At 44.7% G+C, this 553,437-nt stretch overlaps 39 protein-coding genes and 11 long non-coding RNA genes across 90 annotated transcripts; 27 read left to right on the forward strand and 23 right to left on the reverse strand.

The window, feature by feature from the left end:
* The first annotated feature begins 401 nt into the window (after window positions 1-401).
* On the forward strand, window positions 402-3,246 carry LOC147190718 (homeobox protein Hox-A10-like). The gene is made up of 2 exons (XM_086136855.1): window positions 402-1,209; window positions 2,635-3,246. The coding sequence occupies exons 1-2, from the start codon at window positions 402-404 to the stop codon at window positions 2,907-2,909; spliced, it is 1,083 nt and encodes a 360-aa protein (XP_085992981.1). The 3' UTR covers window positions 2,910-3,246.
* Window positions 3,247-6,286: 3,040 nt separating this feature from the next.
* On the forward strand, window positions 6,287-8,495 carry hoxa9a (homeobox A9a). The gene is made up of 2 exons (XM_086136777.1): window positions 6,287-7,228; window positions 7,558-8,495. The coding sequence occupies exons 1-2, from the start codon at window positions 6,706-6,708 to the stop codon at window positions 7,797-7,799; spliced, it is 765 nt and encodes a 254-aa protein (XP_085992903.1). The 5' UTR covers window positions 6,287-6,705; the 3' UTR covers window positions 7,800-8,495.
* Window positions 8,496-17,027: 8,532 nt separating this feature from the next.
* Window positions 17,028-19,296, forward strand: hoxa5a (homeobox A5a). The gene is made up of 2 exons (XM_086136601.1): window positions 17,028-17,805; window positions 18,373-19,296. The coding sequence occupies exons 1-2, from the start codon at window positions 17,121-17,123 to the stop codon at window positions 18,618-18,620; spliced, it is 933 nt and encodes a 310-aa protein (XP_085992727.1). The 5' UTR covers window positions 17,028-17,120; the 3' UTR covers window positions 18,621-19,296.
* Window positions 19,297-24,358: 5,062 nt separating this feature from the next.
* On the forward strand, window positions 24,359-39,758 carry hoxa3a (homeobox A3a). Of its 3 annotated transcripts, none has more exons than XM_086136168.1 (4): window positions 24,359-24,420; window positions 32,363-32,405; window positions 35,547-36,093; window positions 38,274-39,758. In XM_086136168.1, the coding sequence occupies exons 3-4, from the start codon at window positions 35,664-35,666 to the stop codon at window positions 39,023-39,025; spliced, it is 1,182 nt and encodes a 393-aa protein (XP_085992294.1). In that variant the 5' UTR covers window positions 24,359-24,420; window positions 32,363-32,405; window positions 35,547-35,663; the 3' UTR covers window positions 39,026-39,758. The 3 variants fall into 3 exon arrangements, with proteins under 3 accessions (XP_085992294.1, XP_085992293.1, XP_085992292.1); XM_086136167.1 differs by lacking the exon at window positions 24,359-24,420 and adding an exon at window positions 31,324-31,411; XM_086136166.1 differs by lacking the exons at window positions 24,359-24,420; window positions 32,363-32,405 and adding an exon at window positions 33,774-33,925.
* Window positions 25,012-27,832, forward strand: hoxa4a (homeobox A4a). Its single transcript, XM_086136171.1, has 2 exons — window positions 25,012-26,239; window positions 26,706-27,832. Exons 1-2 carry the CDS (start codon window positions 25,834-25,836, stop codon window positions 27,029-27,031), a joined length of 732 nt encoding a protein of 243 aa, XP_085992297.1. The 5' UTR covers window positions 25,012-25,833; the 3' UTR covers window positions 27,032-27,832.
* Window positions 29,667-35,173, reverse strand: LOC147190723 (uncharacterized). Of its 2 annotated transcripts, none has more exons than XR_015103650.1 (2): window positions 34,906-35,173; window positions 29,667-30,203 (listed from the first exon to the last, which is right to left on the reverse strand). It is a non-coding gene; the product is annotated as an uncharacterized LOC147190723 (long non-coding RNA). The 2 variants fall into 2 exon arrangements; XR_015103649.1 differs by lacking the exon at window positions 34,906-35,173 and adding an exon at window positions 33,047-33,601.
* Window positions 39,759-39,839: 81 nt separating the features above from the next.
* Window positions 39,840-41,495, reverse strand: LOC147190724 (uncharacterized). The gene is made up of 2 exons (XR_015103648.1): window positions 41,172-41,495; window positions 39,840-40,222 (listed from the first exon to the last, which is right to left on the reverse strand). It is a non-coding gene; the product is annotated as an uncharacterized LOC147190724 (long non-coding RNA).
* Window positions 41,496-41,581: 86 nt separating this feature from the next.
* hoxa2b (homeobox A2b) lies at window positions 41,582-44,618 on the forward strand. The gene is made up of 2 exons (XM_086136170.1): window positions 41,582-43,000; window positions 43,416-44,618. Exons 1-2 carry the CDS (start codon window positions 42,649-42,651, stop codon window positions 44,144-44,146), a joined length of 1,083 nt encoding a protein of 360 aa, XP_085992296.1. The 5' UTR covers window positions 41,582-42,648; the 3' UTR covers window positions 44,147-44,618.
* A 3,359-nt stretch (window positions 44,619-47,977) lies between these two features.
* On the forward strand, window positions 47,978-50,095 carry hoxa1a (homeobox A1a). Its single transcript, XM_086136785.1, has 2 exons — window positions 47,978-48,614; window positions 49,360-50,095. The coding sequence occupies exons 1-2, from the start codon at window positions 47,993-47,995 to the stop codon at window positions 49,737-49,739; spliced, it is 1,002 nt and encodes a 333-aa protein (XP_085992911.1). The 5' UTR covers window positions 47,978-47,992; the 3' UTR covers window positions 49,740-50,095.
* Window positions 50,096-50,741: 646 nt separating this feature from the next.
* Window positions 50,742-54,646, forward strand: LOC147190727 (uncharacterized). The gene is made up of 3 exons (XR_015103847.1): window positions 50,742-50,781; window positions 52,826-52,861; window positions 53,784-54,646. It is a non-coding gene; the product is annotated as an uncharacterized LOC147190727 (long non-coding RNA).
* A 6,141-nt stretch (window positions 54,647-60,787) lies between these two features.
* LOC147190728 (uncharacterized) lies at window positions 60,788-79,360 on the forward strand. 2 transcript variants are annotated; one of them, XR_015103617.1, is made up of 8 exons: window positions 60,788-61,881; window positions 68,970-69,161; window positions 71,806-71,964; window positions 73,783-73,941; window positions 75,794-75,961; window positions 76,054-76,135; window positions 76,185-76,279; window positions 78,624-79,360. It is a non-coding gene; the product is annotated as an uncharacterized LOC147190728 (long non-coding RNA). The 2 variants fall into 2 exon arrangements; XR_015103618.1 differs by having other exon boundaries at window positions 76,205-76,279.
* A 7,116-nt stretch (window positions 79,361-86,476) lies between these two features.
* LOC147190729 (uncharacterized) lies at window positions 86,477-93,758 on the reverse strand. The gene is made up of 3 exons (XR_015103684.1): window positions 93,651-93,758; window positions 86,677-86,789; window positions 86,477-86,564 (listed from the first exon to the last, which is right to left on the reverse strand). It is a non-coding gene; the product is annotated as an uncharacterized LOC147190729 (long non-coding RNA).
* Window positions 93,759-110,136: 16,378 nt separating this feature from the next.
* On the reverse strand, window positions 110,137-114,832 carry snx10a (sorting nexin 10a). Its single transcript, XM_086137239.1, has 7 exons — window positions 113,269-114,832; window positions 111,610-111,651; window positions 111,439-111,525; window positions 111,268-111,368; window positions 111,086-111,184; window positions 110,810-111,007; window positions 110,137-110,735 (listed from the first exon to the last, which is right to left on the reverse strand). Exons 2-7 carry the CDS (start codon window positions 111,640-111,642, stop codon window positions 110,522-110,524), a joined length of 732 nt encoding a protein of 243 aa, XP_085993365.1. The 5' UTR covers window positions 111,643-111,651; window positions 113,269-114,832; the 3' UTR covers window positions 110,137-110,521.
* A 149-nt stretch (window positions 114,833-114,981) lies between these two features.
* cbx3a (chromobox homolog 3a (HP1 gamma homolog, Drosophila)) lies at window positions 114,982-117,539 on the reverse strand. Its single transcript, XM_086137240.1, has 5 exons — window positions 117,435-117,539; window positions 116,680-116,842; window positions 116,310-116,466; window positions 115,762-115,856; window positions 114,982-115,535 (listed from the first exon to the last, which is right to left on the reverse strand). Exons 2-5 carry the CDS (start codon window positions 116,832-116,834, stop codon window positions 115,409-115,411), a joined length of 534 nt encoding a protein of 177 aa, XP_085993366.1. The 5' UTR covers window positions 116,835-116,842; window positions 117,435-117,539; the 3' UTR covers window positions 114,982-115,408.
* Window positions 117,540-118,510: 971 nt separating this feature from the next.
* Window positions 118,511-125,815, reverse strand: nfe2l3 (nfe2 like bZIP transcription factor 3). Its single transcript, XM_086137266.1, has 5 exons — window positions 124,975-125,815; window positions 122,109-122,195; window positions 121,335-121,448; window positions 120,792-121,236; window positions 118,511-120,582 (listed from the first exon to the last, which is right to left on the reverse strand). Exons 1-5 carry the CDS (start codon window positions 125,449-125,451, stop codon window positions 119,816-119,818), a joined length of 1,890 nt encoding a protein of 629 aa, XP_085993392.1. The 5' UTR covers window positions 125,452-125,815; the 3' UTR covers window positions 118,511-119,815.
* A 42,559-nt stretch (window positions 125,816-168,374) lies between these two features.
* Window positions 168,375-169,468, forward strand: npvf (neuropeptide VF precursor). The gene is given in 3 exon segments (XM_086136086.1): window positions 168,375-168,536; window positions 169,016-169,336; window positions 169,338-169,468. Coding segments are annotated over 3 exon segments (528 nt in total). The 3' UTR covers window positions 169,383-169,468.
* Window positions 169,469-170,476: 1,008 nt separating this feature from the next.
* Window positions 170,477-171,639, forward strand: LOC147190734 (cytochrome c iso-1/iso-2-like). Its single transcript, XM_086136088.1, has 3 exons — window positions 170,477-170,721; window positions 171,019-171,194; window positions 171,394-171,639. The coding sequence occupies exons 2-3, from the start codon at window positions 171,026-171,028 to the stop codon at window positions 171,543-171,545; spliced, it is 321 nt and encodes a 106-aa protein (XP_085992214.1). The 5' UTR covers window positions 170,477-170,721; window positions 171,019-171,025; the 3' UTR covers window positions 171,546-171,639.
* Window positions 171,640-171,960: 321 nt separating this feature from the next.
* wipf3 (WAS/WASL interacting protein family member 3) lies at window positions 171,961-187,876 on the reverse strand. Of its 3 annotated transcripts, XR_015103632.1 has the most exons (16): window positions 186,493-187,876; window positions 185,343-185,435; window positions 184,940-185,072; window positions 184,395-184,556; window positions 183,441-184,106; window positions 182,946-183,068; window positions 182,160-182,261; window positions 182,002-182,073; window positions 178,546-179,447; window positions 177,845-177,974; window positions 177,624-177,734; window positions 176,505-176,640; window positions 176,200-176,275; window positions 174,683-174,929; window positions 174,435-174,608; window positions 171,961-174,337 (listed from the first exon to the last, which is right to left on the reverse strand). XR_015103632.1 is itself a non-coding variant. In XM_086136082.1 (8 exons), the coding sequence occupies exons 2-8, from the start codon at window positions 185,412-185,414 to the stop codon at window positions 182,033-182,035; spliced, it is 1,299 nt and encodes a 432-aa protein (XP_085992208.1). In that variant the 5' UTR covers window positions 185,415-185,435; window positions 186,493-187,876; the 3' UTR covers window positions 181,295-182,032. The 3 variants fall into 3 exon arrangements, 2 of the variants coding, with proteins under 2 accessions (XP_085992208.1, XP_085992209.1); XM_086136082.1 differs by lacking the exons at window positions 171,961-174,337; window positions 174,435-174,608; window positions 174,683-174,929; ... (3 more) ...; window positions 177,845-177,974; window positions 178,546-179,447 and having other exon boundaries at window positions 181,295-182,073; XM_086136083.1 differs by lacking the exons at window positions 171,961-174,337; window positions 174,435-174,608; window positions 174,683-174,929; ... (4 more) ...; window positions 178,546-179,447; window positions 186,493-187,876 and adding an exon at window positions 186,141-186,464 and having other exon boundaries at window positions 181,295-182,073.
* LOC147190736 (uncharacterized) lies at window positions 173,993-178,454 on the forward strand. The gene is made up of 17 exons (XM_086136080.1): window positions 173,993-174,143; window positions 174,221-174,333; window positions 174,477-174,587; window positions 174,667-174,711; window positions 174,809-174,835; window positions 175,400-175,471; window positions 175,670-175,732; window positions 175,804-175,830; window positions 175,956-176,000; window positions 176,091-176,126; window positions 176,215-176,295; window positions 176,373-176,469; window positions 176,545-176,684; window positions 176,795-176,914; window positions 176,981-177,101; window positions 177,366-177,468; window positions 177,669-178,454. Exons 1-17 carry the CDS (start codon window positions 173,993-173,995, stop codon window positions 177,736-177,738), a joined length of 1,422 nt encoding a protein of 473 aa, XP_085992206.1. The 3' UTR covers window positions 177,739-178,454.
* LOC147190737 (peptidyl-prolyl cis-trans isomerase FKBP14-like) lies at window positions 179,352-181,230 on the forward strand. 2 transcript variants are annotated; one of them, XM_086136084.1, is made up of 4 exons: window positions 179,352-179,548; window positions 179,662-179,822; window positions 180,189-180,316; window positions 180,741-181,230. In XM_086136084.1, exons 1-4 carry the CDS (start codon window positions 179,352-179,354, stop codon window positions 180,903-180,905), a joined length of 651 nt encoding a protein of 216 aa, XP_085992210.1. In that variant the 3' UTR covers window positions 180,906-181,230. The 2 variants fall into 2 exon arrangements, with proteins under 2 accessions (XP_085992210.1, XP_085992211.1); XM_086136085.1 differs by having other exon boundaries at window positions 179,719-179,822.
* A 137-nt stretch (window positions 187,877-188,013) lies between the features above and the next one.
* LOC147190738 (uncharacterized) lies at window positions 188,014-190,283 on the reverse strand. Its single transcript, XM_086136087.1, has 2 exons — window positions 189,556-190,283; window positions 188,014-189,016 (listed from the first exon to the last, which is right to left on the reverse strand). The coding sequence occupies exon 2, from the start codon at window positions 189,008-189,010 to the stop codon at window positions 188,639-188,641; it is 372 nt and encodes a 123-aa protein (XP_085992213.1). The 5' UTR covers window positions 189,011-189,016; window positions 189,556-190,283; the 3' UTR covers window positions 188,014-188,638.
* Window positions 190,284-192,943: 2,660 nt separating this feature from the next.
* Window positions 192,944-198,752, forward strand: oxnad1 (oxidoreductase NAD-binding domain containing 1). Of its 2 annotated transcripts, none has more exons than XM_086137326.1 (8): window positions 192,944-193,060; window positions 193,382-193,494; window positions 193,960-194,026; window positions 194,107-194,210; window positions 195,374-195,515; window positions 196,708-196,953; window positions 197,078-197,186; window positions 197,803-198,752. In XM_086137326.1, the coding sequence occupies exons 1-8, from the start codon at window positions 193,058-193,060 to the stop codon at window positions 197,958-197,960; spliced, it is 942 nt and encodes a 313-aa protein (XP_085993452.1). In that variant the 5' UTR covers window positions 192,944-193,057; the 3' UTR covers window positions 197,961-198,752. The 2 variants fall into 2 exon arrangements, with proteins under 2 accessions (XP_085993452.1, XP_085993453.1); XM_086137327.1 differs by having other exon boundaries at window positions 193,963-194,026.
* Window positions 198,741-220,631, reverse strand: rftn1a (raftlin, lipid raft linker 1a). Its single transcript, XM_086137324.1, has 10 exons — window positions 220,459-220,631; window positions 215,198-215,349; window positions 207,614-207,797; window positions 205,908-206,019; window positions 202,764-203,388; window positions 202,482-202,685; window positions 201,938-202,047; window positions 201,328-201,431; window positions 200,420-200,495; window positions 198,741-200,146 (listed from the first exon to the last, which is right to left on the reverse strand). The coding sequence occupies exons 2-10, from the start codon at window positions 215,343-215,345 to the stop codon at window positions 199,751-199,753; spliced, it is 1,959 nt and encodes a 652-aa protein (XP_085993450.1). The 5' UTR covers window positions 215,346-215,349; window positions 220,459-220,631; the 3' UTR covers window positions 198,741-199,750.
* A 415-nt stretch (window positions 220,632-221,046) lies between these two features.
* On the reverse strand, window positions 221,047-228,461 carry dazl (deleted in azoospermia-like). 2 transcript variants are annotated; one of them, XM_086137591.1, is made up of 10 exons: window positions 228,355-228,461; window positions 224,828-224,950; window positions 224,593-224,684; window positions 223,963-224,014; window positions 223,813-223,879; window positions 223,587-223,723; window positions 222,746-222,829; window positions 222,585-222,632; window positions 222,082-222,144; window positions 221,047-221,999 (listed from the first exon to the last, which is right to left on the reverse strand). In XM_086137591.1, the coding sequence occupies exons 1-10, from the start codon at window positions 228,358-228,360 to the stop codon at window positions 221,973-221,975; spliced, it is 699 nt and encodes a 232-aa protein (XP_085993717.1). In that variant the 5' UTR covers window positions 228,361-228,461; the 3' UTR covers window positions 221,047-221,972. The 2 variants fall into 2 exon arrangements, with proteins under 2 accessions (XP_085993717.1, XP_085993718.1); XM_086137592.1 differs by lacking the exon at window positions 228,355-228,461 and adding an exon at window positions 225,905-225,978.
* An 82-nt stretch (window positions 228,462-228,543) lies between these two features.
* LOC147190742 (inactive phospholipase C-like protein 2) lies at window positions 228,544-245,271 on the forward strand. Of its 3 annotated transcripts, none has more exons than XR_015103839.1 (12): window positions 228,544-228,867; window positions 234,964-235,065; window positions 235,182-235,331; window positions 235,497-235,657; window positions 236,084-236,549; window positions 236,624-237,841; window positions 237,942-238,191; window positions 238,412-238,698; window positions 238,782-238,985; window positions 239,292-239,435; window positions 240,484-240,559; window positions 243,118-243,182. XR_015103839.1 is itself a non-coding variant. In XM_086137586.1 (12 exons), exons 1-12 carry the CDS (start codon window positions 228,544-228,546, stop codon window positions 243,510-243,512), a joined length of 3,531 nt encoding a protein of 1,176 aa, XP_085993712.1. In that variant the 3' UTR covers window positions 243,513-245,271. The 3 variants fall into 3 exon arrangements, 1 of the variants encoding a protein (XP_085993712.1); XM_086137586.1 differs by lacking the exon at window positions 239,292-239,435 and adding an exon at window positions 243,330-245,271 and having other exon boundaries at window positions 243,118-243,227; XR_015103838.1 differs by lacking the exons at window positions 240,484-240,559; window positions 243,118-243,182 and adding an exon at window positions 239,537-239,673.
* Window positions 245,272-245,476: 205 nt separating this feature from the next.
* On the reverse strand, window positions 245,477-261,230 carry tbc1d5 (TBC1 domain family, member 5). 4 transcript variants are annotated; one of them, XM_086137588.1, is made up of 23 exons: window positions 261,092-261,230; window positions 257,157-257,200; window positions 256,715-256,822; window positions 255,605-255,656; window positions 255,348-255,456; window positions 255,161-255,250; window positions 254,931-255,005; window positions 254,324-254,391; window positions 254,134-254,236; window positions 253,418-253,506; window positions 253,089-253,139; window positions 252,671-252,740; window positions 252,406-252,578; window positions 252,180-252,322; window positions 251,891-251,997; window positions 251,411-251,496; window positions 250,720-251,024; window positions 250,603-250,653; window positions 249,596-249,807; window positions 249,419-249,518; window positions 248,753-248,832; window positions 248,415-248,675; window positions 245,477-247,478 (listed from the first exon to the last, which is right to left on the reverse strand). In XM_086137588.1, the coding sequence occupies exons 3-23, from the start codon at window positions 256,812-256,814 to the stop codon at window positions 247,200-247,202; spliced, it is 2,604 nt and encodes an 867-aa protein (XP_085993714.1). In that variant the 5' UTR covers window positions 256,815-256,822; window positions 257,157-257,200; window positions 261,092-261,230; the 3' UTR covers window positions 245,477-247,199. The 4 variants fall into 4 exon arrangements, with proteins under 4 accessions (XP_085993714.1, XP_085993713.1, XP_085993715.1 ...); XM_086137587.1 differs by having other exon boundaries at window positions 255,605-255,659; XM_086137589.1 differs by having other exon boundaries at window positions 247,292-247,497; window positions 255,605-255,659.
* Window positions 261,231-262,003: 773 nt separating this feature from the next.
* satb1a (SATB homeobox 1a) lies at window positions 262,004-273,423 on the reverse strand. 2 transcript variants are annotated; one of them, XM_086137091.1, is made up of 11 exons: window positions 273,191-273,423; window positions 272,469-272,704; window positions 271,855-272,031; window positions 271,305-271,431; window positions 270,991-271,114; window positions 270,201-270,309; window positions 269,278-269,801; window positions 267,548-267,745; window positions 265,937-266,092; window positions 264,826-265,023; window positions 262,004-264,558 (listed from the first exon to the last, which is right to left on the reverse strand). In XM_086137091.1, the coding sequence occupies exons 2-11, from the start codon at window positions 272,689-272,691 to the stop codon at window positions 263,689-263,691; spliced, it is 2,706 nt and encodes a 901-aa protein (XP_085993217.1). In that variant the 5' UTR covers window positions 272,692-272,704; window positions 273,191-273,423; the 3' UTR covers window positions 262,004-263,688. The 2 variants fall into 2 exon arrangements, with proteins under 2 accessions (XP_085993217.1, XP_085993218.1); XM_086137092.1 differs by having other exon boundaries at window positions 272,982-273,423.
* Window positions 273,424-279,889: 6,466 nt separating this feature from the next.
* Window positions 279,890-305,602, reverse strand: kcnh8 (potassium voltage-gated channel, subfamily H (eag-related), member 8). Its single transcript, XM_086137470.1, has 16 exons — window positions 304,140-305,602; window positions 295,465-295,698; window positions 293,862-293,993; window positions 292,211-292,338; window positions 291,345-291,582; window positions 290,923-291,080; window positions 289,627-289,831; window positions 288,001-288,204; window positions 287,397-287,596; window positions 285,944-286,193; window positions 284,497-284,711; window positions 283,544-283,612; window positions 282,779-283,041; window positions 282,020-282,138; window positions 281,731-281,810; window positions 279,890-280,375 (listed from the first exon to the last, which is right to left on the reverse strand). The coding sequence occupies exons 1-16, from the start codon at window positions 304,213-304,215 to the stop codon at window positions 279,890-279,892; spliced, it is 3,057 nt and encodes a 1,018-aa protein (XP_085993596.1). The 5' UTR covers window positions 304,216-305,602.
* A 35-nt stretch (window positions 305,603-305,637) lies between these two features.
* On the reverse strand, window positions 305,638-311,616 carry LOC147190746 (polypeptide N-acetylgalactosaminyltransferase 15-like). 2 transcript variants are annotated; one of them, XM_086137045.1, is made up of 10 exons: window positions 310,476-311,616; window positions 310,212-310,378; window positions 309,413-309,617; window positions 308,426-308,554; window positions 308,152-308,269; window positions 307,694-307,885; window positions 307,449-307,580; window positions 306,661-306,762; window positions 306,445-306,582; window positions 305,638-306,334 (listed from the first exon to the last, which is right to left on the reverse strand). In XM_086137045.1, the coding sequence occupies exons 1-10, from the start codon at window positions 310,883-310,885 to the stop codon at window positions 306,149-306,151; spliced, it is 1,779 nt and encodes a 592-aa protein (XP_085993171.1). In that variant the 5' UTR covers window positions 310,886-311,616; the 3' UTR covers window positions 305,638-306,148. The 2 variants fall into 2 exon arrangements, with proteins under 2 accessions (XP_085993171.1, XP_085993170.1); XM_086137044.1 differs by having other exon boundaries at window positions 308,426-308,593; window positions 310,476-311,615.
* A 2,226-nt stretch (window positions 311,617-313,842) lies between these two features.
* gpnmb (glycoprotein (transmembrane) nmb) lies at window positions 313,843-320,015 on the forward strand. Its single transcript, XM_086136822.1, has 12 exons — window positions 313,843-314,030; window positions 314,710-314,865; window positions 315,164-315,307; window positions 315,428-315,601; window positions 315,953-316,114; window positions 316,478-316,807; window positions 316,897-316,938; window positions 317,032-317,229; window positions 317,467-317,572; window positions 317,713-317,933; window positions 318,008-318,098; window positions 319,354-320,015. The coding sequence occupies exons 1-12, from the start codon at window positions 313,961-313,963 to the stop codon at window positions 319,505-319,507; spliced, it is 1,848 nt and encodes a 615-aa protein (XP_085992948.1). The 5' UTR covers window positions 313,843-313,960; the 3' UTR covers window positions 319,508-320,015.
* On the reverse strand, window positions 314,160-318,945 carry LOC147190748 (uncharacterized). The gene is made up of 5 exons (XR_015103735.1): window positions 318,786-318,945; window positions 317,702-317,930; window positions 317,432-317,520; window positions 316,978-317,272; window positions 314,160-314,273 (listed from the first exon to the last, which is right to left on the reverse strand). It is a non-coding gene; the product is annotated as an uncharacterized LOC147190748 (long non-coding RNA).
* A 2,966-nt stretch (window positions 320,016-322,981) lies between the features above and the next one.
* igf2bp3 (insulin-like growth factor 2 mRNA binding protein 3) lies at window positions 322,982-338,644 on the reverse strand. Of its 2 annotated transcripts, XM_086136787.1 has the most exons (16): window positions 338,444-338,644; window positions 337,655-337,715; window positions 332,845-332,893; window positions 329,704-329,755; window positions 329,459-329,522; window positions 328,316-328,594; window positions 328,095-328,229; window positions 327,674-327,796; window positions 327,435-327,570; window positions 327,082-327,207; window positions 326,851-326,919; window positions 324,763-324,882; window positions 324,618-324,692; window positions 324,395-324,526; window positions 324,202-324,315; window positions 322,982-323,136 (listed from the first exon to the last, which is right to left on the reverse strand). In XM_086136787.1, the coding sequence occupies exons 1-16, from the start codon at window positions 338,616-338,618 to the stop codon at window positions 323,035-323,037; spliced, it is 1,812 nt and encodes a 603-aa protein (XP_085992913.1). In that variant the 5' UTR covers window positions 338,619-338,644; the 3' UTR covers window positions 322,982-323,034. The 2 variants fall into 2 exon arrangements, with proteins under 2 accessions (XP_085992913.1, XP_085992914.1); XM_086136788.1 differs by lacking the exon at window positions 326,851-326,919.
* A 6,498-nt stretch (window positions 338,645-345,142) lies between these two features.
* Window positions 345,143-350,397, reverse strand: tra2a (transformer 2 alpha homolog). 2 transcript variants are annotated; one of them, XM_086137531.1, is made up of 9 exons: window positions 350,221-350,397; window positions 348,923-349,056; window positions 348,664-348,829; window positions 347,207-347,254; window positions 346,647-346,835; window positions 346,171-346,273; window positions 345,827-346,042; window positions 345,689-345,759; window positions 345,143-345,528 (listed from the first exon to the last, which is right to left on the reverse strand). In XM_086137531.1, exons 1-9 carry the CDS (start codon window positions 350,254-350,256, stop codon window positions 345,499-345,501), a joined length of 993 nt encoding a protein of 330 aa, XP_085993657.1. In that variant the 5' UTR covers window positions 350,257-350,397; the 3' UTR covers window positions 345,143-345,498. The 2 variants fall into 2 exon arrangements, with proteins under 2 accessions (XP_085993657.1, XP_085993658.1); XM_086137532.1 differs by having other exon boundaries at window positions 346,158-346,273.
* Window positions 350,398-350,669: 272 nt separating this feature from the next.
* ccdc126 (coiled-coil domain containing 126) lies at window positions 350,670-358,246 on the reverse strand. 2 transcript variants are annotated; one of them, XM_086136534.1, is made up of 6 exons: window positions 358,099-358,246; window positions 357,811-357,987; window positions 355,662-355,736; window positions 355,349-355,450; window positions 351,962-352,505; window positions 350,670-351,888 (listed from the first exon to the last, which is right to left on the reverse strand). In XM_086136534.1, the coding sequence occupies exons 5-6, from the start codon at window positions 352,197-352,199 to the stop codon at window positions 351,650-351,652; spliced, it is 477 nt and encodes a 158-aa protein (XP_085992660.1). In that variant the 5' UTR covers window positions 352,200-352,505; window positions 355,349-355,450; window positions 355,662-355,736; window positions 357,811-357,987; window positions 358,099-358,246; the 3' UTR covers window positions 350,670-351,649. The 2 variants fall into 2 exon arrangements, with proteins under 2 accessions (XP_085992660.1, XP_085992661.1); XM_086136535.1 differs by lacking the exons at window positions 357,811-357,987; window positions 358,099-358,246 and having other exon boundaries at window positions 355,662-356,032.
* fam221a (family with sequence similarity 221 member A) lies at window positions 355,977-358,807 on the forward strand. The gene is made up of 6 exons (XM_086136538.1): window positions 355,977-356,107; window positions 356,656-356,829; window positions 357,662-357,852; window positions 357,936-358,006; window positions 358,106-358,238; window positions 358,498-358,807. The coding sequence occupies exons 1-6, from the start codon at window positions 355,977-355,979 to the stop codon at window positions 358,524-358,526; spliced, it is 729 nt and encodes a 242-aa protein (XP_085992664.1). The 3' UTR covers window positions 358,527-358,807.
* Window positions 358,808-364,655: 5,848 nt separating this feature from the next.
* On the forward strand, window positions 364,656-366,324 carry npy (neuropeptide Y). Its single transcript, XM_086136536.1, has 4 exons — window positions 364,656-364,754; window positions 364,925-365,112; window positions 365,632-365,721; window positions 366,055-366,324. The coding sequence occupies exons 1-4, from the start codon at window positions 364,713-364,715 to the stop codon at window positions 366,074-366,076; spliced, it is 342 nt and encodes a 113-aa protein (XP_085992662.1). The 5' UTR covers window positions 364,656-364,712; the 3' UTR covers window positions 366,077-366,324.
* Window positions 366,325-367,399: 1,075 nt separating this feature from the next.
* Window positions 367,400-381,932, forward strand: pals2b (protein associated with LIN7 2, MAGUK p55 family member b). Of its 2 annotated transcripts, none has more exons than XM_086136532.1 (13): window positions 367,400-367,508; window positions 373,597-373,840; window positions 375,541-375,659; window positions 375,886-376,038; window positions 377,139-377,291; window positions 377,373-377,600; window positions 379,027-379,158; window positions 379,239-379,335; window positions 379,874-379,942; window positions 380,014-380,175; window positions 380,259-380,461; window positions 380,599-380,727; window positions 380,959-381,932. In XM_086136532.1, the coding sequence occupies exons 2-13, from the start codon at window positions 373,717-373,719 to the stop codon at window positions 381,133-381,135; spliced, it is 1,746 nt and encodes a 581-aa protein (XP_085992658.1). In that variant the 5' UTR covers window positions 367,400-367,508; window positions 373,597-373,716; the 3' UTR covers window positions 381,136-381,932. The 2 variants fall into 2 exon arrangements, with proteins under 2 accessions (XP_085992658.1, XP_085992659.1); XM_086136533.1 differs by having other exon boundaries at window positions 375,541-375,641.
* Window positions 380,602-398,466, reverse strand: ago2 (argonaute RISC catalytic component 2). 3 transcript variants are annotated; one of them, XM_086136530.1, is made up of 20 exons: window positions 398,232-398,466; window positions 397,145-397,192; window positions 395,961-396,141; window positions 395,754-395,874; window positions 395,486-395,667; window positions 394,936-395,072; window positions 394,700-394,834; window positions 394,500-394,587; window positions 394,103-394,250; window positions 393,903-394,022; window positions 393,337-393,459; window positions 393,112-393,245; window positions 392,843-393,027; window positions 392,597-392,756; window positions 391,928-392,018; window positions 391,658-391,852; window positions 391,398-391,532; window positions 391,204-391,305; window positions 390,291-390,490; window positions 382,290-390,191 (listed from the first exon to the last, which is right to left on the reverse strand). In XM_086136530.1, exons 1-20 carry the CDS (start codon window positions 398,248-398,250, stop codon window positions 390,083-390,085), a joined length of 2,613 nt encoding a protein of 870 aa, XP_085992656.1. In that variant the 5' UTR covers window positions 398,251-398,466; the 3' UTR covers window positions 382,290-390,082. The 3 variants fall into 3 exon arrangements, with proteins under 3 accessions (XP_085992657.1, XP_085992656.1, XP_085992655.1); XM_086136529.1 differs by having other exon boundaries at window positions 393,319-393,459; XM_086136531.1 differs by lacking the exons at window positions 382,290-390,191; window positions 390,291-390,490 and adding an exon at window positions 380,602-380,749 and having other exon boundaries at window positions 393,319-393,459.
* A 1,514-nt stretch (window positions 398,467-399,980) lies between these two features.
* On the forward strand, window positions 399,981-401,541 carry dlx5a (distal-less homeobox 5a). The gene is made up of 3 exons (XM_086136772.1): window positions 399,981-400,517; window positions 400,676-400,860; window positions 401,027-401,541. The coding sequence occupies exons 1-3, from the start codon at window positions 400,169-400,171 to the stop codon at window positions 401,342-401,344; spliced, it is 852 nt and encodes a 283-aa protein (XP_085992898.1). The 5' UTR covers window positions 399,981-400,168; the 3' UTR covers window positions 401,345-401,541.
* Window positions 401,542-403,921: 2,380 nt separating this feature from the next.
* On the forward strand, window positions 403,922-406,871 carry LOC147190757 (uncharacterized). The gene is made up of 3 exons (XR_015103805.1): window positions 403,922-404,409; window positions 406,245-406,334; window positions 406,429-406,871. It is a non-coding gene; the product is annotated as an uncharacterized LOC147190757 (long non-coding RNA).
* On the reverse strand, window positions 404,550-406,354 carry dlx6a (distal-less homeobox 6a). Its single transcript, XM_086137441.1, has 3 exons — window positions 405,815-406,354; window positions 405,210-405,403; window positions 404,550-405,100 (listed from the first exon to the last, which is right to left on the reverse strand). Exons 1-3 carry the CDS (start codon window positions 406,119-406,121, stop codon window positions 404,861-404,863), a joined length of 741 nt encoding a protein of 246 aa, XP_085993567.1. The 5' UTR covers window positions 406,122-406,354; the 3' UTR covers window positions 404,550-404,860.
* Window positions 406,872-407,262: 391 nt separating the features above from the next.
* On the forward strand, window positions 407,263-412,821 carry LOC147190759 (uncharacterized). The gene is made up of 2 exons (XR_015103806.1): window positions 407,263-407,750; window positions 412,017-412,821. It is a non-coding gene; the product is annotated as an uncharacterized LOC147190759 (long non-coding RNA).
* Window positions 412,822-433,153: 20,332 nt separating this feature from the next.
* On the forward strand, window positions 433,154-434,569 carry sem1 (SEM1 26S proteasome subunit). Its single transcript, XM_086136800.1, has 3 exons — window positions 433,154-433,281; window positions 433,726-433,819; window positions 434,380-434,569. The coding sequence occupies exons 1-3, from the start codon at window positions 433,206-433,208 to the stop codon at window positions 434,420-434,422; spliced, it is 213 nt and encodes a 70-aa protein (XP_085992926.1). The 5' UTR covers window positions 433,154-433,205; the 3' UTR covers window positions 434,423-434,569.
* A 16,696-nt stretch (window positions 434,570-451,265) lies between these two features.
* LOC147190761 (uncharacterized) lies at window positions 451,266-454,136 on the forward strand. The gene is made up of 3 exons (XR_015103699.1): window positions 451,266-451,389; window positions 453,737-453,767; window positions 454,034-454,136. It is a non-coding gene; the product is annotated as an uncharacterized LOC147190761 (long non-coding RNA).
* Window positions 454,137-464,166: 10,030 nt separating this feature from the next.
* Window positions 464,167-466,465, forward strand: LOC147190762 (uncharacterized). Its single transcript, XR_015103678.1, has 3 exons — window positions 464,167-464,280; window positions 464,428-464,536; window positions 466,321-466,465. It is a non-coding gene; the product is annotated as an uncharacterized LOC147190762 (long non-coding RNA).
* Window positions 466,466-476,502: 10,037 nt separating this feature from the next.
* Window positions 476,503-510,770, reverse strand: dync1i1a (dynein cytoplasmic 1 intermediate chain 1a). 7 transcript variants are annotated; one of them, XM_086136965.1, is made up of 18 exons: window positions 510,349-510,770; window positions 509,847-509,998; window positions 509,660-509,774; window positions 509,200-509,287; window positions 508,402-508,431; window positions 507,259-507,318; window positions 507,025-507,140; window positions 494,902-494,991; window positions 493,234-493,408; window positions 493,063-493,162; window positions 492,856-492,981; window positions 486,283-486,429; window positions 485,269-485,382; window positions 484,962-485,095; window positions 484,623-484,767; window positions 482,044-482,184; window positions 480,185-480,310; window positions 476,503-478,686 (listed from the first exon to the last, which is right to left on the reverse strand). In XM_086136965.1, the coding sequence occupies exons 2-18, from the start codon at window positions 509,964-509,966 to the stop codon at window positions 478,576-478,578; spliced, it is 1,938 nt and encodes a 645-aa protein (XP_085993091.1). In that variant the 5' UTR covers window positions 509,967-509,998; window positions 510,349-510,770; the 3' UTR covers window positions 476,503-478,575. The 7 variants fall into 7 exon arrangements, with proteins under 7 accessions (XP_085993091.1, XP_085993085.1, XP_085993087.1 ...); XM_086136959.1 differs by lacking the exon at window positions 508,402-508,431 and having other exon boundaries at window positions 509,847-509,981; window positions 510,349-510,433; window positions 510,507-510,766; XM_086136961.1 differs by lacking the exon at window positions 508,402-508,431 and having other exon boundaries at window positions 510,349-510,433; window positions 510,507-510,766.
* On the forward strand, window positions 497,537-509,806 carry LOC147190764 (uncharacterized). Its single transcript, XR_015103760.1, has 7 exons — window positions 497,537-497,964; window positions 498,710-498,764; window positions 503,166-503,256; window positions 507,031-507,157; window positions 507,250-507,339; window positions 508,350-508,520; window positions 509,625-509,806. It is a non-coding gene; the product is annotated as an uncharacterized LOC147190764 (long non-coding RNA).
* A 687-nt stretch (window positions 510,771-511,457) lies between the features above and the next one.
* pdk4 (pyruvate dehydrogenase kinase, isozyme 4) lies at window positions 511,458-526,736 on the forward strand. 4 transcript variants are annotated; one of them, XM_086136060.1, is made up of 13 exons: window positions 511,458-511,571; window positions 511,651-511,842; window positions 512,159-512,300; window positions 513,754-513,825; window positions 514,431-514,615; window positions 514,789-514,878; window positions 515,199-515,276; window positions 515,442-515,518; window positions 515,594-515,692; window positions 515,771-515,884; window positions 516,064-516,177; window positions 516,581-516,740; window positions 526,600-526,736. In XM_086136060.1, the coding sequence occupies exons 2-12, from the start codon at window positions 511,725-511,727 to the stop codon at window positions 516,722-516,724; spliced, it is 1,233 nt and encodes a 410-aa protein (XP_085992186.1). In that variant the 5' UTR covers window positions 511,458-511,571; window positions 511,651-511,724; the 3' UTR covers window positions 516,725-516,740; window positions 526,600-526,736. The 4 variants fall into 4 exon arrangements, with proteins under 4 accessions (XP_085992186.1, XP_085992185.1, XP_085992189.1 ...); XM_086136059.1 differs by having other exon boundaries at window positions 516,581-516,760; window positions 526,600-526,734; XM_086136063.1 differs by having other exon boundaries at window positions 511,525-511,571; window positions 511,655-511,842; window positions 516,581-516,760; window positions 526,600-526,734.
* Window positions 518,747-521,212, reverse strand: asb4 (ankyrin repeat and SOCS box containing 4). 5 transcript variants are annotated; one of them, XM_086136058.1, is made up of 7 exons: window positions 521,097-521,212; window positions 520,788-520,896; window positions 520,172-520,498; window positions 519,853-520,095; window positions 519,519-519,766; window positions 519,282-519,395; window positions 518,747-519,202 (listed from the first exon to the last, which is right to left on the reverse strand). In XM_086136058.1, the coding sequence occupies exons 2-7, from the start codon at window positions 520,810-520,812 to the stop codon at window positions 519,014-519,016; spliced, it is 1,146 nt and encodes a 381-aa protein (XP_085992184.1). In that variant the 5' UTR covers window positions 520,813-520,896; window positions 521,097-521,212; the 3' UTR covers window positions 518,747-519,013. The 5 variants fall into 5 exon arrangements, with proteins under 5 accessions (XP_085992184.1, XP_085992183.1, XP_085992182.1 ...); XM_086136057.1 differs by having other exon boundaries at window positions 520,199-520,303; window positions 520,394-520,498; window positions 520,788-521,162; XM_086136056.1 differs by having other exon boundaries at window positions 520,172-520,303; window positions 520,394-520,498; window positions 520,788-521,162.
* Window positions 521,746-550,637, reverse strand: ppp1r9a (protein phosphatase 1, regulatory subunit 9A). 6 transcript variants are annotated; one of them, XM_086136040.1, is made up of 19 exons: window positions 549,291-550,637; window positions 539,110-539,242; window positions 538,079-538,199; window positions 536,349-536,453; window positions 534,622-534,757; window positions 531,858-532,007; window positions 531,117-531,170; window positions 530,470-530,699; window positions 529,400-529,496; window positions 528,443-528,578; window positions 527,275-527,345; window positions 526,610-526,733; window positions 526,414-526,477; window positions 526,213-526,270; window positions 525,720-525,764; window positions 525,132-525,251; window positions 524,944-524,967; window positions 524,625-524,807; window positions 521,746-524,556 (listed from the first exon to the last, which is right to left on the reverse strand). In XM_086136040.1, exons 1-19 carry the CDS (start codon window positions 550,635-550,637, stop codon window positions 524,395-524,397), a joined length of 3,360 nt encoding a protein of 1,119 aa, XP_085992166.1. In that variant the 3' UTR covers window positions 521,746-524,394. The 6 variants fall into 6 exon arrangements, with proteins under 6 accessions (XP_085992166.1, XP_085992167.1, XP_085992165.1 ...); XM_086136041.1 differs by having other exon boundaries at window positions 528,449-528,578; window positions 531,858-532,010; XM_086136039.1 differs by having other exon boundaries at window positions 531,858-532,010.
* Window positions 550,638-553,437: the final 2,800 nt, after the last annotated feature.

The following is a 553,437-nucleotide window of genomic DNA, read 5'->3' on the forward strand; positions in this document are numbered from 1 at the left end:
ATTTTAGACATTTTATTACCTTCCAAGTCCCGTGGCTTTTTACGTCTCTGGTGCGTTTTTGTTCGCATGCCGCGCAAGTTTCGACTTGATCGGACACATTTTTTCGGTCCATACTACATCGGGTGGGGAAATGTGATGCATTTGCTGTTTTAACGTTTGCTGCAACTTTGGCGACGTGTCACGGCGAGCGTGGAGCCTTCTCGAGCTCGAATGGTGCATTAAGGAGAGATGAAGGTGCGCGATGGCTGCGTTCCCTTCGTCCCTCAGCCGCTTGATAGCCGTGCTACGTCGGCTGCGAGTGGGCGGGACTTAGCCGCTTTGTGAGCTTCCGATTGGCCGCCCGGCACGCACGCTAGAACGAGGGGTGCTTCTAATCATATCCAGCATGTTTTGCACAAGAAATGTCAGACAGAGGGGGCTACCTTCTCCCTTCGCCAAAATACTCGACAATAATGTCATGTTCGGACAGTCCATCAGGAAATGCCTTCTTAGTGGATTCTCTGATCACCGGCAGGGCTGAGAACTGCGGAGGTCATTACACGGGAAGCGCCGCCGCCGAAGTGCCTTACGGACTACACAACTATGGATACTTCGCAGGTAACCCCAAGCGGGCTGACGCGGGACCCCCAAATCCGGGCGCCTACCTGTCCGGTATGGAGATGTGGATGGACGCGCAGCGGTCGTGTCGCGTGGACCAAGAGCGCTCGGTGGGTCCTCAGGTCACGCCCTGCTCCTTCCCGCAGAACATTAAGGAAGAGAGCACCTACTGTCTCTATGAGCAGTCCAAGTGCCCCAAGGCTTCCGGTGCCGAAGACCTGACGTATTCAAGGTTAGCCCCCGCTGGCTCGGTGAACGATGGCGGCGGCGGCGGCACAGTTCCCATGCCGTGCTATTTCCGCTTGTCTCAGACCCACGCACAACCTCATAAACTTTACAACGCCGACGGCCCACAGTCTCCCTACTCTCATTTGGGCCCCCACTCCGGCCCCCCTGCCCGCTTCGACTCGCCGGCGACCTCCACGCAAGCTCCGAGCGCCCCCCAAGAAGGGAGCGGGGACCACGAGGAGCCCGTGTCCGCGGGGAACTTGGACCGGCAACCCCACGCCGCAGCCGGGAGTGAAGATCCACGCCAGTCCACGGATGCGGAAGACTCCTCCGCCGAGGAGACCGACGAGCAGGACAAGGAGAGGCAGGAGAAGGGCACCAAAGGTAGAGTCGACGTTCATTCGGACTGTTTTCTTGCACGACTCTTCGGCACCTGTTAAGCTTCGTAGCCTATCGCGTCGTTGCAATCTTTGCATTTGTCTTATAACCGCGAGTATTCACCGTCGTTATAAATAGGCGATATTGACGTATAAATATCGTGAGATGCAGCGGACAGTTAGTATTGCGAAAGGTTCTTAAATCGCAGGGCTTCGCTTTTTTTCATTGAAGAAACATGAATTTAATAGAAATGTATATGGAGGTTAGAAAGCTAACTCTTTTGCCGTAAATGTAGCATTTAGCCTACCTGGTTTAAGTGAGGGTCCGATTTGTTTTTGTTTTTTTGTGCACAACAATGTATTGTAGTTTTGGTTTCTTGGCTATCGTGAACACAAAAAACGGGTCATTCATTTCAAATGGGGTCCTTTTTGTTCTTTTGTGTACAACAATGTATTGTAGTTTTGTTTCCTCGCTATCGTTAACACAAAAAAACAGGTCATTCATTTCAAATTTGCTACGTTGCACACGTTAGCAGTGACACACACACACACACACACACACACACACACACAGCAACAAAAACGGCGAATAGCACTAATATACCAATTCAGACACTCGTTGACGCATGTGGATGAACACAACAACAGTCACACAAAACATACAAGCACATTGACACAAATAGACAATGGGATATGCACGCCGACTATAAAACAAACCTAAAATATCGTGGGTTGCAAATTTCCACACCTTGTGACACAATTACGTGAATCTAAAAATACTGACACACACACACACACACACACAATCTCTTTCTCTCTCTCACGCACACAATCACACGAATACGCACTGACGACCACAAGACACCAATCAGTGCTAATAATAGACCTACACATACTATTACTAAACGATCAAAGACGAAAAGCACTCTCGGTGACACAAAAATGCAAATACACACTCCAGTAAAGACGTTGCAAATAATCATTGATCAAAATCCCCATTGACAAAAAACGACAAATAGAGCACAAAATGACCCAAAGATGCAATAATACATATATTAACCCAGACAAGGACCAAAGAAAATAAAAAAATAAAAACGTGTACACTCAGAGGGGGAAAAAAATACAACGAGAGAAGGTGACACACACACTCACTAAGACTTCTATGCACATACAGAAATATACACGCGGTCACTGATACAAAACTCCAATGGACACACAGAGGGGAAAAAAATATCATAAACACACACACGAGACGGATGCAAAAATTCAAATGGACACCGATTCGCACGAAATACACACACACACACACATAGTAGGAGAACAAAGCTAACATCTAAATAGACATTCAAATTAACTGCATGCCCCCCAAAATACAAAACCGTACTGCAGTGCATGTTAAAACAAGTCCGTGTGTGTTGTCGTCCCCTTTCAGGCGACAAGAAAAATGACAACGCGGCTAACTGGCTGACGGCAAAGAGCGGCCGGAAGAAACGTTGCCCGTACACCAAGCACCAAACTCTGGAGCTAGAAAAAGAGTTCCTGTTCAACATGTACCTGACTCGAGAGCGCCGCCTGGAGATCAGTAAAAGCGTGCACCTGACTGACAGACAGGTCAAAATTTGGTTCCAGAACCGCCGAATGAAATTGAAGAAAATGACCCGGGAAAACAGGATCCGAGAGCTCACGTCCAACTACGGATTTTCGTGATGAACGAGGTGAAAACAAACAAAAAAAAAAAACAAAAACACATGCAAAGGGAAAGATTATCATTATTATTATTAGTCAAATGACTGCCCCCCCCGTACTCTCCCTTCCATTGCCACCACGACCACTAGGCCACACCCATTTCTCATTGGGGGCCATCGGAGCACGACTTCCACACACCCTGTGACTCAAAGTGAAAACACGTGGAATGTTTTCCAATGTTTACGTCTGGTTGCTCGTATCATTGGCTAGATAGTCAGCGGAGTCAATTTCACCCAGAAAAATATAAACGACAAATTTCTTGTTTTGAGTCCAATCTCCACGATTTTTTTTTTTTTTTTTTTTTTGCATGGACTCGTTTTGCAATCACCACGTCAACCTGACGAACGACAAACGATTCACATGTGACCAAATGAATTAAATGTCTTTCGTCGGCAGGCCTCTTTCGTGTAGCTAAATGTGCAAATCGAGCAACAATCTTGCGTGGCATTCCCACCCAAAAAAGAAATAGGACGAGTCACTTGTGCCCATGTTTTTTTTTTTTTTTTTTTTTTTTTTTAACTTGTAGATCTATTGTGTACATACCGACATTGTGTTATTGTGTCATGCTGAATAAATTATCGCTCTGGCGCATTGCTTGTATTTTTGCTCCCTTTGTAAATGTTTGTGTGTGTGTGTGTGTGTGTGTGTGTTTTATCTCAGCATGAGAAATTCCCCCAAATCTTTCATTTGGATTGTATTTGATTGTAAGACGAGGGGGAAATGGTGTTGGGCAATTAGCATCGGAAATAATTAAGAAATGAGGCTCCAAGGCGTCTTAGCCGCACGCAAGCGGCTATTGTGGAGTTTTATGACTGGCTGCTATATGAGGTTTCTCCCTCTCCTCTAAGAGCTGCTTCAGTCGTGGGAGAGCCTTTCAAACGGAGAGGCGTCCCTGCTCGCCGCATGCTTCTTGTACTTACACCGTGGAGCCGGTATTGGGTGTTTTTTTTTTTTTTTTGGTAATTGAATTGGGATTAACAGGATTCGGGACAGGGATGACGGAAGGGTAAGTGTGTTTCTTTGTGCGTTTGTGGAGCGTGCACCGATTGTGGCGTGGCGTGATTCTGCTTTCGTCTCTTCCGGTTGCTTTGGTGTGATTTGATGATTTTATATTTGCTTGGGTTGTTTGGTGTGAGACTCGAGGCCCCGGATGAACTGTCGAGTGGTTTAGGTAGTTTCATGTTGTTGGGGTGCATTTCGAACTCTGCAACATAAAACTGTCTTAATTGCCCCAGTTATGCACATCGACGGCGAATGGAGAGGGAGTGCATGGATTTAAGAAAAAAACCAACAACTGGAGTAATGTTGGTAACGTGATACGAACCTCCCGTCGAGGCGAACGATTCAAGAAAGGCTGCTGCTCGGCTGCAAACTTTTTTTTTTTCTTTTCCAAATTGGACTATCATCACGTCAATTGTAAAGAACATCAACTACACAGCGTGCATCCATTAGAATGTTGTTTGGAGAAAAAAAATGGATCTATTTTTTTCCACGACTAGCGTGACGCAGACGCGCCAGACACAAGGCCTCGGTTACGACCACTGCAGTGGAGGGGAAGGGGAAGGTGAATGGGCCAACAGCGACCTCCGTGGGCAATGAGACCGGATGCTTCCGCTGCGCAATAGTGGCTCAGACAAAAGGAGGGGAAGGGACTTTATGGCGAGGTTTAGATCCGCCAGACAGGCTGTTATCTACCGAAGCAAACGATCTCAATAGCCCCCGTGGTAAAATTGGTGAAAAAAACACACCCTGATTTAAGTTTACAGCCCGACAGCCTTTGCAATCGTGGCGTGTTTTCCTCATCTGAGGCGTTTGTGGATGGGTCTATTCTGCAGACCCCTTCCTGCCACCCCCCACCCCCCAGCCCCCCCCCCCCCTCTCTACCCTCGTTTGATGTCTGTTAGCTAAACATTGTGCACCTATAAGGTGGGAGTCTCCAAATAGCATGCACACCTTGTCCATTTCTGGTTCTTTCATGGCAATGGAGCTTTTGTGTGAAATTGCCTTGCGGGTGCTCTCGTGAGTAAATGCAAAAAACAAACAAACAAAAAAACCCCGCAACACTCGATGGGCGACGACGCAAAGTATCAGTCGACATTTAACGTTGCGTTGGTTTGAGCGCGTCTCTCAAACGACAAATAGTACTACAAATACCCGCAGAAATTCAGTGACGTCACCTGCAACCTGTATATGTTTTCTTTTTTTTTTTTTAAATCGCTGCTTTCATTCTTGAAAATATTCCCCGTATGCCCACCCCGCTACTCCCTTGATCTCCTAGCATCATTTCATTCTAAAAGACGGAAACCGAAGCCGGAATTTTGATGTTTTATCTAAGTGTAAATTTGGATCGGCGCTGTTTGTTGATGGTGAAATATGTGCAGGCGATAACAGCGTGGCAAACGATAAACAAGTCGAACGCAGGTTAAGAGAGCACAATACGCCATGTTTGCGAAATATTTCATGGGTGTTGACTCGCTTAATTCGGCGGGCACCACGTCAAACATTCTATTTACACCTTTATTTTGTTTGGTTCACGCAATACTTTAAGAGTCGTGTTTTTTTTTTTTTGGACACGCGCGAAAGTGCTTTTCGGAAACTAATCCCAATTTGTGATGCGTTTTGTCCAACAATAAAATACAACGGAGCGTGTGAAGCAAGCGTGAAAGAGGGGGAAAAAACGAGAAACAGTTAATTACAATTGATAATATATATACTGCACAATTTTGATGAAAATGTTTGAGTAAAATCACAAATGCGATGTTTAAATGCGAATTATATTTCTCACCAGCTAAAGCGCGCCGTGTTATATGTAATTTATAAAAAAAAAACGGTGGCTCTTATGCACATATAGGTCAGTGGGTATTTATTATTTCTTTATTTATTTTTAAATTTTATTTTTGCCGCGTGTGCAGCTCGTGTCTGAACTGTAAGTTTGGGGAAATGTTGTTAAAGGCAACCCCCAATTAACATTAAAGTTTATGAGTATGTTTTATTTCCATGCCGCAACACGGGCACGCAGACATGATCCAAATTGGAGGGTGCGAATAACCGCTTTCAACAAAGGTCAGAAATTCACGGAGTGGCTATTTTCCACTTTGAACAGTTCAAGCAAGAAACGCGAAGGATATTCGCGTTAGTAGACGCGTGAAACTAAGAAGAAGATTTAAAAGTCGCTCGACAAATGCTGATTTTTTTTAAACCAAATTACTGCATGCCTTGAAGTTTTTGTAAACATTGTTTTGGTTAGCAGGGTGCTTACGTGGCCTATAAAAAAGCTCATAAAACGAGCTTAGAAAATGTCGTTTGGCATTTTGTCGTTCAGCCGCGACGGCGGCAACAAACGGACTTTTTCCCCTTCTGACGTCACCGTGGTTTCATTCATAATTTCTCCAATCTAGCATCAATCAGATTTTATTCATTTATCCCTATTTTCGCCAACTGCGCTTGTTATTGGGGACCGTGTGCGTATTTAATGACCAGAGGGATTGATTTATGCTTTATTGTTCAGCCCGTATGATCACGTGAGCCCGCCGTCCAATGGCCTGCCGGCGTGGCTCCCACATTACAACCCACTGTAGTTTCTGCGAGGGGCCAAGTTGCTACTTGATTTCTCCACATTGTTATTTTGTGAAGCTCTCTTTACTGCTTGCGTATGTGTGTGCGCGCGCGTGCTTTTTTCCCTCTGTTGTTGTCGTCGCCGCCGTATGGCTCCGCTGGCCGGCTAACTTGGGTGCGTGTGAACGTGTAGTTTGCCGCTATGTCGACATCCGGAGCGGTGACTAGTTACTACGTCGATTCTCTCATTCTCCCCGAGAGCGAGGAGCTCTCCATGCCGAGATACCCATCCGGGCCCGGGTACCAGCACGGCAGACAGCACCCCCCTTCCATCGGCGAGCACGGCGAGCTCGGACCGTGCACCTTCACGTCCAAACCTGCCGTGTTCGGCCCGTCGTGGAGCCACGTCCCGGCTCAGTTCCCGGGCGGCGTCTCGTCTGTGTACCACCACCCCTATGGGCACCCCCAAGGCCCGGTCGGGGCCGAGTCAGACGCCCGCTACCAATCGTGGCTCCTGGAACCCATGTCCGGGTCCCTGCCCATGAGCGGATTACAGGCATCGCACCATTACGGAATCAAACCCGAGGCTGCCGGTTCGCACGCGGCGCTGTTGCTCTCCGACTACAGCAACGGCTCGGTGCAATCGGGCGGGGAGAAGGAGGCGCTCGCCGGCCGGGGAGTCGACGTTACCGGGGAGGGTGAAGAGAAACCGAACCTGGATCCGAGTAAGTCCCGCGTGCGTCTTATTTCCCTCCCCCGTTCTTACTGTCACGTCGGGCTGCGCGGAGGGGCGCGCCGTCACATCAGATGCCATTCTTAACATGCCATTTCCTTATGTGCCCCCCCCCCCACCCTCGTCCCCACGCCCGAGCCTCGTTCTAACGGTCCTTCTTAATTGGCAAACCCCCGGCAACGGCCATTTATTCACCTCGCCGTTTGTGATGCATGTGTATACATTTCTGTGCATTTAGCCGCTCGTCCCTTCCCCCCCCCCTCCAAAAAAACCGAGAGAGTCCTCACCACCCTCTCCCTGCTCCCTCCCCACTCCTTTCAGATAACCCCGTGTCCAACTGGCTCCACGCGAGTGCCACGAGAAAAAAGCGCTGTCCGTACACAAAGCACCAGATCCTGGAGCTGGAGAAAGAATTCCTCTTTAACACCTACCTGACCAGGGACCGTAGGTACGAGGTGGCCAGGCTGCTGAACCTCACGGAGAGACAGGTTAAAATCTGGTTCCAGAACCGCCGGATGAAGATGAAGAAGTTTAACAAAGATGGCGCATCGAAAGATGAGTGACTGATGAGTCGAGGAGAATCACATTGAGGCCAATGGCGAGCTTTTTCTCGTGCGCTCCGCTGGAGCTTCTGGAAAAACTCGTTTTGGTGTTCCATATAGGAGAACCCTATTGGACTTGATTGTCTTGTATAGAAGCATGTTAGGCTCCCGTTTGAAGCTACTACCTTTTTTTTATATTGCACAATTTTAACAGTGCCCCCCCCCTTTTTTTTGGTTAGTTGCCCTTTTCATATGGTGTTTCAATTTATTATTTTGTCCCCATTAGTACCTCGTTAAAGTGAATTATTTGGCCTGGTCTCTGTGCTCCTTTTGTGTTTGGATGTTTCCAGTTATGTGTTGTCTATTTCACAGTCACCTGAGCTAGTTTGTAAAATGTGTTGGATTTTGTTGTTGTTTCTCTCTTATAGTTATATGACTGAATTTAGTCTGGCGGTTATGGTTAAAAAAAATTATATATGTGTGTATATATAGGTGCTACATCTCAGAAACCTCCGAAGTATTATCAGAGAAGCTCTATGTTACGTTACATGACTGACTACCTATGTGTTTATCAACTACCTACAATAACCTATATTTCCTCTCATGGCGAATTATTGTAGATTTTTTTTGATTGGCTATAGCTAAGCCTGAATTTAAGGATTGTTTTTGTTTGTTTGTTTCGGGAAGGAAAAAATGTAGAGAGACGAAATAACATACTTTAGGTTCTAATTGATTACCTCTCGGTCCGCCGACCGTCTGAATTTTGGTTCTCCAGTGTAATTTGTACTTTATTTATTAAAATAAAACAAATTATCTGCACAAATATTGCCTCGTTGACGCTGCGTTGAAATGCGTTTATTCTCAGCGAGGTAAAAAAAAAGGGGGAAGGTGAGGGTGGGGGGGGGGGTATTGAGATTTCTTTGGAAGCCAAACAAATATGAGCATATCTCGTTGGACTCTACGGTACAGGGCGTGATGGCAGAGGATGGTGATGGCTCTATAGAGCCGTAAAAGACAATTACCGCTATAACATTTTATGGGGTGCAAAGCGCTGCGAGGGAAGCGCGCACAAAACAAGGAAAAGACGTGGAGGGCTTGGACAGATGGAAATAGAGCCTTTCTTTTTTGGGGTTGATCGGGAAATTGACAACGCATTTGTTGGACTAAATCAAGACGTCATCACCCAGGGATAAAAACTTGGATTCTTCGTGAATGAATCTTTATCCAAACACGGCCTCCTCCAAGGCATGGTTCAAGTCTGTACACGAAGAAAATCTTTTTTTTTTTTTTTTTTGGCACAGCTTTGGCAGAACATGCAAATCACATGATCGCTGACGGCAACTCTCACGCTCGTTCACCCTCCCATTCAAAGGAGAAGATTTTGGATTCCTCCGAAGCCAATTTTGAAGCCGAAGACTCGAGTGTGTTGTGACGCGCTTAGGGGGGACACAGATGGACCCAAACTTCAAAGACTCGCCGAGAGACAGCGTCATAAACCGCCTGGTCTCCTATACTGTCTGGCATTCCACTTTTAATGGCTTTATGGCCGTCCAGACACAATTAGGCTGTTTCCAGAATGGCACCCATTTGTTTTTTCTTCTCTTTGGTTCTGGACAAAAGGCCGAGCGGAAATGATCAGGTTTATTGGACTCTTCCCAACGGGGACGCGCATGCACGACTCACGGTCATTTGGACGCTGCCTTTGTTTCTACCTGGGAACCTTCCGCCCTCTGCACCCCGTTGCAGCGTCGAGACGGCCATAAAGACGCGCATGCAGCATAGCAGTCCTGTGCATGTGCACAATTATGTTTTAACAAATGCATATACAGCTTTTTGGGGGGATGGGGGAGGGGGGGTTGATGGGGCTGAACAAATTTCAATTTTTTTGGGCCATTGCGATTTAATATGCGATTATTTTCCCCCAAGGTCTTCTTCGATATGCGTGTTTATGTTAAACATAAAACAAGGAAAATAATGTGTAGAAATAAAATGCTATCAGAACCCCCCCCCCCACACACACACACTCATTTATTGGCATGAACTAATTTCGCAGTGGTCTCCAGTTTTCCAGAGCTGTATACACTGTTGCGCTCATGTTTACATACCCTGTAAAATTTGTAAAATTGCATCTATTTGGGGGGAAATGGGACCAAACTGGGACAATTTCATGCTTTTCTTATTGCTTGTTTTGTAGTATTACTTTAGTCATATTAAAGCTAATGTGTGTTTAGTCTGATCAGGCATATTTCTTTGATGCCAAATTCTTCCAGGATACGTTTACTAATATGGAGTATGAGAACGACGCAGCCCGACTGGAATTGTTCAGCATTTAAAACCAGATTATCTCTCTGATTAACTGTGACATTTAGCTCCAATACGATCATGGAATTTATGCAATCTTGTTGCAGAAAACACAAACAACGTTGTGCACATGGCTTTCTTCCACTCTTCCAGCAGGGGGCGACACGGTCTTAGAACAGCTTTAGCGAACGGGTCTGCTTTAATGGACCTGCTCACTGTCGGCGGCGGTGGTGGGCAAAAAAAAAATAATACTCTCGTAACATTTTTAAGAGTCCGGCCAAACAATTTCACACCTTTTTAACAGTTGCTGCACGTGCACGAGCCAAACACTTGACTGTAGTTAGAAGGGATCGGCGCGCGCCGGGTCAGGGGCTGCTTCAACTCTCATGGGCACATGCAGTTGCTCGTGTATTTCTAATTACGTTTAAGATCACGGATATTATTTTAAAGAATAATAAACTAAAGTGAGATCAAGGTAAAATATGGATGGCTTACGGCCATACAAAAGTATTAGTCTCTTAACATATCCCTGTTTCGTTTCATCGCTGCAAGCTTTTAAAGAACTATTAGAATTTTTTTTCAAAAGATGGCTGTCTTTCTATCAAGATATGTATTTATCAATTATGTTCATTCTAGTTGCTAAAGTACAACTCACTATAGTCCGAAACTAATAGTTACAATTCTAGAATAACCACGTGCTTTAAAATTTATTGCTGTACTTTACAAGGTTTTGCAAACTACGTTATAAATAAATAAATTGGGAGTTTATTTATTTAGATTTGAGTAGCCAATGACCATTTGGTTCTAATTTGATGCTATGGATAACGATTGGTTCTCTATAGAACCATGGAACGGGTGGTTAAAAAGCAGCTCCCCATCTGCATAGTTTCTTAGAAGTGCTGCGTCAAATACAATCCAATTTGGGCCAAACTGCAAATTTGGGTCAAATCAACTTTTTTGATTGGCTGGTCTAAATTTTAACCCAGCATTTTTAAAAACGCAGCACCGCATTTGGGTCGCCTACTACAGGACATTCACTTAATTTCCCCCACCAATGTCTAATAGAATGAAAACTTGAATAAGACAACAAATATTATGACAAGACCGAAAAAAAGCAAAATTTGGGATGCAGTACAGATCGATAAATCGAGTAGGTCCGTTTGATCTTATTGCAATATTGTATCGATGGATGGTTGTTTGGGAATGGACATTTTACCCATTCCTAAATTTCATGCCCATTTTAAAATTTGTGTTCAAGTTATATGTTTAATCTAGTGTTGGGTGAATATTGCCTGCTTTTTTGTGTGTGATGTGCTTCATGTTTTAGAGCGAGAAATGGTCATCCCGCTGTGCAGCCTGCGCCATGATGGATGTCATATCTGCCCCCCGATTGGCTGACAACGGGCAGGCCAAAGTCACGTGACCGAGTTCCTCAGTGCACGGTCAAAATGGTGTTTGGTGTAAATCTAGGCCGTATTGCAGTCATATATCAAGCAAACTCGTAAAAACGACAGTGAGGATTCTGGCCCAACAAATCAGACAGGAAGAAAATATGATTCCTTATTATGTGGCCGGTCTTCTTGGTAAATATACGGCCGTGGATAGGTTGTCTGTTTCCAAACACAGCCGAGGAATTTGCGCTCTCCAGTGTGTGTGTCTGGAGATCTTGCGTTTGACCGGTCCTGTCTGGAGGCTCGGCCCAAATGCAGCCCAGTTGACACGGCCACAGAGGCGGCACCCCCACCCGGCCAGTTTATCCGGGGCCGGCCGCTCCCCGACAGCTGCTCCCATCCGGCCCCGGCATAGCCTGCACCAGCCGCCCGGATAAACAACACCGGATGCAGCCTGGATGATGTAAACAGCAGGTATGTGCTAGGACTCCAAGTGTGACACCCCCCCCCCTCTCCCCTGCTCTCTCCCTTCTTTCTCCCCTCAACACAAGGATACTTAGCCTAACCATTGGGGTTTCAATTAATTTCGTGAATCCACTGGTGTTGCAAGGGAGGAATCGTAAAACTTTTATTGCGCAACTAATGAGTTTTGCAGCCATAAATTCATTTGGTCAGCGCCTCTGTGTTCAGCACCAATAGACCTTGCCGTTGGGGTGGGAGGTGGTGGTGTGGTGGGGGGGGGGGGGGTTCTGTGCACTCCTATTACTTTCACAGCCTCCTATCCCCTTTGTGGTTGTAAAAAAAAAAAGAAAAAAAAGTGACCTTTTGTGTAAATCGCTCTCCTGCACTCCGAAGCGCAATACTTTCTAATTGGGCATGCACACTGTGAGGAAGGGCTGCTGGGATTTATTTTTAAATTCCCCAACGCGTTAATTTCGATGTCGACGTCAATAAGCAGTAATAATGACAGTTGCGGATCAGTCAGGTGCACTGTGAAAGATTTGATTTTATTTTGAGATGGATTTAATGGAATTATGACACGGATGAAACAGAACATTTAACTGTGAAATTAGACAACCAAGCTTGATTTTCAATGCATTTTTCCCCCCAGCACGGTTCGTTTTATTTGATTTTACAGGACAAGTCGTGCAATCGGAAAAGAGGTTCTTCCATTACGTGACACAATGAAGCAGGATGGAGAATATTTTGCACCGAGAGAGACGAATGCGAATCCAATTCCAAGACAGCAGGATCCAAGAAATGTCACAGCAGGTCGAGAGTGACGGAGCACAGTCATGATGTCTGTCGATGGATCCTCTGTGGAGGCAAGTCGTTGCAACACAAAAATAACTCTTCAAAACGAACCCCATTCAGCACATTATAATGATTTGCCACGTGGCACACCACATTTTGCAAAAGTAATACATGAAACATTTTAGAGAGAATTCTGTTTTGAGATCTTTTGGAAAGTCCGAAAATAATATTGGTTTTTTTAACCTAAAATGTAAATTCCATGGCCGCAAATATATATATATATATATATATATATATATATATATATATAATTCAATATATCAATATCTATCCCCATTTCGAAAGTCACTCAACATGCACACACAAAATACTGATGAGACTCCCCAATCGATATTCCCCTAACACGCACGGTAATTCATTCGTAATTGTGCCTTGTACTTTTACCCTGGACGGGGAAAAAAGATGGACACACACACACAATATTCAAACAATTATTTGACATATTTAATATACACTGAAAATGATCGATTTGTTTTTAATAAGACCTTCCCTACCACAAATGTATTTATTTTATTCACTCGATGTTGTTATATCACTATCCTGCAATTAAACTTCTTCAAATTAGGTCATTAATATAGTGTGGCGGTACATATTTAAAATGTGCAATCATTTTTGAATGCAATGTTTTTTTTTAAACTTCAATAGCGCCGGGAAAGTGTTGACATCATGGTGACTTCGTAATTGTAACTATAATATTATGTTCACTTTAGTTTTTTTTTTTGTGCATATGTGTGTACACAATGATTCTGTCGCTGTAAAAAAGGTACGAGGGTACGGATAAAATTTCACTTGTGGGAATGTGAATTATGAAGAAGCGAGACGAGGCAAGCTGCACCAGAAAGAGAATTTACTGTTGAACTCTGCGTTCCCTCTTCCCTCACTAAGATGGCGCCTGCTGTTGACCTCCTCCTTTGTACTCCCCTCTACCCCCCCCCCCCCCACCACCACCACCATCCCCGATCTTCCTCCAGCACTGGGCCATAAATCCGTTGTTGTTTATGAAAATTTACAACATGGCAATACGGCTTTACGAGCCACATCGGGCTCCCATTGGCCGGCTGTCGTCACGTGGCCAGGAGCAGTGAACATGAACTTTTTATATATAATTTCCAATCGAGGAATAGAACAGCCTTTCATTAAACAGGCTCCGGCTCCCACGCGGATGGTTTCGCCGGCGCCTTTCTTAAGCCTCGACCGCTCACGTCTTTTTTTTTTCTCTCATTTTGGAGGATTTGATGCCACAGAAGCTTCCTTTCCGATCTGACTGGATGCTTTTTGGCAAGATGTGTGGAAGGAGTCCCCGGTGCGTCACTAGCCCCCCGCGGGACCCTCTGTCAAGTCTTCTGTCATGGGACCCAACAGAATAGGTAAGCGCAAATATTTACTCTCCGTAAGGCTGTAAATCGCATATTATCAGCCATATTGTTACTCGCGATGCTGCGTTTCCTGCTGGTCACTATCATGGTGATTAATACTGTCTGATCATTCAAAAATCATGTCTCGCGATATGATTGTTCTCCTATTCGTTTGCCCATTTGCATCGCTTTGCGTGTGTTTATTTGATGTTGACTTTAAACTGGGATGGGCTTCAGCCGCAGTTTGCGGATGTCTTGGCGGTGGAGACGAGAGCGTTTTGTCTCCCCCTTGTGGCGGCGCAGTTGAAGCGCAGGTCTCAAAATGTCTGACGAGGAAAGATTGGCACGTTGACCTCTATGGGAGTGAAAATATCTGTTTGAAGTTTGGGACTCTGCGGGAGTGCGCGTGCGCGTTCCCAGTGGAGTTTTTTTTTCTTTTCTTTTACTGCATACAGCCCAGATGGTTTAAGAACTACGACATGCCTGACTGTTGACTCATATCAGAATGTTTGTTAAACAAGGAATTTCTCGAGTACTTGGAGTTACTCGTCGCCAAAAAAGACACTGCAACAAAATATATATTTATGACATAGAGTACACACGAGTACAGAGTTATTAAATGATGTAATACTGAATAAATCGAATTGTACAAAAAAGCATATTTGACCAGACAACGACGACTTTCTTATTCGTTCCTTTGCCTCCAGCAAACGTAGATGGAATTTGCTATATTAAAATGTAAAATACGTATGAACAAAAAAAATCAGGTGTAAATGTCATATCATTTCAACGTGTCGTTTAAGTCAGGTTTTAATTACTGTGAATCAAAACGTTTTTAGAAATAACCGTCGAAACTGGACACGTTCTGTAATTTTCTGCATTTGTGTGTGTCCAATGTTTTTAAAAAATATATACTTAGTTATTTTTTTGCAAAGTATTTTTGTGTGTGCAAGAGCCTGCAGAGTGCACTGCCGCCCTATTATTGCATCACCCCTTCATGACCACCACTCCTGCCTTCTTTTTTTTGGGGGGGGGGGACTTTTAGCTCCTGGGTGTGTCCTTGTCTCGACTTGGGGAAAATGGTTTCGTGGGAACTTTGTTGCCATTGGCCCGTCATAAATCAGCTGTTGGAGGAAGCACATGCACACACCCTTTTAGTGTCCTTCACGCACGGACGAATCAACATCTCCTATAACATATTTTAGGGGATCTACTTTACATTATTGAAGACCGGCAGGGTACATAATGTGTCCAGTTTTAGTCGCTATAGATCTCCTGTGCTCCTGCAAGATAAATAGCGGCTCAGGGGTGAGGAAGCATGAACCCTAAAGCCACTTCACAAGCTCACAAAGAGGCAAGGGGTGCCATAAAAATTCCACAAGTCTGCATGTGACCACACGGAGTTGCTGCCGTGCTTTTTATTTGGCTCCCTGCTTGGACGCTTTCTGTCGGTGTTGTATTCCTCTGTTGCACGCAGTGCCGACATTGTGAGAATTATTAGGCGGATAACTGAACACATATGAACAGATGTTGATGCTTTTAGATGTTGTAGCCCGAAAGGTAATGATTTTAAAAAATGCACAGATAAAATACAGATCATTTTACGTCTTTTTACTTCAACACATGCAGGACAAATAGTGCCATATTTTACCCCTTTGTCTCCTGAGTCATAATAGGCCGAAATGTGCGCATGAAGTGCCGCAAAGAGCTAAAGCCGAAAAACGGTAGCCCGTCAATTGAGTATTTTTTTTCTTCCGCACTTTTTTTCTGGACTGTTTTTAAATTGTATTAACTGTTTCTAAAGTCTCCTAACAGTCTTCGACCTTTTTTTTTTTTTTGCAAGACGATCTTCACTAAGGCACAATAACTTATACTGAACCGAAGACGAGAAGGTTCAGTTCGGCAACAATTCTATCCAAATGGTCTTATGCACATGTGTTTTTCCCCCGTATTCAATATTTACCACTTAGTGTTTTTTTTTCTCTCCACAAAATGAAAACAAAATAGTTTCAAGTGTGTGTCTGTGTGTGTGTGTGTGTATACTGTATATATATATATATATATATATATATATATATATATATATATATACAGTACATATACACACACACACACACACACACGATTTTGCATAATTATATGCAATACGTATTAGATATTTTTCTAACGTGTTTTGGGGCAAACGATCCAAATGACCGTTCTACGCTTTATTCAGACGCACACGGGGATGTTTTGCAATCAAATCACGTTTTCCATAATAAACAATAATCACAGTAGGTTAAACCCGCCTCAAATGTCATTTTTTTACGAGAGTGTGGAATACATATCCAATTACACGAAAGTGTGTTCCACGTGTCCCAAATTGCATATTTGGTGTGTTTGAAATTTGTAGCCCCCCTGCCCCCCCACGCCCTCAAACATTTATTCATTAGTGCCCCCATTAACGTCTCGTGGAAAGGTTTTCCGATCATATTGATGAGTGCAAAATATACATATGCGCTTTTCGTCTATTAAATGTCCAAGTTGCACTCCCGGTCTTGGTTTTGCATGTGATGGTGCACCGAAGCCTCGGGCTGCAGAGATCGCACTCCCAGCACGCCTCCTCCGCTGGTATTGTTTCCAAGCGGCGCGTCCGCGTCTTTTGCCGCAATGCTCGTTAACCTCCGGATGACCCCGCCGGCAGAGTCAGTGCAACAGTTGCGCCAGAGGATGGCGCACCACGACAACGCAAAGTTCGCCCCTGAGCCAGCGAGTCCTCCTCATCCCCACCCCCGCGCGAGTTTACCTCCGGAGGTCACCGAGCAGGATTTACGACTGGTCAACAAAAGCACGTGATACTCCGCCGTACCCCATATTTGGGTGCCTACGTAAGAGAGAATCAAGTCCATGGCCCACTCATTTCCATAATTCATCATAAATTGTGCAAGGCTGCTATAGGACGCGCTAAAGCATAAGAGCCACAAATCAAGCACGCCTGCTTGATGCTTTTCTCCTCTTGCAATAACAACAATAAAAGGCGCAAAACAGCAGCGATACACAGCGAGCGGGGGAATTGTCAACAAATGAGCTCCTATTTTGTGAACTCATTCTGCGGTCGCTATCCCAATGGCGCGGACTTCCAGTTACATAATTATGGAGAGCATAGTTCGGCCGACGAGCAATACAGAGACTCCGGCGCCATGCACTCCGGCAGGTACGGCTATGGCTACAACGGAATGGACCTGACCGTCGGTCGGCCCGCCACAGAGCACTTTGTGGCCAGCGAGCGGACGGCCGCCTTCTCCCCGAGCCACTCGGCATCCGCGACCCCCTCGGCGGAACCGCTCAGGTACACGCAGTCGGTCGCCGGCAGCTCCGCCAACTCGGCTCTGTCCCCCGCGGCTGACCCGATCCCGTGCTCGTCCTCGGTGGCCGGCTCCACGCAGGTCAGCGAGTCTCGGACCCAGCACCGAGCCGTGAAAAACTCACTGCCCGGCCCGTGCTCGGGATCCGGCTCCGGATCCGGCGGGTCCGCTCCTCTCCTGCACGGTCGGGACTGTGCGCCCAAAGTGCCCCCTCTGGATGAGGAAAAGCCCACGGGGAGTGCACCCGGCACGCCGCAGAATGCCAGCGAACCGGCCCAGCCTCAAATATATCCGTGGATGAGGAAACTGCACATAAGTCACGGTAAACTGCATTTTTTCTCTTGAGGTTTTATCGAGCCAGGGGAAAGAAAAGGGCAGACTTTTCCCATGTGGGCCATGTGTATGATTATTACTTTATTCCGAGAGTCTTTCGACGCAAGTCATACTTTGTTCAGGACTTTTCCCACAAAACGCGGAGCATCTTATCATTATTCTGAGAGTCTACCCCAAAGTCACACTTCAAAACTGCGTAGATTCAAGTTTAACTTGGTTGATGTTCCCATAGTAGATGTATTTTTTTATGCTCACACGAGGGTATGTGCCCACTTATTTTGCCTCGGTTGGTTTGCAAAAATTACGCAATCCAAGTTTATAACGCTACTTAAGTGGAGACGAATTTAAGTGATGCACACTTTTTAGCTGTGATGCCATTTTTTTTTTACATCGGGAGCAACCATGATTTTTTTTTCAATGTGTTCTATAAATATTGAAATTAAATTCATGAAGCTCTTGTTAGCATTCACATATTCCCCCCAAACGATACAAAAGCACATGAAACCTCAATTAATACACCTATTCCTCTTCCTTCCCCCTTTCTTCGCCACCCAAGATTTGTCCGGACCAGAGGGCAAGCGTGCCCGCACCGCCTACACCCGCTACCAGACCCTGGAGCTGGAGAAGGAGTTCCACTTCAACCGCTACCTGACCCGCAGGCGGAGGATCGAGATTGCGCACGCCCTGTGCCTCTCGGAGAGACAGATCAAAATCTGGTTCCAGAACCGCCGGATGAAGTGGAAGAAGGACAACAAGCTGAAGAGCATGAGCATGGCTGCAGGCGCGGGGGGCTACAGGCCTTGATTATACCCCCCCTCACACAACCTATACCCACTCCACTCATCATCACCCCTGATATAGGAGTGAGACAAAAATAAAAGTTATGTCATATCGCCTCTTGGGGGGCGGGGGGGGGGGGGGGGGTGCAGAGACACACGACTCCATCCACCAGGAGCAGCCGACATGATAATTTTCCATTTAATGGTCAATTCCTCCATCTCCAATGTACAGTTTGGTCTAGATTTAGAGAAAACGATGAAATAAATGTTGGTTTAAATTATTTCTTGTTGGGGGGGGGGGGAGAAAATGCTACCTATTAACCAGCGAATGCACTTCAACGTACACTCGAGTCTCATGCCTCTACTTGTTTAGCTCAAAAATTTCTGTGTACCTCCAGTGTATTATGTGTCTTGTATTTATTTGTGTGGTGTGTATATTGCGATAAAAGTCTGCAAATTGAGGTGTGTACATATCGCTGCGCATTGTAATTTGAGTTGCATTTGTTATAGGACATAAGGCTTTCCAAAAAAATATATATCGCTTGCCTTTTGTTTAAAATCCGCGTTGTGTATAACCCCCGTGGTGTCAAATTTTTTTTTTTTGTAAATGTTTTCTAAATGACTGGAAGTCAAGAATGTACTGTAAAGACATTGTTGCTGTTCATCATGGTAATTATAATAAACTTTCTACTGGAACTACATTATTTTATGCGCTGTGATCCATACAGACACGTTATTTTATTTGATTTTTTTGCCCGTTGTCAAATATTGAGTAAGAATTCCCCGTTTGTATGAAAATCAACAGGTATAAACGATTCAGGTTTTGTTTTTAAACTCACCTTGCTGGCTTTTGGCTTCTTCATCAGGCGCATTCGGCACGCAAGCCAAACAATCTTTTTTTTTTTTCTTTTCCCACCTCTCGCAGCATCGGCTCGACTTTTCAAGCAGTAAACTTTATTAGGCCCCCCTTTCTGGCTCTTCGACATTTGGGTGCTAAATGAACGAGGGGGGGTTTTGTCTATGAATTAGATCGTAAAAATCATCCGGATCGCGTCCAGATAGGCTCACAGGCCATAAACGGTCACGTGGTGGCCATTAAAGTAAGTTTTATGGTTTTGGGGAGTTGACAGTATATTGCACATAACATATAATCGCACTGACGACGAGGCTTGGTCTGACTCTGCCTTTTGCAGCCCTTCGAGGAGTGTCTTGACCAGAACAAGAGCGCCACTTGAGCTCAGTGGACCGGACCGGAGCGGATCGGACGCCGCATGCGAGGATGGCCGGGATGAGAAGCGCCTCTTCGGGTGAGTCCATCTACGAGCACATTGGACGGTAGCCCGAGAACAAGCGAGCCTGTGTTAAATAGCCTTATTATTGTGCGCTCTGCCTCGATCTTTCCCAATTAGTCCATTACGCTAATTTGTCAGCGGTGCTGGGCTGAATTCTGGTCTGGGCAGATGTTGCAGGCAGGCAGGGTTGGGTCCGGCTCATGGCCATTTAATTGCTTCCTTCCCCGTGTAACTTGTTTCCCTCCATCTGGGGTGCGACTCATAATCCATTTTTGCATGTTGGATAATTATCCCTGCGTCCATTTCCACCCACTAACTTGTCGTCTTAGAGGATGTGCCCCCCCCCCTCTCAATTTGATCACATTGGAGGATTCACAGGACACCGCACAAAGTTTTCTGCGCCCATTGCGGATCCAGAATGTTCTCCCCTGATGACTTTTAGGGGAAGTTTGCTGTTTTTTACGCACATATTTGGGCTCGGCTGTAAACAGTGTCAAGTAAACACGAGGCGGGAACAAACAGCAGCGGGGAGACGTTTGAGAAGGAATTCCGGTTTTGTGTCAGCCACGTCATTTTGTGTTCGGGGGGGTTGAAAAGTTCAAATGACCCCCACCGGCCCACCGCAGACCCTTTTGGAAAAGTCACTCTCCCATTTGTGGTGACAAGGGAAAACGTATAGACGCCATTGTTGGTTCATTTTGAGGACAAACAATGAAAGAATAAGCGCAGACGAGGTCCTTCTTGCGTTGCTTGTTTTGGTGTACCGTTAGCATCATTGCCGAAAGGCGTTTTTGACTTGACATCAATTTAAAAAGACCGACGTGGTTTTTAAGGTCTTGCCCCCTTTCGAAAACGGCTGACGTGAAATATTTCTCTCAAGTAGAACCCTAAATTTCGTGCCGATACCACCAAACCCCAAAATATTTGCTCTCAGACAGGTTGAACGATGTCGCAACGAGTTAGAGCAGCAGGCCTATCTCCTATACTGTATTATATGTCACGATGACGTCATAAAACGTGCGTGTAGCTTCTCGAGACTGCAGAAGGGATCCTTAAATACAATTGATTGAACTTAATTTAAAAATGCCGACGTAAGGAAAGAGCTGAATTGAACCGACTTACATAACTAGCATAAGATGCGTGTATATAAGATAAGATAAGAAAACCTTTATTTGTCTCACAATAAAGAAATCTGCAATCTACAGCAGCAAAAATGAAGGGGAGAGCGGAGGGGGGGGGGGGTAGAAAAATATGAATATCGTTTTACTCATTTACTCAAGTCCCAAATTGAAGGTGTAGCTTGCCGGATTTAAAAGAACCTCCTGCTGAACAGGTAGTTATATAATCAACGATAGTCTTACACTCTAAACATTTTTGGGCGACTTTGTGTTGGAAATGTTGCGTTTCCACCACTTCCAATAAAACATGAATTCGGATGACCTCGACAGATCAGATGGATGCTTTCCATTTTTTTTCTTGATTTATCCACATCGGATCAAAACAGTTCAATCACTGCCCATACTCCCAATGCATATTGGACATTTCTCAATTTCGAGAAGCCATCACGGAGAGGGTGGGGTAGGGGGGGTGGCTTTACATACGCGGCTTTGTCCTGCGAACACAACGCCAATAAAACAAGGCGCACATACACTCAAGAAGGGGAGAGAAAGCGAGCTCGGCTTTTTTAGAAATGAAAATCCAAGCCAATACGTCAAATGATCGCGCGGCACGCTGCCAGGCTGAGTATGGTTCACGTGCAGGTCAGCCTCTGCAGCTCCAAGATGAATCTGCATCCTCTCCGAACCACCAGCAGAGCTCGCTTTAGGCCAAGTTCACTGTCAGCCTGCAAATGTGTGCAGAGCAGAAGCAACTTAATAGCACGCTTCCTTGGCCTTGTCCAGATAAGAGTGATGTGCTTAAATAAACACATGGGATGCGAAAAGAAAAAAAGTGTTTGGATGCTGTTGAAAGACAACATTCCGGCTCCTTTAGCTCTCGTTTTGCTCCTTTTATTTGCATATCTTGCCTTGAGAAATTCATCTCCTCACTCCATGGAAGCATCGCGCAACTAGTGCAGGTTTTTCCTCTCCATTAAATTGATGGAATCGATGCTCGTCTTGGCTTCACGTTGAGATTGTTTGAATCATTTTTTTTTTTTTTTAGGGGAGGGGGACTGTGGGGTGCGCCTCAATGGGCCTCCTCTGACGAGAGCGAGATAGCAGGAGAGAGAGAAGAGGAAAAATTGGGGTCAAAAGTTGAGCAGCGAGTCTCCGTCATCAGCTTGATGCCTGCAGCCTCATAATAGCGATCTTGACTCGTCCACACAAAAGGCAGAATAGCTTTGAATTACATATGTTGCAGGGTGCACTCCAGGTGAACCCTGTATGCACGGTGACCCCGCGTTCTGGAGGTGGGGAGAAGGGACCCCCTCCCTTCTGCCGCCTGCCCCCCCCCCCCACCCGAGCCGTCCCTGGCAACAAGATTGAGTGGCTGGCGTTTTATTATCGCGCTTGATTGGTGAATTTCCTTTGAATAAATTGCATTTAATATGTTTGGGGACGGGGGGCTGCATTTGCATTTTCAGGATTGATATTCTCGACCCGGTCACAGGCGTAATGGGAAGGCCCTGCACAGAGTCCACAACCCCCAAAGTGAGCCCCCAGTCCCCCTTAAAAATCATTTAGCCTCTCGTATCCTGATGGCGTTGAATAGAAAGCTTTTAGGGGCGCACCAATGGCACAGATGTTTTTTTTTTTTTGGTCGGGGGTCACAAAGACTGTTTTAAAATACTGAATTTTATTCCATAATTGGGCGTTTTGGGCTTTTTAGGAAGTACCGGTAATATTCGAAATAAATCATCCAGTTTATGGACAATAAAAAAAAACGACATCTAAATTGTACAATTGAATATTAAAGTAAGGCCGATGTAAAATATATCCTAAATGATTTCAATTTAAAAATACTTGAACATTTAAAAAGTTGAATCTAATCCAAGCCACATAAACTATCCGAGGAGCTCGCATATGGAATCTAATCGATAATCGTGGAATATATGAAAAGTAGAGATTCTTGAATGCTTTTAATTACTCGTATTCGCAATGAGACACCAGGAACGTGCGGGATTAAAAAACACGCACATTTATTTCATTTGAAAAATAAGTTAAAGACCTTACAAGTCAAACTTTGCATTCCAGATAATACATTTAAACACGACGGTGTACCCAAGCTCATATTTTGCATTTGTGCGTATCCCATAACGCTCTCCATCTTTTTTTTGTTTGTTTCCTGACAAACATCATCATTTATTTTTTGCCCACATTTGCAAATATTTTCTATCAACTTATGATAGACGTTTTTTTTTCTTGCCCCACGATCAGAATCGTCGACACTCACACTGGATGCATGGAGGCTATTCATTATTATTATGTATGGACAAGAGACCTTGTGTGAGCCACCTGCAATTTGTCACTATCGCCACAGCACTTCAGTCATAATCTAAATTTACAGTAAAGTGTCACGGTGATGTATCTCGCCTCGGCAGACCTTCGCTTGGCGGTTTATGTTCTCTGAGGTGCGACATCACGGGCGATGGCTCGCCGTATAACTTCACGCGCTACGCAAGCTTGTCAACTGCATGTTGAGCAAAAATGAATACACTTTTTTTTTTTGCATTTCATTTTAACTCGAGATGCTAATTTCGAAATGCACTTTGGAGAAATGAATTGGCGTTCATCTTGCAGGCCTCTGATAAACGCACTCGGATAGACTGAAAATGTTGTTTAAAAAAAAAAAGTGATTCTACAGGATGGCGATCAGCAACAAGTACAACGGAGGATAATTTACAGTAAAGGTCTAATAGCTCAGCTGTCCCGGCACAGATTTAAACGGGACCTCTGTAGAATCCGGTCGTAAATTTCACCTGAGGTCTTATTGCTCAGATGATGTTGACATGTTCTTGATGATAATCATATGCAATATTTCGCTTCCAAGATCAGTCCTATTCCTTTCGGTCCCTTGTATTCAAATTCTATTGCAGAAGCTCATGTTTGTCGGCTTGGAGAATTTTGAAAAGAGGTCCCCTCAAAAAAAAAAAAAAAAAAATCCACAGTTGGCCAGAAGTCCAAGTCCAGGGTGAAGAGCGGGTCAGCGCGTCTAACCGATATGAAAATGTCGCCCCTTTGGAAGAAGGGGGCACGACTTGTTGTTTAACAAAGACTGTCAATGGGCAAGATTAATCAGAAACAAAATGGAAACTGTGTCAGTTCGGGGTCAGGCACAAGTTATCTCTGTTTGGGGGGGGGGGGGTGAAGACAGAAAAGGTGGGGGACTCGGGAGGGAAACTGGTAAGATGGGGAGAAAGGAAACGCGTTGGGAATTTTTCCTCAAGTTTGAGTTCCTTGTTTATGCGCGCAGAGGCCTTGTTGACGGCGACGGGGTGTCCCGGTGAGAAGTTGGAGCATCTCGGGGGAGATTGTCTCGCCTCCACGATGGGCAGCCGGCAGCGTGGTCTGATGTCTGGTGGTCGGCAACAAGGTCAGAAACTTTTAACTTAACAAAAAAATCTTGGGGGCTCCTGCACATTTGACTATATGAGCACCAGAATATTTTCTAAAAACAATTGCATCAAATACAATGGAGATATAAAGTGGTAGAAAAAAATAGATAGTCGGATAGACTGAAAATGTTGTTGTTTTTTAAAATGATTTAAGGAGCATATTACATTTACCTAGGAGGCATGCACATTCAGAATACTCTAAATATGATTATTATGATTGTTATTATTGTGATTATGACATGCTCAATGCTGTTCCTCGAGTTGGTGATGTGTATCCCCTCTTATGTTTGATATTTACACAGCATGAAGCTTGATGTGGTGATACAACGTTTTGCAGCGTTTATTGGATATTGTAGATTTGTGCTGACATGTTTTTAAAAAAATTATTATTATAAGAGATTTACATTGAGGGGCAGCATTGAGAAGTTCACTTCCACCTTAAAGACACAACATGTTGTATTTTTGCACAGTTTGTGTCCTTAACGTATATCGCGTATTTCTCAATGCTGTCCTTCGGTGCTTGACAGCGAGCACACCATCCCCAGCGCTTTGTTTTGCAGGCGCTCGTGTTGCCAGATGATGTGTGTTGCATGTCTGCAATCGTTTCTCGCTGGTGAGCATTTCGGAAATGCATCGAGCCATAGTGAGTGTAACAATTTGGAGGAGCATTGGCATCCATGCTTAAAATCATGTTTGTTGATGAGCTGAGAGATATCGAAAGGTTATCGGAATCATCGGATTCACGTCGGCGTTGGTTGCCAGTTTTTGTGCGGCTTTGAGGAGGCAAAATGAAAGGGATTTGTTTGCGTACATGGGATCGTTTTGTGTATTTTCTTTAACCGCTCTTGCCTGGCGTGGTCCAAGGCGAGCTCGTCTCTGCAAGTCATTGTCCGTGAACGCTTTGGTGGTGATCGTGTCAAAATGTTTCTTTTGACACTCAATTGTTTTGTTTTTTTAAGTCGAGCGATCATTTTGCAAGTCCACACAACCAACATGTTAATAATCACAAAATCTGTGTTCAAATGAGAATATTTTCGAATAGAACTTTGTAGTTTCTCCTCTTTTTTTTTTTTTTTTTGTCCACATGAAGCCTCGCCCACATAACTTTGACGCCGTGCGGTAAACAAGAATCTTGATTGGTTTTGCTTTGATATAATGAGATTAAACGAGGAAAACGTCTACGTAAGGCAGTCCGGAGAGGTTCTGATGGTGCCAGTGCCATGCTTTCCATTGGTTCCTGTTTACATGATGCCCGCAGGACCCGCTCTGATTGGTGGCCGCGCTCACGTGACCACACAACTTTGTACATTTGACAGCGAGTAGGAGGGTTTTGTGGAGATCAGAAAAACGACAGCGCGATAAAAATTAGTATTGTTGCACTTCACAAATTAATGACCATGAGTTCCTACTTGATAAACTCCAACTATATCGAGCCGTCCTTTCCTCCATGCGACGAATACCAGCAAGGCGGATACATCCCCAACCCGGGGGACTACTACGAGCGGCCAAAAGACACGGGCTTCCCCCATCACGAAGAGCCATCCTACCCCAGATCCAACTACACGGAACCGGGCTACGATTACGCCAACGTCCCCGCCAGCGGACTGGACGATTTCAGCGACGGCCACCACTCCGCGGCGCAGCCGCCGACGCTTCCTCAGAATCTCGCTTCAGCCCCGGACGGAGGAGCGGGGGCCATTAAGGACTGCAGCCTCGCCGGCGAGGTCTACCCCGGCGCGGTGAAGGGCAAAGAGCCGGTGGTCTATCCCTGGATGAAAAAAGTCCACGTTAGCACCGGTGAGTTGTCATCGCGGTTCAAACACACACGCGGAAGGGGTGGAGGAACCACTGAAGGCAGCGCTTTGGAAGCAGGCAGCCACTTTGCAGCTGCAATTTACGACTCTGGAGCAGCGGGGTCGGTAATTAAGGACCCTCGTAAATTTTATTGCTTGTGTTCGTCTGTCGGGGCTCATGCGCCTTTGTTGCTTTTTAAACCCAAACTGCCTCCTCCGCTGGAATGGAGCCAACGCGTAATATCGGACCCCGCTGTTTAGTTAATCTTTCTTAAGCGTCAGCTGTCCCCGGATGCTTGTGCGTGCGTAAAAAAAAAACGTGGAAAGCAAATGCGCTCCCGCGCAACTGGAAGGGTGCGTTCTTGCTTTCTGGGGATAATCTTTAGGAATTGTGTGTTAACACCTGCCTGTTTGCGACTCCCCCCCCCCCACCCCCAACCCCTTCCTCCTCCCTTCGACCTCCACCCCAGTCAATGCCAGTTACGCCGGAGGAGTGCCCAAGAGGTCCCGCACTGCCTATACCCGCCAGCAGGCTCTGGAGCTGGAGAAGGAATTCCACTTCAACCGCTACCTGACGCGGCGCAGGCGGGTGGAGATTGCGCACACCATGTGCCTGTCCGAGCGCCAGGTGAAAATCTGGTTTCAGAACCGCCGCATGAAGTGGAAGAAGGAGCACAAGCTCCCCAATACGAAGATCCGCTCCAATTCGGCCTCGTCGACGTCGTCTTCCGGGGCCCAACAACAGATGAAAACAGGCCAGCAACTCGTCCCCACGCCGTGCACCGTGGGTCTATAGTGCACAGCCCCCCACCCCCGGCCCCCGGCCCGTGCTCAATAAAACCCCCCGAACCAGACTGAGATGGCAAAGAACACAAGTGGAAAAATCGAAGGACCGAGTGAATATTTTGGTGTTATTTTGCCCCTTTGTCCCCCCTCTTCCACTCTGCGGTCGTCTTTCGCGTCTTCACATGAGCTTGAAATGCATTTTCAAATCCCACAACGGCGACTGAAGGGTTCATGTATTTTCTTTTTGTATTTTTATTTTTTACGAATGAAGGATAACGCACAGTCACATGGATTAAAAAAAATAGTATTGTATTTCAGTTAGAAATGGCCAAACGGTGAGGTAAAAGCTTGAATCATTTCCTTTTTGGATGGTTTATTTTTATTTGTTGTTTTTTTCCCCCCACGCGGAGGATTCTAATATACTTGAATGTTATGATTTAAAAAAAGCATTTCTTTTACGAGTTTCCATTGTAGTCACGGTGTGTGTGTGTGTTCGAGTTCTGAATGTATAGTCCAGGTGACATGCCCATGTTGTAATGTACATATATAGACGAATTATGAATGAAGGCACAACGAGGAATGCATTTCTGCAGGTAGAGACTTTTTTTTCTCCCGGTTTTGTTAGTTTCACGTAGTGAGCTCTTCAAATCCTTCAATCGAATTTGGATTCGTGCTCGTGTATCTCATGTTGTGTAAACTGTGAATATACATGCGTGTTTGTGCCGTCTCACTAGTGACCCCTGTGCTGTGTAGGCTTAGCGTGTAGACTGAATATGATGTCCTTGTGAAATAAATGTCCACTTGTAAGATCCGGGATGGCTTTTTTGAATGGTTATTCAAAATGGAGGATTGACGCGCAACATGTCGCCACAAAAATGCGTCAACGTCGACGACGCTGGGTTTTCTTTGTTTTTATTTTGATTTGATTTTTGGGTGTGTTTTATATTCGTTTTATTACATTTATTACAATTAATAATTGGAATTATTAAAATATTTGTTTTAAAAATATTTTACGATCGAGATGTTGTTCGTCACATTGCAACGACGGTGCACTGCTTTTTATAACTCTTCTAATAGAATGAAAATGCTTACGATGGTGATGCGAAAATCATATATTTAGAGACACCTTCTACGGTGAGTTTTCCTGAACGTGCTCGACTGTAATTAAAAAACCTCGGGAATCACTGGGTGTTTTTGCAAAAAGGCTTGTCGCAAGCTTGACCTTTGACACCCCCCAGACGTAAGGCCTTAATTGTCAACCGCATCAGATTGTTTTCCCTCGCCATTACAAGGCGACCTCAGCCAGCCTCGGTGCACCAGAGTGTGAGTGTTGGTCACTACCTGCTACATCCAAACAATGAAGGGTTCAACCAAGGGACACGGCCGACTCTGACCAATCATCGGTCCACAGCCCTTCTTGTGACCCCTGACCTCTCGACACATACAATGTTCAGACCATACATCAGCGCCGAGACCCCCGAGAACCTTTTCTTTGCGTTGCAGATTGACCCCGAGACGGCACGGTGAAAAAAAAAAAAAAAAAAAAGCGGTCCGTTTTTAAGGTGTGAACCTCGGCCATGAATTCATCCAAAGAGACACCCCGGTCAGTTTGAGACAAAGGAGCAGAAACGTGTTGCTTTTGTGTGAGACAACCAATGTTTTGTAGTGGGAACGAATACGATGATTTTTTTTTTAAATCCCTGAAATATTGACGTGATGCCTGATGGTGCGTTTTTTAGGACGCACGTTGTCCTAAAAACAGCTCTGCCGGCACACACGCATGAAAAGCTGCGTGCAAAAAAAAAAAAAAAAAGATGAAGTCTGAGTGACACCGATTTTGCGCAGACTCCATGAAGAAGTCCAATTACAATCTTCAAGTCATTTGCCAATAGAGGTCACTTCCAATGTGTTGAAATTTTAATTTGCCCATTCGCGTGGCTCGTTGAATAATGAATGGGCCGGGGTTAGAAATAGATGTGAGAATGTGGCTTATTTTCATTTGAAGTGATCTCTTCAGGGCGTGAGTCACATCTCCTCTGCTCCACACTGACCGTCATGGCTTGTGAGTAGTTTGAAGACTTTTTTTTTTCTCCCCACCACCCCCGGCTAGCTAGGTGGCAATTTAAAACCAATCGGTGTTTAAAAATAAGTTACAATGCAACCGTATCGAAGTTATGTGTATTTCAATCAGGTCCACGGTGTTATATTTCAACAATTTAATTTCAGGGAACAGTGTGACGAGATACAGTCGGTGAGTAATAATGCACATTGCATCGATGCAATATTTAGGTGCAGAGTCATGCAATCATAAGAAGGCAATTTGCATTTAAAACCACGCATTATATTCAACGCTTGGAATTTCGATGCGTTATGGAGACTCGTGCGTTTGACATTAGCAATATGCTTAAAATGGAACGTATGGGGCATTTTAAAGCTGTCAGCAGAACTTAGAATGAAAGGTCCATTCGTAAAAAAAAAAAAAGAACCCACAATGGACCATATAGTGCCTTGTTAATTATCCACAGAGTCCTCGGGGCTCAAGTTAGCTTGTTGAAGTGTTGTTGCTGCAGAAATTTGCTCACCTCCAAAAAAAAATGTTAATCCTTCAGCCCAAATAATACTTGTTTAAATAAAGACAAAGAATCCAGCGTTCAAAATCAACTTTATTATGAGATAGGAACGCCCCCCCCACCCCTCTATGCAAAACAATCCTCACAATCAAAAGTAGACGCTTTTGGAAATATTTGCCATTATCCTCGATATTAGCCCGGAGTGCTTGACGAAATGACTATCTTAACTTTAGCTAGATGTGAAGAGGTTACACGTCAACATTGTTCAAAGATACGCTTCTTGTTTTGGCCATCGTCCAAAAGGGTCTTTGAACTCATCCTCGCTGACATGATAAAGCTTTGCTTCGTGTAAACGTCTCGAAAAAGAACCCCCCCCCCCCCTCACCCCCATCTCCAATGAGACGTACGGTCATGTTCACTCAAAGCTAACGGCTAAAATGTGTCAGAAATGCTAAACAGCAGGCTACGTTTGCTTTTCGTCCTCCAAATAACTCTGCACTTGAATCTCTTCGGCCCGGGTCACCGAAAAGTTCACGTGGAGTGACGAAAGGTGAGACAAAAAAAAAAATCTCATCCTGTCCACGCCAAGTAATCCTCGTGAAAGAATTCCATCTGTAAACACAGAGAGACAAAAAAAGAAAAGAAGAAAAAAACATTAAGGGACTCATACCGGTTAACAGCTTTTCCGTGCGTAAAAGTTATGTTTCTCCCGTGCGTAAAAGTCAACTGTCCCGTTGGTAGAAGTAACTTTTACGCAATGTGCATTCCGCCGCTCCCGTTCCTGCCTTTTAAAAGTTTACCGCTCAAGTTTGGGAACACAAAAGGCTGGACTCTGGGTGGGGTGGGAGTATGCAGGGGACGTTGTCCACGAGTGATTAATTGTTGTGGTGGGATTTTTCCACGCCCGCTTCTCGGTGTTGACTGAAAACAAGCGCCAAACGGTGCCGAGGAAAGAGAGAGAGAGAGAGAAAGAAGCTCTTCCGGCCATGTTGGCAACGTTTTGGGCGTTCCGGGAGCCAGATTGTTCCCATGGCGCAGGATTGGCACACTCCGTGGGTGCAGGAAGCCCAACAAATTCCCCTCCAAAACTTTTTTTTTTTTTTGTACGTTTACCTTTCAAGTGATGAGCATTGTTGTGAGCTGCCTCCAAATCGAACGCTACTCCGAAAGGCCACCACATAAAATGGGGGCGACATTGAGTTTCCTCAAATGGGATAAATCCACACAAGGGGACTAATGAATGATCCACGCAAATTGTGTCCACGTCACGAGCAGACTCCTTTCGAATTCAAGAGCAGCACTTGCAATAACGCCTAATAGGATTCCACCCTGAGTGGGCCACGCGTGGAACCCCCCCAAACGCGTGCGTACACAGAATCCTCCTTTTTTTTTTTTAATATTGTCCCTATTAATGATTCACAAGTTCAAATAAAAGAAATTTAGGTGGACCTCGCGTCACGTGACGCGTCTCCATGTTATGGTTGCCGCGAGCAAACCGGAGCCCCGATGCGGCCGTAAGATGCTCATTACAGCCCCCACTTTCCACGAGGGGAGCCTTGGCTCGGTAGCTTGGGAGGAGAAGCAGGAAAAAAAAAAAGGAAAAGAGGCGCAATCAAATAGGAGAAAAGCGCCCTTTTTTTTGCGTGTGTGCGTGTGGCGTGTGCGCGTGTGCGCGTGTGGTGGATGTATTACACGGCTGTCACGGACGGATATGTTTTTCCACGCGGAGAGAGCCCGAGCTTAGGGAGGATGGATTTTATTTTGAGGCATTTCCGCCGATTGTTCGTTGCTGTGGTGAGTTATTGCAGCGGGAGGCACAGGTCAGTATAAAGCGAGTTAGTTGGGGCCAATTATCGATATTTATAAAATCCTATTGAGCCTTATTTGCAAATGTAGGTCAAGTGAGGAACAAATACGCTTTGTGTTACGTCTCGTGTAAATCGTGACCAATGCAATCCATCAATCAGGAATTTGGAAATTTATTTTATTGGGGGGTAAAAAGAAAAAAATTAAGGCAATTCTACAACCGGACCTTATTTATGTATTTATTTATCTAAATTCTGCTTTCGAAAGCCAAACAATATTGGCGCCCCAATAAACCCGCTTCGTCAAGGTGATTTCCGCAAGGGATCCAATCTAAAATCCCCCCCCCCCCAAAAGTAGGTGAACGCTGTGGGGTTGTGTCGTTCCACGTTGTGGGGGGAAAACGAGGCTATAATGGAAGACGGAGTGCCACGCATCAGGACGGCTCGGCCGCGCTGAGGTCAACGGCGCTCCGCTGTGATTTATGGGCGCGGGGACTTGGGGAAGATGGTGCTCGGCAGCTAATGACTATTCGATCCGTTTGTGAGAGGGGGGAAAAAAATAATGCTTAGCGGCCGAGAGGGGAGAAACAACAAACAGCATATTTGCATAAAGCTATTTTCATCTTCTTGCTTGGATTACTAAACAGATTTTATTCCTGAGGTGTAAAAATGAATTTATTTGGAAAAAAATCGACTGATGTTTGACGATGCGCACTTCCACCTCTTTTGAACCCATGTTGGGTTCGTTTTAATCGTAGGCAATTTTTAAACGCAAATTGAGATATTTTTTGAACCAATATTTTAACCTATATGCAGCTATTATAATGGCATTGAAACATTCACGTTTTCTCCCCCTAGTGCCTCCCTCATCTACACTATCTTCCACTAAATGTGATTTCATGCAATAATTAACTGAAAGACCCTTGCAGACATATTGCAAATCATATTTCCCCTTCTCCGTTGCAGAATCCCGGGCCCATAAAGCCACCTCACACGCACAACTCCCCCGGTAAGTCTATATTCGTCTTTATTGATTTATCATGTGAAGGCTCCTTATTCCATTTATTATTATTTTTTTTTGGGAGGGAAAATAATAAGTAGCACGCCCACCAAAGGCCTGACAAGAAGCAGTGTGTGACTTTTCTTTGAATGTGCAACACGAGCAGGCCGGGAGCAATAATTCCTTCTCTTCCACTTGTCTGCGAGGTGTAATTTGTCACTATAAACGTGACGAGGAAGGCTCTTGGAGCGCTGCCCCGCTCCTTTCAAAAACCCATTTCTACTGCAGCCACGTGCACGTGCAATCCATATTTATATCTTTTTCTACATCTGTTTACCGGCCTTCTCCCTTCGGCTTCTTCCTCAGACCCTTTTTTTTTCTCCCCCACCTCGATGACTTTTAACCTCCTTTAGGCGCATCAAAAAGAGAGAGGAGAGGAATCAGCAGTTTGAGCGCAGCACAAAGAGGTCAATAATTAAGCCGAGGTAGCTAAAAAAAAAAATCCTCACGCGTGAATTTTTTGGGCCCACTCACCATCCCACACGTGCCGTATTTTCGACCTCCTTTTTTCCCTCTCCGTGCGTGCATAGAAAAGCTGACAAGACGTTTTCCTTTCTCTTAAGACAAAAAAAAGAAGAAGATAACATTACCACGCAGAGGGATTCCCCCCATGCACGCTCGCTTCCCCTTCTTCTGCTCCACGCTGCGTGGCCTCACTTGATCATCACACACATCCACTTCGAACCGAAGTGTGTGATTTCAAATATGATCTCCCACAAGATTCAAAGCTTCGTGATTAAGCTTCTTTCCTTCCGAAACGAGTCAGCGTTGCACGACTTGCGCATTGTAAAGAGGCAGTAAATAATAAAATATAAGGATGGACTTCTCGCATACTATTTGTGATTATGTTCCAATTCTCTCCCTCTTCTCTCTCTCTCTCCCTCTTTCTTTCTCTCTCTCCCTCTCATTTGGATGGGGGAGGAGGAGGAGAAGAAGCAGCCACTTGATTTGAACTGCCTTTCCAAGGCGCTACTTCATTTGCATAATTTTTCTTGTCTATGGTGTGACGCTGCGGTTCGGGCCAGTTGACTGGCGTCCGCACGATCGCGCAAGAGGGTCCGGTCCAGCCTCGTCTATCGGGCCCCGTAGGCTGCGTTTGCATGCATGGCTCTATTATTGCTCTGGAGAAGCATTGCTTCCAATGGCGTGACGATAAATTCAGCCCTTGAAGCCAAGATAAGATTTATCTCGGTGACCCGCCTGCTTTCGTAATCTCCATGTACACATCCACGTCGAGTGGGGAAGACACGAGAAGGGTGGAAGGAGGAAGGGGGGGGGGAATGCAAAGGGGGCTTCTCTCTCTCTCTTTCTCGACTCTTCTTGTTGTGGTTGCCGCCTGCACGCATGGCGCTCGCTGCTGCAGCCCAGCCCTGCCTCCTCAACTTTCCTCCGGATTACTACTTTGATCGATTTCGTCGCTGAATGAGAAAATATTGCTCGGTGCTCTGCATTGGTCGTCAGAGGTTAAGGTAAGCAGGCCAGGAATAGGCTGCCTCGGTTCTAAATGGCCGAGTTTGTGTGTCGCGGGCGGTGATTTATCACCGTATGACTTGGATCTCGGTTCAGGAAGAGTTCACACACTCGCAGATTTCTCTTCACGCGGAGCACCGCGGCTGCGCGCAAAATCAAGCCTGCCTCCAGTCGCTCTTTTGGGGATTAATGCGCACTTTGTGCCACGCAATCTGTTGGAGGGGAAATCGGACCAAGTCTTCTCCGGCTGCGGATGCAGTCAAGACGATTACTTTGGCTTTAATTATTCGTTCACCGGAGTTCGTTTTGAACACGTTTAACGGCTTGTCACTTACCGCTACGCCAAGGCAGTTTTCATTCAAATTTGCACAAAAAACCCTCCAAAACTTTTTGGGTCCTTTTTCTTTATTTTTATTTTTATTTTTTTTTAGTTTCACTTTAAATAAATAGATTTTTAAAAATGATTGCGTTCTAATGCTTGAACGAAGGAAACAAGTGTAAGGTTATACTTCATATAGACTACCAGTCCACTACCAGATAATCATTTAAAAAAAAATCGATCCTTCCATTATTTGAACAGCTTATCTTCACGAGGGTCGCAGGGGCGCTGGAGCCTATAAATGCACACATTTCATTTATTATTACTATTATTATTATTATCATTGTTGATATTATAATATCAATCATAATCGGGAATTTCTCCATTGCGAGACTAATAAAGGTTTCTTATCTTATTATCTATTATTATCTATTATTATTATTATCGTCTGTAAATTTAATTCGTCTAATATTCGGGTTATGCAAGTAGCGGCCAATTTAACGTCAGACGTTTTAACCGATGGATTAATTTTAAAGTCAGGGTGCAATAGTTGATTTGTAGTTTTTATTTACTGATTTGATTTGTTTGTTAAGTTTGATGATTATCCACCCCCCCCCCCCCAAATTGTTGCTTAAATTAAATCAAAAATGTTTCGGGTACCTCAGTGGCGTTTCTCGTCAGGCCTGATTCTGGCCAGTTGTTCCGAGCTGGGTCCGGTAACCCTCGCGTGCCAGCAAGACGGTCAGCCGCGTCGTCGACACCATCAGGCGCCATTATTATGGGTCAGCACAGCAAAGGTTCACATTTTGATCCCGAAGATGCACGAATGTCCGACCCGGTTTTTCAGGTTTTCCTCAGCTTTTATCTTGAAAAAAGACACAGAAGGGAATGTGCTCGTTTACGCCTCGCAGGCAAGTGGCTGCGAAACGTCACAGACAACATCAACAACAACAAAAATGTCTTGAACTCAACAATTACAAATGTCATTTTATTTAACCCCTCACGGACATTCGGAATGCGATTCCATTGCGTTGCTAATGAGAGCGGCGTCTTCAAACGACTTTTCCTTTCTCGTTCGTTCCCGCAATTGATTTGGCAATGTGAGCTGTTTTTGCGCGCACGTCGTTTTTTAGCACAGATGGCAATAGAAGGTTGGCCGGTGCAAGGCAGAAGGTAAACGGTAATAGCGCGCACAAGCGGCGCGCCCTATCTCGCCTATGGCGCGCAGTGTCAGGCCTGCATTGAAAAGTAAGATGGATCGCCACCATTTCGTCTCCTCACAGTGCTTGTTGTAACCCCAGGTTCACCCGAGGAGGCCATTGGCGGAGAGGCGTCACGTGACCACGGGGTGCCAATGTTCTTCTACAAGGGTGTCAAGACCCTGTCACTTTGTGAAATAAATATTGGGAAACGGCGAGATGCAAAAGGCAACCTACTACGACAGCTCGGCAATTTACAGTGGCTACCCGTATCAAAGCGCAAATGGCTTCAGTTATGATGCCAATCAGGTCCAATATCCCCGCGCCTCTCATGTGGAAAGTGACTACAATCGACCCGCCTGCTCCCTGCAGTCTCCTGACGGCTCGGCGGCTCCTCTGCACAAGCCGCTGGAGATGCAGGCGGAGAGCTGCGACGGCACGGCGGCGCCGTCCAGGGCGCGTCATCCCGAGGGCAGCCCACCTCCCTCCCGCTCCCCCTCCGATAGCGGCCAGAACGCCAATGGCAGCGGGCAACCGAGCGCCAAGAGCGGCTCGCCGTCTTCGGGCGCCCGCGGCAAGCAGATCTTCCCCTGGATGAAGGAGTCCCGCCAGAACACCAAGCAGAAACCCGCAAATAGCGCCAGTTCAGGTACAACACACGCAACCTGCACCATGAAATTCATGCTAAGGGGGTAGACAGGAGGGGGAGTTTGGGGGGGGGGTCTAAACACGCATAATATAATACTCCCACTGTGAAGGCCACAGCAAGTGGAAGGGAATGTTCCCACTTCTTCCCCGTGTTTTATGTGTCACATAGAGGGAATTTTTACATGCGACTTCAGGAAGCACGGAGGGGAATAATCAACACCTCTGAGTAGTTCTGTTAACGGCGTCCAAATTCGCTCTGGAAAGGACATATGTGGGATGGAAAGGGCCACGCACCCCCACCTCAGCGGGTCAGACTAAATAAGGCCATGCTTTGGGACGAGAGCGATCCCACCGTTTGCCTGCTGCCCCCTTGGCCTGCAGATGACCTCTGCCTACTGTAAACATACACACGCACTGATCACATAGCGTCCCCACCGAGTCAACAAACACACTAACATGGGCCAGTTGTCTCAGCGGCTAAACCGTAGGAGGCCACGTGACGCCGAACTCAATCACTCAACCCTTTTCCTTTACAAGAACGCCGCATTATTATAGTTTGGTGTCATGTATGACTCTGTTCCTCCCACCACCCCCATAAATTTACGAGCTAGTAGTTCCTCGGTGGAGGTTATGTCATCCTTAGAGTCCCTCTGCTCCATGTTTGGCTCGACAGGTAGTAAAATTTACTATGTGCTGTTGGCCGCCTGCCACAAAAACTCCAAGTGTGCCTTGCTTTGCTGAAGTCGAGACTACAAGAAGGGGCGGGCTTATCTGTGAAGTTGCGCACACAATGAGAAATGAGCCTGAGGCATGTGCTACTGTGTGACGATGTGGCTGGAAGATGGGGTGGGGGGGGGGGCGACTCCATAGACAAGACACTGGCCTACTTTCCTTGAGTTGTATTTTCATGGTTCTACACGAGGCTTTTCAGCGTGTATGAGTGAGCCGCACACTTTCATCACATGCGGGGACCTGAAGAGAAGTTACACCTACTCAATGTCAGTCTGCCTTTACACGTTGTGATTGCCACTGACAGGCAGGTGTTCGTTATTGTGGTTGCGGGTGACGTGTAGAACTGCATCACACCGTAATGAGACATATTCCTTTCGTATTTGTCCCATCTCATTTTGTAAAAAACCCAGAGTCATGGGAGTTGAACCTGAGGCTCGGGGGTCAGCTCCGGCTCACCAAATCATTTTACGTGGCCCGGGGCGAGGTCAGACATACACCTTTGTGATCATATCAGGCAGAGAGAGAAACACAGGCAACTTTATCCTCGCACTGTACGCTATAAGGTCACAAATCAGCCTTTTTTTAAAGTGCAAAAGGCATATATTTTGCTTCATGTTTCTGATGAAACATATTCATTGTTTTTGTTTGAGCTGAAAACAGATTCTACAAGCATTTGATGGTTGCCCATGTTTTCCACGACTTTTGATATTCAAATTCAAATGGTCAAGTATCATAACAATCAATGCGAGCGACATTGTGCAAGTCTAAAAGTATATCTGATGAGGTGATTATACATTGATAGGATTTTTACAGTCATCACGGCCGCCTGAAAGAAACCACAACGTGGCCTACCGTGAAAATGAGTTTGACATATGTCATCGTTTGTATTCCTACACTCAAGTAGCTAATGTTGCCTCCATTCCTGTGGGAACAATGCTTGTAGGGTGAGCGTCAAATTTCAAGGCAACAATCTTCAGTCGCATTTTAAGTTGGGCAATTCAACTCAATATTTTAACATTTGCTGTTGTGAAAACTGACATTTCACAACAAAGAAACATATGCATGTTTTTTTAAATAGTTCTCTGACAGCGTGTCAATCAAAACTTTGCATTTGTATATTTCACCTTTAAAAGTGCTGGGTGGAAAATAACCCAATTTTGGTCCAAAAATGCCAACAACCCAAAGTTGGGTCAAGTTGCCCCAAGTAGCAGGTTGGTCCACAATTGGTTTATTTTTTGACCTCGCAGTTTTAAGAGTGTTGTGAATAGGAAAAAAATGCTGATATGATAGCGTCCGTGTGTACCCAATGTTGTGGCCCGTGAGTGTATTTAACCAGTAAGCAAACACTCCTGTAGTTTTCTTATCAGCTGTGTTCTGCTTTCACTCTCACTGTCCTGTCTGTAATGGATTACTGATTGACACCCTCCTCCTCCTCCATCCCCTTCACAGCGGAGAGTTGCCCGGGAGACAAGAGTCCTCCTGGGTCGGCCGCCTCCAAGAGGGCCAGGACGGCTTACACCAGCGCCCAGCTCGTGGAGCTGGAGAAGGAGTTCCACTTCAACCGCTACCTTTGCAGGCCTCGGAGGGTGGAGATGGCCAACTTGCTCAATCTGACAGAGAGACAGATCAAAATCTGGTTCCAGAACCGCAGGATGAAATACAAGAAGGATCAGAAGGGCGTAGGGATGATGCCTTCCCCTGGGGGGCAGTCCCCTCGGAGTCCAGTGGGCCCCCCTTCCGGTGGAGGATACCTCAGCTCTATGCATTCTCTCGTAAACAGTGTTCCTTATGAGTCCCAGTCGCCGACGTCTTACAGCAAGAATCACCCGAACGCGTATGGCATGCCTACGTCATACCCTCCCGCTGGTTTGAACAGCTCCCACAAAAGGTATCCCGACTCGGCCACGCCCGAGTATGACGCGCACCCCCTGCAGGGGGGCAACTACGGCACGCACATGCAAGGCAGCCCCGTTTATGTCGGCGGAGGTTACGTGGAACCCATGGCCAACTCCGGGGCTTCCGTTTTCGGCCTGACGCACCTCCCGCACCCGCCGTCCTCCAACATGGACTACAACGGAGCAATCACGATGGGCAACAGTCAGCATCACGGCGTGTGTGATCCAACGCCCACGTACACAGACCTTACACCGCAATACTCTCAGGGAAGAATCCAGGAGGCGCCCAAGCTGACTCATCTGTAGCGGCGCACGGCGCAGTCCATATCACTCCGCCCATTGTCTTGTAGCCACCTCGGGACCGCATCACCATCTTTTGTTTGTGTGCCTCCACACAGCGCCGACCTTCTCTCTTTCTCGCGCTCCCCCCCCCCTCCCCCGTTTCGGTATCTTTTAGTTCGACGATGTGTGAAGTAGCGTATAGGATGAATGTCTATATTTTTTTTCTTCTGAAAGACATTTCTGAGGTCTCGAGGAGGATGTCGAGCGAGCCAAGGCCTATTTAATCTATTTTAAGTGTTTTTTCAATTTCAAACAGGGTATTATGAAAACATGTTATTCGTTTTTTATGTGATCTTATTTATCCGCATTTGAAGTTTTTTTAATGCATTTTGTTGCACTTGTGAAAGGATCCAGGGCATACGTGACAGAAATGCATTTGTCAAATTAAGGGTCACGAGCGAATCGGCTGCAACCCTTTTGCTTATTTTGTTCTATTTGGACTTTCTGATGTTATTTATTTTTTGTTTAGTGTTAAAAAGTAGTCCTATTATTATTTGACACCCTTGCGAGAAGCTCAGTGGGTTCAAGACCCCCCCTCCCCATTTTCAACCCACGTCCTAAACACGCAAGCTGCATTTCCACCCCTCTTCTTCGATTAAACAATTCGTTTTTATTTTAATTTTCTTACAGAATATAAAATCAATCGGTCGACACAATATGGGTGGAAATTAGGATACACTTTCGTCGTTTCTTTATTGAAAAATATTCAAACACACGACAAACCCTTTCATACATTCCATGCTGCTCCAGTTCGAAGAAGTAAATAAAACAATTGAAATACAACCAAAGCATATCTCTTTTAATTCAGACAAACTATCAGAATGCACATCATTTATTTTTGATTGAAAAACGAGACTGAAATAATCATTACATTACCTGCATTCGCCTTGGAAAGTAGTGCGTAAAAAAAACTCAACGCACAAATAAACTTGTCATAAATTATTCTGGTATAAAAAATATGCCATTAACATCCTTCAGCAAGATATCTGGAACTGGTGGTTACATGCAAGCAAAAAAAAAAAAGTTGCATAATTTATTTCTCTCTCTTCCTGATGAGACGTGAAGAAAACTCTCGGGTGGCCTTCTTCCCTCCTCTCATTTCATCTGCGTGGGCACATCCATAATAATAAAAATGTCAAGCGCCGGACTTTTCAGCGGCCCCTGGAAGCAGACAACAATCTAAATGAGAAATCGTTTGAAAACTAATGTCCCTGAATGTGTTTCGAGTCGGTCAAATGTGGCCAGAGAGGATACGAGCTCCAAGTGAATTCGTACCGGCCTGTTTGTCTCATTATGCAGCAAAATGCACGTAAAAGTCCAAATATCCTTAAATGCATCGTTAAGGGTGATGACTGAAGAAAATTAAATTATCCTTGGAATTGGTTTTCAACGTCGAAACATTTTTAAAGTGCACTAAAACGAATATGATTCGGGGGGGGGGGGGGAACAATAAAACAAAACAAATATCATCTTGAATGTTCTCGCTAAAAAGTTCGTTCCCAACTACAAAATATAAGCGGTTTTTTTCCGTTTCAACATGGACTGCGTTCTCCCAATGCTCTAAACAAAACAATATTTTTTCTTCATGTGCAAATGTATTTTTTTTAAACCCTCGATAATGTACCCCCTCCAAAAAAAAAGTCATTTCCAATCTGGATGTGAGTGATATCAGGGGGCATTAGTATCCATGACATATGGTTAGCAGGGAAACCTGGAACAATTGAACCATGGTGTGTCAAAGCTGGACTTGTGCATCCACATGCATTCGCACAAGGCGCTGATCTGACCCATATGTGCCACCACGGCTGCATTTAAACCAATACGATCAGTCGTTTTTTTTTTTGCAATATATTTACATCCGTGGGAAATTTGTTAAATCGCTCTTGCAATGTGTGTAGGCTCACCCCCCACCCCCTCCAAAAAAAATCCTCCACCCACTCCTTTCCTTTTACACAAAGCCTGTACGTAATTCCAAAATTCCCCATGGCAACCCTTACCACACTAAACCGCTTCGATGTCTGCAAAAATATCCCAATCGAAGTGTGTAAATCGCGTTCCCGTACGAGATAAGCGACATCGAATCCAGGTGGATACGTTTTTCGATACTCACCCGCGCGTTGTGTTCACTGCCTCCCCCTGCACGGAAATATACGCGCCCGCCTTGTACGATTCCTATTTATCTTTGAAACCATCCCTCCAGCGACAGCTCGAGCTGGAAGGAGCAGAAAATGGTTCTAATCTGAGTGACCAGTGTTTCTCGTCGCTTCCTGCCTGCATTTGATCCGGGGGAGAGTTAGAAGCCTTAAATGTGTTGTGAGGGCACCGAGCTGTCAGACCTTTTGGCGAGTAAGATTGATCGCGTGCAGCTTTCCAGCACTCTTTGTTTGGTATATAAGCAACAAACTGAGAGAGACCTATACCACATCATCCTCCCTCTTCCTCACCAAGTCATATTTTTTTTCTTTCGATGGAAATATACCACGGTGTGTTTAAAGGGGGGTGAAACATTCCCATAAATGTGACGTTCACAGATGACTTTGGAAGGACAATAAAGCAGAGTCGCAGCAGGGAGGAGGAGGAGGGGGGGGGGGTGTTCCGTAATAACGCTTCAAATTATTCGTTTTTAATGTTTATGACAACCATTATGGTCATTGCTTAGTTTGAAAGCTCACCGTAGACGCCTTTATCGTGTTGGAAGGCGTTTAAAAGGGCTAATGGGACAAACAGGAAAGCAGGTTGGCTGCGATTGGAACCGTCGCAGCGTTCATCCTCGTGTGCGTAAACAAGTAACATATTGCAGGTTAATATGTGTTTTTTGTGTCCAAATATGAGTGCACACATTCATGAGATGTACGTCAAACTGCTGTCATTGTGCGTTAATGGCCGCAAAGTGTCACGAATGATTGAATCTGTGCTCTTTTTTTTTTTTTTTTAGTGCTGCTCATCCTCGTATATTTTATGCGTGGTGTATAGGAAAAAAAGATGTCAGACATGCAGGATTCAATGAAAAAGTCTTAATAGCACTTTTAGGGTATGTTGTGTGTGTGTGTGCGTGCGCGCGTGAGCGCGTGTGTTGAGGGGCGTTCTCGCCTGACATCCTCAAACAATACGAGAAAGAGGAGTGCACGAATCCGCGCGCCCTAAGCTTGCGGTCCTTCCCTGTAATAGTGAGTCGGCCATTCTTAAAAAACACACTTTTTTTTTCCACCCCCCCACCCCCGGGTGGGGGTCTTTTCTCTTAGTGGTGCGCAGTCGGGAGGATTAAGATGTAAATAAACGTGGCACAGCTGAGCGGCAGCAGCAGAAGACTTTTTTGGATCAATCAGGCAGTCAGGGGCTTCTTTTGATTAAAGCCCAAATTGTCATTGGGCAGAGGTAATCATGTGACAGGCAACTCGGTCCAATTTCAACCTTGTCTCCATGAATTCAATAGTTTGCTAGTAGCTCGGTCCCCACACGGCCGTAATCACAGAAATAGGAAGAGGAAGCCATCACAGGACATTTTTGAATGATTTTCGTCTGCGCTTGGCCATTGAGTTTGTCGACACTAACGCGTGCAAACTTTCCTGGGCTCGCAGGGAGAGGAGATGAATTACGAATTCGAGCGAGAGAGCGGATTTATCAATAGTCAGCCGTCGCTTGCTGAGTGCCTGACATCTTTCCCCCCTGTCGCTGATTCATTTCAAAGTTCATCAATCAAGAGCTCGACACTGATTCCTCCTCCCTTCGAGCAGACCATCCCCAGCCTCAATCCGGGCAGCCATCCGCGCCACGGCCGCCCGAGACACAGCCCCGACGGATGCAGCCCGCTGCCCACCGCCTCTCTGCCCCCGGAGTACCCGTGGATGCGGGAGAAGAAAGCCTCCAAGCGGAACCACCTGCCCACGTCCACCGCTACCGCTTTATCCACTAATGGGCCCGTGTGCTTCTCCCCAAAAGGTGGGTCATTTTTATTACTGTTGTCGTTTTTTTTTTTTCGGTTTTGAATTTTAAGCTGCTTGCTTAAAATGCGATATGAGCATTTAGGTGGGAAGCGCAACACAAGTTTGGTGAAAGTTTGCTGATATTGTCTGATTTATTCCCCCAGTCACACTTTTGATGTGTGACAGTAATGAAGAGTGATGGAGTTCCGTTGCCGTGGAGGGCAGTTGCAGAATTCATTAGTCTCTCGCTCCCTGTGTGGAGCTTTTTTTGTGTGTGTGTGCGTGTTTGCCTCCCCACTTGGACGAGATAAAAACGGACGAGTCACTTTTTTTTTTTTTTTAGCAAATATCTTCGGGTGTATTGGTTTTGTTCAAGCCATTCTCAACCACACAAGACCGCCTCGTGTAACGGTTCCGTCCCGATGTTGCAGGCTCGCCTGAGGTCGCGGAAGGCGGAGGGATAAGCGGCGGCTCCCGCCGGCTCAGGACGGCCTACACCAACACCCAGTTGCTGGAGCTGGAGAAGGAATTCCACTTCAACAAGTATCTGTGCCGACCCAGGAGGGTGGAAATCGCGGCCCTGCTCGACCTGACCGAGCGGCAGGTCAAAGTGTGGTTCCAGAACCGGCGCATGAAGCACAAGCGTCAGACGCAGAGCAAGGAGAACCACAACGGCGAGGCGGGCAAGGGTCCCGGCGGCGGGGAGGACGGAATGCACAGCGACGATGACGACGAGGGGCCCCCGTACGACCAAAGCGGGGCCCTGCTGGAGAGAGACACTTTCTCCTTTCACAACAACAATCTGGAATCCACGCAGCAAGTCCACAATAGCAGCTCGGTGAGCTTCGCTGCTGCGCCGCTGAACAGCAATGAGAAAAATCTGAAACATTTTCCCAACCCGTCACCCACTGTTCCGGGCTGCGTGTCAACAATGGGCCCCGGCTCGGCATCCGTGCCGGACAATGGCGACAGTCCCCCAACCCTCGAGGTTTCTATACACGATTTTCAAGCTTTCTCGTCGGATTCCTGCCTGCAGCTCTCCGACGCTGCCTCGCCGAGCTTGTCGGAATCCCTGGACAGTCCCGTGGACATTTCTGCAGATACTTTCTATTTTTTCTCGGAATCTCTGACTACAATCGACCTGCAGAATCTCAACTATTAACGCAAATCAATCACGACTGGTTCTTGTTCTTTTCGGGCTTAACTCACGTCGGTGTATATTCGGCACACATTTTGTGGCACGGTAAGAGGCTAAGAGGACAGTAACTATCATAACGATTTTTTTGGGGGGGGGGGTGGGGGGGGTGAAAATTATTATGGGTGTGTGTGGAAATTCTACAATATCCCGCCTGGATGAAGCGTGGTCATTTTTATTTTTGTATAGCTTCCAATGTCTTGACTATTTTTGTTAGAATACAATTAACTTGCTACAATCTTTTGTTTCGTGTTTTGAGTCTTATTCTACTTGAGCTGCGATGATTGACGTTGTATTAATTTATAGTCGAAAACGCGCGGGATAATAAAATAGTGGAGGGTATGCAAATTGAACAACAGGTTGGCAATGAATATAAATAAGATATCTGGGGCTGATGTGTGACGCACACACGAGTTAAAATTTGGAGAAATACAATTCCATTTACAAAGTGGTGTGTGTGTGTGTAAATATATATATATATATATTTTAAATATATATTTTATATATTTACATATATTTTTTTTTACATTCAAAAACGTTACCAAATTTAATGAAGCAGTACGTTTGGATTTTGCATGGCCAAGCTCTTGACATGGTGCATTCTGCACGCAAAAAGCCGAGCCATGTTTGCTTCCAGGACCTCATAAATCACCGTGGCATGAATGGGACGAACATTAAGGAGTCCAATTGTGTCACAAATACAAGCCCACTTACATTTTCGTACGGGTTTCCTCGATATCTTAGCTTAAAGGGGGCCGAGTCCCTCCACGCGTTGGGTAATGATTCATTTTTATGGCCTGTTTAAACAGGCTTGCGCTCCTGCAGCGGCTCGCATGAGTTGCATGTCTGTGCAGGCTGCGCACTTCCCGTGTGGAGCTCAAATTCAAAACAGACCGCGAGTCTAATATTTTCTTTTCTTTTTTCTTTTTTCTTTTTTTTGCCCAAACATATATGTGTCATTGGCATTATTTTCTTATTGTCACAATGATTTTCCAGGATCATTTGCTGAAGCCGTCATGGTGAAATATTGAGATTCGATATGATGATTATGAATAGCTTTGCTCTCTGGCTTTGCACTTGAGTTGACTTATGGGAATCGTTTAATAGCCCACTTTGGTTCAATATCGGGATGTAACTTTGTGTGTCAAATCAACAACCACCAGTTGCACCGATCGATTGAATAATTCACGAACCAAAAACAGCTCATCTGTAGCCCCCCCCCCCCCCCCAAAGAAAATCAACCGAGTGAGTGTATATACCTATGTGGTCTCTTTGTGTTTTTAAAACAGATGTAGAGTGGGGGGGGGGGGGGACTGAGTGGTGGGGGAACCCTGCAGTATTGGTGTCCATAACCAAATCATTCCGAGACAACGCGTCTTTTCTGTGCACACATGTGCTCACACAAAGAGCACAGAGAGCTGCGTGGCCTGCTGTTGGCTGGCTCCACTGACATGCAGCATTCTGCGCGCCCACGCATGCTCTCTGCTGCAGATGGGATGTCAGAAGGGAGGTGGGAGGGGGAAGGGAATGAAAGGGTATTGACTGCTACTTAGGTTTGCTTACAAGTTTGCATCATGCATTTTATGTCCTCTTGAAAAAAAACCACACACATATACAATATGATATATGTACTGTATACATACAGTATGTGTATACATACATACAGTATGTGTATACATACATACTGTATGTACCAGGCGTGTTCTCTTCAGGCGTGTTCTCTTCAGGGTTTTATGCTCCGGATTCAAATATCGATCCTCCATGAATGATATCAGCCGATACTGATTTTGATATGGATCATGTGCACAATTTTCCATTTTAGAGATGCTCAGTAACAATAATGATAAGAATCAATTAACGTGACAGTTATTTGAATCTATCCAAATGCCCATCACCTTATTTTACAAAAAACAGGACATCATTTCAAATTGGCATCATTCAGCTACTGGTTTGATGTAACGTGCACTGTTGAGGAACGGGGGAGGGGATGCTACACAGCACACATCAGGTTCGTCTGTAGTTTTCTGCTGGCTGCAAAGTATGAGCTGTGGGTGATCGGTTTTTGTAATCGGCAATGAAAGGCGTTGCTCAGTATATGCCAATCCTGTACTTTTCCACAGAAATCGATATATGTGTGTGTATGTCCGTGTATACAGATGTATATAGCTATACACATGTATACGCATATGTACGTATACTCAAATATATCCAGGATTTTTTTTCTCTCTCTCTCGGGATTGAAGGGGGCTTGACTGATGCATAGGGGGCCCCTGAGACAATAATTTATAAATATAGTTTGGAACAGGGGTGCCGAAGCCCGGTCCTCAAGAGCAACTCTTCAACCTGTTTTGGAGGTCCGCCTTCTCCAAAACACCTGATTCAAATGAGCAGCTGATCAGCAAGTTCTGCAGAAGCTTGATAACGATCCAGATCAATTGAAACCGGTGTGTTGGAGGAGGGAGACGTCGAAAACAGGCTGGGTAAGTGCGCCTGTACTGGATGTTTTGGCCACTTGAATACTAATCAGTTCTACACAGTTGAGATAGATAATTTATTAAATGTCACCAACTTCCATTTTATTACATGTCTTCATCTATGTGGCGATTTGTGTTCGATGTTGCAATTCACGTTTATAACGATTTCCTTTAAATTTTAGGTGCAATGTCATATTTTGACCACTAAGGGCGCTCATCCTCCCCAATGATCGTGCACCCTCCCCCTTCGTTTCCTTCTCTTCTTTTTTCCCCCCCCCCTCCTTCCTCCTCAGTCAAGAGGCTGCCCTGCGGTCTGCTCCCACTCCCACTCAACTCCCACTCTCTCTTCCCGCCGCAGAATCTTCACGACCATTAATTTATTTCCCCAGCAGCTTTATTTGATGAAGTTTCTAACGGGGTAATCAACCCAGGGGCTATGCGCGAGCACCACCGCTGGCCAGGCATTATCACATCATTTGATCACGGCATAATGAATACATACACCGTGTAAGTTAAGTCAGAGTTGACCCTGAGAGCCAACTGAATTAATAGCACATTCTATTAGGACATCTTGCAGTTTCTTTCACCTCCCAGCAACTCTGATAGGCAGATAAATGTGACCCTAATGAGGAAACAAAGTCATAGTAACATGGCTATTATCTTGCGCTGGCTTCTTTTGGTTGTCAATGGAGTGAAACATTTGCCCTCTCTGCCCCGCTGTGACAATATTTGCTGAGTAAATCCCTCGCAGTGTTAAAGCGTGAAACATTTGGCATCGGAATGGGACACTGATAGCCTCTGGCAGTGACACACATTGAGACATTCATCCATCCTGAGGAAAAAAAAGCCCCCTCCCCTAGAATGACACAATTTAATGACAACATGCACGATTGGCTCCCCTAAAAAAAAGACGCTTGTACCTGAGGTCAGAGTTCACCCATCCGCCTTGGGTTCCACAGAGCATCCCCGACCGTCCCGTGCGTGCGACCCGAACCGCCGTCCGCCAACGTCTGCCGCCCAGCTTTATTGTTTGCTCGGCCACTGCGCGAGTGCCTGGTGCGTCACCTTGATCGACGAGCGGCTGGAATTTAAATAGCCACTCAAACGGCAATCTGTCAGCGGCTGAGAGGATCAGCTCAAGTGTCTCACTGGCTGACCCGGACCCACGTGACCACTCCCGTTCATTGATGTCGGTCAGCGCCCTCCTTTAACCCCCCCAAACCTCCCTCCCCACCCTTCTCCTGTTATCAGAGTATAGGTAAATGTTGGCACGGTCACTCGGGGTAAGAGAGGAGAGATCAGAGGTGCTCCGGGCGCTCCCTGGCTCCAATATGCCACAATGAGCACTTTCTTAGATTATTCGGTCATGAGCGGTGAGGGTGGGTCGTGTTCCGTGAGAGCGTTCCACCCGGATCACGGGATTACAACTTTCCAGTCGTGCTCCGTGACAGTGAACAATTGCGGCGCGGATGAACATTTCATGGCTAGCAGGGCTTCCCCGGACGACACCCCCCACCACCACCACCACCACCAGCACCAGCAGCCGGGCTCGTACCAGCCCCCCGCGGGGAATTTGGGGCTCCCTTACCCGCCCTGCGGCTCCGGCTACGGCGCGCAAAGTTTCTGCACGTCCTACAACCATTACGCGCTCAACCAGGAAGTCGATTCCACCGCCGCGTTCCCACAGTGCGGCCCGCTCGTGTACTCGGGTAACCTTTCTACGTCAGCGGTGGCGCAGCATCGCCAGGGTTACAGTGCAGCCCCTTTGGGTCAATTGCAGTATGCCCACCCGGCATACGGAGGGGGGCACGAGCAAGCCACACCGTTCCCAGGCTGCTCAAACTCTCTGTCCCCTCTGCACGCGGCTCACCTGGAGGGATGCTGCTCCCCTCTGTCGGAGGGAGCCACCAATGCTCAGACCTTCGATTGGATGAAAGTCAAGAGGAATCCCCCCAAAATAGGTGGGTCTCGTATCCCAGCACACACTTAAGCGGTTGTATTTGTATTTGGCTGTATTGACGTGCACAACCGAGGTTCTTCAGAAACGTGATATTCAAAATAGCAACGTGGAGTGCTGGATAACGGTTGGGTCGGAATGGTTCGTTATATGTGCAAGCCAAAGAACAACAGAACCTTTATTTAGTTCGTTTTTTTTCTTACTGTATATCTTATGAATCTATAAATGTTAATTAAACTGCTGGATTTTTTTTTGCAGTTTCGTGACATTGTGCAAGTGTAGCAATGATGTTCCTCACGTGGCATGTGTCAGACAGAGTTGAGCAGCGTAACATGATTTTTAAAGACTCAAAGTGTTGTCATCATGTGAAGGGTACATTGCGAAATGAAATTCTTGCTGTGATTGCCAATATAGAGTAACTCGGTTTAAACCCATTTACCTAAAGCTTATGGCGAGCAAGTCGAACGTTGTTGACATTCATGTGCACTGCAAAGGAAACATTTCATTGCACAGGAGAGAATCATGTCATTAAAAAAAATCGAATCAAACGGCAAAACTGAGCTCCCGTTTATTATCAGATTATTTGCGCTGCATCATTCTGTGGTGTTTCCAATACTTTGGTGGTGGCATCTGAACCCTAAATAGAGATATATTCATTCACAAGAGAAATTTACAGTATGATGCAGTGTCGGTGTGAACTCATATTCAACACTATTATTCATGCCTTGTTTTTTTTTTTTTCTTTTAAGGGAGGTCAGGTGAGTACGGCTACGGAAGTCAGCCCAACACGGTGCGGACCAACTTCACCACCAAGCAGCTGACTGAGCTGGAGAAGGAGTTCCACTTTAACAAGTACCTGACCCGAGCGCGGCGCGTGGAGATCGCCGCCACACTGCAGCTGAATGAGACTCAAGTGAAAATCTGGTTCCAGAACCGTAGGATGAAGCAGAAGAAGCGGGAGAAAGAAGGGCTCCTCCCGGTCAAGGCCGTGCCCTCTGACCCCGGCGAGCGCCTTCAAAAGAAAATGGACGACGCTGCCTCGGATAAGTCTGTTTCGGCTCCTTCGACCCCCTCCCCTCCTTCCTCCACAGTGTCCTCCACTGGGGCGGACCCTTACTGCTCCAATTAAGAGCCACTCGCCTCCTTCCCAAAGCAGCCAAACTCCTGCGTTACCAAACGGACATGTTGGAGGAACTCGTGCACTTTTTGGACATGCAGGCATAGCGAACCGTGGGATGTCGATGTCTTTTCTATTGTGCGTCCACGTAATTATCCAGAAAATGTGCAGTATTTACTTCTTTGGACCTTACCTCCAATGTGCCAAAGTCACAACAATCATCGTAATCCACATCTCTGCGCCTATTATGTGAATGTCTTGTGTAAGAGCCGCATGGTGCGTTCACGTGTTATCGGGATGCTGAGTTTTATCAGTTTTGCCTGTCACGTGTTACTGGCTTCTATTTGTATATTAACCAAGCACATACCTCAAACGTTTACGGGTCAGTCATACGGATTATTAAAGTGAGATTACCTCTTAAATTTCACGTGGTGTTATTTACTGCTGAACGTATTACGTCATTTTTTAAACGTTTACGCCAGGATGCACGCAGCCGTACGCGGTCCCGCGAGAGGTAATAACATGATTTTGCTGTCATTTGCGACGACAACCTTATTGGAGCAAGGGTGGCTGATGGAAAAATAAAGAGTATCGATCCAAACATGGAGGTTAGGATATCGACAAGGATGCAGCCCCACCGGCCCTGTCAGCGTTTGCTCCTCAGCGCCCAAACTTGCGAGCAAGTGTCATCATCCGCGCCAATAGGGACGACAGGAAGGGTGAAAAGTTACAGAAGTGCTCACGTCATTTTGTTTAACTCCGATTTCATGTATGAAAAGTGACATGTCGTCTTCTGGTATAATATTTAGTCTCTTTCTTTCTTTCTTTTCTCACATGGCATTTATCATTCCCCTGTTTTCCCCCTAATTGTTTTAATTCCTGGCGTGCAGCATGCGAGTCCTTCCTCCCATAAAAGGGCAAAAAAAAAAAAACGCCCAAAGGAAGCGTGATTAATGAGCGCCGTTCACCTGAACCTGGATCCTTGCACCTGCAGGATCTGCTCTCTTGGAGCTGTGGAAACCTGCTGGGACTGCAGCAAAAAATACGCAAGGCTGTAAGTTCTGCTGCGTTTCATTGTTATCATTTAAAAGCGGTTTTGAAACATTGCACATATGTGTTTTATTGAACGCGGTTGGCGTCATCGCGTGGTAATTGTTTTCACATGCACGTGTGTGTGATTGTTTGTGAAAACGAAATGCTGCGAAAAAAAACAATGGATTCTCTTAAAACTACCACCACCGTGTTGTCGTGAACGTCTTATTTTACAGCCTTATTTGATTCGAATCACGATTTGAACAAATCATGACAAGTTGTTGCATCTTAGAGAATTTTTCATTTTTTTTAAACGGAACGACTGCAACAAAACCGAGCCACGAGTTTCCGGGGATGATAATATGATAAAGTTGTTCGTTTTATATTTACATTCATATTTATCTGGAAATACTTTTTGAAATAAGAAATTTGAAAACGTAACGTCTTACGTTCTATCTGTATATTTTAAACGCATGTTTCTCCGTACAGGATTAATCTAAAGTGTTTCGTAGATTGGTTTGTTTGTTTTAGCACCGAAAGAATTCGTGACCTCGTTAATGAAATTCCGCCACGCTTTTTGCAAGTCAAAACACAGTTCGAAATATGTAGTTCATTTCTTTATTTGAATATATTAAAAACCGAGTGACTCAACTTTATCGCAGCTGCGTCGTTTATATTGTACACTTTAGCTCTATCTCGTAACATCCTTCTTTGAAGGATGTCAAACAATGAAATTGCCCTGAAAAGGTTTATTTAAAAATCATCACACTATACAGCAACAAAGTTTTACAAATAAAGGCCACGAGGTATTTGAAATAGCATTAAAGACACGCTGAAAAATAAATTGACGATACCATTTAGTGCTTAAAAATCAGAGCCATTCCCTCAGAAAGTGCTTTGAGGAAATTTAGGCCTCTTTGGGCTCTCTCCGAGGCCCTGTGGAGCCTAAGTGAGTGAATTGGAAAACCAGCTGACACCACCCCCCCTCCCCCAAAAAAAGAAAGCCTCGGGTCATCCCACGGTCACACCCCGAGTTTGTTGTCACAGCACACACACACACACACACACACACACACACACACACACACACACACGAAAGCCCAAACAACAGATCACGCTGTTCAAACAAGCACCTGAACAACAAGTCACAGTCCACCTCCGAGGACCTGTTTGACCAAAACGCCCCAGCAGACATGGATGCGAGTTGTCCGACAGGAACATTCTTTTGGTTGCACTTCCACAAACATGACTGATGCGGCCGATGGTTCCCATTAGGGTCCACGAATAAACACGTGGACGATGACAGATGAATCATTAAAGTCTAAGCGGAGGACTGATTAAAGGTTGACTTGCCGTGTTTTTGATGGAAATGTCTTTAAGAGGCAGCATTGATGTGGTTTGAAACCCAAGCAGACATTTGGGAGCATATGAAATCGGAAAATGAATTTTTTAAAACCATTTACCACGCACATTAGATTTCTGCGCCCGGTGAACATTCTGATTTATTCTGGGATTAAATTCACTTGAATTTAAAAAATGTTGAATTATTTATTTCACTCAACTTAAAAATAAAAAGACTTGTTCGATGAGCCTCACAGCCATTACATTAGTTTTTTCTTTTTTGTGGTAGATCACGCAAAATGATTCTCCTCAAAAAAATCTATTTACAAAGGTCCTCAAAGTTCTTACAAAACCGATCCATTTGTGTCTTTTAAAGTATGAACAAACTTTTTGGGGTCTATTATTATTATTATTTTTCATTGAATCTTCATTTGCCATTTTGTCGCTGGCCACTTGATTAGGTACACCTGCACAATGTCACCTGAAAAAAGCCTTGACAAAGGCCACTGCAGTGAACACGATACAGTAATGCAAACGTTGTTAAATTAATAGCTCGCCGATATTGTCAAACATTATCTCTGTCAGCACCATACTGTTAAGATCCGAATATATTTTGTTATTCATGTCTTATTCACGTGGAATATTACAAACTGAAATTGTATATTTTATTCTGTCTATCTAGTACCCATCTAGTATCTAAAAATATATATTTTTGCTCATTGCAGTATCAAGGGCAAGCGACTCGAAACACCACCAGCTAGGTAAGTAAAAAGCGCAGATACATATTTGTCTGTGTAGCATCTCAGTCGTTCAGGTTGTGGTTAGACAAGCTATATATAAATGGTTGTAGTTCATTGTTAAAAAGGTTTTGCCAACCACAAGATGACATAAAATTGAGTAAATTCAATACATAATTTACTAGTACATTTGAAATGTATCTGGGGTTCATCAGATGCACTTTAAATGGAGGCAAGTGTACATACTGATTACTGTACTATGAGTTTGAATGTGATTGGTTCATCCTGAACACAGACCCACCCTAGTGAAATCAGGGTGTGCAGACTTGTGCAGCCACTTTATTGCAGCTATTTTTTACTTCCCCTCTTGAAAAAAAATATCATTTTTTTAAATTGACTTGTACCGATTATATTAAATTTTATTTCACCGTCACCTGTCATTTGAACAGGGGTGTGTAGACTTTTAATATCCATTGATTGATATAATTTTACGTGGTCATACTATTCATGAGGGGAAACAATGAGCATGACGTGGCTCAGAATAAAAATTTGACAACTTTGCTCCATATGCTTAATTTGAAATGAAAAAAAATCCAATCTGATCATTGTCTGATGATAAATGCAATAAAATAAAATATTTTATTGCACGTTCCATTTGCATTATCAGACATTACGAGTCAAGGTCTCTGCAGTCATTCATGCTACATGTTCAACTTCACAACCTCAGCGTTACCGTCCACCTGCAGTCACCCACATTACCATTCCTTTCACACACCAACTAGGAATTCATAACAACATAACCTTTCTACTGCGAGTCCCTCAGTCAAGTAGCAGCAGCAGCAGACAAAAAAGAAAAAAAAATAGACCAGACAGAAGTCAGTCATCAGGCCCGTCGACGTATTGGCACATGTGCGCTCATTGACCACTCCCCTATTGTGATTGGCAGCCAAAATGAATTCCTCCATCGACAGACGCGCGTCTCCGTGCGCCGATAAAGGCGGCCAGCCTATAGAGCCATTGACAGGATGATGGAGGGAGAGACGAGGAGAAGGTGATGACGGAGATGACATCATGTGACCAATGGCTTGTCTTGCCCTGCTGCATCTGCCAGACGCCTCATAAAGTACATCTCCGCCATCGAATGACACACACCCAAATATATATATATATACACACTGCATATGATTGCTAATGTTTTGACCTTCAAATGCACCTAGGTCGTTAGGAAACAGCGGCAAGGTATGAGAGGCAAACGAGCAGAGTGTTAGGTGTGAGAGGATGACTGTCTGGTCCACCACTCACCTTGTAGATCATCCCGCGCTTCTGCCCAAACTGGCTTCTCCTCCATGAGGCAGTCCCGCTTGGCCCGACATGACCACACAAAGACATGTGAAGAGGGGAGGCCGCTTTATTATCAGGTCGGAGGCCTGGAGAGGCAAGAGGATGGGTAGAAGGGCTGTGGCCTCCAGCTCCATCCATCACACACGTCCTGACCTTGGCTTGACCCGAGCGTGGCAGCCAATGAGGCGCCCTCTTCTCCCTCCAAACCCTCGCACGCACTTATCGAGCCCCATGTTCGCATCGAAGGGATCGGGTGACACCGAGTGGAGGCTGGATGCTCTTTGTGTCGCCCCGTCGCTCCTTCGTGTCTTTGTTTTTTTACGTGACTAATGTGAGTAACAACACCTGACAAACAGGCTGTTTGTTGATCCTGTCTCCTCTCTCAGGCTTGTGCCTCCTCCCACCACCCCCAACACCCTGCGAGGAAAAGCTTTGTTGGTCACAATAGGAAAACAGTAGCACCGTCCTCCATCCATCTCCATAGATTCCTATTGTGAGGAGACGACGTGTCATTTCGCCGGCAAAATGCTACATGCTAATGCTGAGAAATGAAGCACATGCTTTCTCAGGGCTACTATAGGGGCCCTTTATCAGATACAAAAAATGGCTGCGTTCTCCTTAGCTTCATATTTATACCATATAGTATTCATTTTTAACATTTCACCTGTAATCAAACCCAACACCAGCACCAAAAAAAAAAAAAAGTCACTTCCAATGCGGCTGATGTTTTGAGCACACCCATCACCACCCCCAGCAACTCTGCTGTGTCATTCAAGCATGGCCTTGCAGTTTAACCACTGCAAACAAACCGATGGGCGGTGTTGTTGTTGCTATGACAACCTCTCAAACAATCTCAGAGTTTAAGTCTCCGTTTTGTTAGGCAGAGATTGTGCCTTGCTTCATCTGAAAAGGCTTTGGAGTCAAAGGGTCACGGTTCAAGTTGTGGCAGAAATGCGATTCTGCAGCCTGGCTGCTGTTGACGTGCCCTTGAGCAAGAGGGGGCCGTACGATCTGACGTCTCTCCTTGCATGCCTGCATGTGTGTGATTTTATTTTATTTTTTTTGCAAGTCTATGTGCAACACAAATGAGAGAGCGTTAATGATTTATCTTATGCAACACATCAAATAGGATCAAATCTTTCCCTTTGGCAGCGACCTATGACATTCTGCTTCCTTCCGTACATTTGTGCCTTTGGTTACTCTGCAAGGCTGTTAAACACACACACACATACACACACAGCTGAACCATGGCCTCTACCTCCTAAACTGCAACGCCAGCAGCGCTCTTGTCAATAACACTCTGCAGCCTGAGCCAAGACTTTGATATGGAGGACCTGGGGCTTTGTTCTCCTGACGGCTGAAGTAGCACGTGTTTCCACATAGCCTGGAGCCCATAATTGCTAACATATCGCATGAGAGGAAAAAAAACAAAACAAAAACTACAGTGCCTTACTCCACGCACAGATCCAAACGCACAAGGCCCAGGGCCGAAAAGAAGATGAAATGTCTTCATCTTGGTGAGTGTTTGGATCTTGGCATGTTTGTCCGGATGCTTTAGCTCACCTGTGAGCCACCTGTCTGCTCCGAGTACAGGAAGAGCAATGGCGCTCACGCGAGCACTAGAAACATTTGCCAGCCATTTGTGCACCCACAGACAAAAAATGGCAGCGCTCGACCTTTGACGGTCATTTACAAGAAATGACAAAGGCGCTCACTTATCATCGGTCTGCTGGATTTAAATGTTGCACGAATATGATTTTTGTTTAGTAAACTACTCATGTTGGTTAAATGTGATTATGATGCTTTTGTTTTATAAAGAACCGGCACACTATTTTTTTTCAGTACAGTTGCTCATTATATTTTTTTTGCCCAAATACTTAAGTAACTATTTGGTGGGCTGCCTTTTGGTTTGATTGAAGTCAAATTATTCCAAAGTAACAGTGTCTTGATGTCAGTATAATTTTCAGCTACTCGACCCACTTTTTAAAAAAAAAAAAAAATCTTTTTTTTTACTCTCCTCAACTCACGATCTTGCCAAATAATTCGGTACGCCTGCATCGTCAGGATCGCTTTTGATGGACGCTCACGCGAGCCATTTCCAATATTTTGTCTAACAATCAGAGATCCGATACGGCTCGCGACGCAACAATGGTCACGCCGGTGTGTATTCTAAAGCGAGCCGTGTTGAGATTGAAAGAGATGTTTCAGTGACAGGTGAGAGGCTCACTCGTAACTCTAAGCCTGTCTGTGGGACACGCCCTGAAGCGCATCCCACCGCGGGAGTGTGAGAAGCACTCTGAAACTATGCACTGATACACTGACTGCTTGTCCCCTTCAGGCAAGGACCAGTTTAGATTTGCATCTTACCGAAGCGATCTGCACAAATGCAGACAAATTGTTGTGAAGTGGAGCCTTTCAAACCTTTAATCTGTGTCAACAACCGCTTCCTTATTCTGCAAGTAACATAAAAAAAACCCCAACGTATTTACATATTAATGAGAGGCTGATATCATTGAGCACTGATAAAAGTGTAAACGTGGCACACTTTTTCTTTTCTTTCCTCCATCTTCTGCAAATAGTGTTAAACTCTTTGGGAACAGTGTATGCTTGCTCTCTGATAAAGGCCGAATGATAAGATGGATGCAATCCGTTTTATCTCTGTGGTTTACATCAAAGATTATTGCGGGAGCTTGTTGGCTCGGTTTCGCTCTTTAGCTCTTTTCTGATGGTGGTTTGGCAACTGCTCGGTAATGAGACACGGTAACGTCACAGCACCGGCGTGGTCATTCCAGGTCGGGTGGAATTAAGCGCAGAATAAAATCGAATAAAACAGAGGAGGACTTTGACAGACCTGACACGATTTTGATAAGAAAAACTTTGTCTCACAATGGAGAAATTCCCAATTTGCAGCGGCAAAATTGCAAAAGGGAGAAGTAGAAGAACAAAAAGTATCGAAATGATATGATGATGGGAAATGCAGCATCCCGTTGATGGCGTCTCAACCGGGTGCTGACCTCTCCCGTGCACTTACACGTGTTCACCTGCCTGCTGTTGGACCAGTCGCCTTCATCTTCAGCCCCTCCTCTTCCTCCCCAGTGGTCGTTATTGTTTCAGCTCCGTAGAGACTCCTCTGACGGCACTTGTCTATAACGTCGCCATCACGCCTCATGTGTGTGTGGTGAAGGGAGTGGGGGCGGAGGGGGGGGGGGGGGGTGACGGAACTGTGCACATGTTTGCCCTGTAATGACAGCGGCTGTCTATAATGGCTCGTCCTGGCAGGGATCATTCGGTCCACCTTCTCTCCCACATCCGCTGTCCGGTGTCACCAATGTCCGGGTAGACGATGATGTGATCTTTAGTCCCCCTCCGTGATCTATAGACTGGCATTTGGCTCAGGGAGCGTCCCCAGGCTCTGACATGCATGCTAAACTTCTGCCGATATTACCCCCACTTCCCTATACTCCCCCCCCCCCCCCCAACCCCACCCCCACATCGGCACGGCCGCCTCCTCCAAGAGGAAGTTAACGCCAGACGCAGCAATATTGTGACATGCAGCATTAGATACCAAAGTGGCAGCTCGCCACTGAAGTTCACATCTCTCTGGAGGAAAGTATGACCTCTGCATGGAGCCTGATCTCATTCAGGATGATTTAAATGTGACCGGATGTTAATTTCTGAACTCGGCCACATCCCCACTTACAATTTACAAAATATTGCAGTTCTTTATTTTTACTTCCATTTTATTGAAAATATATTTTTTTTCAATGGAGTTGTACACATTATGGGTCACATTAATGTTGGAAAAGGTTTTAAAATGATCCTGGTCTCCCTTTTTATATCATAAAAATACTGATGTTTGAGCAAGACTGCATTGACTTTTTATATTCAGAAACTTATTTTTGTTTTGTGGTTTCGCTGTCATAACAGCCCCCCAAGGAAGACATCACTCCAAAAATGAGTTTGACACCCCCAGTGTGTTTTAGTGCGCATGTAGTTTGCACTGACGGAATACTGAGAGCAGATTCATCCTGATGTGACTCTCAAGTCCCAGTGTGGCTCGTTGTATTATCATATTAGCATTCTTCAGTGCTCCGTGTTTTTTATCGCTAATGAAGGCTTAAATGCTCTTTGGCGTATGTGTTCTCGGTGGTCCGCAGGGAGCGCCTGTGTCCCGTCCTGCATTGATGCCATCACGCTCTCATCTGCATGCTTGACAGCGCAGACCTTCTTTCATCCGCCCGCAATCTCCCTTCCTTTATCATCTTCGTCTCTCTCAATCCGCTTCCGCTCGCCTGCAGCCCCCCCCCCCTCCGTGTCACCTTCCATTGCTTCCCACGCATGTTTGTCTCTCTTCATTCTCTTTTTCCAGTCCTTTTGCGCAGTCTTTCCTGCTCTCTGTCTTTGGGTCAATACGACATGTGTTGAGGATTCAGTGGTTGTACTGTCTAGATAAACACCCTGTTAGAAGGATTATCCCTGTTGTCCTAACAATGTAAACCCAGGATTAGGCCCCACTCTCCAGGGATGCAAGTGTGTGCGTGCGTGCGTGTGGGTGGGTGAGTGTGTCTGTGTGTTGCTGCCTATAGAGTCTCTTCAAGAGAAAGACTGAAGTAGCATTATTTCAGCACACATGGATGTACAGCGGAGAAGAAAATATACATTGGCATTCCAATTTAGCATCATGGCCATATCATAAAGTTCAAAGGCTAATCATGTGATTCACTAAAGCACATCCATTCAGCAGCTTTGTGGAGAATTGGAGCCTGTCCCAGCTCACTTGAAGCGAAAGGGAGCCGAGGCCCCGGAGTGGTTGCTAGTTCTATTTCCTTCACATTTATGGCAAGAGTATACATTTTAAAACCATATTAGAAGGGCTGTGCATCTCTCCACTAAAGCAGATTCGATACGATCCTGTAGATATATGGAATGATGTGATACAAGGATGGAACGATTTTAAAATGTAACCATTCGGTTCATCAAATCAAAACCGATTTTACAATTTGAATCAGTTTTTGTTGAAGGATGCTGGACTTCGGACGATTCAGGTCTGAGCTGCAAAGGAATGAAGGCGAGGAAGGAGTGAGGTGAAGCTCTTGGAGATGGCTGTGGTGGCGATTGAAAAGGCCAAAGGTGAGCCCCTCTCGCGATGTCTCCTGTACCGCAGGGGCAGTCACGACCGGGTCAGCGGAGGTTCAGGTGTCAGCGAACGACAGCTGACTGACGAGACCAAGTGGGACTTCTCCCCGAAAACGCTGTCCCGCTTGGACCTTTCATCCTTCCTTGCCTCCTTCTCGCTCCTCTGTGACCCGGCCCGCCCTCCCTTCAGACTTCTCTTTACTCTCGGTCGAACCACACAACTTCAACCTTGTCATCCGCTCATCCTTGCCTCCTTCCTCCCCCGACTCACCTTCTTCTTCACCCTGAAAACTAAACATTACCACAGGCTTTCACTCAGCGGGTCAGCCTGACTGGGGCAGCTCTCTGTGGGGTTGCACACACAGGCAAACACACACACACACACATTTGTAAATGTTTCATGACATATTTTCATGGGACACCACTGAATAAATTATACTTTGCTACAAAGTAAAGTAATCGTAATAGGGTTGTATTCCCCCTAAAAAAATACATGAACGTACAGCCATTATCTCTAAACTGATGGCAACAAAAGTGAGTACACCCCTAAGTGAAAATGTACAAATTGGGCCCAATTACCATTTCTCTGGTGTCTTGGAGCCATTAACTGGTGTTCTTAGATCTGAATGGAAAGCAGGTGTTTTTAGTGTCAGTCTCACACACTCCCATACTGGTTATAGGAAGCTTAGTATGGCACGTAATGGTACCAAAATTATTTCTGAGATCCATAGAAATGACCAATGCCATGTCTGCCTAACTGGCGGCTCTCGGAGCGGTCCTCGATGAATTTCGTCAAACAGACGTTCACTGGTGCTGAGCTTTTGTAACATGTAATACCAGCGTTAACCACAGGACAGCATCCAGCGCCTCCAACACCCGACGCTGACACGGCGAAGAAGAGCGTGTCGTACACGGTGGAGAGGATCGCGTCATGGTCGCTACGACATGAATCTCAAAAAGTTCACTAACAGCACTTTCACCACAGCGTTGAACCTTCGTGCACGAGGGTTTAAAGTTTGTGTCCTCAAACACACGGATACATTTAATGCTTAATCGGTTTCGGTGGTTTAATTGGACGCGCGCCCGTCTTGACAGCCTCCCCTTAGAGAGGCGACGCATCCGGGGCCGTCTTGACTGCCTTCAATTGACACTTTACACAGGTGAGTGAGCTAGCCAGAAATCACAGCACGTGGTTATTTTGTGGAGTCGAACATTGTATCCTTTCATTGTATATTTCAAATGACATTTTATCCAGATACTCTTCTGTACATTGGGTCAATTAAAAACAGACTGTGTATGTGTGTGTGTGTGTGTGTATCGAGGAGAGAGAGAGAAAGATAATTTGTACAAACATGGCCCTTCCCATGTGTCGGTCCATTAGAAATAAGAAAAATACCATTTTGATTAAACTCTATGAGCGCCTATGGAGCAACAACATACATGGATTGTTACTGACTAGAGGGCAATTGTTGAGTCACTGTTATTGAATCTGTTAACATCCACAGATATATTGCGGCCATTTTGTGCTACATGAGACACTGCACGCTTTATTTATTGCAGCTTTAGCGCCGATAGGACACTTTCAAGTCTACCCGTGCAGCCAGTATATCAACGTGATGTAGCTATTTATGTCATTAGATAGCGTTAGTCTTACATATTGCTACTTTAGAGAATGCTTCAGCTGTCCACTTCATCATCCGCCACTGTTTTCTAATTATGAGACCCAGGAATTAAAACACGTGAGCCCTGTAAGGTTAACATCCTAATGTCATAGCAATGGACCGTTTGCAAGTTATTGCCTCCTTTTGACCCAGTCTGTGGCCACAGCTTGTAAATTTAACCACAGCTGATCACTGGTCATAAGGTCAGTAAGATGGAAAAAAAATGTTTGTTTTTTTTGTCACTGTTGCAACAACGCTGAGGAGTTCAGTATAGTACAAGAGGACGGAAAATTGATTTATGTACAGTGGTAAATTAATGAACGCACACGCAATGGTAGTTGTATCAAATTCTCACAGAATGTCAAATATTTTGATGTTTTGTCGTATAATTCAGCAAATAGCATTTCTATGCATCTTTTCAAAGGTATTGTCAGCCTAAATGCATACAATTCAAATAAGTGTGGTGAACTCAAAATTTCAAGGCATCAACATTTTTATTTTTTTCAATAATGGATTGGCCTAATATGTGAACATTTTCCAAAAACAAGAACGCCCCCCCCCCCCTGCCCCCACTAGCAAGAAGTGTCCAATTGTCTTAATTCAAATTTTGGAGACTATTGTGACTTGGGTGACTGAGAATGTAACGACTGAAAGAAAAGAATTTTTTTCCCACCCCAAGCGCGTTCATATTTTTAATGATCTTGTGACAGTAAGTTCAGAATGACTTGGGCAATTATGCTAATATGTCCTCATATTTGTTACTAAAGTGTCATTTTCTTTCTTTGCCTCAGCTTTTTGCCACATTAAAGCAACCGCATCCGATACATCTCATCACTCTCAAACTCCCTCGTCATGGCTGCGATGCTGCCCGAGGACCTGAAGACAAGCATACCAATGCGCCTGCAGGTATGCACACTCACACACTGGCAGGTGCAGCCTTCTTTCTGCGCTGTAGCTTTTCATTAACTTGTCTCGCACAATCAAAGTCTGTCAGCGAGAGTGACATAGGGAGAAAGGACATGGGAGGAAATAGAGTTTTCGCAGATATGGCTGTGTTGTCGTTGCTGCATCGAAAATGGAACTTCCTTCTCTTGTCTGATAACATTGTTTCTGACTTTTTGTTGTTGTTGTTGTGTCTCGAGGCCTTTCACGGCCAGCACTTCAACAACACACAAATACAGGTGAGAAAATGTTACAGTGCTTTGGGTGATGTGCATTCTTTGGTGTCAACTCTTCATAGTTACTGTCCACACACCTGCATGTTAAAAAAAAAAGAAAGCCAAACGCAAACAAAGTAGATCAATTGATTCAGCTCCTCTATGTGAATACAAGTAAAGGATAAATTCTAAAATGTACTGAACTGGGGAGTTTGTAGCCGTAAAACCACGAGTAAGATTCTTGAATGGATTTTGAAAGTGCATCGTTATGATAAATAGCCACAGCGGATGCATATCCATCTTTGCGCTAGCAACACTAAGCTAGCATTAGCACTGTAAAACAAACAGCTAGCCACGACTCGACATTGGCAGCGTGTGTGTGTGAGAGAGAGAGAGAGAGAGAGAGAGATCCAGCCTCTTATTCTTCATCTATTACTTCCATTTCAGTTTTTCTTCTTCTTTTTTTTTTTAGATGTTCGCATACTGCGGAAATGCCATAACTGTCTAACGCATACGCACACGTTGAGCCACGTGTTAGGCACAGGCGTCTTGACGGGGGGGGGGGGGTGATCTGCCGGTCAATCGGCTGTATTGATTATTGGGACAGCAGAGGTTGGTGGAGCGGCAGCAGTAATTAGGGCTTTTTGGTGTGGATTAGCTGAAAGAAAAGGTCACCTGCTAAACATTGGTGGCAGGACCGCTGGCAGTGACAGCGCAGGGAGGGAGCGGGGATGTGCGTGTGTGAGTGTGTGTGTATATCACATATAAGGGGAAATATAATCTGGTGTCATGATTGACATTACATCAGCCAGCAAGGCCTCCTTTGCTTTAAAAAAAATTCTCAACTCATTCAAATGCTGTTATATTGTATTAGTTTCGATAATTGCGACATGATGATGATGATGGTGGTGGATTCGGTGTACTCCCCACTGACGGGGGCCAGGTACCAAAGACATCGCAGCCATGCTATTCAAAAGACAGTTAATCCTCAAGGTGTGGTCTTTAATGATTTTTAAAATGTCATCTTAACCTTGTTGTCACACTGACACCATATCATGACTCTACAACTTTCCTCTCACGAGGCTTGCACTCTTACAGCTTGCAGGTCTGAGTGTATTTTGGGAGGTCACGACCCTCTTGGGCTGTAATCTCGACAAACAGGACAGAGGAGCTGCCGCAGGACGTACGCTAGCTTTCGTTTGTTTTCTTGCACGCCTTTGTCAAAATGAAGAAACTGAATTTCTCAGTCAGAAAGAAAGCATCAAGGACGGATTTTTTGGGGGGGGGGCGAGGAAACGGGAGAACCTCTGCTTGATCACGTTTCTTCTCTTATGGGCTTTTGTGGTATACAAGCAAGTCCGAATTTAGAGTTGCTTCGGTTTAGGAGCACGTCGTGCCGCAGCATGATGCAGACGAGGTCCACAACTAAACTCCAGGAATGTTCAGTGTTCCCGCAGAGCAAAGAGAATATGTGGCTGTGACTTATGTTGTGTGTGTGTGTGTGTGGGTGGGGGGGGGGGGGTTCTGCTCCATTTGTGTTCAAAGCGTCCTCGTTATTGTAACACGGATGGTAATTTGTTAGCTCCTTTATGGTGTTTTGGATCATCGCATTAAACTGGTTATTGTATGTTTCATTAGAAAAATTAGGTGTTTCAAATATGTTTAATCTTTCGGTTATGTGTCAGTTATGCAATAATCTAACTCAGGAATACTTAAAGGGTGTTTTAATAAGTCTGTGTTTTCATGAGTTGAAATATATTAAAGTGCATTCAAAAAATATAGTTTTTGCTTTTTTTTTTTTTTTTTTTTTTTGCTGATTTTTGCGGGTCTGCAGTGGTGCCCACCATCAACAAAGACAGCGTTTGAAATGGAAATATATACAAGTCAGCCAGTGTCTTCTTCATTGTCTTTGATATACTTTTATCAATTTTGAACATGTACTGGGTAAGCGTGGCTCTCGCCCTGTCCCACATAAAATGTGTTCACACCATGTGGAACCAATTGTTTCCCAATAAAAAGCAACAATGCGGATGATTAAGAAGGTGTCTACTCGTGTGCATTTATGGAGTGTCGGCTCCTCTGCAGAGGATCAGAGTGAGGCGGCAGCAGCAGCAGCAGCTGCGGAACATTCGGACGCTTGCCAAATGCTGAGCTGCAGCACTCCAAGTGGCAGACATGCAGAAGACGCCCTTGCGCGTCTGCAAAAATAAACCAGACATGAGGAGACAAGCGCTGATTGAAGGGGCTCATATGCAAGTGCTGCTTTGCTTTGCGTTGCTTTTTGTGTGGCCCCGTGACGCCAGTGTTTGTGTGCGAGGGAGGGCCCGCAAAGTTTCGTGACCTTTCCACGTCCTTTTGGGTCACGTCATGTTCCCTCGTGTGTGTGTGGACGAACGCCACTGGAGGGAACACTCTCTTGCACTGTGTTTACATGTGTTTTGGATTTGTCCCTTCCGACATGCGAGGCAGTGCGCTTGCGTGACTTGAAATGCCAGCGAAAATGGCGTGCCAGCAGAGGTCTTGAGCAAGTGTTGTGTGACAATAGCGGAGGGAGGAGCTGGAAACAAATGAGGGCTAAATAAACTCAAGTGAAAGGTGTGTGTGTTCGTGTTCGGTTAATGTAGTGAGGTCTAAAATGATACAGTCTACTAAAAATCATTTGCTTTCAGGGGATCATATTTCTGGCAGGCTATCAGTCAAAAGACACACATCTTCCCTCCAAAATAATCAGCGTGGCATATCGTGATCAATGAGAAAGTCGCACACGAAATTGCGTTCACCAGCTGTCAAGTGCAATTTAGCCAATCGGAACCAACCACGGCATTCATAAAACGAGCCGCCAAGATGTAACTTATGCTAGACATTCTTTAACTATGTTTAAAATCAGCACGCAAAAGGCGGCGATGTCATCGGACGTGCTCTGCCGTTCAAGGAACGTGACGTCGTTTAAATCCTATGTGGTGCAATTCGCTGAATTACTCCTCGACTGGGAGAAATCGCATCGTAGTGAGGTGTGGAAAATGCAATTTAACCTAATTTTAGGTTCAATTGGGATCCTTCTGTTATAAAAGGTCTACAGAAAAACGTATTTAAAACAAAGCTGAACTGCTAAATGGCAGAGTTGGCAAAAGAAAAATCTGACTTCTCAGTAGTACATCATATGTACGATCTTTGGGGTGGGGGGGACGAATCAGCTGTTTCTGGCCCCTATCTTGTGGCTCTTATTTGATATACAAGAAGCCACCACAACTGTGGGATGAAAATAAACTTGAAACCTATAACATTTGGTGGTCATCGTGAGGCTGTGGAGGTGCGCCCGTAAGCGTGCGCCAAATAATTGACGCCTCATAAGTCACGCCGTCTGTCTCTGCTTGGTTGTTTTTTCCACAGGCGTGGTGGTTTCTTGTAGACTAAATTGACGAGATGACAGACGGCGGAGTTTTTCGCAGATTATGTGTGTCATGTACTGCCCAGCCATATTGAATGTTTAAGCAAATATTTTTTTTAAATAAATGGATCATTTTGGAAAATTGCAAATTTCCCCTTCAAGACAATCTCAATTAAATAATTCTTTAGTGAACTAAAACAATTCGTCTGTGGAAAAAAAAAGAAGGAAAAAGCTCAAGCTACACTTGTTGACTTCCCAACAATTTTGAAGGCAACTGTGGTACACGAGGGCACTTTAGAACTACGATAAAATCGCGTTTAACAGAATGCATTTTGAATAGCATCAGCTAGCGACAGTGCAGACGGAACAACCACGCTCTAGCTGTGTTATCTTGCGTTCTAGAGTTCACCAGAGGGTCAAAAGTGTCACCATATACATCACAGCTGTAGCAGAACGGCACACACCGTTGCCATAGTGATCAGACCTTTTTTTTTGCCCCCTTCCCCTGCCGTGCAAAGCCAAACACTAGTGTTCGCTCCGATACGACAAAGGACAAAACCGAATTGTGTGCTCTGACCCAATGCGCGCTCTGTGCGCGGAAAGTGTTTATTTGGCCAGGTGCATCTGCTCGACTTGCAGAGGGGTCGCCGAAGGCGCGCGCAGCGACTATCTGTGCTCTCAGCTGCACCGATGCGTCAGGATACGTAACAATGAGGCGCTGCCCGGCGTGATAACGCAGGCAAAATCATCAGTGTCACAAGCTCCGCTGAACATAATCAGACTGTGCTAGATGAGCCCTCGGATTCGGGACCACAAGTCGTCCGATTAAAGAATGCACGCGGCGGGCGTTTCATCACCGCCGAAACAAAGCCGCCCTTGCCCGTCCCACGTGTTCCCTCATCGCCGTGGAAAAAGCCTGTTTCCCTGGCAACCAAACTGGCTCTCTTTTGTCACGGGAATGAGGGGAGGGGGAGGAGGAGGAGGACAGACACTCCAGGCTGACCTCCACCTGACCTCTATGCAGACATATTGCTTTCTGCTTTACTGGAGGGTGCGTTATGATTATGATGGCTTGTTTCTCTACCTGAGCTGAAAAATTCCCTTCCCAACTATTATATTTTGATTTGATGTGGACAAGCCGTAATGGACGCGAACAATGTTTTGGTCACAAAGCATACAGACACAACAGAGCGGGTCCAATAGATGGACATCCATTATGTCCCTCTACTGCCCCTAGTGGTGACTTGTGCAGACAACAAAGGTGAAACAAGGAGACGGGTATGGTAAGCTGTTTGAGCATTTGTTGGACGAGGACCCTTTTCATCCGCACCCGTAAGACAATTCAGCACACAAGTAGAAAGACGACTGCTCGTCATGCTTTTTCCACTACTGCTTTCCACTCGTAGAACGACAAGGGTGACCTCGGTGAACAACTTCATGATACTTTTGAGGCAAACCTGTGCACCAGTTGAGAATTGCATGCTACTGATGACCTTATGCATTTCTACTAGTTAACAGCATTTCACTGGTAGTACTCGTCGTCCGCAGATGTTCAACTAGTGCACAGTTTTGCCCCACTCATAACGCAGTTTTTTTTTCTACTTTTTTTCCCCAGTTGAAACAGCTTTAAAATAGAAGGTGTTGACATTTATGGCAACCATTTTGGTTAACGGTGCCATGTTTGCATGTCAGTACTTATTACAGTTGAGGTTGTAGCGCATTTTACAACTTGTGAGACACTTGGGCAAGTTGAAGGAAAGAAAAATGTTACGTCCTTTGCATGATGTATGTTATTAAATGAAGACTGGATGTTTTAGGTTTTAAATTAACAGTGGTTGACTTCAACAATATTACCTGTACAGTATACTGAATTGTTTCATTTTTATTTAACGCTGATTAAAACTGATTTTGTCTTTCGATTTCCTTTGGGCAAATAGATTTCAAGCAGCTTGCAACATGACTGCATTCAACCTTCGCGGGTGCAGAATGGCGTTGAGCAGCACATCGACCTTTTGTCAAAGCCGTCCAATTCTAATTTGGAAGCAAACCAAATGACACACCATTGCTACCCACCATATGGCCATATTTTACCGTTCAAAATAGGCATTGCTCTCAGGGGAATTAAGGAAAATGCCCTTTTTCAAACAAACGTAAAACCAAAAAAAATTGTACACTTTTTTTTGGGCCTGCACCAAGATATAATGCAAGCTTCCTTGGGCTGTGCCCCACCCATCTATAAATGTTTAGCAGGATTATGTCAAGGTTTATTTAAATAAGAACAAAAAAAAAACATGACCTTGACAGAAAATAATCACTCTTTAAAGATTTTTTTCTGGCCATTCACTCCAATTTCCTCATTTTGGCACTTAAAACTTCTCCAGTGTCTCTCACTCACGCGTTGGATTCATTTTGTTCTCATCGGCGTTATCCATTCCCTTTCTCACCTCCTTCACTCTCTTGTCATCTGGCCATCATCTTCATCGGGACTCTCGCCGATGATATCGGGTTGCCGCTGGCACCGCTGTGTTGGCAAAGTGCCTTTAATGGGCTTTCAAATGCTTTATGGTGAACACTGCCTGTCAGAAAGGGGAGATAGGATCACCGTTGATTACGTAAGATGGCTACCGAATCAAACATTCGGATCGAGAGGAAGTCCTGCAAGATATTTGATGAGAGTGGCAGAAAGGAGAATTTATTTTATATTTGAGAAAAGCTGACTGCTTTGGATCAGCCTTCGATCATCTCGGGAGCCTGGTATCGGTGGGACTGTCATTTTCTGATCCTCCCTCTCCGCTGGCACAGGAGGGGTAGCACTGCCTCTGCTGGCTGAAAGAGGTACTGCACAACGCTCCCCCGGCAGATGAATGATGTCAAGCAGACATATTTATATTCATTTAGGATGGAGGAGGAGGCGAAGCCATCTGTAACGGATGTGATGGGAATAAGTGTGTTTGTGTGTGTGTGTGTACCCTCACATGTGTGTTTGAGCATGTGTTCCAAGGTATCCGTCGTTTGTGATGAATTAATCACGCTTTTGTGTGAGTTGATGCCGTGTTTGTGCATTTGCAGTGAGTGCGTGTGTGTGTGTGTGTGTGTGTGTGTGTGTGTGTGTGTGTGTGTGTGTGTGTGTGTGTGTGTGTGCCTGAGCGAGCGAGGTCATTCTTCGGTCACTTGTTCAGGCTGTGTGATGAATGAAGAGGAGAGGTGTCTGAAAAGCGAGAGATTCGGGAGAAACATTGTTCTTCACGGTTTAGGAAAAAAAAACGCGTTTTATGTTGTGCCGCAGCCTGAAGGAACCGCCCCAAAAAGTCAATGTCAAAACAAGCTGAGTTATAAACTAACAGAATATTAAAATTAGCAGCCTGGTGGTTGTTATGATGCCAACCCTGTCCCTTTATTTTTATTTATTTTTTTGTCCAAGATCTAAATTCTATTTCTTTGTTTTACAGAAGTGGAGTGGAAGCAGTTGTTTACCTTGGCAGACCAAACCGCTGGGGTCAAAGACATGTGACTCAACCAGGAAGTATCAGGCCGCATAGACAGGAAGTGAGTGGACCAAACAGGAAGGAGCAGGCTACTGGGAGCCGGCTACATTCACGGCCAGCGGTGTCAGCGAGAGGGTTGAAAAATACCCTCTTCAGGTTAGTCTTAGGTTTAGGATTCGCTGTTGTGCAAGTGAAAATAAAATGAAGCAATTCAGGCCCTGTGATGCCCTCACGGTGGGCATGGAGAACCACGCTCGCCGATGCCGTTAATTGAACATGACACACAGTCAAACCCAAAATGAAAACACTCGCAAGGAGCTGCTGTTGACCACAGCTCACACCCAGACGGTCACACGCTGACAAATCGGCCAACTAGCCTCAGATACCGATGTCACTGGTTAGGCCAAGTTTTCTGCACAGTAACACCAAAATAATTAAGATGAAAATGGAGGAAATTATATAATTTTATTTGAAAAACAAGCATAGTTTAACATGTTTTAAGCACTGTTGATTTTATCTTAAAATAAAAGTTCATTCAAATTTTCATCTAGTTATTCCTTTAGTATTCATGAACAATGCCAACTTTATTTTTTGTCATTTCAAACTATACAACAAAATTTGGGCCTGTATATTTAAAAAAAATACTGCTAATGCATTACAATGGGGGGGAGAGAAAATGAAAATGAAATGAAAAAATAAGATATGTAACATGCAGAACAGGAGAATGAATGCTTGATGGCAGTCTGAAGGACATGATTGCACGTGTGAGGAAATGTGTTTGGCACATTGCGATCAGGCACAAGTGCATTGCGGGATCAATGTCCACACCTCGTCCTAAATTATTCATCCTGTCAGCTGGCCCGCTCGCCATCTTCCCTGGAAAGCGCTGACCAAGAGCTTCATCCTCACAACCCCAAGCATCCCTATGGATCCCCCTCTTCATCCCTCCTCCTCCTCAGCCATCACTTCCTGCTCTCGCTCTCTCCCTCGTTATCTCCACCGTGATTCGCTCATTTACGAACTCACTCCTCGCGTATCTCCCGTACGTGTCCCGGGCTTTTCATCCGTCTTCCGCTCCCATTATTCACCGTCTTCATTAGACCGCAAACTCCCACAGATTCGCTTTCTAATTCTTCCCCTTCATCTCGACTTGCCAAATCACTGCCCGCCGGGGTGCTGCTGACTAAGATTATAACGCACCGGCTTTTGTTTGACGTTTGTGTTTGCGGCTGGGAGGCCTCGGAAGACAGCCACGGTGATCTCCCAGAGGCTGAGCGTGTCTATTCATCCTCATACTTATGTGTATGCATGCATGCACATGATCAACTCTGAGGTGTGTGTGTGTGTGTGTGTGTGTGTGTGTGTGTGTGTGTGTGTGTCTGTGCGTGCGCGTGCGTGTGTGCGTGAGAGAGAGATTTGGTAATTGTGACATGCCTCATACATCATGGCTAGAGCCGGTTTGATTACAAGCACAGGGGCCCGGTGATTAATTGTTGGATTCAGCTTCCTCGCCCGAGTTGTGACACTCGGTCACAGAGCATCTGTACTGACACCCCCGTGCACAACCTTACATACTGCACACAGACACACACATACCCCCTGCCTTCCTCCTCAAATCTACCCCAGCACCTTCTCTCCTCTCCTGCCGTCTAACACACTCTGCCTTTCCCTTTGTTTCCTCACGCTTACCTGCCATCGCAAATGAAGCCCCTCCACCCATTATAAAAGTTACCTTCACCTTTGCAGCCCCCCCCCCCCATCGCTCATCCTCTCCAATGCTTTCCTTTTCAGGCAACCCCCAGCTTCTTATAAAACGCTCCACACGGATTCTCTCACCTTTTAGCTTTTACTTCCCAGCAAGGCAACACAGCCCGTTCCGTTGCGCTTGTACAACCTCACGGCTAATTGTCCAGCCCGTCCATCCATTCTCTCTGCACTGTGCACTTGAGAGTCACAGTAGGAAGTGAAGCCCAACGCAGCCGACTCTACCCTCGACTGATCACCGGCAAATCAAATCACAGCGCAGTGTGAGAAGAGGGCATTGAGTGACTGTACCAGTCGACATTGTCCAATCCTTTGAGACAAACGAGGACCCAACAGTAAAGATATAAATTACAGTACCGTACTTTTCATTATAGCCATAACATGGTTGCAGCCACCAAAATCAATCAACTTTATGAACCCCATTAAAGAAGGATTTAGTGTGGGGTATCTATTTCGAGTGAAAACGCCAACTAAACTGGGGATGTGTTATCGAGCCACCCGCAATATGCGAGACAAAAAAAAATATATCATTGGCCCCCCTCTCACACAGGAAACATGTTTACGCTGATTAAAACATTCTTTGTTCAGTGTTCCTTGGCGCCCTTTCTCAGTCTCTCACTGGCACAATTCTTCAAAGAAGCAGCGCGATGTGCTTGCTTTAAATTATTTGTCCCTGCCACTTGATGTTTACTCCAGCATAAAACTGACGCATACAATGAAAAAGAAAAAAAAAACCCAACATTGTATATCCAAACACCAAAATGTTCGACCAAGCCAAAGAGTCCACTAGCTTAATGCTAACATCTAATGCAAAACACCAATGAAGAGCTAGCATCAATTAGCTTCCGTTCCAATAATCAAAAACTTCCAAACCACAGCTGCTGAAACAAACACGGAGCAGCAACACAGGCGGCTGTGGCTCAACCTGGTACTACACCGAATGCAATTTGTTTTTGGCAACTATTTTGATACAGCTCTTGTCTTGGATCTCATTTCAACATCCAGGTGTACCTCACTCAGTCCTCTCAATCCTCAGGGAACCCCCAGATTGGTCAGACTGGACAGATGAGCTCCAGCTGACTCCCGGCCAGCTCAGCGGAGCAAGTTGAGAAGTGCAGGTGTCACGTTGTCGTGGTTGTGACTAACCCAATTGCACTTGGATCGCAGGGGACACGCCCTCAACGCCGTAAACAACGTGAGGGTGCACACACACACACACACACGATATGAGTAAAAAAAGCACTGAAGGGCAGCAAAAAATAAACATACGCACACAGAGTTGATCGCTCCTCACAGCCACTCTTCTTTTTCTTCTCCTTGCTACTCCAAGTGTGTGTGTGTGTGTGTGTGTGTGTGTGTGTGTGTGTGTGTGTGTGTGTGTGTGTGTGTGTGTGTGTGTGTGTTTGTTTTGTAATTGCGTTTAATGCCCGGACTCATTGTTTCAGTCGGGAATCCTTGTGTGGAGTCGACGTGCCGGCAGGCAATCTCTCATCCTGATACCACATGGAGCTGAGAGCCATGGGAGCGTCCAGCCTCTCTGCTTGCTTTCCCCCCCCGATTTCGCTCCCTCCATTTCTGACTGACTCTCGTCCCCCGCGTCTCTCTTATCGCACTACAGTCGTCGTCTTATCTTACCTTAATGCCCGTCAAGTCTGTCCTCGTGTTGTGATGGGTGAAACCCAATGGATAATGCGCAGTATAATCCCCATACTGTTAGCGTTTGATCAAATTTCCTCTCTGAGACTAACAATCAAAACGGATCATTATATTTGTCAAGGCACATTTTGCATAAAAGCTTCAGACTGCGCAAGGCGGGGCATGCCTGATTCTATGGCCAGTATGTATCATTAGAATCGCAAGCCATTTGATTATTTCTCTTAAATCATCGAAATACGTGACAACGGGGAAAACATTTTCTCAAACGATATTCTTTGTATTACAGTGAAACTCCTCTACAAATAACCCCCGACTGTGAAAAAAAAATCTTCATGCATTAAAACCATTCCCACTTTTCTGTTTCCCCCTACAACGAAAAATCCCCCTGTTGCATGATACAAAATATTTTTTTCTGCCCTTGCCTCGCAACGAGATTCACTACAATGAAAACAAACCTTCCGCAAAAGTCTAATCCAACCTCAGCCTACAGCGACTGCTACTGCTTAGCTCGGAAACGGCAACAAAACACCACAGCCGCTTACACATGCGCAGTAGTATAGGAAGTATTTGTTCTTGCTAGTTTCAGACGCAGCACGAACGTTGCATTGCTAAAATGGCTACAAAAAACGACCTTTGCAGACCAAGTACTGAAGAAAAGAAACGCTTCAACGCTTGACCGGATAAAAGTAATAAAAATGAAAGATGGAGGAAGCAAGGTAAAAGACATTATGCAAGAAATTGAAGTAAGTGAATGCTGATTGTAAATTTCGTAATTTCTTTCCCTTTGTTTTCTTTCTACGCTGGTTATATGAGGTGTCTAACGAGTGTATGCTCAAACTTATGCATTATTGGAATAAAATAGTGCACATGCGTTTGTGTGTATGTGTGTTTACATCTGAGATAAATTTGCTATAGTGAAAAAAAGTCCCCTGTTGTGAAAAATTTCTTGCTGCAAACATGATTTTGTTGTAGAGGAGTTTCACTGTAACGTTACATCACGAGAGAAGACCTCTTAGTGTGATGGCATGCGTCTAATTGCCACAAGCCCAAAGGTGAAAACTGGCACGGCCCTTGGCTTGAATCGCACTACGTTGTACACACCTGGTTGCACAAATGAAAACCTATCTTGCACAAAATTGGTGCGAGGGACACGAAAAGGCATTTGACTGGATTTTATGAGGCGTCGCCCACTGGTATCATCTTACTAACGTCTCTCCTGTCACCTCACATTTCCGCTGCTCATGTCTGAGAAGCGTCTCTTTGGGCCCAAATGGCGTCGGACCATGTGAACCAGCATGATGCCATCGGAAGCTAATAAATCATCTGTTGGCTTATTTTTTCTTTTTTTTTCCCTCAGATTTATTTGGACTGTAATGAAGACTCGATGGGCTCCGGGCTGTACCAGGCGGCGATGGGGTGACACTGATGAATGGCTGAAGGTGCGCTCACTGCAGTCAGGCAGGAGAGAGACAACTGTCAGCCTGCTGTGTGTATGCATGTGTGCGCATCCCATAAGGTATATATACAAATGTAATTATTGTTATTGTATTAAGGTTAAAAAAAAGAAAATATTCACCCTTATGTTTGTAATCAGTTCTGTTCAAGAAAATTGTGCATAATCCTGTTACTCTAGTAGGAGGTTAAGGGATAATCCGGTCATGACTAAACCACCGTTTGGTACAAACAGGTGCAGCTCCTTTTTAATGTTATGCGCAAGTACATTTGAGTGCTTGTGTGTCAGTGTACTTTACTAAAGGCGTCTCACCGGTAGTTCTACTTTTACCAGTCTTGTATTCACGCAAGTATTGGACAGTGTCAGGGTAGTTTTGGCCACCTCTGTTAACCAGTGCTCAGACAGCAGAACCGTCTGTGCAATTCCACTCTTAACACTTTCGGACTGATTAAATGCAGCATCCATCTGCAGGTGATTACAGGGAAAGTGTTTGGATAGCGCGCTCATCACCGCCCTTCAGAAGACAAGGACACGCCGAACGAGCCAACTCGATGCCTCAAGCCCCAAAGCTCGCGAGTCACCCTGTCAATACTGAATCCATACGTGGCTCGTCCCACACCGGACACAGTGTGGCGCAGCACTTTTTGAAGAGCCCGCTAACCCACCCACGCTGGCATTCTCGACGCTTTCCTGCAACAAATCGAATCCGCAGACCAATTGAACCTCGAATGAATGAAAATGATACACAGCAATGTGATTAAGGATTGCCTGACATATCGGTACGCCCGCACAGCGTAAGAGACACACATCATGACATCAGACGTGCATTCGGATTGACTGTCAGTCAGCGTTTAAATTCAACAATGAATTTTCTAATGGTCCTTGTTTGAGGTGGATCCGCACCGCATCAGAGTAAACGGTGAGACGCCTCGAACGGTTGTCGCCTCTACGGCGGGCAAACGCAGTGAGAGGACAGATAACCCGGTGGTCCTTTTCCGTTACCCTTCCATCTTCATCACTCCCTCTCACACACTTTGTTACACTCCTTCACTGTACCTCTCGGGCCCCATTCCCACTGTCTTTCGTAGCTGTCTGTCACTTTTACCTACTACACAAAATCTTTATCGCATTCTCTTAAACAGTTCTCTTGCCCCTTCCCCCCCGGTTTCTTTGTATGAACGCGTCTGTGCAGTTTCACAAGGGGGATATCCCTTGTGAGTGTGCGTTCATGTCTTTATATGGGTGACAAAAGCTCTGCGTACATTTTTTGCACCACGGCAGGTTAATTCGAGCTCAAAACCCCCCGCCCCTCCCCCCATCTTAACAAAATCGTGGGTAATTAAAGAGCCTCTGGAACCAGGCGTGTATGCGAGTTGCGTCTAATTAAGCCCCAGTGAGCTGATTTAGCCAATTAGCTCAAGGCTCAACATTGGGCACCAAAGCATTCCAGCCTCTGCGGAACACGGGAAGTTATCGTGTTCCTCTTGTCCCTGGCAACGCTCTCGTTTCCTCAAGCATTAATCACCCGTCTTACGATTGGCATGATTGTGACACAAACAGAAGAGGCGGGTGAGAGGGTGACACCGACGCCCTCACTATACGTTTATGTTGACATTATGGAGGAACCTACAACTCCAGTTGAGTCAGAAGTGGGATTTGAACCCACAACCTCCATTCGGAGACAATCGCAAAGCATCTCAGACTAACTTTTATCACGGCTTTCTCTCATATCACCGGTAGCTCCACCTCTGACTGAATCTGATCCCCATTCATTTCCGCAGGGCTTTGCCCACTAAATAAGATCCTCTTATCTGTCGTGGAAGAGTGAGACAGCTTGCATTAGAGATGGACAGCGAGCGTGAGAGAGAGATTGAGGGAAAAAAAGAGATTCAAATCTATCCGTTTGTCTCTGCAGGAGGATGCGTGTGATGCGGCGTCACGGCCAGATGCCTTCAGAAGATGTTGGAGAGAGGAAGAGGAGGGCGTGATGGGAAGACCAAAAAAAAAAGTACTATCCAGAGCTGAGGACTGTTCCCATCTCTGACAGCTGTGTCAGCGCAGGAGACAGCATCGAGGACGCACGGTAATTTGAATAGTTCCCTTTTCTTCTCGCCGTTTTGACAGCCAGGCGACAGAGCGGTGAATATTCAACGCGTCTTTTCCTCCGGTCCTCAGACGCGCGCGTACAATTATAGGAACACACACGGAGCTGTGGAAGTCTCCATTTTGCATCCGTGACCTCAGAGGATGGTGACAGGTGAGACGGCACAGGCTCAGGCGGCTGTTTTCTACTTGTGACTTTTCAGGCTTTCTCTTCTCTTCTCAGTCTCGTGGCGTGATTGGATGGGACACCGAGACTCACCACTTAGGCAGGGAAACTGACGGCTCTTGACTTTCCGAGGTACTTCTTTTACAACTTCATAAATGACCCATAAAAGCAAGACGGTTGCCTTGCAGGAAACTCGAGTCAAATTGCTGCGACGTCACGTTTCATCGACCGCTTATTGCTCGGCAGGATTTGTAGGCCTCAATCATGACACACTCGCAGGACTACAACAGATGATAGTTTGTTTATAGACGCAGGCAAAATCTGTTCTGCATTACTTATAATGACCTAACGTTTCATCTTAGTTAATTAGACTGTGTGCATGTACTCATTTTGATCGTATTCTTGCTCAATTAAGCGGACAATGGGAAACTATGTAAGCCTTGTTTTCCAGTCTACAACTTTGGGTCTTGCATGTCAGATTTTCTATTGACTGCTGATTTGGGGACTATGGTGTCAGTCAAGTCAAATTAATTGGATGGCCCCTCATCAGAAAGTCTCAAAAGGCTTGACGGGCCCACATTTGACAAATATCCTGCATTCCCTGATCTGACCAACTAAATTCGAAGGCTTTTTCGAGAAAGAAAAGTCGAACTAAGGAAAGACATTTTTTAAAATTCTATTTCCTGACCGCACATCTTAAGAATGTTTTTTTTTAACTCATTCACTTCCAAAGACGTTTTTAAACGTCTTTTCGGACTTGGTCCAGAATTGACTGGTACTGAATGAGTTAAGTCATTTCATGCTCTTGTTACTTGTCACTTGGAGTACTCAAAGCTTCAGCAAGAGGCAGACACACTGTGAGATGATCTCTCCAAGTATGCTTAATTTCCGTCACCGACCATTTTTGGTCTCCAAACGCTTCATCGCCGCACCTGTCTCGCGATGAGATGCATGTCGACTGTTTTTGTGCTACAATTGGCTGAGTTGTTGAAGCGCCTTCTGTCTCAGAATCTCGAATCAAACTCCAAATTAGCCTGCATCGTCGCTACCGTAAGACATCCTTTCAGCGCGTGTCGCTTGTGTGTTTGTGTCCGTCTTATTTGACCACTAAGTTCCAGAAGATGAACGAGGGACGTTTCCGTCCCATCTCGCACACACTCATCCTTCCTCCCGGGCCGCTTTTCTCACCGTTGGATTCGGGGGAAAAGCCTGACCCAGTATTACAGTGACATTATGGGGCCACTCACCACCTTGCTAAAATAAACCCGTGAAGGAGGAGCATGACAGAACGAGGCTACGGCACTGCGTCGCAAAAAAAAAAAAAAAAAAAAATCAAACAAATAAACGGGGAATGTGTACGAGTGTGGATTCCTGTCCTGGGTGTTTGTCCGCACTCAGTGACATCACACACACCGCCACATAGACATGTTAATTGGCAGACAGCCTTAAATCCATTCCAGATATCTGTTTGAAATCATTTTCCCTTCCCTTCCAAGGCTCTCTCAGGAAAATAAACTCATTGGACCTTTTGAGCTTTTCCTTCTCAAAGTTACTGCCTTGACACGAAACGTGAAGTCACATACTTTGCTCTTGGAAAAGGTCTAAGCAGTGACTCGGGTTTCCAATAAGAAAGCAGGTTCATGCACGCTCCTTTTCCGAACCCATTCGCCGGGTACTTGGAGGAGATTGGGTTATGCATGAAACGTTTTTTGTTTTTGGTTTTTTTAACTGCTTGTTGGATCAAAATGTTGACCGAATGTATTGGATCATCTCCTCAATCCACTGCACTAGGTTTGCGGTTTTGCCCACCTTGGGATACTTTGGACCCAGTTATTTTTTTTATTTATTTTTTAAAGACTGACAGTCTACTTGGAGGGAGAGGAATTGATTCCAACATGGTACTTGACTGAAGTCTTTCAACTCTGGACTTCTCTATGTAATGTAAACACCCCCACCCCCCAAAAAATGGTTTCAAAATCTGATCTAGTCAGGGCCTGAAAGATGAACCCCGATGCAGATGGGGTTCTCTCTCTAGCAATTCCAAATTACAAGATGGCAGCCTCCAGGCGCGCAATTCCACAGGCAGGTAACATCTCGATGAAGCTCGACGAGGACGACGCCAGTTATTGATGTGAACGGCTCCTCGTTGATAAGTAGCGAAGGCTCAAGACAAATGGGCGGCGATGAAATTTGAAGACATTCGACGATCGAAATAATGAATGCGGGCAATGTTGATTCCACGTCATTATTTATTCACCCGCTCTTTGGGCGTGTTTGGATCTTCAAATTAAAGATTGCACTGAGGTGTGTTCCTTTCAAGGCCGTCCGAGCGTGCAAATAATTTAGTCTTGGAGAATATATTTTAAAAAAACTGAGGGTTTTTTTTTTTCCAGCTTGGCTCACACACATCGTTAATAATATGAAAGATTTACTATCTTCGTGGGGGAGTTCTAAGTCTCTGATCCTCTTCCCATAGATGGCTTGCGCCGAGTGTGAGAAAATGGATTTTGCTTTTTTCCATCTGCTGCCCGCCGTGTGGAACCTTTCCTGGACGCCCTGTCAGCACCTTGAGCCTTTCCAGGGAAAACAAGCAACACTTTTGGGATCTTCACCCTCAAGCGCTCGCACGGTCTTCCTCCATGAGCATCGGCATTTGTCATAACTGCCAGCGCAACTGAGACTTGACATTCGGAACCGCATGGAAAATCTCACATCATAAATTGGCTGGTATCATATTGTGGCTCCGGACTCATATCAACAATCTGCAAAACCCAATCCATCTCAAGATCTATATCAGCGACATGCCAACATATCTAAGTCGTCTTCCATTTGCCATCTTTAGTTTCAAGATTTAATATTTATTTTTTATTTCTTGCGTGAATTAATCTTTTAAGTACCTGATAAGGTTGATTCGATTAGGTTGATTCGCCCGACTTTTGTGGGGTCAGCCTGGATAGTGTCCAACTCGGTGACAATGTGAATGGCGGTCTGTCTCCTTGTCATGTGACTGACTGGCAACCAGTCCCGGGTGTAGATGACGTTTCACCTGAAGTCGACCGCAATATTTCAAGGGTCGCAAGTGGCCGCTGTTTGACGAAATGTTGAACACGCTTAACATGGCCCAGAGGAAGCGAACGAAAAAAATTTGGACCCAAATGTGAATCGTCTCAGTGCGTTATTACTTGGACACGACAAATAAATGGACGACTAGTTTTGAAATCAGTCAACCACGATTGTTTTTTTATTGTTTAAGTGAGCGTGAACAAGGAAACAAAATTATTGCGGCACCTCAACGTTATTTATGACACATGATGTTTCGGTACATATTTTGACAAGGATCTGGCCCCTGGGCCTCAAGTTTGACTGTTGTCCTCTTGATATTGATTTGACCAAATTTAGTGTGTGTGTCATGATGTCTTTACGCAAGTAAAAGCAAATGCACTCTGCGAAATAAGGACGTGGATGCATCTCTAGAGAGGGTGCGCGCGCGTGCTTAAAATTTGTGCTTGTGTGAGCACGTCTTAGATATGTCGCCGGCGCAGGTCTCCCCATTGCCTCGTATCGGAGATCATTGTGCATCCATCAGCATGCCGTTAAGCAGAGCCCGCTGAGGATATGAAATGGCTCTCGCTTTGAGGCCGCTGTCGCTGATCAATGCGTATAAACATTTCGTGTCATAATCAGCCATCAAGCGGCACAATAGCGCGGCACGAACGCCTTTCCGGGGCCGGGATGGCGACACGCGTGTCTACACGACGCGCATGAGTCCTTGGTGTGGCATCTGTGGCGCATTGGATGTGTTTGATGCAACATGGCGACGGGCAGGCACGAGAACACGCGTAGTTTGTTTGTCACGCAGTTAAACAAAAACACCCTTTCAACCATTCAAGCACCAAAAGCAATGTGCGTGCTCATTGTGTGTGTTGCCCTGAGTTGTGTCTGGGGATGGCTTTAGAAAGTAAACCAATTTATCCAAGGTATCCCATCTTGAATTAGCAGCTAATGACTCTATTAGCTTTCATTTTTGCGCCGAGGAGATTTGCCTGCATAAATTAGGCCACAATCATCGGCAAAGTGTCACGGCCAAAGGACAGTTTATAAATACAACAGCCGGGCCCTGTCAGCCGGGCCGGCCGCTGATATAGACGTCGCCGCAGACTTTGTCGTTGAGCACAACAGACTTGTGCCAGTCACAGAGTGACAGGGGACTGCGGGGGCCCCCAGGGGCAGCTCCCTCGCCGCCGTCCCTGAAAAGGTCAACTTGACGCGGGCACGAAACATCGACCGGCCCCCCTGTCGGCCCCGCTGATAAAAATCAGATAAACTTAAGACCACGTATCGATCGGCGCAGCGCAGCCTTAGGCAAATGTTGTCCGAGGACCTCCTCCTCCTCGCCTGCGCATATGATTACGCGCAAGCAAATTCCAATCATGCGGCGTTCAAGATGGGGGGGGGTGGCGGTCAATTAAACAGCGAGATGGCTGAAGACGAAGAACGGTTGTGGAATGAGCGGGTTTGTCGCAGTTTATGGCATGTGATTCACTTTCATTTTTTTGTGGCTGAAAGTCAAGCAATTTCTGTGGTTAAGACAAAGCAGTCGCCGAGTGGCGCTAGTGTGCAAAGCGTCGTTGAACAAGCAGCAGAAGAAGGTTGGCTTGGATGGCCAACGCGAAGTCAGGCCAGCAAATGAATTGGTGAATTGGAGTCAGGTGTATCTGAGGGAATTGATCAAGTACAGCGCGCAGGTGCGGCAAGATGGCGACCGACCTCTCACCCAATATGAGGTACTGTATACCGTATTGCATGTCTAACCGCCCCTCTCTTGCAGTGACCTTGACCTTTAATCTTCTGTAAACGTGAATATGACACTCCGTTGTCAATCATAATTCACGGTTCAGTCAAGCGACGACATATACATCGAATATACATCGATTTTCCATTTGCGTGCTGTATTCTATTTTCGTAGCAGACATAAAAATTGAAAATCAAACCGTTGTTTGTCTTTACAACCAATGAAACGAACAAGCTGTATTTTAATTTTAGTGGTTGTATTTTAAAATTAAAATCAAATACTGTCTGTCACCAGTCGTTTTTCTATTTTAAATAGCTGCTTTCAAACATAACACCCAGTGATCAAAATAGGCACGGACCCTAGACCTGTTTCCCGTTTTACTGTCACAGTCAGACATGTTTTCTGCAAATTGAAAAACAAAACAAACCACCATGTTGAACTCGATATTGTCCCCAAAACATGCCGCCTTTCAATCTCAGTTCAATCTGTTCAAATGACCAATAGAATACTTAGATTTGCTCTCGAGCTATTTTCAACACTTTTGATCATTCAATAAATTAGCAAAATTACAGACCACGTGATGAATTGGATTGGATTGATAAACTTTATTGTCAAACTATTAAAAAAAATGTTTCCGCTGAATTTTACTGCAGGTTTAATTTCGAGCAAAGCATAAAGGACAGCCCGACAGCAGAGGTGGTGCTTGTATGCATGCCAACACTTCCACCACAGTCATCTGACCATACATCCTCTAAAGTTCCTCCAATCGTCACTCTCGCCATGCTGGGTGCCTGTCTGCTGCCCTCTGCACCCACACCATCTTTCCGCACTTTTTTCTTTTTTTTAATCCATCCCACACTAACACTTGCACACTCTCTTCATCTGTGTGTTTCTCTCAGGAGGAGGAGCGTTAAAGCTCGGGGCAAGGAGGTGCTGATAAAAGGACAGGAATGTGACACGAGCTTGGACCGATGACCGCTGATAACATGAGGTGTGTGCGTGTGATTGTGTGAATACATAAATGTGTTCGTGTGTGCGCATGTGAGGCCCATCTGCAGTGTGTGTGTGCAAGAATGATTTGGGGGGGGAGTAGCACAGTTATCAGCTCTGTCTATGTCAGCGCCTCCATCTGTTGTTAGCTCTCTGGCCAGCCATGGTGTGTGTGCGCGCGCGTGTACGTTTTGCTCACTTAAGGGTGTTTTGGTGTCACCATGCCCAACGTAGAGAAGAGCTGCTGAAGCCCGCCACGCACAGCTTCAGTCCTCTGCTGCCAACTACTGGCAAAATGTTAGTACAACTTGAATTTATGTGAAGCTCTCTCTCAATCAATGCCCCCCACCCCCCATGCCAGGGGTGTCAAACTCATTTTTGTCGCAGGCCACATTGTAGTTCCATTTTCCCTTGGAGGGCCGTTATGAATTTTGGGAAACCATATCAATGTTTAATCCCCTCCACATCTTACATATACAGCGCACAGAAAATTGATAACTAGTTTTAAAATCAGAAGTCAAGAATAATGACTGTTATTATGGATTACATATGACAATTTGAAATTTTGGTTCAGACTTTAGCAAGCATCGTGGAACTTGACGCGCTTGATTTGCTTTCGCGGGCCACATAAAATGATGTGGCGGGCCAGATCTGGCCCCTGGGCCTTGACTTTGACACCTGTGCCCTACGCATATATAAATACCACTGGAATAATTAGCAGTGCAATTGAAGAGAATGCCTGAATTCAGCCACAGGGAGGAAATGGGTGTCACGTCTTGTGAGTGGATCATGTGTCAGGCTTTGCCGATTTTTGCACACAAAAAATGCCCGGCTCTTTTCCGAACCCACTTGCTGCATAGCTGCAGCATTTGGAGCAGATTGTGTGACTTTTACCTCATGTTGGGTGAATTGTTTGGAATTGAGGATTGGGATGAAGAATGGAATTGTCCCGTTTGAAAGTAGTTTGAGGCATGTCCTGAAGTTGGAGTACATTTAATTAAGATCAAGAATGTTCTCCTTAGCAAGTGTCGGTGGTGGCTGCATAGTACAGTGTGTAACTGCTAACTTTGTTTGGACCGGGGGGGTGTTAAATGGTGGTCAGGGTGATTAGCAACATCCAGTTGGGTCCCAATAAACCAGACAGCTGATTCCATCAGGAAGGGCATCTGGTTGAAAAACTGTGCCAATAATATCATGCGAGTGACTTCTTGGCAAATGTTGGGAATAAAAATCTGTATTGACGTTAGCCACAGCTATACTGAGAAGCTGGTCACATTTCTTGGCGTCAGTATGTGTAGTTCAGAATCTTGACCCGAATCCTCAACCCAATGCAGTAGGTGTGTGTGTGCTGTATATATATTGAACACTCGACATTGTCCCTAGGTGTGGGTGTGAGTGTAGATGGTTGTTCGTCTCTGTGTGCCCTTCAATTAGCACCGTCATCCAGGCACTTCTGTTTATGATTGGCAGTGGCGTAGAACCGACATTACTGAGATATGTTTCTAATTTGCTGCTCGCATTATCTTGCTATATTAGAAGGAAAATAACCCGTAATGATGTCAGCAGTGGAAAAATTTGTTTGACTTGTTCACAAAAAAAGTGCGCTCGTTATACGTTATCATTCAGTGTCGTGATGAATCACCACGACGTCCACTGCAAAGCAATCATTTGTACTCCATAAAGTCCAGTCGTGGCTCTCTCGAAATGCTCAAATGAACTGACTGTTATCGTTCAAATGGCATTCGTTTCTTGAGTCACGTCTTCTCCGAGTCTCCTGTGCTTTTGCTTCCTCCGCTCCCTCCAAAATGTATCGCATGAGAGATAGCCAAAGGCCATAATAGCAATTGTTTCTCCAGCGATGTACTAACACACATAAACAGCCCGTACGATATAATTCCATGCACATTCCCAGCATTGAAACAACTGTTTGCCCCAAAAATACCACGGCTGAAATGCTCAAAAAGTCAATTTTATCATCCCAAATGTATATGGAAATGATCCGGACGCGTGATTCATATGGACAAACCCACGAAATAAGTCATTCCAAATAGGTCATAATAATTATAGAGAGTGCTCCTTGTCGGCCATTATCAGTCAAGCGCATCTTTACAGTGCAAGGACAAAAGAAACCTGGATAGAAGCGTATGTCTGTATGTGTGTGTGCCTCGAAGCGCGACAACAGAATGTAGTTGAAGTTTAAGGTCAAACTCAATCAATTCGAATTGAGCAACTCTCCCGGAAATTAATCTGTCATTTGTATTGCGCTTTCAAGCTTAAAGGATCATTTCTGCCAATACCGCCTTTATTTTTGGCTTCTCCCGGAAAGGCAGAAACTGGACATATAAAATGTCGGGATGATTTGTGCCACAGCACGTTGTTGGCCTGACATACAAGAAACGAAATTCCAGTTTTTAGATCGCATGGGTTGCATTTGTTTGAGCAACACTTACCAACATGAAGACGCCAGTGTGTTGTGCTATTTTTGTTTGACCTTTAAATGGATACGAAAGTGTTTGTGGGCGTGACTTGACACCAACCACTTAAAACACAAGTAAAGTATGTATGTAAAGTATTTGGCAGTAAAGTATGCAAATATAACCGATAAAAATAAGCGATTATTTCTCAAATTTAATCTCAGCGATTCAGTCTAAAGACCTCCCAATAAAACACGGTCGTATATGGCTACTTGGTTTAGCCTGCCCATCAGGTTAAGTGTTGTAATAGTTACGAATGAGGGCGGCACAGTTCCGTTTGTTTCGTGGCTGACGTCATTCGGCCCCCTCGATGCTTACACTCATACCAAAACAACAAAAAAAAGGGGCTGCGAAATGAGATTAGGCTCTGACACTGGCCCCACATCATCCGCCGACGCGGCCGTGCCGTGAACTCTAACCCGGGCGAGACGGTTCGCTCGTCGGAAAACAGAGGCGGGCGCGATCCCGGAAGCCACAGGCGCGCGCAAGCTTTCCTGGAAGAATAAGTCATTCAAGTGCGCCATCTACAGGCCGAAAAACGCAACGACGTGCAGTTTTTTTTCTGGGTTATTCAGGTCGCTTTGTATGTTTAGTGTCATGATTTTATGACACTAAAAATTCAAAAAAATAGTACAAACAAGTTGAAGAGTTGAACAAGAGTTGAAATGATCAATTCTAAACATTAAATATAATGATAAATCAGAACTAAGTTGATAAATAGAGAAAGGTATTGAAATATCCATTATGAATACAAGAGAAAATTGACACAAGAGTGCCAGGGTGTCGATGTATATAATCCCGATACAAACCAAAAGTTGTAAAAATATCACGGTTAAGGGTAAAGTATGAGCCTTAATGGAGACTTCTTTCTTCTTACTTTTTTTTTCTTTTCTGATTGTTATAAAAATGATTTATTAGATATAAACACATAATGGGGTAGGACTAGATAAGTTTTTTACTTCTTCCTACTCCCTTGAACATAACTGTGTTGAATGAAGACTGATTTCTTTCTTTTTACTATCTTATCTACCTTATTTTCTGTCAAATTATTACTGTATATGTTTTATGTTCAATAAACAACAACAACAACAATCTCAAATACACCGATAGAAAGTTGGCAAGCATTGGGAAACAAAGTGGGAAGCTCTCATTTCAGTCCCAATTGAGCCATAAAATTGATGGACATGTTCTTTTTGAATAACCAACACACCTTAAATGTCTAAAACAAAACAACAACAAAAAAATCAATACATCGTATTGTCGTTTTGTCACCCAACAGTTATGAGTCAGGCTCAACACGTGGTCTTCATTTGCAGTTTATGTCACAATCACAACACTGAACACTCGCGCTAATGAGCATTTCTTAATGTACCCCATAATGCATCGAGTAAGTCATTTGCCTTCAACTGCTTCAACGAGGTTAAAGTACACAAAGAATACAGGAAAACACACTTGCACGAATGCTTGTTGATTTTATATACTGTATATACAGTATATATATATATATATATATATATAAACACACACACACACACAGTATTTTATCTTCAATGTCAATGCAAAAAGCTAGGCGATCAAAACTACTCATCTTGACATCTACTTTTGCTTACAATTACCAGAGATAAGAACTTCCGGGTGCAGCTCCAAAACAGAAATAACCAGTATATTACAATTATTAACATAAAGCTAAATTTGGGAGTCCATGTGAACGTGTGCTAATGATTAATATGTAGCGACCAAAATCTCTTTAAATATGACAGAACAAAGAAACATGGTAAAAAGGTCAGAGAGGATAGTCGACGATCGTTCAAAGAAATGAGCCGATTTTTCCTGCGGCACTTGCCAAAGCTTTCCTTTGGTGACTACAGTACTTCTCTTTGGCCGCTAGATAGCAGTAGAACCTTAATAGTGGAGTGCAACACAAGCGGTCCCGCTGGATTTTGTCAGAGGTTACTCTGGACAAGCGAGTGAAACAGTCTTCGTCTGTTGGGGTATAGTAGACACTGAAATGCCCCCCCCCCCCCACAAAAAAAAAAAAGGAAACAAAAAAAAATGTGTGTGTGTGTGTGGAGAAGCTTTACCTGCTTTGTTGATCTGATCATCCAATCAATGCTCTCACCACTCGTCAGATGGATTCCAATCCAAACTCCATCTGCATCATCTGGACATAAACATTTTACCTCTCAATCCTCTGCGCCGTCATCCTATTAAAGGGAATTAAATGCAACATGCAGGCAGCTTGGGCCAGACTATAATTAATATCAAGTGTTTACCCCGTCGTCGGGGGCCCCCGTTGGTTAATGGCATTGTTTATTGTGTTCCAGGCAATTCCGCCGCATCAATCCCGGTGTTGGCGGCCGGGCCCTGGTGTCGTCGAGGAGTGATGCTGGAGTGTGATTATAACAGAATAAAAAGGACATAATGAAGTGCTTTCCGCCCTGATATTCTCAGTCAGCCACATCCGTGCAGCCTTGATGGGCCTCCGCTGTATCGCATCGTCATTCCCCCCGACCTCCCATCATAAGGTTCATCGAGAGTTGATTTGTTTAAAATGCCAATAGCTCGACAATGGCAGGGTTCCCACAGGTCCTGAAAGTACCATGTATAGGAAGGCGTTTTTGAGCCAAAAAAACCACCATGTATAGTAAGCCGCTTTGAGCCGAAAAAAACGACCATGTATTGGAAGGCGTTTTTAGCCGAAAAAACCGACCATGTATAGCAAGGCGTTTTGAGCCGAAAAAAACGACATAGTATAGTAAGGCGTTTTTAGCAAAATAAAAAAACGACCATGTACAGTAATGCGTTTTTAGCCGAAAAAAACAACCATGTATATATAGGAAGGCGTTTTTAGCCGAAAAAACCGACCATGTATACGAGGCTTTTTGAGCCGAAAAAAACGACCATGTATAGTAAGGCGTTTTTGAGCCAAAAAAACCACCATGTATAGTAAGCCGTTTTGAGCCGAAAAAAAACGACCATGTATATATAGTAAGGCGTTTTTAGCCGAAAAAAACGACCATGTATCGGAAGGCGTTTTTAGCCGAAAAAACCGACCATGTATAGCAAGGCGTTTTGAGCCGAAAAAAACGACATAGTATAGTAAGGCGTTTTTTAGCCCGGAAAAAACGACATAGTATAGCAAGGCGTTTTGAGCCGAAAAAAACGACATAGTATAGTAAGGCGTTTTTTTGCCCGGAAAAAACGACATAGTATAGTAAGGCGTTTTTAGCCGAAAAAAACGACCATGTATAGTAAGGCGTTTTTCGCCCGCAAAAAAACGATAGTATAGTAAGGCGTTTTTCACCCGGAAAAAACGACATAGTATAGTAAGGCGTTTTTTAGCCCGAAAAAACGACATAGTATAGTAAGGCGTTTTTTAGCCCGAAAAAAAAAACGCCATAGTATACAAAGGCGTTTTTAGCCTGAAAAAACGACATAGTATAGTAAGGCGTTTTTCGCCCGAAAAAATTGACATAGTATAGTAAGGCGTTTTTAGCCCGAAAAAACGACATAGTATATATAGTAAGGCGTTTTTCGCCCCAAAAAAAAATGACATAGTATAGTAAGGCGTTTTTAGCCCGAAAAAACGACCATGTATAGTAAGGCGTTTTTAGCCCGAAAAAACGACATGGTATAGTAAGGCGTTTTTAGCCCGAAAAAATGACATAGTATAGGCGTTTTTTTAGCCCGAAAAAACGACATAGTATAGTAAGGCGTTTTTAGCCCGAAAAAACGACATGATATAGTAAGACGTTTTTTAGCCCAAAAAAATTGACATTGTATAGTAAGGCGTTTTTAGCCCGAAAAAACGACCATGTATAGTAAGGCGTTTTTAGCCCGAAAAAACGACATGGTATAGTAAGGCGTTTTTAGCCCGAAAAAACGACATAGTATAGTAAGGCGTTTTTTAGCCCGAAAAAATGACATAGTATAGGCGTTTTTTTAGCCCGAAAAAACGACATAGTATAGTAAGGCGTTTTTAGCCCGAAAAAACGACATAATATAGTAAGACGTTTTTTAGCCCAAAAAAATTGACATTGTATAGTAAGGCGTTTTTAGCCCGAAAAAACGACCATGTATAGTAAGGCGTTTTTAGCCCGAAAAAACGACATCGTATAGTAAGGCGTTTTTTGGCCGAAAAAACGACATAGTATAGTAAGGCGTTTTTTAGCCCGAAAAAACGACATAGTATAGTAAGGCGTTTTTACCCCAAAAAAATGACATAGTATATATAGTAAGGCGTTTTTTAGCCCGAAAAAAACGACATAGTATAGTAAGGCGTTTTTCGCCCGAAAAAACGACATGGTATAGTAAGGCGTTTTTAGCCCGAAGAAATCGACATAGTATAGTAAGGCGTTTTTAGTTGCCCGAAAAAACGACATAGTATAGTAAGGCGTTTTTTGGCCGAAAAAACGACATAGTATAGTAAGGCGTTTTTTAGCCCGAAAAAAAACGACATAGTAGAGTAAGGCGTTTTTAGCCGAAAAAAACGACCATGTATAGTAAGGCGTTTTTCCTCCCGCAAAAAACGACATAGTATAGTAAGCCGTTTTTCGCCCGAAAAAACGACATGTATAGTAAGGCGTTTTTAGTAGCCCGAAAAAACGACATAGTATAGTAAGGCGTTTTCGCCTGAAAAAACGACATAGTATAGGTGTTTTTTAGCTCGAAAAAACGACAGTATAGTAAGGCATTTTTCGCCCGAAAAAAACGACATAGTATAGTAAGCCTTTTTTTAGCCCGAAAAAACGACATAGTAGAGTAAGGCGTTTTTAGCCCGAAAAAACGACCATGTACAGTAATGCGTTTTTAGCCGAAAAAAACGACCATGTATAGGAAGGCGTTTTTAGCCGAAAAAAACGACCATGTATAGTAAGCCGTTTTTTAGCCCGCAAAAACGACATGTATAGTAAGGCGTTTTTAGTAGTCCGAAAAAACGACATAGTATAGCAAGGCGTTTTTTAGCCCGAAAAACGACAGTATAGTAAGGCGTTTTTCGCCCGAAAAAACGACATAGTAGAGTAAGGCGTTTTTAGCCCGAAAAAAACGACCATGTATAGGAAGGCGTTTTTAGCCGAAAAAAACGACCATGTATAGTAAGGCGTTTTTTAGCCCGCAAAAACGACAGTATAGTAAGGCGTTTTTCGCCCGAAAAAACGACATAGTATAGTAAGGCGTTTTTAGCCCGAAAAAACGACATAGTATAGTAAGACGTTTTTTAGCTCAAAAAAACGACAATGTATAGTAAGGCGTTTTTAGCACACTGGACGGGGTTTGAACTCGCGCTGCCTGGACGGAAAGCCAGCGTGTATACCTCTACACCACCAGTGACTGTGAGTTTCTTCGCACGATAGGCATATTTGACATGCACTCTGAGGGTTTGCAGGAAAATAACTGTTTGGTGATGTTTTTCGCACATCACTGAGCTGGGTTTGAACTGGAGTTGCCTGGATGGAACGCCGGCGTGTATTCCACTACACCACCAGTGACTGTGATTTGTTCTACACGATAGGCATATTTGACATGCACTTTGGAGGGTTTGCAGAAAAAAGTAACTGTTTGGTGATGTTTTTCTCACGTCACTGAGCTGGGTTTGAACCGGAGTTGCCTGGACGGAACGCCGGCGTTTATTCCACTATACCACCAGTGACTTTGATTTGTTCTACACGATAGGCATATTTGACATGCACTTTGGAGGGTTTGCAGGAAAAAAAATTTGCTGTTGTTTTTCCTCACGTCACTGAGCTGGGTTTGAACTGGAGTTGCATGGACGGAATGCCGGCGTTTATTCCACTACACCACCAGTGACTGTGATTTGGTCTGCACGATAGGCACATTTGACATGCACTTTGTAGGGTTTGCAGGAAAATGATTACTGTACTATGTCGTTTTTCGGGCTAAAACGCCTTACTATACTATGTCGTTTTTTCAGGCTAAAAAACGCCTTACTCTACATGGTCATTTTTTTCGGCTAAAAACGCCTTACTATACTATGTCGTTTTTTCGGGCTAAAAAACGCCTCACGATACTGTCATTTTTTTCGGGCGAAAAACGCCTTACTATACTATGTCGTTTTTTCGGGCGAAAAACGCCTTACTATACTATGTCGTTTTTTTCGGGGTACTAAAAACGCCTTACTTTACTATGTCGTTTTTTTGGGGCGAAAAACGCCTTACTGTACTATGTCGTTTTTTCGGGCTAAAAACGCCTTACTATACATGGTCGTTTTTTCGGGCGAAAAATGCCTTACAATACAATGTCGTTTTTTCGGGCTAAAAAACGCCTCACGATACTGTCGTTTTTTTCGGGCGAAAAACGCCTTACTACACTCGTTTTTTTCAGGCTAAAAAACGCCTTACTATATACTATGTCGTTTTTTCGGGCTAGAAAACGCCTTACTATACTATGTGTTTTTTTCGGGCGAAAAACGCCTTACTACACTGTCATTTTTTTCGGGCTAAAAAACGCCTTACTATACTATGTCATTTTTTTCGGGCTAAAAAACGCCTTACTATACTATGTCGTTTTTTCGGGCTAAAAACGCCTTACTATAATATGTCGTTTTTTTCGGGCTAAAAAACGCCTTACTATACTATGTCGTTTTTTCGGGTGAAAAACGCCTTACTATACATGGTCGTTTTTTTCCGGCTAAAAACGCCTTACTATACATGGTAGTTTTTTCCGGCTCAAAACGCCTTACTATACATGGATCCTTTTTTTCGGCTAAAAACGCCTTACTATACATGGTCGTTTTTTTTGGCTAAAAACGCTTTACTATACCTCATCGTTTTTTGGGGCAAAAAATGCCTTACTATACATGGTCCTTTTTTTTGCTAAAAACGCCTTACTATACATGGTCTCTTATATCTAGAACTGCTTCAGACAACAAAGTGTATGCAGAAAAGTGGTGAAGATTGCACGACTGTCTGTGCCCTATGTGTTGTGTTGTGTTACTTTTGTTATTATTACTTCAAAATGGTGCCGCGAGAGTGGCTGCCTTTCCAGCAGCTCCCATATTTTGTTGTTCTACTTCTTCCTTTCATAACTTTGCTGCTGTGAATTGGGAATTTCTCCATTGCGAGACTAATAAAGGTTTTCTTATCTTATGGTCGTTTTTTTCGGCTAAAAACTTCTCACTATACATGGTCGTTTTTTTCGGCTCAAAACGCCTTACTATACATGGTCGTTTTTTTCGGCTGAAAACGCCTTACTATACATGGTCGTTTTTTTTCGGCAAAAAATTCCTCACTATACATAGTTTTTTCCGGCAAAAAACGCCTTACTATACATGGTCGTTTTTTTCGGCTAAAAACGCCTTACTATACATGGTGGTTTTTTTCGGCTAAAAACACCTTACTATACATGTTTTTTTTCGGCTAAAAACGCCTTACTATACATGGTCGTTTTTTTCGGCTAAACCCGCCTTATTATACATGGCCGTTTTTTTCAGCTAAAAAACGCCTTACTATACATGGTCGGTTTTTTTCGGCTAAACCCGCCTTATTATACATGGCCGTTTTTTTCAGCTAAAAAACGCCTTACTATACATGGTCGTTTTTTTCGGCTAAACCCGCCTTATTATACATGGCCGTTTTTTTCAGCTAAAAAACGCCTTACTATACATGGTCGGGTTTTTTTCGGCTAAAAACGCCTTACTATACATGGTCGTTTTTTGGGGGCTAAAAACGCCTTACTATACATGGTGGTTTTTTTCGGCTAAAAACACCTTACTATACATGTTTTTTTCGGCTAAAAACGCCTTACTATACATGGTCGTTTTTTTCGGCTAAACCCGCCTTATTATACATGGCCGTTTTTTTCAGCTAAAAAACGCCTTACTATACATGGTCGTTTTTTTTCGGCTAAAAACGCCTTATTATACATGGCCGTTTTTTTCAGCTAAAAAACGCCTTACAATACATGGTGTTTTTTTTCGGCTAAAAAATGCCTTACAATAAATACATGGTGGTTTTTTTCGGCTAAAAAATGCCTTACTATACATGGTCGTTTTGTTTCGGCTAAAAACGCCTTACTATACATGGTCGTTTTTTGGGGCTAAGAACGGCTAAAAATGCCTTACTATACATGGTGTTTTTTTCGGCTAAAAACGCCTTACTATACATGGTGGTTTTTTTCGGCTAAAAACGCCTTACTATACATGGTGGTTTTTTTCGGCTAAAAACGCCTTACTATACATGGTGATTTTTTTCGGCTAAAAACGCCTTACTATACATGGTGATTTTTTTGGGCTAAGAACGGCTAAAAATGCCTTACTATACATGGTGTTTTTTTCGGCTAAAAACGCCTTACTATACATGGTCGTTTTTTTCGGCTAAAAACGCCTTACTATACATGGTGGTTTTTTTCGGCTAAAAACGCCTTACTATACATGGTGATTTTTTTCGGCTAAAAACGCCTTACTATACATGGTCGTTTTTTTTCGGCGAAAAACGCCTTGCTATACATGGTCGTTTTTTTCAGCTAAAAACGCCTTACTATACATGGTCGTTTTTTTTCGGCTCAAAACGCCTTGCTATACATGGTCGTTTTTTTTCGGCTCAAAACGCCTTACTATACATGGTCGTTTTTTTCGGCTCAAAACGCCTTACTATACATGGTCGTTTTTTTCGGCTGAAAACGCCTTACTATACATGGTCGTTTTTTTCGGCAAAAAATTCCTCACTATACATAGTTTTTTTCCGGCAAAAAACACCTTACTATGCATGGTCGTTTTTTTCGGCTAGAAACGCCTTGCTATACATGGTCGTTTTTTTTCCGGCTTAAAACGGCTCACTACACATGGTCGTTTTTTTTGGGCTAAAAAAAAGACCACGTATAGTAAGGAATTTTTAGCTGAAAAAAGGACCATGCTTCGTAAGGCGTTTTTGGCCCATAAAGACGACCGTGTATAGTTTTTGGACGAAAAAAAAGACCATGTACAGTCAGGCGTTTTTTTCCGAAAAAAACCCGACCATGAATAGTAAGGAGAACTAACAGGAAGACCGGAGCCAGATTCGAACCCTGCACCTCTCCAGTGCAAACCATTCGATTACCAGGCAGGTCAAGAAGGGTTCCCATGGGTCCTTAAAGTTGATAAAAGTCCATGAAAAAAGTTATAAAATTGTAAAAAAAACAAAAAAAACGACCATGCATAGTCAGGCGTATTTGGCTGGAAAAAAAAACACGACCATGTAGTAAGGCGTTTTGGGTCGAAAAAAAACGACCATGAATAGTAAGGAGAACTCACAGGAAGACCGGAGCCGGATTCGAACCCTGCTCCTCTGCAGTGCAAACCATTCGACTATCAGGCAGGTCATGAAGGGTTTCCACGGGTCCTTAAAGTTCATAAAAATCCTTGAAAAAGTTGTAAAATTATGTTTCTAATTGTCCTTAATTTTCAGGGAAAGCTTCTAAAATCAATAAAAATTCTTAAAAATTAACCTGTGGTGTTCATTTAATTTTCCGCACCCTTCCAATCAATAGTTTTGCCGTAAAATGCGCCTGGCGCCCTTCCCCTCAAACCCCGCTGTCGGGCTACATTCCTTTCTGGTTCCCGCTCTGCTTTTCCCGCCGTCTCCGATCAGTTCCGATGATGATCACGTGATCACTTTGGTTCATTTCGGGCCAATTTGACATGTCAAAAGAAGGGTTAACTGATTGCCCCTAAAAATAAAGATGTGCTCTTCTTTGGCAGCAATGATTTGAACACCAGCTCAGTGATATACGGCTTTCTGTTCTTTAAATCCACCGTGAATCCCCCTGCTGAATGAAGAAAAATTCCTTCAAAAATGGCTAAATTAGCCCTCAAATGTCCTTAAAAGGTCCATAAATAAAAAGTAAGTGGAAGAGTGGGAACCCTAAATGGGACGGCGTCCTTTAAAATGGAGCATCAATACGTAAATAATAGTGCAGATTTCCATATTTGACATGTGAGTGCTGCTGTATAGATAGATAGGCGCACACTGGAGAGAAGGAAGAGGGCGGGGGACGAATGGAACAGGTTGGTGGTGATTAATTGACGAAATAGAGAGTTGATTGGAGTAATTAAACAAAACAAGGTAAAGCAAACGACTGGGCTGCCATCTGGGCCCGCCGGCGAAATGCACGTTCATTTTGCTGGCATCAAAGCACACCATTTATTCATGCATATGATGATAGCAGGGAAGCGGCTGGGCTCGGCGACGTGTGGGACTTTAAATGGAGGATTTGCATTTTTAAAATTTTTGGGACACAAAGTGAGTAAATGATTGGTTCGGGAGCAAGATGAAGACTGTGTTGATGGAACGCATCCGATTTGAACACATTCTTCAGCCCCACGTTGGCTCCAATCCAACGACTGACGGATTTGACTCTTTGAGATCGTGGTTCCGTCTGAACGCAACTTGACTCACTTCGCAACAAGCAGCAGTTTGGCAGATTGTAAACGACTCCGAAAGGGACTTCAAGGTGTTTTATTGCCACTCCCCGTTGGAGCTTGCAGTCAAAGTAAACATAAAACAAGGGAAATGACATGTCATTAAAAGCAAAACACAGAACTTTGCCTTAAAGTCTGCCAGGTGACAAATGATGGGACATGCTGTTGACGTTAGGAAATGTCATTTATTGGCATTAAAATGTCTAAAATTGAGCTTTCAAAAATTCCCACAATAAATTGGATTTTATGATTTTCAAATCAAAAGAGCCTTCAATCTCAAACAAAATAATAATAACAAAAAAAACTGGTTAGTGACTCGCGGGTACTGCGCAATCATGATAACGGAACTGATAAAAGAGTTTTAGTTGGGACTCTTAAAAGCAGATGCACGTCATGTCATGTCCAGTATGGATAACGTGGCACATTGGGAACACTGGGAAGTTGTTTTTCAATTCTATTTCAAATGGTGTTCAAATGTCTTGAATGGAATTTACCTTAAAATGTAGAAACCTTGACTACTGAAGGCGAAGATTATTTATCCTCTGTGAAGAACTGCATACTCCTTCATGGCCCTGGATAAGATATTGAAAGATTAGAACTCCACCCGAGCCGCTCAGCATGACAACCGTAAACATTATCGACAGTATCAATCAAAAAATGAACATGAACGCTTTTGCGGCAAAGAAATTGCGGTGAAGCTCTCTGATTGGGTTTCATTAGATAGTGCGGGTGGACCTAATATTGGGGCGGTTGAATTAATCCATTTCATATTATTTGACAGGCCATCAAAATTGGGTCAACGAGCAAAACTGGAAAAGACCACAATCGTAATATTGGATGTGCATTGCACGTTAGGCTTTGTTTCGAATGCAACAGCAAGGCCAGCCTGCAAAACAATTCCACTAAATGTGTCTGTTTGTCTCTAACATATCTTTGCATACGCATCCATGACACGGCATCACAGTGTGATCATCTCGGCCCGGCGGAGTGATGCCACGATGGAGATTACATGTGCAGAGAGGCGGAACGGAAACACAGATGGAACTCAATAATTAACACGTGCGCACATTTCGACAAGCTCACACAGATATACACACACATATATACATATACACACACATGCATGTCGATGTGCGCACGCATACGCACCCTTGGCCGTGTGTTATTTTTGAAGTCATTCAACCGTTGGGTAAATCTGGTCTCTTCATTTTTGATCTTTTCCAGGGCCCTTCAGAGAGGAGTGCGAGGGTTGTGGCGTGCGCGCATATGAAATTGCTTACATTAAATGCCGCAATGTTTTTCCAATGGGCTGGAACATATTAAGCTGAAAATGAATAGCAGGTCTCCTCGACACCATGTTGCGCCGTGGCTTAGCCTTCACTTCCCCTTCTCCCTGTGCTCCATCATAGCGACAGCTGTCACTTTTACAGCGCCCGTTGCCTTGTGTGTGCACTTGCTGTGTATGTGTGTATTTATATGTGTGCCAGTACATGTGCAGTGGCCTTCTTCTGCAGGTCATGTGTGCAGACAAAAGGCTCACATCTGCCTGACTCTGGCTGGAAGGGGAGCCCGTGCACATCTGCTCGTTGTCCGGAGCAGGAAGCCGTTGCAATAATGTGCATCAACACCCTTCTCGTAAATATGGCGTCTTTTATGTTGCCCAGCAGGTACATGGCGTAGGCATTAAAGTGTGAGGTGTTTGGATGCATTGGGATGTATATGTGCGTGTAGCCACATATGCATATTTATGAGTTTGTGTGTCAGACTGGAGGCGGGAGTGTGTGTGGGGGGGGGGGGGGTATACTCATTGGTATGCTGAGTGAATCCTGTTCCCCTGTGGTGCTGGGTGGGATAGGAAGCATCTGTCACCTCTGCAGAGATCCAGCATGCAGCCGACTTAACCATTCAAGTGCCGCATCACCTGAGAGAGAGAGAGATTTCTATTGGTGGAACCCTCCAGGTGGGTGGGGCTCGTGACAAGGGTGAAAGGGAGGGGCTAAGTGCATACATGCATGAGCTATCCTGGCGGGAGGTGTGGCCTTGTTGCCGTAGAAACTCAATACCTTGCTGAGCTATTGGTTGGCTGGGGAAATTGCTGACATATAGCTCTGCCTCACCGTTCTCTGTCCCTTTGGACGCTCACACACACGCACACGCACACACACACACACACAGCCGGGTTGTGCCCTGCAGGAGTGTGTTTAACACAGCGTTGGTTACCTATAGCTATACAACCCAATCCATCTATTTATATCGCGCTTTCTCACAACAGCTGCACAATTACCTCATTTCTACAACTCATCCCCAAATTCCACGTTACTTCCGTCACGTGTGTGTCAAAGGTGAGCAGAGTTGAACATTGGGGGTGATTTTTATTGTTATCCCCCCTTTCTGGCTCCTAACGCAGCTGTCCGGCATAATCAGTGGTAACGTACAGAAGAAAGTAATATTATCTATATGTATGCAGTATGTCCTCCGGGTGTCATTGAGCGCCGGTATAAATCAGCTGGTTGTGCGAAGGTCTGGCTGCGGTGAATTAGCCCGGTTTTAATTGTGTCTGTAATAAATGACTCTAATTAGTCAAGGCTCTTCCTCAGCCTCTGCCGCCCTGACATAATCATCTTCTGAAAGCAAACCACATCTCATCGCCATACTTCATCTCTCTGTGGCCTGGAGGGACAGGAGGGATTCTCTCTCTCCCCCGATCCCCCCCCCCCCCTTCTTGGAAAAACCCAACCAGACAAAAGGATCCTCCTTTTTGTCCATTATTTGTCTCTTGCCTGAGTTTTGGGCATCTCATTTGGAAAATTAGGTGGTTTGACAGATGTGTACTTTATTACAGTGGTGCTCATGAGTGATGAGTTTTGGGGGGGGGCATCCATTAAAAAAAAAAAAAAATTAAAGTCTGATTGTGAGCAAAAAAATTGGTGACGAGCATAAAACGGTGGCAGCAAACGCGAACATCCATTAGCGCACTTAGTAAAAGCTTAGCGATGAAGCCTTAAAGCGACCTGACGTGTTACATAATGTACGGCCATGTTCTGCGAGAAACATCCTTACGATGTCAAGTCTGAAATTTAAAGTCCGTTTTATTGCCAAGAGGGGAGCAACGTGCGCTCCGTTTGGCTTCCACTTGCATGTTACGCTCCAACAAAGCGTCAATCAAATTGTCAAAGCGTGCCAAAGAAGCTGCTTCACTCCAACATTACATTTGCCCAAACAAATACTGGAAAAAAAACTGTCTTGGCGGGGGGTGGGGCTCTAATCTCACATACACAGATACAAGTTTCCCACAAAGGTCGAGTACAGAACAAGACAAGCTCCTCAATAATGCAGCGAAGGGCCAAATAGGCGCGAGTGACAAAAGGGTGGTCCAGTGGGTTCTGACACAGCTGATGGGCCGCGCCTGATAGGGCGGGACAAAACTGAAAAATGTTGCTGCGGGGGGGAATCCATGCGCTGATTAGGCCAGCGTTCGATCCCTCGCAGCACCGATTCATCAGTGTCCACCGGCAGCCGTTTGACGGCCTTCTCGGGTGTCAGCGTGGTCACATCGCTGCCGGGACCTCGCCAATCTCTGTCAGGTGGAATAAGCGCCCTAGAGGGGCGGGGGGGGGGGGGGGTCGCTTTCTTTCCAACAACACCAACAGAGCCCGGTCTCGAACAAAAGCTGATACAGTTGGCGCAAGTGCACAACTTCAACTGAAACTGACCCCCCTTTGCGGGCCGGTCCATTTGGAGTCACGATTCAACCCCCCCCCCCCCCCCCCCCATGTCACCAATCAGGAGCACTTTGCCAAAGCACAGGTAACCGTGACGACTCTAATCCCTCGGCAATCGGCCGCTCATTCATCACTGCTGAGGGAAGGAAAAAAAGGGAGGGGGGGAGGAGGGGTTGAAAGTCACAGACAGGGCCAACAAATGGCCCCCAAAATTCAGTATTAATCAGCTACTGATTTGCTGCCCCTTTCAAGCCAATACCACTTAAGGAAAGGAGATAGGGAGGGGGAGAGAGGCGGTGGAGCGATGGGGGGCGGGGGGGAAGCGCGGTATGGGGAAACAAGCCGAGATAAAGACGGAAAACAAATGAAGGAACGAGGGCCAAGAAAAATCAACAGCGAGTCACTTATTGGAATCTGCTGTTGCGCCGTTTGCCACAACGTGAAAGGCTGCTTGAGGGTGGTCCCCGCAACGCCACATAAACACGCATGCATGCGGGCACGCGCGCGCGCACACACACACACACACACACACATTGGTATTGCAAGCCGTCCAACACCCCCAACTTTTGTTGATTTGTCACTGGAGTTGATCAATAGCTGTGATGGAAACAGATTCAGCTCAGATGGATTAAACGTCCCAGTGGCTGTGACATTATTTTCCCATTAGAAGAAGGCTAATCATAGACACACACACTGAAATACACACACACATGTTATGTATACATCCATCGCCTTCATTGTACCGCTTATCAGAGTTTTATCCACATGGTGATGCCTGCTAAAGAAGTTGTTCAGTCGCAACAGCGGGACTATTGATTTGGGGCCACTTTCCTCACCAACACACACGCTGGGCTGAAACCTGAATGAAAATTTGCATTTAGTACTAAAAAAAAAACAACACTATTTTAGAGTGACTTCAAAAAAAAATTTTTAAATTAATACAATAATTCTATTACTGGAAATCAGTCCAGTAATTTATTTGAAATGTTCAAAATATTTTTTCTTTCATCATATTGGTGTAAACTGTCATTATGTCCTGATACTAGAACATGACAAATAGGATCAGTGCAAAAAGTAGCGCTCTCTGCTCTCAAATGGTAAACTTTAATTTTTAAGAAACCGCTGGGCCCAAGGAAAAACAACCAATCAAAAACGGCAATCATTTGCAGTGCACTCGTGCACCCTCTCCCCCTTACCCCCACAGCATCGCTCCAACCCGTTACCTTGTGCTTGGGCGTACATATTGTACTACCCCGACTCTCAAATGAGTCAACTGCGGTCGAGGCGCAAGGCAGCTGAGGCAGTTGCCAACGTGAGGAGTGAAAGAGAAGGTGAACGATAGCGCTGCAGGGAGGTCGCGTGCAACCATCTGCCATTGATTACCTGCTGTTCGCTCTCCCCTCATCTTCCTTCTCCTTTTCCTCAACCGGCCAAGGCTCCTCCCCTTAGCAGCTCGGCGGGGTCGATGCGGAGAGCCCCTCCAACACGCGGCGGGGGGGGGGGGGGTAGCCGCCTCTCGCCACGTGCGCTGCAAAGGCAAGCAAGAAAGTTTGCAGTTGATTTGTGACTTGACGCGTTATTTTTACACTCCTCGCCCGACTCCGCCGGGGTTTGGACACACGTGCTGTCTACTCTCGTCCTCTTGTCACTAAACAAACGAGCGCGCACAAACACGCCGAGCGGCCGTCGGAGGGCCTCGCTAATGGATTCTGAAGATTCCAATTTCCCCTCTGCCACCCAAGACAGAAAACCCTCTGAGCTCAATTACCCCTGTCTCACTGCAGACGAGACCGCGGGCGCACACACACTTGGACGCATCCTTTTTTTGGTAATCACAGACACACACACACCTTAAGATGCTGTGACATGCAGAGGATCACACAATCGGAGTCACGCTAGCAAAGTGAGAGCAGTATTAGTGCCAGGTAGATTTTATGTGATAGGAGGAAGGAGTAAAAAAAAGGGGGGGGGGGGTGTGGGGAGGAGGGAGGTGATGAGATGGAAGATAGGAGGAAGTCAAGCGTGGAGGAAGGAATACGGGGACATGCACCACTACAGGGCTGAAGAAAAAGATGTTGAGGACGTGCACGCCTCTGGCTCCTCGAGAATCCACTCTTCCAGAAACCTTATTAAATTCTACAATTAGCTGAATGTCTCAGGCTATAAATAGGTTCACCCCCCCCCCCCCCCCCCCATTGCGTGATGTCAGTCAGTGTTCCGGGCTTGGACTGCTGGAGGGGGGGAAACAAAACAATTTAAATTACAGCGAGGCTCCCTCTTTGTCTGGCTACCCTTTTAACGGGATAATTACTAGTCTATTCATTCGCGCCGAGCCGGGGCGATACATCACGTCGCCGTGCAGCGGCCTTGCTTTGCTGTGATAAACGTCCTTTAAAGGTGGCGGAGTGGGGGTGGGGGGTGGAGGAGGCTCGCTAAGGGGCTCACCATTGATATCAGCCCAGCGTCTGCCACGGGGTTGCGCCAAGAGTCGCTTTTACACATTAAATAGCCTGATGCCAGAATGTGGCCGACGCAGGGGCGAGGAGAGCATGAGAGAGGAGTGACGCCTTCCCTGTGGGGAGTAGGGGGGGGGGGGGGAGCGGGAGGGCTGACAATGAGGAAATGAGCAAGAACGGGAATGAAAAGGAAGAGCGGGAGCAAAAAGGCATCTATTATTCAGCGCGGCCCGATGCCTGCGTCCGCGCGCCATTAAAAATAGGAAATCCATAGCGGAGACAAATGGCTTCTAAATGAAGCGCTACAGGAGGAGAGCGGAGATAGGGACCCCTGTCACATGCGTTTTAATTGTCTCCCAGGGCGATAAAGGGGGGGGGGGGGTGTTATCAAATTCATCATGATGCCGAGGCCCCGCTTGTGGATGAGACGAAGCCGCCGGGCACGTGTTGGGTGGTTCAAAGCTTCCCGCCTTGAGAAAGGGGGCCGCGGGCGCGGGGGTGAGCACAGACCTCCGTCAAGGGTGAACTGTCAACAAACCCCAAAGGAAACGGCGCACTGTGGCATTCAAAAAAAAAAAATATTCAGGGATTCATTTCCAACAGTTAAAAGCATTTCAATCCCATTAAAGTGGTTTATTTTCGGATCCCAATGGGAACGACCCGACGATGTCTTTGATTGTACTTTTCTGCATCTGCGTTTGCTTGTCTTTCGTATCCGGTTGTTTGTTCCCCATTTATTTGATCCGACCAAATCATCATCCGTTAAGCGTGAGACAAAAACAACATTATACCTCCGTGCCAACGAGCCCCAATGTCATCCAGAAACAATTAAAAAGCCTTTAATGAGCCACTCGCTAGCGCTGGCTGACGTGTTCTATAGACGTGATAATGAAGATGGACGCTTTAGTTGAAGTCGTGCTCTCTGTCGCCGGGGTAATTATTCACCTGGTGCTCCGCAAGGCCACCGCAAACACTTTGTGAGATAAAAAAAATTAATAAATAAATAAATCAGCAGCCACCTTTTCGAATTATAAGAACGATAGTGACTTGGCTAATCCATCTCGGGGCTCAAAGATGGCAGGACAATTTCACCTTGGGCTGCTTTAGTCGTATGGATAAAATGATATAAATGAACATATGAATAGTTTGGTTGTTCTGGATGATATTGAAGTCGCGATAACATGTCATTTAATCTTCTCAATGAGGTTTTAGAGCCGTAACGTAGCACCGCATGGTGTAGCATAGCATAGAGCAAAGCTCATAGCGTATAGCATAGCGCAAATCACTTGACTGAGCCGAACATAAGGCGGTTGCAACTGAATAACGCATCCATCATTCGCGGGCGTTCTCATCAACTGGCAGCAGCCTTAGTCAAAGTTTGATGACAGCGGTCTGAGGCGACAGTCAGAACCGCGCGACACGACACTGTTACAACGGAATAGACTAGCATAGCCTAGCGTAGCATCCTCCTGTCTTTCATGCATCAGCGAGCACTGCCTTCCCCAAAATAGAGCCTTATGATGTTCTGTCTCCCGGTTGCACAACGAGGCAGACAAGATGCCGGTAAGGTCATCAAAATAGTTAGAGGCCCCCGTCGTATAAGATGTCAGTCATTTCCAAGACATAAAAATCACAGTTTGAGCTTTACAGTCGAGAGGAAAAAAAAAAAAAGGGCATCAATCAAAAGGGTTGTACTTGAGATGACAAATTTAGAGGGAGGCGTGTGTATGGCGGCGATTGGAAAGACTTGAATGTGACCTACTTGCAAACTGAGATTGGATTCAGAATTTCGGAACAAGTCGTCAGAAGGCGCGGCACAGTGGGCAACTGGTGAGCATGTTGGCCTCACAGCGCAGAGGTGCAGGGTTCGATTCCGGCTCCGGCCTTCCCGTTCCTGCGCGGGTTTTCTTCGGGTACTCCGGTTTTCCTCCTAAATTGTCCTTAGGTGCGATGAGAAAATGGATGGATGCAAAATAAAAAAAAATGGGAGTCAAATGTTGCACTGGATTGTTCAAAGAGAGTCACATGACCGTCTCTGGCACCCCACCAAGACTGTGCAAGCTGTAATACATTAACACACAAATAAAAGTAGCAAGCGAAAGGTGGCGCATTGGAACGCTAATGTTTTTTTGTTTTTTTATTAATACTCCACAGAAAATTGACTGTTGCATTAAAACGACTCTAATGGGGTCAATTTATCCACAAAGTTACTTCAGTTAATGTAACAGAGTCAACGTAGCATGTAACTATCCACCTCTGGATCCCATCGTATGTTAATCAGTTGCAGGCCATGTCATTAGATGTATCTGCTAATCATAATAGACTAGAAAATATTAAACGTGAAGCTTTCTCTTAAGACTGCCAGTCGATACTGAGCGTCGCCTTTGTAAAGCCAAAACACCCCGTTCGAGTTGCCATGACCCGTGTTCACCCCACGTTGGGGCCGGTCCGTGTGTGTGTGTGCGTTTCTCTTCTCCGTTTTCACGTTTGCAAAAAAGTACACCATGCGATAAAGATTGGGCGGTAACAAACGACCCCATTACGTTAATGACGGGAGAAATTAAGGCATAATTAGCGAACTGGCGCTTTTTATGATTGTTACAATTAACCCCGGCCGTTGTTACAGGTGACCTTCGCTGTGGAGGAGCCCGCATCCAATGACCCACTGCTCCCTCGGAATCAAACGGAGAGAGACGGAAATGCCGGTGAAATCATCACAGATTGCAGTCATAATAACTACCCGTGTGTGTGTGTGTGTGTGTGTGCGCGCGCGCGCATCTTAAGTGATGGATGAATGACAGTGGGCATGGCAGCTCATCTTCTCCTAGGCGACAGGGTGACAAAGCGAGATGTTACAGCGGAGAGACAGCACAACCACTACCCCGGAAGAAAGGGAGATTTCTCTCTCTCACACACACACACACACATCCTTTTAGCCTCACCTCTGTCCACCTCTTCTGTCTACCCGTCTCCAAGCCCCCCCCCCCCCTCCAAAATCCCCCCCCCTCCATGTTCCCCGAAAGTGAGCCGTCTCCTTGTCTTCCCCACAGGATGAGCTGGTCCCCCACTGCCCTCCTCCGCCCCCTCCCCACACTTCATAATGCCACCCATTTCCAATCAATGGCAGCGACATGAATATTTCACACACCTGGGGAGGGGGAGGAGGCGTGTCCCGTTGCCTGGTGAGAAGGGGGTCACGAGGGGGAAGATTTAGGCCGTCGGGGTGCCTGTATGGTGAAGAGATGGGAGCCCCTCTTCCAGAGTCAGACATGGCCGATAAGTCATTAGAGGGTGAGGGGGGGGGGGGGGGGGGGGGGGGGGGTCAGATGTGGCAGAAAGGAGCAAAAGGACATTTTTCTTTAATTTCTTCAACCGTCACCCCCACTCTTTCCCACCCGCTTCTTATTCTTCTGACCCTCTCCTCTTCATATCTCCTATTTTATTACCCCCCCCCCCCACTCACTCTATACCATCTTCTTCTCTACACCCCCGCCCCCCCCTCCCCCCTCCCTCCTCCTCTCCTTCCATCTGTCTCGCTTGCTGCAGTGCCCATGCTGCCAGGCAGTATAAATCACATCTCTGGGCTTGGCTGCAATGGGCCTGAAAATAAAAAGGTATAAAAGTGTCATGATGAGCTACTGGCTCGGAGGGGGGAGGGGGCGGGGAAGAATTCCTTTATGATAGGTCTAAATCCTCTCTCTCTCTCACACACACACACACACACACACACACACACGATGATTACTTGTGTGGCGCATCCACGTGCACAATATGTGCCCCCCCCCAAGCAACTCGCCGGGCTTTCCGTCCACATCTTACTTGGAACACAAACACTCTGCCACACATCACGTTCTTTTCTTTCTTTTTTTTTGTCAGGAGCCAGTGAATAAAAGACATCATGTCGTCACCGCTTTTGAAGGGGCAGGTCAACTCAAAAAAAAAAAAAAAAAAAAAGTGATCTCATCTGCCCTTTTTGACAGTCATTTGACAGAAATTGCACGGCAACGACTCGGCTCACCTCGTGTGTACTCGTCGTTGGCACGAAGTGACAATTGACGACGTGGTCAGCTGGGATTATTTACAGTATGAGCAAAATTGTTCGTTTTTTTTTTTTGGTTCAGTTTTATGTCACCAGCAACATCCCATTGAAATTATGAATCTCTTTTTTTTTTTTTGCAAAGCGGGTCCTGTCCAAGTCAACGGCACACACATTCCACATCAAGCACCCACACGCGCACCCTGCAACCGTTCCGGTTATGCTAATCACAACAATGCATCATCGCCGGCGGCGTTCGGAAAGAAAACAAGAGGATTCACGACTTACGAAGGCGCCTAATTATGGCTTTAAAGTGCTACATCATCCAATTTAAGGCGATGGCGTAAATTAAACAATGACGCAAATGCTTTAAATGCGCTTTTGTCGAAGACATTTCTTATCCAGGGAACGACAATTAAATAAACAGTCCATTGGAGTGCCGATGAGTCCCGGTGCCGACTTTTGGAAACGTGAGGCGAGTCACATAGAATGACCTTATTAAAATAAAAAATAAAAAACTCTTCAGGGGATGGCATTAGCGTTTACCCCTTTAATGCCGCCCCCCGCCTCCTGATAACATAAAGTGGCCGCTGTCCCTGAAAGGGTGAAGTGACTTTGATGTGGTGCCGTTCTACATCCCTGTCTGTTACATGAATAAATGCCCCCCCTAAACAAAAATCTGTTACAAGTACCGCAAGGAAGTATATCAAAGCAGCTTCAGTGTGTTCATGATGTATAAATCTTGCCCGTCAGGGAAAATGCTAACTTCTCTTCACTCGGATTATCAAACAAAATGCGTACAATGATCAATTTATGATCTGGTGTATTGCTCTAAACCAATAAAAAGAGCTTTAGGGTGGCCCGTTATGGATTGCGAGCCCGCTGTTGTTTAGGTAGATGGCGATGGGGAAGAGGGAATTTAGAGGGGGGGGGGGGGGAAGCGAAGAGGCCATCACTTGCGCGAACCAACCTCCGGCTCAGCACTCCTTCAAGCGCCCCCGCACGCACTTTGTCATTTCTATTCGATCACGCCTGGTGCGGTAGGAACACACACACACATACTCATCGTAAGTAACGCTAATTAAGTGGACGGGGGGGGGGGGGGGGCGGGGGGAGTGGATCGTGTCAACCAAACAGCGGCGATGCTTCGGGGTGATTTGCCGCTTGAATGCTATCGATCACAAAAATGCAAAAGAAAAGCAGATCAGGCTGGGAAATGGACGGCGAGTAGCCCCTCCCCGTCCGCCCCGCACCCTTGGGTGTGCGTGTGCGTAAGTGGGTGAGTATTTATGTTCACATTAGCGGGCCTCTGGATATGCTTGCACGCCAACGCATCCGCACACGCAGATTGGCTCATCCCCACCTGCATTAAGCGCAATAAACTCCGCTCTGATGAGCAAGCTCCCCGTCGACCTTGGAACTCTGTCAGAAGACAAGGCAAGGGGAGCCATGCTGTGAAAAGGAGGGGGGGGGGGGTAGATAAGAAGTAGGGAGGCATGAAGTGTGGGGGGGGTCGGGAGGAGGGACGTGTGGAGAAAAAGAGTAAGTGAAGCTGCTCAGTACGGGGCAGGAGGGCAGCGCCGGCTCGCGCTCTTCATCTCTGCTCATCTGGAATGCAAATGCGCTTTCCATCCAGCGCCGCCATGACGCTCGGAACCGCTACGCAGAGAAGCAATTACAAAACGGGCTCCGTTCACTCCGAGAGAAAGACACGCATGGCTAGAGGAGGGTAATTAATAAGGAGATGGACGGGAGGTGGAGGGCGGGGGGGGGGGGGGGGAATCGGCAAGCGGCTCCCTCGGAGAGATGGAGGCAGCGGCTCTAAAAATCGATCGCGCGGGCGGCCCCCCGCTGTATTGACACGCACCGCAAATCGACCCGACTCCTAACTTATGGCCGGCTTCTCACGGGCGAGGTCAAAGGTCGCGTGTCGCCTCGAGTGTCTTTTGAAATATCTCCTTGTTACTTTTATCCCATTCAATTAGAAGACTTCAGGCCGGCATGACCTCACACGCATTGTTCCTCGCCGCCTTCTGTCGAACCGATAGCGGCGGCGACGACGGTGGCGACGACGGCAGCGCCGCGGCCGCCGCTGCGAACTACGGCGGCGGCTTTTATTGCAGTCATTTGGGCCGCTAATATGTCATTTCCATTAGGCGAGGTTTTAACACTCACAGATAGATGGCCCCGTGACATTTATCTGAACGCGGGTCGTATTTTAGTCATTAAATGGCTGGCGATGTGCAGGCTTGCTGCAAAATGAGTCTGTGTTTAGGGAGCGCGACGGCGAGGGTGAGGGCGAGCGAGCATTGACTTTTAATGATACGCCACGCAATAGCACTTTAGAGGTTATAATCCCAAATACAATGCGCGATGCCACCTTTGACCCCCCCCCTGTTGAAAAGGGAGCGACGACGAGAGGAAGCGGAGCTGGATGCAAGGTGGAGAGCCAAGCGGCTCAGGCGTGGCGAGTCGGCAGAAAGCAGAACCGCGACGAGTGGGCAGCTTATTAACAAAGCCGGTCAGGGACGGAAGCCGAGACTTGACATGGGGAGGGAGGGTGGGTGGGGGGGGGGGGGCTGCAAGTTGAGAGCGATGGAGAGTGCGGAAGCGGGAGTTGTGGCGCCGAATTGCCTCGATGGATTTTGCCATTGTTGACTTTTGAAAGGGTCGGAGAGCGCAAGCCGTTGCCGGCGTGTCATAACCAAGACTCAGAACGAACACAATCTAACGCAATCTGTTCCGGGCCACTAATCGCCCTTTGGTTTGTTTGGATTCGGAATCAATTTTCCGATAGAAAACAATGAAAGGAACTGAATGACTGCGTTTTGGGGTCAAGCTGCTTTTGGGGGCAAATTTGAAGTTCCGTTTTATTTTGAACCCTTCCAGCGACAGCTTATCGTGTTATCGGGTTACGGGGGGGGGGGGGGGGGGGGGGGTGAAAGGGTTAATAGTGCTCGTCTTCATTCGGCTCACACGTGCGCTGGAGCCCATGCCGGCTGATTGTGGGCAAGGGGGGGGGGGGGGGTCAAACCCCGGATTGCATATTCACCAATCAATCAAAGGGCACATTGACAAGCCCAGTCGCGCACGTTCGCACGATCAAAGGTGAAGAAAAAGGGGAAGCAAGCGCCATTGATAATATCAAAACGCGGACAGATGGAACGTGTACGGCAGGAGAAGGCAGTCAAGAGAATGCCGAGGGGGTTTTTGAGAGAAGATCGGCAGGTGTGCCGCAGGGGAGACGAGCGGCTGTAATTTCACACAACTGGTCCAACAATTTACCGGAAATAACGTCGCCGAAGTGGTCGTGACGGGCCGCTCACTCAAGCGCTCGTCCGCTAGACGGTACAAAGGACAACATACAAGGGGCGTGCAGATTTAATCGGCCTATATTGGCTATTTTAACATCAGCAACGATTGGCAGATTTTTTTTTTTTAACCCTTTCAGGGACAGCGGTTACTGCAGTGGACAGTTGATCGTGTCATCGGGTGCATGAAAGGGGTAAAATACATTTACACGTTACAATATATGACAAAGAATGACATTCAAACAATACACACACACACACAGTAAAATTAAAAAAAAAAAAAAAACTACATTTTTGCAGATTTTTCCTCTCTAAAGTTAAATCCTAAAGGTCAAAAGAAAAAGCAGTCCAAACGTTTTCCAGTCATTCATTTGTTCTAAGCACTCAGGAACACCCCCCCCCGGCAAAAAAAACCCCACCACGTATTTTTAATGAATTATCTGATTAATCTTATTCTGTCAAACACAAGCAGAAAAAAAACAACGATATTGGGCCTTAGCAACTAAGCTACATTTAAAATCAAGTCTAAGTTTCTTTGTCAAGGTAGGTTTGTCGGGAGGCGCTGAAGGTGACTAACGTGACAGAAAATGAACAATTTAAAAAGCACGGCACAGGCGCGGAAGCCCGCGCATCGGCGCTGCCTTCACAACTCAGCGGCCACCCTAATTGCTTTGAAATACAATTTGGGCTGGGCCTTTGTTGGGTGTTTTGAGCTATGATGCGCTCCAGTGCACGCTGGAAATTGAGTTATAAATTACAGAGCTGAAAGAGATATGTACGCCGAATGCTTAATATCGAAATGTTAGAACCCCCCCCCCCCCAACCCCCTTGTCTGACGCAGAAGAACACCGACACCAAGACAGCTACGTTTCCGACCGCGTTTGTTTTCCATGGCGATAACGTTGATACGGTTGAGCCCGACGTTGAGATGGCGCCTAACCGTAAAAAGGGAGCAAACGAACAGGAAAGCAAATCGACATTTCGCCGTGCGCCGCCATCCCATCATAGCCGAGCGCTAAACGTATTTTCGGGCTCGGCGCCAGCGTGGTTGTCGCATCGACGCATCTCGGGGCTCCCGCGTGAAGTCACTGACAGCTTCATTATGACTTGTGCACATCCAGAGAGAGATGTGCAACGGGGGGCGCCGGGTTTACTGTCGGGGCTGGCTCGCGTCAGTCCAGCTGTTGATGGGAAGCTCGAGGTGGGACGGGATGGGGGGGTGGGGTGACTGCTGTCTCCTTTAATGAGCCTTCGCTTATGTCATCAGCTTTCAATTTACAGAGCTGTCCACTACCTCTGGCCCCCTCATTTATTCACACACACACACTTTCAGGCTGTCGCGCGATTCCTCACAAGTGCGTGTGTCAGAGTCATTAATTTGCCGTCTAGTCTTACCTGGAAAGTAGTCACATGGTGGACATTTTTCTTTGGGGGGCGGGGGGCCACGCTGGAGCCAAACGAGCAGCATCGGCGGTTGATGGGGTGCACCTGAACCTGCTGAAGCATAGAAGAGTATAAGCTGATGAATATTGCGACATCATGTTGAGTGAGAGAAAAAAAAAAAAGTCGATCAATGCCCCTGGAAGTACAACTTCAAGATCTGTTGTGCAAAAAGGTCAGCGCGGAGTTACTTACATGATTTTGTTGACAGTACGGTCAAACACGACCACCGCGAACTGCAAAAAAAAAAAAAAAAGGATCAATATAGTCACTTAGGAAGTCAATCCTAACATTTTCACAAAGATATTGAATTGATATCAGAACGCGGAGGGGGGGGGGGCACGGGACGACTGCTGGCGCTTACCTTCCCGACGCGTCTTATGATGTCTCTACTCCCTCTACTGGGCTGCATCGTGCACAGCTCATTGTCAGACTTTGACAAACAATCAGCACAGTACTGGAACACGTTTTCTTCAAAAAACAGTTTATTCATCCTTTAAACAGACCATAAAAAAAAAAAAAAAAAGGATCGTCAAACTTTTCTCTAAAACCTCCGCCGTTTCCAAAACACGCCCGACCAACCTCGCCCTCGGAGCTAAAACGATAAACATCGGATACAATTAAGAATTCTGAAATGTAGATTTACTGTCATTTTCTTTTTAAAACAAAATATTCTTTTAGTACACACAATGAAATTATCGGCATTAAACAAACACTAAGGATTATTATTTTTTATTTTTTAAATAGAAACAGGGGTGGAAGGGAACAATTTTTGGTGGTTAACGAAAGAATTCACTCTCTCGTCCATCGCCGTTGAACCTCGCTCGGCGTTCACCGAGTCGTTTTGCGGACAACCGCACAATTCCGCATCTCTGTCGGAAGGTTCGAACAAGTGGAGGGAGCTCCCGTGGATGGTGCTGTCCACGCTTCGACCCAAGCCCGACGAGGAGGTGCTGCCGGGAGACGCATCGGGTCAACGCGGCAGCGGCCTTGTTTTTTTTCCCCGACGGGCGATAAAAGTCATTACCTCTCACAGTCCGAATCGCACGAGGCCTTGTCGTCCTCCGACGGGGTCACGCAGACGCTGTCGAACCTCTGGATGGCCTCCGCCACCGTGTACCTGGTCTTGCCCAGAGCGCACCTCTGGATCTTTTTGACGCTTAGGTCAGACTGGAGGAACAGATGGAGTCGACTGTCCGACAACAGCAGCGGCGTGTGGAGAACGCTAGAGAAAGAAATCGGATGCCGTCAACGTGTCGCCCGGAGGGGGGGGAGGGGCTTCATTCGGCTTAGAGAAACTCACGTTGCTAAAAACTCCTGCAGGCCCTTCATCCTTTGTCGGACCTGCTCGACGTTCCTCAAGCTGAAGAAAGGATTCCACGGGGGCAACTTGGGGATTTCTCTGGGAGGACGACGGGAAACACGCGCACTTCATTATTCCCGCACGAGGCGCATTTCAATCGAATCGGCGACGCGAGGACGTACATGATCAGAGCGTTTTGCTCCAGGGAACGTCGCAGCCAAACAAATTCTCTGTAACGTCGCCTGACCGTCGAGGCCTTCTTGCGAAAACACATGCTGTTTGTCTGCGAGAGACCAATGACATGAGGAAAACCCGACAACGGGGCTGCTGAGTGAGGACGCGACGCAACTCACGTGAAGGCAGATTTCGTAGTCGACGTGCGCGCGCCAGGGGCCGTGTTTGTGGAGCCTCGGGTTTCCAACAAAGACGCTGATAAACTCCTGGAGGGGGGGGGGGGACAAAGGCTTGGAGGGGATGTGACGAGAATCATTGAATAATAGCACGTTAACACTTTGGGCGCTTACAGTTTTGGCGAGGTGGTCAAACATACTGTCCATGGTAGAAACCTACAAAGGCAACAACACAGTGGGGTAAGCTGCATCAACAATGCTTTTCCCAACCATCCATCGAGCGTCATAATCACCTTCTTTGCGGGCCTTAAAAAATATATATAGCACAAGCACTAGCCTAAATCAAAACCCAATTCTAACAGTTGTTGCGTGAAAGAGCATCTGACAGTTCCTGGTCAAGAATGACATCACCTGGTTGAAGCAACGTGCTTACCTGTAGATCCCCCCCACCCGCCCCCACCCCACTCTAACCCGTGTTGAAGATGTCAACAACATCAAGATGGCCGTGATGACGGAGCTGCGGAGAATCTCAATCATCCTTCCGTGAGCGTGCGCTTTTGGAATTAAAAGATATGTTTACAGATACGTATGTTTTCCAATCTGACTTCAGCCTCTGTCACGCAGTTCGTTTGCATTAAACAATTCCAAGTGTGACAGGTGTATTGTACAGCTAAGGTACTTGCACAACTTAAAGACTCAGGAAGTGCTGCACCTTTCAGCTGATATAAGCAGAAAAGCGAATAAAAGGGCAACAGGAGGTGGATTTTAGCACACAACACCAAAACAGGATTAGAAACAATAAAGCCTCTTTTGCACGCAATCAGCACTAATGCAGGCCAACCAGCAGAATAAATGCATCTATTATAGTGCAACAGTTCCGAGGAAAAATTCATTCCCTTCAAGATTGTTTTTTTTTTGTTTGTTTTTACTGTACGCATTAATTCACGTCAAAACGTGACACGTTAGCATATATTTCCAAGTGACGGTTTTTGTTGTTTTCCCAACACTAATGAGCAAAATCATTCGGGACTTGAGCCGGGACAAGGTCAATCAATGAGTGCAGATAAAGCTGTGGCCAAAGGCTCTCACAGTGGACCAAATTGCACTCTGCTCACGGTCACGTGAGCTCCTAGGCCGGACAAAACAATTGTTGTGCCTCTTTCGGAGTCATGATTATTTCCCCAATACTTCAACGTTTACCTTCCAACTTGACACAATCGACAAACAAACCACATTGTACTTATGGTTTCCCTCAGAGGGCCGTTATAAGTGGGAAGCCAGAGATAAATGTCATCACCTCATGATAGTGTTACTTATACCCAACAATGATGGTTAACTAGCTTGGAGAACGGCAGTCAATAAAAGCAGCTGGTTCAACTTATTTTAAAAATTAGTTGAGGAACAAAAAAAATAAAAAATGCCAGCAACGTCCCGGTTATTTAAAAGTGAAGACAACTTGCAATTTTGGCACAGACTTTTATCAAGAAACATGTCGACGTACGTGATTTGCTTCATTGGCCAATTAAACTGTGGTGGGCTACAACCATGTTTCAGTACCTAGTCTACATCGTGTTGAAGGATACTTTTCTTATCAAGTAATTGTATACAATTGCATTGTTAGTTTGTATCTTTTTTTGAATAACATTTCAAATACGAATACACTGAATGTGAAATTTGTCTTTTTTTTTTTTTTACTCCTGAGAAAATACTGGGAACACTTGCCGTCTAAAGAAAGAAAAGTCGAATTAAATCTGGTTTGAATATGGACATTTTTACAAACCGACACATACAAGGTTGATAGATTTACTCAAGTGTTTCCATTGTGTGCCTTACCTTTCTCTTGTTGTCCTTGACAGAGCTCCGCTGTGCGTGTTCAGCCTCTGGTGAACTAAATCAAACACTCATGGCAACCTCGCCAACTTCCTCGCTCGCGCCTTCTCCTGGCACAAGATATAAAAACAAAAAGAAAAAAAGATGAGCAACGCTGGATACGAGCTTTAAAAAAAGTAGTATGACTACGATAGTGTTGATATTAGTAAAAACAAAAAAAAAGGCTCACCTGTTATTCATGCCGCACACGGCTAGGGGATTAGTTAATAGTTAAATGATTATCACCTGGTCAGCCCAGGGGGGCGGGGACCGTGGCCTCACAAACATGCACATAAACAATGCGAGTAAACACATTTAAGTTGGAGCAAATTAATGTGAATAAACAGTATTACTATAATGGTGAGATTGACTCAAGTTTACATAACCAGAGGTAGCAAACCTTACGTTCTAGATTAAAGTATACCCGTGGGGGGAAAAAGGGTGAAAATGCGTGCACTTCAGGTTGTGAAACATCACCCTGAGCCTCAAATTAAGTTAAATATTTTGTACCTCTCGATAGTGATGGGAAAACGTTCCTTCAAATGCAGTAAAGAGCCATTAAAAGAAATCAATAATATCCCACCCAAAATAAATAAATCAGTTATAACGCACTATATTTGGTTCCTAATTATATATTCAAATGAATGAAGTCATCAAAGTTCACCCCACTGCCTTTAAAATCCCTGAAGACCCTTAAATAAGCAATATGACTTTAATCACTATGTCATTGACGTTTGCATATTCACACACATCCCACATGAATAAAAAAAATGTTAAGGACACTAACACTGGGTGGAAGCTCAGCAGTAAAGTCAAGTAATTCACGAACACCAGCTTTTAAAATGTGCAGACAGTCCTAGCTAGGGTCTTTGTGGTGGGTGGAGTCGTGGCTTTTCCAGTCGTTGGTTAAATTGCGGTGGTGCAATTTCCAAAATGTTTAATAAACTGCATGATAGTACTGACGTATGTGCAGTATTGGGATCCTTTCGTGCATTTGAATAAACCACATATATTCCAAAGAGTGAAGCTTCATGCTGCTGCAAAAAAAAGTCACTAGAAGTCAACCTTGATTATTGCAGCATAAAACTGAACGATTCAATAAGTGACAATCACGGTTCGGTATATCTGCATTTGCGTACAGCTTCATGTCCCCAAGAAATGTGCATGGAAGAGATGACAGAGCTGCCTTTAGATTTGTCCAAACCTCTACATGAACTTATCTCATTAAATTACCATACATATCTTGTCGCCACATCGTATGAATTTCTTTTGAAAAACATTTTTTTGAAATACGCAACAAACGCAATTTGAGCTTCCAAACGATCTGAGGTAGTGCTTCTCAAACTTATTTTAAATACCGGTTTGTCAACTTGATGATCTAAACTTAACGACAAACAGAAGATGGTGTGTGTGTGTGGGGGGAACTAACCATAATTAGTGGACCTTAAAAGTTGGGCACAGAGGAATTTGAAACAGGACCATGACCAACTCTGGAAACAGAGCGGGAGAAGCAAGATATTCCCCCACCCTTGTCCTTAATGTTTAATGTTGGCTCAAAGAATGATTAGTGGCAAATTTGTAGTAAGAAGTATCATTTTAGAGACTTGAATCTTTAGAATATGATCAATATTGAAACAGGGTGGCCAATTGTGACAGAATTTTGATTTCAAGTGGAAATTTGGTCAAAAAACTTTATTGGAGTCAAAGCAATATTTACAAAAAACAAAAACAAAAAAACAACAACAACACTATGGTGACAAAACAACAGAAGGAAAATGACGACAGACAAAACTTGCGGCGAGATGGCGAAAGCAAACGGCAGCCATACGTTACGCGTAACCAAAAGCAACTCTGGGATGAAGCGGCAACTGCCGCCAACCACGTATCTTTAAAATGGAACACTTTTGCGAACATATCGATCGTGCGGAACAATTGCCATCTCCGACGGTCCGTTTTGATGATGGACTAAACAACCCCCCCCCCCAAAAAAAAAATCCTACAACAGCTAAAACTAGAAGGCCGGGCCAACGAAGGAGAGTCAGTCCTGAGGAAAAAAGGGGGCGCGGGTGGTTTAAGGAGGTGCAAGGCGGCCCGGAGGCAACGACTACTGAGCTTCATCCTCTGGACACGAGTGCCATGTTAGCCTCTCCTCGTAGAAGGCGATGACCACTTGAGGGCACTTGGTGTTGGCCTCGCGGGCCGGGACGAGGTCGGCTTCGTCCGAGTCTTTCCTGCAGTGAAAAATGAATGGAACTACCTCAAGAATTATTATTATTATTTTTATTTTTTTTAAATCACTAGTAGCATTTCTTTGCCCGGACCGGTCAGCGCAACATGGCAACCTTACCCATCCCTTTATTTTATTCTTGCAGAAACGCGTGACGAGGAATTGCTACTCTTAACAAGCCGGTTAACTTGTTCCATGTCTTTTGGGTGGGTAATTAATAAAGGTCTTACCATTTCATCAAGAACATCAACTCCCCGCTGCTGTCTGTCGCACCGATGATTCTTTCTGGATCGAGTTTCCTCGCAAAGCCTCTGGGCTTCTCGGGCTGTAAATGGGGATAGTATTAGCATATTGCGTATGTACGTGGGGGGGGGCAAGCTTTCAAAGATATTTGTGCTTCTTGTTTGTTGACTTCATGCCGCGGCTGTTGCTACGATGTCACAGAGCAGACCGAAGCGCCTTATGAATCATAGCAATTCCCGCTATGGAGTGGCACCCAAAACGAGGCGTCTTCGGGGAGATGCAATTACCGAGTAGTCGTTGGGGAGTGAAAGCACAACACACACCTGCTCCCCAAACACACCTGAGACCTTGTAATAAGCTAATGTGTCACATGACACCATTGTGGGGGAAAAAAAATGAAAGCTAATTTGTACTTGGTGATTTCTAAACGAATGAGCGGGTGTGCGACAGTAAATGATTACATTGTAGCAAAGTGTCGCTCGTTTCGTGTCGTGCGGCGAAACAATCGCAAAAGCGTGAATTCGTAACTACTTACGGCATCTTTTTTCTTCGCATCCATCTCAGTTTCGTCCGCAGGCGCCTTTCTCTTCAGAGAAGCCGACTTCTCCTTTATGTTCTTCTGGGCTTCGAGAAAAGCGTTGATGAGCTCCGGACAATCCAAGTTCTCCTCTGGTTCCCAGGTGTTGTCAGCTCTGGATGAGCAAAATTGAAGGGTTTTTTTTTTCACAATAAAATAAAAAGCAAGATCAGACCCGTACCCCAAAAGACTACTTCACACCGGATTGGATGCAAACATGCAGGGTCCTCATGCAACGACAGAATTAAATGGACAGACCCCATAACAGGGAAGCCCTTTGAACACAGCATGGAGGGGGGAATCGGGGGTCTGTCCCGAGGCAACTCACTCTGTAAATCCTTTCCACTTGAGGAAGAACTCCACCTTCCCATTCACAATACGCTGGTCCAGAACTTTTTCCACCACAAATTCCTCAGGTTCCTCTTGTGTGCCCTGCCCCCCCTGAGAATCCCTCCTACTCTTGGTATTCTGCTTCTTGCCCATGCTGTCCTCTATTAAAAAGAGATAATAAACAGTAAGATTTCAAGTGTTCATAAAAAGTATTCACACACTTAAAATCAAGCTGGCGCACCAGAGTAATTTGTTGGGTCTAGACCAGCTTAACCTACAGAACCCTGAGATACTGGAAGCCTGTATCACACTAAGCTACGGGACAACACGACCGTTTTGCGCGACAAGTTTCTGCAAGAACGATGTTCTCCAGGTAACTGTTGGATCGTGGTTAAAGACCCCAAGTTTGCGCAGATTACCGTTTATCGTTGGGGGATGCGGTGGCGCACTCGACCTATGATTTGTCGTGGAAACGGAATAAAGCCGACAATAACTTGGTGCAGATGTTAAAAGGCTCCACGGACGCCCAGTTTGACTTTTGAAGCGGCTGAATTAATCCTCAAGTTCCGTTAAGCAACGACTGGAAACGTCCACGCAAGGGATAACTTGGACGGTTAGAACATGCACACGCGCGCGCGAGACAGGGAGAGTGAGCCTATCAATTAGCTCAAAGAAAGGAGCGTTTTAAAAAGGAGCGGTGCAGTAATTACGGCGCCGTCGTTGCCTCCATGAAAACGCACGTTTTCGACTCACCTAAAAACAATTCGGTGATGGACGGTGAACACGCGGTCAGCTTCTTTATTCCAACTCGCACAGGCGCCGAGCAAGCTAGCTTCTGGCCTCCTACGGAAGCCTGGACGGAAAAGGCGCGTTGCTCTCCGTTGTTTTCACTTCCGGGAACCAATTGGTAGTTTTTTTTCTCCACAAACGTGGGTCCATGAGGGATTTCGATTAATACCACTTGAACTAATATTGATGTTGTAATTCCCCTTCATTTTTATCCACTATATATTCACCCATCCATCCAGAGCAGTTTTGTATTTTATTAGTAAGCTCTAATGTACATGTACAGTATATTTCATGACATAGTGGCCCAAGGAATACGGTTAACGGTATTTGAAGGGTTGAAGACGAGGCACACTGAACAAGATTGTGACATGAATTTGTTTATAGATTTTCAATACTTATCAACTTGCACCAAGAACCACAAAGCAAGTTAGAAAGGTAGACAAAATGGTATATAGTGCTGAATATGAATGCTTGATTTTTTTTAGGTAGGGGTCTAACAAAAACAGCTTTGAACCAGATATATATTTTTTAAAAGATGCCAGCGCATCAGATAAAACCGAATAGTTTCACTTTGAAATAAGTGGAGATAAATATGGAATTGCACTTTTATTGGAGCTCTCCATTAAGGAAATGGCACATTTACATAAGTGACAGGTCCAATGTATGTGAGATGACGTCATGAATTCATTCATACCCTCTCGAATTGAGCTCTAGTACAGGATATCGAATCGTTCCACTTTCAAAACAAATAGTCTTTGAATCGTTCCACAGTCCAAAAGCGTATCAATTTTTTTTATGAAGATATAGTAATACTATTTATTGGAGTATGGTAATGGTTGAAGCATAGTTAACATTAAAAACTGTATTATTACAGTATTGTTAGATCACCTAAAACAAACAAAAAAAAATTCAACAGCTGTATTGTGACAGAACCACTAAGGTCCCTTAAGCAGTTCACATTTTGATTTGGTGTGAATCAAACACTTAGCATTGACAATGTAGGAAAGTGTTAACATTCTTAAATGCAAGAAAGAGACATGCATTGTTTATATTTTTAATCAGAATCATGTTAGAAACCATCTTGAAGTCCCCCCAAGAAGAAAACAGACTACCACATCCAACAACACCATGCAATCAAAGACATCTGGCCAGCAATGATGGAGAGAAGAGGGGGAGAACATTTATACCAAGTCAAGTTAAAAAGTAAACACTTGGTTAAACCAGATAAAAATGGAAAATGTGAGAACCAAAGAAAGAATCAACTAAATTGTGGATGCCAATCTATTGAGGATCTTCTTTTTGAAGACTTTGCAGAATGCCTCAGAAAAAAAACACAGCAACCTTCACTAAATACTTTTCAAACAGTCCCAAACATAAAATGTGATTCTATCTTCAAGGGGATAATTTAGGATCATACAGTGACATTTTACCAATGACCGGAGTGATAGTTAAAGCGCACTTAATATATTTTTCAGCGTTTTTTTTTTCCCCCTCAAGTTTTAAAATGAACTCAGGTGGAAAGGTAGAAAATAATCCTGGCAAATCTCTCAAATAAATGAGTACAAATGGTGCTTTAAACCAATTAATGATGATTTCAAATTGTGGATCATGCACATCGCAAACCATCCAATGCAACTTAAGGCCTTGTCAGTTTAATCATTGGTATACCGTTGATGTCATCAAGACATAAGCAACACAATCTCTCATCTTATTTCAAACTCGAATACAGCACACACTTGCAAAAATCCGAAAGAACTCTGTAAACATCAGATATGTCATTTGCCATTTCTCTTTCCACGATATGGTTGCAAAAAAAATGCTGCCATTTGTCAGCTTTTGATGCGTGTGAAAGCATTTCTCGCACTTCAAAATGGTTTAATAAATACAGCCTTGAAACACCTGCTGGGTGTCGCCGCGACACTGAGAGGATGCATTCAAACAAGACGTCCCCGTAATCTTGGCTGGCCGGCCATGCTGACACGTAAACATGCCCGTCGCTGAGACTAGCCAGCATTCATTTGTGATCCATTTTGATATTTGCAGGCACACAAAGCGAGTGGTTTGCATCACTTACAGTCCCACACAAACTTTCCTTTCAACGTGTTCATCTGAAAGAAGCTTAGGATGTCCAGTGTGTAAGCTACATTTACCCCCCCAGGAGTCATTTTTATCTTCTTTTTTTTTTTTAACTAACTCTTATGATGAGTTTCTCCTTTTTTGGCAGCTTGATAACACTCCCCAACAGCAGTGGTTTGACACGCGCGCGCGCAGACCTTGGTAAGGCGATCCCGCAGCCGGAGAAAGGCAAGAAAGTTCCGCTTGAGGTTGGACAAAGAAATACTGCGTCACTGCTTTTTCCCCTTCTTCCTCTTGTCCGTTTTATTGCTGGACGATGTGGAGACAGCCGGCCTTCTCACAGGCTGAACGACCACCCTCCCGTTGGCCCCGCACTGCAGGGTGAATCGGTCCGGGTTCAGGGGCCGTCCCGAATCATCTGTCAGGCGAGCCAGGACGTCTCTGGTGAGCTGCTGTATCTGCTGCCCCACGGCCCCCATCGTCTTGGCCGTGATTTGTTTCTCCCTCAGCAACCGGTCCCTCTGGGCGTGGAGCCGCTCCACCTCCTCCTGGAGCCCCGTGATGGCATCCAGTTTGCGCTTGCGGCAGTTCTGCGCTGCCAGCTTGTTCTTGCCCCGCCGCCGGATGTCCCGGAGAAGCGTCACCTGTTCGGGGGAGAAGCCGTGCCCGTCGACGATCTCCAGGAACTCCTCCACGGGCATGTTGACGATCTCCAGGACGGAAAACGGGATGCACATGGCGCGGGCGCGTAGCTCGTCGCGACTCAGCTCCCGCTGCTCGAAAGTGGGCCCCTCGTCTTCGCTCGAAGGCTCCTCCTTGATGCCTTTGTGGGGGAGAGTGACCGGCGGCAGGTTCAAAAAGGCCGAAGATGAGTAGCTGTGGTCGTGCCACACGCGCTCACTGAGATCCACGCGGGGCCACACGGTGGCACGGTCCAAAACACCCTTGAAGGGGAGGGAATCCACCTCGCTGCTGTAACCTGTCGCTCCGCATTCATCTTCGCATGAGCTGGACGACGATGACATCTCGGATGAGCCTGAGCGAGCGGAGATGATTTTGTTGATTAGCTCAAAGGACAAACCTCAGGCGAGACGGGACACTTCAGTTTGGTGCCACTAACTAAAACGATTCAATAGCTGGTAAAAATTTCTCTAGTGCCGCATGCGCCAAACCCAATCGAAAAGTACCGATTGGTTAAAATGAGGCAATGAGAATGCACTCAATGGGTATGAAAGAAGAACCCACCTGGGGAGACCGCACCTCCAGAGCTGCTCTCCAGGGAGAGACCAGAGTCGGAGTCCAAATCCTCAAGGATGTCTGGGTTTATGCTTCCCAAAGAATCCATCAGCGGCGAGTCCATGTTTTCCAAGCCCTCCAACCCCAATTGATTGATCTGGTCAAAGACGGCCTCATCCAAGCAGTCGCCCGGCGCGCTTTGCAACGACGTGCCGTCACTTAAGCTACACACCGAGGCGAACGGGAGCGCAGCCAGCCCCAGGGCCATTCCCGCCGAAGCGTCTGAGCAGGTGGAGCCGGTGGATTCCTGTCGGAATAACGGCCTCTGCTGCCTGGCGTCAAATGCTCCGCCGCTGGTTACCATGGCGTCCAGCAAAGCGGCGTCCAGGTTGATGTCGCTGCTGCTGTCTATGTCCAGGTCTGACAGGCGCTCGGTAACGAGAGAGTCCAAGTCCTACAAAAGCAGCCCAATTTGACTTCCTTTAACACCTCAAGGTCATTTGCAAAAAAAAAAAAAAAAAACCATGATCTGACCGTGACATGACAACTTACGTCGAGGTTAGCGACGGGCATCGAGAGGAAACGGCTCCAGTGCTGGTCAAAGTCGGTCGTGGGCGGCGGGCCACGCGGTGACTCAGACAGTGAAGCGATGCCATCAAGCACACACTGCAGGCGGATCACAAATCAAGGTTAAACATGCTGAGCAGGATTTCATGCTCGATTCCGACAGTTGCGCCGTCGCTGCTGCGAGTGCTTTTTGTTTTGTCTTTTGGATCACGTCTCAGCCAATCCGGTTTTTTGTTTTGTTTTGTTTTGTTTTTATTTTTGCTAGGCAATGTCAGCCATAAAGTTCACGTTGACTCTACGGCTACAACGCCAAATGAATAGATAACAATCATTTGACAAAAGTGTGGTGTGCGTTGTGGCGCAGTTCACCGCTTGATCAGATCAAAGACAACAAGGAAAAAAAGTTGCAACTGAACGACACTATAAGTTGATTTCACAGCCAAGGAAGAACAACGCCTTTGAGTATTGTGATATTACCTCCATAATTAGGAAATAAGATTGTGACAAAAAGACAACAAATAACCTGTTCATGCGGCATTAATCAGTCAATGATTTGCATGGTAATTTAGTTTTCATTGGACTGAGGAAAATAAAAAAAGGAGCGGTCACTCTTCTTGAACATAATCGCGGAGGCGGCAAGGGAAATTTGATGAGATCATGTCAAAATAACAATTCTGGAACGTAAGGTTTTCCTAAGTCCAACAGCGTTTGTTGACAAATAATTGGGGGCCGAACCAACAAGGGCCATCCCATCCATACCTCTTGTTCCAAAGTGGAACTGAGTGCCAGCTGAGTGACAGGAGCAGATTCCTCCTCCTCTTTAATGACATCATCCTCCTCGTCCTCCTGGCAGGAAACACGCAGACAGATGGTGAGGAATGAAGTTTTCGAAAAAGGGATTAAAATGATTCAAAACACAAGCGCTGTAAGGGTCAGACAAGCTTGGCATTTTGGTTGAAAAATTTGTTGTCTTTTTTTTTTTGTTTTTTATTCTTGCAAATTAAAGGAAAGATGAGACTGAGACGTTTGTTTTCATGAGCAGCTGTTCGAACACCAGATGGAACTGAAACCGAACTTAACTTTTACAAGGAAAAAAAACCAAAAACTGCACATGGGCCCTTTGGGACAAATTTGAATTCTGTAAGCAAGTGCTTGTGTGCATGAAAGTGATGATTAAAAGTTTTCGGACAACTATGCAGCAGTTTTAACAATCCAAGTCAGCAGAGCGCATAATATTCTTGTTATCACCGACTATTATTTTCTGCTCTGACGAGATAAGGTCTCGTTTGTTGCAATTGATGTGACTGTACAGTAAATTATAGGGGCGAAAATATGATTTGACTGCTCTCCAAGCTATGTCTGAGCACTTTTAATGCTTTCAAATATCAAAAGGTGTGGGCGGGGAGGGGGCAATATTCATATATGGGCAGGGCGGAGGTCTTCGCTCCACTTTCTCCACCTCTCAAGAGCCACAGCTGGCCGTTTGGGTCTGGAGAAAAGAGATATGATTACACAACTGGCGGACGCATCAAGTGCTCTCAAGACGGAACAAACCCACAAGGCGTTTTCCATTCATATCAAAGCCCGGGAAATGTTCCCGACACGGCATGTGACGCAAAATGACATCTGGGAGAGCAGCGGCGAGATTTAGCGGGTTGTGTTCATTTAATTCTTGCGCTTGACAAGAACTTGCTTATTTGATGGAGAATTGCCGGCAAGCTCGCTAGAACCGGCCGGGTGATTTCAATGAACCCACTCGTGTTATATTCCAAGCAAATTGGGAGTGAAATGGAAAGGGAAAGTCCATTCCTTTCAATCATTTTGCCTTCTGAAAAGCGTATCGAAGTAATGTGACCTTTGTCGGGCCTTCTTTGGCATTCATGACAGCATGAAGGCGGCGGTGCATGAATGGGATCAGCCTTTAGGACAGGTCGGGTGTTATTGTGGCCCAAGTTGCGTTGACACCGGCCATCGGGATCGTCTGCATTTCGGAGTTTCTGTTTGCTCAGCTTCCTCTTGACAATAGCCCACAAATTTTTCAGTGGGGTTCAAGTCAGGCCAGTTTTGCAATCCTGTGGAAGGGGATTTCATTGTTCTTCCTGTCACAGGGATTGAGAGATGATTTTTGGAAAAATGAAATGAGGGCACATGAGTGGGTCGAACCACTGCTACTGACATTTGTTGACGCATTTTAGAGTATATGACAGGGCTGTTGCATAAATGTTTTTTTTTTTAATCTAAATATTTGTAGGGCTGTTGCAGGGCTTTTGTTCAATCGAGCATGGCAAGCACTTGCTTACTTGTGGAAAAGATGAGATCACTAGCTAGCTCGACCAGTTAGGTGCCGTCAGCTCTTCAAAATAATCCACTTCTCAGACAAGCCTCACGCTACGAACATTCAACTGTATTGTTCCGGGTTCCCTATTTCAACACACTTGGTGGATTGAGGGAGGGACGTCCTTGTTTAACATTATGCTGACTTCACATGCTCAGAATAGCATGCCCTGCTTGTTTAACCGCAACGATCCCCGATTTAAATGTAGTTTGGGATGTCAAGGTGGCCTGGGGTTCATTGGTGGAAGTGCAACAAAATAAGATGTTTCAGGTATCTGTACTTGAATATTTTTCTCTGAATTCCGCCTCCCCACCCCACACACGCTCCCCGTTTGGTTAATTTTTACTCCCATCATCTGAAAACAGTATTCTGTACTTTCAACTCCTTACTTTGTCAGAATGGGCTTGTTTGTTTTTGTTATCGCTGTGGATGTTGACATGTTCGAAATATGTACTGTAAGTCGAGAGGGGTAACGTCAACTGCGGGCATGATCTCCGAGTTGTTTTTCATGGTACAAAGTTATAAACATGGGGATCAGATGGTGTTCTGCAAATTGTGAAAATCCGCAATTGACACCTCCCCCCGCCCCCACCCCGGAGAGGTTCATTGGCTGGCGCAAAAGTAATACTTTTTATTGCTTTATAGCTAAGAGGTACAAAAAGGTGACTCTGCTGATACAGAACCGCAAATAAGTCGCGGTTCAGAAAAGCATAACATACTGTGCGTCATTTTTAACGCAATAAATTTCTGAGTATGCTGTGTTCTACTTTTACTCTGTCCTTCTATTTCAGTACAGAGAGTGAGTACAGTACTTTTATTTTTTTGTCATGGTTTATGCGACAGTTAAATACTCACACTTAATTCTTATAAAACCCTGCTATCAGAAGGCCTGGATGGAAATTTTTGTGATATTTCACAAGTAATTGCTTTCCAGAAAGTTATATTTGCCTGTAGATGCCACAAGATGGGGAGCAAAACAACAACTTCTGCCATGAAGGAAACTCAACTCACTTCAACATAGTTCTTTGGCTCAGAGATGGCACTAGTCAGTGTCAAAAGTAATAATTGTATTGCTTTATAGTAAATCGATAAGATAGGTATTCACTGCATAATACTGTATATATTTTTTACTTGTGTACCCAGACCGTACTTTTAGTTGACTATTTTCTGCTTTTACACAACAGCTTTAACTCAGTTCACACAAGTATCTTTATTTCTACTTCTCATCTCATCTACTTCATCACTTCCTTACTTTGCTGAGCTTTATGCAACATCACACAACATACTTGCCTCTGTTATAACCCTGCTGACACAAGGCCCAGGTGGTGATGATCGCTGAAGCTCTTGGTTCCTGTCATCACTGGCTTGGTAGCTTTCTGGGTCCGGCTCGGTGTCTGCGCTGCTGCTAGTTGAAGGCTGTCCACCGTCAGACTTGTCAACGGGCGACACTTGGTGCACCAGCCATGCGTTCAGCTGCGTGGGGAACCGCGGAGAGCCCAGAGTCCGAACCTCCTCTAGAAGCCGGCGACTTGCAAAAAAGTAGTCCAACTCGGGGCATTTGGGGTGCACGGTGTATCCCCCGAGAGTGTCTCTTAAGTTATGGAAGGGCGTCTGGGTGTAGGCTGAGCTGGGACCCAAGTTAATCTCAATCAGAGGCGAGTAGTAGCCGCTCAAGTAGCTGTCGATGTCCACGCGAACTCCAATCAAACTGAGCAGGATGGTCAACTGAATCAGGCCTTCTGTGAAGTATTTTTTCGCGACTTGCATTTTCTAAATACGTTGGCGCTGCGAATAAATATGTAATGCTGGCTTCAACAGTTCCTCTTTTTCCCCCGATTGGACAAAGGGAAAAGCCTGAACAATGAGCACGCCTTCCCCTGTCAGACAAAGAGGTCCGCCTGTACCGGCGAACTCGTTGGTTAGCAAACGCTATGCTAGGTACTAAGCTATCAGCTTTATGACCAATTACCGTAATCCTCTTGGAACAAACATAGCGAAACACGCTTCCTTTCAATCCCTTGTAGTAGACCGCTTGTCGTTTTAATGTTCAAAGCCCAAAGACGTCATTAATGTTACATAAAATGCGCTGTCGATTAAGCTCAATGCGGATAACCAAAGAGTGCTCCACAGAAAAAAAACTTAGACAAAATTTGCATAACTAAGGAGATTGGGTCATAGACTTGACTATAGCAAGAGCTGATTGGATAATATGGCCTTCTGTCATAGGTTTACCCAATGACATTTCCTCCTTAACAACTAATTCTCCCTCCCCCGCAACAGAAAACTACAAATATTTCGATTTTTTTTTAAAATAACAAAAAAAACATTTATGCCGCCTCAGAAAAGTGCACCTGTTTATTGTAATGACGAATATTCTATATCTCTAAATATCTCATTTAGTTAACGGTTCATTTCCAAAGTCTCGCGGGCTACTCCCATTTCTCTGACAGGTTCGGCAACGGTATAGTTTGGTTTCACTAACTGGAATCATGTGTCTGGGACAGATCGCACTACTGACCTGCTTTTGTTCTATGTTTAGCCTACTGGTAAACGTTAGAATTACAGCAAGAACTCGGTAAACTTATTTACAGGCGCCATCAAAACAACTTATGTAACTAATATTTTTTCCTCTACAAATTCACTAATCCGTCTGCATTCTACATCCACATTTTGGTACAGGTGTGACAACATCCAGTCACACAGTCACACCTATGGACAATTAGTCAAAACCTAAAATTAATGTTTTTGGAAGATGGGAGGAAGCTCGAGTACCGGCAGGGGTTCTCTGAAACCCTGCCAAATTGGCAGGGGCTCTCTAAAATACACTTCTTGCACAACATTGTGCAAGAATATCTTATCTTACATTGGAGACATAAGTGGAGAACGGCAAAGACGTAAAAAGCTTCATCAAAGTTGTGAGTTGCACAATTCCCATGTGCTGCCCTTCAAACTCTTGAGTGGATGAATAACCCTAACTACTCATTAAACCCATTACCAATTTATTAGATGAATGTGTCACGTACATTTCAGGAATAAAACCTATGTCTCTTCTTTAATGGAACCTTAAACCTACCATGCTGCTGTATTTTAATGTCATAATCATTTTGATGCTACTTGGAGAGCTCAATGTTTTTTTCAGTGGAATTTGGTTAAAAGGCTTGAGTACCACTGATGGAGGGAGTGATTCTGAACATTGCCTATGAGTAGTTTTACCACTACTGTAGCACATTTTAGTATGTGGCTTGATAATTTAACTGCCTTCTGCCATTGCATCTCTGATCCACTTGTGAAAGGACACTTTGATTCTCTCCTCTTTCATCTAGAACTGCTTTAAACAACAAAGCATATGAGGGGAAAAGTGGTTAAGATTGCACGACTGTGCATTTTATGTTATGTGTTATGTTTATGATTTACTTTATGTTAACTGTTTTGTAAAGCGCTTTGTTACAGCTGCAGTTGTTGTGAAAGCGCGATATAAATCAGGATGTATTGTATCGCATTGCAAACTGGCCGATCATAAAACTCTAATTTGTGACCAAATGTCATCATAAACATATTAACTAACGAACCGAGTACAACAAAGTAAAATGTATGCACTTTATTGTTTGATCATCTTTGGACAAGCTGGCTTCCAGCTACAACTTTCTGCCTCTGTTGCAGGCTAGAAAATGTGTATTTCTTAACTAGCTCAACTGCGACACCTGCTGTTCAAACGTGGCAGCACTGATTTGACAATACTTTTCAAGTCTGATCAAATAGTAATAACAGACTTTCGCAGTTTTGGCTTCTTTGTCCTTTATTACTAAATACATGTTTGATTGCAGAAATCCTATTTATAAACCGCGTGTACTGACCCACCACCAACACATTAACCAATAATGGCAAAAGTCAACATACACAGATGTCAGACTGATACAAAAGTAGCAACCTATTCATGCATGTCACCAGTCCCTTAAAAAGTTTAAAAGCATTTGTCCCTAAAAAGTAATCGTCGAAATCACCGTCCCACGAAAATCATCGTCTCGTAATCCTCCAAATAACCGCTTAAAAAGGGGAAAAAAACACGTGGAAAATGATCTACTCCAGTTGGTCAGACACAATTTTAACAGTCACCTAATTAATCCACAAGCATTTTCATAACGATGTGAAATACAGTTAAATCATCTTTGTGAAGTTCTGACAGATTTATTGCAGCGAGAAGGCGGCTCTTAAATCATGGCCACACGTTGCTCTAAACTCCGAGTTGATTGGTGGAATATCGTGTGACGTCGAATAATTTTCACGCATGCGCATTATAATGTAAGGAGTCATGGGGAAACTGAGGGAACCGCAAACGAGTTTCATCGGCACTATTTCCCAACCTTTAATAACGGGAATAGTTGCTGAGTAATTATTTATTTCCAAGTTATTTTTGCACATTTAAAGTTTAATTTCAAATCAATCAATCTTTGATTACGCCAGTAATATGTTTTAAGTTTGTACTTTTTTTAAAATGTATCCATATTTATCAGTCTTTGGAATGAGTCGGTTTTCCACGCTGAATAGACAGTGCATGAAACCTATTCAATTTGACGACGAGTCTATTGATTGGTAGCCGACTTGATTTAATAGTCACACTAAACGTCTGAGCAGGCAGTACTGGCATTGATTGGAGTCTGCTTAAATTAGATTAAACGATTACTTCACTCTTCCAGATGCTTCGTAACTTTAGAATTTTTTGTTCTGGTAACCTATATATATGTATATTTTTTGCAAACATTTAGCCATGGTTTTTAATTAAAACTACTTTCTTATGTAATGACATAATTCCAAATAACACGAAGAAAAAAATATTGCGATTGGTATCATCCCGTGTTTAAGAATTTTAAAACATTTACAATATTTTAGAACTAGTTAATTGTTTCTCACATTTAACAACAAAAGCAAATGAAGGTAATAAAAATAAGAGGGCCATTCAATTTGATCACAATTATTTTTAAATGGTTGATTCACCGTTGAGTATTTTCAAAATTTTGTGGAGTCAGTATCAAATGAGAAATAAAATAAAATCCATATGTTAAATATCGAAGTAAATATACATGGGTTTTTTTGTTTGTTTTTTTATACGTGTGTGCGCGTGAGAGAGAAAGAGAATATATGTGTGAGTGTGTGTGAGCGTGTTTTTTCACAGAGAGGAGCTCTGCCCTCCAGAGAGGAAAACATCAGACTGGCTGCCTCTCTCCCTGCAGACCCAGTCGCTGTTTGATTGACAGGTAGCTTTAGCCAATCATCCGCGGGCATCGACACCCGCCCTCTGTATTGGTTCATCACATCAACTCCCACACATTGCATCAGCCAATCAGAAAGGGCTCGGTCACGCTCCTTATTCGGGTAGATTCTCTGGCGCCGCACAGTGGAAGTATGTGGTTTGACATTTGGCTTGTCGTCTGCGAATCAAAATTAATTTCTTTTTCTAAATCTCCCTTTCCAATCGTGCCGTGTTTTAATAATCATAACACTCAGCAATTTTTTTTCCCGGCGGCAAAGTCTCGGAGGAAATGCGGCTGCATTATTTAATAAGTCCCCGATCTAGCACATCTGTTTTATTACCACATACTTTCCCATAATTTATCCACCGTTTAGTAAAGAGAATTTATCGTCGCTGTAATTTTGTAGATTAAGACCCAACCACTAGATGTCGCCACTGTTCAGCGGTTAGTGCATCACCGTGCTTTGCAGCAGGACATTTGACTTGGATGTGGATTTCTTCACGATGCTCCATAATGATGCTGTTTAATTTCTCCAAGCATAACTGAAAACTATAAAATTTTGCATTTTTAACTTCTGTACATTTTTTTCGTATTCCTCCATGTACCCTCCACACATTTCAGAAGAAACAAGAGGCCACGGCGAGGCCGAAGTGAAAGAGGCGCTGACAAGATCCTTCACACCCCATCCTCCCCCCTTTTCTTTGAGCTCAAGAGGCAGGACTTGATTTGATGTCAGAGTCTGAGATGGCCGCCTTGATAAAGTCGGTCTGGCTTGCCGAGACTGGCAGCCATCCCTTCTCGGAAAAGAAAACAGAAAGGCCCTTCATAAACAGAAGAAAATGGCCGTTACTGAAGAAAAACAGCTACGCACCAATGCGTGCTGGTGATTTGGAACGTTACGACTGTGCACACATAAATACTGATGGGCTTTTATGAATGTCTCTTTGAAAATGGTGCTTCAATGAGGAAGGGAGAGGCCCAAAATAAGTGCGGTAGGTTGCATGTGGCCATCGTGCGTATTAATCAGGCGGAGGCATGTCGCTGCTGTTTGAGGAAACCTTTTTCAGTCCAAACTGTGGCTATTGTGACCGCTACTAATGGACTTCCTCGCCCTGTCCCTCCTTATTCCCCCATATCATATCCATGCATCCCTCTGGGAGCTGATTAAAAGGCTTTCTACCTCGGGCGAGGGGGAGAAGATGAGTAGCAAGTGAAGAAGAGTGGTCCTTATTACCCTGGATGTCTGGACATGAGAGGGTGGAGTGAAGGTCCTCTTTAGTTAATCGATAGAGATAGCGTTCGCCTACACCGTCGGTGTCTCTCGGCCTCTCTCCCCCTCGTCTCCCTCATGCCATTAGAGATAATGTGTCTCCTATTGACACAGCTAGGTCTCGGGACCATGACAGAAATACAGTTGAGCCACTGTGAGGCCGAGCGCTGAGTCATTAAAAAAAACAAAACAAAAAAAAAACAGTGGTTGCTTAACCTGGTTGACAGCATGTTCTATTCTTTCAGCATTTACAAATATCTGCTTCTTTAATTACACCGGTGTCTGGCTAACAAATAGTTATGACGGCAAAAATAATCTGATTGGTTATAAAACTTCACAGCTGAAATAAAATTGTAACTATTTAGCAGGCGTAGCAGTTCGACCCCCCACCCCGGTCATGTCATCCACTTTGCCAGTTGTTGGTAGGCAGAGTTCATAGGGCTCACTCAAAACTACAGAGAGGCCAATTAAACAATTGGAGTATGCCAGCCACACTCACTATGTTTGAATGGACAACGAGGTAAGAATGAATGAATTTGTTTAGACACATTATTGTCCCATTTGAATCGCTCCTCTGTATTAAATATCAAATGCCGAATGAGAAATGACACCATCTGGTGGGGAACTGCCTCCTGCACCGTTAACATTCTCCACCAGTTCAATACATGACGTGATTGTGTGCATATGATAGCACGCCGAGTTGCTTTCTGCTTGGTAACAATTTAAAAATAATAATAATAAAAACAATTAAAAAAATTGCTGACCGTCATAAATCCGACAAATGCAGCAGAAAGAAAATCATCAAAAAAACGTTTTGACACTTCTGGGAGTTGTAATGGAGAGTTATTGGCTGTAGCCGAGCTGCGAAATACAAGATGCTTGAGGGGATTCCTGGCAAAGATAGACTGATGTCAAGATTTACATTCGATAATAATACGGCGGTGATGGAAGGTATAAACTTACTGAAGTCGTGAATTTGAGTTACTTGTGCTTTACTTGGCTTGTTGCGTTTGCTAGCGGCGTCGTGAATCACCACGCCGCCGCGGACGATACAGTAGTGTGGCTGACTGTCGGGTGATAATTTACTTCCTTTCACTGGCAAAGCCTGATGGAAATAACAGCATGTGTCGTATGCAAATGACCAAATGTGTCCTTTTGGAGGATTTTTTATTTTTTTGCTCGTAGCCCCGACGCAGAGAGCGCAGCGCTCGGGAGCCGCAGACTTCTGAGAGATGCCTGGGCGAGCTGCGGGGAGACCAACCTCTAACCTCACTGACTCCCTCACCCCCTCCCCCCTCCCCGGGGTCAAGGAGGGAGGGGCGAGCGCTACGGGGGGATAGGCTATGTAATTGATGTGGAGAGAAGGCCTGCGGAGGCTTGCTGCGAGCAGGGGAGGGGTGAGGGAGGGGGTGCAGGGGGAAACCCGAGGCTCCAGAGGGGGGGGGGGCAGGAATGGGATGAAGGTCTCTGCTCTATGTCCTCCGGTATATGGCGCTACAGTCTGGATCCTGGGGGGCATGCACAGTGGCTGTGGAAAACCAAATTCAAACTAAACTCATCATCAGTTTCATTGAAGTTTGTTGTCTTGAACCGCGCTGGGTTTTGTTTGTTGAGATTAAATCGGGTACGTCCCAACTGAAGGTACCAAAAACATGGACCGCCACTGCTGTATAACATTTCTACTTCCCTATTTTAACCACGTGAGTCCGTGTCTGTGAGAAGTGCCGCATAAATACTCGAGTGTCTGGTTGTCTCAACCGTAAGCCAAAGAGCCGTAGCTGTCACAGGAATGAACTCTGCTCGTTTTTAGTCCAAATTCACAGTTGCTCTTTCAGCTGGAAGTCAAAGGGCATGCTGAATTGCTGAGGTCTGAGGAGGTGGGGGAGTCAGGGAGGGGGGGGGGGAGCAATGGCTGACAGATGTTTACAGAGGCATTCTGCCCACCATAAGGAGCGGGTGGGATTTTGTGCGTTGCCACCAGCAGCGGTCACATCTCAGTCCACTCAGCTGCCACTGGAACAGGCACAGACGGTCTTAGCCCCTAACCTACCCAGATGGCTCGGGTCGCTCGAAACCAGTGGCAGTGATCGCTACCCAACCACCTCCGGCGGCAGGATTACAGAGGCCCACCGCGTTCGAAGCGGCTCTCGAGTTACCGACAGCATCAAGCGTAGTGATCTTAAGAGAGTTATAAACTTTGGAATAATGGTCCAGAGGAAGTGTTTTTGCAAGCCTACGTCTGTGACGGATTTGTCTTTACGTTAGCCCCCCGATAGCCAGTTCCTCTGCTTGTCTTTATCTCTGAATTTCCTTGCTACATTGCAACCATTTTGGGGAGGTGCTGAAGCATCCCTAAATTCAATCCCTAAAGTCAATTTAAAACGGTGTTAATAACATGTTGTACATGTTGTCTTTATTAGTCTTTAGGCACGGAAAAAAATAAAATAATGGCAGTGGATGGCAACACACATAAGTGTCCATTGTAGAGGTCGACGCACAACTGTGAGATGAAGATTACTTAATAGAAGAGAAAATAACACATGAATAGCTGTCCTGTCTAGTGACCGCTGTCTCTGAAAGGGTTAAACATGACTATAATATTGGACAATTAAAAAAAAAAAAAAAAAGGTGGTTGCAGAAGTAAAATGTTTGAAAAGTCTTGCGGTTGATCGATGGAGGTCACAATCAAAGCAACGGGTTTTACGTGCATGTTGTGGGACGGGATTTAGCAAGCATGCGTATTAATGGCGATGACCCCTGATTTGCTATGCTTGACGATAGGAGAAAGCAGATGGTGTTATGTGAAAAGAAAAGGGCGGGGGGTGCGGCGTCAATTTGGCTCTCGGAGCGAGTTGCTCGCTCAGAAACAGTTGGTTTGCTGAGACACTGAATGCCGCCTGCATGTTTGCAGTCCAAGCGTCTCAAGGTGGGAAACTTTCCAAACACCATCAAGCAAGCAAACGAAACCTGTTCTCGAATTGCAGCGAGTTTGTGTCCGGTGTCTCTACCTCATACAAATCAGTTAATGTTTTATCCTCTGACTCCCGGGGATGCTTAAACAGGACCCGACAGTATGCGTTTAAAAAAAAATCAAACGAGGCCTCAAAAGTCTACATTTTAATACGACCGCCGGAAGGTGTGAAATAAACCAATTTGAAATGGATTTTTTTTTTTTTCTAAGACAAGGCAAAGGTATCCATCTGTTACACGATCGGCTGCAAGAGGACACTCATCCTGGTGTTATTTCAAGTGACTGATCCCCGTAGCTAATACCCATGATGGAGCACTCTTAGTCTCTTTTCGGCACCCCGTGAGTGACACGGTTGATGCCGGGCAACGCGGTGCCGCTTTCCTCGGACTGTGACCGGCAGAGTGTAACGCCGATGAAGACTTCATCCCACTCCGCTGCGCTCATGACGGGAGGTTGACCCTTATCCTCTCAGGACCTCTCCACCCAACAGCTGTATCTGTTTTCCGGGGACTGTCATGTCCACCTCAGTTCCGGCACCAAACCCTTTCCGAGTCTACCGCAAACGACGATCGTAAATATTTTCCGTTGACGGCGCCAAAATTGAGGTCATTGTCGACAAAGGCAACACACTTGTTAGATTGAGTCGGTGTACTTAATGTTGTGGCTGGATAGCTTGATCGATGGCTCCGTAAAGGTGCTCGTTGTCAATCGCGCGTCGCCTTTTAAGTGCCACTTGATGATCAAACTTGCTGCGCAGAATAAAAGTCTGGTGAGAAGAGGCCTGCACGCACCTATAAAACGCCGTGAATCCAACCACCGCAGCAGTGCATTCACAACATTCACGCCTAACACGAAGTGTATTTCCTCCCTTGTAAATGGTAATCGAGGAACTCCTAAAAGGAGATGGAGGGCGAATAAATGGAGGATTTTCAGCTTGTTAAATGGGGCATTAGAGGGCTTGTGACTGGGAGTTGTAGGCTATAAAAGCCAACAGTTCGGCTGCACTCATGTTTTAGTGCGTTGGCTCATGACTTGACAGCTTTGCTGTTTGGGTGTCGTTGATGACCGCGCCTTGGGGGGCATGCTTTAAGTTGCTCATTTGGCACAAGGGGGACTTTCAGGGCCCACCCGAGGCAGATTTAAGGCCGAGGCAAGGAGACGGACTCCCATGTGCCAGTCTGCCTCAGAGACTGCCTCTTGGTGTCTCTTGTTTTTTTCTTGCGTTTCTTTTCTTGTAAGGTTTTTTTTGGGTTCTTGGCTAGGTGAAGTGAGCAAGAGACTGGATTCATAGTTATCTGTCATGCAAGCAAATTTTTTTTTTCCGCAGATAGACCTGGAGGCAGGTCCAAAGGTACCCTGTGTGAGATCCTCACCAATCTTGAAAAGAAAAAAAGAAAAGAACAAGAAAAAAAAATCTTGGAATAAGGCCACTAATTCCCGATACAGAAACCAATGATTGATTGACCATTACATGATCGAAAACAATTTCATGTTGCTTTTTTTTTTTTTTACATTTTGGGTGCTTTGCCACTTCATGCCCTCACCGCACACAATGCACATGCCAGAAACTATGATCGGATTTGTAATGATTTCTGCTTCTTTGCATATTTTCAATAAGGTATTCCTGGTATCAAGTCCCCCTAAAATATCAGAAACAGTCCGTTAAAAAAAAACAAAAAAAACCACACACAAATGATGCCAAAAAATGCAGAAGAATCTTTGCATATGTCAGGTGTAATACTTTACATTTCTTGGGAAATTACCCATGTTCTCCATGCACTATATCATTTTTATGAACACAATCAGTACCCAACGAGCCTTGACCCGATTCAGCCAATAAATCAGAGCACAGCATTAAGAAATAATATCAATCAATCTTAGCAACTCATGTGGTCTGAAAGAGATGCATCTGTTGCGCACCGACTGGTCTCTGAGCAACCACGCGGAATCCTCGGAGCATTCGCGCAAGTCATTTGAGGAATCCGAGGATTGTCACGATGCGGCGAACAGCACCCCGGCCGGGGTTTTGCAAATGGACAAAAACGTCAGCGGGCAACACATCACAGGCGGCCGTGTGGACATTCAGCAAAGCGGCGTGTTCTCTACAAAGCATATCCACATGACTTTGAGTTGTGTGATCCGCGGAGTAACCCGGGAACAATAAACATTTTTTTTCCTCCTCCCTTCCAACATCACCTGTGTAAATAAAGATGCGGATAAGCTGTGTTGTTTCGACAAATGTTTAAATCTGGATGACGTTTTCTGGTTCAGATCCACTCAAAAAAAAAAAAAAAAAAAAAGACAAACCGCCCGATTCGGAAAGCTGCTGAAAATAAATGAGATCAACCTGCGTTGAGCATTTGAGGTTTTGATGCGTTACTTGCGAGCGTAATTGTTTAGTTATCTTCCCGGCGACTTCTGAAGTAGTCTTTTGACCCCCAGCGCAGAGAATGCGAGTCAGGCCGGTCGAGGCGGACACGGAGAGTCATCAGAGCTTAGAAGACACACGCGGAAAAGAGATTTCCCTGTCTGAGACGATATAGTCATATGTCATAATAGTTGTCACGACGACACGGTTCAAGGGTTCCCATTTCCCATCTGCTTGGTCGAGTCACTGAGCACGCAACACACGCATGCACACAAACTGTCTGACAGCACGTCTAGGTACAAAAAGCAGACTCTCGTGTAATGTATAAAAATAAGCTCCACTAAACCCTTTTTCTGACATTGTCGATAAAAATCGATTGTTTTCCTGTTTTTATTTCGCTCGTCTCATTCGGTCTCAAAAGGTTTCGTTGTGATCCACGAGTGGGATCAAACAAAGACGACACGATGTCACACCTCGTTCTGAGCATCGCTTTGCGATCCTCTGAGCTTTAATTCAGGACGGAGTGCTCCGAGTGACTGCCTTTGACTTTCTAACCGCTTTGGGGTTGAATTGACGTGCTGTTCAGAAGAAGGTGATGGACAATCGCAACGACATCGCAAAAAGCCCCTGAGCAACGACCGCCTGTGGTTGGACTTGCTTTTGGAACATTTTCAGGAGCAGTGCCGAGCTATTAAGTTGATCAACGACACGCGCGGCGTGTCGTTGGACCGAGACGAGGGCCCAAGGCTGTGCCGCGCCATTCCGGACAACATCAACAAAGCCGTCGAGGCAAGATTCAAGAACTGGTTCCTTGGACTGTTAAAAATTTGAACGAGCTACAAGTCCATGCAAAATTTCACGGCCGCTCCTTCGATTTTTGTCAGGCCGAGGCCAGCCTCGTTGGATCATATATCGCACAGATGGTGAAGGACAAATTACCTCTTCATTCTACTAGCGTATGGCTTGCGCATGACATTAGACAGAATGCTTCGGTGGAGTTCAAAACTGCTGATTTTGGTGGGGGAGCGTTCCAAACAATATAACGCAACCTCAAAGGGCTTTATTATTATTTTTCTTCTTCCTAAAAAAAGACTAACAGACGCACACAAAATAAAGAAATAAAATGCTTGGCTCTCATATCAATCGTGAACGAAAGGCTCATAAAAGTGGAAGCCAAGATAAAGAAGTTCTACAACGCTCTCCTCGAAATCCTTCAAGTCTTCATCTTCCGGGAGAATTTGCAACCCTACACGCAAGCGCAATCTTCCGATCCGATTCGCATGCACGCAAACGCCCCGTGTGATCTTATCACATCTATTATTAACCTTCCGGTATTAGTCTTGAGAGAGGAGTTTCCATTGTCCTCGCTTGACGCAAGACTGAAGACAGCTGTAGGCATTTGGAGACTTTGCACGCGGTCAAAGATTCCGATCTTGTATTGCAACCGTGAGTTCGGCATTGTCATAAAACGTTCGACGTCAATACTTAAACAAGTATTCGACCTTAACTGGAGGCTACGGAGTGCGTCTTCGTTCCACCGCTAAGTTACAATCAAAGTGCCGCTTATGCACTCGTCTATCTGGACGATAATACTGCAACGTATCGTGAGAACACATGGATGAAAAATGGAACCAGAATAGCCACACTTCAGAACAAAACTTTGGTCGCGCCGGTGCGGCCGCTTTCGAGTGCCTCGTTGTCACGACAAGGAAAAGACCCGGTGGGGATGAAAGAATTCCAGCCACTGGAGACTTTTAAGCGGACTTTCACATAGTCTTGCGTGTGAGTGTGAGTGGTTGTTTGTCCAACGACTGGCCGGCCGCTAGACCAGGATGCACCCCATCTCTTGCCTAAAGTCAATGAGGATTGGTTTCAGTTCCCCCGTCACCCCAATGAGGACAAGCGCTTTAGTAAAATGAACGGATGGGAACTTCGTACTGTAGTCCAGGGAGTGGAGATTGATTATAAATTTGTTGTTCCCCCATTCCCAGGCATTTCTCCGTGCAGGAAGGATATCAACAGATCATTGCAGTTCCAATTAAATTCCGGCACTCCTCATGCATGCAGCGATATTGACAGATGAGCGAACTGTACAAAGAAAAGCTCGGAATGTTTCTCGCTTGACAGTCACTTTATCAATGTTCACAAGACGGGGCTTTGTCTCCTTTGTCTTAGTGACCATGTTAAATTAGCCCAGAACAGATGGGTGCTTGCCTGGCTGTCCACGAGAACAATTTGTGTGCTCCGAAGCCAGTCAGGATTTATTTGTGTGTTTATTTCCTCCCTATTTTGTTGCGTACTTAATTAATTCCATCGACGGTACGAGTCAGAGTCTGCTCCCCGACTTCTCCCGTCTCTAACCGTCCAGCTGTCAGGTGTGCACGGCGCTTGCGTGTGCGTTTGTGTGTCGTGTGCGCCGCCGTGCAGATGTCCGAGTGTTGTTGTGCTTCCAGTGAGGGGGTTCTTTTGGAGAGCAAAGTGGAGGGGAGGACAGCCGCCGATGTTGGGCAACCGGCGCGATCGACAGGGAGTCAAGTATGGCAGATCGTGCTCACATGCTCACGTTGGCGATGTTTGGCAGCGGGAGGTGTCGGCGCCATGTTGTTCCCGAGATCCGAATGTCCAAATTTAACACAAAAACGTGTGTGTTCTTTGTCACACGTACAGTTTATCTTTGCGTGTTGCAAACCTGATCCGGGATGATGTCATGCGCAGCTGCTGCCTGGCTGACAGACAGTTTCCGCACCACGACATGGGGCCCTATGGTCTGCCTGTCACGCCGACTGACGGCTGAATGACACCAATGAGAGCCAGCCGTCCCTCCGCCTTGGAGCCAGGCACTGAGTGACAGCCAGTCAGCAGCCAGAAAGGGCGTCTCTCAACCTGAAAGTAATCTCTTTTAACTCCCCCCCCCCCCCCCCCCCCCACCTCCACTCTGCATTCTCTTCTCGTCAACCCCTTTCTTCTTCTTCTGTCTCTCTTTGGCTCTTGCTTGTCTTCTCACCCTCTTTTCCAGCTTTGGTCTCGGTCCTGAAGGGTCTCTTAACTTGAGTTTGCTTTTTAGTGCAAATGCGGAAGTAGGACCATGTTAGTTCCTCAGCAATCACTACAACGCTTTGTCGAGAGTAGAGGCATGAATCATGGAGGATCCGGGTAAATGTATGAATGCAAGATATTCACTCGTTTTTAGCGGTGGGTGTCAGTGATGTGGTACTGGGGACTTGTCTTAAAATTGGTGCCCTGACCCGGATTACATTTTGTGGTTAAAAACATTGCATCAGTACACAACATTGCCACGTACATCACCAGGAGCAGTGCAGAATCAATATTTAGCTAAAACTATGACCAAATCTCATCGTTTTGAACTAGGATATATGCCAGAGGATTCAAAGTATTGCAGAACGACACGGGCAGGTTTTGCTAGTCGAACGACCAATCACAGAAAGAAAAAACAAATGCTGTCTTCAAGATCCAGTGAGTTTGCTGCTCTGAGACAAATTTGAAATCTGATTTGTGAAAGAAACAGTTCCATTGTTGATATAGTTTAAGTTACACAGAACTTGTTTGGAGTTGTAACTGAACGTCATTGCTTCTGATGGTGTTCAGGCCAGCAGAGAAAGCCTAACTGGCCCCTGTCCCCTCATTACTAGTGGGTATGGCACTGATCCAAAGTTGGCTTTCAAAAGAAAAAGATACATTATATTGGCATGTCGGTTGGTTGGTAGAACAAGTCATGAGATGGGATAGACAGTAAGGAAGTTAGGTAGGTCACTCGGCTGCTCAGTTGGAAGATCGAGACAGATCCGATTTTTTTTTTCCTGGACACTTCTAGAAGTGTCTTTGCCCCAGAAGCCCAAATGCATTACTGACAGACTCATTGGGACAGTTGGATCAAGCAACTGTTCTCTCGCCATCGCTCTGTGCCCCGTTTGCCGTCACGCGGCCCACCCAAGCGCCTTTCAGCCTGGCACACTGCCCCGAGGCCCACACATCCATGTGACCCTGGAGCCACAGACCCCCGGAACTCTTTGCACCCACTGACCCCCTAACCTCTGCAACCACTGTCCCACGATCCCTTCTGGGGTTTTTTTTTTTTTTTAATTGCAACCGCCAAGAACCGTCACTCCCTGAATTGGCTTTTCAAAACTGGAGTAAAAGTTTCCAACATGGTAACCCCATTCTTCATTTTTTTCTGCGTTTTGATGCTCGAGTGGGTGCAGCTATAACGTGACAATGAAAGAAAACCTGGATCCCGTTGTCCCTTTCCCCCCCGACACTTCTAGCAACCCCTTTTTAAAAAAAATTTAATCTCACTATGTTTCTGTCTCATTTGTCCATCACGTCCTTTCAATCCGTCTTCATCTAAGTGGCGTCACACCCGCTCAGTCAGTCAATCTCCAGCTCGCCTAACGCCGATGTCCAAGTCTCTCGCTGTCTGTTGTCCGTCTCCTCCTTTGTTGTGTTGCTCTGTGTGCCTTTCCTTTTTGCCTTGTGAGAAACTCTTAAGGGCCTTTGTTAAGAGCTTGAGTCCCTTCCATGGTGACCATTGCTGACTGACAGCCCTTGAAGGGGTCTCTTCATTGCAGGGGCCAGGGAAGGCATGAAGGAATGCGTGTGTATGCATTGGATGGGGGGGGGGGGTAACTTGGTCAAGCACAGATATCACTGACCGCAATATCTGGTGCACCTGCACACTCTAGTCCGGGGGTCGGCAACACGCGGCTCCAGAGCTGCATGCGGCTCTTTAGCAACATCTAGTGGCTCCCTGGAGCTTTATTAAAAAAATGTTTGAAAATGGAAAAAGATTTTGATAGTAGGCTAATAAAGCTCAAATAGATATAGATACATGTTGCAGCTCCGAAAAAGGAGAGATGTGGTGTTGGTTTTTTAAAACGTACACTTTAATTATGCTTTTAACAGTCTCGACAAACACAGATACGTCTGCGTCCGACTCCATGCCTTCTCTCTTTTCGTTCAACTGGAGAGGAGTTCAAAGACAGCCTCCGAAAAATGGAAGTTAACGATCACTTCACTGACACTAAGAAAAGCGAAAATAATGCACCAAAACAAAGAATCAAATGAGGAAATTACAAAATAAATTCTATGGGGGCGTTTGTGAACACACAACAAAGGAATGAACAACATAAACAATTCTGAGACAGTCCAGTCTCCTACATACATACAGCATGTGTTTTTTACAGCATTGTAAGTTTTATAGAAGGCTTTTATTTTTTTGTGGCTCCAGACAATTTTTTGTCCTATATGGCTCTTTCAATATTTTGGGTTGCCTATCCCTGCTCTCGTCGGAGGTCAAACATCAATTGTACCTTTTGAAGAAGAAAATTCATTTGCTTATTGTTGCAGTGGGATCGAACCGAAATGAAGCCCCACAGAGGGCTGTTTGTAACATTTTTCTTGCCTTATGTATCATTGCCAAAATATTTGAAATCTAAATAAAGCATTGCAAACGGGTTTGCTTGGCACACGTCTCAGATTGTATCCCATGACGTCGTCAATACGCTCTGGGGAAAATATCGCTTCAAATATTCATGGCATGTGGCGAAAATGTTTGTCCAGCCGTGGGCACAAGCAGAGAGAGCGCCGGTTTTGTACACGGCGATGTGTGCGACTGGCTTTCAGCTCGCATGCGTGGGTCCTCTCATGTGTAGCGTTCATTTTTCTTCTTGAAGGGTTACCGTGATGTTTATCTCGGTGACAAGGACAAATAAACCCGGGCAGAGTCAATCTTAGCTGGGCAATTAGCGCGAGGCCTTCTACAATTCTGCCAGACTATTTATTTATCCTCCGCGTTTCCTTTGAAACGCTCCCGCCCCCAGACACTAACAGATACAGTACATAACGCAGCGATGAGGCCCGTTCCGTTTCCCCGTGCAATTTGAGTTCGCTCGCCGACTGGTTCGAGCAGAAGGAAGCTTTTATTCCAACATCTCCAAGTAATTACTCCAATCTTCACAACGGACAAAAACAGCCGACTGTGCTCCGCATTTGAGCTATATTTTAACGGAAGGCAAAACAGACCCAATCATTCTCTGTCAGCCATTACGGCCAAAAATCCAAGCGAGGATTTTAATCACAGCGATACCATCAAGTGGAAAAGAGAATTGGCAACAAGAAAGCGGGACGTGACGCGGTCAGGGGGATGACCTTTTGACTGACAGAAACCCCACGATTTGACGGACAAACGCGACGGGGGCCGCGAGGCTCCAGGGTGTCGACTTGAATTTAAACTGAAAACCTGCTTTGTTTTGCACATTTCGCCGCGTCTGCGCAGTGTCAGAAAAGAGGGAAATTTGTATGTGAATAGCTCGCATCAGCCCAAGTCAAACATCAACTCGCTGGCAGTCAGTAACTCAAAGCCATACAATAACACGAGCCAGAGACATTCCGTAGCACTCAGTGAGAGTGCCTGAACTATTGCGAAAACATACAGCATGCAGGCAAAAAAAAAAAAAAAAGGGATATACGTGAGCTCAGCATTTTACATTTCAAAAAACATTACTGTTGAAATTAATCCGCAATTGGCAAAACAACATTACCCCATGCACTCCTGTCAAAAAAAAAACAAAAAACGATTGATTTGTCTTATATGGCTAACAATCACAGTGGTCAAACACGTCAGAGAGAAAAGCAACAAGAAAAGTTGTCTTGGACTGGCAGCGGTGAGCACATACGGCAGATTTGTGGTCAGTCATTTTGCTTTTCCACTAGTTCAACGCCCCCCCCCCCACCACCACCACTCCACCCCACAAAAAAAAAACAACAAAAAGAATCCCGCAAAGGCACCATCTGATGTTTATTTTTAGGTTTAGCTGTCTTGATGTCACCAGGAAAGCTTTTGAAATGATCCCGCGCCGCGACGCCTCGACCAGAGATTTGGTGGCCAATTGTCATGTTTTTCTCAAACATGTGACAGTCGGCTGCGCCATCTCCCCACCAGCTATCGATCTCCAAGGCATTCTAATGACCCATAATTGGGCCAAATTTGATTTAATTGGCTCTGATTGGCTGTAATTGGGGCGGCGGACTAATCTGATTCAAGATCAGAGGAGCAGCAGTCCTGTGTGGTTTCAAAGTGGGTATTCCCTCGCCCACCCCCACCCGCCGCTGACCCGAGATGTACACATCAAACGTAACACGTGATCGCTGCCACTCATTGCCGTGTGATTGAAACTAGAGCACAAAAATGGGTTTGTTTGCGTTGCGAAGAAATTAAAATAAGACTAAAACTACGACTCTCCTCAAATAAAGTTCTGTTCCTTGGCTCACTTGGCACTCAAACGCGCAGGATGTCCCGAAGAGTGATGGCAAGTAGGTAGTAATGTCATACAACATGAATCACGTTTTCTTGCCCAGACTTTCTGAATTCCTAATTGTGCATGAAGCTGCGCCGAAGTCATGCTAAATTATAACTTCGCCGACAGGAAGGGAAAAGTGACTCCGCTGGCATTTTGATTTCGCTCCGACGAGGGCCTTGACGAGAAGGAAGAGAATTATTTGTATTGGCGGGAAAAATCTCTCTTGCCTTTTTTTTTTCTTTCCTGACTCACTCATCTTTTGTTCTTGATTCGGGTCTACAGGGTTGCTTTGCGAGGCAGATGGAAGCGATTATAGCGCAATAATAAACCGTGGGGAGGAAATCATGGGAGTAGACGGCGGGATGACAGAGGAGGTGGAGGAGGAGGAGAAGGCCGGATCGGCCGAGTGCTCACGGGCCGGCACACGTGTCCATCAGGCCGGCGGATCAGCGCCCGCGCTCATTTCCATCACCTTGAGGACCGAGACCTACATCACACTGGCAGCCAGAGAAACAGCAACCCTGCGCTCGAGACAAACGATTACGGCGCAGCATTTTTGTGCATGTGCAATAGAATGATCGATTCCGTTTGTTGATTCTGCAAAAAAATCTTTTTGAAAATATACAGCGGAGTGAAACCACAGTTGTTGTGACGACTAGGATCCAGAAAGAAGTGCAGTGAAACGGTTTTATGATACCGTGTGCTTTGATTTGCAAATAATAGCTAGCATTGCGGAACATGCCTTGCACAGACTAAAGGGGCCTTGGCCACCCTTGGTCACCCTGCAGCTCCGCCCCTGGTTTGAATGGGTCATTGGGTATTTTTGAAGGCCAGATTTGGCAATATAAAAAAAAAAAATTCTGTGGCAATGTATCGTCTGAGTGCTCCCTGTTGATTATCGAAACTGCTGACGGCTGTGATGCCCGTTGGGGGGGGGAGCGCCATTTTTCTGTACTGGCCGTCATTAGACGGTGGAAAAGCACCATATGGTATGGCGCTTTGGTGTAATTCCTTTTCCCTCCTTTTTTTTTTTTCCAGGTGTAGCACACTTTGGTCATGTTCTCCCGCCAGACTCTGACAGTAGCGCTGACTGGTGCGGCCTCTCCTCCAGCCACCGTGTGTTTAACATCTGCCCCGCAGGCCTGTTCCACTTACTCCCTCTTCCCGGCACCCAAAGGAGCTTTCTGAAAGCCCCACCACCCTACTGGCCTTATGGCCGCGCTGCAAAAAAAATAAAAAATAACTACATGAATGAATTCAAAGTCAATCCCACGTTGGAGGCACTTGGCAACACAAGGGGAGGGAAGAAAATGGCTGATGGGAAATAGAGGGAGCCTGAGAGCGCCACGCTGGTTAAATGTCAAACTATACCCGCAGGTCATATCTGGGAAAAGGGGAGAATAATGCCGTTATCAAACAATGGCGAGTCTGTTGAAAAGAGGGAGAAGTGACTGGAGCTTGTGGAGGGGGACAGAGGTTGAGTGGGTTAATGCGGAGCGTGTGCTTAGGCATGAATGTTGGCATGCGCGCGCATGCGCGCGCTAGCCCCGCCGGAGGCAGCTGGCCGGCGGATGAAGGAAGGAGCCGTCGTCCGAAGGCCGGCCGGCTCCGCCTCATCCCCACCTTCACTCTCTAACCTCTCACCCTGTCACCCCAACAGCGGCATAATACGACTGTTGAGGATTCGGCCGACGCTTTCTGCTCACATCGGCTTCTTCTCTCTCCTCCACATTGCCGCATGCGGCATGGGGGTGGCGGATTGACATGGCTGAGATACGCATATGGAACACATGCCCTATAGAGGCAGCTGTATAGTGGCACGGATACCGCCCCCCCCCCCCCGCCCCCCAATTTCGGTGCAATTGGCAAACGAGGAGCATATGTCATCAGCTGAAAGCATATGTAATAATTAAAATTGTTCAGATAGATATTGAAAGACGATAACGGAATACGGTTGGGGGATTCATCTAACGTGTAATCCAGATGTGGCAACTGTTGCCGTCTCATCGTCATGGATGTAGAATTGGGTTGTCAAGCAGGAACGACCAACAAGCGAGACAAGCGAGGTAAAAATTTGCATTGAGAACACTTAAAAGGCCATTTCAGAAAATCTGCTTGAAATACGCCGCTACTGGTAAATATGATGTGACATTCAAGCATGCAGGAGTATTTAAAACGATTCCCTGCAGCCATGTTCAAAAATGGCACAAAATGCGAGCTGTCAGTGAACAGAACAGACATTAATTGTCCGTGAAGGGACAAATTTCCCCTTGAAGGCATTCTTGGGCAGCACTCGTTTTCCAGCTTGTCCTCTGGAGAATTTGGTGGAATTTCATTAGATCCACTCGCGCATATGATACTACAAGTTTTTGGGGGTTTTTTTCTTTTCATGAATTGATTTTATGTCCAATTTGAGTTTATTACAAAACGTTGCATGTTGGCGTAGTTATGAACATAACTAGCAAACGCTTATTTATACTTTGCAAACATTCTGAGCAAAATCTTAGGTTTGCTTGGGGACGTTAAATACATTCTCGCAACGCTGTGGGTGTGTCTACTGAATGCCACGCCCTGCTCGACTGTCAACCAACAATGTACAACAGGGACATTTTTTTATTTTTTTTAGGCAGTGAACTTTCTTGTTCACTGCCTACAACGAGGCACTCTAAAGCGGTCGCGCATAGCTAAACGACTCATTGCACGTCGCACTCGCGCCGGATGACCGCTGATGCAAACAATTCCCACGTGCTGCTCTTCTCCTCAGATATTTTTGTGCGTTTGAGGTGAGGTGCAAGCCAAAATTTGGATATAACAAAGCTGCCGTTTAACATCCACAGAATGTAACGAGCTCAACTCATGAGTCACCCGTTGCAATGTTGGACGAAGAAATGAGACACGGCAGCCTGGTGAACTCACTTACGAAATGATATCATATGTCACCTTTCCAACAATTTGCTACTAAATCTTATGAGAGCACATGATTTTTTTATCAACCGTGCCTGCATATCTCAACTGTTGGATGGACCTTCGCCGAAACGATTGCATTTGTTGGACAAAGTTTGATGAACAAGACCCAAAGAACCCCCCCCCGGGGTGTGTTTAAGACTATACCAGTGTAGCCGAGTAAAGCAGATGAAGCTGGGGAGGGACATCTGCTTCCTCTCTCCGGGGGTTTATTGCAGTTTTTCCGGTCATTTTGCAACACTGTGTTTATTAAAAACACAAAGTCGCCGTCTTTTGCTGCTCCCCCCCTCCAATCCTTTGAGATTCTCATGTTCCTTCTTGCTGGCCATGTAGCGGTTCGCTTCATCCTGACGTCACCGCGTCAGAGGATACGTGAGAAGTCGAAGTACGCTAAAAATGCACTTTGCTTTCTCGTGTGACGGTAAACGATATATATTTCTGTCCCATCTATCAGCGAGGTGTCAATCACCAGGCTCAACACAAACGCATACAAGTCCACACCTCCCATTTCAAACAGGATTCTACAGTTTGAGAAAGAGCAAGAATGGGAACGGTACTTTTCCTTTTCCTCCGATGAATAGATTAGCAATTGGCACTGGGGCCGCAGCGAGGCCAGCTGCACAATATCAGACAGGAACTTCCTAGGACAGAGGTTTCCTTCCGCCCCGAACGGGGGAGAGGGAAGGGGGCGGGGGGCGCTCAGCTCTGATTAAAGAGGAAAGAGGAGAAGGGACACCTGAAAGAAACAGCGGCTAATTAGACAGTGGACGTGCACAAACAACACGGACAATCAGGCTCACGGCGAAGCGTAAGTTGACCTGTCCCCGCAGGCTGACAGCGCCGCGAAAAAAAGCAAACACGTCGTCCAGCAACACATCCATCACCCCGGCGAGTAGCCTTTAATCAAGGTGGGCGCTTCTCCGGCCAAGTATGTTTCAAGAAGCGGCGAGCGCTGCGGCCGTTGAGCTGATCTCGATTTGCCATCGTCTACCGTTGTGGATACCATCAAAACACATCTCGGCCTCGGTTGTTCGCTTTCCAAAGAATTTGCGAGCTCCCACAACCGCTTGATCAGCGGCCCGTCCGATCGTTGTATTGCTCGCTACACTGTCAAGATTGAACACATGCGGTTGACACAACAAACGATGAGCTTTCCAAGCCCTTGGAACAAGACGGCCAAAAAACGGAACATGGGAAAATCTCATCGCTGCGCTTCAAGATGATTTCTTGTTACGTGATATGGACCAGCACAGCCTCCAAATCGGGATCTGCATTTCGATTTAGTTTATGGAGGTGCTTTGCGCTGGTTACCTAGCAACCGGGTGTTTATCTTCTGAGGCTGGGTCTTGTTATGTCTCTGACGGACGCTAAAAGATAAACGCGGGTGTTCCGAAATGGGACTTAGGTTTTGAACTGTTAGTTCCAGACTTCTTCAACCCTTTCATCCACCCTGTAACCCGATGACATGATAAGCCGTCCACTGCAGTAGCCGCTGTCCCTGTATAGGTTAATTCACCAGTTCTTAAGAGCTCATTCCTGCCCAACACTTGGTGCACCTTCCCTACTCGTAACAAGCCACATCTGCATTCATTCACACATTAATATCATCCAAGTACGAACTGCCAGGAGCGAGTGAGCCAAAAGTCTCTCAAAGTTTCTCAAATGGCCAGCTTTGTGCTAAGCAGAGGCCAAAAAATCGGGTGGCATTGACTCATGTTCATCCAGGGCTCTTTGTCTCTGGGTTTTCCAGCAGCTGATCACAAGAAAGATGATATTTTTTGCAGTGGCAGACGTTCACGTCGGGGTAAACCGGAGGAGACAGGGCCACTACGGAGCTGCGCAAAATGCGGCAGATTTTGTCGCAGCCGCCCCCCCCCCCCCCGACTCAAAAGGAGAACATAGAGCAGGTCTCCTTGGTCGCGAGCTGAGAATCGAACCCTGGTTCCTTCTCCTGTCAGGACCTGGGGGGCCTGGACACCGTCAGCCATCCGAGGTGCACACGCACGCCCGGCCACACACACAAGACCAATTTATTTCAACTAACTGAGTCCTTGTTGGAGGGGTTTCTCACCTCTTAGCACCATTTCCCCAGATCCAAATCTAACATGTCATGAGGCCAGAGGATTAATTGTTAATCTTAACAGCCGTCATTATGTGGGACCGTTGCTAAATTCTTTCCCTCTCGCCTCGCTGGCACACGCGGCCGCTCGGTTTGACTGCTGAGGAGATCCAGAACACTTTCTTCCTCCCTAAAAATTCAACATTTCTTTCACTCTCAAACCCCCCCCCGTGCCCCCCAGCCCCACACCCCTCTTTTTTCTTTGTGTCCGTCTTTTGGAGCCGGGCTCCCACCCCCCTCTTCCTGGAGCTAATTTTCGGAGTGATTTCATGGCCGCAGAATGTCCTAATTGCAGAGAGCTGTTCTCCTACGCTGCGGGGCTCCTTTTCAGGCCTGGTATTTCAATGCATGTGTGTGTGAGTGTGCGTGTTTAAAACAAAAAAAAAGAAAAAAAAGAGGGGAACTAGGTTTTGGGGTGGGCCTGGGATTTTTAAGGCCGGGGTACTTGTCATTTTGATGGACGTCTCAAGGACCTGACTGCCCTTGCGCCCCTGACCTCCTTCTCCAGGCTTCCACTGTGCCAACATCTCAGTCTGTCAGGGAAAGCCAGGTGGGGGAACAATCTGTGTGTGTTTTTAATGCGCCTATGCCAAAGGGTGACATAGAACAGGCGCACCTTTGAGGATAAACCCCAAAAGGACTAAATCAACTCGAGTGATGTCGTTTCATCATTTTGCACGATATGTATAATAGTGACTACCTTTGTGCAGAAATCACATCAAAATGAATGAATGGTTTCCCCCACCCCCGATCGCATTCGGATTTTAATTATGTCATTTGCAGTCACGACAACGCTTTCTATTTAACTTTACCCGGCGCTCACTTTGAAAGTAATGACTTTTGTCTGATGGCTTATGCAAGAGTCGATGTTGTGTGTTCAATCGCGTGTATGTGCGCGCTCTGCGTTCAAGACCATCATTTTACACACGCGCTCGTTCTAATTTCACACTTCACACCCTTTCTGTCTGGAAACACAAAAATGAAAAAAAAAAGGAAGGGGGGGGAAAAAAAACAGGCGGCGGCTGTTGATGAAAGTGAAATTGAAAAATGAAAAGTGGGAAGGAGGGAGCGCCGTCGATGGTTCAGCCTTCGGACTGGTGATGGAAACCAATCACCGTGGAAACAGCACAAATCAGCAAACTGCATTGTGAGCGCCACAAACGTACAGCAGTCATGTGACACGTCAACTCAAGCAGCGCGGCTTGAGAGGTGTACCATAAAATGAACATGATAGGTTTCCCTGGCTGCACTGAGGAGGCATTAAGGATCACACATATGATGTCGAAGCCGACATCATACGTGTTTTGTTTTTTTAAAGCAATTATTTCAGTCCACGCCAGTGGCGTCGTTCCGTTTCAAATCGCATCGGATGACTGACGGGCACATGCCAAAGCAACAGGCGGTGCCTGTTGTGAGGCCATTTCAGCCCATTGCAAGCCTGAGAAAATTCATTTCTGGAAAAGGCACAACACCAATAAAGGCAAAGTGACAAAAGGGAGACCGACTGCTAACTTTGATTGAGGTCATTTCAACATTTTTCAATGCTTTGTCTTGAGCTGTGTCTTGTGCCTTGCGTATGGAATATGCTCCATAAATATCTTTAAATATTATACTCCAATGTTCATCATATGAATAGATACTGGCACGCATGCTAACGTCATAAAAAGGAAAAAAAAAATGTCCCCAGAAGCAGAGGTCAGTGGAGTTCATTTACGGCCAACATTTCAATCGGCCTTATTATTGGAATCCAAAGTGACGCGGCCAAAGTCACGTCACACAAAAGCGGAGGCTTTGAGTGAACCGCCGACATGTACCCAATAAACGTGCTGACGATGGTTGAGAGAGACCTGAAATTGAAATCATAGGGTCTTCCAAATGCACTCGGCCATGGCAACATGCCCAGTTCTTTTGGCTCCCTTTTGTCTTTCCCAGCCTCAAATCTGCTTGAATTATTCTCTTTCCTCTGACTCACCCTTGCTCCCCCCCCTTCCTCTTCTTTTTACCCAGCATATCTATGTCAGATGGTTGCGGCCCGTCTGAGTGGTGGCCTGTTGGTGGGGTTCCTGTGGAGAGGGGGGGGTGGCAAGGGGCGACTTGGGCTGTCCGTGTCTTTGCCTGACAGGAGCGGTCCTACCTTTACACTGTCCAAACGGGGCGAGCCGTCACTCCTGATTAGCCCTCGTGCTGCACAGAACCATGCAGCAGGGTGTCTCTGGAAGCCATTACTCAGCGCGTGAGTGAGTGCCCCTGTCCCCCTCCTCTAACCCCTCCGCCCGCTCTCACCCCCTCGGCTCAGCTTAATCACTCCCAGCTGAGGAGTGCGGGAAGATGGAGGGGAGGCTGTTCATGGAGAGCAAAGTGGGGGAGAAAGGGGGACGGGGTGGGGGGGGTAGAGTTGAGCCTCAATCAGCAACAAGTGTGATTGATTCCTTTTGTGTTACCGCCGCTTTTCATTCCCACCGGTGGAAGCACGCACAGATCCCCCTCACATACGCGCTCACAAGGAGTTCATTTGGCGCCCCAATTGCTGAGCCGCCATGAACGTTGCCTTCACGTAAACGGCAAAGTGAGAGGTAAGCTGCATTGTGGGTACAAGGTTGTGTACACACATACACGCGCGTGCGTGCACACACTCTCAGCTTGCAGCTCCGCCGAGACCACTGAGCCACCTTGTTTTTGTCAGAAACCTGATGTCATACACAAGCTGATGGCTGGGACATTTTCACGTGTGCGCATGTTTGTCCGCATGACCAGAAGAAGACACTGAGCGATGGTGACACATTGACCCCGGGGCCTTCGTGTTTTCCCACCATCCCCTCACTTCCGCGAGCCGCCCGCTACCCGCGATGCCTGCGGGGCGGGCGAGAGTCACGGCGAGAAAACCTAAACGTACGCTAATCAACCGCGAGGACTCGGGCTAATTCAAAAGTTAATATGGATCAACGCACTCTCACTATTTGTCAGGCTAGCAGAAATTACAGCTGAAAATGTAATTAGCTCCTGTTTAAGCGTCATACATCTCTGGTGTGATTAAAAGCGAGCGGCCCCGCAGAGCCGCTGAGGGCACTGAGGCTTGCGGGGCTCCCGGTCGCTTTCAATCCTGGGACAGCTCGTGCGGCACGGGAGGCGAAAAGAAACTCTCAAGCAATGAGTGATGGTATTTCCCGCTCTCCTTGCTCCTCTCATCTTCTGTCTTCCGCTGTCACGTGCTTTTCATCTTCGGTGAGAAAACGTGTGTGTGGAGAGACACCAGCAGGGAGACGGGGGAGGTGAGTGGGAACATTCCTCACCTGTCGGCGGAGGAGCATGCTCTTCAGACGACAGTTTATAATATGTGCCCACCGAATCAGCTTGTTGCTATTAGGAGAGGCAGTTAACGGTTCGGCGGTCAAAGAACTGCAAGCCATAAACCTCATCCAGAAACATGCGAGACTGAATGAGAGCTAGGGGGGAGCCGCAGAGTGCTTGCAGAGATAGAGGAGTAGATAAAAACGAGACTGTTTAGACTTACAGTTCCAATTATAGAAAAACATGATTGCATCACCAAGGTTTATGGGTTGCACTTCATTGTCTTTCGTACTGCGCTAATCCTATCCGTTCACTTTCAAAATCATCCAAAACCAAAATTCACAGATTCTCGTGAACATGACATGCAGGCAAGTACTGACTAGCTCCTGTGCACACACAAAAAAATATTTTCGCACTGACATGCTTTTTTTCCCACTTCTAACTACAGAAGGTTTTTTCTTTTTCGATTAAAATAGCTTACCTTGCTTAAAATTGATTATGGAAGGAGGATTTTGGGTGTTGAGTCCGGGCACTCATTGTAATTCTTTTTTTTTTTTCTTTTAATTAAATTTTGTAGTCCGAAAAATATGGTATTGAAATAAAGAACAGTCAGCAACTTGACTTTGGAACATGCCCTGAAAGATTGATTTGAAAGCCACAAGATGGAACTGAAAAACGATGTCTGCGCTTTAAATTTGTCTTCTGGTCTGAAAGTACAAAAAATAACATAAAATAAAAGCGAGTTGTAGTGGAGAAGAGCGATAATTATCTTTCGATGAAACCGGTCCGTTTTTGCAATAAAGGTTTGAGAGCACTGTACTCTGCTGAAAAATAAAAACAACAATGACACGATCGATGGTGTTGAAATGCACCAACAGAGAGCTGTTTATGTGTCCCATGCATGAGTCTAAATGAGGTCAACTAAATATTGGAGAAAAACCTTCGAGCATGACGCAATGTCCAAGTCGTACCTTCGTAACGGAAACTTCATGTGCTAGCTTTTCCATCCCAACACACTGGAATGAGTGGCGACTCCGAATGTTGTCGCTGGCGAGTGTTCGTTTACGACACGGCCATGTTGCTTGAATTTGAGGAAGGCTTCAAAAACAAAACAGCATTTAGTCTTATATTAGTACAAATTAAACAGTCAAAGTATCTCTCTGTCATCCCTCTCCTGTGGTTAAGCAGGCAGACAGGGTTCCTGGCCGCCATGTGTCAAGCCAATTAGGGCTGAATTTGACTGCTGTAACGAGCCTGTGGGGGGTGAACGGGAGGGAGTTTGATTACAACACCTAAACCTTCCTGTCGACCCCCCTGCCCTGCGCCCCCCCCCCCCCCCCTCCCTTCAGCCAGCAGTACAAATGTTTCACTGACAGCCAAGTCACAGCTGGGGTCTTGGGCAGCTCACACAGCCCCGTCTGTTCGATACAACTTTTCAATGAATGTTCAGTAGTTAAATTTGGACTTTTCTAGAGGTTTAAAAAAAAAAAGGCAAATCATTCTTTAACTTTGAATACTGGCCTTATTGACTTGGATATAGACAAAAACGGGGATAAACAAACACACAGAGGATCAGTGGAAAGTGGGTGTTTGTTTGTGGGTTTCCACCCCCTCCCCCCCCTGACGTGCCTGTTCATGTTCGAGCCTTCAAACCGGAATGCGTGGAGGGAAGAACCACAATAAACCATGGGATTGAATCATTCAACAGTGCTGATTTGCTTGGTCAAACATAGGCTTGGGGTTTATTTGTCTCTGTTGTGGCGAATCAGGGGCGAAATTAGTAGACTAGCATCAGTCATCCAGGACTCCCACTTTTCTGGGATCTTTGGAAGTTGTAAACACTGTAAAATCAGAGCGGTTTGACTTTTTTTTTTTTAACCCGTACAGATGAGACCGTTTGGCGAAGAAAATAAATATACTTTGCTTCACATAAATTAATTAGGGGGTGGGGGAAACCAACCTCACTCACTGATTTCTTCCCTGAATGTGGTCCAAACCGCAACTGGTAGCCGCCTAAAGATGACCACCTCATCTGTCAAATACCACCGTGATCCCAACGAATAAGCAACACGAAAGGATTCACTTGAGGTTAATATTATCCTCCCACGTCACTTTGGATCTGCCCTCAGTCTTTCCGAAATGCACAAAGACAGGTTTCCCACTGCGAGGACCTCACTCTATCTTCAGATCAGGCAGCCAGATGGACGGCAAAAAACAGCGGGAGGGGACCCGATATCGGTGTCGGCAATCAGATCTCGCCCTCTGAGAGCTGGTTGGTGTCGGTGTGTGTCCGTGAGTGTGTGGTAGACTCGGGGTGGGTGCGCAGTGCCAAGTGATTGTCGGGAGCATATGCGCTGACGGCGGCCAGAGTGTGTTGAAATGAAGATTAATGAACAAGAGACTTTAGCGTGGTGTGTGTGTGTGTTTTTGTGCGCGCGCGCATGACTAAAGGGTCAGCAGACGGGTGTGTCAAAGAACGGACAAACCCGATCTGATGCGTATCGTCACTATTTGTGGTTGTTGGTTCAAGAGTATCCACTGTATCTTTTTAGGTTTTCATCACTCTTAGTCCCACAGCTGCGAGCTGCTGAGTGACATACGAGAAGATCACAAAGCTTCACTGTTAGCACACGGCTGCACACGTCACTGAGCGTGTGCGCTGCCGTTTAGTTGAGTGCTCATTTGGACATTAAAGTCACTGCAAAGTGAAGTTTTTCCCGCCCCGCTCCCCATTTTTCCTGCACATCCACAGTTGACGATGAGGCGCTCTAAAGTGGCCATGCCAACCCTTAACACTGGCCCACACGCTGAAACCGTCAAATTGGATTTGATTAAAAACAACAAACAAAAGAAAATCTCCCCCTTCTGCGCTCTTCTGTCTCTCTCTGCATGCACTCATGGCCAACACCAAGGCACTCCAAAGCAACCATGCAAGCACACAGCCCTGGTCCACAAGCTGGCTGTCAAGTCAGACTTAAAAAATAATAAATAAAAATCACTCTCCTCATTCTGTCTCCTCTCTATGAATGGGCACGCTAATGCATGACAATGAGGCACTCTGAAGCAGCAGGGAAATTGTATTTTCAGGGTTTACAGTAGCGAGCTAGCTAATTGCATGGAGCAATTCCGCTGGATAACCCCTGATGCAAATGAAGGTGCTCCAGGTGTTATGTATAGTGGGCGGTCATATTTACTCGGGCTCTCTTTTTCAGACAGCGCTCACCAAAGTTGCTGTGTCCAAAGTGCCGGTGCTCCGCCAGAGAACGCGTTATGGCACAAAGAGATGCGCGCCAATGCGTGTGCAATAGCCACATTTGATTTTGCTCGATATACGAAACGACGCGCCATCTCTGGTCTGTCTAAACAAACGTTAAAGGTGAGCGAGGGTAACAACTCTGACGGGAAATGAAGGTTTTCTGAGGAGAGACACGGAGCATAAAGCGCAAGCATGTTGTAAAACTTTATTTGTTGGTGCGGAAGCGGCGTTTGTATCGCTTCATAGATCACGGGAGAATGGGAGATGTCGCTTAACCGTGTCAAGACCGGCGAGCTTAGCGTGTTTATGTTGTTACTCTTTGAGATTTGATTGACGACCGGTTTATGCTTCCAGCAGATGTCTCCTTTAGTGTTTTTTTTAAATTTTTTATGTTTCCTTTAGTGTTTTTTTTTTTTTTAAGCTCACCTACGCCACATTAAAGCGAGACATTGTCATTTTTCTTTCTTCTACTCGCAAGTTGCAAACAACTGTGATGGACTTTGAGGGCTTGTCGAATGTTCATTTGACAGCTTTAATGTCTCAAACAACTCGTAAAATATCGAGGGATTTTATAATGCAATAATATGCACTCATTTTCGCACGTAATCGCTGAATAAAAACAGCAGCGTAATAAATTCTCCCTTGTTGAGTGTCATTACGTTCATTTTTTTATTGGATGTTTTTGAAAGAGATCCCAATTGATGTAAAATCCTGTCTGCAATTAGTAGTTCTAATCGGGTTCTAATAATCAACGCTCCAAGTATTTTGTCGATTGATAGGAAAGGTTGACACGATTCGGGCAGCGGTGAGGTGACGATTGAGAGATTTTGAATTGGAGCCTTTTTTTTTTTTTCAGACAAAGAACTGAAAAGTTATGCAGTACGCTCATCGCGGAACAATTCTAAGACCACCAAAAAATATATATAAATATATCATCATGTTTGAGACACCAAAATTAATTTGCAATCGTTCGCCCATCAGTTTCCGTATCAATTTTCTGAGTTCTGAGTAAACACTTCACAATATGCGTATGCTCTGGCTCCTGAGCTGCTCCCGTCTCCTCCAAGCCATTTATTTTAGAATCGGATTCGAGAACATGAGCGAGCGAGTTTTTTTTCCCCGAGATGATTTCCCAAGACAGGATTAAAGGTGGCAAGCAGCAAGGAAAAGGTCTGGTGAAACATCTCCAGGGACCAATGCGGAAATTGAAAGCGATATCCATCGGCTCCGGCATTCGGGCAGTCATTGACAAGGATTTTCCTCAAACTATTACAAATGATCGTCCATGTTCACAATTATGTCACTTTTTCATCTCAATTGTAAAAACTCTTCAATTAAGTCTGCGCTTTAATCATGTCACGGTTTTATTTCCAAAACACGTCTGGCCCCTAACTGCAAACGATGATTCTTTATTGGCTCCGAGAAGCCATTTCCTTATGACAGAGGAGGTTGTGGCTTGATCATTTTGCGGGTCATGAAATGAGTTGCAGCCTGCTTCAATTGCAGAGTCCAAAGCTCCAAATACCGCCCGCAAGTGATTGTTGTTGTCATAATTTACAAGAAAGTTTGACTCGGGTGACAAAAGGCGGTGAATTACGGCGGCAGCAAAAAAAAAAAAAAGAAGAAAAAAAACGGGCAACAGCGGGGACGTAAATAGCAACATGTCAACACTCACAGCAAGACCCGGACAAAAGCCTTATGAGGGCCGAAGCCATGCAACGCAATTATGAAGTACAGCTGTATTAGTCAGCGCCTCCCTTGTGTGCGCGTGAGAGGATTGCTCTGTCGTCAGGCTTTTCACTCGCGCCATTGATAGATGTGACGGGGTGAGGCAAGGAGAGAGGGAATCTACTCTTTTCAAAGTCGGACGGCTCTATTGAGAGAGCCTGGGGGGGGGGGGGTGATTTTCAGCCCTCCCTTGTCCAACCCGTCGCTCTTTTCTGCCCATGCGGTCAAGCGGAGAATATCGGAAGTCTCCCTTCGCTGATGGAGAGAGAGGCTTTTGGGCAAGTCTCGATGTTTTTTCTCATCACCTCCGAGAGACTGTCAACACCTCAGCTTTCAGGTTGAGCCACTTTACAGGCTCAGCAGTATGCAAGTCTTGGCGGGGAGGTGATGGGTAGGGAAGATGGGGGGGGGTGGTTGCTTTCATTTTTCTTTCCAATAGCGTCCCTTTTTTTTTTTTTTTGGACACTTTGCGTCTCTATTCATCTCGCCTTCCGTCGATCTGTCAAATCACCTGTTTAATCTGGCAGCATCTGTCACTCGTCTTGTCACATTAATCATCCGTCCATTAGATCATCCATCTTTCAAGCCGCGCACTCGTATGCTTTTCAGTGCCTTCCCATTCATCTGTCCGTGCCGCTTTTGTGCGCGAGACGGATGTTGTTGCGGCTGTCTCCGCCATCTCGACGTCTCTCCGCAGACTCTCGATGAGAGATGCGAAGAGGAAAATGGCCCGGTTTGCGTGCATTCTCACAGTTACCCCGCAACCCCCGGTTACTCGGGACAGATTTGTTAATCATATTATCAGGTTACGGGGTGCACGAAAGGGTTAATTGTAACTCTGTGAGACCAAGGTGAGGAAGGCCCCTTTCTCTGCTTCAGCATCGCGCAGCGAGTAACGCGCGAAGGAATTTCGTGGGGCAGAATTGCGAGCTCAATCCCATCCAACACATCGGTGACCGCCGACAAATCTGGTTGAGCGCACGACATCAATTTTGAGACTCACTCCCAGAAAGAGTGCAACTTTGGTGCCATTTTCACCGTAGGTTGTTCGGAACAGAAAAAAAAAATAGCCACATCGATTCCTCATAATAAAAGTTGTTGTTTTTTTTCTTTGCTCTTCTTCTTGTCGACTGTTATTTCAAAATCGAACAATAGTCCGGAGAGTCGTCGGTGCAACGTTCACGGAAACCCAGGAGCAAAGTACCGCCATTTTTTTGCCATTTGATTTAATTTCGCACGAGGGATTTTACTTGATGTTCTCGTATCATCGGCTGCGCAGTATATCGCCATCGCAACAGCCTCAGTGACGGAGATGCACATCCCGAGTAGACTTTCCTCCCTACCGTCATAAAAGCGTGCCTCTTATTCCCATGACCTTCCATGCCTGTTGTTTTTCCCTCGCCACACCCGGTACACCCGTCCTCTTAAACAAGGCTCGCGAACCTACAGAGGGAAGGTTGCGTCGGGACGTAAACGAGTTGTGTAACGTCTGTGAAGTGAGTTAAATGAATGGAGCGGATCCATTTTGTGTGCGCCGGCGCGAGCGCGAGTGTTTATGTATGTGGTACAGCTATAGATGGCTTTGACAGGGGCTTAGAAGCCCAGGGGCCTCTCTCTGTCGTTTTGTTTAGCAAGGGAGTGAAATACAGGCCCGGTTGTCAAGGTGACAAGGCCTTGACACCGCGCTCGCTAAACTCTCACCAGGGAAATACGTGAACACGCATACACACACAGACTAAACTATCCCTCCCTTTTCTAACTCGCCACACGCACTTTCTCCGCAATTTGTTGAAAATGGCGTTTGGTGATTGCAAGTTACATTCCCCGCAGACATTTTGCACCTTGGTTCATGCTCAGACAAGTTCCGAAGACGTGCATTCTACCACTCGTTCGGGTGTTTGTGTGGGGGTGTTGAGAGAGAATGGTCTCAAGCGGGGAATCGCACGGCAAAGGAAGGCGAAAGAAATGAGAGGAGGAATGGAATGAGCGAGAGACATTTTTATCATTTTAAAAACCGACATCGGTCAACTTTCCCCCGCCATGAAAGCTCTTATTTATGGTTTTCTCCAGGTAGTTTGTTTGACAGCGGGGCAGAGGAGCGCCGTGTCACCCCTAATTTACTGAATAAAATCTTTACCAACACAACGTAAACGACTGGTCCTCCGTGGGGACCCAAAGGCAACGAAGCACGTCAACTATTATCTTTTGCAGGCATGTCCAAAGTCTAGGAGCTGGGCCGGGCCATTTTCTGACATATAAGAGGAAAGACAATTTGACACTGCCTGTTTTTATTTGGGTGTGCCGGATCACACGGGGAATCAGCCGTGTACCTAATATTTTGGCCTGTGAGTGACTGAAGAAATGTGAAATCATAACTTGGTATTTTCTGCCAGGTAGAGACAGAATGTAAAGCGTGTGAAACAGCTTCGACAATTTCAAAGCTTGCAGACACAGGCGGTGGCCATTTTGAAAATGCCATTTTCAGACCCTTTTCAAGTACAGTCAATATAAAATGAGCAGCTGCGGTTAAATGTGCGGCGTCTGAAAAGACATCTAAATACGTCTTAGGGAGTGAATCACAACATGACTCGAGTCATCCTCGAGTCGCTCATTTCAGAACTTTCGACCTGCGTGGGTACAGCTCAGGAAAGACTTGACCGTGCCTTGAACGACATGACGAGCGATCCAGCCGAGAGTTGAACGTCTGCATTTTCAACAGTGTGCCATTTCCTGGATCGAAAAGTGGTTTTGGTGTCATGCGCACAAACCAGAATTTGTAGTGCTGATGAGTAATTCGACTTCCTTTTTGTGTTACGATCGATATGAAGAAAAAAAAAAAACAACATCCCAGGTCAACTAAAATGGTAGCTGTCGAGTCTGCGCAGATTAATGTAGCGTCGAGGGACGTGCAAAAAGAACATCCGAAATGTGGAAATGAAGAGCCTGCTTGCACTGGGATCAATTGAAAACGTCATACAGCACCATAGATACTTCACTTTTGTTTATCATCTTTCACATTCGTTTCTGGAACATATGAGGCCATAATTGCAATTGTTCCAAGACAAACGTTTCAAACTCGCGATAAAGCCGCACTTGGAGTCAAGGCGTTAGTCTTGGATTCAAATTCATTGCTCGAGTGTCAAATCTAATTTGGATCGGGTCGACGGCGTCTTGCGTTGGTTTGAGACAGAGTTGCGGCGGTGCTCGCCCTTGTCGATTAACGGCCAGTCAAAATCGACTACTGTACAGTGATAACAGCAACAGGCTAATTTCCCTTCCTGGTCTACGCAATGACAAAGCAGACGGAAAGAAGAACATGGACAATGAAGATACTGGATACTATTAGAGACAAATATGGAATGTACCGACACTTTGGTGGTACATTGCGCGTGTTGAATCCATTTCCTCCCCACCGTTACTCACATCTGCTCTTATAGTCAAAAGTTCACACGAGAGATTCTGCCATCTTGGCTTCGTTCATCACCTTCACGTCATATTTCACTGACCTAATTAGTCCCATCGATAATACGACGCTAATGTCAAACAAGCATGATTCCTGTTTCACTTTGGGACCTCCGGGGCTCCCGGAGGTAAGGGGGTCCCCCATCTCCCACTCACTCTCGCCGAGAGCAGATGGCCCCGGCTGGGCTGGGCGGCGTGAATGAGAAGCTATTGTCTCTGGATGTGGCGTCGCCGCTTAGCGCAGATGGCTATTGTACCTTTTGTTTTCGCTGACTTTCTGCACGGCCACGCACCGGCTGCTGTCTGCTGCGGTGGGTGGTAGCTCGGCGCTCGCGCTCATTAGTCTCTCTCTCCCCGACATTTTGTGTCACTTATGGCGTTACACGAAGAGAAAACAAGAACACTTAAAAAGTCGGGAAAACGCGGCGATTACATTTTCAGACAGCTGCCAGGGCAATTTGGGAAATATTCAAACTCGACAATTTAACTGGTAACGTAAAGGACGTCGACGTATATTTTTTGGAGACGTGTGCACAAAACCGTGGTGATTTGTGACTCGGATTTCAATCCTGACTATTACGGTGCCGTCGTCACTGAGCGATGAAAAACAAGTTGTAAAAGCGGTCGGCGATATTTTATCAGCGCATGCGATCTAGCAATGAGCAGTGCACGCAGGGGGTGCGGCGAAAAACGTGCCGTCACAGCAGTTAGTCCACCTTAGCAGCTCACGTGATGGCGATATCAGGGGGTGTGGGCACAAATGCTCCGGCAAGACGTTGGTGGACTGCGGCAGTTTTAACCATAATTATGATGCAAGATTTTAAAAAAATAATAATTTTAGGTCACATTGTATGTGGTGCTTTGTGCGTCCGCCTACCAATGAAGAGAAATCTGTGTTCGAGTCTTTATTGGAACGTCTCTATGTCATCCACATGAACCCTTTCAGGGACAGCGGTTACTACAGTGGACAGCCTGTCATGTTATCAGGTTGCAGGTTATCATTATTGGTGCATGAAAGGCTTAAAAACATGCTTGGGTTCATTGCAGGGATGTCCAATACCACTTTCTTTCCGGATCGATACCAGTACGAGTATTCACCGACGGACCGATACCACTATTACTTTTGATCCACAACATTTCGATCAAAGCGGCGACAGATCATTTTAAAGAGTATCCTCAGAGAGTATTTTTCCTTACATTTGCATAAAATGAATGGCAATATTCCATTGTCTTTTTTTTCCCCATTTGTTTGTAAAATACTTATTTGGGGAGAACACCAAATAAAACGCGCATATGAGAAGAGTGACAGGGGCAGAGTTTCCCGATAGAAAAACATTCGGCCAGACATTGTTAGTTTGATGGAAGGATTATTTCTCCCCCCACCCAATTTACGCTGCCTGCTGACAGTGAACACATTTTTACATTTACAGACTTTCAGAAACTCTGCGTCCAAGATGTCTGACTTACGCACAGGTATCGACAACAACATGGAGAGTTGGACGGATGCCACTCCAACTGTATGACAAGCATGTGTATGTGTGTCTATGCGTTAGCTCCCTCTTTGTGTTGTCATCTTCAACTAACCGCAAAAAGCCGCGTCCTGGTGTCACCGCCCCCCCCCCCTCCCCGCTCCACTAATAGCTCATTTACTCCTCAAATCAAGTCAGATCCCTAACGAATCCGCACTTGCATGCTAACGCAGACCTTGGATGACCTCCCTTGCAAATGTGCCCGTAGCATACCGGAATGTTATCACTGCTTGATCTCGTCATGCTAGGTAGGGGTGGGGGTGGGGTTGGGTGCATGTGTTCCTTGGTGTCCTGGGGCGGGGGGGGGGGGGGGGGGGGGGCTTCAGAGTGTGGCTAAATCCCCACCAGAGACAGTCAGCCTGTCTGGCTGGCAGGCTGGTACTTCAACAGCGCGTATTTACAACAACCTCTGGAAGAGGGGGATCCGATTACCGCACGGGATGTATACAACGCATCAATCAGCGGGCGGACGCGTGGGCAGGAGGGGGGAAAGAGAGGCTGTGATGGTTCGATGTTGTGGTGGTTTTATTACCGTCTGTAAACCTTCACACATACCTCTTATTAGTGTGCATCGCAAGGACGCGCACACAAAACGCACAAGGATTTTCTTGCGGGTCCAGAGTACAATCTGGGTTTGCCGCCTCAATCTTTCCCTCGGCTCGGATCAAATGCGACGGCCAGCGACGAAAGATGAGGTCACTATCCCACAGCTGTCCCGACCACTCAACGGGCTGCGCAGCGCGCACAGCGGGTTGCGCGTATCTATGAGCGCAAAACGGTGCTGCTGAGGTCAAATTGGACTCTGCCTGACTTTCCCTCCAAAACTCTGGGGACCCAACAGGCCACGCTGAAAGCTCTGATCCAGATCAAGTTGCCTCGTATGAGCTACAAACAAGCACACACAGACACGCAAAAAAGCCGAGCCTGCCAAAGTGAGCTGCCGGGAACGGCACGCAGAGAGACTGGGAAAAGTGGAGGAAGGGGGGCGGGGTGGATTTTACAGTCGGGCTATGACACACACACCATCAGACAAAAAAAAAAAAGGTTTTAAGATCACAAAAGTGCCCAAACACTCAAACGCTAATGTGTGTGGATTAATACTACGGAGAGAAACTCAATATGATAAGTAAAACACAACCCCCACCCCCAAAAAAAATATGAATACGAATTTATCAGCATACAGTCCTAAGTTCACAAGAATAAAGTCAGTATCTTCCAAGAATTAACAAGTTACGCATGATGAGCAAAAGACGTTGCAATACACGGAAAGGGGAAAAAAAAAGTCACAATATTTTGAGAATACATCGAAAATGAAACACGCTCATACGCATCTTTTAAGAAACACGTTAGGTTGGCATCTTTGGGCTTAAAGGTGAAAATGTATTCGCAAGTAATTAGTTCCGCAGTTATTATGCACAACATTTAATACCCAAGGCATATCTTCCAGAGTCACTCATGCAATTCTAATGCCCTAAATACTGATGAGGATCCCCCTGACTGAGTTTTATGTACCTTTAATTGAACAGTTTCAATGTCTCAAGCTCGTATATTTTTACGAACCGGTATACAAGATTCAAATCATCTCGCCGTTTTCCTCCTTTGTCGACCGCAACTACAGTTGCGCTCATGGCGGACACGGCTGTCACCTTGATGGTCATTCTCAAGGCGGCATTGTTCTTGGCCCAAAGGTATTCGGATTGATCAAAAACTAACTTGACTAAAAACTGAACATCACTTCCTTTTTTAAATTAAATTAAAAAAATTTTTTTTCAAGAGTGGCTTTGATAATGATAACCAAAGCAGGAAATGAAAAGGTGGTCAAGTGCAGACGTCAAGCGATTAAATGCAGCAATAAGTACACATGACGGCACCCTTAATGTAACATTTAACTACGGAGTTGATTTATTGCGGTTAACGTATCAGAGGTTGAAAGCTTCCTGGAGAAGAAACATGAGTATGAATGTTGTAACTGCACGCAGCTGCAGGGAGCCTGGTTTGCACTTCGATATTCTCGGTCCTCTTTAAAAGGCTACAACATGGGCCAGCATTTAATAGTCGTCACTGATTTCTATTTGGATTTTCAGCAATTTAAAAAAAAAAAAAGAGAGAGAAGATCACCGTGATTGGTGTTCAGATTGGAAGCTTGCCGCATGTACGTACATTCACAATTAAAACAAGAAATTGGAGTATTTGGTAAAGTACCGATACCAGCTGTATTCTTTACGTATCGGGTACTCACAGCGGCTACGGGTACCAGACATCGATACTTTATGGCAAAGAAAATCTGACCTTGAGTACGTCCTCCTCGCCAGCGGTTGGGTCGAAACTGCGGCAGTCTGAGACGGTGGCGAATTATCACCTGCGCCAGAAAATAAAATTGGGGTCAGAATGTTTTGGGGGGTTTTTTTCCATTGTGTTCAATGAAATTTTAGATCTCAAAGGTACGATCGGTATCGGGAAATGGACTATCAGGGGGGGCTTCGGATTGACTTTATCCATGCTTACTCTGTGGTTTAGAGCCGTATTTACAAAGACATTTAGCTTTTCGGGATAACTGTAATTAGTTGTTTGCTCCCAATCGAATATTCCAAGAGAGGAATTTAATTCATCGTGTCACATTGCAACTACATTGGTGATATTGAAGAGCCTGAGATGACACAGATATATCAAACTAAGGAGGAAGCAATTTTGAACGACTGAAGAGCAACCTTCGATTGATTTATTGACCAGCACAAATTGTATTCCCTTTGCAAGGTTACTCGCTTACAATACAGAAGACGTTTTTGTTTTTTAAACTGGACACCTATTGATGTACATTTAGGAGAGGAATTGAATTCACAAGAGAGTGAATCATTTTCAGTGCAACTTTACATAGCATGATTATTAAACCCACATGCTTCACAAATGGCATTTGGTGTATTATGAGTGATAATGTTTCTAGTTTTTTCCCCCTCAATACGAAAATAAGGGAAAACAAAGAGGGTGAGATTTGCTGCGTTTTTTCCTCATGTTTTCACCCGAATGCGTTTCCTCTCTGGCTGCTTTGCTTTCGGCGCTGTGCAGAGTTGGGCCGCGCGACGGGGAGGGGTTGGAGGTCATAGCGTGGCGCTCTGTGTGGGTGTTGAGGCGCCCTTTGACCCCCTCCCCAGAACCTACTGAACAGCAGCCAGAGAGAGGGCCCAAAGGTCAGGGGGGAAACACCGAGGGAAAGAGCATTTTCTCAACGTGTTCAGCGACTCGCCGTGCCAATTTGTGCTTCTTTTCTCCGTCCATGTTTTTTTTTCTTTCTTCTCAATCTACCCTCCCATCATTGTGCTTGAACACATAATTCTTAAAGCAATAAAACCCGATAAAAAAGACGCTTTAATTCTAATTGACACCGAATATATACCAAACAGAGCCGTGAAAGGTTTCCAGGGCCCAGAGACCATGAGACCCCTTCGAGCAATTACCATCTGAATATAGACATTTTCAGCTCTTACTTGTTTATGTTCTTCCCACCCAACATATCTTGAGATCTCTGTATTTCATAATTAGTGAGATACAATAATTATAATGGATCTGATAAGTCTTGTATTGGGAGATGACTGTATTTGGTCACGTAATTTGGCATTTAAAATTTAATATCGTACCCCAAAATATATTCGTGTGGCTATATGCCTGTTTTTTTTTGTTTTTTTTTTGTCTCACACCCCAGGGCCCCTTTTTCTCCTTCAATCATTCATCCCATCCTCCACCTCCTCTCTCTAATCAAGGGTCATTTGCTCAGCTTCCTGCCTGCCGCATCTGGAATCGTCCTTCCTGATTGGTTCACTCTTTCGAACATCCTGATTGGCTTAAATTCTTCGCGCCGCCTCCTCCCAGCGCTCACCCAAAGACTTCCTCCTTTTCTCGACCGAGCCCTCATTCGGGGCGGTTTTCGGGGCGGGCACCGCTTTACTCTACGCCCCCATTCGAGTGCGCTCCTCCATTGGTTACATAGCAAGAGTGCGCCATCTGCTGGACGGCAGCTGCACGACATTTTTTCAGATTTGAAATCTGGAGAATATTCGATCATACGTCGTCTGAATCCATTTCATTTTTGATAATACATTTTTCAACGCATGTATAAAAGACCTACGAGCCTAACCCAGGGGAAGCAAACGACAAAATAACCACATTATGTAATCATTTTTCCAGTAAACTCAGCAAGAGCATTTTTTGGTTCACCAAAATCAACTCGCTTAAAATGTTATTGAGATGTTAAGTTTGTTCTTCATATCATATTCATATGATGTTCAAGATTGTCTGTAAACAATTAATTAAAAATAAGTAAATTCAGTCACACATGAAACAAAAGCTGTGAAGCAGTGCTTTGCTGGCTGTGCCAATGGGTTGTATGGCTTTCCTCTACACCTAACTCATTCAAGCACGTCATTATAGGCCATTCTTTTGTGCATTAAAGCACAAAGTATGAAGTGTCATATGAAGTATGAAGCTTGGTCACCTGACTGAAAAAAAAAAAGCGAGAGAGGGACTGACTGGTATCGGGTTTCAACAAAATGGACTCTTATTTGGTGTCTTGGATTCGGATGATTTTGAGAGGGTTAAATATTTCAAACTGAGGCTCCATCCAATAGCATCACACCACAACACGGCACTGACAAATGTATGAGCCTTCGACAGCATTGGAGCATCATTCCATATATCACGTTGGGGGTCTCCTGCAGAAATGGATGTGATCATTGATAAAACTATAAGATGCCAAAAGGATGTGATTGAATGCACCTCCGAGCTGTACACGCGGGCATGTAAAGTGCTTTGGCGATGACCCGACTGATGTCTAAAGTGAAGGGGAGTATAAACCCCGACATAAATCAGCACAAAGGGGAGATAACCGCACATTCCCACAAATCACCCAACAAATCCGAGGGTGTCCCCGCTTCTGGAAAGGAATTCTGGGAACGCTTCCAGATACCCGACAAGTTAATAGCTGAGGGCGACCAAACGTCATACAGCACATAGAGGTAGCCTACATTTGCTGACCTGTACTGTCTGTCTATCTGCATCATATTTGGAACGATACTCAAAACGCGCCGGGTTTTGTCCAGGGGCGACACGAAAATATTGAGATTTCCCCCAAAAATACGCTACATTGTAACAATTAAAGGGTGCACTACATATCCAGGGTGATTTCTAGCAAACAGACAGGTGGGAGTGGTGCAGAGGGAAGAGGGGGAAGAGCGCAAGTAAATGACAAGATGAAAAGGCCACTTGGGAGGATGGCGCGACATGTACATTAAAAGCATTAGGAGGAGGAGGGGATAACAATGGCAGTGCAGAAGGTCTATGGGGGGTGGGGGGTGCTCTGAGACCTCAGTTCGAGAACAAAGAGAGAGCTGGAGAAGCGCTCCGTGGACGCGACTATGAAAAACCGGCGGAGATGGCGTCGTAAATCTGCAAGCCCTTCGTTCAATAAGCCAAAGAAGGGTCGAAAACAGACTGGAGCTAAATGACTCGAAACACGGCCCGAAAAAAAAAAAACGAATCAGAAAAAAGCAAGTTTGGATCGTGAAGCAGAAAGAGAGGGCTCACTATGGTAACGCGGCAAACACAAAGAACCAAATAAAAAATTCCTAATCAACCTTGCGTCTCGCATCGCTCTCATTCTTTCTGCGTTGGATGCGAATGCGGCAACGGTGCGCGCACCCAAATAGGCAGGCATGCGGGAATGCCGAGTGAGGTCATCGCCACATCTGTGTTTTGTTAGATGTTATTCGGAGAATGGCTTGGCGAAGCTGCAGCCCCTCAACTGCCCACAAGTCAAAGATGAAAGACTGTAAACTCTCTTCATCTGTCTGCCTGACAGTCAGTCGGCAAATGCACAACGTAAAGCTGATTGGAAAAGATTGTTTAACCGTTTAATTGTATTGTAGGAGTGATTTAATCCTTTCTTGCAATGTAAATTCAGGGGCTGTCGAGCCAAACTTCCGAACCTCCACTGTGCTGTCACCACATCAAAGAAAAGGCACTGGCTTCATTTGAAACAATAACTCTCAGGATGACGTAATGCAGTTCTAAACCACTGCAAACGACAACCCGCTTTTGATTCATGTATAATTGAGGAAGATTTTCCCCAAAAACAATGAAATTATTATCTCCAACAATGTCGGCGGCCATCATTTCTGCCGAATCGACTTTCATCAGAGAACAGCGCCGAGGTCGGTGTCAAACTTATTTTTGTCACGGGCCACATTTTAGTGACCGTTTCCCTTGGAGGGCCGTTATGACTGAAACCACATAAAGAAGTCAAGAATAACGGTTTACTCCACTTTTGTTTAAGTTACTGTCATGACGGGTTTGGTTACAAGAAAATGCTGACAATATCCTTCTTGTTTATTACAGATGAGAATTTGACATTTTGGTACAGATTTTAGCCAGCATCATGGAAGTTCACATGTTTAATTTGCTTTTGCGGGCCACATAAAATGAGGTGGCGGGCCGGATCTGGCCCCCGGGGCCCTGAGTTTGACACATGTGGTCTAACGTGACACTTGGGTACCTCTTACTTCCCTTAAACGTGCCTGGAGTTGAGTGGCATTCAACATCCAGTTTCTCGGGGGCATTGTTTACAATTCGCGGTCATCGGCATATTTTGTGGCCAAAGCATGTCCACTTCTACATCTTTCTGTGACTCTTCCAGTCACACATACTGTATATACCCCTACACATAAATACATACACATATATATATATATACATAGTATATACACTTTTTTTTTTTGCAGCCTTTGCGATTTGAAAATTGCACTATACGGTACTACATTACGAGGTAGATTTATATTTAATTAATTGTTCGTTCCTCCAAATACAAATGTTTTTTAATTAGGAAGCTCCCCAAACAATTCTCACCCTTCAAACAGGTCTCTCAGGTATGATCTACCTCTATATGACAGCACATTAATAAAGGCCACCGAGTTCATTCATCAGCCCAATTAGGACATTCAAATACCGTTCTTTGATATCATCCTCGCCGGATGAGTCGTCGTTCAAGAATGCGTTGAGTTGAAATGAGGCTTCCGCATGTCATTTTGAGCGGGTGACGTGTTTCGTCAGTGGCCTTTATTAACAGAGGTCAGTGGCGGTCAGTGAGAAATTAGAGAGGTGGAATTGACGTCTGCAAGGGTGAAGATGATGACGGGAATCTTACTGTCACTTCTCTTGATGCTGGGAGGTTTTGACACCGAGACCGCATCCAACCCAAAGGTCAGTAGGAAATCCAGCTGCTGTGGCAAAGACCCGCAGAGGTGCAATCAGCGATGGCACACTGGAAGGATGCAGACACATAATCAGGTAAGAATATCACACATCACATATTGCGTTTGTGATACGGCGCTTGTTTATTTGTGTCGTGTTAAATTATGAACGTGCGGGAAAACAACAAGTAATCATTTCCATGATGGATACATCAATTAAGTCCCCTTCCTTGTAGCACAAGCCTGGTGTTTCTCTTCTTACACTAACTACATTTTCACACTGTTCATGATTCCCTCTGCTGATTCCAAGAAAACAATTTGCAATGACGGACCACAATTTCGATCTTGGCTTCATCGGCCCAGGATACATTTTTTATCACCGTATGTTCGTCAGATTAAAAAAAAAAAATTATGATTCAATGAAATAAAGGCTGAAGTTGTTTACTTGACAGTTGCAACAGAAATACAGAGAGACTGGAACAGGAACTCAAATTGTAATTTGAGTCTTAAGATGAAACATTTTGAAACCAACCCAAATAAATCTTTTTTGTTTTTTTTGTTTTTTCATGTCCACAGAAAAAAAGTGAAGCGTTGAGGAGTTTAGACTTAGAGCACTTCAAAATAGATGTGGTCCCGACCACAAGCGAAACGAGCCTCCCTGCCGCTGTTGGGCTCCACCCTCCTGATGCAAAACCCCTCCACCTGCTCAAAAACATGCCCCAACGCTTTGGTAGGCAAAGTATTCCTGATGATGCAAAGTCACCTCCCAACAAGCCCCAAAGGTTTGGAAGATCCTGGGAGGTGATCCCAAAATGTGCCAAGTGTGTCGGAGAGATTCTGAATCCAGAAGCACGTCAAAGATGGACAAGAAACATTCTGTGTTGGAGGCTTCTTCGAAACATTAACCAGAGCCAAGTTGTGGGAAACAGACTTGCAATGGTAGGAAAACCTAAAGGCTATTCATCACATTTTTCTGTTAAAAAAGAATGTTTATATCCAGCACTTTCTGACTCGTGGAAAACATTCTGCTCATTAGTTTACAAACCCAGGCAGAATTTGTAAGAGATGCACTTTTCGTGAAAGCAAACATTTATATCATCATTTATTATATGAACCAGCCAACTCAATTTAGTCTAAATAACATGTTTGAAAATATTTGGTCTTAACTTAAAGGTCTGTTTGAATGTTATTTTGAATCTGTGTTCCTTTTAGCGTATATACTGTAAACCTATATACACATTAACGAATGACTTTTTCCCTACAGGTTTGAAGAGTTTCACTTGAGTTTTAAAGAAATGGAGATGCAGACAAAAAGACTCCAACAAATCATGTAAATCTATGCAGAGTTTTAGTGCAAGTGTAAACATTAAATCATAGCAAGAGGCTCTAGGTAAACTTATATCATTGTGATATAAATAAAGTTGATAACAGTATAAAGGTCTGAAATACTTTTTTTTTGCAGGCGTTGATGACTGAGGCACAATTGCAGTTGTATGTTTTATTTATTTATTTGTTATGGCCTATTTTCATTCATATGAACCATCCGTTGATGCCTTCGAAAATAGTTGCTTTTGCTTCCCTCTGCTGGTTAATAAAAATAATGCTGCAAAATATAACAATAGCGCTTGGGTAGTGTTAGGTACACAACTGGATGTACAGGTACTTCCTTCTTGCGACATAGACAGAATAGTCCAGTAAACGTGTTTATTTTCCCTTTTTTTGTCAGGCAAAGTGTTTTATTTGTAGCAAGTTAAATTTGCTCGCTAACTTTGTAGCATTTTGTGTTTGTCGAACATCCCCCGAATTAACGGGAGACAGCCAACTTCTTCTGAGACGGTTTGCACTTGAACATGTTGCGCAGGTTCTTTTCACTTAAAAATCGATGTAATTGGCTTGGAAACTTACTTCCAATGTAACCACATATCCACCATCGCCCCAGAACGCCTCAAGCTAGATCGCATGCCGCCGGCAACAGACAGGTGGCAAGTCCCCAAATATGACGTCATAATAATGCGGAAGAGCTTCGATTTGAAACGGGTAAATAATTACCGGTAGTGACTTTGTAAAATAATGTATTATTAATCATGTTTTTTTATTAGTAGTAGCAGTAGTATTAATTTAAAATGAACTTTCACCTGGCCGAGTCAACCTGACAGACACTCTCCTGAAATATGAGACGGTTAGTTTTGGAGGGTTGGATAACGTCAGAAAAAAAAAAAAGACTTGCAATTTGAGACGGGTGGTGCCACTTCTGTCAAGAAGTTCAGGCTGCGAAGAGAAAGGTAAGGATTTTTACTCTTGTTTACCGAATATTGTTTTCTGTTTAACTTTTGTGCGCATTATATACATATACACAAACATACCCAAATGTCACGTACAAAGTACATATTGGTTCCAATGTATATCCATGTGTGGACAGCTAATGAATATTATAAAGAAGAACTCACAATATTATCTCAACTAGTAACCAGTAATTGTTACCTAGGTGTATTTTTATTTTTTTGTGATTTTATACATCTCACGCACACACACACACAAAGAAAAAATGTGTAACTTAATGTAACTTGCTCTCGTCCCAGTGCGGCTATGGGGGACGCGGCGAAAGGGAAGAAGGTGTTTGTATTGAAATGTGCCCAGTGTCACACTGTGGAGGAAGGAGGAAAACACAAAGTGGGGCCGAACCTGTGGGGTCTGTTTGGCAGGAAGACAGGACAAGCGCCCGGGTTTTCTTATACACAGGCAAATATTGACAAAGGTAAGACCTCTCCTGATTGTTCAATGTACAGCAATACTTTGAGCAGTGGGAAGAAGTGTTTTTAAATTTCTTTTTTAGCATGCGTGACCGTCTTCAGCGTTGCAGGTCTGAACAGGCAGAGCGGCTCTTGTTGCAAAACTTGATTACGCATACTTTTCATGACCAGCGTGTAAAGGAACGCGTGTGATTGTTTTTCTAGGGATTATATGGAGTGAAGAGACTCTGATGGTCTACCTTGAAAACCCAAAGAAATATATTCCCGGAACCAAGATGATTTTCAGCGGTCTGAGAAAGAAAAAAGAAAGGCAGGATATCATTGCATATTTAAAGGATGCCACTTCGCCCAAATAGACACACAAGAGTTGTGCTTGTATTCTATAGCTGTGGACATCAGTTTGATAGAGATTGTGTTGAACTGCAATATTAAACTACTTCCTCTCTGTCATCAGTTATTTCATACTTTTGAATGAAACTTTACAAAGGGGCAGAGTTCCTCAGGTGTCTATCTTCAAGATGTTTACAGTACTTCCAGACTTCAAACCCTTTGCGCTTTTGTTTCTTCTTGCATAAATTGCTACTTGAACACATTTTCTGTTGTTGTTGTTTTTTCTAAATCTGTTTTATTGCTTGAAGGCCTCTTTCTTTCTTCTTTGTTCCATTTGTTGAGGCTGCATGTCCTTATTTATTTGTATGCATTGATACTTTAGACACAGACAAGATAAATGCAAGGCAAGCTAAATTTCATCAAGAACAACAAAAAACCATGTTGATGGGGTATCAAGTTTATGTTCTTGTGTTAAATGAGCAAAATGCAATTGTGTGAAACAGTTTGTCACAAAAATGTAACCGTTTTTTAAATTCATGCTCGGCTTTATGAAACATGCAGTTCTGTAACCGGGTCCAATCCCTATTACGTACACAGATAATAAATGATGGACTTAATTTTCAATGAATTGAGTTAAGTCAAATAATTTGCAATGCAATAAAGTGTTCTGTTGAAGTCTGATAAAAAGTGTTTCTTCCCCTCGATTTGTTTTCTACTCCTCAACAGTCTGCTAATTACTCCTGAATGTGACGTGGACTAACATGACACATTTCGCTATTGCTATTTGAAACTTTCAAAAATAAGAATGACAGATTCATACATTTGGAAAGGCGGGCGAGTAATAACCGTGTAGATTGGTTTTTTTTTCCTTTTAACATGGGAGGTCCTCTCACTGGTCACAACATTAGGTACACGTTTGATTGACACTGTCAGCATTGAATGAACAGTATGGTCGATATTATGGTTCGTTTGCGGTGGCGTAGAATTACACGACATTATAGTTAGAGAGTCACAAGAGAGTGGCATAATACAATACAGGTGCCTCTCAATAAAACAGAATATCGTGGAAAACCCATTTGAGTTATATTGATTTACGACAGAAAGTAAAATATTTGATCACATTAAAAATAGAGATAAGTAGTTCATGATGCAAATAGCTTAATGATTATTGCTTACCCTAAACCTGTATTCTAATATCTATTAAAAACTTTAAAATTGGACTGCTCAGCAGTAAGGCTTGCGTGGACTAAAACGTCCAGCAGGTGGTGCCATTTCCCACCCGAAGACACCGGCCGCATCGCAGATTGCCATTCGTGCCAGTCGCATCCTCAATGTGTCACTTCAGTCGGGTTCGCGTAGCCACTCGGATTGAGCTCTGCCCACCACCACTCAGCACTAACCTCGACTGGACACATTTCCCCACCCCCAGAAGAGAAAATCACGCTTTTTGCAACGACGGCAAGCAGCAAGCTTACCCTTCGCTCGATCAAAATTCTTTGCTTTGACAAGTCTCTTTTCTACAGGCAGCGTGTCTACCTTTTTTTTTTTTTTTTTTGCAGTGGACGGTAAGAAAGAACGTGAAATTGCGACGTGTTAAAATGATGCATTTAATATAATAACGTCAGCGAAGCAATTGCTCCGGTGCAGCATCTTTCTGGCTCAACCTCTTGCGTCATTGTGGATGATGTCTGGACGAGTGAGCCTGCATTGAAATCATTCGGAGTCGACCCCGGTGATTCGATCCATATCTAATTTTGAGGCAAAGAGACACGTGGACGCAGCGCGCACTTGCCTCTACTGCATCGGAGCTGCAACACGTTCACGTTTACGTCTACGGTGTATGTCACGTGTCTCAGTGCACGTGCAACGTCTAGTCAAGTGCGCAGCAGTTCAGGAATGTAATGCGTTGCAAAGTTTGAATGAAGCTGACAGAAATTGCACGTTAACATAAACTACTGTACTTAATGTGCATTAGAAAGTGCACCTGGTAAATTATGCAACCACGGATTTCATTGTTGATCACATATGTTGATTATTATTATTATTATTATATTTTTTGGGGGGGACATGGCACAAGAATATCCTCATTGTAGTTGTCTACATCAAATGATGAACTCCGAACCTTTTAAATAGCTTGAACATTAATGAATACTTTATTTGTCTTTGATTATCTTTAATATCGCTCGATCAAGTCCATTGATGTGTGTATATTTGTATTTTGCTACATGGCAATAGTTCATAAACAGTTTCAAGCTTCAAGTGTTGGGGAAATTTTGTATTGGGGGGGGGGGAATATAATATAGATTATTGACATATGTTAGGGAGCACAACAAAGCCAGCAAATTGCCCAACTAAAACGTCTCTAAGTTTGTTGCCTTGAAATTTATTTAGAGTCATCTATGATTTTTATTGCTGTCACGTGACAAAACGGTTCAAATTTGATCCAAATTCTTAAGTGGTAACTTGCTTCTAAATGTGTCACTTTGTGTTATCTTTTTCAAGGGTAGACGACACCCTAAGAATGGATTTCGTAACAGTTGCAGTGTCTTTGCACATACTTGTCAGCCCCGCTTGGGCTTTCTCCCATCACTCCTTCATGGACAGATTCTTCACGCCTCACTCGGGTAGGACGTTCGAACACGTGTGTGTCCTGATGACCCAAATTGCCGTGCGAAACATGACTTCCACGTTTTCCTCGCAGTCGTCACCTTGCTGGATAAACCAATCAAGTTTCAGCCCTGTTGTCTGACGTCGCCACCTCCTCCTCCACTCTACCCGCCGCCACCACCTCAGCTCTGGAAGCAAGGCAAACCTGTAACTGCCCCCCCCCACACACACACACACACTGACCAACACATTTGCATGCGAGGATTTAACCCCCCCCCCCCCCCCCCCCCGAGGATTTTCAAACATACAGGGTGCATGAAAGGCTTCATGTGACGCTTTCCCGTTTTTAGGACGGTGGCAGCACGTCAGTGCCAGCAGTGTTTCGAGGAGAGGAGCAGCAAAATGAACACCCGGGTTGCCCAGCTGGTCCTCCAGGAGCACCAGGACCCCGTGGCCCAGAGGTGGGGAGGCCCCTTGCCCACCTAAAAATTAAGTAGACACGTGCGAATATCCGTCCATAAATGTCATGTCATCTTTCAGGGTGACATTGGATTACCTGGCATAAGAGGACCAAAAGGGGAAAAGGTGCATTTTCTGGTCCACTTGTGTCACTTCTTGATGCACGTCTGCGGTTACTCTCATGAGAGCAAAATCTCTTCTCGCCCTCGTTTGTGCTTCTCAGGGAGAAATTGGGCGTCCGGGGTCAAAGGTGAGCCACTTCTTACTTTCCGTAAGTAATCGGCTGATCTCTTCCTGATCCATCTTGCTCGCCCTTGGAAGTGGATTTCTCCTCCTATGTTGTCCTAAGAAGAAGACCAACATAGTTTGCAGCTATTTAAACATGTCGCGCAACATTGGACCACGTGGGTTGGAGTCTCGTTTCTCCACCCCCCTCCCCTCAGCTCGATACATTTTTCTTTTTGACCTCTTTCAGTTTTCTTGGCCTGAATCCATTCTCCGACCGTACGGGTACTGGACTCCAGGTCCTGCTGAGCAAATCACTTCTTCTCCGTAATCTCCCTAAGTGCTTTTTACACTCGCCTCAATGATAAATCACCTCTCGCTGTTCGTTTTAATGACACGTATCCAGAACCCCCCCCCCCCCCCCAATACCAGCTCTCCTGGCTGCAACGAAGCATAATCCACAAACCTCAGGGGTGCGCTTCTAGCTAGCGTAGTCATCTGTTCTATCTGATGAAGGAATCGTAGAAGGTCAAACTATTATTTCCAGGCGTTTATGAACACAAGGTTATCATCTGCCTTTTTTTTGAAGGGCCGCACTGGAGCGCCGGGGCTTCCAGGGAAACAAGGACTGCCAGGATGGCCTGGTCCACAGGGAGCCATGGTAGGTGGCGTGTGCTCATCACTGTCGGTTTGTCGTTCATCCATGTGCAACCTCCCGTCGACAATTTCTTTTATCAACCTCAATAAATGCTGATGGCATTTTGATGTGAATCGCACAAGGCCGGTGATGGGAGGGGGGAAAATATATATATATATATATACAGTATATATATAAAATTGCTATCATGTTTGTTTTGAGGGTGAAAAAGGAGACCCGGGGCTCATGGGACTACCAGGATTGAGGGGACCCCCAGGAATGAAGGTGAACACCGCAGTGGTCTTTTCAGAATCGATTTTTCATTGTTACTTTGATTGTTTTTCAATTTCTTATAGGGGATGACTGGTTACAGGGGAGAGAAGGTATGTTTTTAATTGATATACAAAAATCTCCCGTTTTTCTCAATGATGAAACAAATAAGAGTTTCTTAATTGTATTCACATTAACAATTATTATATCTGACCAATTTTTTTAAATTGTGAAAAAGGGGGACAGTGGAAACCCAGGTATACCGGGATTAAAAGGTGATAAAGTAAGACGTTTTTTTTTTTCTTGCACAGACAAATAGTATTTTTATGTCATTTGATGAGGCAATTATTTTTCACATTGGCTCACAATTTAGGGCACCACCGGTTTGCTGGGGATGCTGGGTCAGAAGGTCAGTAACGAAACGCAAATAAAGCGGGGGGGGGGGGGGGGGGGGATTTCACTCAATATTCACCGACACCTACCTACTCTTCTCACAGGGAGAACAAGGACCAAAGGGAGAGCCAGGCGTCCCGGGCAAAAGAGGACCCACTGGGCGACCTGGGAAGAGAGGCAAGCAGGTGAAAATACGAGTCGTGATTTGGGAGTTATTTACACACATACTACACGTACTTTATCCAACATTTGATTCTTATAGGGGGAAATGGGACAAACTGGAGCTTCGGGACTTATGGGCAAACCTGGGCCACCGGGTCCAAACGGCCCCCTCGGTCCACCTGGACCACGGGCACCCGGTTAGCTGTCACGCATCCGGTAGTTGCACACTTACCACAATGTTTGGTGTTCATCCACGGCTGTGCACCTCGCAGGTCTCTATCTAGCCGGGGAAAAGGGTGAGAAGGGTCTTCCGGGCCCACCCGGCCGCTGTGAGTGTGACACTTTCCTTGTAGCGAACAATGCTCCTCCTGGAAGCGACGCACATGAGGAGAGCCCCAATCAAGTCCCCGCCGTAAGACCATATGGGCACAAAAGAGCTCCATTCCTAATTTGAAGAGAATTTCATTGTATCCCATCACCCTTTGTTATTTATGGAGTTATTTTGAATTCAAACGCGTTCAGATATTTGTCGTGAGCAACGAGGAGGAGCTGGGCCGTCTCCATCTGGATCAGGCGATCGCATTCAGGAAGGATCAGAAGGCACTTTATTTTCGAGATGAAGACGGATGGAAGCTCATACAGGCGAGTCATATTTTGGAGTGAATCGGGAATATTTGCTTCACGCTTGCTTTCGTGTTCCTCTTGCAGCCCTTCCAGCAGTTTCAGTCCACCGAGAACAGAGCCGGCGTGTGCGGGGATGGGAAAGTGCAGCCAGAGGATGGAGAGGAATGTGATGATGGAAACCAAATTGTCACCGATTCCTGTCTGAGTGAGTCGTATGTGTACACATTGCGGGACATTTACAAAGTACTTTCAGTATCTCTGTGTGAGGATGCTAAGCTGCTTTCCAATCCCCCCAAAAAAGCATCCTTCACGTTCTTTTCCCAAAGTATGCTTTCAATACCTTCTGCCTTACTCTTTGATTAAATTAGTTGCAAAATGCTACTCTGGCGCTGACACCAGCCCTCTCTCTCCCACCTCCCCTCCCCGCATTGGCTCGGTGCCATTTTGCTGCCTTATGTTCTGAGTCCAGACTGCAAATGGGCCTATTGTGGAGACGGTTATCGACATGAAGGCATGGAGGAGTGCGATGGAAAAGACTTTGGCTATCAGACGTGCAAATCCTATCTTCCTGGGTAAGATCAGAGACGGCGAGGTCAGAGTGGCGCCTCTTATTGTTTGGATGTCAGGTTTAATAGAACTTGAAATTGCACTACTCTCATCAATCTGAAAGAATATCTACAGTACCTAAAAAAATAAAAAATAAAAATCCGAATTTGAATGCGCTTACCAGTGAGTTGCACTTGCTTAACATCCTCCTCCGTCTCTGCCGCAGATCCTTTGGCCAGCTCAGGTGCACCGAGGCCTGCGTCATCGACTCCACCGTCTGCAAGTACTTCACCTGAACGGAACGCAAGGTGCAAACGTTTGCAGCTCGTCTTCATCATTCAAAGTGGGGGGGTCCCACCTCAGATTTCACTTGAAGTCTCACCTCATGTCCCCGATTATTACCTGATGGACTGAGAGAGCGCCAACAGGAGTCCCTTCTGCTCTGTGCCATGAGATGACGAACGGGAATCCGCTTTTGGATCGGCTGTGGATCATTTTGTTGGCCTCGGGGATCTGCTTCTCGCTAAACCTGCTACGAAGGGAAACACTTCAATGATTGGATGGAATGACTTGCTGACTGTTATCACGGATACATGCGGAGCATCTTTTTTAACGAGAAGAAAATTATATTGCTACCACGGAATGCGGAATGCTTTAAACATGTGCAATATATGAGAAATCCTCTATTTCGAAGGTGAAATGCTGTGCTATTGCATGACAACGTGTTTAAACCGAGCTGTCAATAGAGTAGCCAAAGTTTGAACTTTTTGATGAAAAATTAAAAGAGCAATAGAGTAGCATGCCAAACACTGTCGGACTGGATATTAAAAAAATAAATAATAATAAATAAATAAAAGCGACACATTAACCTTTACACACGCTTCATTTTCCATACACATATTTATCGGGTCAACTTTGACCTGAGGCAAGAAAATCAACGAATGACAGATCTTTTAAAAATGTTTAACGATTAATAGCCTGTGACATTAATAAATGGATGATTAATCCCGTATCAATGTTTCAGATGAAAGGCCAAATGTCTGGGGGGGGGGGGGGGGTTGCTTGTTTTCGCAGTTGTAGATCTTGCACCTGTGTCAAGGTACCGTTTGACCACCTCTGACCATGACTTCTGATCCACAAATTTAGTGTGTATGATCGTTCCAATGCTGTTTTTCTCTTCAGTTTTGAGACTCCACCAAACTGCAAGTGGGACTTCTTCCGCCTTTCATCCAGCATCTTGCCACACTTCCATCGAGGCACGATTTACAAGAGCACAAAAATATCCAACGAGGCACAAGCTGGACTGCCACCAGCTCGAAAACCTGCAAACACAAGGGAAAGTTCAGGCGTCTTCCGCAGAGAGCTGCTTTTCTACCCAAGCCCCGCCCACACCGGAAAAAAGTCAACTGCCAACAAAAACAAACGCATACTGTACATATAAAGATACACATTTATGGCATAAGCAGTTTCACAGTTCAAAATACTCACCATTATTTTTTTCTCGATAAAAAAACAAAACAATGGTTATTTTAAAGTCCGTTCTGGTAAACACAAATCGATCAATTAAACAGCCTCATTGTACAGATTTTGTAGCAACTGCACAAAATGATGGCAGTTTTGAATCTTTTAATTTTTGCATTTAATTCGGGTAACAGACAAGACCATTTTTATTGCTGACAAATACGAAAACTGATGAGAGTTTAAAATGACGTTTGGGACGGTCCATGTGGGCGGAGTTTGCGAAGCGAAACCGGCCAATCAGACGCGCACTTTCTGCAGCGGCGCTGACCGAGCAACGTCACTGCCACGTCGAAGTATCCGCGATCCGCTGGCCTCTCAAACCTGTGCGTATTGACGTTCCATTTCGCGTATTTCCACACCGGCGTTTGGTCTCGTACGCCAAGAGGCAATGCTGCTGCTGCCGCTGCTGAGCTGGTTGTGCTCCTCCCTGGTGGCCGCCGTCTGCGGCGGAGCTCTGCCCGAGGCGGAGGTCAAGATAGAAGTCCTGCACAAACCTTTCCTCTGTCATCGTAAATCCAAGTATGGAGACATGATGCTGGTGCACCATCAAGGCTACTTCGAGAACGGTACCATGTTTCATGACAGGTTGGTAGTAGTAGTAGTATAAGGTGTGTCGTCAAGTGTGTTGGAATTTTGCCGCCTCTGGTACCAAATGAGTGACACTTTTTTTTTTTTTTTTTTCCTGTGTGCGTCTACAGTCGTGGTGATCCTACTGAGGGTGACAAACTGGCAATGTGGTTCATTTTGGGCATCAGGGAGGTGATCAAAGGCTGGGACCAAGGTCTCCAGAAAATGTGTGCAGGAGAGAAAAGAAAGTTGATCGTACCTCCAGCTTTGGCCTACGGCAAAGAAGGCAAAGGTATAGCCGAGCATCTACCTGTTTTAAGTGTATGTCCTACCTTCTTACTTTGTTTGGCATGGCATGGTTTTTTTTAATCTTGCATGTAAACCTCTGCTGTTCTAAATGACTCTTTAGGACTTCCATACTGATTGAAGGATTCAGTCAGTTTTATTTTCTTACCGCGGAGGCATGTGAACGATACTAAACCGTGTCCCGGTAAGCTCACTCAGCAATAACAATTTATGATTCACAAAAATGCAACAATGAAGACTTTCTATTTTTCTTTCTTTGAACTAACCCGTAGCTACTCTTTAATGGTTATCAAGCTTGTTGTCTTTTTTTCCCCCCAGCTCTTACTCTGATTCCGTCCCGTCCGTGCTTTAGGTAAAATCCCCCCTGAAAGCACCTTGACCTTCATCGTTGAGTTGCTCGAGATCAGAAACGGCCCGAGGTCGCACGAGTCGTTCCAGGAGATGGACCTCAATGACGACTGGAAGCTTTCCAAGTCCGAGGTGAAGCTATTCAACCCTTTGAAACAAACGCGCAGTTCCTCTCGATCGGATGCATGTTTTCAATGCGCTATGTAGTATACTCAGCACAAGAGAGCTTTCCATGTACTAGTCGATAAATACCAAATATACTTCCCGGACAAATAATTTGTATCGGCGCAATGTCGCAAAATTCTGCTTTGACAAAGACAATTATTTTTTGACATTTTTTAAAGGTATTTTAAAATTGTTCAACAGTACTACACCCAAATATTTTGCTCCTCCAATGCAATAATTTTCATACTTTTACACCAAGTAAAAATCCGAGTTCAACATTTGTGACCAACATTAAAGTACGACAAACAACTCTTGCCTTGGTGTACCTAATGAAATGTCCGTTTTATTTAACGCCACAATGCCCCCACCCCTCCGTGTTTTGGTTTTGCAGGTAAAACAATACTTCAAGAAGGAGTTTGAGCGTAACGGCTACCCTCCCAATGACACCCTGCATGAGAATATGGTCGAAGACATTTTTGCCAAAGAGGATGAAAACAAAGATGGCTTCATATCCTCCAAGGAGTTTACTTACAAGTACAAACACGATGAACTTTAAAGACTCTCATCTATGTTCTTGTCATTCATTTGTGGTGCCAGGAACATTCTCGGGTGCGTTTGTTGGATGGCTTGACACTGAACACATTTGTGAACCTGAACGAAGCTCCAGTTTTGGTGTGGCGTTCGTTCACCGACGTATAACTTTGCTCCGATTGGCCCAGGTCAGCTACCACATGTGACTTTGCTGTAGGGATCTTCTATTCGTGTCAAAATTTGTCATAAATATGAATGAAAACAAATCGTTTTCAATACAGTTGGTTGCGACTGGAATGAGGATAAGTGTTTGAAAAAAATAAAATTTATGATTGGATAGATTTATGCAACTGTTCTCATTTTGTCGCTTTGTCACAGAATGAAAGCCGATTTGAAAAAAACAAAACAAAAAAGTAAGACTGTTGTTTGCATTTTTATTTTCTATCAAGCAAATAACGTTGTTGCACTTGCCGCTTTTCGCCAACGTGATCAATAAAGTGACTTGGAAAAGTGTGATTTCATCACGTGATTGGCCAACAGATGGCGCTGTTGTTACAAGTCTGGTTAGTACATCGGGGAGCGCCAACCTGATCTCGAGAAAAATGTACTCAAGTGCACTTCCGTAGTCAGAGTAGAAGTCCAGTCATAGTCCGCAATGAAAAATATGTCCACATGATCTATTGGCGTCCATCAAATTGGACTTGAAATGCGAGCGAAGCCCGCAACAGTATTTCACTGTCGCTTACCACAATAACAAACCCAATGTATACTAACTCTGTTGTGTGAGCGTTGGATGTCATTACCAAAAGAGCTTAATATGACCGCGGCTTTTGCAGATCATTCTCATTTCTTTTGTGTAGAGATAACAAATTGCTCAAAACCGCTTCAAACAAACCACATCCAAAATAGCCCCTGGAAGAAATTCACGAGAGACTGCGCGTATGTGCTGATGAGGACGAGTCGGGCGGGCCCTCCTCTCACTCGCATTCAAAACATTCCACTCCAGAAAAGGTCAGAGGTCAGCGTTATGTCGTAGGAGGCGCAACTAACACGCAAACGATATCCCCGCCGCGGAACCAAAAGCGCCTGGCTCTTGTGTTTATTGTTGAGCGTTTCCTAACCTTTGTATCCAGGAATTGTGTGGGATGAATCTCATCTGAGGTGTGACCTGATCCCATGGGGAGCTGGATTTACTGTGAAGAGAGAATGGAGAGTGAAAAGAAAACATCACAGATTGAAAACGGGAGTGTAATTATAGCGCTCTCTTGTGCTGCGATACCTCTGTTTTCTTTACTGGGGTAGATGCGAGGGAAAGGCTTGAATTCATCTGGAGGAGGAAAATCTTCTTTTGGGTGGAACTGGAATTTGGATTCAAAGTCATCTGGATGGAGTGAAGAAGCAACTGTGCTGTCATTTTCAGATACGAAACACGGTGTTCCTTTCATCGTACCTTTTGGAAAGATGTGTCTTGTTTGAGATTCGTCGCTGTATTGCCATGCAAGTATTTATGTAAAGTGGATATAAAAAGTCGACCCCCCCTTTGTCCAAATGCCAGGTGATTGTGATATAAATCATATCAGCACTTTAGTTTCGGTATTAGCTTTAGTTTTAAAAACATTTAATGGCATATTTGTTGAGTTATTTTAAACACTGAATTCTGATCTGGCAGCGATTGGCTGGCAACCGGTTCAGGGTGTCCCCCGCCGACTGCCCGAAGACGGCTGGGATAGACTCCAGCACCCCTCGCCACCCTAGTGAGGATTAAGCGGTTCGGAAAATGGATGGATGGATGGATTCTGATCGAGATAAGCAGTAGCAAATTCATCTGTGAGTAGAGTGAAGGGTACCTAAATGTGGCTAATGTGTGGATTTCCTCAAATATTCGCCCGTGCCTTTGTGATGAAATTCTGTCATTGGCTTCTGTCCAAAATCTGGCCTCCATAATTCATCATTATTTTACTTGCACAAGGGAGCAAGCAGCATTCGAAGCACTTGAAGATTCGAAGGCCATTGTCACAAACAGGATGCCCCATCGTGACGCAAACGTTACTGGTCAGTCACTCACCCTGACTGTGCAGGGGTCCATTCCTGACAATGGAGGGCGGCGGAGGGGGAGGAATGCGGCCGGACAGCTCAGTGGAGGAGGAACGTGCCGGAGGAGCTGGAGGAGGAGCCAGACGACAAGCACCTGCTCACACGAGGGGAGGCGTCAAGAGGGCTGTCGTCAGAAACGTGATCTTGAACATGAAAAATGCATTTCAATTGGATCTGTTGCTACTCGGTCATGTGACAAGACCATGTCATCTCCTGTGTATAATCCATCCATTTTCTGCCAGTGGTAATTGGTAAGCTGGTTGCCAATCAATCACGGAGCGCATATCGCATAGGCAAAACATTCACACTCACATTTCTCTCCAAGTGTCTTTCTGTTGTACCGGTAATGTTTCGCTGAGCATTGCATTGTCACGTACAAGACAGGAAGTTATTTACAATGTTCCTCCTCATGGTCACGATCATTCATTGCCCATCATGATCATTTCTTGTTTGGATACGGACCCACCTGCACTTCTCGGCACAGCAGGCGGTCGCCTGGTCGGAGCGTTGCACGGGTATGACGGCGGTAGAAAGCGTAAGGCCGGCGAGGGCACGGCAGGAATTCTGGGCGGGGGTGGCGGGAGAGTGGATGGACAGCTCGGGGTGTAAGAGCTTGGGAGAGGGGGCGGTGGCACTGGGGGCGGTGGTCCGAGCGGGCTCGAGTCACGCAGGATGGGGAACCTTGCAGGTTCAAAGTGGACCACAGAGGGCGGTGGTGGGTAGAAGGACCAAGAGGAGCGGTCCCCAGGGAGAGAAGGAGGGTTGTGAGTTGGAGGGGGAGGGGTCAGGGGTTGGGCATTAGTGGTGTGTTGGTAGTGCTGGATGGGAAGCCAAGTGGGCTTTGTGACCTGAGATGGAGCCGGAGGGGGTGGGAAGGGAGGTAGAGGGGGAGGCTTGTTGGTGGGCCGGTCCTGGAAGGCTTCCGGCGGAGGTGGAGGAGGAGGAGCAGAGGGCGGGGCAGGTGGTGTGGGCAGAGGGGGAGCGGTCATGGGGAGAGGAGCAAGATGTTTGCTGGCGTGAGTCGGCGAGGGTGGGGCGGAGGAGGAGGCGAGCGGACGGGGGCCGACGCAGTCCGCCAAAGTGGGCGTGTTCCACAGCGGCTTGAGGGAGGCCGATGAGCTCGAGCGGGACACTGGAACACAGACACACACAAAAATTGTCTTTGTCGCAGAAAAATTAATCCTCGACTGCATGTGTACACAGTGGCAGCTTGACTTTCAAGTGCTCCAAGTTTCACTCTACCCACGGGGGCCCCTCGAGGTCACTTGAGCAGAGTATTTTTGCTCTGAGATGAGACTGACGTACAACTAATATGCCCTTTGAATTTGGCGTTGCAAAGTACTTTCGATTTCTCCAACAAGGATCAAGAAAGTAAAACTATCTATAATCCGCGTCGGGGTCCTCCTGTAATTTTACCAACCTGGCGTCTTGCCTGCCGAGTCCCGTTGCCCTATCGGCCTTAGGGTGGGAAACCCCCCTGCAAACAGCCCACCTAAAGATGGCCCCATGGGGGCCGCACCTCCACGTGGACCCTGAGCGGCACCAACATTGCCGGACACATCTCCACTTGGAGCCGTGGGCTCTGGGGAGGAGGAACATACAACGCAATACACATTTTAGGATGACAACAAAATAAAATTTAATCTCAGGCAAGCTAGTTCAAGAACTAATTTAATTCATATAGTCTACAACTTCATGCAATGCAAGCCTGCTTGAATGTGTAGATAGTAATTTCCTATTACGCCTGCATTCTTATCTCCAACCTCATGACATTCCTTCCCAAAGTGCACACTTTAGTGCGTACATGCGCGCCTACGTGCAAATATGGCCAAAGAAATACACGTGCACCTCATGAGCCGCACAACTAAAAGCCTCGAGAACCAAGGTGAGGCCATTTCCATTGGTCAAAATGCAAAACTAGACTTATTTGCAGTGGTACAAGGTGCGTACGGTTGGTTTGCTTACTGTCCACAACAGGGGCACTGCGGTCATTGACCTGCGTGACTTTCTTGAGTCGGGCTCCCTTCTGGATGTCAGCTAGCAGGGCGCTTCTGCCGCCTCCTCCGCCAGACTGGACCTTAGGAGACTCGACTGGAAACTGTGACACGGACAAATAAATATCACACTCATTTTTTAGCAAAGTGTGATGCGGTCTCACATAATAATATAGTTCCCCACCCGAGAATGGGTGTATGAAGGAAAACCTTTTAACCATAGAAATGACCTATGACTCAGCTACCACGTGGACACTGTGCACCTGCTTAGGAAATTGAGCCGTCATCAATAATGCAAACGACATCCAGGGGGTTAAACCAAGCGAAAGGGACAAACAGGTAAACTCCAAAAGTCTTGAGAGATATTTTCTTACCAGTGGAGGTACAGTGCTTGGGGGTGGCGGAGGAGGTGGTGGCGGTGGTGGAGGTGGCGGCGGTAGCGGCATCTTAGGAGGTCACAGCTATACCTGCAGAAAACAACGCAGTTAAAAAAAAAAAGTGCCACCAGAAGCTGCTACTGTGCAAACAAAACACTTAGGTTGACCTCTCGCCCGATTCTCTAAAAAGGAAGCTCTTTCAGCTGAGCGCTGCGCAAAACAGGAAACAGAAAGCTCTCCATCCTCTCTGGAGAAGTCCAACACCCCCCGGCCCCCGCCTTCCCACCTCTTCGTCCCCAGTCTTCTCACAATGGCCCATGGCTTGAGTTGGGAAGCGAACAATAGTGCATGTTGTGTGAGAGGTAATAGACTCCCCTTCAACACCAGAAAGGCATTCGCTGACATTTCGTGCTGTCGTGGATAGCATGCATGTTTTCTAGTGAGTAGGAAGAACGCAATATTTTTTATGGATATGTATATATTTTTTTTTACATCGCAATTCCTAAGGTGCTCTCTTCCCTGATTGGCTAATAATGGCTACCTTGACTTATCTATCAGGAATTTGAAGCTTCTCTGGTCATTTAATAAACAACAATAAAGCTGCTTATGCCTCGATTTACTGTCTTGCTTAAACGCTATGCTACAAAAATAATGGGACACCCCACTGTTTGTTGGATCTCATTATTTTAGCTTATCGAGAGATTTTGATGACGTGGACTTGTAAATGTTGATCTCAACCCCATCAGACACCCCTCCGGGATGAACAAGAACGGAGATTCTGAGCCAGGCACTCACTAGGCAACTGGCAGGCCGTTCCTCCGTGACTATTTCTATCGTCAAAAGTGTGCCAGCCATCTCCATGACACTGCCAGTGAGGACTTTTAAACAAGGGCAAGCTGACTGGCTGGCTTTCCATGTTGTGAAATAGGTGCAAGACACCACTTGAAACAGCTGTTGTTTTCAGCTTGGAGAACATTTTCAGTAGTTCTTCCTACAGAAAAAAAAGACCTCTTGGGGACGATTATATAACGCACCAAACAAAAACATGTTAAAGGTAGACTTTTTTTTTAAACATTTAAAGAGCACAAGGAAAAAGCTACATTGAACAGTGAAACAGTATGTTGGAAACAATAAACTTTGGGCCTACCTTGCCAGAGTCAGAAGTCCACCTGCTAGCTTTCAGAGTCCTCGGCTTGTAGACACACAGCAAACTGACCTCATAGCTTTATTTTTAACCAGACCGGTCGGCTGCGTGTCACTAACCAAAATTAACTGCAAAAGAAAAACTTCAAAAAAGTTGCAAAAGGGTTTCCTTTTCTTTTTGTTGTTGTTGCTGTTCAAGATGCAGCCCTGTGCACATCAACAGTGGTCTCTTGATTGCTCCAGCAGTTCTCCCACACTGTGTACCGTGCAGAAGTCTAGCGGCGTAATACAAATCCAGAAGGGGGCAGGACAAGACCCTACTGGGAAGAAACACTGGGAGGGGGAAAAACGACTACACCACATTTCTAAAGCGTTATTAAGCAAAGGCATAGATTTTACATTGGTAAAATAAATAAATAAATGAATAAAATCAATCTTGCCTCAACTGACACCCCCCTATTACATATACAATGGCGCAAAGTTATTACCCTTGTATCAATGGCAAACAGGTAGATAATCAGGTTATTTGTACATTCTGCCATCTAGTGGATTAGCATTTAAAGTACTGGAATTGTTCTGCCTGGTACGGTACGTCGCTGGCATAGATAGAGGAACAATGACATTGTAAAAACGGAACGGCACAGCCGATGACCTGGTGTGGTTGGCAACCACCACATAAATTATATTGCAAAAATAATAATAATCAGAATCCTAATCACAATCACGAGTGACAAAGTGTGTGTGTGTGTGTGTGGGGGGGGGGGGGCTATTAAAATATACACATTGAGAAAGTGTACACATATCCCTGTTAAGTTCCTGTGTACCAGACCAGCACAAATGCGCTGGATGTCACTTTGCTATGCAAGTCTAAGTGTTCCACAAAACTGGTATACAATATATTTTTAGCATGGTATCCACAATGTGGCTCAGGCAGTTAATTACCGTGAGATATGAAATTGAAATATTGCACATCTGCGTTCGTTTTGGCTCAGTGAAATACCATAGACTGGCAGGTGAATCCACCTGCAGTTGAAATGATGACATGACAGCTGCCCGTTCAATAAATGCGTGGATTTATCATGTTCCAATGCCTACAGAAAACCTGTGAGCCAGTGATATTTCATTTGCACAAAATTATTATTTTACTATATTAAAAAAGGCGAATGGGTGGTTTGGTTGTCGGAAAAACATTAACGTGGCGGCATGTGACGCAGGAATGCAGTGACACAAGCGTGCTCCTCCCTCGAGCTGGAAAACAATAACACCTAAGGCCTCAGTTTGACACACATCATAACGCTGTCGTCGATCTTGTTGCATCATTTCAAGTCAACTCATTTACACTCTCTGACAAAGTATAGTTTACATACCAGACTTCCATGCAGGTACCGTAGATTCTCTGGCAACCAGTCCAGGTTGTAGTCGTCCAAATTCAGCAGCTCCTCTGCAACTCTCAACAGGATAAACAGGATGTAAAGCGAATGAATCGATGCGATGTTGAGGATTCACAAAGCACATACACGTTGAATGGTAGCAACAGTTTGATTTATTGCACATGTGTTACCTTCATTTCAATATTCACAGGTGATTCCAACACAGCGTACCATAAAAACAAATCTAACGTTAGGGGTTCGGGGGGGGGGGGGCGCATCTTTGCCTATCCCATCCTTCCGGCGCATAACATCACAGTTTCTCTTCATTTGTCCACGCCTCTGTTCAAAAATCTGAAAAAGTATCCTTCATTTAAAAAAAAAAAAAAAGTGAAATCAATTTACTTGCACTCCTACCAAATCATTGACAATTTCACAAACATCCCTCAAGGCCTTCCAACGGTTTCATAAAAGCACGTTCGCAGAAGGCACGTCCTTCATTTACATATATTAAACGTCATTATCACGCAGGCATGTAAAGGGCAATATGTTACATAAAGAAGAGGACACCACACAATGTCACTCGATGGGCTCAGTATCAAAAGGAATATACACCCATCTTTGCTGTGACCCTTCAAGTTCTCTCTGCTCCTCGTCACCTTCCTCATCACCATCACAACCAACCCACAGAATCGTCTGCACACCTCGAGGGAAGGAAGCCTTTTCCTTCGCGTCTTTCTGAAGTCAACTTTGTACCTTCCGTCGCCTCTTCTCTGCTATCGATCACCGAACGTCGTCTGCCGCCGGCGCCACGTTTTCACTGTCTTTATCCTCCACGGCAAGGCCCGTGCGAACCCGCCTCTTCAGTTTAAACCGGCCCGAGCGGGACACGTTCATGTTTCGGCGGCAAGTCTGCTCGTTGAACAGGGACTCGATGTGGGAGTCATCGTAGGTCTCGTCGCTGAAGAGGCAGGAGCCGTTGGTGGGCTCTTGTTGGGGCAGAGACTGCTCAGTGGTGCTCTTGGTCTCTTTGGACTTCTCTTGGGCAAAAGGGTCAAAGTCTGGTCCGTACGAGTGGGGGGAATTCGGGTCCTTGGCGGACCCTGGCTTCTTCTTTGGCAGGAAAGCCCTCCACCATTTTGCCCTCTCTGTCATCTTTGCCTGCAGGAGGAAGACCGAGCAAAGGAGACATCACTGTATCACTCACTCTTGTCTATTTATATTTCTGCCTTCATTGAGCTGGGCGATTCCTTAGTCAGACAATAATGATGTACTAAAAATAAGATATCTGTTCTTTTTTTTAAAAAATATATAATGACAGAGGGAACAATTAAATGCTCTTCCACGAAATACCAGTTAACCTGTGTTTCCGCTTATTGTGTAATATTTGTTTCATGGTGTGCAATTAATTTTTTTTAAACGATGTGCCGCGGTTGGCGAAACACAGATTGAGTTACGCAACACATCCAGGCGAGTCCATGATGACTCACATCCAATTCTTGCTTTGAAAGGTGGAAATCTGACTCGTAAAGAAACCAGCTAGGATTTCATTGACAATTTCTGTCCCGTCGCGGGACTTCCCACCCTCCCTAATCTTGTTAAAGCCTCCTTTCGTAAAACTGGTTTAATGGGTTGCGAGTAAAGAACAAACACAAACTGAGATTGAAAACATGGAATTCCACACAAACCAAAGCACTTACCTGAGGGAAAAGCAGGAGTTGGCGACACTTGTGATGATCCAAATCAGGATGAAACGCTCTTGATACTGATCTAATTTAAAGGGACTGGCTTGTCTTCAAACAAGTGTGACGGCAATTCTCCGAATATGAAACTGGACGGATTTCACGCTGGAGTAGACAGCCTTTGTCTCCACTCTGATCTCACAGGCGAAGACGTCGTACCCCCCACTTCACTCTAGTCCAGTGAAGTCTGGACCCTTCCTTAATGATTCTTCCGAAACGTTGGCGTGAAATGACACATAAGCGGCGTCACTTTCTGCTGACTGAACCAGCAGGTTTCCATCCCCGAAACTCCAACGTCGTTGCACCTGTACTCACTCCCGATTGGCTGACGGCGACAAAGTGGTCACGTGAGCCCCACCCAGGTTAAACTGCTGTGTCGTGTGGGCGGCGTTTGCCGTCGCCAGGCAACCCAACCGATGGGAGGAAATATCTCCACTGATTTAAAAAAAAAAAAAAAGGAATCCTTTGTATTGTACTTGCGTGACCTAACCCATCATTGACAGTTTTTTTTTTAGCCACATCGTCCCTGTAATGTGGTTGACAAGAATTAATTGGCATGGCGACATTTAATATCATAAGAGGTTATTAAGGTCAGAAGTGGCAAATACATAATTAAATAAAGTACAGACTCTAAAGTCAAAGTAAAAATGTTTTTTTTCCTTGTCAACAGCAGTTTTGAGAAGTTGGCTGTATGCAAAAAAAAAAAAAAAAAAAAAAAACCAACCACAAAAAAAAAAGAACTATTCCTGATGTCCTGCTCATACTGAAAAATGAAACACCTCATTATGCTGCATGTTGTTGTTACAGTCTAATGGGACAAACGTTGACTAAAAGGCAAAGGAAAATTAAACCTCTTCGACTGTTAGCAGCATGATGACATCAGACACATCTAATTGGATCCTGAGCAAGTACTGTACCATATATGAACATCATTCGCCTACTAGTGATTCCAGAAAGCTAGAAAAAAATAAAAAAGAAAGCATGTGTTCAGAGGAGCAACGTGGCAGGCTGTGTGCACATCACACAGGAGTTCGGAGGAATCAGGAAATGTCATCTTTTCTTTTTTGAATCAGACATAAATTATAGACATTGCTCTCAGGGGTCTGCTGCAAACAAATGTAAGTGACTCAATGTGAGGTGAGGGGACAAACCAAAAGTCTCAAAAAGAATCCATTCCCCCATTTAAAAAAAAAAAATTAACGAGGTGTAGATTGAACTAGTCACCAGCCAGTTGCAGGGGGTATTATTTATTTATTATAATTGATTTTTCAAAATTATTATCAAGATTTTTTTTTAACATATTTGACATCTGGATTTTGGCCTGTTTTCCTGGCGCTTCTTTTCCTACCAGTTCTCACCTCTCCTGCTCAAAGGCTAAAGATCGACGTGTCGTTAAGGAGGATCTGGCATTGACTAATTGGGACAGGTTTAAACCGGCGGCGCTTGATTTCATTGAATGGCCTCCAATACGGTTTTAACTGACATTAATAGACATGATATCATATGATTCATGTTGCTTACTCAGCATTCTTTGCAGCTTTCCTGGAGTTTTTTTTTTGTGAACTGTGGGTCTGTGAAGCCCTCGGAGACTCTTTTTGTGATGTATCAATAAACCCGTTTTAATTTACTTCTGTTTTCCATCCGGCCATTTTCTCCTGCGTTTGTCCTCATGCAATCTTTGAAACCAAATACTGACTGACAAGAATCGTGAAACGGGCAAACCACATCTGCGACTTCAACTAATGATTTGTGCCTCAAGATGTCTTTTTTTTTTTAACCTACATGTTTACTTGGGCTTATTGTCTGTGAACAGACTTGTACATGCATATAGAACATTCTAATGAATCGTAATGCACAGTTCTTGTCTGCTCGTGCCTTAAGGGCGAGGACACTAATGAGCCGTCTTGATCCGTGTGCCACACGTGCACACGAGCCAAGTCAGTGACTGTCAAAACGATACACCTGAAAATGTATTTTTGCCATTGTGGCGGAATCAAACAACAGGTTGAACCGAGGCGTGCGAGCCATGGGAACGAGAGCAGAAGGCAGCCAGTTGGACTGGTAGGGTCAGCTTGCAAAACACTCAAAGGAGGTGAGCAGTTACTGTGGCTAAGAACTGTTGTGATTTCCAGGCGGTGCTGCTTTTGTCAGTTAACACGGACAACATCGGCCCATTAAAGCCAATTTTCCCCACTCAGGAACAACTACAGTGGACCAACGCATTATAGAAGAGAAAAAAAAGAAAAAAGAAAAAAAAAACCCTCTTTACATACTCTCTGTACATTTGGGCGCAGCAGAGCAGCCTCTCAGTGTCAATGTGTGCTCTTGTTTGTTTAGGCAGTTTTCATTGTGCATTTCTGGAGTTTTTAACTATGGATACAGAACTGAATTCTTTTGCTTGTATCTCGAAATATGATCTAATATTATTATGAAACTTCGTTTTGGCATTAACCATGACTTGACTTGGGTACACCTTGTTCAGACAAATAATATCCACACCCAAGCACATTAGGGTGCTTAAATTTGTGTCGGTAAGTAAACGATCACTTAGCCAGCGTCCACACCCGACACATAAAGCCACCGCATGATGAGGGCATGACTTTCAAGTTTTATATACAAATGCTGCTCCTTTTTTTTCTTTAAGCGCAGTCATTTTCACTTGAAATGTGTCATTCTGCTTAACTGACTTTGATCAACTGTTATATTCATGCATCAATGCAATTTACTTACTTTGCAAAAATAAAAAAATTAAAAATCTCGTGAGTTACAGAATAAAGACAGAATGCACAATTAGTCAGTGCATTGAAAACTAGCTGAAAATAAGCGCAACAGTTGTGTTAACATTCAATGATAGATCCTTAAATTGAATTCATTTTGACTTCAGCAGTTCTGGTCGTTGTCCATACTGTTGAGAAGGCCAGATTGGTTTTCACCATATTTTAATTACCGGTATATTTGTTATAATGATTAGAATCCCTCTAGGGTGGATTATATTTCACACACCACTGTACGGTATATTTTTGGAGTTGCACATCCCACAGAACCAGATCACACACATGCAGGCATGCAAAGAGAGATGCCAGAGTGGAAGGGGTGCTCAACGCAAACAGTGCCGCATCTCTTGAGCTGAGGGAGATAGTGGATGTCTTGCTCATTTGCCATTTTTACATTTGTCTACAGGCAGGACTTGAACTGTTGTTACCATCAGGTTCCCAAAGCCCTTCCAAATGAATAAGCTACTCCCACCATACAGTAAAGGGATGTTTACAAAGGGAAATATTTGCCAAAGGTGATAAAGCTTTACGTACAGCAGGGGGCGACAAACGTCACGGTGACGCAAAGTAATCGAAAATAGCACGAAGAAGAAAATACAGCAGTCATGTACTGTTAACATGACCAAGGTAGTCAATATTTTGTAGGAGCCACACAAACATCTTGTGACAAAAACAGCCATATCCTTATGGTAAGACGAACTTTCCGACTCTTCATTATCATCGCGACAGTTTTGAGACCTAACCGAGATGCTTTCGTTAGCTAACGAGCAATAACGGCCTGAATGAGCAGCTCACGTTGTGGGACGATTAAAACAAACAAACCGAAGAGTCACAAATAGATCACATGACGCCCTGTTGGGTCGACTGTTCAGTTTATGCCTATCCATATTAAAAATATATATACATACTGTTTCATTAAGAGAGTATATTTTGTTCAAAAGCCACTACACGTCGTTGTTCGACAACTCACGCGAGATGTTCCTCTTGACTGCGTATTGATATCTTCACAGGTAGAGATGAGCGTCCACTGCGTCGTGACGTCCGCTGGCCGGAGCTTCTCTTCATCGTATCCCGCCGCTGGCCTCATGCGCCGTCTTCTACCTGCCCCCTGCTCCATCACACGGTGAGTCCACTTGATTACGTTTATTCTCAGTTTTAGTGTTATTTACCCAGACGTTCACTTCCGCACTTACTTTACAAATTGCTAAATGTCAATGTTTACAAACCTGTATTGAGGGAAAAAAAACCCTGAACATATTTTACATTAGAAAAGTATCACAGCACACCGCCACATAAAAAAGGTCACAAAAAGTATATCTGGCATACACTGAAATACTGTCTCAATTTACTCTCTAGCTTTGTCCAACACAAAGCTAATATACTGGCACAACTTGAAAAAAACAGTGCTTACTTAATACCCCCGTGACAGCATTCAGTAGAAAAAGTATTTGTTTTGTTAAAGTCATAACTTGTCACAGCTCCTATATTGGATCATTGATGACAAGTGCAACGTCCCTTTTTATTTTTAAATTAGTCATCTATGATTCTGTTTTGAAGACGTAACTACTGACTGTATTTTTTATTTGAGAAGAAACATGTCCTCCAAAAGACAAATGGACCATCTTGAGAGGACGGCAACCAACCAAAGACAAAGCGTAAGATGCTAATATTGGCCTATGGATGGATGAAATGTACCTTGTAGATGAAATGCTTCATCCCTGAACCCTACACACAGGCTGTTTATCCTGCTCAAGTATGCGGCATCATGAAGGAGTCGGAGTCTGTAAAACGTCTCAGGTTAACAGCTCATCCGGACTTCAACTTCAAGGCGGGACAGTGGTGAGTAGAGACTCAGTCCCCCTAAAAAAAACAAAAAACAAAACTGCAGTATTTGTTTTAATCGTATTTAGTGCCGTTCACAAATAGTAACCAACTTTGGCGGTCAGGAGTAACTATTGCTTCCTACTGATGTATTTCACAAGGTCTGCAGTGCTTTTAAACAACAGGTGGGGGCAGTGTTTCATTCACCATGTCACACAAGGTTGCTGGTTACATTTTTTCCCTCCCAAGGAAAGGTGAACTCAAGCCAGCATGTTTTTTTTGGGGGGGGGGGGGGGGGGGATCAATGTTTATAGAGGAGCCCTTCACCTTCAGCCCCATGTACAAAGCATAACTTAAAAGGGGAAGATACACATTATTTAATGCTACGAGAGAAATTCGTTGAGGTAATTGTCGTATTTTATTGGTGATGACCAAATGTGTGCATTCCGTGCTACAGCCGTATCGACAGATGCCTTCACGGATAAGAATAAGAGCAAATTACCAATTTCTGAATAAACAAGTTCTGGCTTCACGGGGGTGCGCGTCTGTCAGTCAGCTCTGCCAATGGTAATGAGCAGAACGCATACACCAACGAGCGCATACTCTAGGTGGGCGGCGGCGGCGAGATCGAAAAACCCAGCAGCCAGTTCCCCTGCAGCGCTTGATAATGAATGTAAATACATGGAAAGCTTTGGGTTTGTGAGGAAAAAACCAAAAGGAGCTGTTAAGTTGTTCGTCTCCAGGTGGTAGAAGAAGAGGCAGAGGAGGTGGTGGGCGGATTGTACATGTTCTTTTCACAGCAGATCCATATTCATGACGCAAGAGTTGGAGTTAAACAGACGGTCATTGTTTGCCTGCCGCTATTGTGTTCCCCTCTGGGTCACGTGTTGAAGGACGCCGTGTCACCACTGTTTTAAGACCGGCACGCTGCATTTTTTTGTTTGGCCGCTGCTCCTTTCTAGAACTGTCATCCTTGCTGAGGTCAAAGGTCATAATCTCCACACACAATCCCACTTTGACCCTCAGCTCAGCATGTTTCTACCCTCCAGTCGAGCTTTGTGTAGCCAATCGAACAGTCAGGCTTTCTCTTGTTCTCCTATTGTGGCGTGGCAGCGAGGGAAGGACGAGCGGGAAGCTTACCAAGCTGTAACGAAAATCATTAATCCGGCTTTGTTGTGCAGGGTGGATTTCTTCATCCCGGGAGTGGACAAGGTGGGAGGTTTCTCCATGTGCTCCAGCCCGGGTCTGCTGCAGAGGGAGGGCGTCGTGGAGCTGGCCGTCAAATTTGCCACTCATCCGCCAGCGCACTGGGTTCACACGGCGGTGAGTGGGCTGACAAGAGTTTCTCAGCTTTGATATAAGACAGTCATGAAACAAAGAAAACAAAACTAACAGAAACTATATCTCACCTTAATAAAACTGAGATTATGAAAATAGAATTTCCCGAAGTTCCGAATGGTCTCCATGCCCTCACACTCGGCATACGGCAACCACTATTGCGACATGCAATTACCTAGCTAGCTAGCTCTGCCCACACCATACCCCGAAAATACATCTTGCCATCAACAACTCCGCTAGCAGGGCCACTTTAGAGCGCCTCGTTGTTGGCTGTGACTGCATACACAACACAGGAACAAAGACACAAGAGCGAGGCGGGTGGGGGGGAGCGTGCCAGGTGGTCTGACATGACAGCCAGCGTGTGGATCATACTCGAGTGGCCACTTTAGAGTGCCTCGTTGTGGGATATATTCCAGCATCTGGAGGCAGAAATGCTCACTTTAATAAGAACAGGCGCTTTTTTTTCTAATTTCCTCCAAGTTGCTGTATGAAAGTGAACAATGTGTACTCCTAGCTCTTTTCTCGGTTTGCCGGCAGCTCCTGTCTGTGACTGTGAGGATGAATAAACGGTAGTGCGAGACGTGTTTGGAGACACTGTGGGATCCTTTGATCCCGTTTGTTGCTTCAAACCGTTTTCTTTCCTATGAGCTGTAATAGTGCAGCAACTGCACTATCAAGTTTCTGGCGAGTGAATGTTTTCTTTTTTTTTTTTTTTTTGGTGTATGTGTTTGTGCTTAGGATCAGATGTTTACCAAAGTATATTTACTGCTTATTTAACATCAAAACACTTCCTCGATGTAACCTGCCAAGCTGTCATATCACAGCTTGTGGAGCTGCAGGTTTGGTGTGCGTACGCACACGCTACCTGGTATAGATCAGTGGCTCGCTCTGATCTGAGCCTCAGTGTGTGTTTTTGTTGTCATATCGCGGGCAAAAAGGTCAGCGCAGGAGTTAAGCACTCGTCTGTCTTTTTGTTTTGTGCATATAACAGCAGTGTCAGACTTGTTTTCATCACGGGCCACTTCATAGTTGCGGTTGCCCTTAGGGGGCCGATGAGAACTGTGAAACCGCAAATATATACTAGTAATCGTAGATAGGAGAAAGTGTCTGCCCAAAATGAGAGAAAAAATGATTAAGAAGTAAGGAAGCAATAACTCTCTACCGTTTCCTCCCACAGTGCACATTGGGCTCTCAGGTGGCAGTGCGCGTCGGCGGCGACTTCTACTTTGACCCCTCACCTTCGGACCCTGCCGTCGATCTGCTGCTGATCGCCGGGGGTGTGGGCATCAACCCCTTGTACTCCATTTTGTTGCACACGGCCGATTTGCTGCAGGTCAACCGAGCATCTGGCGGGCGAGGCTACAACATCGGCTCAGTCCACCTCCGCTACAGCGCCAAGACTACAGAGGAGCTGCTCTTTAAGGTGTGTCCCATCAGATCCTGGAAATCTTATAGTCATACAAAACATTTGGGGGGTGGGGGGGGGGGGGGGTGTTGATGTGTGCGTACTAACAAGTGAACTTGTTTCTTACCTTCTGCTTCCCAAGAATCCGATCCTGCAGGCGTGCAGGGAGTTTCCGGACAAGTTAACATGCCAATTCCATGTCACCCAGCAGAGCACAGATATTGAACCACATCTTCAGCCTTTTGTCAATCGTAAGTAATATACAGGCATTAGAAGCAAACCCTTGACAAGTCCCACAGTATTAAGAGTTAAACCGTAAAAATACAAAGGCTACAAATAGAGTTCGAGTTTTTCAGCAAGGAACTAAGGATAGGTTTAAAAAAAATGCAGAGTGAACCATAAGGGGTTCATACTGTCGACAAGCCTATCTACTTTTTCTTTTCTTCAAGACATCAAAAGTAACTTATTACAAGCTTAGTTGGCTCATTACTCTTCATCAAGCAAGTAAACAACGTTTACAAAATAACTGATCTGCAGTCAGCCGTTTCTCATTAGGGATGGACATATGACTACATTTGCTATACTCGCATTGTATGAGAAAACGGCCGCTTTCATGTGACGGATATAGAACAGGAGGAATCCACAATGTTCTTTATCTTCTTGGAACAAACGGCCAAATGCGTAGAAAAGAAAAAAAAATCTTGTTTTAAAATGGGCAATGTTCTGCTATGATTACAATGCTGACCTACACGCATCCCGCGGTAAAGGGGGCGGGGGACAAGTTATTGAAGATACTGTATATGCTTGAATCAGACATTCTGACAAAGAATGCCGCTCTCTTCATAATCGATTGACTTTTGTTCTTAGGTCGGAGAATCGCAGAAGAAGAGCTGCGGACACACGTGGACCCCCAGAGGACTTTGTGTTACTTATGTGGACCTCCGCCCATGATTGAGGCAATTTCCCAAACCCTCGTGAACCTTGGCCTACCGCAAGACAGAATTCTCTTTGAGAAGTGGTGGTAGCTGCGCCTACCTTCTCCCGGAACGCCACAGTGTTGTTTTCAGGGATCCTTTTTTAAAATTTTTGAGTTTCTTGATACATTTGCGTGGTGAGAGTTGAAAAACGACAGAATTACTCCAGTGACATGGAACTTGATGTGCAACGGTGGAAGTGCTCGGGCAGTTGTAGGAACCAGCGCGTTGACCCACAGGACCTGACAGTACTTTCATTTCATTTCATCTGTGAAGATCCAACATGTTTTTAGTCACCCCGCGGGGCTGAGATTTATTGACTCAAAACAGGTGCAATCTCATTTGTCGTTCAGTCATTCCGGACAAAGGCAAATGTTGACGCATTACGCCAGTGGTTACATTTTAGGCTCTAGTTTCGCTTTTTTTTTTAAAACTATATTTTGCAGTAACACTTTACATGTAGTCTGACATATAAACAGTTTCATTTATATCCCTATTGTGTGGTTGAGTGCTCATCTCCAATTTGCACCACTGAGTACATAAATCGTTGCCTGCCACACATTGGCCGATTGTGTGTGTTTTGATTTGGCATCGGGTTACACACGAGCAACATTACATGGCTCGGTGAGAAACCCACAGCGTAATTGTAATGGAGATTGCAGGTGGGCCCCGATTGGTCCGCATCCTTAAACCCCCCACAGAGATCGTCGCGAGCTTCTCGTGGGCGTCTCAGCGGGGTTGCCGTTGTCGCTTCAATTGAGTTGTTCCGCGAGGGAAATGCTCTACGCTGTAATGTGATGATTGAATGAAATAAATGACAGCGAAGCTGCGTGAAACGCTTAATTCACTTCAGCTTTTATGTAAATACATGTTGTACACAACACACGTGGTGAAGAAAATAAGAAATAAATAACAGTGTACACAATTCCTATTTTACAGAGTCCATTTACCCAAATACACTCAACTGCCATGATAACAACAACAGGTACACTTGCACATTTGAGAGAGCCATTGCAAGAGCTATTTTTTTTTTCTGGATCCAGCTCTTATTTAAATTCCAGAAGTCTACTGAAAGCAGCTGGTCTAGTAAATATACATGTCTCCTTAAGCTATGGGACCGAAATATTTATATCAATGGCCACATCTGATTTATCGGCCGTTGAAATAAAAAGTTGAGATTGAAAAGAACATTTCGAGAAATAACTTCTCTGAACAGCTTTGGCATCTCCTGGTAACCAAAAGATTACACTGTGCTTGCAGAAATGTCAAATTCTTAAAACCTAATAAAATGCCGTGAGAAGAATTCTCTACGTTGGGATGGATGCGAGTTCCCTCAAAACGCTTCACACGAGTTGATCACATTACAAGGTAAAGTATTTTGTCTCTCACTTTGGGTCACGTGACCTCAAGTGTCGCAGTATATAAAGTAGACTCATTTACATCCAGCAATCCTCGCAGTGTGGAACAGTCTCAAATAGGAGTTAAGTTGCAAACTAGGCAACACAACGGACGAAAAAAGCTTGGCTATGTTGACCTCGTATCTTAAAAGCACATCAATAAGCAACAGTGACCCCGAAAAAGCAGCCAAGTACACAACACGAATTCATATTTATGGAATGTTTTTGTCTGATTATTACTACAGCTAGATAAATGATTGATTTCCGAACTGCTGCTCCAGATGATGTACTACATACCATAGTTGCGTGTTATTGGATGCTCATATTTTTGTACAGTTTTCATGGTTTCTATAGTTATGGTGGTATTCACTTGATTTTTTTTGGGGGGGGGCATGGGGGCAGCAATTGGAATCACTTTTGGGCTGCCCGTTTATGGCAAATGCATCAACAGACACCGGAAAAGAGTTGATGTTTGATCAGCTTGTCTGACTTTACCTCCTCTTTCACTCCTCCGCCGTCCCTGTGACACACGTCTGTCCACCTCACCGACTTTTCCCGCTTGGATGTTAGAATACTGTCAATATCCGTCTCCTCTTCCTCACCTTCAACAGACGCCAGGCTGCCCGAGAGGATGGAGAGGTCCTTTTGATGTGCGTCCTCCTCGCGCCATCCTTCCGTCCTTCCTGCGGCCCAGCTCCTCCCGAGCTCGACATCGTCCTCTTTTATGTGTCTCAACTTGCCCATCTCTGTCTCCGAGACCAGGGACCTGTCCTCGCCCTCCTCAAGCATCTCCCCACATGAGTGTTTTTTTGTCTTGTGGCGACCTCGGAGGGCGAGCATCTGAAATAAAATGCAGGCGTTTGACAGATTTCAGCTCTGTGCCTCATCTTTTTTTTTTTTGTTCTCCCGTTCCCTGTAGACACCTGACAAAATGCAACAAAGCCCCTCGCTGATGATTCTTTCTGAGCACTGCGAGGCAATTTGCCTATTATTAGACTCTGTTTAATTGTATATTCCATATTTAGTAACAAGATTCGATAAAGACACCCCGTGGAACATCGAGCCACACTTAGGAGTGACAGATTTGTGGTAATGATGGAGCATGCCGCCAACCTTGAAGTCTTTTCTCTTGCGCTGCAAAACAGGTCTCTGAAGGAAGAGGATTTGCTTAGTCGACAAACTCCCATCACTGCAGACACAGATGGGGGGAGGGGGGGGGCTGTTTTATTCCTTCAAGCAAGAATGTGAGGATGCATTCAAAATTATTTCTTTTGTTCAATGCGTTTTGAAACACGACAGGTTACAAGGCGATGAGATCAGCCGAGGCGCTTTCGGCTGACAGATTGAAAAAGTGGTTTCATGTTAAGACATCCAGCATATGATCTGGGTTTGTTAGATCTCGCACCACCTGTATTTCGATTTGTTAGGTGGGTCTGTCAGCCCCAATCCTTATAAAGACTGAGGCAAAACACTGCACAATGAAACATTGTAGTCCTCATTAGGAATGTAAAAATGAGGCGTATAAGTTTTAGTTCGCTGCTGTACCATTTTTTAAAAATAGAAATATGACAAAGGTTTTGTACATACTCATGGCAGGAAGTGAATGGCTGCTCCCAGCATATCAATCCAGAAGAAATTGGCTGCTGATTTTTAAACACCAAAAACAATAATGTGCAGTCTATCAACATGGGAACGCAAACACAAATCTTAAACCGTCTCAGACATTTCCCCCCCCCCCGCGTCTAAGGTGCATTTACCAAGGACGGTTTTAGGCCGCATCCAATAATATTGCAACGTCCTTTGAAAACAAACAATTATGCTCTTATTCGGAAAGACAGTGCAGCACTTCTGGAAACAGCAGTTGTCTTGTTTTAGGCCTTTTGAGGTTTTGGCTCTCTGCCTTTCACTTTGGCTATTTATGTTCTGTTTTTTTTTTTTTTGTTTTTAGCCTAATGGTGACCTCATCATTGCAGTTGACACTAAATGGCTTGTACAGTCGATTAGTGAAGCAGCATCTGTACCTGTTGGTCTTGACGATGGGTGTGGGTAAGACACACATGAGCCTCCATCCATAGGGAGCAAGGGACTGCAGCAGCGGGACGTAGTCCGCCTTCACCACCACACCCTGGCCAGGAGGTAGTGGGTGGGGGTGGGGGTGGGTCAGCAAAGACACAATATTCAAGCATTCAACTATGCCACATACATCATATGTCGCAATTTAGAATGGATATTTATCTAATTAGATGAGGGAAAAAATAAGGTGAAATAAAATGCATTGTATTTAACTGGAGCATTGATTCCTTATTTTTGGGTGCTGATGACTATGATGTTCTCGTATGCTTATCCTGACTTTTTTTTTTCTTTCTGGCAGTGTGGCAGCCGATATCCACTTGACCCAGCACGACATGATTCTTTTTAATCAAACGAGTGAGAAGGACACACTGGGGATTGCTCAGCCTTGGCAGAGGCCTGTGTCAAGCTCATCATTTTTGTCAAAGCAGGTTTTTGTTTTTTGTTTTTTAAATCATGGGTGTCATTGTATCATGCGAGCGTAGCTAATATTGGAATAAAACGGAAAGAAACAGTTGCAGAAAATATGTGTCACCGTGGTGGAAACATGAAGGAACTCACATTGATGACAGTCCACTGCTCGACCACAATGGCATCGTAGGACGTGCTTGTGGTCTCCTCTGTCGAGTTGTGGAAAATAAACACACTGTCTACAGATGAAACGCCATTCTCTGGAGAGAGAAATACAGTGAGATTGAGATCCGAGGAGCAAGGGGGATTCGGAGCTCAACCCACTCTTTGTCATGAACCGGCTTATTTATTCCGCATGTGGATAAAAACTCTTTTCCAATGTCTCCCATTGCTACTGACCCTGTGGCACAACAACTGCATTTCATGTTGCGACATGACAGCCAATTACAGGCACGGCAGCCAGAGCAGCAAGCAACAGTATTGAACAAAAGAAAAAAGGAATATACAGCATATACAAACTCTTTAAAAAATAAATAACGTACAAACACTAGAAATGTACTCCGATGTATGCCTTGCCCCAAAGTTAGCTTGAAGCTAGCCTCCCTGTGATTCTGTTTCCGATATTTCCTATTCTTTTTCCCCAATAACAACAAGTCCAATAACTTCCCAGAATGGATTGCCTATTGTGCTCTACCGTTCTCATCTCTGAGGTGGAAAAAGCCATCAACGAGCTGTGCGCCATTGGTAAAGTGCTGAGTCATGTGGTCGAGCCAATCGCCGTCGACTCCTGTCACGAGCCCCGCCTCCTTTTGAACTCGCAAGGGCACCCGAAGTGAGTAGAACCTCAAGGATGTGTTGAGTTCCCCCGTGGAGTTGTATAAAGCAAACAGTTGGAGCCCTATATGGGAACACGCAGATAAGATGGACGATATATATATGATATGATATCAACAGGAAGTGGTATCGAGTTACTCACGATCCTGTGCTGGTACATCCTTGCCCGTCTCAGAGTTTTTCACACAAAAGTGGTTGTTGTTCCAAGTAAGGTCTGAGGTGGTTTCTTTTCGGTCTGGCCGACCTGGAGGTTTGGAATGCCTCTCGGGGGATTCTCGAGGGTTCGGTGGACTATACTCCTCCTGTCCGTTTGTACTCAGCCTTTCCGAACTCAGCGGTCTTTCTTGGGTCTCAGCCCATTGGTGAACGGAGGAGTCTCTGCGATACGAAGGTTGGCTCGTTGCGGCAAGTGACTCTCTGAGGGGGATGCGAATCCATTCGTTAGATCCCTTTCGGTTGACTTCTGAAGGGAAATCTGCTTCTGAACTCAGTGAGGGCTTGTGATCCCGTGTCGTATGTTCCACACTTTCATGAGGGAGCTCTCGAGGTTCATGGGGGAGGCCCCCCGGCACTGAGTCATCATGTCGCGAGTCTGAAGGATCCGTTGGGCTGGATTTAGCGCTGGGGGGGTGTCGGTGAATGGGAGAGGGGCTGGAGTGCAAGGACGACAACTCATCAGGGTCCCAGTTAGCCGTGAAGCAGGGGGCCCCTCCCGGCTGCTGGAGAAAGCCCAAAAACATCACTCCTTGCTCTGCTACATCCTGGATCTGAAGGAGGAGAATAAGACCGTGACATTGGGGGGATTTTTTATTTTTATTTTTTTAATGAAAATGAAACCATCAGACAAATTCACCACATGGACAAAAGTATTGGGACAAGCGATAATAGCTTCCAGTGGGATTTCGTGTCATGACATCAGATGTCGCAAAGTGAGGAAAATCAAAACACCAAAGAAAAACTGTACTGTTTGACTTTATCAAATTCAAAACACTTTTTTTGGGGGGGCGGGGGGGGATATCAGCATCAGTAATGCTGTTCACATTCATCAGTGGAAATAGTGTAATAATGGGCCCTTTAAGTTCCCCTCAGCTTGTAAAAATAAAACGACAACATGAGCGTAATTCAGAGTTTAATGCATCATTGAGCGACCTGATTTTCAGCAACCTGCATCAATCAGACTTGGCTGAGTGACGTACGTTTCTTGTCGGTCATCTGATCAAGCTGTTCCGTTCATAATCCAAGGTTGCCTTCGCTCGGCAGAGACAGCGGAATGCCTTTCCCCTTCGGCGAGCTGTGTCATTGCCCATCAGAGAATACTTGATTTGAAGGCCAATAGAGATTCTCATTATAAGCACAAGTGGGGAAAAAGCACTGGACTAAGTCTCTGTACCTTAACAGAAGGACAGATGCTGTGGTAAAAAACCTCCACCACAAAATAGCCTTGCGCAAACCTTTTCAATTGTTCAACTGAATACAAAACTGGCCCAATCATGAAAACAACAAAACATCCAGTATTTGGTGCTCCTCTCATTTCTTTCATTAAAAAAAAAAAAGGCATTATAGATTAAGACCTTCTCGTACCACACATCTCATAAGAGCTTTCATTTTCTTCATGTAGGATTTTCATCCCCTATCGTGTTCTTTCAAACATTGAGAATAGAATGTCATTTATATCACGTGAATACGCTGCACAAGACATCAGTCATGGCAACACAATTCTATTCACCATTTATACGCGGCCACGATATACAGTATTCTATTTAGGTGACACGAGAGCCTCATTTACACCCACACAAAGGCAGAGATTGGTATTCAACTGAATTAGTACCATGCTAATCATGTGCAAAGATCAAATATTCAAATGACAAAGGGACCTCATCTGTGCCCGTGCGCGTGCATGTGTGGACGGGCGGGGGTTATCAGTTGATATTTGAGCTGACAGGCTTGACAGAAGCGAAATCAGCCTGCAAACTCGAGCGGAGCAATAATGAGACGCATCTTCCCCACTTAACACACCTTGGTCACACCTCATTCGTTCATACCTGTGCAATGCGCACACAGTATGTGTGTATGTTACAACCCCCCCATAAAAAGCTGCACATTAGCGCATAAAAACCGTATAGGTGAGTGGCGACAGCTTGAGAGTGGGAGGCCTGGCGAGTGCTCGCAGAAGAGAAGATGACAGAATTGAACACGCACGCGGCACACAATCAGTTTGGATGCTTATCTTGAACCCTCCTGCTTCTCTCATCCGATTGGCTATTCACATCACGCCGCTGGAGCCGATCACATTAGACTCTGTGATGCGCCATTTGCCATCCAATCAGGTTCCCTTTTGTGTGCGCTCTTTGGGCGTTCAGATGCAAATCTTCTCAATAGAGCACATTTTCATTTCCCATTGTTGGGTTGGGGGGGGCGAATTTATAAGCAGGGAGAGAGCAAAAAGCGGTGTTAGCCAGGCGTCTGAAGGGTTAAGTCAAACGTGTTCACTATTCATGAAATAGTGACAGGTGCAACAAGTGGGAATGTTGCCTTGAATAGTTTTGCACTAAAAATTGGATGACAGAAAACCCAGCTCCGTCATGAGCTCCAGGTTTGTAGTCGCACCATCTTGCATATTTTCTTTTGTCCAGTGGTCAAGTTAAAAAAAAAAAAAAAAAAAAAAGACTTGGGCAAACTACTGGTGAAATTTCTAACCACGTGCTAACAATAACAAATACTTCCTGTACTACTGCGCATGTGTAAACCAGTGTGGTGGTTGCTTTTGCCGTTTGCTGGCTAAGCAGTAGGAATCACTGTGGCAGGCTGAGGTTGGATCAGACTTTTGCGGCAGGCTTGTTTTCGTTGTAGTGAACCTCGTTGCGAGGCAAGGGCAGAGAAAAAGATTTCGTACAACGCAACAGGGCGATTTTTCGTTGGAGGGGGAGCAGAAAAGTGGGAATGGTTTTAATGCATGAAGATTTTTTCACACTCGGGGGTATTTTCGCACATGTAGGTTTCGTTGTAGAGGAGTTTCACTGGATCCACGTATTAACTGAGAAGTCCAAACAGATTGGCGCATAGCCCTCCATTCACACTGACATTCAACAGCAGAGAGAAAGCATCGACAAAATGCTGCCAAAGAGGGCTTGCGGTAGCATGACTGTACAACACTGATCCGTTTGATTACGGCCCACAAAGGGCAACATTATTCTCGAGCTTGTGGTATCACAATGTGAAAACATTTCTTGGGAAAAGTGAATAACATTGGCAACAGTCGGCACGTTGCCCCCCCCGTTGAACTCACCCTCTTGACGTAGTTCTGAATCACCTCCGGGTCAGCCGCCTGATGACCGGCGGCGCATACGTCCGTCTCCAGACGATGCCTCCACCATTTGTTTTCCTGGCTTTTCTCCCAACTGCAAATTGGCAAATAAAAAGCTTTCATAAATAAACATCACTCAAAACATGAGGAAAGTCACTTCAATTCTGTTCTCATGAAGCAGAAAATGTGGTCATGCTGTTTTAACATTAGCCTGAACGGCCTCCTCTGGGATAGTTTCCCTTTTCATTATCACCCAGCGGCGCCATTACCCACTTCCATTACACTTTGAGCGTGTCCCCCCCCCCTGCCCCGCTTCATAGGCTGTGGCAGACATTTTGCTCGTGTTCGTGGGTGCTCACTGAACTGGAATGATCACAGCAGAACCATCATGTCCGTTTTGGTAGCAAGTGGTTGATTTTTCCATTTGCCCGCAATCACAATAGATTTATTAGATGGGGGGTGGGGAGAAATTCAGCTTCCAGTGCAAGATGGGATCATAAAAGAAAAAAAAAAGTATTGAAATATGCCTCTTCATATTTGGAATGAGGTCAGGGAGAAGGCCGTGGCAATATCATGTGCTGCCAGGCGCAGGTGACATTCCCAGCTAGATTTGAAACAGTTGATCTGTCTTTTTCTCACTCTCCAGCCATATTTTTATTTTTTTGTATGAAAGGGGCCAGCGGTGATACGGAGATAAAAGGCCCTGGTAAGAAAAAAAAATAATAATAAAAAAGGATGGAGGGGGACAAAAGAAAAAGCTCCGTGTTCATCAATAAAGAAGGGGATGAAAGCGAGAAGAGATGGTTTGGCGCTTTCAGTGCCCCTCTGGTGAGGTCTGATGATGCAATCAGCCATCTCCACAGAGACAGGTGCCAGGCAGTCGCCGGACGGGCGAGGCGAGGCGCGTCAGAAGCTCAACACCTGCTTGCCTATTCCAGTGTAATGAGGCGTGCATTTTAAAACACTCTCCCTCTTGAATTCATTTCCTTTAAAAAAAAACTGTGGACGAAACAGTACAATGAATTACTTTGGCTTTAACAATAGGAAACAACAAGTATACTCTGACAAATAACATCTGACGCTCATCTAGCTTGGACACCAAGTGAGAGGCCGAAAAATTAAATGAGCTTCCGCTCGATGGCATACAATTTTAGAACCACTTGTCTGCATGACACATTTGTTTATTTAGGCCAGTGAGTGAAAGGAGTGTAACCTATTGAAAATACATAGCACTCAAACTTGGTTACATGGTACCGTGTATCAATTATAGTAAAAAGTGAAAGAATTAGGGCAAGCGAGCCGCAGTCAAACATTTCCTCCCGTTTGACTCATCTGCTGTAATTTGACATGAACAGATGAAGGTAAGCTGCAGACACTTGTGCCGGCGATAAAGCTTCTCCTTGTCACATCAATGAAGTCACAAAAGCAGCAAAGTCGTTTGTCAATTTGGATGCGGCGGCAACAATGGGCGCAGGCGACATTGCCTCGTAATTGCCCGCATTCGGGCTCGATTACATTAAATATGAAAAATAATACGGCACAAATGACAACCTTTAGTGGTGTCAGTTGAGTGTTGGACATTTTTGCATTTGTGACACATTTCTCCAATTTTCTGCTAAATTGTCATGTCTTGCCTTTTTATAGCCCCTCGCCCCCCAAAAAAGTATTTCTCTTTAAAGAGTGTATACCTTGGGGTTTCTCGCACCAGCACGGCCCGGTGAAGCTGCCGTTGGATGTGGGCGTGATGAGGGCCGCAAGGGTGCACAAACGGGTGGACGGAAACCAGGACGAAACCTTGCGTGTAGAGCTCTCTGACCTGCACGGGAAGTTCTCGGACTGAAGACAGGCAGAGCACAGACGACACTGGTACCTCTGGAAGAGATGACAAACGGAAATGTTGCACCAAAGTAGGGGAGGAGCGAGAGCGTGTTTGATGATGATCAGTCCCACTGCGAGACAACACATGGCATCGTCACGCTAAATCGAAAACTAATTACACGAGAAATCCCATCTTCACTGCGGCCTTACCAGATGCTCAAGTGTGCAAACGCTTCAATGGAGAAATGGAAACCGTTTTTGTTTTTTTCCAGTTGCAACACCACAGTTAGGGTTAACCTCATGAGACATGACGTGAAACCACCACTTTTATTTTTAGTGAAGTTCAAAATCAATAGTTTGTCTTTTGAGGAAATTACGGAAAAGTGATTTATGAATTATTAAATCCATAATGGCTTTTCCATTTTGATTTCACCTGAATTGCCTGCGAGAGGCTGCTGAAATGCTGCTGGAAGTTGCGTCCATGCCAATTTTTTTTTTTTTTTTTTTTTAAACCAGAGGACTAACCATATTTGCGAAACAGAAGCTGAATATTTTCTTTTTATATTTATATAATCCCCCCCCCCAAAAAAATAAAAATCGACAAACAAGAAAAATCTCGCTGCCTCAATACAACCTTAGAGAGAGTAAGGATCTATTCAAATAAAGAAATATACAATTAAAAAATAAATCTAAAACTTTATCAAGCACAATGCTATTTATTTTGTAACTGACTGGCAATCCTGCAATGAGGCTAACAAATATCAAATTATCTAATTTATACTTGACAATGAAGCACCACGATTTGCCAAGCCCTGCCACTAGTAAAAATGTGTGATTAAGTGTGCCCCATCCCAAAAATAAATAAATAAATAAAAAGCCTGTATGTAGAAGCTACAAAATGGTGGCAAGGCACGATTTTCATCTGAATGAGACTCCTCAACTCACTTCATTATAGTCGTTTGGTACCAAAATGCTGCCGAAGCACTACATGGTCTAGTACGACTCCTCAAATCACTTCAACATAGCTCCTTAGCAACAAGATGCCAGAGAGGGCACTAAAATGTTGCTTTTGCCTTAGCACAAAAACAAAATAGGTGAATTCCACACCCCAAAAAAATGTGCATATGCGGAACCTCAAATATATGTGACTTTTGTGAATAACATGAATGGACAGTTGGGAATCAAAATCAAGGGAAAATTGGGGCACTGTAAAATGATGCGTATGAACAGATTTAGCCATGGGCTTTGAGTTCAACTTTTGTGCTTTAATGCATGTACCCATGCTGCAAAATTGTTTATACTGCACATTGATCATATAAGGGCTGAAAGACAATGCCATCACATTGCAAGTTTTTAGCATGTGACATTAGCAAGGCTTGCTTGCAAAGAAAGCCACTTCTTTTATTACCACAGACAATGAAGAGAACCCCCACACTTCTCACTTCAGTGGAAATGGTTAGCGGAGCTTATCGTACGGGAGCAAAACTGTCAGCGCAAATCCATGAGGGGCATGTTTATGAAAGGTGCCCTCTCGGGGTCGCTGCCTTGTCATCAGGCTCACTTGTGTTAAATGCGTTTTTTTGGGGGGCGGGGGGGGGGGGGCAACGCCAGTGGCAGGTTGCCGAGTGACGCCAGGTGTGCGCTGGAGAGAATAGAAGACGCGACGAAGTGGGGGAAGGAGGCATGTTTGTGCCTGAGCGCTTGTCATGGCTCCCGTTCAGTCTCATTTGCATTGGTCTGGAGAAGAGAAAATAACCTGAATAAATTAAAAAGGCAGACACAGAGAAGAAAAAAAAAGATGTGAGCCATCTCATTTTCAATTTGTTCTCCATCATCTGGTGTGCTCACACATCACCAGATGCACACAAGCGTGCACGCACATGTGACTGGCCAGTACAGACACACGCGCAGTCAAATAGTCTAACATCCTTGCATTTTTTTCCTTGAGTGGGGCCGCCACATGTCCACACCACAAAGGTGGGAAGTCAAGGTTTATGTCACGCAAACATAAAAAGACAAGAACACACTTAGCCACGCACAAATTGCTCCTCCAACAGGAAGAGGGGTGGGGGGGGGGTACATCTTGGCACAAATATTTGGAAGCGGGAAAGGCTTTCATCCACCAAACACATAAACGGGTGCCTGTGTGCACGTCTCCAGAACAGCATGGTAATGATTATATTAGCAGCTGGAGAGCATGTTGGTTGGCGCTGGTGATAACAAAGACCCAGTCATTAGTCGCCATAAGTGCTGTGTGGCGAGGCCTCGCTCACCCGCCGCCGTGATGAAACTTCTCAGGCACACACAAGTTATCAGTGTGCAGCGATTAACACTTGGGAATGCCACTTATGCCATCTGCCACTGAGGGAAATCAACACACGGGGGGGGGGGGGGGGGGCACTACAATTGCCCCTCCAGAATAGGAACGTGAATGGGACCCATTGCTTTTTTTTGGACAACCAACAATATGTGGGCAACTAACTCGATGTGGGACAGTGGCAAGGTGTGACAAGGAAAGAAAGAAAGCGCTCTTTGTGTTGGAATGCTTGCTGGTTTTAAAATGCATTTTTTCAAACTGCGCCTACCAAAGAGGACCTGGAAAACGTGACAAGACAAAATGTTAAGATGAACACACTGACGCTTTCCGCACGTTAGGTATACAACTGTAAACGACAGCGTGCATGACTTTTGAAATCATTTTATATGAATTCATACTGTGCATGACAATAGAATCTGTATTGTGGCATCACACCCAGTCAATGTGTGTTCCGAAGAGAGAGGAAGCATTAAGCCTGCCAGGTGACGAATGAGGATTAGGGCTCGCAGGCACCCTCAAGGCTTATCCTCGCTTTGCTGGAGATTCACTTTTTTATTCAGATTGCCCTCTAATGACTTGCAGAGGTTTCAGGCAGGGATCTGCGCCAAAACGGTGGCTATAAAACAATCAACTTCCTGGAGCCAGGAGCTCCCTACAGCTCTGGGAATGCACCCGCAGGCTTCAAAGTTTGATGGTCAGCATCTGTGGAGGGCTCCACTTAAAAGGAAAAAAAAATTAGCCTGGAGCTTAAGGCCGCCGTATATGTTTAATAATAATTTCACAGCTATATTTATATTTCATATGCATTAGTCGCAAAAAAAATAAAGCAAAAGTGCAAAGAGCCTCTGACACTGGAGCTCTAGTCAATGAATGGAGTCAACAGCCTTTGAATTATCCTCAAATACTGTTGTTACTCACCCACTCCCTCTCTTTGTACAATCGTAATATAGTTAGAGTGACCAAAGTAATCTGCTTCTTTCTTGACAATCGCACCATGTTGTGCGCGGTTCAATTAAAAAACTAAACAAAAAAGCAGTCTTGTATAGTGAGTGGGTGACTCAGAATGTGGTTTCCTAATTAAAACACAAGGGGTCAGTTTTTCCCCTTGCAGCGATTTGAACTATGTACAAAATAAGGTGCCACGTTGCTGTATTTAATTTCGTTTTTTTTTTTTAAACATAACTGTTCCAATCCACTTGCATCGCCCTTCAGGGGTATACACAGCGTGCATTCTCGTTTGGCTCGCCTTTTTTTTTTTTATGCACAGCAACTCACGGCCGTCTTTGCCGGCGATCTCTCGGGCGACATGAAGGATGTCCCCTGAAAAGGAACCGCCGTCACACGACCACTTTAAATCATCTCGCGTCGCAAGCCTTCTCACGCGCTCCCTTTAATAAGTGCGGTCGGGTCGGGGAACATCTCGCCATGTGATGGATTTGTCTTTCACGGATTCTCTCGGCCAAATACATCACACACGCACGCGCTCTGATATCACAGATGTATGATGGAGGAATATGTGACATTTCATCCGCGGAATGCATATTTACTCAATCAAATTCATATTATATATATATAACTAGTATTTAAAGCCGTCATGCACACACACGCACACACCTCTGCCATCTTAGCTGAGAATTATCCACATGTTGTAGTTTTAATGAACCGAGCGGCCTGTCTCTGCAGGGCAGCACAAAGTCATCATCAGCTTCAGTCCCGCGGCAATGCACCATACCGAGTCCCTCACACATCCTCCACTCTCACACCTCTTAAACAGATTTTTTTTTCCTTCCACCATCGTGACCAGACCTAACTAACGCCTGTGTCTCTTCTCCACTAAGGGGCTCCTCTGTTGCGCAGCCTCTCGTTACTGCATCGCATTCTTTGCCTCTGCCTTTCCTTACCCTGGCCACTGTATGTACTCCGGACCTTCATACAGTCAAGATGACATTTCAAGGCGAGATGATGTCATAGGGTGCAGCTGTTGGATGATAAAAGCGTAACAAGGCATTAGATTTGTGCTTTATGGCAAGGCGGAGGGCGACACGTGAGATGTCTGACCCAGGGGCCAAATATGTGAATGCCGAGCGGTCACATTAAGTCACCATGACCGAGTCAGACTCAGATTGACTTAGTCACACTGAAGGAATAGAACCTCCAAATTTGGATGCCCTTCTGGTTATAAAAATGAGAATCTGACCCCCATTTTTAGGGGGAGGAAAAAAAAAACCCAAGTGGCACAAAACATCCGTCTTGGTGCCTTTTCTTGCTGAATCAAAAAGATGGACCGACGTAGTCATGCGACACCTCAGCATTCTCTAAAAAAAAAAAAAAAAGCATTCAAAGCATGAACTCATCTTCCTCTTTTTTTTTTTAACTTTTTGACACACATTCCTAAAGGAGTACCAGCCTCAACAAAGGGTGTTTAAAAGAAGACAGAAAAGAGAAGACTCTCCATCAGAATTGCATGAAGTAAGTGGACTCTATTGCCACCATAGCCGTGGTCAGTTGTCAGAAGCAAACAAAGGGATGACATCAGGGTTGTGCTGGCCTGTCATTTTTAGCTGATGAGTATAATTTCAAAAGAGTTTTTATTATTTTCCTCCATTTTTAAAGTAGCCCTGAAGTAGAAAGATATGGCCAAATGGAACAAAAGTAGCTGAGTTTTATATTACACAATTTAACCTTTTGGGGGAGGGGGGGTTCCCTCGTACCGAGAGTGACAGGAAAGAGTTGGCTTCAGGCGGCAGTCTATGCATCAGCAGCAGGCCACAATGCTCTCTCTCTGTGGTGGGTGGGGGATACTCAAAAAGCATCACTCCTCAGACTATCTGCTCAGAGTGAGAAAGTCCGCAGCTCGTTTTGAAAAAGAGGCACAGTGTGATATGTGGAAATATTTTGCTTACATAAAACTGAATAGGCTTGTCTTGATATCTTTGTCGATTTTGCATCATTTCCGACTTCAACAACAAAAAACCCCACCCCCCAAAACAGACAGTCTGTATGCTCTCTGAGAACGACACTTCAGTTTAATAAACAGTCACAGATCTCAGAGGGTGACGCGAGTGCGATATTTGTTTTTCATTACTGTGTTAGAGTCATCAAGTCACATTGGCAGGCAAATATTATTAATGGCAACAAAATTGAATTAGAGTGTGGGCTTGACCGCACTTTTTCTTTTCCCTCCCAATGTCACGGACAGACACGAGGATGCCTATATCGACCCCTTGCATACACACAGGCGCGCACACACAAATACAAATAAATCCCTTTCCTGGGAATGAGGTCTCTCAATCTGCACACAAAATCAAATAATCCTCCAGGAATCCTTCACTCCTCTTGCTCTCTGTATCGCAAATGGAGGGAGGGTGAAAAGCACACAGACATTCGTGCAAACACTCTCTCTCTCTCTCTCTTACACGCACACACAAAACACACAATCAATTCATAATAGCCATGCGAGGAGAGCCATCTTAAGGCTGCTCAGATGGCATCAGGGAGTTTACCATATAAATGACCTACCCGTCTGCTTGAAGATAACAGTAACTCTGTTCTCAAAGAGACAAAAATTGTTTCATGTTGCATAGGGATGAAACGGTTTCAACGAGAGCATTTTAGGCCGGGGTTGACGCATCAAATCTTTTGACTCATCTCCATGATCACCATTCACAAGGCAAGTTTTGTTCTGTTGTCCAAGACCATCAAAATTTACATTCCCCCCTCCCCCATTACAGAATCTATTTATTCCCAACAGTCTATTCTCTCCATTTTGTAGCGTTTCATCTTGGCTGCAATGCTACTGAACGCATATGTGGTTGTTGGCTCCTTTGTCCAATCAGATTTCAGCCCCTGTGTGTTACCGCATCAATCTAATCTGACCTGAGCCTTCAGAATCAGTAGTGGTGCTGCCTACGGTAACTTAAATTACAAAGTAAATTGGGGGCTTTTCAGCAAACGGATTTCAAATTCACCTCGCAGACAATAGCGTCACCATTTTGCTGTCCCCCGATTGGTTGGCCAGAACAAAACTTGAATTTGACTAAAATGATTTTAGGCTGCCAGATGCCAAACCCAACGGGGTTTGTTGTTGTAAAAGCTAGTTTGTCCCCAAGTGGTAGCGACATTGTGTCTTGCCGTCATGTCTGTTAGAACGTTGCATTGGAGAGTCACCCGCAGAGGAATTTCAGTGAGCTTCTTGCACCTGTTTCGGCTTGTCGCTTCATATTGTATGAGGCGCACTCGCGTGTAGAAATCCATGAGGGGAGAGCAGCCGTTTTGTTGCATCTGCTTCCCCTCACTTTGCTCGCTTTTCTTGCGCGCCAACAGTCCACACAAGGAACACAATGGAAGGATTTATATATTTAGAAACCACACGCCTCTGGAGGATTCTCGTCAAACTTTTGTCAAGATGCTGCGAGCGCTCACCCACACATTAGTGGATCACTTTTCAATATTCACTGCATGATGCACGGAAAAAAAATTTGCAAAAAAACATCAGCATCATTGTGTGAGGTGGAGGGCACGTCGACAAAGTACACAGCGCATTGAACTTTCAACACACATCGATACAGATTTTATAAGCTTTTTTTTTTTTTTGCCTTTAGGACTCTCGCAGTATGAAGACAACTGTTCAGCAGAGTTGCTGACCTAAAGATTTCATTTTTTCTGGTTAAAGTTGGAAAAGCAACTTTGGAAGTCGAAACATGGCACAAATCACAATGGGGGTGGGGGGAACAAAACAAAACAGCCAACCTGGGAGTTCTTTGGTGGCGGGGTCGTATTAGGAAAAAAAAATCTTTGGCTGAGGCTTAAATGGTTATCATATGGAATGCATTTACCCCAGTTCAAGTGGAACTGAGATAAAATCAAAATGAGGATACCTCATCTAACTGTGACATTTCTTCAATGCTGCCATAATACGTTTAATAATTGACGATGCCATCTTTTGGAAACAGAGCTACATCTTGGGTACTTAACGCGAAGGGCTGGACTCTAAATGATAAACACGCTAAAATAACTTCATTATGAGGCTTTCTTAATGAATTATTTTAATCTGTGTGAACACAGTGATGTTTTTTTGTTTCATATAGACTTGAGTCACGCGGACAAGAAAAATAACGAGAATCGAGACCATCCATACCTTCTTTCCCCAAAAGAAAATCCAGGAAGTGGTACGTGTAGGACACTCCCACTTTGGTCTCCACCTGAGGCCTTCGCAGTGTGGAGTAGATGTTGCCGGGGCTTTGCGTCTCTTCGGCTTTACGCAACTTCGGGAGCCTGCACCCCATATCTCTGCAGAGAGGAGACATGGAGATGAGGAGAGCAGATATTGCTGCGAAAAGACAGCCTTGATAAGCATTTCTAAATACGTACGTAGCGGTTCTAAATATAAAAATTACATTCACACTTTCTAGGAAGGGTGTCTGCATTTCGGTGCTCATGTGCAAGCTCCCGCTGTGGGGAAATAACGCGTTTCTCTCTCGCACCCTTCGTGCCCCCACACACACTGTGTAATGCAATAATGGCGAAATATGAAACTGTCACCCATTACCTGCTTGCCAGGCTGTGATACGGCAGTCTCCTAATCAAACGTGGCTGATTGGGAGCGACATGTTTGATCAGAACGAATTAAAGCAGAAATGAGAGTGATTTCCTGCCCCGTCAAGCGCGGCGACACGACACCAGACAGAGAGGAGAGAGCTAAGATGGCAAGCGTGTTTGCACCGCCGTCCAATTTATATGTTGATCCACAAGGTCGGCATTCCATCACAAAGAGATTTTCTCAAGACTGCGCAAGCCCAACAGGCAATTAAAATGACAATTTAGAGCGGTCAAAATTCCCTCTTCTCCTTCGCTCTGTTTACAGCGGGCAAGACGGATCCAAAGCGCCGGGGTTAGATCGCACCGAAAACAGGATTGAGATGCTTTTCTAGACAAATAACATTGGATGGAAGGCAGAGGGGCCCAAATGAAGACGATGACATCGATGACGAGTTGACAAATATCGTCAAGCAAATCCGATGTGACAGGCTGGCCAACCTCCAGCCATCAATTACACTTTAGCAGAGTCACATTGTGAGGTGTGTGTGTGCGTCCGCTCCGAAGGCCGGCCCGCATCGTCGCTTGGCAAGTACGGAGAAAGCCAAAATGCACGGACATTAACTTGGCGAACGATTCTAACAGATGAACGCTTCGTGTGGATGTTAAAGCATCTTTTAACGCTGGGTTGGGGGGGTGAAGCGTTTTCATACATGATTTATCATGAAACATTTACCGGTACTTCCTCACCTCGGTTTTGCAGCTATGCAGAAAATACACTAATTAAAGCACAGGGAGAAAAAACAGTTGATGCAATGATATAAAAATTAATCACACCCTTGTTCAAATGCCTGTTTTTTGTCATATGAATACCAAGATGAATTCCACAACCCCCCCCCCTTATGTGGCCTATACTCTATATAACTCAAATGACTTTTTTCAATTATTTTTCAAGGCTGCACATATTTGGGATGTGGCTGTGTTCAAAAGAAATCAACCACATTCAGCAGACATCCGCGACTGTTTACTTACTCTGATTTCCCATAAATACATTTTCGATGGTCTTGTCGGCTTTTCCTGCTTTACAGCAGAAATCTGAAGCTTTTGTGCAAACACCGACTTGCGTTTGGAACTGTTCCGAGTTCCCTCCAAAGGTAAACAGACCCAAAGGACCACGCTCATGCTTCACCATAAAGTTCAATCATGGTTTCATTGGATCACAATAAAACCTCCCAAAAGACGTGTGGGAAAAGGTGACAGGAACTGACAGTTTGAAATAGCAGTCAGTGTTAGCACAAAACAGTCAGGCATCTGCGCGGAACAAAAAAAAAAAAAAAGTCAGTAAAAGTCCCCTAGAAATTGAATTAAATGTTGACACATGACTTGAAATCTGATTGGCTAATTGTGCACACAGCCACATCGCAGTTCTGCGTGCGCACATGCGGCAACCACGTTTCAGTTCGGTTTAGGTCACATTAATGGTAGATTTTTTTTCTTGTTTTTTGTCATGATTTATCTTGCTCATTTATTTTTTTTAAATACCACAAACATCTGGCACTTGATCGGGAGTGTTGGAACTCTCCCTCCAACATTTCAAAGTTGTCCTCACAAGGCGGCAGCGCAGGTTCTTTATCGGTTGGTTCGAGACAAATTTGTTCCAGCTAACTTCGGCGATCTGCACAGATGAATACATTTCACGACTGTTTTTTTTTTCAATGTTATTAGATAAATATTGATTGTGCATGCTGCTGCCAGCTGGTGTGCGTGGCGCAGCTGCATGCTGTTACATTGCACATTTCTATGGTATTGACAGTTTCTATAATTGTGATGTGGTGGTATTAGGAAGTGGATTAAGTCCCTACTGGTCCCCATGTATGGAAAATATGAGCAATTGATTGCTCTGCTATCCTATGTCACAACGCCAACATGGGGAGGGGGAGGGGGCTTTTCCCATCCAATTCAAACAAAGAGCAATTAATCAACTAATGGATTGTTAATTTTACCCATTAGTGATCGGTGCAATTTAGTCAAATGCACATTCCTAAATTGATGGGATACCCGAGTGGACGAAAAACGGATTGTGTGGCTTTTCGCCAGGCATCACAAGAAAGAATGGCCGGTGGCACATGACAGTAGCTGAAGTGTGACCTGAAGCTGCCATGACAATGATAAAACGAAAGCTAGAGGAACCAACAACTAGCGAAGCTACTCGTTCAAGGTCAATTTAATGTTTTAAGTTGCCATCGCTTTTTTACATTTCCACCTCCCTTATCTCGCTCTCAATACTAACTGGCTCCAATGCGTCCAGTTCCTTCTGGTCACCCTTGCTACTTTGTCACATTCGACACACTTTGCCCCTCTCGCTCGCTCTCCATCCGCCCACCCTTCTGTCCACTCGATCCATCTGTCTGATAGCTCATAAGAGTTCCCGCCGCGGATGTGATCCCCCCCCCACTGAGCCCATTTAGAGGCGCAATCTACAAGTATGTTTCCAGGCAGCCGCCGTGACGGCTAAGTTATGACTTAGTTTAGGGCGCGCGCCAAACATTTTTCACTCTTCAGCCAATGCACACCGCGTAGGCATAGAGTCGGGGGTCAACCTTCAACATGGTTGAAGGATGACAGACAGAACATTGGACTCAACAGCAAATGAAGAAGTCAGGTTGTACTTGTGGAAACACTCAAAGAAGTTCAAGACAAAAAGGCTTCTCAAACACACAGGAGCTTCTACTTTCTCCACATGTTGACTTCAAACAGAATCTCACCGCTCTCACACAAGCAGCAAAAAGGGCCTTGACAGCAAAAAACAGCCATTAAACATGAAGCGACGCAGGCAGATAAAAAGCCAAGCGAAAGGGGAGAACGTAAAAGAGGAGGAAGGCAGACGGGAGTACGGCGTAGGGCGTCTCATTTGAGAATCTCTTGTAACAGAGTCTTGGAAATGACAGGATTTGCGTGAGAGCGTAATCCGTCTGCTCTGCTATACCTCTTGAACACATACGCACAGAAATGCACTCAAGGAGGGGCGAAGGGGGTGGGGGGCTTGTTTGGAGTGGTGCAATAGACATCTACCGGGGAGGGAGAGTCTGACCGAACTTGAGAACGTTCAAAGTAGTAATCAGCTCGAGCCACTGGGGAGGCTCCAGTCATCCAGTGAACCTGATCGCTTGTGTTCAAATGCTAATTTATGGACATTTTCATTTCAATTGCCAAGCAGCCGACATTATTTTGAGGTCGCACTATGGCACTTTGGAGACTTTTAAGCTTGGACAACTTCTGAGCTCCAAATAAGACCTAATTCTGAAGGAATGTTTTTAAAATGGGGGGTGTGGTGGTTAGCGGCAAAGAGGAGCAGCACTTAATTTTGCACGCTCTGTTGTGAATTGGGATTTTTGTGTTCTGCATCCAGCCCTGCTCTCAGTTGTTACATTGTAGTTGTGAAGATAAAGACTCTGTTTTTCCACCTCCATGTCCTGTCTGCTTCCGGGTCCAAATTCTGCCCCTCATGTAACGGAAAGAGCATGAACACTAAAGTATGTGCTGTATCGATGATAACTAAACGCTCAAGTTTTGAAGGACACTGTCAAAAAGGTATTAAAGTACAAACATTTAAATACAATGTTAACTTGATTCAAGAGTATTATTTGTTCTCTAATCAAGCTTGGAATGCGCTCTCATTTAAGGGGTAAGCCCATATGAGTGAGGTCAGGAGGTCCTCGAGAGTGTTATTTTGTCTTTGTGTTCAATTATTAGGGTTCAACAAACCAATTCCCAAAATACACTGTCTCTGCAAAATGTAATATTTGTATATAATGAAGGGGTGAATGTTTGCATAGGGGATACGAGTCTTCGTAAGGTCAATTTGCTTTACAAAGTGTGTCAAAAAAGTTCCAGGAGGGATATCACAAGATACATTTCAAAACCAAACTATGAGCTTTGCCCTGAATTGTGGGCCAGCATCTTTGCTTCGTTCACACCTGCTCACAATGTCCTCAGCATCTGACAGTTCCTAGGCCAAGAAGACCTTCGCTGTGCTGGAGCAAACCTCCCTACTCGAGCAACTTGACTACATGTGATTTTCTTCCTCTTTCCCAAGCTCTTAAAAGGGTCATTCAAGGGGGTGCGTTTTGAAGACTCAGTCGACATCATGATTGCCGTGATGATGGAGTTGCAAAGGATCCCCAAAGAATCTTTCAAGGATTACATGAAGGCGTGGCAGAGGAGGCTGAAAGAATGCGATAGACCCCAGAGGGATTATTTTGAAGGGGAAAACTTGTAGTTTGGATTTGAAATATCTTTTGAGACAACAGTTCTGACACACCTTGTGTATCTCGGTAATCAAATTCGTTTTCGAGAAATGTCTGTGAATTGTGACACAGTCACAGCAAGCAGCTTTGACTCCAAAAGACCTTACTTTTCTTTTGTTTAATCTCACGTTGATCTTTTGTTTGTCCCCAGGGCTGTAGATAACAATTAAAAACACAAGCGCTGTCCAAGAGTTTCTGATGTATTGTTGTTTTAAAAAAAATAGAGCAACAAGTTCCAAATGAAACAAGATGTTAGTTTCAGCTGTTTGCGGTGTTCCAATTTAGTAGACAGAGCATCTTTCATAGGCCAATTTATCTAAAACCACCACCAAAACTGCCCTTTAGCCCCAATATAAAAAACAGCAAAAAAAAAAGGACAAATGTTCGAAATGACACCATTTTGTTTGAAAGACGCACACCTGACGAGTCCATTTACGTAGGATAACACAATTCAGCTAGCTTCCGAACACTCTCCCTCGACTAAAATGTCACGCAACTATAATTCGTTTGTTTAAAAACAGTTTTAAGTGCCGGGTAAAGAGGAGTAAAAACTCACCGAGCTTGGTGCTCGTAGGTGGGAGCGACGAACTGTCGGCGTGAGAGCCTCCTCTGGCACGGCAGGAGGGGATGTGACACGCGTGGATCCGGTGGACTCGAAGGCTTCCGAGATGTGGCTTGGAGCTCTTTACTGGGCAAGGCGCTCTTCGCCCAGCTCACTCGGAAGACTTTTCCGACTAAAACGCCCCGAGTTTTCTTTACGTCCGCGCCCCCATCAGGTAACACTTATACTGCTCCATCCAGCTAATACGCCCACGTTTCGGTGCCATTAACCCCGTAAGGCTCAACACACCCCTCAACCCCCCCCCCCCCACAAATTCATATTTAATAAGCAGCAATCCCGATCTATTCATAATTTAAAGCTGTCTGAGTGGGGGCCGAGGGGTGGTCGCAGCACCCTGGGGAGCCCCAGTCACACCAGTAGACACTGACAATAACCCACTAAAAGAAAGATGATGGAAGCTGTTGCTAGGGAAGAAAAGCCAGAATGGAAACCAAGCCACAAACTCCCAAAGACACCACAGTTGAACTTTGATGTGTTTTGTTTATCCAAACACACAGAACACAAGTATGAACAGTGGATGAGCGGGCTTGCTGAATAAAACAGTCAGTTGTTTTTGGGGAACGGCGAACAAGACCTAACATAGCCTTAAACAAACCCACTAACATAGCCTTAAACAAACCCACTAACATAGCCTTAAACAAACCAACTACATGGCAACAATCCAGACAAACGCAGTGGAAAATGAAAATCCATCAAATGTGCAACGCAAATAAGGCAGTGCTGGTATTCAAACTTACCAAGTGTTAAAAAAAAAAATCAAATAAAGGAAAGAAAATGACTTGCATCTGGATGAATCCTGAAGCATGAAGAATCTGGTGAGTCATGGATGAGTTAATTTTTCACCCCCAAAAAGCACTTCAAATGGTGTCCATTGTCAAAGCAGTTTCAGGCCCTTTTTAAAATTGAAACAAGTTGGCAAGTGATCGACACTGCCATATAATGGGCAGTGATGTGGTTTAGATGATGTACAAAATGTGACTGTTGCCTTACCAGTGCTCACCTTTACCCGAGGTTCAAATTAAATTCCAGAACAAACTCAACGTGGGCATAACAACTAAAAAAAATGGCCTAAGTGTTATTTTTTTTAAAAACTACATTGCGATCAAGCTATTGTAACCATATTTACATCTTTTTTTGTTATTTGTTGGACACAGCATCAATGCCTTAAAAAAGAAATGAAAAACACAACATAAAATGTATAAAAAGGTACAAAAGGTGATCTTAAAAGATGTTTTTTCCTTTTTGGTTGGGCAATTACCAAACAAGCTGGTACGATGAGAGTGCCCTGCTCTTCCTCCTAACACTTTTCTGGGAGACTGAGGTTAGTGGTCTCGACCAGTTTCGGGTCAAAGTGATGGTACGAGAAAATTAATTAAAATTGGCCTCGGAAGCCAAGCAAAGGGAGGAAAGAAAATGTCTAAGGGGGGTGGGCAAAGTTGAAGTGTCGTCTAATCCGTAATCTGATGTCCTGTAGCCTTTGGAGAGAGGGCATAAAAACACTTAGCTTATTCTCACCGACATATGAACAGCATGTGAAATTCTGAAGTGCTGCGCTACCTGGTGTGGTGTCAGAAGCTGCTGGAACTGCAGCGCGGTTTGAGCGCCGCACTGCACAAAGTTCTGTAAAACAGAACACAATTTAATCGGAGCCATGTCCTCGTCTGGAGAGTCTCGCTAATATTTGAACACAGCACCCAGCAGCAAGAATTGACTACCATCTAGTGGTATCATTTCACAAATTCAATTGGAAGAAACAATTTGTCCAGTATAATATATAACTACTTGTTTGAGCATCTCATTTTTACCCCTGAAGGTAACACAAAATAAAACAGCAATTAAATTTTTTTTTAAATTAAATCAGCATTACTTGCCGCCATCACGCAAACTTATTTTTAAACAAAGTGGTCTATGTGACTGGCGTGACATTAGTCAGGAGAAAATTGATCCCTGTAAAGCTTCCAGGCAGATTCCGCATTTCCTTTTTTTTTTTTTGGTAATTGAATGATCCAAATAATTGTTCAAGACTTAAATCCAATACATCATTCTCACTATGGACTCACGTGAGTGCGAGTCAGTGTTCTTTGGCCAGTTGTCCAGAGGGGAGAGTACTGTGTGCGCAGGGTAAAGGGGCCAAATGTCAGGACAATGCAGGAAAAGAAGACAATGAATAAGTACAAACAGACAGACAGCCAGTAGAACAGGAAAAAAAAAATTAGTGTACCTCATAGGTGTACGCAGTCTGAGAATTCACTCCCATCTGTTGCTGCGTATGGTTTCCAAATTCGGATTGTACTTGGGTATATGACTGCAAACATGAGTGGATGATCCCATAGGTAATACTTTAACCTTAGTTCAGATTAGAATATGTTGTCCTTGTCCAACAGTTCCTGTGGATCTCAGACGGGTACACTGGAGATGGTCTCAGTTGCTGTGAGTGGTTTATGACGGCAACTGATGATTAACATGCCAATCGTTGTTTTCCCAAGTAAATGCGGATGTTTGCAAATGTGTTATTTTGATTGCAAGGGTCTGCGGAATTTTAGGCTGAACGAAGTCTCAAAATGATTAATTGATTTTCAAAATGGTACCAATTTGTCAATTATTTGGTGAACCGTAGCTCATTCAGTCCCAATTTCAGACCCTTCTTCACCCTATGACATAAAAAAAATTGTTGAAAATACATCAACATGTACCTGGGATTGAATGCTTGGAAACATGAAAAAAAAAACGCTCTTGGCAGAGAACGAGTTAAAATGGGTTCACTTAACTCCAACACAATAGTGGTCCAGGCTCACTTAGTGCAGTGGTTCTTAAATTAATCAAAATTAGTTCAAATGTTCAACAAGGCCTGCTGCATGTGGTCTCCTGCCCATTGATGCATGTTTAGTTTAATGCTCTGCACCACCTCGGTGACAAAAAAAATCATTAAAATAAACCCCCAAAGGTGTTCTGACGTGATTACACAAAAGTGTCACCAAAATATCCAAAAGGCAGTGAAGGAGGTAAAGACGGACGATTTAAATTAAATGCCTGTCCGCTGTTTCAGTGTGTGATTGTCTTACTGGAAAGTAGTTGGTGCCACTACCAAACAAGGTTGACGACTGGTTCACGCTCCCTCCATTGGATGAGCAGCAAGAGCAGATGACAACCTGGGATGGGCTCCAAGGCTCAAGTGTTATCACTCGCGATGTTCTCATCCCTAGGGGTGGCGAGCAGGGGTCTTTATGACATAGAAGGGGTAAGGAAACATCTAGAATGACATGAAGATGGCCCGCTCCGAATACATACGACAAGACTTCCGCTTGACGATTGCAGGGCCCAGCTTGAGTGCCTTCCCTTTCCAAAAGATACGTTGCTGTAGAAGCAAACAAAGTCTGTTGTAAGCAACAACACGCAAATGAGTTTTGTCTTTTTTTTTTCAACATCATGTGTACTTACCTCAAGAATTGGCTTGACGTCGACATTTTCAGTAAAGTACACAAATCCATAGCTGGAAGAAATCAAATAGTTACACTGACAAATTCAAGACTGGGATCCACACCTTTGCTGATGTGTATCTTTACACACATTCAAACCATGAATAAGCATCTCCCTTATCGTATTTATTTTTTCAATTTTTAAGTAGATTCACTGGGCTAATCTGGGACTTCTGGGATATTTTAATCCATATGAAGAAATGTCTGTTGGTTCGGTGCAATTCCTTAAATGCTCAACTTTAAATATAACTGGGGGGTGGGGGGCAGCAACTGAAATAGTTGCAAAGTAAATTATGAATACTTAATAGCAATTACAAAATACAAAAATCCCGGCTGTTCTTGCTGTGTGTGCATTGGCCTGTGGAGGGCAGTGTGGTGCCATGCTGTCACGGAGTACACACAATGAGATAAGAGGAGACGAAGAAAGTAGCAATTGAGCTCTATTAATCATGATTAAATGTCGATTAGTTGCCAAGCCTCACAACATATGCAACCTCAAGTCAGATTCTTTATTTTTAGGAGTAGCGGGTTGAGCTAAAACATGGCTAGGATACATTAGTAATCAAAAGTGCACAGATAGCAGAAAATATACCCTTTGCTGAATCCTCCGCGATATGTGATGATTTTCACATCCTTGATTGGACCGTATTGCGAAAAGAAGTCCTTCATTTCAGTTAGGGTCGTCTAAAGGTTGGGAGGGAATTCCAAGTCGGAAGACAAAAAAATTAGTCGAGCCTCTTTTAACACATGCTGTACTGTACAAGACCGGGCGTCATGTGAATCAACCACTTCTTGACAGTTACTGCTATTTTTAAAGCAAGCCTAACCCCTGTATCGATGCTGCCGACAAAGATGGCATTGGGAGTCACTTGTCCCTCTGGCAGAGTGTAGCCGTTGGACATGAAGGAAAGAAATGACTGGTGGCTGCTGCCGTGATGAGTCTCAGTGTTCTACCAAGAAAACATTTACAGCAGTTATGAACAAAATGATGAATTTATGTAGTCAAGACATATTTCTTGCTCGTTTCTAAAACTAAATTAGGTTTGTTTATTTACTTTTAATTGTACATTAAAATACATTTTAGGTGACTCATTTAAGTAGCAACTGACAAGTAGTGCGCATATTTCTTGCTCGTTTCTAAAACTAAATTAGGTTTGTTTATTTACTTTTAATTGTACATTAAAATACATTTTAGGTGACTCATTTAAGTAGCAACTGACAAGTAGCTGCCGTCTTGGCAGAATGTTCCCTTCTACATTTGGTCACGACCTTAGTGAGTTTCGAGCCTTGTCCATTACTGGTCCTGCTCATTGGAATGACTTTCCACCGAACGTTCAGCGTATATTCAGCGTTGGTTCTTGAAATTGCTGGTCTTTGATAGTGGTCATCAACATTATATGCTTTTTATCTTTGATCATGATGAATATGATGACAAAGGCGTTTTTGTAGGTGCTAAGATGTGCACGCGGGCGTTATTAATGGAATGACAAGTTTTAACATACAAACGCAAGAGAACGGAGATTCCCAGTTTCTATTTCAAGTACAATTCGTGACGACTGAAATTTGCACTCCCGATAATACAACACAAGGAGAAAATGGCGGCGGAAAGACGTGGTGACAGATGTGCGCTCAAAAACTTTTAGAAAGTTTGACGAAAACATTGCAAGCGCAAGCGAATGTAAATAGTACAAGTATGTTGAGCAATTAAATTAATTCATGGCGGGTTTTTGGGGTTTTTTTTACCCCCGCAAGGCTAGCTTGGCCGACAAGTTAAATTGATACCAATTAGCAAAAGTTACTCGTCCGGATACGGTTGAAGTGAAGAAAAAGCAACTTCGCAATTGCATTAATATATTGATATCCGTACAATCCACACAAGTAAAACGTGATACTGGAAAACTTACCATATTTAAAACGCAAAACAATTACCACGGATTTAAGGCCTGAACGCGAAGAGCTAGAAGTGCGCTTTTTTTCCTGCCCAACGATAGTAAACTCACGAAAACGCCCCATTCAGAATCACGTGACCAAACGAACAGCCAATTAGACGCGTGAAAGGCATACGCCATTGAAACTCACGTCCCATGTGCTGTCAGGCAAATTTTTTTTAAAGCTATTGATTGTTCTGGGACAAACGATGTCATGTCCTTGCTTTTCAGTTTTAAACACTAGATGGCAGCAAGCTGCTTTTTCCAGTGAGACATGAGATTGCTTGGGGAAGACATTCACTCCAGAGCACAATCAAGCTTTGTTTTCTGCACCGACAATATATTCACCATCGTTGGGCATCGAGGGAAGTATTTTTTTAATCCAGTCGTACAGTTTATAATGTCTGTAACGTATACCATCCACAGTCTGGACGGCTGCTACGCCAGTTGCGTAGGTGTTAACGTACCACATGCTTCTGGATCATACTAAAAAAATCCTTGGAAAGGTTAACGACGTTTTTAAAATGTTAAGTTGGTGCCGCTCGGACAACGCTGTTCTTGAGCAATCATCCTTTGTGGTGCAGGCCATATGTGTTTTCCCATCTCATGAAAGCAATTGCATCAGCTCCCTCACATTATCGACAAAAAATATTGTAAACAAAGACAAAAAAAACAAGGCTAATATTACATTTTGCCGTGATTACTCTGATTGCAGGTGCTCATAAATTTCAGGTCGTGTTTGTGCATTAACTGCAAAATTATTTTTGGGGTTTCACTCGTCTGGCATGCAACACGTGATGCATGATGAAATGCAACAGTGACAGTGTGACAGAGAAGATCAAAATAGGAGGATTGGTTTTGTTTTGTTTTGTTTTGACAACTCGCATTAGATCTCATTAGATTCTACAGGACGACTTCATTTTGTGGTTGTTGTGTACAAAGTTTGACTCAGGGAGCAAAAAATGGGAACTTTCATTTCATTTTGTCTGGCATTTACCCTTGAGGGGCTGCCTTGGCATCTATCCACAAGCAATGCATCATAATAATTTCCCCTGAATGTTCCAGTAGAAGCTGTGGCCATGATTACGCCTGGAAAAACCCAAGCACACTGCATGAAATTTTGCAGGCAAGCCACTGAGCAGGCCTCTGCCAACGCATTGGGCTGATATTTAGACTTTTTGTTGATGTCAGGGATTCAAAGTGCTTTTTTAAAAATTAAAAGTGCTGTTTTAACAGCATGAAAACAAGTGCCTGAAGCTTCTTTTGAATAAACAAGTGGTCGCTTACAACTTCAGAGGAGCTGACATTTGAACATTTCCATAAAACAAACGCTGAATTTCTGTCTTTTGATGCACTTAATGAGATGTATATCCTGACAGACTGAAGCTTGTGTGACACTTTAAGGAGCATATCGATAGTTGTTGGCAGCTGATGTATTTATTTTAATACAGTATTGCCATATTGGCCCGGTGGCTGCCGACCACAAATTAAAACATGCGTTAGGTTAATTAAAGACTATAATTGTCCATGTAGCGTGAACGTGAGTGTGAATGGTTGTTTGTCTGTATGGTCCCTGCAATTGGCTGGTGACCAGTCCAGCGTATACCCCAACTCTGACCCAAAGTCAGCTGGGCTGCAGCCCTAAAAGAGGAAAAGTGCTGCAGTGAAAGGATGGATGAATGTTGTGATCCATTCACGGGTGAGCTGGAGCCCATCCCAGCAGCCTCCAGGCAAGAGGCCCTGGACTGGTCGCCACTCAATCACAGGGCACATAGACAAACAACCGCTCATTCGAATTCACACCTATTGTTATTATTATTATCAGGCTACGGCTGTAAATAAGAAATCCATAATAATAATTTTTAGTTAATTATTATTTTAGAAATAATCATCCAGTCATCCATTTTCTTATCTGGCTCAGGGTCGTGGGCTTCAAATATTAATTATTGGATCATGGATGAATTGATAAATGATCATAATAAAATTGATATTATTCAGTTATATATTTGTAATTTATTACTACTACGAGTTGTACTATTACTATTTCTGCTGCTACGACTACTTAAGAGTAGTAGTACAAGTAAAAGTAGTAATAGTTGTGAGATTTATTATCGACATTCATATTCGTATTATTTTAGAAATAAGCATCAATCCATTTTTTCTATTTCTTATCAGGGTCATAGGGTTTGAATAACAACAATCATCATCATTATTAAATTAATATTGTGAATTAAGTGTATATATCGATAATGTATGGCTTAGAGTACAAGTACTACAAGTTGTACAGTACGACGACTACAAAGGAAAAACTGAAACCCGATTTTTCACAAAATCGTGTATTTACTTCCTGTCCAGCAGTGTGGGTGAAGTATGAGGAGCATGATTGACAGTTCATGTCTGGGGGGGGGGGGGGGGGGGATTCTTACTGTCATTCATTTCCTGGCGCCCCCGCCTCTTTTTGTTTTTTCTTCAAGGTTGTGCCATGCCTACTCCGCATGCCTGAAAGGAGGAGGGAGGCGTGAAAGGAGGCAGGGTGAGCGAGAGAGAGAGAGAGAGAGACAAGTTTCCTGCGCTCACAGTAGCCGGCTGCCTTCCTTCCACCATGGCACGGTGCCATGCATGTGCGGCCTGCGTACATGTCTCCTCGCAGAGGGACCTGTGAACCCAACGTGCGAGTCGCCATGGCCGATTTCGGGCAGAGCAAGCGCGTCGGTCCACCGGTTGCTGCCTCTGCTTCTGTCGCTGCTGCTGCAGCAGCAGCAGGTGGAACCGCAGGGAGCCCCGCGGAGCCTCGAATAGAGGAGCCGATGTCTAACGGCAGTTGCAATCCAAAAGACCCAACGAGGAGGCTCCACAGGGGGTCCAGCTGTGAGTCGCCAACATGGGAGGGCTTGGATTCGGCTACGAAATCGATACCTCGACGCAGCAGTCTCATTAAGGTAAGTTAAGGCCGGGGTTTTCTGCAAAAGAGCTAAGCTCCTAGGTTTGTACTCATGCTACAAGTTGAAAGTAAAAAGAAAACATCTTTTTTTTTGGTGAAATAAAAAAAAAAAGTTGCTAGGCATATTCGTATGACAATGGGACGCAAAACCACCCCTTTACAAAACAACGTCTCCCAACATTGGAGTGTAATTTTACGTTCGAAAAATCCCGATACTAAACAAAAACGTCACGCAAAGTCGGTGATTATGAAACCTTTTACATCCAGAGGAAAAGCATCACTGTTCTGCCCGTCACTGTCGCTGGCATAGATGAACAAATGGAGAGTTCACACGTGCAAATTTACATCGGTGCTGCTTCGCAAACGAGCATTTGCTCTGGAGCAAATTTTTAAACCACCTCCCTGAGGTGGATCAAGTTTGCTCCGGTGTGAGCTGTTTTCCGGGGCTACCCCGGAGCAAATTTGCACGTGTGACCTCTCCACTGGCACAGCGCCGGCGTAGCACCGGAGCGAATGTTGCTGTGTGAACACACTTAAAGATACATTCATTGTACATATTTTTCAAAGACTACTGTCATAAGCTAAAATGGATCAATTTGCACAGCGCCACATGATGATTTCACCGAAATAAACTAACATCCCCACTGGCCACGGGTCATAATATTAGAAACACATCTCCGTATGACTAAACCGCTGTACAGTACGTCCATGTCTATCAAAACTGAGCATTATTGTCTTCATCTCACATTCAACTCACGAGGTCACGTAGGTGTACCTAACGTAGTTGCCGCCGAGTATCTGCTTCCGTTTTCTTTTTTGTTCCTCTTCATATTACTCGTCCACGCCAGCTGCAGAGGAAGTTGACGATGTCATATGTATGTTGTGTACATTAAGAGGCACTATGTGTTCCGTTCGCCTTTGAGCCAGCATGTTGTGTTCTGCCCGCAAGATAACACCAGGCGATGTCACTCAGTGCTAGCCTGACAAGAGAGGAAGGAGGTGAAGGAACCGAACCACCTGCTGCAGTGTGAAGTCATCACTCTGCCTCGCTAGCCGGCTAGACCGACTCCCACACTCCTTTTCCCACTGTTGGTCTCATATTGCACTTTTCTGACGTCCAAACGTCCTTTAAAGAGTTGTTGTTGGGTTTGGCCCCAACAACATTTTAATCCTGGCGCTGGTTATAGCACATCTAATCGATATCTCTTCTCCCCCGACGTCGTCCTCACCTACTTTTGGTTCTGTATTGATTGCCCCTTGCTGATGGTCTCCAAAGTGACCGCCTCCTAAGACATCATTATTGACTTCACCGACAATGATGTTTATTTTCAGCAGCGTGACGTGTTTGTTTTGAAGTGAGCAACTGTCATTTAAAAAAAAAAAAAAAAAAAAAGGTCTTTTAAATGCTTGTTTCTGTTTTGGAAAATACAGTAAATAACTAGAATTTTAAATAATTAAAAAATAATCACTTTTTTTTTTAAACCAGTTTGGACAAAAATGGTGCAATGGAATTAGCCTCACATTTGTGTTACAACTTTAAAAAGATGACCGATCACTGACAAAATATTAGACTAGTTGAGCAAAAAATGTTCACCAAGGTAGAAAATTCCTGATCTGAATCGCCGCACACTTGCACATTTTCATCTGCAAGATCATTGCATTTTTCTCAAGGAAATAATCTTAAACGAGGACTGCATTTAGGGGGGGAAAAATCTATATATATTTTTTCTTTTTTTCCTCCTGTAGTTTATCAATAATTAATTACGTGACCGTCAAGTATTCGGGTGATTGTTGACAATCACACTTTGAAGCAATTGAGGCAAAACTGAGTATATATTTGGCAAAAACAAGCAAAGGTGCTGTTGATTCATGCTTAACTAGTTTGTTTTCCCAAAGAAGCACAACTGCATGTCATGCCCTGGGAAGCTCTGGCAGAACTCCAAACAACAAGTAATTATTTCGCAGGCTACACCGGCATCAGGCAGTTTGGTCTCCCATTCATAATAAAATGGATGCGATTGAAGTAATGTTCCTTTCGGGGAGCAGCAGATTTCAAGCGACATAATTCTCGTCTCAACTCTAATTTTGCGGTCGGCATCACCACGGCAACCGGTAAATACCTGGCGGGGAATCCAGCTGATCGTGGCCTTTCCTGTCAGTTGAACTTTTATTGTGACTCACGTTCTAGTTGTAGCGCGTTGTTTTTAGCATCTATTGCGGCATTGCATCCCGGTGATGTCACCAGTCTATGCTGTGTATTAAGTGCGATACTCTCAAGCAAAAGTATTATTAAAAAACAAAACAAAACAAGAACAACATGATATCTGTGTTAGGGGTATTTTTACTTTCTCATCAAATGTGGTTCATAGTGGAGGTCTGCAGCCTCGCTTCTTGTTTCTGAGTAGCAAACAGCGCAGGAAACTGGACAGTTGGCCAATTTCCTCACATAGTTCATGTCGCAATGTTGCTGTTAAGTCATCCGTATTCGGTGATGATACTTCACTGTGGTCCTCCTTTCCACTTGACACTTGATATATATATATATATATATATATATATATAATTTATATAGACGATACACTCTGGTTGGACATGTTACTTGTCCATATATATATATATATAGTTTATATAGTCAATACACTCTGGACATGTTACTTGGCAGCAAATATAAGAATTGTGATACTTATTGGAATGAGATCCTGGTGAGTCATCTTTATCTTTCTAAACTCCATTAAAATCAAATTGCATTTGATCTGCTCTGCATCGAATCTTAGAAGCCTTTGAGTCATACTAATTTATCTTGTGAGTAGAGACTAAACGTTCATCTGGGCAAATGTGTGGGTATCCCGAATGGCCATGTGCTGCTGGTTGTTGACAACCTCGTGCAGGCTCTCGAAGAAACGAGTTTTACCTTTTCAGGGACAGCCGTTACTATAGTGGACAGTTTCCCATTTTATCGGGTTACAGGGTGCATGAAGGGGTTAATATGTCTGAAAACATTGATCACTTCTTACAACCCGCTACACACACGCAAATACAATTAAGTCATAATGGACAATTCATTCCAACTGGTATTTCGACGAAAAAGTATTCATGCGAGCATGCCGCATCAATCTTAGCCGACGGACGAATATGACGTGCAATGTGTCATACAATCATGACTGCCAGCCGGCTAATGAGCACTCGGGGTCATGCAGAGGCTTACAAACAGCAAGCAATTACAGGTGTCATCGTCTTATTAATGTCTAATAGGGCGAGCACCCCCCCTCTCCACCCCCGTTGCTTTCTATTCCTCCCTCCGGCATGTATCCCCCCCCCCCCCCCCTCTGTTTTTCTTCCGTTGTCTGGTGTGACTGATCACCGAACGTAACCCCGTCAGTCATGCCCATTTCTCTTTTTCGACTGCGTGCCCGTGCGCCACTCCGTCAATCCACACCGACCCATTCCGGGGGCAGAAGTGATCTCATTACGACGACAATCACCCCACCAGCATCAACCGCAATCGGGTACATCTCTGATGAAGATCAGGAAATGAAAAATAACCATCCGTAAGCATTCCCGATTGATCCAATGAAAGCCTGATGTGGAGAAAAAGACTCAAAATGCACTTTGTCACGATTACATGAAAATTTGATTGAAATGTGTCAACTCCGCTCCCAGGCATGCTTCAAAGTAACAAAATAATTCAACTGTCCAATACAGTCGGTGTAAAGGAAGTGAACTACTCCGTAGCAGGAAATACAAGCAAAACAGCATGTCTTCCCTGTTGGTAATAAATCACAGAATAGTGCCTGTTCTGAAAGCGTACTCGCTTTTCCATCAAGTAAAATTCAGTTTGACCATTCGGAATTGTGAATGACAGATGCAGCCTGCTTCTTTTTCTCTCTTGAGCTTTCTTTCTCACTTTCCTTCTTTTTCTGTGTTGTCACATAACTCGGAAGCTTCTCGCCCACCACTTCCTGCACTTTTTTTTTTTTTTAAACATTCAACGACTGCCTTTTGCGAGATTCGGGCCGGCGGGACCTCCGTCCCTTGAATCAGCCGCTGTATTATGACCGAACATAATCAAAGTGGATCAGGCGTGTACCTTGAACCTCTGATCCATTTTTTAATAAAATCTTTCTTTTGTACCTGGATATCAAAGACTTAATTTGCATTTCACCCTGTATCTACTTGTAGGTTCATTTGCTTTGGGAGCGTAATTAATTCTTAGTTGCCGGCCAACGAAGGTGAGCGCATGACACAGCCTGTACGCATGCGATAATTGGATCTTTGCGGATAAAAGGCTCACGGGGAGAAAAAGCGGACGCCGGGCTCTCTGTGGCCTCAATGGCAGTTTTTGGCAATTGGCTGACAGTTCATCAGGCGTATTCCGATGTGCGTTGTTTGGATGAAGCTGAAAAGAGCATGTTGGATCAGTCCATCATGCCCACTGTACAAGTAGTATAACTAACCCGTGTGTCTAAAATCCGGTTATTAAAATTCTTGGAAGGCAACAAAACTGGGGGAGCGTAATGTTTTTTTTAAAATACGAGGATATACAATTACTCCCTGACAAGTTGCGTTTTGTTAAAGTGTTGCTCTGCTTCAATAAACTGAAAACAGGCAATACCAAATCAAATGAGTCTATTTATCTCCAAAGGATGCTCTCGGTCCAAGTATCGCAACCCAAAGGCACGAAGCGTATTTTTAGACGTCCGCCTCTTTGTCATCGCAAAATAGCTATAAGGGGGATACGGGCTATCACCAGTCAGAGCACTTCTGTGTCCTTAATGAGGCGATTCCTGGAGGACTTGTGACGGTTAGACGGCTGGCTCTCTTTCACTTGAAAAGGAAAATCTTTCATTTTCTGTGAATCATGCCCCCCCCCCCTTCTTTCACATGCTCATTCATGCGCCGCACATGAATGAGTTCTCTTCTTCTACACAAAAAATGTGATCCAACGAATGCAAAAGATGATAGAGAATTTGTTTGTTTATTCATTTAATTACAAATATACTTCCCACGAGGCCAAGTAGTGTTGGTGTCATTATTGCATACTTAAAAAATAATAATAAATTAAAATCATTTTGTTGCAAAGTAACAGGATCGATTTATAAATTGTGCTCAAGCTTGTTTTATTGAGGATACAATCGAATTGTCATCCGGCGTTTACATCGTGTTGGAGGCGAAAAGTGGAAATAAGTCCAGGCCTTAATTTAGTTTCGATTGTATTTCATCCATCAAACGTGCTCACCGCATTTTTTCAGACCACATTTTCGTGAAAATGAGAGGAAAAACATCCGGCTCTCGTGTACTGCTTTAATGCAGACGCTTTCCTTTTCAGCATCTCGCCGTGTGGGACAGAAATTGAGTTCGAACGGAACTCACATTTTCTTATCAGAAGTAACCAGACTTGAAATGAGAACGCTGACGGCGTGTCATTTCAAAGTGAGTGTCAAGCGCAAGTTTCAGTCAAGCACCGATGTACACCATGTGGGTGTTTGCATCTTGACTCGATTTACCTTTTGATTGAATTAACGACAATCGCATTACATTTTGCATCCTTCCATAGATTAGCCTTTCCATAGATTTGATTTCATCGGGCCACTAATACAGCGGTAATTGAATGAAGTCATCCACCTATACGCAGTTTGTTCTCTCTTTGCATACGGCGCACCCCCACCCCCTGGGGAGTGTTCATTGTGTCACACGGGTGAACTGAGCTCGGAGAGACGAAACAGCGTCATGTCGAAGGTGTAGAATTAGGATGCCGCAGTCTGCTGCTTCGGCCTATGATTAATGGTGTCATGTTGAAGAGCAAGGGCAAAGATGTTTTAAGCATGGTAGAAAAACAACAGATTGCTGGGAAGAGGCTCTGTGTGTAGGTTAAATAATCTGCCTCTTCCCAGCAATCTGCCATTATATAAAATGATTTTAATACTCTCTGATCTCCCGCAAAAGTGTTTTCTCATGCTTTTGCTTTCGCCGAGGGGATCATTGTCTTGATGTCAATCCCCTTCAACCTATTTTTTCCCCCCGCGATATTATACGCCATCTCGTTTGCTCGTTACCTCCATCACGCTCTCAGTCAGCGCCTTTCCTTCGTCATCAGGATGGCTCCCGGGCGGGTCGAGAGAGGAAGAAGACCGTGTCCTTTAGCAGCAGCCTATCAGAGAAGAAGATCAGTAGTGCGGCCGACTGTATCCACTCAATGGTGGGTTCGCCGCGATGTGACCTTTTGCATGCGTACCTGAAACCGAGGCCTGCGGCGTGTGCAGTTGAGGGCGTCGTGGCTGCCGAAAATGCAAAACTCACTTGTTTTGTGGCCAGGTGGAGGGGAGCGAATTGAAGAAGGTGCGTCCCAACACTCGTGTGTACCAACGCTACTACCTTCTTGACGCGGGACTGCAGGCTCTGTGTTGGGAGCCCTCCAAGAAGGATTCGGACAAAGCCAGGATTGCGCTCGCCTCCATCCGAGAGGTCAGCATCCAGTCTAAAATGCGAGATCAAGTCTCGCCGGTTATTGCCTCTCCCGTTGATGACTTCATTATTTTGGACCAACCCCGAGCCACACCAATGGCTGCAGTTGATTTGTTTTGATCGTGTCTGATCTGGGCGTGTCGTTTTTGTGGCCTCGTATTTCAGGTGCGGACAGGTCGTAACACGGAGTTATTCCGCACGAGTGGAGTCTACGAGCAGATTTCAGAGGACTGCGCTTTCTCTATCATCTATGGAGAGCTATATGAGAGCCTGGACCTTGTGGCCCACTCAACAGAAGTGGCTAATATTTGGGTGACGGGCCTAAGGTAAAACCAACTCAATTGGAGCTTTTGTCACAGGGATATTTTAAAACCTTACATTTCATTTGGCAACAGTTAACTGGGGTTGAGTTCAACAGCTTTGTCCAAAAATGCAATTCCTTGCTTATCCTATCACTTTTTTAGGATGAGATCCGAAGAAAGTCTATCAATAAAATTTCTACACTGACTATTTGAAGTGTCAAATACGTTTATGCTCATACTTATGCATTACTGGAATAAAAATAAAGAGTACACATCCGTTTGTGTGTGCGTGTACACATCCGTTTGAGTGTGTGTGTGTGTGTGTGTGTGTGTTTACATCTGAGATCAAATTTGCTACAGTGAAAACCCCCCTGTTGTAAAAATGTTCTTGCTGCAAACATGATTTCGTTGTAGAGGAGTTTCACTGTACTTACTGTTCTCCATCTCCAGGTATCTGGTCCAGTATGGTAAAAATGCCCTGGACATGCTTGCCAGCAAACAGCACAGCCTTCGCCTTGGCTGGTTGGAGCAGCTTTTCGCCTCTGCTGCTGATTTGGATAGTCACAGGGACATTGAGCAAGGGATTTGTTTGCAGTCCGCTATCAAACTGATACAGACGGTGAATCCAGGGGTGAGCAGCGGAAAAGTGGAGCACAGATTTAAAGAGCTTCAGAGGGGTCGGATCGAGTCTCTTTCTCCTAATAATGGATCAGGAGCTAAAGACCTCACCATAGTCAAACCAACACTCGGGGCAAGAAACGAGAGGGTCACGCAGCGGGAGTTCATCGAGGTCTTTCACGACTTCTGCACACGTCCGGAGATTTACTTTCTCTTGGTGCAGTTCTCCAGCAACAAGGAATTCCTAGACGTCCAAGACCTGACGAGGTTCCTCGAGGCTGAGCAAGGTGTTGCCCAGGTCAGGAAATGAATCCACTTAAGCACAATTCCGGCATTGTCACTGTCTTAAGGTCCGCTTGCTCCCTCGCTCAGGTGACAGAGGAAGACAGCCTGAGTCTCATCCAGTCCCACGAGCCATCAGAAGAGGGCCGACAGCAGGGCTACCTGTCGATGGACGGCTTCAATAGCTACTTGATGTCGCCAGAGTGCCACCTCTTCGATAGGGAGCACGACACTGTGTGTCAGGACATGTCCCAGCCTTTGTCGCACTATTTTATCAACTCCTCTCACAACACCTACCTCATCGAGGACCAATACAAAGGGCCCTCTGACATTTCCGGCTACATCCGGGCGCTCAAGATGGGCTGCCGATGTGTGGAGGTGGACATATGGGACGGTCCTGATGAGGAGCCGGTCGTGTGTACCGGACATACCCTTTGCCCTCCTCTCGCCCTGCGCAACGTGTTGGAAGCAATTGCACGGTTTGCTTTTGTTGCATCAGAGTATCCGTTGATTGTGTGTATCGAGAACCACTGCTCTCTGAGACAGCAGAAAGTGATGATGCAGCATCTGGTGCGAATACTCGGCGATCAGCTGTCGACGCAACCCCCGGACGAGAGGGAGTCGTACCTCCCCTCGCCGCAAGACTTAAGGCATCGGATCCTGCTGAAGGGGAAGAAGCTCGAGCCTGGTTGGGAAGCGGAGGAGGGTGAAGTCAGTGAGGAGGATGAAGGGGCTGAAATGTGTCCAAGGATGAAGGGCAATGGTGGGGCAGGACTTGAAGACAGTCCCAAAGAAAAACAGCAGAGAAGCTTAAATTCAACAGCTGCCGGCCAGTGCAATCCCCCTCATCTTCCTCACAAACAATTCCATTTGCTGAAGGAGCTCTCGGACCTGGTCACTCTTTGCGAGTCGGTCCACTTTGTCGACTTCCCAACGTCAAGAAAAAGCCAAAAACCTTGGCAGTTGTGCTCTTTTAATGAGACCCACGCCGGGCGTCTCGCTGGCGAGACCCCCGGCGACTTTGTCAACCAAAACAAACGCTTCTTGTCACGGGTGTACCCGAGCCCCATGCGCATTGATTCCAGCAACGTAAACCCTCAGGACCTATGGAAATGCGGTTGCCAGATTGTGTCTATGAACTTCCAGACAGCCGGGCTGATGATGGACCTCAACGCAGCCTGGTTCCGGCAGAATGGAAATTGCGGTTACGTTCTGCGCCCCGCCATCATGCGGCGGGAGGTGTCTTATTTCAGTGCGGACACCAGAGACACCGTGCCTGGGGTGTTACCTCAGCTGCTCCATGTCAAGGTGTGAGGGGCATCCCACCAGCTCGCCACCGAATCCTTGCTAGCTGACCAAATAATCACCATGATGTTCTGAAAACAGCCTATGTGGTGACCCTTCCCAGGTAATCAGCGGACAGAATCTTCCCAAGCCGAGGGGTTCTGTAGCCAAAGGGGATGTGGTGGACCCTTACGTTTATGTGGAGATCCACGGCATTCCAGCCGACTGCACAGAGCGCCGCACCAGGACCGTCTCCCAGAACTGCGACAACCCAGTTTTCGATGAGAGCTTCGAGTTCCAGATCAACCTGCCGGAGCTCGCCATGGTTCGCTTTGTCGTCCTGGACGATGACTTCATCGGAGATGAGTTCATAGGTCGGTTCAGTCAGATTGGGTTCATTTATTTCTGACAGACCTTTTCACAATGAGGTCACGTGTATTTTCGAGTGGCTCAATACCTTCCAGGCGTAAACTCGACGTTAGCTAGCCATTAGGTTTTGCTAACTTTCGCTCTCAAACAATCTAATTCTTCATTCATACTATCGTATAATCTGCATCTTAAGTGTAGTGTTAAAAAAAACAACTTCTGTCACAGGTCAGTACACCATCCCGCTGGAGTGTCTCCAACCCGGATACCGTCACGTCCCGCTTCAGTCTCTGACTGGGGAGGATCTTCCCCACGCCAAGCTTTTCGTCCATGTGGCCCTCACCAATCGTAAAGGAGGGGGCAAGCCTCACAAAAGGGGCCTGTCTGTGCGAAAAGCTCGCAGGAGACGGGACTACACGGCTCTACGGGACTTGGAAATCCGGGTCGTTGATGAGGTTTTCAAAATGGCTGGTCCTCTGTTGAGAGAGGCCACGGACTTAAGGGAAAACATGCAGGTGAGGGTGTCCAGAGTCCCGCGGTACATCTATCGGCTATATTACATTTCTCCTCAACATGTGGCATTTCTTTTCCCCAACAGAATTCTGTGGCGATGTTTAGGGAGTTGTGCGGGGTGTCGGCTGTGTCCAACCTCATGCAATGCATACTCGCTCTTGGCTCCAGAGTGAGAGGACCTGATGGGATCCCTTTACTACTGTTTGACCTCCAGAAGCACTACCCCACCTTGGAGCCTCAGGGAGCCCTGCCTGATGTCCTTCGCCGTGTTGTCTCCACATACGACATGGTGAGGAAGGAAAAGAGCTGACAGTAAATATGCTTATTGTCCCCCCCACCCCCAGATACACAACATATCTCTGAAGTGCACGGAAAGGAAGGAAACACGACACAAAAGCCACAAAGATTACTAAGCCGCCACCGCCCATCCTCCTGTCTGCTTCACACAACAATGAACACCCCGTGTGAAGACAGAGCTTCCTCTTGAGTACATATTCCCTCCCCTGAAAACAAACTGACACTGGTTGTTTTGCAGAAATGTGCATGATTTCCACGTAGGCCTGAATCCAGTATACTTTCATCCGAATAATGACAGGACATTCAAAGACCCAGCCGGAAGCCATTTCGTTGATGAACATATCTGAGGCTAAAAAGGGTCCGAGAGGCTCGGCTGGTCCGCTGGCATGGTCGCAACAGAGTGCCTCGTTGTTGCGGCGTGGAATAGTTCGGTGACCACGCGGTGGGATATATTCCAGCCACATCTCTTGAATTTGATTTTCCATTCATCATATGGGTCAACGTTTTGCAGCGTGGTGAAGTAACAGCATGTCTGCCATGCAGGGTTTCGAATCCAGAATCCAGTCTTGGTCCACCTTGCCTATCTGGGTTTCCCTTTGGGTACTCTGGCTTTCCCTCACGTTACAAGATAAGCTCCACCTCACCTGTGATTCATGAGCACAAGCACCATAGAAAATGGATGAATGGCTCCTCATCTTGCTTTTAATTTTTCCCACTCGTTCACCCTGCAACCTACACAGTTCCTGCCCTTTCCTCCTTTTTCCCCGCGGGCCTGCTTCAACTGTGGCTGACCCACATAAAGGGGACTCCACGTAGATGTGTACTTGCACTCAGCCGTTCTGCTGAATATTAGACCGACCCATGGGTCTAATGCGGCTGGAACTCCGAATGTACAAAGTACACATATCTTGTCTCATTAAATTCTCAAGAAGGCTTTGGTGCGCCGACCTAATTGAATGACAATTGTTTGTCACTGCCGTTTGAGTCGAAACGGACGTGTGTGTTACGGCGAGCGAGTGCGCATATTGGGAGCCACTTTCACTTTGAGTCAAGCCCCCAATTGAAAAAAAGATCATGGCGGTGTTGAATCTCATCAGCATAGATTTGAATACGGTTTGACGAAATAGATCTTCACACCTCCATCCTCAACTCGATGTATTGTGTGTGCGTTGATCATTAGTTTGTTAAACAGCAGGGATCACATCCCTTCAGGCTTCACACGTCAATGCCTAGCATTAATCAGCCAGAGGCAAGTAATGTCATTACCGCGCGCCGCGTGTGTGGTCATTACTCTAACTGAGTGGTTCTATTGGTCTCCTAGGATTCCTCCGCTGTCTGCATGTGTCTATCTGTGGAAGCATGACTCTAATCTGGCATGTTCATTCTTTTAATTACCACAGATGCCTTCAAAAGCTTTTTTTTAAGACTGCATTGGAAATATACATTGCCATATACTTAACGGTACATCTGTGCGTGTTGGGTGTATGCAGATGGTCCAGGCCAGCAAAGCCGTGTTCGAGCTTTCTGATGGAATCTATGAAAGGATTCTGCATATAAAGATTGCGGGTGAGTGAAAATAATGCGTTCGGTCTTCCACCCCAAATTCATCTTTGCGTGACTTTATGGATCTTGTTTTTAAATCCACTAGGGGAGAGTCACTCTTGAACAAAAAAAAAAAGTTGAGAACATGGAAAATATCTTAACATTTTGCTATGGAACCTAACATCACTGGAAAATAAATTTGACACACTTGCAGAGCTCGCTAGCTATGCCTAAAAAAACTACTTTGTTGGCAATACTGTCAAATTGGTATGTAAAGTATATAAAATAAGGTTTCAAAATGGTGAAAAAACAAACCAACAACGAGACGATCTAGAGCAGTTACGGTATGCCAGCAAGAATTTCACATGCTAGCTTTCAAGTTGGACTCCCAAAAACCAAAAACAACACCCCCTCCCCCATTGCTTTTCTTCCTTAGTCTGCATGATGAGCGCATGCTCATGGCCGACAATGAGGCGCTCTAAAGCGGCCGCGCCAGCTGTCTATCGGAGGAGAAGATTTTCGGCCTGTAGACATAGCTAGCTAAGTGCACATCGGCTCCTGAAGTGCTGGGGGGGCGGGGGCATTTTACGCTATACGTAGCGCCACAAATGAGGGTAATACTAATAATAGTAATTATTCATGATTCAGGATTCATCTTCAAACCTTTGTCATGTATTTCGAAACAAATGTTTGCTTTCATTTTCCAGGATTTTTCAAGAGTGTGTTCCAATACTCCCCCCTGGCCCGCGGTATTGTCTATTTTCTCCCAGCGCAGTTTTGTTGACTTCAGCATTCTGACTCCAGACTTGTCAGCGGCACAGGGCCATTACACAGCATATCATAAGTTTAAGGGTAAAAGAAAAGACCTCTTGTGAGATATATTTGTTATCCGTCAGTGAGTTTCACATGCATGCTGGTTTGAATAGAGAAAGCTTTGACAGAGATGAATGTCGAGCTTGTAAATCAGCAAAAATCTCCCAAGCGACTTATCCACCGCCCCCACCCCCAACTCTCCTAGGGTTCACTTTCATAATCATGTGACATTCATTTGTTTACATCCTCTGAGCTTCCGCGTGCGTATACTGCATGATGGCTCGTGTACGTTTTGCAACGTTTGACCAGGCGGTATTATTTAAAGACCCGATAGGTTGTGTATGAGCATGTCTGCTGTGTGAGAAGTAGCAGAGCCCGAGGTCGGAAAGTACATGCCGTTAAAGATGCCAATCAGGGAAATCCCATGGCGACGGTCACTCGGAGCGGAGTCACGGGATGTCTGCGAGCTGCAAGGGAGTAGAGATAAAACTGATGAAGCTCACAGAAGGGAGTAGAAAAAAAAGTGGCTCTGATCTGTGATAAGTAAACAGTTGTTTATAGTTAAATCATATAAACAGATACTATGGTGATGTAATCCAGGCGTACTGGTTGAACGGGTTATATGAACACCGTAGACAAACACTGTACACTCACTGGCCACTAAATCTTAATTCTATTCAGCTAAATATGTATAGTAGGTTCATTTAAGACACAAAATTGTCCAAAAGTGTGAATCTGAGTGTGAATAGCCAACATGTGCCCTCCTTGGGTCGGTTTTGTTTTCCTCACCTCTCGACCACCTATAACCCGTAACCCGATTGGACGATTTTTGGGCTCGCAGGTCTGTGTATGCTAGATGTGCTTCCATATTATTTCATCCCCTCTTCTGTCAGTACTGCGCAACGATCACACACACATATACATGCGAGGCTGGTCCATAGGCTTTGAGTTGTCTAGCAACGCTGACATAAGGTTAGAATTCAGACAACTTCTGGAGTATGTACAGTATGTGGAGCAGTGCACTGTGCGGGTAAATTATACTCCCAAGATGTTTATTCCTCACTGTGTGTGTGTGTGTGTGTGATCCACTGGTACGCATGCGTAACATTTGGACTCCTGTTGATGGCTCACGGTTTAATGTGCGCCCCACGTTAACCCACTTCTCTGTTTCCATGGCAACTGTGGGACGGTGGCCTGGGGCGGCCAGAGGAAACCAGATGCACAACACAACTCACAGAACACATACTAGACAGCGGTCAGGGGAACGGGCCCAGATTTCATACTGGGAAAGGACATTTTGGAGTAAATTGAGATGTTGTCATTCTTTCAGTACAAAAAAAAATCTGCCTTTTTTCCCTCTCCCTACCCAGCGTTTTCCTTTCTGAATTCTGATTGTAATTTCCCCATTGCGGGACAAATAAAAGATATCTTAATCTTAAAAATGCCACAAAGGGGCAGCAAAGAACTTGAATTCCATTACACTAGGCAAATGAAGCTCCTCCCGTCACTTCAACATAACTTATAATTTTAGTTTTCCGGTAAACACGCAAAATTGTGAAATAGTGAATGTTCTTTTTTTTAATATATATAATTTCATTTCAGGGTATAATTGCATGATCTGGTCAGCTGAGAAAAAAAAAATCATTTTAGTCAAAAATGCCACTCGGCTCAGTAAAGGTTGGGAAATGCTGCTCTGTGTGCATCGGTGTAATTGCGTTCAGGATGATTTGAGCAAAAGTTCTAACCTTTAGGAGTTGCCTTTTTTACAGCCATGACATTCCACGAGCATTTACAGAGCCTGGCGGCGAAGGAGGGCTTGAAAGGGCGAAAGGCGGGTCGAGCTGTGGAGAGCTTCACCTGGAACATCACCATCCTTAAGGTCAGACATGCAAACAGTCAAAACGCCAATCCGCATTTGATAGCCTTTTGCTGATTTAATTTTTTTGCTCACATTTGACTCTTGACTTTCCGTCTATCGCAGGGTCAAGCTGATCTTCTCACGTACGCCAAGGCTGAAGTTGAGGAGAACATGAAGCAGGTGCACGATGCCGCTCTGACGGGAAACCTCGCCCGGGAGAGCCGAGGAGTTACAAGAGCGCGCTCCCAGTCGCGGAAAAGCCAGCATGACAACGCCAACGCGTGTGACGAGCGATTCCAGCGATGAGACACTTGACCCGACTGCTGTCCGCTACACTACACTTGCCGCTCGCCGCCAAGGAATCACCCGTTTAACGTTTGATATTGTGCACCGTTCACGTCTTCTCTCAGAGGAAGTCTGTTGATCATATTTGTGAAAACGGCTGAATATTTTTGAGACCTTTTCTGCTGTGCAATACGTTTTAAAGGTGGGATATGAGCACATAAAATACACCCGATGGGCTTTCTCGAGGTTGGGCCAGACTAGGAGTGGGCAATATACGATCCGGTAGTATCATTATCAATAGTGTAAGTAAGCCTTTTGTTCCCTTAAATTTGAGTCAAAATATATTCATTTATTAGTTACGGTAGTTATCTCATGATAGTTTGATTTGTTGTAAAAATAAATAACAATGGTAAACTGAAACCATATTAAAACCCTGGAGAACCCACGGGGTCAAATCTGGCCCTAATCGTAAATTAGGATTAAAGTATTAAATATTTGAAAAAACATATATTTTGGTGTTCAGTGAACATATAGCGGTCATTTAATGTATAATTCATCATTTTCCAAAGAAGGGGGCTTGGGTTCTCCAGGGTTAACATGTTTTTTTTTTGTTAATACACATTGATGTCTTGAGATGTCAAGGCTTCTGAAATCACCTCTTCTAGCTTCATTAAAATGAATGGAAATGCCATTAATTCCAGCCTTGCAAAAAAAAAAAAAAAACATTTTTACTAAAAATAGCACCTTAGAATATTGTACTTTATAAGAAAGCATAGTGACTGAAATAGAATGTAAAGAAATAAAACGTCTCTTTCCTTTGGTTCCATTCAATGGACATTGTGCTGCTGCTGCTAGCGTGTCATGGCTACCTTCATACATGGAGATGATCACGGCTTCTCAGTAAGCCGCAGTTAGATACACGTCTTCGCAGCGGATAATCAATAGATGCTTTATTGTGTTATCTGTCAATGTGTGTTGCTGCACCGTGTTCACGTATCTTGCTCATGTCCTGACTGATGCCATTCGTTAGCCCCTCTTATTTGCTAGCAGCATTAAGCTAGCAGACTAAGGCAAAGTGATGTGAATTGTGTGAATACACAACGTGTAATTCTCTTTATTTTGTCATTAGTTTGACAGTAAACTTCAACTAGGGACGGCAGGAAAGAGCTTGAAGCCCCCCCCCACCCCAGTCCTTGTATTTCAAATTTTGTCAAAGCATCGCCCAATGATGGCTCCAATGTCTCCAAACACACTTGTATGCATCACTGTAGATATTCTGCGCAGTTAACAAATGCTTGGTTAAATATAGTTACATTACATTTAAAAATGAGAACTATTTCATGAAGATTTCACATTTTCTATTAAGATTTCAATATCGTGTTATGTCAAAACAACCTCTTATTTATTTTTTTTGGGGGGGGGGGGTCTATGGTGCCGTTTTGTCATGTTTCCACCTTCCATACAAAGTGTTGTCCTCACGTGTTCTGATCAAGTCGCCGAAGAAACGAGCTCAATTGGTTGCGTCGCACAATATTTTCACCTGATGTGATGACATGAACCCGTCGCATGTGAAAATGTCTTGCCTCTTGTGTGCTGTTTCCTTTTGCGTGCAAAATAATTGTACAGTATTTTAATAAGATGTTATTCTTTCCTTTTGCCGTCAAGAGCATTTTACATAAGTGGAAACATTCCAGGTCCATCTGTGCAGTCAGTGTGCAGCTCCGGTTCATGAGAACCTTCCCTCACTAATGGAGATGGAAATAAACCCGTTTTAAAATGAGCAATTTTTTTGTTTTGTTTTTCTTAGATTCACAATTACCTAAATGAATAATTAGAATAAAACATGGCATTTTTTAAAATTGAATTTGAACAGATTTGACCAATTATAATCCCCAAGACCATAAGGTAAACTTGTGGCAACTCCCAATTACTTCAGCACTTGAACCACCGTTGGGTTGATGAACTAAATCGCTGACTACGCAAACTTCAGCGGTGAGACAGTTTTTTATTTGCGGTGAGTAATGCTGAGTGGGCATTTGGGGGAAGGAGGTGGTTGTGTGAACTGCTTTTTGTTTTCGCAGGACACCGTCACCTCTGTAAAAGCTTCACTTTGAATCAATAAAAAAGATGTCATCATTTCATAAATCATTGTAAATCAATGAGGGTTTTGAGTTTCAAAAAAAAAAAAGGATGAAGATCACTGGGATTTTGTTTTGCTAGGAGAACAAACGCTAAGAGGCACTGGTTTTAGGATGCAGGAGGACGTCAACCCTCGTTCCGAACAACAGAAGCGTGATTGTCCTCTGGAGGGACACTCAAAGACCTAACGCAGCCAGACCGTAACGAACAGAAGACACAAAGAATCAGGCTCATCAGGTCTGAAGAGGACACAGTCCTGCGTTGTATAAATTGCAGCTCAACTACATGCAGTCATGATTTGGCTACAGCAAAACATGAAGTGCCATGAAAGGACGTTGCGCCTTCAGATGAGAGAGTACAGTGGTACCTTGATTTACAAGTTCCCCAACTGACAACTTTGCGCAATTTATTATTCTTTTTGGCGTAGAATTGTCAGCGCAATTTCTTGTGACATTCAGACGCCTTGTCACTAGATGGCAGCAAATGGCCACCATCAGGTCACATGCTTGCTTCGCTTTGAGTCCGTTGCCTTTGGGCCAATATTTGTCAGAATAATATTCTGAGACGCAATTAATTTGGCCAATTGTTTTAAAAGAATGATTAAAAATATACAGTGAATAAATTTACATATTTTTGGTCCCTTCATGCTGACAACAACAAATGATTGACATTTGATTGTTTTACATGACTTTGTCCATTCGTATTTCTTTAACTTTGAAGCACAGAAAATGGGGAGATTATTATTTTTGTGTCGATTTTGTTAGGGGGTAGAGCGGTATGTTTGAAAGTCATTTTTTGTCTTCAGTTGCAATTTGTTGATCATGTGTTGAAGAAAAAATGTTTTTCAATAATAGGCCGAGTTTTTAGTATTTTGCATTTTTTGGTGCATTATCGTGCCAAATATTTTTTTCCCCCCCCAACTCTGGATCCCAAGTAGTGAGTGATAATGAGTTGATAGAGGGTTTCAAAATGACAGGTGAAAAGTGAGGAAATCTTTTTGGGGGGAGGGGTGATGTGATAGGCGGAAGAAGGGGGGGGGGGAACAATGACTAAAATTTAGTTGTGTAAGTTTAAGTGAAGTGATAAAAATGGAGCAATTTTTTTTAATGCTATGATGTTATTAGGTCTATTTTTACATAGTACAATACTGTACATGGCTATATATCTTATTAATTTTAACTCATTCACTCCCAAAGATGTTTTTAAACGTCTTTTCAGACTTGGTCTAGAATTGGCTGGTACTGAATGAGTTTTAAAAACAAATTCCAGGGGGAAAAAAAAAGTTCTTTTTGGGAGATGGAATGGATTAATGGCACCTCCGTTCATTACAATGTAGAAAGTCAAGGTACCACTGGATTCTGCATGGGCTTTAGACAGTACAGAAGAAATGTTTTCGGGAAAGGCTGCCTCTCCACGTCACAGTCTACATGTCCAACTTTTAAAAGGATAGCAGTTTCTCAAAAAGCCCCCCCCCCACCCCCCCTCTGATTCAAAGTCATTTGTTTATTATGGCAACCTTGCAAAAAGATCGGGTAAAAGAGGGTGAGTAGGCAGATGCGGTTTACTTGTTCAAAAATCACTGGGGTTGACGATGGTGAAGTCCGAGTCCTTGCTTGTGGTTGAGCCTTCATCCGGGCTGGACGAGCCCGAGGCAGCGGGTCCCAACAGGGGGTCGTTGAAGGTCCCGGCAGCTCCTTCGGGCTCCATGCGAACCAAGCCGCGGCCTCGCCTGATGGGAGGGGTGCGCTCCGATGCGGCCCTGCCTCCGTCCGCGCCCTGCAGGTCTCCGTTCTGGGATACGAGGATGTAGTCTTCCCAGTTCCTAGCTTCCGAGCCCATGGACTGCACCTGCGCACGAGAGTACAGTCTGCCATTTTTATTTTAGTGGGCTCAGTTGGGGGGGGGGGGGGGGTGAAATTCTACAGGGTCTACTTTTGACTGGGAGGTGTTTTAACATGGTTTAATTGTAAAAAACGATGCATTTATAGGGGGAAAGCAATAGTACAGTGACAGTTGTCTATGGTCGCATTATATGCATCTACCCCTTGAATGAACACTATACCAAACTTAAATGTACTCTTTTTAAAGTTAGTAGACACTGCAGACAAAAAGTTAGGGATACTCAGCTTTCTCGTGAAATTCAAGGATGAACCAAAAGCACACAACAGTGAACCGCTGCATATTTGCAGTTGGAAATTGACTAATTTGTTTTTGTGAAGCAATACTATTATTTATTGAAAACTCACTTATTTATTGTTTCGGTATTTAGGCCAAACCTACATGGCCATCCGGTTTCATGGAAACAATTTCAACTGAAATGAAGAGCTTCATTTAGATAAAAGTAGTCCGTTGCCGCTATCTTCATCGACATGCAATAACAAAGACTCTTCGGGTGACTTACACGTATTTTTACTATTCGCGGAAGGGCTTCACTGCACAACTGTCACGAGCCGAACATGACATTCATTTGCGCTAATGTTTGACTGCACGTGTCCAACTGATCAACGTTTCAATACTGACAATGGTTTTGTTATCCAACAAGGATCTGAATGGCAAAATTGACAAAAAAAGATGTTCATCCAAAAGCCAAATATCACTATTGTTTTTGTCTCTACGGGTCAGTTAATCACTTCAAGAGACTTAAGCAACTATTTGCCCTCTATTAGAACCGAGGACGTACAAAATGAGACGACAATGTCAAACAGTGAGACAAATTTGAATTATTGCAGTCTGAATTTAATTCCAATACACATCATTCATTCAGGAGTGTCATCGCCAATGAACCTCGTGCGGCGTCATGGTTTGCTCCTCCTCCTCCCGCTGCTGCTGCTGCTCATCATCCGCCATCTTGCCGCCGTCTCCGCCGGGACCTCGCCTTGGCCTGCCAACTTGCGGCCGCTGATTGCCGCGGTGCCCGCGGGGAGCTCGGAAATCGGGTTCCGCTGCTGAGGTGTAGTGGTCGTCTGCAATGTTGATCTCCTCGTTCTCCTCGTTCTCCAACTGGCTCTGGTTGAAGCGCAGCGCCCCCTTGAGGATGTCTTTAATCTGGCGGCAAGCGAGGTACAAAGACTTTCACGTGGTCGCTCGGGTGTGCCGCGGCCATGCAAACGTCGGCGGCTTACCTGTTTGAGCCCCGCCAGTGAAACGAGCACCTCGTCCTCTTTTTCCAAGTGCTCTTGCAAAATCACTTCCTGAATGTTACCTGATGAGACAGAATTCCACTAAAGCAGCGTCGCCAACGTTGGATATACATATTGACAGTTGGGCCCAATTTGAACAATTTCCCCTCCAGCGTCATCGAAAACAGAATCGGACAAACTCTCAAATGTCTCTAAAAGATTATCCTGTGGTGTGGAGTGTTTTTTTTTTCCCACTGGAATTTGTTTTTAAAACTCATTCAGTACCAGCCAATTCTGGACCAAGTCTGAAAAGACGTTTAAAAACGTCTTTGGGAGTGAATGAGTTAAGAGTGATTTTCCTCTCATGGGAAACCGCACCGTTATTTCTGATGCTAAATCTTTATGAGTGCAGTCAACACCGAGGTCGGACGAGCCACAGACTCGGCGAGTGCAACGTGAAACGGAACCACGGCCAATTAGGAAGCAACCTGAAGTTGACAAGTGTGACAAATAGAGAAGCAACTGCTTGTGTGGTGACATAATCCTGCTTAAGTAGGAACAGAGTACGATTTTTTTTTCATGCCAGGAATGCTGTCTTAAGGTCGGTCATATGTTAAAAATCGCTACATGTGTGTCCTGCTTTTGTGAAAACACTGCTGCCGGACTTACAGATGTGGCTGTTCATCATCTTGGCACAATATTTGCTCATGGCCTCCAGGTCGTTGATCTGTCCCTGCAAGAATGACACCTGGGCCTCCAAATCCTCCTCCTGTCACCAGTCAAAATAATAATAACAACAGTTAGGAGATGAATAAGGGGCGATGTGAGGGACAGAGCTTATCTCACAGTCTCCTTCCTGGACATGGTCTTGCTATGGGAACGCGAGCGAGTGATGTGGAAAAACGACTCTTTCTTGGCGCTCGAGAGGGGTGGCGACGAGGCGCTCAAATCGCTTGTGCCCCTGGAGAGCGGCAGGGGCGGCGAGGAGGAGGACTGACGTGGCCTGCCGCTGAGGTTTTCAATGCTGGGAGAGGAGCTGAGCCGCTTGGAGCTTTGGCCTGAGAGAAGAGATCAAGTGTCATTAGTAGAGAGGAAACTCAAGATCGTCATTATTTTGTATTAGTGTTTGTCTTTAATGGAGGATGGAGTTAATGAAGGGTGTGGGGTGGGCAACTCCCTCCACCCTCCATTTCAAATAACAGGATTTGAATAATTTACAATGAAAAGTCCGTCCCAGAAATTGCCATTTGTCAACCTCCCACGTTGTTAAACACACGACATAAATGACGACTAGACCTTGTGAAGTGTTCAGTTAGTGTGCACCGAAACCCCATAAAGAACAAAACTTTGCCTTAAAAGGAACTATCAAATAGAAGTGTTTGCCCTGCAATAAAACAAGATCGCGTCGGATGAGAAGACCAAAACACCTCTTTGCCTCCACAAAATAGTACCAGACTGTCAATAAACCACACGTCGGAATAACTGCTGAATTTCAATCAACTCCAAAGCCCCCGGAGCTGAAGCAAGTCTCGTCACGTGAAATACGACCTATCATAAGCGATCCCGCTTGCAAGAACCTCTTCGTTGAAATGCAAATTGTGCTTGCCTGCTTCCGATTTGTGACTACGGTTAAGAATTGCATCCAGAAAAGGGAGGAGAGCAGGCCAAGACATATCAGAGCAAAGCGCCCCTCCTTAGGGCTTACTAAGGCTGTCTATCATCTCCCTCTGCTGGACGGCGTTTGTTAGCGCAATGCTGCGGGTCCTGGGAAAGCATCCCCCGACTTGGGAAATTTGTTCCGCATGCAAAGACATGAGCACAGACAAGAAGGCACACGAGTGGTTGTGGTTTACCTTGAGCGTCAGCCTGCGGTGGGACCCGAGAATCGCCACCTGAAACCGCATCTAACAAACACGACAGTCAAGCTGATGCGCGTGAGCTCATTCGCCGCGTTACCTTCTGTCGCGTACCTTTTCCCAGATGGACAGGCATGCTCTCGGACTTCAACAGACGATAGTGCTGCGAGTGGGCGTGGCTCTGGGTCTGCTGCGGCGGCGGCAGCGCCGGGCCCGCCGGGGGCTCGGCGAGCGGGTGCGGCAAAGCGGGCGCGGAGGTCGTGGCGGGGGAGGCGAACGAGGACGAGGAGGAGCGCACGTCGCTATTGATGGGCGAGGCGGCGCCGGCCAAGATGGCCGGCGCGATGAGCTTCCTGCCGAAGTTCAGCAGGCTGCTGGACACTTTGTTGATGTTGAGGGGGGCGGCCTTTGTGCTGGAACTTGAGTCGCAGGGGAAGACAAAATGCGAAAAAGAAACCCGACAACCAATCATCATCGCGAGACGAACAACCAGCCACGCTCCCACTCACACCTTCGGACAATTTAGAGTGTTCAATCAGCCTGCCATGCATGTTTTTGGAATGTGGGAGGAAACCGGAGTACCCGGAGAAAACCCACAAACATGCAAACTCCACACAGGGAGGCCGGAGCTGGATGGAAATAGTTGTGTGGGTTATATTTTTTTGTCACCTGCAAGGTGTTATGGGTTCGCTAGACATTTGATTTCATTATCAGAGAAAAAAAAAATCTGTAATTTACTTGGAATCTATTTGACAATCTATTTGACAAGAAATGCTTGCACAACTTTGTATTGAAATTCTTTTACCGTGTCTTATTCATCAGGTCGGCGCCCCTCGTTTTGTAGTAATCCAGGTTCTGCTGGAACTGGTAGTTGACGGGTCGAGGGTGGTTCTCCGAGAAGCAGTGAGAGAGGATATCATCATTTTTTACAGCCGCAAAATCTCTTTGCGGTCATCGCACACTTCTATTCGTGTGCACGATGCCCCGCCCCCAGGTGTGTAACTGTGATGTATATGAGGCGTGACATGGTCATCCACCTAAGGACATCAATGTCACTTTGGATAAACTCCATTGAAGATCTCTTCGTATCAGGAGAGTAATGGACTGAAGTGTGAAAAGCTACCGTTTTGGGTCAATTATCTCATAAGAGCCATTTTCAGACCCTGTTTTATACAAAAAAGTGGACGGCTTATCGTGTAACCAGTGCATGAAATCTCTGTGAAATGTGAAATCCATTTTATTTTATTTTTTTTCAAATCATCCCACGGAGAGAAGCATTTCTTACTCGGGGATCTCGGAGAAAGAGAGCTTTCTGGAGCAGGGAGTTGATGTCACCGAGCGGCGGGTAGTGCATCAGGAGGCCGAGGCAAGTCTGGAAATTGCTCGCAATCACTGAAACGCACAGAAGGAAATGGCATTTGCCATGAATCCGCACAATGCTTCCTGCGATACTTAAATATGGGGAAGGGCTTATACAGATGCAGACACACGTCCCCCCCCCCCCAAACAACATGCATGGATAGGCTAACAAAAAAAAACCATGCTAGTTTTGACTGGATTTCAGTGTCACGCACAAGCGTCTCGGATGTAGAGCAGCATGGCCACAAAGACGTAATCCACAAGGTCCAGGGTGATGCTGTCGGCAAATAGAGCGTCCCAAACCACCAGCAGGTCCTGAAGCGGAAATTCACGACCGAACAGCAAACGCACCCAGCGGCTGAAAAGCACAACCAAGGACGACGACTGCGTTGGTGCAGCTCGGATCGCACGAGAAAGAAGAACGGAAGTGGAAGAACTGACATTCCGTAGATTTGCGGGGCGATTTCCAGCCGGTTGAGATGCATGTGCAACTCCACGTCGTGCTTCTTCACCAGCTGGTCTTGGATGCGGTTGACTTTGGTAACTATGGCAACAGATGGCCCGGAGTCCTGGGGCCGAGCAAATGGGATGCTGGTAAGCATCTCTTCTTTACCCTGGAGGCACAAAGTCGCATTACCAACACGAGTATGGACTGACGATGTTGCTGCTACAATATAAAGACACACAAGCCGAATATGAAACTCACCCGCCTCACTTCTCTCTCATAGCAGGAGAACCACGGCTCCGCCGTTTCCATCAGGAGCGAGAAGAGTGCACTAAAGGAAAGAATCGCGTTTGCGTGACACAAAGTGGCATTATTTATTCAAGGTCCTCTTTCCCATGTCTTAAAAATATTTACACATCCGACAAAAATGCTTTGGTCTTATGTGTTAGGTTGACGCAAAAAAAAAAAACGAAAGCACGAACCATGAATTATCTGCTTCAATTAAGAGTTGTCAACTTAATTGCCCACCCCAAGATTCAAACCCGGAACCTCAGAATTGTGAAGCGGACGTGGCAAGCTACTTGTTCACCTCGCTACCCGGGTTCAGAAATTATTCCGTTGACAAAAAGTGGCGAGATGTACGAGTATCTTCTTCATCAAGTTATTGTCCAATACTCACTAGGCGTCATGCTCGAGGTACAGTGGATTCAACAAGCATTTCATCTCCTCACTGTGGGGGGGGAAGAGAAAAAATACACCATTAGCCACAACTGAGAAACGCACGCGATGAAAGCAGAATGAGCGCTGACTTGAGTCACTTGAGCAACGCAACCCAATTGGCAACTACTCAGGAGGCATCACTCCCATTTAACGCAGCGGCTTCGCTCCGATATTTCTCCGATTGTGCATATGCGGAGGATATAGATTAAATCCGTCTGCCTCAAGACGATAAAGCTTCAGCAGACAAGTAGGTGAAAGGTCAGGCTTCACGTGGAAATAGCAAGTGACCTGGGGCTCGCCGTCTCGCCGGCGTGTTGGAAGGCTTGATGGTCGCAGTGAAGCACGAACACGATGGGAGCCAGCAATTCGTGCATCCCCTACGGACAGACGGGGATAAGACACGAGGGGGGGGGGGGGGGGGGGTTTAAAGGGGGCAGGCGGGAGAGAAAAGATGGTTCATTTGTGGTCAGTCTTCCTGTAATAGTGATGCACGAGGTTTGTAATCCAGAATGACAGGTTTCATTTAGATATTGTTAGCGGCTGCCTGGCCATGTGTCACTTCCATTTTGCAAAGAAAAAAAAAAAAAAGATGCTTTGCTAGCCATCTAGCCAGTTGCTGGCGCTTGTTTGCAGACACGGGTAATGATTGGATCACAGAATTCACTTTTGGCTGGACACAAATAGCACATTTGCAGGATATAATTCACTTTTTTGGGGAGGGGGGGGGGACCACAAAAACATGGTGCGGTTGTCAAAGAAGTGGAGGGAAATGGATGAGAATAAAGAGTGTGTGGTGTCGAGATGGGCAAGAATTGAAACCAGGTATCAGTACTGCGCCGGTTGTGCGTCAGAAAAACAAAAAAAGGGTCTTTGTTGGCAATTATCTGTCATTGTGTTCATTGAAATTTTATGTATCATCAGTACTGGTGGTATTGGTACTTAGTATCGGGGAGGTGGATACTCGTATTGGCATCGGGAAACGAATGGTATCGAAAATCCCATACCTGCTTATAAAGTAATTGTTCATTTTCTCTGGCATAGCAGAAGAGAATGTCGGTCAGCTTGGACCGCACGTCTTCATCCTGGAAGTAACAAATCTCAGGAAACCTTGAGGATTCAAAAAAATATATATATCGAGATTTTTGTGATATTTGAAACAATAGTCAAGTCAATTGGAATTGGAATGTGACATACGTTCGCAATACGTCTTGTTTTATCATCCCCTTCAGCTCTTTATCCTGGAAGAACTTGTTCCACAGGCTCTGAGCAGGAAAAGAAAAACATTTGAACAAAGGAAACAAACAAATATGACTCTGAATCGAGACAAAATGATGATGAAGCAAGCTTAACGGCATTTAATTATTATTAATATTTAAAAAATAAATGATTAATAACTATTATTATATCGTTGTCATGAAAAAAAAAGGGTCAGTGAAATGACACCAAAAGAACGACTTGACAAATAATAACAAAAAAAAAGACTAAAATAAATGAAGTTTTCCAGATATTTCTGAATAATCAATTTCCGAATTAAACACTGATCCACTGGCCTTATAATGATCAAAAGCTGTGAATGAATCATATAATGAAGCACTGAAATAGTTTATAATCAAGCCTGTCTCAAGGGACTAGACTGTATTCAGGTCAATTTTCAGATGCAAATGAGAAAAGGTGACGAACACAAAGAATGAAGGAAGGCACACAAAATCACATACATTAAAAATAATAATAATAAAGATTTGTCATAATGATCAGTAACCCAACGAAATAAATATGGGAACCAGTGATGTGTTGGACTCACTCCTTCGTCCTGGGAAAGTGGATTATTGACCACCAAATCCTGTTGGCCTGCAGCCTTGCGAGGGTTCGTGATGTGCTGTGGCAAAAAAAAAAAAAAAAACCCCATCAGGCTTCACATTAATAAAACAAAACGATGTACAATAATATTTCCTTGAATTTGGGAAACACGTTCTGGTTGGGGAAACCCCGCAGTCGCTTCAATATGAAATGTCAAGAATTTAAACCTCTCACCGTTTCTTTAATCTTCTCATACTGGCCTCGAAGCTCCTTGGTCTTGTTGATCCACTGACTCTTGTCCTCCGGAAGCGCCTCCAGATACAACTGCAGAGAACCAGAATACACATGCAGCAAGTACAGTCAATTGCCAACGCGAGTGCGCTCAAACTCGACGGTACGCCTTGATCCACTTGGCAGTCACCTTCCAGCATACGCTCCGAAAGCGGCTGCTCCTCAGTCTACCGCTGATGCCTGCCTGCCGGATCCTGGACAGGTAATTACTGTTGAGGAACAAGTCGTCCCATTCTTTCCTGCACGGGGAAGGCAGGGCGGGATATTTATGAGGATCTCAACCTATTATTCATCCAAAGTGGCAACCGGCAGTAAAAACCGAGAGGTGGTGAGCCGGGGCCCAGAGTTTATGGTGCACCCACACAAGTAAACACCGCAAATGCTCACCTGTATGAGGGGAAGGTTGACTGTGAGTGAGTGCCGCTGTCAAGTGAGCCTCCTGCTGAGACAAACATACCCACAAGAGGGTCAGGCAAGGGTAGTCAAAATAAACGTCCATCATATTTTTTATAGAGAAAAATACAGCAGGAGCAAGGGGGGGGGGGGGGGGGGGGGGGGGGGGATCCATAAATGGAAACTTGCATTTCCAATGCTTGCACATAGCGTGACTTAAAAATGCCGGTAGCAGGTGAAGTGATGATTCAGAGCTGTACTCTTATTTGTCTTTATTGCCGGTAAATACGTCTAATTTAGCCTGCGGGTGAACATGCGCTCAAGTCAGGAAGCTGTCTATCAACATTAATTACAGGAGTGGATCATTCCACAGGGACACTCAGAATGAATATTCATCAGTGCTGCAACACGCCAGCCCCTATATTTACCCCCCCCCCCCCCCCCCACACACACACATAGTGTCATCCGCAGCCCCTGGATGACACAAATCACTTAAGTGACTCATACCCAACATTCGGCACAAACATTCAACTCAAAGAGGACGCAGAAGATACAGCTGAACCTCAATTTAGCGGAGCCGCAAAAAAATGGATCCCAGCTCGGCCGCAATTCTCCACAGCGCCAGTAAAACGGCACTGAGCAACCATCAACAGAGTCCGGTCACATGTTTCGATTTGAGCTGCGCTCTCGTCACAGAGAAAAAGATTTTACTGTAGACTAGAGCAGGCTAAAAAGTGTGTCAATGTGGCGGCCATGTTGGCAGGGGCAACTTTCCCCATCGAAAAATTTAAATTAAATTAAATTATGGATAGATGTGGTGTCAATGTTATCAGGGGAGAGAGTTCCTTCATGGAGTGTAAACGTTAGCTTAGCATCCGCCGCAGGCACGCAGCTAGCTCGGCTCCAACGAGAAGCCCTACCAACAATTAGTCTGTGAAATCAAGGCTGTAAAGTACGTACACGTCAAAATTGCAAAGAGAACAAGGGCAAATTTAAGAATGTTAAAAAAAGTAATAAAAAAGCTAACTAAATCCATATTGAATTCCCAAGACAGTGCACTTTTATTCTGATGGAGTTCCTGAATCTAACTAAGAGATGACTTACTACTGTGGTTCTTATTGATAACGTTGAGCGGGTCGAAGCCTGTCTCCTGCTGCTCGTCTGCCTGGAGCGGGTGGCGGGTCTCGAAGTTTGGGTGCTGCATGGCCCAATCTGGGACAAAATCAGTTTCGTAAAGCAACAACAGGAAAGCATATACAGTCTATGCTATGGACCCTTCTAAATAATTCATTCATTGAATAAGAGGTTATCTCACAAAACCTATCCAACATATTGAGCTTTTGACCTCTTTGAAACCTTGCCTATAATGCAGCAGTAGCAAAGTGTGGTAGCGAAACAACATTGCAGATGATATGTTTCCCAAACTTTGATCAAAAAGCGTCTTTAGAGAACTACACCACAGTGATGCAAACCTCTGACTTCTTAGCTAAAAGGGTGCAGGCAAACATTGCTTCCAACTGTAAATGTCCCAGTTTGCACTACTTACGGTCTCGTTAAGTCCCCTCAGCCAAGACTCAGAAGAAGACGTGTCTGCATGGGTTGGGGGGGGGGGGGGAGAACAACGACGCTACTATCAGTGTGAGGTAATGGACTGCATGCGGAAGGACACAAAAGGAGTTTGATGTGAGAGAATTTAAGAGAACATGAAGACAGTGTTGCTTGAGCATACCGAGTCGATTTCCGAAATATGTCCTGACACGTTTATCCCAAATAACACGTTATATTAAGAATCTAGCGCGGCACTCAAAGAGAGAGAAGCAGAGAGACAAAAAAGAATAATGATGGGTGGATCATAGACAGAGACAGGAAGGAGTTCTTTGAATTGTCACTGCAAGACTTTAGTACAGTACGTGTTGTGATGAGGCGACTTCTGTTTTTTTTTTTTTTTGCGAACCACGGTCTCTCGTGGCCAAAACTATTGACGGCCTCGGAAAGAAAAAAAAAAAAAAGTCAGCAAGAGAGAAGCCCGACCCGAATTTCGGGCTCGGGCGGCCCAATCTTACCTCTAGTGTGTACTGTAAGGAGAGCCCAGAAGCAAATATATTTAATTGCTGCTGTTAACTGTTGCATCTCTATTTTATGGTTTGTTATGTGCTAATAACTTGCAGAGCTTTATGAGAAGATGACATAAAGTATCAAATGAGAAGAGATATTATTTTGCTAGATGACTACCACTAGACGACAATTTTGTCAGCATGGGATGATCGTCCCCTAATAGTTTCTTTTTTTTTTTCAATCAATGATATCAGATAAGAAAGAAAGCAATGTGATGAATACCAATCCCCAAATCTGAAAAAGGAGTAAAACTAAACCAACTCTCAAGCAACTCTCGTCTTAGTAGCTCAGAGAACTTTCTCGGAGAACAAAGGCAATCTGGGTTAACTAATTCTGCCTCTCGTCTTTATCCGGTTTGGGATTATCGTGCGTTTGTGAAAATGGCTAGCCTATTACAGCGGCCGACAGAATAGCGCGGCTCCACTGAGCCGAATGTTTTCTTTCCATTTATTAATTGTGGAAATAAGACAACAAAGGAATCGCTTAAACCTATTAACCATGTGAATGGAGCAGTGCGCCATAAATCAGCTACACGCGTCATCAAAATAGAAATCATTGTATGCATGATATATGCGCCTGTGTGCTTTCTTTGGACACATCCTCAAAACACTAAAACAGTCTTCAAAGTTCACCACCACCATCCCCCTCATGAAAATGATTAAAAGCAATTCATTCTGCATGAAACACACTTGGATGGGTATTAGTGTACTCCAAAATATTGCGGTGGAAAAATATGGTTTTTCAATCACAAGCAACGTTGTCTTTAAAAAGATCCAATGCTCCATTTTGATTGCCTTTGTGGGAGAGGAATTCATTTTACAATCGTGGTGCCCCTTGACAGATACTGAACAATTCTTTATAGCTGCTTATTGCCACTTCTGGTTGACTGTCAAACTAAACATAAAACAAAGAGAATACAACTTTGCCTTACTTAAGTCCACTATCTTAATGCTAACGCACGAGGCAAAACGCCACAATTAGGCTAGCTAATAGCATTGGTTTCCTTTCGTAACCTTTTAAACTATGGCCATTTGCACACGAACGGGGAAGCAGCACATGTAGACAGACTGCATCACAATACACGCAGGTATATTGTCTTTATCCACTCGAAAAAATATATATTACTGCAACAGATTAAGGACATTTAAGTTTAAGCGTGTACACGGAACGAATAAAACTCGTCTCGCAACACACCTCCCTATGTTTATTAGTTTGCAATCATTTTCTGATGAAATTACTTGCCGCTTTGTTTTTTCCTGCTTGACAGAACTTGTTTCTTAGCAGACTGGGTGACACAAAAAGGATTCAAGGAACAAATCATATTGTGTTACACTTTCCTGAAGGCATTGGTTACATCATGCAATTTAGCACCGCTGCACCGGGAGAGTTCTAAATAACAGGAAGCACAGATTTTTAAAGCAGTCAAATTTGACTGACTCCGTCGGAGAGCGATGCACTTTGACATCACTGCAAATAATAACCACAATAATATAAGTCTGTTTTAGACGTGCAGACGTGACATGACATCTTTTTTTTCCTCCAGTTTCTTTTTGAACAAATGCTGAGTTTGTGATCATTTTCTTTCACATCCCTCTTGTAACGTCGGTCGTTGCCATAAATACCTCCAGATCTCAGACCAACACTAAGATTGTGTTTCCGCTTGATTACATCACAATCTTCAGAGTCATGAGAATGTTTGGGAATGGACAATCAGCTGATGGTTCAGGGGTGTCATCACCTCAGTACATTGCAAATTCAATAGCGTGGCCTCTTCCAAATTGTGTTTTTTTTTTTTTTTTTTAAACAAGCAGGCAGCCCACCAAAAAAAAAGACACAGTGTTCAGTGTTGATTACATGATAAAGCACAAGGAAAAGCGTGTTCAGAAAAGCTTGCTCTGAGCTCTTTGGCACTGAGACTACATTTCCAACACAACATAGCAAAATGAATCAAGCCGATAGAATGTTTTTCTGAAGAGAAAAAAAAATGCCATCGGTCGTTAGACTGAGTTTCAGAAGAATCACCATCAAGCTCAACTGATGTTGAACATTTTAAATTAACCCTTTCATGCATGAACAATGACAATCATGATTTTTCTCCCCCTTTGTGAATTTCAGCAAGCAGCAATAAGAAGCATGGTCCATGGCAGGGAGCCCAGCTAAACAAACTCACATGCCTCTCCTTCAATATTTCGCTAAGAGCCCACGTATGCGGGGGGCACTTGGGTGGTCACATGCTCCAAAAATCTGCCGAGAACAAGTGCAGAACCTTAAGCTTGGAAAATATCAGAAACTTGCCCAATCTGATTCAGTTCCAAAATCCATGACTGAAGAAGCAGGGACTCCATGACATTGAGCGGCCAGATAGAACAGATCAATTTGGGAAAGGAACAAATAAATCACTCATTTAGCAGAGGATTTGACCTTTTCAGCTGCCCAAAAATTACACAAGTGTTGCTGGGGTCTCGGAAAACAGTCTTGGTTACAATTCTAGTTCTTTCCTCATCTCTTTGTCTTCAATGGATTCAGTTTACTGAGCAGCTGGAAGTAGCCAGGAGGAGGACACAAGTCTGCTATTGTCACCCACAACAATGATCCAAGAAGGTCCATTTAAACTACTATATCCAAGAACATTTACATTTGATTTCATTTCATGGGTCCAAAAATGATTTTTGACACAACATGGATCCTTGCTCAACACTCTATGCCAGTGATGTATAGTAACAAACAGAATAATAATTTTTGTTTGTTGGTGTGCACTGTGATTATTCTAATGTAAAACACATGCTTCGGCTCAATAAAGGTTGGGAATCACCCAAGTAGTTTTCATTACTTGCATTACACATTTTAGTCCGACACAAATTCACAACTGCGTTGTCATGACAGTGAAGTGCATAAATAAGCGACGACAGGTACCAGATCAATGGCCCAACACGAATCGACGGTTAGGGCGCCCCGCAAAAAATGCATGGCCTAATTTGTGGCCTGGATTTAAAAAAAACCCATCATATATCGGTAATATCAATGCAATGTTTGACTTAGATGCACCGAGAACATTGATGTCAAGCACATTCATACGAACATGAAGGCAGCAAGTGTAAAACGCGGAACCACAATCAGCATGCGCCAGTTTACGCCGCCAAAAAAGATGTGCATCCTATTTGATAGAATACCAATTAAACCTTACATAAAGTATCACTATAAACGAATTGCGACTAAACATTAAAGTAACTAATAAGCTATGAGATGTTAGCACAGCTATTAGCACGGCCCGTTGTTACTTCCGCCACACACGGCTAGCTAACTCGCTGCAGTCAAGCTACGTGAAGAGTCACGACAAAAATCTTTCACGCACATAAAAATACTCACCCAAGTATTAACCGGCGAAGGGTAGTCCGTACACAATCATGTCTCTGACTGCGTTTTGTTCACAGAGGAGCCCGAATTCGGCTGTTTGGAACAGATGAAGCTTTGTAAACAGTCGCGAGGAGGTCAGGATGTACAGAAGACCAGCTGACTAGTCACGTGGCCGACTCAGGAGTCTGCAGGTAAAGCCACTTCAACATACCACGACGACTATTACGATTAATGCAATTACATAACTACCGCAAAATTACGTAGTATTTTATTTATTTATTATTATTATTGTTCCATAATATAGAAAAACAGTCATCACTATCCACCGCTCACACACGCGCGCACACACACACACACACAGATTAATTCATTCAACTCAATATGTGCAGATTCCGACACTACAGGCGTGTTTTGCTCGTCTAACTTGGCTTGCCTTGACTAACCAACCAATGACAGCAAAATTACAATGGTTATCGTGGGTCCTGTTGCTAATATAGTTTAGAATCTCATAGCCAGCACGGCTGACTCTGAAGATGCTGGGCAATTTAAATTGATGTGACAGCACATAGATATTGAAATCTCAGTGGACTAAAATTCTAGCTACATACCCAAAAATCTACTGGAAGCAGAGCAGTCCACAGAAATAGAAAAGCAATTGTTGAGATATGTTATTCAGATGTGTGAAACATACTCAGAAGTTACATTGTTATTAGCCATGTTGCATTTGTGTATTTCAGATGCTGTGTTGAAGAAATAGTTTCTGAAAAAGATATTCCTCAAGAAAAGGCACAGTGTGTATCTTGATTTATCGAAACAAAATCGGACACGTAGAGGGACTGGATTTAAAGGATTAGGTATGACAGAGAGCCACGTCACATCTGTTAATTTAACCCTCATAGTCGACTGTTTACAAAGAATGCAATATTTCTTTGAAGTGTCATAGCACAGAACTGCTTTATTGTCCATTAAGGGCAAAAAATCCCAAGGAATTAATATAAACTATATATGTATGGATAGCACAGATCCCGCTGAACATTTTGAGTGTTTGGAAAAAAAAAAAAGAATGTTTGTATAACACAACATACAGCATTTACAAAATTGTAAAACGCGTAGGTTCGGTATCAGCTTTTTTCGAAGGGCATAAGGGTTTTAATTTGGGCATGGGGCAAGAAATGTATGGAGACAGGAACAGTGTTGAATAAACGGAAAGGAAACAATTTGAAAGGGTACCTGAAATGTGATCAAACATATTGGCAATCACTGGCATGTGGCTAATACTGTATATCTATTGTAACTGCAAACACTCTTGACACCGGGTACTTTTATGGCACCCTAACTTTGACTTTCAGTGTTGTGTTTATCAAACAAGGAACAATAGATTTCACAGTAGATTAAACACAACGTGGCTGCGTTTGTCAATCATGATGCTCATTTAACTGCCTCACGTTAAGATGCCAACGACACATACACAGAAGGATCTCTACTTGACTACTCGAGGAATCATTACGACAGTTTGATGAAGTTTGAATGATAGCCATTGATGCAGTGAGGCAAATTTAGCTTTGACAAACACTTTCTTGACAAGGGGCTTTTAACAAACATTAAAGCAGATGTTGGGGGAAAAGGGGACACATTTGTTTGTGTGTGAGATAGAGAATGAGAGATTTCTATCATCACCTTTGCAGACACTGCATTTCACAAGTGCCATTATCTTTATTATTATTACTAATATTATTGACGATGAGTCTTTCGAAGTACATCGACTTTCAGGAGCGAACTGGTCAGATAGTTCCTGTGGCTGGCTGGCTGGCTAGCTAGCTAGCTAGAGAGCAACTGTAGCTAGCTACCTAAAAATAAACTTGCTACAATGCCAGTTCGCAGCAGCTCTCTATAGCATGAATCACAATGAAAATATAAAACCTCACAAAATATTTACTGAATATCGACTGCCTGTACTCATTTTTTTTTATATCAGATGTATTCTGTGATTATTAACTCATTCAGTACCAGCCAATTCTGGACCAAGTCTTAAAAGACGTTTAAAAACGTCTTTGGGAGTGAGTGAGTTAACAAAGCAATTCTTGCTTGGATCACTTGGTATGTTATTGATTCATTCAACTTGTTTATTTATTGAGGACTTCAGTATACGTTGCCGTCATAAGATTTTACGACATGTTATGATATCTTTAAAAAAATGAACTTGCACTTGAAACAGGGGCAATCATACAAAAAAAAGGGGGGAACGACATGGCACATTTTCCATATAATTTTAACAAACGTAGTAGGAATATTCAACACATGATAAGAGACGGACACACAATTCTGGTCTGAACGTTTTGGGAACGCTAAATGATAGCTGCAGTTATTTTTGTGATTATGCTATCTGAGCCTCATAGGGGGCAAAAGTAGCTACATTGTGGGTCATTATAACTGCACATACAGTCAGAAAATGTGATCTTTGGAATGTGACTCAAAGTACATAAACTGTTTTGTGAAAGTTCATACACCACAAGAGGGAAAAAGAGAAACAGCCCGTGTTGTAAACAACTGAAATTGATCTCGCAAGGATGCATCCGGACTCCAAACTAAGGCGAGTGAAGAGACGCATCTCATGGCTGAACATTATTAATTGAGTTCGACACACCGTAGGTCTCATCTTCTTCCTTCATTGTGGGAAGGGTCTGAGTACTAATATCCAGCCCTTTTAAAGTAATCATGTTCATTGTGCCATGTCTCACAGTCAGTCTTTTCCCCTCATTCATTTCTTCCGTTTCAGTCTTTACCTCCTCCTCCTGGTGCCGCTCAGTTCTTTCCACTGTCGTGGTCCCGTCTGCGCAGCCATGCGGGCTCTCTTCTCTGTGCTTTACGATCTGACTGCAGCACTGACCCTGCTCATGCTGTCGACCGGATATGACGTCTTGGCTGTTGAAGAAGCCTCGGATGATGTGTTTGGGCAGATCCAGTTGAGCTGACAGGGTGTGGACCGCCTCCTCGTCTGGATTGAGGCCCACGTCTTGGATGAAGCTCTGCAAAATGCCCAAGGCTTCATGGGACACTCGTAATCCCACGTGTTGGACCTCGCCTTCATGACGCGCCTCGGGACAAATCCCAAACCCGTCGCCGTCATCGTCCTTCAAAAATGGCCACTCCACTTGAATCTTTTCCTTGATCGTCGTTTCCTTTATGTTTTCTCCACCTTCAGTTACCGGATCATCACTTTCGGCATTTGTCACTTTCGTCGGATGATTCCAGTCCACCGCAAAACTGCCATTGTCTTCTTCTCCTCCCTCAACTAAATCCTCGCTATTGCTCTGGCCTTGCAGGCCGACTCTCAAAACCCCCCAGTTGCTTCCGGTCTCCAGCTCGGCGGGCGATGCGGTGCATGGTTGCCGTGGAGACAAATGAAGTCCTGCTTCTGGATGCAAGGGTTGGTGAGGTTGCAGATGGTGTGGCTGAGACAGCAGAGCGTTGCGTTGATACTCGAGGAGGAAGAAAAGATCCCCAGAATAAAGTAGCGGTCGAGTTTAAAAACAATGACAGATTTAAAATGTTCTATTCATGTTTTCAGGTTGAACCTTTCAATATTTAACTCATTCAGTACCAGCCAATTCTAGACCAAGTCTGAAAAGACGTTTAAAAACGTCTTTGGGAGTGGAATGAGTTAATAATTCAGAGCAAGGCAGATTGTTTGTCGCTATGATCCAATGTAAATATAAAATGGCGCCTATGTATTTTTGGAGCCTTACCAGTACGTTTTCATTGGCGAGGAGTGTACGTCTCTCAGTGCAGTTCTGCGCAGGATTTATGCTCTCCTGCTCGTAAATCGCATCTCTTTCGGTCTGGGGCAGGCTAAGGAAACGGCGAATCAGGCTCAAGTTATCCCACAGTGTTCGGTTCTCTGGACTGGGATCTTCCTTCCAACGAAGTAGCTCACACAGCCAGCCCTGCGGGACAGACCCAACATATAATCGACAGCTCCTCTCACGTATTTGGAAAACTCCCCAAAGTGCTGCGCAACTTTTTTCTATTTCGAACATTCCCATACGGTACGCGCACGGCTTAAGATCGATCTCGGGTGTAAATCAGAGTTTCCAGCGAAGCAAGTCCAGAAAATTGTACTTTCCTAAGTCTGCGCGGGCTGGCCGCGACTCACAAATGCGTTGGCAACGCACAAAAAACCATGGCCGCTGCCCAACGCCGGCGCACAATGCTATCCAGATGCGCGGGGAAGATAGAACAGAAAAGATGGGAGCCTGGATGTGCTTGCCAAACAGCCGGTTAGTACGGAGAGAGACAGAGGGAGGGAGAGGGGGAGGTAAACAGAAGTATTGCCATCGAAGGGGAAAAGAGCCTAATGGACGTCGGAGCACCTGCTTTTTACCACGATGACTGCTGAATGACCTCTATGCATCTTGATAATAGAAGACAATAAGCTGAAGGAGAGAATGAGGAAAAACGAAAAATGAAGGGAAGCACGTTCCCTCCCGTTCCTCGGCGGGAAATTATCCGCCAAACAAAAGCAATAACAAGCTTATGGGGCCGCCATAAAATATGAGAACAATAAACATTCATACCACGCCTTTGTGTGTACGCGCTGCGGTGCGTTTGTTTGCGGCAGGCAGAGACGAGTGTGCACGCATGCGCGGAGATCCCATACGGTCGATGTGGACGTAAATAGGAAGCAGAAAGTGTGTTGGTGTCGACGATCAAAGCGATTGCTTTCGACACAATAGCAGTCGGATGTCTTCTATCGAGTACAGCCGCCGCTTTGTTGTCGCCTGGCCTTCCTCGGCAAATTCGCTGCCTCGTTGCTCTTTCAAACGGTAAATCCCTCGCATCGATATAATGAGAGCGTACCTGACTCTTGGACGCCGCCACCTTGGCGAACAAAGCCTGGGACACTTTAGCTCGCCTCATTTCGTGCTGGATCTCTTCGTAGATGGAGGCGCTGACGTTGAGAACGCAACTGTCTGTCCTCACACTTCGGTCTGTTGTAACTGGTGACAATCTGGCCTGCAAGAAGAAGGAGGAGGTGGGGGGGGGGGGGGGGCATTGGATTTGAATACGTGCCCATACGGAAAGGGAATTAGCGGTTGTAAACTGGGAGCGGGCCAATCCATAGAAAAGAAAGTAATTAAAAAGTGCATCAAGGATGGCGATAGGATCCACTTTTGGGCATATTAAAAAAACAAAACAACTATATATGTGTAGCCTCGTCATTTTCCTCTCCATTGTTGAATTCAAATCCTCCCGAAATTAATTGGTTTGTTTGAAACAGCCTTGGCAATGCAGGTTACGAGTTTTTTTTTTTAATTTTGTATCTCATATGAATAACTTAACTTCTCCCCACGGGCCATAAATACCATGTGATTGTTTTATTTGGATTCATTCATGACAATTGTTGAAAAGGGGTCGGAAGCTTGACGAAATTGGATTCGACCAAGTTGTCCGCGAGGTTGCGCAACTTTACTCGGATCGTGCTTTCATCTACTTACAAATTAGAATGGTCGCTGATCGTGTAGCGGTTCACTCGCCTGACTTTGCAGGTGTGATGAAATATGGCTGGTAAATGTATCGTGATCAAATATTTCACACCACTTGACGGCGGTGCCTTGATCACGGTTGGTGTTGTTTGACCATCAGGCAATTTTGTTTGAACCAAAGAACCGGTTTTAGTCTTGATTTTTAAGCTGCATTGTAAATATTGGCGCCCTCTTCGAGTTCTTTTTTTTTGGGGGGGGGGGGGGCTCACAGTAGTTAGCCCGAGTACGTTTCACTCAAGGGTGATTGGTGTGCGGATTGTTCACTGATTTAAAAAGCACTTGTTGGATGTGTAAATGGAGGTTGCCATGGCAATCGGAGCCAGGGAATGGGGAAGCTCAAATTAATCGGGCAAAGTGATGATTTTAATGTGTTAATCAAGTGGGTCGAGGGTCTTGTCTTAGGAGGACGCCACCAAACTGAAATTTTCCTTGTTAGATTCTTTTCACGAGAGACATCGGTGCACTTTGGTGCGGACAAAAAAAAAAAATTATTAAAATCAGACCTTTGGCTGACATAAATGAAAGTACAATTGTTTTTTTTGTGTTTTTTTAGCCAAAGTGAGAGTCATCTCTTTTCATTTATAGTAGGAATCCAAAAAAAAAAATCAAATAAACATTCTTTGGGATGTTTCTCCTGTTAACTGCATCGCGGGAGTCTTGACTTTAACTTTTGTTGAGCTATCTCAGTGGCACAAAGTGTAATCCGAAGCTTAAGCTACACACAATAACATAAAAAAAAATTATTCAAATTAAAAAAAAGAATAAAATCAAGCCTGCAGGATAGTAATGTATGCGCATTGCAGTATTGCAGTGGCACCACATAAATAAAAAATAATAAGCCCGGAGCACGGCAATATTTGTGCAAAGCATCGGCGTAATTACTGCGCATCGATTTCAGAGTTCTTTCACGGCGGGTTGGTGAGACCTGAGTGCATCTTGGCGGCGTGTTGTTGCAGCTGGGCGTGAATCCAGTCAGGCTTCGCTCTTTCTCCTCCTGGTAGAAGCGTTCTCGTTCCGCCTCGGGGAGCTGCAGGAACCCGTGCATGGCCCGCAGGTTGACCAGCAGAGACTGCGAGGCATTTTTCGGGTCCTCCTCCTTTCGTAAAATCTCTGAGAGTAGGCCCTGAAGTCAACAAACGTGTCACATTCATTCACGCACTGTCGGTTCGAGATTTACATGCCAATCGCTACCTTCTTCCTTTAAATCTAGGAATTTCTATTTAATGCACGCCCCCCCCCCTAAAAAAATGAAGTAATCTTTTCAATATTCCAAAAGAAAAATCGAATGTCACGTTTCCTCTCTTGCAATCAATAAGCTAACACGTAGCAAGTCACATGATCAATCCGCAACAGTTGGGTGGCTGCCTGGGCTCCTTGTACATCACAATATACAATAGATACATTTAAAGTTGTTGGGGGTTTTTTTCCCCAGAAGCTCTCCATATTCACCTCTGAATCTCATTCGACCGGACATGCCTCTGCAGATTAATATTTCAAAGCCGCGCACGCTCGTGAGCCAGTTGCACGCTCGCATCATTCCGAGTGTATCTCCAGTTGAGGCGCAAACCATCAAGCTGATCTACAAATTCGAGGGATTCCCCCCCCCCCCTGAAAAATAATGCTTCATGCTAAGAGTTGGACAGCTCGGGAGGGAACAGGCCTGCTTGTCGTATCATCCTCGGATTCACCCGACGACCCCCCCGCCGCCTTTCCCAATAGAGCGGAGCCTTAAGATGACAAACGATCCCTTCCACTTCGAGATGGCATCTTGGAATGGCGCCAAACTTGTATGGATGATACTCTGGCACCCTGGAGCTGGCAATCGGGAAACATGGGCATGCATAATAGCTTGCTCTGCTTATTGTGATGAAAATGATAATGACGATAATAATATTAACAAGCCTCCTTTGAGCCCCGTTTCTCTGGGAGTGCTGCTGAATGTAAAGTGGCCTCGGCTAATGTGGCATTTTAATATTAGAGCCGATATGAGATTTGGATATGAAAATGAGGAGTGGGGGGGGGGGCAGGAAAAGATTAGAAAAGACAGATTGACAATAAAAGGTCAAATGAATAGAAACAGTGCCAGAGTGAAGGATGGCAAAATGGAGGGCGAGTGAAAAGAAAGCAGAGGTGGGAAAGGAGAAAGGATTTCTCTAAGGGGTTGTGATTAGGTAGCCAGCAGCTGCTTCAGTGTTGGCACCAGATTTTTGCTGCAGAGAGCTGGCACAACTATGCTTGCACATGCAAATGGGGGGGAGGGGGCATTGCGGCAAAGGCCACACCGAAATGGCAACCGTCGACAGCCCGTACTTGCACCAAGTGGTGCGGTTCAGTTCAATTCTGGCTCACCTTGAACCAGGCACGAATTTGGACCGCGGCTTTGGACGTCGGACAGTTAAAATGATAAGACAGCTTAGGGAAAAAAAAAAAAAAGACTTATAGATGTTTCAGGGTCCGACATTAATGGTGGCCCGTTGGCCCCGGGTCACTATGGCACCGTCTCAGGCCACCACATACCTTCCAGACGCTGTTCGGACAAGGGGCAGTCGAAATGTCATAAATAAGATGATGAAATCAACAGATTTTTTTTTTTTTTTTAAATACATGCAAAATAAAACAGTAGCACTGAACTCACTTTCCTGGCGCCTGGCATACCTGGGTCCTGTTGAAAGCCACTCGCGCAAAGATGGCCTGAGAAATTCCCGCTCTCTTCATTTCCTCACGCACACAGTGGTAGATGTCATTCGGCACATCGACCAACCCCAGACATGACCCGGCTGACGTCTGGTGTTGCGGCCCGGCCGGATGAGATCCGTCTTGGGCCTGCTGAGGGCCTTGGGGATCGGCTGCTTTGGGGAAGACTTTGGCTGGAGCCCTCCCTGCAGACGCGTGGTTGAGATATTGTTGTGAGGCCGGCGAGAGCCCCTGTCCAGTGAGCATGAGGCGTACGGCATATTGCTGGTTTAGAATTTGAGTCATGACTTGCTGCTGAGATCTGCTGAGGGTCTGGGTGAGCAACCCAGAGTTGCAAATACTGCGAGGGGAGGCTCCGGCCGCCATGTTGGCCATCCCTCCGTGGAGGTAAAGAAGGCTTGAGCTCTGATCGGATGCGCTGCCGTTGATGGGCTGCTGCTGCGTGTTGGAAAGATGCGACGACTGGTCTGGGAAAGCGTCGATCTCTGGTGAAGAAAAGTGCAGTCAAAGCGTACTGTAGAGTGGTACAATTTTAACTCGTTCACCGATTCCGCTTGAACGACGCCAAATCATCCGTTCGAGCCTCTGTTAGCCTATGTGTGACTTGGCTCGGCTTCTCAAACAGACACGAGCGAAGAAGAGTTTCACATTTCATTTCCCCACACAGAGGATTCATAATATAGGCCTCATGATTATTATTTGAACACCGGCACAAACAGAATATTCGTTAGCCTGTCTATGGCATTTCCCATTCTGTTTTAGCGTGAAGCTAGCGCCCTTCAAGGCAAAATCTTCTGGTTGTTTTGAATGCAAAATGTGCACTTTTTCTTTCCGGTTTAGTTGAAAATGTACCGATCGATTCATTTTGCGACTGACTTACTTACTGTTGCACTTGGTTGTCTTGAAGTGTTTATACCATCGTCCAAACTCCTGACATTTGGCCGTCGAAACGTTGGCGTAGTAGGTGCAATTGACTATGGATGAGATCATGCTCTGAAACATGGAAAGGACAAAAACGGGCGCTCATCACGTCGGCAGCACTCGGCGAGGCTGCGCGTCCGTGTGGCTCGGATGTTCACGGATCTGATATTAATGCACTCACGTCTGGGTTATTAAAAAAAGAGCCCAAAGGTAAAGACAATAATAAAGACGGATCAGGGTGTGAGCGGTGCATGGGTGCCTGCATACAGTACATACTGCACGTGAGACATGTAGTCAGGGGTCTCTCTCTCTCTCACACACTTTCCCTCAAGACCATCCTGCGCAATCTTTACATCTGATTACACCTTTCATCTTCTCATATTTATTTTAATCTGTGTCTTGCAAATAAGCAGGGAGAAAGAAATGTGAGACGGAGGGAGGGAGAAGATGGGGGAAGGAGGACTTTGCTCATCTCAGATCTTCACACCGGCTGAGATGGAAAGAAGACGAGGAAGATCGGAGATAGCGAGCAATTTCTCTTATCTCTGTTGTCCTGAACCTTCGGGGACTAACAGATTATGTTGATAATTGCCGCTATTCGTAGTTGTCTATGTTACAAAGAGAAAAATTGAGATCGTAATAGATGGACAGAGATCGTCTATTTCAGTCACGCGCACACTCCCTCACAATTTATCTGGAAACACGCACACACACACACACACACACACGCAGGTTTGTGTGCGTATGTTATACCTGAGACAAAGGACACTCCTTGGCCAGTGAACTCTGGTTCGTTTCCTTGAGAAGTTCCTTCAGCGAGTTCCGAACAGTCGAGTGCGTCCACTGCTCCGCCGGCAAGTCCTCCAGTTTGGGGCAGCTGCACAAATGACATCATTTGTGTCCGTTTGTGCCGTAGGATTGCTTCCTCTCTTTTGCATTCTAATCAATTGAGTTTTACAAGTTAAAGGTCACAAAAAGGTTTTGGTGAACACTCTTTTGGACATGAAACAATCCGGCGGAAAGCGAGCGGCGTGTAAAACAAATAGGAATCGGGATTTCCCACGTACCTCTGCAGTTGTATTTTGAGGGTGATAACATGGTGGACATCCTGTAGCATCTCAGCCACGGTGGCGTCTGGAGAATCTGTCACACTCGAAAGAGGCAGCGGGTTCCACCTGCCCACCTGGATCAAACCTGACACACACACACACACACACACACACACACACACACACACACACACACACACACACACAAAAACAAAAACAAAAAGCACGACTGTGTGATAGCGGATGAACGCGAGTGTAAATGAGTCCTGTCTTGTTTCTAGATTGAGTATCGTGTTTGTCAAGATCCTGAGTCTGGAATGAAGCAATCCTTGACGCATTGAGCGAACCGCTTCGAGGGTTCAAAACCAACGGGTCTCCTAGTTTCTGCTTTCAAACAACCAGATTTGTTCCAGACACAAAAAACTGCTGCCGAGTGTTTGAAAAGTCTTTGCGGAAACACAACCAAGACACTTCATTAGGTACACTTGCACAACATACCGTATCGGCTCCGTAACGCGCGACGTGTGTAAGCGCTACCATCCGAGAGGATAAGACGTGCGTCTTGCACCTTTGGCCTGAGCAGCAGAGCTGTGCGAGTATCCCAGCGTCAGCAGGGCCATCTCGATGAGCTGGTTGAAGAGCAGATCTCTCTTGATCAGGACGAATTCGGCATGGTCTTCTTTCCTCTCTCCTTCGGCGGGACTCTCCGTGTGCTCCACCACGCAGAAGACAGGCAGTGAGCTTCCTGACGTGGCAGTCGAGAACATAATCGACTGAAATGACTGAAACACCTTGCAGGGATGCTTTATTTGGGGAAAGATCGACTCGCTGGAACAAACTCCAATTCATTTCGAGAATGATCTTGCCTTAGTATGCAAAAGTCAGGGGGGAAAAAAAGGCGAGCCGTAACGTTTGCAACGCGAGCCCGAGGGCACTTTCACATCAATTTAAGTCGACAGCAGGGGGCGGTAGAATGTCAAAATGGCATCCCCCTTGAGATCAGGTGAAAACGGATGTCATCTGTTCACTTCTTATTCCACCCCAACACAATTTTGATTGGATTGCAGATGAGAACATATGATTACTCAAGTTCCCCTTTGAGAACAAGTGCTGCTTCACATTTGGAAACCGCCCCCCCCCCCCCCCCCCCGTGTTTAGAATTCAGAATTGATTATATTTTACCTCTTGGCTGATGAGAGTTCTTGTGCTGATGCCTTGCCGTGGTGGTTTTCTGGACCAGATAAGAAGAGTTTTTAGTCCCGGGGCTCGCCTGCTTGCTTCTCTCTTGCACGGTGCTTCCAACTCCATGTTGCTCCAGACGGGCCATCTTGGCAGGAGGGGGCCTCAGGTCTGTATTGGGATCGGCGCCCTCTGGTTTCTTGGCTCCATGACACAGGGGGTCCATCTGTGGAGTCACGCTGCATACACAAAATTGTTTGCGGTGAGTGCACCAGGACTTGGGGGGGTATGGGTGGGGGGGAGGGTGTCACCGTTCATGCCCATCAAATAAACACACGCATGCAAGCGACATTGTAAACTTTGCAAAATTGCTGATGCGGTTTTATATTGCTTGCGATTCGATTTTGAATGATATTCGAATTCAAAATAAACGAGTAGCCATACTTAATGACCTTCCCTCGAATGCATCGATTGGGTTCATCTCCAAGAAAAGTGCCAGCATTTTCCAAAACAAACCTGCTCTCGTGCCACAGCACCCCCCGACGCGTAAACGTGTCCCCTGGTCGATGTTATCCCTGAAAGTTTACTCGAAACCAGCCGGTTTTAGTCGCTTACGATTGCACACCCGAGCCCAGAATATCGCCACAATCGCGTCTCCGATTCCAGCGCCGCTCGTCCGATGAAAACGTCGATGCGCCGACACCGTCCAAATAGTTTGACTGTACCTCCGAACACCCTCCTCATCGTTCCGTTCGTCCGCTCGGCTCCCCGTCGTGGCGCGAAGGTGGACGGGCGCGATGGGGATCGGCTCGGTCCGCTCCCGCCCGTGCCGAGAACAATACGCGGTGCGCGTTCAGCCTGCAGTCTGCAGCCTCTTCTCATATTTATAGGCGTGCACACACGGCCAGTTGTTTTCCTGGTTCTCCTCCAAAGACCACAGTGCACGCCGGGGGGGTGGGGGGGGGGAAGAGAGAGAGAGAGAGAGAGAGATGCGCACACACACACACACGCGCGCGCGCACACCAGCTGCATTAACATATGGTGTAATAATGAATTCACTAGCGCGCTCCATAAATGTATTAAAATGCGACGATTGAGCATAAATCGCTTTCCTTTGAATTCTGCAGCATGCTGTGCACGCGCATACGTAACATTTATGGGGTTTTTTTTGTTTAGGCTATTGGGGCTCTTTATGGTCACAAAGTGGATGAGAAACAAAGGTTGACTCTAGTGTACGATAATGTGTTGTTTTCACTTCCGGTCAATTTGAGCGTTTCTTTGCATCAGCAAATGGCGCTCAAAACTCGCACGGTTGTCACAAGGTGGACTATTAACATTATTATTGTACTAGACCAGGGGTGCCCATTACGTCGATCGCGATCGGCCGGTAGATCGCGGACTGGTTCCAAGTCGATCGCCAGGCCTGTAGAGGAGAAAAAAAACAACTTTTGTGTGTCTTTGTGCATGTTAGTAATATATTTTTTGTGTTAATGTACACTGTACCCTAATCATCCTATCAGTCGCATTTTCACAAAAAGTATTTAAAAAAAATAAAACAGGTCAATCTTGAACCTACGGTGGCGCGTGACCGGCATCGCCGGAAGTTGTTAGCGCTCAGCAGTCTGCGATTGCAGCTTGTGATCAGAGCTGTTGCGCTATATCTTTTCTCGTTTTGTTCATTCAGAGTTTGTTTGATGGGTCGATCGCGGGAGGTTGCTTGATCGAAAAGTCGATCTTCGGTCCAAAACGTTTGGGCACCTGTACTAGACTAAGTCAATCATGTATCATATATTCGTCATCTATAATGATCTACTTTTCAGTCTCTCCCATATTCCACTGTACTTAACCATTTTGGACTGCACACTGTACTACACTATTCTCTTCCATGTCGATGATACATTACTACACACTCGACATTACGAAACAATATCAAAGCATTCAGTTGACACGACAATAGTCCTCTTTGTACTGCACTGCGCTGCGTCAGACACAACTACACTACCTTCTCTCCACTCCTAGGCCCATCCAACTTTTACAAAAAATGTCATCATATCAAGTGCGCTGTACCTTGAAACGTCACATTGAAACCGAATGGCTTCATTTTTCCTCGATAGCATTTCGACTTGTGCTCACGGGGACCCGGAGGAGCAGTGACCGTCCTCGCGGACCGCCGCGATGCACTTCGCAGACCTCTACGATTGCAATCCTCAAGTGGAAGCTTGAAGTTCCATGAAGGTTTCATAAAGTAACGAGCGCATTTGTTTCTCCGTTTGTGTGTTGATGTACGGCCAATCGCAGATGCTTTGGCAGTGAGAGCACGCTCGACTACTTCTGACTAATTCAACAAAGTGAATTAGCAACCTCTCCAGCCAGAACGTGCTATGCCTGGTTACACATCATTCGTTGGGACTAAAATAGAGAGAGAGAGACATCACAGATATTTATTTTATTTTATTTTGGGCGGGGTATATGTGTGGTGGTGTCTGTTTTGGGGTTACATGCTAACATTATATGCGTAAATGTCCCCTTGAGTGTTTTTATGTAGCCGTTATTCTGTACCACGTCATGCTATTTTATTACCGGCTTGATATGTTGTCAATGAGGCTGGCACGCTAAATGATAATTAAGGCCATTACACGCTCACTGAGCATGTTACCAGTGCATGGCACCGAACGCGGAGCACTGGAAGCTTCGTCTCGGGAGACACCCGATGATTCGCACAGTCGTGTAGCTCTCCGAATTAGGTTACAGTTTCATTGCGTTCGGTCAGGCTGTGACGCGGTTATAGAGTCATAATATGCTTGCTGAACCCAGTGTGAAATTTGAGACTTGCATCTGCCTGTTTTTCTTTGGACTTCTATTTCAACACACATTCACGATGGCATACCTTTTAGATTGGTAGCCTTAATATTCACTAAGACCATTGATTGGAGAGCGGTGCCACACAGCATGACTCTTGGCTCATCAGACCACATTAACTTTCTCCATAGCTTAAAAGTCCAATCACCTTTTCTGGCACACTTTCATCTGTTAATTGTGACTGGCAAGCTACGTACTCCTAACAAGTACTGTTAAAGCAATGCATTTCAAACTTCGGAATGTTTTTTTTATGCCAGTTAATTCTGAAACGATCATGACAACACCTAAGCACTCGCATAATAGGACGAGAATGACAAAAACATGAGAGATGAATAATGAAACTTTACCGATATTGGCCAAAGATGCATTTCCTTCCACCAACAGCAGAGGGCGCAGTCTGCCATGATATTTTTGACCACTTGCTGGTTTTGTGGATGCCGTGAACCGTACTCTTCAGTATACCTCCTTCAAAAACTTTCACCATTTATTTCTCCACGAGGCTCCTCCAGCACAGTCCAGTTCACTCGTTCGCGCACCAGCAATTCTCATCCAAAGATTGCCAGTGACAACGATTCATCTGGGGAGGTTAGGATCCAGTCACTAGTGTCACGTGCCCAACAACAAAATATCGGCTAATAAGAAAAGGCAAAGATGACGTGCTGTGCTCAAACATCAACCGCCGTTGTGTCCCTCAAGTGTGCAAATCGTGCAACAATCAAAACTCGTGTGTGTGCGCCACTTAGCTGAGAGTCTGCCGCCATCTTGCCGGACCTGTGCTCTGCGCTTGATGAATTCCCCCGTGCACGCTTTTTTTTTGCACACCTGTCTCCGATTCACCTGCAGGTCTGATGTCACGACCGCCATTCCAAACCAACCTTCTTCTGCTGCTTGTCGCAAATGACAAATTGTCGCCATCTCCTGGTCAGTATGAACAATGATGTCGATAATACAAAATAAATAGATTTTCCTTATTTCCTTACTCCTTCCAAAAAATACAGATTTCAATTTTAGTGCTTGGATTTAAAAATGAAAATCAAATAACCATTCGCTTTTCTTTTTTCAATATCTACTTCCAAACATAATATCCCGTGATCAAAAGAGACATTGCACTTCTCTAGAGTGAGGAGCTCTGTTCAATTTTATGCTTTGGAATATAGCTCGATTTTCTCGTTTGTTGTCTGGAACGTGTAAGGACATGTCTGATAACAGTTTGATTTTCCATTTTTATTTCTAAAATAAAAAATGGTACACAGCACGAGACACAAATGGGGGAAAACAGCTGGTTTACAGTATTAGTTTTGGATTCACATCTGTTAATTTGAAGGACTTTTTAGCACTTCACCCGGTCTTTGGGTGAACTTGGAGCTTTGCATTGGTGCTTTTTACACCATTATTCATACAAAATTTCAATGCCTGGTCGTTTGTTTAGTTGTCATTTTTCAAACTCTATTCTCAAACATGCGCAGATGAGATTGTACCAGCTCAGGCCTGAGACAATTGGGGCAAGTACGGCAACTTGGCTATCATCACAAAACAACACGTCGTCATCAGGCGCAACGATGTCGCCATCTCCTGGTCAATATGAGAAATGCTGACGATTACCACTTTATGGGAAACCCAAATAAATATGCGAGCCGTTTTCCCCCTTTTGCGTCTCGTGTATATTCTATTTTGGTTTTAGAAATAAAAGTTGAAAACTAAATTGCTATTACACCCTACTCGTTCCAGACAACGAACGAGAAAAAAAATCAAGCTATATTTGTTTGCTATGTGTCCATTTTAAAACAAAAAATAACAGTCGCTTTCTATTTTAAAAACCTGCTTCCAAACGTAATACACAATGATCAAAACAGACCGTGAAACAAGTGAGGGCAACGCTATTTTGCTTTTGAGGCAATGGGAGAACGTTATAGTTGGCCTTTTTCAAATTTAGATAAGTGAGAAAACCAACATCTTCCCTCACCCCAAAATTATGTAAAACATTGCTACCTATAGAAGGGAACGAGTAAATGCAGTCTTTCAAGGTGGAACGCAAAGCTGAACGAAGGGATGCGCAACCGTATAGAATACAACTGCTTTTCCTTTCGCTTCGCAGATATACAATAAGGGATCCATTTTCTGCGATGATCTTGCAGTCGAGTGGCAAAAAAAAAAAGAAAATGTCAACCCCCTGTTCGAGGAGGAAGAGACGGGGTCATTCGGCAGATGCTGCAGAAGCTTCACTTGATGGGACATTGGTGTGGGGAAGCCACCATTCATCTCCGCCTCTGACGTAGCTATTGTTCTGCAACACGATTGCGGCAGCACAGTTTGTCCCACAGCACACACGGGAGCAGCTCAGACTCATTTATCAAACGCGCAAGTGTCGTGTGAGCCCCGCCGCCCCATTCACGTCCTCTCCTTTTGTCTCCAACGCAAACACAGCAGCCGTCATCTCACACACAAACGCTAAAACATACACTTTCGTGAATCGGCGTGGCTTGGCTGTACACGCAACCAGTAGAATAGTATGCAAAGGTTTGGAAAGGGCGACAAGTATGTATCTCTCATGCACACAGAAAACCCCGACATTCAGCGATAAATAAATAAAATCTCTCACACACCTAAAAAACACCCAAAAAAAACCACCAGGCCACTCCAACCAACAGGCACACATCACATATTTGAAAATAAGTACACACAAAAAAAACTCTCATACGTTCGAATAGTAGGTGGTGATTGGATAGTGGTTACTATTATGCGTCGCGGCTGCAGCAATCCCGGTTCGAATCCTGGTTATGGCTTTGTGCAAAGAGCATACTTGACTTCTTCTACCCGGGCCTGCGTGGGTTTTCTCCGGGTACTCCGGTTTCCTCCCACATTCCAAAAACATGCATGGCAGGCTGATTGAACACTCTAAATTGTCCCTAGGTGTGAGCGTGGATGGTTTTTCATCTCTGTGTGCCCTGCGATTGGCTGGCAACCGGTTCAGGGTGTCCCCCCCGCCAACTGCCCGAAGATAGCTGGGATAGATATTGTCCCGGTTCAGAGAAAATTCCACGCAATGCAGAAAAGAAGACTTCTTAAAAAAATTAAAAAAAAAAAACAATAGACCCTGACTTCTGACTTAACAGTCATGTTCGTCATTTATTAGCATAGCAATTCTTGTACCGGATATCAAAATCTAAAAGGGAGGGTAAAACGATTGATTCCAGTCCATTCCATGTGCAAGGTAGTGTCATACAAACCGACTGGACACGAATGCGAAGCAACAGAAAATCTCCTGGGAGGAGAGTCGGGATCTTTTTTTTTTCCCCTGTTGGGGATCCCGCTTGTGCCGTCCGACAAAACCGGCACTACCTCGTATAATACAGAACCGCTATCCTAAAGTCTTGCATTCGTCAAGGTAAAAAAATACATTATTTTGGTATTGATACATTCATATGAATATAAAAGTCTGAAATATTGTGCATTTCCACGTGAATATTGCCTTTGTTCATCCCCCGGTGAGAAAACAATACGTCGTCGCCGTAAAACCCTTGATCGGAAATCAGCGAAGCAGCCTTCGACGTGGACCGCGAACTAATTTATTACGGATCTGCTCCAACAAACAGGGATGCATCTGACGACTTTAGGCTTCGAAATGACCTGGCTGTTTTCAAAAAGCAACCCACATCCAATAAAGAGGCAACGGTAAATGTCACGTTTGGTTATTAAAGCAGTGTTTCATTTCAATAGAAGGATAAAACGGCGAGCTGGTTTCCCCTCGTCGGGACATGCGGCATATGTGAATGTGCGTCTACAGGTACTACGCAAAAAAGTGCATGCAGAGAGAGAAAAGGAAAGCAAGGAGGACAGAGTTGTTGGCAAAGTGGGGGAAAGCTTGGGAAAGAGCCAGAGAGGGAGAGGCAAAGCCTGCTTAGTGTGACAGACGACAGCAGCCCCCACCACTCCAGTTGCTCGAGGCCAACGGTAGCCAGCACCCGACTCGACTCCCCCCTTCCCCGAGGACCAGTCGTAAAAGCGCACAATATGTCCAGCCTCTTGTTCCTCATCCCTCCAACGCGGTGGATAATTAGGACCAATCGGGGTGGGGGGTCCTTGGGAAAGAGCGGTGAGAGTCTGAGAGGAGGGTTGGTTGGCTGAAGATGGCTTTTGTCACCAAATGCTCGCCTCCACTCAAGACTCCCCCCCTCTTTCGTAGCCTTCGTTTTGACAGCGCGGGAGCACACCTGCTTCATTTTGGCCCTGAAAAAGGTAGAAAATCGTGGAGTCCAATAATAAAATCGCACGGGTAGAAAAGGTCGACCGTGTGTCTATTGCTTCAAAATTGTAAGGTGCCTCAGGGGTTAGTTGGGGGGGGGGGGGGGGTCTGGTTTGTTTGCCATCAACCTTTCAACCCTGTCGTAATACACCGCTAAAATTGCTACGAGCTAATGCTAACAACTCATTTGTTTTCATGCAAGTGGATTTTCTCATTGCGCGTCTCCAAAGCAAAACGTGACCTTGCCTCCCTGCAAAAATATTATCATCCGATGATGTGATCATTCCCAGAAAAAAAAAAAAAAAGTTGACGGAGAGAACTGCTACAAACTCTTCGTTTGGTTCTGGTAGATCTGCATGAGTCCACACTGAGGGTTTGCGCCACTCCCGTCCTGCGGAGGTGGACCGCGTACCCTTGACCTGATAGAGGTAGAAAAGCCGTCTTTGCATCGCTGGGTCTCCGGTGAGCTGAAGGGCGAGGAAGTCCCGCGTGCCTCTGCCATGATGGAGGAGGGTTGCGCTTGAAAGGGACTGGGGGCGTACCCGAGCAGCGGCTCCCGGGGCGTATGCGCCCGGGAGGCGGCGCGGCGCGTGGCTTCGGGCCGCGAGTCCGTCCGGATGGAGGGAGTCTGAGAAGACGAGGGAGGGCAAGGGTAGCACGGAGGAGGGTCAGCGTGGGGCAAGTGAATGCGGTGCGAGGAGCACGCCAGTGTTGTTTGGGGCCCGGATGACATCAGGGTCTCCATGAGCTGGGCCATCCGCTTCATCACCTGGCCCAGGTCCGCTACTTCCCTGCCTAGGTTTAGCACCTGCCAGTTCAAACAAAAACAACACGTGAAAGCTCATGCATGCTCTTAACGCCAAAGGTGACAACAAATTTTTCAATTGTAGTTTTTGGTGTATTGGATCAATCTGGTGTTGGCATTTTCAAACGATCACCTCCACAACATCCAAAGAAAATCACCGTTTCCCATCACTAGAGAGCATTTTTTTCCCCCCCCAATAGGGTCTTTGCTCTGGCTCTCCCCAATTGCTCTGGTGCTCCTTGGGGGTTCATCCAACCCAGTCATCTTAACGACCTCCCTTACGTCAGTCAATCTATCAGACGTCAACACGAAAACTCTCGGCTCCGATTTCATTCACGTAGCAAACGAATGCCCTTAATGATATGTGTGGCGAGGCGGGGAGGTGCCGCGCCCCCCCCGCGTGTCGACAGAGGGCCATGAAGCCGTGCCAAGGCGCCATCTGTCTCTGCCGGTTGGAGCGCTCATTGCCATTCATCAGGTCAATCATGCGTCGCCGCCAACCGGGGAGAGAAAGAGGGAGAGAGAACATCAGCCCTCCCGGCATCACCCGCTACCGCGGGTGGGAAGCGAGATGACCGCATAGTTATGACCGACGCTCACCGACCACGATATTAGGGACACCCGCAGAGGCATCCTCGGCCCGGATAAAGACAATGCTTGGACCGACGCTGTTGTTCAGGTACGAAGCGGATATGTTCAAGATGTTTAGGCGATCACACACACCGCTGCGATCGACTGCAGCGGCTAACGGAAAAAAAAGCCCAAACCCAAAGTCGGCCTCCGATAAAAATAGAAACGGTGAGAGCGACAGTTTGATCTGACACGCCGTCAATACGCTGGCAGTTCTGCTTCGCCACCTCAGGGAAGGGGAATTGCGGGAAGTGGTCAGCCCTGCAAGCGGCAAGCAAAAGCATAATCATCAGGGATGGCAATGGCTGGCTAGCGATGAAAAAAGCGGAAAGGGGCGTGGCCTGGACGGGGCGACCAATCACAACAAGTAAGACGTCATACACGTCCAATCGCAGGGCTGTTTACAATCGGAAGATGGAAAGACTGATCATGAGAGCTCGTGAAAACTCGACGATAAGATACCTGACACCCCCCCCCCCCCCCCTAAAATTTTCTCAACGGATTTAGACGATTCACAAAAATGATCAATTTAAGAAATGAAACGGCGGATTTCCGCGTATCCGCGAAAAATTGCCATCCCTGAATCATATGAGATGCTAAGCGGCGCCGGTCACAACGTGAGGCACACCTGGACTTTCTCACGGGATCGATTGCAATGCTTGTTCGGGGACACTTCCTCTTGTTTCCAGCACCGTCTGTGGACGTTCGATTTGCGCACACACACTTGCCTGTTGGTTGAGATGTCGGAGTTGTCCTCTGGTGTCCTCCGCTTTTGCCGCTAATTCCGCCGTGCTGATGTGTAGCATTTCTGTGACATAAAAAAAGAAAAAGGGGTGGGGGGGGGACGTTACCAATCAGTCCCAGGAGTGCTGACGTGGATTTTTTTTTCTTTTTTTAAACAGCATCTGGCAGTGAGAAATTCCGAAAAGCCGCATTAATCATCACTAAACGGGCCAGGAAGGCAAGTAAGCATTTTCACGTGACTGTGCACGAGATGGATTGAGCGATGTGGAGCACCTGTGGTGGACGCCGAGGCACTGATGGAGTCGTTGTCATGGCAACCGCGGTGGCAAGAGAAGCCAGGGAAGGGCAGTAAACTTTCCGTCCCGCCGGCGTCCTCTGTTCCGTCCACTATTCTGCACGGAGGAAATAACGTGTGAGCGTAATTGCGGCAGGCTGAGGCGTGAGCTGTGAATTTTTTTTTTTTTTAAAACTCTTGCAGCTTTCATTTCAACAAGTGAAAACTTGAAGTTTAGGTTCCTTTCTTCATCTTCCTTGACCTCAAAAACAATAACGTCCATTGCTCCTGGTTCACCGTTGTAGGAATCTCATTTTGGCTTTTGTTGTCACCTTCCTCAGCACTTTGACGTGAACCGAGGCAAGACAGCCGCCGCCTTTCATTTTCTTTTCCTGTCCCTCATCAATGTGGGGGGGGGGGCTGTTACATGATGATAAATTGCTGAGCACAGAATATAAACATCCTTGTCTCTCTTGGTCGCAACAACGAAATGGTTCGGCCCAAAAGCTGGGCCTGCAATTTCTGTCTGCGGCAATCGATAGGACCAAGGTGGGGCACCACACTCCACCGCCTCAGTCCGGCTGACTTTCGGAAAGTCGGCGCCATTTTCGGGAGCATCGTCATTTGTAAACAGCTCTCGAAAAAAAATACAATAAAACTCATGTCTGATTTGAGTGACAAACAAAATCGATATTATATTCAATTCTCATAAGAGCGCATTCTGAAAAGCCTCGGATTTTATCGCGATCCAAACTCACCTGGGGCTCAGGTCGGAAGGGCTTAGAGTGACCGGTGTAATACCCGGGCTCATCCCGCGAGGCTTTTCAGAGCTCCGTCCTGCGCTTCCACGATTGGCTTGGCCCATTGGAGTCGACCCAGCGGCGCCCCTGAGGGTCATCGCTCTGTTCTGCTCCGACGACAGACAATCGTCATCTTCCCTCATGTCCCTGTCACGTGCCCCCCGGGCCTCGGCGAGAAGCGCACAACCCTGAACGAGTCGCCCATTCCTTTTCACACCTGGCTGGGAACGGAGGGAAACAATCAAGTCACGTCACGACCTTCATTTTGGAATATTTAAAAAAAAAAAGAGAGAACTTTCACAATGCGGAATCAGATTTGATTGATTTCACGGGAAATGTGTGAAGGCATGAATCCATTTTGAATCGCATCAACCTGCGCTTGTGACCTCTAAGCTCGTGTTGATGCATAGAGGAGACAAAGAAGTGCATATCAAAATGATAATTCAACCCCGGGAAAAAGTGCTGACACTCGGGTCCTGTTTTGTTTGCATGAGTAGCACATTTTGATGAAGCCTCCAGTACTGTAATCAGGGGTTATGCTGAAGACCCAAATATTGATTGACCCAACACTCTGAGAAAAAAAAAAACAGTCCAAGCACAAAGTTCAAGAATGCTTCATTGATTTTTTTTTTCCTTACTTTATTAAAGTGAAGGTGCAGCCTGAGTGCTAATTGACCCAACATCGCAATAACAAAGTAAGCGCCATTATTTGTGGTGTGGTACCTGAGGATCAAGAGCTGCTGTGGAGAGTCGAGCCTTCACCTGGAAGACAGCCAGAGAGGGAAAATGTGCCTTTCAAAAAAAAAAAAAAAGGAGCAATCAGCCAGTATCTGCCTGCTCTCTTCGTTGGCTACATCAATAAGCTAGCAACGTGATCTGGGCAAAAGTCTCAGCACACGCCTCTTATCAGTTAATTCATCCGCCTCTAAAACAGATCCCCCCCCATATCTCAATTCAATCTTGCGCTTCCAACTTTGTGAGAAGACAACACAACCGCCGCCTCATTTAAACTTCGACCCGATTTGTCATACTTGACTCGCTGCAAAAGCTTCCCCTCAAAAATCCCTTTGTTAGCGTTGAGGAAGCGGGCCGGCGTTGAGCGTGCGCAACAAAACTCTCTCCGTCTGTCCGTCACTGTCACACATTGAACGTGTGCGACATTGGGATGAGAACCAAAAACTTGATCGGAACTGCAGTTTTATGGAGAGTATTGTTTTGAGAGGAAAATGTCAGGGTGCCCATGACTCGGCAACTAGGCCGGGTGAAGATCTGCCACGTTCAAGACGGTCGCTCAACAGACGCATGATTCGCACACACAACGGGGGTTGCTGGCGTTAGCTTTTGAGAAAAGGCACACATATTTTCAGCCCGGTTTTCAAGAAAAATACTTTTGCATTTCGTCTTTGGGAGTGGTTTGTTTTCACGCGCTTACAATATTATCGCTTACAATGTACTTTTTTGGGGAAATACACCCCTGCCTCAATTTTTTTAATGAACATTTGGGCCTACTACACCGCTGTATTTTAATGTTGGTCATTATGGCGGTGCTTGGAATTTTCAAGTTGAATTCAATTGTGGTTCCTTGGCCCTATAAAAGGGCTCCAAAACCATTTTCTACCCATTCCCACGCGTCCAATCCTCCAACATTGAATTCGACATCAGCCGGCATGACTCACGTGTGACTCTTGTCCCTCCCTCAGGTTGTAGGTGAGATCCTGCTGGATGTCCTGGACAAAATGATGCGAGTACTCCGGATAGAGATCCAGCACTTCGTACAGACCCTTCAAGTTAATACACTGCAGGTCGCAGTAGGTCAGCGCTTTCACATCCGCGTTGGTTTTGATCACTCGGTCGTCTAAGGAGAGGTTGGCGCCGATCAGATCTCCTTTACCTTGCTCATTGGACACACAGATGGGGCACATCAGATGAAGGGAGATTGCAGGAGGTGCCAAAGAAGCCAGAAACAACAACAACAATACACCAACAAATATCTGATCGCACCCCCCCCACCCCCTCCCGCCTCCTCCCAAAAAAAATCATCATGCTCCTCGAAGACTTTTTTCACGTATTCCTCTTTCCAACCTTCTCCAATTTTTACTTCCTCTCTACCGCTTTCCAAGTTCTGTCCTCGATTGACTTTGCTACACCGCAATTAAGTTATCCTCACCCAGAAGGGAATCAGCACACACACACACACACACACACACACACACACACACACACACACACACACACACGTCACGCATAATAAACAATATTCTTCTTGATTCAAGGCGAGATGTTGTTCCTCGCAGATGTTTGTGGATGGAAATACTCATCCTGGGAATCAGGTTGGTTTAAATTGCGTTTCGGGTTAGCTCTGTGACTTTGGGAGAATTACACCGCTTCTCTCTACAAAAACAATAAAAAATAAAAAAAATTCACATGACTGTTACTTTGAAGTAGAAAACTGTAGGTTAACTCAATTTTTAAAAAAATATGAAACCTAGATGGTGGATTAAAAACTGACTGAGAGCAGGAACAATAATGAATCACTTGGCACACAGTTCATTATTTTGTGCCACATGACAGGTTTTAATGCATCTCCTAGTTTGCGTTTCCTCTCATTAAAGCTTCCATAAATGGTTTTGATAAAAATACACTCAGCTCTTAATTACTTTAGGCACCTTATTTTTTCGCAGAGTTGCATCTTTGCCAAAAGTTCTCAGCTCCTTAATGAGACGTCGCCATTTTATCGCAAACTCATCTGCGTCGTGTTTCATCACCGCCCAAGTGATGTAAACATCACCAGTACGCGTTCGATACTTTTTCCAGTGGTTAAATCCTGCACATCAAGTAAACCGTGGCCAAAAAAATATGACAATGAGCATGTCCTCATGTGGATTTTACAGCCAAAGTATGGGGGGCAGGGTGACAACTGATGAAATGTGATTGCATGGGAGCCTTCTCCAAACAAGAGGCTCATTTAAACGGAACCAACTTTTGACCGGCGAGGCTCTCAGAGCTTCATTATCAAAACTGCTGCGGCAACTCCCCCCCCCCCCCCTCAAGTCCTAATAAAGGCACGCGGGGGAGTCGTATCATATCTTGCGCGTCATAGGATATAAACATGGCGTAACTGACCGAGAATCGCCAACACCATGCCGTCCTTCAGGACCTCCATGCTCCCGGAGCACACGAAGAAGATGGCCTGCAGGGCGTCGCCCTCCCGGAGGAGATACTCTCCGGGAGCACAGAAGGTGGTCTTGATGTGCAGCGACAGAGAGCGCAGGCAGCCCCGGCTGGCCGAGGCGAAGAGTGACAATTCCAGGATCTCTTTGTTGAGGTGCATGGTGATGTCGGAGCGGAGCTCATCCGGGAAGTCCTTCAGCAGCTGGGAAGACCACGAGAAGCAGTCGTGAAAGTTGGAGTGGATGCTTCGAGTCGAGGTAACATCAACTTGTCACCTGGACAATTTTCCAGAGCGATAAAATGTTATCATTTGAAGTAACGTATTTTTCGCATGATAAAGCGCTTTGGAGTATAAGGCGCACCTTCAATGAATGGCCAATTTCAAACCGTTTTCATATTGAGGGCGCACCGCATTTTAAGGCGCATGGAATAGAAGCCACAATAGTGACTGCGGTTGCGTTATGTATCCACTAGATGGAGCTTCGCTAAAGGGAATACAATACAATAAAGCTTTGACAATCGGCTATAACAAAGCGCTTTACAGACCATTTAAAATGCTACATCCAAGAAATCTGAATATTGATCCATGTACAAGGTCCATCGGATTATAAGGCGCATTGTCGGCTTTTGAAAAAAATTGAATGCGTTTAAGTGCGCCTTATAGTGCGGAAAATACGGTAGTAGTAGTACATTCTTCCATGCAGGTCACAAATGAATAATGGCACACTGTTGCCACACACATCAAATAAAATCCCAAACTATCTGCTATAAGCTTTCAAAAATGTTCAACATATGAGCGGCCTGTCTGTCTTCCCCTCCTTGTCAGGACTACAATCTGGAGCTCGACAACCCCCCCCCCCCCCCGCCTCCCCCATAAGACTGATCAATGAGCCATCAGGGCCAAGGCGACTGTAATCAAGAAGCTCATCTTTAATTCATCTGTCTGAGATTCATCAGAATCGCTCCGTCTCGGCGTCGCGGCGCCAGGGTGACAGCTGTCTCACACGGCGCTTCGCCGCCCGGAGCCGCTGCCTGCCTCAACTCTTCCAGGCTCGGCTCAAGGTGGCAATGAGACACTGTTCCTCGTAAATTCATCTTGCCCATCAAAATATGTCCTTAAGTAACCTCTGTAACGGCACTCCATCTCGACGAAAACTATTTAGAGCCCACCAATTCAAATGCAACTACAGTATTTAGCGGATGGTGACAGGTTGAAGAATCGGCTTTTTCAAATTACAAAACTGTTCAACCTAACACCCCCCAAATAAAATTTAAAAAAAAATACATACATGGAGGACAAAACCTGATATAAGTTTATCACGCTTGACTTGCCCAAGCGATGGAACTTATTTCTCTGCAATTCCCTTTGACCCACCAAAGGAGATGGGACCACTTTTGTTTGTACCTCATTACAGTCGATGCCGTTGTTGACTGACCAGGTTGTCTGAAAATACTCCAGCATTCGCTGCTTCAAGCCATGCGGCAGATGATGCACTCGAATAAAGTCCTTGAGGTCTTTGGTCCTGGTATGATACTGGGACCAGCGGGAGTACATCCTCTGGATTATGGCTGTCACGTTGCCAAAGACCAATGCGTGCATCAGCGCTGCGGGGGGAAGAGAGAGGGGGTGGGGGGGTGGGGGGGTGAATGCACTTGATTGCGGCATGTGTATGGAAAAGTGAGTGCGGGTGACAGCGGAAGCCTCCTGGCACTTGAGAACATTTAACATTTTGCAGGAGTAAGGGAGAAAACGTCCACAGGAGAAAACCCCCGCCACGGTGACCTCTTTCCGCCCTCTAAATGCAAACGGCAGGTCAACAAGCCGAAACTGGATCAGACTGACCCAATTCGATCGACTTGATTAATGTACCTGCAAAATTTTAGACACGCGGCACGGAATTGTGCCATTTCAGCGCCTTAAGAGTCTCCATTCATAAATTCTACACCCGCAACATGAGGTGCACCAACAAAATCTACAATCTAATTGTATCGGTGTGTCCTCCGCGTACCTCCTATGAGCATGACGCAAATGGAAAAGATTTTCTCCACGTCCGTGTTGGCCGACACGTTGCCGAAGCCCACGCTGGTGAGGCTGCTGAGGGTGAAGTAGAGAGAGGCAACGTAAACGCTGCGGATGGTGGGCCCGCTGGTGTTGGCGCTTCCGATGGGGTGGTACGGCGACTCGAGACGCTTTGCCAGCTCGTGCAGCCATCCTGGAGAGATGATGTCATGGGGCGGAAAAGAAAACAGATACGTTGACATTTATATTTCCGGTGAAGGCTTCTTTACTTGTGCTGTTGCGTTTTTTTGTTGTTGTTGTTTTTTTATGCTAGAAATGCTTTGCAACATGTTCATAAACAGCTATTGATCTAAATATGTAATAGCATTGCTAATTACGACCAAAAAAGAGAAGCTACAATCGTGGCTGCGGTTGCATTATGCATCCACTAGATAGAGCTACACTAAAAGGAATACAATACAACTTTTCTCTATTTATATAGTCTTCACAACCGCGGCAGCTGTAACAAAGCGCTTAACAGACCATTTAAAATACTATGTGGAAGAAATCACAATATCCATATATAAGGCGCATCGGATTATAAGGCAATCTGTCGGATTTTGAGAAAATGGAATACTTTTTGGTGTGCCTTATAGTGTGGAAAATACGGGAACCAACACCGTTTCTGTGCTTGCGCAGAATCGTTTTCACTATCCCCCCGGCCCCCCACACAGGATGCTCAGTAGTGTAATGCCCGTCAAGACAGAGAAAGCCCAAAGTGGCAGGGTGTGGACACCGTGGCGAGCAAAAAGCTCCTTTGCTAAATCTAAAACAATGGATTGAAACCGAAGCATATCAGATGTTATGGAAGCAGAACTAATCCCCGGTCAAGCCGGAGTGAAGACATGCAGCTGATCCCTGGAGAGACTCCTGCAGACACTGATGAATGGTAATTGGATAGAAGCAACCTCACAGCCGCTTGACTTCCAACGCGCATTCGGCATCCAAAATGCATAATTAGGATACAACACATTCATCCTGCCTCCTGTATTTTATTTTTTTTTTTAATGACACCGAGAGGCAGTAATTGGTCAAGAGGAATCGCGTCATTCTCACGGCCCGGGCAATGCTGACCCGGAACCGCTTGCGAGGACAACAGTGAGAGGTAATTACGAGTGGCGCAGTTCATCAATACTGACAAGAGATCAGCCCGGGTGTTCTCATTATATGAGGGACCTGCGTACTGGAGGGAAAGCCGAATCCGAAATGATCGACGGAATCACACCGTTCGCTCACTTGAATCCCACAATCGAGAAAAATGATGATTCGTCATCATTTAAATGTAGATGCTCAAAAATAAAATAAAATAAACCACCATTTGTTGCATATATTTCTCGATGCCTTTATATGGGTTCAGAATAATGTTGTGTTTCCACGCAAATCCAGTACGACTATATTTTTAACACGGTATTTTCATATGCAACCCCTTAAGAAAGAAACGCGCATGCTGATCAAGACACGTCAACGCCAAGAGAGATTAACGCAGTTGATGTTTTTGTGGGGGGCCCCCCCAAGTGACGGCCGAGATGAATCTGAAATTCAAATGTTGCCACTTTCAAATTTTGCCATTGCTCACCGATATCCCAGTTGTAGGAGTTGGCCTCCATTTCCATTTTCCCGATGATGTACCAGATGCAGGCCATCCAATGGGCCAGCAGGGCGAACATGGACATGAGCAGGGTCAGCACCACGGTGCTGTGCTGCGAGTAGCGGTCCATTTTCTGGAGGAGGCGAAGCAAACGCAGCAGGCGCACCGTTTTTAACAAGTGCACCACAGACACCTGGTGGAAAGAGACAAAACGAGGTGGGATTAAAATCATACGTTTTGCAGATGCAGTCGCTCGTTGCGATGGAGTGGGCTGTCGGGACAAGGGTGATCGGTAACCCTTCGCATCGAAGCCGCACGGTACCTTGCAAGTATATTTGCGCGTATGGGCACCTGAGTGGGGAATATGAGAAAGTGGCACATAAATGCTATCAGAGGCGCACGTACCTGCATAATGTTGCCATCTATCATCGCCAGGCATCCCACCTATGGTGAGAAGCCCTCTCTTGTCCACCAGGAAGCCGCAGAAGCGTACCTACGTTCTGCCTTTCTCCATCAGCCATATCCCCCCGCCTTCCTTTCACCTGTGTCAGCCCTCTCCAAATCTCCTCTCGCCACTCGATTGCTCACCATTTCTCGGCGGTATTCGTGAGACAGTATCATTTTTAATAACAACGCTCATTTACACGCCACCTGCTGGCAGCAATGTGTCCCCCCCCCCCAATCCCTCCCTACGAGCTATAACCTGAGCAGTCTTGTTTATTTTCAATTCCTTTACAGATACCCCACTCCATACATTTATCAGTGCGGTATCCATTTGCGGTTTTCATTGTGCCTTATACTGCCCCCTAGTGGCCAGAGCACGCACACCAGAGGGAGCCTTACAAAGTGCATTGAATAGAAGCATAAAGTGCGCCAAGTATCAGCTGGCGGGGGTCAAGGGGTGCAGGTCCGCCTAATTGCTCCACCGCCGCGCTTCCCCCCTTGCACTGCGCTCTCCATAAAGGGCGTCTCGCACTTGAGTCAAGCCGTGCAGAAAAAAATGACGCAATAAAGTACGATCGCACGCACAGAGGCTTTTTCTGTGCGTGCAATCGATAGAGAGAATCAAAGAGGCAGCGGAGCAGCAATGGGAATGATCCGCGTGAAGCTGCTGGAGAGGAATGTCGGATGGGCTTCCCCATCCAGACGCATGTCGACGGGATTCGTTAAGGGCCTCTGTTGGGCAAGACATCAATCATCGGGTTTTGACATCATCTATTGTTAAGGTGCCTTAAAAAAATGTACGCAACGGGGGTTGAGCACAAAAGCCCAGAGGCTACTCACCACGCTGACTTTGAAGGCATAGAGCAGGTCAAAGGGCAAGGCGGCCACCAGGTCGATGATGAACCAGGTGGTCAGGTAGTGAAAGCAAATCTGCCGAGCGTCAAAAATCACTTGGCCTGACTTGCTGACGTAGGTGGTGCAGAAATTGAAGACAATGTCTGCAGGAGAATTTTTATGTTTTTGGAATCAACGACAGCTACATTCAGAGAATGCCGACCTGGGCGAAATATTGCAACATGCTGAAACATTTGTTTTTTGTGTAATCGATGAGTGACAATTTTTTTTTTTCACCGTAAAGGACAAATATGGATTTTTTTTCGATTTTTCATTCTTCAATGTGTACATTCTCATCCAAATTTGATGAAAATGAAAGAGCCACACGAATGAAAACATGAGCTCCCAGGTGGAGGTGTGTAACGCACCCAAGATGAAGAGAATCTCCACGGCGATGTCACTGACGGTCGTGCTGCGGGTGAGGTCGTCGTCGTCGCCGATGAAGCAGACGTTGTACGGCACGGTCACGGCCACGTAGAAAGTGGCGAGCAGGATCAGCCAGTCCCAGCCGGCCTTGCATGTGCTATAATGCAGCAGGATGAATTTGGACTTTTTGGCATCTGCTACCTTGTACTCGGGTAGGGGAGGAGGGTCGCCAAACACATTCTGGACACAAAGAAATAAAATATAAACAGAAACAAAAGACAATCACAATTTACGCTGGATATGTTTTGAATGTAGCGAGGATACCAAACCATCTAATTCCATCCAACCAATGTCTGTTAGCTTAATGCTAACATATACCTAATGCAGAACAGATTATTATTATTTTTTAATTATGTTAGCACCACAGTAAGCGCTGTTCTGTTTTGAAAGTAAACACGTAGGGAGGATACCAAACCACGGCATTGCCATCTAAAGTAAGTCTGCTAGCTTAATGCTAACACAAAATAGCAAACAGGAATTAGCATAGATGTTGCGGTGATTTTGGACCTTTAAACAACTACTACTTGAACACACAGAGCATAAAACAATACACACGGGAATATACAGAATTTTTCCTTCTTTGTCCCAACTTCTTGTGATTAATTTTGTTGGCTTTTAAGCGTTTACCCATAAATGGTAAACGCTTAAAAATCGGCGAAGTAGCGGCAGCGCAGAGGATGAACCGCAAAATAGTTGTTTATTGTAGCGTGTAAACTGTGTGTGCTCGCATCAGGTTTGATTTTCAGACATTTTATTATATCACCACCTGTCTGGTGGTCTCAAGTATTGTCTTTTTTGGACGATATACCTTATTGAGCTTAATTTTGCTCTTCTCTCTGCTATGGAGGTGCCCAGAGACGTGGTAGAGCACGGTGCTGCTCCGCATTCGAGCCGAGCTAAACGGAGAGCTTGTTCTGATCCTGCCACGCCGTCGCTCTGCAAACACACATTGAAGTGTCCAAAATGAACAGAATTGATGAGTTTCATCACATCGTAATTACTGTTTTTTCCACACTATAAGGGGCATCTAAAAGCAGCTTGAACAGTGCATAGTGTATACAGTACATTCTAGGCCAAGAGCAGTGGAGTGCTAGAGACATTAGCACTGTTGGCTGGTTATGAGAAGTGGAATTCAAGGTTTAAAAAAAAAAAAAAAAAATCTCATCATCTTTCAGGGGAGCCGCGTAAATGTGCAGATTTGGATCCATTGAGATTACGCTGCCAAAAAGGTATTGATCGATGAAGACGTTCTCCAACGAGGCAAGGCAACGTTCTGCGGAAGCAGTTGGACCACGATGGATGTGTTCTGGTCAATCTGGGCTATTGAAGCCATTTCGTGCACGAGTGTGTCGCCGTCGTAGTGCGCGGGATGGATGGTGTGATGCGCTGAGAGTGGGACTCGGATAATAGACGGAGCGTTATTGCCGGCGCGCTCTCAACCGAGTGGAAAGGACTAAGTCCGGATTGGCTTGAGGGCAGATAAAGGCAATAACAAAGCCAGCGCTGAAGAACCGAAGTGCTAACTGCTTTTGAGTGTCCTCTTGGAAAGCGCGCGCATTTTCTAGTGCGCCAGCGAGTGCCGGCAGACCCCCAGATGAGGGGAACAGACAGGGCCCATCCATAAAGAGGCAGCGCCTTGGGGGACACGACACGGCAGGAGTGTGGAGATGGAGAAATGCTTTATTTTTAGACCTAATGAATATCCCTTTGCTGTTAGAACCATCCGTGTGGGGGGATGGGGAAGGAGGGGGGTCCATAGGTGCCGCGGGAAAACACACGAGCCGGAGGACGGAAGCATACGTTGTTCCCCACTGCAAAGGAGCAACAGATTTCTTACCCACAAGATCATCGATTTTGCGCTACTTTGCAATTGGGCGGGAAAAAGCCCATCGCCGCGACTTTTACCAACAGAACACCAAAGTGCGAACATTTCTTACCGCTCATATTTTCATTTCAATGAGCTTGTCACCCACCAAGTCACGCCAGTGGGCTGTTTGTCGAAATCTGTGAGGGGCTTGGCTGTATCAGCCAATTTCATTTTAGGTTGAAAAGCTTTTCATCAGGGGAGCAAAAAATAACTTTGCTTTGCGGTGATGCTTCCTGCTCTGCCTTATTTACGGTAATGAGCACAATTATGCACGCAGACACACACACACACACACACACGCACATGCAATGACCTACTGCGTGGATAAATTTAGCTCAATGTCATTTATGCAATCCAAAGTGACTTTGGCCAAAGATTGTCTTTTCTTCAAAACGGATCAAAGTTAACAGATGGAAACGTTCTAAGGACAAAAATGATTTTATTTTTAAAAAAAAAGAAAAAACAAGCACAATGCACTTCTTGGGCTGACTCTTGAGAACCTGTCCAAGGACGTTCGCATTTTCCCTTGAACCTGTTCAGCGGTGGCAAAAGAGCACCCCCCCCCCCCGCCCCCGAATGCATTCTCACTGACCTTCTTTCTTGTCCTCTTGGATGCTTTTGGCTTTAACGTCAGTGATGTTCTTGAACGAAGCCAGAAAGAGCACCACGTCCCCCTTTTCATTCTTAATTGGCACAATGTCCAACAGACACCAGAAGAGCACCCCTGAAAAGAAAAACACTCCGATGAACACATTTCTTGACCACCTTTTATTGAAAGTGGCTTAGACCTGAGCGAGAAAACGGATGGGTGGAGTTCAATCGTCATATAACAACTATTTTCGATGTAGTAACTTTGTTACTGAAAAATCGCAGCCACGACGGGTGTCCTACGTTAGCACGAGCGCTGCTTACGTTGCGTCTTCGTACTTTGTCGCTTCGGTTTCGAGTGCGGAGCACACAGGGCACCAAAACTCGACTTTTTGACAGTTGTTGAAAAACCACAAGAGGTTTTTCCTTCTCGTCTGGAGGAATAGGAATGAATGAAATGCAAATGACGAGAATCTCCCATGGAGTTTTCTCCCATCACGCTGATGACTCAGGCAGTGCGTGTATGTGCGCGACTCCGTGCGGCGTCGTGCACTTTTTACACGACAGGCAAGATTATTTGTGGACAACTGGCTCAGGACTCAAACCGGCGCGCCACCTTTTGACTTTCAATTACATTTTCCGATATTCTGAGCGAGCCGAAAAACAAAAATCTTGGGACTTGGAATCCTCGGGTCAATGAAGAGTTTCAAGATTGCGGTGGTAGGAACAGCAGGGTGTCGCCAGCATAACAATTAGCTGATGTGTTGGTTTCAAGCTGAGACAACAACAAAAGAACTGAACGAGGGGGGATGTGGGGTAGGGGGGGGGAGGGGTCGTAAACCGACAAACTGTACATTGTGGAAACAGTCAACTTGGAATTGCACTTTCGAACAAAGTGGAAAGTGCAAAGAGACAGATGTTGGATCTGAGTAAAAAGAAATACGTGATATCAGATTGCGCAGTGTGACTGGAAAAGCAACTCAAGGAAGGACTTGGTGGCAGGATCACATCTGTGATGCTATTCGTTTGGGAAAAAAAAAAAAATATATATATATATATATATATATATATTTTTTTTTTTTTAATAAGACCCACAGCCATTGGAAAGTGTATATGAATTCATCCCAAAGTAAGTTTTTCTCTTGGCTCAGCTCATTTATCGACCTGCCGACTTACAGCACTCGGCGACATGTCCCCATCCACCTCCTCGACTCTTTCCGGGCGGAATATCGTGCCGGCGGTTACTTGTAACTATGTTTAATCACCAAATAATGATGGGCAGGGGGGGGGCAGAAAATGTCACATCATCTTTCTCTTCAGCAAATAATTGTATCCCTCCATGGCTGCTGTACATCAGTGCCACCTTAAATGAGGCTATGTCCGAAATAGACAATGAATTCATGAATATTTACTTGGTTAATACGGTTAATCCTTCTGTCCGGGCACTCCTCAATAGCACAAGTTAGGATATGACATTTTGGGTATGAGTGCAATCTAAAAAGATGAACAAGACTGGACAAAAGACTGCAAATGAGAGATTTGGTCATAATCATCAATTTCTGACCAAACTCTGCAAAATGACAACAGCTGAACAACCCGCGGCTTACCTGTCTTACTGTAAAACATGATCTCATCCTTGAACTCCTTGCGCCCCTCCAAGGCGTCGTCGATGCCGATGATGATATTTTCACTGGTCTCGGGGCCGTAGAGGAACTTACACGCGCAACTCTTTTGCATGACTTCCGCCCTGGAGAAGCCTGTGAGCTCACAGAAGCCATCCGAGCAGTAGACGATGGGGAAGCCTTTGGACACCTGAGCGTTGGCCAGAATGAAATTACTGTCTGGAGGAGGAAAAGAATGGGAGTGGGGGGGGGGGGGGGGGGGGGTCACTTGATTGATTAGAAGTGACCGTAATTCAATGACCATGATCCATCCATCATTGCGGAAATTCTCCATTAAAGTGAGACCATATGAAAACATTTAAAAGTCTTACACCTGCGACAAACTTAAAAAAAAATAACCACAATTGTTGGCACGCGCGTAAGCTTTTTACACACATTGTAACCATATATACTGAAGAGAATTAAAAAAAAAAAACACACACACAATTATTGCATATTATTTTTCAAAATGGTCCACACCCAATTTAGAGAATAATAATGATATGTGCTTTGGCTTTTCATGTTATGTGGATGTTGATACAAGAGTGTGTTAAAAACGTTCATCGTGGCCTCTAAATCGCATACAGTACGGAACCCCCCCGCACACCCCCCCGGACTCAAAATCAATTGATTCAACCCTATTACACAAGACAGGAGTTCTAACCTGATAATATTCATTGGCACGAGTCATCCTGCAAAGGGACTTGTTCTCATAATTTCTATTTTCTGCATCAATAATTTCAATCCCACCCCCCCCCCCCCCCACCCAGACCCCCTTACAACGCACTGGTATTTAATTGTTTTATGTTGCACGTCAGGCTTTGTTGAAGGAAAGCACCTCAAACTATGTGTGGGAATATCGCAAGTGGAGAATAAAGGCCTTGTATTTGTCCCTCATGAGTTTGTGTTCTCTCAAAAGCTCTCCACGTTTGGGGGGAACTGCATCAAAATATGAATGGATGTCATGTTCAGGTGCGCGGGACTTTCACTGTGCAAGTGATAACTATGATGGTTGGGACGGCAGCATATTTAGCATCGGTGACACGAACACACTTGCGTGAAAGACACGCGCAGTATCCTAAGACGTTCTAATAAACTCACCGGACACACTATTAGGTACAACCCACGTCGGCCAGCGAAAACCGCAGCCAGTTGAGACGGATACATCTGATGGACAGATACTGGAGAAAAAAAATTGATATATCGTACCAATCGTAGCCACAGCCTTCCTAAAATGAATAAAATCCAGTGACATAGAAGATAGAGGAGGGAGGCACAAGCCAGGAATGTTTTGTCAGCAGCAGTGCACGGGCCAGACAGCTGGTCAAAAGGCGCTCACAGCATTGGGACCGGCTGTCAGTTGTGAGGCCCCTCAGGCCCCTGATGGTAAGCAAAGACCAACAGGAGCGCTGGGCTCTAAGGGTCCGGATGCGAAGGCCCGAGGCCTGTTTGATGGCAGCCTCATGTGCACGAGAGACAATCCTCGACAGGAAACGAATGCTTACAACGAACTTGCCGCAGTGCTGTGTAAGACAGAGAGGTTTAAAAAGGCTTGCAGAGAGCCGGTTAGCATACGATCTTCAAAGCGCTGGGTCAAAAGTAACCTCCGTTGGGTGAAATGGCTAACCCAGTGTTGGGTTCAAAAGGGGCTGAGCCACAGCTGGGTTGAGGATTTGAACTTTGAACCTGGGTCAAGATTTTACAACAATAACATAATCAAATCGAATGTAAAGAATGACTTGGTTACATTTGGCCCCTTTTCTATCCTCTAATATCCTCCGCACAAATCCCGCCTCCTCCTCCTCCCAGCTACATGCCAACTGCAGTTTTGGATCTGTCTGCCTCAAAATTTTTCATTTTTCCCCTCCACCTTTTGGAATTCCAGCAGAGTAGCCATCCTCCCCAGATCATTTACTGTATCCCCCCCCCCCCCCCCCACACACACATCCCCCTTTGCACATACACTTTCTCGCAGCAGCGCTTGAGATCATTTGTTTTGACCGCTTCCTTTCACTTAGAAAACACTTGAATCATCTCCTTGCCACACTTTTCTACCCCACTTACCCCCCCCCTCCTTTTTTTTCCCCAGCCTCTTCATCATCTCCAATTTTCCACAAACTCACTCTCCCTCTTCCCCTCATCCCCCCCTGAATCTCTTTAACCTAATTGTTCCGATGTGGAAACCCATATATCATTTCCTATCATGCTCACAAAAGTGCCTGACAGCTGTTGAGGAAAACCCCTCAGGACCGGCGAAGAAAGTCGGGACGGTGGCAAAAGTGAGAGAGGAAAGAGGAAAGAACAATGCAAAAAAAAAATTTTAAAAAGGACGACGAGAGATTGGCATGGAGTCTTTTTTTTTCTCACCCATTTTGAGCGATACTTTGAATTATCGGCTCAAATGATGCAATATAAATCCCAAAAAGTGAAACCTCCCAAGCGTAGCGCCCTTACAGTTGTGCAAATTGGAGTGTAGCCAAAATGCTTGGACAAAATAGGTCAAACCAAAAACTTTTTCAAGCATCATCGAGTGTGACGTCACGTGAGATTTCAGCAAAAGCCACATGCGGATTTTGCTTTTTCTTTGGCTTCCTTCTTTTTGTGAGGCCATCACAGACGGGGATCAATGACACTTTAATCTTTATAATGGAATTGATTGGAGATAGGAAACAGGCCTGGGTGCTTAGTATAATTTGAGCAATGCTCGCCATCCATCCATCCATCCCCCAAAAATATCTAACTACCGGTAACCTAATGCATATTTCTAGACTGGAGTCAAAAAATCTGAGGATTTGGAAACAGACCAAGCAAACTCACAGGGAAAGGCCCGAACCAAGACCCAAACCCCAAACCTCTGCTGTGAGGCAGATGTGCTCATGACATGCTCCACCGAGCTAAAGGGAATACAATACAATACAATTAATTTATATCGTGCTTTCACAACTACTGGTGCGGAAAATACAGTAAATACAGTACAATGCCCATGGGACAGTCCATGTATTCTTTATTTCACAAATACTGTATATTGCGTTTTGGCTTGCGTTGTTGTTATCGAATACAATTTACATCGGATCTTTCCAAAGCAAGCAAAATGTTCATTCAATGTCATGTTTCACCAGATTGCATTACACATCATTGTAGTCTGATTATCAGACGACTTGCATATTTTGGATATTTACGCAGTCAGCTGCTCGTTCTCTCACAGTCATGTTCCATCTAAAAGGAAATCTACCCGGATGGCAACGTGGAAGAATTTCCCAGGAAATTTTTAGAAATAATTATACCTCTTCCGTTCATAAATATTTCAATGTGGACGATGTTTAATAATGAATTTCAATCTCCCAATCCCCAATATCAGTTTACTACTTGATAATATAAATGTTTGATGATGGCAACAAATTGAAGAATGAGGTCAGGTAGCCTTACATACTCTGCAGTCATGAGTCATACGCTCTGTGGACATCCCAAACAACAACAAAAAAAAAGGTGCCCAAAATGCTTGTTTTGAATCATACTTTCAAGCAGGCCAGATTTGAAAATTAATTCTTTGGAGCTTTATGTGTCAGTTTTACAGCAAACACCACCAGAGTGTGACAACTAAACACAATTACTTTTTTTTATTATTAAAGAATACAAAATACATTTGAATACATAAAATATATTGACAAAAAGAAAGACAAATATATTGTCACAAACAGTGCGCTTTTTTTCAAAACGAACACATTTCACTTCTACAGCAGTAACCGTGCCTGTCGCTTTCCGTCGGCGTAAAAAGCAGGATCCCAACAGACGACTTTCAATTACTTTCAAGAAAAACTCGGCTGTGCTGAAATACAGTACGTGGCAGGGGTAAAATTCTGATTAAAAATGTCAAAACAGGCATTCACTATTGCAAAAGCGGTGATAATGTTATGGCAAGTCTACGCTCCGGCACAGCGGCGTTTTTTTTAACCCCGTTTCTTCTAAACACAACAGGCTCCATATTAAGTGGGATTTGGAGAAAATAGAAGCAGCCGAGCCAATCCATTGGCAGGAAATGAGAGCCCCCCCCCCTACCTCCCATGTGTACCCTGCGGTACGACAGTCAATGATGATTGATTACACCCTCGCAGGCCCATACACTACACTCATTTCTTCCTTGTGTCCTCGCTCCCTGACTGCCCACTGGCAACTTTAGATCTGCCGTCGCACAATTTGGCTTCATCCCATTCTTGGAACACAGAAACCAGAAGTCCTACAGAAGCCAATGTGGGAATTAATCAATTAATTAACTAATTAATTGATTAATTAAACAGATCGACTCCCAAATCCAAATTGTTTTACACCAAAGAGCGCGGGCAACCTTGTGGAAGATCCTGATAAGGGCCATTCTTAAATTTTTTTTTTCAAAACAATCACACTTAGGAATGAGCTCAGACTCTTTCTTTCTGCGGGTTCGAAGGTCACGCTTGAGTGTATGTCACTGGGACAAGCAACACCTCAATCTCAGCCAGCCATAACGATCCCAAGGGAGATGGATTCCTTTATTGTCCGAGATACTCTGATGAGTTTTTAGAGGCGGACGGAGTGGTCATTATAAAGTGGGGGGGGGGAATCCCCACAGAATCTTATTAACTACTTCATTAGAGTTGCTTCATTGAACAAAAGTTTGGCATGGGAGAGTTAAACTGGTTCCTTTGTGGCCTTCTGTTCAAAGACAAAGACAAATGAGCTTTTTTTGGTGCGCATTCGCAGCAAGTTGCATGACGCACGAAAGCAAAAAAAGTGCTGAAAACGCATCTCGCTTTCACTTTTGGGTCCTGGGTGACTTCGACTCTCTTTTACGCAGCAGACGCGCTGCTTCTTTTGGTTCACAAACAAGCGCCGCGGAGCTCACCGCAAAAGTCTTTTTGACGGCGATGATAAAAGAAAAGTAGCCGCCAAAAAAAGGAAGTGGGACTCAAGAGTGGTCAAATAAAGATCTCAACAAGCGGTCCGAGTGTGGCACACGCAAAGGCGACGTACATTCCGGGAGACTTTATTCAAGCCTCGATTACAATAAAGTGTCAGCTGGATTTGGCCGGGGGGGGTCTAATATGGACTCTGTCTCCCCACGGAATGACATGATTGCTTCGCAGCAAGTCTTCTCTGCCGCTGCTGTTGCAGTAATGACGCCAACGCAGACACATGCAGCAGCAATTGGATTTTGCGTTGTCAAGAATCTGTAAGCAATCATTTCAGTGGCCTGACATTTACTTACCTACATTTGCATCCTAACAACTTGCTTTAAGGCTTATTTCATCCCGTCCACGTGGAATTTTATCATTAGCTACAATCATTTTGTGGTATTTAAATGTCATATTATATCGATTGATGACAACTGTCGCAGGCCGGGAGTTTCGTCAATCTTTCATTGGGACGAATTTTAGGGACAATCGCTGAAAAAAAAAAAAGCCATTGTGGCTGACTGAAGTAAATCAGCATCAAACGGAGTTCGTCAAATTGCTTCAAAAATACGCATCATGAGCACTCTATTTCCTCAGGAAAGTGATCGAATAAATCTTTGTACAATTTACCTCAAATTGGACAGATTTTCCAAGATGGCGATCCAAAAATGGCGGAGTAGCTCAAGTTCAGCTTAGCAGTCCAAAAACAGGCTGTAGCTTGGTGTCCCCTCTGACCTTTTACTTCTTGAGTTTTCGGGGTGGCAAGAAACTTTCAAGTACATTACCGCCACCTACTGGTAAGAACTGTTAACCAGGTGTGCCCCAAACCTCTTGTCGCCTTTTTTTTTTTTCAACATTTGTCCAAGATCCAGTTTCAATTTCCTCTTACTGCCCAGCACACATCAAATATTACAATCCTGAAAGACATTCGACAGGACCAAAATAATAATCCCGAAAAGTAATCAGTCCGTCGACTTGAATATTTGATCTCCCTCATTATGATGAACACATCAAGTGGTGCGCTAATGTTCTTTTGATTTTGTCACACATTGTGCGGTGATTCTATTCACAAAGGTGTCCTTCAAGGGATCTAAAGTACTGTCAATTAAAGCGGCTTGCCCATTCAAGCAGCTTATACGTCGGCGGCGACGTTCATCAGCGTTATTTCACAGAGCATCGAGTGATCAGTGCCTTTTCACAGCTCTCAATATAAATCTCGCTTGCCACTACTTTCATGACACCGAAGCGACTTTTGAGAATAATGATAACGATAAAAGATATAGCGCAAAAGCTCTGATCACAAGCTGCAATTGCAGACTGCCGAGCGCTAACAACTTCCGGTGACGCAGGTCACGCGCCACCGTAGGTGCAAGATTTACCTGCTTTATTTTGTTTTATTTTTTTAATCCGTTTTGTGAAAATGAGACGGATAGGATGATTAGAGTGCAGTGTACGTTAACACAAAAAACTATATTACTAACATGCACAAAGACACACAAATGGTTGGGGTTTTTTTCTCCTCTACGCCCCTCGAGAGCAACTTGGGACCAGTCCGCGATCTACCGGTCGATCGCGATCGTCGTAATGGGCACCCCCTGGGTTAAAGCCGTGCATCCATTTATCATGTTGTTCCCAAGTCTGAGAGGCCTGCTTGGGCCTCAGGTGAGGTCGAAGCGGGGGTTGCATAGACGTGAACCTTTTTCGATTCGTTTCCCGGCAAGGCCATCACAGCCCCCGCTGCCTCGATCCCATCTTCCAGTTCAAATTCACTGTTCATTTGCTTCCTTCCCGCTCAAGGACAACACTCGCTTGACAAACCAATGCGCTGTAGGTCCTGGAACAATTCCCCAGCGTGAGAAAAGAGCTACTGGCCGGGCGACTAATGGCTCCACGTGTAGTTGGCTTGGAGTCATTGTATGATGCTGAAGCTGCAGAATGTTAGGCAGAGGGAAATAAAGACCAGGTTGGGAATGGTGCGAAAGCACAGAAGTAGAGGTGGGGTGGCAGGGGGTCAGGCGGTATACCTTTTTCAATTGGAAATACTGCTGCGCCGCGTTTCTTTTCATACAACTACATTTCCCTTGTTGTCGTAGAATATTTGGCATGCGCCATCTTATATTGGCATGCGAATTCAGCCTATTCACCTTTTCAACTGAGCGGACTTCCTCTTGTTGGCATTCTCTTCGAAAAGTGGTATTTATTTATTTATTGCGGTAAGTTTTGGCATTTGTGGACCGCGAAATGATGATCTCGTGTTAACTTCCGGGATAGTGTTCTCGGATGAAAACGGGTGCCCAGACAGGGGCACAAAGTATTCCACGCGATCAAATTGGTCACAACGTGAACAAATTGGGCATCATAAGCCTTCCCAAACTCCGTCACATAAATGGAAAAAACGTCAGGTCACCACATTCAATAACATCATGTGTATACAAGACGTTCAAACAAATCCAGCAAGAGGGAAAGGCTGCCTTTGTTGCTGTACAATTAATTGTGATAGATGCTCTTGTTTGTTTAAAACCTGCGGGACTTGTCGGATACAAAGGCTCGCAAAAAGAGTGTGGACGACACTGGAAGTCACGTTCATTTGTTGAGTGTTTGACATACAGAGAAGCCTGTGTGCTACTGTCCATGGTGCTGATCACTAACAATGATATACCTGTATATATATATATATATATATATATATATATATATATATATTAAAAATGTCTTTTCATTCACATTCCAGACTTCCCTTCCTCCCTTGTGAGTCAGCCATCAACCAACTCCTGAAGGCCATTCACAAAGCAGCAGAAGAGAATCAGAAGTATATGAAAACACTCAACTAATAAAGTTACAAAAACTAAAAATATATAGTTTGATAGATAGTTGAAGATTTTATTTTTTTTTGTACATGCACGTCATGGCGCATGGTCCGGATGATACCACATCTGCCTCATTTGGAGTTATTCGGTGAGCATCCATCCACTCATCCATCTTTTATTTATTCAAGCTAGAAGCCTATCCCAGCTGACTTCTGGTGAAAGACGGACTCTAAACCCTCGACTGATCGCCAGTCAATCACAGAGACAGACAAGGATGTGCACTCACATTCATACCATCAGAGGGTCTGTTGTGAACCGACGTGGACTGCATTGAAGTCAGGTGAATGAATCACCACACTTACTTTATTTCAGTTACCATTGTGGATTTTTTTTTTTTTTTTGGAAAGGGCACCAAAAACCTTTCAGGTTTCTTTTTGTTTGTAAGTTATTGTTTAAAAAATACAAAACGGATTATATTGTATTTTTTTTTTATTATTTTGGATGAAATAGAATTTTTTTTTGTTGCCAACTAGTAAAAATCGACAGAGAAACTCTAAAAAAATAAAATAAAATAAAAGCAGCTTTTCTTCTCATAAATGTGTGGTGCTCTCTGCAGGTGTGCACGTAAACATGCTTGTTATGATTTGGGGAAATATGGCAATGAATCCTAATATGAATAACACTCTCACGAGCAATAATAAAAGATTGACAAAATACCATCGGTCATCATTCAAGTGTTAACTACCTCACCACAGTCTCCAGCCAGCGTGTTAGTATAATATCTCATGCCAGGATAATCGAATAACATTCCGAAAGTCACAGGACATATTCGAGAACAGCTCAAATATCCAGCGCGTGTTTCAATGTACAATTAAAAAAGCAAACTTACGAGTGCCATCAAAGCGCGTTGCTATAGTGTCCAGAAAGGTGTTCTGCGGTGCTAGTAATCCCTTCATCACAGGCATTTTCCCTGCTTGGTATCGAAGTCCCCATCAAACTGAGTGGAGAAGTCGTCCTAACGTGTGAAGTGCACCCTTGAAAGGTTTTGGAGCTGCATGCGCTCGACGAGGCACTCGCTTAGAATGCGACGCTTGGCAGGGGAGCTGCGCTGAGAAGCGCGCACCGGGTGCGTCTGGAAGCTTTAGTTCGCGTGCGTCAAGGAAAAGAGCCGAGGTGAAGCTCGCGCAGGTGAGGGGCGGGTAATAGCCGAGGGGGACGACAGTGACGGGGTGAGACACTGCCTGTCAGCGGGTGCCATTATTGTCACATGGCTTCAATGATCGTCTGTCCGCAGCGTGCAATGCTGCGAGACAGCCATCACTCTCACTTTTCTCTGCTTGCGCACACATCCCGAGTCGCGAGCGAAAACTTTTCTACATCGCGGCTTCCATGCATTCAATCGTATCGCGAATAAGCTATGCATAAAGGAGCTCGATGTACAAGCCATTTTATTAGGCATACTTTAGTAAGAACTGTAAGTTGAGGGGTTCGTAGTTTTGGAATGGATGGCTCTATGTTAAGAATGGGCAAAAGAATAGATTGACTGCGTTTGAAGACAGCTTTATTTTTCAACGTCTGCCCCGCAGTCCGAACGAGAACACACCTTTTTCCGGCTACTAAAACACTTCCTGTTTCCTCCAGCCAATCAGACGCTCTCAACATAAACACGTTTAAGAAGACAATACTGTACTGTTCAAACATAAAATTATAATAATTAATTTAACAAAAGCTTACAGAACCAATACAAAGGCCGAGCCAGTCATTCTAAAATACAGCTGAGTTTGGACGAGTCTGTCGGGTTATAAATTGTCCGCTGAATGCTTATGATGACAGAAAAAAAATCACATCGGCCATCAAAATGTAGCAAAGTTCCAGCAGCTGGGAGTATCGTACAACACAATTCACCGGACTGCTCTTTTATTATGATGCGATATTTTTTTTAAAAAATGGATGGAGGATAATCAACGTTGCCTCCCGAAAGCAGCACGACCACAATTCATGAATCGCGAAGTCAAATGTGAACGGCGCTGACCCCCATTGAGGCGCTTCCGTTGGAGACAGATGGCTAGCTTCTGAATATATTTGTGTTGATAGCGTGACTGTCAACGTCGCTCGCGTTTCAAGCAAACACACCTGTTATCAGGTGGAACAGCTGCTGGACACGCATGCGAGCGTTGAGCGCCACTTAGTGACGGAAAAAAAACGCTGAAAGTGACCGGGGAGTGAAACAACGCCGGGCGAAGAGGTGAAGAACAGCGCTCTCTAGTGGACACAAACGAGCGGTACCTGAAGGACATGCAGATTCTCAACAAGTGTTTCGGAGGGGGAACGAACTCTGGTGCATCAGCAAAAGTTAGACCCCCCCCACCCCCCCCCCCCCCAAAAATTACTTTCTCTTCTTTATTGATTTGAGATTTTATATGTATTTTTAAAAGAATGTGTCCCCATACTGCTGCTAGCATTGTGATCTGAATTTTTTTAAAAAAATCAATATATAAAAAATTATGATAACAACTGATCCTGTGTCAAATGTTAGAACACTGACAGGTGCCAAATTTGGCAAGCTGTGGAGCGATGAGACGCGGAGAGTGCTGACATTAATCTACTGTCCGGTTACCAATCAGGATTCAGAACACAATGCACTGTTAAAAAAAAAAAAAAAAAGCACCCAAAAAAAATCAGTGAAACGGCGAAGCTGTGAAAGATGATCCTTGTTATAGCGAGGGATAGCTATGAGGAAACCTCCAAGGTGCAGAATTCAGATCGAGGGGTGGGTTCTAAAGAGTCAAAGGCACCAGCTGCTTGATTAATAAAACGCAACTCTGCATAGATTCTTCACAATTAGCAGAGAGTGTGCCAATATGAAGTCAAAAGCAGTTGAGCCCTTTGTCGAGCTAATTAGGGTGACACTAGCTGCTCAAAGTACCACTGCTGTGTCGGATGTCGCGTGCAGGGGCGCAGGACGAGGTCCCCCTCACCCGTGTGGGCGCCGACTTCGTCCGAGGGGATGCTCCGTGGGGGACGTCCGTCCTTCACAGCCTCCACACACAACTGGGACTGCCGGTGGAGCAACTGGCCACTCAGCTGGAGCAAATCAAAAGCGTGCGGATTTGAAAGTAATCCCGAGCGGTTAGAAAAATACCACTCGATATCCTCCGCCATTCCGCACCACGTCAATACAATCCCTGCATTACCTTTATGAAGGTCCACTGAAGCCTTTCGCTGATTGGCGGCTGACACTGGGAAAGGGCCACCCGTTCTCCGAGGGGGCCCAAACACAGCGCCCCTGCGGGGCCCCATCGCACTTCCCCATCGGAGTTGAGATCGCAGTGCTGCAACGACCGGCGGGGTTACCTTTGTGGCCTGCATCTTGCTTTGTGGCGGCGTGAGGAGGTCGTTGCCGTGGTTACCTGACTGCCTGTGCCGCTGCACGGCGCGAGGATCATGGCTACGCCGCGGGGCCCTTGACCCGGGGATTGGTCCACACAGCCACCAACTGCGACGTTGTACAGCTTTAAAATGATGTAAACAACCGAGGTGGGAGTGAGTCACGTATGGTGTAGTAACTCACGAAAGTGGGAACTGTACAGCCTTGGAACAACACTGATGACATAACACTTTGTCACAATGTAAAGTCATCAGTGGCATGGCAAAGTATAACAGTGTCAATTTTGGGGCCCCCTACGAATAACCTAATATGCAGCCATTAATGTCTATACGGTTGGCAACAAAAGTGAGTGCACTCCTGTGTGAAAATGTCAAAATTGGGCCGAAGGTTTCAGTATTTCATGTGGCCACCAAAGAAAAACATGATTGGAGGACGCACTTCTCAGCGTACGTTTCAAGCAAGTCCCGTTACCGTGGCGACATTCAAGCCAGCCAAGTCGAGGCCTAACGACATTTCAAGCAGGTCGAGTCACAGCTCATTCAGTCATCTTGCTCGGTCGCCACACACAGGGCGTTGTCGCATTAGCCACTCTGCTCTCAGTATTTGTAGTGCCGTTTGACATCAACATCTTACAGAGTCCCTGCCTGGGGTGTGATAGCATATGTTAATGTTGCCACCATCTTGGATGTGGCAAAGTGCAGCGAATGCCGTAGGTGCTTCATTCAGATACTGTCGGAAACAGACAGCCGCCCAAAACAACTTCAATAATTTGCGTGTGTGTGTGTATGTGCTTGTGTGTGTCCACATTACCTCGCCTGAGAGTCCCGGTCTATCCTGCGGAATGTAAAGCTGGGGATGAATCGTCGTCAGGTACCAGTGGAAGTCCCTGCAGCCCAAAGTCATCTTCAGCTGCTGGCGCTCGGTAATATTGGGCCTCTCAGACTGTAATAAAGCACTTTTTTGTACATTCTGTGCTGCTGGACTCTTTCCGAGTTACGACAATATCACTTGAGAGAGACACACACACACACACACACACACACACACACACGCACCTGCCGTATAAAATGAGCCAAGGTGTTCCGCCTGTAGAAGATATTGCGGTACGTGTCCATCCACGTGTCAGCGATGCGGATCTTGTTCCTCTCAAGCTGCTCCTGGTCTTGGAGGCGGCGGAGCTGGTGGTAGTCTAAGTGGGCCACGCGGGAGCAGGGAACCACCTCCATGGAGCCGCCGCACAACCACACCTTTGGAAAGCATGAGCAATAACAGAAGGATTATGTTTCGTTTTCCTGCTTGATTCCGTCTTAACACTTGAAAGAATGCGAAAAGCGTTCTTTTGGTTCTGCGTTGATCGCTGGTGGAAAGCAAAACATTCCGAGGCTGTGACTTGAGCGCAACATTCCCAACAACTTGGCAAAAGGCAACTGGATCACCCAAGCGCAGCGCGACTCAGAACATGAATCATATTTCTTCAGGCTGATCTCGCTGGATTTCAAACAAAAAAACTAACCCTGATTGACAGCTCAATTTGTTCCCCTCCCCACAGTAGAATCCCCGGATCAAAGGCTCCCACGTTATGGAAGAAATGTCTGTCAACGGCCAGAACTCCACCTCCTAAGGCTGGACTCCTGTTGCGGTCAGAATCAAAACAGGATGAAATAATCACAAGGACAGAGGATTGAGAAAAACATCCCACTATGGTGTTAGAATGCCGGTACAACGGAAGTTCAACTTCGGGCTGTAGTCATGACACAAAGAGGCCATAACAGAGGCTGTAAACTCACAGTACAGGTTCAATCGCCAAGTCCGAGTCCCCGTCCAGTCGTTGCGGTTTGGACTCCCATGAAAAGTCCAGATTCCAGTCAAAAACTCCCCACACTGGCCATCGGGTGGCGTTGTACTTGAACGTGTCCCTGTGGATCACATCCAGGATGGGGGAAACTACTCTGGTCCTGCACAAAGAAACACCACATGCATGACGTGTGCGCCTGTGTCTAATAACACGGCGTCTTTTATTAGTCTCGGCTGTGGCTAGCATGTGTTCGAAATATTTCCATCATGTGGTATTGTCTTAAAAAAATGACAGAGACAAAAGACGGAGAGCAAAACAGAATAGCGGACCATCATGTGACCATTTCCAGACCAAAGATGCGCCTAATTGGAGTTCTAATTGTAGCCACACTGCAGACGGACTGAGCAGCACCAGATCATGAGAGCAGTAACCTCTGCTGTGAAAAGCCATTTGAGCATTTGTCACGCTACTAGTGCACTCAATTGTCCATGTACTAGTTTGCACTTGGTCCTCACTAATATAAAAATTTTGCGCATTCATAGAATGACGAGGGCAGACTACTTGAATGGCCGAGGCATATTTGAAAAGCTATTTTTTTTCCTGTGGTGTTTTTTCCCCCTCCCACTACTCTGAACTCAAATTACATTTCTGTACACAAATAGAATAACTAAGCGTCACTAGTTGAACAACTGTCTGACTAGTGTCAGTTTTTCCCCACTCAACTATTGCCTTATCTGTGTACTAGTCGAACAACGAAGGTACACTAGTATACCAACTGTGTTACTATTGAGGCAAAACTGTGCACAAGTTGACATCCGCGCCTTACTAGTACGAATAGTGATGCGCGACAGGTCAACTTATAGAATTTTATGTCACTGGAAATACGAGTTATTGCAGTTAACAAGAGCAAAATGTTGCCTCCCTCATAGCATGTAGTGCGTTAAATGGCAAAGAATTGTACCCCGCACTGCGCTCTTACCTGTCCTGGGCCACCCTCTCCAGGAGTGGTTCCAGCCAGCCATTGTGACATTCACAATGCGAGTCCATGAACACCAGGACCTCCCCCGAAGCTTTAGATGCACCCAGGTTCCGGCACCCGCCCGCCCCAAGACGCTTTGTGCTGCGAATCAAATGCACCCCATCCAGCTGGGACACGTATTCACTGAGCATAGTCTTCAAGTCATCTGCAGAGAGACAAAGTGGGTGAATGGATGGATGGTTGCATATGGAGATATGACTGTGGATGCTAACGTAGGACCAGTTGTGAACAGGCGGATGAGCTTGTCTTTGTTTTTCTCTCTTTTTTTGTTTACCCTCATGAAATTTAAAAAAAATATGAATGGATGGATGGGGAGTAGGAAGGATGAAGAAGGGAGAGATAGGAGGAGGGATGATCGAGAGTAGGATGGACGGATGAATGGATGCAGAGTAGGACGGATGATGATGATGAAGGGACAAATGGATGCACGGATAGGTGGGGAGTAGGACGAATGGACGGATGGATGAAAAGGGGCCAGATGTTAGGATGGGAGAAAGGATGATGGTGAGTAGGATGGATGGATGGATGGAAAATAGGGTGGATGATGGAAAGAAGGATAGTCATAGATGAATGAGAAACTGATGAGGACAGTGTTGGTTCGATGCTGCATGGGAGGATGAATGGATGGATGAACAGAGTTGGATGAATGATAAATGAGTGAAGCAGAATGCATCGGGACATATGGACCACGACCACACCATAATATGCAAGCTCAGTGCCATCCAGTCCGCACGCATACCATGTGTACTGAGATCGTCCACTAGGAGGAGCTCCAGTAAGAAGGATCTGGGCGTTGTGTTGAGGACGCTGTGCAATGTGCGTAAAAGTGTGGACCAAGCCTCGTCGTGGAAGCAGATGACCACGCTGGCAGAGGGCAGAGATTCACTGTACTGCTCGCCAAGACACCTGTCAGAAAAGAATGCATCTCACACTCAACAACTTACCCGCCACCGAAATGGACGATGCGGGAAAAAAAGTGGTTTTGGTTTCGTGGCGAACTCACTTAGGATGTCGCGCCTCGGGCAGAGGGCGATCCGGCGGCGCTCCTTGTCCCACACGAGCGAACAGAAATTCCTTCCTCACTGCGGGCAAGAGCACCTTGTAATTTCCCTTCTTGTGCGGTGGGTCTTTTGTGCCCTGCGTGGACGCCACGAACAAAAGCTGGTCCTCTTTCAGCGAGTTGATGGGGACGAAGTCGGGTCCAAGCTCCAATGCCGCGTCTCCGAGAAGCTCCAAGTCGTCGGGCGGACGAAGGCTCTGCTGGAAGGGGCGGCGTGGGGCGCCGACTAGTTTTTGCGGGGAGAGACGCTCCCCTCCGTGGAAAAGGTCAGCAACGATCAGCACAAACAAGGTGAATCCAAGAAGCAACAACCACAAACACAGTATCCGCCGGTGCAAGCCCCACAGCCCCATTTTGCAGAGAGGCACCAAAACTTAGCCCTGTTCAATCCTGACTTCCATTCTCGCATTCAGTCCACCCCAAAAAGTAACCCACGGCGGCACCACGAGTGCACCAAGCACGTTTGCATCCATTAGACTCCGCAACCAGGTTGTCAAGAGCCCCAGAAAGTCCAAAACAGTGGACTCGATCGCTTATCATCTGGCACTCCCCGCGGTCCTAAAGCCGGCACGCACATTTGTCTCGTCCAATAAATAACACATTTAACATGTGCGCGTCCACCTGCTTCTCGCTGTAAACACGAAGTAACAATCAAATATGAGATGCGGAGGCCGAAATGACATAAACACACGGGGGAGGAAAATAAAAAACCTTACCTAAGTACTTTTATGTCGGCTGTTCCGCAAATCCGCACAATCGTATGTTCCTATAAAACATCAGTGGTGGGAAGCGACGAACTAAAAATACTTGGTCAGTTTACTTAGGCATATTTTTTTCCAGCTGTCCGCATTTTAAGCCAGTGTGTATTTTTCTGACAACTTTAGGGTAACTGCGACACAGAAAAAGGATCCAGGGAGCATTAACTACAAAGGCAATACTGTACGTAGGCTCTGAGAAGCAAGATATTCCCCATCCTTGGCTTTAGTTATGAGATCTTATATATATACACACACACACCATTTTTTCATCTGATAATGCCAGAAAGCAGCAACAGTCAAGTCCAGTTTGGATCTCGTGGTTTTGTTTTTTGGCAGCTTGGGGGCTCATCTGGATGGAAGATAAGACCATGGAAAATACGGGTTTTCCCTGCAGGTTGCTATAACAGTGAGATTTAGGTTATAGCACCGCCTAGTGGCAGTAAAAAAAATCCCTTGCTGGACAAATATTGAAATTTTAGTATAGCTTTTGAGTTCACTTTTTTAATATGTGTACACCAGGTAAAATCATTTAAAATTATTTGTTTGTGCATATAATCATTAATGTCATAATCGTGTTTATTTGGTGATTGGTTGGGAAGACTGTTTTGTTTTGTTTTTTTTAATCCTGGATCCATTTTGAACATTGACTTAAGTTTCCAAATAAATACTGTCTAAACCACAATGGAATTAGACCAACTAAAATCAAAGACTCGCCGTGAAAAGGTCAGCGCACACCAGCTGACGTGGTATGTTCCACGTCGGTTTTATACATGTTGCTGGATGCGTATGTGATGATGATGGACAAGCAGCTCAACTTTCATGCATTTTGTACAAAAGCTCACCCCCCCCTCTGATCGGGATGACAGGGCAGCGTGTCCTCTCGGGTTTGTGATTACAGCGAGGACAACGACGACAGGTTAAGCCGGGGTTCATTTCGGTGTTGACGCACGAGCTCCACTAATGTAGAGCGTCGGGATAATTGTTCTTTCCAGGAGCCTTTTTTCTGAGAAGGAGCAAAAGAGAGGATGGACCCAAAATGAGAGGCCTGCGTGGAGGATAAGAGAAGGGGGTCAGCGGAGGTCAATTGCATGTGTTGTGCTGGGAACATGTTCATTCATAGGGCAAATGGGGATGTCAAAAAAAAAAATTCATGTATTTCCAGAAGCAAACACTCCCATATGTCGTCTAGTTGAGCAAAATACGCTGAGACGAAGAAACGTTCCCTGCCAGCACATAGCAGCACCACATGTGCACGTCCCCCCCCCCCCCCTTACACACACACACACACTCGGAACGTGTCTGCATTCCACCTCTCGATTAAATAACACGGCATGTGCCCAGTAAGAGAAAAAGAGAGCTTCAATGCACGGCCTGTGAACCTAACACGAAGACTCTAAATCAAAGGTGTCAAAGTCAAGGCCCGGGGGCCAGATCTGGCCCGCCACACCATTTTATGTGGCCCGCAAAAGAAAATCAAGCATGTCAAGTTCCATGATGCTTTTGCTAAAGTCTGAACCATAATTTCAAATTGTCAGATGTAATCCACAATAACAGTCATTATTCTTGACTTCTGATTTTAAAACGAGTTATTCATCAATTTGTGGTGCGCTGTGTATGTAAAATGTGGAGGGGATTAAACATTTATATGGTTTTCCAAAATTCATACCTCCAAGGGAAACCCGAACTTCAATGTGACCCGCGACAAAAACGAGTTTACACCCCTGCTCTAAATTATCCCAAAGTGTGATTGTGAGACCAAAGTCGGCTGCAATTGGGGTCGGTGCTTTACAAAATTGACGGATGCACAGACTGCGTTTTTTATGATCTGCTTCTCACATGAACTGAACAAAAGTATTGACGAAGGTAGACAAATGACTCTTAAAAATGCACACGGACTAAATCATAACCAAAGTGGCATAAATGTGGAAGTGGTTTTCTTTTTGTGCACTGCTCTCGGGAAGGCCAGAGCAGAGATTTAAAAACTTCAGAACAATGAGGCACACATGTGAGCCAGTAGTCCGCTGTGCCGTTTTCTCTTTGACGTTTTAGATGGAAATTAAGCTGGGCAGAGACCTTGTGACGGGTAATCGCGCCAAAACAAAAACGGCAATGACGCCGGATGACAGGCAGTTTGTCCACTTTGCTTCTGCTTTTGGGCCGCTGTGGCGCAACGAGCTCGGGCCCATCGTTGGGTCAGTATGGGTTCAAGTCACAATCCCGTGGACAAACACGCGCCAGCGAAAATGGAATCACATTCATGCAATTGGACCGTTTGGGGGATTTGTATGACTTTGTTCGGTTGGTCTCATTGGAGCCGATGTTTGATTCCGAGTCGGGATCAATTGAATTGCTGCATTCAATAATCCGAGACCACACGTATCGCGTCTTAACTTCACTTTGAGGATTCTTCTTTAGAAGTGGACAGAAGAAAAGAGGAAGAGGATGCACCTCACTCCTCATGACTTGCTTGCCTCATGGCACCCTAATGAGGGATGAGATGTGTCTCGTTAACAAGCGTCACATGTCTATGTGCTCACCCGAACCAGATTCAATTACTGCACGCAAGCACACAAACAGGCAAACCGCAGAGGGACGAGCAAGGTAGTGGGAGAACATCAACTCAAGCGCAGAGGGACGACTTGACTTTTGGGTTTTGTTTTGTTTTTTGAGATGGGAGTCTTGAAATCTATTTTTCTTCTGGCGTGCGTCGGCTTCGTTCATCAAGCGGATGGACGCAAAAGTAAGACGTCGGCGAGAGAAAGGAAACTTTTGAGTTGGGTCGCTGTATTTCATTTTAATGCGCGTGTTTGACACTTGCTCACTTGCTGACTTGCGTCGTGGGGGCAGAGGACAACTCCTGTAAATGTTGGCTATTTTCCTCACCGCGATGATGTCCTCCCTCCGGCTCGCTGTTGCAGTCAGTCTCATGAGTTTGATTAGCCGAGTCGCCACCGGTGACAATTGACTGCGTACTTTCCAACTCCTAGAAAAACAAAAAAAAACAAAAGACAAGTAATTCTCTGAACGCCGAGCAACACAAAAAAAATCGAATGCAATCGCTGACATGTTACACTCAATGTTGATTATTTATGGTTTTGACGAATGAGGTTGCGGCCAATGTCACAGTATGACATTTGGACAATAATGAATGTCTTATACAAAATATTTCCTGGCATCATAATTCAATTGTACTGCAGATGAACACGTTGAAAAAAAAATGACATGAATACAAGTGTGTGAAATATTCAGTCATTGCGCATGAGGCGGGATACACCCTGGACCGGTTGCCAGCCAAGTGCATTTTCGCTCGTGGACAGTTTAGAGTCCTCGATGACACTATGCATAATGCGAACATTTGCTTTAGCTTTAGTTATTTTTTTTGTGTGTGTCTTGTAACCGTTCCCTGTTTCTTTCTCCAGCATATGCTGACATGTTCCCCCACAAGCACACCGCCCGAGGAAAGTCTCCTTTCCCCATCCCACCCATCCCAGGCTGGACTCCCGACAGCAGCCCGTGGGACGACTACCTCTACCCGCCCATAAAACCCAAACCCAAGGAACTCATGCGCAGACGAGGTGAGTTCAACACTCAAACAAATGTACTTTTTGTGACATCTGAGCCTGTTTAATTGAACGCAAAGTTATTACTCCGCTGTAGGAATAACAAAAGATCCATTTTACGTTCTGACATCTTGTGAAAGAGTCATTAAACGCTTTATTGGTCACAATATGTCACTTTCACAGATGGATGGAAAAAAAAAAAAGACCGGGATAATAATTTCTCACATTCCACATGATGAGCTCTGAAATCACTCGAATTAATGTGCCCCGGCGCTTGGTCTGTTGAGTCTTGTAAAACCGTTGAATGTCACAGGAGGCAAACCCACGGTGCGCCTCACCAGCGACAGCCCAGCGCTCAACGGTTCCGTCATCTCATTCACGGCCAAGCTGGAGTATCCGCCATGCCAGAAAGAGGACGACAGCGGGGAACTCGTGTGGGATGATCACTGCGATGACGGTACGGAGCTGGAGGCCTCAGGTCCTGTCAAAATGTCCCTGCCGGGCCTTCGTATCCATTATAAACCGTTTGGAGTATATGCAACAGCGCGCCGCATCACAAGACTTTGCTTTCTTGCAGCAAACGGACAAGCGCGCTCGGGCTACGTGTACAACTGGACGTCGTGGATGGACGACTACGGCTTTGGCAAATGTACGGACGCCAGCAAATGCAACGCGTTCCCTGATGGGAAGCCCTTCCCTCAGAGCAACGACTGGAGGCGCAAGAACTACGTCTACGTGTGGCACACGATGGGTGAGGAATCTCCGCACACTTCATCACATTCATTCCACAACCACGGCAAACTTACAGTGAGTATAAAAAGGCTGCCCCGCAGACAGCTGGGACAGGCTCCAACACACCCTTGACCCTTGTGAGGATAAGCGGATTAGAAAATGGATGGGTAGATGGATATTTTGGTTTCCTTATGCTACACAACACAATGGTTCACTTTCATGGCTGAATTTTTATCAGCTCCTGTATGTACTGTATTATATTGTTGATTGAGTGATTGAGCTTTATATTTTAATCTTGCAGCGCAATAATTAACTGTGCGATAAGCCCTATTATTTTTTGGTCATCATTTTATTTGTTTTCTTGATCCAGGACAATATTTCGAGACATGTGACGGCCACTCCTCCAGTCTGAACCTCAACACCTCCAGCATCCCTCTGGGAGCTGAGGTCATGGAGGTCATGGTGTACCGCAAACGTGAGCGCAGGAAATACAGTCCCTTGAGTATGGACAACATTGTTTTCTACGTCACGGGTAGAGTATACTCTTCTTTGAAAGTATGGCCCACAAAGTATTTAAGTCCTGTCATATTTGTTGCATTCATCAGTTCCAAAAAATTGGTTATTTGAAATAGAGTTGCTCATCTTGCTGTTTGCGTCTTAACTGGAACACCGGAGAGGGAGCATAATCCTCCACTGACTGCGTCTGCCATTTAGAATTCAAGATTTTTCAAATTTATCTTTAAATCTCAAAATGGTCTCAACACATTTTGCCTCTCGAAGCGTCGGTTTTTAACAATCAAATATGGCCCCTCAGCACTAAAAGTTTGCCTACGCCTGGTTTGAAAACCTAGGTGAGATTTGTCCATTGATGGTCTCTGTGCTTGTCCATTTTAAGATATGATCCCAGTGGCGGTGGACATCTCCCAGAAGTCTGCGGTCAACCGGTCCGCCAACCACGTGTTCTTCCGAGGCGAGGATGTCGTCTTTCGAGTGCATCTCCACGACCCGAGCGGTTACCTGAAGACGGCGGTGGCCCTCGACTATATGTGGGACTTCAAGGATGGCAACCGGGTGGTGACCCACCGCGATGTGACCACGCACGCCTACAGCACGGTGGGCAACAGGAGTGTCAAGCTAGTGGTGGAGGCAGCGTTTCCAGCAGAGTGTCCGCCTGCTACCGCCACCTCCGCGCCGACAACGTCCACACCGCCGCCAACCCCTACTGGTAATCGTACTATGCGTTAGAAAAATATTTATACAACCTTATTATTGTTATAATTGTCCATGGTGGTCATGTTTGTATTCGACCTGTAGAGCGCCACACGTCTCCACCAGCCATGACGACGACCCCCCAAGGTGAGCTCGGAAGTGTCTGCGTTGCTAATTTGCACGTACCGCAAACATGGCTGCCGGTCCCATGAATTCATGTCGTCATGCCACTTCTTGCAGCCATCTCAGTGATATCCAGCTCATCTCCTGTCACCATGACAATGGGCTTGCCCACCACAGAAGTCCTCCCGTCCGTTGATTCCAGCGTGACCCCAGAGTCGACCCTCTGTGCTCTGCTTCGCAGCAAGCGTGTGCTTCGGGGCAACGAGTGTGTCCGCTACGTGCACGGAATCTTTGTAGGAAACATCAGCATCATCGGTGGGTGTCAGGCAGTAGCCGCTTTCTACCCATGCGGTCTGATCTAAGAGATGAAGGACAATCAGAGCAACTGAGGATTAAAGTGGGCTGACTCCATTCTGTTGCATCTTTAAGTGCAAAAAATGAATACTGGTCAAAATCAAGGTTTAGTTCCAATTTTGACTCATTGAGAGCAGTCCATTGTTGCAATGAGCACATTTACCTGATTCGTCACTGCACCGCATTTTTTTGCCACAGAGCCCCAGCGTCCACTGCAGAGCAAGGCCAACAGCCACATTGTTGATGTGTTGGCTGCCAGAGTAACCAAGACTGACATCAGCTTCCTGGTGAAATGCCTGGGCAGGTGTGTATATCACTTTTTCATGTGACGAAACGTTGTCGATCTCGATCTGTTTGTCTAATGTGTTTGTCTAAGAGCCGTGAATATTAAAAATGCTCTTTTAAGTTTGGAAACCGCTGATACTAGTCTTACCTCCTCTTCAGCGTCCCCACCTCGGCGTGCACCATTGTGTCGGACCCCACGTGCACTTCGGTGCACAGCATCATGTGCAACGATGTTCCTCCTTCCGCAAAGTGTGAGGTGAACCTGAGGAGAACTTTTCTGAAGCCGGGGACCTACTGCGTCAACATCACGTTGCAGGATTCTCGTACCATGACACTGACCAGCACCACCGTCACCATTAACAAGTTGCAAGCGACCCCTGGTGAGTGAAACGGAGAGTGTTCGAGTAAGTCTACTTGTTTGCAAAAAGTTCATGGACAATTTCCTCTCCTCAAGAGTCCAAGAACCCTCATACTATTGAAGTGATCCTATCTACAAGCGTCATACTGGGAGCTTTCTTTGCATTGATTGCATGTGTTGTTTACAGGTAAGTAATTCTTATCTTTAGACATCCTTTAAACAATACTGTTTTGTAAAGAACACCGAATTAATCAAAAATATGGTCAAAGACAATACCCGAAATAAATGTTCAAGACTTCCTTATTGGAATTGCATGCAGATTTGTCACACCTCTCCAGTTGCTGATGTTCTGGCCAGATAGTCTGGATATTCGGAAATTGGAATGCAGCTCCTTTGGTCAAAAACAACTGGGGCAAAAATAACCCCATTATGTGTCAAAAAGAGACTGACTGGTATATTTGTAACATTATGAAATAAGGGCCATTATAACTTTCTATATATATATATATAGAGAGAGAGAAAACGGTTATTTTCCGTTTTACCTTCTCAAGATTCATATTTTGCTCTGCTTCCAATGTCAGCTTGACAGGTGTGACGGTTATTTATGTTCGTTAGGGTCGAGTAACTTTCGGGAATTTTTGTATTAGCTTGGTTCAGAGCTGGGGCAGAGGTTTTATCCGGTAGTCAGAGTAGAAGCTTGGTTGGTAGATGGGATGATCAGTTACTTGTGAAGGTGAAAACTCACGTCGCTTGAATGTGCCTGTCTGAACTGTAAGGGTAATAGTTTATCCAATAAAACTCATACTTGCACTTATCATCCAAGTCCGATTTAGCTTGTGGTGATTTGTATAATTTTATAAATGGTACAACTTACCACAGTTTGGTATTACCACAATTATCCCAAAGTGCATTAGCAATGCGCTCGCTTTATTCGAGCTAACAGTTAAAAGGGGAACTAAAAAAAACAGTTCACAATAAATATATTAATTCAGCAGTAAACGTCACCCGTGTTTATCCATCTCAGGTACGTCCAGTTTGCCATTTGCTGTCGACTAAATATGACATCACAGTTACTCAGGTAATAACCAATCAGTCACGCCTCAGTTTGCGAATGTCACATGACCAAACTCAGTGAACAGGTGAGCCGTGATTGGTCGTTACCTGAGCAACTGTGATGTCATTTTCAGTCCACGAGTGGTAAAATCAAATGACCATCTGACCATCCCCTGAGATGAATATTGTTTCTTAATTCAAATTGTACACACACATTATTAATCAGAATGTCGTGTTTAGAGTCGAGGGGGCGCATTAAAATACAGTATTGTAAACGGGAGGGAAAAAAAGCAAGACTTTTCCAAACGCGCCATTTCGAAGTGCCCCCCATACTTTTCAATTGTAGAGTTACCAACTCGTGATGCCGCACATCTTATTTTTCTTCCCAGACGCTACAAGGTGTACCGGCCCATTCGTCGGTCGCTGTTGGAGGATGCCAGCAACCGCGCCGGGGTTGCAGGTAGCGTGATGCGCCTGAGGGAGGCGCTCTTCCCCTCAAACGAGGAGCGTCATCACCTGCTGACCGAGACGCACCAACTCTAGTTGCTTCTCCCTCATGGCACTTACTGTCACAGTTAATGGTAAATCCAATGCATATATATAAAAACAACGAGGATCAAACGCGATTAAATGCTAAAGATGACTTTAATATTCACATAACAGTATGTGTGCTGAAGATGTCAGCGAGGAAACCATTATGTATGTAATCATTTTGCAGGAATACATTATGCAATATGGCGTTTAAAGAGTTTCTAATAAGTGTGAAGCAGCCAAGCTTGAATTAGCAATGAGACGTTAAGAGCGTTACGGACTCTCATAAAAGCTGTCAACTAACTAATTCTTGTCGAGAAGCAGTTTCATGAGAATTCTCGAAACACACCAGCTCCAGGGATGTGTGTTTGCAATTAATCACTGTTATAAATCCAAGATCATTCTTGACTTTTACAATGAGAAGATGTGAACCTATTCTGGAACCTATGAAAGCCACTTTTGCTTTCATGGATAACAATTGACCATTCAATATAATATTAAAAAAAATCTTTGGGCTTCATTTGGTTATCATTGATTTTAAAAGAAGTGGGCCATATAATCTCCAATACAAATTATCAGCGAGTGATGCCGTTTCCTGCGAGCACCAATGCAACAACACTGACAGAAATAAGACTACATCTCATTGATTGAAAGAAAAAAAAAAACTAGGATCGGCAACAATATAATTTTTTTGTCCTTTATTCAGAGGCATTTGACAAGTGGAACTGTGTGAGGGGGAGGTGAAGGGGCACAAGCATGTTTGCAGACGGGGGGTCAAGGGGGTGGGTTCATGCTGTAGTTAGATCACTCTCCCAAATAAAAGGGGGACCCCAATCCCTGAATTCAGTCCCATAGTAGAATGTTACACAGCCACGAAATGCTAACAGAAGAAATGGCTACCAAGAGAGAGAAAAAAAAAATCAGCAATTGAGTAGCATTTGTGAAAGACAAAGGGAAACAAGACAGGACTTGTATCTATTTTGTAGTCTTACAAATTAGAAAAAAAGGCAGGCCCTTTAAAATGAAAAACAACAACTGCATTTTGTCATCAACTATTGAAAGCTAAATCAAAACAGGTGATTTGACCTTTTTTTTCCCCCCACCCAAAACAGCAAAAAGTTCAAATACAAGGAAGCCACACCACCAAAAAGAGAAAGCAGAAAGACATGGTGATGGTTGGAGGAGTTCAATTAAGCCAAAAAGAGTACATATAAATACTGAAAACAAATTTTTTGATCACTTGCCATAAATTTGCGCAATTCTAAAGAGTATACGATTTGTATTTGATTAAATTCTAACAGAATGCCTCTACTTCAAATACTTGTCTAAAGAGGTAGATCAAAACAAACTGCGGAGAAAAGGGAGGGCGGGGTGGGCGTGGAGGGGAGGTCAGAGGGGGGTCGTTTTAAGTATCACTTGTGCCACTCAGTTAAGCGTGATGTTAAGATGGCGCGCCGGTGTGGGGTGGTAAGAAAAGAAAGTGTTCTGGAAAGGGGCGGGGCTGAGGTATACGTGCGCGCTGGCGCTCAGTGGGGGCAGGGAGGGGGCGGGGGGCGCGCTCGGTGGCACAACAGCCGCCCCTACCCCGCCCCCTTTAGCTGAGGTAGACGGCGTTCTACTGTGGAAGCATGGATACACTCAACTTCTACCACAATCAACATATTTACATTCGGCATAATGACACAAATGAGATTTCCCCCCCCCCCCCCCCGAGTCAGGGTTTGTACTTCTTATTCCTCCTAAGTCAGTCTGTGTCAATAAAACAAAGTTACACTTGCGCAGGTCACAAAAGCGTTCAAATCATGTTTTGCTGTAGCAAAAAAAAAAAAAAAAAAAAAAAAACACGCATCCATCAGTGCGACTCCCCCTACCCTCACCATGCAGTGATCGACGTTCACGTAGACTTATGTTTGCTAAGCTGGTCGGGTTCGGGCCTTGATGGGCGCAGAAGCGTTCGGGTCCACCCTGCTCTATCTAACCCGGACCACAGAAAGGAATTGAATTTAATGGACAAATTAAAGTACCATTCCGGATAAAGTCAACCCCAAAACTAAATTGCATTGCTGTAATCATGTACGGTTGGCATTGAGTCACACGGTGTTTTGTAATTTTCTTTCCAAAAAAAAAAAAAAAAAAAAAAAAAAAAAGATGGCTGGACCCTCAGGGGAAAAACTGAGGCGATTCTCTCTGGATACTCGTGTCAGCCGCCAGCTGAGGCGTGCCAACTCCGGCTCTGGGGCTGCTATGTACAAATAGACGTTATGTACAGGGTCATCTTTAGTCACTCACACACATGTACAATGCCACCGTAAAGCACTAGAGTTGAAGGCAAGGGTCAGTTGGCAGCCGACCAAAAATTGTAAATTTTTTTTTTCTTAAAAAAATAAAAATGTTCAAAGACTATCAGCTTTATAAAGTATACAAAATACCACAAAAGCAAAAATTAAAAAAAAAAAAGGAAAGGAACATTTTTTTCCTCTATAGTTTTATATATATATATATAATATTTTTTTTTGTCTCTTCTGAGGTACTAGATCCTGAGGTAGTTAAGTAAAATGCATATTAAACTGGTTTTCCTGGGCAGCAGCATTTCAGCACCATTTCCCAAAGTGTCAGTCACAGCGCTGCCCTCACCTCTAAATATATATATTTATAGATATATGGTGTGTGTTTATCTAGGTATTTTTATATATATATATATAATAATCTGTTTAGGACTATCTATAAAATGCATCCGAATTTATAAAATGCCACTATCATTAGACGGGCAGGACACCCAGATTATACTCCACCCCTTCAGGGGTCCTGGCCTCAGACAATCTTTCCCCTAAATGTGGCCCTACCAATTTGAAACAACCCCCCCCCCAAAAAAAAAACCTTCTGGCGGTCCCCACCAGGACCATAAGAGCAATGCCTTTTTTTTACACTCATGAGAAAGCTTCATTAACCAATTAAACACTGAAAAGTATCAACCAAATCCAAAGTCAACCAAAACATCTTTGTCGGGTTTGAAGTACCACACCAAAGAGGCGATAGGAGGGGGATCTTCATTTCTTCTTTGTGTTGCAAGTTAAAAAAAAAAAAAAAAAAAAAAAAAGTTAAATTGACCAAAAAAAAAAAAAAAAAAAAGGGGGGGGGGACACGCCCTTTGGGGGAGGAGGAGAGCGGTCGAGGGGTGCGTACATGTGAGGGCAAGGTGACGTCGACGGGAGCCCTCCGATACATTCCTACAGTGATGCAGAGAGGTGAGGTTGGTGGCGGTTTAGAGAAGAGGAGTAGGAGGAGGAGAAGTAAGGGGAATGGGGAATGGGGGGGGGGCGTCTCTTAGCCACACTTGAACGTTCAAGTGAGGCGCGGAGGGGCTGGATGTTTTGGTAGGCTTCTAATAACCTTTGACCCCTGAGAAGAGCGTTCGTAACACCTCGTCGTCGAACCCCCCCTGCCCCCCCCCCCGGGACTCCGCTGCATCCGTCCCGCCAACCGTCTTCATGAGTCAGGCAGCTTCAGTCACCGTTTTCCTCCAGCGCACGCTGGCAACATTACTTCCTGCGGGGCAGCGGAGGCTGAACTCCGGGCGCCGGCTTGGGCTGCTGCTGTCTTCTCACCTGAGCCAAGATCTCCTGAATCTTCCTTTGGGCCAGCTGCAGGGCAAAAAAAAAAAAAAAAAAATCTACGTTTTAATAATAATAATACATTTTATTTATAAGCGCCTTTCAAGACACCCAAGGACACTTTACAATAACAAAAAACACAAAACAATACGGGTTGAGCAGCGGCAGCCAAAACGCGCCAGCGTTCACTCAACCCGGAGGTCAGAAGCCAATGTATGGCATGGTAAGATTTGTCCACTCTATTCCTGGAAAGTTCTGAGCTGATTGAAATAAATACGATAAGCACACGTGACTCAAATGGAGTAATTTTCGTCGTCCGCCTTTAGAGTTTTCCACAGCAATAATCGCCATCATATGGTGACATCATTTCGACAAAGTGGAGTCCAATTCCTTTTCGACAGTGCCATCTTTTCCCCCGTTCAACTGGAGGCACCGCAGATTTGAGCTTCCGAAGAGCCCCTATGTCTTGCGAACGCTCGCAATATTTGACTCCTGAAATCGCCTTCCACCAGGCTGCTTCCTTGTCATATGGAAAACCACGTGAAAAGGATTTCGCTTACTGTATATTGTCCCGAGAGGGGTCGGAAAAAGCAAATATCTTGGCAAGACGGGCTCTGCTTTTTGTAAATTAGCTTGGCTCTGTTCGCAGGCATGTCAAAGCAAGCAGTGCACGGTCGGGGGGGGGGGGGGGGGGGGGGGGATGCGCTTTGAATTGCAGAAGCTGGCCGTCTCAAAATAATAAAATAAAAATTCTTCCAGAGTGAAAAAAAAACTCTACGGTTGTTTACATTTATTAATAGCCCAGACCTAGCTTGACGCAAAAGCAGAGTGACCATGACGAAATTCACTTCCTCCCAAAGGTAGGGCTTTTGGTGCCATGATGTCAAGCAACAGATCCTCGTCAACTGTCGAGCACAGCTGCAGACTCGACACCTCCCTGGTTAAGTTTTCGGGCCATGACCAACTTTTCAGGGGCGTATCCTCTACTTGCAATATGTTTCCATTTCAACACTTCACCTTGTACGGGTGCGCTTTTGCTAAGCCATTCTAAATCTTTATTGAAATGCAACTTTGGGAAGAAGAAGTCGTCCCCACCTGACACGCAAAGAAGTGTCCGCTGATTTTGACGATGACCTGGTCGTTCTCGTCGGGGGTCTGGTCCCTGGGCACCACCACTTCGGCACAGGTCAGGTTCTGTAACTCGTTTACCTGCGAGCAACAGAACCACCGTTTTAACGAAACGGCGGAACCAAACGGATGGGCGGTCGCTCAAACGTTGGAAGCTTACCGTTTTGCCACCCTTTCCGATGACGCGTCCGGCAGCGACGGAGGGCACCTTGATGTGGGCCTCGAGTTTCACCTCCTCCTTCGGTCCGAAGAAGTTCTCCTCTTTCAGTTTGCCAAAGATGCGACACTGAGCCTGCCACAGAACAGGGACAACATGGCAATTTAGCCTGGGCAATAAATTTTAAAGAGACCTCCATTTATCCGTTTCTGTGGGCGTGCGGCACCTTAAACTGAGCCTCTGGTGGTCCGACGATAATAACCATCCTCTGTTTGGGATCCATTCCTTCTGCGGGGGCGATCTGGAGGAGACGCGAGATGAAGCGACCCCGCGGTTTCGAGGAATTACGTGAATATTCGCGGCCGACTCACTTTGATGGAGGCGCCGGCAAAATGCGACAGCTGCTTGATGTGTTGACCCTGTTTCCCAATGATGGCTCCCACGGCAAGCGCGGGGATGAACAGGTGGACCGTCTCCGACTCCGGGTGTCCCTGGTGCGTGGGAACATATTATTGTTAATTGGGCCTGGATGCTGTCGCTCACAGCACCGCTGAACATCGCACACTCATCCGGTGATGCTCTCACCAACGCGATTGCAGTCCAGTGCCTTTGTTAGTTGGGCTAATATTACCACTACGCCTTTTACATTGGCAAAGCACCGCTTTTGACAATGTACATAAAAATAAAAGTACCAAGGTAAAACATACTGTACAGCGGTACCTCTACTTACGAACGACTCTTCATACGAAATTTTCAAGTGACGAAACGCCTCAACGGGAAAATATTGCCTCTTGTTACGGAAAAGGTCAAAATACAGTCTGGGCTGCTCGCCGCAGCTCCGAGTTTCCTGAATGCAACATACCGTATTGGCCCGAATATAAGACGGTGTTTTTTTTTTTTTACATTGAAATAAGACTGAAAAAGTGGGGGTCGTCTTATATTCGGGGTCTAGACATTATACCCATTCACGACGCTAGATGGCGTCAGATATCATTGAAGCGAATGCTGAACTTGACTCTCCAGGCCAAAGTGAACCCCTGTCATGAAGAATAAAAATAGCGGTAGCATGAAGAAGAAAAATAAAAAATAGCGGTAAGAAAGAAAAGAAGAAAATAACAGAAGAGATAACAGAAAACGGAGAAACGTAGCGACAATCTGGAGAAAAGTGGGTCAAAGATCGGCCAGCCAGGTTAACCGGCAGCTGAGGAGAAGTTTTGGTGTAAACTTCAAGATGCTTTTTCTCTCAAATATATTGTTATAATCATTTGTGAATCACCCAGAAAAAAATGGCGATGTTTGCCTTGGACATTTTCGAAGGATTGTTAAAAGCCGACAAAAGCAAAAATCCTTGGATCAGTTCTGGATAAAACTCCAGGCAAAAAACGACTTCTCAGAGAGAACATAAACTAAAGAGGGCAAAAATAATGATGAGGACGCAGTTAAAAGTGAAAGGACCATTTTTATTCTTGACTCTATTCTTTGTTTTTTTATATTATGCACAACTCTCATTGAGTGTGCAATAATCTAATTTTAATATGTATGGATGACATATTTTGTTGCATTTTTGTGCTTCAGAAAACATTTATGCAGGGCGTAGAATGGATTAGGGCATTTACATGGAAAATGAGTCTCTACTTACAAAATTTTATAGTTAAGAAATTTCTTCCAGAACCAATTAATTTCATAACGAGAGGTACCACTGTATTAAAAAAAAAAAAGTACCGTGCAATTCCATTGCAAGATGTTAGTTCATGTGAAAATGGACTGTCCAGCGCACGGCCAAAGCAACAGGTGGCGCTATAAATCTACTTTTAAAGCCAGTTCAGCCTACAGAAAAGCATAAGGGCAGTGAAATGTGGTCATCTTACGCCTAACCCATAAATTTGCCCAAACGTTACCAGGAAAAATATTTAAAATCAATCTAAAACTCATAATTCCCACATTCGCAAAATAACAAAAAGGAGGATCCCCCCCCCCCCCCCCCTTCGGACAATGACTTCACAGAACTGTTTTCATTCTAGGAAAAAACAAAACAAAACCCATAACAGATGCTCTCATGCAAAGTGCCACAGCGCACCACTTGCTCAAAGACACAACCAGCTTCCCCCCGCACTCAGGTCAATCACACACTCAAACGTAAATCGATCTTGGATTGAGACCAATACCCCAATCAATACGCCAGCTCGGGGCCAACAACTTGCTTTGACTGCCTTCACGTCGAGGTACCGCTTTCCTCATCTCGAGCACTAGTAAAACATTAAGTAGCCAAGCTGCCGGTTCCCGCGCTTGCCGGTTAAAGGTCGCATACGGATGAGGGCCTGAAAGCTTGAGAGGTGGAAGGGGGGAGTGGGGGGGGGGGGCAGCTCGAGACTGTTAAACGCAAGCCACCCCCGGCGAGTCATCCCGCAGCAGCGAGCAGCCGCAAGCCGTGCAAAGCTCTTTGGGACAGGTTGACTTACGGCGAGGGGCTGACTGCTCGCCGACATCGCAGGAGCCCAAAATGGACCCTCGCCCCCATAAGGACTGCACTACAGGAAGAGAGAAACATCAAACGGGGGGGGGGTTGCTACGAACTAACAAACGATAGAGCTCCAAGGGCGCCAAAGTGGGTCGGGGCACCCGTTCGCGCTGCATGATCAGAGTCTACGGGACACGCGACTTCAACAGGATTTGACAGGCCGCAAACTTACTCCGAATGCTGGGCCGCCGGTTCCGGGAGGGGGGATGTGGGACATGGATGGGCCCATGCCGGGTGTGCCACTGGGGAACAAACCGAGAGCGTTCAAGTTCAAGCCTGGAATCAGGTTCGACTGGAGCTGCGGGGGAGGGAGGAAAAAAAAAAAAAAAACACTTTCAGTTGACAAAACCAAGAGCATGAAGGTCTTAACCACAACACACTTGGCGAATTAAACTTGCAGTTCTCATTAGGTACACTGCAAAAGGAAAAAAAAAAGAAAAAAAATCTAATCCATCCCATTCCGCTTTGTTTCTGAATGAGCCGCTTCGACGCAGTTTGCGGCCGCGCGCAACAACTCCAACTCACGTTCATGGCAGCCATGTCGCTCTCGTACGACTCTCGGATCTTCTTCATCACTTCCTCCTCTGCTCTGGCGCATGCCTCGATGGAGCCCTTCACGGTGATGGTCCGCTCCGGGTTGTACAGGGTCAGGTCCTGAAGACTGCACAGATCGAGCAGGGGGCGGGGGGGGGGGGCGACAATATTTACCCCCGGAAGCGCTCTCAGCGGAAACGGTGTCGGAAAAGATTTGAAAAAGATCCTACGGCGAGATTGTGATTTTGGTCCCCGTGTCCTGCTCGATTTTCTTCAGGTTTCGTCCTTCCTTGCCGATTAATCTTCCGACAAAGGTGTTGTGTACTAGAACCTTTAGTGGGATCTCCTCAGTACTGCAAGGAAAAAAAAAAAAAAAAAAACACAATCAAAGTCACCTTCATGTTAACTCATTCAGTACCAGCCAATTCTAGACCAAGTCTGAAAAGACGTTTAAAAACGTCTTTGGGAGTGAATGAGTTAAACATGAGCCGGCGCAAGACGCCGATTGTGTATTTCGAGGCTTCTCGTGGCCTTGTTTCCAAAGCCGTCAGTCTTCAGGGGCCGCAATCCCGCATGTTTTAGACCTTTCACGACTGCGTCAATTTCGAGTGTTGATCCGAGGGGAGGAGGGGGGTGGGGGTGCAAACTCACAACTTGGTGTCGAGTGCTTCCTTCTGCATGATCTCCATGAGAGTTCGGCAGGCGTTGGAACAACCTTCCGCCGTGGAGTGAATCGTGATGGGCTTCTCCGCGGCGCCTGCGTTCTCTTTCCGGTGAATGTCAATCCTGAGACGAGAGGATCAGAAGCGATGACGTTCCGTGCCGTCAAGTCACCGGCGCGCCAATTACCCCCCCCCCCCCCCGCAACCAACTTTGAGTGGGTCTGTTTGGTGACGTTGCGGATGGTCGCGCCCTCCTTGCCGATGATGGCCCCGACGAACTGCGTGGGGACCAGCATGCGCAGCGGGATGTCCGACTGCACTTTGGGCCGGGCGCCGAGGCTCGGCGAGCCCGAGCGCGGCGGTCCGCGGGCGTTGAAGCCTCTCCGACCGGCCGCCGGAGGACCCTCTGGCGCGGCGGTCTCGTCCGGGATGTAAGACACCTTCAAAGCGCAGTTCTCCATCATGGAGCCGTTGAGCTTCTCGATGGCCCTGAGGAAAACAAAAGAGACCTTTTGCCCTTTGATCGCATTGGACGGCCTTGTGAATTCAGAGCGCGGGTAGGTTGATGGAAGGAAACGAAACCCGATGAAGCAGAACTGCACCGGTTCGATGAAATCTCTCTTGAGCATCTCAGACGGAACGCACGCAGTAGCGTAAAGCTCGAGCCCGTTTGCTGTACACTAACTCAATTTCCGAGTAGTACACAACGATAAAACTCTGCGGCATCCAAAGCTAAGTGTGCGTTATCAGACACTCCGTTCAATTAACCGCTTCTTCTCGCGCATAGAAACGGCGCAGGCGCGCACACACACACACGAGCCAATAAATTAGGTACAAAACATCTCGCCCAGAGTCAACAGTGATAAGCTCGGGGCTCAACCACGACCGACCTAGGTAAGGATGAGCGCTTTGGGGAAAAAAGGAAAGGTGGATGAAGAACGGACTACATCTTTAAAGCACACGCTAAATGAAAAACGTTTTTTTTCTTTTCTTTGCAATTCATGTTGTGACAACTGATGCGATTTGCGATGAAAATTCAGACCTCGACTTCCGCTTGAACCGTCTAGGCCTGCGATCCGTGATAACAGGCAAAATACATTTCGAGCGGGGGGAAAAAATGACCTACTGTATAACATGATGTGAACTCATGACCAAACAAGTGCGATTTACATCCACTAGGGGGAACTAAATGGCAAATCTAACCCAATCACATCGACCTTTCTGCCAATGCAAGTTGACCTTTCTTATTAAGCGTATTGCAAAAACCATGACAATTTTTCTAGAGAAGGGGGAAGAGGAGTTTCGAGGCGCGCGTGTGTGTGTGTGTGTGTGTGTGTGTACGTCCGCACTCACTGCCTGGCCTGGTCCTTGGCTGCATATCGAACATTGACAACTGCATTCTCCGTGTCAGTGTTGACTGTGAAGGAGCGTACAGCAGACATTCACTCGTCATTTGACCATTTACTACCTTCACATGACATTTTTTTATTCGTTAAAAAAAAAAAAAGTTTCTGAAGGCCTACAAATTCTGCAAGCCAAACCCACTTAAAAAAAAAAAAAAAGGCGCAGCAACATCTCAAGCACGGGCGTGTATTCACCTTGTTCACAGCATTCTACGGCACCATACTGGGCCAGGATGCCATCCAGGACCTGGGGAAAAGCAAAGCCATAATTAGGATCACGGTCGGCTTTGACTGGACCCTTTTGTTGTTGAGCGTAAGCCCATCCATGGGAACTCGTTGGGCCACAGAATTATGTGCCGTTGGAGTTGGACAGTTGATACAGATGAAACATGTCCTTTTTTTTGTTTTGTTTTGGGGTTGTAGTTTTTTTTTTTTGGGTGGTGGGGGGTCCAATGAACAAACTGGATCACGCCGAAACATTTTGACCACTCAATCAGTGAATCTCTGCTCAAAGACCCCCTCAGAATCAAAGTTGTAACAAAAAATGCCTTTAAAAAGGGGGAACCGCTTTTTAAGGTTTTTTTGTTGTTGTTTTTGCAACGGCGTGGAAGTACACTGCGTTTAATTCTGACATGCATGTTCACGACACGACTATCAAAATAGCCGAAATGCCTCGGTGATAATGTTCGACACCACTGTAAGCGACAATCATAACTAAATACGTCCTCTCGGGTTAGCATCATTTTCAACAAGCCAGACATTTGACACAAACGCTTTTATCACGATTCATTAGATTGCGCAAGTATATTTAAGGTTACGGCTGGTCAACGACGATTGACTTGACCACTCCTGCCCTCCCCCCCAACACACTAAATCAAGACGCTTGAATCTTTGGCGTAATATGGCAAGTAGGAGAAACCTCGTCCTCCAAAAACCTCCAACGCGCAGCGATGCATCAACTGGGCCACCTGGAGACCACAGCATTTGAATTCATTGATTTGCTCAACTGTGGGCGAGAGGGGGGGGGGGGAGCAAAGGATCTAAGCAGAACCAAGACCTTTGACCATACGCCGTTGAACCCAAGGCCACACCCCCCCTCCCCGCCCTTCCCCTCCAAGAGCTCAACCCCACTTCCTAGCCAACAAGACTTGCCGCCCCCCCCCTCACCCCTTCCACGCATGCACACACACCCCCCTGAGGCGACCCACCAACCAAGCGAGCTCCCGCCTCTTTGCCATGTCAACTGCGAGTCATTGGCTGCGCCTCCAGCAAAATGCGGCGGCGCCCGACGCTGGCTGGCTGGGCTGCCTGTACTTCCGCAAGTGGGGCGGGGGTGCGGGGAGCGGGGGGGGGGGGGGGGTGGCCAATGAGAATCCAGGCCATTCAGGAAAAGGGTGGGGTGCATTCCAGCAGGAAGAAGGGGCTGGGGGAGGGGTGCGAGCTCATGCTACACATTCTGTGAATCAAAGCACATGGACGGGGAAAATGAAAACGGTCCGGGCCTTAGCCATCCACCCCAGCTCGCCAACACGCCACGATTCTCGCCAACTCGTTCACGTTGAGGGGCGGAATGCACCACGACCATTGTCTGATCTACCCGATAAGATACATGCGAGGGCCTTTGCATCAAAAGATCCCAGATTTTTTTTTCTAACCCTCCCCCCTCCTCCCAAGGGAGGGGGAGACCTCCTCATCACCTTTGGAGAAGGCAACCCTGGGCTACATGCTAGTAACACGTGTGGAGCCGCAGCTTAAGGCCCATGCGCGGCGACGCCAGCGCTTGCTTTTAGAAAAATAAAATGAAATCAACGCACACGGCCAGCCAGGCGATGGCAAGCTGGAATTGCACAATCGCCACATCACGGTTCCCGTTTGAACAAGTGTGTGTGTGTGAGTGTGTCATTGAGGAAATTCTGAATTGTTCTTTCCCGAATGGAACAACACTCCGAGCGCACACCGTCACCACTGTACAAAGAAAATGGGAGTGAGGAGTTGGAAGACACGGTTGGTGATTTAAGATCTAGATTAAAAAAAAAAGAGAGAGAGAGAGAGAGCCCCCCAAAAATAAAAATCATTCCCGCCTTTCCCCTTTCAGATATATCCCACAAATGTCGGAATATTGACGTAGACTTCAAAGCGAAGCCAGTGTGGCGGATAAAGCGGAATTTAAATGCAAGACTTGTGCAGCACTCGCACCGTTGCTCAACTCATACCATTTTTTTTGTTGAGTGAGAGATTTTTTTTTTAAAATGAAACAACTGCAGAGCCAGTTACACACTGTTCTAAATTAAGAGAAATTTTGAGGGTGCGTTTTGCCTAAAAATACTTTCCTTTGACATAATCGTAGCGCGTCGTGAATGGTGCCTTCTCTTGCTCCAACTCCAAAACTTTTAAATCCTCTTGTAGTGGGAAAGGACTCAACGTCCCATAACATTTCTACCCTTTAATTTTGCACAACACTGTAAACCGTGAAAGGACTTCAGTAGTTCATATACTGCCCCGTAATGGTTCTGAAACGATGTATGCCAAGTTGTTTCCCCCCCACCCCCCTCTCTTTTGTATTTATTTATTTTAACCACGTTATGCACATGCTCAGACACACACACACACACACACACATACACACACGAGCGCGCGCATACACATATAGCAGATGTTTCAACATTAAATTCATTCATGAATTGGGAAGGAGGAGCAAGTAGTAAAACAAGTTATTTCAGGGGAGAAAAAACAAAAACAAAGCATAGCCTCTGCATTGCCCTTGTCAATCACCAGCGTCATTTTTTTAGACAGTATAATTTATTTAATCCACAGCATCCCCCCCCTGCCCCGTGCCAGATCATCACTACATCTGCGCGCACACCTTTCGCTTCGACGACACTATCGTTTGCGCTGATAGACGCGGATTAGCCAAAAGAAACTCACAGATGTGCCACACGACGCAAAGACGCAGCCAATTCATTCTGAGACGCAAACGACAAGCTGCATTCCTGCACATTTCTTCTCCAAGTCCAGCCAACATGTCGCTGCTCCAAATGTTGTTGCGCATTACACACAGACAAAAAAAAAAAAACTTTAAATCAGTGGCTCAAAACCTGAGCGTCGCCATGTCAAAGTCAAATCATTTGTTCCAACCACAGTTTGGCCCACCACTTGGTGAGCTCGCTTGGCCTGAGCCGAGGTCCAGCCATGTGCAATCCCATGAAACATGTGCTATGTCGAAACGCTCCCAGAAAAGGGGGGGGGGGGGGATCATCTGAATGAAAAAGAGGGCAGCTGGGGTGGCCCACCACGTAGCAAACCCCCGGAAACACTCGGTAGCCTGTTAGCACTCACCTCCCACCGCATGTCAGGCGGGATGTTCCTGATCTGCAGTTTACAGCTCCTGAGGAGAGAAGAAGGGAAGATGATGTTGAAGAATGGCTAAATGCTGATATAACTTGACCGAGGTTCTCATGGTTGCCTTAAAAAAAATAAAATAAAAAGAAATAAATGGGGGATTAGAGCCAGCATTTATTCCAGCCATGTGAACCTCAACTCCTGTGAGGTCTCTGCCATCTTTAACTCATTCAGTACCAGCCAATTCTAGACCAAGTCTGAAAAGACGTTTAAAAACGTCTTTGGGAGTGAATGAGTTAAAGACGTAAACGGTAAAGTGTAATCCACTTTGCCGTTGTTTGAGGAGGTATCTGGTCCATAAAAATGCAGCTAGGACAAGCCATTATTTCCAATATGATAGCAGCCGTCGCTCTGTGTTCAGGATGTCGAGATTGAATTTAATTGGGTGGCTTTAATTGAAGATGAGATAAGGAGCTAAAATTGCAACACGCCACACACACGGAACAAAGGAAACGTACGATAGACCATAAAAAAAAAAAAGACCATCTTGGGAACAGTGCACTAAACAAAAGTGGAGTCAATGAATGTCCTCGAGAGTGGCTCGCACTTTTCCAGGACGACCCAACTGTTGTGTCAGGAAAGGGGGGGGGGGGGCGTTTGAGCCAACCCGAATGGGGAAGAATGAAATTCGTGCACTTGTTCATCCAGCGAAGATGAGCGGAACTAACAGTGATGACTGGTTCGAAAGTTACGTTAGTCATTAAAAGCATTCGGGGGGGGGGGGGCGCAATTAAAAGGGACACATGCAGGGGAAGCGCGAGACGACAAAGCGGCAATTGCATGTTTGAGGCTTTGGAGTGTTTTCCCTGCAGGAGGACGTTGTATGGAAACGGGAGGCCACTCCAAAGTCCGCTGCCTGTTGACAAACCTGAAGGGCCGTAACGTACATGAGGGCGGCCTCGTGTGCGCAACAACAATGTGGGAGACCTGAAAACAGGTCGAGCATGTTTACGTGCGTCTGGGGGCGGGGGGTGCAGCACCTTTATGAGCGACATCACACAAACCCACAAGTGTCAAAGGGATGTTAAAAGGACACCTGAAGTTGATTACGCACCCCCCCCCAAAAAAAAAATCAGGGGGCATAATAACATTCCAACCAGTGGCACGCATCCACTGCAGTGTACACGACTCCGATTCGACACTTTTGACTACTTGAATCTAAAAAGGGGCAAATTGCAACGTAAATTCAAAGATAACCTCTAAGTGGAATTCCAGCCCTTTCCGGCCAACTGTGTGCCATTCCTGGCTGATCCGTCCCACCGCCAGCAACCCCCCCCCCCTCCAGCTCCTCCTCCTACCCACAGATTCTGTATGCTCTGCATTGCGGTGAGAACGCCATGTGAAATGTGCAAATGCACCAGGGCCGACCTATAGCTCCACAGACAGAAGAAGTCAGGCAGGGTTAGGAGGGGCGGGGGTGGATTGGAGTGGGGAGGAGTGGGGGTTGGGTGCTCTATACATTCCCTGGTCCCCCTTGCAGCCTTTGATTTGGGGATGGGTGATTGGGGTGTGGTGGTGTAGGGCGGAGGGGGGGGGGGGACTAGTCCTGTTTCAGGCAAGGGTAACAAGGGCCCACTCTACTCGGTGGGGGTGGGGCCCTGTTACCATGGACACGGACAAGTCCACTGACAGGAACATGTAGAGCTGGGCTAAAAGTGGGAGGGGGGGGGGGGGTGTAGTGACTGGGGCTGGTTTGTCATGTGATGGCCAAGACCAAGCCGGTGCTCCTTACGTACTTTTTTTTTTTTTTAAACACGCCAGCTCTGTACGTGTTAACCAATGGTGAGAAGGATGGAAAAAAAAAGACATGCAATCCCCCCCACCCAAAAAAATGAAGAAGAAAGCAGCTTCTACTGAACAATATGGAGGCACTGCAACCTACACAAGTAAAGAAAGACAACGAGTGCTCGGCGCTCATCCAGCCATCAGACTATTCAGGTACGCACTGGTTCTGACTGACTGACTGAGCTCCACACATTGGCCAGGTTATGCCACTCCGGTCGCCTCCTACACACCAAAGGGCCTTAAATGCTCGCTGTGACACCCCCCCCCCCCCCACACACACACATAAATAAGATACACATTCAAAGCCATGAGTTTTGGGATGACTTGCTTTGTAAGCTCCCTCAGAACATTCCAATGAGTTGAATATCTTCAGCCAGACACTATGAGGTGACTCAACTGAAAAGACTGTTGCACGTTGCCCCCCCTCCCCCCCCCAACAACCTCATTCACAAAATACGACGAAAGTTGAATGCAAAAGGCTACGTTGACATGAAACTGTGGGTAGATTGTAGGAGTTGTCGGCCATAATTCACACCCCTCTTTTTTTTTTTTTTTTTTAAGTGCAGGTGGGGCCCCAGGATGACCCTGTGAAGCAAACTTCTCAAACGAAAGGAACCAATTTTTACCCCGTTCTTCTATTTATTTTTTTAAAAGTTCACAAGTGAGGACTCAAATGTGATAAGAGTGCGATAGGAAAAGCATGTGGACTTTTTTTTTTTTGCCCTTGTGTATTTAACAGCAATATCATCCGCACACACACTCACACACACACTTCCTTCTTATACGCACGCCATTTTTTTTCTTTCTGTACATGTGACTCAGTGAGGATTTTGGGTTATGCCCGATTCTTTTTAATCAACGCCCCCCTCCCAGACGCAAATGTGAACCCAGGAGTTCACGGAGACTCTAGACAATAATCACAAACTGGAAGTGAATCAAAACACACTTGTGGAGGGAGTACTTATTTTTCTTTTTTGATAAAAATTAACAATTGGTAGGAGGAAAAAAAACTGGCTCACTTTAGTGCTCATTTACTTTTAAAAATTATATTTTTCAAAACCGTGAGTTGCTCATAAAATTAGCTTTTATTTAAACTCTCACATTTTGTCACGATAAAGCAAGTTGTGTCTTCCCCCCGTAGCTGAAACTTGCAATTGTTGGAGACCTAATTTCTCATTTTTACTACAATAACTATCCTTTAAGAAAAACATTTTTTTTTTAAGTATTTAACCTTCTGTTGCACACGATTTAGAAAGTGGTCAATTGATGTACTTTTCTACCGTTTCCCCTGAAATGATTTAAAATGATACACGTTCGGTTAACATTTTAATCTTGTGCAACTGACGTACATGACCGACTTAAGTAAAGCCAACGGATCCAAATGATTTTTTTCTTCATTGCAATGGTTCATATTCACAATGAGCTGTGTGTGTGGGGTTTTCTGTCTCTCTCATTTAGATTTTCAAAAACCTTTAGGAGAATTCCAGCCCATGCTCTGTGTTAACCCCCAATTGGACACTGTACATGCTTGCATCTTTCCCGACTGTTTATAGCACTTCCCTTTTTCCTGAGGAGTCCAAAGGTTAAAGACATGGTGATTGGCCAAGCCCCCTCCTCCTATCCCTCCCCCCAGCTGATATTTGCAGAATGCAAAGAATGGCCCAGTGTGTGTGTGTGTGTGTAGCCCATGTTGCCTATACTATCCATTTGTGCTCATGAAAACTAGTTTAATTTGTAAACTAATTTGTATTCTTTGGCATTTGACTCAGCATGACTTAGATTTGTTCTTGGTTTTGCTGTTCGGTGCTTTCTACCGTCTTTGTTACCGGTTTGCTTTACTGTTTGTTGTATATGTTAATTGCTCCATGTACAGCACTTTGTATGCAGCGATGGCTGTTTGAAAGTGCTCTATAAATACAGTTGAGTTGAGTAATTTCACATTGTGCAGGTTTTTGCTAGGGAGGGCTGAAACAACTCCATTATTGGATAAACACACATATGCACACAATTGAAACAGACACGCTTGTGTAAAGAATTCATTAATTCAGCACATCTATTTCAAAGGCAGATTTTAGCACGTCAAAAAAACGCCCACATGACAAAAATGAACTCATGAGAAAGTTAGCATTATTTTAGGTAATAGACCCGTCTGAAAAGATACAATTTCAGACATTTTTTTTTGGGGTGATAAAATGTAGGGCAAGTTTCCAAGGTGACAGCCCATTTCAACTTGGCAGCTAATTCAAAGAAACAACACGTTGCACACAAAACGTGTAGCCATGACGAGAAATCATTCAACATCTTAGCTCACACTATCAACGTACCAAATGGACTATCTCAAAATATTCATAAGGCTCTTGGTGCGCCAACTTGACAAGATGTGCACGCAAGGAGCCAATGTACAAGCATTTTAGAGGAAATACCCCAAATGTCGTTAAACTGCAAATACAACAGGAGAGGTGGCAACGAGTATGCAGTTGTGCAACGAGGTTTTGCGTGACTTTGGGGGCCCCAAGGCTTTCCATTCTGCTTTTAGCGTCCATCTCATGCATGGCGAAGGGGGGAAAAAAAAAGAGAGAGAGAGGGGCGGAAGACAGCAGTGACGGAGCAGATCCTTCAAATGGACGACTCCATGAGGCCTGTGCGTATGCCTGCTGTCTCCCTGAAATGCGTTTTCTTGTACAGCCACTTGAAGGGGAGATTTTTGGACACCCAGAACGTGTCTGCATAAGTTATTTTTAAAACAATAAATACGTACAACAAAAATGTGACGGTTGAGCCCAAAAGGCAGCACCCCACTGTCAAGGCAGAGAGGAGGGGGTAGCTACACAAGCCATACGCCCCTTTTCATTGAACCCCCCCCCCCCGCCACACAACATTCAGGGGGGAGGGGTGACAAAACATACATTTAAAAAAAAATAAGCACAAACTTTTAGCAAAAAGGTTATAAGTTATAACCTACCTTTGACGTTTTGGCACAGAGTGTTCCACATCGAGAAGTTTCCCATGGAGTTCAACTTTACCTAAAAATGCAAAAACAATTATGCATTCATCGTAGCTTGTGAGACATTTCTGCTTCCTCGTTTAATTAAATAAAAACAAATCCACGGACGTGCAAAAGGGGTGGGGGTAGGTAATATTAGCAGACAGCCGCAAAATGGCTTTTACAAAGACGAGTTGCAACGACGAAACAGTTTCATTCAAAAGCATTCGGGTAAAATATCATCTTTTTTGTGCCAAAGAGCAGCTATTTAATATTAAAAAAAGCAGTGTAGCCAGTGCAAAAAAAAAATGCAAGTGTGTTCGCCTCATAGTTGGCCTACATTTTGAGCAACACAATTAAACCACCTGGTGTGTCAGCATGGGCAAAATGGCTACACAACACAACGAGCGACTTGTGGCCACAGGAGAAGGCTTGTGGGACTTTTGGAAAAGAAGCTTGTATTTTAGTACTACTTGGGAAGCCTCGAAAAGCTGCCTGCCACGCACATACACACACACACACACGACGACGACGACCTCTAACCCGAACCCGAGCAAAGGCCCGCAACAAGGTTCGACTCCAAAAGAGAATCCAGTTGATATTTTTGATTCATCGACTATAATTCAAGTGTTAAAAAAAACCCACACAATGAGATGTATATACAAATAAAGCAAGATACGTCAGCCGCAATGATCACATTGCATTTCGAATAGGGGCCACGCACACACACACACAAAACCCAGTTTCACGCCGTTGCAAACGTCTCACCTGAAAGAACATCGATGGCCTTCATTGCGGTCTTCTCGTCAGGGCAGTCCACGAAGGCATAGCCGGTTTTGACCAGAAATGGACCACTGTGGGGAATGTTCCACGTCTCAAAGATAGTTTCGAAGTCCTCTTCGCTGGCCTCGGCGCTCACGTTGCCAATATATAGCTTATTCATGTTCACAACCAGCAACAACAAAAAACAAACAAAAAGAACCACCCAACGGCTCAGATAGCGACTGTGCCGCGTTTGGAGTTGCCTCAAAACAAACAAACAAAAAAAAAGAAAAACAACAAAAAAAAAGGAAAAGAAACCCCGCGTTTAGTGCACTACGGAATGAACCGATAGATTTAAACTGGCAGCCTCGTAGTGGCTTCGCGCTCCCGCGCCCCTCTCTCTGCCTCTTCTTTCACCACGCAATAAATAAAAGCTTAATTATTAATCTTGCACGCTCTTCCAAACGACGATGGGCTGGGTAGGGAAGGGAAAAAAGGAGGCGAAACTACTTTGTGTCTTCCTCCGAAGAGACGGACAATGTCACACACGCTCAGGCAGGCACCCGCCTCTGGGTCGACTACAACCAAGGAGAAGAAGAAGAAGCGACGAAGAAGAAGAAGGGGAGGAAAAAAAATCCGCTTCTATTCCGTTTTTTTTTTAATGAGCCACGTGTTCAAACTACAAATCAACCGACACGTGAGGAAACCCAATTGCTCAATTAAGTGTTTGAGATTGGGGAAAATTGCTCGGGAATCTGGGGTGGGGACAGTTGAGGGGGAGTGGATTTTTTTTTTAAGGAGGGGAAGAAGAGAGGATTGGTCTAAAAAGGAAAAGAACCTGGGCAGCGTTAGAAAAAAAGAGGTTCCGTTCGAGGCTGCTGTCTTTCCTAGAATCACATTGTACGCCTTTCTCTGCATTAAAAAAAATCAGCTTCGTTCTCATTGGACGCCGGAGCTATAGTAAAACGTGCGCGCGCGTGCGCGCACGCGCATGGAAACTCCGCTTATGGAGAGTGATCTCACACACAAGGACGAAGGGGGGCCATTCATAAATGATGGTGTACGACTATTTTGCTAAAATAAGAAATACGTGACATGGGATGGGCGGGAGGGGGGGAGCGTGACCCTTGGTCCTCACTCACGCAACGTGGGAATGACACGTATTCCTATTCAAATGAAGGCGTCCATCTTCCCTCATACGCTTCCCCTCCCTCAATACGCAACCAAAGTCAAACAACTCGCCCGAGTGGACCATAACCACCCCGTTTCTATACTTAGATGTTGTATTCATTCCCTTTTAAATGCTTCCACGGTTCTACTTTGCTACGAGTTTGAGCTTGGCCATGTGGTTCATAGCGAGCCTTGGCTGCCATGTTGACTGCAAGGGGGAGGGGCTTTCAAACATGGCGTCCAAACGTACGGCCCAATTGAAACGCAAGAAGTGCATTTTTGAAAATGTACACGTCTGTTTTGTGCAGTCAAAGGTCACGACGGATGGGCCACAACATTAGGTACATTTGCACAATCGAATGCAGTGTTTCTAAACGCAAGCTTCACGGTGCTTCACAAAACTTAGTGAGCCAAGACTCATATTTTCCACTGGGGAAATCAACCGGGACAAACACCAAGCAAAAATGATATAAAAAAGTATGTGTTACCGAAGAAATGGTCATGATGTGTGGTGGTAAGACGGGAGCATTAAATTGTTGTGTCTGTCACAATTGGCCGTTGGTATTAAAAAAATGAACAAAGATACAGTATTTGTAGTGGAATGAAAACTTTCTGACCAGTTAAGCATAATAATTAATAAGGAGGATTCAATGCAAATTTACTGCCTTTATAAACCTACTTTGAGTTGTGTTTTACATGTACTAAATTCATGACTGTGGTGAGAGATTTTTCTAATATTCCGCAGTTAAAGTAGACAGCCCTCTGTGTGATACATTGTAGTTTTACACCACAATAATTGAAGCAAGAAACACGCCTCTCTGACAGTGTGAATCAAAATGTGGTGATGTTAGACCTCAAGTCATGTATTTCGACACCGCAGTTGCGTTTGTGTTCTGTCAGTAATATTGTATACTATCGATGATATATCATCATTGTAAGAGTTATAGGAAATCTGCATGAGAGCACTCCAATTAATTTATAAATCAATTTTTGCACATAAAGGTTTTTTACAATGTCATGCAAGCGGCGATCAACATGTTTTTGTTTTGCGCCTTATAGTCTGGTACGGGGTGTTTCCTGGCTATCAATGCATGCTAAACAAGTATAAGTGTGGTCAATAAAAGTAAGTTATCAAATACTGTATTGTTCCAGTGGAAACTTTTTCCAACAGTAGTAGTAGAGTTGAAAGTGCATGTTGTTAGTGCTTTTTCCTTAATAGTAAAAACAATAATAATAATAAACAGCATCATAATATGTAGTTTTCGGGCCCTTTGAATGAGTGCATAAGAACCGGGCCATGCCTGCCTGAGAGGGTTTCCTCCCGCACACCACATGCTGCCCTCTGATTGGCCGAGAGAGCCGACCAATCAGAGAGCAGCACGGCCGCTCCTACTACTGCCGCCAGTGCGGCCGTTTGATTGGCGGAGGGAGAGCGACTATTCTATATGAACCAGCCCGCCAATGATGCGTTTACGTCCACGCTGAGACTGTTGGACTTTGGTTCACACTATAGGGATGGAACGAAATATGAGCCACAGAGCCAACTTGTGGCATTTTTTCAGATAGTTGATTGAGTTCTTGCTCAACTCTAGCCTGTCCCACAATTGATTTACTTTTACAACAAACCGTACGGAACTATAGGTTCTTTAAAAAGCAATGCGCCTTCTTCCTAGACGCTCATACATTTAATCTGTTTATATTCGAGTCACTGGTTAGATCTCGGAAAGTTTTTAAAAACAGTTATTGCCGAGTGATCGAATCGGTACATTTACCATAAATATTTGCGTTACTTGGCACGTTCCGTTGATGCGTTTGTGTTTACAAAAATTGTAACAATTTATCTGGCGCAAAAATGAGTGAGAAACAACACGGGGAAAGATGGTTTGCGGGGCCGCTGCATATAGATTTTTTTTTTCTGGACAACTGCAGCCATGCTGTGTGAGCTCTCGGGCCGTGCACGTCGACTTGAATGAGCTCACGCATGGCTGCAGCCTCGTTGTATGCGCGTGTGCGAGGCTACGACGCAGCCATGTGCGCGACGGATGAATGTATCGCTGAGGAATGTACAGAACGCCTCCCCCCACACTTCCAGAGCCCTCCATCCCCTTCTATGGACTCCTTCCATAGGGGGGGGAAGTAACATAAAGTTGGGAGAGTCCATCATTTCCTATGTTAGTTAGTGCACGTGGGCCAGATTTAACCGAGTGTAGCGCTAAAACTCGTTATTTTTATTTTTTTGTGGGGGTTTATATCTGGTAGGTTTTAGTATGTTGTCGGTACGAATCGGCAGTTATTGCTCAATTTCAGGTTGTTGTTGGCCTCGCTCATGTAAAGTCGTCGCCAGGGCTCTCCCAAACCCACTTATGCTACACAATCTCTGGATTCTGTCATCTGGTGAGAATTCTTTACGTCTTTTATTCTAATCATTACTCTTCTCAGGTCGTTCTTCATGTAGTGTTTAAGCGTGTGCAGCAGAGCATCCACTGAGGAGTGACCGTTTCGAACGCCATGTTGAGCCCTGACTGTTCACTGATGCCTCCTCATCCACGCTAGCACATTAAGTCTTATTTGCTCGAAACACGTGCACCAATGCACCTCAAGTGGATCCACACCAGCTCCCTACAAAAACAACAAACTAACTGGATGTTTTTTACCCCCCTCCATTTTTGCTCTTCCTTCTTGGAGATGACAACCCTCATGTCAGTAATAAAATGGCGGTGTGAGTGTGTGTGTATGTGTGTGTGTTCAGCACATTCTAACAAGCCAGTCCCGATTTTTAACATCGATGGAATTACATTACACTTTTGTCACATCAAATAACAAATAAAAGGGTTATAGATCTCGTACGTTAAAAATGGTAGAGGGAAATGTCCATTTTTCTGGTGTCATAACTCAAATGTTTTAACTTCAACGAAAGCATGCCTTCCGTCTTGTTAGGGAAGAATGAATAAATCTGTATTTTTTTTTAAATTGGGAAATGTTGCTGTTTTTAATTCCGTTACCTAGCACGACAGCATATTCATAGCAGGGTCGTATGTTTCGCATGGCTTATAAAGTGGACGTTACGAATTGCATTGTTTTTAATATTTCGAAAGCTGCTATGACACAAGGCTTGTGACATTCATTTGATTGACTCGTGTCATTTCGGAAAAAAAATGTCGGGTTTTAATGGACAGTTGTTGATTCCACGATGTTGCATGAGCTCACTTTTTCATATAAAACTAAAGTCCACGTCCTCCAGTCCATACATTTGGTTAAAAAGTCACAATGTTCACAGATTTCTTCTAATATTTGCAGAAAACACTTTGTATTTAACTGAACGACTGGGCGTAATTTGACCGTTTTTTCTCCTTCTGTTTAGGGTTTCAAGATTGTATTCTTTGTCAGTTAATCCTCACTGTCATCTGTTCGTAAAATGACTTTTAAGTAACCACTTTCTTCGTGATCTGATCCAACCCAAAGCAGACAGAAACGTGGGCTGTTGCACTTCAAGATTTCACACTTGTACTTTTGTCTATAGTACTGCAATAAAATGTGCAGGATTTCTTTTTTTTTTTTTTTGGAATGTGGACAGCACATAGCGTGGAATGGATTAGTCTGCTAATGTGTGGACTGAAACTGTTATTTTTTTGTTCTTGTGGATATATTGAGAATGCAAATGTGTATGATCTATTAGCTTATTTAGGCTAAATGCTTGTGATTGGGGAATTCACATCCCAGGTATGGATTCATTAGATTTTGAAACTGGGCCTGGAAGTTCTTTCCTGTAGTTAATGTTTTGTTCTGTCATTCAATTGCAACGTTTCATAAAGATGATTTTGAAAGACCAGCTGTATTCTGTACTGTTTTGATTCAAAAGTTCTCATTTCATTTGTACAAAAGACACTTTTTAAATGAACATTGAGGTGGGGCGGGGAAGCTCTGTGCAAAATGATTTCCGGAAATACGTTTTGATATGGTGAAGGTCAGAAAAAGGGATATTTAGCATCTAAACATAACAGCAGATGAGACAACTAGCTGACTAGGTAAATTGATTTAGAGTCAACGCAGACCGTAGAAACAGCGCACGTTTGGCATGCAGTCAAAATGTATCCAAAACATAAAGAATAGTCACCATTCCCTCTCTTTGACAGTGCAAGTACACCATAGGTTACACCAGGTCAGCATTTGGGGCAAGTTGTGTTTATGTTCATCACAAAAACCTGTTTGAAGCATATCAAAACTTCATGGCAAATTGGGGAAAAAAAAAAGATGAGCTCCTGTGAAATCACAATTCACGTCATGCGTCGGACCAGACGCATGTATGACTTATATGTTAGCTGCATGCAGCTTATGACAATCAAGGCTAGGGACCATTGGGCCCATTCTGTCGCCAACAGGCCATAAAGTGCACTTCTGAAACACGCTTATCCAGGCAGACTACAGTTGATCAAGCTATCAGCAGATGACCCCTGAAAATGAACCCGGGTCAGTGCTCTTTAAACATCACAACTAACCATAAAATCATGTTAATTATCTGCATTAGTTTTTTTTTTTCTTTTGGTCCGTGGATGTGTGTGAAACACATTGGACCACGCAAATGTGGTTGCACTTGTCATGGAATCGCACAGCCGCCAAAGAGCGTTTACATCAAAAGGTCATGGCTTAAATAACAGTGCAAAGAAAAAAAAAAAAGGGGGGGAGCGTCAACATGACACACATTAAAAGAGATGAAGACAACAAGGTCAAGTCCATCTTTGTGCTGAAATGTCTTACTTTGAACCTCGAGCTGGAGAACTTTCCAGGCTGTCAAAAGTGAACCGATGCATAGCTGCGAGGGCCCCCCCCCCCGCGACATGTCAGCAGTTATTCCAACACCCATTTGAAGAAGCCGCGCCATTATTTGAGATGGCATTAAGGGGTTAAAAGCAGACGAGTGTGTGTTTTAGCACCAGATTTTCAAGATTGCGTTCATTCAGAAGATGCCCGATGCGTCGTCACCTGTGCGCACGGAGGACCGATGCGGTGTGTTTTTTTTTTGGGGCTCAGTGCCTGACAATGAACGTAAAAAAAACTGATCACATTTTCGGAGCCCTTCTGTAAAAGCAGGTCAACTTAAATCACATTGTAGTTATGTGAAATGTCTTGCATAACCAAAGTTAACAGGGTGCCTTTTCATTTTAAGTGAAAGCCATTTTTGATTCACCGTTCTTTCGTAGAGGCGGGTACATCATTATTTGCAGTATTCTGATATTTGACTTCATGAAACGAGACATACCTAATGAAGTCTTGCAGGTCTTTTCCCCACTTTGTTTTATTGGCGTAGCTGGACTGAAGTGGCGTTAAAAGTTTGAGAGAAGTCCTTGTGAACTTAAAGTGCGGCCCCAACATGAATCCAAAGGTGTGAACTTAGAACACCATCCTGGCGCCTTGGCTGGTTCTGTGAAACTCTCCTTTGCTTCATTTCCCACCTCACCCACACATCTTCACTCTCACCCATAAAAGTGAAGCCCAACTTCAATTCGAATGCACATTCGAGCCAGAAAAATGAGAAACTTTTCAGAGTTCATAGTTGTATTTCCATATATAGCGCCCTGCCCCCCAAAAACAAAACAAAACAACAAAAAGGCAGTTTGATCATAAAACTCAAATGATGACCTTAAGAAGTGTCAGCAGAGATTTACGCTGACTCTACATGGTACTTACCAGAAGATTCAATTCCCACTGTGTAACAGTGAAGATTAGAATTTAAAAAAAAAGGGGGGGTGTGAATGGCAACAATAAAAAATATAGTTTTGAGTCCATTGCTTTCGCATTGTGGAAGTTGAGAGATTTGCAAATTAAAACCACCCTCTGCACGTAACACAACTACCTTGAACTCAAAGTGTGCTGTGAATTTCAACATGCGAAGATCATATCAGCTGCAGCACCTCAGTAGCGCCCTGGAAAAAAAAACAAAGCACACACATTCAAGGCAAGTCAGTGGCACCCCCCCCAAAAAAATATGAAAGAGGTACATATATTTGATGAAAATAGCGATACAAACCCAAATGAGTCATATTCAACGTCAAAAGGCATTCATTTGGTCTCATTCATACTTACTTTGGTTGTAGGAGTGAGACCAAGAGGAATTTCTGTATCTCCCGTAGTCCGGTGATGGGGAGCGCCTCCGCCTGCAACGGTACACAGAGAGTTGAAATGGAGTAGAGCAACATCTGGACTTTGAAAACCATGACTTACCCGTCGTATCTGTAGTCGTACTCTTCGTAGCTGTCGTATCGGCCGTAGCCCCTGTCGTAGCTCCGGTCGTAACAACGTTCGTAGCTCCGGTCGTAACCACGTTCATAGCCTCGGTCGTAGCTTCGCTCGTAGCATCGTTCATAGCCTCGAACGCTATAAGAACTCCTTCCCCTACGGCAAACTCCCCCGCCGCCGCCATCGTCGTCGTCATCCTCTCTATTCAAGAAAAACAAACAAGAAAAAAAAAAAAAAGGTTTGAAGGAGATTGGTAACCGACTCCACTCTTCATGAGTGCGACATAAAAAGGGGAAAACGTTGGTTTGACTCTTACATAGCTTGTTTACCCATGTAAATTCCAGGTGTGGGGGTGTGGGCACGCTTGGTAATGGAGTAATCTACTCTGATTACCCTCCCGTCGATCTCCATTCCGTTGGCTCTCTCCATTGCCTAAGAAACAAACGTCCAGAGTCAAGCAAGGATCAGCAGCATCGGCTCCACATATGCGCAGTCGGCATGGATGGCTTGTCTACGAGGTCGCCTGTAACAATACTGACATCTAGTGGTGCACTCGAGTAATCACACGTGCCCAGCAAATAATGGAAACGGTGCGTGTTGCCATACGACGACACATGGCACAATTTGAAAACAGGTTTACTTGAAATGTCATCTCGTTGGAGCAACACCGCACTGGACTGTGTCTATGCTACTGTACTGTAATTACTGCCACAGAAGCGGGAAGCAGTTTTTGGTCCAAGGAAATGCACGTCATTCGACATACAGAGGTGACGAGTCGCAATCAAATGAAACAAGTCAACCATACCTCCTTTGAATCTTCGAGTCTCTCAAAGTAAACGAAGGCATATCCTCGCGAGCGGCCCGAGCGCTGGTGGAACACCACGTCGACACCGGTCAGACGACCGTACTGTGAAAACACGTGCCTCAGGTCTCGCGCTGTGGTCTCCAAGCTCAGGCCAAATACCCCCAAACATTTGCTGGGATCGGGGTTTGCCTAGAAGGGGTCAACAATAAAGCTTTTGGTTGATCGCATTCCGTTCTTTTTCGGTGCATACAAATGTCCAATTTCAACCTTTCCCCGCCTACTTTGATCATTTCTGCAAGCGGAACAGTGTTCAACCCTTGACAGCTTTAATAACCTATCTGAGGCGGGTCGTTTTGACCTCAATCAAGATGGAGTTTATCAGCGGTTACGAGCACACCGAACGTAATCTCTGAGGTGTCAATCGGGTGAGCCTCATTCAAAATGCTGAGTTACCGTTACGTGTACGCAATGTGTCCCACTTACGTGCGATTCCACCCGAGAAATCAAATGCACAATTACCACACCACGCTCGCCCAAAATATGGCCCAAGGTCCACCTACCCTATCGACTAGCCCGCCGTGGCTGTTTGCTTCTTTGGCTTCATGGCTCTGTTGATAGAATGAAATGAGAGCAACGGTTATTGAATGTGCCGTCAGAGTGCTTTTGCCACAGCATGAACCGCAATTACTTGAAAAAGTCCCGCGTGCGACGCATACATTCGGCCTGTTAAGTTCGCTGATTCGTCACGTGATAACTTCGAAAAGGTTTGCGGCGTTACGGCAGCCTAATTGGACTTGACTGTTCCGAGTGACGGTTCGTCTTTTTCTCGACAGAGCGGTACCAATCGGAAAATGTTGGGGTTGTTGTTTCGCCCCGAGTTAAAAAAAACAAAACAAAACAATTAAAGGCAGCTGCAGACGGTGAATAAAAGCGGAGCCTTGGAGTCGAGCCAAAGGCTGTTTATGTTATCGTCGTGAAGTCATACAATGAGGTTGTCCGTAGCCGCACAGTCAAGGGAATAACTACACATTGGATATTGTAGCACTGCCAACATTTTTGGCTGGCTTGCCAAGCCGTGCGAAGGGCTGCAAACTGAATGCACGCTTTTCGCCTTTTGCAGCGGAACTTGGCGTGACAGTTTAAATACTGCTTGACAGTGATGACTGGTCAGGGTCAACAAGGCCTTCTCTGCTGGCCTCAACAACCAAAACCCAAATTCTAATGTTTGCTCCGGGTAAGCATATTCATCGAAACCTAACAGCCGATGCTCTTCAATTTGTCACATTTCTCTTTGCTAGACTGCTTCCAGGACTTAAAAAAGTTAGTTTTTTGTTTTTTTGGGGGTGGGTGGGAGGGGGGTTGCTGTCAGATTTCGGCCTCTACGTGCTGCCACATCAATTTCATCTTTCCGGGGCCTTCGGAATCAATCGCACAAGCAATTTGAATTATATTCGCAATGGGACGGGTTCCTTAAATTTCAAATTTGGTTCGCTGCCGCCCCCAAGAACATCAGCGAGCGTGTCTTTTGTTTTTGGTATGCTATTGAGTGGCACGGTTTGTGTGCTGTTGTACTGTGTTCATGCATGGCAGTGATTACGCACGGGCCAGGATTGTATGGTACACTTAATCCGATATTACGCGTTCTATTTGGTTTTGCAATTCACTCCATAGAAGGGTACAAAATGCACACCTTACCACAGCTGCTAAAGAGAAAGTTACTTAACGTCTCTTAAAGGGTTGCATAAAACACCCCCCAAAAATATTGCCACTGCGATAACACCACACGCGATATGCGTATTAGAAATACGAGCGGTAAATTCATATTGAATTGTACGCTTTGACCCAATTGAACAATCAGATGCAACCTGAAATGCGCATCGCCATTCAATAGGGGGAAAGTATCTCGGCGCATCACGAACACTAAACTGCTTAATTCGATTTTTCATGAGATAATGTTTAGATAGGACGATGCACAGTATACAAAAACATAAAATGTCACAAATTAGTTGGCACTCACCCTGAGCCGAGCCTTGGGGCTGCGGTTTGATATGGGCGAAGTGCTCCGGCTCTTCCTGCGGCGGGAGTCGGGGCTGTTGGAATGAGATCGAGATCTCCGTCGGCAGGGATGAGATGGAGAGGGTGAACGACTACCATGTCGGACAGAAATGTGTCTCGAACTAGAGCTGAAAATAGAGTGTGAGGCAGGAAGGTTGATACATTTTCTTACGAAGCGGACAGGAAAAAGATTTCACCTGTTTATGAACATAACAACATACCCTGATTTTGATCGAGAGCGGGATCTGGATTCTGAATGCTTGGATTCTCGGGATGGACTCGTGGAGCCTGAGCTGCTCTCCGATTTGGTCTGAGTTCTACTTCCGTGTTCGGATTTAGATGAGAAGCGAGACCCCTGTTGCCATAGTGGTAAAAGACTATCATTTTTACACTTACATGTCTTTATAACATGAAGCCCTTTTTAATTTTTTTAAAAGGGTTTAACACATTAAACAGCGTACAACTTGCACTCTCCAGACACTTTATGGGCAACATTCAATGAAAATGTCATTTCTGCATTTAAAAAATGCTCCCTTTAAGAAATATAAACATTCAGGAGTGTATTGAGACTGTCAGAGTTTATAAAACGATTTTAGTAACTATCATAGGGCCATCAAAACAAGTAAAGCATGCAGTTTTATGACAAAAAGTTAGCATGCTCAAGAAAGAGCTGTGGAACAAGCAAGGTTTCCTTATCCGAGGGACATATTCTGTCTTCCAGTTTCTTTACAAGTTTTCATTTCTACTCGTCATAATCTTTTATTTGTGTGTTTTTCTTCACCCCAATTTTAGACCCAAGTGTTCTAATCTTGGTTCTATTTTCTCTGTTCATGTGCTCATTAGCCTTCTTTTGAGCTTGGAATTGTGTACTTTCTTCCATCATTCTTGGATAAAATTCTGCAAAACTTTCACGAACAATAGATTCTTTATTTAAAAGATTAGATTTATGATAAAGCTGTACCATACTTGGTGAAAAAGAAACAATGACTAAAGTGCACTTGCATTCGAATTTACAATGTTCACCAGTATTACTATTATTCTTTTTAATCAGAAGATTTACAGAACGTGTGACAAGTTCGTAACAGTTGAAAGCTCGGAAGGAAAAGTTGTCAAAAGGTGAATAGTCCAGGTTTATTAGACCAAATGAGGGGTATCTGCGCTTGACTTTTCATATGACCACAACATAGAACGGTTACTGGACTTCATAAGCCAAAAAATAAAAATAAAACCTACTCCTAAAATTACAAGATAAAGACGCCATTCGGGGTAACGCCGCGGACGGGGTTGCAGCTAACATGAAGTTACTGAAGTTTACTTACTCCTCTTAAAGTAGTGTAACAAATAATTATTGTCCGTAAGCAAGATGCAACCCCATAACTGGCTTTTAGGCGAGCTCCACTCGGGGCAAAAGCTGCAAATTGTCATCGATAGAAAACTTCATTGACTGATGAATACCTTTTCGTTTGAATGTATTTGTTGTCGGTTTGCAACGAGTCAGGTACAAGAGATCACTCCTTACCCATCTTTCGTTACCTCCCTCGTCGAAGTCACTCATTTTCAGGTCATCTACCTACCAAGCAACTTTTTCCGGAATATCCAAAACAAGCAAAACAAAAACAAGAAGTAAAACGTTAAAATTCCAAATGTTTTGGTTTGAAAGATGTGCGACGAGAAAATGGCGCGCGAGGGCGGAGCGATGAGAAAACGCACACTGAAACGTCATTTCCGATTACGACGCCCCTTGCATCCAAGAGCTGGCGACATTGCTTGTGTCAGGTATGTCGCGTGGGGGATGACGTAATGCAAGGAAAGTGTCAGCGACACACAATAAAACCACACAATGTCGTTAAGAGGACAGCATTTCAATATAAAATAGTACATTTACTTTTCTTTTATACCCAACACGTATTGCGATTTAGCAAGTGCTTGTGGACTAAATACTATAGTACACAACATTTATTACACCAGTCATATTTGAACCAGTTTATTGAGTCTGGTGGATTTACGGTACAGTTAAAACTGTGCCAATGAAGCAGAACAAATGAGACATTACGGCTATCGCCCACATTTGTTGGTTAAATCTAGTATGGTTAACAGGCATCATTATGATGCGCATTTGAAAGGTTTGTAATCTGCAAGGGATAGTTCACCAAGCAGAGATTGAAAGACTCTTCCAGCAGGTAACAATCGTCTCGCACATACAATATAACAGCACTACCAAGAGTGGATTAGCCCATTATTTTTAATAAAATGTCTACAGTCACAGTGCAAGATGAACCCTGAACGCGTATTAGCAGATGGTCAGTCGACTTCACAGCATCAAAGATAACTGACCTTGCAGTACATTCATTCCATTCTACATTGAGTGAAATCACTCCCAAGGCAAGTAAAGGGAAGGGGGCACATTTCAGCGGCAAATGAGATTCATTTGTTGTATCACGAGCTTCACATTGAGGCTGAACAGTCTTTGGATTACCTCTATGCAACTAAATGTAAGATAAGAGATGAATCATATTTTATTGCATCGAGCAATAGTCCACAGCACAAATACAGCAATTCATATTGTGAGCATTCTGTTGAGTTCAGCAGGTTGACATGATATTGTTAAGTTGTATACTACTGTGAGCCCAAAATGTGCTTAGAGCCTTGCACTGCAGTTTCCACAACGGCCGATACATAGTTTGAAGCCAGTACTAGTAATACGATTCAAATATGCCATTATATAAAAATGCAAAATTGATATATAAAAATGCACGCTGCAATCTTGATCCGATACAATAAATACTGTGGCGCAAAAAACAAACAAACAAGTGAGGGCAAAAAGGTTTTCCTTCCTTTTGGCTTTCCAAGAAGCATCAGTTCCTTCCAAGTCTGCGGACGTCCTGGGATAAATTCAGAAAAAGTGGGATGTGCCAAGAGAGCAGTCAACACGGCTACAAAAACAAAACTCAAAGATGTTGCTGAGGCTTGTTGGGGCTTTGTGGGTTGAAGCGTGACGTCCCATGATGACTGCTGGCTCGCTCCTGGTGGGAGGCTCTTTGCAAGGTGGCAGGAGTGGAAGCGAGGACGGTCCCGTGGGAGGCATTGGTTAGAGACACATTGGCAGCCAACTCAATTTTCCCCTCTAGTTTGACCAGGCGCTCCAGGATATCATCCAGCAGTACCGCTATTGTCCTCTTCAGATCCGCTGCGTGCAAAAGAATAGATCATTAAGTCACGACATGTACCCCAAGTCTGGAAAATTCTGGTGAAATGATTACCATAACCAGCCATGGTGGTCCCCTGCGGCCCACCGGGAGCGTTCTGGCTCTCCTCGGTCAGGACCTTGACGTATCGCCGACTGAGCTCCAGTATCTGCTCGCGGAGCTCTGTGCTGCTCTGGTGGCGAGGTTGCTGCACGGTGTAGCGGAGCAACAAGAGTCCCCACGCCAGGCCAAAGAGTAAGAGCAGCACACTCAGCTTCTGCGACATGTTGCGTCTCAGGAGAGTGCCAAGCATGATACTGGGGATGGTGAAGGAGCAGGAAACGGGAACGCTTGCTGCCGTCCGATGTGAACGGCCTCGATGTTGTTGCTTCGGCGTGATAGGTGATAGATTTCTCAAGTGTTTTTGTTGCCGATTCCCAGGGAGAAGTCCAGAGTTCACAAATGTCACAGTATGAGGTAATCTTCGATACCCGTGGAGCGCAAGAAGGCTCGGCTCGGATTCCCCTAGACGAGGAGACCCTCAATCTTTGGTGGTTGGCTGGCCCACCATAGCAGAATGGGGGGGCTTGGATAGGATGCCCACACGGCGTTGGACAACCTATACACACAACGAAATAAAGAGGTTCGAGAAAAGAAATTATCTGGGGAAGCTGGGAAATTGCAGCCTCACCTACCTGTTCAACATTTCATTGAAAGCTACACACACTCAAAGTCACAGATACTACAGTGTCAAATGTGAGGATGGCGACTTCAAGAGGACCCAAAAAGAAAAAAAAAAAGCTTTTTCTGTGCTTTCGTTAACGTGTTGGTATTGCATTTTTAATCACGCAAAATCAATTTTGATCCAATTACTCAAACGGATGGGCTAATTGGTGAATCACTTGATTGGTTACAACGGTTAACTGTAGCACCACATCAAAACAGACTTCCTCGGTCAATAAGTAGACGGCGTGCACGCCGCAACACATTTTGACATTTCAGCCCAGAAACCTCATTGCTAGTTGAGCTGTAACTGCACAGTTACTAAAGATCCACTTTGCTGCTCATGAAAGGATTCATAGCAGCGGTGGCAACCATTGAGGGCATTCGCGTTCTAATCCCACCTACACAAGGGTCAGTGAAAGGACAAATAGCTTTTCGGCATGCATTCGCACGGAAAATTAGGTGATCATTTTTCACTTTTTAGATCTTTGCCAACGGGTCCATTCTCTCTCCCTTCTGTGATGGGTGTGCCGCTATTTACCTATTGAGCTGATGAGACAGGAGGGGACTGACTGAGGCAATACATTATGAAAGCAGAGGTAACAGAATACATTTTGCTCATCGCCAGCATCTTTGAATCAGACGTACATTCATTTGAGACTTTAGTTACACTTGCACTTTTTTTTTTGTTTTTAGATATAGTACAGGGGCTCAGTTTCATATCCCCCAAATCTACAACCCCAAAGATAAATTATACTCTTGCCAAATTAATATCTCCCTAACAGGGTGAACACAACCTTTGTAAGGGTAACATTTTGTGTTACAGGCTTCGATTATGCAGGGGAACTCTGTGAAGTGCCTTACTAGAGAGAAGACATGCCCTTTGATGCCAGGCACTGATTTTTTAAATCAATAAATTTAAAGCACAAATGCAAAGCGCCCGTGAAACAAAAACATCAGGGTGACTGTACCAAGCGCCGTGCTTCTGCACTATGCTATTAGCAACACTGGCCAATAAAGCGTGTATGTTTTAGAGGGTCGCCTGAGTCACACCGATAAGGGCGGCAGTATTTTCTGAGGCAGAAAGAACTCGGCTTCCCCTCCGACAGCAAGCTTGGTCAACAAATGACACAACCCTTGACAAATGTCTTCAAAATGAACCATTTAAAGAATCACTAGTACATTTTGTGAAGATAAATCCCAAAACATGCACAACTGTGCAAGCCAGCAGGGAGAAAAACCGGTCAGGCAGGCGAATGTACGGCTGAAGCATGACATGTACTGTACACACCCGCAACAACCTAACAAATTGTGCATCATCACACCATTTTCGAGTGATCCGAACTTTAGCCTCAGGGTTAAAAAAACAAACAAACAAAAAAAACATGTATTGCATTGTGTCAATGGATCGACATCTATTGGATTAAAAACAGAACTGTCCACAAGCCAAAATGCGCAGACGACAAAAGCAATAGCATGCTATGTGACATGGGAAATTTGCCCATGCCAATCTGTTCCTAGTCTCACACCCATTTGTCAAGTCCTCCTTGCTATCAAGTCTGCAATATCACAAAAATTGCATGCTTCCACTTCATCCAGTCACAGATTAAGTCATCGCTAAACCATTGCATTAGGGCTGCAGCTATAGAATAGTTTTAGAATATTCTACCAATTATCACATTTATCAAATATGTATATAAATATTTTTGTGCACGAGAGGTGCAGGTATTATTTTTTTCTATTGGGTCAGCATTCTCACATTCTACTGTACCATCTGTGACCTTGAGTACGTGTGGCCTGGTGAGTGACGTGGGTGTCAGTGAATGACGATATAAGGGTAAACATAGTTAGGATTTGAAATATTCATTTTGTGACACCAGTCCTGAATCTTTTCTGACACTTCACATTCATCCTGCACTCCACCTAACATTCTTTGAAACATCTGTTAAGGACATTTTAGACACTTAACAAATTGAATTTTTACGCTAACATCCTCGATTTTCATACAGCCGGAGTCAATGACTGCTATGCATTTTTCCAAATCTCATTCCAAGAAATTCCTCTGGTTTAGTGGGTCACAATGCCGTTCATTGATCGTCATCCACTAGTATCTTTGCCAAAATTGGCCATGCTCACAAAAATCTGCCACACAGTCTGCAAATAATGAGACGTTACTTTTCCCATTTTAAATATAGGATACGCGACCGCAGCCTCGTTTGATAGTCACAAATAACGGCATCATTATTTTCCTTATAACAGCATGAAAAAGAACGCTTGGTCTCTGTGTTTCCTACTTTGGATCTCACTCGACTTGGGATAAAGGCACACGGGAGTTAATACTGAGGTTGAACATTGACCGACTACTGAGTGGAGGCACACTGTCCCGCTCATCCGACTCGCAGATCGTTAACGAAACTATCAGATAGTGAGTGCCAAGAATTACTGTCAAGTTGACCTTGTATGACAGCAAAACAAAGCAATTGCCCCTTGGCAAACGTAGCGGTGCACTAACTTCTCTACCACGTAATGTTGATGCCAACGTTACACATGAAGGTGAAAACTACACAAGAGACGCTCTTGTGTCGTTTTCACCTTTGTGGTACTTTTAATGCATATGGTTGCAGCTGCAAAAGGGGAAGTTAACGTGCAGCGACTTTGCAACTCCGTGTTAGCGTCATGTTAGCTCGCTAACAACGCTATTAAAAACAGACAGTAGACCAACAGGCTATGCTAAATTACCTCAGGCTTCCTGCATCCGAGGTTATCTCGAAGTTGGTGATATAATAGCCATGCTGCAGCCAAACGGAAGAGGATGAGGGCTCCAAACCCCAAAAGGATGATCTGAAAGGGTTTTTGCGGTCGCCGGTTAAAGAAAAAATAAAAAATAAAACCAAAACATCAAGTCTCTACCGTCTCTGTGTTTAAGTTAGGCGGTCATCATGACCCGAGAGTCGAACATTTAATTGCTGCTTCTGCTAAGCTCCGAAAAACGCTCTGCGACTCAGTAAGCTAAAGTGCACAGCTGGAAATGTATGCACGCAAGGGGGCTGACCGTCACGGTTCCCTTGAAGGTTCGCTGTGCGTCACCGCAAGGCATGCTGGGACTTGTAGTCGTTACTGCCTTTCTCTTGCCCCGCAGATGGCAAAAGGGGACAGAGAAATCACTCATTTAACTTTCGATTACGAGTTAGAAACATTTCAGTGTTACAATATTTCGATTTGAACTGAATGAGTAAGATGAGCTCCAGTCGGTGAAATTAATTTGGTGGTTTTTTTTGAACATCTGCAGTACATTTTCCGGCCGTTAGATGGACCCTGGGTCATTTCCATAGCAACATGGCAGAGAAAAACAATCGCGGGACAGTTAATGCACTATACATTGTTCTTTAAAAAAAAAAACAATCTGCAAGATTCGATTGGCGCCCCTTTTACAATGCACTCTCAATTCTTGGATAGTTCAGCCTTAAAAGCGGTGGATGATTATTGCCAGTACAGACGGTTTGTTTCACTCATTCATTTGTTGTTGTAAATACTGTACACCGAATTGGTATTGGACGAAAGGCTGCATATTTGTTTCTATTGATAGGTCAAATATTTTTGTGAAAGTATGGTTTGAGAATCAAATATCTTGAATATAAGGGCATTCAAGGCACATTCTCTAATACTACAGAAATAAGGAGGCTCATGAATGCCTTTGATGAGTTTTAGTCAATCCATCGCAGCATTAAAATAGCAAATTATACTTGTCTTAAATGTGATTCAATGACTTCAGCAGAAGGATGCATTTTGATTTTGTGCAATCATGATTGAATCAAGAACGGAATGTGTTGATTCAATAATTCCATAGCTGCAGCTGCCAAATCTTAATAATTTGTGTCATCTTTAGCACAAATGACACCCTACGTCACTACAATGATATCACACAGGCAGAAATAGGCAAGGACCTACTTAATCCTGTTGAAGAACACGACATGACTTAAATTACCCTTTTTGGGGGGGGGGGGGGGTTGAAATAAAGCAACGGTTTTCATTGGTGTCTCTTGCAGGCTTGTGGGTGATGACGACGGCGGCAGACTGTTTACTCCTGAGCAATATAAGGAGTACAAGAGGAAAATGGTGCCGCACCGAGTGAAAAATAGACTCTATGTGAGCTTTGGTGTACCGGGAGGCAACGAGTGCAGACTGGTCGGTCCAGAGACACCGTGCTTCTGCGGACATAGGTGGTGTAGATTTGTTTACTCTCCCATTTGACTGCATACTGTAGTCACTGATCAGGATCCAATAGAGATCAATTATAATTATAATTCTGGATTGACACAAAGAGGTAGACGTTCACCATGATGTTTGTTTGTAGGTAATGGCCTTTTTTTTTTCTCGTCATATAAATCATCTCTCAGGTGTCAAATGTTGAATGAATATCCCGTTGCGGTCACAGGATTACACTTTGCGCTCAAGTGTACATCTGCGGACCCCACGTACTGCTCTCATTAGTTTCATCTTGTCTTGTCAACTCGTCCTGCTGCGCCAGCCAATCAACAAGGTCCTTTTCGTTTTGTTTTGTTTTTTTTCCCCGGCAGCCTCTCTCTGTGCTAAGAGTCTTGTCTAATCTTGCGGCTTTGTTTGGTTCCTTATGACAACAACTTGTGTCTTGTGTGTGTAGAGCTCTACTTTTCCGGCGCTCTGTCCTTGGTGCTTTTTTATCTTATGAATTTATGCCGCATTGATTTAAAAAAACAAACAAACAAACAAACGTTTTATCTCGATCTGGTTCAGCTGTGTTTGCCATTCCCTCTTTCTAACATTTACACAGCGATACAGGCGATGAACCTAAAATGCATTGGAACCTTAACACGTGAACTTAATTTGACCGTCTCTCACTTTTAAACGTTCTTTCTTACAAGGAGCTGAATGAATGGCATTCCCAAGGCCATCCACTTCTATTGAACAATTCTGCCATCAGATGTTTAGAGTCAGTCAAATGAAATGTTACTCGTGCTCGCTGCTTGATTCAACTGTGCAGGTGTCGTTGACGAAAAGGCCCATGTCTTGCAGATACAAGCAACATAAAACGGATTTTGAGATCATCCCTTCGGAGAGACCTTTACTCCTCCCATGCCGGGTGAGGAAATGTCTTTGTTCGGCTTATGAGTATCTTCCCCGCATCGGCGCAGCACCCGTCCGCTGTGGGTGTAAACACTTACCTCAAGATCACACCGAAGGCGGCAGACATTTGTGCAGAAAGTGTGAGTCAAAAGCTCCCGAGCATGAATGAGCAGCACCATTGTACAGACTTGCGTAGACACATCACAAAACGTTTCCTTTTCAGGTGACTGTTCTGCGTTCAGGAGTCCGTACACATGTGGATGTGGCCAGCCCACCTATAATCACCAGACCCTGGTCAACTATGATTTGTTAAAAAAAATAAATTAAAGATTCCGAATTTCACAGACAGAACACCCGCGCACTTTTATCAATGAAATGACTTTTACCTGTCAGGTTGAGACAAAGTCCGAGAGGGTGGCACGGGGTCGCCCCGTGGGAGGAGATGTCCCTTATGCTGCAATGGGCGGACTGACCGACTTCAGCTCCTTGGTGGATGGTTACATTGCTTTGGAGGCTAGTGGATTACGTGAGTAGGCTTTTTTTTTCTCCCCCCCCCCCCCCCCCCCATCTTGAATCTATTGGAATAGATAAAGAGGAAAAAGTGATCCATCATATGTCATTGAATGGACATTATACAGTATACACGGCTGCCAAGAAGTAATACAGTGGATATTTGGCTTTCGTGTGAAATTTGAGGCTGAATTTAAAGCGCATCATAACCTGTAAAAACGTGACAATACATATATCGCTAACGTTTTGTGAGTGTTGCATGTTGTAATTTTCAGTTGAAGAATCCGAAAATGACTGCGAGTAAAGAGGAACGGCAGTCAACGGATGAAACAAGCATCTCCTGATGTTGAGTTGTATGGGCAAACAGAAGACCAAATGAAAGGGGAACTGTTGCCACTTCAGACTGGACATAAATCACGAGAATGTGCTTAGCTAAAAAAAAAAAAAAAAAAAAAAAAAAAGTCTTGTCACGAGCCAAGCTAGTCCCCCACCATCACCCCCTCCCTCATACATTCCCTTGTTTCACCGTCTTCATTGTTTATGTCTTGTGACCTGTTGTAACTGTCATATGCTTGTGCAGGATGTTTTTGCCTCACTCAAATTATCCTCAAATCAGGGTAGTTCAAGCGTGGGGGGTTTTTTCTCCCCCTCTCCCTCCCTTGTTTCTTTCTGACTTTCGGGTTGAGTGAACGCTGGCGCGTTTTGGCTGCCGCTGCTCAACCCGTATTGTTTTGTGTTTTTTGTTATTGTAAAGTGTCCTTGGGTGTCTTGAAAGGCCCTTATAAATAAAATCTATTATTATTATTATTATTATCATCATGATTATATGCCATATCCAATCGACATTTATTGTTATCAGTTAGACGGCGATGCAGTGACAGGCGAGCAAATGGCCCGAACAAATCAGACGTTGACGGCGACTGAATTCATCGACATGCTCTTTGGGATGACAGAATCGAGATTTTTTTTTTGAAGTTCAAGACATTCGTTATCAGCGAAGCCTCGGTCGAGGCACTGCTGCGCGATGCCGAAAGGCTTGCGCAATTCAAATCCACGGTGTGCGCTGATAAGTCCAAAGAATAGAATTGATAAGCTTGACCTCATCCAACCATACATTTTCTATAGTGCTCCAGAATTAATTGGGGCGGGGGGGGGGGCTGACTACACCCTGGACTGGTTGCCAGTCAATCTCAGAGCAGCACATCAGAGACAGGCAACCGTTTACATCCACACTGCCTACGCAGAAATCCGCCGAGTGAACCCCTACAACCAAGCTTGACCTGTGAACTTGAAATTCAAACCATTTAAAATTGACCGACTGAACAGCGGTGATAATGCAGCAATATTTATTGACTTTTTCATTTATCGTCTTGAAGTAATTGACGTGACAAAGCCAGATTTGTTTGCATTACCGTTGTCATCTGATTTTGGACTTCCTGACTCGTGTTTACGCCGAATTTTTGCGAAGCTGTCGTCGTGAAAGTTTAAAAGATTGCAAGTCAAAGTCCAAAACATGTTTAATATATTTATATGTATAATAAAGCTAACAGTTTCTTGTAAAAGACTCATTGATTGCGCATGTGCGCATGGTCAAGAAAAAAAAATTGAAATCAGGATTATTTTCCAGCCCGAAGCACGACACTCCCAATTGTCGTTAATCAGCACAATCTACTGTTTTTGTTGCTTGTTTACTTGCAAAGCCCCCCAATATTCCCCCCCCCCCCCTCTATGGTTCGTTTTTAACATCTCAAAAGGTATATGCATTGATGACTGTTCTTCTGGAGAGAAAACCGCCCACTCAACATGTCACCAAAAATAACAGCAGCACTTCAGTGCGCATGTTCGGCGTTTTAATTTGTATTTGTGCATCGATGTATTGTCTGCCATTGATTAATCCCATTCCTCATGGCAGATCAGAAGCGACGACTGCTGATTTAATCCGCACCGCGAATGGAGAGTGAGGCGAGTTCGCTTGCTCGATTGGTGGCTCACTTCCACAAAAAAAAAATATATATATACTGTATATATATAAAAATTGTATTCCTGGGCTCTAAATGGGGTTGTTCAACCCCCCCCCCCCCCGCACCCCCAAAAAAGCGTTTCCACTGCGCTAATGTCGCGGTCATACTCGATCAGCATCCAGATGGATGCTGGCTGGTGCATCTCAGGTGGTGCTGAGGGCAAGGAATTCACGTTGCGTGTGAACAACGTCATGGGTGCACCTGGGTCTCGATGGCCCAAGTGCTCTGGGAAGTGAGCGGAAGGGATCCCATGTGAAAGCTGACACATCCGGTGTGGATCTCCAATGACCGTCAGTGCACTCGAATAAGAAATTCTAATTGTAGTGGTACAAGTATTTCTACTATTTCAATCAACTCTTGTACTTAAGTCAAAGTAGAACTCGAGAGATTGAAATGTCGGCAATTATGACTTATATTTATTTGAGTTATTTGACTTATAATATTATTTTATATTTATACTGCCGTACGGTACGTATAAAAAAATTTAAAAAACGCTTTGCTAACTTCGCGCAGCCAAAAGTAGTACTGTAGTCCGCACACGTCAGTTTGCCTCTTTATTTACGTGCATCGTACTGAGAACAAAAATCCTGTTCCGTGGCGTTTTAAACCAAGAGCGAGTTAGTAATTGTGTGTACTATCAAACATGTTCCAATAGAGTTGCAAAAGGAGTGATGAAAAATGCTCAATTAGCTAATACGCTATCAAAAACACGTTCCCGTAGCTTTGCTAATATTGTGAACCGAATACCAAAAAAAAAAGTGAAATGAGCTCATAACTGACTAATCGTGATACCTTTTATGGGTTTTTTTCTGTATGTTTTGATCAGACATTTGCACTTCACTTTCCTCCATTGACAAAAACAAGCTAACCCCCCCCTTTTTTTTTTATCCACAGACCGGTGGGCAATGGGGTTGAGGCGCCACACGAGAAACTGTCGAAACCCCCCAAAATAAATCCAGTCACCACACGTTATTAGTGTGGCACAAATACAATTCAAAGTAATTGCCTCTGCGTAGCAACCGCATTTAGGAGACGGCAGCATTTTACTTTTGGCCGAAGGACATCACTACCATGCCCTGTCTGATCCACATGGAAACCACACCTAGCTTGACTGACAGACCAAGCCAAAAAGAAAAAAAACAGGAGACGCAGCACGGAAGATTAAATTGGCAATTACCATGCACTGAAATACTTAATTACCCCTGTGACAGTTATGGGATACGTAAAAGGATGCAACTGTAGAGGGGGAACATCATTCAGCACAGACAGACAGTTGCTGGTTAACAACCAATTATAATACTGACCCAGATACCACGCCAAAAATAAGAAAAAGGATCCAAACAATGACAAAATGGGTTACATGCAAGCAATATAATTCACATACGATCATGATTTCTCAAATTTTAAATGTATATTATTACAGTCCAGTATCCGGCTATCGTTGTCCACGGGACCACAATCCGCCATCTCAAGATGTCAACGATAAATAAAAGAATTACAATAAATAGATGAAGAACTGCAGTTTGGTTTTGAGACTAAATCCTTCATCCAACTAGCCCGAGTCCCAAAAGTCTTAAAATCGCTTGATCAGAAGTCAGCCCGCCACAATGCTAACCCCCCAGCCTTTTATTTTCTCCAAAAATTACAATTGTAAAACTTGAATTGTCTTGTTTCTGTGCGGCGTGTTCTGGAGAAGAACAAAAAAAAAAAAGAAACACACTCACAATCATATGGCGCTGACACATTAGATGTGTGAACATCTCTTTTGTGGGAAGAACAGTGGGGAATTGACAGTGCATGACAGTGCAGCGACTTCATGGAGGCTGAGATTCAATTCCCTCCTGTGTCGGTTGACAAGGAGGAGGAGGAACTGGAAGAGGTCGTGAGGAATGGCTTTTTAAAAAGCTGCGTAATAATGTGATGGAGGGAATAGCCTAGCATAAGTGCCAAATTGTCATTTTATAAGCGCCGTTTGTATGGTCATTCTTATTCAATTGGGCATGTGTAGCCCTAGCTAATGAATAAACTGCTCTCGCCGCGAAGCTAAAGTGTGAGTGCGATTTCGATTGATGCCTCACGCGCAACTGTACGTAAACATGTTAGCATGACACACTCTTCCGCTTTCACACGAAACCTGGCCGTCGCTTTCATTATTCGGACACACTTGATGGCGGATTGAAAACCACTGATAGAAAGTACTGTTAGTAGCCCTACTCGAGGGAACTTTTAAGTTGAACCGTATAAATCATTAAAGCTACTTGAGGGGTCTCATCTTGGCTTCAAATACATCAACGAAAGGTTCCAACATGTCATTTGAGGACTTTTTTGGATGGTGTCAATGACAATGAAACCTTTTCTGTTTTTGGCTAGCAAAATCAATGCATGTACCTTGTGTTTTGTTTTGAGTTTCGCCATCAAATCCGACGCGTTCAGGCACACCATGCTACATACAATGCGTCAGCTGCTAAGTATTCATAGGAATTGTGTTGACATTTATGCAAAAAAAAAAAAAAAGATAAAGACTTGTCTGCTTGCTCCGGGAAATGACAGCAAATTCGGAATTTCAATATATTTGTATCTTTGGTAATTTGAATCCGCTTATCTTTTGGTCTCTTGTCAGTCAAGCCGACATCACTCCCGACACGATGACCTTTTTCCGAAAGCTGTCTCGCGTGGACCCCAGTAAGTTTCCTAGGCAGCTGTCATACAACAGGTGTCCTCCAACGAGGACGGCGGCACATCGCACCTGAGCCAAACAAATGCGACACTTACAATGGCTTGACCTTCTGTCGAGGCGTCCATCGGGAGACCGATGCGCCGCACAGATCAACACAGACATCAAAATACGTGACTTTAACCTTTTCGTGCACCAATAATGATAATCTGTAACCTGTTAACATGATGTGCTGTCCACTGTAGTAACCGCTGTCCCTGAAAGGGTTGAACTAATAAGAGGCCCTATTAAAATATTGATTGAATCCTGTGAGTTAATTCATCAAAGTCCAAGTTAGTTATCACTTCCTCGAAGCCGACAAACATTTGGCTCACTGTGAATGATGCCTCAATAGGAGCCCGACAGGACCGATTAAATAATTGCATGTCATTGTAGGTCACCTTTGGGCCAAGCTGACCGCTGTGGTTCATTATACCAGCAGCACTTTGTATTACAATAGCACTCGGCACAAAGAAGCAATTTCACTACATCAGGTGACCTTTCAATTTACCCCGAGATCCCGCTACATTCGTACACATTTTGACACTTACTCAAATCCGAGCTGTTGTCCCAGAAAAAACAAAAACAAAAAAAAAAAACGTGTGGAGCCCATTGACGCGACTTCCTGAATGTGACTATCCCCTGAAGAGGGCCGCAAAGTCTAATTCCTGCCGGTAGTCGTCATGATTGGGGTTTGCGACTTTGTGAGACATGTTCTCTCACTTGTGTCTCATTCCTCATCTCTCGCTAAGCATCCTGTGTGACACAAAAGGCCCCTCGCAGCATCCTCCGCGCAACTTAAGGAGCAGCCTTGCAAGATAGGGCACTGATTTGCTAGATTATATGGCTGGGGAGCTGACATACAAAAGGATGATGAATGGGAGGTAAATGAAGCGCTTGGTGTTACACGCTCATTTAAGACCTATTTGGGTGTGCATATTAAGGGTGCTCCCTTGAGAGTGTTTTTTTTGGGGTATATGCGTGCGTCTGCAGGCCCCTTTGTGCCTGTTGCTGCTTCCATCAGATGGGAGGAGCCCTGGAAGAAAATTACATTGAAAAGTGATTCAAGAAGAACATTCATGAGGCGGTTTTAAATGTTAGTCATCAGGAGCACTTTTGGTGCAAGGCCATATGTGAAGTGTGTATCATTCGCACTTTTATGACTCTTGGTAGAATACCGGTTGTGTCGTGAGGATGACGCAATAGATGATTGTAAAATCTGTTCATGCCATCTGAATTGACGGCATCTTCACATCCTTTAAAACGTGCGCATGCTTTCCACACATTTTATCCGCCCTGTCAGAAAGTACATTATGTCCAAAGGGAAAATTACATTCCCAGGCCACAACATACACCGCAACTAGCAGTATGATAAACTAAAGAGGTATTTGTACCTTGACCAAAGCACCCTAAGGTGTCTATCGATTCGATCAATTCAATCTTTTCATGCTGCCATGTACACATTAGGTGAGTAACCGGATCCATGCATCGGTTATGTAGTGCGTCATGCTCAATCCGAGACCAAAAAAAACAAAACAAAATATCACACCGGGTACTGGAAACAGACTATTGACTAATTTGGGTGGTTTTAATGAGTTGAATGGTTTGAGAAAAAAAACACTCCAGCAATGACAGCATCGGCGGTGACGCTCGCGTGGCGCAAAGCGGCGCCGCGTGCAGCTCTGACGCGCGTCTGGTGCGCGCATATAAAGCGCAGTGCGCACCAGGCGCACTTCAGATCTCTGAGGAGAAACGCATGAGCATTGCGCACCGACACCTCAAGAGCACCGTGGAAAATGTAAGTATACCGATATCGTATTCCCCAGACCTGGATTGCGATGACGATAAAGTCGGACTTTTTGGCGTTTTAACCCGAGTTTACGAATCGTAAAGTCGCCAGAGCTTTCCCGAGGAGTCTTCCGTTGATGTTGTTTGGCTGTCACTCACGTTTCTTTTCCACTCCTTCAGATGCATTCTAACTTTGTCAGTTTGGTGGGGACCCTGGCATTCGTGCTGTGGGCGCTCCTGTGCCTGGGTACTCTGACAAACGGCTACCCGGTGAAACCAGAGAACCCCGGTGAAGACGCCCCTGCCGAGGACCTGGCCAAGTACTACTCAGCATTGAGACACTACATCAACCTCATCACAAGACAGAGGTAGGATGGAGCGCATGATGGTTAATTTAAGAAACCGTATCCAAAAGCAATTCATTCTGCGGTACCTCTTCTTCACGCAAAAAATGCATCAAAAATTTGTGTTGCGAATATATTGATTGCCCTTTTGCAAACATGCATCACTGCAATATTATGACTAATCTGAACAAATCTCAACTATTGCGTGTGCGTGCATCGTCACCTGTGTGGATGTGTTGATGAAGTTGCTTCTCCGGGCGGCAAGGGTGAAGTTCACTTATCGTTTGAGGAGCAGGCCAGGAGTCATGATATCCTGCGGGGATGCAATAATCCGCGCATGCTGCATTGGTCTGTTTTACTGAAGCTTTGATCTGCATGAACAAATGATATAAATCCATACAATGCAAAAAAAAAAAAGGGGGGGATATTTCTGTTGAAATCACATTTTGTATCCTGGTGTGGTCATTTGTCAGTAAAAAAGAGGCATGAGGAAGAAAAATTATGCTTGATTCCGTCTCATTCTAGTTTCTTGGTCTCCTCAAGGTATGGCAAGAGGTCCAATCCTGAGATATTGGACACACTGGTCTCAGAACTGTTACTGAAGGAGAGCGCAGACACACTTCCACAGTCAAGGTCTGTGTTGTGCAGTAAGATAAATACACCCACCGGTAACATTAGGTACAGGTATACCTGCACGATCGATTAAAATCCAGCCCAAGCTCTTTACTTGGTCTCAAAAGATTTTGTGCAGGTATCCCTAATGCAGGGGTAAGCAAACTCCAGTTCCTCGAGAGCCATATCATACCTGTCTCAGATCTCTCTCTACTTCAACACACCTGATTCAAACGATCATCGGCAAGCTCTGGTGAGGCTCTTGAGGAACCGGAGTTCCCTCCCCCTGCCCTAATGTCGAAGTCGAAGAATATTTCATTTTCAAAGGAAGCTGACCTCTGTGTTTCTTACCAGATACGAGCCATCATTGTGGTGAGGAGGTCACGGGTCGATCTGCCCTCCACGTGTGTAAACATCATGTCATCGTACGTGCACCAAAAGGACCGCCCTGCCCCGGGTCACATTCCTCCTCCTTGCCTGTCTGCTCCCCTTCTGCTGCTTTGTGCCATCAAATTGTAAAAATTATACACGCGGTCATCATTTGTGAATGTCTCGAGTAAACTGGGGGACAGGGTACGTCATTTGTTGTGTATGTTTGTGCAATTAAAGACTAATTATTTGAAATATGTGTTTGGTCTATCTGTTCGATTGCAGGCTCAAGACGTATTTCAAAATTATGAGCAGTTTGTTCGGCAATGTATTTCTTCAAGACTGATAAAGACTTAAAAAGGCTTTACAATATTTATGTCACAAGTCTATGATGTCCAAAACTTCACAACTCAAATTTAAAGCTGTACAGAATATCTATTTTGTAGTTTGCACCCGTTATTTTGTTAAACCCGTCTCAATGAATGATGCGAAAACTTGGTGTATGGCTCCCTCTAGTGGTAGACAGGCAGATAGATAGATAGATAGATAGATAGATAGATAGATAGATAGATTAAAATAAATCAAAATACATTCACACACACACAGAGGTAGATGCTGCCTGGCGGTACGGAATAAACACGTTCTAATTTTGCTTCTGTTTAAACTTAATAGCATTTAATTTGTGTGGCATTTCTATAATCGTACCTGCAAACAATTAGTATACAACTATCTGCTGTTACATCATCGTAATGCTCAATAGAAACTGTCCCAAGGTAGTGCAGCTGGAAAAAGACTGATTGCAATGAATGGTTAAAGATAATGAGGCACGATTTAGCAAGCGCTAATGATTTTCTGTCACTTATAGTGTAATGGTACACACGCCGCAATAGTGTGCGGGCAGCGTAGGTTCCCACTCAGTGACGGTGTGAATGTGGGTGCGAATGGTCGTTTGTCTCTATATGTGTTAATGGCGACCAGTTCAGGGTGTAGTCTGCCTTCCACCCGAAGTCAGCTGGCATAGGCTAACTCCCCGTGACCCTGTTCGGGATAAGCGGTGTTGAAAATGGATGAATGGATTTATTTCAGAGACCAAGAGATGAAGGTGATGGAAGGGCAAGAGTCACTTTTAGCTTTAAAACCTTTGGTTTTATAAGCTGTGTAAAACAATCTTGCTTATTCGTTCGTTTAATTAACGCAAATATTGAATGAACCAGAGCGTGATTTAAAAAAAAAAGTGCCCACTGAGTGAAGGTTGAACCTCGGCTGCTATTGGCTCGTGTTTTGTATGACGCCATCGGTAGGCGGGGCTTACACGTGTGATTGGCACCACGTTCTCTTGCCATTCTGTTGCGGGACCAGGACTGAGACTGAGTGAGGGGTCTTTAGTGTCCACCCGGGACATTTTGGCGAGCGATTGCGAAGTCACACGCTCGTTAAAGGTAAGAAACAGCTTCCGCCTTCGTTTTGGTTCATTCTTCCCTTTGAATGGGAATCAGATTGACAGTTTGTCGCGTGTGAAGAGTTGGAGGGGCGCGTTGGTAGGTCGCGTGAGCAGCTGTCATTATGCGGCACGCGGGCACCAATTGTGGGACACGGATGGATGTGTCTCTTTTTCTTTGCTCCCTGGGCTGAAACGCGGTGACTGTGTCGTAGTAGCAAGCGTACACACCACAAAGGCTGACGGATAGATGACTAAAAAAATGGCCGCACGTGTGGCTAGATGCACGCAATACTCACAAAAAAGACGCATTCGTTTTGACGTTCATTTGGCATCTGAGAGAAGAAATAATGTCCTGATTGCACAGAGTACATGACATAATCGTGCATATGCATGCTTTTTAAAAATAAAATAAAAATCTCACAGTTTGAAAGTTTCCAACTAAGTTGAATTGTGAGGGTTTGATTTGGATCCATTGGTACCAGGGCCGTTGCTAGGCATAAAACTCGAATCGAGCACAGCCCCCCATAGTGGTCCCCCAGCCACTGGTCCGGAGCGCATATATACAGGTATATATATATGAATGAAGGACATTCTTATTACAGCACTGCAGTGCATTCATATTGTAAAATAAAAACAGGAAACAAATCGCGCCGTCTCTAGGTGAGCTCTACCATGTGAAATCAAATTGTAATCACACGGAATCGTCCTTGAATCTGATTGCACCACAAGAACCAAGCTCCAGATCGAATCGCGTTCATGAACATGAAGTAGCCTGGTGCCTTTTCCCCACCGATTTGGACATAAAGCAGGCTGCAGCTCTGCAGTATGGATTTGTCATAGTTACCACAGAAATAATCCAGAGGATGCAAAAAGGGAAATGGTTGCATACAATTCGCACGGCTTGGCAGGATCTGGGGGAGTTTAGGCTGATCCATGCTGCTTCGAGGTGTATTTCAGGCTGCGGCAGGTAGAGCTTTCTACATTTACCTTGTGTTACGGAGCTCAGGACACTGTGAAACTCCATGAAATAACTTTTTCCCTCCAGTTTTTCATGCTGTTTTCAATTTACAACAACACGCAAATGTCTTGCTACCGTCACTCTGAAATCACTCGGCCACCATTTCTACTATGAGTGAGGTGTTGTGACAAAGCGCTGTGGCCTCCGCTCGCAACAGAAAGCAAAAAGAAACTCACAAGTGGTGTTTTCGAACTCGCCAAGCAGTCACCGGGCTGGCTCTGGCTTGCACAGTGGCCAAGTACAGCCTATTGATTTTCTGTTTTGTCTCACTCTCCCCTGAAAGGGCCATCCCATAATAATTGACTAACAAGATGTCAGATCTATTTCATATGAGCATCCGGGAAGAGGTCCATTGTGGGCCGTGGAGGGCAAATAAGCCTTTGACAAGCTTTTTATCAGCTGTTGCGCCCGGCTTCACGTGGCGAGGAAAGCGAGGGCAACCGGACCCCGCTAAAGAGAAGGGCGCGCTTGTCTTCTCAAATGCATCGGGCTTCCCCTCTTGCCTTCGATCTTACAATAGTCTAATCAGATGAGCTGAATCTAATAGCGCGGAGGAAGGAGTGTAGACAGTGCATTAGGGTATATGAGTCTCAAGGCAGGGAAGCCCATAATGACCCGAGCCAGGATCCAGCGTGACCTTTATTGTTCTGCGGGCGTGGAACGAGACCCATTGCGAGATTTGTCAGCCCGCGTGCACTTTGTGCACTAGGTCTCGAGAAAAAAACAAAAAATTAAGCCAATGTTTCTGAAGTTTGGATCTGGAGTTGTGATATATTCTGACTTCTGTCCGACCTCAGTAATTACACAGTAACTACACACAGTGTGACAATCGCAAAACTATTGCGTTGGTATAAAACGAAGGAAAGGCATTTCAGGAAACTCCCTATGTCCTGCTATGCCTTCAGATGTTTGGCCGCTGATAGAAATACCTCCGTTTCATTATCCTGTGACTTTTTGAATTATGCCTGTGTGATTCCGTTAGAACAGCACAGGCACTTTCGAGTGATATTGACCCAGATAAGAAGGCCCAAAACACAGAGGGATCAGAGGAGTGACTCAACCTACCCAACAATGGAACATGGATCATCGGTGCTCTTCCCTATCCTGTTCATTCATCACCGTCTCCCAATCGTGGTCATTAACGGAGGTTGTGAAACTGCTGGAAAACACAATTAACCCTTTCAGGGACGGCGCTTATTGCAGTGGACAGCTTATCATGTTATCAGGTTCCAAGAGTGCATGAAAAGGGGTTAAAGAACGTCGCCTGCGCTCAAGAGTGAATTCGTCACGTTACAATGACGAGCGATCAGTGAACGCGTGAGAGAAATGGAAATAACTGCCGCATCCGATTGCGCTGACTCACCAGTTTTCCGAGGCGGCCGTGGTCTTAAAGGGACTCTGCGGATAAATAGAAAACAAACGTCAGCTTTTTGGCCGACTGCTCTCTGTGCGTTTTGTACATACGACTTCAGACTCATTCTCGTTTTGATGTACACAATCTGACAAGAGCCTCGGTGTGCCAAAGTCGTAGCGGAGCGTCATGTGACAAGCTCCTCACGATCTGCAGGACGGGGCAACTTGCATGAATGTGACTTAAGAGAATGAGGTCTTATTTTTTTTTTTTTTTTTAATGTCAAAGAAATGTGCAGTGATGCGTGACATTGTTGCGATCAATGAGTTTCTCTCAGAAATGGAAACAGAGAGGAAAATGCTTGCGCAGCTACCGTGTTCAAATTGCACCCGGCATATGATATCTGCATATGTTCATCGCCAAAAACAAAGCGCAAACCAAAAACTGTACCGTTTTTGTTTTGGTCATTTTTCAAATTAGTTTGGTGAGGTGTACTTTTTTTCTATTAGATTGTCTAATATTTTCACGACATAACTTTTTGCGTATTAACTCCCAACTACATTGTGTTTGTGTGCCGGACTCCATTGTGCTTCATCGTATCCCATAATTCCATTTTCACAGATCCAATCGAGGTAAGCGGCGAACGCATGGATGGGATGACGATTATGCCGTCATTTGCAACGGCGGCCATCTTACGGGTGACATGTGTAATCCTCTTACTGTGCGGCTGCGTTAACTCAAGAGAGTGACCTACATTGGGGTTGGAGGCAGAGGCAGGCGGGCGAGAGGCGGGGAAGGGCGGTCGGGTGGGAGGAGTCAATTCGTGTCCAAAGTCGCATATTCGACAGCGGAGGTGCACCTGGATCATCTGAAAGAGATTCCGGACAAGATGGAAACATTATCTGCCATATGACGATCATACTTAGGCCCGACTGAGTATAAGGCGGACCTCATGACGCATCGGCTTTCGTTCTGTGACTTTGCCGTTCGACCCCGCGTCACATTTCGACGCTCTCGGAATGCGTCGATAAATATCGCGACACAAAACAGTGGCGTCGACGCAGCCGTCGCATGTCTCTGTTGTTTCCCCCAAAGCAGATTTGGGTTCAACACACCAGGCACTGATTTATTTTGCAAATACAAAGATCTGATGTCAAATGCCAGTCAAGTCAGATATCAAGACTTCCGCTCAGAAAGCATCCCAGGGTTGACTTGCGTCTTGGCTGCTCAACACTTTTCGTCGTCACGGACGTCCGACTTTTATTCTCTCGTCACGAATCGCTTTTAGACTACATTTTAGCTCCTCCGAATGTTTCCTTCCCCCTTTCATTGCTCCGCCATCAGGTCGCAAAGCCTCCTTCTGCTTTTCTTGCCGGCATTTCGCCGCCTTCGTCTGCTCCTCCTTATTGTCAGGCCTCACGCGCCGGGCGCCGCCGCTGCTGCTGCTTTATCGGTGCGGATGACTTGGCAAAGAATTAACCCCCCCCCCCCCCCCCCCCGGTGCCTCTTCCCTCCGTTAACATTCCTCTAAGTGCAATCCTTTCACTTCCAGCAAGTATGGCGAGCCCGACTTGTTGCGTAATGAATCGAACGCTCACTCTCTCTTTTTACAAGCAATCCTCGATGAAGGACTAATTATCTCCGACATGAGGAGACGGGCCAGGGTGCCAGTGAATGGGCTCCTTCGTGTGAAGTAATCACACGTAAGCCTGGAAAGTGCAGGATGCTGACAAGACTTGACTTGACCCGCAGCTTCGGGTCAAAAGCGAGGAGAACAATGCCAACGTCAATTCCTCTTTGGCATCAAAAGCTTCCCGTGACTGCTTTTGGCTCTCAAAGTAGAAATACCGGGTGTCGTCTATAAAACAGAAGAAGCGAGTGAGTGGAGGCGAAAAGAAAGGACAATTAGGTTTTATGGATTCTGTTAGCGCGGGTGCACTAGACACCTCTCTGTACGTGCAAAAGGCGGCTTGTGAGAAGCCGGTAGCGCTTTAATTGTGAAGGTTGGAAATAAGGTCAATATAACTGCCTCTCTATAATGCCGCTCCACTCACAAGGGAGATTTTTCAAGAAAACGTTTCTGCATACCGACGTGGTTTTAACGCGCTTCGCTGGGGGGCGGGGGGAACCGCCTGACAGATTTATTTCACGTGTTTAGTGTGAAAATTAGCAATATAAATTCAGGGGCGAAAGGGGGGGTTGCCTGTGAGGCCGCACATGGCGTTCATTTCCCTTTTAAGCGCAACACGGAGTCAATAGCGGCCGTGGTCAAGTCAACACGGCCAACATTGGCTACTGTATGGCGAGCGAGCGGGGCAAACAGAGATTTGTAATCCTGTGCTTTTGTGGCCGGATTAAAATCCAACGGCGGGGTTGGGGGATGGGCTGGTCAAATTGAGGCTGGATTAAAAGGCTGTGGGCCCGCTTGGTGCACAGCTGTGTCGGGACGGGAGGGGCTCAAAGAGGGTCCTGGCCTGTACTGGGATGACACAGCTTTGCTCGGAAATATAAAGGAGGACAAAGAACGTTTATAAACGTAGATCAATAAATATATATGTATATATGCACACGGAGGCCTCGAAACTAGCCTGACAAGATGGTTGGAAGAAGAAGCAAACACAACAAGAACAACATGGCATGCGAAAAATTCTTCTCAGGACAACCTGTTAGTTTTGTTGCTTTGTTTTGATGTCCCGGCAGGGTCGCCTGCAGCGCGAGCGCGACAGAAGTAGCCTCATATGAGCAAAAAAAGCAATCGCAACTCGGTTGGATGAGATTTCATTGGTATGTTAGCAATTTCAGTTCCATGTGATTTATTGAAACGCTGCAAACCGTTTATGCTTTGACGTCTTAGATAAAGTAATGTTTCACCCCCCCCCCCCACTCTTCTTTTGGGCCCTTTTCAGCTCCAGTCAAAGTAATAGTGGCTCGAAAAATGATATAATGAAAGGACCAGCTGACATGGACGCACTTCTTGGGATGGCCGCGCCCCTCCACTCAAAGCCCCGTTTGGTGCGTGTTAAATTGCAACCTCATAATTCTGTCAGCAGCTCCCGACGTTCGCGGGAGACACCTTCATAGGACGCGTAAAGAAGGAAAATAAAACACACAAGAGCACAATCTGTACGCATAGTTTGCTCCGCGGGGGTCCCAAACATGGTACGCATGGGGGGGAAAAGTGGAGGAGACTGGGAATGTCGGGTCAAGCCACCCCCCGCCCCCAAATATTTATGTAAGATTACTTACGTAATAGCATAATATCTTACTTGTGTGTGTGGAGGGGGGGGGAGTACTATGTCTAGACAAGCGGGCACAGCACCTGAACTTTGGGTGGGGTCGAAGGGGCGAACGAGGAGGGGTACTCAAGCAAGCCCTCGGCACAGGAGGAGGATTGTGGGATTATAAATTCGTATGAGTGCGCGTATGTGGCGGAGGCAGGGCATTAAAAGAGTTGCGGGGAGGAGACTGACAAAATATTGAGCAAATCTGCGTGCGCCATCCAACTTTCAGCTTCTTTTGCGGCTTTCCTGCCTGCCTTTCACAACTTGCATTCACAAAAAAACGCCTTGAATTTGCCCCTATGACCCCCCCCCCACCACCACCACCCCCGCGCCTCCCCTACCCACCCCCCACCTCGCCATCACTTGATATCCAACCCATTTTAATCTCCCTCTACTGCTCTTCAGTTGCTTTCCGCTCTTCTCGTCTTGCACTCAGAGGCTGAGTCCAAACCGGGGCAATCGGAGCAGAGCGCGGACATAACGGCCGTCGCACAACGACCGGCGGTTCGCATACTTGCGGCAGCGGGGAGGAGAAAGAGGGAAGGAGGGCTCGGCGATGGTCATGGCCATGGAGGATGCCAATGTGGCGCGGACGGAGGAGGAAGAGGCGCAAGAAGTGACGTCACCGCCGGCAGTGGACGCGCCGGCGGTGACCAACCAGGAAGCGGTTGCATCTGGAGGTGAGGAACTTGCGAGGAGTGTCGAATCATTTCTCTGGACGTCTACAGGTGATGGACTGGAATCTGATTGACGGCGGAAACTATTTTTGAGCGCCCCGTTGTTCGCATGATTTGGGTCTCGACAATTCTTTTTCACTGAAATGTCGCTGAAGTAATCGGAGAATTACAGTTGAGAGGCTGAAATTCTGAGGATTTGGAGAATTTTAAATGGACCCTTTCAGGGACGGGGCGGTTATTACAGTGGACAGCTTATCGTGTTATCAGGTTAGACTGCAGGGGTGTCAAACTCATTTCACATTGTGGGCCACATACGGTCTCAGCCGATGTCAAGTGGGCCGCACCATTAAAATGATACCATACTCTGCTATAAATAACCAAAATAATATGGCTCTCCTTTGTTTCGGTCTAAAAAAAAGCACAAGAACATTAGGAAAATGTTGAAATGTAATGAACATATCTTTTACAAAACATTTCATGAAGCACCTTAGATTTCCTTCGACAAATGTGCAATTTACTTTTATCTTTCACATATATGCATTGCAACTGATCCGACTGATTGTACAAAGGCAACGTCTGCTGTGTTGGGTCTGTCTCAGTGACAGGCCTGAGACTGCTATTGTCTATTTCTCTGATCAAAACAATGTTGTCTTCTACTCTGATCAAAACAGTGTGTCCCCTAGCGGACACTCCACGCATTGCACCGTATTAAATATATTTATTCCGTGTCTTTTATGCTATTTTTTTCACTTTTAAATGATCCTGCGGGCCTGTTCGAACCTCCTTGGGGGCCGGTTCTGGCCTGCGGACCGTATGTTTGACACCCTGGGTTGGAGTGTGAATGAAAGGGTTCAACAAAACAACACAAAACATCAAGTCTGTCATTATCAGTCTGAAAACAAAGCCTAAATCATTTTCCACTCTCATCTCCTACTGAAAAGAGAAGAATCTAGTGTTTTTTTTTTAAAAAAAAAACATTTTTTGAGGTGAGAAGTCTATTTTTGAGTCCACGTGGCAGCAAGCCAGACGACAGGATGAGACCAGCAAACATTCCTGTGGTCAAGGACGCACTGACGCTGACCAAGTGGCCAAAGGTCACAACAGATTATGCAAATACTCGCAGTGGAAAGTGGGATCCTTTGAGAGCAGATTAGTTGTTTTTTTTGGGGGGGGGGGGGCTGGGGGGGGTCAATGAGTTGCAGAACGGGGGTGTAAATTATCAGCTTTGGGAATAGTGAGTAAATGAGTGGAGAGCGGCGCAATGATTGTTTACGTGCTTAGTCGCGTGTTTGCGACATGTTTATGTCTGTGAAAGCGGGTTGTTTGTGCGCGTGTGTGGCCCTGACAAAAACGCAGTATTGATTCTCGTCGAGTTGAAAGTCGATGTTTTAGAGCGCCATCCAGAGTTTGCATATTTTTGCTTTAAAGCGTTCCTTGGCCGCAAAGTCAAATGCTTTTCTTTACAAGCGTTAAGTGTGTTTTTTAAGAATTAGGAGTTGGGCATTAGGGGTTAGGGGGGTTAGGCTGAGGGAGTTGGCCGACAAGCATGTGCTGTTTATTTACATCTCGTCAATGTAGCCCGGTGCTGTTGTTTTCCGGGGATCGCGATGCAAATGAGACTTCTGCATCGTTTGCGTTTCAGACCCGGCCAACTCAAATTGTCTCTCTCTCTCTCTTCCTTATGTCGATTGTCTGCGGCGCAGCCATGCAGGAGGCGTTGGATAATCTCGGTGAGGTGACTGCCTCCGGGGGCGCCAAAGACATCGACCTTCTCTTCCTCCGCGGCATCATGGAAAGCCCCATTGTACGCTCCCCGGTTGAGGTAGCACACATGAACACACCGAGTTAAGGGCGAGGAGATGAGCCCGCTGACGCGCTCGAAGGGGCGCAAGCCGTCACCGAACGCTTGCCGACTGGAGACGAAACTAGTGCACTCAATGCTGCGCACGTGCAACTTTACCGTCATCCGTTGACGCGTCGCTGCTCATCTGCACGCAAACCGTTGCCCGAGCCATCCTCCCCTGAGCTCGTGCGTCTCTCTCTGTCAGGCTCACGAACAGCTGGAGGAGGTGAAGCTGGAGGCGGTGCAGGACAACAACATGGAGCTGGTGACGGAGATCCTGGGCGACATCAGCGGCCTCAAAGTCAGAGACGACAGTGCGGCCGAACTGTCCAGGATCTTGCAGGAGCCGCACTTTAAGGTGAACAGCACTCCTAATTTGGGGGCGTGTTTTGTTGGTTACTCTGGGGGGGAAACACTTCCACCCTCGCAAAATTCGGTTGAGTTCGATTTTTCTGCTCATCAGATAAGCAAAATTCCACTGAGGGGGCTGTTGTCAGATTTGCGAGTTTATTACGATTGGACTCGTCTCTAGCTACGTGGTAACTTCTTTTTGCAGACACAATTGAGTGGGGTGAGAGGTGTGTGCGGCTCCCAATAGGTCAGGACTGTCACTATTCGGGGATTGCCGCTGGCTTTGCTTTTAACCTTGGGCATACCGTTCTATTTCATTTTATGCCGTTTTTCTTTTTTGTGTCCAAAGCTTGCCTCTATTCCATCTTTGTGTTTCAATATACATACATACACATTTATTTCAGTTTTTTAAAGACAACGGGGATCCTACACCTCAAAAGCTTGATGTGATAGAGAAAAATTGAGAAGGCCCATGTCATTGTTTATTTGGAAAATAAAAACCTACATGTATATGTGAAAGTGTTTATTTTACAAATATTTTTACTAATTGTTGCAATGTTAAAAGGGTAAACAGGAAACATTTGTCTCGCTTCTGAAATTGGATGAGAAGTGGGTCAAGTATGAATCAAATAGATTTGTTGATAATCCATATTTGGGATTTTAGCTTTTACATGATTAGTTTTCCAAGGAAGGCACATTCCGAAGCGACAGCGGATTCCGATTGGTCATGAATTGTTTATTTTGAAAAAATCTTGGCTGCTCGGTGATGCAGTGCTATTAAGGTGTAAACGCAGAAAAATGAGCTTGTCTTGAAGCTTGTTGCGGCACACCTGAGTGGATATGTATTAACATGGGGGGCGGTGGGGGTGGAGTGGTTAGATTGTTTATCCATTGAATGAGATGTCACATGTCTTGGGCTACATCGTTATGAAATGAAAGTCTGCGCAGACTTTTGGCATCACAGAAAGCTTAATGTGGACCCTGTGAAGCCCCCCCCCCCCCCGACTTCCACAAGCTCAGACCCAAAGCCCCAAAGTGTCTTTCTATATCATATAATGTCACAGAATCTTCCTTCAAGCACTGTCCCTTTTGTCCTTTTCTCCTCAGTCCCTTCTGGAGGCACACGACATGGTGGCCTCCAAATGCTATGAAGTCCCGCCCCCTGCCGAGATGGCCAATGACGCGGCGGTGAACAGCGCCCTCATGCAGGCGGACGCCGTGCGCATGATCGGCATCCGGAAGAAAGCCGGGGAGCCTTTGGTGAGCCCAGACTGAGCGTGTTTACAAAAAAAAAATTTTCGTGAGCAAGAATCAAAATCAAACCTTCGTTTTCCCTCGCAGGGCGTCACCTTTCGCGTCGAGAAAGACGACCTCGTTATAGCCAGGATCCTCCATGGCGGCATGATTGACAGGCAAGGACTACTGCACGTGGGCGACATAATCAAGGAAGTGAACGGCAAAGACGTGGGCAACAATCCCACCGAGTTACAGGACATGCTCAAGGACTGCAGCGGCGGGATCACCCTTAAAATACTGCCCAGCTACCGTGACGCCCCCGCGCCCCCGCAGGTACACACTCACGAGCATACGTTGCAACTGGAATGAGGGACAGATGCTGGCCGGTGATACACTGGTGTCCTCCGAGCAAGAACGTGAAGTCTATTAATAACACTCCACTTCCTATCTAGGTCACATGATCTTACATCTGCGAACGCTCTCCATTCACCGGCATTCTGCCGCGTTCTTTTATGCATGCTCGGTAATTCTTAACTCATTCACTCCCAAAGACGTTTTTAAACGTCTTTTCAGACTTGGTCCAGAATTGGCTGGTACTGAATGAGTTAAAGGAATTAACGGGAGCTGCAAACGCAAAACATTGCTTTCGAAAACGTGCACGTTAATTGAGGAATCTAAATTGCCCACGGGGCACCGGCTCACCCCCCCGATGAGAAAAAGCAGGAAAGGTCAACTCAGAGTGTCAACAGTAGGCACCAGTCTACTTTTGGGTGACGGATAGGTCGAATCTTACCGCTGATCCGAAGAGATTCCGGCTGCTGTAGAGCTCGTCCAAAAACATTCTTGGGGGATCCGCAACTGCGGGTAAACACAGTCAGAATTTCTAGTGTCATGTAGGCTAACTTATCAAATATCAAGAGGACTAAAACAGGGAAAGCAAAGCAGAGCTGAAGGCCACAGCTGATGCATGAGGGGTGTGTATTACCGCTTTGGTTTCATCATTACCGCAAGTTTCGTTTGAGCCAACGCTTTGCTGAAGAGGCCACAGCATCCCTTTCACCGACAAACAGCAGGTCAAAGCCATTAATCTGAGCTACAAAAATGTCACGCTCAAGCGAATGGTAACCATAGCAAAAAAAATAAAAAAGATTTAAAGTCAAACAGCATCAAGAAAAAAAATGAAACAGTTCAATTGGTAGGTTAGCCTTCATGCGATAATACCATGACCAAAGTTGGGGCATTTAATTTATTGCCATCTTCCAAATCAGCCATGATCATGTTCGCTGTAGTTGAATTTCGGCCATGTCTATTTTGGCCTCGACTGGTGGCCTTTAGGTCTCGCTTCCAAGTCAGTTGCCTGATGCAACGCCTTCATTTCGACTCACACTTCACACATGAATTAGCGGTAAAAAAGATGGCTAACCAAGAAGAGACACATTCACTAGTGAACGAGGTTTCCCAAACCGACCTGCTAGAAAACAAAAAAAACAAAAAATCCCGTTTTGTCAAACGCTCTGCCTCACATATTGTGCACGACTGTTATGATATCACGGGGGCACAGACCACCTCGCCCCCCGGCACCATCCCGCCATTGACTGGTTTTTACTGCTTCCTCTTGCCGCTTGTCTAATTAAATCAGACAGAGGACTTACACTTCCTGACAGAAGGTCTCCACTCTTGCGAGCCGGGTGCATTCTCGACACCCATCATCGCGTTAACGCGCGAAAGCAACAGAGTTTCCTGTAATCACTCCTCACAGGTCTACGTGCGGCCCTACTTTGACTACGACCCGGCCAGCGACAACTTGATCCCTTGCCGGGAGGCCGGCATGGCTTTCAAGCGAGGTGACATCCTTCAGATCGTCAACAGAGAAGATCCCAACTGGTGGCAGGTGAGAGGTTTGCATCGATTCTAGACGGCTTAGTGTTAAAAGACGACAATGGCGACGTGTGTTGGGCAAATGTCTCGTAGGCTTGTCATGTCGTGGGCGGGGCGACGGGGCTGATACCTAGCCAGTTCTTGGAGGAGAAGAGGAAAGCTTTTGTTCCACGGGACTTTGATGGATCAGGTAGGCATTTGGAGACTTTTTTTTTTTTTTTTGGCGAAATCCACTAATCACCGCTCTCCTGTTTTCTGGAATTGGTCATGTGACGTTCGCAAGCTGAGCCCTTCGGCGCCGCAATGTCATTGTCAATGTCGACAGCAAGTGACAAAATGGTGTTTATAACATTTTGCCAGCTGTCTCAAGTCAAGCGAGTTAACGGAAACTGAAAAAGCTTCGTACAATGCAGTGCCACCCATCCTGCTGCAAAGTCATAATCATAAAGGTACGATCAGACTGAAACCAATTTGGAACCCTCCCGATTTTGCAAGGGGACCCAACGTTGTGCTCACGACGACGCCGTTTCAGTTTCTCTCATCCGTTTTTCAGTTGGATTAATAAAGCAGGCCATCTGGTGAGTCAGGTTCGCCCTGCTGAGGAACTTCAACTCATCATGTTTAAAAGTGGTCAGGCCTGCCCTCTAGTGGCCAAATACTGCACAAGCAAGGCCATGTGAGAGGCTCGATTGATCCCTTTTCTTTTTTTTTTTTTTTCCCCCCTCCAGGCATCTTGTGTGGCACTATTGCTGGGAAGAAGAAGAAGAAGATGATGTATTTGACCGCCAAGAATGCAGGTCAGGCTCGTCGCGTCTTTGCTAGCGTCACTTTTGATACCCTGAACCCGAATAACAATGCTGTGAACTAGAGTTTGACAGGCACGAGCTGCAGATCTACGAAGAAGTGGCCAAGGTTCCACCATTCCAGAGAAAGACACTAGTTCTAATTGGCGCGCAGGGCGTGGGCCGACGAAGCCTCAAGAACCGGCTGATGGTCCTTCAGCCCACCCGCTTCGGAACCACTATACCATGTACGTCATAAGGGCACTTGGTTTCTGAGAACCTCAACATCATGCAGAGTTCTTTCTAACCAATGCGACTTTGCATTGGTAAGATACAACCCGGCGTCCCCGCGACGAGGAACTGGACGGCAACTCGTACCACTTCACTTCCAGGACAGAGATGGAGGTGGACGTGAAGGCCGGCCGCTTCCTGGAGCACGGCGAGTACGACGGCAACCTGTACGGCACCAAGATCGAGTCCATCCACGAGGTGGTGGCAGCCGGGCGGACGTGCATCCTCGACGTCAACCCACAGGTCAAAGAGAGAGACGGAGAGTTTGACAGTGAAAATTGAAACTAGGCCCACAGGATACTGATGTTTGGCATTCATTTAGCAGTTTTTACTTTTTTTTTTCTAATTGTTAAAAGTTTTACCGTGATTTCTCCTTCCAGGCTCTGAAGGTCCTGAAAACGGCAGAGTTCATGCCTTACGTGGTGTTCATCGCCGCACCCGACTTCGACACTCTCAAGGGCATGCACACAGCCGTCGTGGACGCGGGCCTCACCACCAAACAGCTCACGGTACGCAAAACTCCATTTGAGTCTACAGCAGAAGCGGGCAAACACTTCACTTTCACTGGTCCGCGTTTAGTGTGGGATACACCATAATCACCCCAAACGGCTCAATTTTGTCCCCGTGTGGATATATCCCGAAATTCGATGTTACCCGCCGGTCAGACTTTGTCCACACTTGATCTACGCCAACACGTTCATGCCTACTCGCATTTATTAACTTCAAGTCACCGTTGGCAGGACGTGGACCTGAGGAAGACGGTGGACGAGAGCGCTCGCATCCAGAGGGCTTACGACCACTACTTTGACCTGACAATCACCAACGACAACCTGGACAAAGCCTTCGACACGTTACAGGCCGCCGTAGACAAAATGCGTGCTGAATCTCAGTGGGTCCCAGTGAACTGGGTGTACTGAGGACCCCCTCGGCCTGCGCACGCCTAAGTGTGTCCGTTTGGGCCCGGAAGGAGTTGGAACACGAGGATAACCAAGAGCTACTTCTGTAAAATAAGACAAATATTGCGGTTGAATTTGAACACTCTGTCCTTGTGGCCACGCAACTTTTTTTCTACTTCGACTGAAAGGGAAAGAGTGCTTATTTATTATATAACTTTTTATTAAAGCTCTTTCTATACGACGTGAAAGTGCAGCAAAGAATAAAGGGGCATCTTGTATTTTTTTTAAATTTCTATGTCTCAGTTTGCTGTCCATGTTTCATCATCGGATGCATCTTTATTCTGCTGATACCAGAGGGCTTAATTTTGTTTTTGTGTAGAGAAAAGTCATACTTGTTCACGATCAAACACTGTTAATTTTTTCTGGGGTAGTTTTTGTTGAACGTGGTTATAGTTTTTAGTGTACTTTTTTGTCATAAATGATTCTGCCTGCCTGCCTGGAGCACATGACCTTCACACTGTCCTCATCTTCAAGCCAACGTGTTCATGTTTAACATATGTGAAAGTCGCAAAAATTCTACATGACAACCTTAAGAGGAAACCTCTCGTAGACGGCAGAAAATAATCTTTTCACTTACATGTACGTCTTTATTTATTAAATGTGAAATTGTTCATGTTTTTCCTTTTTTTAATTCCCAGTGCCACATTGTAGGAAACCCGCTGCCTGTTGAACGGGTTTTCATAAATCACTATGTCAAATGATTAGTTTCTACCTTTTTACCTGCAAAGTTAAGATGAATAAAGGTGACTGCATTTCAACAGCTGGTTTTATGAGCTGTCAACTCATTTGGGAGTTTACTATTTACAATAAATCAAACAATGACAAAGGAACAAAAAACAATAGTATTGAACAATTTGGGGGGTGGGGCGAAATGAATGCAACAAATATTACAGGACGGTAATGTAAATGCTTGATTGAAAAAAGAATGCAGGTGGCTAGTAGGTGTGGCTCATGAGCCATGCTTTGCTCATCCACATCCTGGACGGCACTATACAACACAAACCAAGTACTCCCTGTGCAAAGTATTTGGGCAATAATTTGACTTTTTTTTTTTTTTTAACTAGCTTAAAATACAACCGCAAAAGAGAACGGCAAGGAATTCCCAACAATCTACATCTTTTGCAAACAATTTTTTTTTATTAAAGAATGTAACTTACAGTCAAGCCAAGGAAAGAACTACATGAAGTGATACGTATTCACATTGTGTCCTAACAGGGTTTTACAGCATATCTTGTGTTCTGTAAGCGTAAATGTAGACAAGGAAAAAAAAAAAATAATAAAAATAAAAACAGAAAACATAGAAATTAAAAGCTTTACAACACCCCAAAAAAAGAAAAGGAGCTTTCGCAAGTGGATGAAGGATTTCAAAATCAGCAATATATAAAGACCCGTCACCCACTCCCTCCCTTTACCAGAATAGGAATGACTGCAAATTCACTTTTGGCATGTCATGGTTTAAATAAGGGAGAAGATAACAGAACACACGAATTAAGGGAGGTTTGAATTCACATGGCCGTGCGGGCTGGCTTTGGTCGGTTTCTTTGTATTGGCTGAGTGAGAGACGGACAGAAAAATGGATTTCCTGGTATCAGCTGCTTGATTGAATAGTGGACCGTCACTGAGAACAAGAATGGGCCAACTCCTTTGCTCTCATTTTTTTCCCCCAGTGAAGTGTAGAAATGAATGTGGAGGACGCATGTTTTCAGCTGAATACTTGTCATAAGGTTGGGTATGTTTTTTTTCCCCTTTGCCCTCAATATAGCCCATTATTGCAACGGTGACTTGAAGTTAATAAGTTTTTTTTTTTGGCTTAGGTGCTCGCACATCTGCATGTAAGTACAAGTGAATGTCATTTATATATCACGAAATTTGGACAAGATTTGACGGATGTTCTCTACTTGTAATTTTAATTTATGGCAGCAGCCATGAAGTTACGTTACGTCCCCGCAAAATGAAAAAAAAAAAATACAGTTAGCCCATTCTTGTTCTTGCGTAAGAGCTCATGATTGTCGAAGGTAAAATGTATACGCCAACCAACTCTTGAGGTTATTTTAAGACAATGTTGCTTTTGGGACTACAAGGACAGAAAACTGGGGAACATCAGACGAGATAAATACAGCGCGGCCTCTTAAATTCAAACCTCCCCGCGGGGGTGGGGGGGGGGGGGAGATAGAATTTTATTGGACATATTGAAGTACACTAAAGAAATAAGTGAATGCAGCATATATCAGGCTTATGAGGTACTTCATGAATGGATGTATAGATCTATATGTGTGTATAGCTATATATACAGTATATTTAAAAAAAAAAAAAATCAGATCAACCTTTTTTAAATTTAATTTGAAGAAGTCATATTCCTACTATTAGCATAAAATACCTCGATTTTTGTTGATTTTTTCGGCCGACGTCAAGTGGGCCGTGTTTGAGACCGCTTCAAAAGTGCAAAACACAAATACTGATCGATCTATACGCAGCATCTATGGGCCAGATTGCCACGTCTCATGGCGGTAAGGAGGGGGGGGGGACCAAAAAAAACAAACCCCCGGCAAACCGGTAGCGGGACTCATCGGAGAAGTGAGCAGTTTCGACAACCTCGCGGACGTTTTGTTGAGTTTACGATGGATTGCTTGGCTGTGGAAAGTGGTTGTGCGTAGAAAAGGAATCTTGTTTTTATTGCAGTACTGGCTGGACCGTGGCAGGAGGAAAGCTTATTGTAACGTAGCGGTAAAACAAACAAACAAACAAAAAATAAAAAAGACAACGGTTACCAAACACTGGCTTGTATTGACCCAAAAGGCCTCAAGATGAACGGATGACGACACGCCTTGACTTCAGGTTGGAAACTTGGAAACTTCCAAAGCCTCGTTTCTACCAAGCAGTTAGTTCATTTCGGTATGGTTGAATTTCCATTTTAAAGGGTCAGTTCTTTGAAACACCACTTGCGTTTCAGCGTTTTTTGCTCGTCGGTACAACGGAGATTTTTTTTTTTTTTTTAAATGCTATTTGTGTGACTTGCTTTCTCATAGGACTGCATTACTTCTCATGCTCAGTTTAGATTTACATGGCATGATTCAAGTGACAATTCCGAAATTTCGCTTTCGAGTGGCCCAATAAATGACTTCATAATTCAAACGCTCAATGGAATAAAATATCTTTACAATCCGGACGCGGACAGAAATTAGATGCATATCGAATTCTGAGCAAAAGTAAGTAAATATGTTTGAAATATTGTTTATTGCTCTTTTGTGGAGTTGTGCACGGTGACATTTTTTTCGTCAGCGAAAACACCGCCATGTTGAATACGACTCACATGAAACGTACATATTAAATGTAATGTTAATGTTTAAAAAAATGGGTGAAAAAAAAGCTACCGGTAATTGGGCACTTTGATCTGCAGTGTGAATCCATCCTTTAAATCCCTTCAAATTGGGTCCCTTGGCATTGTCGATGCTTTCTCAATCTAACAGTGCTCGCACATGATATGAACTTGTATCGTTCACTACAATATGGGATTTTTTTCCCTGTTATTGTAAATCAAGGCTAATATGTTAGCTAGCACCGCACTGTGCTCTGAGGTAGGTTATTTTTTCCCCCCCCAACCTGGTAAAAAGAAGCCTAAAATCCTAAAATTATTTTTTATTTGAATAAAACATTTTAAAAACATTGCCCTAGCGCAGCTTTTCCAATTTGTACTTACATTGACGCTGGCCATTAACACATCAACAGTGGCTTAGTTTGGAGAACTGGGGTGGACTAAAATGACACTTGCGAAAAGTTGTGTTGTTTCAATCAGACGGGAAATAAAATTGCGGTACAATCAGCAAACGTAAGAATAAAAATAATCTATCAAGAGATTGACTCGTGAATAAAAACAAAAAGGAGGTGAAGAGAAGTCGAGGACAGCTTTCAAGAGGGCAGTCATATCGAGACTACAGGCTAACGATCACAAGGCCAAAACGTCTAAAAAGGAGCCAATTAAAAACCTCACCAAAACAACCAACAGACATAAACAAACTCAAAAATTATTTGGGACCTGAGAGAGTCCACTGAAATATCACCATGAAAACTTGCTGTATAGTTCTGCAGGAGGACAGACACCTAGTCAAAGATGAATATTACTTTTAAGAACCAAGAACACCTTTAAATAAGAGCAATCCCCAGAGGAATACAAAAAATAGGCCACACACACACACCAAAAAAAAAAAAAAATCAAATTAGAAATGTAAAAAGGTGGCTAAACGACATAGTATTACAAACCACACAGGAGCTATAAATACATTCATTGATACCTGGAACTAGCTAGGAAAATGGGTTGTAGCGTAGTAGCGCTAGCACAGAGAGAAGACACACAACTATCCAACGGTAATGCTTTGGGCACACCTAATTAATATACAGACGACCTAGCTTCGGTCGAAAAACTGCTGGAATGATCAAGATAAAATGTTATTGTCCACATTACGTCATTTCCGCCGGAGACAAAGAGCTGCTATCGTGAAATGACGTTTCAATTAGCTTATGTTAGCCCGTTGGTCTGTCTGTCCTAGTTCAGGGACACCCAAAAGCAGTCCAACTAAGGTGAAAATGTGCATTTAAGTTACAAAGATGCAAAAATGTAAATAATGATCAAAAAGAATCAGGGGAATAGGATGTATGCAGCCCTGGCGTCGGTAAACTTATTAAACTGTGCCACGTTTAAGTAGGAGACTGCCATTACGCTGGAGCCACCCAAGCTTGATCATCATTATCGAGTTCATTTTAGGTCTCAAGCTAGTGGCTAAGTACAGTGAAACAAAGGGATGTGGCCGCCTGTGCTTGCCGGCGGATGCCACAAGATGACGAGCGGCAAAAAGCACCACATGAAGCTCCTCAATGCAGTTCCTGGCGCCACGATCCCTCAACTTACTTCAATGCGGCGGCAAAGCAATATCGTTACAAGACGGCGGCAAAGTGAACACTCAAGAACGAGAATATGGAGGTTAAAGAGTATATATGAATTTTAGGGATGGGCATTTTTTTAAACTGACCGATTGTTCATTCTATTTACTAATTTGTGGTCTAGGTCAGCGATTCCCAACCCGTGAGTCATGGCCTATTAGTGCATCTTTTGAAGTGGCCAGACCAGTGATCCAATTTCATGTCATTGGTCCAAAATGTATGCTGTATTTATCCCAAATGAGATACATTTATTCCGATACTGGCATCAAAACAGAAGTACATTCAGAGATTCTCCCAACCCTTTCCAGATTGAGACACTGGTGGATTTCACCCGCAGTCCCTTCGAAGAAATGGCGTGAAACGTCCATCTCGATTGAACACGTCAAAACTCCAACATCGAGAGATTGGTTCACATGAGAATGGAACAGCGTTTAGAAAATGTCAAGAACCCGTTTATTTTGGTCTCCATACGGTTTGGATCTTCTTGATACCGAGCTCATCAGTGCCAATTCAACTTCTCCATCCCTGCCGCCATAATGACAATTGGTCCAACGCTTTCTCCAGGTTTAAAAAGGCATCGGGGATATTTGTGAAAATCGCAGGAGCTGTCGGACTAAGGCTATTTTTTGGCTCGGGCCTGCTCGGCGACAAAAGCCAACTACTGCTTTCTTTCGGAATACAAACAACCTCGGCCACCAGCCGACGGCTATCCTAAATGCTGGGCGGGGGCTACAAAATCCATTCTTGTTTTAGTGCAAAACAAACATCGTCAAAAGTTTGGACTTGATATAGTTAAAGGAAACGCGATTACGTTGTGGCATTATAAGGTGCTGGTATAGTAGTAGGTCAAGTCAAACACCAAAACAGACAAACAACAAGTACAAAACCTTTTTGGGAAGAGACATTTCCCATCCAAATTCTTCCTGGTCATTGTTCAACGTCAATGGTAACGATATGGAATGGGAGGCGGGGGGTTGAAGTCAATTTACAAACTGGTCTTTTGCAACCTCTTATCAGAGGAAACCAACAGCTGGATGTATAGTTTATCATTGGTTACATGCTTTGCTCAAACATTTATTTGGCAGGCGGTGAGGTGGCCACGCCTTTAAATAACTGCTTGTGAACAGACGCGGCGTTGTCCTAGCCCCTCGGTGGGTTCTGTCTGAAAGGCACGGGTAAATAAATTCTGATTTTTGAGCGTAAAAGTGGCGTGGAAGGGGGTACTGACATCAAACAGGTGGCCTGAGAAGACTTGGAACACTTATGAGCCATTGACACACAACTCCATCCCAAATCCTGAAGTGGAACGCGTAAAGACTGCAAATACTTGTGACCAGATTACGGGTCAAGTCCAAAAAGCCAGACCACAACATCGCTCTTGGTGTCCGCCCCGAGAACCAATCTGGACACACCGATGCGGACACACTTAATTTCAAAATGACTCGCAAGGCATGACAGTATACGGGAACCAAACCGATCTGAACCAAACCACACAAACATCCATTCCTATGATTTCTTTTCACTATCCGCCGATTTCCAGGTTTTAAGTGTATAAGCCAAATGACAGCGACGGGATGACCTACTATTGTCGTAAATCTCAAGTAGAAATAGAACAAGGTGTCAAAAAGAAAGACTTTTACATCACCGGTGCATAGAGACAATGGCTAAAAAGGGAAAAACTGTGTGCGAGTAGTGACGCACTTCAAGAATTTGGTCGTGCAGCTCGACGCTAAAACCCCTTGAAGAAAAAAAAACAAAAAAACTATCTGTTGAATTATGAAAACACAAAAAGTGTGTTCACTGCCACGCACACAAAACCGGGAGTCACAAAAATTATACTCAATGCCATTTAGATCGATAGCATGGGCAATTATGCAGAAATGGCCAGCAGTGTGATGTTACCATAACACTTGAACAGGTAACAAGAGGTAGAACACAAAGCCATTTCCATACAATTACACCAGTGTCATAATATGGCCAAGACAATTTCTCTCTCTCGCTCATTCACGCACGCACACACACAAACAAACCTACTGGAGCTCATACCAATGCTATGCTATCAAAAGTGCATCCACGTGTACATGCTTTGAGACGAGCACCAAGAAGTACAATATTGACATCAACAGGAAATATCAAGTACACGGTGTTCTGAATGCCCCGCAAACACAGTCAGTCGGATTTCTGGTGGGAAGATGGCAAGAATAAGTCTCAATTATTTTCCTTTAGCATTCCAACCATACGTCTCATGTGAAAACAAGCCAAAAAAAAAAAAAAAAACCTGTGGGCCGGTCCAGTGAGATGGTTTGTAGTGAAAACATCTCATGCATGGGTTTCTTTTTGTGCTTTGAATGTTTATTTGTAAGGGGATTTTTTTTTTTAAATCTTATTTGGCTGAGAGCAGACCAAATTGTCCAGCTGTATAAAAATCAGCAAAGCTACAAAGGACGCGACTAAAAGCGACATGATTACAAACGACTAAAAGCGCCACCTACATCTATAAAAACTCCGGATTGGGGTGAGAAGCCCCTTTGCTAAATCTCATCGTTAAAAACAATGCATAGTTCGAAGTTGAGACGTCATCGACTCCATTCAAGACGACGAACGCGAGCGAGCTTCAACTCGATCGAAGTGGACAAGAGAAAATGTCCGCAGAATGACTTGAGACTGCTACGAGTCTTGAAAGGCAAGATTTGCATTGGACTCTCGACACAAATAGTGTTACTTTAGATTATCGGTGGGCCTGTTATTTAAAAAAAAGTTTTATTTTTTCATTCAAAAAAAAAATATATCCGTTTCGGCAGTCTCCACTGAAGATTCATTCAAAATATAGCTCATTTTCAACATCATAAAAAGACTCGGAGAAAGTCATTTGCATAAAAACAATGCTTGTGTGTGCGACAACTCCTTTCGCTTCCAGGAGGAAATACTTGCAGTTGTTTTTGAAGGAATTTGCTCTCAAAGCTTTCAGACCACTGTACCGAACGCATCGCTATGGAAACGCCACATCAATGCCCTCCTCTGACAATGACGCTGCCCCACTTCCACACATATACACTGTATATATACTGTATACTTATACTGGGGGGAGAAGCGTCTAAGTTTTTATAATAGGAGCTGGCTACATGCATATTCATTAGAAAGTTTGAAATTAAAAACATTCTAGAAAAAGACATGGGAGTGGAAAAAAAGTGTTTCTGCTCCCTATATTGATTTGTACATCGTGCGTCTTATAAACACGGCTCAGAGTACATTAAAAAAAAAAAAAAAGTATGCTTTCTGGGAACCGGTCCCAATAGGGGATTGCAGCACGGCCGTTGGGATGCAAGTACAAACTCATCAAAACAGACAACTACGTTGTATCTATGAAAATATTAAGAGCCCTGGAAGTGTTGGTTCAAGAGTTCATGTCAAGATTCAAGAGGGGTTAACTGTCCCACATTTTGGCGTATCATGGTCATCCGGGACGAATACTGAATTAAAAAAAAAAAAAACATGGCTAAACACACATGATCAAATGCGGTCTCAGAATGGCACTTTTATCACTTTCAGAGTGCTCGATGTGAACGTCGCGAGTACTTTCAACTTGATTAAAGTACCCATTCTTGACAGCGCACTTGGCTGGTCAATAATGTGCGCCCGAGGAACAAACGAAAGCACCTCCTCAAATAGGATTTTTAAAAAATAAAAATGGGGGGGGGGGGGGTGCCGCTTCTCCTAATTCAGAAAGCACCGCGTGGAATAACAATACTTTCATATTTTCCGACAGGGGGGAAAAAATAAAATAAATAAACCCCGTGTAGAGGGCTTGTTTTTGCAACTTACAGAGAGTGGATTCGTCTTGGGTACCTGCCAGGTGTTTTAGATAGGGATCTCACACAGTAAAAGCACACAGCTGACAGCCGGACAGCAAAGGGGGTAGTGCGTTTCCTCAGCAGGGGGTCCTTGGCCCACGCCAACCCGGCGGCCTGCGGTCTCAGGCGAAGTACATTGTGCGCAGGGTGTCCTGGTGGATCTGAACGGCTTTGGCCAAGGCTTGTTGGTCACGCCCGTTGCTCTGACCTGATGTGTGACTGCCCTCGGCACTGAAAAGTGAGAGATCCACCAGCGGTTATCGTGTGGAGTGCTCACAGGATGCACGATGTGCTGCGGACGCGCTGGCCAGCGGCCGCTGTCATCCTCACCTGTCGTGCTCTTTGTCCACCAAGTGATAGCGGGCGCGAAAAGCCACCAAATGGGCGTAGTAGGCGGGCGCCGGAATGGAAACGGAGCGGGTGCAGCGCACGTAAGTGTGGCACAGCTGATACGTTAGCACCTGCAGCTCATCGGAAGAGAAGTGATTGTCGTCCCAGAGCACGTGGTAGTGAGACGGCCTGCTGGTACCCTGCACGGTCGGGACAGTGATGATGCAGCGTCCGTGCTCGCGGTGGCACACGTTAACAGAAATGCCCACAAAACACGCATGACGCAGTCGATTTCTCTCTTTTTTTTTTTTTTTAAAGCAGCCAGAAAGTTTTGATCCTGCTTGTAGCAATAATAATTCCACCGTAGGGGTCATCATGGGCCAAACCACCCCACAAATGCTGTACAAACGGTGTTACTGTCTAGATTCTTCTTTGTGTTTACTGTCGAAAAATCCATTTTCTTCTTCAAACTAAACTTCTCACGATACAAAGTCCCCTCAGGAATCTGCACAAAAAAAGTGTTGATTCCGCAGAGAACAGTCCTGATTCTGCAGAAATTAAATCTTCAGTTTAAAGTCGATTTTCCACAGGCATGGGGGGGAAAAAAAAACCCACGACCTAAATTGACTGATCTCAAAGCTAATTAATGTATTAATAATTATTTTCAGAAAATATCTGCTAAATCAAAACACTGAAGACAAAATAATTAACACTTTTTCTCTCTAGCCTAACCTGAGAAACACTAGGCCTCTGTAGCACCAGGTCACTTATTTTTGCAACACCATCTTGTACAATGATTGTAAAGTTTTTAATTTACCGGCTCTTACAGCGTGTACACCACTTTGTATAGGTTTGCATCTCAACATGGGTTCAAAAATATGATCGGCCAGTCATCAGTGAAATCCTATTTTACCTGTATGCCAGCATGACTGCAAAGGTAGAAGTCAAATTCGGATGGGTGAGTGATTTTGGTGTCCACTGTGGTGCCTGCGGGAATGTTGCCACTCTTTCCAACCTGCGCAAAAGCAGCAACACATTTTACTCAGCGCATGGTGAAAAAAAAAGACGATTCCTCAAGGTTAGCATGACGAAAGCCATAATACTGACCCTCTCGTTTCGGTCTGTGCAAAACAGCCTGGTGTGGTGTCTCTTCTGGACTACTACAAAGGTGATACCGGGCTGGTAGTCTTTCTCCAGCTTGATGCAGGCCTCTCTGATTGCAAGCAGTTCATGCTGAAGAACCTGCAGGTTGAGAGATTTTGAGACAATATCCAACCCCCCCCCCCCCCCCGCCCCCACAAAAAACACCCAAAACCCTGTTTTTCGTCTTACTCATATTTGCGCATTATGCCCGCTCCGTGTATCACCTGGTTGAACTGTCCTTCGGAGATGCCATCCCGGTAGTAGATGATTCTGGTCGGCTTGAAGCGGGTCGACTTGTAGAACTGGATGAGCAGCTCTCTCACCATGGTGGCCAGGTCCTGGATGATATCCTGTCGGTGCTGCTGGACCCGAACGGTGGCGCAGTATCGGCTGGGGTGGGCGTCCATGCTACCGACAACCTGCGGGGGACAATTTTGCGGTCCATTGAGCAATTCGGTTCGGGAATATAGCGCAAACCATGAGACGTTTCTTACAGCTGCAATGGAGGGCTTTTTTCCATCTCCCGCAGGAGGATGAGTTACATCGGCACCAAGAAAGATGACAGGCTGCTGAAACACCAACGGCCTAAAATAAAATATTGGGGCAGAAGCATAAGCTAAGGCACAGAAACATTTGTTGTAAATACTTGGGCATTCGCCACATTAAATTTCAACTGTATTGCGTAGGGATTCAGTCTTGTTAGGTTGAACAACAAACAACAAAAGTAAACTAATCCGCATCTTTTCACCTCAATATTGTAATTGCAATTTTTTTCCAAAAAGCCTCTTCGCATGTTTTTTTTCACAACACAAGCAACATATAACATCTAATGTATTATGACCATTTTGGTCTTACAGGTTTACGCTCAAATAAAGGCAAATGAGCCATTAATTTCAATGAAAGTTTTTCTACAATAACTAGGATTGTTAAATTACAAAACACTCTTAGTTCGCCACATCAACTTCACTAAAACCGCCTCAACAAGTGTGGTGCAAACAAAGTCATTGTCATAAATTTATGAATTCAAATCAATCTATGGAATAAATATGTGGTCTGCACTCCTTAAGTACTCAACTTTGATTAAAATGCCCAGCCACGGTGGCATGTAAAAAAAAATAAAAATGCTATTTGGTGTACTTTTAAGAGATGCATCTCCAACTGACCGTCCCTGAGGAAGTAGGATGTTGTTGACGCCACCCAGCTTGACATTGATCTTCAGACAGAGGTTGGAGAGGGTCTGCGGCGTCGTCTTCTGGACATTCTTCACCTGCACGCACTGGGTGGCCATCCCAAGGACTGTGTCTCCGACACGCTTTACCTCGGCTACAATCCGAATTAATTGAATGTGACCACACAACACAGCATGAACTGAAGTAAGGTTTGCAGAAATGTGTGACTGGATCCCTCACCGTAGACTGGAGTCTTTCCTGGTAGGATGACGACAACCAGCTGGAGGCCCTGGTACGTGTACTTGAGGTGTCTGAACATGGGCTCCACGCTATCGGCGCCCTGGGCGTACTTACAGAAGCAGGGCTGACCCTGAATGGGCATGCCTGCATCCCGGGAGATCTTCCTGAGCTGATCTGTGAATGCTCTAAAACAGCCGATTTTTTAAAACCAGGTTAGAAAAAGATGTCTCTGTACATGATACTACAAACGCTCCTAGGATGTTACTCACTTAAGTAAGAGTTCAGTGCACTGTCTCTGTGGTGCAAAGCAAGCGATGGCCCACACTTTGATTTCGATGCCAGTGTGGAACTGCTTGTTCCTCATGTCCCAGACGCCCTGGATTGGCGTGGCTATCGCCTTGTTCTGGAAGCAACAATAAACGCAAGTGCTGTCACGATATTCTCGTGAAGCCATCTGAAACAATCACTGTACTTACAACTGCTGATGGACATACCCTGCCTCCATACAGAATGGAGGGTGCTTGGAGGACACGGCCGTTCACTTCCGTCATCTCGTCCCTCACCATCACTCCAAATTCGCGAACGTATGGGTCAGTGTTGAAGTTGGCGCTTCTCATCTGGACACAAGCACGTGTGCATTTTCGATGGTTTGACTATAGAGTTCTCAAAAAAACAACTCCCTGTCCCTCGTCCACTGTGCGCATCTCACACCTCCCCTCTCTGCTCGTTTAGAAAGATGAAAAAAAAAAAAAAGTTAAGTGGCGGGAACTAAATTCAACTCTGCACGCAGCCAATAATAGAGATCACTACTTGGACATTCCCTTAAAAAAAGAAAAATAATTGATTGCATGTGACAGACAGAATCAATGGGAATTGAAACCGTGACTTTTTTAAACCACGATAAACCATCAAACCAGTATTCGGCCCATACCTAGTTTTAACTCTTTGGGACCTTGGAAAAATTCAGAGCTTCACAAGAGGCCGTTACAATTGGCTGCATTCATTCCTAAAAGCGCGCATGGTTGAGCAAAAATCTGAAATCATCAAATATTTCACTCACCAGTTTACTAATTTCATCCTGACGGTCAGGTGCTGATCTAGCAGTGGCACGGATCATTGTAGAGGTTTGATTGTCTGTCAGTTTTTTGATGCAGCGCTGTCCTGCAACTATGTTACACACCTGGGAACACACATGACAACTAGCTTGAGAAAAATAGGAGGTGGATGAGCTTCTACTTGGCTGCGTTGGTAGTTACTCACTTCTAGAGGCAGGTAGGTGTGCTTTTGCTCCTGCCCCACTTGTAGACACGGCAGGTGGGGGTATCGCAGCATGAGTTTGTATTTATCTTTGAAGTACTGCGCCACGGTGCACTCAATAGTTTGGCCGTTCTCCTGCTGCAGGGGGAAGCTGACGGGGGAGAAAACACTGCATGACTTCCATGACACACATTTAACTTTTCCACTGCGCCATACATGCACAAATCAGAAGCTGAGGACATGTTCAACCCCCCCCCCCCCCGCATTTCTGTTGCTAGGTCATGGATTATATTTATGACACTTAAGCAAGAATACACACAGCAGAGGGAGATTAAAACACACACACATGCCAGCAAAAAAAACAAACAAACAAACAAACAAAACCCAAGATTATTCTTACGTTTGATGGCTTGCTGGTCTTCTGGTCACATTGCACACTCTGTATTTTCTCTTCATCTGTCCACAATGTGTGATCTCCACTTTCAGGCCTGGAAGAAGGAATTGCGTTCAAGATTTGTGATTCCAAGTAATGTAGACACTGACAAATATGTTGTCCAGCAAAAAACAATTTTTTTTTAAAAAGAACACCGGACACCCTACCTTTAATTTCTTTGGTAAATTTAACTCTTTGAGAGTCTGTTAAGGGCTTCTGTTGTTCTTCAATGCTTTTGAAATCCAAGACCTCACACATGAACTCAATTACAGGCTGAGCTTTATAGAACGCGGTGGCCGAAACTGCAAAAATTAATAAATAAAAACAACAACAACATTAAAGAAAAAATTTGATTAGAATTTACATTTGTAGAAATGACTTGATGACACTGACAGAAATTTACCATCAATATTGAGCATCATTTTCCAAAGGGAAGGCCTGACAGACTGGTGGAAGCCAAACCACACCTCTCTACCGCCACCCAGTGGATTGGAACAGCCCTCTGAGGGAGTGAAGAAAGAACGACCCACCGGAGTATACCTAAAAAAAAAAGGGGGGGGGGGGGGTCAGCCACATAAAGTCGAGAAATTGGATGGCTCCAATCAAGACTGAATAAAGGAATAGTTTTTGACAAGTCCAACAAACTGGAATACATAAATGTTGTGGTCGTAGTATGCCACTGAGCGTCCTCCATTTTATTTTTATGCATGTATATATTCCAATAAAATAGTGTAAAAAATGATTAGGTGTCATTAATAATGTCAGCTCAAAGACAAACTGGTTTTAAATAAATTACACTAACGTAAATTGCCATAACTTCATCAAAATTAAACATACTGTACCAATTCTACCTATGCTGGGATCTCAACGTAAATAAATGTCACCATGATCCAGATAAAATTGTGATCTACGTTCTGCGTACTAAGAATCAGAAATGACGTTTTGGGGCGTACCTCATAGAGGGCAAATGTCTCATGACCACATCCAGAGCTTGGATGGTCTCAAATGGGACACTGGGTAGCCGCCCTGACAGGGCCTCATGCAGAGCTTGCAGGCTCACGCACGACACCCACTTGATGGAGACTTTGAAGCTGCGGTCCTTGCCCTCCCCTGGAATGGTCACCTCAAGCTCCACCTGCGGAGATCATGAAGGGATAAGTTCTCCCAAGGCGCATATCCTTGACGTCCTTTAAAAAAAAAAAAAAAAAAAAATGGACAGACCTTGTCTCTGCCTATTGGCAAGGGCATGGCTGTGTACAGGTTCTTCCTGCCATCATACACTGGCTTTCGATCCCCAAAGATCTGGGTCTTAAAGTGCTGGACCATGTGCTCCACAATTTCACTGAGAAGGGGGAGGGGGAAAAAAAAAGACGCCCCCTTAGATTTGAAAATATAATTGAAAAGAAGCCAGCACAAACTGGTACACACCGGTTGACCCTCCTGGGACATTTCTCCGGCTTGATGTCAATGTCATAATGGTACACTTCCAGTTTGGGGATTTCCATCTCAAAGAAATTGGCCTGAAGCTTGATTGTCCTGCCCATGGTGCCAAAGTCTGGTCTCGAGGGTGGCTTGAACACATATTCTGGCACTGGGGATGAGGGCGGCTCTATAACAGAAAGCGACATGCAGTTAAAATAACAGCAAGTTATTCAAGGCAGCTTTTCCTTTGGTCAGCAGTGGCGTGACTTGGGACGCTCAGTTTTGCGCGAGTATTGCAGAAAAGGGTGAAAACCGTGTCACACTGAAGGCAGCGGGAGAACAACTCTCTATATTCACCCCACACCTGTCCGTCATATTGCTGATTAGACTTAATTGTTCACCGACTTCTTCCAATCAGTTTCTGACGATATTAGGGAACTTTGTTTTCTGCTACTCTTAACACTCGTGATAACACCTTTGCATTGAAACTTCTACAGGCCAGTGTGTCATGAGTTACACACACCTTCAAGAGGGTTGGCATGAAAATGAAGGCATCTGTTTTGCAAACACGACACGCCCAGACAATTTGAGCAAAGTCAAAAAATGTGATGGAAATAAAACGATGATTGTGACACACTATGGCAGGAATAAATATATATATATTCTTCTCTGAGGAAAAAAAATGTTGAAATTACAACAACTTTGAAGCCCACCAGCGCGACAGATTGGAATGTGATGAACTTTGGAGAGTTCAATTTGAAACCCCAGGCTGGCACTACATATTACACTGCCAAATGGCGGTCTGACTGGTTTGCATAAAATTCTCCTTCAAGTTTTTGCTAGCTCATAAAGAATAGACCAGCAAAACCTGAAACCAACCAATCTGATAAATGCAGTTCTACATTCTAAGGCTGAACAATTTTGAAAATGAAGCGACTGTTATTGCAAATTTTCCCCTTGAGAATGCAATTGCAATTTAATATGCGATTTTTTTTGTTTCAAAGTCCTCTTTTTGTGTATTTTTTTTAAACAAACAAGCAATAAATTGATCACCATCCGACCAACATGAAAGACCCCCCTCCCCTCAAAATTGTAACCTCTGCATTTAAACAAAAATTGCATTCCACTGCATTGAGATGTGAATTTACCAAAGGTCCAGCTGGGCAATGCATAAATTTAAAGAAACTTACCAGAGCTCGCTGACCCAGAAGAACGTGGCCCCTCAAACATCTCTGTAGCTAAACATGAAAAAGATATGTTAAAAATGACATTATATAGATTTTTGTTTGTATCATACAGGTTGTACAAATACATGAATGAATATATCTTATCAATACGAGGCCAGAGGAACCACAACAACCTGTTAATCTGAAGAAAAGCGGGAGCCACCCATTCCACTCCAGATAAGTCAAGTCAAGTCAACAGTATTTATAGAGCACTTTCAAACAGCCATCGCTGCATACAAAGTGCTGTACATGGAGCAATTTAACATGCACAATAAACAGTAAGACAAATAGTAAGTAAGTCAGTAAGATAAATTTAGAGTTGAAGTGCAAGTACTTAAATGTCAAAGCAATCGTTGATTATGCGTCGATAGAAGAAATATTTTGAAACAATTACAAAAAATACACTTGTTAGTCGTGATGGGTATAATAATGCGAGTTACTCGTGGAAAAAAAAATCACAATGCAGAGCCATTCTGAACTAATTAATTAGGTCAACTATAACTCCACAGCAGCAATGTTTGTCTGTCACCCAATTACACCAAACCTTTGTTTATCACAAATGCACGCGCGCACGGGATTTAGTAAAGTGTATGTAACATAAGCGTATTTATATCTTTACCTCAGCTAAAATTGGTGATGAGATTAGATGGCACGATCAGGCGCTAAATATTCCCGCAAACCAAATTCACCCGTGATACACAATCATCATAAATTGATCTGGTGAACGTTAACTAAAATGACACGTACAAATAACCACGATACTTTATTTCACATCCAGTCCCAAACGAGTATTTGGAAGATTCCAAGTTTCGGGGGAACGAGGTTGGCTCGAAGCTAACTTGGCTAACAGCAGCTTGTTGTTGCACGCTAAGCTTGCTCGCCAATTACTGCTGCACATAACATTGAACCGATGTTCAACAATTTGGGTGAACTAGCTTGCTAAAACAATCAACTAATAATTTCCCTCGGTGCTGAGTAAAAATAAGGCGAAATTCTTGACGGTTGTGTTCACTTTTGGCAACTATGGTTTAGCTTAGCTCGTACCACTTACCTCCACCAGTGGGATACATTTTGTCGACTTTTAAACCCCTGTCGTGGCCGTAAAAATGCTCCACTTCACGTCGGCGAATTCCAAGCAAAAGTCATGCGTGGTGGGAAAAGTAGTTCGGTAAAAAACATGGGTATGTGAGATGGGAAATTGTTATATTTGCTAAATACTCAGAGTCGCTCATCCTCAGCGCGGCCCCATCCCCCCAACTCACAAACACTACGAGTGCGAAGCTAGCACAGAAAGGAGCTCGGCATCCACAGAGAATACCCTTGTGCTTACTTCCGGCTTCGGTTACGCCCTCTTCGGTTCAACCTGTTGCGCTTTTATCACGCGGAACTGATTTTTTTCTTCCATCCTTATATATTTGTTCTGTTTTTTAAATTATGTTATAATTAACCTATCTATTCTTAGACTTGCATTTCTAATATGAGCATTTTTTTTAGCCCCGCAGGAGGGGAACTATTTTGGGGATTCAGTGGATGACGTCCGATGCAAGTCATGCACTTGACAAGGATTAAGAAGCAGAAAGAAATGTCTTGACTTTTTTAAACTATAAATGTAACCCTTCAAAAATCTTATGTAACATTGTTTCAATTACTAAACATGAGATTAATTTATAAATAATGTATATGTGAAACTCACTGCGCTGCATCGGTTCTCGACTACAAATGGCGCGCTTTTCGCTATGAAAAAAGCATTTCCGGGTCATGGAGGCGAGCAGTCAAAGGACGTACATGAAATTAGGTTAAATATCCAATTATTCTTTGAGAGGCAATGTAAAGTTTGCACCTGAAATTTATGTGGGAGTTTGATTTATACAAGTGTTTCTAAATTATCTCCCGAAAAGACGGCATATTTGAAAGTTGTACCTACTGTAGCTGTTTTTCAGTCACAAACCAACTACTACTAGTAGTACTACTACAAATACTGCTACCACTACTACGATATAAGAACAAAAGCCTGATTCCCAGAATTAAGTGACAATTTTACCCACATAACTAAACATACGTTTTTGAATATATGCAAGACATCCGGGTACTGTTATGTACGTATTTCCGGACTGGGATTTCTGAGACCATATGCACTTACACAATATGCACACTAGTCGTCACTGTTCACCACTGGATGGCAGCCTTATTTTCTTCATTGTCTCCTTTGTTTGGGGCTTAAAACATTTCTTGGCTTGTGATTCATTTAAAAACGCAATTAAAAGTAAAGGATGAGGTCTATAGTGATGATTTGATCTTGTGTATATGCTTATAATGGTTGCTTCAGAGATGTAGGGTATTATTTCAGAAGTTACTCGTTAACACAAATAGTTCCCAAAAAAAGCAATAAACAATTACTTTTTTTTGTTGCTTATACTTGTTTATTCCAGTCGTTTTCTATGCAGTAATATTATGTTTATATTCGGTAAATAGGTTTCATGATTTAGAATGGAATTAGTCAGAACAATTCGTTGATGTATACATCATGTCCAACTTTATATACGTTTAGATATAAATTAGCAACACGTGCAAACAGTTATATTGCTTCCACACGAAAGTGCAGTCATGTCCGGGTGAATCCCTTCCAAAAAGGAAGCTGCCAGTGTGAAGTGAGTGTAGTTGTGAACGTGTTACCACGCGTGCGTGTGTGTGAGTGTGTGTGTGCGTGTGTGTGTGTGTTTACGTGTGTTTGTGTGTGCGTGTCCTGGCCAATGGAACCAGATCCTCCCTGCAGTGCGTAAGAGCGCGTTTAGGATTTAACCAAGTCTTTGCTGCGCGCCTGGCTGCAGTCTTCACCAGAGCCCGACGACCTGAGACTATTCCCACAATGCCAGTGTAGTTTCCACACCACTTTGGAGCCTCTACGCCTCGTTTGTTGTTCTCCATTTTTATTTTTTGGTTTGTTTTTGTTGTACTCGTTGAACTGTTCCAAGCGTTCCCTTCCGAAGTATGACTGGAGTATTTGACCGGAGAATCCCGAGTGTCAAACCAGCAGATTTCCAGACTTCTTTCCAACTCTCCGCCATGCATCATCCTTCCCAGGAATCTCCTACTTTACCCGAGTCCACCGCCACGGATTCTGGCTACTACAGTCCGGCCGCTGGAGTCTCTCACGGCTACTGTTCGCCCACTTCAGCGTCGTATGGAAAGCAGCTCAATGCTTACCAGTACCAATACCCGGCCGTGAACGCGTCTCCTCGGAATTTTCCGAGCAAATCTTACACAGACTACTCGTACACGACTCCAGCCTACCATCAGTATGCTGGTGCCTACAGCAGAGCTCAACCAAGTCCACAAGGTAAGAACTTACTATTCATTCTTATTATTATTCATAATAATAATAATCAAATCGCTAGGCTATTTTTTGCACCGCATTTTAAAAAGAAAACATGACGGTTTAATTGAATTTGTCGTTGATGGAATAGGAAATAAAATGAAGATATTTATTCTGTATAGAAAAGGAGATTGCCGAGCCTGAGGTGAGAATGGTGAACGGAAAGCCGAAGAAAGTGCGAAAACCTCGGACTATCTACTCCAGTTTCCAGCTGGCCGCCCTGCAAAGGCGCTTCCAGAACACGCAGTACCTGGCCTTACCCGAAAGAGCCGAACTGGCCGCCTCGCTGGGTCTCACGCAAACGCAGGTGAGATTAAATCACAAATTTGGTTATATCTCATTTCGCAGATTTTTATGCTTCATTTTCATGAAAAATAATGTGCGTAATTTACGTGCGTTATTCCATTCCGCGTCTGCATGCTACATCTGCGTTATAGTTTTGCTTTAGACCGCTGTTTTTTTTTCTACCCCAGGTGAAAATTTGGTTCCAGAACAGGAGATCCAAAATGAAGAAGATCATGAAAAACGGCGAGCTCCCCCCGGAACACAGCCCCAGTTCCAGCGACCCCATGGCCTGCAACTCCCCACAGTCCCCCGTCGTGTGGGACACGCACGGGCCCGCCAGGCCGCACAGCCTGCAGTCGCAAAGCCTCAACACATCGGCCTCTAACTTTTTGGAAAGCTCGGGGTCGTGGTACACAACCTCAGTCGGAAGCTCGGTGGCCGCCCACCTGCAGAATCCCAACTCGATACAGCACTCGTTGGCTCTCGGAGCGGGGACGTTATATTAAAAAAAATGTTGTTTCATTTAATTTTTTTCTAAAAAAAAAAAAAAAAAAAACTTCTATGGGACTCGTTTTGACATTTCAGGGGAATATGCAATGTATTTGACAGTCATAGAAGAAACATGTAAAATGTGTAAATGTGTGCATGTAATTTATTGCATTTTTTTTTGGAAAACTATTAAACGTTTAAATGGACAATGGAACTCTGCAAGCTCCGATTCTATTTTCCCGTCTTATCTGCCCTGCGGATTTACCTGGAAAATCGGCCAAATATCACAGCCATTAAAAAAAAAATCTGGCTCAGGTGAGATTTTTTTTAATGACATGCTTGTAAATCACAGCTGCAGTAGCGAGATGAATTATTCAGATTATGTTTCACTTGGCACGCCCTGCCGTTTATTTCCATTTTTATAGATTTGCAACGTTTTAAAAAAACACATTAACACAAATCTGTCGCAGAGATGATCATTTAGAAGGGAAACCTAGGCTTTTATTGCACATTTTGTTCTTCAACATAAAGCATGCATTTCTCTTCATTGCATTTGTCATGACTATTGATTTTATTGCTGTCCACACGACAGCTCCGAAATCTTTTTCTTTTTTTCTTTTTTTTTGTGCTTGCAGACAGTCTGCAGTCTCCCTCGCTTTGTGTCCTCCGCAATTAGACACTTTGAATGGCAGCGAGGGGGCGACGGGGAGGGAGGTGTTGGGTGGGTGGGTGGGTGCTTGGTTGTGGGACGCCACGGAGATCTGAGACAATCCGCATTCCTGTGGGGGTAGGCCGGCTCCAGAGCTCTGCCACTCCCGGCCGCAGCCCACCTTCCGGGTAAAATCAAACAGAAGGCGAAATCCTCCGCAGCGTCACCATGTCATTAGCAGCCAGAGCCACCGTGAAACCACTAAATAAACCTTGCCACTTACAAAACACATTTAAGCATTTGAAATGGAGCTAATTGAATTTCCCCGGGCATGCGCACAAAAGATCATGCATGCGTTTTTTTAATCTACACTAAATGCACCCTAGTCCCCCCTCCCTTTCCCTCACGTTTATTCAGACGCCACACGCTGTCACATTTGACCCACGCAACCTCCACCTGATACACAAACCTGTTTTTTGATCCTTACGTGGTCACTGTTGTTGTCTTGTAGAGCCAAGATTCACCATTAGATTTTCTACGACAATCCATATTTTAGTTTAGTGAGTAATATGTGTTGAAATCGACAAAAAAAAGAATCTAGGAGATGTTTTATTTTGTATTTTACATTCAAAAATATAAAAGCACGCCAAACAAAAATTCATTTGACTTCTTCCGTAATTAAGTAGAACGCGATTTACTTGCTCCTCACGCCTGTCACGACATGGCAAAGTCTTCATTATTTGTAACAAATATTTTTGGACCAATGAAATGAAATTGGATAATTCCCCATATACGGCACACCTGATGCTTGGGAATCACCCTTCTTTTCTGTATAAACTGTCGTCCTAATCCTAAATCAGACGACTACATGTCCACGCAGTACATGCACACAGCGGTGCCATTAAATGGAGAGCCCACGTTTATTCCCAACCGAATATTTTCCACTCAACTACTACCAAACCCCACCCCACTATTTATTTTTTATTTTTTATGTTGCATCAAATCGAGTAAAAAATAATGACTGCTAGTTTTACTGGACAGCTCCAACTGTAACACTCCACAATAATTATTCTCCATGCAGGATTAGGGCCGCCCCATTATCATAATCTGGACATTGACAATTACCTATAATTTGCAAAGATGCGCACGGTTCTTGATTGTAGAGGGCCCTTTTTCCCCTCCTTTCCTCTCTCCCAAACTCGCCATCACTAAACAGTGACAGTAATAACAGCTAATTTTGCAGCCAATATATAAGAGCCTACCACGGTGTGCAAACACTTTCCCACCTGGATTTGCTTACGGAGCCACCGACGCGGTGCACGTTGGCCATTTGCGTGTTTTTGGTGAGAAGCACGAGGAAGGTAAGGTTGTCTCTGGGTTCACCTTTTTTTTTCGCATTCTGGATGCTAAAATCGATCCAATTTGCATTGTGGTTGACAGATTAGGCTGCATAGAGACGTCAATAATATATGATGAAAAACACTGGATAGGCCCTCACTCGGGAGGTACATATAGTACCTGTAGTAACCAGAATATATAAATATATATATATATGTATATGTATATGTATATATATAAAACATTAACAAACGTTATGAAATATCTAGCTAGCTAGCGAGCTAGCTAACTAGCAAGCTAGCTATCTACCATCTAGCTCTATTATCTTTTCTACTATCTATTCATCTTTAGTCGACGATGTAAGGTGTTATGTATGATATTTGTGGATCTTGTTGATGTTTCGGATGTTTATACGGCTTTGGTACATGCTTGCCGGGCACACATGCCGGATGATGCAGACGGATTGTCGTGTATGTGTGTGTGTGTGTGCGTGCGTGTGTGTGCGTGTGTGTGTGTGTGTGTGTGCGTGTGTGTGTCCGCGCCCCCAGGTAGTCTGAATGTGCGCCAGTGGGGCATCCGCGACTTTGACAGCTGCATGGAGCCTTTTCACCATGCAGTCGTCATCTCAGATAATATCCCCAACGCTCTCTCCTTTTCGACAATTTGTGTATGAATAACCGAATAATTTCCCCTCTTTGTTCCATCCGCACTACCTCCAAACCAAAATAAAGATGCCTTTTAGTATTAAAGTGGTAGAAAATTACAGGTAATTATCTTTGACGGTAAAAACGCTGTAATCAGCGGGCTACATCAAAAATTACCCTAATTATGCCTGCATTTATGAGAAAGAGGGGGAAAAAAGCCTCACTTGGATAAAAACCCCGCAAATTGTCCCAAATATCTCCTTCATATTGAACGCCACTGCAGCTGGCTGCTTTGTTCGGCATCGATCCCGCGGAGCTTGGCATTTAACGGCCTGCATTAGGACGGAGAGACGGCAGAAAACATTTTGTCAATACTTCCAATAATTGAGGGTGGAATGACCTGCGTGCGGCGAGAGTCTTTGGAGGTGAATGTAGGCAACGGCGGTGCAGGGTAAGTTCATTTCCTCGCTCGAGCATTCATAGCCTATTACCGCTTTTTAGATCGACGTGGCGCGTTTCTTGCATGCAATGTTGGCCCAATATGAGGGAGAATTGTTTGGATTATTTTTTTTTTAAAGCACACAGAGCATGTTTTGAGTCACGGTTTACTCGATCTGACAGAACGTAAAAAGTGTATGTACAAGTGAAGTGGCTGATTCTATTTACAGACACACGATTTCAACAATAACAACAAAAATAAAAATAAAAATAAAATAATAAAGCAGTGTACAAAGTCCACGTGTGAGTCAGTCTTTGCCCAAATTGGCTCAAAATGTCACTGACAATATTTGGTGACGGATGACAGCAGTACAGTCATATATACTTTGTGATAACGCCACTGAACAGTCCCCTCCTTATTATCCGTCCCAAATTTCCAGGCCGCATCCGGAGGCCTCCATAGTCTATCTCTGCATGGAGTCTTGGTGCGGGGATGAATACCAGTGAGAGTAGCCCGGCATGTAGCTGTTGGCTGCCATGTTTACTCCTTTGGATGTGGCCGAGACGTCCCATATGGGCGGGATGGACGGGGAGCGTGGGGAGAGGGTCATGGAACCCGGCATGGGGTCACTTTCGTGCGGGTTGCCGCCTTGCTTGAGTAGCTTCTTGAACTTGGATCTCTTGTTCTGGAACCAAATCTTTACCTGTAAAAAAGGAAAAAAAAATGCAATGCAATTAGAAATGAATCCACGACCTCCCTCCCCCCTCCTATATTGATTTTTTTTCCCAAGATGCATGCAGAATTCGTTCTACCTGCGTTTGTGTTAGTCCTAACGAGGCGGCCAACTCGGCCCGCTCAGGTAAGGCGAGGTACTGCGTTTGCTGGAAACGGTGATTGAGCGCCTGGAGCTGCAAACTGGAATAAATGGTCCTGGGCTTGCGGATCTTCTTCCCTTTGCCGTTAAAACGAATCTCCCCGTTTTCAATCACTGTCGTCTTCTGCTGCTCTGCAACAAAAAGAGAAGCAATGATCATCCAAAAACACTTTCCAAATGTCTAAATCGGCGAAATCGCGCGCCGGTGAGGCCCGTTTTTTAATTTATTTTTTATTGAGCTGTCATTTTTTTTCTTCCTCCCAGATATCGCCGCTAATGACGTGTCAATTAAATGCTAATTACAACATTCAAGGCTGCCTGCATTTCTGTTCGCGTGGTTGTGCGGTTTGCGCGGTACAGATGATCACACCCTGTTGTTGTTTCTTTTTGGAGGGGGAGGTGAGGAGGACATTAAACGTCCGACATAAAAGGACGGCTCTGGGAAGATAATCGAATTATTTGACTGCTTGTACGCACGCGTGGAGGTGGCGCAATAGAGGCGGACAAAATAATAATACTAATCAGAGGCGGTTTTGGTCTTACCTGCGCCGTCTAACCTCGTCTGTCCTCCCGTGTTGTTGTGGTAGGTGGACAGGTAGGGGCTGTGGTGCGGATGGCTCACGTAAGGGTACGCTAGGGACCTGTTGTAGGTGTTGCCGGCCGGATAGGCGGCGGTGTTGTCATGCTGGTGGTGGTGCGTTCCCGAGTGGAGACAGTGAAGCGGGTAGTGGGCGCCCGCCATGGACGGCGAGTTCTGTTGCGAGTGTGACTGTTGGCCAAACTCCATGAAAGCAGACTTGGACGAGTCCTGCGCCTCCAGACCGCCAGCCATCGTAGTCATGGTCATCATCGAATTTTCCTGCCTTGAGAGCACTCACCCCCCTCTCTCTCAAGACCGAATCGGCTTCCTCTCTCTCTCTCTCTTTCTCTCTCTCTCTCTCTCTTTACCGCGCGCTGCTCTTTTTCCGATCAGGTCCCGGCTTCCCCCCCCGACCGCCACCACGACCACCAACCACCACGAGGGACTTTAATCTCTCCGTCCGGTTGATAATTCTCGCTCAAGGTAGGCTAGAAGAGATGGAAGATTTTCTTTTTTTTACTGCTAAAATCGCACCCTTGCTTGCAGACACTACAAGTAAAATGGTTTGTCTCCAAAGGGCAGCGCCTTCCTATTGGTCATCCGGCCGCAACGTCATCATGCAGGGGCTGTGCGCTTCACGGAGACTTGAGCTGGAGTTAACCCACCTTACCAGCTCCGACTACAACTTCGAGGCGGGGGGGGGGGGGGGATAATAAACACGGGATGGGAAAGACGCCTAATTCCCACAGACAAGCTGAGCTGCTTGGAATTGCCCTTATCGCTTTTCACTTTCTTTTTCTGCCCAACCCAAACAACCGAATTACGCACGAGAATGCACATTGTTGTGCACCGGCATCACGAACCGGCAGCACATATGTGCTCATTTTATTTTTCCCAATCGCGTCGCACTCTTATTTTACTCCCTGATAGGAAAAGCATTAACATATACATTGTATGTAAAATATATATCAAAGTAAATAAAGATGTGGTGTATCCTATCTTGACTTGTAGGACCAACCAGCCGATTTGTGTACATTTATTTCCACTAATAACATCTTCATGTTTGCACTGCCCCTAACAATGATCATGAAACAGATTCGCCCCTCCCCCACCCTGCCCCCCTTTTGCAGCCCTCCCTGTTTACTAGAACAATTTATCCCATCAAATTGGGCTGACGATTGAAAAGAAACAGGCACACGGCACAGCTGATAATTACATTAACAATAACAATATCCCCCAAAATGCAATGGGTGACTTGGGGATTCCAAAATAACGTGTCATATTTTCTCACGATAATGAGGCCCGAGAGCTTCTTTACAAAATCAAATTAAATTTTTAAATCAAAGAATACCATTTCTAGTTTTTTTTCTCCTCTGTGGAGTGTAGCATTAAATCATCTCATAAAAAAGGCCATGAAAATACTGTAATTACGCTCAGTCAAGGTACTGCGAAGACCTATTTGATTAGCGGGCACACTTTTCCTCAAATTGCAGCCATAAAATTTAGAATAATTCCCCCGTAATGATGGTGGACTGGCTTTATTTTGGGAGGTTGGAATAAAAGTGGATATAGCATAAATTATACCCTAATTACACGCCTGTGTCGCCTCAATTATCCTCTTATCAAGAACGGTCGTCTTAACGCGGCGTTTAGTTTCACTTTTCCGCCTAACGAGAACTTGCTACCTTGCTATTATCGTCAACTGCGGTTGTTATTTACTTTCTGCGATTTAAAAGTGCAACAACTCGGCTGCCGGATCATCATTTTTACACAAGCAGGAGACCAGATGAGAAGCACGCAGGCGGGCGATGCTGCGACACATCCACGGGGATTTATTTCCAACGTAGTTTAATTTTTTTTTTATCGGAATAAAATAGACGGATGGGAGCAGGGTTGAAGGTAGGTTAATCGTCTTTTGCGGTGCTGCTAATTTTGTTGCTAACTATTCCTTGTCTTTGATTTTACAGCTTGAACATATATTTTTTAAAATAACCATCTTAAAAATTGCGATTCGAGTCGATTTTTCTGTTTTAAAGGTGGTGGTGATATATTGAACGGCCGTTTCAACGTGTGAGAACACGATGCTCCACTTTGTTGGTTTAGAAATTTAGAACCCAACCAGGGCTCATTTAACAGACCCCCCCGTGCGGTATCGATATTTTAGAAATACAATAAAAAACGATACAATGCGTGCATTGTTATCACAGTTCATGCATGCGCTCATTATTTTGTCAAATTCCAGCTCGGCAAAACGCTCAGAACGCTCAACTTCACGTTAAAAAAAATCAGTTCCCGCAAGTAGATGATTGACCCGGAGCTCAATCAATGGCTGTTTAATATAAGTGCTCTGTCTTATGAACACTGATGAATGACTCTTTAAAATCACTTGTCCAGGGATTCCCCTGATACCCCAACCTGCTTTTGTAAAAAAACAAAAAACAAAAAAAACATTAGCTACTGTCCATATTTGAAAGTGAAATAAACGCTCAAACTTGTTTACAGCGCGCCACCGCGCGTCTTCCTCTCCCCGCGTGGCCCCAAGTGTAAATCATATGTGTGCGTTAACAGGGAGCTGCATCTCCACCAGAATAGTGTTGACTGTGGTTTTTGACTGGCTCGCGCGGAAAGCCACCCCCTTGGCTTGCAGAGGGGGCCCGGCGGTTGCCACTGAAGAGAGAAAACCGAGAGGCTTTTATGAGACTTGATGTCTCCCCACTGGCGTGTCACAGACAACCTTGAAGGCGACACACACACACACACACTGCGTGAGTCACAAATGACCACGTGCGTACCCCCCTGAACGCACGCGTTTTTTTTATTTTTTTTATTTTTTAGCCAAACGGCGTGCGCACCGCTTTTACGCACCGAAATGACGCAAACGTTTTGATGTGCAGCGTCCTGACAAACGAACGTAAATGGTGTGTGGAAAATGACATGTATTATGCCTCGACGAAGCGGACTCATTGGCATATCATCTCCATGGCGCAGGTGTGTGCACGCTCACGAGTTGACCGAGACAAATAAAGACACGCTGATCCTCGTGGATTTCATTTCAATTTCTATTAAGACACACAGCCGACGTGCGGGAAAAAAAAAAAAAAAGAGCGACGGAAATCTTGAAACATGGAGCAGGAATGGAATATGTTCTGAAACGTGCGTGCTGCACGGCATGGGACCCCCTTTCCCCACTCTCGATGTAATCCACGACATTATCATGTGCGGGAGCACAGTGGTCGCTATGAAGGAGAGGATTTGGTCGCTAGATAACAGACAGGAAGGGCAGCAATCACAGGCTTCTTTTTTTTTTTTGTATTTTCTTTTTTTTTTTCCCAGAATGTACTGTTCGAAGCCGTTTATCCTTGATGATAGAAAATTGCTCTGTTGCCAGGACGCTGAAATAGAGGGCAGAAGCAACATTTCCATTTTCCTGTTTGAAAGCCGTTGCGATGAATTTGTCTGAAATTAAAAAAAAAAAAAGAGTCACCCTAGTAAACAAAGGCGCCCAAACAAAGATACCTTTTTCTTTCAGCTGAAAAATCCTCTTCATTTTTTTCCCCTACGCCCCTCACTCATGTATCTTATTTTATTTTATTTATTTTTTGTTACACCGAGAGGTTGCAAATGACATGCTTGGCCTCTAATGCTGTCCAAGGCCCAGGCCTACTTCACATGCACTCATTAAACCAAACTGAATATTTAGAGCACCTTTTCATCATGCAGACAGTGGGGGAGGGGAAAATTGATAAAGAATATCTGACAGCTGGAGAAATTATTAACCCCTGGGCGTGCATTAATGGCACACTGGAATAACAGGAAAACAAATAGACAAGCAGTTATTATTATTATTATTATTATGTTTCTGGTTGCCACTTGAGCACATTCATCCCAAAAGATTGTTTTCCCATTATTATTTAGAATATGCATGGAATTATATCGATGGAAGGAAATTATTATTAATAGCACGTGACGATATTCTGACTGGAGGAGTCCACAGCAGGTGGGCTCAGGAATTGGACTGCATGGTTCAAGATAATTGGGGACCCCATGAAGAGAGGTTATAATACACTGTTGAAATTTGGCAAAGAAACCACGAGAGCTTCGGATCCAATGGCAACTTTTTTTTTTATGAGGAATGCTTCATATTTAATGATTCCTTTGGGATTTTATGATATCGTAATGTTGCAAATATACCAGCAAATGCAAACGTCATATCTTGAATACAGCAGAATAAGTCTCAGGAGCTCATTCATCATCATATACTCCCTTTTGAAAAAGATTATGAAATGAATAGGATGACATGTTGGCGGCCACTGTTTTAATGAAGCAATAAGTGGCCCCGCAGAAGGAAATGCAATGTTCAGCGCTGCACTGCAAACCCGAGGAGCTGAAGAATGTGAAGTGAGGTGGAAAAGAAGCAAAGAGAAAGGAAGTCACACCTGCTGAAACGCAGAGCTCTGTTTCTCATGGCACAACCCGGTCAGGCGATAGCTTCACCTTTGTTTAAGAGCCAACAATCTCCTCCTACGTGAAACTGCCCTCGTATCAGCTTTCAAATATTTGCAACCATGTTATTATATTTAATTTCCACCCGGCCACTCTTTAATACTTCAGCAACATTGAAAAGAATCATCGAATAGTCACCAAAATGTCTTTATAACGTCACTTTTATGTACAGGAAAGATGTAAAAACACTCTCGGCCTTTATCGTTTCCATATCAGCCGTAACCTCATAATATCATAATTATGATGGCATGGCCTGAAAAACACTGATGGAAGCTTTTTTATTTATTTTTTTTTTTTACATCTGATCTTTCAGTGTTGAGTGGATACATTTTTTACGACGTTGTCCATTTTGGTGAAGTGAAGGTAGCCAATTATTGTCATCATTGCCCTTGAAAATGCATTAGGCCTCACCCGAGGGCCCAATCAATCAGTGTGAGTGAAGAGCCGATTAACAGTAGACTTGCGACCTTTTATGCAGCCCCAAAAAAAATCACCCCAAAAAGGGCAAGGCGGCGATCAGCATTTATGCTCCATGTTGCTCTCTGCGATTGAGTGTCGGAACATTGCCTTTTATCATTAATTCTTTGGGGTGTGTGTGAAAAGCTATAGTTTATTCAAGAATGGGGTCATTTATTCAAAAGGTGGTAATTTTATGATTTCATTAAGGAGCGGATTATTTTTGGAAGAGCTTGCTCCAAGGGAATTAAATTGCGGAGGGAAAATGCCATCATGTAGTTCATAATCGGAACTAGGAGGAAAATCATTAGTTTTGGCTCCAGTTTGTTTCATTTAAACTTGAGGAAGCTCTTTACAACTTGAGCTTCATAAGATGAATCATAGCCTCAAATTATTTTCTTTAAAATATCCACTATACCAAATTGTGTTTTCCCCCCATTCAAATATAAAACAATTTCATTTGTAGGGGAAACACAATGATTCTAGTCCAACGTGCTTTGGGAAATTATCTCATATTTTCTCTCAGTTTTCAATACCCCCCTTCCTTCCCTGCTCCTACAGGAGCACTCCCTTATGAAAACATCATGCTACCAATGTAGCAGTTGTGGCTAACAATGGGGCTCTAGGGTGCCTCTGAATGGTTGTTTTTCTTCAGACGTGGTGGTTTATTGGAAATCAAATTAAATTCCAATTACGAAGGGGCCAGAGACGGCCGATTTTTTAATATTTTTTTGTACTAATGTTAGATCATCGTGAAAGTTTTAACAAATATGACGAAAAAGTCTTCCTCTAACTGTTCCAAACATTGTTCCTTTATGAGAAATAAGGTATCTTTGTTGACCTGTCTATGCCAGCCACATACAGTATAGTGGCCGACAGAACAATTGAACATTGTTCCACTCGATGGCAGAAGATACAATTAACCTCCAAATCCACTTGTTGCCATTCAAATAGCGAGAGTAAGAGTAGGTCGTGATTCAATTGAGACCACAACATCACGATTTCAGTATTTCCACTTTTGCATGAACATTTTTTAGACTTGCCGTGAAATGTTTGGAATGTAACGTGGTGAAAATATGACTTACATGTTGTGTTTGCCTCTCCCCCCAACGACATTGCCAATGTTCAATCACTTTCTCTCTCACCCCCCCTTTCCCACCAATTCTCCCCCCTCCCCCCCCTGCCCCCCCAAACCTCCCCCAACAGGTACGCCTCCATGCATCCCCTCATGGCAGCTCCAAGCCTCCCCTTCCCCCCCTCCCAATCCGTCTCCCCCTGGTTGGCTTCTACAGCTGTGGTGAGTGAGGGGGCAGATGACCGGAGATTTGGCCCCTGGGAGAGCGCCGAGCCATCCTGGTGCTATTAGACTGGTGGCTAATAATAGGTGTTTCAGACTCGGGGAAGATCAATCAGAGGGGAATGGGGAATGTTCAGGCCAGCGCTTTTTACACATCGGCCCAGATGGATGAAATTACACTTGTCAGTTTTTAGTTGCATTACTCCCAAATTGGTTGTCTACTCTTTTTTTTTTTCACCCCCCTCCCACCCATCGCTGCCTCATTCCTGCTCTTGTTTTTCCTCCGTTTTTTTTTTTTTTTTTGCCTTGGTTCATGTGTCAATGTCCTGCTAAAAGGATTCAGCAGTGAAATCCCTGTCATTTTGTGCCTGGCTCCTCAAGGAACAGCCCTGCATATTCACTTAAAGGACATTTGTTCCCTGTAAACATTTTTCACGTTATGGCCAAGCGCGCGATTGTGGAAAATGTGCAGATGACATTTTGTACGTTGAGTGTATCATGGAGTTGAAAATGTGTCAGGGATATTCAAATTTTCTCTCATGCTGTTTTTGCTGCTCGGTGTAATTTGAATGTAATTCTGAAAAAACTTCAATGGACTGTCATTATGATTGCTTTAAATGCCTTGCTAATGTGAAATTCATTGAGAAACATTTCCCTGGATGAGAAAAGAAAATTCTTATGAGTGTGTCAAAGATAAAATTCTTTACAACAAAAGGAAGGTTTTGTTGATTTTGCTCTTTCAAATCAACTTCCACCAACCCAAATGGGGATAAGTCAGCTACATAGTAAGAAAAACAACCACACGACAGTACTGACTCACACTGTGTCATATGCTTTTTAATTCCCCAATTGTCTTCTTATAATGATGCTCTCAACTGCACAGATGATAGCAAAATTATTTTTCATGATCATGTCACGTGCCTTCGCAATACTTGACAGAATTCAGAAGGTGCCATTAACGTACCCGTTGGCCAACGAGAAATTAGCATCGCAGTTGCTGTGCTTATTTTTTTTTAGTATGACTTTTAACCCTTTCAGGTACAGTGGTTACTACAGTGGAACGGGTCACAAGGTGAAATAAACCACCACGTGGGCCAAGAAGCGTATGCTGAAACTGCATGCTTTTATTTTGAAGGTCTACCGTTGGACAGAATGTTGCGCATATGGTGCCTGCTTGTTGTAGGGCAGAGCCGGGGGGCGGGATGCGTGGTTTTTGCTTTAAATTGTTCATAAAAGCTCGGGCTTATTTGTCTCTCCGTCTGCCCTGTGGGAAATTTCCATCTGTTATCTGGAAAGCACTGCCCCTCTGGTGTTGCTATAAAATTCGCTCAACACACACGCACCCAAAAGTGTGACGATCGTTGCTTAAAAGCAATCAAGTATTGCTCAAGTATAGTGGTGGTGTGAACAATGAACCCGTAATGCGGTGGCTACCATGCAAAAAAATCTGCAGACACTTGGGAAGTGGGTGTCTTACTCCCGTATAATACACCCCACAAAAACACAAGCGTGATAATCACAGCAGAAGATTGGCTGTGTGTTAAAGTAGCTGTTCTGAATCGCTCACTGGGGAGACATCCCATCCTCGCTCCCTCCCTCCCAATGGAAATCAACACAACACAGCTCCCAGATGTTGGGGTCTCCGGGCCCACGCAGCAGCCCGGAGCCGAGATGCTCCTCAATGTCTGATTGCACAACGGAGGAGACTCGGGGAAGAGAAAAGCCTCTTTGACTGAAAGCACAGTGACCATGGGGGAGGGAATCAGGGCCTCTGTGTGAGAGAGAGTCTCCTTAGCAACAGGAAGAAAATTAACACTGACATCCTGACTTCTCAGCTAAACTCGTCTCGGGCCTTCGGCTGGATATTTTCATGCATGGGGTGTTAAAAAAAAAAAGAGGGTCGGGGGGCAGAAAGAGAGGGATGAACGCTGATATAAAGACACACTCCCTGCTCATCTTCCATTTCTATTCAAATGAGTTTTCCTTTTCTTGCACAGCTTATGTGTGCTGAATGCAGAGAGTCCTCCTAATATATGTATTTTGCTCATTTTACTGTGTCTGGCGTTTCCGCGCCTCTTCTCTCTGACTCTGTGTTTGCCTCCCGCTGCGGTAAACACAACATAGCGATGATAGCGCATGCATTTCAGAAAGCTCCAAACACGGCAGAGGAGCAGAAACATTCATTCTCTCTCTCCGCCCCCCCTACCCCCCTACCCCCCTCTCCTCCCGAGCCGCCAGTCCTCTTCCTCACTTCCAGCCAGGGTATTCAGCTCCCATGATTGCAAACATGCATAATGACAGCATCTCCTGCGGGCCGGCGGAGGTACCCCACTGATGCTGAGAGTCTCTATCCTGTCGTCACATTGCAGGAAATTTGTCAGCGATGCACTCTGGAGCCCGGCGGTCTTTGGCGAGGCCCCGCCAAACGAAAGCGGGCTGGCTGTTTTTTTGTTAATAAAATGAAGTGCAAATTGGGCCAGGTTCGTTGGAACAGCTCACTGCTTCCTCCCATTACGAGGCCAGGGCGAGCGCCGCGGAGGCATAAGCGTGAATACATTATCAAGTAATGAGGAGACATCCAGGAGAGGGTGACGGCAGGAGGGAGGGAGGTGGGGGGGGGGGGGTTTCTGGAGGCTCCAGAGGCCGCGCCGAGAGCCTCCAGTGTGCTCAGCCACGGATTAGTCATTTGTGTTTGAAGAGCAAGCGAGAGGTGCAGTTCAACGATGTTACACATGGCAACAGTTGCTAAGAATTGCGGCGGGCGAGTGCCGTTGATCCGGTGAATACGGACAGTTGACGCTGAGCGGTTGCCAATAGCGGCGAGGATGCTTTGTGTATCCACCGTGCAGCTTTTGCGGCAATCTCAGGTGATATTCATGAAAACCATGGGCAGTGGCGAACATAATCATGCCGGAGCAGCGTGAGCACGGCGGAGATAAAATGTCACTGACATTTGGAATTCTAAGCAAGTCATGAACATGCAAAAGTTTATTCTCCCTCCGGAGCCAAAAAACAAAGCTTTGAGCTGGTTAAAAGCAAAAACTATCCGCCTTTCTGGCTAACAAGACCCTCAACTTTTTTTTTTAGGGGGGGGGGGTTGATTTTGTTTTGTTTCGATGAAGTTCTGCTTGATATTTTGTCATATTTTCCCGATTTCCATTTTTCCATTTAGCTGTCTTGTCTTGCTCATAAGGTTTTTATGTCCATGACTTGCTGACTTTTGTTTCCACTTGCTTGGTAGAATTTTGTAAAATTAGCATCGCGAGTACTTAAAAGTTGAAGTGTATTGTCTTTATTTCAGCATCAGCCTAACTCATAAAAGAAATAATAAATGTTCTATAGTTTATTGTAATACAGATTAATTCATTGCTTGTGTTTGTTCAAAACAATACCGGGGAAGAGGACCTGGAAACATTTATCAGAATTTTAAAATCCTAATCACAATATTGAGGGGAAAAATCAATTGACATTATTTTTCTAAATTGCTGAGCCCTTTGTCAAATTCTGTTTGTTTGTACGATATTATATTTTAAGGTGCAATAGTTCTCACAAAAAAAACAAAAAAAACAACAACATTAAAAGGAATGAGGGGAGCTGAGGCCTTTACCACAGCAACCGTTTACATTCACATCATCGCCACCACATCAGCGGCGGACATTTTTCTTTCTTTAATATAGTTATTCATACAATTGTTTTTACAAGCACTGTACTCGTGTAAACCGCGGACGTGGTCTCTGCGGCATTCCTATAAAGGCCCCCTTTGTCATTCATGCACCACCCGAGCAGATCATCTTATATACTCTTGTGTATGTTCCTAGGTGGGAGCTCAGCATTGTAGAGGCACTTTTATTTTCTCGCACCACACGAGCAGCACTGATGATCCGCAATGGAGTCGCCTGATGGAATGCCATGGCAACGGCTGACACCTGGCTGCAGTTCATCCCACCTCCTTTTCTCCCTCTCTCCCTTGCTCCCTCCCTCTACTTCCCCCATCTCTCTCTGTCTGACTCCCCTCGCACATACAGTGGAACACATTTGCCTTGATGGACTCAAAGCCCCTGTGAACAAATAATGGGAGCACGCCAATTTAAAAAAAAAATGGTTTATGAGTCGCAGTCAGAAATGTCTCCTTGTAGCCCCCCCCCCCTCCTTGGCCCCTCCCCATAACATTTGCCAAGATTTTATTTCAGGAGGGTTGGGATAGGGCGGCATGTCTGGTTGTGGATCATACAAAACCATTTTTCCCTTTCTCACAGCGCAGTACATCATCAAAGTCTACAAGCCTGTTATGCATTTTGGCTCACCGTTGCGCAGCCAAAACAAATCAGTGTTTCCCTTTGCCATTTCGCAGCCTTTCAAATACGCGTCACAACTCATGGCTATAAATGTCTTATTCGGCTGGCCGCAATGTCGAGCTGGAGAATTCGGTCCATCACGCAGGTTGTGAAAAGTTAATGCAATTGATTGAATCGGCACAAAACGTTCATTCAACTGAGAGATTATACTTTCTGATGTCAAAAACAACCATTTCTACTCGGGCCAAAAGTTTACCATGCGGAGTTGCACCTTGTGTATTGAAAACAACCGTATAGCTTTGTGTTTTAGGCTACTATCTTAGTGCAAATGCTAAATAGCATAGACTGCATGTTACAGTGCTATAACCCTTTAAGTGACGGACTGATAACAAATAGTGGAGCAACAAATGTAAACAAATGTGGTCATATCCTTTCTGACTTCCGGGTTGAGTGAACGCTGGCACGTTTTGGCTGCCGCTGCTCAACCCGTATTGTTTTGTGTTTTTTGTTATTGTAAAGTGTCCTTGGGTGTCTTGAAAGGCGCTTATAAATAAAATGTATTATTATTATTATTATCATATATTCTTTATCCTGTGCAAAGAACGACTGATATTAGTGTCGCACTGATGAGATGTTGAGATGTTTCAGCAAACAGTATGTTTTATACTGCTCCCAGTTAGCCAAAGCGGTCACACCAGAAAGAGCGGCAACAGTGGCCATTCAATTGATGCAATGAGGCAAAAATAATTTTTTTCTTGTAAAAAAATCATTTATTTATGTCAATTTAGAGTGAAATAACCGAGGTCCATAAACGCTTGGTTGAGTTTGGTGTCGAAGAACACCTCTGGGATGGACAGAAATTGTGAGCCTGAGCCTCCCGTCCAACATCAGCAACCTTTGAATGCAATAATCTCATCTAAAGTCTTCCCAGAAGGGTGGAAGCTGCCCGCCAAAACGTGTCCGCCGCATACTTGCACATTTAGGTCATACATAAACAGAGGTATAAGAAAACAAAACAAAAAAAAAACATAGTTCTGTTTGTGGTTTTACGAAGACGTACCCGGTGGAATTGAAACCGAATCCTGCGCTCATCAACCGTACTTGGCAAAGAGACATCACAAATCGTCCATAAAACCTCCACATCGCGCTTTGCCCAAGAAAATGCGATGTAGCTTTGCTCCTTTGAGTACTTCAACAGATATTCCCTGAGTTTTACGTGTGTCGGATTAAAGTGCAAATACCAAAGCTGGGGGAGGAACATTGACTGGATGGCTCATAAAAAGTAAGAGACCAAGTGATATTTCCAACCAGGAATAACTCAAGCCAGAATCTTACAATTGCCGCATGTAAACATGCACACAATATTATTTTGGTCTATTTGTATATCGATTACAAATTGAATGGATTACACAGACATTAAATTGCTAATTGTGTATGTCCAGACATTTTTTTTTTATCCACAGTGATTGGTCTGCTTTCACATTGTAATTTATTTTGGTTGTATTAAAAGAAAAAAAAAAACAGTGTCTTGTAGTCTCTCTCATTGGCACAGATTCTTGTCAGCCGCACAGAGAAGTAGACAGATCTCAAACCCAGAGGAGCCAGAAGTATTAATGAGCATTAAAAAGCTCTTAAAATGTAATCTCCACGGACTCATGCTAGGAGGTGTTGGCACCGCCGCTGCAACCACAACGCATTTTCCTCCGGGCCAACGACTGTGAAAGCAGAACTCTTGAATTGACTGCTTTACACCAAGCAGGAGTTTTTTTTTTTTTTTAAAATACACATACAAGAAAAGAAATGCATCAGGAAAAGAAAGAGCGGTGACAAAAATGGATTTCAAATCTGCCTGGTAGTTTTGTGTGCTTATGTGGGTTTTCGGACTAGCACTTAATTCAGTGGGTACGTGGCTGCTGTTCTGTAAAAACAAACAAACAAACAAACAAACAAAAAAACTCAACAAAAAAAAGGGAATGGTTGGTTAGACGATAACAGGCTGACAGGTGTGAACTGGACAAAAACAAAACAAAACATAGAACTAGACAATAATCTTCTTGTGTGTGGGATGACCTCTTTTATATAGAGGTTTTATTTCCAGGCTACAATAATATGGAGTTCTTTAAAGTTGATCATTAAAAGTGGGAAAAGCCACCAAGAAATTCAATCTATTCAATATATACAGTATGTCACTGAAAAGCAAATTTTATGTTTTTAAAATGGAGTCAAAAGTCACCTGTATTTACTTAAGTTAATGTAATGGAGAAAATGTTGCTCGTTGCTACCCACCTCTGACTGTAGTGAATCTTAAAAAGTGACCATAGCCTTTAAAATCTGCATGGGGGATTTCTGTTTACAAAAACCAGGAGGTAACCCGGCGATCATGTTGGACTTGAGAGGTGCCGCTATATTTTCTGTTCGCTCTTATATAGTGAGAACACCCGGCATCTACCTGCATGAGTTTGAGGCTGAAAGAGGGTTTTCCATAACCGCCAGTCACTCAAATTGCAAGGTTGGATGATGAATAGCAAACGCTCAAATAATCCAAGGTCAACAAAGTTGTCCGGATGATGACGTTAAAAAATGTGGCAGCGAATCAGCCACAAACACTGTTGAGGAGATGCCTATTCCAAACTGAGAATGGCCACCCTGTTGCTGTTTATTTGTCGTGTGTTTAGTGGCTATTTGCACTGGCTTAACACAGGATTTCTCCTGTCACAAATCGGGACGTCGTCGCAGTCCATTTCTGGCCTTCCAAAATATTATTTTAAGTTATCGCCATTATTGTAGCTGGGTCGAATGAAAAGATGGCACGAGTGGGGTGTTCCAGGGGTAAGCGGAAGACATGTCCAAGCCAACGGATGCGCCTCCGGATGGCCAGTCGAGATGCGGGGGGCTGAAGGGTACGTTTTCGGAGGTCTGAATTGGTAACATGGAGGTACCAGATGATGTTCATGATGGTTCTGGGAAAGGTCACGCGGCAGACCCCACACCAGATGGTCCCAGCTGATTTTGGGCAAGATGCACGCCCTGGACTTGTCAAACTCAAATCCAGCCTGCCACACTGTTCTATGTGGCCCACTAAAGCAAAAAAAAAAAAAAAACGAAAAAGTGTCAACCTCATGTTTCTTGCTAAATTTGATTTTTCCAAGCACAGAAATGGCTTGGAAGAAGGAGCCAAGCTGCATCTCTACTGTGCATGGCCAACCGCCAAAACTCTTAACGAGCAAAACCAAGCTCTTAAAAAAACAAAAACGTCAATGCTTTGCCAGTATTTAAAGATGCCCCCGCTGGGCGCAGCTAATTTCCATTTACATGCAATATTCAGCCTCATTAGCTTTCAATACAATTTTCAGACCAGCCGCTCACTTCACCACAATGTGATATAATAAAATATTCAGTTTTCATACAGGGCGCCCATCACTCTTGTTCACTTGTTTTCAAAAAAATAAGACTCATCTCTGAGAATGTAGGTGGCACTGAAATTATCTTGGAGAGCGGCGTGGTAACATTTCCTGACTCTCAGCATTGAAACTATTTTACATGCTAATGCGCTGACATGATACGGAGCGAGAATGTTGCCTAATAAATATCACCATCATTTTTATGCCCGCTTTTGAGGTAACCCCAATTAACCAGGCCTACACTGCTCAATGACATATGTCCTAGCTGGAGCCGGTAATAACACTGAGCCACGCAACGAAGGAGCAGGTGAGTGCTTTGTTGCACGTCTGAGTGTCTTTACACTGTGTGTCTCTGTTCCCCTTCGAAAGGATGTTAAATTCATGTGCGACGGCTGCACATTTGCATGAAAGAGAGCAGGCCAGGGTCCGTGAGGTGGAGCTCCCAAAGGAGTGCTTCAGAGGCCGGAGCCCCCCGGGCCATGTGAAGGGGCCGGTGCCTCCATCCGAATGTGGCTTGTGTACAACCACCTGTTTGAAAGACAAAACAGGAGCGGAAAGATGTGGATAAAATAGCAGCACATACTGTATGATTTCAAATAAACTTTAATATCACAGAGATTGGGATACCTTTAGTAGTTTAGATCAGGTGATAACGTAACATAAATGCTCATTTCTGTTAGCCTGTCTGTTTGGTGTTATATGATAGCATTAAGCTAGCGTGTGTTTGTTTGACATAATTGTAGGTTTTGTTGAACATTTTAGTGTTTCGATAAAGAATTGTTCATTCTGTTTTGTTTTGTGTGTCACTTTTGCAGTAACTGCTTTCAAACGCCAGCATTGGTTAGTATTATGTGATGTATTACATTTTGGAAGTACCTTGCCCAAAACCTGGTAACAAATAGCTTTCTTCATCAGTGAGTTTGTCCTTAAAGGACGTGGGTACTGTATAGTCATTGCAGAAACCCGCGGACCACATGCACCGCAAGGCCCGTAATGCTTTCCATAACTTATCGCCATGTGCTGCCGATTAATGGGTGTTCTGCGGAGCAAGCGCCAAGGAGACGGCCCGGCTGAGGGTTTTCTTCTGTGGCCAATCTGTTTAGGATTAGTGGAATAACTGGCTGACACCACAGCATCCAACTCGGGAAGCGGCGATGTGCATGCGTCGTAGCTGTCTTGGTTCTCGGTGATCCCTGTTGATGTTATTCAAAGTCCATTGCATCCCATCTTGTCTTTGCGGGCTATTCGAATAGCTTATCGGAGCGTTTCACACAGAGGCACCTTCTTTCGTCGACCAGCGGCTCGGGCAGCCCAGCCATTATGATGGCAATCTTGAAGATTAAATACCCGTGGAAGAAACTGGGCTACCTGTTGCCATGCATGATGTCATGTCTAGTCGAGAGCAACGGCAATGATTAAGATTTAAGGCCATTGCAGAACTGGATGATGTTTGTGGAAAAAATATCAATTAGAAGTTGGCTCTGAAAGAAGCAGGTTTATGTTGTGGAGGGTGTAGAGGTTCTGGCTCTCACGGGTTTTCACGGAACATTCAGGAGCACATAGGTGTAAATGTTCTTTTTTTTATGCAAGAAGAATAAGAAACAGCTGTTTCTGGACACTGAGCTTTTATATTTAGCTTGAGGCAACCAATTGTCACTCTTGTATTAGGAGGGTCAGCTCTTCAACACTTTTGGTCAAAACCAAAAAGAGCAGAAGGTGCTTTTCAGGTACTTTTGAGGTGATGATTAATCCAAATTTTGAATCCAGCATCATCAGCAATGCCGACACTGACTGGTCATAATATTAGGTACACGCGGTCTGCGTAGCGGACAACTTTACATCATCCGCAAGTGGAGATCTTGCAGTTCCTTCTAAACGTATTTTGCCTGTTTGCCTGTTCACCTGCATGGACTCCAAAGAATCCATTATGCTTCATGTAGATTGCACGCCTTTGCTGAATTTTGAAAGAGGATGAGGGGAGCCGTGAATCAAGTTGGTAGCGTTTACTCCCACAATTGTGCAAACGGCAATTCCTAACTCAGATCAAATCATAGAATGTAGTATTTTTGAGTGTTAAAATAGTGTGCTTTTGACCAAATTCGTGTACATACAGTAGGTCCATCCATTAAAAAAAGGGGTTGTGCCTACCTTGCTCTAGATCAGCCACACTAACTTACAGCAGTGTGAGTTGAATTTCACTCAATCAGTGTAATATATTTAAACATATGTTCAAATGTGGAAAGTTTGGGGACCCTGCCATGATGTAACATTGGCTTTGACGGAGGTCTGTGCTCGACCACGTGTGCTCTTGCTTTGCACAGCCTCCCCCATTGAGAAAGAACACTGTCACTCACTCATTGCATTTGCTCACCTCGACAGCAGAGTCGATGGCGTCCTCGCCGCCAAGCGACTCATGCGGCGGGCTGAACGTGTAATTACCAAAGCCGGAGATGCTTATTAGGATGAGAAAGACGACAAGGCGAGTTGTGTGTCTTTTATTTTTGTGTTTCTCAGCACAATGGAGTAAGTGGAGGTCTCTGAAATCATGGTGAGAATGAAATATCTGAGAGGAGGAGAGGCAGCAGTGCGAGAGGGAGCAAGAGATAAGGCGGAGGGGGGGAGGTCAGGGCGGGAGATAAAGGAGATTCACATGCACACACAGCTGAAAAAAGGCTGTGGTTACCTCACTATTATGTTCTGTGACTACTGCGTACTGCTGTGAGTGCGCGAGGGAGGGGGGGGGGGGTGTTGCGGGTGAGAAACACAGCTGCAAGGCCCTCCCTCCCTCTGTCATTTGTGCACTTGCCTGCCAAGGGTGAAAAGTGAACAAAGTTATCCAAGGATTCACTGCACTGATGCGTGTGTATCTGTGCGCATGTGTGCGTAGCCTATACTTCACAATCACACCGAGGGACAATTTCAAGTGCTCCATTAACTTGCCGTGCATGTTTTTGGAATGTGGGAGGAAGCCGTAGTACCTGGAGAACAACCACGCAGGCACAGGGGGAACATGCAAAATCCACACGGGAAGGCCGGAGCCGGAATCGAACTCTGCACCTCTGCACTGTGAGGCGGACGTGCTAACCTCACATGCTATATCTATCTATCTATCTATCTATCTATCTATCTATCTATCTATCTATCTATCTATCTATCTATCTATCTATCTATCTATCTATCTATCTATCTATCTATCTATCTATCTATCTATCTATCTATCTATGATTTGATCCACTATCACTTGTTTCCAATGGGGAAAATAGTTTCAAAATCGGAACAAATCAGAGCTCGACCAACACATTGGAAGGTTTCATGTCACGCTGCAAACAATGAGACGAATTCATGATGTCAGTCCAGACGCCCCAAGGCCATGTATGTTGGCCCAACAAGTGCTCGACTTGTTGAAAGAGAAAAGAAGAAGCCATTATGTTTCCTTATGTGACTAATAAACTGCATGTGCATCGATGAGTGTGTTTTCATGTCTTTTCTCCTTTTAGAGAATAAACAAGCAAATAGCTTTCGATCGATCTTGTGGCCGTCTTCCCATTCTCAGCTCAAATGATCAAAATGTTACGTGTCGTCGGGTGCTTTGTTTCCATGCAACTGGAACCTTCGTAATGTGACAAAAGAAATCTTATAAAAGCTGAGATGAAGATGGAAACAATCCAGTGTAAACGTACACTGCCCTTTTCCCCTTTTTGCGTGGGTGGAGAACCTCATCCACAATCGTCGGCTGACTCGCGCTTGATCAAAGTGTCGCACGCTAAACGGCTGAAAAGTATGATAAAGGAGCTCCGGGTGTAATTACTGTGAGCCCCAACTTGTTCCGTACGGCAATGATCGAGCAATGACCCCAGACTGTTCGGTCTTCATCATGAAGATCCTTGACGGACTTTGTAATGTTCCGTCAAATGAAATACAAATAAACAACGGGAAATGGATTGGAATGATCTCGACGGGAATGGGCCAAAACATTAGGTACACCTGTAGAGTCATTGCAAGCCAAAATTTGAGTCACCTTTTAATTGGGGAGTATTAGCGATGTTTTTAGCCATCACAAAAATGAACAAAATGAGCTTTTTTTTTTGTCCTTGACTTGGTCAACCAAAGTCTTACGCTGGATGTTACATACAGTATGCTGATTTGCATTCCACATGGGGCCGAAGGTCGCTTTCTCTAAATGCCCATCCGCCATATGCATGGGAACTTGTCCTTTTCCCCTGCAGTCCACCCCTCCTCGCTTCCCCTCCTTCCCACTTCCTACTATCTTCAGGGCCAATCTGCAGCCGCGCTATTACAAGTTCTGTACTCGCCGCGTTTGGCAACCGATTTAGAACATCAACACCATCAATCAAGCCGGCGATGGGGCCAACCAGCTGGCTGAACCATCCTGTCCCGCTGCAGGACAATTTGTCATCGGACAAGAGCAAGTTGGCTTGATGGAGCAACGCCCAATGCTCCTCCTGTTAAAAACCTATTTGGATGACTTTTTTTTTCACTCGCCCTTCCCTTGAAAGCCAGCCATCGCACATCGCACCCAAATTTGTGCTATTGTTTTCTTTCTGTCCTGCCATATGAGAGTAATTGCGCACTTTCTTACAGCCGCTGTGAGAACAAATGACCGGCTTGTTTTGTTGCAATCTCAGCCATTTCTTTGACTAAAATGATCTGTTAACCATTAGTAATGCTTGCCCTTTGTTTTATTTGAAATGCAGGCCACCAAAGGAACAACAAAAAAAAAAGCATTGGAATGGAGAAACCGTGAGTCATCTTTCTATAAAACACGAGATATACTTCACATAAACAAGACGCGTCCGCAAAAAATCACAAGCCAGTAAAATGAGTGTGCTTCACAAGCAAATAAAACAGATTTGCTCGCAATGGGGCACATTTTTCGAGACGAAATTCCCGCATATGACCACGCAAATGTGATGGCACGCTTCACGGCCTCGTTGCATCGCCTTCTTTCTGGAAGCCCCAGAGTGCACCGAAGGGGGGGCTCCGAGTTGTCCAAACACCCCAAATGAAGGTCTGGGGAAGTTCCTTACTCTTTTGTCTCCACCGGGGGGGAACAAGTGCAGCACAGTACTCGCACTGGGAGCGTGTGTACCGGGGTCACGATGTGGCTGATCTGCTCCGTCGCGGTCACGCTAGCCTTTTGAGTCCGGTTGCGCCGAGGCCCTGGACTGCCAGACCGCCAGCTGCACGAGCGGCTGCCCTTTACCAGTTTAATCAGCTGAGGTCACCGACAATCAAGCAGTGATGATGCACATATGTGTGTCTGTACAACAGGCGGGAAGGTACCGACTTCTTCAAATAAAACACTCATTTATTTCTCGCTGCACACAGAAGGCTTGCTAAATTCAGACTTGCGGAAGGGATGAACAAGAGTGTTGGGGGAGAAAGATGGGAGCTACAGAGAGCCATACACACTCAATTTTTTTCAACTGGTCGCACGCAACTTTATTTGGCCGTAAATAATTTTCCGACATCCCATTCAAAAATCGGCATGTTTGAGTTTTTTCGTTGATGAGGTTTATAAACACTCCACGTGGCCAAAAGAAACTTGTACTTGGCGTCGTGCAAAATACGACTTTTCTCTGTTAGTGAAGCCACATTCACATCAGATAGCTTTGGCGTAAAAAGGCCAAAAAAAAAAATTACTGCATGACAGCTGAGCTTGGACTTCATTTCGACACATGAAACTATTTAGGCTTCTCTCAGTCTGATGAATTAAAAATGGAGAAGGATGATTTATAACGCCATCATCCTTGGCGACACAGTTTACGTTTTGCTTAATATAAAGAGTCCAAACGACAAAGTATTGTTTCCTTTCAACAAAGGTTTCACCTTGAATGTCATTGGCTGAGCTGCTGGGTGAAGTATAAGAAAGGAGTGTAGAAAGTCACGATCATTCCTCCCTTGCCGCTTTCTCATCACGTTTGCGAGTGCATCACTGACATTTCAAATATTTCCCATTTTTTTACCCGCCGTGTCTAAAAACTACATTTGAACTTTTATATAGCGAAGGGATCTTGATTGCGCTCTTAAAAACGCATTGCCAAGACAAAATCAACAGGGGGTGTGTTTTGATAAAGCGCTAATAATTACACCTCTTTGCCTGACCAGGCTGAGCAAACAGGCAACTGTTGACCTCGGTGCAGCCGAGTGGACTGCGTCCCGCTCCCCGCGCGAAACACCCAGACCTGACGGATGGCTGAGAGTTGCCACCCCCTCTTTCCCCCCCAAAAAAGAGGACCAGGTGACCACCAGCATTGGCTGTCTGCAGCCTTGTCTTGAAGCCCTAACTACTTAATAAGTAGCTGTCCCAGGCTTCCTGTACATTGTCCAGACCCCGCTGAGGCCCCCTTTCCCAAAAGCCCACGGAGGACTTCATTTATCAATCAGACCAATCACAGACTTTTCCGGGTTTTGGGATGGCCACATGCGGGGGATTAGGCGCATGGGATTCCGTGCGAGCAATTTGTGCTCATAGAGTCAGTCAGGGATTTTGGGAAATCAACAATGAAAAAGAACGTGATTACCTGACATTTGGGGCTCAATCAATATGTCACTGCTCTCATCTACCTAATGGGATTCCACACACTTATATCAACTCGGACACCTCTCTCCGTGCCTGCAAGCCTCACGCTCCAACGTTTGAGTCACACTGCACCGCGGATGGATGTTTGCACCCACAAAACTTGAAGCACATAATTAGCGTTAGCCGGCTGAACCGAGCCAGTCATTTGGAATCCCGACAGAATGCGAGAGGTGAGCTGTCACCGGCACCTCTGGCATCTGCTCATTTGCATCCCCGGTGGCTGAGAGTGTGACAGCCGTCCAAAAAGAGCGGAGCAGGTCTTGTCAGTCATCCGCTGACGCCCAACCGAGGAACATGCGCTCCCCCTGACATACATAACAAGGAAGAGAGGGAGGAGTTGCTCCAGCAAAGTGAGACAAAGGAGAGCGATGATAGATATGTAGGCAACGACGACATGTAATTAGCTTCTCAAAATAGTACGCGGACAACAAAGATAAAGGAGGGAGGAGATCTATTTATTTTCTCAGCAGTGAGCAAACTTGACCTGCAAGTGTTCAAATTCAGGTGGAGCCAGCGTTTCGCCGCACGCGTGTGTCAGTGTCCACAAAGGCCCCTTTGTGGGGATGATCTGACACGTCACAGCACAAAAGATGCACTTCAAGCTTAAAGCCGTTAAGGCAAAAAGGTGAGCGTGAATCAGCGCGCGCTCTTGACCCCGAATGCACTCCGCTACATCATTTATTAAAAAAAAAAGAAAAAAAAAAGGGAAAGGAACACAGTGTCGGTTTTCAAAGTGCCGCAACAAATTCATCACGTGTATGTGTTTTCTTTTAATTCATCTCAGGATGATGGGAAGTCCAAGAACATTTGCTGCCATTCATCATGTAGCATTACAAAAAAAAAGATTTTTACCCAAAGGACAATTTAAGCTAATTACTTAGGCATGAGGATAGACTTTGCAGATAATGGGTACTTCCAATTAGAGTGCTTTTGTCAGAGAGGGTTACCACCTATGGTGAGAGCGTGTGAGTGCCTTCACATACAGCACAAGATTGCGCCACTGGAAAACTGACACACTGCTATTATGAAACTGTGAGTACACATCACTGGAAATAGGTGTCCAGTTTGTAGTTTTATTAAAAGATGTTTTGGGCGTCTCGCTGCATTAAAGCTATTAAGGGGAAGGTTAGCATAGTTATTTTTTTTTTCTCTCTTCCCCCACCCGCCAACAAGCATGGCTAAGCTAGCCACAATGCAAAGGAGTTGGATCGAATGCAAAATAATAATAATAACGATCTTCACCGTTATGATCAGCATCAGGAAAATAAAGTAAGGATATAATAAATAGGAAAGAATTAATTTAATTTACGTTGGTGCATTTTCTCCACTGTCCATTTGAAATTATGTCCTGTTTTTGAATGCAGGAATGGAATTTAAAACCTGACTCATCACTGAATCGACAAAAGAATCCACAGATTAATCATTGGATAAAATAATCGTTAATTGCAACACTAATTCATATTTCTGTCAACTTTTTCCAAGCCTGCATCGAAATCCCGCGCTGCGTTGGAGCAGAAATGTTTTCCGTAATCCTCTTGTATCAATATAGGGGTGTCATTGTTCTGAAAGTCTCTCTGTCAGTTGGACCCCCCATATTCCATTTCTCCCCTGCTGATAGCATTATTCAGCGGGGTCCAGATAAAACCAAAATATGCAACTTAAGACCGAGCGGGGCTAAGCCGCCGATTTGGACAGGATTACCTGAAGGCCAGACAGGACAGGCATCAGATTGTACTGTCATAAAGGACCATTAGCCTGTTGGCAAACTGTACCTCAAACTCCAGATGACAGAACTTTTCAAGACAGACGTGGGGGCAAATGAAATGAAATGAAATATGAAATTTGAATTCCTCATGACAGACATCTCAATGAAGGGAGATTTCCGTACAGCAAACAGGAGTTAAAACAGGCCATTGCACTTTTATTTTCGGAGTCCAGTTGATAGCATTTTCGAAATACACACGCCAATGATATCCTCTAAACTCTTTTCTTATAAAAAGTATTCGTGTCCACACAACAGACAATAGAGCAGACTTGCTGACTGGCTGGGATTGAATTTAATACAGGACCTTGACAGACATATCCTGGAAACAGAGTTTGATCCCTGCGGACTTCCTCTAAAGCAGAGTTGACATGTTTCTCTCGGATTTTCCTGATTAATAAACCGGCTAAGCCACTTTAATGCGTTGTTTACACTGCCTCTTGGGCTACGTCTTTAACCATGACTGATCGCCTACATTTCTCCTTTGGAGGCTTCGCAGCTTTGATAAGCGAATGTAATTTAATCATATGTACGTGTTAGAGGAGTTGAGTCCGAAATGGCTGCTCGCGTGCAAACTTCAATGTCAACGATGAATGAGTTAACCAATGAATGAAAGATATCAGTCAAAATGTATTTTGACGGCGTTTTAAAAACATTGAGGCTCAACCAAAAATGTTTCATCTTTATGATGGCTTTAGTGCACTGAAAAAAAATGTGGAGCTCAATCTACTTGGACAATGCAAGGTAACTAATTCCATCAAATTATCATCCATCCATCCATTTTCTAATCCGTTTATCCTCACGTGGGTCGCGGGCATGCTGGAGCCCATCCCAGCTGCCTTTGGGCAGTAGGCGGGGTACAACCTGAACTGGTTGCCAGCCAATCATAGAGCACAAAATAGGCGAACAACCATTCACACTCACAATCACACTTAGGGAAAATCTCGAGTGTACCATTAACCTGCCATGCATGTTTTTGGAATGTGGGAGGAAACCGGAGAACCCCGAGAAAACCCACATATACAAATTCCAGACAAGAGGATTATAAACATTCTGAAATGGTCCACATAAAGACATTGCAATGCAGAAAAACTTACAAATCCCATCATGCAATAGCCGCAAGGATCTATGGCCCCTCCCGTTTCATCTCCTATTTGGAGTATGGCTGCACTTCTCATGACTCCCTGAAATTACTTAAATAGTGCTTGTTAAGAAGTCTATTGCCGATCTGTAAATGCTGAAAATGACTTTTTCAGTGTGGTCTCAGGTACAACAAAGCCGAGGTTGGTCCAGACAGTGTCCCCAGGTGATGCAGAAGACACGGCAGACGACCGGCTGTCCTCCTCTGTCACTCTCTCTGACATGTGGAAGAAGAGGGCTTAATCTTTGGGAGATAATCTCTCAATGTGGTACACTCTCAAACTTCCACCCTTCCCCTCACGGTGCGCACTGCCTCAAGGCCACGAGCCCAGTCAGTGATATAAAGAGGTGCACAGTAGCGTCTATGGGGAGGGGCCTTGTGGTCTTATGTTGGAATCTTTTATCTGAGCCTCACGGTCTCTTTCAGAGTACTTGTAACCTCCGTCGATCTGTCCTTCCCCATGGGGCTTTGTCTCAGGACAGAAATGTGATGCTATTACTCAGACACAAGCTGTGGTGGCTGGAGTCTGTGTGTGCTATGGCAGGCACCTTGTATCTCCCTTTTGTGGCCCTCACCCCCACCGCACTCAAATTTTTTTCTTCTTTTCTTTATAGAGACGAGAGACTACAGGCGCCAGCCGCAATGTAACTGCAGTCTCAGGTATGCCGGGCGGACGAGGAGGCCATTTCCCAGGGCTTCACCGGCAAAGACTGAGTGACACTGGCACCAGAGTCGGCTACAATCTAGAGAATGTTGGCAGTTCAGATCTCAATTGACTAAAAAAAAAAATGCACTTGTGGATAGAATACAATACATTCTGTGATGCTGGATCACTTACAGTGTTTTAATTTGAATTCCATTTCCCCATATAGGAAATAAAGTGAAATAAATACATTCACATTACATGTGTACGTTTTACATCTTGTTTGATCAAATTCTTGACCCAACGTGAAGGGTCAAATCCTTAACGCATTCTACTAGGTATGAATAGTTTAGTATGGGCTTGGTCCCTTTTGGACTGGGTGCTAGGTTAGCCATTCCATGCAAAGTGGATTACACTGACCTACCTGTTTTCTGTGTTTGGTCGCATCTGTGATGTAATTTTCAGTTGCCAGCAAGTAGCACGTCCGGCCCCGAGATGGATAAAAACTGGTGGATTTTGTTGCTTCATTCATATTCCACAAATGGAACATTAATCAGAATGCTGTGTTCATACTAGTTGGGGCACTGGGAACATTTTATTTATTGATTTATTGATATTGATTTTATCTATTGATTGTATTTTTGACTTGACTTCCTTTTCAAGAGTGTATTGTAGTGCTGGAAGAGTAACTAATTAACTCCCAAATACATATTTATATGTCTTTTCAGACGCAACACATCCAATCCCAGGGACCTATTTATATTCCCCCCCCCAAGACTGAGGTTAAAATTAGGTCTGAAAATGGCTGGCACTGAATGAATTAATCAAAATTTAAATTCTGAATTCGATGTTGGTTTCTCCCAATCTTCAAAGGGTCTAATCATAGATTCCAAAGTCCGGTCCTCGAGGGCCGATGTCCTGCATGTTTTCCATGTCTCCCTGTTGCAACACACCTGATCTAGACGATCAGCTCATCAGCAAGCTACAGCCTGATAATGATCCTCATCATTTAAATCAGGTGTGTTGTAGCAGAGAGACATGGAAAAACATGCAGCACATCGGCCCCCGAGACCGGACTTTGACACATGTTCTAATCAACGAAAAATGATGAACGTGCAGACAGTCGCGTTTCCGACGTTACGAAAAAAACGTGAATGCACCATGTTTGTTAGGCGGGCGCGTTGCGTAGACGATTCTCCGCTCCCGAGCGTGCTTCAAGCTGGGTAATGAAGTTTACTCAAAAATTAAACACACAACAAAACGAATTGCGCATATTGTATATTTAATATATATTATATTATAAAACACACTTCGTTTTTAAAACGTCGCTGGGGTCAATGCTTCAAAGTCATGGCATTATCCCATTCAAATGCTAACAGTAAATTAGCATTCGACTACGGGAGTAACTAAAGAAAATTCACGTACGCTGTATTTGGAAACACACACACATAGGTGAGACAACACGACTCAAATAACAATTTTATTCCCAGTTTGTGATATTAATATTCGATTATGTTCAATCGTAATTTCTTCTGTTTCATTCGAAGTGTGTACTCCATCTTTGGACGGCACCACACTGCCCCTAAGAGGCCGAAACGCAAAGGGTCAGCAGGTACGTTATTTGATTTTAATAGTTTTTCCAATTGGTATTATTGTAATTAGGTATGTCGTTGTTGACCTTTTTACTATTTTATTTTGTCGGTGTCCTTCCAATTTATATTTAAAGTTTAGTTTTCAAGGAATTTTCCTTTCCTCAATTTTCAAGGATATAAAGATACAAAGACTTTTTGTTGTTGTTGTACCAACACACATTTCCACAACATGATTTCAACCTCAATCCAAATAATTGTTATTTTTATTTTTTTGCCTAATCGTCCAGCCCTACCTTAAAGGCATTTTCCCCTAGGAAAGTTTAGTTGACCTCCCAATAGTACAACTTTTTGGTGTGTTTGTTTGTCTTAGGAGGTTCCATTGAAGAGATTTTCTCCTCAAATGCATTGCAATGGGCTGCAAAGAGCCTAAAGCATGCCAACCCTATTCTTGCATCCATAAGTTTGCTTTTAAGCGGCATGGGGCAGTTTTACTCGTTGATTAGTAAAAGTGAAATAAATAAATCCCACCATGTAAGTATTTCTCGACCTGGCCCGAGGCTTTTCCTCCAAACAAAGCTATTTATATTTCCTTCTCTGATTGCCTTTCGTTTGCTTTGCCTCCTCATGTTGTGGCGTTGTCTTGCGCAAAGGCTTAGAATAATTACAAAATAAAACAAAATAAGTACTTTAAAGCTTAAACCTCAGCTCCGTTAATCAACAGATGACAGTAGCAGTCAATCATTTCCTTTGTGGTGCAAGTGGTTTTGTAGTAAATTAGCTGTCTCATTCATCTACAATGCATCTAAGCTGTGGCTACCGCTTCGTTATTTGAGCAGGCCTATGGGATACAGTATGCGTTTGTTCCTCAATGAAAAGCGGTTGCTAAGATGTGACTGCTGACTTGTGTGCATATGTTTTCAGGAAGGAGCAAAAGCCTTTTATGGCTCTGCAGAATAGGAGCAGTATGTGTGTACAGTATTGATGGGGGAAAGGCTTCACGGGAGGAGACAGACAGACTGCATTTTCTGTTTTACAATACAGCTGTTTTTTAAAAAAAATCCATATGTGTTGCAAAACTGTGCAACACTTACAAACTCTAATCAATCACAGGGCACATAAAGGCAAACAAGCATTCAAACTTAAGGACAATTTATATTCTTCACTGCACCAGCGTGGATTTAGAAGATGGGAGGAAAATGAAAAATCCATACAAGCACAGGGAGAACATTCAAAGATAGTCAGGAGCTGAGGTTCGAAATCCAAACCTTGAGCTATGAGGCTATCTATCTATCTATCTATCTATCTATCTATCTATCTATCTATCTATCTATCTATCTATCTATCTATCTATCTATCTATCTATCTATCTATCTATCTATCTATCTATGTAAATGGCGGCATTTTAAATCCAATTTAAATGCAAGTTAAAAGTGATTAAGATCACTTTTAAATTTTTTAAATACGTTTCGAAAGTAATCCTGAATTTCTGAACGCTAAAACATCGTAAATTTGAGGCTTAGCGCAGAGAACTCTGTGCTGCACCGTCATTGCGCAGTCAGCGCAGCCGCTACCCGCGTGAAGCGTTATAAAGTTCCCACAATCCATTGCGTGCCAGCAGCTATCCGCATCCAAACATCATCCGAGCATCCCGCCGGTGAACATGTCGGACAAAAAGCAGACCGTCGACCTCGGTCTACTCGAGGAGGACGACGAGTTTGAGGAATTCCCAGCTGAAGGTTAGAAAATTATGTGTTTTTGACGTTGTGATTCCTATTTTCCACTTCTTGTTTTATTAATTGTCAGCATTGTATGTGAGCTCGGCCTAGTAGCAATGACTCAGCTCACCTAACTAGGCTAACCGAGCAGTAATTCGCCGTTTACCCGTTAAAGAAAGCCAGTATAACGAATTAATTTAACTAATGTTATATAACCAGTTAAATGTTCTACTGCGTACGTAATTTGTCCTTTTTATTATGTTTTTCAAAGTTTAATTTAAGTTGGCATGTGCCTAAATGCGTTAGCGGACTGAGCTAAACAATATGGAGACATGCCACCAACCAAAGGAACGTTTTGTGAGTTATTTTTTTACATAGTTTGAAAAATACATTTGATTCCCTTCCAACGTATCCTTCTGACCTCTTTTCCACACATTGTTCTGGGCCTGTTGTGGATGTATTTAGACTGGACCGGTTTGGACGAGGATGAAGACGCTCATGTTTGGGAAGACAACTGGGACGACGACAACGTCGAGGATGATTTCTCCAATCAGTTAAGGTATTCCACACGACTCTTTCTTTTCTGATGTGAAGTGTACTGATTCAGTAAATAATTTTCTGATGTCACCTTGTCTCACCTGTTCTACGATTATTATAAACATGCCCTAGCTTCCAGAGAATGTGTTTTAATTTGCCCTGGCAACCGAACCAATCATGTCAGTGGCTTAGGGTGCAAGTAATTGTGCGTTTGGGGATGGTTATTACATTAATCCCCATGTTTCCGCACAGTGGAACGGAAGTGCACTTTGTTTCATTCACAGGCACATTTTGCGCAATGGGCAGATAACTAAACATTTACTTGGTTGCGTAATTTCACACTTGGGGGCAAAATGGAACCTATTCAAATAACGTGATGCAGTCCAGTTATTGTCTTCCTTGTTGCGGCTTTATCATTGGCTTTTACTGGAATTAACCTAAATGTATCAAATGAATTCTCAAATGCCATTGCCACACCTGCTGTGCAACATGAGTGTTTTTCTTTGAGTGACATTGGCAATCGTAAGATTCCTCAGTGCTTTCATTTATAATGTATCATTCTTTTTTTTTTTCTATTGGTAGAGCGGAGCTGGAAAAACACGGTTACAAGATGGAGACGTCCTAAGTGGCTGACAAGATCCACTTGGATAATATGGACATTTCTATGTGACGATTACAGGTCGACCACAAAAAGGAGGGAAGGAGAGGGGGTTTTTTTTTGGTTTCATTTTCTATGAATTGTTGATAGAAGTAAAACGCTTTGAGAAAAGAACTCTATTTTGAGTGTATTTATTCATTGTTTTAGTTGTGCGGATTTCATCAATTTAATCAAATAAGGTGTGTTGTCTTGTCATCGAAACCGAATCAGATAAATTACATATTGAACTTTCAGGAACATGTATTTGTATGGCTCAAGCACCTAATGAATAACTAGTATTATTAACATGGTGTGTTTTTGTTTCTATTAAATTTGACATTGCTTTGTGAAGCAAATTTTAGTTCGCTCTCTGTTCACATCATCTTTAAAGTTTGATTTTACTTTTTCATTAGTGCCGTTTACATTCATTGTAATTTAGCTTACAGGGTGGAAATTTACGAGTAAGACCTGAAGGTTAAGGTGCTAAAATTTACAAACAAAAGCAGACAAAACTTTTACACTCAACTTACTTTGCTAGTTAACTTGTCTCCAATGCAGAAGAACTACCACAGACTAAGAAGATGGAGTAAGTACAACATTGAATGGACACAATGAAGGGGGGGATATATATACAGTGTGTATGTACAGTGTATATATATATATATATATATACTGTATATGGAAAAAAACAGTTTTGAAATGATTTATAGCTAGATAGCCAGGGATGATCCAAATGTTCTCAATATTGTCCGAGGCAGGTAAAATCGATGTGAAACGCTGCCGTATTAACACATTTTTGGTGGTGCACTTGCTCATGTGATCCTGAAAATGTGCACATAATCATGGTAATCTCCGCCATGTACCACCCCTTAAAATTTGAAGAAAATCTGAGAGCGGAAGTGAAAACTCTTGGTTGATTTCACATGGAATGATCCCTAAAGAGCTTTTATGGCCTCGTTTTGAGTCACTGTGATGCTGTTTGAAGCAATGTCAAAAGCAGACGCCAAGGGGAGGATCATTTTTCTGTAACTAAACTAAAAATGTTGCCTATTTTGTGAGATCATAGTTTGCCAAGTGTGTTAGTTGCAAAAGAATTGACCTGCATTTTCTGAGCGGGTATTTTCAGCTTGTGTTAAGGTGTCATATTGCGGAAGTGTACATGAAGCAGTGTGAAATGCACACACTCACCTTTTCAGGCCCACAGTGCCGGGCCGAGATCCTGAAGGAGAGATTATCCACTGCCGTATTTGTCAGAGGTAGGGAGGGGGCCTCTGCATGGGGCCCAGAGCCCGCCTTGCCTGGGCCTGCCTCTGCTGCCAGCAAGGCCCTGCTCTTCCGCTCTGCTCAGCAGGGACTCGAGTACTGAACTAGTGGCCAATTTATCCTCGCCGTGCTTCCTCAGCAAAATGCTTTCTAGCACTGGTTCGTCCCCTCTCACTTCTAGGTCCTTAATGAGGCAAAAGGTGTGCTGATATGACCAGGAGTTGTATCCACAGTGACATTCATGTGCCTTTCATAAATGGAAAATAGCACTATCGATATGTAGTACATGAGTGTTTACTGTTTGTACAAGGTATTATGTTCTTATTTGTATCCACAATGTCATTTTACAACCTTTTTCATGGTTTTGTGTTTGTCTCATGTTAACAGGATTGAAATATAATCTCAGTTAATCAGATATAGGAAAGTGTGGAAACACACACACACAGGCAGTAGTACATTGGTGCGCTGTGCCTTTAAATGCCGTGGCCTCCCCAGAGAGTGCCTCGTAGCTCCCTCTCTCCCTCCTGCACAGCAAGCTCGGGCAGGAGGGACTGAGGGGCAAACCTCACCAATGAGAACTAAGTGGATACTGTGTTTACTTGGGTACCCGAAGGGAGGGCTAATTTACAATACAGGAATAGAAAAATAAAAAAATATATAAATCGACATGCAAGGAGTGACTACGCTGTGTGAGACATCGTACAAGTGAGCATTCCATGTGGATTTCAGGAAGTTGTGCACCCAAGCACCGCCTGAGAAATTTGAAAGCGTTGGAGGCGAGATTCCGCCTTAATTGCTCCATTTTTTTCTCCTCAATTTCCTGGAGCTATGGATAGCCTGCAGCTCACTTGTGATTACATTCATAGCTCGCAAGTCGAGGCAAAACAATTGGCCGAGCAATAGCTCGTATTTTGAGAAACTTGCTGTGGTCTATTTGCATCTCTAGCGGTACTGAATACTGAAATGAATACAATTTCTGGGTATGTTTAAGGGAACTTGCGAGTGTGCGCTTTCCCTTTCAAGAGGATATAATACAGTACTTCTTTCAGTTTGATTAAAGAGACCACTCGATGGCATCACACAAGTCTGTACAGGTGATCTCTACATGAGTGATGTAGCTATCCATGATAAAACATTTTACTCTATCAATTAACTATAATAGCTGAGTGTGTGTGCTACTCGGGGCCCTTGTTGATGATTGTTGTGACCGCCGTGAAGTCAGTCGAGCGGGAGAATCGTTAAGTATGAGCAAAAGAGGAGCAACCTTCGGCCATTTTGTTTGTGCTGAGAGCGTAAGATTGTTCCCTTGTGTTTGCTTGCCGCAAGGGCCTCTGCGGGCCCACGGCGGTATTCAACCCTGCACCGATCTGTGGGCTCTTGCTGCGTCGCCGCGCTGCTTCGTCTTTGATCCAACGTAATCAGCTCTTTAATTCCTCGCCGGCATTTTGTTGTTTCTTTGTGACCCCCGCGATTCAACATGAAAGCGAAGGCTGATGTTGACTGATGAAAGGATGATAATTAGCTGGGTTGAACGCGTGGACATCACGGAGAGCATGATTTTAAGTATGGCAGCCATTTGTCTGCTTATTTAAAATTGTCAGAAAGTAATCATTGTAACAAAATATTCACCAGGAAAATGGAGAGATACAGTGTTCGTGTTTTTGGGTGTTTGGAAGGGTGGAAACAAGCCATAAATTTTCAAGATGATTTTGCAATTTGTTTTATCTGCACAGGAACAGCAACTTTACTCTTGAATCTTGAATCTTCACGACAGTTCATCGCCACTCATGAAGATGTCTGCAAAGGTGCACCAAATGAGTGATCGTCAGCCTTGGGGGTCTTTGCTCCATTGTAGTTCAAAAGAGCATTTCCCTAGTTGCAAATGTCCTTGCGCCCACGCAGCGGTGAACCGCATGCGAGCGAGCAGCCACGCTGCGGCGGCGAGCACTTTTTCACTTCACGTTGGGAGATGGCAGATCCATTGTTCTCGAGGCCGGCGAGTCTGTGGGCGAGCCTCCCCGCTGCTTTCACTGCAGAAACACGCCAGTATGAAAAAGCTTTATTTTCTTGTCTTTCCTGCGTACTTTATAGGCCACTTTGACCGCTCCGCGCTTGCCGCGCGCCATGATGGCCCCGCTTTTGCAAAAATCTCAGACCCGGGGAGAAAACGGCACTGTCTTTGCGAGGCTCGGAAGCACACAGCTGCTGCTATAATGGCCCTAATTGCACGTTTCTTTTATCGGGCTGAAATTAGCAACTGGGCTACAACACTACAACTAACATAGAGAGTTAAAAAATAAATAAATAAAACGACTCTCAAGAGTATATGCAGCAGCGAGTCTGCCAATCCGCGACAGAATGGCCCACACCTGCACGCTCGCACCCCCGCTAAAATAAATACAGATAATAAGGTGTAATTACTTTAGAAAATAATAATGAGGAGCAACCCTTCAGACCCCACCTACTCCTGGTGACAAAGGCCTGCCTGTTTATTGTGGGGGGCGCAACGAGCCCAAAGGATGCTGGCGAGTGTCCTATCAAAAGACCAGAGGGTCCGACTGAGGGTCCCTTACAGGACGGTCATCAATGTCGACGGGAGCCGGCGCTTTTAAGTCTCTCTCAGCCTAACTGCCTCAATTAAGCAGTCTCAACTGACCACAGGGTACTTTCTTAATCATCAAAACCATCCATCCAGTGTCCTTTTATGCCGCCCCAGCAATTAGCCCATGCGCAAAGCGAAGTAAAAGTGAAGACGTCGGTGGCATTTAAATAACAAGTAGAACACTGGACTAGTATACTTAGTACGTCATCTATCTAATGAAATCTTTAGAGCTGAACAATTTTGAAAAACAATCTACCAACAATAATGCAAACACATTTATGGCTTCATCACTCAACGTTTTGTGTCAAATATTTCAGTTCGACCCTGGGGATCGTACATGGGATGGAAATGACCCACTTTAGTTGCACATAAAAACCCGGCTTGTATTTCACACTTTCCTCTGATTATTTTCCCCCACAGAGCCATCACGCTTCAGCCACAGAGCCCATCCATGTGAACACGACACCAGATCATCGAGGAGGTGTATCGTGGCGCCATGGGCTCGCTGTCACTTACGCCTGTCCAGACTTTTACCTGATCTGACATGTTGGCATACAGATGGGTATGTTTCACTTTTAACACTTCTCCTGGTGCTTAGGACATTAAACAAACAACATTTTGGTTTGACATCAAGACACACAAAGAGGGCCTTGCTTTGACCATGCAGTAGGATCCCGCTTACAGATCATATGGTTTCAGATTATGTGTGGCGCAGAGCAAAGTAGGGCCCGACCGATTAACGGGCTGGAGTCATATGTCCTAATGTCTTTCTTCTGGTTAGAACCGGAGCTGCAGCTATTTGATGCTCTTCTGAGGGAGTCCAGTCAGCAGAATATTAAAATATCAATTAAGTTGTGATCATGAAAATGAAGTTCAACTATGACTCTGGAAGTCCTAATTTTACACAAACACATAATTGCATGTGGATTAGTCCGTTTTAATTTTCTCAGGAAAATGACAATGTTTCTGACATTAAAACTCGATTACCGCATATATAATACCTTTCTTGTCATAACATTGCATTTGTGAGTCTAAGGCCCTTTTTGGGTGGTGTCAACATTCAATACGCAAACCTCCATTGGTTAGCATGTACTTGTCTGGATCCATATTCGATCACAGAACGTTGGTGCACTCACAATGAACAAGAAACAATTTAGCCAACACAGCTTTTTCCTCTCTAAGTGATAAAGAACACTTAATGTTGTCATCACCACTGGGGAATTATCAGGCCTCTCTGATAGTTGTAATTAATCAATCAGCCGTCGCATTCGCACTGCAGATCTGCTACAGCCGTGTTGACCAAAAGAAACAGTGTGCTGCCACTGTTCGTACGACGACTTCTTCAGTCATTAAGACCGAGTCATTAGCACATGATTAATTGCATGTCACAGTGGTCGCATCATCACCGCATGAAGGAAGCGAGATTTCAAACACAAACATTGCATCATTTTACTCAAGTTAACATGAAACATTTGCTCAAGGAAAGTGATAGAATCGATTTATTTTCATCACTTCCAATCAAAACGTCACCGCTTGAGCTTGCGGCCGCCTTTGAAACTGGAGCTCAGTGACAGACGTTGCATTCTTCTTCTCTGTTTTTCATCACTTTCTCACTTAGGCGCGCGCACACACACACACACACGTCTTGAAAGCGAGGGTGGGAGGCCTTGACCCAGTCGGAGTCGCAACGAGGAAACAATTAATCATGTGTGTGCGGCTGTCTGAGGGTCTGCTCTCTGGACAACAACAACATTCAGCTATTTATCTCCCCTCCAGGCTGGACAAGCAGCCAACGTAGGCATGCATACTCTCCACACGCACACGTGCAAACGAGCGAGGACAAAAATGCTTTCACATACGGTCAGTTTAGGTGGCGCGTGAAGATGGCAGGTTGCACGTAAAACACATTCAAATGGCACACGCACGTCGTCAGGCAACAGGTGCTCTCAGACATCAATCATAAAGCGAAAGAGGAAATGCATCATTTATTCCAGCTTTGTGAACCTGTTGGTATGCATGGATATCTACATTTTTTTCTGACATTTTTGAAAGAGCCTATCTGTTGCTTTTGAACTAGAAGTCTTCTAAACCTGAAGGAGACAGAGAGAGGCCGGTGTGTTTCGCAGTCGGGCGGCATCTGGATGGCATCAGAGGAGAGTGGCAGATTGGGGGAGACAAACAAGTTAGTGCCAACATCTCTGGTAAAAAACACATCGCTACATTGCATAGTGGGGATGTGGGGGGGGGGGGCTTTGAAGTGCTACTGCAGCAAAATCAGTAGATTCAAATTATTGCTATTTCTAATTTTTCTGAATGTTCTCCATAACCGTGACAAGAATAAAAACATAAGCCTCAATTTGAGGTGCAATTTTATTCCATTATCAAGACAATAGAACGAATAGAAATGAAGTGAGCAAAAATGTCGTTTCACTCTTTCAAGAGTGAATCAGCTTTGCTCAAAAATGAATGCTCTTTTCCAAGGATGCAGGTACGACTTTTGTAGCATTTGTGCCATGACGGCTTCGTATCATCTACCGTTTAGATGAATAGCTATCCCACATCCGTTTAAAAAAAAAAGTCACACTATTCATTTTGCAGTCTGAAACTCCCTGCATCACCGGGATCTTCAATTAAGCAATTAAGACAAACGCAAGCATGCTCTCAATCATGCTCTCGCTCCTGCTTTCAGCCCAGGTGCAGCTTGGCAGGAAGAGGAACAGGAAAAGACCCAAGATTTGCTGCTGCTGCGCTCATTCGCCTTCAAAGGCAAACGCCCCTGTGATCATTTCCCACAATGCACGTCGCTCACGGAGGCATCTGTGATCAGCGCTTAGGAGAATGCGCAGTAATCTGACAGACAACTACGTGAGGGAGGGGGGTGAAGGTGGCAACCCCACCCCCACCAAGCACTCCCTCACCCTCCACACTTGCTCATTCCCTCATCCTGCTCCCATCTGGGTTCACTTATCCCGGCCTGGGCCAGCCAGAGGACCCCTGTGCCCTCTCGGGTTGCAGGGTCTGAGCGTGCTTCATTGTGGGGTCCTTGTTTTTGTGAAAGGGAAGCGCTTGAGCCAGCCCCCAATGCTTGTCTGGACCATCTCAGAGCCTTACCCCCGACCACCCCAGGCCTCATAGCCAACCCAGACGCCCCAAAGGCATGGTTAGTGTTTGCCTCATCACAATTGAAAGATACTAACCAGATTCACCCAAAAACTCCATCAGAGACAGTTGTCCTCGAGGTGGAGTTTTCTGAGAGGAAGCAAAACTGGCCCTTTAATGCGTACATCTCCCACATGACCCATGTTTATGAAATGCCCATGTCCGCATTTGCATAACGAGACACGCGGATGTGCTGTGCGCCGGTGAAGCGTGCGCAGGAAGTGCCCTCCCAATGCGTGTGGAGCACAGGTGAAACCACTGAGAAATCCGCTCAACCCAATGTTTGGAGTAATCCACAGTCCAATCCAAGCTAGACGTCAATCCGGGTTATCACGCTGCGCGGCTGAATGGAAGCAGAGCGAATCGGACGGCGTACTTAAAGTCATTGAGAAGTTATTCAAACACTCTTGTTATTGTGGCCTAAACAAAGGCGGCCTGTCACTCTGTGTTACACATACACTGTTTACAAGGAAGACACTTGGCTGGATAAAGATAAAGGAGGATGTCTGAAATGACAACAAGCCCGCATTGGAGATTGTTGCAGTACTGTATTTAGCTAATGAGCACCAGGCGTGCAATTAATTTCTGATGCAAGAGGTCATTTAAAAAAACAAAACCAAAAAAAAAAACCCGAAGCATCACATAGAACCATATAAGATAAGAAAACCTTTATTAGTCTCGCAATGGAGAAATTCCCGATTCACAGCAGCAAAGTTATGAAAGGAAGAAGTAGAACAACAAAATATAGGAGCTGCTGGGAAGGCAGCCACTCACGCGGCGCCATAAGTCTGCATACACTTTGTTGTCTGAAGCAGTTATACATTAATGCAATCGTATATGAGTGAACTAGTTTAATAATTGTCCCCATTTCATTTTATCTTGTCCTACTGTGTCACTAAGAATGATCATTTTATCTTTTTCCTCTTAACTCATTCACTCCCAAAGACGTTTTTAAATGTCTTTTCAGACTTGGTCTAGAATTGGCTGGTACTGAATGAGTTAATATTGAAACTTTTTTTTTTTTGCCCGCACAATTGATGATGATAGTGCTTAGTTTTATATTTTTTCACCTACAGAGAAGTAAAAATAAGACTACTGGAGAATTAGAATCTGCTCATTTTCTGGCAGTGTGTCTTTTTGAAGGCCAAATTTGTGGCAGTTTTTGTATTGAACGTCATGTCACATTGTGCAAGTGTATCGAATCGTGATTTAAGGCGTAAACGTTTCCTTCCTTAGAGGCATCTTTTTAAAGTGACATTTGTTTTTCTTTTTTTTCTCTCCTCTTTTTCTCTTACAGCCACATGTGATTGGCCAAGATGTGTAGCGGCATCTGGGTGTCCACACTAAGCGGCAGGGGGAAGGTGGAGCTTACCGACATGCGGCACAGGGATCGCACCAACTGCAGCGAGGGAGGAAAAAGAGTGAAAGACTTCCTGCAGCCAAGATGAAAACATGCGCTTCAAAAAAACAAAGTAAGCTCTGGACACATTTAAAGGGCAGAGTGGAGAGTTGTTAAAAAAAATCATTCTCGGCATAATTTGGTCGTAAATTAATTGAACCAACTCTTTTAAAGTATCCGAGCCTAAATAACCTGATCTTGAAAAAGATTCCAAATTCCCATCACTAGTCCCTGGTGAAGAAGAGTGTGCCATAAATGGAAGTGAGGTTATAAATAGTGTGTGTGTGTGTGTGTGTGTGTGTGTGTGTGTGTGTGTGTGTGTGTGTGTGTGTGTGTGTGTGTGTGTGTGTGTGTGTGTGTTATGAAATATTCCTTTTAGCCGTGTACTTATACGCTCTTAAATAAGTGACAAATATTATAGTTTGACAATCCTTGTCTTGATGTCAGGTGAGGGCTGACTACAATTCCTAGGAGTCAAAATGTTCTATTGCCAATCCACAATTTTTAAAACCACACCACAGTAGGGAGTGTGTGAGAACCACGATTAAGTAGCTGTGGTACTCAAGAACAAAGCCGTAACCGCAAGCAGACTCTTTTTATGGTTTGTACAGATCCAAAATGTCGTATGCATTTGAATGTCATAAATATCAGAACTTTTTTTTAACCTCTACAATAGGAATTTGCAATGAGTCATAAAAAAAAAAAAGCCTGAACATGACTCTATAGCTGTTTTAGTTCACATAAGAAGGTTGTGAGTGACTGACAGATGATAGCAATAAAAGTAAGAACACACTGGCCATTTTAGCTGCGGTGGGGCCTTTTCAGAGGGGGATTATTAACTTGTCAGCGATTTCAAAGTAAGAGACAATTTTGTCGCTCTTTCTAGAGCATGTCCAACATGTCTGCCTGACTTTTATGAAAAGGTCTTTAAACCTTTCGACCCCGGAGGGCCTCCTTTACTGGCTGCTAATAGGAACGCGGTGGTCAACGGGCAGACCTAAGGTGGCCTCGTAATCATTTGTTTAGGACTTTAGCTCTATTTTGGAGGCTCCTTGTTTAGTGTCGGGCTGAAAATAGACTAGCGAGACAGCCATGCCGCTGCTCATCGCTCAAGCTGTCACGTCACGCGTGCCCCTTGGGGACCCGAGCAAGGAGACCCCTCGGGCCGTGGAAGTTCAAAGGTCGCACGGTTTATCATTATTAGCCACTTAGGTGATGGCACAAACACGGATGTTTGATTGGTAAGTGTAGAGTCGGAATAGCCGACAATCGCAAATCTGAACGCCGTTTTAATTTCAGGTTAGGAGATTTAAATCAAAGCTACAAGAAGTGGTGACTTGAGTACTCTTTACATCTCATGAATAAAACACGAGGAGACCTAATGCCTTTGTGCAACGCGTGCTACACTTAAATGCCGCAAGTATAACTGAGTTACTTGCTGCAGATTGACAGGGACGGGAAATGAAATGTCACCGGATCAAGTCATTAATCGTGTAAAATATTGTCATGCGACAGGAGAAAATAGCAGTGTGAAGATTGCATCGGCTGATAAAACATTACTTTGGGCCATTTTTCCAATAAGCCATGTCCTCGCTGCTGTCAATATTTGGAGGGAGATATGAGGTGTACCCTGGCCAAGGCCATTTTGAAAGGAGCAGAGAGCCCGCTGGGAAAAATACAGCATCTCATGCTGTGCCTCCGGGAAGCTGAAAAGCCACTGCGGCAAAAAGCTATGAATTATTTTGAGCACAAAATACATTTTCTTTGAAGACCGTTGTGCCATTCGAGCCCCTCTGCTCCCTTTTAAATTGTTTTTATGCCGTGAGTAATGTTAACCTTTGCTTTTGTAGTCATCACATTTTCTTTGCACCCCCCGCCAGCAAAAAGAACAGATGGACTGGATATGCTGTAACTAAGTACAGGAACCATTTACTCCAATCATTAAGGAACTAGCTATAGATTTTTATTCTCGCATGCAGCAAAGAATCAAAGAATAATCGAGCACAAACCAGGCCGAGAAATGTCCAGTACCCTCAGCCAGTGGAGCATTTAATACTTTTTGCCTCCAGAGCCCAAAACACCAAAGCAGCAATGTTTAAATTAGGTTAATTAACATGAGCTCGCATGGTCCCTGTGGACTATCCAACAATATTGACCATGGTGGGATTTGCTGAATAAATGAACTCCATCCGTCTAAAATAATAAACTAACACATAATGTGAAACAAATTTATTCAAGCGCCAAAAGCCCCACAAGCATGCCAGAGGAGCCATTCAAAGTACGAAAAATGACCCGCACTTCAGTTTTTGTCAAGCGGTCTTGTTTCAACCGTCAAGCGTGCTTCAACAGCTTTAGCAATAATGTAGCCTAATAATAATAAGGCTAATTGATTATCAAAATCACTGCAGTTTAGCCTGAAGTTGATCAGCTAATCATTTAATGCTGCGCTGATGATCATACTCTCAGAGATGGCGTGAGAGCTGATTAAAGGCATTCACTCGGCACAGTCTTGCACACGTGGTCGTGCACGCGCACACTGAGCGCCACCGTGTATAAGCGGCACGTCCTAAGGAAAAGAAAGAAGGTGCAGATGTTACTGCCTAACTTATTGTAGGAAATACATGAAAGTGCAAAAAAGACAAGAGTACCCTTGCGTCGTCGCTGTCCATGATTCACAAACTCACCATTTTTTTCCCCCTTCCCTGTGGAAACTATCCGAAGCAATTTGGTGAAAAACTCACTTAAAATCATGTCTGTCAAAATTGGAATCAGGGTTGAGGAAATATGGTTAAGTAATGCATTTCAACTGAGAGACATACAAGGCATGTATATAGGGGAGGAGCTAAGTTTAGCCTGGGTTTTTAGTTGAAGAGTCTTTGACGTGCTTCCGCTACAGTAAAAAAAAAAAAAAAGACGTTCTTGAGTTTGAAATGATTACAATGGGATCATATTGTGGTATATTTACATTTTAAACTATGAATACCACCAATTATACATTTTTTTTGAGGGCGTGGGTGTCAATTACATGCGATTTTCTTGCTATTGGCAACAGGACTCGAGATATTGTGGAATTGTTGGCTAGGTTTTTTTTCTTTTTTCATTTAACAGTATTAAATAAACAAAACAACAATACTTTAATAAACAGTAATCCCCCCCCCCCCCCCCCCCCCCCAAAATGGTTTTGTAATTTACTTTAATGCAATTTTTTTTTCGATTAGTAGATGGAATAGTGAATGGAACACAGGAAGATATTGAACTTGTCCGTTCATGTCATTGCGATCCTGCACAAGAACGTGATGGTGGCTAATCAGCCGTGAAGCTACAAGCCTCACTTCGATATAGAAGCTCACCACTATGCTATACATAATGTCAAGGCTATCAGCATGTAATGTATCCTTTTGTTTGCACTTGCGTTCTCAAGCGACCTATGACTGAATGCTTTGGTGTGCACATAACGTTGATCATACTTTAATCATATGGTGAGGAAACATCAAAACACCTAAAAGCCGCTTTCAGGTCTTTCCATCTTTGTAGATGCAACCCCTCTCCTCCAGCCATTTCACACTTGCTTCCCCCCACCCCTACCAACACTGTTTTTTGCATTAATATGTATGTATTTAATGACACATAATGATGGGTAATAAAATGTTAGGGTAAGTCTTAAAAAAAAAATCACCATGGTAACCACCTGAGCTTGTACAAAGAGCAAAGTGCACATGGCTGTGTCGTTCCTAGCTATTACATCTGCTTTAAGGTGTGTGTGTGTGTGGGGGGGAGAGAGTGTGATGGACTATTGGGGGGTTGGAATTGGGGAAAAAGGAGCGAGAGCAAAGCGCGCAGACACAAACACACACATGCACTGTAATTGGCCATGCTATTCAGGAGCACTCCGCTGCATTGTGCGCCTTTGGAACAGGATAAATGGTGGTCTTAGCATCAGGCTAAACCTATTAGGAACCTATGGCCCAGGTTCTGTGTCGAAGTCTCCTTTTTTTCTTATTTATTTTTTTCGAACAGGAAAATTGAAATAATTTGTAGTCAAAAGATGAAGGAAATGTTTCACATGATGTGTGGAAAGAAAGAAGCCATGTTTGGTATTATGAAATTAAATAGGTGGCGCTCTGCCTTCTTCCCACATTCCAAAAACGTGTGTGACTCTAAATAGTTTTTTAGGGGTGAAGGTGAATGAATGATTGTTTGTCAATGTGCATTGTGTGATTGACAGATGATCAGTCTCCCGCCTCTTGCCTGAAGGCAGCTGCAGCTCACCATAACAGCAAGTGTTATAAAAACAACGATGGATGAAATTTAATCCGGAAAACAGGTTTTTCAATTTTTATTTCCCAAATAATGGATAAGAGCAATCTCGAGTCCACGGACAGAAAGTAGTGTCCAGTCCACTCAAGACAGAGACCACAGATGTAGAGTAGACAAGAGCAGGCTAAAAAACACATGCCAAACATCAAAGGTAATGGAGGACACACCTTCAGTTTAGAATTGCCGTAAGCACGCAGCTCAAAGGAGGAGACGTCTTTCTATTCATATCAATGGCTGTTTTTTTACTCGGACGCTAAATCGTGGACATGTCTCTCAAAAATACAAAAAACTAAAACAACCCATAAAAGATCGCCACAAATACAGCAGGGAACTACAGTTTAACATTGTTGTTCTTCTCCATTGCTTTTCTGACAGTCTTCCCAAGAGTTAGCCACGTTTCTCCACCGCAAATCACAAGTAAGCCCCTTATTTTTCTGCATTTTGAGCGTTCCACAATCTTTGTGCAAATATGCTACTTGAGGTTGGTACGTGGTGGCGAATAGTCGCTTGCTCGCGTGCCTGCTGCTGTTTTTCCAGGTGGAACTCCATTTCAAGCAAATGAGTCAGGGGTGATGGATTTGGCAGGGGGGCTCGTAGAGCAAGCTGTTTGCACGCGCTTACCTTTCTTTTGGAGAGTCAGTACGAGATGAATTTTACTCAAATGCCAGCAAGTGCAACAGAAGCAAAACTTGGCAGCCGTATAAATTCAGGAATGTATTGACTGTTGAGCCAAACTATTATGTGCAAATGACTTTTCTTCATCTGTGTGCTCCCGGCGAGACATTTTGATGAAGTGGCAGCGTTCCCTGAATCTCCGCGATAGATTTAAATGTTTGTCTTTCACATCGTCTTTAATTCCTTTGTGCTCACTCAACTGGCCGTTGTTTTCTATTTCCTGAAGCCTTTAAAAAAACTTTAAGGGAGCATGCTGGGAAAATAGCATTCTGCTAGCTGCTGAGGGCATTTTGCACTCAGATTGGCGGGTGTCGTCTCCGAGACACCAAACAGATATCCACTTCCAGCGCTCACCTTTAAGTGTGTGTGTGTGTGGGGGGGGGGGGGGGCTGTTGCTTTAGGGGTGTGTCCGTGTGCAAGTGCACTCTAGGTGGGTGGAAAACTGTCAGTAATAATATCAAGATGCCTGGTCCAGGGGATTATTGCTCCTCTTTTCCACTACTATCAGCAGAGGAGAGCTGTCTTTCTTTCAAGCCGGGCCTATCCAACACCATGCATTTACGTTACTTGTAAACAACGTTCCCAACCTAAATTCGGGTTGCGAGGAGCGTAGTTATACGCCCGCGGAGAAGGGAAAACAGCTAGGTGACGAGGATCAGACACGGTTTAAAAAAAAAAAAAAAAAAAAGGAATATACTGACTGGCCAGCATCCTCAGCTGCCATTGTCAACTTTGGAAGCCTGATATCATCTTTCTTGCCCGTTTATCAACAATTGACTCCATACAATCAAGAGAACTCTTACCATTCATTTAATTGCCGATTTTGCCTTTCCCTGCAAGAGTCTACGATGTGATATGCATGTTATAGTTTCATTCATACCATTGTCAACTATCATCTGTCCAGACAAGAGGACGTGAGCATTGGTAAATCACAAATATATCAATAATAGTGAAAGTAACCTTTGCACTGAACTCTTTGTCGCTACCCAACATTTCAGACTGAACCCTTTCACAGGAACACAAACAATGTCACCTTTCTACAGTGCAATATCGCAAAGGCTTTGTGAAAGCAATCTCAGCAACCCTTCTGTTCATGAAAGAAAGACCCACAATGGTCACAGAACTAGCGTTGATATACTGAGAATTGACTTTCCCGTAAAGCTTCTGGCAGAATGTCACTTGGACAGATGGGACAAACCTGGAACTTTTTGGCAGGTCACATCCGGCACATGACGCACACAAAAAAAAGAACCTTTGGCACCTGCTGTGAAACATGGAAGAGGCTCGGTTATGTTCTCCGGCTGCATTGTTACCTCTGGCATATTTTCTTTTTCTTTTTTCTTTTTTTAACATCCCGAGTACAAAGGTACCGCAAGACTCCAAAGTATTCTGTTGTTCCACCCTTATGACTTTTTTTTTCTCAGTTCATGTTCTTTCAGTGACCATTGTGGCATTCATTCATTCTTTCATGCAGCAGCACAGGGAATTATTCTTTACACAAACTGTCACTAATTTCTTTCAAGAACAGGCTCCCTGAGGAGATGCCATGAATCTAGTATTACATCAGCAAGTTCATCGCAGGCTATGCACATGGATCAGGAGGAGCTGGACTCCTGCCATGGCAGTTGATGGTTGGGAGAGGCTGTGGCTTGATTTGGGTCTGCTCTCCATAGACACAAGTCAGGTTTCTCTCCCCACCCCCTCACCCCCCACCCCATCATTTTGCCGCCGACATGGCGCTGCTAATCAACCATCATAATCTTCCTCCCTTGTTGCAGTACAGCGTGTAGAAAAAAAAAGCATTGCAGCGGCTCTGTCATAGAGATGCCCCCTGGATCTTGTCCGGACTCTGCGCTATAAACTTTGATCCAATCCCAGCGTGATCAGCAGACTACTCACTTACACTAATATGCTGATTACGTCTGGCAAAACACAGACAGGGCACATGTAAATTGATGTGAGTGGGGGAAAAAAAAAAAAATTCATCCTTTTCAATTTCAATTCAAGTCTGGGAAAGCCAATGCTGCGTGGACCGCTTTGTTAAGCTCTCTAAAGTATAAAATATGAGTGTACTTTACATGTGCCGCCGAGAATTATTCATTACTCACTCGTTTGATCGTATTTCAGCAGCGTTACACGCCAAAGTATTGGCTTTGTTTTTCATCGTGAATCCACAATCGCAGCAGCGCGCTTTTGTTCCCCTTTCCACCTACTTTGCCATCAAGCCAGCTCGGTCGGCTCTTAAAGAATTACCTGCTTGGTTAATAACAAATGTTCTTGACTTGACTGGAGTAAGGCAGCACAATTAAAAAGTAATTAAATATGATCACTGTCGGCCAAATGCAGAATGTAAACCATGGGAGCCTTTAAAAAAAAAAAAAAAGAAACAAAGGTTTTTTAACCAATGCGTGCTTTCATTTTCCACAGAGGTCTATGCTCCTGGTTTAATCCTTTTAATAGATTTTTGTGCCAACTTAATCAGCAAGGCAATTAATTGCCAGCATAGAAAATACAGTCATTTCAAAACTACTCCCTGGAAATTGAAATAGGTTTGATAGATGGATTTTCACAGCTCACTTATTAGCACTGACCCGTCCTGTAATGAAGAGATCCATTTGTGAAATTCATTATGCAACCTTAAAGCAGGCCTTCAATAATAAGGGCCAGACTGCGTGGTCCTGGTCTCTCCCAAGGGGGCCCTCATTGGGTTCACTCAACAGGGATGTTTATGCTTTTTTTTTTTTCCTTGATGGTGCAATGTGGGCATTTGTGTTGCCATGGAGAGGCAGGAGATGAAGTGGATTGCATTACAACACCGACAAACTTGAGGAAAGACTCTGAGCTCAGCTCATTTTTAAATGCCCCAATTTTCCCTTTATTTCACGGTAAAACTCAAAACGCATTAAGCCCGCACTCTGTTGAATTGACCCAATGAGCTACCAACATGACTTATGACATAAACTGGCTCACTAAAATATAAATCTTGATATTTAATCCCTTTTCCGCAGGTGTAAATTTGGCCAATTACTGTACAGGCCACTTCTCAACTCAGACCCGCAACATGGAATTTGACATTTGATTGATAGCTTGCCCAAGTGTTGTGGTTTGCCAGATGCATGTAGGAAATCAATGTTGCGTTGAAATGATTTTTCTTTCTGGGGTTTTATAGATATTTTGGTCATGAAAGTAGTAAAGATAAATGTTTTTTTTTTTTAATGTCATGTTTACTGCGGGAAAATCCTTCTGTAAACATTCAATAAGACTTCATCCTGTCGAGCTGTTGCAAACTGATCACATGATTGGAACTCAGGGCTTATCATGTAGTTTTCAGCCAAACGGCAGTCTGGTAAAGTTGGGCTTCTTTTGTTCTTTTTCTTTTTTGAACAGAGCTTGGCTTGATGCAGCGATCTGTGTGTCTGCTCTGCACCCAGAGAGCTCAAACTTCAGCTTTCCTCTGCAGCTCAGGAAAGAACAGAAGTCACAGAGTAAGATGTGGAAACGTTTTGCTTCCACAGCCCGACATTCACGGCCACCTGAAAGGTAATTCAAAACAAACTAAGTCTGTAAAACCGCCTCGACCACATGAGTAAACGAGAATGGCCAAAGTAGTGTTGCATTTCAACGACTTACCTTCAAGTAGAAGTCTTAACAAGTGTGAATTCTTTTGCGACAACCCAACTTTTGCTCCACTGTTTCCATTTGACAGAGCAATTAAGCAGTAGTTATTTATTTATTTATTTAAAATTAAGATGAGCAAAGTTGAGCACTGAGTTGAGTGATACATTTATCTATTCCTTTTTACTGCACTGCTGAACTATTGGATCGGCCCTGGTATTAGCCAACACTCTACCGAGAAACTCGATTGACTTGGTGCAAAAAAATAAATAAATAAAAATTGTGACAGGTACATCTCTATCATGTTGTTATATTATCTTGGGGTCAAATCGACAAGCAAAATTGTTTTTGTTTCATTTATTTTAATTTGTCCTTGGTCATGTCTGTGAAACGGGTACAATTTGTCATTATCGCTCCGAGTGCATGCTCCCATTTTAAATGTTCGCCAAGAAGCTTGCAGCAGAAAAGTAAAGACCTTTGTAACCGCTGCTTGTTTGATATTTAGCTAATTGATTTCAACTCATCTAATGCCAGCCAGTCTCTCGCGTGCATGTGTGAGCCACGAGAGCATTAAGCGTGATTTCGAAATGCGAGGGCGCACCTCCCGCTCTCAAAACAGGGACGAGTGAAGTGAATGCCGCCGTAATTGTTGCCGTCGACGACGTGCGCCAGTTCATTGCCGACGATCATTTATGCACATATGTAAATTTTCATATTTGAAAGGATCAATTAGAGTGACGTTGTCTTGGCGGCAAATTAAAAGGTCTGCTGTTTTAAAGGTTAATGAATACCCTGATGCCTGTGAGATATGCGGCTTGCATACAAGTGGTAAATTGCTTGAAAAACATATATTGCGGAGAGAAAAAAAGTGCATCGAGCTAACACTGAATGTAGTGTGTGCCACTTAGTGGACTACCGTTTTTTGAAACCTAAATAACCTCTAACTGAGATTAGACTTGTCAAAGTTGCTTTAATCTGACACATTACAGAATTCTGTCCCCATAACTCACTCCCTGTTCTTCACCATTGATTTGTTGCGAGTCACCAAGGAAATATAAAGAACTGCGCCCTTTATGACTTAAAAGCATTAATGATCTGATGTTGCATAAAAGCCTCGTTTGTTTTCGTACGCCATAAACATCTGTACCTACAATTCGGATTCCCTTTCTATGACACTCATTTAGGTCATGTGTCGGCATTATGATGTTCATCCCCCCCCAGCACTTCTTGTTTCGTTCATAAAATTTGCATCACAACGCACTTGACGAAATGTATTTGAGGCCAAGCCAGAAAGCAAAAAATGTTCAGAGTGGTGACGGGTCTATAAAAGCCAATCATATAAACGACCAGTTTGAGAGCAGCCTCTCCTTTAAAGAGTTAAAAGCTGTACAGTATATTTATTGCCTCAATCAAGTGTTAAAAAAAATCAAACAACGGCTAAACTGTCTCCTTGTGAAGGTATGGCTGAGGTAAATATCATTTTCCGGACCAAAAAAAAAAAAAAGTTGCTTTCCTCCGCTCGTTCAGCCTGGCTTGTTTGGTAATAAGAAACAGGTCACTCTATTGGTTTGTTTTTGTTTCTTTAGTAAGGCTGTAATTTAGGACTCATGTTCAGTGTCTCCGCACTCCAGTGGCTGTGCAGGCTTCGAGGCTTCAGCCAGCGGGACTCAAGTGAGAAGAGACGCCAACGCAACTTGAACAAGTTCTGCCATGTGTCAGTCAAGGGAACCTCAGTCTCGATCAGAGTCTGATTGTTCTCTGGAGATTGACATTTTGTCATAATCCATCAAAACAAGTAAAAAATAAAATCAAATCAAATAATTGCTTATGTGAAGCGCAAAATGGGACCCATATGCTATTTGTTACAAGTCCGCTCACAAGGCTTGTGGCCAACTTGTTTGAGGTGTTAATTAAAGTGAGCGGAAAGACACATTTGACAATCGTTTTTAAACGACGAGCGTGGCACAGGCTAAATCGAAAGCAGAGTTGATGTTGTGTAATGAGAGAAAACAATTTCAATTGTTTGACATATGCTCGTTCTCTTGTTCTATGGTCTGTAAGATGTCAAAAGGAAAGTGAAATAGAACTATGAAGACAATACTTTCTGTGGTGGTTGTCAACGACTTTGCATCACTGTCACGACACATTGCTGGAGTGAAACTAATGACGACTTAATCCAATGTTTTGCCTTTTTTTTCCCCTTTCGACAGAGATTAACTACAGGGCAAAATCATAAATCTTACGCATTCTTCCTTGTTTTACTTTTGAACAGTTTCACACGAGCATACGTCGTCATCTAAAAGGTAAGAATCTATTGTTATGTATTCTGCAGTGGTCTGTGTTCTTCCAGTTGCTCTTTTTTTTCTTGCAGTCTGGATTTGTCCAGCAATATCGGTGTGCAAAATAATCTGTTTAAATGACTGTGGCTACTCTTCAACCAGTTCAAATATACGGGAAAAGACATGCTTGCCGCCGTTTGACTTGTTGCACCGTGGGTTTGAGGCAGACGGACCTGATCTTTTTGTAATTTGTTCATGTAGTTTGGCTCTCCTTGTTTCCTCCACAAAAGATCCAAAGCATGCCTTGAGCCAGACCAACATCCTCCAGCACGTCCCCATTAACTGCGACCGTGTGTTCGTCCTGCTGAAGATTGTTACAAAGAGACAGATGAAGCTGAGCTGTGGTGAGTCGTCGTCGTCCTCCTACTCCTCCTCCTCCTCCTCCTCTGCCACCATTCAGATCAATATCCAAAACTAAAATCTGAGAATCATGGTCAGTTTTCATGGCAGTGGTGTCAGATGACTTAAAGACGAGACTTAAACTGGGAGGAGTGGTGGCACTGGTGGGAGCGCGGGTCCAAGCTGAGCCAAATTTGCGTCGACATTCAATATACTGTCTATCTGAATGAGCTTTTTATATTGCATGTAACCTAGTCCAGATGGCTAACCCACTCCGGGGCAGTGACGCCCGCATTGTATGCAGTCTGTTTTTCGAGCTTTCTCTGCAGGCGTGCATGCTGTGTGTGCATTCTATGCATTTTTATTCATACGCCGACGCTACTGTGTATCTGGTTGCCCGCGTGAGCCGTAAAAGCTCCGACAATGTACAAGATGTGCTTCTTTTGTTTTGGTGGCACTCAAGCCACTTCGCTGCCAAATACTCACAAGATGGGATTAGCAAGGAAAACGTTTGCGCCCGCTGCATAGTTCTCGCAAGGGCTCTCTCTGGCCAGTCTTGATGGAAGCCAGAGAATCTTACCAATTACATGCATTTTTCCAGTCGCGTACGTGGATGCCAGCCAAAGCTCAGCTCGCATACTGTCTGCTGGACTATGACTCAGTGCAAACAGTTTCACATTAAATGCATGTTGGCCTTGTGTTACATGGAAGGGACAGCACGTTTCAGCTCGCAGAAGTTGGGTTACAAATGAAATCCTGGGCAAAAACGGCCATGGCAATTTCTGTACATTGGTTGCCAGTTTAAAGTCTTCAGCCTTCCGTGCGACCCCCTCCCTTTCCCGAATCAAACCAACGAAACACTAACACAGTTGCACAAAGTTAAATCTGTAGCTGAGAATGTAAACTTCTCCGTACCACAGTTTTACTGCTTCGTGGGTGTTGTTTAACTCAAAGCTCCGGCTTTTTTGTCTTTATTTACAAATGGACCAATGCTTGCCCCGTCTTGGTACAGCTGCTCCTGTTGTGAAAAAAGGAAAGAAAACCATTTTCATTTTTCTTACTTCATACAGCATAATGTATTCTCCTGACAACTATGTAGACAATTGCACAAAATTCTCTATTTATTCACAATACAAGCTTTTACAACCACAGTGCACTTTCTCAAACCACAGTAACCAGGAACCGTGGAAGTACTGTATATCCTCTTGCTTATTTTTCCAACATACTAAAACAAACAATTCAAGTTAGGTTTAGAACATCTATTAATACTATATGAAAAGTTTGCACAGGCATTTACGGTTCAGGGTGAAGGTGTATGTGTGTGTGTGTGTGTGTGTATATATATCTATATAAATATGTATATATATATATATATATATCAAGGTCAAGGTCATCTTTATTGTCAAATATGCTTTATGTATGACATGCAGCATAGTTGAAATTTTATTACATATATATATATATATGTAGTGTATATATGTACCGGTATATATATATATATATAATATATAAAATATATGTGTATGTACTGTATGTATGTATGTATGTGTAGGCAGTCATCGGGTATTTATTAAATATGGACACAAGTATCCCCCTAATATATTTCAGCTTTCGATGATCTGCACATATTTTTCTCCATTTCGTCACAACATGAAAATGTATTTTTTGGGCACGTATGTTGTCAATTCGGGGTGTGTGGTATGTGCAGTCGATGTACTGTAAACTGTACATTTGGCCAATGGTGGAGACACTCCACTGACCAATGGCAATAATTCTTGTTGCTTGTACTTTCCGCAGTGTGAAAATGGCTTGAAGCACATCTCATCATCCTTGAGAAACTTCCGTGGGAATGCTCGGCGCTAAGCTAGCTTTCTCCGCATCACGTATGAACTGCGGCCGGCTGAACACTATCCTCCAAAGGTGCGCACCCGCTCCTCTAAATCACTCATAATTTCATTACAGCGAATAAGCGACACTTCTGACAAGTGTCATTATCCCTAAAAGGGGATGAGCAGTAGGTAACTAAGCATGTGTCGCAATAAGAACGTAGAGGAAACGGGAGAAGAATGTGGAAAAACAAGACAGTTTGAATGTTAACCTTTTCAAACATTATTTATGGGACTTAATTACTCATTTCATTATATTGGAAAAAAAAATCATAACATTTTCCTTAACGTACATTTTTATTTAGTATGGTCCCCATTTAAATTTTTATATATATACTGTAATAGCCTCTTGCAGCTGATTATTTGCTTGATTAAGTATTGAATTATTTGGTTTAGATGGCATGAATGACAGCCACCACTGATGACCAACAATCAGCTCACAGTGACATTTCAAAGTAGGGTTGTTGCTTAACTTTTCAAAATGTGCTCATTAATATGCCGTGAGTTGGCTAATTGAAATGAGTGATGGGGCCACGTTCACTGTTATAATGAAATTAATACAGAGAAGAAAAGCACTTAAGGAACGGCTGCGCACAAAATTCTGTCGGCGCGGGGCTTTAATTAAATATAGTGGCTTGCTTATGAGGAACTTAAGCATTTTGCTACTATATTTCAAAGGCTAGAAAATATTTGTTTTGTCTTATGCTAGTTTGCAATTTCTTCATCGTATTTCAGTTCAAGTTAGCGTCATTGGGCCGGTTTTTTGTTTACAGCATCTCATTGCAGACTTGCAGGTTCTGATAATGGCGGCTAATTTCAAAGGCCTGATGAGAAATGTCCCCGCTGACGTTTATTTGTTTACAAAAGTGAGCAGTACGGTGATTAACCGTCTTGCCTGTACGTGCATGTCTGTCTTTCTGTCCATGCGTGTGTGTGTGTGTTTGCGCGCGCATATACCTGTAGTTGCTCCTCAAGTGACTTTAATTAAGGAGAGAGTGAAATTGCCGCCCCACAAAGGCATACCGTGCTGTCGCTGAGGGACGGCTCGCCACTTTGACATCTGGTTCAACATCACATGGGATTTTAAAGTTGCACATGTGAGTGAAATAATGTGCATTTAATTGTATGACGTTCACTGGGTATAGATCATTAGGTGCACCTGCACAATCTAATGAGATCCATTGTAAAAGTTATGCGCATTATGCACGTGCATCAGATGACTTATTTGTCCTGAAATTGCAATTTCTCATATTGGTCTTGACAAGACTTTCTTTTCACCAAATAGTAGCAAATATTTGCTCACCAATGTTTTCTTCTTGCTTCTGATTTTAAATTTCTTGTACTTAAACCAAAGAAATCGATGTATTACAACAGCATGATTCATCTTTTCACAGCATAGTGAGTATGTGATGCATGTCAAGAACGCGTTTGACAAGCTTAGTCATTCCTGTTATGTGTCGTCAAAGGAATCACTTCAACGACTCTTTTAATAAGCGAACAGAAGGAAACTCGATATGCGGCAGCGAAAATTACATGCAGGAACGGGAAACAACTTACTTTGGTGCGCAGATGTTTTTGTCTTGTATACCACCCCCCCCCACCCAGTTATGTCCCTTCAGGGGTTCTGTACGGCAACAAATGTCAGCATTCATAACTTAGAATAATGTAAACCAGAGAAGGCAGCGTACGCATAATCTACCAATATGACATGCGGATGTATGATATAAACATCTGCAAAGAAATCGACACCGTCATAGAGGCATTCATTTTACAATATGTTTATTGTCGAGCTTGTTGTTTGCAAAGTGACAGCGCTTGCAGCATACCGAGCGGCGGTTCTGATATCCCCGTTCGCCTTTTCCGGGACGGCATCCAACAGTCGCATTCTGCTCGCTTTGGTTTTACAGGAGAGTGCATCTTGAACATGCAGCGAACTTGTATTCAGTGAAGCGAACTTGGTGCGGTTGGAGCTCATCTCAGAACCATCATATGTACGGTCATCAGCGGCTGTGGAGGAATGCTTCACATTGGTGGGTTTTTGTTCGTATCGACTTTCAGAGGGCTTCTCATCGAAACGTTAAAAACCACGCACATTTTCAGGCACTTTGTTTTCTTGCACCAGTTGAATTCCACATGCAGTCATGTATGTCAGCCAGGCTGTTATGTATTCCCGTCTTTCCTCATCCATCCCTCCTTTCATGCACCTCACATCCGTGCCCCCCCCCCTCTCTTTCCTTTCAGTTTGCCCCACTTGCGCTGGCTCGGTCCCCACCCTCACGTCGCTGTCTCTTTCCCAACGTGTCATTAAGTCTAACCTCTGTGGCAGCGTCAAAGCCAAGCAGACCAGCTAAATGGGCCCATAGAGACGGAGATAGATAGATGGTGGTGGGAGGGGGGCCGGCGCTTTGCAGTCCATCCTCTTAGTTCCTTTTTTTTTTTTTTTTGTGTGTGCTCGTGTGTGCATTTTGTGCGGTCATATTATTGCTGAGCGTGTGTTGCCTCGTGTCAGTGTCTTGTCCCCCCCCCCCCCCCCCATTTCATAAACACCTTTTTGACTCTGTCATTTTCTCCGCTGTGTTTACCTCACTGGCCAGTCATCTTGGTGCACATGAACTCCTTGCACGCACGCACCCACAAGCAGTTAAAAACCCCATAAACACAGAACGTGCAGCCAAGTCGTGTTCGAGAACGCCATAACGGTGATAACGGCACCCTTCAATTCTTTCACCAAACATAATTGATAAGCATCACACGCAAATATTTTAGTTCCCCCGCTGTGAAAGACTCTGTTTTATTGCATTGGGAGCTCATTCCATTTGGAGACAAGGCATAAACAAATGGTGTTTCTCTTGTTTGGAAGAGATTTTAAGCTTCTTTTTAACCAGCCATGAGCAGCCGTTCCTCTGCAAAGCAAAGAGTGCCATCTAGTGAAAGGATTCCTCTTGCTGCTCTATCCGCATCAAACACATTGGAGATGGCCACGACTTTTCAAATATATCCAAAATAGATGCAGAGGATGTGTATTCTCACTATATTTTCGGTGTCAGACGATTCAGAACCTGATTTGATAAGACGTGACATTTTAATTCTCATACGCGACAATTTGTGGTTAGTCTGGAATGCTCTTCACATTCTATTTTGAATCCCCCCCTTCCTCCCCCTCTATTTTTTTAATGTGTTTACAGCTTCCCCCACCTCATAAAGACACTTCATTGAGGCAACTAGCTTATTTTGTGTTGGTGGAAAAAACAATTTGGTTCGCCCTTAGAAGTACGTTGCTGTGTGTCTTGTTTTAGCGTGTTGCGCATGCACGCGTGTTGTATAACTCTGCTTCAGCCTTGCCATCTTCAAAATCCATAAAAAGCTTGCAATTCCACACGAATGCGCATACTGCAGTCCTAAGCGCGCGCTGAGTCTCTCCGTGCAGATAATGCATTTTTCTGTAAAGAGGGCGGCAACTTGTTTTTCTTTGCTTTCTGTGGGGCATTTAAATGGCCTTGCTGGACCTGACCCAGCTCACGTATTCCATCCGCGCTCTCCGATGGGAACATCCTGGCACTGATGTGATTAGCCCACTTTATCCATACTGATGTTTTAGCTTGATAAAGTGATGGTGAAGTATGCCTGGAAAAAAAACAAAACATTTTTCATAAACCAATTGGACTTCGCTTCTCATGGCCCCGGGCGACAAGCATGGCCTCCTGATGCTATCTGAAGCCTTATCGAGGGTGTGGAAAGTACCCAGACCAAGGGCCCCGACACTCCCCAGACTGGTCCCACTTGGGGCACACCAAGGCCCTTGGGGATTGTGAGCAGCACGTTACAGATATTTGGTTTACAAACTGTGAGTGTGTGTTATTGGGGGCTGCATTGCAATGCAAGTGGCGCCTTGGAATTATTAGGGCTTACAATTTAACCCACTTGCCCAAAAACTTGGGATGCGGTATAAAATGTAAATAAAACCATAAATTGCAAGTCTGATAAACATTCATTTGTCAGGAAACATCTAAACCTTTGAAGGAAATCCAAACTTATACCACATACCTTGTAGACCAACATGCTATACATGCTATTAATATGAGCAAATAAAGAACTCTGAACTTTTTTTTTTTTTTATACTTGTTGCTGCCGTCAGATTTTTTTCTCTCAAGGCAATCACTGCAATCAGCGATTTCAGTCACTCTCAATGAGTCTTGTGCACCTGTCAACTGGTACTTCGGCCCACTCCACGAGCGCAAACTTCTCCAGCTATTTCGGATTTGAAGGGTTCCTTCTCCAGACTGCATGTTCCAACTCCTTTCGAAAGATGATCATTTACATCAGGGCTCATAGAAGGCCACTTCAGAATAGTGCACTGTTTTTTTCCCCCTTTAACCATTCTTGTTTTATTTATTTATTTATTTATTTATTTTTATGTGTTTTGGTCATTTTTGCCATTCGAAGAACTGCAAGTTCTGGCTGAGGCTAGGCCAGCACATTTTGTTCAAGAATGCCTTTTAAGTCCTTAGTGTTCATTGTACCCTGCACAGTTTCAACACACCCTGTCCCAGCTGTAGCAGAGCAGCCCGACAAAGCCCAACCAAAGCATCCATCCAATTGGGCTTCACATACTGTGCATTTCCCCAAGCATACAGAATGTGTAGCAGGTTACTGAAAGCAGCCTTGAGCCATGAGGCGAGCACAGACGCAAGTGACACATCATTCTGCCATTTACTGAATAGGGCAGATCAAACAACCCTGACTCCTCCGATGCAAGTCAACCTGTTCATTATTGCCTCTAACAATAGCTCGACACTTATGTTAAAGCCTGCGCACAGAAGTCGCTTCAAAGTAGCGCAGCGGTGGACTTTCTCCGTTGGCTTTGCTGACTGACGCCGGTGCTTGTAGTTTGTCAGTTCGCACAGTTGCAGTTGTGATGCGGTTTGACCGTCACACCTTCTGTCTGCTCCCAAAGTGTCTTGTAGTCGATGCGCCATTCGCTCTTTAAGTCATTCATGTTGGTTCATGCTTACTGTAAATGCATTTTATCTGGTGCTGCATTCAGTATGTCAACTAACGAGGTTTGAAAATGCCCGTATTCCCTCACGTACTCTGATGAGGATGACCTGAAAGCTTGACAAGCTTTTGCTTGTTCCTAAATATTGAGACCATGGATGCCAATGTCACACAGTCACAATAGTTGATGTGGATTTAGAGCACGTATGCACGTGAAATATGGACTGTAGCGACGTTGGACAACCTGGAGCATTGGGAGCATTGGGAAGTTGGTCTTAAATGCCATTTCACGTGGAATTTGGAAACCCTGCTCTTGCTGCCGATCTTGATATTAATGCTCAGTTCAATGTGCTTCCCCGCGTCAATTGAGCCAATGTCACGAATCAATCTGAGGTTCAGTCTCAGTAGCATATGGCGGTCATGGTGCATTATTAAAAGAATTAAAATAGAACTCAAGCCGTCTCGCGATCCCTCACGACTTGTGACTAGTGCGCTCCAAACTTTCTAGCCCCAGCCTCAGATTGTTATTCCTGGGCAAGGGGATACTTTAATAGCCTCTGCTGCCCTCGATTGACGCCGTGAGAGATAATAGCGCCAACATTCAACGAAGCAAAAATGGGAAAAGGGTGAGTGTTGCCCATTCCCTCAGTTTGGGAAGTCAAGGAGCGTCACTGAGACGATGAAAAGATTCAGAAACACTCTGCAGTTCCCATTCCAAGGATTGGATATCTTTTGTTTTTCTTGGAGAAGAGTATAAACGAACGGCTCCGTTAGATCAGTTGGCGCGCTGAGGCTGGACCAAAACTGGTTTCATATTGGCAAAGTGTCTTTAATCACGAAGAAACCTCAGAATGATGGGCTGTTCTTGGAAAGGTTACTGAGCAGAAATGTTATAGAGGTCAGTCCTTGACATTTTTGACTTTCTCTGATGTAAATTATATTTTTCGGGGGTGAAATCTGTTTTTGACAGACACTTTTTTGGATGTCTTCCGCTTGCTGTTCTATCCTTAAACTCATCTCCCCGCCCCCCACTAATTTAATTCCTTGTTTCTTGCCAAGTCCAACATTCACAACAAAAAATCTTACTGTTCACATGTCTCCTAACGCAAATCAATACAGAACAGCAATTCGGTCTGTGGTTTGGGACGCATGAACAGTAAAAAAAAAAAAAAAGTCTGTCGACTGTATTGAATTGAGTTTTACACTCACTGGAAGCATACGTAATTCCTTCTTGTCCATTGGGTGAAAATGTTTTTTTTCTGTGATAATTAAACAAATACGAACGGACAAAATAACAAAACAACATTTTCTTTAACTGTTAAAGTGTTAAAACATCGTCCTTGTAACAGAAGTCAGCTAACGTTTGACTGACCCCCCCCCCCCCCCATTAAAAAAACTAAACAATAATGTACACCAATGTTGAGGCCAACTCGTGTCCAACTCAGTTGTCAGCCTGCAGTGCGAGGCGGCAAATCCTCTTCTTGGCACATGTTCCGTCTTAAGGAAAATACCTAAATCCATAGAAAGATGATGAAGAAGGGAACATATGGGCCGTCAGAGGAGTGCAGGAAGGATTTCTTTAGTGGGCTGAGCTTTGTTCCCTGGTGGGTTCCAACTCTCCAGTGAGGGCCTGGCCTGGACGAAGTGGATCAGTCTTGGGCCAAAAGGGAGAAAGTAAAGGGACCCAAGTCTACGCAGACGCCAGTCCCACCACAATGAGCCACTTTAGGCCCTTGTGGTTAGGCCTCAGAGGCTGGCCGCCAGCTCGCTGCAGCTTCCTCCATCTACTGCCTGTTCTCGCGATCCCCTCTCCTATTTCTCCTAACATTCTGCTTTAAAAAAAACAACAAAAAAACATTTGGACTTTGTATTTGATCTCCCATAATGCTCCTTGCTGAGAAAATTATCTGTCATTGAGCGGCAGGCTTGTAGAGGTGGGAGTGATTTCAAAGACGGAAGTACGGGGGGGAAGGGGGGGCTCAGCATTAATCTTGACAGATGGACTTTACGCACACACAAACCCTCCCTGTTGCTCCCCCAGGGTGAAGAGGTCAGGGCTAGGGGGACCAGGCAGGTACCACAGGTGGGAGGGGTGGGAGTGAAGTCAAGTCTCAGGATACACGTTTCACGATCAAATGCCTGATCTCTTATTTGGCAAAACTTAAAACATCTCACCCAGAAATACAGGCTCCATAGTTTAGAATGCGCATAAAGAAATTTTCATCGTGAAGCAATCGTTTTCTTTGTGGCCTACCATGTGAGTAAGTCAGGTCGGCGAGTGCTTGCGTCTCCGTACTCCTTGCGAGGATTTCCATTTCATGTATTGGTGTCCGTTGCATATGCTTTGCAAAAACTGAAACAAATTGTCCTGAACTGAAATACAGTATGCTGTGCGTCGCACAACGCCATTGAGAAGTAAATACAGGAGATCTGTGTTCAATCTTAGCAGATGGATATGAATTGGTCTGGTGTTGTGTCATTCCACCAACCCTGTTGACTGTTGAGCAAGCAATTAAGCTGCGCTTCTCATTATGCAGCGGGGCCCTTGGTCTTGTCTCATTGAGAGGAGCTAAAGGTCGCGACCCATCGGTTCGCTGCATACCTTCATCCCGACAGCCTACCTGCCCGTCATGAGAAAAAGTCGGGAGATGGAAGACAATGGTCCCTCTATTGCCCTCTCCCCCTTGCTCGGAGGAGCAACAGCTCTCAATCTCGTTCTTTTTCCCGCTCTCTTGCTTTCTTTCCTCGATATCCTGGCTCTTGGGGTGCCTCGTGAAAACTGTTGTCCACCTGGGTGAGTGATCCGAAGCGGGAGAATGAGCGCACGGGGCAAAGGGTGGTTCCCTCACCTTTTGTTGGACTCCAGACACCCCGCTGTTTTTCTCCTCCTCCTCCTCTTCCTCTCTCACCCCCCATTGTCCTCATCCTTCCATCTCAATGGAGACAGTATAATAAGAAGGTATGGTTTTGCCATCCCTTCTCTCTCTAATTAAGTCCGTCGCCTTGAGCCGCTTCATGTTTGTGTCCATTTGACACACAGCTAAAAACACTTTAGACATCTCTCTTAGCATAATCCCTCACAGATATACATCAACTGAAAGGGTCACTTTACTCCTGCAGAGCAGTTGGAAAATAAACTGTGAAGAACCACAGCTGAAGACAGTTTTGGCCCGGAGAAAGAAATGACAGATGAGATGTTGGACCAATGACTTTCGCTGAGATGAACGCAATGAGAGGACCTTACTAAAGGAAAAATGGTTTGTGACCCTTTCGTACTTTTTCAACCACTGGATTGACTTAAAAACTTGAATTTCATTATATTAGTGAACGCTTGAGATTTCCTGGATAACATGGTTCATAAAATTTGATAATTACAACTCTAATTGTGCTTGAAACCCTTCTAGATATCTCTGTCTCGCTTGATGGGAGGATTCTAGCCACTGGTCCAAGAACCTGATGATATCCCACATCAATGTTACCGCGGTGAAGCCTTCATGCCGGAAACCAGCACAGGTACAACACGATAGAGTACAACAAAATTCAAACAGACTGGCCCAAAAAACAGACCTCAAACCAAAACCAGCTCCTCAAATATTCAAGACCTAAGGAAGGAAGAATTGGTGGTGGCAACAGAAGAGAATGCAGGGAGCAGGGATTTGAAGAAAAGTCTCAGGTGGGGCGACTTCACCTCTGAGCTGACCCGCTTCCTTTTGAAGCGATTACCTGTCTTCGTGAGGACTTTGAGCACAGAACAATAAAGGTCGCATGCTTTTCGGCCTGTGTCACCATATGGAGAGGTCTGCACTGACACACACATGCGCGCACGCACACATGCAGACTTCGAGTAGACACGACTATGCGGGCGGCTACTTGGGTTTGCATGTAGACACATACCACAAAATCCCTAATGACTACCTGCCTGGTATTCTAAAACGGGGGTTGTGTGTGTATGTGTGCGCGCGCGCACGCCTGTGTGTATGCGTGTGTGTCTTGATTGTTCCGGAGAACTGAAAGAGCAGCTCATGTGAATCGATGGAGAGCCTCCTTTAAGATGAAAGAAAAAAAATCTGTTTTGATTGACAGCGCTAAGCTCTCGGGAGGAAGGTTGAATGCTTGAGTTTCTGTCGGAAACACAAAGGGCACGCAGACTAGAAAGGCCGCAGTGACACGGAGGGGGGAAAAGTCTGGCTCCACGGAGATGGCCATACTGGTTGCTCGAGTGCCAAACTCCAGTTATGTAACCTAAGTCGGAACGCCCCCGCTGTCAGAAAGAGGAAAGAATGTGGACGTGCCGTCACTAAATAGTCACAGGAAGTTTTCAAGAGCTCATATTAATACAGCCTGATGAAGAAAATAATATGATGCATTTTCAGTGCGCTGTCAAAACTGTTGTCGAAACAAGCAATTATCAACACGTCTATTATCAGAGGTGGCAACGTACTCACAGTCTGGACTAAAAAGACTCTGTAAAACTAAAATAAATGTAAATTTGGCACACCACAGAGTGTTGTTAACGCCGGCAAATTAGGATGATTAAAAATAAATACATATAAAACCAGGCTTCAAAATGACATCATTTCATGTACTGAAGCCGCGCCCCTCTTGACCGTTACCCGCCATTCAAATTCCGTTACTCGGGATGACGGTGTATACGTACGCAATGAAAACAACGGTAGCTAACGCGGCCTAAAATCACATTAGGGGGCTCGTCATTATGCTTGCAGGTGATGGTTGGGCTGCAGAGAAACGTACACATTTAAAAAAAAACAAAAAACATTTATATATATATATACATATCACAATATATTTTTTCAGTAGAAATGAAAACGGTTTTATGTCAACGTATTTCAAACCACCGTGACATTTAGCACCGGGAACATGTCGCAACCTTTTTTTGCAGCCATCACCATACAGTGTGTCACGTGTGTGAATTTTAATGGTTTTCAGTGGACAATTTCACAAGTTCCCAACCCACTAAGTAATGACGCTCTTTTGACAAGCCAATATTTGATTGACAGAGACAATTCTGATCTTATTAGTGTACAGCAGAGATCAAGTCACCAAATTTCATATTTGCATGATAAGATGCTGTACAATGTCAATTAAAACAGCATGAGAGTTCAGGTCCATGTTTTAGCCAAAGTTTTGAATAGATAAGACTTCCCCTTGTGTGTGTGTGGGGTGGGGGGGGGTGAGCTTTATTGCGTTCTCTTGTAATTATTTTGTTTATTTGACTTGCTTGTAATTAAGGTTCGCATAAACTTTTGGTTACTGTACTTTTTTTCTTCCTATTCTAGGACTCACCCACCCCACCCCCTTTTCTTTCCTCACACCCTTCGTCTCTGTTCTGATGTCGCCTCGCTCCACATCAGTCGACCTCATCAGCGCCTTACCGGCTCGCGCACACACAGTTTCGTGCGGAGCCTGTAGAAGTGGTACGTGTAAGTGTGTTTGACTTTTTTTTTTTCTTCTTCCTAATCATCTCATCGCCATTTTCCGTTAATGATAGGGCTGGTGCCACAGCTACTGGGTGTGACACCCGAGCAAGTCGTAAAACTAGCAGTCAGGCACCGTATCAGCGCTGAGACGTAATGTCATGTACGCCTGCGCTATCAAGCAGACAAACATCCATTCACTTCTTCAATTTGGGGCCACTGTCGTCTTTATGCCTTATGCACGCATGCACATATTGTTTGGGTGACCAATGGACAGACATCGCTGCTCATGCTTACCTGCATTGCGCAATTTCTCCTCTTTGGTGCGCGGAGTGCAAGTCTAAATATAAGGGGTGTTCACACGGCAAGATTTGGTCCGGTGCTACGCCGGGGCTGCCCCAGTAGAGCGTTCACACGTGCAAATTAGCTCCGGCGTAGCCCCGGAAAACAGCTTACACTGGACCAAATTTGATCCACCTCAGGGAGGTGGTTTAAAAATTTGCTCCAGAGCAAATGCTTGTTAGCGAAGCAGCACCGATGTAAATTTGCACGTGTGAACGCAACTGGGTTAAATTTGCTCCAGAGCAAATGCTTGTGAAGACTTTACGTACGGCGAGAATGCGTTGCTTTCGCGCTCTGTCGGACTTCCGTCATGTTTTTGACACAAGACTTGGCTGGTAACATCTTTCCTTTTTTGGAGACTGGACTGTCTCGGAGTTGTTTGTGTAGTTTGTTCCTTTGTTGTGTGTCCACAACCCCCCGGCCCCCATATAATTTATTTTGTGATTTCCTCTCTTGATTTTCTGTTTGGCGCATTACGTATTTGCTTTTCTGAGTGTCATTGAAGTCATCGTTGATTTACGTTTTCGGGGGCGGTCACTCTCAAGCAGAAGGCACGGAGACCGAGAAGGAGAAGGACGTGCCTGTCCAGTAGTCGCTTGAGTTGTGTATACGTTTTAAAAAGAACCAACACGACAGCTCATTTGTTTTCTGTCGTTTTGCTCCGCTGCAGAAACCGCCGTGTGAACGCAAGTGGGGCTGCACCGACGCTGTGCCGGTGCAGACACGCTCAGCGGCTTTGTAGGTGTGAACGCTCCACACAATTTGCTGCGGTGCAAAATATATCGCAACAAAATACATCAGTGCAGCGCCGGAGCAAATGTTGTGCCGTGTGAACACCCCTATTGAGTCCCAACGTGGTGGAAATTCAAAAGTTTTCGCAAACAAAACACAGCGATGTCATTAAAAGTGCCAGCGCTCACAACACGGAGCATGAGACATGGGCAGTCATGCAATCGGAACCACCATTCCTGCATCTGCCTCGTCGTAATTGCTTCATCAGTTTGATTCGCCACTGTTGAGTGTTTTGCCAGGACATTTGCACTTGCTTTGGTTTTTCATTTGTCACAAATCAAATGGGTGCACTTATTCCATTGAGTTCATTTGGAGTCTTGATCATCCTCAAAATCCACAAATGCTTTGCTTTCATTCTGTGCAGCCATGAAAGTGAATTTGTCTGCCGCAGTGTGCGCGCCATCCACTTAAGTGCAGTAAAAATGATTCATTTTAGTCAGTTATGTCTTCTGTCGGCTCTTCAAAGTTCCCGGTGGCGACATGAAGCTTCAGGCGAAAGCGCACAGACGTTGTGTACGCTGACCTGTTTTCAAAGTGACGCCTCTCTGACAGTCGAGCGCGCGCGCACGGACTGAGCAGTTCTGCCGGTGTTTATTGACGGAATGTCGAGATTGCAGATAAAACGAACCGATGAGCTGAAAACCGTGCGTGTTTTCACGTCGATGCTCATGTGCGAAATGCACAAAAAATGGAGGGTCTTATAGATTCACAAGCACACACACGCACTGATTGACAGGAGTTGCTACCCGGGCCCCCACCCCATCATCTGCGACCTGCTCTCCCTTCCATCATAGGTTTTGATCACTGACCTGTCAAAGTCCCCCCAACACAAATATACACAGCGGCCTGCACACTTAATTTACTCCTCTATCCGAGTTAAAAAATTTAAAAGCATCTTATCAACCAAAGATCTTATTTCAAGTTATAGAGATGCACTTTCTGCCCATAAACGAATCTCACATTTATTCATTCATGAGAAATACAGACCGATATTTGCACACGCGCGCGCGCACACACACACAAACGTGCGCGCTCTGCTTCAGCAAAGCAAATGAATGAAGCTCTTTGAGTCGAGTCCCTTTTGATGTCGATCGCGAAAGTAACGTTTTTTTTTTAATTAATTGATTTTTTTTGGACATCTTTTTGTTATACATCCACAATCATGTCCCGAATATAACACTTTTGTGTTAAAAGAGATGAGCATGTCTCGCACTTGATGCGCTGTGAGGAAAACACGTCATGATGAGACATCTCATTTTGGGTCGGAACCAGAACAGTAGCAGGAGGGAGAGTGGAAATGTAGAGGAGTGGAAAGGAGTGTCGATAGATAGATTTTTCCTCCCCCACCGCCCGCCCCCATGCGATGTCATGACAGCTCCTTTCATCCTGGCCGAGGCCCCCCGTGTTAGTGCTGGCACTGCTGTCTGCCTGCCACTTCACCTGACATATGCACATGCACCCCAAACACACACACACACACACACGTGTAAGTGTGAAGCCGCTACACATGAAATCCGTTTGTGTTCTTTGGTAGTTGCAAAAGGGTTGGACCGCAGTGTCAGACTAAGAGCCTGTGGAACCTCAAATGTAGAGTAACTCTCAAATAGGACTGAACGGCTTTGAAAAAGAATCTAATTGCGATATATATTGCCATTGCGATGTAATATGCTTTTTTTTTTGTCAAGGTCCTCTTTGACCGTGTAAATATTTTCTAAATTATATTCTGTTTATATTCTAAATTATTTTCAATAAAAATATTTGTCTTACAATAAATTCTGTCAGATTTATGATAGACGCATATTTTGGTCAGGATTATGTTAAAATAAAGGCAAATGAACCATGGCTATAAAAAAAAAACCATTAACATTATTTGATATTCTACCTCTCTCACACGCGCACGCACGCGCACACACACACACACACACACACACGAAATGCGGTGGGTGCATTAGGTGCCAACATCCAAGGTCTCCACGGAGCACCATGCCTTGTAATTACCTGAGAATCATCAAAGAGCCGCCAGCACCGTCACTCCCGTAATCACAACCTTCAGCTCCGTCGGACTCGACCTTCCCTGCACTTCTCTTGTTTTGACTTCTGCTCTGTTCTGGTTTTGTCTCACTTTGGAGATCTCATGAGCTTTCTGCTTCATTTAGTCGGGCGCCTTTGGACAAAAATGATGTTTTCATTTTCAGATTATTTACCCAGATAGTGTTGGGTACATTTACGTCATCAATCATGAGCAAAATTAATAATTTACCATCGCAATGTGGATAAAGAGAATTTGAGCGACAACCATGCGTTTCCTGCATGAACACTTCCTACGACAATAGATATCATACCCGCCAGACAAAATACTTGTTGTGGGATTGTGGTGGGGAAGGCAAGGAATTGGAATCCCTCTCGGCATTCATTTGGATCCAAATTTCTGATCAAGATCACTGACTTGACTTCCTGATGAAGCCACAGTCTTGTTCACGACTTAAAGGACACAATTGTTGCTCTCATAATGTTTTCCTTTGGTCATGCCGTGGCATTGCAATTTAGTGATGTGGTGATCTCAATGCCCCACAGAATACCCCGCACAGCGACGTCTCTTTCCTCCGTTCGTCTCATGCTCAAGAGTTCTGATATTTCTCCGGTCACGCTCCACAGACATTTTTCCTTTTTCCTTGTTGCGTCGTGTCTTATCCGCTCATCTTCCAAAACAATGTTGTTGTTTATTCCCGACAGTTTAGTATCCAGCGCCAGTGGCCAACGCCGCTGGAGGCCAACAGCAATAGTATCTTAACTCTTGTGCCATTAGCCAGCATGTAATCAGCCAGTTTATTTCCATAAAACAAGTCATAAAGAGTTAGCCGTGAAAGTAGTAGTGTTGGAGCGACGGCTCTCCGCCAGGTCCTGGCTTGCGATTCAATGGCTGTTAAAAAGTAGCCGGGATCCTGTTTTTATAGCGGTGTTTTGTACCATAACACTAAAAGACAGCTCATGATTTGAATTTTAAGCAATTTTGTCAATGCAAATCAGGAGTCACATTTTCATGTTTTGATCAGAAGCTGTAGAAGGCAATTAAGATTAAAAAAAAAAAAAGAGCCGAGTCCATCCATTCATTTTCTGTAGCACTTATTAGGGTCAAAGGTGAGTTGTACTAATACTAATAACTTTTTACCTTTATCGCATTAACACATTTTTTCCCTTTTAATTATGTTTAACTGTTTAATGTGTTGATGTACAGTTAAGTCCTCACTATTACTCATGTATACAACATCATGAACAAATCCAAAAACTGTCAAACTAACTTTGGACGAGAGGGACTGGTTGCTAGCCGGTTGCAGGGCAGTAAATAAACAAACAAAGGGAATCAACTTTTGGTGCTATTAAGATATCGCCGCTTACACTGCGGCGTCTAAAACGGTACAACATGTCTTTACACCGAAACTTAGCTTTGGAAATTTTTTTAACTTTGCTCATAGTTTCCCCAAACAGTTTTCACTAGTTTTGTATAGTCATGGGGAATAATCGAGCTACTATGCTCCTTATTTCAACACAGGGTCATTGTGTGCCCACCTTACTGCTATTGTTGCTTTAAGCCAAGACCAAACAAGAAAAAAAAAAAGCATTTACAATAAAGCAAATGCAGGTAGGACGGAAAGCAGGTGAATAACAAAATGGTGCCAAGGCAACCAAGGCAAAGTTGACAGTCTGGTGTCCTGTCGCTTTTTGCTCATAGCTACAGTAACCATTAGCAACTGGGAGGGAATAGACAAAATAAGATGAGCGGAGACAGCAAAGGGAGGAGAATAAACAAACACGTAAAGTTGGGGTAGCTGGGTCGGCGTCGCTCAGAAATGCTCAAAACATTGCAAACACTGCTGTCAAGATTCCCGGCAAACGTGATTGTCTCATCACAACAGCAGCTACCACTTTTCCCTCAAAGCGTGGTCGGCGAACGAAGAACAAGCCAGTCTGAACACGCTGTTTCCTTCCCCTTGTAAAATCGAGCTTTTGGTAAACGAAAAACAATATGAAACCAAGTCCTGCTCCTTGGAAAGGAGGGTGGGGGGGGGGGGGTTGCAAACAGCTGACACACCATCAGTTGCTGACACGGCTCTTTCGTAAAGTTCATCCTTGTATGTTCTTCAGTGACACGCCACGGAAAAGAACTTTTCAACATGACTTAGAAAGTCTTCCCCGTTGACATTCACAAATCTGCATTTTGAAGACAGTCCATCATTTGTTTTGCCTCACGGATAATCGATGGACGAAAATCTGCTCTCCAAGCTGTCAAAGCACGGTCAAAACGTCAGTTAACAGAACGTAAAACATTTCTGACTAGCGCATTCATTCAACGAAATAGCAATCAAGAGTTCATCCGTCATCCCCCCCCCCCCCCCCCCCCCAAAAAAATGCCAAAATAATTCACAATTCATTCCCGGGTATGAAACAAGATCAAAACGGAAACTAAATCATGCACAATATTAGCCATCATTCATACCGACATTTCCACATGGTCATCCATTCAAGAACCGCGCAACACTCAATTGACGCTCAAAGCTGTCTTTAAGGCTAATTGCAATAATTAGTATTTTTCAGCAGCGCTGGAATCACAGTGTACTGTTTCAACTCCATCGTGGACTGCATGATTATTATATCATGTATGCAAAATATAGTACAAACACAATGTATAATTCCGTGATCATTTTCATTTAAATATTATGAGCTGTTCGCGGGAGGTGGTGGTGGGGGGGGGGGGGGGTCAAATGCACTCTGGGTGACTTTATTACTTACATCAGTACATACCATTAAACATTAGGAAGTCTTGCAAATTGGATGACAATGTTTTTTGTCCAATATTTTTCGAAATCATACCTTGAACATAGCATGATTCTATGCACATGAATGTTTTTTGTTCGTTATTATCCAGACAGAAGATATACTTTCATAAATGCTGTAAAGAATTCCTTTTATCTTTGACCAGTGTCGGCTGGGAAGCTGATGATTTTCTGCAGATTGGGTTCATTTTACCCAAGGTTGGGTTAATTATTTTGTCCCAGCTGATTGGATAGAAGATTGGATTGGGGCGGTCTGAAGCTGGTCGCCATTTTTGTTGACAGTATTGTCGTAGAAAATGTTGGCGGCAGCTCAACGGTACTGGTAGTTTTTACCTATTGTTGGATCAAATTCTTGCCCCAATGCGCTGGGTGAAATCCTCAATTCAATACACTTGGTATAAAATAACCCACCATTTTCTCAGTCTTTTCTATTTTTTTATTTTTCCCAGCGATGGATTCACCAATTCAGTCTGTGTTACTTTTGACCCAGCAGTTTGAAGCGTGTCAAGGGATGGCAATGGCGCAGGCCATCATGAGGCATCATGGGAAATCCCCAATACCCTATGCCTATAGGCACATAACAAAGCGAGGATTCAAGACAAGTATTTGTTGCTTGTGTGCCAACTTGGCTTTTTCCTGACGTCGAGGGGTCCTTCCCATTGCACATTTTGGGGGAAATTCCCTTGCCGTCTCGCCGATAGAACTCGGAACAAGCCTGATGTCCGTCATATCACATTAAGTGGGCCCCAAGAACGGAAGAGGTGGAGTACAATTTCCTTCATTGACGCGAACGATCATGTTTTGTGTTCATGCGTTGAGCCACCTTGACTTCATGGTTGCGTGTGTCTCAGCAAATCTTTTGACTCTTTTTTTTTTTTTTTTTTTACGAGGCTGTAAAAGTATGCGGAGTCTCCACTTGTCTACCCAACCTGCCTGCAGTTTATGACAATACCGGTGTGCGTGTGCATGCGTGCATCTATACAGCCGTTGCCTACATTTAACATCGTCTTCTGCTTACCTGTGCAAGTGTGTGTGTGTGTGTGTGTGTGTGTGTGTGTGTGTGTGTGTGTGTGTGTGTGTGTGTGTGTGTGTGTGTGTGTGTGTGTGTGTGTGTGTGTGTGTGTGTGTGTGTGTGTGTGTGTGTGTGTGTGTGTGTGTGTACATGCTCGCGCGCGCACACCGCGCGTGCATCGGGAGACAAAGTGTATTGAGAAAGCGGCACGGGAGGTGGGGACGAGACGAGCTCCAGCCTGCAAGCCCCAGACGGCCTGGCTCCGCTGGGGCTGCACCCAAGCACAGAGCGGCCTTTGTCACAATAATTATCCTGACGCTCAGCCTCTTCTTGACTGAAGCTTCCGTGTTGGCTGGCGCTCTAGCGCCACCATTCGCCGCTGACAGGAACGTTGTCTGTGCAGCGACATGATGCAAGGCGTGTGGTTGTGTCTGTAGGATCATACCCGAGTGAAACAAGGCACATTTTAAAAGCCCGTTACAATCTAAGTTCTAGTATTTGATGAAATTGTAATTGGTACCCAACCTACTTTTACAATCTCAATGACAATCCACTCCCAAGTATATTCTCTTCTTTTGCAGTGTTTCTTGGCTGCATTGCTTTCAGAACATGTCTGTTGATTATTTTGTCGAGTCAGATTTCAGCATCTGTGTTGCCATGTCAACCTAATCTGCCCAGGGCCTTTACACTCAGCCCTATGAGCCAATCTAAGTTAAATTACTGTTTCTCATGACGTACAAGTTGTTAGCATTGTAATTGCCAGAGTCCCTTTTAAAGGGTTTTGGAAAAATTCATCAAACGAGGCCAGTTGCGATTCAACCGTTGACAATTTTCCGGATGACCTGCATGACTGAGAATCGACGTAGATAGCAAGAAAAACGACATCGTTAACAATACCATTGAGGATTTTTATGGATACTTTGACAGGAAGTTAAAAATGACTTGGGCAATTTTGCTACTTGGTTAAAAAAATAGCTTATGAAATCCTTATGAACAACCCTTTATAGTGGGTGTCCTGATAATAATGTGGTATCAAATGTCACTTGTGCACCTGCTCCTCATAATGCTGCTGGGAGAGATTTTTTTTTGCCCCAATAGTTCTCTATCCTTACAGTGCGGATCCAAATCCGAGTCAAATACGGCACGCTAAAGCAATTTTTTTTCTTTCCCCCCCCCTGCTTTCCTGTACCCTGAGGAGGACCGGATCACATATGCCGTCAGGCAGAACTCTGGCAGGTCAGCTCAATTTCAGTAAATTGAAAATGAAATTATGCCCACTGTGCAGTTGTGCCGTGAAGCCAACGATGAGCAGAAATAATGACTTTTTTTAGAACGTGTGGTGATAAAACTTTCTATTTATTAGTTTTGTTAACGTATATAATTTATCATTCTCCAGTTTGATATGATGACTCCCCTACACGAAATCTCCCATGTTTTTGGAGTTGAGCAAAAAAGTAGGACGTGTGAGTCACACTGCGCTCCCCCTCAGACCTCCACATGGCATACTGACTGTTTGAGAGCTCCATGTTTGAGTCAGGCGGCCTCTGACCGCAGGCTCCACGGCGGTCGCTGCTAATTAGAGCGCTGCTGGCTGATTGGGAACTGGCTTTTGGATCCCTGCTGCAGGGAAGCGACTCACATGGCTGCAAACCATGCCTGCGGGGTGGCTTTTCCAACCCTAATGTGTTGTTCATAAACACACACACACACATGCGGCCAAGGCCTGTCTGCATGTGTAATGTTGTAAGCAAGCAGAGGTGGCAAAAGTTACTTTTGTAAAAATAGACTGATAAAAAGATCCGAGCGCTGTACGCTGGCAGAGAAGTCATTTGAAATCTCTTTAAAAAGAGACTTCAAGCTGTTTATTGCCACTCCTTGTTGAAGTTTTCTCTCAAACTAAATCTAAAAAGCGAGTTTAATCTTGTATATAAAAAAAAATACATGCAATACATGCAGCCAGATTATATATTAAAAAAAACTCACATACATATATTCTTTATCCTCTGTGAAGAATGACTAATATTACTGATGTATGGAGGAGCTTAGACGGTCATGTAAAGTATGTTCTGTGTTATAATTCTCCACGTTGCTAAGGTGAGCACACCCAAATAAGCAAGACAATGTCCATTGAATTGAAGCAAAAAATTATGACTTTTTCCCTTCATTACTTTGTGGAAAAATTATTGGCGAAACAAATGTTTTAGTTGCAAACATGGTCACAGAACGAATTCGACTTGTATCTTAAGGCGCCTGGTACCTGATATACCACCATTGTAAATATGAACAAAACATCTGCACCGGTTTTCTAAACTCTAATATTTTCGTAGGAATCTGTTCGCGAATGTGTTATGTTGATGTTTCGCATGTCGTTGTCTGAATATGAATTACATCTCGGCGCAGTCACATGATCAAAGGCCTTTTTGAGAAAACATTTGCATGAGGAGACAATGTTTGTTTTAAAAGTTGATGTCAGCAGCGCGCTCTTCAGTGTCAAGGCACAGCATAAGTTGGAAAAATCATAATTCATAATCGTAATTTTTCCTTGCGTTCCCACCACACGACTGGAAGCCACAGGCTCCGTCCGGGTCTGAAACGAGAGCCATGATTTCTGTCTGCTTTTCGTCACTACCACACTTTTATCCTCCCTGTTTTCCAAATTTATTTATCAGCGGTTTCAGCATTCTGGCAATTAATGTTTCACGGTCCGTGCAGGAAATTGAATTACTTGCTCGGTTTGTCGAGCATTATTTAACCATTGACGTGTCTGTGAAAAAAAGTCACCGTTGGCAATTGAAACTGAATTACAGTAAATGCAGCTTTCATTCTTTGGCCACGATCAGGTCCTTGGAATATCCATCCATTTTTTTATACCGGGTGCACCCTGGACTGGTAGTCAGCCAGTGACAGGCTGAAATATAGTCAAACGAACATTTAAAAGTTTGGAGAAGATAAAATTAAATCTGCAGTATGTAGTCTTGAAGCTTCATGCAAGATTTGATTGCAGCCTGACTTGACTCCTCCTTTCCCCAGTCACGTCTCTGCCCAAAGAAATGCCCCCAGCTCACAAAATTGTCAACATGATTTATTCCTGATGAAATATGGCCAAAAACGAAATGCTACCGGTTTGATGTTGTATATGTTTGCGTCTTACCGTCAATTCAAACATAAGAGAGGCGATCAACCTATCTGATGACCCAACGGTCATGTCAGTGCCGGTGCTTGCAACCTTCCATGGCTCAAAAACCAACATTATATCCCTTGACATATCCCTCCACATATCCTTTTCGTGAGTAGTATATCTTCCCGTCCAGGATCACGCGAGAGCAACAATAGCCACAGTACAGAAGAGCAAAGTCAAATAATTAAGCACACATGTGACTGTTATGCATGCGAAGGCCACACGGCTTGTAATTCGGTGCTTTAGTGCAGGTGGTCAGGCTCTCCCCGGTGGCTGCCGCTGACCTTCTGAATAGTTCTCATTGGGTTGGCACAAAACCCTAAAAAAAAGCCCGCAAGGAGTAAAGCGCCCAAAGGTGCGGTTGATGGTAATGACGGCGTCACGGATGATTGAGGCCATTCATGCACAAGTGGATGGTCGGCTGCAATGTCGTCACTGCCCCCGGTTTACCACTCACTTTGACAGTGTGCATTGCCCTCATTACCCGTCCATTGTCTGAGGAAGAGGAGAACAAAAGACGAGTGATGAAATAACGACCTCACTTTTTAGGGAACGTGATGCGGACACGCTTGCGGACTTGTTCATTGTGTGTAGCGCACATCCTGCTTCACGGTTAACCACCTTGACCACGCTCTTCTTAAAGCGGGGGAGAAAAAGAATCATTCAACCCTTCATTCGATGCAGTTCCGATTACATTTGAGATTTTCATTCGATCAACTGATGCCAAGTCTGATTTGAAATAAGTGATCCTTTTAGAAACATGTCTGAGTGTATTGAGTACACTCTTGATTGCGTCTCCACAGGGATGCCAGCAGGCGCTGTGGTGATCCTGGCTGGTGTAGTCCAGACCTCAGGCTGGGGGCCAGAACGCTTGCAGTCGACTGCATGGGAAAAGCTAAGGTAGCTTTTTTATATTCTGGCTCTTTAAATCGTAGATACAGTGAACCGGATTGTTGACTGATACAGAGGTACATCACGGGAAGCGAACCGCAAAATCCATCTGACAGCGCTGTGGCGAAAAAAAACTAACAAATATTGAATTTGGATCCATTTGAAGCACAGCGACTCAAACCATCGTAATAAATGTGAGTAAACACAAAACAGCTCCCAAAATAAGTTGCGCTCCTGTCTCCACAGAGATGTCACTTGCACATGACCTGTTCTCAGTTAATCAGGACAGATAGCCCCCATTGGATTGTATTTATTGTCGTCTCACTACTCCCCTGCGCCCCATTCTCTGGAATCCCTCGCTTGTTCACAACAATCTCAGTTGGGATTCTTTTAGCACAATACATGACCCAATAAGTGACCTACAATGTAATGGACCAGATTACACAATGTGAGAAGCCCATTTTTTTTTTCAAAGCTGCAGTGCACATGTGCACTTAAAGTAGGCCCACAATGTCGTTTTCCTGTGCATGAAACGTCTACTTGTGCGTTTATTTCAGTAGTTTTCAGTGTACAAATGTTTCTTGTGAGCAACATTTCTGGAAAAGCCGATGAGGAAGCCAAAACACAAGAAGCTTTCTGAACTGTCGTATGTTAAACATTTGTAGTTCATGATCGAACATCAAGCCAAAAGGCCCATATGTGACGCCCACAAAACGTAGTCTCTGGAATACGCATGCAAGTAGCCCAACGTGAAATGAACATGTCGTTTGTAAACAGTGAGTCTGGAGACCCTTGCTTGAGTTTTTCACACGAGTGCAAAGCGTTTGTAGAACACAACATCTTAAGGCTAAAATGGGAACCACATTTCAGAAATTGTTAGCCACGCATTACCCTACGCGATCCACCAACATGTACAGGGGAGCAGAACCAGAACATACAAGAACAAACATAACGCAGTCCAATGCACGGGAAGGCTGGGAACCAACGCAAACAGGAGTAAGAAGAAGCACATGCGACGGTTGACACCGAGATAAGCACACCGAGGCTCCGCTTTGGTTTGATGTGGCTCTCTATGAAGCCAGCTCCATAGGTCCTTCCTCCTCGCCATCCGCATGGTTGGCACGGATCTCCATCAGCGTACGGGCGAAGCGTGTCCAGTCGTCACTGTGGGCCACCGACAGCTTGTGGGGGATGTCGTAAAATGGAATTCATGTCAGTTTCAACATCGCCGAGCATTACTTTTTTTTTTTAAAGGCAGAAGTTAACCCATTCAATCCCAAATTTTCCCCAGACATTTACAAGTCTAAACCAGGTGTCATTGGTAGCCCTTTTAAGTAATCAGTCATAAAAAATTTTAGAGCCCTGTAAATTAAATCATTGTTGTCCTTCACAAATGTGACCGGTGGGATTAAATGGGTTAATACAGGTCTTCAGCCGGAATCGAACCCCAGACCTGTGCACGTGCTAAACAGTCGTCACTGTGACGCCATTGGTCAACCGTAACCCACCTGGCCAACCCATTCATTTTCAAATGGCACGGGGCAAAACCACAAAATGCCAATACTGTATTTCCCCGTCATACCGCCATAACAAATTCATGCTAAAATTAGCCGTGGTAAAATTACCGGGTGTCGAGCTAATGTGCCAACACTGCCTTAAGCTGAAAATGCCCGCCTGCGAACATGGCGGGGATTTCAGGCGGGGTGCTTGCTCGCTTTGTGGCAATGGCCAAGTCACGTGGAGGCTATTTTACAAGGACATGAAGAAAAGGAAGGAGAAGGGGGATCAAACACTCAGCCATAACAGTTCTGACATTTGGGTAAACGCGCAGGGCTAACGGACCCAAAATGATCCATTGCGGTGTTTGTGGAGGTTTTTACTGTAGCATAAAGTACTTTATATTTTTAGTTCATTGTGCGTGTCTTTCACCAGCAGACCAAACTCGCATGAAACATCGCAAAAGTCCAGTGTGGACAGCAAACCCTCAGCAAGTCACTTATATACAATTTACCACTTTGTGTCTCACCATATGTTGGCATCGCGACGTGTCATTTAATGCAGAGCAACTTACATTTTTTACCACGAGAAGTTATAGAGAAGAAAGAAGTGGGACGTCAAACCTGGCTGCAGGGAGAGAACAGCTCCACCTCTTCTGGGAAGACTAGAGTTTTTATTTGTTGGGATTGTTGTCGGAAAAAAATTGTGAGGTCAGAGGCTGAGCTCATTAATACATATTTGCAAGCTCATGAAAATGATTGACGCTTCATCAGTCTGATTGACCACTGTGGTTTCTTCAAAATCCAATTAGAGATATAAGACGAGGCCAGAGAGTTGCAGCTATTTTTTTTTTAAACAGATTGTTGTGATAATGTAAAATGTTTTTTGGGGGGGACGAGGGGGTGGGAATTGCCAAATATGTTAAGTATTGTGTCGTGAAAACTCAAAAAGATTTAAAAAAAATAACCATCCACAAATCAATGACAGGCACTGGAGAACATCGCAGTGCATAAAACTGCCTCTGAAGTTCATTTTTGTTTTCATTGTATTTTGTTGACAAAATATTTGTTCAGTTTTCGCTTTTAGTTACTTTTTTTAGTTTTTGTCAACTAAAATAACTTTGCTAGAGAACCCAAAAGATTTATAAGGAAGTGTGTCCATCTAGTATATCACGCTGAATACCTCTCCAGTATCGTAGACCCACACTCGTCCCTCCGAGTCACCCACAGCCACTTCCTTCCCTCCGGATGACCAGCGCACTCTGTTGAGAGCTGACGCACCTTCTATCGTCACGCTGGCCGTTGGTACCTAGCCAACAAACGTTTTGCATCCATCAGCACACACACGAGACGACATGAAATGATATTAGGCCACGTGTGATGTTGCCGACGATGATGCTTGTGAGTTCCTTTTTGGAAACGGGCCCTTGAATTGCATCTTGAAAATGCCACGGAAACATCTGAAGGCTTTCCATTTCATGTGTTCCTGACATATGGCAGGCGAGTCTGACAATGTCACCAGTGGAGACAGAGGCCTTTGGCATCGTGTCACCTCACACACAGAGCCGCCGCTGCTGCTGAGTATTTAGAAGCGGCGCTAACCACAGACTGGCTGCCATTAGCCCGCTTGAATCCGCAGCTCCGCCCAAGCGGGTCAGAACAGAGCATTTCCAATTGACTGTATATAAATGCGTGTGCGTGCGAGAGTGTGTGAATATCTCCTGGAAATGAGAACCAGGCGCTCCGCACTTCTCCGTTAATGTTGTTATGACTGTGTGTGTGTTTTAATGTGATGCTAACAATGGTAGGCTGTTGCTGTTAGAATTTGTGTGCGTGCGTGTGCACGTGAGTGTGTGTGGTTTTTTTTTTTATACCTTCTGTACATCCGCTTGTGTGTGCGCGAGCCAATGTTTCTCAGAAAGCGCATTGTTAGGCCAATTAGGCCGTCTATAATGAACTCTTCCTCTGTCAAAGAAAGGCCCCTGTTGAGGGAACCATGGGAACGCTGTCATCTGCGTGCCTTGTGCAGACGAGCACCCAGCCATCGTGATTACAGTTTATGTCGATAACGGGACGACACGTGAGACACCTTTTTTCATTTTGGGCCAGTGAATGTAAATGTGTCCGTATGACATGGAAAAGCGAAAGTTGTTGAGGATAGTGTTGATGTTGTTTCTATGGTAACCAAGAGACAGGAAGACTCTCATCTCCTGCTTTTTAGCGGCGTAATCCACACCGCAACGACAAAGGATGTTTTTCCTTTTGAAGATGAAATGACTGCAATTCTGCTCCTGTTCACCAAAGTGTTGTACCACATCCCCATCTCTGCTTTATAGATGAAATAGGGAAATAAGATTAAAGTATTAACATAGCATAAGCACTAACCACGGATCAAATAATAATTCGGCATGCAAACTCCCAAGTTCAACGTTGTGCGTTCAATTAGATTGCAGCGTACACAGCAACAGTGCGCATTGGGAGAATTGATCTTTTATCCATTTATTTGTTGCTCTGTATTAGATTTTGTTTCATGAATTATTGGAGAAAAGATCAGCTGTCATGGCATGTGACATGTGTTCTCTGTATGGACTAGAGAACAGTGAGTTATATCAATACCAGTTTGAGCTCTTCTCCTTTTGCTAATCAATCATAACTCATACAGGACCGAACATGGTGACAAAGCACCTGCTGCTACTTCAGTTATCGACTTAACTCCTTGATTGCATTTTGGCCATAGTTTGAGGATGGAAGACGGATGGAAGGGGGTGGCAGGGTGCTGCAGTTGCATGAATATTGTACAGAGGTCTGTAGGAATGTTGGGAGGCAGCCTGGACGAGTGGATGTCACCCGGCGTGATTTAAAGCAAGGGCTGTGGGAAACGCCCACGGGGTGACGAGGGCGGGGCGCGCTCGGGTGTTTGGTTGTGCGGTTCAGGTCGAGGCGTAGCAACGGGCCCTCGGGACACACGTCAACAGAGCGAAAACACACCCGCGATGACCTTCAGTCAGCCATCCATCATGGAAAACACACACACACACACACCTCCGTGTCGTTGTTGAGGTTCCACAGGTCGAGACGGCCCATGCCGTCCACGGAGGCGAAGATTGCAGGGTGCACGGGCGACCACATGACATCATAGACATAGTCGGCGTTGTCCTCAAAAGAGTACAGAGGCTTGTTTTGCTGGAAGAGATCAGAAGATGTTTATGATGGTGCAAAACAGCTGTAGAGAGAGAGGAAAAAAGTGAGCGTTCAGGGTTAGAGCATTTGACTGGGTCGAGACGAGACGAAAAGAAAAAAAAAAGGAGCGCGAGAGAGAATGGAGAGAGGGAGTGAGCGAGCTTCAGACAGAGTGGCGCTGCCTCAGCCTTGGGGCCTGTCTGGGTGCGCAGCCTAATTAAAAAGCCTCGTACATTCACACAGCACCATAAAACCGCTGGGAGAGATGAAAGGGAGGGCCCCTCCACAAGGTGTACTGTAACCTCAGCACAACAGCCTTCTGCAACAGAGATGGAAAGAGATGGCTAATGCGAAGGGAAAAAAATATGGATCCCATGAAACGGATCCAAACAAATGGCGCTCTAAATAAAAGCAAAATATTTGACATTTTTTCAGAGTGCAAGGACAATTGTTGTACACTCTGCAGGAAACCAAATACGGGTTTTCATTCATTCAGTCAGTCATTTTCTGAACCGCTTTATCCTCACAAGGGTGACGGGGGGCTGCTGGAACCTATCCCAGCTGTCCTCGGGTAATAGGCATACACCCCGAACCGGTTGCCAGCCAATCGCAGGGCACACAGAAACGAACAACCATTCGTGCTCACAATTACACCCAGGGACAAGCTAGAGTGTTCAGTCAGCCTGCCGTGCACGCTTTTGGAACGTGGGAGGAAACCGGAGCACCCGGAGAAAACCCACGCAGTCCCGGGGAGAACATGCAAACTCCACACAGGGAGGCCGGAGATGGAATTGAACCTCTGCACTGTTAAGTCGACGCACAACCACTCGACTACCGGGCTGCCGCGGGTTTTCATAATCGAATTAATTTCAATATGTAAATTTTTTTATTTCGTCGCAAGCTGATCTGCACCGCTTGTGCTAACAACATGGCTGCAAACAGAGAGGAGCTAGTTTATAAAAGTAGAGTCAGTTTTGCTAACCTAACCATTTGGTGCCCTGCGACTTATATACATTTTTTATCCAAAGTATGTGCTTCAAGGCCAATACCAATTTTACAGAGGTACCGAAGACGAATTGGCTTTGTATGTTTGTTCGGTGTTTGTCGGTGGTGGTCATGTACAATGGCAACAAGAGGTTGTGTGAATGATACAAACACAAAATTCCTTAATTTGGTTGTCAGGATCTCAACAAATGAATGACTTTCTTGGCCAAGTTGTCATCGTGGCTGCAAAGTTTCGAAGACTCCACATCAGTCATCTTGAAGGTATCCTACCAACCAACATAATGAATCAACGTTGGCCGTGGTCACCTAACATCCCTCCCATTTTTCCTCTCGAGCCCCAAAGATTGCATCCATCATTTCCAGAAAACGACATGAAATATGAACTCGTAAGCACAAGCATTCCCGAAATTCCATCTCAGCTGAGCTTGCAAGAATAGCCAGAAGTTTGCTGGATTTTGTTGATACATGTCCTCTGCCTTGGTGGTATGGTTCAGTGTGAATGTGAGTTTGAATGGCTGCTTGTCTCTCTGTGTGTGCCCCGCAACTGACTGAGGACCAGTTCTAGGGTCTAGTCTGCCTTTTGCTCTGCGTCAGCTGCAATGGGCTCCAGTTCCCCGCAACCTTGAACAGGCTAAGCGCAGTCGAAAATAGACATCGTTGTGAATCTTTGAAATAGAAATCAGCTTTCCTGTTCATTAAGAGTTTGATGTACTTTCCATCCGCCCCCTCAGTCAAGATCACCTCATCTGATTGGAAGTTCCGAGAAGAGCGTGGCGCACTAACATGTCATCAATCCCTTTACTCACTGAATACGTTGACCAAAAGAGTTCATGTAATGCCGAAAACCCTCGCTCCCAGTCAGCTGCCGTGACTATTTCAGACTCCCAATGTTTATATTAAGCGCAGCATTGGAACTCCGTAATGTAAAAACATTAGCGGACTACTTTTCGAAGACCCTTTTGAACTTGAGAACGATCGAGACGTCAACCTGAATGTGCGGTTGCGAGTCATGCTCCACTTTGTGAAGGCTATGATTGGTGGGCGGAAGGTAAACCCCGAGGGGTTTTTAGGTAAGCGGTGGCAGCCTGCTTGAGGTATGTCAAAGCATCTGTTTGCACGCAAACATACACACATACTTAGATTAATGTCCCGCATGCCCACATACAAATATGGATAGGCATAAGAGGCAAAGAATGCATTCCTGTGGTGCCCCTCAAAGGAAAAGGGAATTCTCAAAACCTAAGACCCTCTCCCATTTCACGCGCTCCATTTTGATTGCTTCTCAGGAAGTACCGGTAAACTCATTGACAAGCATAGCTGAAACTTTCTCTTCAAGATTGAAGTTGTGGTCAAAGCTTCACAAAGGTTGTGCCTCAATCGAATTTGACACGGCGACGCAGCGCAGATCCAGCAGCTCGAACGGGCAAAACACTCACTTTAGTGCTCCAAAGTTTGACTGTCCAGTCGAAGGAGCAAGTGATGAAAAGGTGGGAAAAATCCACAGTGCCCACGGCGTTGTGACAGCTGATCCCTGTCACGGGTCCCTGGTGACCCTCGAACATCTCACAGATTCCCGCCTTGCTAAAAGGAGGAGAGAGAACAAAACCTTGGTTCTTGTGCCTATTTTTTCATAAGCTGACCATTTAAATGGAATACTTTTTCATGTCAAAAGGACAGTTTCTCCAAATTTGTCCTAATCGGGGTTACTAGGCACGTCTCCTTTTGCAAATATGTTGAGTGTGTGTGTGTCTATTTGAGTGACTCCGTCCACCAACCTGCCGTGTCGGGACGCAGTGTACACCGTGCCCTCCTCGCTACCGACGACATAGTTGTTCACATCTCCTGTAGGGAAGGCCATGCCGGTCACAGCCACCGGTTTGGATTTATTGTAGACCAGTTCCATACTTTCCTACACAAACACATCCAGACACGCATGTACGCACACATTGTACACATTAAAGCCAAGAAGAAAAAAAAAAAAGCAAAACTCCGACAACTCCTACTACATATACCGTGCACATATGCGACATTCCATCTTATCAGTGAAGAAATTTGATAACATGCGATGCCGTGTGGTGAAACCTGAGGCTGAGACAGCATGTCCAGACTCCAAGAGCACATCCTTCCGTCTGTAGACACGGTGATCAGGTTGTTGGCATTTTGCGTGCCGACCACGTTGACACAGTACACGGGGTGCTGCACACAAGGGCCAGATACAAAATGACTGTCCTTAGCTGTCACTCTGTCATACCTTCTCTTCTCGAAGCTACTTGTGCACGTGTTGCTTCTCACGTCAATTATACTATTGATGTAATTTGGCATAATAGTCTTTGTGTTCAGACTCAACATCCCTTGATAAAATAAAATGAAAAACTACAGTATATACTATACTGACCCGAAATCTTGACCCTGATAGTCACACGCTGTCATTCAGTACTTGTTCGGTGTAGTGGGCTCACTTGTTTGGTGCACAGTTTCCTTTGACTGGACTCGACATCTGGCTACACGCGCTGCTGTGCAAATCCACAGGAGTGTGTGAAACCATAATGTCATTACTGGCTAGTAATTGATTTGTGTCCAGGGCCACACAAAGAATCCTTTCAGCAATCAGCACCATGCTAAGCTGCTCGCTCTCACTGAATGGAGAGGACATGACCATGAGCGAAGGCCTCATTATTTCGCAGCCACTTTAAGCCAGCAGTGTGGTCGGCACTCCGCGCGTGTGTGTGTGTGTGCGTGTGTATAGCTGTAGTTATACATGACTCTTGTCGTTATGATGAAGCCAGTGTACAGTACAGCATATGGCTGAGCCATTTGGTCAGGCTCAGTGGATATAACGGAGTGTGTGGACTGTCTGTTAAGAGTGTTAAGTCACAAATTTGACGCCTGAGCTTTTGTTTGTATTGTGAAAGGTTTTTTGGGGTCAATGTAGCAGCTAAAAAACGGGTAACCATTGTGGTTCTTCACAGTTCTGAGGTTTGGGGTTCGAATCTCCGATGCATCCATCCATCTATTCATTCTCAACTTGCTAAACACTCTCCACTGTGATGTGAAATTCGACAACTATTAAAAAATATATATATTAATAAGGCTCACAGTGTGTGCAGCAGCCGACAGGGGAGTCCTCTGGACTGGGGTCCGTCTGTGACTGCGGTTGTCCCACAGGACGATCTGCCCCGAGTAGGTACCCCCTACCACGAGGTTGGGGTGAAACCTGGCGAAACCCACAGACACCACTGGAGACTGTGGAGAGAGAGGAGGAGTGGTGTACGAGAGTGAGATAACGGCATGCGAGTGTGCTGTGCGAAGGTTTTATTTGATCTCCCTTTGTTTTTATTTTGCCATTGGTTGAATGATTAGTTTATGTCATATTCAATTCAGTGATTCATTCGCGTCACAAAGGAGAGCCCGCCAGTGGTTGGTCAGCTCGTTGAGGACAGATTTGAACCAGAGAAGTGTAACAGGAGAGGGAGATGATGAGTTTGGCCAGGGCGAGGGTACGTCGAGCAGAGAAGAGAAGGGGTGATGCCTGGGCGGAGACCGGACAAAGGGGGCAATTGTAGTCCTCTTTCGCCTCAGCCGTGTCACATTACAGCATCAAAACCCCAACAGCCACTAGAGCGCTCACTGTAGCCTCCGTCGTGACAAGCGCACCCTTTAACCCCCACTCCCTCAGAGCCACGCACACACATATACACGCACACACTCTCCTCTTCACTGCTTTTCCCCTTCAGGCTTCGAGCCAGCACTCCCTGACCCATAGCCACTGCAGTTTCTATTCTTAGGACTTTGTAAAGGGGGGCGGGGGGAAACTGCGCGGCACCGTACGGATATGCATTCATCCCTCCATCCCGTAATCCAGCACATTCGTGGAAAAGAAGCCTGACGCAAACTGGAAGTACCAGAATATACTTAACAAATCAGTTGCCAATAAATATAAAGGGATTCCATGAAAAAAACAAAACACTATACTCTTCAGGACACACATTTATTACTGAAAGACTCAACAAGTAATATTTCGATGTAAAATATGATTTCAATTGAATTGGAATCGATTCGATGGAATTGTCTTCATCACAGAATGATGTTGATCACATTTTCTCTCGTTAAATTTCAGTTTAAAACCCCAAAACAGTTTAGAATGTTGGCTATATCCATCCTTCCTTTCCCACTCTCTCTCGCTCTCTGTATCCTGACCACGAGCCATGTGCAAACCAGCCGACTCTAAACCCAAGTACATTTTGTAAAGGAGACTGGAAAAGAAACCAGAAGGAAAGCAAACACTCTCTTTCTCTCTTTTTATGGTTTCTTCTGAAGAGTCCTGGCTTGCAGAGGAATGGTGCGGGAGTCGCTTCAGATGTCAAGACTCAAAATAAACTCAACTTCTGCGGTGAAAATAAAAGTTGCTTATAAGCCGGCAAGGAGGCCCGCTCTGAAAAGTTTATTTGTACAGTTCAATAAAGAGGGATACGGCTATTTTGACGGCACAACCCGAGTATAACCAGTCACAGGCTGTTATTGAAATTGAAATGTTATAAAATGTTACGGCTACTGTCGCGGCTTTACATAGCAAGTGCAAAAGATAACTATATAACCCCAATTCAGGAATTGCTAATTTACTGCCTAATGTATGCCGTCCATGGAAACTTCCCTCCTTAACATAAACACTTGGTACCATCCAGATTTGAGATTAGCTGCGGTTGTCTGACTGGGTGCTGTTTGATGTCTGCAGTGACTCCGTCATAAAGTCAAGCCTTCCCCATGCAGAAACAAAGTCATCACCGCAACAATCATTGTCTTGTTGAAGGGCCGTGACCCATTTCAAAGGCTAAAAGGGACCACTGATTCATCTCATGCACCAGTATCCCACTCACTATTGTATCGGTTCTCGTCGTTTTTTATCAGAAGGATAATTAAGGGATCTTCATGTCGCCTTCTACTTCCTTTCATTTTCTGACCATTTTGTCGTGGTTTGAATAATTATTTGCATGGATTAGCATCCCTGTATTTTAAGGCGTGTTATCCGTATTAAAATAAGCAAATCATTCACCTTCAACTCCTCCGTACGTTTCTCTTCATACATCTGGACACCCCAGAAGCACATCTGTCTAAATAACACCTTAACAACTCTCACATGTGATTGCGCGGGCAAATCAGGCCTGACATTTTTTTTTTCCCAAACGCCATGTGGCCCTCATGAGTGATTCTCATCTCGCATGCAGCAAAGCGACCCCCCCCCCCCCCCTCCTTCCCCCTCACCAAACACACACCCAACATCAACATTTCACAAGACTGGATGTGAAGGGTAAGGGGAAGTTGACAGGTTGCAGGGTTGCAGCAAAAGTCATGGCCTTATATATTAAACCTAAGAGGAATTGTAAATATTTTACTGGAAGACTGTCAGAGAGAAAAAAACAAAACAAAACCATCTCACTTGGTGACTTGTGTTAAGTCCTACCCACCCAAGAGATTGTCGGCTACCTGCCACTTGGGCTCACAAGTGGTTCTGGCAACCCTCCTTATATTCACGGGACGTGTTCCGTTCAGGATAATGCACACATGGGCAGGCTCTGATTGAAAGATGGCACCCAGTGAAGGATTACAGACGAATGACCGAAGGAAAAAGAAACTCGAGAGAATGGATCCCTCTCTCTTTTGATGCTTTCTATCCTCGGGTAACAAATTGCCTCTGAAGTCATATTGCAGTGGCAGAGTTGAAGCCAGCGTGCCATGATGAGAATAGGAGGGAGTGAAGTGAAGTTGGGGGCCGAAGGGGGGGGGGGGGGTGAAGACAGTAGATGGATCCACACCTCCCTTCTTACCACACTCATCTGGTTTCCACTCTGCCTTATCGGGACCAGATGGATACATCTTCTGAAATCCCGCCACCCTTCCTCACCACCACCTCCCCTGACTTTGCTAGTTTATGACACAGCACAGATTTTGTCACTCTGCGGTTTTCTCCAAGGAAAGAGAAAATAGCAACCACAGTCTCTATTTTACCAGGAGGAGAGAATACAAGCTGAAAAAGGCTTCTCTCCAAGGGTTCCTCCTTTGCCTCTATTTTACATCATTCTCTTTCTGTTGCCACACACTACGATTTAATGGCACTGATCGGTGGCTTTTTTTTTGTTTTGTTTTAATATGATGATTCACTTCCTCTCCTGCAGTATGCTCACAAACTGTAAGAATCCTTTGTGTAGCAACATACTGGAACACACAAAAGCCATCTCTGGTTACAATTTGATCAGTTTCACAATGTAGATGTTTATCTACGGCCAAAGTGAAAGGCAAAACAATTAAATGCTCTTCCACGAGATGGGATATGGTTAAATTAACCTGCGTGTCCACCTGACACCTGTCATTCATCCAACCGAATACATCATGGCTTCCTGCGAGTATATACCGTTGTATTGAAAAACGGGAATGAAACCGAATGCCAGTTGGTCCTCCATCATGACTTCACTGAGGTCATCGGTCTTCTCCATTTCTTACTCTCCTCCGCTTCCTCCTCATCACCACTTCAGTGTTATGGTCGTGCGAAAAGATGCTTGGGGAGATGTGAGGCGTGTCGGCATTAATGCAAAGAAGGAAAAAAAAGACTGAATTTGATAGGCTGTGACAGTAGTAATTGGGGGGCCGTTACAGGGAGCGATGTGGGTTTTGGAGTATTGGTTCAGCACTGGTTTTAAGTCAAACGTACCCTTTAATGTGGAGTGACTTTGTTCACTTGACAGACGGGTGTCATTTTACTTACGATTGTAGTACTTTAAGATTGGGCCTAATTCTGGATGGATTTGACAGTACGCCACAGCCAACAAGTGGCAGCCTCAACAATGCATTTCAGAGTAACCCACTTGAGATTGAGAAGTCTCCGAAAATTGTTCTAAAAATCTTTTAAGGGTCTGACTGTCTTTAAATAGCCTCCCGAAAATACAACGCTAAACGAGATCCGCACTCCAACATCGAGATGTACACCCAATTGCACCGAAACCAAACGACGATTTTTGCACAAACAGAAGCAGGCTGGAGTATTTTGGAATCTCTGTTGTGCCCATTCACTGCCTGTGCAGGAAATAAAGACGACTGACCTCACCAAAACCTCATCTGAAACCTGAAACCATCTGTAAGCCTAAAACAATAAAGCCCCCACTGCATCAGACCTCAACCGCAAACCCCAGCGACTCAGCACTGTCCTTTTGTATCAACCCCTCGACATACGCATATTTATAGATTTCAACCATCTACCTATCCGTACGCCAGATGAGAAATCCTTTTGCGGGCAAGTCTGGGTAAAGAAAAATGTCTGAAATGCTACTAAAGCTTCTCTCTGGGCTTGCCAAGGCCAACAAGAGAGGGCCTGCCAGACGAAGCCATGCGTACGCGTATGCGTGTAGCGCATGCATACAGTAAACATTCGGTTGGTTTGATCAGCGATGCATGTGAGAGATGTGTTCTTTGCTTCCTTTGTGGAGGGCGAACAGACGAAGAGGGAGAACATAGAGAAAGGGGGGCCTTCGAAGCACTCTGTGGTTTTGGGGGGGGCTTAAGTGGCACGACATGCTCACACGTTAAAAAACATTTCATGTACAGTTTTAGCAATAGCCCGGGCAACCTTTTATCTACCGCTTTCTACATATGCGATTTTTCATTTATTTTTTTCCTCCACCACTGCAAAGTGCTCTTGCATAAAAACGACCATTCAAGGAAAGCACAAAATTGCTCAACAGCAAACCAACATGAAGTGTAAGAACTCAATTTGTGCATTTTTTTTTCCCCCCACACAAAAATCAGCTCAATCAAAACGTTCTTATCGAGGTGCTATGTTTGTCTCGCCTATCATTGCAAACCCGCAAAAAAAACAATAATTAGCCTACCCTTGTTGTCGTAAACGCAACCAAGCCACGTTCACAACATAAAACTACAGTCGATGCATCTTTGCAGTCTGATTTTTTTTATTTTTACACAATTTTTTTTTAATATTTAATTTTTTTTTACCCTTGCTTTTCCAGGATTTTTCCCCCTCCCAATAACCTTGTGTTTTCATGGAAAACATATTGAATGTTTATGTATCTAAAATTTCTTTCGGTTTGTTAAAAAAAAAAATCTATCATAATTTATTGGACTTTTTTTTTCCTCAAAAAGGGAGCCAGTCATAGTTAATAATCATGTTGGATTGCAATATTGAGAGGGCGGGGGGATGCAACTCCATTACTTTTCAAAATTGGTCAGCCCTTAGTTTGAACATCCAACAATAAAACATGCTTTTATAACACAAAACAAACGTGGTCTGGCAAGCATTATCATGCAGCACAATTTTCATTTGATTTACTTGTACATAATTTGTTGCACAGATCAGATGCCTGGGCACAAGGTTTCAAAATGTTTGTCAAAACTAAAGGGACTCGGAAAATGCGCTGTTGATACCTTCCAAAATACAAAACATCTTTGTATATAAATCTGAATGTAACAAGATGCAGGCCCGTAGTCCAACCATAAAACCGCAGATTATAACAGCAATATAAATTACCGAGCAGTGAAACAATGAAATGTTTCATGAGGGATGGGAGTAGACTGGGTAACTTGATTGTGAAAAACTTGCATGTGGCCAAGCAGTCCGCAGGAGGGGAAAATGAAGACATAAAATGGGAAAACATGCGTGCATTTTCTAACATTTTTGAAGCAACGACATCAGTGCCTGTGACAATGATGCCTTTGCAGATTATTTCCATATTGACGCCGCGTCATTATTGGGAAAAACGGCGGCGTTCACGTCGACCCAGCGTCAGTGTGGGTGGGCCAACACTCACACATATGTGGCGGCGTCGGATAAGGAAGTGGTAGGCCACATCATTTTACTACCGAGAAGTTTCTGGAAGGTTTCGCTTGTCTCCAGGGAGATGCGAAGCCCTCCCACCCACTCGTCAACCTAACGTCTCCCGTTTTCTCGCTGTCACTTGCTATTAGCATCACACCTGTCAATGGCTTTCTTGACCACCAAAAAGGAAAGTTTCCTCATTAAAACTGGCCTCCACTGGTGTTGGTCTGTACTTGGCTGTTAAGGACGCTGATTTTTATTGATTTTTTTTCATGTCTGTTGAATTATTATTAGTATTCATAGCCTCCAGCTCTGGTAATTGTTCCAATTAAAATAGTGCAAGAAAACACATCTTCCAAGCTGAGCTTTATACGATACATATGATTCCCATAAAATTATTGTTCCACACACAAACAAATGATCCATCCCTAAATGTGTAACTTGTTTACCACATGTGATAATCATTATGTTTAGAATAATGATCTAGCAGTATCATTAACCATACGTGTCATTGTGTTGGGGTTTATTTTCCTACTTTCATCACATCTTTGGTTAGCAAGAACAAATTACATCTATCCATCCATTTTCTGATCCGCTTAATCCTCACAAGGGCCGCGGGACAATTTAGAGTGTTCAATCAGCCTGCTGTGCATGTTTTTTGGAATGTGGGAGGAAACTGGAATACCCGGAGAAAACCCACGCAGGCCTGGGGAGAACATGCAAATTCCATACAGGAAGGCCGGAGCTGGAATTGAACCCGGTACCTCTGCACTGTGTGGTCAACGCGCTAACCACTGTCCCACAAATGACATCATTCTACTATTATGAGCTACGACAGATCTGAGAGTTACCTGACAGTGAAAGATGTATTCCGGTGTGGCCTTTTTGAATTTGATGTTCCATACCAGGGCAACACCGTCTGGTTCGTGGGGGGAGTCTTCGTTGTTGTTGTAGGAGGCAACCAGCAACTCGGGATACTGAGATTAAAAAAACAAACAAAAAAACAAAACCTTGTTTTAGTTGAAAATAATAATCAGACATTAAGCTGAAGGGCTCACCTGAGGGGACCAGTCAAGACAGGTGACAACGCGATGCTTTGACCAATGATCATCATAGAAAAGTCGAGTGAAGGACAAACTGGAACCTCCAGCCAGGTCGCTGGGAGCACACAGCATGAGAGTCAATGAGAGTAAGCCCGCATGTGCAAATTAAAACTCATTAATGCTCACCCCTCTTTGTCCTCCAGGGCTCGACCACCGTAGTCGAAGAAGATGTCGCCGCTTTCCGCCAGGGCTCTCTCCATCACCCGGATGCTGCAGTCGAAGAAATTCTGAAACTCAGACGAGTGGAGTATTTGCTGCCTCTCCTCCTCCGTCAGCTCCCGCAGTACAGGGAAAGAGCCTGCTGGTAGGAACAATTTCACTTTCATTATATTCAACATGAATTAACTCATTTTTTTAACATCATTTGGAAATTAGCCGCAACGCTACATGGCAGCATTGAAAAAAAATGTTGAATGTCAAGCCTTGAACAATCTTCCCATTTGCAAGTTTCCTTGGTAATGCTGTCGCACGACCCATCTCATACATTTTTTTGAAATGTAAACTATCCGCCTTGGCTCGATTATGGTTGGGCAACGCTGCATTAGAAAATATGAATCGCAGAAAACGACATGCAGGACTGTCAACATCGACATCGTGTCCTTCTGACAGGTTAAGTCACTCACTCCCGATCAGAACCAGAGCAACATGCTCATAAACTACAAACGGCCCCTTAATGAACCTTTCATAAAATACTACAGTGAAGAACATCCCGAACAAGACACAAATAATTCTGCTTGCCTTTGAACGAAATGGTTGCGCAGCATGGAGTCCGCTTATTGAAGTCCCTGTCCCCGAAGCGCATGCACGCCATTTGGCGCCGTGGCCTGCGCAGACACGCAATTGCGCGGAGCTCAACCCTGCCCCTTGACTTTGATCCCGCTTCCATCGCCACTCGTCAGAAAAGACCGAATTGAGCGGAACACATCAAAGACCAAGACCGTCTAACGGGTCGCGACGGACTGGAGATGGATGACCGTGTGTTTGAGTCCCGCACGGCACGTTGATGATGATGATTCATGTGCGCGTTTGAATGTGGGCGTCTCCCATCAAGTCCTTTGTGTTTGTCTTTGGGTGCATCCGTCCGTCTGTTCCCGGCCCCCGTGGGCCCTCCAGTAACATACGCGCACACTCTTCGCTTTGAAGTATGTTCCAGGGGTCATGCGGAAGCTTTTTAATCATTGCAGACCTCAACATGCCGGAGCACTGATATGGCGAACGAGTCTTAACCTCATGCGTAACCTTCCGTCTTCCATCCCATCCACCCACTGATATGTGCCGCACAAGGTCGGGGAGCGTGTGTGGTGAGAGCTTGACCAACTTTATGTGAAAAGTCAAGAGGACTGAAAAGTGCGAGGGATTGCAGTCACTGAGCCGCGCAATGTTATATGCTAACCTGCTCGAACATGAAGGAATGCAAATCGCTTTTGATTTCAAAGAAATGCCAGCCTCCCAAACTGACAAAAAAAATGACCAGTGAAGTTCATAAATATTTTGTGATGGCTACCACTTTTAGCGTGGAACCAATGAATTTACGCCACAGTGCAATGGAATGTCATTGTATTCGGTAGTTTGGGAATCGTCAATTAACAGATTGTGGTTCGACTTTGGATATTTTAGTGTCTGTGTCTTTGTACTGCAGATTTTCATATTAGATCGTGCATGTTTACCCAATGAAGTTTTGGCTGTGTTATGCCCCCCGCCCCCCCCCCCCCCAAAAAAAAGCATAATAATTAACTCTTGGACATGTAATTGAAACAAACTACTGCTGTCTATGCGGGCAGCCATTTTGTTTACCTTTATTTTCCTTGTCATCTTCATCCTGCAACTCTAACTCAGGCCCTGGCTTCGTTTCCATCAGCTCTTCATCCTCTTCTTCCTCCTCTACTGAGAGAGAGTTAAAAAAAAACGAGAGAGAGAGAGCACTTGTGTTAATCAACAGCTGTTCCAATTTTCTCTGACCTCCCACTGTGCACCTCCTTCTCAACCCCTTCTTACCAAAATAATCATTGCCAGACACGTACAAGTACACCTGACTTTCAAAAAATTAAGTCCAAACGGGTCATTTACAAACAGGCAGATGTGAATAAGCCGATTTTGTTTTTCTTCATTAAACACGTACACATATCTACGGGGGTTTGTTTCCCTGTGTGTTCATATGGCCACTGACTATATGCGCCCACGCACACACAGCAGGAAATAGAAATAGTTGTGTTGACTCCCTCTTCCCGGCTCCCTGTCACCTTTGACCCCTAGAAATGGTATGTATGTGTAAAAGGGGATTCCCTTTACATTCCCTCCAATCAGGCTCGGCAATTACACTTGACTATCCAGGATTTCTTTTCAGTGTGTGCAGCGTGTGTGTTTGGAAGGAGGTGGGAGTTCAAGCATGAAAGGTTACTGTCAACACAGACACCTGCTTGTCAGCTACTGATCCCCCGAAGCCCCCTCCGCGATCACCCCCCCCCCCCCCCCCCGGGCTGTGTATTGGTAACCCTTGCCAACTTCCCCTCCTCTTTTCTCTTGCGGCCTCCCCCTGAAACAGATGCTGAGAGTCGGGGTAGTGGGGGGCCTCTTCGACGATCGCTCTGACGATGTGGCCAGACACCTGTGGTCTGCCAACTCACACACACACACACAAACACACACACACACACACGCGCACGTGCGTACACGCTCATGCCCCTTGCCCACAGTGCCAAGGGTGGTGAGGGGTTAACTGGCGCCAGGTCAAAGTGACAACAAGCGCTTAGTCCAGTGGAAGGAAGTGACTACATCACACTGTCAGATGTGAGATCCTTCCTCCATCTACACACACACACACACACACACACACACAGTGTCAGGGTGTGTTTTACTCAGCTGGAGTACGGCCCGGGGCAATGTTAAACCACTCACTTAAAGCTTGCTCCTGCTGCTGATGAACTGTGCATTAAGCACTTGGACATGCCTAAGCTGATAATGACCTCTCTGGCACTGCTATCCAAGGCAACACATCTCATTCGTCATTGTTATTGCACATCAAAAAACTAACAAAAAAAAAAAGAATCGTCTCACATTTCTTGTTGAAATCCACCTCAGAACAAATGTTTTGATGCGCAGTGAAACCTCGAGGTACAAACTTGATTGGTTCCGTGAGCCCGTTTGTAACTTGGAGTGTTCAGAAATCAAGGTAATGTTTCCCGTTGAAATAAATGGAAATGTAGTTAATCTGTCCCAACTCCAAAACTAAATCGTGCATACCTTTTTTTTTACCACTTTGTTCTTTAAATAAATATAATGCAATATATAAATAAGTGGAAATACACTAATACTTTATGAACAAATAAAAGAATTAAAAAAACATTACTTATTAATTCTAATTACGCTGGGAGGAGGACTACAGTTTTTTTTCCCCCCTTTTGACAAAATATTTTGGTGATTTCTTTTAGGCTACCATGTCATTCACAAATGCAGCCGCTATTAGATTTGCGATTGGATGATCAAGGATGTGTGGGCGTAACTTCCGCCTATGCAATGGTTTTACGATTTACGCTGCAGAGAGATCCAAGTAGTTTTCAGTTTGCCGCAATGCGTTAGTTATGCATGTTGCCACTAATGGAGACGATACACAACATGGATCCATCTGCTCGTTCATGTCAAAGCCGTTTGTATATCGAAAACAATACGTACACAGAGTTCATTTTTTTCTGCGCAACTTTTGTGCCGAACCGAATTGTTCATCAAAAAGGGACGTTTGCAACTCCCGGTTCCGCTGTACTTGATATATCATTTCCATTCGCTGTGCGCTCAGGAGATGAGTAAGATGTTCTAAATGCGCTCCCCAATGCCAATGTCCTAGTTTGCATTGGTCAGTGACTAAGTTGCAAACTTCACAAGTTCAGGGAAACGGCACGCCGACTGTGGAAAGTAATGTAAGCAAAGTCCATTTCGCGGTATCCTCTCCTTCTTCTTCTGTTATGTCTGTCCTATTTTCTTGATCCTGTCATGTCCAGACCAGTGGTTTGGAATGTGTGGTGCGGAAGATGGGAGGAGCGAGAAGAGAAGAGAGAGCGACCACATTGAGGGGCGATCAAACTGTCACAGCTCAGGGACCACAGGCCTCTGGTGCAAGGCGGCGTGATTCATGGCCGACGGGTTACCTCACTGATGCCTTGACAGTCCAGTTCTCCCATGAAGGAATTGTTGATGTTGCTGCCATTTGCCATGCCATACATCAAGTTCCTCTGTCACAATCCTGCACCAAAAATATCACAGCTATTTCTTTCGGACGGAAACATACGTTCATGTGTGCCGAAGTGTGACTAGTGACCCTAAGAAATATTGTAGGACCTCGTTGCTGATACGTAAATGATGAAAGTCAGGGGGAAAGGGAACTACATTTACGGAGATGTTCGACATGGATCAGCTTCAAAAAGTCCTCCACCAGCTAGACGCCCACCACCGTGAACTCTACTTCTGGTTTCATTGGCTCTCTCTTTACTCAAGAGTTGGTCTATGTTTCTCTGCATCAAGACCCCAACCCATCTTTGCTCTCTGCTCACCATGCATACCACCACCCGCACTCGCCGTGCCTTCAGTTTTATGAACCTCTTCGTTCCCAATATCCACGCTGCCGTTGCCGTTATTGTAGACCTAATGCCATCTCATGCTGTCATCTCCCAAGGTTTTGACTTCGGTAACAGTCACTCGTACATTACGCTTGCATCTTCAAAACTCGCAGGATTTACTTTCTTTTGAAGCTAACTTCTCATCCTACATGTTGTGTGCTTGAGGCAAACCCACGTGATGCTGGATGAGCAGGCGGTTAATCCAGGACCAGCCGGCTGTCAACTATAGATCCTGGAGAAAAACACTCAGGTGAGCGAGCAGTCTCGAAATTGGAGGGATGGATATTTGTAAAGTTGACGCAAAGCAAATAGTTGACTCGAAAGTAAGTCCGTAGAGTGCTCATGGACTCGATGGAACAGAAGCGACGGTGTGTCACCGCCGAGGCGACAATTGGATTGACAGGATTCTGCAAAATCCGTAATCTCGACAGATCTCAAATCCCTCAATCTCAATAAAAAATTACTCTGTGAGGCGTGGTGGTGGCGGAAATAGGACAGATGGATTTTGGGAGGGGGGGGGGGATCATAAATGCATTCATCAAGGCACGCTCACATAAACAGTTCGCAGGGGTCCTGGGAGGTTGGCTGCTCAGCAGACCACAACACAAGCACGACGCGGAGGAGTAGGAGACAGCCACGGCGACTTGAAAGGCTTTTCTAATGTGGCCGTGGCACGACGCGCGCACACGCGCACGCAATAACCTCAACGAGAACAAGTCTCATTGTTGAAGAGACACATGTGCACGCCATCCTCTGTACTCAAGCACATGTTACTTACAACCCCCATGCAACAGGGTGATTGTTTTATTTTTATTCATTCAATCTAACGCAATTTAATCCTTGTACTACAAGTACCGACTCCACAAATGTCACGTTAAATTAATGAGGCTATCACTCAAATGTTGTCGGAAAATCCTGTATGTATGCGTTCAACGCAGATTTCCCAAATGGAATACCATGACATTTTATTTCTTTTTCTTTTTTTCTTTATGTAGCTTTCAAGAAATCGAAGTTGGGTTTTCATATCTTCAACAGCCATTGTGAGACAAGGTAATGGAAAGTGACACAGACTATAAAGAGAGAGCAAAAAAAGAGAGAGCTATCCTGAAAAACACTCCAAAATATTGAATAAATCATGTCTATTTTTTTTAATCCTAACACTTAATCACTAAAACCTTGTTGATTCTCAATGCCTTCCATATGTTTAATCCTTAATAGTGCTTCGCTGAGTGCGGTTCATCAAGTCAGTCTTGCAAAGTTGTCCCCCACATCCACTCACCAGCAGCAGAACCTGATGCAAATCTGCTCAGACCGAACCCCACACGATGATTTAGTTAGTTCATCTCACCACCACCTTTCTTCCCACTTATCAGAACAATGGAGGGCGTGCGTGCACAGTGGACAAAGTTTGTGCGTGTCGACGTCGCATGCACACGTGCCTGCCCGCACATCATCAGATTCCATTAAAGCAGTCTATTCAGTCCTTTGGTGGTCTGCGGATGACGCTGCTGTGCGAGCCCGCCGATTCTGTCTATCTTTTTTTTCTTTCCCTCTCTGCCCCACTATGTCTCCCCATCCTCTCCCTCCCTCCCTCTCTCTCTCTCTCGCTCAAGCAGTGGCACCCAAGCTTGGCTCGGACCCAGACCCACATCTTCAAACTGAGCCATCATACCGCACCACGGCATGCTCTGAGCCCAGCCGCAAGGCCCTGATTAAAACCCATGACTTCAAACTTTCCAAACTGTCAAATCGGGATAGAACCAGAGAAAGCGAGAGAAGGCGCAACAGAAATGCCTTACATAAAATCACAGCCGCGGCATTGACTCAATCCCAGGCAGGCGCTTTGTGTCACTCAGAAATACAGCTATTTGCATCTTCGTGTGTCTTATGGTAATCGGACTTCAAGGCCAAGCGACCAATTTGCAAGCGTCAGCCAAAGCCGGACTTGGTGTGCAATGTTCAATGAACAATATTCATCACATAAACAGTAGAAACATTCGGTATGAATGTGTTCATACGTTTTAACTATTGAGTGCAAAACCACGTTTTAAATGCTAAACGAGTGGTTAAATGTAATCGTGTTTGTCAAAACCTTTGACACTTGAGTTTGCCACAGTTTTGGGGCACGTTTGAGCATGCTTTATATGCCAAGAGTGCCCCCTACTGGAGACTTCTGGAATGTCATGTTCAAGTCAATCCACACTGTGCAGAAGCACAGTCATCACATTTCTTTGCGCTCAAGTGGCAGGCCATAAACCATGATGATGATTTGGAAATTAAGCCCTGGATCCGTTGCCGCTAGAACAGTTCATTTTCAATGCATATTACATTTCTAATGTTTCTCCCAAGAAACCACAGGCAGATTGTTTACGTTGCCAGTGTTGGCAGTTAAGCTGTTATTTTATTATTATTATTATTTTTAAACAATTCCCCAACTTAAGCGTTATTTCCGAAGCAAAACGTGTAAAAATAAAACCACGGGCAGGTCAAACAAAGGTTTTGTCAACATCAAACTGGCCATGGGCTGCAGGCTGGCCGTGGCAGTGAACCGTCAACCCTCTTCAATAAAAACCTCTGGAGAATTGAGGTGAACTTGTAGTGCAAGTGCGGTTGACCACCCAGGCACATGTCCTGGGCCCACTGTTGTTTTACACACAAATAGACATGCTTATGTGAAAAATTTAAGTTCAAGGTAATTTAGGGGTGGGGGGAGCAAAACTGAGAACTGGAAAAAAAAAACATAGAATCTTATCCCTCCACATCTCTTCTCATCAGATGGCAAATATGATTGAGAAGAAAGTTGCCAGAGCAAATTGGAGAGTGACAACGATAAAGAGGGGGATTGTGCATCGTATATGGTGCTCTCAGGGGAAACTCGCAATCATCTGTGACTGCCTCGGAATGCCATGAGGCTCGTGAAAGACATCACTTTTCTCTCATATCAAAACTTGGGACCCTGCTCAGTTCTGGAGCAAGAAGCACTGCTTTATATATCCACAGGAGCACAGGGCTCGCTCCCGGTCTCCCAAAACGTTCGTCAGTCCTCAAACCAAACGTGACATTTGCTACATGTGCTTTCCGTTCAGTGAATTTGTAGTCAAACAACAGAGGACATTTTGTTCGGCTTCCTCTGGGTACACTCGCTGTGGTTACCCTCCATGTGAATTTTGCCTTCAGAAAACACAAGTACACACACGCACGTACAAGCATGCGGCCTGTTGTAGCCGCCTGGCTGGAACAACAACAATGTAAGAGAGAACTGCTTCCATATGTGGCTGCATACACCCAGATACTGAAACATATACAGTAACTACCTAACCATACAAAACTCATGAAACCGCACTCCTCTTTGCAGAACCTTGAAAAGTGGCCACAAAGCCCACATGTCTGTTTCATATTGACGGGGCGTGTGTTACATTCACTTTGATTCGAACGCATCGTCGGTTTGACTGGACACAGTGGGCGTATTGGCACGGTGCGTTTTTGAGCGCGGCAACCTTGTGAGCGTTTGGCACGAGTCGGAGTCTCCCGACTGATCATGTCTCGGACAAAAGCGGCAGATGAAATCAATTCTCAACGACGACGTTGGCAACAGTCGACATAAAATAGCAGTTAGCTTCCAGCATTTCAAATGAATTTTTTAAAAACGGTTCCAAACTATCAGTACAAGCAGTTTCACTGTCAATTGTGGTAAACTGTCTTTTAAAAAAAAAAAAAAAACTTCACACGTTAGCCATTCAGATCGTGGGACTGATCCATTACAGGATCACAGTCGAGCTTAGGATGTGGGAGCATCAGCATGCAAATGTGTGTTAGCGTTTTACTTCCCACTCGGCCTCACGTTTGACTTTCCATTGATGAAATTCACTTCTCTTCATCGTCGAACGTGTGTCCTTACGGGCTTGGCATTAGAAACACTCTTTGCCCATCTTGTACGGGCAATCGCCAGTTCCACCGCATGATGCGAATGTACATTAAGGAACGAATTACTGACCAACTATCCACCGAAGTTGTACAGACCGTGAAAACTAATGGTCCAGAAAAACATGATAAGAGAGAAAGCGAGTCGTATAGACAGATACAAAAACATGTCTGCAGACCCTGCGAACTTTTAACCCCAACGAGGGATTTTCCAAACGTGCAATATCACATTAGAACACACACAGAGAACTGTTTTGCTGATGGCCCGCCTGTGGTTCACTGCAAACAATTACTGATGGAATCATAAGTCGGCGTTTCCGCCAGTGTGTTGAAAGTCCGGTGGTCCTCGGGCTGCAAAGTGACTCCTAGCTACGGTGTTTGCGAGCCATTTTGTAGTTTTCTTCCATACAGTCGAATCAATAGTGGACCCAACATTTCAGTCCAAGTTGATCATATTAATAGAAAAATGTACACTGCAGTCATTTTTTTTTCTTCCAGACTCTCACTTTTGCTTTTTCTCTTATTTTCATGGCCACCAATGTGGCCAATTACAGGTCTTTTAAGGCACCACTGAGCAGAACCAATTAAAGTAGGCTACGTTCACACTGCACCCACGCTGACCTGGACACACGGATACGTGCGCAACTGCATTCGCAAGCAGCCTTCAATTTCCTTGACCTTTCCATCCTGCTGCCAACATCCCAAGTAGAAGTACCCGCACACGATAGTCATCTGCAGACTGGGATCGCTTGATTTGAAGTAGTTGCATTTAACTGTGGTCATGGCCAAGTGGGGACTGACTGGTCCAAAGAAGGTTTGAGGGGGGAGAAACAAGTCTTTGTTACATCGAAAAGTTGGCCACGTTGTGATTTAATGACGTCAACTCTTGGTCCGCGCAAATGTGTCAAAATGCATTAAATATTCCAAAAAGTCGCTTGAATTACAGATATGCAACTAAAAAAAAAATAAAAATCTAAAAATAATGCTGTAATTGTTCATGCCGCATTATACAGTCCTTCATTCTGAACTAATAGTCATTTAATTGTATCCAGACTTAAAGCGTGGCTTGAAATGTGGCAGGTGAACACAGGAAATCGCAATTGGATCTTGGACATATGACGGCACTTAAAATTATTATTATTTTTTTTTTAAGGCTGTGGTCTTTATTTTCTGCGTTTTGTTTGAGGTGTGACAATGAGAAGGTGCCAACAACCTGCTGGTAACAACATAACAATGGTGGCTTTGTATTGTGGTAAACTGCGAAGCAGGCAAAACTTTTGCATTCGACAGATTACAAGCGCAAATATTTATACCAAGAAATGGAGCATTGTGAGTCATTTATGGTGATTTTTTTTCCCCTTCAATCTAAAATGTAGGATGTAGAATCATATACAGTAGTACCACACATGAATGACATAACCACTTTCTACGCAGCTTTGCTGAGAGGACTATTTTCTCCTAATCTATACTGTTTGTCACTTTTCATTCACGCCACACTGTGAGTAAAAAGCACTTCAAATCTTTTTCCAGATATCCAGATTCTGGGGATTTCCACTTTGGAAGCGGTCTGAACAGGATGCGCCATTCCCAGTTTGCGTCCGTCTTGAGGATGAGTCAAAAGGTATGACCCTGCCATATTTTATGTCAGTTATGTTTGGATTTAAAATACAGAAATATATGAATGACAAAATGAACAAGACCATAACAAACGCATTGTGTGCTTACGATGGAAAGCAAATCCTTTCAAATGAGGTTCTTATCAAAAAAAAAAACTTTCATCATGGACAGACCACCATTCACTCACACTTTGTTTGACCTCACTATATTAGGTTACTATCACGCACCCTGTTAGAGCCTGCTTTATTTTTCTGCCGGGGCCCAAGGCAAGTGCGCTTCCTTGACGACAAGCCTGCCCATTCAAATCCATTAAGAAAACTGTAAATAACCGAAGCTAACCGTGACTGGGGCTAATTCTATTGACCAACACAATGGACACTCGGGACAGACCGATGGCTGAGCGGCTATTGGGGAAAGGAGCACACATAGACGGCTACTCATCATGATTATAGAGAATCCAATTGGTCTCGGGAAGTGACAAGTCTCATCGTTGAACGGTTTCAGAGAAAGTCTCGTGCGCACACTTGACACACTCAAACCCAAATGTGAAAATTCAGGACACACGTTGTGCCGTACATGCACGTAAGAACACGCATCGACTTCAAATCAGCGTTCAGGCCCAAACACAAACTTGCGCAGCACAAACACAGACAGATGACTCGTGGAAGAGGTCAAAAGTTCATGAGCAGACAAAGCCATGAGACTCTCGGAGTCAGCCATCACCACTTAGTGGTTATAAAATGCACTCAATGTCAATATTGGAGTTTTTCTTTCATCCCATTTAGATCAGGGGAGTTTTGGCCTAAATAACATTCAGTAGAAATCACGCTCGGGCTATTCTTAGAGAGGTCAGAAGTTGACACCAGTCGCACTTGTGTGTGGACATGCACATGGAGCAAGCATGTCAAACCAATGGAACCACCTCTTTTGGTCGCACCACCATCATTAAACTACGCTGTCTGCGGAGACCAGCTGGTTTTCTCCCACACTGTATCATTCCTCCGAACAGCATATCGATATTGTAAAACTACAACTGAGTGCCACTACTGACCTAAGTGTGGCACGATCAAAGTCTCTGCAGCCAACTGGCATCATACGCAATATAGGGGTGGGGGCGTTGAATCGGAAAATTCAATTTTGATTTAAAAGATGAGAGTGCATCGAATCGAACCAAATCGCTCCATATATATATATATATATATATATATGTGTGTGTGTGTACATAAAATTTGAATTGAGTGATTCACAATGTCGTACTATACATGAAAGGGCTGAAAGTTATACAGTGAAACTCCTTTACAACGAAATCATGTTTGCAGCAAGAAATGTTTCATAACGGGACTTTTCACTATAGCAAATTTTATCTTAGATGTAAACACACACACACACACACAAAACATATATGTGTACTCTTTATTCTTATTCCAAGAGTGCATAAGTATGAGCATACACTTATTTGACACTTCATATAGCCAGCGTAGAAAGAAAAAAACGGGAATGAAATTGCGAAATTTACGATCAGCATTCACTTTCACTTATATCAATTTCTTGCATAATGTCTTTTACTTTGCTTCCTCCATCTTTCATTTTTATTACTTTTATCCTGTCTTCAAGTGTTAAAGCTTTTCTTAACTCCTTGCTCTGCAAAGGTCTGGTTTTTTTGGATCCATTTTAGCAATGCAACGTTCGTGCTGCGCCTGAAACTAACAATAACAAATAATTCCTGTACTACTGCGCATGTGTAAACCAGTGTGGTGGTTGCTGTTGCCGTTTCCGAGCTAAGCAGTAGCGGTGGCTGTGGCAGGCTGAGGTTGGATTAGACTTTTGCGGAAGGCTTGTTTTCGTCGTAGTGGACCTCATTGCAAGCCAACGGCGGAGAAAAGGATTTCGTATTACGCAACAGGGGGGCTTTTCGTTGTAGAGGGAAGCAGAAAGGAGGGAATGGCTTTAATGCATGAAGATTGTTTCACACTAGGGGGTATTTTCGCACATGTATGTTTCGTTGTAGAGGAGTTTCACTGTATATTTGAATGTGTTGTTTTGTGATACGAGTCACTACTGTGTAATCAACAACAAACATATGGCCAGACAGCCAGAAATACAGACAGGTGGCAACATCAGTTTTTTCATCTTTTCTCCACACACACTCACTTTGTAGTCATCTGTAAAGAAAGGTCTCCTAAGGCTAGGGTCAAAACACCGTAGACCAGTACGGCCCAGCTCTGGCTCCCAGATGTTCAGACACACACACACACACACACACACACACACACACACACACACACACACACACACACACACAGTCACTCCATATCATCTCTATCTTCCTCCGTCGAGTTGCTAAGCAGCTGGCGGCCATGTGACTGTAGGGGTTGTACTTCCTGCTTCCTGTCATTATAATAGATGGTCTGGTGTGGATTCCAGTGCCCCCTCGATCAGCAACCACCAAGCACGCACGCACACACACACACACACACACACACGCACGCACATCTGTCCTCATCAGCGTCTCGCGTTTGCCCCTCCTATTTCCTTGACAGATCTAGGAATAGATCAGCGCCACATGCAGAGGCACTAAATAACATGTGAATACAATGTGTGCAGAGGCCTACAATATACTTTATACGATTGCACTGGCCAGAATATGAGGTACATCTGCACGATCATAATATAGAAGAGCTGTATCAATAAAATATGCCGTTAACATTTTGTTACAATCCTAAACATTTTTTTTAGGGGGGGGGTACTGTGCCAAGGTCTAGGAGAGTGGTTCTCACAAGTACCACCGTCATGATCACCAATAAAATACAGGAGCATAGTAGGTCTAACTGTAAATCAAAAACCAGACCGATGTTTTCTTTCTGACATGTATTGTACAATATTGTAAGCCACTGTAACATGATGCACACATTGAACATTAACACCCCGCTTAAATATACAACATTTTTTTATGTACTTAATGATTTAAATGTATTGCTAACAGTTAAATAAAAATTGGATCTGAACGTTCAAACTAACAAATTGGATGCTGGAAAGATCGATATATATATATATATATATATATATTTATTTATTTATTTTGTCCCTTACCTGTCACTTCATTACATTATTGAATTTTTAAAAAACTGGTATTAAAATAAGTTAATGTACTTCTCCAGCGCTCACTTTGCAAAATCTTGTGGAACATCAAACCGTGGTGTTGACCATATGGATGTGTTTAGACTCCGCTGTGCAAAATAGTGCGCACACGTTTTTGACATGCAGGCATACACAAAACCTCACACGCCTCGATGAAAATGTAAACACCATTACAGAAATGTAGTTCATAGTTTGCCTGCAACACACACAACATTAAAGCGCTCCAAAATCCATCGGGAATCATTTTTGGGTCAGTTTTCAACCGATCATTCTGGTTCTACTTATGACCAGGAGTCAGAACCATTCAATGCTATGTTTGAAGACACAACAATTGACAGGCAGACATTGTCTTACTGGCCTCCTCTCTGTTTTTGTGAGATCTTTAAGTCACTCCAGGTTTACAGGCTGTGAACTTGGCTAACCAAAGAAGTATCAAATTCAACCACCCAAAGTCGACAGTTTACTGCAACGTGAAACTTCTGCCTTTTAACTTTTGGTGCGCCGCTAAACCCTGTGAATCTCTAAATTGCACCCCCCCCCCCCCCCAAAAAAAACGTTTGTTTGAACCTAAAACTTGTTGGAAGTATGTCAGCAAAAAATGTTTGTTTAACATCATGCATGCACAAATGTTCACCTTCAGATAGATGGGCAGTGTGCGGCGTTTGTGTCTCCTTGCTGTACAAGACCAACTCTTTGGGTTGGAAGTCAACTTGTGTGATCTTGGAGGCCCCCAGCTTCTGCATCCTCCGCCTGGTTCACAGAGAAAGGTGCCTTTCTTGGAATTATGGAGACACTCAAAACAGCTTTCATTACCGTCAAATTGAATTTGCATCTGAGTCATATTTTGTTTTGTTTTTAGATGACATACCCGAGCTCAGAATCTGACTGAAGCTGCAACACGGAGGGGTCTGTGTCCCACTGCAAGGTCCTGACATCACCAACAGAGGGGGTAAAAGAGCATACATGTCATCAACAAGCTATAATTGGGATTAACCCCCCCCCCCAAAAAAAAACGGCAGGGATAAATCATTAAAAAAAAGAAATTGCCACCATTATTGTGTTGTACAACCTGTACAATTCATCCGAGGAAGGAAAAAAAAGTGAAGTAAAAATAAACAACAGAGATAAAGTAGTTGCATAAGTGTACACACCCCCATATGACAGGCTGCCTGTTGAGAATTAAGAACTCACATTCAAACTCATGTTAAGTGGCGGTCAGCACAAACCTGCCGCCATTCCGGGTGTTTCTGATTCACCCCAAAGAGAATGTAGTTGTTCTTGTAGCCTTTTTCTGATCTTTTCACATTTGTGACAGGCTTCGGCTCACCTGACATGGCTTATATAGGTTATATAGATCACACGGTGCAAAAGGTTTTGAAAGGCTTTATCTTCACGATTTCTATATCACAAAAAAATGGTTCTTGAAACGACGAGACTTTTAATATCCCCTTTTATAATTGACTTATCCGCGTTCAAGGTCAACATAGAAATTCAGCACATCAAATGGGACATCTTGGCGTGAACATGTTTGACAGACATGATGACGCCCCTGCCATGACTGATGATCATGAGAAAAGCTGCAGAGGAGTCTTTCATACCGAAGCAAATACAAAGTTACGTGCGTGAAGGCAAGCCGGCGCTGAGCCCTTCCATTTTTGTGAAACGCAACACTTCCAATCACACTTCTCGTTTTGATGATACCTTTCAGGGCCACTGAGTGCACCCATCAGACCTTCAGCCTGTGCCATTTCATTAACCTGCCAGAATGACTGTTTGTACACTATCCGTGAAGACACAGACTGTCAATTCCCGATAAGGCTCAAGCGACGGCGATCTTTACAAATTGAGGAAGACATCCAGGCTGGAGAAAAAAGTCACGAGCAAAATGTAAAGGAATGAAAAGGGAAAACTGTCAACCGCTGTGTTTTGATCCGATAAATTGTGATTGCCACACGATAGGTGGAACCCTGTTGGGAACAGGGTGCCCGTGGCTGTCAAGAGATTTGCTTACCTTGAGCGTTGTACCTCCGACAAGCCCGACCTATGAAGTGGAACACAAGCACACACAGCCACAAATGGAGATGCTCAAAACGACGGCACTGTTGTCCAGGAGGGGTCGTGGGACTGGAGGTAACTTACTCAATTTGTCAAATTGATTTCCGAAAAGCCAAACAAATTGTCAACGCTGGCAACGTTACGATTTTTGAGCCCAACTCCAACTCCAACTCCTAGCGACACCGGTGTGACACATACCACTTTGTATTGATGACCCACACATTCACCTCAACAGTTAGCTGCCATTGTGCTGCAGCCAAAATGTGCTTGACGATAATTAGGTAATATTGGAACACACCCACAATACATTTATTGTGCACACTGTATCGGTATGGCTTGCTGACACGATATATCCAGTAGTGCTCCATTTTCAATGCAGAAGAAAAGCAACTGAATTTGTCGAAAATCAATAGCAGCTGAGGTGAGTGCACGTGTTCCACTGGTCATCAAATTACAGACACGATGGCAAATGTCGTCACGTGCAAAACAGCACACCTTCACCACGTTATACACATTCTTACCTAAATCTGTGATGCAAGTCACACAAGACAGAGAAGAATATATGTCAAAATAAAAGATGAGGCAAAATTATTGCCAATCCAAAACACTTTGCTAGCTCGCTCTTGAGGTGCATGAGCCTTTGAAATCAAAAGAAAATGTCATGTTCAGAATGATGGGTCGTAATTCCGAAATGAAGCAAGCATGGCTTTGTGACATCCACGTTATAACTTTTCAAGTCGAAATTGTGCCGTACCTGCCCGCTGCTCCGCTATCAGCTGAATCCTGGCTCTCCGTTTCACTTGGCGTGCTCATTGATTTCGACGGGGATAACAGATTTGGCACTGAAAAATATGCAAATGCTAATTTTGCATTGTAAAATACATATTTATGAAAATCTGACATCGGTTGGCCCCATTTTGCATTCACTATTAACGTTTTAAAAGTGTAAAAATACTGTAGCTCAACTTGGAAGATAGCTTCACGATTATGAGGCGTTGTTACAGTATTCAACCACAAGGGAACAGCATTTCTGAAACCCAACTGGAATTGTAAGACACTCTTGGGAGTCCAACTAATCAATTCGAAATGAGCAGAGGAAGATGATACACTTATACAGTATAGAGACTTGTGAGCCAGCCAGATTCAATACTGCACCGACAAAATATTGTATCTTTACAGCATGCTGTCATTAAGTCGATCAAGGAGGTCCAGACCTAAAGAAGGCTCGGGTGAAATGCCGATACTCTGCAGCAGGGCCTCCGTCTCTCGGCGCTTGCGGTCCAAGTCTGAGTCCTCTGAAGTCACCTCCGTCTTCTGTTGGCTCTCTGCCTGCACAGGAGAATCCAAAAATAAATTCAAAGGTGCAGGTGCGTAAACTTCAATGCGGTGCGATTGACTTACTTTTTTGGTTCCCTCTTTCTTCTTCCTCTCCTCTTCTTTTCTCTTTTTCTCCTCCCTGATTTGGGCGAGGCGCTGCTTCTTGCGCTCCAGCTCTGCTTTTAGGTCACTTTTGTCCGACATGGTCTTCTACTGGGGCTTTTGGGGGTATGACACTGTGTTATTTAATCACAATGATCAGAGTGAGACATTTTTTTCCAGAAACAACGAAGTCAACATCGCTTTGCATCAAGAAAACGCTTATAATTTCACTCTGCAGTTAAACCATGACCCTGCATCAAATGCTACCTGACAGCATACAGTACCAAATGCATGATCGGAATAGGATAAATACAAAAGCAATTTACCATGCAACGCCAGCAGAAGGCAGATGTTAACAACCACGTCTGTGGCCGTTAACCCACAGCTCGCAGCTCAAATATCAGTCACCTAAACCTCGCCTGAGAATTAATTGTAATGGTCTGCATGCATTTATATTACAATTAAAAACACGCTCCCTTCCTACCTTGTCCACTCGTGTTGATAATGATGTGTCACGGCAAAAGATGCTGTCTCACTGCTACGCCCCGAGGTTTCAACACATCCTTTATCTAAATGTCATTTAAACAGAGGGCGTTCAACAAGGCACCATACTGGTCTTCCGAACCGTTTGGCGAAGCTTACGGATGGCAGCGGCTGAAACGGTGCATTTCAGATGACGGTGACTCTAATAAGACAAGAGGCAGGTGGAGGTCCAGAAGCGGAGGAAAATATTGATGCTGAGGAAGAGGGACGAGACTAGAACCGTCCCTATTGTCATGGCTTTTGCTACACTGCCATCTTCAGGACTCTTCAAGTAAATGACTGTGCTTTTTGTATTGGCGTTGGCTACGCCGCCATCTTCTGGACACTCCAAGAACGCAATTGGAGATCCTTCACAGCTTCTCGTGCCGATAAAAGTCATTTTACCTTTCAATCATATTACCGAGTTTCCCCTATCCGCGCCTGCTCTTTAATTATTTATTTAGTGTTTTTTTAATGCAATGGGATGACTAAAATGCACGCACACTAAAATGTTACTATTGAGGCAAAGCTGCACTTTTACTGCTACTAGTGATATTGTACATATCTACTCGTTAACAACTAGCACATCAATAATAGTACTCGTAGCATGCAGATGGCAACCCTTGCAGAGTTTTGCCTCAACGGTGACAGCTAGTTCAGCCAGTGTGCAGAGATTCATACATCTTTTATGACAGTACGTCAGCGCTTCTCGTGCCGGTATGGTCATTTTACATATCGATGATTTCATCGAGCACCAACGGTGACTCGGTGCATCTGTTGCGATCGGTTTCAACAAAACGGGAGCATTTAGAGCCGCGCATTGATTTATTTCATTGACCGCAGGTAATTCGGTCTCTGGGAGATGTACGACAACTTTATAACTCGAGCAAGCGCATTAGTGGGGCATACTTTGACAATATAACGTAATGTTTTGTTTGTAAATAAAAAGACAACTCGTGTATGTACTTGAAGCGTTCTACCGGTGGGGGAGGCTGTAGTTTATTTGTTTGCGATGGGCTCTAGTTTGTTTCTTGACGACCCTCCGTCCCTCCCAATCCTCGCGAACATGGCCGCCATTGGTGTGATTTTATGTCAATCTGTCGTCGTCTCCGCCCAACAACAGTCCGGTCCAAACATCATTTTTGTTGGGTCAAATCATGCGAGGCGGACATTGCCGCGGAGAAAGTAATATACATGTATTACTCATTTCAGCATGTAATCGGCAATGTTAACTAAGAGCCTTCTTTCACTGTGTGTTTGCTAGACAGAAAGCGGCAAAGTGGAGTGTGTTGAGGGAAGGAGCGTACGTGACAATTGGGCTCTTTCGGGACAGCAACAATGAAGTTCGCACAGTTTCTCATGAAAAACAGCTCAGTGGCCGGAATACCGAAGCAAGTGGAGAGGTTTTCAAAGTTCTCCCCGTCGCCTTTGTCGATGAAGCAATTCATTGACTTCGGTAAGTGTTTCCAGGACAGTTAATTATGTTGCCGGGGGTCTTCAAACAAGATGAGCTCACTTCTTTCAGAAGGTGATTTTTAACAGTTTAAGATAGTGTAATTTTTTTCATGTATAGTACTCTGAATGAGCGCAGAAATAGACACAAAGACTTTTGCACCGGTGCCAGAAAGCACAGCTGTCCTTGAGAGGTTGCAGTCAGAAGTTGCACAATTCTTCAATCTATGGTCTTTTGGAACAGGAGCTCCATCATCATTTGACAGAATCGGGCCAAAGTTTGTTTGCTAAGTTGTTTTGTTTTACCCATGTGACTACAGGCTCTGCCAATGCGTGTGAGAAGACCTCGTTTGTGTTCCTGAGGCAGGAGCTCCCTGTAAGGCTGGCTAACATCATGAAGGAAATTGATTTTCTCCCGGACAAGCTCCTCGGCACTCCTTCTCTGAAGCTCCTCACAAGTTGGTAGGACACATCAAATACATTCTCCTTTTATGCCCAATATTGCATCCAGAATCTGAGAAGGATACAGCCCAAATTCCCATCATCAAGGTCAAAAGCACTCTCTTCAGCCTCGTTGTGATACACTCTTTATGTAGCTAAGTAGACTGGAAGAAGTTCAAGCTAGCCACTCAGGATGCCTTATTAAGCATTTTAATTCCAATGCTCCAATTTCATAATACTTTTCGATGACCACTTCAAACCGTATCAAACATTATTCAACTAATTGTCATTACGTGCATGTGACAGAGTCCTCATGATCTGTGTCAAATTCGATAACACTGACGGCGCAATCAGTTTCCCACATCGTTCTTTCAACTTTTCACATGACAAAGAGACGGTGTCTTTTAAACAATACAAATTATGTTTATTTGTGCCACAAATGTTTTGTTGATAGTGACCATAACCTCCAAAAAGGCAAGTTTATGCATGTCCGCGGTGGCCGTGGCTCAGAGGTTAAAGCGGGTCGCCCAGTAGCCATCGGGCCCACTATTCACTTCGCGCTTTGTCCGAGTCATGTGTCATTGTGTCCTTGGAAAAGACACTTCACTCACTTTGGCTGCAGTGCCATTCACACTGGTGTATAGCTGGGTGTGAATGTTATGAACTGGGTGGGTTGCAATAAAAAAACTAGTGAAACTATGCTTGAAATATTTTTTAGCCCGAAGTATTACTCAAAAGATGGTTGGCCAAGTTTACGTGACGCTTGACCTTTTAACTACTACTCGTTACGTAAGTTTAGCATGAGCATGGTTATTTTTCTTAACTAGTCTACTTAGATTTTTGTCTGATATCCTAGTAATGTGCCAGGAAATAACAATTAGACAGCAATCCTCCACGACAGACTTTGTTCCAGTTTGACTGTTATTTTGTCATCACTATCTGCTGTGTTTCTGCGTGAGTCACGTGACATAATTTCAACGAGAAAAGGTCAGTCAGTGCACCTCCCCCAACTTGCTTCACGGCATGTGTCGCACGTATATATATTTGGCCCTCACGCCTGCTTGCACTGTGACTTTCTGTGTTGTGCAGTACGTGCTGTTGATGCACTGTTGATGTGGAGTGCAACCAAGGCGACTATGGTGGTTTTGTTCATTGTATGAAAATATGCTTCTAGGTCAACCAGATGTTTCCATGACAGGAAATAAAGTGAGGGTCACTTGACGGGCAGTCCAAGACAGACGTTATTGCATTGTTCACCTTTCACCTACTTTCTCAACACTCGAGCGTGTGACTCTGCAAGCTGCATTATATGCAGTCTTCAACATTTACTGGCCCGCATATACATGTACAACTTTATGCATCGTGTACTCCAAATGCTTATAATGTGACAAACTGTATTTTCAGTGTTTTTACATCTGTTACGCGTTGTAACAATCCGAACTCATCCCCAGTGTTGTTTTTTTGCTGCTCATAGGTATTCACAGAGTTTGTTGGAGCTAGTAGAATTTTTAGAGAAAGATCCAGACGATAAGGACATCCTGACAGGGTAAGCCATTTATATCAAACACGCATACGCGCACACACAGTCCACTTTGTTGCTATTGAACCGGTGCCATCCTTTAAGTATAGTAATTGTTTTTATATTACACTGTAAAAATGTTTTATTATTTTGGCCAGGAATCAAATTTTTCACCTTGCGTGTTTGCGAAAGCCACTATCAAGTTTAAAGAAGCCGACCCAAATACAGTAACTGCAAAATTGAACTTCATCCCCATCAGAAAATTAACTTATTTTACATCTTGTAACTTTTGGTTGCGTTGGCTATCCACTTAAATTGGCCTATTTAGAATCGTTTTCAATGCTGCATTTACACTTAAGCTTTATTCATGTTACCAAGGGGTCCACAGTTTAACACAGAGAACCTTGATGTATTTACAGAAAAAAACAGGATGGACACCAAACACAATAAATCAGCACCAGATATAACAGCCTCCAAAATGATTATAGAACTTAACAAATCCATATTCTACAAATAGAGCTACGTCTGCAGTATTTACACTGCATTTTTATTTTAGCTGGCTAACTATTCATTTCTCAGCGTAGCTTCCATACTCATACAGTACTGTACATCCATCATGTTTTTGTTCTCAGCTTCACGCAAACTCTGATTAAAGTCCGCAATCGACACAACAACGTGGTGCCCACAATGGCTCAGGGCGTGGTGGAGTTCAAGGAGGCCTTTGGCGTGGATCCCGTGACCAACCTGAACGTGCAGTACTTTCTGGACCGCTTCTACATGAGTCGCATCTCCACGCGAATGCTCATGAACCAGCACAGTCAGTATAGCACTTGGTGATTATCAGTGAGTTCATCCTCACACTTGCCTTACATTCAGGTGCAATATTCAAGTATCCGTTGGATTTTTGTAGCAGTAAAGCTCTCTACTGTATGATTAGAGTTGTGCATGTGCATGAATATTTCAAAATGATTTCTACATTGTGTTATGTAGCATTAATCTTCGACGGCAGCGTCAACCCGGCACACCCCAAGCATATCGGGAGCATTGATCCAACTTGTGATGTTGTGGAGGTCGTAAAAGGTAATGAATAATGGTCCTCAGTTCTGTTTTCCACACACTTACACTGAATGTGTCATCTGTTTTGCACGGTGCTTGCACAGACTATTTAATCACGTTTTTATCGTCGGCATAAAGGGTTGACTGTCAAAAGATGTTATTAGATTTATGGCTGGGATTTATTGGGTCTGTATGTGGGGTTAACCGGTTCACTTAAGGCTGGAAGCATAATAAATGCACCATCTACTTTCTATACATTGTTCCGCTCTAATTTCCCCGTTCTCTCTTTGAAAAGTCAGTGATTTAATGGTTAAGACGCTTCTTGTATTGTTCTCCACGTAAAGATGCCTATGAAACGTCCAAGATGCTGTGTGAGCAGTATTACCTCACCTCACCAGATATGGAAGTCACACAAGTCAACTGTAAGTCTGAAAGAACCATTTGTTCCATGCACTATTGAATTTAAAATATTTTGCTGCATTTAGTCATATTTGGCAATTGGCCACAGGTTTTAGGTAGGATTAAAATGGTTGACTGAAATTTCTTCTTTTTAATTTTTTTTTCTTTAAATCATGAACGTTGCACAGCCAAAAGCCCAGACCACCCCCTCCACATCGTTTATGTGCCATCGCATCTTTACCACATGCTATTTGAGCTCTTCAAGGTACAGTAAGCAACCAAAGACCAAGCTTTTGGTTTTGCCACACCCGCTAACTGTCTTTATCATGTTCTCTGTCAGAATGCAATGCGAGCAACAGTCGAAACCCACGAGACGAGCCCAACCTTGCCTGCCATCAAAGTGCGCGTCTCACTGGGCACCGAGGACCTGACTATCAAGGTGAATGACTTCACGCGCTAGTTTCTCCCGCAGAACTCCTCTTTACAGGCCATCTTTATTCCCTCGGCCTATTTTTAGATGTCAGACAGAGGAGGTGGAGTCCCCCTGAGGAAGATTGAGCGACTCTTCAGCTATATGTACTCCACAGCTCCTAGTCCCGTACATATAGACAACTCTCGTAACGCACCCCTGGTGAGACTTTAAGTGCGCACTGCTTGTAAATTACGTTCTAAATGTATGCAAGTGCACCTGGCAAGATGTAACCACTGCAACTGCAAGTCCCCTTTTCAGGGCAAATAGACGATTTAACACTTCTTACAGAAGTGGTTTGTTCCTCTAATGCTTTTATTCTTTCCTTCAACCCCTCAAAGGCTGGTTTTGGCTATGGGCTCCCAATCTCCCGTCTCTATGCCAAGTATTTCCAAGGAGACCTGCAGCTCTACTCTATGGAGGGCTACGGAACGTCAGCTGTCATTTACTTAAAGGTGACAACAGCACAAGTGATCCCCGATCCAAAATAACCATCCGCCGATCACGTACGCAGCTTTGACTGATGTCAGAATAATGTAACACCAGACCCTTCGCAGCTGATAACAGATGTGCCCTTTTGTAAACGATGTGTTCTCACAAGACGGTAGTTGGAAATTGTGTGAAGGGTTGGGCATTATGTTACGTTAATGACGCAGCAGTATGAGTATCAACGTCGTGGGAACGAACACATTCCATCTGTCTTAACACAGCTTTCACAAATTAGTAAAATAGCTAATATAGAAACTATGTGTAAACCCTTTTGACGTGTTCCCATATAGCAAAGTGGTACCTCCAATGAAAGCAACACATTCAATCGTAGAGGCATAAGGGTCCTCACACGTTGGGCCCATTTCACAGGCGCTGTCCTCCGAGTCGGTGGAGAGGCTCCCCGTGTTCAACAAGTCCGCCCTGCGCCATTACCAGTCCAGCAGTGAGGCCGATGACTGGTGCATGCCCAGCAAGGAGCCAAAGAAACTGGGCAGGAGCGAGAGGAATCTTTGATGCCGGACTGAAGGAGGTAGTGGAGTAAATAATGGGGTAGGAGGAGTGGCAGAGAAAACTATTTGGCCAGTTCTGTTCAGATTATGACTTGAATTTTAGTAGTTATCTAGACCATGACATTGCAGATTTCTTTTTAAAAGTCCCAGTTTGCATTTGCTGCTCTCAATACTTTGTTAAAATAACACATTTACCCGATAAACAAGCTGCGCTGGGTTCCAAATGATAGCTTTTAATTTGACAAAAAACCACAATGTTTCTTAACATTGTCTGCGGTAAAGGTCTTCGGTAGGTGTTTAAAATGGAAACTTGCATCAGGTGATTTTGTTGGAACTGTGCGTCTGTGCAAGCAAGTTTTATCAACGGTACTATGTTAAAGGTGCTACTTGTAAAAGCCAATCACTTTTCTCTACTTTTAGTCACTATTTCAGCTGACCAGATCATAATTTTATACATAACAACTGAAAAATGTGTTTTATTAGTGACAGTTTTATCTGTCAGTGACTTGGAAGTGAAACCTGCGTTCAGGCATAGAGAGCGTGAAGGGACCAACTACCTTGCTTTTTACATTTAGCATCTTAAACATAAGGTATTGTATTAGAAGTCAAAGTGGCTTACTTATTGCATGAGCACACAACTTGCACATTTCTTGCCTTAGATGGTCAAGAATTGTTGGTTTTATATCAAAGCAAACATTTTTAATTTCAAAACATTTAACTCTCACAAAAATAAAAACAACAAGATCACACTAGCATATGCAGGTACTGTACTCATGTCACCTGATATTCCAACCACTTTACAATGACCTCCTTTTGAGGAGGTCATATGAATGTAACCACTAAAAAGCTGATTCCAACCAGACCCTCCTGCCTAAAGCATATTTTAGTGGTTCGGTCCACTTGGTGGATTTCAACCCGCGTATCAACACACTCTTCAAACACTATTTTGGTAAATGACTGTTGACCTGCTCAGTTATTCACCAGCTCGTCTAAGTCATTTCAAATTGACAACTGTGGCCAACTGATCAACAATCCGAAAGGGGACCTCTGTGCTATGATCATACCGTATATTTCTACTCTCAAAAAGGATTGTAGATCCTTTCAAGCCCAGTAAAGAGCATAATACTACTGTACTGGAGTATTTCAGACATCTTTGAATGTAAAGTTGTGGTACCATGTTTTAGTATTTTAATCTCCTGAGTAAAATGGCATTTTTGGTCATAGAATACCAGCACATAAGGTTCCAGCTAGCCGAGATGTTTTGACTGCTGATTACAAAAAAGGATTGAGCATGAAGATGCGAATGAATGTTAATTTCCATAAGGAAGGCCTCGATGCGCTTGTTTGAAATGAGTACTGTAATGGATGTGATGTCACATGTTACCAATGGAAGCGAAGGATCGACTTGTTTTTGCATGCACTCTTTCCTACTGTAGCAATAAGTGTGCCTTCTCGTGACAAATGGCAAACGTGCTGATAAATATGTCATGTTAAATATTATATGCAGGCTGTAGTGATCTTAGACTTTGCTTCAATATCGTTACAGCGTCCCATTAAATGTATCAATGAGCCTTTTAAAAAGGGTTTGGTAGGATTTCAAACAAAATGTGTAATTTCTACAAAACTGTCATGTTTGCTGGTGTTATGGTACTACAGTTCATTTTTATAATGAATTTATGTCATAACAATGGCAAAAAAAATCATATTACCTCTATAGCTGTCAGGCCTGGTTTTTAGCACATTTTAAGATTGCCTTGTAACTTAACTCATTCACTCCCAAAGACGTTTTTAAACGTCTTTTCAGACTTGGTCTAGAATTGGCTGGTACTGAATGAGTTAACACTTTCTCCTACTAAATTCTTGTAAAAGCACACAGTTTCTAAGTGTGGATATGTACTGTACATTTCATCTTCACCGGATGTCTGACATTTCTTATATTTCCATTTCAAATGTTGGAGTTCACCAATAACCACAAAAACTGAAAGGAAGAAAAACACGATACAAAAATGTGATGTCATTTGTTCCATGCGTAATTCTTTGTTTTTCCTTTTGGTAAATTTCACCTGCGTACCGGTTTCGAGAAACATGAAACTAAACGCAACTTGCCATCGCAGTGTCGGCACATTGGTTCCCTCCCGGCCTTCCACACTGTGTCGGAGGAGCTCCGTTTGACCCTACATGTCATGAACATCCTCGTCGCGTGTATCTCACACATTCGAAAAATGCATTCCTTATTCCCCTCTAAACAGATATTGAATGTTCTCCGTTGAAACCATCTTGATATGTACCTGGGTCAATATAGCACCCCCTGTGGTGTCAGTAATAAGTAGTTCTTAATACTTGACGGTAAAGGGAGCAATGCTGTTCCTCTTTCACGCGAGACCGCCATACCGCCTCTGATGGCACATCTGGTCAGGTGCAGCAAGCTGCGTGGGCTGTTAGTGCAAACAGCGAACAAGGAGTCGTAGAATTCTTTGTTTCGCTGAGATTCGACAGGACAAAACAGACCGACTTAAAAGACGGCAGCGGTTAAGAAACTAACTTGAGAGTTTGAATACTACCTTGTAGCAATCATCCGGAATGGCAGATCTCCACTTCCTTGTCGGCTTTAAATGTTCATACGAGTTGACCATGATCTCGACAACTTTAGGGTAGTCATGGCAGGACTGCAACACCTGCGCAGGACAGGGCGCAACCCAAGCAGGTCAGTTCCAATTGGAAACAATCTGCAGGATCGTGGGCGATGCACTGAAAAACTTGATTTGCGCTCCAGCTTCACGTCACTGCGTCTCCCGTACCTTATGAAACTGGGGTGGGTAGATCCTGGCCGCGTTGTAGTTGAGCAGCAGCTGATAGCAGTTTTCGTGTAAGGCCGTGTGCCTTACATCAGTAACTTTGAGGAGGTATTGGATGGGAGAGCAGCCATTGATGTCCATGGCTCGGGCGTCCGCTCCGGCTTCCAGCAACATCTGCATCAGGATGTGATCGCTGTTCCAGGCAGCCTTGTGAAGAGCTGTTTTGTTATCTTCCTCTTGAAGGTTGACATCTTCAAAAGAGAATGCCCTAGTGAAACAAACTATCGTACTGCCTCAAGACGCACACTCATTTATGAGAAGGACACTCAATGCAAACCCGCTTTGTGGTCCAACAGGATGCGACAGACAAGATGGTGATCTTGGCTGTAGGTTTGCTCTTTCGTGTCAAAAGCCCAGAAGGCGGCGGTCATCAGGGGAGTCTCTTGCAAAGAGTTGACTAAATCCACAGGCGCTCCATGAGTCAAATAGAGTGCCACCAGTTCCGCAACCCCAAATCTGGCCGCGGCGTGTAAAGGTGTGTCCTCCTCATTGTTGTGACTGGGTAGACTCACCTGCGCACCTGCAAAAAAAAAAAGTATTTCGGATTCAAATACATAATGAGTCAATCTCCATCTATCTTAATTTGTCAAATTTACCTTTGACTATTTTGACAACGTGCCTACCGTTGAGGATGAGCAGCTTGGCGCAGGTCACGGATTCTTTGGTGATGCAGTAGTGCAGTGGCGTGTGTCCACTCAGGGACAAGCTGTTGACCTTTGCACCGTGCGCTAAAAGCAGACCCACACAGTCGGCATTGGACACCTCGCAGGCCACGTGCAACGGCGTCTTCCCGTTGGGCATGCCGTTGATGGCCGCACCTTCCTCGAGGAGCACCAGTGCGGTTTCCACAGCGTTGTACATCACACAAACATGAAGACCCATCGCCCAGGACTTCTCTAGTTTGTAGCCTGGCAGCCAATATCCTGTCACAAATCGGAACTGATTAACCTCTTTCTTAGCTGAATGATAATCTTGGAACGTGTTAATGAGCGACTGGTTTTAGGAAAGCACGTGTTGTTATTTATCTGTTTCTGGTCGTCTTGATTCCTGGAGCCTTATCGCCATCTAGTGAATAACTGACAGAACCCTTTGTGCCCCCCACCCCGCCCTCCACTATATCATGTTTCATTGATCGCGCATGCAACTGTCATAGATTTTTCACCATATCTCATATTTGACTTGCTTCCGTCATCTGAATTTCTCTTGCCTTACCTTGTTTATAAGAGGCAAGGACCATGCTGGGGTCGTCCACTTCCAGAACGGTGTCAATGTCGAGTTTCTTGATGCGGAGGATCCAGAGGACCTCCTCGGCATTGTTAGTCTGTAAGGCATCCAGGTACCGTTGCTTTAGCTGCTTGACAGTTAGTTGTGTCGGGCTCAAGTTCTCCATGAACGCCTCTTGACAAGCGGGCCCTCGGCCTACATTAGCAACACCAGCTGGCTCGGGCAAAAACACTCTCCTTACAGCATGGAGTAGATTGTAAAAGAATGTGCACATTCAAAGGAAAGATTCATGCCTACCCACAGTGGAAGGCCTTCAACGTCCTTATTTGGGGCTGCATGACAAAAAAACAAAACAACTAGAGCAACAAGTGACGGGAGGAAAATGGCAATAGAGTGAATTATAAATAGATGCAGCAGTGGGAGGGACTCCAGAACTTGAGCTCTGTATCTCTGAATCTGGGTTAGTGAGTCTGCTGTCACAGGGTCGTGGTTTTTGTCAAGCTGCAATAACTCCCAACCTTGTTTCTTTTTAAATCATCAAAAGAGACTCCGTTATTTATTGTCACCCCCAGTTCAAATTTACTGTCAAACTAAACATAAAACTAAGAGAATTACACGAGGTGTATTTAAAACAATCACATAGCTGAGCATGAAGTCTAATTAGCTTCATGCTCACAAACAATGTAATGAATAGCAGTGGTAATTTGACATTATACTCCTAAACCAGCCGTGTCAAACTCATTTTTGACGCGCGCCACTTTGGAGTTACGTCTTACATCGGAGGGCGGTTATGACAGTGAAACCACAAAAATGTTTAATCGTCTCATTGCATTATTATTTATACACAAAAAATGTATGGATTATTATTTTTGAAACAAGTCAACTATCCAATTACCCAAATTGCTATGCAAAAGTGCAAAATGTGCAGGATGAAAGCAAACACGCATCAGTGACGGTATATTTTATTGAGTGCGACAGGGATTTGAGCTGCCCTTTCAAAATTTTCAGTATGCAAAAAAAGTAGATTAAAATAAGGGCGAGGACTGAGGGTGGGGTTCGGGGGGGCTGAGAGAAGGAACAATAGCATATTGTGGCAATGATCTGAAAGACAAATGAGCCCTTGTGTACACAACTCGGACTGTTTATTTTGGCCTGCTGGGAGCACCAGTGTCACATCTATGCATTGTATTCATCACACCAGGTAAGGGAAGTTGCTTCAGCACACTGCACCTTCTCACAGTGAATGAAACGGAAAATTAGGATATAAATATGAAAAGATTGTGGCAGCATATGGATGGATGAGAGGAAACTAAACAAGTACAATGAGACGCTTGGTTCTTCAAAGCCCCCGCCTTTGAGCACATTGCAATTCAGTTTGAATCAATAAATCAAATCATTTATGCGGAAAGGAATCAATAAACGTACAATTCAAGATAAATCATTATTGGTTCATTGTAATTTCCTTATGTGATCAGTTGACTTTAGTTCATATACACAGACATAAGAAACAAGAATGTGGACATCGATCATGGTGACAACAGTCTATATTTGTAAACCTATAGAACTGTTCACAGTAATGACAGGGAAGTAACACAGAGCATCTTTCATATATTCATTGCATGTCCCTTCCGGTCTAACATCAAAGTATAAATTGTGAATTTGAACCCCGTCTGTGCACAGACGTGAACCATTTATATGATATGGCTGCCTTCCTTCCTCAGTATAATTTTTCATCTCATGTTTTATTTTTCCTTCTTCTGGCAGGGGAAAAAAGTATCTCGCGAGTTATTTCAGGAAAATTCTCTAAACTTTCTAAAGGCAGCTGTTGGATATTCGTTTTTTTAAAAGGAATACAAAAAGGAGGTCAAAGCGGGTGACAAGCAACAGTATACTGTATATATCAGCAGGAAGTTCAGTTATTTTTTTTTGTAGAATAGGTTTGGTTATTTACATTTCCCCAGAGGTCTCCATTAGAAGCAGTCATAAAGTACATCCACTTTTGAGAACTGCTTCACAGTATTGGATAGCAGTACATTTAAACCGCAAGGAATATTGCACACGCCAGTGCAAAAGTTTACAGCGTTTGCACTTCCAGTGGTCTGGCAAGTTGAGACATACAGTATTAGAAAAGTTCCAGTGTTTTCCTTCAACAGCAAAACTAAGCAGCGTGGTGACACCTAGTGGTCACTATGAGTATTGCCTCCTATTGTAAAGGTTCCATCAAATTCTTTCAGTGATCGATGAGAGCATAAATATGAGTCTATTAAAATGGCACATCAGACACATTTGTGTCAGTATCCACTGTATAGGCTGATATATGGAAAGGTCTTGAAATATGAAAAACCTCGATTTCTTTTTAAATATATATTTGATATCCAACTTAATGTCCATGTACTAGGATGCTCTTTGTCCTCAGCAGTAAAACAGCTTGCTTTGGCAAACTAGTAGGAAAATTGTATATTCGTAATGAGGCAAATTTGTGCCCTAGTTGACAACTGTGCGCCACTAGTATTACTAGTGGTATTATAACATTCGACTAATTAACATCCAGTGCCTTGCTACTAATACTTGTGATGCTCAGATGTCTCCTCATGCACAGTATTGCCTCACTAGTGACAATGTAATTGTACTACAAAAAAGGAAATAGAGCAAACTCATACAGGAACCTTAATTTGGGGATGGACAGTGAATAGATGCTGCAGTTTGACCATTTAGGAGGCTAATAGTGTGACACATGCCTACTTGTATTAGTTACGAGTACAGCACAGTAGTTTATTAGTAAGGTTTAATTGCATAATAATGGTGGCACTTGTAGTGCAAAGAACTTGTCTTTGTCCTAGTGTGCTCTCGTAGTCTACAAGTGCACTGAATTCTTACTAGTGAGAACAAAAATCACACTAGTAAGTGGACCTTAAGATAGATGCAACTTGTACGTGCCGTGTCCCTACTCATTAGGCCGAGGAGTGTAACTAGTGTCGTACCATAGTTTTTTCGAGAGGTTCATTTGCAAGCTACTAGTAAGCCAAAAGTGAGACTCGTACTGGAAAAATACTAGTGTGACACAGTCGCTGCACTAGAGCGCATTACGCATTTCTACTAATGTGCTGAATTGTCTTACGAGTGAAGATAAAGAGCAGACTAGTACACAGCTCTTAGGCTGGATAGCAATTGAATAAATGCTGAAAACATGTTTCCATACCAAACATGGGGTAGCACAGTTAGCTCTGGAGAGGATGTAGGATAAATATGCATTGACTATGTCACAGATTTACCCTGGAGATTAATAAATAAACCCAATTTACAGCAACAAACATCAAAAATAAATAGAAAACAATTTCTCCAATGCCTAACAACACAGGATCGATGTAAAATGAGGCAAAATGAAAGGGCAGAATCCTGTAACCTGACTGTTTGTTTTGGTTTAACTTGCTTGGTGATGGAAAACCTTCCCCAAAACGGTAGGCTTGGTGCTCAAACCACACCCTGTACGAATGGCATCCTGCAAGGTTCAATCTTAGAGCCTTTGCAATTCGTCTTTGCGGGAACCCAAAATTCCAAGAGTCACACGGGATCAGGTCAGTTGGGCCGCGCTTTATCACGCTTCCTTCTGCTGTTGCTCCATCTCTCTCTTTCTGAGCTTCTCGCGCTGTTTCTCCACTTTTTCATGGTTCCTCTTGGCCTTCTCCATCAGAACTTTAAGGTCTTTAACCCTTTTCTTGATCAAGGATCGATCCTGGGAAGAAATTACTCCAAGGGACTGAAATCAGGAGAATATGAATGAGCATCCGACACAGATAAATCTGGACATTCGACAATGAGGTTTACCTTGAGCTCGGCGCTATCCAGTTGCAGCAGTTTTTCTCCATTTATGTTTTTGGCAGTGAATTCTGGAATATGTTGGTCTAAACTGAGGGCCATAAGCCAGCCGACCACTTGCTGAGAGCTCCATTCTGCCACGCAGCGATTCTGCCACTGATGCTGCTTCTTACTCAACCCTTCTTCTAAGATCTGGTGACCAAAAGTCCAACAGACAGTCAGTAACATGATTACAAAGAATTTTGGGTCTTTCTCTCTGCATTTGATCATGAATTGGAGACTAAATTTGTAAGTAGACAAGGTAAACAGTTCCAGTTGCCAGTCTCACCTCATCATCTACCATATCCAGACTCTGCATTTGGCAGCACAGGAAACAAACCAAAAGAGGAGGGGTGTGTAAACAATGCAAAAAGACAATGGCAGCACCTTAAATTCGGTTCCGGATTATTTTTTCGTGAATTCAGGGCACTTATTTAGAAAGAAAACTCGTGTGCAGCAATTTCGAAGCGAATGTACCTCATCAGATGAAAGCGCTAAGTTATCAGCGTGTCCTGATGTTTTGGCTTCGCCGGCCAGCCCGCTGATCTCCACGGAGCTGCTGCTGCTGGCACTCAGGTCCTCACTCAAAGCGGGTCCCTGACAAACCAGAGATAGAATTATCAAGTCACTTTGGGATCCACTTGTGAGCCGCGGGAGGCTGGACGATGGGCCTCTATTCTATTGGCCCTTCCTTGGAATGTTATTGATTACTATGTGCAGCTTGCAAATGTAATGGAGGCTCTCGGCTGTTCACTGCATGTTTGAAACACATGGAAGCTGGATGAGAAGTCCGATCCGGGACTTTGCCCGCTGATTATGGCTCTCGTTGATTGGTCAATTAATTAAAAGTAAATTGAAAATAAAGTGATTGTAAGACTTCAAGGGAGCAGAATTGTGTGTCAAACATTTTTAGCCGGGATTGAAGGGAAGCAAAGTTAAATTTGCAAATTCTAAATAACAACAGCAATCAGCCAAAGTATTTGTTAATTTTCATCTGTTGTATATTCAGTTATAATCACGCCCATTGAATCATCAAATATGCAAAATATTACAGTGATACCGTACCCGGTAATATGAATAGGAGAAGAAGTGTGGTAATGTAATACGGGTCTGTTTAACACAAAAAAAAAACAAGCATTATTTTTGTAGAAATGTATAACACTCCGTGTAACATATCACCAACCACATTTGGTGGTGATATATTACCACAATTGGTGGTAATATATCACTACAAAATTTGTAACATTCAAAAGAAGAACTGGGACTACATACAAAATAATCTTCAGTTTTGATGAACCGTATTCAATTATTTATTTTTTTAATGCATTCAATATGATTGAATTGTGCAGGTGCACCAAATGAAGTGGCAGAGGATTACATATAATTTCACCTAAAGGCATGTGTGACTGTTGAACATGTCCTGCATATTCATCCAGAGAGCCATACTTCATAATTACTGCATAATGTCTGTTACAAAATGTACCGGTACTTTGTATAATGAGTCCAATGTAATGTCTACAATATATGCAAGCCATTCATTTGTCCAGTGTCTGCAAACCTCGTGAAATTTTGGCTTGACTTTCCGAGGGCTGTCCTCTACCAATTGCTCCGTGCAACTGAAAGAGAGTGGAGAGGCATGTCGCTTGACTATTATTGTACCACAACTTTATAAAAACACTGCACCTCATTTGGTCTTTGACCGACATTGGAGAAGTTAATGCCCCCCCAAGCACAACAATGTCACTCGTCTGTATCTTACCCAGATTCAGGGGCTCGTCTCTGTTCCTCCACTTGTCGAGAGGGGCTCAATGTTGCAAGAGAACCTGCCAGAAAGATGGCAGGTTCGGGTGAAGGCCCTGGTACCAAACGCACTGCCCCGCCCCTGCTTGACAGCGCTATGGGAGCACTTTTATTGATCTAATCTGTGGGGTGTCGTCTGTTATAGGCGTTCAAACCTTCGTTTATTCGTCTGGGGGATCCCTCTGCACTGGCTGGACCCTTGGGAACCAGATCATAAGACGCCACGCTACGAATGGAGCCGGAGCGACTATGTCCTGGACTGCTGCGCCCCTCTGAGACCTGAGGGATGGACAATAAGAGGTGAGATGGAAAGTCGTATTTGGAGATACAGAGAAAGCAAATGAAAAACATAGAAGACAGAAAAACGTATCGTAATGTTGAAGGGAGACTGAGCCATACTGATTCCGTATTCCCATTTCGAACTCTTTTTGATTTGGAAGCCCCACACTGCCTTGTTTTGATCTCCCGGTCAATTGGGATTCTCAAGTTGTTTACCCAACGTGAACTACTCAACTCAAGCTGTGTTGAAAATGACAAGATGCTATCCATCCACAAACATCCATCACATTCAGCGAGCGGAGACACACGGCGACAGCGCCATATACTCAATTAGTGCTGCTGAGCAACACGCCGTAATTAATCCATTAACTAAATGGAATGGACAGAGTTCAGACACTCATAGGTACTCTAATTAAATGAAAATACGTGGACCTTTATGGCATATCTCGGTTGGTGATCATGGTTGCTTTCATGACAATGACTCAAGAGACGTATGATGGAGTAACTGTTGTCGAGAAAGTGTGTTTGTTAAATGACAAACCTCTCCCTCTGTGGAGCTGATGCTGTCTGCTCTGGAGCCTTTCGCTTTGCTGGGTGAGTCCTTCCTCAGTTCTGCACAAAACCAGCAGCATAAAATCAATGGTACCAAATGAGTTGCAGGGAGTGTAGACAAAAAGTGTCTTACTCTTGTTGCTGTGTTTGGGGAAAAGTATTAGGAGTGTCAAATTGCAAGGCTGACGTTTGTAGTGGTGTAGAATTGCATTTTTGCAATTTCTACTATGTCATCTCTTTTATTCCCGTTTAGAAAGGCAGAATCTTTCGTCCCAAATGACGATCTCTGATCATCATTCTTTTTAGTATGTGCACCTTTCGTGTTCGACAAATTCTCCATTCCATTGGTTTAAACGCGGGAAATCATTTTACTCTCATTCTAGCCTATTAGTCCACTTTCTTTCAAAAAATGTTCTGCCAAACCGTTAATGCATTAATTAGGCAATCATAATTCACTGAGATTACCCGGAGAGCCTGTCACATTGCACGAAACTATTCGAATTTGGAAGCGATCCGATCTGCACACGTCTCTCTTCTCCTCCCACATGTTCCCATTTCTCGCACGTCCCAGCTGTCTCCTTTTGCCGCCTCGGTTTTAATGTTGCGTAATGGGCTGCGTCATTCAGATCAGCACACATCCAGTCTCGCCGCTACCCTGTCGGCACTGGTCACACATGTCACACGTTCCGACGCCGTCGCCGGGGAAATAAAGCCTGCTTAGCTCAAGAGGCGAGCAGGAAGCAGATATCAAGGCTTCAAGTTTGTTGTTCAGACAGTGCGTAAGTGGACATAATCTGTGACTTGATCCATGAAAGCGGTGATTCTCAAAGTGTGGTACATAAAGGTTCAGGGAAAAAAAATGTTCAAGCTGTGCATCTTGTTATTACAGTGACTTACTTTTTTTTTTATGCAGTAGAGTACATCTGTTAGGTACAGCTCAATTGTATTTAATATTTAAGTGGAATATAATAAGGACAATTCATTCTTAGTTAAATCATTATTAAAACTCATTCACTCCCAAAGACGTTTTTAAACGTCTTTTCAGACTTGGTCTAGAATCGGCTGGTACTGAATGAGTTAAAGTATTTGTTTTTTTCGCCGGGGCTAAAACGTTTGGGAACCGCTTTATTAAGGTCTAAGTGCAGGGATGCACTGACCTCTACCTTGTGCCGCAGCTCCGTTGGGGCTGTGCGGCAAAGCATGCAGACTCTCCGCACTGTTGCTGTTGTTGTTGTTGACCTGAATGTTGTTCTGCTTCATCAACTGCATCAGCTCCGACTCTAGTGTTGCAATCTGTTGAGAGGAGGAAGCAGGATCAATGTGAATCAGCTGTGAGTATGCTGCTCTCAGAACAAAAAGCGTTCCACATGACAGGCGCCCGGGGAAACGAAATAATGGCCCCAATTTCTCTTTTGCAACTACGAAAGCTTCCGACTTTTGGAAAGATATTTCGTTTTAATTCATCCCAAAGCTGTTCCGTGGGTTCGAGGTTACCGTTCTTCCATATTAAATTCATCCAGCCTGTATGGGCGTAGGGGCCGCACTGGGAAACTGAAAAGACATTTTCCCAAAATGGCTGAAAGTGTAAAGATATTGATCACGAATTAAAATATTTGTATATGCACTACTAACGTGTACAGTACCAGACTGACTATATAGTTTCATTAAGTTTTGCCCTCACCTTTTCTTGTGGAATTTGAATGATGTGCATCCGAATAACGGTAGTCGTGCACATTTGGCCGCATCGGCGATCCAGTTGCGCAGACGCTAACACTTACGTCGTGTCATATTGCGGGCAAAGCAGAAAATAAATAACAAAATCAACTTGACGTTTGACCACAGGCCACGGGGACACCCAAGCCATCCGCTGTCAGTATGAACTGAGGGAACAGCCTTGCAGACATAAAGCATCCATGTGGAATAAGCTTTCTAGCGGCCATGCAAACTGTTGAATTGAAATGCGCTGTCAAGACCAGCGTTTGGATTTGCTTATCATCTCGGCCTCTTCAGAGATTTCAGTGCGCCCTTTGGGAGACCACTTAGCGGAATTTTACAGACATATTTAGAACAACCGCATGAAGAGTCATACATCGAGGTGGAATATGGTCTTTTACCCTGACTTGCAGTCCCTGGATCTCCGCCAGGTGAGCTTTCTCAACCTCCTCCAGTCGTCGCCTTTCAGCATCCTCCTTCTGGATGAACTCCACCTCCCTGGAGGAGGAGATTGAAAAAGGTTGAGCGGGGGAGCAAACCAAATTGAACTAAACTCCCTCCACTAAGGCTACAATTTGGATCAGCACCCATGTATACTCCTTCAAAGAATATTTGTCCGGATATTTTTTTTTTTTACCTACATCTATGCGTGAAAGTGCTCTGTCTGGAAAACAAAAAGTGGGCTCAGTGTGAATCCCTCCGTAGAACACAATGTTCCACTGTTTGTAAATGTACACGTCTCTCCTACGCAGACATCTTTGCTACGGAGAAGTTTGTCTCTCATGTCAGCTTCACTTGAGCCTGCGGGGCAGGAGCCAATTACAGGCAGTCCGATTGCAGCAGAGCGGCCGAGGTTGTGATGGGCCTCGCACAAAGAAAGACAAGTTGTGCCACAAGGGACTGGAAAACCTGCTCTCTGTGCTGAAATCGGATAAGATCTCACGGATTTAAAAAAAAGAAAAAAACGTAACTCTGCCTGACAGATGGGAGTGCAGGAGATTCACATTCTCTGATCGATGATGCAAGCAAAGATTACGGGAAAATGAATTCATCAGACATTATTCATCCAACTACACTAAGTGTCAAGATGGGAGCAATGGCCTCATTTTGAAATGCGATGTGGAGGAGTCATAATACATGCGTAGGTGTAAATGTGAGTGTCGGAGCAATTATATTAGTGCGCCATAAACTTGGCTGCATTAAGAACACCTGCATGATCTAAAAATATCGAGTCGTTTGCAAAAAATTCATCACCCATTTTCTTTGTATTTGAAAGTCGCTGTGAGGTGCACGGTGCGCTTCAAAGTCAGTCTGGGCAGGCCCCACCTCACCCGCGACCCTCATGAGCAAAGCGCTATACAAAATGGATGAATGGATTTCATTCTGCCATCTTAGATGATTCTTAAAATGAAGCCAAAATGATGATTGACAGTGAAACGCGGTCGTCTGGGCGCCATCGGGTGTCGCTCACTTTTGCTGGAAGTCTTTGATGAGTTTCTTGGCTTTGTTGTATTTCTTCTCCAAAGTCTGATACTGCGCCTGGGCCTCTTTGAGGTGTTCGTTGACCGTATGGCACAGCGTCTGCGCCTCGATCCAGTAGCTCTCCAGCTTCAGCATCCTTTCCTTGTTCTCCTCAATGCTGGCCTTCAGCTGGCTCTTTTCCTTCTCCCACCGCTGCTTCTCCCTCTCCACGGAGGCCAACTGCGAATTCAAAAGACGATACAAGAATTACGCTCTTGACTCACAACAGGGATTCGACGAGACGTAATCACAATAATGCATCGTGAACTCATTCACTCCCAAAGACGTTTTTACACGTCTTTTCAGACTTGGTCCAGAATTGGCTGGTACTGAATGAGTTAATATCACATTAAAATGCTCCATTGATTAACACTGGGGGAAAGCTAACTTACATAACAGCCGTATCCAAAATGTGTTCTTTTTTTTTCTGCGTCTGTTAGTGATAAAAGAAAACTGCGACATATAGAAGACATACATACTTTCTGCATTCATGTGTCGTTATTTTAAGCTTAGCCAAAAAGCTCGCATGCTTTTCAAAAACTTATCATCAGCCGCCAACATTCACCTCAAGTCCCTCCGACAGTGCTGTTGACTTACCTTGTTTTTAAGCTTCTGGATCTCGGCCTCAGTCACCGTGTGTTTGATCTGGAGCTGTTGGAAAAAAAGAGAGGACAGGAGAGGGGAGAAAGAGAAGAGAGCGAGCGTGAGGACAGTCAGATCATCAAACGCATGGCTGCGCAAGCTCGATACAGTGTGACGGGCCGAGGCGGATGACCCGGTCCGATTGCAGCACCAGTGATGACGTGCTCGCTAAGGCCCAAAAGAAAAAAAGGTTCATGAGAAAAAAAAAGTTGACCTTCCACTATATTCGTGAGTTCAGAGCACAATTATGTGAAGACAAGATGAACGTTTTGTGCGTGTTGAATTATGCAAAACATGCAAGTGGCAGAATGTTTCCAAAAAAACGTCCGCGTAATCCCAAGGAAACATGTCATAAAGTGGGATTATTCCATACACATCTCCTCAAAGATCTGTAGTACACGTTTGCTATTTGAGCTCGTCCTGTCCTGATTAAAATGTAAAACTCGGCAGCAAGTTGGAGCAATTGCAGTCTCCTCTGGGTCAGTGAAACTTGAAACTGACAAGTGTGATTGCATTTGCACAAACGGGAGCAAAATACCGCATAATCAAATACGTAGCACACCAAGTATCATCTGCTGTATTTTCTATGAATCGGAGACAGTGGAATATAAACGATACTTTGTGGAGTGCTCGTATTTTTATTTCTCTTCTTTATTTATTTTAAATGGTTGTCACAATGCATCGGGTAAAAATTACCTCTCTGAACTTCTGGAACAGTTTAGTGGCATCCAAATCCGAGGGCGACAAGACGTCGTCGTTCTCGGGCAGGTCGAACACTTCGATGTTCTTCCCCTCGCTTGCCGCGGCAGGCGCCGCCTCCTCGTCATCTGTGGCATACTCGCCGGTCTGCTTGAAGACCAGAAAGTGCCATGTCAGTCACAGATAAGCATCTCGATTTTGGCCCATGACTCGGATTTGTCTTGCAGAACTGTCCACCTTGTACGGGGTCAATCTCAATCAATTAAGACTATTGAAACTTTTTCATTGTAGAGATTCATTAAACACATAGGAAAAGGAATCTGGCAATTTGTATATTAACGTCTATTTCTGAGTGTATCCTTTTCTTGTTCGGGCTACATGTGTCGGAGCCGCGTGTCAAAGCTCTCCCAAAATTTGCTTTTCATCTCTCCCCGACATCCTCTATTCATTTGCGACTTTGCATAAGTAATGCAACTCTTAATGCGAGCATCATGTAAAATCTAGATAACCTACTTAAGGTTCCCCAAACCTTGTCGGATATGAATTGCGCTGACATCTTGGTCATCTGTAACATATTTCCTCCACGTCTTGAGAGGCGTCATATCCATTTGTCTTTCAATCTGAGCGCATTGATCAAATAATCCATTTGGCCCGTGACCAACCCTGCCTCGTATGTCCAGTGACGTGACTCGGTAAAATATCTCTGGCGCCGTAGTAGCATCACACAATCAATCCATTTCAAATCATAATAATTTTAAAAAAGCCGATACAAAGACAAGACATTTGCTGTGGCTTAATTTAGCTTCGTGCGGGGGGGGGGGGGGTGATATTAGGCATTATCTTTCAAACTATTTATATAAGATGATTGTGTAACATGTAAATAATGAAGTGTTGACACTGTTTCTACCTCCCACCCACGCATGTATTTTAACTCCTACACTTGAACCATTTTTACCTCTCTAAATTAGGTCATTGCTTCCATCCTAATACTCAATGTATTAGAACATCTAAAATGATTTTTTTAAAGCAAATTATGTATCCCAGTAGGATATGCAAGTGTAGCTCAGATAACAGGCTTGAGTTTCGTTTCCTCGAATAGGCCCGTCTGTTGCCGTGGTTGCAGCCTCCTACATTAAGGTCCCATTCAGTGAAGGAGCAACACAATACATTGAAGGGCAGTTCCACGTTAGAGTGTGCTCTCATGAACAGAGCAGGCACCTCAAGTAGACCGAATGGCGGCTCATACCATTTTCGATTCCGAGGGGATGCTTGGCTCTTTGACTCTTTCAACAACAACAACAAAAAATGCGTGTGTGTGTGTGTATATATCATGCATGCATGTTCCTATTTAACTGACAGATGGCCAAGTTTGAGCGTTTGATGACAAATAATTCCACACAAAAGTATGCGCGTGTCACCGTTTCCCTTGGGCTCACATGTCAATAAAGAGCCGTCAGTCACATTAGGATATGGAGCCTTTATCTCAGCAGACCCGGGGAGAGAATTGCTGGAAAATTTATAGCCGTATTAATATTGATGAGTTCTACTTATTGCCCCTTAGATCTTGATCATGGTTTTGTTACGGTTTAATCTGCCAAAGCTTGGAATGAACGCAGAGTGTTTTCGGAATCTTTATATGGACTATCGGTGGATGTTTGGTGGAAGACTTTTCTTCTTTTTTATTTTTATGAACCTTCATGTTTTAATTCTTAGTGGTTGACTTTTGCTGTTGCTTGAGTCAAGATGGAAGTGGCTTCCCCTCTCCAGAAAAAAAAAAAAACATGGTGCTGTCTCTTTGTGCTGTTATCCGTGTTGTGAGACATGGGGGGGGGCAAAGAAAAGCTGGTTCCTTGCATGTCTCAAAGTGACTCGACTGTACATGGCGTCCCACGCTTGCAGTGCCAATTCTCTACAGGACTTTAATTAGAACGGGCACTGTTTCATGCGCGTGTGTGTGTGTGTGTGTGTGTGTGTGTGTGTGTGTGTGTGTGTGTGTGTGTGTGTGTGTGTGTGTGTGTGTGTGTGTGTGTGTGTGTGTGTGTGTGTGTGTGTGTGTGTGTGTGTGTGTGTGTGTGTGTGTGTGTGCGTGCGTGTGCGTGTGCGCGCGCGCTCAGGATTATGACAGCACTTGGGATAAGCTTCCATGGCCCGGAGAGAGTTTCTTATGCATGACAACTCCCACTGAACCGTCCGCCATGCGACGGGAGACGCGATGAAGACAAAAGCTGCGAGATGAGCGCGAGCCTACAGTGTCGTTACCGGTCAGCCGCAAAGTATTGATTCATGTAGATCACGTATCAAACTAACAGCCCGGGGGCCAGATCCGGTCCGCCGTGTCAATTTTTGTGACCACGATAGCAAATCAAGTTTTGCGGCTGAGTGGATTTGTTCTTTTCAATTTGGCATAAAATTGGCGGACACATTTTTTGTAATGCATTTTTTTTCTTCATTTTTAAGAAATGCTGAGCGATGGTGTCGGGTGGAGGTGTGTTAAAGCTGCATTTTCTCACTCCATTCTATCACACAAGAAGCGAGGTTGCAGACGAATAATACATACTGAACCTTTTTAACTCATTCATTACCAGCCAATTCTAGACCAAGTCTGAAAAGACGTTTAAAAACGTCTTTGGGAGTGAATGAGTTAAATACGATTGCGGAATTTTTGTGAAGTAGGTGGCTATTTACAACCGCCGCCTCCTCTATAGCGAGTGACGCCCACCCTCCTGTCAAGACACTGAATTATACCGATGCTGGTCATTACCTCATCATCATCGGCGTCATATTGGGCGTACTGCTGCTCCAGGAGCTCTCGCTGTCTCTTCTCCTGCTCCAGGGTCTGCTGGATGAGCGTGGCCACCTCGCTCTGCTGGCCCGGTTGCTCTCGGCCAATGACAAACCTGCATTTGGAGACAGTCAGATGGCCTTTCACACAGTGGAAACTGAATCCAGGCCGCCTGTGTGGAAGGCAGGTCAGTGAACCGCTACACCCCGATGGCGCCTCATTCAAATTGTGGTAACTATGATATAGACATTAATGTAGCGGTTTCTTCTCCTGCAGATTTCAATGTCCATGGCTTTCAAAGTGTGATGAGAACCACTTGAAATACACACGAATCCCGTTAAAGAAAGGTAAGCCTTTTCTTTACTCAGGTTTTGATATTTTATTTTATCCCCCTATGTTAAACAAGTGCATACAACCTGTCTCCAGGAACTCAAAATACTGTCACTCGGAAGATGGACTGTGAGTTGTGTGAGCAACGTGTTCCAGTGACCTATCTTTGTGAAACTGAGCTGGAAAGCTTTCTCGTATGAAGGCAATGCAGACAGGGCCTTACGCTCCAGCAGAGGCGCCTTTTTATTATTTGATCGACATGTGAAGCAACAACTGGGGTGAGCAAAAAAAAAAAAAAAGGGAGGTAAAAAAAAGTTTGGGCAGCATGGAGGTCTTGAACCTCATTCAGGGGACTGTTATTTCCACCCTCGTGTGAGGTTTCAGATAATGAAACTCCTTTACGGTGACTGCATGTGAACGTGACTTCCTTTTGAGACCTGCATAATATAAAAGATTAAATATAGATAAAATGTCTAATGTAGGACAGCTAGCCGTAAAACCTCAGCGAGGGAAGGATTTTTACCAAGGAGGGAGAGGTGCACTAAGTGGGTGGTGACATGATGAAGGAGGATGGAAAGAGAAAGAGTGACCGAATGAGGAGAGTGAAAAGAGGACGAGTGATACAAAAACAAATACACTGAGTGAGAATATGCAGTAGTCATTTTCATTTATGTACTTGGTTTGGGTAAACGCAGTGTTAAAAGTCTTTCTGTGCAAACGAGCAATACTACAGCGAGGCCGAGTTTAAGTGGACCCACTTGTGCTATAAAGCAGTACAACATGTTTTTTAAAAAAGCGACTTTAATATCCCGCAGTCATTTTCTAAGATTACAATTGAACCTGAAAAGGTTTGGGGGACATTTTCTGATCCAAATTGCACTGTTGTTGTTATGTCCATTCATTTTTTATTTTTTTTTTGCATCATTTTAGAACCTCGCAACTGACAGAATCGATATATGGCATCGGTCTTGTATTTGCGTTTTTCCTGGTTTTAATGGTCATTCGCAATTTTAATACGGTAGAAAACGGCAGCAAAAAAAAACAAAACAGCAAATGGGACCTAAAGAAATTATGAATGTAACACATTATTTCAGGCCGTCACAATTAAGTGGCCTATTTGTACACGGTCATTCTAAGGTAAAACGATTACAACATAGCTGGTTACCAAATAAATAAATAACAATGCATTGTTTTGCTTGTGTGAAATGAATTGTCCATGTAAAAAAAAAAAAATGGACCGTGAATTTCAAAACCGTTAAAAGTCCAAGATGACTTTTAAAGTGGCTGAAGCTGGGTGACCGTCACACTTCCCACTGATATGATCTATTCCGCTCCATCTGTGACTTTTCTTTCTTTTGATAGGGAGTGCGTCTTACCGTACAACTCCCGATGTGTTCCTGAGGACAGAGGCCGCAAAACTCTGTGTGACACCCACCAGGCTGGTCCCATCCACCTCCACAATCTGGTCGTTCACCTTGATCCTAAGACACGCAATCACAAAATTGAGGACATCATTTAACGCTTTAGGGTGAGAGAATGAATATCATTGTCTTAACGTGAATTGAAGCGGCTCGTAGTTCACCGTGTCCCTCTTGAAAATGACCGCCTCGGAAAATAAATTGTCCAAATTACGCGGTGGTGCGAGAGCATGAGAAGTGGATGAGACATCAGCTTGGCCAATCGCGTGCATTATTTTCCAAGATTGGAAGACTCCACTGAGGCAAACGTTTCCCTTCGATGACTGCGGACAAATCATGAGACAAAACGAGGCACCCCAAAATCATGGAGGTCAAATCAGGAGGCACAGGCCAGCTTGCCTTTTTGCTCTGAGGCACAAAACACAGCTCTGTCAACCAACCGCTGGTCATCGAGTGTGAGTAAAATCCCTTTTAGTTGATTACTATGAAGCTCTGTTTTGAAAATATGCAGAAAAATAGACAATGGCAAACTTTGGAGATGAATTCCTGAGACCGCTCTAATTAACAGACCATATTTATTTTGTTTGAATATGTTTTTTGACTGTACACCATCTTAAACACGAACTCGTTGCTTGTGTGTCAGTCACCCGCTCAGACTTCAGCTTCTACGTGACCCACAGCATCTGACATCTTAATCTGGCTTTGTGGCTCCATTTTGGCCCGACGGGAACATTCCCGAGCCGAGGGGGAATTAGGGAAAAGATGAAGTGGCGACGAAGGAACGCGGTACTGTATCTCCGTGGGTCATCAGAACCGCACATAACAGTGACCATCAGTCGAGTCCATCGATCTGTCTGCCTGCCATTGTGTGTGCCTCGGACCATTAAATCAGCAAAAGGCCGACGCGCATGCACGGAACCAAGTTGATGGAGAGGTAATAACCGAAGGATATGATGTGCGAGCATGCATACGGAATAACAACATTGCAGCAACAAAAAAAGCTTTTACAGAAGTTACGTCTAGTCTGCTTTGCTCTGTGCGAAGGGCACTCGTAAACATAATCTTGGGTTCTTTCTTAGCATAGAACTGAAGATTCTCTGTTGACTACTACTGGAGAGCCACTAAATGGTCTAATCGCTACTCTGGTGCAACTTGGGAGGATGGGAAAACATGAAGAACTGCATTTGGTGGAAACTAGCCTTTCATATTCAGAAAACCACCACTTAAAAAAAAAGAAAAAAAGAACATTACACTCCACCCCTAGCACTGCTGCATCCATTTTCCATCCCACTTAATCCTGTTCAAGGTTTCAGGGGGAGCTGCAGCGACACTTTTGACTTGAGTTGCTTGCGTCAGCTACTGTATGTGAAAAATGTCCTACAATACAAAAATACAAAAAACGCATGGATCATCTAGACGCATGGGTAGGATAGGGTGAAAATGTGGTAACAATCAAGAGACATCATGCGGCATATTTCCTCACAAGCGTAGCTCTGCGCGAGACAGAGCACAGTGTGCCTCACTATGGATCTAATCTCAACCCCTACTGCTAAATCTGACAGCAACCGTGTGTGGGTTTGGTGTGCGCAGTGCAGATAGCTCACAATATGAACACTTTTTGTACACACCACAGATGACAGAGTGGAGTTGCTGCCCTTAAGTATGAGCGGGATTGAAAAGAACTTCACCTGCTGTCTCTTTCGGCCGCTCCACCTTCAATGACGGTCTTCACGAAGATGCCCAGTTTCTCCAGGCCTGCGTCAGCGCCAACACCCATCCCGATGATGCTGATCCCCAAGCCGTCGTCATCTGAATGCAGGTGGAACACAGTTGAACTCGTCCTATATGTATATACCGTATTGGCCCGAATTTAAGACATTTTTTTTGCATTGAAATAAGACTGAAAAAGTGGGGGTCGTCTTATATTCGGGGTCTAGACATTATACCTATTCACGACGCTAGATGGCGCCAGATATAATTGAAGCGAATGCTGAACTTGACTCCCCAGGCCAAAGCGAACCCCTGTCACGAAGAATAAAAATAAAAATAGCGGTAGCATGAAGAAAAAGAAAAAAATAGTGGTAAGAAAGAAAAGAGAAGAAAATAATAGAAGAGATAACAGAAAATGGAGAAACGTAGCGACAACTGGAGAAAAGTGGGTCGAAGATCGGCCAGGTTAACTCAACAGCAATTCCAAAAATAAGTCATAGAAAAAAAGCAAGCAGATGGCGTGAAGATAAGAAAGGGAAAATGCATATAAATAAACATGCATACGGATAGTGCTTTATTAATGGAAGGAAAAGAAGAGAAGAGGCATCCCTAAAGCGCACGCTGACCTTCACTCATACGGCATTATTGTTCTGGAAGGGAATTTCCTTTCCAGTGCACTATTCCTCCCATTTCCCTCCCCCATTCATTATTCATAAGAGCTTAAGGTTACGTAACGGCCACTGGAAGGTGATAACCCGTAACACAAAGCGCTCTATTTTAGATCAGGGGCAAAGTAGGAAGCTGGTAGACATTTGTGAGAACCTTTGCTTTGCCTCATACTTATAAGCTAAGTTGTCATGGGATGTTGAATGCTGAATAGTTCTTACGATGTTTATTCAGGCAGATCAGATCCAGAGAAAACCACACTTAGTACACCCTTGGGAAATACGACACCTCAAAATCGGGTGGGCGATTTGTCCAAATTTGTCATGACGATTTTCCTTCCCACCTTTCTCCAGCTCCACGGGGAAAAGCTCGAGCTTCTCGACCCGCTTCTCCAGCTCGTACTCTGCGGACGAGGCCACGGGATCCACTTCCTCGTTGCGCCGGTCGTAGTCCTCGTTGGAGTAAGTGTTGAATACCTTCAGAGGTTAAAATACATGGTTGGAAATTAGCTCGAAAACAAAGAGTGGCGGGCATATTGCAGGATGTTTTCGGAAGCCTATCCTGAAAAATTTCCCCCACGAATAAAATCCAAAATAAAAACGTTGGCTCATGCTCAGTTCTGATTGGGTCAATGAAGTATTTTAAAAAAAGTTTTTGTGTATTCTCATATTTGGATTCACTTTTTTTTTTTAAACCTTGAGCTATCTTTCTCGAACATTATTGACCTCTGGAAGGCAGAAAGTGAGTGTAAATGTGTGGCCCGCCACAGTAAGTCGTTTTTCACTTCGTTATCCAAGCATATTATTCCAGACACTTCAACCTGTACTACCCAAAAATAAATGTTCCCCAACACAAATATTGACTGACAACAAGCTGTTTGTCAGAGAATCGTTCAGAGATGAGGGGTCCCCCCCCCCCCCCCCTTCTTCCTCTGAACCGCACAGGACGTCTCTCTCCTCATCTGCAATAGGCAGCTGTCACTTCACATCTCATCCCGGCCAGCAGGATGCCCTCACAGCTCCCTGCATGCGGTGGAGAGAAGAGAGCTCGCTGAGAGCGGCGCGCAAGCTGTCGCCAGCAAGCGAGCGGCCTTGTCACATGTACGGTGCCAAAGGCCAGCTGCAGGTGCTGAGTAAAAAGGGGCGCCATGCCAGTTTGCCAGCACAAGTGTCGAAAATGCCAACAACGCCATCAGCGTCTGGTGTATGTTTTGGCATGGGCTCAAGTGTGATATACATTGGGTGATTTGGTTGAAGATTTCCATCTGGGTGGGTGTGTCAAAGTCTGGATGGGAGAATACGCGTCAATGAAAAATGGGCACGTTCAGACATGTAAAAAAAGAACTGAAGTGCAAATGGGAGAATATGGCCGAGAAAACAATTTTGCACCTATGTGAGGTTGTGCCAGAGGCCAAAGAGCAATGCAATGCGTCTTCATCAATAAATTATGGCTGACAAAACGCAATGGAAGGAGTGCGCACGTGGTCAACACAAAAAAAAGTGAAAGTAGTCCTAAAGTCGAGGATGCAGAACAAGGAATGCATGCTTGACACGATGCACACACTTTATAGTTTGCAGTTCTTTTCCTATTCTCTCCTCTGCATGACCTTTCTTGCCATCAATCATTCAGTGTGATCAGCAACTCTGCATTATTTACACTGTAACGCACACAGAGATCCACAGACAGTATATTTGGCTTCATCGAGCAAAATCAATTGTAAATGTTTTGTAACCTAAACATTTGAGCAACTGGAAAGCCTACAGCACAACAGGTTTTTGTAGTTGCTCACATGGCTCTGAAAAATGTATTTAACACGAAGGACGAGATTGGCAAATTCTATAATAATATGCTGTAGCCCTCGAGGACGTTTTCAAAATGGACACTGCATGCTTCATTATGAAGACATTACAAACACATAATCGTTTCTTCATTAATGTTTTAAAATTGGCTCACGGCAACGATAAAAATACAAAGGCGGTGGAACAAACGGCGCCATTAAAATTAAAAAAAAATTGGAATGCTAGCGGCTGATTGACTACTTCTGGGGGTTTCTCATCACTGCACAAATACCCTGAAACAGATGCTACTATTGGCAGTCAGTACTGTCGTTAATGGCTCCTCAGTCACCGATGGCTGGCACGACAAACACATTAGCATGCAGAACATGGGTGGGGGTGGGGGGTCAGGGAGAGGGATTGAGGACAGATGCGGGTCAATCTTTGAGAAGAAGGCATTTAAAACTCATTCAGTCCCAGCCAATTCTGGACCAAGTCTGAAAAGACGTTTAAAAACGTCTTTGGGAGTGAATGAGTTAAGACGCGTTCCCTTACGGGGAAGGCGAGCAAATGGGAGCCCATGTGAAAGGGCTATGACAGGGAATAATACACAATGGGAGAAAGAATTATTTAATTCCTGCTGAATTTCTAAGTTTGCAATTTGTGTGGTGTCTTATTATGGTAACAGACAGAGAACGGCTGCAAACATTACTCCATAGCGTACACGATAAAAATGATGCAGGTTTCAGCTCCCTCCAAACTAGGTCACTCTCATGATCCCATTTGATTATTGAGTTTCATGAACTCTGTTTACGCAGACTAATTGTTTGGCGACAAATGCATTTCCCTAAACCGAAAGTCCAACTAGTCCTGTGGGGTTGCTAGTCACTAACAGGGCACGGACAGAGACAGATGGAATACTTTTCATACAAAATTACATAATGCAGCTGCTTTGACTTTCCAGAGGCCCGAAAGCGAGACGCAGACTTATTTGTGCTTCTTTTGTGTTTGTATGTGGGCATTTTGAGATTGTGTGTATGTGTGTGTCCAGAGAATGCATGTCAGGCATTCCGGTAGCAACAACAGGGAAAGAAAGTATGCATGTGGGTATCTTGTGTATGTGTGCAGCTGGTTTCCTTGCAGGTGCGTGTCGATACACGCTTGTGTGCCATTCGTGTGTCGTGAGGAGCCATTTTAGCATGAAAATGAAAATGTCAGTCACATTTCCCAATGTGAGGAATGAGCAAAGCCCCACCGGGATGAAGAAAAGGGGGCGGGGGAGCCCATGTGGAGGAGGTTAAATAAAGCCAAGTGTCAGCGAATAAAAGGATGGTGAGAAAATGAAGGGGTTGCGGTGGTAAACAAAGAGTCCAGTTCACGGGGGAGAGGAGGTAATATCTCGTAAGAAAGTGACTCAGATGATTCATGGTTCTGAGGGGTAGAGTCACAAAGGCGGTAGATGGAAATGAAGAACGAAAAGTTGAGGACTGGGGGGAGGCTGAGAGTCAGGCGTGGCGGTATGAAGCCTTGTGCCGTCACCATCCCAGTGTCTTTATCGCGGGGGGATAAGGAGCCTTGCGCCGTGAGCGGTCGTCACGGGGGACAATGTATCTCAGTGCGATAGCGCAAGCTGTATGCTTTCATTTAACAATGCTTCTTGTTATAAAGCAAGCGAGGATGGAAACGAGTGTCGGGAGAGAAGCGTTGGCCTCATTTAGAAATGTAAAAATGGCTCAAGTGTGGGAGTTCCTGTCAAATACACATAGAGGTGTTATGATGCAATTTCATATTCCGAATGAAACATTTAGATGTAATTCTGTTATACATATGTATGTCGACTTACAAATAAACAAATCAATGTGGACACATTTGTACGATAAATTTGAATAGCTCCTAATTACAAGAGTTTTTTACTTTTCATGCAAAATGCTGTTTTATGCAACTCTTTGATTGAATCACGTTCGAATGTGTCCTTTGTGCTACGACAGCTCACCCTATTTGCATTCCATTACTGTAGTTGTACCTGTGACCACCCACCCTCGCACCACACAAAAGCCGCAGCCGCTGGAAGGATGATGAGGCAAAGGAAGGGATGTCTCGCGGGGATTGGGAGTGACCTTGACAGGCGTAAAGGAGGTGAGAAAAAGAAGCCAGCCAGTCTTCCTTATGTAAAAGGTAAGTGGCCGACGAGGGTGAACAGTCCAGTTCAAGGCCAAACTTCCTGTCATGTCACCATGCGTCATCCTGCACGTGAGCAAGTGACATCTGACATGTCGGGGAATGCCAACGGCTTAGTCAGCATTGTCTTTTTTTTTCTTTTTTCTTTAGCCCGCATGTCGACTGTGCATACAAAAGGAACTCACATTTATTTTTAAAAGATATGGCTGAGATTTTAACAGCTCATTATTTGGATCCAAGTCGATGCCAGCGCCAACTACTACTAGGTCAGCGACTGAACAAAGGACGCTGGGGGGTTAGGGGTACTAAACAGGGCCGAGAATAGTGCGCACAATTCAATGAGAACAGACAATGCCTTTATTATGGCGGTGGCGAGGATCACGACTACCACAACTACACTGTGACATCGCATGGCCACTTCATTTTATGACTAGTTTTGTCTATTTTCCACTGCACAGAATCCATTCGTCCCTCTTTTTTTTTTTTTTTTCGAGAATCCCGCTGAGGCTTGTGGGGGAACGCGAAAGGCACACAACCCCCCTGGAATGGCCGCCAGTCGAACACAGGTCACGTGCGTAGAGAATTTCCAATGCTTCACAAATAACATTATGCCGTCCTTTGATTGGTTGGTCAGAGCAAAACTCCGCGTTTGATATCAATCTGTAGCCTTCTGGACACATCAATAAATGTCATAATCGGAATCTCTGGTGAATATAATCCATCCATCCATATTCCGATCCGCTTTATCCTCACAAGGGTAGCGGGGAGTGATGCAGCCTATCCCAGCCGTCTTCGGGCAGTAGGCGGGGGACACCCTGAACCGGTTGCCAGCCAATCACATGACACACAGAGCCGAACAACCATCCGCACTCACACTCACACGGCGGGACAATTTGGAGTGTTCAATCAGCCTGCCGTGCATGTTTTTGGAATGTGGGAGGAAACCGGAGTACCCGGAGAAAACCCACACTGGCCCCGGGAGAACATGGAAACTCCACACAGGGAGGCCAGAGCTGGAATTGAACCCGTTACCGATAAACAGAATTCATCAATCCCAAAAGATTTCCACCCAGATCAAATGACTTGGACGTTACTTATTAAGCGAGAAATATCGTGTCGCAGAAGTTGAGACACAAAGCTTTGGCGGGACAGTAATACTGATGATCTCATGCAGAGGGGACGAGACTATGGGTGGAAATAAAAGTGTGGTGATAAATGACAAAGGTGGAAACTGACCAGGATAAAAATAAATAATTAAACACATAATAAAAAAATAGCAAGGCAAGTCTCGCCTTTCTCTTGATCATTAAAATTGCATCCCCGCGGGATCATCAGGTGGCACAGACACGAGCAAACAAAAACGTCCTGGCATGAATAATGCACACACATATCCAAAACCCGGGCTCTGAGCTGCTCGACCTGTCAAGGATGAGGATGATGAAAAGAACTATTGCAAGAAAAAGTTGGGCCCCCCCGAACTCACATTTTCACATTGAAGACGTGCATCAAAAGCGCACAAGCTGCACGCTGCGTGATCCTTTTGAAGGAGTTAGTGAAATACTTTTGATTTAGTCCACTTGAAAAGAAGCTTAGCCGAAATACAGTTTAATACCGACTGCCCTTTTTCTGATCCCATAAGCAAACTGTCAACCGTTATACGTGTCACTCTTTGATGCAGTTCTCTCCCACGACGGTAAGCGATAGATTCCGTAATTAGGGACACGGATAGCCAGGTCTACACAGCTTCAAGGGAAATCCGGGGAATAGGTAATTGAAAAGAAACAAGGCAGAAGCGATGATTGTTTCATTTAAACTCTCAGCTGTGTTCTCCAACCTTTTTTGGACCGCCGACCTATTTAAAATCAAGCAGCATTTTGACAGACGGGCATAAAAACCAGCCACCCGTACACTGAATGTACTGTTCTTATTAATTAGTGGCAATATGGAATGAGTTGGAGAGCTTCGTTTGTTTCGCTTCAACAAGCCGGTGATGATGCATGTAGCGCAGGGCTGTCCAAATCCGGTCGTCGAGGGCCACTGTCCTGCATGTTTTGTTTCCCTCCTCCAACACACCCCATTGGAATGATCCGCTCATCAGCAAGCTCTGACAATGATCCTCATCATCAAATTTCAATGGCAATACGAAAAAGCCCACAAAAGCGCCACACGTCTCCGTTCAGCTAAATCAACGTCCCAGATAGTGTAGTGCACAGGTGTCAAACTCAAGGCCCGGGGGCCAGATCTGGCCCGCCACATCCTTTAATGTGTCCCGCAAAAGCAAATCAACGATGTCAACTTTCATGATGGTTGCTAAAATCACTACCAAAATTTCAAATTCTCATATGTAATTAATAAGAGTGATACTATAAGCATTTTTGTGTGGCACCTCATGACAGTAACTTAAATAATAGGCGAATAAACCGTCATTCTTGTCTTGTTTATTTGGTTTCAGTCATAACGGCCCTCCAAGGGAAACTGTAACTGAAATCTGGCCCACGACAAAAATGAGTTTGACCCCCCCTGGTGTAGTGGTTCACTTCCCTGACTTCTTTAATTCCCCACTCAGGGGTGGGTTTAAATCTATGTCGCTTTAAGTGCCCTGTGATTGACTGGCATCCAGCAAGCTTCCCTCCATCACATTTCATCAAAGGTGCAGAGACTTCTTTGAATTTTTCTTGATTTAGTTTTTAACCACTGTATGATTAAAAAACAACAAATCGTCAGCCAAAAGAGGGACGCCACTAAAGTAGAGTAATCCTCTCCATCAGCACACGATCTGAAATCAAAATCCTTGGCCGGGAGCCCACCTCGTTTCAGTTTGGGACTCGCAAACCCGTATTAAGCGATGGTGCAGATAAGGATAGAACGCAATGTATATCAAATGAAGTATGGGGGCAAAGGCATGTGTTCAACGTTGCTTTCAAATGGTTCAGGATGAAGAGGCAGACGGTCAGACATAACTTTTCGAAATACAAAGCGAGCGGAAAACAGCGCTGGCAGGTTGTTCGTCTTAGCATCAGCAACCCGACGAAGAAACTCTTTGTAGTGGTTCATGCTCCACTATGACCTCAAATTCCCCCAGTGGATAGCGCGCCACCTTCTAGTTCAATATCCAAAATGTAAAACATTCATCAACAAATGGGCACATTTATTCAGTGGAAGAACGGCCTGGTGTGGTTTTATGACTAACCACACCAGTCAAATAATGTCGTTCAGACTCGTGCTGCCGGCCGGACGCATTGCCACAGGAAAGAAAGCTGACACACATCTATCAAATTGACGAGGCCACTCAGCAGTCCCCGAATGGCGCTGCAGCCCAACCTAATACACAAACGCAGCGGTGATCGCATGAGCTGCTATTCAACCGAAGCTCCCACTTTTTTCTTTTTTTTTTTTAAATCAAAATATCACAAGAAGAAATACCCTGCATGAATGGAGTTCAAATAAAGGAGAGGGAACAAAAAGTGAAGGCCAGACACTGCGTACAGAGGCCCTCCCCTCTCAAACTCCTGTGGCGTGATCCGATCAAAGAGAGGAAGTAAACACAATGGAGGGGGGAGGGGGAAAAAAAACGCCTCAATGTGAGATGGATGTTTGATCAGGGCAGACATGTTTAACACCTCGACAACCACACAGGAGAAAGTGGAAGATGAGTGTGACACGCCTCGATGGAAACGCTCGATTCTCGGCGGTTCTTAATGGCTGTGAAAGCATTGCGGTGTAGAAATAGGGCATCAAAAGCGTGACTTGGGCCGCGCCACATCAATCTGAGGAGAAGCGAACGCGGCGACCCGCAGACACTCACACCGAGGATAAGAACCGGTTGCTTGAATGAGCATGCGATGCGATTCGTTTCTGTAGGTCAGTGCTGTCGGGAAGGCGCGGTGGCTCCACTAAAGTCACTTCCTCACTAGGTCAAAATGTTGCAGCCAGTCAAAGGACGTGGAAGGGAGCATGAATTCAATCAATGTTCACGGCAGATAGTCATTGAACACTTCATTAGGGACCCCCTGCGCACACAGCGGCTGTATTTTCGCCGCATGTTGCCGTCCCGTGCGCATGCCAGAGAGTGCAAAGGGTGCATGCACAAATCTGACATTGATCATCTTGAGGGATAAATCAGCTGGCATGTTTTGATACGTTTAGTGTTGTGGTTGTTCGCAGTGGCGTGGAAGCGCCCTGCATCGCATTCTGAGACCTATTCGAACATTTTGCCCTTAGCATGGAGCGAATTCTGGAAGCAAATATTCCAAAACATCTTACGACAACCACAATAATAAACATTATTTGTCTGCAACTATTTTTTTTCAATGTGAACAATAAAGGTAACTATTTCAATTAACGCCACTCACTCGAAACGGATCATTCCTAGACTTCTAAAAGCATCCTTTTTCAACAAAATATTGCTTTTACTTTACAGTATTTTATTTTGATGCAGCTCTTGTCCTGAACATTCTTCATGTGCAAGTGTAGCTAATGCTTAGCTGTCACAACATTTCTGCACCTCCGAGGTACTCATTTCCCAGACTTAATGGAGATTTTCCCAAAAAGACTTCTCGCACGCTGTTCACAAACTGTTGCCAAAACACTGGTTGGGCGCTCTCTCCTCTTAGCAGCTGCCTGCCTGATTTCAAAATCAATTAAGGCGGCGGAGCTTGGATGTTAAAATGATTTATCCGCTTTAAGGAGCGGCTCTTAGAAATATTACAAGAACTGTTAAGATTAAAGGATGGCGGGGGGGGGTGGTTCTTTTCCCTGTGCCAACATCGGCTCTGCGGGCTCCGCCCTTCCCGAGGTCATGCTAGACTCGTGCAGGGCTTGAGAACACATCTTTGTCTCCAACACTATATGGACGAACAAAAGACACAACCGTGTTTGTGTGCATAATGGCGATGAGGGAGGGGGTGACCTGACTGCAAGGCTGCGTGTGTAGAAGGTGGGCAGTGCTTGTCCTAATTATTCCATATGATGAATGAGCGTTCGTGCCTTTCATATAAAACACAAGCCATTAAATAATAGGCACCAATAGGATTTTAAAAAAAATCTCTTCTTTTGACCTTGATGTGTGATATGGACTTCTTTTCACTGTCACAACAAAATTGTCTGAAAAAGATTTTTGCACGGGCTATATTTCCCTGTGTGTGGTGAGCCTGAGGGGGAGGAGCCAAATGCCACGTGCTTATAAGAGATAGTACAAAGCGATAGAGATAGTAATTAGCGCAACAACCGTTTCTCTGTAAAAAGCTAATGGCCTAATTGTGAGCTGCACATCTTCGTCCTTGCGATATTTTGATGATGGCTCGGCACAAGCGTGTCGTGACACCAATTGAAGGAAAATGCATATGCAAAACAGTTACCATCGTGCTTGCATGTAGTGAGAAAAAAAAATGGAAGCGCTAAGCATGCAATTCATTCATAATTGGAATGTCTGGAAAGATTTGGCACATCTCATATTGCACAAGTGCACTCGATCACAAAATAAAAGTCAATATGATTTGAGATGAAGTGTATTTACAAGTAGAAGTGTGACCCTTTGGATCTCGATTGAGGTCTGATAAAAAAAAAAAAAACAAGGCCACTGGAAATCTGTGCGGACCTACTTTTTTTGCATACAGACAATCAATACAGGAAGCAGAATATGGACAGCTGCATCAATACAGTCGATTGCTATGCCCCACTCACCACCCCCAATCTGAACAAATGATAGAAAACACAAATTCCCCAGTCAAAACACGAATAGCGTCCAGAGGGCTTCCTAAAATATGTTTCCTACCGCAAATGCTAATCTTATTGATTCTAAAAGCTTGGGGATTACGAGGGGGGAAAATATTTCCCGTAATCTCCCAAATCCATTTTCACAATCCACAAACTACACTCGCCTCATTGTGCTCAACATGTGCAGCATACGCACAAAAACTCAAGTCAGATGACGCAACATCCACCGACGACGCGCACGCAATCTACTGCAAATTTAAAAAAAAGTGCATAAACCGCCACTTCTCGTCACCCCGCGCAAAAGGCAAAAGTGATTGAAATTAAATGAGACACAAGATGCCCGGATAAGCTTGGTTAAACGCCGATTAGAACCAGATGTGATTTGAAGTGAAGTGACCAAAGTGCTTTGAGAACAAACACGAGAATGTGTGAAAAGCGTGTCGGCGCATAAGCGCAAGCTAACACGTGCACAGATGTTCTGCTGGTGAGTGCAATTTCCCAAAGGGGGGGGGGGGGCAGGTGCTGTCACCCTCAAGCTGTGCATCATCAAATAGCCGCTCCCCTCGAGGCCTGAACGCAACAGATTTAATGTCGATACATGATCTTTTGCTGCTTTATCAAACATCATAATGGAGGAGACCACGAATAGACGTCGAACAAGAACCAGGTTCGCTGCAAGTGAAAATGCTAACTGCACTAGCGAAACATGAGCTCATAATCCGGTAGTTTTAACAACAACGTCTGGTTTCTACTCTTGTTTTGAAATTACCTTAACTCATTCACTCCCAAAGACGTTTTTAAACGTCTTTTCAGACTTGGTCTAGAATTGGCTGGTCCTGAAGGAGTTTTAACTTACCGTTATAGGAGCAGTGCTAAAGCGAATCTTCCTTGTTGCGGGGATGTCCTCTTTGTTCTCCTCCGGCAGGCCAGAAATCTCAGTCATATCAGAGCCGGGGTCATAGACGATATCTTCGTCGTCTCCATACAGCTCATCCTCGGGGTCAGTGCAACTTTCCCCCCAACCTTGGTAACACGCATCCCCATCGGCGTTAAAAATCACCCGCTCATTCCCGGTGTATTCCTCTTCAGGATCGTCCACCTGGTCTTTGGGAGAGTCTGGAGACGTGTCTTCTCTGGTCGGATCTTCTCGGCTTTCTCCAGCCGGAGCAGTTTGTGCGGTCGGCGGCTCGGCAGTGGCATCCTCAAAAGTTTTTTGGGTAATGGCATCATTTGTCGTTGTTGACCCATCATTATTCTCGATATATTGTCTCGTCGCTGGGTGGTTCTCGTCCTCATCGCAGGAACCATTGACCTGACTTCCATTTGTAGTAGCATTGGATAGTTGCCTCTTATCGGCTTTATCTTGGGCTTCCTTGTCTCGTAGGATTAGCTTGCGCTCCGCAGTCTCGGCCCCGCCGTGACTCGGACTCAGAAGGTCATCGGCGGACAAAGATGAAGGGAACTTCCCGCCTATCCTGCTGCGGTAAGTTCCATGCACTGGAGATTGTCGCGGGTCGTCCTCACTAACATCGCGGTGGAATCCATCCGGTGAGTACAAGGCCCGTCTGCTGACTCCCCTGAAGGGCGTACCTTGGTTGTGTTGGTCGGCGTTTTCAAAAACGGCACTCAGTTGGCTAACGGTTGGCGACGACGCCTCCGTTCTGGAGCACAGCGAGTCCAACGAGTCGGTACTGCCTCTGTTGGACTTGACGCCCCGCCAGTCGTCCAGGTGCTCGTGGGAACCCCTTTTATCGCGGCCGTAGGGGTAGACGGGTGATTGGGACTGGTCACGTGAATGCTGTTCAAACAACTTCCTGGTTTCCGAGAATTTTGCTCCCGCGCCGCCTACCCTTTCAGCCGACGAGGAATGCTGGAGTTTTATCACCAGTCCATCGGCCTTGTTAATGAAATTGGTTGGCTTGACCAGCTTTTGGGGCGAGGTGTCATCTTGACCCCTTGACTTAACAGATGCACTTTCTGAGCCCATCTGCATGAACATGTCTTTAATGCGGCTGACGTGTGTGCCATACTGACGACCCCTTGGTTGTTTCCCCCGTTCAAGGTCCTTGGCTTTGGAGTTTCCGTCTATTTGAGGCTGGTCAAAGGCCTTCTTGAGGGCTTGAAACTCAGCCCTGTAGGCATTGCGGTGCGGGGAGGCACTCCGGAGGCTGGTCCTCTCCCCCGTGGCCTCCGTCTTCAGCATTATGTCGTCTTCGGATTGAGCGCTGGTGTCAGCATCGCCGTGGCCTCATTAGAACTCAGGACTGAGCATTCGGTTTGACCTATTGCCGGGCTGCCAAATCCTCTCCAATCAATACCGTTTTAGAATCCTTACGGGCCTGCTCACACCTGCAGAGACAGAGAAATTCCATCAGGCTACATCATCATCATTTATGGAAGACATTCCAGCCATATCTTCATGGCAAACTGCAAACAACAAACAATGACGTGGCACCGCCGGGAGGTGGCGCTCGATCAGTGACTGTTTTGCTTCTGTAAACCGGTGCTGGGGAACAGAGTGCACGGGGCATTACTGGATCGATGATCGAGTCTACCATGCAGTCCTAAAAACAGATTGACGACTCATTGAAACCTAAAACACATTTATTGTCTATTTACACCATTGTTTATTATCACATCACTACCTTGAACATTTACACACATAGACACGCACACGAAATGCCACCAGATCTTTTTTTGGGAGGAATGGAAGTCAACTGTAGTTAAATATTCCATACCACCACCCATTAATGTTTAATCCTGCTATCATTGCATTCCGAGAGACGGGGTGGGCATACAACACATAGCCTACAATGCATACCCACCCAGGGATAAGGCGTGCAGCAGCAGCGTGGTCTGAAATCAAAATGCGCTGATATAATATTCATTGTTTACCACGCTGGACTTCGCCGCGTGCAATGTTCAGTGCAAAAAAAAAGTGGATCTTGTTTAAATGCAAATAACACTCCCGGTTTGCGCAGCTATGGGGCATTGCGGGGTTGAAAGTCAAATCGCTCCATCGGATGATCATTTTAGATGCACACGCCCGCATCGCTGCAATAAGATAGCTCGGGTTACCTTAATGTGTCTGTTCTAGCGAAGTGATATAAGCCACAACACCGAAGACCGTCAAAATAAGTTCAACGTGTAAACACGACGCCTCGGAGTCAGAAAAACAAGAGTCCCACTTACATTCGTGGCTTCGGTTCCGTTTTGATGCACAAGAAGTGAAACCCACGCTCGGTGGAAGCTAAAGCAAAACACTGGCGCTCTCCCTGCAGACACCTTTCGAAAGGCGCATTTTCGATCCAAACGCTTGTTGGAAGAGTCCCGGACGGAATGGCCACCGCGGAGCCGTTGTGCGAGGATGCACACTGACTGGAGCGGCTACAGCGCCATTGCAGGCGGCGGCTGATGTTGCCGTTTTCACGACCGGGGTACCGGCGCAGCTTGGGCGCGCATCTTGCCGTAGCCTCTCGGCGGCAGCGTCCCAAATCTTAAATCGGCGGTAGAGCAAAGTGAGCGCACCTATCTTACAATCGGAGGCTTTTTGTGCGATGCGAACGGCCGGGGTTGGCAGCTGTTCGAACCTAGAGAGCTGGAATGGTTTGATCCGATAAGCTGCTGTTGCTTGGGTGGTGGGTTGCAGTCTGGCACAAATAGCAGCACGCAGCTCCTGCAACTTCACACGCTGCTTGCTGCACATCATCACGAATGGGTGGGGTAAACGGGGTCGAGGACTGTCGTGGGCTGAGTGGGAAAATTGTAGGTTTGCCCAAAAACTCTTGGGCAAGATGGTGATGCAAAAACAAAGGCAAAGAGCCATCAAGTTAAGAGTTTTTATTATCCACCCACTTGCCCTCATTAATGTGAGTGGGATAAAAAAAAACTATCCAAGCTGACTTTGGGCAAGAGGGGAGGTACACAGGGCACATGCAGTATGTAAACCATTTACAATCACCATCTACACTCACATTCACACCTATTGACAATTTAGAATCTTCACCTGACATGCCTGTTTTGTTCATGTGCATGGGAAGAACATGGGAATTCCACACAGAGGGCTCAAGCCGAGATTCCAAGCCGGCCGGGACCTCTCGCCTGAGAGGCTAAAGTCTAGCCTGTTAATGTGGCCCATTTCTGAGACATTAAACGCAAATTCTAAATCAAGGCCCATGTTACATGTTCTTCACATCCTTGTGGGTGCTTTTGACTGTTGACATTCTACATGCTGGTTGCTGGTGTGAAGATGTTGCTTAGCAACTTAAAAATAATCCTGAGGGTGAGAGAAGAGAATGGCAATGCGCTGCCAATGGATGGAAATCAGCCCGGTGAAGTGAGGAAGCATCAAGTGTGTGTGTGCCATATGCATGTGTTAGCTTGATCAAATGGTGCATGTGGTGGTAATTAACTGCACGGAAGCACGGGGGCTCAATGAACGGCCCCTGAAGCTCTGACAGGGAGCCACCGGGGCCAAAAACACACGGTCATCTGTCCGCTGGGTCATTCTCTGCAGGGGGTCTGAACAGTTTGTTGTTGACCAAGGCTCATACAGCCACATTTAAGGGGGTCTAACCATTGAGGGTACGCGTACGTAGCTACAGAGTTAAAAAAAAAAAAAAAAAAAGCACAACTCACCTTGTCATGATCAATAAAAATAAACCAAATCACATGGTTCAGAACACATACATGTATGCAACCCAAAGCACCCCGCCATATTGCATAATTGCCCCCTTGCATTCAGTTTTCATAATTTTATGGCAGGTTTGGATCTGAACTAAAGGAAATACTGTGGGGAAAACTACATGTAATCTTATAGTTGATGCAGATGTGCCTGAAGGCTTTGAACATTATTGGAGATAACCTAAATAACAGCAAATTGAATGCTCAATAAGAACTACTTTGTGATGTTGCGGTGATGGCATGTCATCATCATCATTGATTTGTCGTCTGTTTTAATCTTGCAGAATAAATCCCCAAATTCCACAACGCAATCTTTGTTT

The sequence above is a fragment of the Hippocampus guttulatus genome, chromosome 18 (assembly GCF_054856545.1).
Source record: "Hippocampus guttulatus isolate MCC_2025c chromosome 18, RoL_Hgut_1.0, whole genome shotgun sequence".
Taxonomy (NCBI): Eukaryota; Metazoa; Chordata; class Actinopteri; order Syngnathiformes; family Syngnathidae; genus Hippocampus; species Hippocampus guttulatus.

Coding starts and splice junctions, on each gene's coding strand:
- pdk4 (XM_086136060.1), top strand. CDS start 511,725: ATGAAGTTCGCACAGTTTCTCATGAAAAACAGCTCAGTGGCCGGAATA. Junction 515,519..515,593: donor TGCTATTTGAGCTCTTCAAG/GTACAGTAAGCA, acceptor GTTCTCTGTCAG/AATGCAATGCGAGCAACAGT. Junction 515,693..515,770: donor CCGAGGACCTGACTATCAAG/GTGAATGACTTC, acceptor GCCTATTTTTAG/ATGTCAGACAGAGGAGGTGG.
- ago2 (XM_086136529.1), bottom strand. Junction 393,246..393,318: donor GGGTATGTCCATCAGCAGTT/GTAAGTACAGTG, acceptor TGTTGCTTCCAG/AACAAGGCGATAGCCACGCC. Junction 390,491..391,203: donor GCAGTCATGCTGGCATACAG/GTAAAATAGGAT, acceptor CCGACCGTGCAG/GGTACCAGCAGGCCGTCTCA.
- nfe2l3 (XM_086137266.1), bottom strand. CDS start 125,451: ATGCAAGTCGCGAAAAAATACTTCACAGAAGGCCTGATTCAGTTGACC. Junction 122,196..124,974: donor TCAGCAGGGTTATAACAGAG/GCAAGTATGTTG, acceptor GTTTCCTGCCAG/GAGGACGAGGAGGATGATGT. Junction 120,583..120,791: donor TGGAGGTGCGGTCTCCCCAG/GTGGGTTCTTCT, acceptor CCGCTCGCTCAG/GCTCATCCGAGATGTCATCG.
- asb4 (XM_086136054.1), bottom strand. CDS start 521,073: ATGTGCACATTCTTTTACAATCTACTCCATGCTGTAAGGAGAGTGTTT. Junction 520,096..520,171: donor CGTTGTCAAAATAGTCAAAG/GTAAATTTGACA, acceptor TTTTTTTTGCAG/GTGCGCAGGTGAGTCTACCC. Junction 519,767..519,852: donor CCTGTTGGACCACAAAGCGG/GTTTGCATTGAG, acceptor TCTCTTTTGAAG/ATGTCAACCTTCAAGAGGAA.
- hoxa5a (XM_086136601.1), top strand. CDS start 17,121: ATGCTTTTCTCCTCTTGCAATAACAACAATAAAAGGCGCAAAACAGCA. Junction 17,806..18,372: donor GAAACTGCACATAAGTCACG/GTAAACTGCATT, acceptor TCGCCACCCAAG/ATTTGTCCGGACCAGAGGGC.
- LOC147190738 (XM_086136087.1), bottom strand. CDS start 189,010: ATGACAGAGAGGGCAAAATGGTGGAGGGCTTTCCTGCCAAAGAAGAAG.
- LOC147190737 (XM_086136084.1), top strand. CDS start 179,352: ATGCTGCTGCTGCCGCTGCTGAGCTGGTTGTGCTCCTCCCTGGTGGCC. Junction 179,823..180,188: donor CTACGGCAAAGAAGGCAAAG/GTATAGCCGAGC, acceptor TCCGTGCTTTAG/GTAAAATCCCCCCTGAAAGC. Junction 180,317..180,740: donor GGAAGCTTTCCAAGTCCGAG/GTGAAGCTATTC, acceptor TTGGTTTTGCAG/GTAAAACAATACTTCAAGAA.
- oxnad1 (XM_086137326.1), top strand. Junction 195,516..196,707: donor CGCACTGGGTTCACACGGCG/GTGAGTGGGCTG, acceptor TTCCTCCCACAG/TGCACATTGGGCTCTCAGGT. Junction 196,954..197,077: donor CAGAGGAGCTGCTCTTTAAG/GTGTGTCCCATC, acceptor CTGCTTCCCAAG/AATCCGATCCTGCAGGCGTG.
- hoxa9a (XM_086136777.1), top strand. CDS start 6,706: ATGTCGACATCCGGAGCGGTGACTAGTTACTACGTCGATTCTCTCATT. Junction 7,229..7,557: donor GAAACCGAACCTGGATCCGA/GTAAGTCCCGCG, acceptor CACTCCTTTCAG/ATAACCCCGTGTCCAACTGG.
- dync1i1a (XM_086136965.1), bottom strand. CDS start 509,966: ATGTCGGACAAAAGTGACCTAAAAGCAGAGCTGGAGCGCAAGAAGCAG. Junction 494,992..507,024: donor CACTGCCCATCTATCTGAAG/GTGAACATTTGT, acceptor ACTCTCTCTCAG/TAGAGGAGGAAGAAGAGGAT. Junction 478,687..480,184: donor GGGTCTACGATACTGGAGAG/GTATTCAGCGTG, acceptor ATCCCCCACAAG/CTGTCGGTGGCCCACAGTGA.
- LOC147190736 (XM_086136080.1), top strand. CDS start 173,993: ATGTGTCACTTTGTGTTATCTTTTTCAAGGGTAGACGACACCCTAAGA. Junction 174,334..174,476: donor TCTGGAAGCAAGGCAAACCT/GTAACTGCCCCC, acceptor TCCCGTTTTTAG/GACGGTGGCAGCACGTCAGT. Junction 176,127..176,214: donor TGGGGATGCTGGGTCAGAAG/GTCAGTAACGAA, acceptor CTCTTCTCACAG/GGAGAACAAGGACCAAAGGG.
- hoxa3a (XM_086136168.1), top strand. CDS start 35,664: ATGCAAAAGGCAACCTACTACGACAGCTCGGCAATTTACAGTGGCTAC. Junction 36,094..38,273: donor CGCAAATAGCGCCAGTTCAG/GTACAACACACG, acceptor TCCCCTTCACAG/CGGAGAGTTGCCCGGGAGAC.
- dlx6a (XM_086137441.1), bottom strand. CDS start 406,121: ATGATGACCATGACTACGATGGCTGGCGGTCTGGAGGCGCAGGACTCG. Junction 405,404..405,814: donor GACGAGGTTAGACGGCGCAG/GTAAGACCAAAA, acceptor TTTTTGTTGCAG/AGCAGCAGAAGACGACAGTG. Junction 405,101..405,209: donor TAGGACTAACACAAACGCAG/GTAGAACGAATT, acceptor CCTTTTTTACAG/GTAAAGATTTGGTTCCAGAA.
- LOC147190742 (XM_086137586.1), top strand. CDS start 228,544: ATGCATGTGCGGCCTGCGTACATGTCTCCTCGCAGAGGGACCTGTGAA. Junction 235,066..235,181: donor CCGACTGTATCCACTCAATG/GTGGGTTCGCCG, acceptor TTTTGTGGCCAG/GTGGAGGGGAGCGAATTGAA. Junction 240,560..243,117: donor TCTGCATATAAAGATTGCGG/GTGAGTGAAAAT, acceptor CCTTTTTTACAG/CCATGACATTCCACGAGCAT.
- sem1 (XM_086136800.1), top strand. CDS start 433,206: ATGTCGGACAAAAAGCAGACCGTCGACCTCGGTCTACTCGAGGAGGAC. Junction 433,282..433,725: donor TGAGGAATTCCCAGCTGAAG/GTTAGAAAATTA, acceptor GGATGTATTTAG/ACTGGACCGGTTTGGACGAG. Junction 433,820..434,379: donor GATTTCTCCAATCAGTTAAG/GTATTCCACACG, acceptor TTCTATTGGTAG/AGCGGAGCTGGAAAAACACG.
- igf2bp3 (XM_086136787.1), bottom strand. CDS start 338,618: ATGAATAAGCTATATATTGGCAACGTGAGCGCCGAGGCCAGCGAAGAG. Junction 337,716..338,443: donor GGCCATCGATGTTCTTTCAG/GTGAGACGTTTG, acceptor TTGCATTTTTAG/GTAAAGTTGAACTCCATGGG. Junction 328,595..329,458: donor GCCAAGGACCAGGCCAGGCA/GTGAGTGCGGAC, acceptor TGTTTTCCTCAG/GGCCATCGAGAAGCTCAACG.
- rftn1a (XM_086137324.1), bottom strand. CDS start 215,345: ATGGGGTGCAGGCTCCCGAAGTTGCGTAAAGCCGAAGAGACGCAAAGC. Junction 200,496..201,327: donor CCCATCGTCAAGACCAACAG/GTACAGATGCTG, acceptor CTGTGTCTGCAG/TGATGGGAGTTTGTCGACTA. Junction 200,147..200,419: donor GCAAGAGAAAAGACTTCAAG/GTTGGCGGCATG, acceptor ATTTTATTTCAG/ATGCTCGCCCTCCGAGGTCG.
- LOC147190718 (XM_086136855.1), top strand. CDS start 402: ATGTCAGACAGAGGGGGCTACCTTCTCCCTTCGCCAAAATACTCGACA. Junction 1,210..2,634: donor GCAGGAGAAGGGCACCAAAG/GTAGAGTCGACG, acceptor GTCCCCTTTCAG/GCGACAAGAAAAATGACAAC.
- wipf3 (XM_086136082.1), bottom strand. CDS start 185,414: ATGCCGCTACCGCCGCCACCTCCACCACCGCCACCACCTCCTCCGCCA. Junction 184,557..184,939: donor CAGTGCCCCTGTTGTGGACA/GTAAGCAAACCA, acceptor CCTCCTCCCCAG/AGCCCACGGCTCCAAGTGGA. Junction 184,107..184,394: donor CTCGGCAGGCAAGACGCCAG/GTTGGTAAAATT, acceptor TCTGTGTTCCAG/TGTCCCGCTCGAGCTCATCG.
- hoxa2b (XM_086136170.1), top strand. CDS start 42,649: ATGAATTACGAATTCGAGCGAGAGAGCGGATTTATCAATAGTCAGCCG. Junction 43,001..43,415: donor CGTGTGCTTCTCCCCAAAAG/GTGGGTCATTTT, acceptor CCGATGTTGCAG/GCTCGCCTGAGGTCGCGGAA.
- tra2a (XM_086137531.1), bottom strand. CDS start 350,256: ATGAGTGACTTCGACGAGGGAGGTAACGAAAGATGG. Junction 348,830..348,922: donor CGCTCTCGATCAAAATCAGG/GTATGTTGTTAT, acceptor CTCTATTTTCAG/CTCTAGTTCGAGACACATTT. Junction 347,255..348,663: donor GCCCCAAGGCTCGGCTCAGG/GTGAGTGCCAAC, acceptor TTCTATCAACAG/AGCCATGAAGCCAAAGAAGC.
- dazl (XM_086137591.1), bottom strand. Junction 224,015..224,592: donor CGCGGAGGATTCAGCAAAGG/GTATATTTTCTG, acceptor GATTTCTTCCAG/CTATGGATTTGTGTACTTTA. Junction 222,633..222,745: donor AGACTGCGTACACCTATGAG/GTACACTAATTT, acceptor CTGCGCACACAG/TACTCTCCCCTCTGGACAAC.
- gpnmb (XM_086136822.1), top strand. CDS start 313,961: ATGGGAGTCTTGAAATCTATTTTTCTTCTGGCGTGCGTCGGCTTCGTT. Junction 316,115..316,477: donor CATTGTTTTCTACGTCACGG/GTAGAGTATACT, acceptor GTCCATTTTAAG/ATATGATCCCAGTGGCGGTG. Junction 317,573..317,712: donor CTGGTGAAATGCCTGGGCAG/GTGTGTATATCA, acceptor CCTCCTCTTCAG/CGTCCCCACCTCGGCGTGCA.
- pals2b (XM_086136532.1), top strand. CDS start 373,717: ATGGTCATGGCCATGGAGGATGCCAATGTGGCGCGGACGGAGGAGGAA. Junction 375,660..375,885: donor TTGTACGCTCCCCGGTTGAG/GTAGCACACATG, acceptor TCTCTCTGTCAG/GCTCACGAACAGCTGGAGGA. Junction 379,159..379,238: donor AAGATCCCAACTGGTGGCAG/GTGAGAGGTTTG, acceptor AATGTCTCGTAG/GCTTGTCATGTCGTGGGCGG.
- npy (XM_086136536.1), top strand. CDS start 364,713: ATGAGCATTGCGCACCGACACCTCAAGAGCACCGTGGAAAAT. Junction 364,755..364,924: donor TCAAGAGCACCGTGGAAAAT/GTAAGTATACCG, acceptor CCACTCCTTCAG/ATGCATTCTAACTTTGTCAG. Junction 365,113..365,631: donor AACCTCATCACAAGACAGAG/GTAGGATGGAGC, acceptor GGTCTCCTCAAG/GTATGGCAAGAGGTCCAATC.
- hoxa1a (XM_086136785.1), top strand. CDS start 47,993: ATGAGCACTTTCTTAGATTATTCGGTCATGAGCGGTGAGGGTGGGTCG. Junction 48,615..49,359: donor GAGGAATCCCCCCAAAATAG/GTGGGTCTCGTA, acceptor TTTTCTTTTAAG/GGAGGTCAGGTGAGTACGGC.
- tbc1d5 (XM_086137587.1), bottom strand. CDS start 256,814: ATGCAGCACCCAAACTTCGAGACCCGCCACCCGCTCCAGGCAGACGAG. Junction 248,833..249,418: donor GATGATGAACAGCCACATCT/GTAAGTCCGGCA, acceptor CTGTCTCATCAG/GTAACATTCAGGAAGTGATT. Junction 247,479..248,414: donor AAACCATGACGCCGCACGAG/GTTCATTGGCGA, acceptor TCTCGTGCGCAG/GTGCAGTCCATGGGCTCGGA.
- ccdc126 (XM_086136534.1), bottom strand. CDS start 352,199: ATGCTTGGCACTCTCCTGAGACGCAACATGTCGCAGAAGCTGAGTGTG. Junction 351,889..351,961: donor GACCACCATGGCTGGTTATG/GTAATCATTTCA, acceptor TTTTGCACGCAG/CGGATCTGAAGAGGACAATA.
- dlx5a (XM_086136772.1), top strand. CDS start 400,169: ATGACTGGAGTATTTGACCGGAGAATCCCGAGTGTCAAACCAGCAGAT. Junction 400,518..400,675: donor AGCTCAACCAAGTCCACAAG/GTAAGAACTTAC, acceptor TATTCTGTATAG/AAAAGGAGATTGCCGAGCCT. Junction 400,861..401,026: donor TGGGTCTCACGCAAACGCAG/GTGAGATTAAAT, acceptor TTTCTACCCCAG/GTGAAAATTTGGTTCCAGAA.
- hoxa4a (XM_086136171.1), top strand. CDS start 25,834: ATGACCATGAGTTCCTACTTGATAAACTCCAACTATATCGAGCCGTCC. Junction 26,240..26,705: donor AAAAGTCCACGTTAGCACCG/GTGAGTTGTCAT, acceptor CCTCCACCCCAG/TCAATGCCAGTTACGCCGGA.
- snx10a (XM_086137239.1), bottom strand. CDS start 111,642: ATGGACAGTATGTTTGACCACCTCGCCAAAACT. Junction 111,369..111,438: donor ACTACGAAATCTGCCTTCAC/GTGAGTTGCGTC, acceptor GGTCTCTCGCAG/ACAAACAGCATGTGTTTTCG. Junction 111,008..111,085: donor CTGCAGGAGTTTTTAGCAAC/GTGAGTTTCTCT, acceptor TTCTTTCTCTAG/CGTTCTCCACACGCCGCTGC.
- kcnh8 (XM_086137470.1), bottom strand. CDS start 304,215: ATGCCTGTGATGAAGGGATTACTAGCACCGCAGAACACCTTTCTGGAC. Junction 292,339..293,861: donor CCAAGAGGACAAGAAAGAAG/GTCAGTGAGAAT, acceptor GTGTGTTTGCAG/AGCGACGGCGTGGCAGGATC. Junction 288,205..289,626: donor CTCCTACAACTGGGATATCG/GTGAGCAATGGC, acceptor TCATCTCTCCAG/GATGGCTGCACGAGCTGGCA.
- LOC147190734 (XM_086136088.1), top strand. CDS start 171,026: ATGGGGGACGCGGCGAAAGGGAAGAAGGTGTTTGTATTGAAATGTGCC. Junction 171,195..171,393: donor ACAGGCAAATATTGACAAAG/GTAAGACCTCTC, acceptor TTGTTTTTCTAG/GGATTATATGGAGTGAAGAG.
- fam221a (XM_086136538.1), top strand. CDS start 355,977: ATGCACTATACATTGTTCTTTAAAAAAAAAAACAATCTGCAAGATTCG. Junction 356,108..356,655: donor GATTATTGCCAGTACAGACG/GTTTGTTTCACT, acceptor TGTCTCTTGCAG/GCTTGTGGGTGATGACGACG. Junction 356,830..357,661: donor CCGTGCTTCTGCGGACATAG/GTGGTGTAGATT, acceptor CATGTCTTGCAG/ATACAAGCAACATAAAACGG.
- satb1a (XM_086137091.1), bottom strand. CDS start 272,691: ATGGACCCCCTGTGTCATGGAGCCAAGAAACCAGAGGGCGCCGATCCC. Junction 270,310..270,990: donor AGGAGTGTCCTTTGTCTCAG/GTATAACATACG, acceptor TCCATGTTTCAG/AGCATGATCTCATCCATAGT. Junction 269,802..270,200: donor CAAGACAACCAAGTGCAACA/GTAAGTAAGTCA, acceptor TTTCTTCACCAG/AGATCGACGCTTTCCCAGAC.
- LOC147190746 (XM_086137044.1), bottom strand. CDS start 310,885: ATGGGGCTGTGGGGCTTGCACCGGCGGATACTGTGTTTGTGGTTGTTG. Junction 308,594..309,412: donor GAGAGGGTGGCCCAGGACAG/GTAAGAGCGCAG, acceptor TTCTTTGTGCAG/GACCAGAGTAGTTTCCCCCA. Junction 306,583..306,660: donor GCAGCGGCACAGGCAGTCAG/GTAACCACGGCA, acceptor CGGTCGTTGCAG/CACTGCGATCTCAACTCCGA.
- cbx3a (XM_086137240.1), bottom strand. CDS start 116,834: ATGGGCAAGAAGCAGAATACCAAGAGTAGGAGGGATTCTCAGGGGGGG. Junction 115,857..116,309: donor ATGCGAAGAAAAAAGATGCC/GTAAGTAGTTAC, acceptor CCCCATTTACAG/CCCGAGAAGCCCAGAGGCTT. Junction 115,536..115,761: donor TTGATGTTCTTGATGAAATG/GTAAGACCTTTA, acceptor TTTTCACTGCAG/GAAAGACTCGGACGAAGCCG.
- ppp1r9a (XM_086136039.1), bottom strand. CDS start 550,637: ATGCTGAAGACGGAGGCCACGGGGGAGAGGACCAGCCTCCGGAGTGCC. Junction 539,243..549,290: donor TTAGCACTGCTCCTATAACG/GTAAGTTAAAAC, acceptor TAACCTCTGAAG/GTATTCAACACTTACTCCAA. Junction 526,734..527,274: donor TCAGCTCCACAGAGGGAGAG/GTTTGTCATTTA, acceptor TCCATCCCTCAG/GTCTCAGAGGGGCGCAGCAG.